Source organism: Hypanus sabinus, chromosome 5 (assembly GCF_030144855.1).
Source record: "Hypanus sabinus isolate sHypSab1 chromosome 5, sHypSab1.hap1, whole genome shotgun sequence".
NCBI lineage: Eukaryota > Metazoa > Chordata > Chondrichthyes > Myliobatiformes > Dasyatidae > Hypanus > Hypanus sabinus.
Window position 1 is genome coordinate 10680671 of NC_082710.1, and position 504576 is coordinate 11185246.

Below are 504576 nucleotides of genomic sequence, written 5' to 3' on the forward strand. Positions count from 1 at the left end.
TGATAAACCTTGTGGATGGGCTACAGTAGCAGAAGACCATGAACACACACTCAGTGGCCACTTTATTACATACAGAAGGTATCATTGAATGTAGGTCGATGTTGTGATTGTTAATAACATCAGTTTTTTAAAATTCTATGTATTTAGAGAGAGAGAGAGAGAGTGAGAGAAGAAGTAGAAGCTTTACTGGGGAAAAGATATCTTCATTTGATTTTGTCAATAGGATGCACACATTGCCTCAGAAAGTATAAAAACCTTTAGTGTAGAGTGATAGAGTGCTTCATAACAGAAGCAGGTCCTTTGGTCCATCTAGTCTGTGCTATTACTCAGCCTGATCAGATCAACCCACACCTGCACCATAGTCCCTCCCATTCATGTACTTATCCTAAATTCTCTTAGATGTAGACATCTCTTGTGCTCTGCTATTCCAACTCAACCACATTCTCCTGCCTTCTGCCTGTATCCTTGGATGCACTCAAGAACCTATCAACCTCTGCTTTAAATATACCTAATGACTCAACTTCACAAGTGCATTCCACAGATTAACCACCCTCTGACAAAATAAATTCTTCCTCATCCCTGTTTAAATGGACATCCTTCTATTCTGAAGCTGTGCCCTCCGGTTGTAGACTCCCCACTACTGGAAACATCCTCTCCACGTTCACTCTATCTAGGTCTTTCAATATTAAGTCAGTTGCAGCAAGATCCCTTTTCATTCATCTAAACTCCAGCACGTACAGACCGAGAACCCTCAAGTGCTCCTCATGCATAAACCTTTTCATTCCCAGAATCATTCTTGTGAACCTCCTCTGGACCCACTCCAATGTCAGCATGTCCTTTCTTAAATAAGGGTCCAAAACTGCTCCCAATGCTCCCTCCAGCCTAAGCAATGCCTTGTGAAGCCTCAGCATTACATCCTTGCTCTGATATTCTTGTCTTCTGGATAAGCATTCACTTTGTGAAGAGCTAACCAACTTAGCCTTATTTTGAAGTTCACATTATTTTAAAGGATTCAGGTAACTCCACTTGATATCAAGAAATAGCAGAGTGCACGAACGCTGCAAATGCAGTGATTCCAAATGATGTTCTGGCTGTGGTACCAAAGATATACTCTGCAGTAATTACACTCCTCAGGAAACTGTTCTTGTCGAGCCTCAACTCTCGCAACTACATGACAGGATGAAAGTTGTCCAGAAACCGCAAGCCAAATACAATACAGATGATTGCCACTCCATTAATCAACACTCATCAATGAAGTGAAGGAAAATGTCTTTAACAGTTCCAGCAACATTCAGTGTGTAATAATCAATGCTTTATGTAGGTGTGAACAGGATCATTTGACCCCAGGCTTCAGTCCACCCTCAGTCCATTAAGCTTCCTGAGCACCTTCTCAGTTGTAATTTTCACTGCACATACTTCACTTCCCCGACACTCTTGAATGTTTGGTATACTGCAGATATCTTCCACTGTGAAGACTGATGCAAAATATGCATTCATTTCCTCTGCCAACTCTGCGACTCTCATTACAATATCTCCAGCGTCATTTTCTATTGGTCCTATATCTACCCTCAACTCTCCTTTACCCTTTATATACTTAAAAATGCTCTTAGTATCTTCATTGATATTAGTCGCCAGCTTCCTTTCATAATTCATCTTTTCCTTCCTAATGACCTTAGTTTCCTTCTGAAAGTTTTTAAAAGCTTCCCAGTCCTCTGTATTCCCAAAAGCTTTGGCTTCCTTGTATGCCATCTCTTTTGCTTTTACTGTAGCTCTGACTTCACTTGTCAGCCATAGTAGTGTCCTTCTTCCATTTGAAAATTACTTCTTATTTGGAATATAACAGCTTTGCACTGCCGTCATTTTTCACAGAAACCAGCCATTACTGCTCTACTGTCCTTCCTCCTAGTGTCCCTTTCCAGTCAACTTTGGCCAGTTCTCCTCTCATGCCATTGTGATTTCCTTCATTCCACTAAAATACTGACACATTGGAATTTAATTTCTCCTTCTCAAATTTCAAAGTGAACTCAATCATATTGTGATCGCTGTTTCTGAAGGGTTCCTTAAACCTTAAGCTCTCTTATCACCTCTGGATCATTACACAGCACTGACTCCAGAACAGCCAATCCCCGAGTGGGCTCAACAACAAGCTGTTCTGAAAAACCATCCCTTAGACATTATACAAATTCTCTCTCTTGAGATCCAGTGCTGGCCTGGATTTCACAATCCACTTTCATGTTAAAATCCCAACAATTACCACGACATTGCCCTGTGACACGCCTTTTCTATCTCCTGCTGTAATTTGTAATCCACATCCTGGCTGCTGTTTGGAGGACTGTATGCAACTGTCATCAGGGTCCTTTTACCCTTGCCATGTCTTAACTCAACCCATAGAGACTCTACCTCTTCCGATTCTTTGTCATCCTTTTCAATGATTTAATATTATTTCTTCTACACAGGCCACACTACCCCCTCTGCCTACTAAGCTATCTTTCTGATACACCGTATATCCTTGGACGTTCAGCTCCCAATGGTAGCCATTTGTTAGCCAAGTTTCAGAGATGGCCACAACATCATACTTGCCAATCTGTAGCTGAATTTCAAGATCGTCCATTTTATTCCTTATGCTGTGTGCATTCAAATATAACACTTTCAATCCAGTATTTGTTGCTTTCTGTTTTAACTGCACCATGCCTTTATTGCCCTATAAAGCATCCTAATAGCTGTGATTATGCCTCATCCCTTGCCTGTCCTTTCTATCATCTCTGTTGCATGCTATCTTTGATTTATTTCTGTTTTCTTCTTCCTCAGCCCTATCACTCCAGTTCCCACCCCCCTGGCAAATTAGTTTAAACCCTCCCTAACAGTTCTATTAAATCTGCCCACTAGGATATTGGACCCCTTTGGGTTCAGGTGTAACCTGTCATTTTTGTACAGGTCGTACCTCCCTCAGAAGAGGCCCCAATGATCCAGGAATCTGAAGCCCTGCCCACTACACCAGTCTCTCAGCCACACATTAATAAGCCTAATCATGCTATTCTTGCACTCATTAGCACGTGGCACAGGCAGCAATCCTGAGATTACCACCCTGGAGGTCCTGCTTTTCAGCTTCTTGCCCAATTCCCTGATTCTCTCTTCAGGACCTCCTGCCTTTTTCTACCTATATCATTGGTACCAACGTGTACCAAGACTTTTGGCTGTTCACCCTCTCCCCTTAGAATACTGCACCCGAAACGAAACATCCAGTACCCTGGCACCTGGGAGGTAACACACCATGCAGGTATCTCCGTCAGGGTGACAGAACCTCCTGTCTGTTCCCCTCACTATGGAATCCCCTATGACTACCGCATTTCTCATCTTCTTCTTTCCCTTCTGCACCACAGAACCAGGCTCGGTGCCAGAGACCCGATCGCTGTGGTTGTCGTCTGTCAAGTCCCCACCCTCAACAGCATCCAAACTGAGATAACGATTACTGAGGGGAGGATCCCTGATGCATCATCAATAACTCTCAGAGACGTGAGGCGAGATATAGGCTTTTATCGGCTGAAAGATAGAACAAGCAGCAAATGACCACCACACTACATCCTGGAGACCGGCCGGGGCTGTGTCTCCAATCGCCTTTATACCAGGGTCCGTGGGAGGAGCCACAGGAGCAGTCAGCGGGAGGGGGGGGGGGGGGGGCGTGTCCAGACAGGTATATGTAGTTCACCACAATCCCACAGGGGTGCTGCCTACTATCTGCCTCCTATCTGCTCTTCCCTTCCCTTCCCTGACAGTCACCCACTTATCTAACTCCTGCAGCCTTGGAGTGACTAACTCCTTGTAGTCCCTATCTATTTCCTGGTCACTTTCCATAATAAGCCGTAGGTCATCAAGCCGCAGCTCCTGATCCCTAACATGGTCTCTCAGGAGCTGCATCTCAGTGCACCTGGTGCAGGTGTGGCCATCTGGGAGACTGGAAGATTCCCAGGATTCTCACATCTGACACCCAGAGCAAAGCACTCACCCTACAGAAATGGTCTCTATTCCTCAAAAAATGCAAGGAAAGATGAAGTCCACTTACTCACTTACCTCGCCGAAGCCCAAATGAGCCAAAGCCCTACCACTCTGATTCAGCCCACCCTGACGATGACCGCTCCGCTAGGCGGTGTCTCCATTTTATGCTGGATCCTTTGCTGCTCTCCAACTCACGATTTCTGGTTATAACAGAAGTCCAGCAAAGCCTTTCCCTTTTAAACTTCGCTCTGGTACCGAGTAGGTTCATCGGTGATTGTAAACTGTCCTGTGATTAGGCTGGGGTTACATAAGGGGTTCCTGGGTGACACAGGTTGGTGGGCCAGAAGGACCTGTTCTGTGCTGTATCTTTAAATAAATAAAAAAGAATCAACAGCATGAACAGAGGGATAATACAGCCTATAGCTCAGGAAAATAAAATTCATAATCTGGAATCGTCCCTCTGTGGGGACAGATCATTTGATTATTTGTATGCTCAATTAGATCTGACTTTACATTACTGACATGACAATGCAGAAATAATTGATGTGCATTCCTAGCAATTAATTTAACTAAGGATGGTAAATTAAGCAGATTAGAGATGTGTTCAGGTGAGCAGCAAGAAAGTGAATGTGTTTGATTAAGTTACTAAAAACTGGTTGTTTTAAAGATTAGCTTTATTTGTTACATGTACACCAAAACATGTGGTGAGATGTGTCATTTGTCAAGGACCTTACACAGTCCAAGGGTGTGCTGGAGGCAGGCTGCAAGTATTGCCATTCTTCTGCTGTAGACATAGCATACCCACAATTCCCTAACCCTTACCCTATCAATACGTCATTGGAAGATGGGAGGAAACCAGAGCCCAGGACATGTGGAGAACATACAACTCCTTAGCGACAGTTTCCAGAATTGAACCCTGAACAATGATTGCTGGCACTGGAAGCGATTGCACTGAACACCATGCTACCATGCTGTTTGTTTCTGCAACTAGAACTTTTGGGGCTTTGCCTTTACAAATCCTCCTTTAAATCGGAAAGTCAACTTGATGCCTGATCAGTTAGAAAGAATTGTTTAAAAAAACTGATTTGGTTAAATTGAGTTAGCAAACCTACTTTCAACTGGGAATTACATGCCCATAAGAAACAAAGCCAGCAATCACAGCATGTGCTCTTCTTCCCAATATGAAAGCTGTTCCCTCTAAGATATATGAGTGTGTGGCTGCACGGTAACTGAAATGTTCCCTCACATATAGCCTTTGTTACCACGCAGCTGGAATTTTATTTTATATAATGTTACTATAATGTTGAAAATATGCTAATATAATTTTGAAATCTATGTTAATATAATTGTGAAATAACTCATAATTAATTAAGAGTCAACAAACTTTACTTTGAAACAGTTTACAGCTTCCACATATTTACATTGCCAGTGTTTTCAGTTACAAAACTGTTTTACAAATTTTAACAATGAACACAGAATGGAAGTCAATAAATCATTCTTAATAAATGGCTGGCCCGCTGAAAGCCAACGCCATTTAGTCAAAACATTTTGCTATGCCTGTCAGTTGTTTTGACTACCTGACATTGTTTACTTGTGTTGTGAGTTGCGAACTGTGTTTGCTTGATGAGCATATTGCAAAAAAAAAATTTAAGTGCCACACAATTTTCAGGCTGTGAAAAGATTTCCTGCTCAGAGGTTGGCTTATGTAGCTGTAAAAAGAAAAAGGGAATATTGAATATGAAGCTGTTTATTTTAACTTTTAATGAACCTTTTTTAATATCTGTCTCATCAGCTTTATATCATTCTTATCTGTCCTGCCTGTCTTTATCCATAGATCCAAAAATCCAGTCATTAAAATTCTATTGTTGCTTTATTTTTGATAATGTGCACCTTGCAATCATAACATGTGAAATACATTTTAATAAATTGTTATATAGTTGAATTATTAGGACAATTTAAAACACTTATAGACATTTTTATTGATGATAATGAACAACGTATTGAAGATATTTAGATTTAAAAAATGCAGCCATCAAATTGCTTCGGTGCACTTTATAAAATCATAAACGCTACACATATTTAAATTAAAATTATGCCCATGGGTGAGAATTTAGTTTAAAAGATGGATATAGGTGACAGATTTGAATGATATAAGCTGATTGCAAATTTCAGCAACTACCTGCAATATTATCTACTGCCACTTGTGGGCTGCCCCCAGCATATCTGTGAACATGTTGAGGGTTAAGATAAATGACACGTTTCACTGTGTGTTTCATTACACATGGGTAAGAACATCTGAAACGGAATCTATTTTTGAAAGCATTTTAAAATATTATCAGTGAATTCAAAGAGGTTAGATCAAGTTATGTGTCACAGGAGTACTTGGGTAAAAGTCTGAATGCCAAAAATGTTAACAAAGCCTTGACAGTTAAGGATATTTTCCAGTTGATTTTTGTTGTTACAAATAGATTAGTTGCTTTGATACTTTTTTCAAAATTCTACTGTCAGGAATTGTAGAGGAGGCTTGACCCAAATGCAGTTCACTGATGAATTATAACTTTACAAATAGACGACAAAAATAACAAGACACGAGGGGTCACAAAGCAAGAGAGAACAGATATTAAACACAACAGTCTCCATGGATTTATGCGGCAAAGTTAACTGAGGATGCAGGCAGGCAGGTTCCCACTCAGCAGTGAACCAGATGACCAGGCGAAGTGAGGGTCGGGAGGGAAAGCCAGAGGTTTCCAAGATTACAGGAATGTTGGGAGGAACTGGGTGGATTCACAGCGCACCCTGATATTCATGTGTACCGGCCATGTGCGTGCTCTGACCATCCCAAACCCAAGGGACATCCATCAATGGCCATGATGCAGAAAGGATGAGAGATAGGTTCAGTAGGGGGTGTAAGCGGCTCACGCAGAGTCCAATCCAGAAATTTGTCTGATGCACAGGGATCCACCAGAGCCTCCTGTGCATTTGGAGCTGATGGAGCTCTGAGGAGGACAGAGTCAGATGGACTATGGTGCTGGATGAAGGACCAGATAAGATGCCTCTTGTATCTACCTGACGGTGCTGTTTTCCAGACACAGTGAACATTTGAAGTGTTGGGGGTCATCTACTCCACAGCTGGTGCACAAGTTTTCTCTGTACAGACGCTCACACTTTTGGGGCGTTAAGGGAACTCACTTTAACTTCGTGGGTTCCTGAGGCATTGATGATCAGTCCTGCTGCCTGAAATGGTTCTGGGAATGGAACTGGGGTTCTGACTGATGGTCTGAAAAGCTGTCCTATAAGACTTCTGTCAATTCGGAGACCCAGCGTGATGAGGCTTTCGAGGTTGCTGGGCATCTCCCGGGTAGACAGCTCATCTTTCAAGTGCTCCAAGGGGCTGTGATGGTAATGGGCCAGCAGCGCTTCTGAATTCCAGTCACACTCTGCCATCAGGGTCCTAAATTCCACTGTGTAATCCAGCACAAATCGTGAGCCTTGGTGGAGGTGCACTAACTGCCCATTTGGTCAAAAACCCAGTGCATCTCATCAGTGAAATCCTCGACTTTGTTGCGAATGATGGCTTTATTATATCAGTTAGCAGTGGCCCTGGCCAGAGCTCACCCAAAGAGAGATGAGGAATGCAATCTTGACCCAATCCAGAGAAGACTGGAGCTGAAGTGTAAGACATACTGAGACAGGAATCTGTGGCATTGAGTCAAAGATCCATCGAAGTATTTGGGCACTGGATTCTGAAGCTCAGATTGACTAGTGTGGAGGTGCAGCTCGGAGGAGGAGAGTGGCAGACAGACAGTCAATGGCTTCCTGTGCTTCTGGATCGTGTGCTTGTGTCAATGGATGACTTCCTCTAAGCGAGCATACTTTCAGTCGTGGGTTCACTCACCCGGAAGGAAATGCACAAGAAGCTTAAACCAAAAGCAGAGCTGCAGAGACAATTCAGTGGTGAATGATAGCTTTAACAATAGACCGCCAAATAACAAGCCATGAGGGGCCACAAAACACGAGAGAACAGAAACTGAACACAATGGGCAATGAGGTACACTATAGGCAGGGCGAGTGAAACCAAAGACCAACTGGTTGGCTGAGTGGACAAGGACTGTGGATGAGAACTGGGGTTAAATAGGCTGCAGGTGATGAGTCTGGAATGAGTGGCAGGTGAATCTTTATAGCTGTGTGGAGACTGAAAGATGCCTGTGTGCACAGACTGGAAGGTTTCAGCGACAGCGGGACTGCTATGTACCACCAACTTCAAATAGGTCAAAAGGAACTGAGATAAAACACCCAAGCATTAGTTCAAAGTTCAAATAAATTTATTATCTAAGTACATTTATGTCACCATATATGACCCTGAGACTCATTTTCTTGTAGGGATACTTACTAAATCCAAGAGCGGTAATACAATCAATGAAAGACTGCACCCAACAGGACAAACAACCAGTGTGTAAAAGACAGCAAACAAAAGAGAAAAATAATAATATTAATCATTAATATTGAGAACATGAGACAAGGAGTCCTTGGAAGTGCGCCGATAGGTTGTGGGAACATTTCAGTGATGGGGCGAGTGAAGTTATCCCCTTTGGTTCAAGAGCCTGATGGTTGAGGGGTAATAACTCACTAAATCTGGTGGTGTGAGTCCTGAGGCTCCTGTACCTCCTTCCTGATGGCAGCAGCAAAAAGAGAGCATGGCTTGGGTGGTGGAGGTCCCTGATGATGGATGCTGCTTTCATGCAGATGTGCTCAGTGGAGGGGAGGGCTTTACTTATGATGGACTGGGCCGTACCCAGTACTTGGTGTGAGCATTTACTTTCAAGGGTATTGGTGTTTTCATGCTGGGCTGCAATGCAGCCAATCAATATACTCTCCACCACACATCTATACATCTATCTGTCAGAGTATTAGGTGTCATACTGAATCTCCACAAACTCCTGAGGAAGAAGTAGGGACACTGCTGTTCTTTCTTCATAATTGCAAATACGTACTAAGCCCAGGACAGCTTGCCTGAAATGTTGACACCGAAACATTTCAAATTGCTGACCTTCTCCACCTCTGATTCCCCAATGAGGACTGGCTCATGGACCTCCAGTTTCCTCTTCCTGCAGTCAATAGTCAGCTCTTTGGTCTTACTGACATTGAGTGAGAGGTTGTTGTTGTGGCACCACTCAGCCAGATTTCCAGTCTCCCTCCTATATGCTGATTCAACACTGCCTTTGACTTGGCCTATGACCGTGGTGTCATCAGTAAACTTATACATAAAATATGGCATTGGAGCTGTATTTAGCAACACAGTCGTAAGTGCGAAACACACAGCCCTGCGGTGTACCTGTACTGATGGAGATCATGGGGAAGATGTTGTTACCGGGGTCTGCAAGTGAAGAAAACCAGTGTTAAAGGAGGTACTGAGACCAAGATCCGGAATCTTATTGATTTGTTTTGAGGGGATGATGGTATTGAATGCAAAGCTGTAGTCGGTAAAGAGCTTCCTGGTATATGCCCCTTTCCTGGCCAGATGTTCTAGGGTTGTGTGAAGAGCTAATGAAATGGCATCTGCTGTGGGCCTGTTGTGCATTATTTATTTATTTATTTAGAGGGAGAATGTAGAAAAGGCCCTTCCAGGCCCTTTGTGCCACACAGCCCAGCAATCTCCAACAACCTGTTTAATCTTAACCTAATTACTGTACAATTTTCTCACTGCTACAGGAAGAAGTTCCCGCATGCTTCAAAAAGGCAACAATTATACCAGTGCCTAAGGAGAATAGTGTGGGCTGCCTTAATGACTATCGCCCGGTAGCACTCACATCGACAATGATAAAATGCTTTGAGAGGTTGGTTATGACTAGACTGAACTCTTACATCAGCAAAGACCTGGACCCATTGCAATTTGCTTATTGCCACAATAGGTCAACAGCAGATGCAATCTCAATGGCTCTCCACGTGGATTTTGACCACCTAGACAATGCGAACACCTATGTCAGGGTGCCGTTCATCAACTATAGCTCAACATTTAATGCCATCATTCCCAAAATCCTGATTGAGGAGTTGCAGAACCTGGGCCTCTGTACCTCCTTCTGCAATTGGAACCTCAACTTCCTAACCGGAAGACCACAATCTGTGCAGAATCATGATAACATATCCTCCTCACTGACGATCAACACTGGCACACCTCAGGGGTGTGTGCTTAGCCCACTGCTCTACTGTCTGTATTCACATGACTGTGAGGCTAGGCATAGCTCAAATGCCATCTATAAATTTGCTGACGATACAACCACTGTTGGTAGAAACTCAGGTGGTGCCGAGAGGGCGTACAGGAGTGAGATATGCCAACTAGTGGAGTGGTGCCACAGCAACAACCTGGCACTCAATGTCAGTAAGACAAAAGAGCTGATTGTGGACTTCAGGAAGGGTAAGACGAAGGAACACATACCAATCCTCATAGAGGGATCAGAAGTGGAGAGAGTGAATAGTTTCAAGATCCTGGGTGTTAAGATCTCTGAGGATCTAACCTGGTCCCAATATGTCAATGTAGTTGTAAAGAAGGCAAGGCAGCAGCTGTACTTTATTAGGGGTTTGAAGAGCTTTAGCATGGCAAAAAATACACTCAAAAACTTCTATAGCTGTACCATGGAGAGCATTCGGACAGCCTGCATCACTATCTGGTCTGGAGGGGCTACTGCACAGGACTGAAAGAAGCTGCAGAAGGTTGTATATCTAGTCAGCTCCATCTTGGGCACTAGACAACAAAGTACCCAGGACATCTTTAGGGAGCGGTGCCTCAGAAAGGCAATCTCAGCACCCAGGGCATGCCCTTTTCTCACTGTTACCATCAGGTAGGAGGTACAGATGCCTGAAGACACACTCTCAGCGATTCAGGAACAGCTTCTTCCCCTCTGCCATTCGATTCCTAAATAGACATTGAAGCTCTGAACACTACCTCACTTTTTTTTAATATACAGTATTTCTGTTTTTGCACTTTTTAAAATCTATTCAATATACATAATTGATTTACTTGTTTATGTATTACAGTATTTTTTTTCTCTCTGCTAGATTATGTATTGTATTGAACTGCTGCTGCTAAGTTAATAAGTTTCACGTCACTTGCTGGTGATAATAACCCTGATTCTGATTGGTATGTCTTTGGACTGTAGGAGGAAACCAGAGCTCCTGGAGAAAACCCAGGTATTCTATGAAGAGGACATAAAGACTCTGTACAGAGGATGCTGGAATTGAACTCTGAACTCTGATGCCTTAAGCTGTAATAGCTGTGCTAACTGCAGCGTTACTGTGGTGTCTATAATTATGTAAAGTTATGGATGATTATTAATTGTTGGAGATTAAATAGATCACCTTACAGATGCTTTACTATAAAGCTTCTTCCCCCCTTCCTTTGCAGTCCTGATGAAGGGTTTTGTGCTGAATAGTTCATTGTTCATTCCTCTCACAGATGCTGCCTGACCCTCTGAGTTCCTTCAGCATTTTGTGCGTGTTCCAGCATCTGCAGATTCTCTTGTGTATGAGGTGCTTCACTGTGACCTATTGCTTTGGCATTGGCTCTCTTGCAAATTAGTGGGTAATTGTATTTCTTGTTTTACATTACTGAGTCATGCAATTCGGAAGGATTAGATATAGTCAATCAGGGCAAGAGTTCATACAACTGGTCTGAATGGCTACAGAAGTGAGAGGGAACAATTATAGTAAACAAGGTTCTTGACCTTGGTCACAGTTCAGACACCGCTGGAGAATGCACAGGATGTGAAAATTCATTCAGAACAAGTTGGATTTAACTGTGCTGACCTTGACATTTAAAGCATGCCTGCACTCATTTTCTTAAATTTCAGACAAAAGAACTTTCACTAGAGTAACCCTGAAGGCCCAAACTCAATGTTTTAAAACCGCTTCTTCCACTCTGCCATCAGATTTCTGAGTGGTCCATGAACATGACCTCAGTATTTTGCACTGCTTATTAATTTTCATATATTCTTAGAGATAATGGAATTGGCTGGATTTTTCACGTATGCAGTCCCTCAAAACATCATAGCATACAGTGAAATGTGCCATTTGCATTATATCAGACCAGTGACAACTGTGATGGGCAGGTGTCACCACTCTTACGGTGCAGGCATAGCACACCCACAACTCACTAACCTTAACCTGAACTCGTTTGGAATGTGGGAGGAAACCTACATGTTCACAGGGAGAATGTACAAACTCCTTACAGAGAACAACAGGAACTGAACCTGCAGCACTAGCACAGTAAAGCATTGTGCTAACCACGATGCTACTGTGACACCGGAAAGGTAACTCTACCATCAACGTCAGGAATCAAACCCTGATCTTACAACTGGCGCTGTAAAGTGATTGCATTAACCACTACATTAATGTGCCACTCATGAACACTACCTCATTATTTTGCTCACTTTTTGCACTTTTTTGGTATTTTTTTATATATTCTTATTGCAATTTATAGTTTTTTTAATGTACTATACTGTATTGCTGCCGCAAAGCAATACATTTCATGTCATTCAGTAGTGTGCAAAAGACTTAGGCACATATATATAGCTGGGATGCTAAGACTTTTGAATAGTACTATAGCAATTTTATGTATTCCACTGTACTGCTGCCTCAAAAAAAAACAAATTTCACGATACATGTGAGTGATAATTAACTCAATTCTGATATGGGTCTCTAGTGTACACTGAGATTGGGAAGGGAACAAGGAGAGGGGAATTATGGTTGGGAAAAGGGAAGAGAGAGGGGAGGGGAGTGGGAAACACTAGAGAGACAATCTGTAATGATTAGTAAAGCAATTGTTTGGATTCAACTGATCTTGCCTGGTGTCTCAGGGCTGGGTGTGTCTGCACCCGCATCACCCCCTTCACACCTGCCTCCTTCTCTGTCACATGTCCCACACCCCTCCTGCAGTGCACCACCCTCGCTGTTCCCATATCCTTTGCTCCCGCCAGATTTATAAACTTGTTCTCCTTTCCATGTTGACAAATACAGTACAGTACTAGGATCCCTAGGTACATATGTGTATGTGCCAAACACTTTTACACAGAACTGTATATCAGTCAAGTCAACTCAAGTCAGGTTACTTTTTATTGTCATTTCGACCATAACTGCTGATATAGTACATAGTAAAAATGAGACAACAGTTTTTCAGGACCATGGTGTTATATGACACAGTACAAAAATTAGACTGAACTACATAAAAAAACAACACAAAAAAAAAACACTACACTAGACTACAGACCTACCCAGGACTGCATAAAGTGCACAAAACAGTGCAGGCATTACAATAAATAATAAACAAGACAATAGGGCAGTAAGGTGTCAGTCCAGGCTCTGGGTATTGAGGAGTCTGATAGCTTGGGGGAAGAAACTGTTACATAGTCTGGTCGTGAGAGCCCGAATGCTTCAGTGCTTTTTCCCAGATGGCAGGTGGGAGAAGAGATTGTATAAGGGGTGCCTGGGGTCATTCATAATGCTCTTTGCTTTGTGGATGCAGTGTATAGCGTAAATGTCTGTAATGGTGGGAAGAGAGACCCCGATGATCTTCTTAGCAGACCTCACTATCCGCTGCAGGGTCTTGCGATCCGAGATGGTGCAATTTTTGAACCAAGCAGTGATGCAGCTGCTCAGGATGCTCTCAATACAACCCCTGTAGAATCTGACGAGGATGGGGGGTGGGAGATGGACTTTCCTCAGCCTTCATAGAAAGTAGAGATGCTGCTGGGCTTTCTTTGCTATGGAGCTGGTGTTGAGGTACCAGGTGAGATTCTCCGCCAGGTGAACACCAAGAAATTTGGTGCTCTTAATGATCTTATCCAAGGAGCCGTCAATGTTCAGCGGGGAATGGTCGCTCCGTGCCCTCCTGAAGTCAACAACCATCTCTTTTGTTTTGTTCACATTCAGAGACAGGTTCAGGCTCTGCACCAGTCTGTTAGCCGCTGCACCTCTTCTTTGTAAGCTGACTTGTCGTTCTTGCTGATGAGACCCACCACGGTTGTGTCATCAGCGGACTTAATAATGTGGTTCGAGCTGTGTGTTGCAGCACAGTCATGGGTCAGCAGAGTGAACAGCAGTGGACTGAGCACACAGCCCTGGGGGGCCCCCGTGCTCAGTGTGATGGTGTTGGAGATGCTGCTCCCGATCCGGACTGACTGAGGTCTCCCAGTCAGGAAGTCTAGGATCCAGTTGCAAAGGGAGGTGAAAATAGATGCCTGATTCTGATATCAAATGGACGCAGGTCCATATTCCAGCATGAATTTCGCAAGCTAGGTTTATGATGAATGCAAGCAAATAGGAATTCTCTTTCAGATTAAATACAGCAATGTGGGCAAAACGGCAGAATGATGGCAAGTTTAACAGTGCAAACAGAAGTAATGCAAAAAGGAATGCTGAAGTGACAATAACGGAGTAAACCAGAATGGTACAATTAAGTGTCTAAGAGCAGGGCAGTGGAATACCTCCAGGAGGGGGAAATGAAAGAGGTGATTGGTTCAGAAGGCTGAGCTGTTCTCAAGTTCAGTCATATGGCTCTCAAGTTCCTGCACCTTCTCCCCGATACATTCCCAGTAGCTGTGTGTTGTACAGAAACAAGAAGGAAACCTGAATAATGACATCACATGCATAGCATGTCTCTAAGTTTTGTTGGTTGAGCTCCAAATGTTGTGGTGTGGCAGATTCCCAACCAGTGGAGGAAACATTAAGTTATATCTAAGAATATCAAGAGAGCATCATTAGCATGACTGAGCCACACCATGAGAAAGATCATTTTGGCAGTGGTTGAGGCAGATACATTAGAGACATTTAAGAGATCCTTAGATGGGCACATGGATGATAGAAAAATGGAAGGCTCTGTAGGAGAGAACTATTCCGAGTCTGATCTCAGAATTGATTAATAGGTCAACACAACATTGGGACCGAAGGCCTTGTATTGTGCTGTAGTGTTCTATGATCAAACACACAAGGATTCCGCTAACAGCAGTAAATGAGAGACAGCTTTAAATAATCATAGAATGCGGAAAACCCATGTCAGTCACAGTTAACTTGACAAGTTTACACAGAAAGCACAAGGACTTAATGACTCCAGTTAAGACACCAATGAGTAAATACAGATAGTCGAGAAACCGAGAAGCCCAACGCTCCACGGCATGTCATAAAGGCTCGCAGAGCTCATGACATCAAACTGTTCTGTTATAGCAGGAGGAGCTGTTGTATACATGTTTGGGACAGGTTTCACTTTTATTGGCACCAAGTGGTACATCCATGTATTGACACAAAGTGGGTGAACTCACTCTTCAGGTGCAAATAGAAGGTATGCAGAGTGAAACGTACTTCTGGATTCAAACAAGAGGTGAAGAGAGTTTTTGCCCCCTCCTACTACCATTAAGAGGATTGAGGTCTCACTGAAAGAGGACAATGCTTGGCGCAAAGGTGTGTTGTTTCTCTCAGCAGGGTCCAAGAATGGAAACCACTATCTAAACAATCCTCCAGAAGCCACCCCCCATTGACAACCTCGTATAAGACTTTCTGCCTCCTCATCAGCAATATTTGCCTGAATCCTGTTGGTCTACCAGCACAGTGAGATGATCTTGGAGGAATGTTGCCTTCTGGCACATTCCAGGCCACAGGAGTACATGCGGAGGGAAATATCGAAGCTTGGTGCAGTCACTGCAAAGGCTCAGCAGGGAAGGAGCACAGAATAGAATTTATCCCCTACTGGAGAGGGAGAGGCCGGGTCGAGTGAGAAAGTTCTGCAATTATTGTAGTACTGTACTACCCCAGGAGGTCACAAGTGCCAATACTGCTCTTGATTTTAAGGGATGTAATGGAATGCTGCTTACCACATTGACTATGGATGTAAGAATGGAAAGGCATTGCACAGTTTATTCTTGTAAATAATTCAGTTAAAATATCATGTATTACACTCAACAGATACACCTGGAGAAAATCTGTTTAAGAAGCAGCTGCACTACATGAGAGTGACCTTCACTGAGCCACAGAGAACTGTTGTGTATTTAGTATTTCAGTAATATTTGAATAATCTTATATATATAGTACATTGGTTGATTAAGCATTCTTGTTCATTTAAATAATTAAATTATGGGTTATATGTACAAATACATGAATTGTATATGTCATCACGCTACGGGATAAGTGTGCGTCTCACTTAGAGTAAACACAAAGTTAGACCCACATTCCCAGACTCCCAAGTCTTCCTTTGAGTTAGTTTAATGTTTTGAAGGTGCAAACGTAACAAGAACAAGTGGCAGCTACGAAAGGAGAGACTGAACAACCAAAACCAACCACACACCACAGCCATCACTTACTTGTGCCCATACTTCACCACAAAATGTGGATCCCAGTTTGGCTTCTCTAGCCTCCTGAGGGCCCACCAATAAACAACTCTTTAGGAGAACATCTGACTCAACTACTTCACGTGTACCTCAATTAGCCACAAGTAATTGTCAGTTGAAAGACATTTAGTTGGGATAAAACTTGTTGTGAATAAAAACTTAATGAATCAATTAGATGAGGTGATACTAAGTAAAAAAACTTCTTAATTCTGCACTTAATTTTGATCTTGTGATCGTTTTCTCCTCTCTCACTGTTGCCGGGCAGAGTTTGTGCTTCATTGCTTCATTCAGTTATTTGTAGCTTCTCTAACAACTAGTTCGTCTGTTGGTAATTTTAAATGTCACTAAATATCAAACAGAAGTATTTATTTAATTTAAATTCTGTGTGGATCCCAGCATGCTAAAACAGGCTTAATTACAACGTTCAAATTACAGAAGGCAACATATTAGATCATTGTTCCACCCCGACCATCTCTCCACAGCCTACACTTTGTTTAGTCTGATTAGGTGGCAGACTGTTCTGTTTCCATGGGATTTACTTGTACAAGTCAGCTTTCTGCAGTCTGGCATAGATTCCAGACAATTACTCCATTCACTTCAGCAGAAACCTCAGAAAAACCGAACGAAAATGCTGGAAACTTCGGGAAACATTCAGCAGGTCAACCAGCATTTGTGGAGAAATGGTTAATCTGTGGGTGGAATATTAACTGCTTCTTTTGCCACAGAGGCTGCCTGACATGCTGAGTGTTACGAGCAGTTTCAGTTTTCACCTCAGAAAGAACAGAGAACATAAACCTGCACGGCTGTCTACAGGTCCTTTGGCCCATGATGTTGTGTCAATGCTTTAACATATTCTAAGATCAATCTAACCTTTATCTTCCACGTAGTCCTCCAGGTAGCATAGTGGTTAGCAAAACACTTTAAAGTACAGGCAAGCCAAGCTCAATTCCAGCTGCTGTCTGTAAGGAGTTTATGAGTTCTCCGGGGTTTCCTCCAGGTGATTCGGTTTCCTCCCACAGTTCACAGGTATACCGGTCGGTAGGTTAATTGGTCTTTGCCAAATTGCCCCATGATTAGGCTAGGACTAAACTGGGGCATTGCTGGGTAGCATAGCTTAAAGAGCTGGAAGGGTGTATTCCATGCTGTATCTGAATAAATAAATAAAAATCTTTTCTATCATCCACACGTCTGTCTAAGAGTCTCTTACACTTCCCATCCAACCATACTGGCTTGAGCATCATGCACTCAGACTCATTAAAAAAGAACAGGTAAAAAATGCTAAAGAAACGGTAAGGTTGCCAGATGTGCCACAAGGCACGGAGAGAAATAACTACCTAATCCAGGCACCATCCTGATAAATCTCCTCAGCACCTTAACTATGACAATTAATAAATTAAAATTAAAATCTGCTCCATACTTAGCCCACTCCTTTGCTCTCTCTACACTCATGACTGTGAGACTAGGTGATGCACCATCAATAACTCTCGGAGACGGGAGGCAAACGATAGGACTGAGGGGGGAGCAGTGCCTCCAACCGACTTTATACCGGGGTCAGTGGGAGGAGCCACAGGAGCAGACAGCAGAGGGGCGTGTCCAGACAGGTATATGTAGTTCACCACACTAGGCATTGCTCAAATGCCATCTACAAATTAACTGATGACACAACTGCTGTCGGCAGAATCTCAGATGCTGTTGAGAAGATTCTCGGGAATGAGAAAGACCAGAACAACCTTGCACAGACCGAAGAATTGATTGCAGACTGCTGGAAAAGGGAGTCAGGAGAACAGGCACCAGTGCTCATCCTCAGTGGAAGAGGTGTCAAGGATGTCAAAGGTGTCAGGATTCCAGGATCCATCCTGGGCACAAAATATTGATGCAATCATGAAGAAGGCACACTGGTGGCCATATTTCACTAAGAGTTAAGGCTATGTCTTCAAAGACTCCTGCAAGTTTCTACAGATATACAGAGGAGAGCATTCTGAACAGGCTTATATGGAGGCTTCAATGCACAGAATCACAGCAGACTGTGAGGGCTGTAAACTCACACAGATCTGTCACGGGCACAGCTCTCCCACCATTGAGAAAATCTTCAAGATGTAGTGCTTCAAGGAGGGGGCATCCATTATTAAGGACCCTCATCATCTAGGACATGCCCTCTTTACATTACAACCATCAGGGAGGAGGTATAGGAGCCTGAAAATGCACACTCAATGTTTAAGGAACAACTTCTTCACCTCCGTCATCAGATTTCTGAATGGTCCATGAACGTATGAACACTGCCTCACCATTTTGTTCTCTTTTTGATCTATTTATATATTTTTGTATATTCTTCTTGTAACTTTTATGTAGGGCACTCAGCTGCTGCCACAAAACTACACATTTCATAAACACAAGGAATTTGACAAATGTTGGAAACCTTGAGCAACACGTACAAAGCACTAAAGGAACTCAGCAGGTCAAGCAGCATCTATGGAAAGGAATAAACAATCAACATTTTAGATTGGGACATTGACTGTTTATTCCCTTCCATAAATTGCATGGCATGCAGTATGTCAGTGAAAATAAACCTGATTCTGATTGTCATTCTAACTTTGATTGCCGGCCAGCTTCAGAGCTATTTTGAATCTCCCAAACTGGAAATCACTTTTCTATTAGGTAGGGTGATTAGGCACTTGGCTTTAAGGCATTGGCCAACGAGCTGTGAGTCCCAAGTAGATGTGCCAGGACTGCTGAGACCATCAGTGATTAGACAAGCCCCAGTGAATCTGGCAAGTTAAATTTTCAGCTGAAAAAGATCTCTATCTGATAGGATTTGCATCAGCTCTCACACAAACCCTGTACAGTGCAGGTTATACACAAACATTTTCAGTCGATAAGTATTAGAATTGCATCTGAAGAAATGAACCCTGTAATTACAGCTTGAAAGTGATCAGCATACATACTTTATGCCTTCAAAACCACATCAACATCAAACAGCAGCATATATTCACCAAGGCAACTGATCACCATTTTGAACTTTCTCATAAACTGGAAGTCTGAGGTTTTATTGAAGGTTTCTATTGTGTTTATTTGTTCTTCAAAAGTAAATTTAATAAAGTCCCAGAAATATTAAAAAAAATCTCCCATATCCTTTATCCACGACTATGCAAAGCAGACAGCTGTAGTGCATCTCCAGGGATATAAAACGACACAATTTAGGCAGTTATGCCTTTGAGTTTGTGTCATGGACGTAGGCTTTACACTATTTCCCTGTTGGAAGTATGAGAGTGGATTTGACAAATCTGGGATTTAGAAGCATTAATCCTACTTGCCGGATTTTTAATTGTTCTGGGGAAAGCAAGTCTTGTCCCTCCCCGCGTTATAAATGAGGAGTCAGGAGTATCAATGAAGGTCTATGTAATTCAGGATTTGCGTTAACATCTCCTCTGGGTAAATCCAGATTAATTCTTAAACCAATTAAAGCATACTGAAAACAATAGCAGCATTGTATATGAGAAGGGGACATGCCCTCTTCTCATTACCATCAGGAAGGAGGTACAGGAGCCTGAAAACACACGTACAACATTTTAGGAACAGCTTCTTCCCTCAGTCATCAGATCTCCTCACTATTTTGCTCTCTCTCTATCTATATTATATATACAGTATATAATACATTTTAAAAATATACATAGTGCAATACTGTACCATACTAAACACTGTATAATATATATTACAATAAGAATGTAAACACAATGTAATTGTAATTTACAGTTTTTTATGCATTACACTGCACTGCCACTGCAAAACAACAAATTACACAACATATGTCAGTGATGATAAACCTTGATTTTGATTCTAATTTTTGATTCTGTCACTGTTATGTGTTGCCCGTGTTAAGAATGTTTTCCAAATATCGAGATTTTATTTAGTTGAAAAACTGTAAAGGTAAAACAGCAGATTTCCATCAGAGAATTTCAATTATGTATTTTAGCTGAGCACGTACAGGCACAAATAGATGTCAGCACTTCTGCTTGAAGTGTGTGTGTGTTCCACTGAAAGACTTTAATAACTAGAACACCCGTTCTTAACAAATGCGCTGCTCTAATATTCCATTAGATTCATTGAGTCATGGAACACTACATCACAGAAACAGGCCATCCAGCCCATGTGGACTGTGCTGTACTGTTATTCCATCTTGCCTCATTGCCCTGCACTGGACCATGTCCCATAATACCCCATCTATTTATTTATTCAACCTTCTCTTAGATGTGGAAATGGAACTGCATCCACAACTTGCGCTGGATGCTCTGTTTTTCATTCCCCCCTCATTTTATGAGATCGTTGGTGCCTTCTTACTTTCTGGGAAAACCTCCTGAACTTTTAAGGAAGAATAAATGTGTTTGTTTCAGCTGCAAAAGGGATCAGGTTATTTCCAATTGTAAAATGAATGCACATGAGCAAAAGACATGTCAGGTTAATCAAATGTGGAAGCTTTAAGAGAGGGTGCAGAAGAGATTTACGAGGATGCTGTCTGGATTCGAGAGTGTGTCTTATGAGGAAAGGTTAAGTGAGCTAGACCTTTTCTTATTGGAATGAAAGAGGATGTGAGGTGATTTGATAGAGATGGTACAAGATGATGAGGCATAGATAGAGTGGATAAACATAGACCTTTCCCAGGGTGAAAATGGCTAATACTAGGGGACAAGTTTAAGGTGATTTGAGTAAAGGATAGGAGGGATGTCAGAGGTAAGTGTTTTTATACAGAGTGATGGGTGTCTGGAATGGCCTGCCACTGATTGTGGTAGAGGCAGATATATTAGAGATATTTAAGAAACCCCTATTGATAGAAAAGCGAAGGACTATGTTGGAGGAAAAGGTTAGTTTAATCCTCTCACTTCTAATTAATTAGGGATTCATTTTAACATTTATAAAAAACATTCAAATTTCTATTTGTGAAAATATTGCCCCTCTTCTCAATTAGTTGTTATTAATTTTGTGGGGTGGGCGTGGGTAGAGGAGTGTATGTTAGCACTGAGGTCAAATTTCCATGGGGGGGGGTGGTCTCTCTGCAAATGAAAAAATACCTTGTTTCACTGATTTAATACATTTTCCCCAACTTTCTGCTGTCTGCTGGTTGTTAATGCAAATGATGCTTTTCAATGTATGTTTCATAGAATATTGAACGCTACAGCACAATGTACAAAGTGTCTCAACCTTTCAACCTACTCTAAGATCAATCTAATCCTTCCCTGCTACATAGTGCTTCACTTTTCTATCATCCATGTACCTAACTAAGAGTTTCTTAAACGTCACTGATGTAACTGCCTCGACCACCACCCCTGGCAGGTGACCCATGCCTCCACCATTCTCTGTGTAAGGAATGTATCACTGACAACTTCCTATACTTTCCTCCTATCATCTTAAAATTATGCCCCTTGTGTTAGTCATTTCTGCCTTTGAAAAAGTCTTTGGCTGTCCAGTCTATCTGTTTCCTTTCATCTTGTACACCTCTGTCAAGTCACTTCTCATCCTGCTTCACTCCATAAAGCAAAACCCTGGCCTGTTCAACCTATCCTCATAGGATGGGCCCTCCAGTCCAGATAGCATCCTGGTAAATCTCCTCTGCACCCCTCTAAAGCTTCCACATCCTTCCTATAATGAGACAACCAGAACTAAATATAACACTCCAAGTGTGGTCTCGAGCTGCAACATTACCTCAAGGCTCTTTAACTCAATCCCCGGCTAATAAAAGCCAACGCACCATATGCCTTCTTAACCACTCTTTCAACTTGTGTGGCAAGTTTGAAGGATTGATAGACGTGGTTCCCAATATATATATATGATAAATAAATCTAAATCTGAAATCTGAAAATAAATAAATAAAAGTGAAGATGTAATGCTCAGGCTTTAAAAGGCCATGGTCAGATCACATCTGGAGATGGTGGCATCCGTCGGTCTCGAGAGACCATGGATCTGCGCCTGGAGTTTCCAGGCCTGGACAGGGTTGTATGGGAGACCGGCAGTTGCACAAGTTGCAGGTCTCCCCCTCTCCACACCACCGATGTTATCCAAGGGAAGCGCACTAGGACCCAAGCAGCTTGGCACCGGTGACGTCGCAGAGCAATGTGTTGTTAAGTGCCTTGCTCAAGGACACAAACATGCTGCCTCAGCTGAGGCTCGAACCAGTGACCTTCAGGTTACTAGTCTGATGCTTTGCCCACTAGGCCATGGAGTATTGGAAGCAGTTTTGGGCCCTTTTATCTAAGAAAGCATGTGCTGGCAGTAGAGAATGTCCATACGAATGATACCGGGAAAGAAACAGTTAAAGCATGAGGTGCGTTTAATGGCTCTGGCCCTATACTTGCTGGAGTTTAGAAGAATAAGGGGAAGAATCTCACTAAAACCTATCGAATACTGAAAGGACATGATAGCATGAATGTGGATATTTTCTTTTGTGGGGGAGTCTAGGACCAGAGGGTACAGCCTCACAATAGAGGCACATCCATTTAGAACAGAGATGAGAAAGAATTTCTTTAGCCAGATGGTGGTGAATTTGTGGAAATGATTGTCACAGATGCCTGTGGAGGCTAAGTCTTTGGATGCATTTAAAGCAGAGGTTGATAGGTTCTTGATTAATCAGGGCATCAAAAGTTATGGAGAAAAGGCAGAAGAATGGGGTTGAGAGGGGTAATATAGCAGCCATAATGGAGAGCAGAGCAGAGATGGGCTGAATGGCCTAATTTTACTCCTATGTCTAATGGTCTTAAAGCACACCTTGAAGCAAAATGACCTTAAACTTGGTCTAATTCCCAAGTCCAGAACAGGGGGAGGATGAATCCACATCAGTTTCCTTTGTGCTTGCTCTGGAGGTGCCTGATAATGCTCTCCAGTGGCTCACAAATGGAAAGAGTTTCATTATTCATGACCAACATCACGTTGAGCACAAAATTGCTGTAAAAACAAATCTCTTTGTTCAGCTTCCTTTCCAAATGTCTTCCTCTGAAAGTTTTATAGTGAGAATTTTGCAGCACTGAACTAGTTAGCTCCTTGAATACTTCTGCAGCGCTGGGCCCATCAATTTCAAAGCTGCTGTGTGCACAGGATCTAATGTTATCTAGACCAGAAAACCTGGCTCCTGCATCATTAAAAGAGATATGGTGGCTGTAATCATAACCAGGTTTAATATCACTGATGTATGCATGAAATATGTTGTTTTGTATAGTATAACAACAAATAAAAATTATTATCACTTATAATAAGAAGTGTGAATAAATAAATAATGGAAAAAGAGAGCAAAATAGTGAGATAGTCTTCATGTGTTCATGGACCATTCAGAAATAACATTGTGGTTAGCATGACACAATTACAGCTTATAGTCAGAGTTCAGAGTTCAACTCCAGCCCCATCTGTAAGGAGATGACTAATTGTACTTTTTCCCCAGTGACCATGTGGGTTTCCTCCAGGTGCTCAGATTTACTCCCACAGTCCAAATATGTCCTGGTTATTAGGTTATTAGTCATTGTAAATTGCTCTGTGATTAGGCTAGGTTTAAATTGGTGGATGGCTGGGCTGCACAGCTCGATGGTCCGGTCGGGCCTGTTGAGTGCAGTATCTCTGAATAAATAGAGCTGTTCCTAACTCAGTGAGTGTATGTCTTCACGCTCCTGTACCTCCTCCCTTCATGTCCGCACAGGTGCACGGGTTCCCTGCGGTTTTCTGATTTTCTCACACGTAGTCAGCTGTGGGCAACCATTGCAGTCTGACGCAGAATATACTTGGACCAGGTTGGCTGCTGATGCCAGCAATGCATTTCAGGTTATGTTTCAATGCACCTGTGGCAAATAAAGCTAGTCTTTATCCTCATATAATGGAGTCCATTATTGCATCTCTAGGTAACATCATGTCGTATTGGAACAATTTGAGGGCATCTACAAAAGATACAAGTGAAGGTGATTTTCCTTTTTGAAGGGACATTTGGACAAACAGTGCAGAATAGACCATTCCAGCCCTCTGAGCCGTGCTGCCCTGTGACCTTCAATTCAACATGAGCCTAATCACTGGACAATTTATACTGACCAATTAGCCTACTAACCAACACGTCTTTGTACTGTGGGAGGAAACTGGAGCACCTGGAGGGATTCCATGGGGAGAACGTACAAACTTCTAACAGACTGAACTCCAAACTCCAGAGCCCCAAGCATCACACTAATCGTTACACTACAATGGAGCGGATAGAGGCAGAGATTTCATAAATCCAAACAATTACTGCAAAGTATTAAGTACATAGTTTTCTTTCTGCAAAACATGAAAATCCATTTAAAGAATCAGGAGACTTTTGTCTACAGAAGCTTCTTTTTGATTTATGCTCTGGAAGAGATAGGATAGACTCTTGACCTCACTATCTACCTCGTTATGATTTTGCACTTTAATATCTACCTGCACTACACTTTCTCTGTAGCTGTTACACTTTATTCTGCATTGTCTTGATAAGGGTCTTGGCCTGAAATGTTGACTCCCTGATCTGCTGAGTTCTTCCAGCATTCTGTGTCCTTTGCTCAAGATTTCTAACATTTACAGAATCTCTTGTGTTTCTTATTCTGGTGTCTGCCCCCTTTCTTTCCAGTCCTGATGAAGGATAAGAATCGGGTTTAATATCATTGGCATATGTCGTGAAATTTTTTGTTTTGAGGCAAAGGTACTATGCAGTAGATAATAATAAAAGCAAACTACAAATTGCAATAATTAGTGCAAATATAGAAAAAAGAAACATAAAGAAACAAAGGAAAAGATATGTAGTGAGGTATTGTTCATGGGCTCAATGTCCATTCAGAAATTTGATGGTGGAGGGAAAGAAGCTGTTCCTGAAACTGTGAGTGTGTCTTCAGCCTCCTATACCTCTTCTTTGAAGGTAGCACTGAGGAGAGGGCACGTCCTGGGTGATGAGGTTCTTAATGATGGATGCTCCTTGAAACTGCTAAACTTTTCCACTGCTGACCCCTCGATGAGGACTGGTGTGTCTTCCCTCAACTTCCCTTCCTGAAGTCCACAATCAATTCCTTGGTCTTGCTGATATTGAGTGCAAGGTTCTTGTTGTGGCACCACTGAACTGGCTGATCTACCTCACTCCTGTACACCTCCTCATCACCATCTGAAATTCTGCCAACAGTAGTTGTGTTACTGGCAAATTTATAAATGCACTTGAGCTGTATCTAGCCACACAGTCTAGAGCAACGGGTTAAGCACACATCCTGTAGGTGTGTCAGTGCTGATTGTCAGTGGTGAGAAAATGTCATTTTGTCTCAGCCTAAAACATCAAATGTTTATTCCCTTCTATAGATGTTGCCTGACTTGCAGAATTCCTCCAGCATTTTGTGTAGTTTGCTCAAGATATCTAGCTTCTGCAGAATCTCTTGTGTTTCTCATTCTGGTTTCTGCTCTCTTTCTGTCCAGTCCTGATGAAGGGTCTCAGCTCAAACATCAACTGTTTATTCCCCTCCATAGTTGCTGCCTGACTTGCTGAGTTCCTCCACAATTTCAAGACCTCCAGCATTTGCAGAGTCACTTGTGTTCATGATTCTGCATCATTACTGTTTTACCTTGTTCCACTTCAATGCACATCTGATGATTTGATCAATGTGAACAGAATGCAAGACAAGCTTTTCACTGTCTTGGTACCTGTGACAATAATAAAGCAAGTCCAATACAAAGGGAACATAATTGGGAATGCAGGCGTTAATTAGTTGTCTATCTACCATGCCCTGTGAGGACACCTTCTCCCTGAAACACCACAGTACAGTGTTGACAGTCAACAATGGCAAACATCAATGTGGGAGAGTTTTGTAAAGTGAAAAGCCATTGTATTGGGGCTGTTCCACTCTCTCAACCTCAGACGTCTGGGTCCAATGGTACAAATAGACTTCCTTGGTTGGAGTAGATGACCATGACTTCTTCTGTGCCTTGCAATGCCCTTCACTCTCTAGAAAGCATTGTAGAACTGCCTTCCTTGTTATTGGATCTCACTGTTAATCTCATCCGCTGGAACTGACTTCACTGGTAGGTCCGGCATGTCCCTATTTCACCAGGGGTACGAGGCTCGCCAACTACGCGCATCTGGGTTAGCCTGACTGTTAAAGTGGTGTACGGTATTGGGGTGTGGTCACTGTCACATGCAAACAGCGGCTGAGTGTCTGGTGGGGCCCAATGGTGAGTGAGCTGCCCCAGAATGGATATGACAAGCCCGCTCACCAGAGGCACTACCCCTCCCTGGACACCCCATACACCCCACCATTGTGCAGTAGTTTGTACAAAGTAATAGACAGATTTGTAGTGTTTCTTCAAGGATTAACTGTCTGAAGGGCTGGAGTAACATGCAGGTAAGATCAGTTAAAGATTTCCATTTCCAATCTGTCCCTTAAAATCATTAATTCAGTGGGTTAATTCTATTCATACCAAGTTCACATCCAAATTAAAATTTTCAAAATGTTACTCCCTGGATATTATTCTAGCCTCCTAATTCATAATTCAGTCAAATCCTATTACCTAAATTAATTCAGTTAAATGGGTGCAACAGTAACATAGCAGTTATTACAGTTCAGGGTGTTCCGGAGTTTGGAGATAAATTCTCTCTGTATGTGCCCCCCTCCCCCATGGAATGCATAGGATTTCTCTGGATCTTCCAGTTGCTCCCAAAGTCCGTAGGTATACTGGGTAGGTTAATTGGTCGTTGTAAATTGTCCCATGATTAGGTTAGGGCTAATCTCATTTGGGGTGGCTGGGGCAATGTGGTTTGAGGGGCTGGAAGAGCCCATGCTCCACCATATCACTAAATCAATCAGCAAACAAACAAATAAATAAATAAAACACTGCAGCCGAATTATTGTGGGCCATTCAGCCCACTCAGCCAGCTCCACCATCGCGGCTGATTTATTATCCCTCTCAACCCCATTCTGCTGCCTTCTCGCCATAACCTTTGATGCCCTGGCTAATCAAGAAAAAAATCAACCTCTGCTTTAAATATACCCAGTGTCTTGGTCTCCACAGTGGTCTGTGGCAATGAATTCCACATAATCATCATCTCCTGGCTAAAGAAATTCCAACTCATCTCTGTACTAAAGGGACATTCTTCTACTCTGAGGCCCAATGAGCCGAGAATGTCTCACTATAGGAAACATCACCTCCACATTCACTCCTTCTAAGCCTTTCCCGATAAAAAAAACACTATGGCAACTAATATAATGCATTAATAGAAACGTGTAAGATAGTGTACAGATTTTCAAAAACAAAATGTTCTGTAGTTCCATGTATTGTTCACAACACAAATTAGTAATGTTTAACAACACTTACATATGTAAAGCAACAACATATAGTTTTTTATATTGTAAAGAATTCTATTTAAAATTAGTGCATATGAGAGCACATAATCAGAGGCTGTAATCAACTGCAGACAGCTTTAGAGTATCAAAGTGCTACAATTGACCCACATTTTTTACATGCACTCCAGAGATTAAAATAAGGCATGTTTTACCAATAGCCAAGAGCTTAGAAATACATTAATGGTTAGGCTAGGGTATGGAAAATAATTTTAAAGTATTAATCAGGCACATATGATAATTCCCACACCACATTACACTTAGTGGCCACTTCATTGACTACCTCCTGTACCTAATGAAGAGGCCACTGAGTGTATGTTCATGGAATTCTGCTGCTGTAGCTTATAAACTTCAAGCTTCAACCCACTGTCCATTCAGAGATGCTCTTCTGCACACCACTGTTGTAATGTGTGCTATTTGAGTTACTGTCACCTTCCTGTCAGTTTGAACCAGTCTGGCTGTTCTCCTCTGACCTCTCTCATTAACAAGGCACTTTCACCCACAGAACTGCTGCTCACTAGATGCTTTATTTTATTTTTTGCACCTTTCTCTGAAAATTCTAGAAATGGTTGTGCATGAAAATCCCAGGAGATCACCAGTTTCTGAGATACTCAAACCATCCTGTCTGGCACCAACTTGTTTGTTCCACTCTCAAAGTCACTTAGGTCACATTACTTCCTTGTTCTGATGATTGATCTGAACAACAACTGAACTTCCTGACCATGTCTGCGTGCTTTTATGCATTCAGTTGCTGCCACATGAATGGCTGATTAGATACTTGCATTAATGAACAAGTCTGCAGTTGTAGCTAATAAAGTGGCCATTTAGAATAAATACATTAATTAATGACCATATCTTAGGTCATCTGCAAATATTTTAGCACCGGGTTCCCCATGAACATTCAGTGTAGTAAACAGGTTTAGAAGCGGCGCCTATCTGTCTGCGCTCCAGGCCAGTAGCAACGGCACTTCTCACCGGCTGCGTGAGGCGGCCAGTTACCCGAGGCCAACCAGTGATCTCTGGCGCTAGGGTATCACTGTGTTTAGGCGACTGATGACCTCATGTGCGTTCAAGTTCAACAGTGGGAGTGACAGGGAATGATGAAAGGTGCAGCTGACTCATATCGTTTCATATCGCCAAATCATATCGTTTCCTCGCGGCCCGGTAGCACATGCTTTGCAGCCTGGTGGTTGGGGGCCACTGGCTTGGTTCTCCAGCATCTGCAGATTTTTTTCTTGTTTTTGACTATTGGAATAGTTAGACTATAGTTGGACTAAAACCATTGGAATATTTTTGCCCAGAATCCTGTCAATAAGCTAACCAGTCGATGGGCATGTTGTTTGCTAATTCATTCTGGGAAATTCAATAATAAATGAGGGCTGAAGCATCATAAGGCACAGAAAAGCCCTGACACAAGGCCGTACTGAATGGGCCCTGCATTGAAATGAGATTGAATAGAGCACATAAGCATCCCACTGTGTGATGCAGGCTTCTGATTAATAGATTGATTTGATTGTTGTGGATATCTTGAAATACAATACTGTACACTTCAACAAACCTGCTGGCTTTAAATTCTGAAGGAAACAACTGTTTAATAAGAACTATTTATTGTCCTTGGTGATACAGCGTAATACAGTTCAGTGCACAGTCAGGGAACATTTTAATCTCAAACAGCTGACAAAGATATGAAATATTTATGTATTCAGGGCAAAGTAAATATGAGAAAGAGACGCCCAGCCTCCACTAAGGATCATAATTGTCTTTTCACTCACTTGATGTTGCTGGAGCTAATGCAAATGTATGTGTTATTATTGCTCGTGGTTTTAATCTGATCCTATTATTCAAGAATTAGAAGAATCTTAATTTCAGTTTTGTACTTACAGGAAGCATGGTTATTTATGGAACAGGCCATAGAATGGTACTGCGATCACTCAAGTTGAGTATGATGTTCTACCGAGGGGTTATTCCCTTAATGGAGGACGCATGCATGTGACTTTGTTTAACAAGGGGATGCTGATGCACGAGCAGCCACCACACAGTCCTTGACAGATCGGGGCCAGGAATGCAAGGTGGCTGCCAACCCTTCACTGCTACAGTCTCCCTCCACCCTCCACCATCATCACCTTCTGCCAGCCCCACCACTGACGTCCTGGTTGGATTGCTCTTTGTCTGAAACACTCTACTTGATCTTCCTGCCATGGGAGCCCCTCCCAGGAGCTAAGATCCACACAGCATCACTCTCGGGACCTCGGGGAATCACAAGCCTTTCCACCACGACATGGTGATAATGGTCAGAGAAGGAACAGGTCATATAACAGTTAAAGTACATGCTCGTTATTTAAAACTTGGAAAAATAGAACAGTACCAGAGAGTATGGGCCCTTCGGCCCACAATGTTGTGCTAGGCCACTGGGGACGCCGATGCTCAGTGCCTGTACCCTGAGTCCATATCGACTGCAGCCTGGAGACCAATCCTGCGATTAAAGAATTGAGTATGTGTGTGTGTGTGTGTGTGTGTGGGGGGGGGGGGGTGGGAGCTGAGGGACTTGTTTCGCTGTTGCTTTGTTGCTCATTGTGTTCTGTGTTGTTCTGCTGAACATCGTGGGCATTCTGTGTTGATGCTGGAATGTGCAGTGGCCCTTATGGGCTGCCTTCAGCACACCATTGAGTGTGTTGGTTGTTAATGCAAATGGCGCCTTTCCCTGTATGTTTCAATGTATACATATGTGATAAATAAATCAAAGATCAAGGGTCAACTTTATTCACCATATTTATTTATATTTATTGAGAATTTGCTGTCGTGTGTTGGTCAGGGCATGACATACCACAAAAACAACATTCAACATTTGTAAAGAATAAATAATTTGATATAAAAATAAAGAATTGTACATATTGAATTGAATTTACTTTATTTCTTACATCCTTCACATACATGAGGAGTAAAAATCTTTACGCTACATCTCCATCTAAATGTGCAATGTGCAATCATAGTAATTTATAATAAATATAACTCAGTGTAACATAGAGAACACTCAAATCAGTGTGAGTTCATCAGTCTGATGGCCTGGTGGAAGAAGCTGTCCCGGAGCCTGTTGGTCTTGGCTTTTATGCTCTGGTACCACTTCCTGGATGGTAGCAGCTGGAATAAATTGTGGTTCGGACGACTTGGTTCCCAATGAACCTATGAGTCCTTTTTACACACCTGTCCATGTGAAGGCCCTGAACTGTGGGAAGTTCACAACTACAGATGCACTGGGCTGTCCGCACCACTCTCTGCAGAGTCCTGCAATTAAGGGAGATACAGTTCCCATACCAGGCAGTGATGCAGCCAGTCAGGATGCTCTCAATTGTGCCCCTGTAGAAAGCTCTTAGGATTTGGGGGCCCATACCAAACTTCTCCAACCGTCTGAGATGAGAGAGGCACTGTTGTGCCTTTTTCACCACACAAATGAATAAAGTTAGGAGTTAAAGTTCAAAGTAAATTTTACTATCAAATTGCATATATGTCACAATATATTACCCCGAGATTAATTTTCCTGTGGGCAGACTTAAATCAATCGAATAAGAGCTATAACAGAATCAATTAATGTGCACCCAACTGGGATGTTCAAACAGAGCGCAGAAGATAATGAACAGCAAATACAAAAAAAATCAACAATAATAATAAATATATAAACAATAAATATTGAGGACATGGGATGAGTTCAGGGACAGACATGGAATAAAATTTGCATGAATACATAAATACCACCATGTACTTAGAAAAGTAGTTTTAAAGTTTACTAATGCAGTGCAGTGATGGGGTGGGTGGTGGGGGGGGGGAGTTATAACATGTGCAGGGGGGAGATGAGGGATGTACTAACTAAAATACTAAATAGAATAACAAAATTTTTTCTTCACTATTTTGACAGTGAGCTGTATTTATTTATAAATATTGTTACCAGTATGGAGAATGGAATTTTCTTGCACAAGGAACAATTTGCTCTAGTTATCCAAAGGAGATGTATAGTTAGCTGTAATACAATAAAGTGGTTTGAGAGTCCAATCCAGTGGCCAATTAAGAGCCAACTAGATCGGCGTGGGTCTGAAGTCATAAATCAATATGTTTCCCCAAAGACCATCAGTGAACCAATTTTTTTTCCAGATCTATAACAATGCAACAGCTTTATTATCCTTCAACCTGGCATTTTGTACATCAGATTCCCCACCTTTCCCCACCATTGTGATTATTTACCCAGACATCTGGATTACTGGACATTTGTGTCTTTAAGGGATTCTGCTGGAACCATTATTTTTGACTGCACACTTCAATTCTTAACAATCCCAATAAATAAATATCACTGATTTTTAAAATTTTAAATTCATGCCACTTATTTAGTAAATTATAAGTCAGCGCAACTATTTTTTTGCTTTGTCAAAAATTCTCATTATTTAGAATACTTGTGTAAGTCTGGAAATAAAATTCTTAAATTAAAAAGCAAAAAATTCTAAGACTCCTGCTCCATCTTTGATTTACAGGAAAGAGCTTGCCCCTCCTCCAACTACTATTACACTTCAACCCTGAGAACAATTTTGGTGGTCAACCCACAGCCTTAACATCCATTCTGAGTAGGAAACGAAAGGGGGCACCAATTGCAAGACTGTGATTATCCATTACAAGCGGCATGAATACCTCACCCTTTGATTCCCACTCCGGGAGGAGGTTACATTCGTCTCTGCCAGGACCACCAGACTCAGTTACTTTCCCCAAGCAGTGGGCTGATCAACACCTACAACCACTAACCCAGCCCTCCGCACACTCTACCAACATTCCCTGTCAGTCATCTTCTACAGACACTCCTGTGCCTAGTGCCACTTTATGGACGTACAATAAATCTATGTACGTTTATATTTATTGTGCAAGTTTTTAAAATTATTATGTTCTTTATCTTATTATGCTTTTCTTAGTGCTGCATCAGATCTGGAGTAATAGTTATGTCATTGTCCTTTACACTGGAGATGACATTAACCAATCTTAGACCATAAGACCACAAGACATAAGAGCAGAAACAGTCCACTTGGCCCATTGGTTCTGCTCTGCCATTCCATCTTGGCTAATTAGATCTCAACTCTATCCTCCCTGTAACCACCGACTCCTGTGACTAAACAAGAACTTGTCAACCTCTGCTTTATCTATTCCCAGTGACTTGACCTCCACAGCCATCTGTGGCAATGAATTCCACAGATTCACCCAGCCCTCTGCTTAAAGAAATCTTGAATCTTGATTCACATCCACAGCACTGCCACAGTGAATTGTTTTAATGCACTGATTTATAAACCCCAGGATACCAAATATATGTTAAATCTTTGCAGATTTCCATCTGAACTGAAGTATTTATAAGCCTAATCTGCGTTTCATTGTGCTTACTTGAGTTGGCTGCATCACTAACGCGTTCTGTGATTCGGCGCAAAAAAAATCATTAAACAATGTTTCAATGCCACCTGTTGTGGACTGCTTGGAGAAAACCCGTTTTAAACAAATAAAATAATATATTTTAAAATATTCCAAAATTGAACGTGGATGGTCAAACGGTAATTGACTACAGATTATTGTTTTCAACTTCACTGCGGAGAAATTGGCAACGGACAATTAACTACTGGCGTTGACCCTAAAATATCACACTGGCGACAGTTCAGAACTGTTCCGGCACAAATAACTTGGCGCCTTTTCACGCTGAAGTGAAAGAAGATCGGTTATGTAACAACTCGATGCAATGTCACCCACTCCAAATATGTTTATTTAGATTTGCAAAACTTCGCATTGATCTAACGCGTCTGCGCAATGAGCAGAAATAACATCTATTTTTAAAAAGGATGCAAGTTCGATGACAGAATAGCTAATGGCATCATTTTACTTCCCCAAAGGGAGGAAACAAAGCGAATAAGACAACAGGCTACCTGACCTGTCGGTATTTTCCAGCGTCTATTTTAACGCAGCTTGAGAGTGTTCCCTCTCTTTAAAATGATGGCCCTTTCACAGAAGATTTGGACGTAGGAGAGAGAGAAAAAAGAGAGAGGGACAGACAGGAGAGGGACGAACAGATATACTGAAAGAGAGATAGAGAGAAAGACAGAGAGGGGCGGACAGAAAGAGAGAGAGAGGTGACGGGGCGCAGTCAGGAGACGGAAGGAGGAGAGGAGTGGGTGTGAAGGAGGTGAGTAGGGGCCGGTCTGTTGTTGGACGGGCGGAGCACGTGGAACGCCGGCGCTCTCTCTCTCCCTCTCTCTTTCACACTCTCTCTCTCTTTCTCTCAGTGGCAACCAGGGCGTCAGGAACAGTATCAGGCAGCGCTATCACGGGCTGTTCCCCGCTGCACACTGTGCTCCGCGCTTGTAGTGACAAGAGCATCCGGCGTCAGTGAGTGTCTAAGTGGGTATTTTCTACCCCACCCACACACCCTTGTCTGGAAGGAGGCTTTGTCCTCAGCACGGGAGCAGACCAGTCTGACCTCAGCAGACAAAACAACGCTGACGGAACACGGGAGAGGGGGTCTGGGCTTCCAACGCCCTGGTTTACGGACCGCTTAGGGGAGCGACTGACAGACAGGGGACCGACAGCATGAGAAGGCATCACTTCTCCGCCACTTTCCTTCTCTCCGTCAGCCTGGGCATCCTTCGCCTCGCCAAAGGTGAGTACCGGGAGTTTTGTTCACACGGCGCTTGGTTTAAGGGGAGTTGCAGCTTGACCTTCCGTCTGTCGCCGGCGCTGTGTACATCACGCCAGCGAGTGCACCTTCAATGTTCACCTTTCTTATATGTGACCGGTGGTCCAACGGCTCCTGGGCTTCTCTCAGCCAAGATCATTCAAGTTCCTTTTATTTTGCTCTGTTCAAGCAAGGGTGTGTGCGTGTGTGTCCAGCCCTTTAAAGCGGAGAACTGGCATCTGACCTTGGGTTCAGGATGAGATTCACCCCAGTTTGCGGGATCTGGAATAAGACATGGATCTGGGGTCGGGTTTAACTCTCTCGATGCTGTTAAAGAACAAATCGGAGAACCGTCCCCACCCCTCCACCCCTCCTTCCCAAAAGAACACACCTTATGAGCAGACACGCAGTATCTCTCTGTGGGATGGAGTGAGCGAGAGCCGAGTCAGGCAAAGAGAGGGTTCCGTTGTCAGATTCTTTGTCGGGGGGCGTGTGGCTGCAAATTTTTGAAAACAATTTTACAGTGTAGATTGAGAAGTGAAATGGTGGGGGTTTGAACGGTGGAAAAGTAGGGAGGGATGTATTGAGTCCGCTCGGATGGAGGTGTGGGTTGGGAACAGAGGGAGCGGAGTGACTGATCTTCTTAGCAGGAATGAGAAAGCAATCAAAGTGACAAATCTGATCGGGACGCTTCCAGCCCGCCACGATGGTCAAGCCCTTCTCTCTCTCCTCTCTCTCTCTCTCACTCTCTCTCTCCTCTCTCTCTCTCTCTCTCTCTCTCTCCTCTCTCTCTCTCTCTCTCTCTCCTCTCTCTCTCTCCTCTCTCTCTCTCTCTCCTCTCTCTCTGTCTCTCTCCCCGCCTCTCTCTCTCTCCCCCTCCTCTCTCTCTCTCTCTCTCTCCTCTCTCTCTCTCTCTGTCTCTCTCTCCCCCCCTCTCTCTCTCCCCCCCCCCTCTCTCTCTCCCCCTCCTCTCTCTCTTCTCTCTCTCTCCCCTCCCCATCTCTGTTTTCTTTTTCTTTCTCTCCCTCTTTCTCTCTCCCTTTTCTTTCTTTCGCTCACGCTCATCTCTCTCTCTCTCTCTCTCTCTCTCTCTCTCTCTCTCTCTCTCTCTCTCTCTCTCTCTCTCTCTCTCTCTCTCTCTCTCTCTCTCTCTCTCTCTCTCTCTCTCTCTCTCTCTCTCTCTCTCTCTCTCTCTCTCTCTCTCTCTCTCTCTCTCTCTCTCTCTCTCTCTCTCTCTCTCTCTCTCTCTCTCTCTCTCTCTCTCTCTCTCTCTCTCTCTCTCTCTCTCTCTCTCTCTCTCTCTCTCTCTCTCTCTCTCTCTCTCTCTCTCTCTCTCTCTCTCTCTCTCTCTCTCTCTCTCGTCGGGGTCAAACACGGTGAATGGATTTTAAATTTTGCCAGTGGTTTAAATTTTTTTTTAAACGCGCAGTTTAAAGCCGAACGATGCAGGGCAGCAAACTTACTGAATTGAATTTTATTTAAAGACGGTCGCGCGGTGAACCACGCGCCTCCTTTGTTCTGGTGATAAATTGTGGCGGCTGCTTCAAACAAAACACGAATTGCACCACGCACGTATTTATTTCGGATCCACTCGGGTCGGGAGCGGTATTGTAAGCGCCCAGCCCTTCTCGGCCGGATGGGACGGGGCGTTTTAAACGTGTAACAGGGGGTTAAATGCAGTTGCTGTGTTTTCTCGCTCCATCCGCGCGGGTCGAAGATGTACACTGCGTCAATAAAAGCCGGAGACAGTGTCGCTGACTGAACCGCGACACCCTGGGACTGCACAAACACCCACTGTGTATTCTGGAGGAGACTCATGGGGGGTGGGGGAGGAGAGAGAAGAGGAAGAGGGAACATCAGTAATGAATTTCGCTCCGCACCGAACTGTCAGTGTCATCTGCATCATGGTACAGTTTTTTTTTCTCCCCTTCTAAATATTCTCACATCAAACCCCACGGCGTAATTCAGAAGGTCCGCTCTCGGCATCGCTCCTGCTATTGTACTGTCCAAGTTATCTTGCAGAGAGTAGGCAGCTAAATATAAACACACACCATATTAAATTTCTCAGCGTGCCGAGGGTTTACATGCCGGCATTGTTTGATAAGTCTTTTTTTAGCAGTGTGAAAGTGAGATTTGCTCAGAATTTCACAGTGGAGATACCGGTCGAACTCTTAAGGGACGCAGTTTACCGATCCCGCTAGCACTACAGTATAGATAGAATCATAGTGCTCCACCGCGCGGAACGGGGCCCTTCGGCCCATTATATCGCCATACCCCTCCTGTTCATGTACTTATCCAAACTTCTCTTGAATGTTGCACTCAAACCCGCATTCACCACTTCCGCCGGCAGCTCACTTCACGTTCTCACCACCCACTGAGTGAAGAAGACCCCCCCCCCTCAGGATCTCTTAAATATTTCTCATTTCACCCTTAACTTATGACCTTTAGTTCTTGCCCCACCCAACCTCGGTGTAAAGAGCCTTTATGTACTTCCCCTATGTATACCCCTCATAATTTTGAATACCTCTATCAAATCTCCCCTCATTCTCCCACGCTCCAGGGAATAAAGTCCTAACCTATTCAACCGTTCCAATAACTTAAGTCCTCAAGTCCTGGCAACATCCTTGTAAATTTTCCCTGGACTTTTTCAATTTAAAGAGTACTAAGAACTAAATTATTTTCAACCTTTATGTAAAAATGTTTTATTTAATATAATCTCAGTAGAAAAAGCCTGCTTGCGTTTACTATACCCCTCATAATCTCTGTTGTTATTTGTTTTTCATAGCGTCGTTATTGGACTGGGGGCTAAAATAGTCATGAGTGATGGGGATTGTCAGATTTTCAGTATTAAAACTGAATCCACGTCTCTGTTATCAGATTGAATATTTTATCGCCCTCTAAATTATTAATCACATTTGCTGCCTGGAAATCCATGCTGCTGCAGGATTGTCTGTGCATAGCGTGCTTGTGTGTTTATCCACGCAGTCAGAGGCCACTTTATTAGGTACATCCTGAGTGGGCTTCTGCTGCCGTAGCCCACGCAAGTCAATGTTCAACGTGTTGTGCATTCGGAGATGCTGTTGTGCACACCACTGTTGTGACACGTGGTTAATTGAGTTACTGTCGCCTTCCTGTCAGCTTGAACCAGTCTGGCCATTCTCTTCTGACCTCTCTCAGCAACAACGCCAGTTCCCACACAGACCTGCTGCTCCCTGGATTTTTTTTTTTTTGTTTGTTTTGTTTTGCCTGTAAACTCCAGAAACTGTTGTGCATGAAAAGAGGAGGTCAGCAGTTTCTGAGGTATTCAACCTACCCGGTCTGACACCACTGTGAATGTCACTTCCATCACATTCTGATGTTTGGTCTGAACAACTGAACCTCTTGACCATGCCTGCGTGATTTTATGCATGGAATTGCATGGATTGGCTGATTAGATATTTACCTTAACGAGTAGGTGTACATGTGTACCTAATAAACTGGCCTTTGAGTGTAGCAGTGAATTGGAGTTGGGATTTAATTGAATTCAACTGTTTAATCCCTCCTGTAGGAAAGGTTATCAAAATACCTCCTAACATTTAAGGATTATGTGCAACTTAAGATTGTATTGAACAACCCATCTTTAAATTAGTCAACCCTATAATGGAGGGTGCCAATTGATGGAAAGAATGATATAATTTTTGTGTGATGTAAGATTTTGAGGTATATGAAAGCTTGACGAGTTAATATCCAGTTGTAGCTACTGTGGAGAGCAAGAGCTTTACATCTGCTTTGCTGTTGTTCTGCACACTGATCAAGTTCAAGTTGAGTTGTCATTTGACCACACAGATGTGTACAGCTAAATGAAACAACATTCCTCTGGGATAAGGATGCAAAACACAGTACATACAGTCACACACAACACATAGCTGCCATTGCACAGTCACAAAAATATAACTTGAAGAAATTTTGATTTTGTTGATGCTTTATGACTTTAAGAAATGTATGATTTGTAAGAAATTATGAGATTTTTGTCTTTCTTATAATCTATTATTACTCCTTTGGTAGTTATTTTATCCCTTCTCTGTCGCTCCATTTCTTAAACCTACGTTTTGCCCATACAGATCCTCTCACATGAATAAAAAAAAACATTCTGCCCAAAATACTCTTTGATTGATGACTAGATGTCCACAAAATAAAGCTGCTTGAAATGTCCCTGTAACCAGCGTAACACTACACATGCTGGCATGTAGGTGTCAGCTGTGGCTCGGTTGCTGGCTGTCTCATCTCAGAGACACAAGGTGGAGTGTGAGAGTTTCACTGTGGAAACCTGAGCACTGAAAAATCTCACCGGACTCTCCAGTGCAAAAGATGCAAGGGTCCCGCTCTGTCGGAGTGCCGTCTTTTAAATTAAATATTAATCTGAGGTCCTGACGGCTCTGTTCAGAGTTTGGAGATCACATGGTCAGGTTGCAAAGAGAAATATTCGGGAGATAGATAGCTTGGCCATTTTTCATCCCACAATCTACATCGAGGGAAAAGAATATTGATCCATAAATTTACACTTTAATGCTTGTGGGAGCTCCTTGTGTATTGATTGGCTGCTGCATTAAAACACAACCTCTTCTCAATGCTACCATAAAGGAGGAGGAACAGAGGCCTGAAGACCCTCACACAATGATTTAGGAACAGCTTTTGCCCCTCCACACGCAGATTTTTGAATGGTCCATGAACCTATAAACACTACCTTGTGAGATCCCATTTTAAATGGTTGTTTGTACCTTGCACTAGGCAGATTTCCAGGGAAAGTGTACCTGTTATTTGACAAACCTGTCCAAGGAAAGCATTTGGTTTCGGATGGCAAACAGAGAGAGACTTTAAAATTCATACTGGTTTTGCAGTTCCGATCTTCAGCGTTTGCATCAGAGATCCCTGCTCATTCTGCTGCACTAGGAGCTTCCTCGATAATCTCAGGATGTGGGGACTCTGTGTCCTTTGAAGGGGACAGGAATGGCAGATGATATCTCCACCCCCTGTGTCTAGAAGCTTTATAAGGCTTTGGTCAGGATGCACTTGGAATATCGTGAACTATCTTGGACACCTTATCTAAGAAAGGGTGTGTGGCATTGGAGGGAGTGTCATGGTGAACGCTGACAGAGAACTGAATCCGGTTGTGGAGAAACAAAAGGCTCCCATGTAGAGGCAGAAACAAGAGTTTGTTCATAGGAATTCCAACAAAACATTGGAGGCTTGACTGAGTGACATCACAAGATGAATCATTCTCAAAACACAAGAACCCCGTGATCTCCACTAATTGGGAGTCCACTTCAAATAATCACAGTATGCTGAAAACCTGCGCTAATCAAAATAAACGTGACAAGTTTAAACAGAAAAGACAAGGGTTTAATGACCGTAGAATAGGCCACAGTTAACAATTACAGAGGCTCAGGCCTGTAGGGCTTTTGGCAGAAGGCTCCAGAGGAGGGTCGCGAGGATTATTTCAGGAATGAAAGGGTTAACATAGAAGAGCGCTTGGTGTCTCTGGGCTTATACTGACTGGCGTTCAGTAAAACGAGGGAGGATCTCATTGAAACTCACCAAATGCTAATAGGCCTAGATAGAATGAATGTGGAGAGGATGCTTCCTTTAACAGGGAGAGTCCAGGACCAGAGGGCACAGCCTCAAAATAGAAGGATGTCCCTTTAGAACAGAGATGAAGAGGATTTTCTTTAGCCAGAGGCAGTGAATCTGTGGCGTTCTTTGCCACAGATGGTTGTGGAAGCAAAGTCAAGATTCAAGATTGTTTAATGTGCTTTCCAGTACACGAGTGTAAAGGAGAATGAATTACTCTGGATCGGATGCAACACAAAAAAGGTACAGTATGATAATGAACATCCCACTATCAGGTGTCAGTAACACTGCCCAACGAGGGTCACCTGTTGACAAAAAAAACAGATGGAAAGCCACAACAGCACATTAGTACAAGGGGTTTTATTTAGTTCCAGGTGAAAAAAAAAACGAAAGCTGCCCAAAAGTTGTGAAGAAAAAAGTATTTACAAATAAACAAATGAGAGTAAACATGTACAAAAATTCACCAATATACAGAGGCTTTCTCCACGACACACTTTGTTGTTAACTTTCCAATATAACTATTCACCAACCATCAAACCCAATCCCCACAGCCCTCAGCAATGCCAAATTGAGGGTTTAAATCTGCCTCCGTAGAGTGTAGTGTACTGCTCCCACTAACCCAGGCATTATTTTAGGATGCCACAAAATGTCCCTAGAGTCTTTTGGGGCCGTTCTGCTGTCTACAGACCGATGTACCAGTGTGAGTGAAACTATTAGGAATACCTGTGTCTAGAAACCTTATTTTTTGAGTAGAGCACATTGTCTTAATTAGCCAAGCTAACGACTGTTCTGCTGTTGTGGTATGTAAGAGGTGAGCTCCCAGGAACTGCAGAATGGGAGGGGGTAAGTGTTTAAATTACTGGGGAAACTAGACCTGGGACAGGACGAGAAGGAGTGACTAACCGGGCAAAGGGGCAAGGTCAGCAGGAGAATTAGCATTGTCACCCTGTTTTGTCACAAACACAATAAAAATACTAAAAACACACACAAAATTATAAATACATAAGGTAGATTCTAATATAGCGATGCTAAGCTGTACGTACATAAGGTGACTGAAGGGAAATAATAAAGAACTGGTGGAGTTAGTGGGTAGAGATGTTGATCAGCCTCACTGCTTGGGATACATAACTGAATCTGAACAGCATGAGAAACACAGGTAAAGCAGTTGTTTAGCTATTTTTTTGGGACATTTCTCAAATTGGCCACCCGTTTACAAACATTACTAAGTATTAGTGGACAGAGCTTACTGGGCTGAATTTGTTTAAGTCATGTCCTGATAGAATTCTGAATTATTGCCAATGGATCTGTGTGGTGGTTGGGACCAGATGGTTAGGTGAGGCAGGAGTTCTTCCCCTTATAATCCCTGGAGAAGCACTTGGGTTATTTACTGCAGTGTAACAGCTGTTGTGATTACTTATTAGTCTACCCTTAACATCCATTCTGTTACGCAACTGGCTATAATGCTATTATAACCTCATTTCAAATAACGCTTCAACATTTAAGGTTTGGCGTTTTGAGTGCACACTGCTTCTTAGCTTCTTTATTAACAGAAGGGCTCGGCGGAGGCTGTACTTCTTGCGGCAATGGGTAAAATTCCATGTTCCGCGGAACTTACCGGTGTGATTCTGCACTGCCGTTATAGAGAGAGCATCCTCACATCAGACATTACTGTCTGGTCAGCAGAAAAGGTCATTGTCTGCAGTCTGCCATTACCACAGGATTTGTCTGTGTCCAGGACAAGGAAATGGGTAGGAAAATCATTGTGGACACTGCCCACCCTGCAAACTGGCTATAAAGCTGTTATATGCTTCACAGCATCTTAAAAGTTACTTTCCCCTGGTAATTAACCATTTTAGTTAAACCCACCACCCCCTCTATCTATTATCTTGGTCGCCGCACTGTGCTGTCGATATTTTAAACCACTTTTTATAATGCTCCTTATATTATAAATACATGCTGGGTTTTATACCTTAAGACCATAAAACATAGAAGTAGAAACAGGCCATTCAGCCCATCGAGCCTGCTCTGTCATTCCATCATGGCTGATTTATAGACATTTAATTCCAGAGCTGTCCTTTAACCTCCACATTTATTTTATAATATAAAAGTAATTTTTGTTCCTTTGTAGTAGTTGAACAACATTCAGGGCCAACACATGGCGGTGAATTCCTAATACGTGTAATTGTATATGCTGAATAAAGTTGATCTTTGATCCTAGGTGATATTGAAGTTTGCTGTAGAATGTTGAGGTGACTTGTGTTTAATGGTTGGTGCCTGAATTTGCCCATTGATTATGGTCTGAATTCTGGTGTGTGCTGGTTGAGCTTCCACCGGAGTTGAAGTAGAATTACAGTTCAAAGCTTCTATTAGGCAGAAACATCAGTCACCAGGCACCAGTTGTAACTTAATTGCAGTGGTGCTCAGGTATCCTTCATGTTGCTACTTGTCCACAAGTACCTACTTAAACTGGTGGCCTCAGTTGCACCTCCCTCAGAGGGCAGTGGATCCAAGCTCTCATGTTGGACCTGATCTAGATACAGAGCTGACAACATCACCTTAAATGGCTCATTTTTTCACATTATTGACTTGTGTTCCTTCTCAATAGCCCCAGCTGCTTACCTGGTGAGCAAAAATGATCTCATGCACCAAATATTCAATATTTATTTTTAAGATTAGCTTCATTTGTTACACGTACATGAAAACATGCATGAAATGTGTTATTTGAGTCAATGACTAACATAGTTGTGCTGGGGGAGCCCGCAAGTTTCACCATACTTCTACCACCGACATTGCATGCCTATAGTTTGCTAAACCTCAGCACCACACACAAAGTGCTGGAGGAACTCAGCAGGTCAGGCAGCATCTATTGAAATGAATGAACAGTCAATGTTTCAGGCCGAGAATTAGAAAGGAAGGGGAAAGGTGCCAGAATTAAAAAGGTGGCAAGAGGGAAAGAAAGCTAGCTAGAAATTGATAGGTGAAGCTATGGGTGGGAAAAGCAAAAGGCTGGAGAGAAAGGAATCTGATAGGAGAGGAGAATGGACCATGAGAGAAAGGAAATGAGGAGGGGCACCAGGGGAGGGGACCTGAATGTGGCCTCATCAATGGCAGAAGAGCAGGCCATGGACTAACACATCAGAAGAAGAATGGAGATTGGAATTTACCTGATTGGTCACTGGGAGATTGTGTTTTTAGTGGATGGAGCAGTCTCACATCACCTATATCTCCTCCATTTTCTGGACATCCACACTCAGCCCAACTTCCTGCCACTTTAACAGGGATAGAGTTCCTATTGTCTTCACATGCCATCCCATGAGCCTTTGCATTTCTGGTGCATTTCTGGTCCATTTCTGGCACCTTCCTTCCCTTTCTTGACCTCTCCGTCTCCATCCCTGGAGACAAGCTTTCGACCAACATATTTTACAAACCTACCAATTCCCATGGGTATCTTGATGATACTTCTTCCTGCCCTGCCTCTGGTAAAAAAGCTACTCCCTTTTCTCAGTTCGTTCATCTCCACTACATCTGTTCCCAGGATGTGAGTTTCCTTTCCAGGGCACCAGAGATGTCCTCCTTCTTCAAAGAACAATCCTGTATATTGCTGACTCCATGCCAGGTGGTGATGCAACCAGATAGAATGCCCTTTATGGTAGATTTGAAGAAATTTCCTTGAAACTTTAATGGCATTCCAAATCTCCTCAAACTCCTAGTGAAGTATAGCCATTGGTGTACCACCTTCATAATTGCATGAAGTGAATGACTCTCTTCCATATGACAATACTATCACAGGAGTCAGTCACTGTGTGGATTGAATGTCTCTATTTTGTAAAATCACAGCTGATCAGAGTGCAGTCTCAGCTTCACAATTCTAACTACCCCGGTAACCTTCCATACCCTGGCTCAAGAAAAATATCAAAGGCAAAGTCAAATTTATTGTCCAGGTACTTATATTTTACCTTATACTACCTTAGATTCATTTTCTTGCAGGCATTTCCAGGGAAATAAAGACATACTATAGAATTTACCAAAAAAAACTATACCTAAGTAAAGATGGACAAACAACCAGTGTGTAAAAGGAGGCAAACTGTGCAAATAAAAATAATACTGAGAACACGAGTTGCAATGAGTCCTTGAACGTGAGTCATAGAATCAGTTCATAGCAGTAGTGAGTGAAGTTATCCACCCTGGCTCAGGAGCCTGATGGTTGAAGGGTAATAGTTGTTCCTGAAGCTGGTCTGGGATGCGTGGCATCTGCACCTCCTGCCCGATGGTGGTGGTCCTTGATCATGGATGCTGCTTTTGTAAACGTGCTCAATGGTGAGAAGCACTCTGCCTGTGACAGACTGCGGTGTATACGCCACTGCCTGTGGACATTTCCATTCTGTGCATGCTGTTCGTATACCAGGCCGTGATACAACTTGCAAAGCTGTGAGTCTGTGGATCGTGGAATCAGTTCAAGGTTGAGGTGAGTGAAGTTGCAGGTTGTTGAACCTGCTGCTGTAGGACCTAAGACTTCTTGCCTCCTGCCTGATGCCGACAGCATGAAACGAGCATTGTTTGGAAGGTGGGGATTTTTGTTGTGACAGAACATTTTGTAACTATATTCGATGTGCTCAGTCAACATCCGGTCTTAAAATATTATGCTTCAACTATCCCTTGAGGAAGAATGTTGTAAAGATTATTAATGTCTGAATGAAAGAAAACTATCTCATCTCTGTCTGAAATGGGTGACGTCATATTTTTAAACAATGACCCTTAGTTCTAGATTTCCCACACAATATCTCCTCTTCATATCCAATCTGTCATGACCTATTAGGATCTTGTTTGTGAAAATGAAGATGCTGCTCTGAGATTCACTGCTCCTCATAAGAAAACATCCAGTTAAAAAAAAAACATTTAACCTGCTGGAAACCAACTTAAGCTTTCACTTCCCTGAGCAACAGAGACACACAATTAGTGGAAGAACTCAGCAGGTCAGTGAAGAATAAAGGACCGATGTTTCGGGCTGAGACCCTTCATCAAGGCTGAAAAGGAAGGCGAGAAGAAACCAGAATAAGAAGGTGGGGGTTGGAGTGTAAGGTGTTCAGACTGGTAGGCGATAGGTGTAACCAGGTGAGGGGGAAGATGGAATGGGGTTGAAGTGAGAAGCTAGGAGTAGATAAGTAAAAAAGCTAAAGGTCTGAAGAGCAAGGAATCTGACAGGAGAGGAGAGTGAACCATGGGAGAAAGGGAAGGAGGCGGAACACCAGGGGGAGGTGATAGGCAGGTGAGGAGAAAGGAAGGGGCAAGAGGGGAGCCAGAGTGGGGAATAGAGAAACAGAGGAGGGAGAAGGGGCATTAGTTATTGGAAGTTAGAGAAATTGAGATTCATGCCATCAGCTTGGGGCTACCTAGACAGAATATGAGGTGTTGCTCCTCCAACCTGAGAGTGGTACCATTGTGGCAGTAGAGGAGACCATCGACTGACAGGTCGGAATGGGAAGTGGAATTAAAACGGTTGGCCACTGGGAAACCCTGCCTGTTGCAGACAGAGCGAAGGCGCTCAACAGCTCTGATGTAGTTTTGTACAGTAAAAAATAATTTTCAGCTTTGACAGGGGTCATGACAGAGTATAATTGCACTTCCATCAATAGAAATATCAGTTGACATATTGCTTCAATCCTATGAACTCTGATGCCATGTAAGATATGCTGTAAATTGCAACGTTGCATCCTCTCTGTACTGTGTGTGATAATCTTTTAAACGCCAATCATATACTCATAATTTGACAGTGTTGGAAAAGTTATACTAAGAAACACATCATTTTCATTAACTTTTGAAAATTACAATGAGGGAATACTGAACATTAAAAATGCTCCTTTCCACTCACTCTGTCATGGTCCTGACCCTTAATTCCCCAATTTCTCCTAATTTCCTTTGATGGCACACCTGGTTTTCATCAAGACCTGCAGTATAAGAACCCCGGCTTTGCACCCACTAGTTGCCAGATCGTTGGTATTGCCAGTGTGGTAATTAACGTTTTCCAGCCACTTAGGATTGTGTGTTCTAAGTTTTGCTTCAGTACCACGATTTATCTGTGCAACTCAGTCTCTCTGAGTCAAGTTAAGTTTTCTAAGTTCAACCCCAGTTCTGAGGTTTACCTGTGAAACTCTGTCTCTCCGTGTCAAGATAAGGATTCCAAGATTACTCCAGTACCGAGGTTTACCTGTGAAACTCTGTCTCTCCATGCTGAGAAAAGTTTTGTCTGCCGTTTCCCTTTCTACACTCTGTGTCAAGATAAGTTCTGCCTGCCTCCTGCTGCCCTGCACTCCCTCCTGTTTGCCTTTCAATGCTCACGCCCACGTCTGCATCCTAACTCAATCTCTGTGCTTGTGTCCTGCATCTGGGTTCGCCTCGTTCGTTGCAACACACTGAAAGGCAATGAAGTATCTTCATATAAAGTTGAATTCAAAAATTCCTGCAATATCTACAAGATGATAAGATGCATAGATCAAGTGGATGGCCAGAATTTTTTTTTCCAAGGGTGGAAATGGCTAATTTGAGGGGGCATAATTTTAAAGTCTTTGGATGAAAGTTTAGTGGAGGAATGTCAGGGGTAACTTTATTTACACAGAGAATGGTAGGTGTGTGGAATGTGCTGTCAGGGGTGATGGTAGAGGCAGATACACTAGGGACATTTAAGAAACTCGTAGATGTTGTGAATGAACAGTAGATAAGCGGTTTGTACAGTCCTAGGCACATGTAAAAACATTCTGTAAAGCAACGCTGCTTTCAAATATAATGAATTTTCTAAATATCAAAAAATATTACTATAAAGAGCAGTAAACAGTAAAACAAGTAAACAGTAAAACAAAACACTAAACTAAATCAATATTTGACGTGACCACCTTTTGCCTTTAAAACTGCATCATTTCTCTTAGGTACACTGTTGGGCAGTTTTATAATAAAATTGGCTGATAGGTTATTCCAAGCATTCTGGAGAATTTGCCACAATTCTTCTGCAGACTTTGGCTGTCTCGCTTGCTTTTGTTGAGATCAGGGTTCTGTGGAGGCCATACCATCAGAAGTCGAGGGTGCCTCAGTTTTTTCCCTTTGCTGCATGTAGGAGGGAAGAGTCAGATTGTTCTCAGAGTAGGTTAAAAGGATGATGCAACATTGTGGGCCCAAAGCCCTTACTGTGTTATAATGTTCTGTTCTATCCCAACAATTGTGTATTTGAATGTGTAAAAACAAAAAGTTGGAATAGTTTGTTTATTTCTTTCTTAGTATTTGTAATTGTATTTTAAGGAGTAATTTTCAGAAAGATCTAAAACAGTTTCACTCTGCTCAGCTGACCAGCCTTCTCCCATCTGTGAGTTTTTCTGTAACTCCAGAGACTTTAAACCAACTTGTACCAGGTCCCACTGATGCACCATCAATAACTCTCGGAGACGTGAGGCGTGATAAAGGCTTTAATTGGCTGGAAGAAAGAACAAGAAGCAATTGACCACCACACTACATCCTGGAGACTGAGGCCGGGGCTGTGTCTCCAATCACCTTTATACCAGGGTCCATGGGAGGAGCTACGGTCAGTGGGAGGAGCCACAGGAGCAGTCAGCGGGGGGGGGGGGGGGGGGGCGTGTCCAAACAGGTATATGTAGTTCACCACACCCACATACACTGTCTTTCTCATAGGGTCATCAAATCATGGAGCACAATAGCACAGAAGCAGGCCATTTGGTCCATCTAGTCCATACTGAATGACTATAATGCCTCATACCATTGATCCATGCTTGGGCATAGCCCTCCATAACTCTCCCATCCATGTACCTATCCAAATTTCTCTTATGTTTTGAAATAAAACCTGCATTCACCACTTCTGCTGACAGCTCGTTCAATACTCCCACCCGCCGACTGAAGAAGTTCCTCTCATGTTCCTCTTAAATATTTCAACCTTTAGCCTTAATCTATGACCTCTAGCTCTATTCTTATCCAACTTCAGAGGAAAATATGGTCAGTGGTCCTGATGATTGGTCTTAGCCCAAAACATCAACTGTTTATTCCTTTCCATAGATGATACCTGACCTGCTGAGCTCCTCCAGGATTTTGTGTGTTATTCAGTGGAGAAAAGCTACTTGCATTTGCCCTATCTATACCCCTCATGATTTTGTATATCAAGTTCTCACGAACTTGTATTGAATTGATATCTGGTAACCTTCAGTTTTAAAAATCTAATCCTTCTATGCAATTAATTCCTTGACATACTCCCTCCTTCACTCTGTAACCTGCACTAGCCCTATAAATCTCCAAAAATCCTTGGCATGACATCTAAAACTTTGACAAACTTCTGTAGATGTGCGGTGGAGAGTATATTGACTGGCTGCATCACAGCCTGGAATGGAAACACTAATATCCTTGAATGGAAAATCCTACAAAAGATAGTGGATATGGCCCAGTCCATCATGGATAAAGACCTCCCCACTAGTGAGCATATCCACACAGGGTGTTGGCGCAGGAAAGCATTATCCATCATCAGGGTCCCCACTACTGAGATCATGGTGTCTTCTTGCTGCTGTCATCAGGAAGAAGGTACAGGAGCCTCAGGACTCACACCACATCAGGTTCAGGAATGGCCATCAGGATGCTGAACCAGAGGGGCAACTTTACTCAACTTCATTTGCTCCATCAGTAGAATGTTTCCACAACCTATGGACTCACTTTCAAGGACTCCTCATCTCAAGTTCTCGATATTTATTGCTAATCTATTATTATTATTACTATTTCTTTTTCTTTCCTTCATTTCGTATTTGCACAGTTTGTAGTCTTTTGCACACAGGTTGTTCACCATGTTGGTGTGATCTTTCATTGATGCCTTTAGAGTTATTGAATTTCTTGAGTAGGCCCACAAGAAAAAGCATCTCAGGGTTGTATATGGTGACACATATGTACCTTGATAATAAATTTACTTTGAACTTTGGACTTTGAAATGCCTCGGTATTTCAATTTTGGCTGTGCGTGCATTCCTGATTTTATTGCTCCTACTATTAGTGCCCATAGATTCAGCTGACATAACTCAAAGGCGAGGGCTGTGTTCCCTTAGCATTTACAACTCAATTTCTCCTTCCTCCTGGAATGTTCTTCTCAGACCCATGAATCTGATTAATATGCCATCAGAATTCCTGATGAACTATAGCTGCACATTAAATTTTATGTGGAATTTTGTGAGGCAATTTGAGAACCTTTACTGCCTTAGCTTTTTTTCTAAAGGCATGGAGAAGACAACTGTGTCATCATCACTTCCCACTGTCTCCACACAATCCTTCCAAATGAATCAACCCTTTGCCCTCTACTGTAAACATGCATTTGTCTTCACTGTGCAGGGGAAATAACATATAGATGGGCTGACTGCTGAACGTTGAATCAGAATCAAGTTTATTATCACTGACATATGTTGTTAAATTTGTTGTCTTGTGGCATTACTCTGTTTCAAGAAGAAATATATAAAAAAGTAAATAAGTTATGCAAAAGGAGAGCAAAAATTGTATGGCAGCAGTTCAGTGTATTAGATTAAAACTACTATAAGTTACTTCGAGAAATACATGAAAGTAAATAGTGCAAAAAGAGAACAAATTAATGGGGTAGTGTTCATGGGTTGATACACTGTCCATTCAGAGATCTGATGGCAGAGGGGAAGAAGCTGTTCCTGGATCATTGAGTGTGTCTTCAGGCTCCTGTACCTTCTCCCTGATGGTAGAGATGAGAAGAGGGCGTGTCCTACATCGTGGCGGGGTCCTTAGTGATGGATGTGGCATTTTTTGAGGCATCGCTTTTTGAAGTTTAATCTGCAAGCACGGAGCTGGATGTCATTTTCATTCTCATCCCATTTGTAATTTGAATTCCACATCCTTGTCCTCTTGCACCATTTCTAGGAATCTCCAGAAACAGCACATTTATCTTCTGATTAGGCATTTTAAGCTTGCTGAACAACATCAATTTCAGATCATGACAGCTGCTCCCATTTTCCTCAGATAGCATTTGGTAGTATTGATTCCTTGCTACTACCTCCAGCTCTTCTAGATCAATCTTTAATTTTTACTTGTCTCATTACCACCTTGTTTTACCTTGCATCATCATGACTTTTAACTTCTCATCACTGCTGTCTTCCAACCTGTCAAAAATCCCTCTTCACTTATTTTCCTTTCCCTCTGCCCCTCCTCTTTGCTTGACTTTGAATTTATTGAAAACAGTTGCTTCACTGGCCTTTTTATCTTCAGACGACAGCTGGCCAGTGTGGAGAGATTAGCTTTATTTTGCCATATGTACAGGGAATCATGTACGTAAAATCCGTTGTTTGCGTCAAATCAAATCAGCAAGGATTGAGTCAACCAGCTTGTGTCACTGAGCTTCTGGGATCAGTGTAGTATGCCCACAAATTTCTAACATTAACCTGTACGTCTTTGGAATGTGGGAGGAAACCCACATTTTTATGGAGAGAACGTGCATCCTTACAGACAGTGGCGGGAATTGGCGCCTGATTTAACAGTTGACTGCGGAAAAGCATTGCATTAACTACTCTGCTCCAGCAGTAAAATTAATGACATAAAATTAACATAAATGTCAAAATTAATTGTTTGTTCATTATGTGTTGTGTCATATGACACAAGCGATCGTGGACTTTTCATGACCATAATTGCTCTTGGCAAATTTTTCTACAGAAGTTGTTTGCTATTGCCTTCTTCTGGAGAGTGTCTTTACGAGACAGGTGGCCTCAGTCTGCATCAATACTTTTCAGAGATTGTCTGGTGTCAGTGGTCACATAACCAGGACTTGTGATCTGCACTAGCTGCTCATAAGACCATCCACCACCTGCTCCCATGGCTTCATGTGACTCTGGTTGGGTGTGGGATGGGGGGGGGAGGCGTCTAAGCAAGTGCTAGACCTTGCCCCTGTGTGGAGGGAAGGAGGTCTTACACATCCTTTGGTAGAGACTTATCTCCACCCCCCCCAACAAAACAAAATGAATAAATAGTCCAACAAAAGGTATAACAAGGTAGTGTTGTGTGGGTTCATGGACTGTACAGAAATCTGATACTGAAGGGCCAGAATCAGCTCCTAAATCATTTGAGTGGATCCCCAAGTTCATGCACCTCATCCCTGATGGTAATAATGAGGAGAAGGCATGTCCCAGTTGCTGAGTGTCATGTCCCAGTTGCTGAGTGTCCTTTATGAAGGATGTCACTTTCTTAAAGCATTACCTTTTGAAGATGTCCTCAATGGTGGGGAGAGTTGTGCCCTTGAAGTTGCTGGTATAGTCTACAGCGCTCTGCTATCTCTTGTGACCCTGTGCTTTGGAGCCTCCATACCAGACAGTGATGCAAACAATCATTTATAAGGTTTGTAAACTTAAAATAGAGTCAGGGCAGGCAGTATTCACAACAAACAACAACGGATTCTCTTCAAACTATGAACAAAGTAAAGCCACTATTATGCCTTCTTCATGATTGCTTCAATGTGTTGGCCTCAGGAATGATCCTCTGAGATGTTGACCTGAAACTCCTCACCCTTTCCACCTAAGACCCCTCAATGAAGACCAGTTTGTGTTCCCAGAACATTCCCCTTCCTGAAGTCCACAGTTAATTCCTTGGTCTTGCTTACTTTGAGGGCAAAATTGTTGTTGCAACACCACTCAACCAGCTGGTGTATCTCATTGGGATGACATGGTAGTGCAGTAATGGTATTGTGTAAGGAGTTTCTACGGCCTCCCGTGACCATGGGTGTTTCCGCCAGATACTCTGGTTTCCTCTCACATTCTGAAGGCACACATGTAAGACGTGTTAGGGTCAGCGAGTGTGGGCATGTTATGTCTGCACCAGAAGCCTGGAGACAGTGGCGGACTGCACAGCACAATCCTCGCTGATTTGATTTGATGCATACGAAGTATTTCCCTGTAGGTTTCGGTGTAGGTGTGACAAATAAAGGTAATGAACATCATTCCCATACACCTCCTCATTGTAATCTGAGATTTTATCAACAACAGTGGTGTCATCGGCAAATTTAGAGATGGTGTTTGAGCTGTGCCTAGCCCATAGTCATGATTCTGTCTGCTGTGCTAATTATTGCCAGAAATTTCCATTGAGATTTCAGATTTCCAGTACCTCTTGGCTTACAGCATATTTCAAACTGTAAATGAAGTACTTTCTCTTTCTTTTCCCTGTTATATTGGCATGATTTCAATACTCTCGCACACATACAAAACATGTATATATACATATACTGTACTGTGCAAAAGTCTTGGGCACATATATATAGCTAGGGTGCCTAAGACTTTTGCACAGTATTTGTCAACGTGGAGTGGAGAACAAGTTTGTAAAGTTGGCAGCAACACTAGATGTTGGGAATACTGAGGGAGGAGTGCCACGGGAGGTGTGTGGCACAGGTGGCAGAGAAGGAGTGCCAGGGGGTGACATGGGTGCAGGCACACCCAGCCTTGAGACACCAGGCAAGGTCCTTTGATTCCAAACAATTGGTTTATTGATTATTACAGAATGTCTCTCTGGTGCTTCCTGCTTCCTCCACTCTTCCTTCCCCATTTCACAGCCACGACTCCCCTCTCTCTGCCCCCTTCCCACTATATACACAGTGTATATTTCCCATTTAAGCAGCTGACAAATGGTTAGTTGAGTTCTGAGTTGTCATAAAGTAACAAGTTCATTTTTGTCATAAAATAACAAATTATAATAACGTGTACGAATCAGGTTTAGTATCTAAGACTTGCAGATACTTGATAGAGTACTGTTTGTAAAGCAGCCAGGTTCTGATGCATGTACTACATTCATTATTAAGATGATGTTAACAAGATTAAGATGTTAATGACCAAGAATCTTGTGGGAGTGAACAAAATATGTCATTAATTAAAGAGCAGGGACATAATGAATGGTCATTGGAAACAGATATTGGAATGCAATTTTAAGTCTTGGAGTTTAACTATAAAGTTAACAGTCAACATTCTAGATATTGAGAAGAGTATAGCTGTGGGGAAAAGAGTAGCTTTATTACAAAGTTCAAACTTCAAAGTAAATCTTTCGTCAAAGTATGTATATGTCACCAAATACAACCTTGAGATTTATTCTCTTACAGGCACTCACAGTAGAACAAAGAAATAAAATAGAATGTAAGTGTCCATTTGTCACATGTACATTGAAACATACAGTGAAATGCATCATTTTTGTCAATGACCAAGCTTGTACTGGGGTCAGCCCATAGATGTCACCATCCTTTGGTGCCAATATGGCTTGCCAAAAACTGATTAACCTAATGCATATATAATGGATTCCGGATAATTGGGACACATTGGAAATAGCACATTTTGGCCCATTTAAACAGCGGTCCCAATTAGTTTCATAGAAATAGTTAAAAAGAGATTAAAAAAAAAGACTGAGTATTGCTGAGTAACAAATTAAGTATTTAAATAAAATACGACTTGTTTGTCATATCCAAAGATTATAGGAAACGTGTGCAGAAGAGTTTTTGAAGTGGAAAAGCCATTGTACCTGGGTTACTTTTACTCTCTTGACCTTGGAAGTCCAGGTCCAGTGGGTGCGTGGACGTCACATCTGAGAACTTGCCTGGTTCTAGTGGATGACCATGACTTCTGTGTTTTGTCTTGCTCTTCACTTTCCACCTAGCATTACAGAACCGCCTCCTTGACTGATGGATCTCACTGTAGATCTCATCCGCCCTGTCTGCCGGAGACGACTTCACGTGCTAGGACAGGCATGTCCCTTTCTCACTGGGTTTGATACCTGGCAGCTACCCTCATCTAGTCTAGCCCGCCTTTTGAGGCAGTGTGCTGAGGTGTGGCACTGTCACATGCAAGCAGCTACTTGGAGCCACAGGTGAGAGCTGAGTGTCTGGTGGGGACCAGAGGTAACGTTCAAGGTGATTGTAAATAGCTTCAAATCCTTCATAGTTCCTACTCGTTTCATTTTCACTCCTGGCTGTTTCTGACTTCCAAGTCTGACTGCTTGAAACTGCGGTGTACAAAATCAGAATCAGGTTTAGTATCAACGACATATGACATGAAATTTGTTAACTTAGCAGCAGCAGTAAAATGCAATATATAATATAAAAGAGAAAAACATAATAAATAAAAAATTTAAAATAATAAATAAGTAAATCTATTACAGTATACATATATTGAACAGATTAAAAATGTGCAAGAAAAAGAAATACTGTATATTTAAAAAGTGAGCTAGTGTCCAAGGTTTCGATGTCCATTTAGGAATCGGATGGCAGAGGGGAAGAAGCTGTTCCTGAATTGCTGAGTGTGTGCCTTCAGGCTTCTGTACCTCCTACCTGATGGTAACAGTGAGAAAAGGGCATGCCCTGGGTGCTGGAGGTCCTTAATAATGGACACTGCCTTTCTGAGACACCACTCTCTGAAGATGTCCTGCGTAAATTGTAGGCTAGTACCTAAGATGGATCTGACTAAGTTTACAACTTTTTGCAGCTTCTTTCAGTCCTCTGCAGTAGCCCCTCCATACCAGACAGTGATGCAGCCTGTCAGAATGCTCTCCATGATACAACTATAGAAGTTTTTGAATGTATTTGTTAACATGTCAAATCTCTTCAAACTCCTAATGAGGTACAGCCGCTGTCTTGCCTCCTTTCTAACTACATCAATATGTTGGGACCAGGTTAGATCCTCAGAGTCTTGACATCCAGGAACAGTTCTGAGTTATTTTTCTGTTTATTTCTCATCAATTATCCATGACAAAAGTCACTGCTTTTTGAACACAAATGCACACAGATTGTGCTATTTAAAAACTGTTCGCTCTCAGCACGGTCTAATGCCTAACGGCCACACAAGGGCACGTGATTGACACTAGCTAAAAACTGTTCGGCAATGTCCCTTGTCGCAATTAAGTGTCCCTAATAAAGGAAGGGAATCCTGGCTATTTTCTCGATTAGCTTTTGTTTTTTAAGATTTGACCCAAATAAGTACTTGTCGCGATTAACTGATGGTGGCCCTGTTAACCGGAATCCACTGTGCTGGCAAACAAAGTGAACAATGAGGACAATGTATGTGGTCATCGTACTTCAAGGCCGGGCTGGTACAGAGCTGGATGAAATCCAGCAAAACTGTTGTGGACCTGCCAGAGACATACAACTCTCTGTAAAGATTCAAGATTGTTTAATATCACTTCCGGTATATAAATGTAAAGGAGAACAAAATAGTTGTTGCTCTGGATCCAGTGCCTCACAAAATCAACCACAAAATTATTTTAAAAAGACGCAGTAGTGGTTCGTGCAATGCTATTACAACTCACAGCTTCAGAGTTCAGAGTTCAATTTCAAAATCTTCTGGTAAGGAGTCTGTGTACATCATCAAAATGGAATGTGTGGGTTTTCTCCGGGTGTTCTGATTCCTCATGCAGTCCAAAGACATACTGGTTAGTAGGTTAATTGATCATCGTAAATTGTCCCGTGATTAGGCTGTGGTTATGTCGATGGGCGGTGTGGCTCGAAGGGCCGAAAGGGCCTGTTCCACACTGGATCTCAGTAAGTAAATAAATAAATAAATAAATAGATAACTTATTTAAGAAGTCATCCAGAAGTACAAACATAGCAGATTTAAGGAACACTGCCACAAGAAAACAGCATCTATCGTCAGGGTTCCCCACCATCCGGGTTGTGCTCTTCTTACTGTTGCCATCAGAAAGAAGGTATAGGAGCCTCAAGTTCAGGAACTGTTATTACTCCTCAACCATCAGGCTCTTGCACCAAATGGGACAATCTCACTCACCCATTCCCACAACCTATGAACTCACTCTTGAAGATCCTTCATCTCATGTTCTCAATTTTGACTGCTCATTTATTTATTTAATCTTTTTGTATTTGCACATGGGTTGTTTGCCCATCTTGTGTGTTGTTTTCTCATTGATTCTGTAGTGTTCCTTTGTAATAACTGTGAATGCCTGAATCTCAGGGAAGCAGGTGGTGGCATACGTGTACTTTAATAATAATTTTACTGTGTATCAAACATGAAGATTAGGGGTAGGGCACATCCCCTGCCTTCAGTGAAATGGTGGCTGATGTGACGCTAGCTTTAACATTACTTTCTTGCCTAATTCCCGTAACTCTTAACTCCCCAAAGGTCTGAAAAATATTTTGCAACCACAAAAATACTTAGTGGATCAGCATCTGCAACTCCCTGGAGTACAGAATCCTGAAACTTGCAATGCTTTGAGAAAGGAAAGTTCTCCTTATTTCTGTATGAAACAGAAGGCACCTTATCTTGAGAGAATGCCCCCAGCATTCTCCATACCCTCCGAACAAACATCAATTAAGCATTGAACATTACAGTGCAGTCCAGGCCCTGTTGCCCACGGTTTTGTGCCAATTTTTTAACCTAGTCTTAAGATCAATCTAACCTTTTCCTGCTACATAACCCTCCACGTTGGGGCAGCGTGGTAGTGTGGTGGTTAGCATAAGGCTTTACAGTACAGGCGATCTGAGTTCAATTCCTGTTGCTACCCGTAAGGAGTTTGTACGTTCTCCCCATGACTGCGTGTGTTTCCTCCCAGAATCCAAAGATGTACCGGCTGATAGGTCAATTGGTCATTGTAAATTGTCCTGTGATTAGGCTAGGGTTAAATTGGGGGATTGCTGGGTGGCGTGGGTCAAAGGGCCTGAAGCACCTGTTCTGCACTGTAGATAGATAGATAGTTTTCTATCATCCTTCTATCCAGGAGTCCCAAATACCTCTGTCACCATCCCAGGCTGGGCAGCACGTTCCACACATGCAGCACTCTGACATCCCCTCTGCAGCTTACTCCAATCACCTTAAAGTTATGGCCCCCTGTATTCAAGCCACACTATATTCAAACCACACTGTGCCAGCAACCCCCAACCCTAGGATTAAACCCTACCCTAGGAACAGGATAATTTACAATGACCAATTAACCTACCCAATATATCTTTGGACTGTGGGAGGAAACTGGAGCGCCTGGAGAAAACCTATGCATTCCATGGGGAGGATGTAAAGAGACTCCTTACGGATGATGCCGGAATTGAACTGCAAACTGCAAAACTCCAAGCTGTAATAGCGTCACGTTAAGCACTACACTAACCGTGACGATCATTATTGTTCTCTATATTGTAAAGAAGCATAAAGGAGAGAGTAGTATTATATCGTAGAGAACAGTCTCTACATTAATAAAAACATTTGGTTGGTGAGGTTACTTTTGTTTTTGGCATAAATACAGGTGAATATAGGGACAGCCGAAGGCCATCACTGTCAGTAGCATTTTTGTCAAAGCATTGTGTAAACTGTTTCAAGTAACACTTCAGAAAACACTGACTCGTCCAAATGATCCCTCTGCCTGGCTCTGTTGAATATGTATTAGTGTGAATTACAAATGCAGGACACAGGCAGCCAGTCAGAATGCTCAAAGAATACTCATCATATCTACTTCCTGAAACGTAACTGAATTGGAAGGATTCTGGATTTTGTAATAAAAGATAAAATGTCATTGTTACGATAGTGTAGTGGTTAGCATAATGCACCAGAGACCCGGGTTCAATTCCTGCCGCTGTCTGTAAGAAGTTTGCATGCTTCCCCCATGACGGTGTGGGTTTCCTCTGGGTGCTCTGGTTTCCCCAAAGACATACTGTTTAGTAGGTTAATCACCCCTCCCGCAGCCACCCTAATGCTGGGATGGCCTGTTACTGTACTGTATCTCTAAATAAAAAAGAAATAAATTTCTCTGAAATAGAGAGAAACTTCTGTATTACACATTGGTGCAGTTCAAATTTTGCTCCTTCAGCCCTTTAGCTCTTCTACATATTGTCTCCCAGCTTCTTCCTTCATCACCCCTCCCGCAGCCACCCACCTTCCCTCATCATCACGCCTCCCGCAGCCACCCACCTTCCCCCATCACCCCTCCCGCAGCCACCCAACTTCCCCCATCATCACCCCTCCCGCAGCCACCCACCTTCCCCCATCAGCACCCCTCCCGCAGCCACCCATCTTCCCTCATCATCACCCCTCCCGCAGCCTCCCACCTTCCCCCATCACCCCTCCCGCAGCCACCCAACTTCCCCATCATCACCTCTCCCACAGCCACCCACCTTCCCTCATCATCACGCCTCCCGCAGCCACCCACCTTCCCCCATCACCCCTCCCGCAGCCAGCCACCTTCCCTCATCACCCCTCCCGCAGCCTCCCACCTTCCCCCATCACCCCTCCCGCAGCCACCCACCTACCCCCATCACCACTCCCGCAGCCACACACCTTCCCCCATCATCACCCCTCCCGCAGCCACCCACCTTCCCCCATCACCCCTCCCGCAGCCTCCCACCTTCCCCCATCATCACCCCTCCCGCAGCCTCCCACCTTCCCTCATCATCACCCCTCCTGCAGCCACCCACCTTCCCCCATCATCACCCCTCCCGCAGCCACCCACCTTCCCCCATCACCCCTCCCGCAGCCACCCACCTTCCCCCATCATCACCCCTCCCGCAGCCTCCCACCTTCCCCAATCATCACCCCTCCCGCAGCCACCCACCTTCCCCCATCATCACCCCTCCCGCAGCCACCCACCTTCCCCCATCATCATCCCTCCCGCAGCCTCCCACCTTCCTCCATCATTACCCCTCCCGCAGCCACCCACCTTCCCCCCTCATCACCCCTCCTGCAGCCACCCACCTTCCCCCATCATCACCCCTCCCGCAGCCTCCCACCTTCCTCCATCATTACCCCTCCCGCAGCCACCCACCTTCCCCCCTCATCACCCCTCCTGCAGCCACCCACCTTCCCCCCTCATCACCCCTCCCGCAGCCACCCACCTTCCCCCATCATCACCCCTCCCGCAGCCACCCACCTTCCCCCATCATCACCCCTCCCGCAGCCACCCACCTTCCCCCATCACCCCTCCCGCAGCCTCTCACCTTCCCCCATCATCACCCCTCCCGCAGCCACCCACCTTCCCCCCTCATCACCCCTCTCGCAGCCACCCACCTTCCCTCCTCATCACCCCTCCCGCAGCCTCCCACCTTCCCCCATCACCCCTCCCGCAGCCACCCACCTTCCCCCCTCATCACCCCTCCCGCAGCCACCCACCTTCCCCCCTCATCACCCCTCCCGCAGCCTCCCACCTTCCTCCATCACCCCTGCCGCAGCCACCCACCTTCCCCCATCATCACCCCTCCCGCAGCCACCCACCTTCCCCCATCACCCCTCACGCAGCCTCCCACCTTCCCCCATCATCACCCCTCCCGCAGCCACCCACCTTCCCCCATCACCCCTCCCGCAGCCACCCACCTTCCCCCATCACGCCTCCCGCAGCCTCCCACCTTCCCCCATCATCACCCCTCCTGCAGCCACCCACCTTCCCCCATCACCCCTCCCGCAGCCACCCACCTTCCCCATCACCCCTCCCGCAGCCACCCACCTTCCCTCATCATCACCCCTCCCGCAGCCACCCACCTTCCCCCATCACCCCTCCCGAAGCCTCCCACCTTCCCCCATCATCACCCCTCCCGCAGCCACCCACCTTCCCCCATCACCCCTCCCGCAGCCACCCACCTTCCCCCATCACCCCTCCCGCAGCCTCCCACCTTCCCCCATCATCAACCCTCCTGCAGCCACCCACCTTCCCCCATCATCACCCCCTTGCAGCCACCCACCTTCCCTCATCACCCCTCCCGCAGCCACCCATCTTCCCTCATCATCACCCCTCCCGCAGCCACCCACCTTCCCCCATCATCACCCCTCCCGCAGCCACCCACCTTCCCCCATCACCCCCCCACAGCCACACACCTTCCCTCATCACCCCTCCCGCAGCCTCCCACCTTCCCTCATCACCCCTCCCGCAGCCTCCCACCTTCCCTCATCACCCCTCCCGCAGCCACCCACCTTCCCCCATCACCCCTCCCGCAGCCTCTCACCTTCCCCCATCATCACCCCTCCCGCAGCCACCCATCTTCCCCCCTCATCACCCCTCCCGCAGCCACCCACCTTCCCCCCTCATCACCCCTCCTGCAGCCTCCCACCTTCCCCCATCACCCCTCCCGCAGCCACCCACCTTCCCCCATCATCACCCCTCCCGCAGCCAACCACCTTCCCCCCTCATCACCCCTCCCGCAGCCTCCCACCTTCCTCCATCACCCCTCCCGCAGCCACCCACCTTCCCCCATCATCACCACTCCTGCAGCCACCCACCTTCCCCCATCACCCCTCCCGCAGCCACCCACCTTCCCCATCACCCCTCCCGCAGCCACCTACCTTCCCTCATCATCACCCCTCCCGCAGCCACCCACCTTCCCCCATCACCCCTCCCGCAGCCTCCCACCTTCCCCCATCATCACCCCTCCCGCAGCCACCCACCTTCCCACATCACCCCTCCCGCAGCCACCCACCTTCCCCCATCACCCCTCCCGCAGCCTCCCACCTTCCCCCATCATCACCCCTCCTGCAGCCACCCACCTTCCCCCATCATCACCCCTCTTGCAGCCACCCACCTTCCCTCATCACCCCTCCCGCAGCCACCCATCTTCCCTCATCATCACCCCTCCCGCAGCCACCCACCTTCCCCCATCACCCCTCCCGCAGCCACCCACCTTCCCCCAACATCACCCCCCCACAGCCACCCACCTTCCCTCATCACCCCTCCCGCAGCCTCCCACCTTCCCCCATCACCCCTCCCGCAGCCTCCCACCTTCCCCCATCATCAACCCTCCTGCAGCCACCCACCTTCCCCCATCATCACCCCCTTGCAGCCACCCACCTTCCCTCATCACCCCTCCCGCAGCCACCCATCTTCCCTCATCATCACCCCTCCCGCAGCCACCCACCTTCCCCCATCATCACCCCTCCCGCAGCCACCCACCTTCCCCCATCACCCCCCCACAGCCACACACCTTCCCTCATCACCCCTCCCGCAGCCTCCCACCTTCCCTCATCACCCCTCCCGCAGCCTCCCACCTTCCCTCATCACCCCTCCCGCAGCCACCCACCTTCCCCCATCACCCCTCCCGCAGCCTCTCACCTTCCCCCATCATCACCCCTCCCGCAGCCACCCATCTTCCCCCCTCATCACCCCTCCCGCAGCCACCCACCTTCCCCCCTCATCACCCCTCCTGCAGCCTCCCACCTTCCCCCATCACCCCTCCCGCAGCCACCCACCTTCCCCCATCATCACCCCTCCCGCAGCCAACCACCTTCCCCCCTCATCACCCCTCCCGCAGCCTCCCACCTTCCTCCATCACCCCTCCCGCAGCCACCCACCTTCCCCCATCATCACCACTCCTGCAGCCACCCACCTTCCCCCATCACCCCTCCCGCAGCCACCCACCTTCCCCATCACCCCTCCCGCAGCCACCTACCTTCCCTCATCATCACCCCTCCCGCAGCCACCCACCTTCCCCCATCACCCCTCCCGCAGCCTCCCACCTTCCCCCATCATCACCCCTCCCGCAGCCACCCACCTTCCCACATCACCCCTCCCGCAGCCACCCACCTTCCCCCATCACCCCTCCCGCAGCCTCCCACCTTCCCCCATCATCACCCCTCCTGCAGCCACCCACCTTCCCCCATCATCACCCCTCTTGCAGCCACCCACCTTCCCTCATCACCCCTCCCGCAGCCACCCATCTTCCCTCATCATCACCCCTCCCGCAGCCACCCACCTTCCCCCATCACCCCTCCCGCAGCCACCCACCTTCCCCCAACATCACCCCCCCACAGCCACCAACCTTCCCTCATCACCCCTCCCGCAGCCTCCCACCTTCCCTCATCACCCCTCCCGCAGCCTCCCACCTTCCCTCATCACCCCTCCCGCAGCCACCCACCTTCCCCCATCACCCCTCCCGCAGACTCTCACCTTCCCCCATCATCACCCCAACCGCAGCCACCCACCTTCCCTCATCATCACCCCTCCCGCAGCCACCCACCTTCCCTCATCACCCCTCCCGCAGCCTCCCACCTTCCCTCATCATCACCCCTCCCGCAGCCTCCCACCTTCCCCAATCATCACACCTCCCGCAGCCACCTACGTTCCCCCATCGTCACCCCTCCCTCAGCCTCCCACCTTCCCCCATCATCACCCCTCCCGCAGCCACCCACCTTCCCTCATCACCCCTCCCGCAGCCACCCACCTTCCCCCATCACCCCTCCCGCAGCCACCCACCTTCCCCCATCATCACCCCTCCCGCAGCCACCCACCTTCCCCCATCATCACCCCTCCCGCAGCCTCCCACCTTCCCCCATCACCCCTCGCGCAGCCACCCACCTTCCCCCATCACCCCTCCCGCAGCCACCCACCTTCCCCCATCATCACCCCTCCCACAGCCTCCCACCTTCCCCCATCATCACCCCTCCCGCATCCTCCCACCTCCATCATCACCCCTCCCGCATCCTCCCACCTTCCCCCATCACCCCTCCCGCAGCCACCCACCTTCCCCCCTCATCACCCCTCCCACAGCCACCCACCTTACCCCATCATCACCCCTCCCACATCCTCCCACCTTCCCTCATCATCACCCCTCCCGCAGCCACCCACCTTCCCCCATCATCACCCCTCCCGCAGCCACCCACCTTCCCCCATCATCACCCCTCCCACAGCCTCCCACCTTCCCCCATCATCACCCCTCCCGCATCCTCCCACCTTCCCCCATCACCCCTCCCGCAGCCACCCACCTTCCCCCCTCATCACCCCTCCCGCAGCCTCCCACCTTCCCCCATCATCACCCCTCCTGCAGCCTCCCACCTTCCCCCATCACCCCTCCCGCAGCCACCCACCTTCCCCCATCATCACCCCTCCCGCAGCCTCCCACCTTCCCCCATCATCACCCCTCCCGCAGCCTCCCACCTTCCCCCATCATCACCCCTCCCGCAGCCTCCCACCTTCCCCCATCATCACCCCTCCTGAAGCCACCCACATTCCCCCATCACCCCTCCCGCAGCCACCCAACTTCCCCCATTATCACCCCTCCCGCATCCTCCCACCTTCCCCCATCATCACCCCTCCCGCAGCCACCCACCTTCCCCCATCATCACCCCTCCCGCAGCCACCCACCTTCCCCCATCATCACCCCTCCCACAGCCACCCACCTTCCCACATCATCACCCCTCCCGCAGCCACCCACCTTCCCCCATCATCACCCCTCCTGCAGCCACCCACCTTCCCCCATCACCCCTCCCGCAGCCACCCAACTTCCCCCATTATCACCCCTCCCGCATCCTCCCACCTTCCCCCATCATCACCCCTCCCGCAGCCACCCACCTTCCCCCATCATCACCCCTCCCGCAGCCACCCAACTTCCCCCATCATCACCCCTCCCGCAGCCACCCACCTTCCCACATCATCACCCCTCCCGCAGCCACCCACCTTCCCCCATCATCACCCCTCCAGCAGCCACCCACCTTCCTCCATCATTACCCCTCCCGCAGCCACCCACCTTCACCCATCACCCCTCCCGCAGCCACCCACCTTCCCCATCACCCCTCCCGCAGCCACCCACCTTCCCTCATCATCACCCCTCCCGCAGCCACCCACCTTCCCTCATCACCCCTCCCGCAGCCACCCACCTTCCCCCATCACCCCTCCCGCAGCCACCCACCTTCCCCCATCACCCCTTCCGCAGCCACCCACCTTCCTCCATCATCACCCCTCCCGCAGCCTCCCACCTTCCCCCATCATCACCCCTCCCGCAGCCACCCACCTTCCCCCCTCATCACCCCTCCCGCAGCCACCCACCTTCCCCCCTCATCACCCCTCCCGCAGCCTCCCACCTTCCTCCATCACCCCTCCCGCAGCCACCCACCTTCCCCCATCATCACCACTCCTGCAGCCACCCACCTTCCCCCATCATCACCCCTCCCGCAGCCACCCACCTTCCCCACTCATCACCCCTCCCGCAGCCACCCACCTTCCCCCCTCATCACCCCTCCCGCAGCCTCCCACCTTCCCCCATCACCCCTCCCGCAGCCACCCACCTTCCCCCCTCATCACCCCTCCCACAGCCACCCACATTACCCCATCATCACCCCTCCCACAGCCTCCCACCTTCCCTCATCATCACCCCTCCCGCAGCCACCCACCTTCCCCCATCATCACCCCTCCCGCAGCCACCCACCTTCCCCCATCATCACCCCTCCCACAGCCTCCCACCTTCCCCCATCATCACCCCTCCTGCAGCCTCCCACCTTCCCCCATCACCCCTCCCGCAGCCACCCACCTTCCCCCATCATCAACCCTCCCGCAGCCTCCCACCTTCCCCCATCATCACCCCTCCCGCAGCCTCCCACCTTCCCCCATCATCACCCCTCCCGCAGCCTCCCACCTTCCCCCATCATCACCCCTCCTGCAGCCACCCACCTTCCCCCATCAACCCTCCCGCAGCCACCCAACTTCCCCCATTATCACCCCTCCCGCATCCTCCCACCTTCCCCCATCATCACCCCTCCCGCAGCCACCCACCTTCCCCCATCATCACCCCTCCCGCAGCCACCCACCTTCCCCCATCATCACCCCTCCCGCAGCCACCCACCTTCCCCCATCATCACCCCTCCAGCAGCCACCCACCTTCCTCCATCACCCCTCCCGCAGCCACCCACCTTCCCCCATCACCCCTCCCGCAGCCACCCACCTTCCCACATCATCACCCCTCCCGCAGCCACCCACCTTCCCCCATCATCACCCCTCCAGCAGCCACCCACCTTCCTCCATCATTACCCCTCCCGCAGCCACCCAACTTCCCCCATCACCCCTCCCGCAGCCACCCACTTTCCCCCATCACCCCTCCCGCAGCCACCCACCTTCCCCCATCACCCCTCCCGCAGCCACCCACCTTCCCCATCACCCCTCCCGCAGCCACCCACCTTCCCTCATCATCACCCCTCCCGCAGCCACCCACCTTCCCTCATCACCCCTCCCGCAGCCACCCACCTTCCCTCATCACCCCTCCCGCAGCCACCCACCTTCCCCCAACACCCCTTCCGCAGCCACCCACCTTCCCCCATCATCACCCCTCCCGCATCCTCCCACCTTCCCCCATCATCACCCCTCCCGCAGCCACCCACCTTCCCCCATCATCACCCCTCCCGCAGCAACCCACCTTCCCCTCATCACCCCTCCCGCAGCCTCCCACCTTCCTCCATCACCCCTCCCGCAGCCACCCACCTTCCCCCATCATCACCACTCCTGCAGCGACCCACCTTCCCCCATCATCACCCCTCCCGCAGCCACCCACCTTCCCCCCTCATCACCCCTCCCGCAGCCACCCACCTTCCCCCCTCATCACCCCTCCCGCAGCCTCCCACCTTCCTCCATCACCCCTCCCGCAGCCACCCACTTTCCCCCATCATCACCACTCCTGCAGCCACCCACCTTCCCCCATCACCCCTCCCGCAACCACCCACCTTCCCCATCACCCCTCCCGCAGCCACCCACCTTCCCTCATCTTCACCCCTCCCGCAGCCACCCACCTTCCGCCATCACCCCTCCCGCAGCCTCCCACCTTCCCCCATCATCACCCCTCCCGCAGCCGCCCACCTTCCCCCATCACCCCTCCCGCAGCCACCCATCTTCCCTCATCATCACCCCTCCTGCAGCCACCCACCTTCCCCCATCATCACCCCTCCCGCAGCCACCCACCTTCCCCCATCATCACCCCTCCCGCAGCCACCCACCTTCCCCCATCATCACCCCTCCCGCAGCCACCCACCTTCCCACATCATCACCCCTCCCGCAGCCACCCACCTTCCCCCATCATCACCCCTCCAGCAGCCACCCACCTTCCTCCATCATTACCCCTCCCGCAGCCACCCACCTTCCCCCATCACCCCTCCCGCAGCCACCCACTTTCCCCCATCACCCCTCCCGCAGCCACCCACCTTCCCCCATCACCCCTCCCGCAGCCTCCCACCTTCCCCCCTCATCACCCCTCCAGCAGCCACCCACCTTCCTCCATCATTACCCCTCCCGCAGCCACCCACCTTCCGCCATCATCACCCCTCCAGCAGCCACCCACCTTCCTCCATCATTACCCCTCCCGCAGCCACCCACCTTCCCCCATCACCCCTCCCGCAGCCACCCACTTTCCCCCATCACCCCTCCCGCAGCCACCCATCTTCCCTCATCATCACCCCTCCCGCAGCCACCCACCTTCCCCCATCACCCCTCCCGCAGCCACCCACCTTCCCCCATCATCACCCCTCCCGCAGCCACCCACCTTCCCCCATCATCACCCCTCCCGCAGCCACCCACCTTCCCACATCATCACCCCTCCCGCAGCCACCCACCTTCCCCCATCATCACCCCTCCAGCAGCCACCCACCTTCCTCCATCATTACCCCTCCCGCAGCCACCCACCTTCCCCCATCACCCCTCCCGCAGCCACCCACTTTCCCCCATCACCCCTCCCGCAGCCACCCACCTTCCCCCATCACCCCTCCCGCAGCCACCCACCTTCCCCATCACCCCTCCCGCAGCCACCCACCTTCCCTCATCATCACCCCTCCCGCAGCCACCCACCTTCCCTCATCACCCCTCCCGCAGCCACCCACCTTCCCTCATCACCCCTCCCGCAGCCACCCACCTTCCCCCATCACCCCTTCCGCAGCCACCCACCTTCCTCCATCATCACCCCTCCCGCAGCCTCCCACCTTCCCCCATCATCACCCCTCCCGCAGCCACCCACCTTCCCCCATCATCACCCCTCCCGCAGCCACCCACCTTCCCCCATCATCACCCCTCCCGCAGCCACCCACCTTCCCCCCTCATCACCCCTCCCGCAGCCTCCCACCTTCCTCCATCACCCCTCCCGCAGCCACCCAACTTCCCCCATCATCACCACTCCTGCAGCCACCCACCTTCCCCCATCATCACCCCTCCCGCAGCCACCCACCTTCCCCCCTCATCACCCCTCCCGCAGCCACCCACCTTCCCCCCTCATCACCCCTCCCGCAGCCTCCCACCTTCCCCCATCACCCCTCCCGCAGCCACCCACCTTCCCCCCTCATCACCCCTCCCACAGCCACCCACATTACCCCATCATCACCCCTCCCACAGCCTCCCACCTTCCCTCATCATCACCCCTCCCGCAGCCACCCACCTTCCCCCATCATCACCCCTCCCGCAGCCACCCACCTTCCCCCATCATCACCCCTCCCACAGCCTCCCACCTTCCCCCATCATCACCCCTCCCGCATCCTCCCACCTTCCCCCATCACCCCTCCCGCAGCCACCCACCTTCCCCTCAGCACCCCTCCCGCAGCCTCCCACCTTCCCCCATCATCACCCCTCCTGCAGCCTCCCACCTTCCCCCATCATCACCCCTCCCGCAGCAACCCACCTTCCCCTCATCACCCCTCCCGCAGCCTCCCACCTTCCCCCATCATCACCCCTCCTGCAGCCTCCCACCTTCCCCCATCATCACCCCTCCCGCAGCCACCCACCTTCCCCCATCATCACCCCTCCCGCAGCCTCCCACCTTCCCCCATCATCACCCCTCCCGCAGCCTCCCACCTTCCCCCATCATCACCCCTCCCGCAGCCTCCCACCTTCCCCCATCATCACCCCTCCTGCAGCCACCCACCTTCCCCCATCACCCCTCCCGCAGCCACCCAACTTCCCCCATTATCACCACTCCTGCAGCCACCCACCTTCCCCCATCACCCCTCCCGCAGCCACCCACCTTCCCCCATCATCACCCCTCCCGCAGCCACCCACCTTCCCACATCATCACCCCTCCAGCAGCCACCCACCTTCCTCCATCATTACCCCTCCCGCAGCCACCCACCTTCCCCCATCACCCCTCCCGCAGCCACCCACTTTCCCCCATCACCCCTCCCGCAGCCACCCACCTTCCCCCATCACCCCTCCCGCAGCCACCCACCTTCCCCATCACCCCTCCCGCAGCCACCCACCTTCCCTCATCATCACCCCTCCCGCAGCCACCCACCTTCCCTCATCACCCCTCCCGCAGCCACCCACCTTCCCTCATCACCCCTCCCGCAGCCACCCACCTTCCCCCATCACCCCTTCCGCAGCCACCCACCTTCCCCCATCATCACCCCTCCCGCAGCCTCCCAACTTCCCCCATCATCACCCCTCCCGCAGCCACCCACCTTCCCCCATCATCACCCCTCCCGCAGCCACCCACCTTCCCCCATCATCACCCCTCCCGCAGCCACCCACCTTCCCCCCTCATCACCCCTCCCGCAGCCACCCACCTTCCCCCCCATCACCCCTCCCGCAGCCTCCCACCTTCCTCCATCACCCCTCCCGCAGCCACCCACCTTCCCCCATCATCACCACTCCTGCAGCCACCCACCTTCCCCCATCATCACCCCTCCCGCAGCCACCCACCTTCCCCCCTCATCACCCCTCCCGCAGCCACCCACCTTCCCCCCTCATCACCCCTCCCGCAGCCTCCCACCTTCCTCCATCACCACTCCCGCAGCCACCCACCTTCCCCCATCATCACCACTCCTGCAGCCACCCACCTTCCCCCATCACCCCTCCCGCAACCACCCACCTTCCCCATCACCCCTCCCGCAGCCACCCACCTTCCCTCTTCTTCACCCCTCCCGCAGCCACCCACCTTCCGCCATCACCCCTCCCGCAGCCTCCCACCTTCCCCCATCATCACCCCTCCCGCAGCCGCCCACCTTCCCCCATCACCCCTCCCGCAGCCACCCATCTTCCCTCATCATCACCACTCCCGCAGCCACCCACCTTCCCCCATCACCCCTCCCGCATCCACCCACCTTCCCCCATCATCACCCCTCCCGCAGCCACCCACCTTCCCCCATCACCCCCCCACAGCCACCCACCTTCCCTCATCACCCCTCCCGCAGCCTCCCACCTTCCCTCATCACCCCTCCCGCAGCCTCCCACCTTCCCTCATCACCCCTCCCGCAGCCACCCATCATCACCCCTCCCGCAGCCACCCATCATCACCCCTCCCGCAGCCTCTCACCTTCCCCCATCATCACCCCTCCCGCAGCCTCTCACCTTCCTCCATCACAACTGCCGCAGCCACCCACCTTCCCCCATCATCACCCCTCCCGCAGCCACCCACCTTCCCCCATCACCCCTCCCGCAGCCACCCACCTTCCCCCATCACGCCTCTCGCAGCCTCCCACCTTCCCCCATCATCACCCCTCCTGCAGCCACCCACCTTCCCTCATCACCCCTCCCGCAGCCACCCACCTTCCCCCATCACCCCTCCCGCAGCCACCCACCTTCCCCATCACCCCTCCCGCAGCCACCCGCCTTCCCTCATCATCACCCCTCCCGCAGCCACCCACCTTCCCCCATCACCCCTCCCGCAGCCTCCCACCTTCCCCCATCATCACCCCTCCCGCAGCCACCCACCTTCGCCCATCACCCCTCCCGCAGCCACCCACCTTCCCCCATCACCCCTCCCGCAGCCTCCCACCTTCCCCCATCATCACCCCTCCTGCAGCCACCCACCTTCCCCCATCATCACCCCTCTTGCAGCCACCCACCTTCCCTCATCACCCCTCCCGCAGCCACCCATCTTCCCTCATCATCACCCCTCCCGCAGCCACCCACCTTCCCCCATCACCCTTCCCGCAGCCACCCACCTTCCCCCATCATCACCCCTCCCGCAGCCACCCACCTTCCCCCATCACCCCCCCACAGCCACACACCTTCCCTCATCACCCCTCCCGCAGCCTCCCACCTTCCCTCATCACCCCTCCCGCAGCCTCTCACCTTCCCCCATCATCACCCCTCCCGCAGCCACCCATCTTCCCCCCTCATCACCCCTCCCGCAGCCACCCACCTTCCCCCCTCATCACCCCTCCCGCAGCCTCCCACCTTCCCCCATCACCCCTCCCGCAGCCACCCACCTTCCCCCCTCATCACCCCTCCCGCAGCCAAACACCTTCCCCCCTCATCACCCCTCCCGCAGCCTCCCACCTTCCTCCATCACCCCTCCCGCAGCCACCCACCTTCCCCCATCATCTCCACTCCTGCAGCCACCCACCTTCCCCCATCACCCCTCCCGCAGCCTCCCACCTTCCCCAATCATCACCCCTCCCGCAGCCACCTACCTTCCCCCATCGTCACCCCTCCCTCAGCCTCCCACCTTCCCCCATCATCACCCCTCCCACAGCCACCCACCTTCCCTCATCACCCCTCCCGCAGCCACCCACCTTCCCCCATCACCCCTCCCGCAGCCACCCACCTTCCCCCATCATCACCCCTCCCGCAGCCACCCACCTTCCCCCATCATCACCCCTCCCGCAGCCTCCCACCTTCCCCCATCACCCCTCGCGCAGCCACCCACCTTCCCCCATCACCCCTCCCGCAGCCACCCACCTTCCCCCATCATCACCCCTCCCACAGCCTCCCACCTTCCCCCATCATCACCCCTCCCGCATCCTCCCACCTTCCCCCATCATCACCCCTCCCGCATCCTCCCACCTTCCCCCATCACCCCTCCCGCAGCCACCCACCTTCCCCCCTCATCACCCCTCCCACAGCCACCCACCTTACCCCATCATCACCCCTCCCACAGCCTCCCACCTTCCCTCATCATCACCCCTCCCGCAGCCACCCACCTTCCCCCATCATCACCCCTCCCGCAGCCACCCACCTTCCCCCATCATCACCCCTCCCACAGCCTCCCACCTTCCCCCATCATCACCCCTCCCGCATCCTCCCACCTTCCCCCATCACCCCTCCCGCAGCCACCCACCTTCCCCCATCATCACCCCTCCCGCAGCCTCCCACCTTCCCCCATCATCACCCCTCCCGCAGCCTCCCACCTTCCCCCATCATCACCCCTCCCGCAGCCTCCCACCTTCCCCCATCATCACCCCTCCTGCAGCCACCCACCTTCCCCCATCACCCCTCCCGCAGCCACCCAACTTCCCCCATTATCACCCCTCCCGCATCCTCCCACCTTCCCCCATCATCACCCCTCCCGCAGCCACCCACCTTCCCCCATCATCACCCCTCCCGCAGCCACCCACCTTCCCCCATCATCACCCCTCCCGCTGCCACCCACCTTCCCACATCATCACCCCTCCCGCAGCCACCCACCTTCCCCCATCATCACCCCTCCAGCAGCCACCCACCTTCCTCCATCATTACCCCTCCCGCAGCCACCCACCTTCCCCCATCACCCCTCCCGCAGCCACCCACTTTCCCCCATCACCCCTCCCGCAGCCACCCACCTTCCCCCATCAGCCCTCCCGCAGCCACCCACCTTCCCCATCACCCCTCCCGCAGCCACCCACCTTCCCTCATCATCACCCCTCCCGCAGCCACCCACCTTCCCTCATCACCCCTCCCGCAGCCACCCACCTTCCCCCATCACCCCTCCCGCAGCCACCCACCTTCCCATATCACCCCTTCCGCAGCCACCCACCTTCCCCCATCATCACCCCTCCCGCAGCCACCCACTTTCCCCCATCACCCCTCCCGCAGCCACCCACCTTCCCCCATCACCCCTCCCGCAGCCACCCACCTTCCCCATCACCCCTCCCGCAGCCACCCACCTTCCCTCATCATCACCCCTCCCGCAGCCACCCACCTTCCCTCATCACCCCTCCCGCAGCCACCCACCTTCCCTCATCACCCCTCCCGCAGCCACCCACCTTCCCATATCACCCCTTCCGCAGCCACCCACCTTCCCCCATCATCACCCCTCCCGCAGCCTCCCACCTTCCCCCATCATCACCCCTCCCGCAGCCACCCACCTTCCCCCATCATCACCCCTCCCGCAGCCACCCACCTTCCCCCATCATCACCCCTCCCGCAGCCACCCACCTTCCCCCCTCATCACCCCTCCCGCAGCCACCCACCTTCCCCCCTCATCACCCCTCCCGCAGCCTCCCACCTTCCTCCATCACCCCTCCCGCAGCCACCCACCTTCCCCCATCATCACCACTCCTGCAGCCACCCACCTTCCCCCATCATCACCCCTCCCGCAGCCACCCACCTTCCCCCATCATCACCCCTCCCGCAGCCACCCACCTTCCCACATCATCACCCCTCCCGCAGCCACCCACCTTCCCCCATCATCACCCCTCCAGCAGCCACCCACCTTCCTCCATCATTACCCCTCCCGCAGCCACCCACCTTCCCCCATCACCCCTCCCGCAGCCACCCACTTTCCCCCATCACCCCTCCCGCAGCCACCCACCTTCCCCCATCAGCCCTCCCGCAGCCACCCACCTTCCCCATCACCCCTCCCGCAGCCACCCACCTTCCCTCATCATCACCCCTCCCGCAGCCACCCACCTTCCCTCATCACCCCTCCCGCAGCCACCCACCTTCCCCCATCACCCCTCCCGCAGCCACCCACCTTCCCATATCACCCCTTCCGCAGCCACCCACCTTCCCCCATCATCACCCCTCCCGCAGCCTCCCACCTTCCCCCATCATCACCCCTCCCGCAGCCACCCACCTTCCCCCATCATCACCCCTCCCGCAGCTACCCACCTTCCCCCATCATCACCCCTCCCGCAGCCACCCACCTTCCCCCCTCATCACCCCTCCCGCAGCCACCCACCTTCCCCCATCATCACCACTCCTGCAGCCACCCACCTTCCCCCCTCATCACCCCTCCCGCAGCCTCCCACCTTCCTCCATCACCCCTCCCGCAGCCACCCACCTTCCCCCATCATCACCCTTCCCGCAGCCACCCACCTTCCCCCCTCATCACCCCTCCCACAGCCACCCACCTTCCCCCATCATCACCCCTCCCGCAGCCACCCACCTTCCCCCATCATCACCCCTCCCGCTGCCACCCACCTTCCCCCATCATCACCCCTCCCGCAGCCACCCACCTTCCCCCATCATCACCCCTCCCGCAGCCTCCCACCTTCCCCCATCATCACTCCTCCCGCAGCCACCCACCTTCCCTCATTCTTCTAACCTATATCCTGCCAGATTGCACTCCTTCCCTTCTCCTACCTTCTTATTCATGTCCCTGCCTTTCTATTCCTGATGAAGGGTTTTGGACCAAAACTTCGACTGTTTATTTCTCTCCATAGATGTTGCCTGAACTGCTGAGTTCCTCCAGCACTTTGTGTGTGTTGCTCCAGTTTTCCAGCATCTCGCAGATCATGTAAATTGATTATCAAAGTGCATATATGTCACCAAATTCTACCCTGAGATTCATTTTCTTTGTTCATTAGAACGAAGAATTTAAATAGGATCAATGAAGAACTACACCCAAAGACTGACAGACAACCAATATAGAATGAAGACAGACTATGCAACTAAAAGAAAATCAAATAATAATAATAAGTAGACAGCAAATAAATAATACTGAGAACATAAATTGTAGATTCCTTGAAAGTGTATGGACCGTGGAATTAGTTCAGTGTTGAGGTGAATGAAGTTATCCATGGTGGTTTAGGAGCTTGATGGTTGTAGAGTAATAAATGTTCCTGGACTTGATGGTGTACGATCTGAGGCTCCTGTACCTCCTGCCCAATGGCAGCAGTAAGAAGAGATCATGGCCTGGATGGTGGGCGTCCTTAATGATGGGCGCTCCTTTTAGATGCGCTGAATGATGGGGAGGGCTTTTCCTGCGATGGGCTGGGTTGTATCCATTACTCATTGTGGGCATTGAGCATTGGTGTTTTCATGCCACACCGTGGTGCACCTGTCAGGGTTCACTCCACTGTTCATCTATAGAGTTTGGGAGAGGTTCAGATGACATGCTGAATCCATGAAAACTTCAAAAAAAGTCGAGGTGCTGTCGTACCTTCTGTATCTGCAGCATCTCTTGTGATTGTGTTGTAAAAACAGAGTCACCCTCCCCCTGCCGAGAGTGAAGTGTAAAGAAAGGAAACAGAAAGTGTTAAAAAATAATGGATGGACAATCTTTTTCAGCTGGTTCAGCTCTCTTAATCAACTTGTTAGGCTAATAAAGGAAAAATATTAATGTAATAAATTTTAAAATAATTATCCGAAATGATGCTTAATTGTGGTGTTCATGCCAATTTTTTTCTCACTCAGCTGCATACGGATGTCTCTGACTGGCAAGTTGAGCTTAGAGAATCTGAAATAAGCTCCCTGTTCGGGATCCTCAATTATGCCCAAAGGGAAGGCTTCCTTCATTTTCAAGGGAAATCTAACTAAGCACTCTACTGTACATTAAGCTAAAGATCCAGATGTTTTAATGACATATTCTATTTGCTTTAATTACAGATTTTGGGCATACACTGTGAATCTTTCAGCACTCATACAGAGTAACACCAACGTCTTGCTCTGGTTTTGGAATATGTTTTGGTTGAGAACTCAAAGTATTAGTCCTCAAATCTGGCTGCATTGGAGCATCAAACACTTGGAAATCTGTTTGTAAAGCAGGGTAATGGGACCACCCAAAACCCTAGGCCTGTTTCTAGGGTTTACTGTGGCTCGTTTGATTCCCTTGTGAGGTATTTAGCCCTGGAAGTTTTGTGTGGTGGGGAACCATTTGCTGCTCTTAATTAGAACTGTTTTGGAAACTGACATTCAAATTTGATTGTCATTCAGCCATTCGTGAGTGTGCTTGGATACAGTCAAACTAAACAGCGTTACTGCAGGGCCAAGGTGCAAAACGCAGTACAGACATTCATACACAGTACATACAAGACAACGGTAAACTTAGAGTCACACAAAAGTGATACAATATGGCCTGTATAGCCTGAGTGACATGTCCTGTAGATTAATGGAGCATGAATGCTGTCAGAAAGAACAAGCCTTCAAATGAAGCAATACACATGTGTAATCCAGCTGGTCTTCCATTGAGTGAACACTGCGGAGCAGAACTGATGAGATAGGCCTGCCCCTCAATCCAGCATGGATGCTGCACCACATCGCCTCGGTGTCTCCTCCTCAAGAATAGGTAGTTTAAATGGCTTAGCATAGACTAGAAGGGCTGAGGGGCCTGTTTCTGTGCTGTACTTTTCTATGACTTTATGTCTCCTGGTGGCTGTAATAGGCCACACCATGGCATGAAGGCTAGTTTCCACCATAACTGAGGCCACACTGTTCCTCTGCTGTTGGTCCCACTAATAAACTAATGGACCAGACTTGTGTTAACCAATGTCTTTCTCCAGCAGGCAGCAACACGGTCTGTACTAAGTCCCACTCCTCCAGCCACTCCACCAATGAGCAACTCACTGGACGGGTAGACGTACCTGCAGTACCTTAATGTCCAGCTGTGTCTTGTGATCGTAAAAAAAATAAATGCAAAAGCACCTTTGGTTGGCTCTGGAGAGGCCACTACATTTGAGCGCATCGCAATCTTAGGAAAAACACTAGGAATGATGATCAGCACAGGCATACCTCCAGAGTGCACGCGTAGCCACTGCTCTGCTCTCTGTACGCACTTGACTCTTGCTCCAATTCCACTTTCAAATTCAATCAGTGTTGTTGGACAAATCATTGTTGGTAATGATTCAGCTTGCCAGAGTGAGGTAGGACAACCTGGTTTACAATCACTTACTCTATGTCAGTAAAAGAGGTGATTGTTGCCCTCAGGAAGGGGAAGGAGGGTAAAGCTGCACCTGTCTACATTGGGGGAATGGCAGTGGAGAAAGTCAGCATATGGGTGTCAACATATTGGATCAGCTGTCCTGGGCACAGCATATAAGTGCAATCATTGGTAAAGTGTGCCAGTGTTGTTACATTCTTAGGACATAGAGGATTTTTAACAAAACTTGCCACCAAACACTCTAATAAACTTCTATAGATGTACTGTTCAAAGGATTTTGACAGGTTTCGGTGATCTAGTACAGTCAATCAATTTGAATGTATGAAGCTGCAGAGAGTAGTGGACTTTGACCGATACACTACAGCACATCCCTCCACACCACTGGTGTTGTCTACAAAAGGGCACTGCCTCAAAAAGGCAACATCCATCATCAAAATTCCCCGCTATCTGGGCCATGCCAGCTTCTTGCAGGTAACATCGGACAAGATGTATAAAAGCCAGGTGTTCCACACCACTAGGTTAAAACAAACACAATTAGAATGAAAAATACCCACTTTAGTGCAAAGTGCTCTAACTGATCATAGTCTTGCTAAACTAGTGACCGGGGTTTTGCTAGTTCGTTGAACAACCAAATGGTTGAAGGGATGCAGCTGTTTCTGAATGTGATGATGTGGGACTTATGTGACTTGAAATTTGTTTTTTTTTGTGGCAACAGTACAGCCAAGATGTAAAAATTACTATAAATTCACTGAGACCGCTGATGGTCAGGGTCGACCATGGATGTTGTGTCCTAGCTGTCCTGATATGCAAGCCAGCCAGGGCAGTACAATATGGAGAGCAAGTTGTTGCCCATGGAGCAAGCTGCCCCTGTCTACTCATCTGATGAACCCAAAGGAATGGCAGAGACTGATACAGTTTGGCGTCAGTAGCATTGCAGGAGTTACCATTCTGCATTAAACTTGATGTGAGACTGCCTTAGGGACTCCAGCTCCAGATTTTTCCCTCAGAGTTTAGTCCCAAAGCCTTTCACATAAGTGGGTATAGCCACAAGGCAGTGGAGGTTTTGGAACAGAGTTTTCCTTCTCCTAAATGAGCTGCCAACCAGAGCAAATGAGCCCCGTCTGACCGAAGCAATTGGTTTTAAGGCACCAGTAACTCACCTTTGCCCCTTCTCCTGTCAGTAGAGACTATTCTGCCAGGCTTAGTAGCTAAACCACAGCTGAAGGGCAGGAGCTGGACTTGGTTGTCAGAGGCATGCTATTGGCAGCATTTAATTGGTAGTAGGAGCTTATCCCCACAACCTCACCCATCTATGACAACCATCACAACTATAACAATTAGAAATTACAATATAAATAAATAGTACATTAAACAGAAAACAGGGTCATGTTCCAGTGACAGACAAGAGAAAATTGTTACAGATGCTATACTGTTGCAGATGCTGGAAAACCAAGCAACAAAGGCAAAATACTGGAGGAACCCAGCGCACCAGGTGGCATCTATGGAAATGAATACAGTCGACATTTCATGCTGAGACCTGCTGAACATCAACTGAACTCTTTTCCATAGATGCTGCCTGGCCTGCTGAGTTCCTCCTGCATTTTGTGTGTGTAACAAAGTCGTATCAATGGGTTCAAAGACCATTCAGAAATATGATGGTAGAGAAGTTGTTGCCAAGTCATTGGGTGTGGGTCTTCAGTCTCAGGTACCTCCTCCCTGTTGGTAGTAAGGAGAAGAGGGCATGACCTAGATGGTGAGGATGTTTATTGATGGATGCCGCCTTCTAAGGCACCATCTCTTGAAGATGCCCTTAATGGCTGATTGTGCCCGTGATGGAGCTGGCTGATTCTACAACCTTATGCAGCCTCTCGCAATCCTGTGCTTTGGAGCCTCCATACCAGACACAGTGATGCAACCTGTCAGAATGCTCTCCATGGTACATCTATAGAAATTTGTAGATGCATTTGCTGATGTATCAAATCTCATCAAACTCCTAATGAAGTAGAACAGCATCTGTGGGGAGATGTGTGGGTGTGGAGAAGGAATTACTGATATTTTGAGGTGAAACTCTGCATCAAATGTCAGGAATGTCTTAGATCCTGATCAACCCAGTGAGCTATTCCTGCTGATTGTTTTGTTGCTGGCAAATAATAAACTCTTCTAAACCATATGGGCAAACATATGATTTTATCAAACTTTGGAGCAAAGCAAGGTGAGAGGTAATTTGCTAGATGTATACAAGGTGATAAAAGGCATCATAGATCAAGATGTCAGACAAAAAGACCTTTCTCCCAGGTTGGAAATGGCTAATACAAGGGACCGTAATTTTAAGATGATTGAAGGGAAGTATAGGGGGATGTAAAAGGTAGGGTTTTTTTTACAGAGTTGTGGGTGTATGGAATGTGCTGCCAGAAGTGGTGGTAGGGCAGATACTTTAGGGGTAGGCATACAGAACACTTTTTCTGGTAAAATGTATGGTAAACAATCGCCTCAAACAATACCCCTAAAGTATCTGTCCTACCACCACTTCTGGCAGCACATTCCATACACCCACAACTCTGTTAAAAAAAAACCTACCTTTTACATCCCCCTATACTTCCCTTCAATCATCTTAAAATTACGGTCCCTTGTATTAGCCATTCCCAACCTGGGAGAAAGGTCTTTTTGTCTGACATCTTGATCTATGATGCCTTTTATCACCTTGTATACATCTAGCAAATTACCTCTCGCCCTGCTTTGCTCCAAAGTGAAGACAAGGCTGAGTCGAGGGTCGAGTGGGTGCGAGGCATAGTCGAGGCAAGGATGAGTCATACTCGAGGCAAAGTCAGGGTGAGCGGAGCAAGTTGGAGCCAAAACCGGGACTGAGGTTTCATCAATCTAAGTGCCAGGCCGATTTGGAAAGATCGGTTTTGGGCCGAAATGTGGCGGCGGGGGTCCAGGCTCAGAGCACTTCAGTACGACAGGGCCTGGGTCCTAGAGCGAGAAACCACCACATGTTTGAACGATTTAAATGCCAGGCCGGCTGGATTGAAAAGGGAAGGTGTTGGGACTAAATGTGAGGGCTGCGACGGCTCTACTTGCTCTTCCGTGATGTTTACTCTGCTTTGAACTGAGGTCGAGGCTGCGGCCTGCTCCGTGCTCCATGTCTGTGCACTCACTTTCACTCTGAATACAACTTACTTACTTTTGATCATTTGCACAATTTTTTTTCTCTCTCTGCACAATGGGTGTTCGACTGTTTTTTTTTAATAGGTTTTGTGGGTTTCTTTGTTGGTGGCTGCCTGTAAAGAGATGAATCTCTAAGTTGTATAATGTAGACAGATTTTGATAATAAATGTACTTTGAACTTCTGAACTTTGAACATGAATGAAATAAAAATGGAGGGCTATGCTGGAGGGGGAAGGGGTTTAATTGATATTAGAATAGCTTGGAATGTCAGCAGAACATTGGGGACGCCAAAAGGCCTGCTCTGTGCTGTACTGTTCTATGGAATATCAGCTTAAAGGTGTGAGGCATGACATATAGGTGGGCCTTTGGCAACAGTCTGATGAAAGAGATTAAGTTGCCATTGTAATACATAGTTTATTTTAGGATTTACAGGAAGTGGATGAGCTGGTTTTGACATTTGTTCATGTGGGAGGATTTGGTGGAAAATGGCGGGTTGTTATTCCACATTTTTAGCAATATTTGGTAGAGTTTTAATGTCAGTGGGATGACAGATGGCTAACAGAATAACTTTGATAAAGAAGGGAGATGGAAGATATTCAAGGAACCATCATCTAGTCAACTTAACATCAGTGTTAAAATATTTACTATCAAAGTATGTATACCATATACAACCTTGAGATTCATTTTCTTGCAGACAGTCACAAAACAAAGAAACCCAAAAGAGTCCATGAAAAAAAATCCACATAACAAAGGCCATCAACCATCCAATGGTGAAAAAAGAACAGATCGTACAACAATAAAAAAGTAAACACCTTTCAGAACATTAACTGCCAAGTCCGGGAAAGTGAGTCCTCAGTCACAGAACAGTTCAACACTGTAGCTAGTCCAGGAGCTGATGGAAAAAAATGAAAGAAGAAATCTTATTTTCTTCATGGAGCAGTATCATTGGACTGGGAGGGTCTCCTTTCGTGCTGTATCTCTAAGAACCTGTGGATGTAATAAGTATAAACGTAAAATGGGTGCCAGAGAAATGAGGTGGTTAGTGCAGCACTTTTACAGCTTGGGGCTTTTCCGAGTTGAGAGTTCCATTCTGGCTCCATCTGTAAGAAGTCTGCACATTCTCCCCGTGACCACATGGGTTTCCTCCAGGTGCTCCAGATTCTACCCACAGTCCAATCAAGTACCGATTAATAGGTTAATTGGCTATGGTAAATTAGAGACCACAATGCATGAAGCTCGCCACGTAGCCAGTCAGCGACAAGCTTTCCTCGTCACATCACAACTGAGTTTCCGAAATGATGGCCAATCAGTTGATTGCTAAGTATATAAAGGCCAAGCATTCAGAGGACACAGTGCATTAATGATGTCTCCTGGTATGGAAATGAAATGTTTGCAAGTAAATTGCCAAGATCGGAGAGCATCTCAATCTAACAGTGTCCTGTGATTAGGCTAGTGTTAAATGAGTGGGCTGCTGGCCAGTGTGGCTTGTTAGGCCAGAAGGGCCTGTTTCACTCTATCTTTAAATAAATAAAAGTAAATATAATTTGTGGTCAGCAGGGATTTCAAAAGGATAAATACTATATGAGCCGGCTCACTGAAGAGATTAGACCAATATGTGTTATGTTGCTAGGTTCTCAAATGATTTATGAGTCGGCCTTGTATAATAGATTGTCAGGGAAGACGAGAAAATATGATATTACAGACATAGTAGCAAATAGAGATGTTGGGTCGATGAAGGGAATTGTTATTCACAACTTATATGAACAGATCAGACACCAAATCAAAATTGGAATTGTAGATGGCACCAGAAAGGGTGGGATAATCAATAGTGAACAGGCTTGTAACATGCTATGAGGCGACATCACTGAGATGGAAGGATTAGACAGTAGCTACTTTATTAGGTGTGGTCTTTTTCCGTCATAGCTCATCCACTTCAAGATTCAACTTGCTCTGTGTTCACAGATGCTCTTCTGCACACCACTATTGTAACATGTGGTTGCTTGAGTTACTGTTGCCTTCCTGTCAGCTTGAACCATTCCAGCCATACTCCTCTGACCTCTCTGACCAAGGCAAACTGACGGTTTATTTTTGTTCTTTCGCACAATTCACTGCAAACTCAAGAGACTGCTGTGGATGAAAAGCCCAGGAGATCGGCTGTTTCTAAAATTTAAACCATCCAGTCTGGCACTAACAAATATTCCTCGGTCAAAGTCGCTTAGATCACATTTCTTCCCCCATTCTAATGTTTAGTCTGAACAACAACTGAGCCTCTTGATTTTCTGCATTGAGTTGCTGCCACATGATTGGCTGATTAGTCATTTGCATTAACGAGCAGGTGTACAGGTGTACCTAATAAAGTGGCCACTGAGAGTAATTGGGAACTGAATTCAAAAACAGCCAAGTGTGAGGTATTAGTGAAAAGGAAGGTCACATATTCCTTAATCATTAAGAATTTTAAAGCATGAAAGGACATGGAACATGGCAAGAATAGATCATGGAGTACAAATGTCTAGTAGTAACAATGCAAATTAATTAGGCTATTGAAGAAAGAAGTTACAAAGCTCCAAGGTTTACTCCTGCAGGATGGATTAGAAAATTTTCCTTGAAATTGTAGTGCTTATGAAATGTTATGCTAAATGTGGGAAAGGGTGAGCGATCCCATCCATTATATCTTGGGCTCAGGTGATAGTCAATTTCATCTACATTGGCCTTTAGCCAAGTTAAGCTAATTAACTAAGTGATGTGTCTTCTCACTGTGTAATGTTCCATCCTGGCATCTGCAGCTCTTAGTGGGTTCATCAGAATTAGTAGGGCAGCTGAGACTGACCTGATGCTAAAATTATTGCGGAGTACGGCTCCTCCTGTGCTTGAGTGGACTTTGTAGCAGCACGGTGTACGTCCGAGGAGAGAGTCACAGCTGCCATTTCCCCACTCTCCAGCTCTCCACCCACACATAGCAAGGCTGACAAGGACAGGTGCTGAGGGATGCCGTCTGTGGGACTTTCAGAGGGGGATGTTCAAAGGTGTCGTGAGAGGCAAGTGTTTTATTCAGAGAGTGGTTGGTGCCTGAGATAGGTCTACCAGGAGCAGAATCAGAATTACCTTTAGGTTTAATATCACTGACACACAGCCTGTCATGGAATTTGTTGTTTTAAGGTGGCTGTACAATGCAATACATTAAAAAAACTAGAAATGACAGTAAGAAATATATATTAAACATCTAATTACATTAATAGTGAAAAGGAGAGCAAAATAGTGAGGTCTGGTGGAGTTTAAGAGGCTTTTAGATAGATACATGAATATGAGGGATATGGTTGATACACAGGAGAAACACATTGGTATGAATCAACAGCAAGTTCAGCACAACTTTGTAGACCAAATTGCCTGTCTAGAGCTGTACTGTTGCGTGTTCTATGTTCTTTAGATCTCAATCTGTCCCTTCTATGGCAGACAGCCCACTGCAGATGTGGGTGAGATGTATACCTTTAAGTTCAAGTTTATTGTCATCTGACTTACTGTACATATATACAACCAACTGAAACAACATTCCTTTGGACCATGGTGAACCCACTATATATCACATACAGCATATAAAACAAAATATTACCATCAGAATCAGAAACAGGTTTAATATCACTAGAATGTGTTGAGAAATTTGTCATTTTGCAGCAGCAGTACATTACAATTAAATAATAAGAACTATAAATGACAGTAAGTTTATATATACAGTATACACAGTACTTCTATATACATATAGGTATGTCTGTAGAGCAGGAGAATGCAAAGTGAGATGGGAGACGGTTCCTTGTGGATTTTACTTGCTGGTTTTAAAAAGTAAGCAGGGCTTGTCGGAACTTCTTTGTGGAGCAGGAGATTGCTTAGGTTAATAGCACTGGGGTTAATTAGTAAGGGGCAATAAAGAGAAGTGAAGTTTAAGCAGAGTGGCCATTATTGGAGTGGACAGTGTTAGAGTTTTGCTCGATAAGCTCGAGCAAGAAGAGATAGTGGCTAGAAATGAAGCTTAGTAAGTTAGGGGCATAACAAGGGTCAGCAGGATGGTAGTTCAGGCTGTGTACAGTAACCAGGTGAGCCGTGGGCACAGCAGCTTCCATTTCCAAGTGGCACTTCACCAGTTTCCATGACATATCAAAGTCAAAATGATTGTCATGTGCATGTATACACAGGTGCAATGAAAAACTCACTTGCAGTACCATCTCAGACACACAGTGTTATATAAACAATACTCACAAACAAATCCTAAATTCAGCATATTATACAAAATGCTGGAGGAACTCAGCTGGTCAGGCAGCACCTATAGAAATGAACAAGCAGTCAACGTTTTGGGCCAAGACTCTTCTTCAGGACTGGAAAGGAAGGGGGAAAGACTCTAGAATATACAGGTGGGGAGAGGGGAAGGAGGATAGCTAGAAGCTAGGTGGGTGGGAAAGGTAAAGGGCTGGAGAAGAAGGAATCTGATATGAGAGGAGTTTGGACCATAGGAGAAAGAAAAGGAGGAGGGGCACCAGGGTGAGCTGATAGGCAGTGAGAATAGAAGAAGAGGAGAGGGAGTGGGAAACATTTTTACTGAAAGGAGAAATCAATATTCATCCCATCAGGTTGGAGGCTACCCAGACGGAATTTAGTGTGGCTCCTTCACTCTGAGGGTGGCACCTTCATGGCGCTAGAGGAGGCCATGGGTCAACATGTCAGAATGGGAATAATGCATATTTCCTACAAGAAAAATAATGCAATTTGAACAGAAAGAACAGCTCGAGATGTTGGAGTTTGGAGTTCAATTCCGACGCTGTCTGTAAGAAGCTTGTACATCCTTCCTGTGAACATATTGGTTTCCTCCCACAGTCCAAAGTTAATTGGTCATTGTAAATTGTCCTGTGATTGGGCTAGAGTTGTATAGATGGGTTGCTGGGTGGTGCAGATGGTTGGGCCAGAAGGGTGCGTAACAAGCTATATCTCCAAATAATTAAAAAAATAATGATTAAGAACCAAATGGCTGAAAGGAAGGAACTGATCTTGAACCTGATGGTACAGGTCACCTGGTTTCTTTACCTTTCACCCACTGAGAAAAGGTATACTGTAGTTTAATTGACAATTATCTATTGACAATTACCACAAAGAAGAAATAGAAACATAGATACCCTACAGCACAATACAGGCCCTTCGGCCCACAAAGCTGTGCCGGACATGTCCTTACCTGAGAAATTACCTAGGGTTACCCATAGCCCTCTATTTTTCTGAGCTCCTTGTACCTATCAAGGGGCCTCTTCACAGGATCGGAAAAGGCTGCAGGAAGTTGCACACTCAGCCAGCTCCATCATGGGCCCTACCCTCCCCAGCATCGAACACATCTTCAACAGGTGATGCCTCAGAAAGGTGGCATCCATCGTTAAGGACCCCCATCACCCAGAACATCCCATCTTCTCCTTGCTATTATCAAGGAAAGGTTTAGGAGCCTGAAGGCACACACTCAATGTTTTAGGAACAGCTTCTTCCTCTTCTCCATTAGATATCTGAATGGACAATGAACCCATGAACACTACCTCACTATTTTTTTGCTCTCTTTTTGCATTAGTTAATTAATATATATTTAATATAAATACACATTAATATATATAATATATTAATATACACATTAATATATGTGTGTGTGTGTGTGTGTGTGGGTATATATATGGCAAAGACATTTGCACAGTACTGTATGCCAGTGCTATTCTGATTCTGATTCTGAAAACAAAGGAGCAAAGAATGTCGGGAATGGCGATGGTGGAGGGAGTGCACTGGTAGGGGTATGGAACAGGTAGCAGAGAAGGAGTGCCAGGGGTGGGGTGGAGGTGGTGGTGTGGATGCAGACATACCCAGCCCTGAGGCACGAGGCAGGGTCATTTGATTTGAAACAATTGATAATAATAGATCATTCCAGAATATCCCTCTGCTGCTCCCTGCTCCCTCCCCTCTCCCTTCCCCTTTTCCCAGCCATAGTTCCCTCTTCATGTTTTTCTTTGTGATAGCAGTACTGTGCAATACATAAAATTACTACAGTACTGTGCAAAAGTCTAAGGCATCCTAGCTATATATGTCTGTGTGTCTATATATATAGAGAGCAAAGACTTTTGCAGAGCACCGTATGCCAGTGCTATTCTGATTCTGAAAACAAAGTTATCCCTTTGTTAGAGAGTTTATAATCATGTGATCGTGTCTGAAACATCTTGTTGTCAGCAACCTGTGGAAGCTGATTCAGATTATCTGGCATTAATTGTTGGTGTTTTTGAAAGTGCAGTTGCAATAAAACAATAATCATTGACTATAATTTCCCTCAGCTGAGTAACTTGAGGCTTGTTTTTGGAGCTGTGCTCTGGTCATGGTTTTGACTGGCTTTCTGCTGTGTTGTAAGACATAGGAGCAGAATCAGGCCTTTCGGCCTATTGCGGCTGATCCGCCATTCCATCATGGCTGATTTATTATCCCTCTCAACCTCATTCTGGTGCCTTCTCCCTGTAGCCTTTGACACCCTGACCAATAAGACATCAAGATAAAAAAAAAATCATGATAAAGATTTATTTATCACTTGTACAAAAAAACATACAGTGAAATGTGCTGCTTGTGTCAATGATCAGCAAATTCCGAGGATGGCTGAAGGAAGACCGCAAGTGTTGCCACACTTCCACAGCCAACATAACATATTATTGCTCAAAGATTACTCATTAAATCTGTGAACCATCTGTATCTGGGTTAAGGAAAACTTCACTGAATGTAAAACAACAAACTGCAGATGTTGAAGATCCCACATAACTTCAGAAAAATTTGGAAGCACTCATCAGGTCAGTTGCCATGTGTAGAAAAGGAAGTGGTGACTTGGCTCAAATGTACTTACTGAGAATCAGGAAAGCAGGGAGATCAGTTAGTTTTAAGTTGACTTGAAGGTGGGGAAGGGATGGAAATCTCTCTGATGGTGTGATGCCAGGGTTGCTCTGGAGATCAAAATCAGATTTATGTCACTGTCATGTGTCATGAGATTTATTATTTTGTGACAGCAGTACAATTCAATACATGATACATACAAATCCCTGTAAGTTACATTAAGAATATGTGAAAGATATACATAGTGCAAAAAGAGAGTTAGATAGTGAGGTAGTGTTTATGGGTTCACAGACCCCTCAGAAATCTGCTGGCAGAGGGGAGTGGTGACCAGGTTCCCATACCTCCTTCCTGATGGTAGTAATGAGAAGAGGGCATTTCCTGGGTGGTGAGGATCTGTCATGATGTACCTGCTTTCCTCAGGTACTGTCTTTTGAAAGTGTCTTCAGTAGTGGGGAGACTAGTGTCAGCGATGAAGCTGGCTGAGCTCACAGCCTTCTGCAGCTTCTACCAGTGCTGTGATTTGCCCCTCCATACCAGATGTTTTTGCAACCAGTCAGATGTTCACCGCAGTAGACATTTGAAGGCGTCTTTATTGACAAACCAAATCTCCTCAAACACCTAAGGAGTTTGCATGGAGGTGCGTGAGTGCTCAAGTTTGGCATCTGTTAGACAGGAGTCAGTTTGCAGACAGTGGCGGCATCGCAATTGTTGATGGCTTTGTGGATAGTTGCAGGATTAATTCTCAGATCATGGAGTGCTGTAGGGACAAACAGGAGATGGTTCGACTGAACAAGAGGATTGGAAAAGTGAATGCAGACAATTTTGTTTCAAAGTTAGTATTGAATACTAATATTGGGATTTAAAGGGATATCAAGTCCATAAGACCAAAACTAAGTCATTTGACCCATTGACTCTGCTTCGCCATTTCATCATGGCTGATCCATTTTTCCTCTCAGCCCCAATCTCCTGCCTTCTCCCCACATTCCTTCACGCCCTGACCAATTAAGAATCTGCCTTAAATATGCAAAAAGACTTGCTGCACAGCTGCCTGTGGCATCAAATATCACAGATTCACCACTCTCCAGCTAAAGAAATTCTTCCTCATCTCCATTCTAAAAGGACGTTTTCTGTTCTAAGACTGTGTCCTCTGGTTCTAGACTCTCCCACCATAGGAAACATCCTCTTCACATCCACTCTCTCAAGACCTTTCATTATTCCATAGGTTTCAATTAGGTCACCCTTCTGAATTATTGTAAACACAGGCCCAGAGCTAACACATGCTCTTCAATTGACAAGCCGTTTAATCCTATAATCATTTTCACAAACCTCCTTTGAACTTCCAACTTCAGCATGTCCTTTTGACGATAAGGGGCCCAAACTACTCACAATGCTCCAAGTGAGGTCTCACCAGTGCTTTATAAAGCCTTGTTTTCATACTCTAGTCCTCTTGAAAAGACATTGATGTGGAATGACAGAGCAGTTTTGATGGGCCAAATGGCCTAATTCTGCTCCTATGTCTATGGTCATATGGCCTAAGGAGTTTAAGTAGATTGTCAAATGAGAGAGAAGGTGTAGGATCTGGGGTGCAGATTCTTTCCAAACGAAAAAGACACAGGAATGAAGGGAGGAGTGTTCAACATTCTTGGAGCTTTTGTGATGGCTTATCTTTACTGGAAAGAATACTGCTTTTAGTTTTATTATTTTGAAGTTTTTTAATCTTTAGATTACTTGTTATAAAGATATTTCAAGAAGCAAATTAAAATTGCTTTGGAAGATTAATGCAAATCACAAATACTTAAAGATTACTTAAAATAAGCTCTTTAACATGTCTGTTCATTTATCAAATATCAAAAGTTAGTTGTATAATGACCTCAGTAATTCCCAAGCATTCTGTACATAGAATGGTAAGCTTCCTTTTAATTCCATTGTTATTATATCAATTATGTTATTATGTGTGCTAAGAATGAATTTATAAGAAACCTTTTGAATCTCCTAAATGTTTCATGTGTTTGGACCTCTTTGAGGCATAAGAGATCTCTTCCTTTATAATGACAGGGTTGAAATGTGATTTTAATTTTTTTAATGGTTTATTTCTTTATAATGGTGGATATGATTGCTTTCTGTTTCTTGCACATCCTCCTTCATTTTCCAACACTGCACGTGATGCTCTGTGCCTTCCTGCTCTCTCACCTCTCTGTTCACTTCTTTTGATGGTATTGTTGCGATCTGTAGGGGTTGAACTGATTGGCATCCTTGTGTTAATTGCCCTTGTCATTTTTTCTACGGCCTGGCATTTGTGTGTTTCTTAAAGACTCATCCTGGTGAATGAACTATAAAAAGTACATTTTGTTAATCACCAAAGATGATTCAAATCTGGATTTGTTTGATATCCATAAAGGATCTTTTTGTAGTTCCTCTGGACAATAATGCATTAATGCATTCCATTTTAGTAAAGTTGGCATGGCCTCAGTAGGGAGAGTAGCCTTCATCTATTATTTTAAAGTCTTTTAGCATTGACTTTGACTTACAGCGGTTGCAGAAGCTAATTAAATTTGGGTTCAGTTGCACCTTCAACAACCTTGTTGCAGGCAATGGGATCTCTGCAGTTGAACTTAATTCAAACAATGTACTGTTTTCCCCCTAGAGAGTTTGTTCTTGTAATGCGTAAACAGAGTTTTTGATGTATAGGCCTCACCTGTGTTCCCCCGGAGGGGTAACAGTTGATCCTGTTGAAGATCATAAGACATAGGAGTGGAATTAGTCCATTTGACCCACCGGGTCTGCTCTGCCATTCCATTATGGCTCATTTATTATCCCTCTCAACCCCATTCTCCTGCCTGCAACCTTTGGCACCCTTCAAGTTCAAGTGTAAGTTCAGGTTTATTGTCATTCAACTGTATACACGTGTGCAGCCAAAAACAACAACGTTCCTCTGGACCAAGATGCACAGCACAGTACATATAATCCATACACAACGCACAAAGTAATATTACCACAAATAAGTTGACAAACAATAAAATATATACCAGAAGATTGATGTTTAGAATAAAGTGCATTTATGAATCGAGTTATAAAGCATACAATATAATGCTACTGGTGCTTCATGATTGATGGGACCTTACTAATTAAGAACTATCAATCTCAGCTTTAATACTCTTATTAGTATCAAAGCTACGTCAGTTTGAGTACAGGAATTTTGCAGAGAGACAAGGGAAAAAATGACTGAGCTACAGGGAAAAAATTGTCAATGTTCATAGATTCAAGCAAATTTCTACAGATGTAACATGGAGAGCTTTCCACCTGGTCGCATCACTATCCGGTACGGAGGGGCCAATGCACAGGACCAGAAAAATTCTGGAGAGGAGTTTTGGACTCACTGAGCTGCAATAAGACATAGAAACAGATTTAGATCATTCGGCCCATTGAGTGTGCACTGACACTCCATCATGGCTGATTTATTATCGTGGGAACGAACTTCCCCTCCATAGAAGAAATCCTCAAAAGGCAATGCCTGAGAAATGGCACCACTAAGGGCCCTCACCACCCAGCACATGCCCTCTTCTCATTACTCCCATCAGGGAAGAGGTACAGGAGTGTGAAGACACACACTCAACCATTTAGGATCAGCTTCTTTCCCTCCACCAGCAGATTGAACACTACCTCACTACTTTTGTTCTCTTTTTGATCTATTTACTTATTTTCTATATATCTTATTGTAACATAGTATTTGTATGTGCTGCACTGTACAGCTGATGCAACACAACAAATTTAATTCCCTACAGTACTGTACAAAAGTATATATAGTACCTAAGACTTTTGAACAGTACTGTAATAAATTTATGTATTCCACTGTACTGCTTCCACAAAAAAAATCTCATGACATATGAGTGATGATAAAACTGATTCTGATGTGGATCTCCATTGTGGACTGAGAGTGGGAAGGGGGCAGGGAGGGGGAATCGTGGCTGGGAGAGGGGAGAGAGTGGAAAGCACTAGAGGGACATTCTGTAATTATCCATGAACCAATTGTTTGGAATCAAATAGCTTTGCCAGCTGTCTCCGGGCTTGGTGTGTCTGCACCTGTGCCGCCCCTGGCAATCCTTCTCGGCTACCTGTCCCGCACCCTTCCCATGGCACTCCACCCATTTCTAAAATCCTTTGCTCCCGCCAGATTTACAAACTCTCTCTCCACTCCACCTTGACAAATACAGTACTGTGCAGAAATCGTAGGCAGTATATATATCCCAAAGACTTTTGCCCAGTACTCTATGTCTGTGACAATAAATCAGATTCTGAGATGTGACAGCATTACAACTTAAAGGATGCAGTGTTGTAGCAAAATCTCCATATCCCATGTTTAATGCTTTAGGTTTTCTTGGGCTTCAATAAAGATGCTAACAGCAGATATAATCGCAAGGAAACCAAAGATGGTTTCTTTGGAACACAAGATGGGAATCTTAATAAAAAGCTGTGGTGAATAAAAAACAGCAATACAGTGATGGAGAGATTTTAATCTCCTGTTTTATAAAGATGAGTACGACTATTATTAGAAATACTTATCCCAAAATAGAACAGGAAAATGACTAACCACTGCAATGATCGTATTTGCACATCAAGACAAGTTCTCAAATGAGAAAGTTGTTCCTGCTGATTCACGTTAGCTTTTAGCAATTGGCTGTTATGGTCCTTCAAGAAGTTCTCAGTGCATGTCATCACTTGCCTGCGGAAGATAATGTCCTCATCTTCTGCAACATACACGCAAAATGCTGGAGGAACTCAGCAGGTCTGGCAGCACCTATGGAAGGGAATAAATACAGTAGTCAGAGTTTCAGGCTGAGGCCCTCCATCCGGACTGGAAGGAACCAGAATATGAAGGTGAGAGGAGGGGAAAGGAGTACAAGCTGGAAGGTGATAGGTGAGACCAGGTGAGGGAGAATAATGTCAGAAGCCGGAAGACGATTGGTGGAAAAGGCAAAATGCTGAAGAAGAAGAAGAAATCTGATAGGGGAGGACAGAAGACCATAAGACCATAAGGTATAGGAGCAGAAGTAGGCCTTTCGGCCCATCGAGTCTGCTCCGCCATTCAGGTATGGGCTGATCCAATTCTTCCAGTCATCCCCACTCCCCTGCCTTCTCACCATACACTTTGAAGTCCTGGCTAATCAAGAACCTATCTATCTCTGCCTTAAATACACTCAATGACTTGGCCTCCACAGCCGCTCATGGCAACAAATTCCACAGATTTACTACCCTCTGACTAATTTCTCTGCATCTCTGTTCTAGATGGACATCCTTCAACTCTTGTCCTAGAATCCCCTACCATTGGAAATAAATTTGCCATATCTAATCTGTTCAGGCCTTTTAACATTCAGAATGTTTCAGTGAGGTCCCCCCTCATTCTTCTGAACTCCAGGGAATACAGCCCAAAAGCTGCCAGACGTTCCTCATACGGTAACCCTTTCATTCCTGGTACCATTCTCGTGAATCTTCTCTGAACCCTCTCCAATGTTAGTATATTATTTCTACAATAAGGATCCCAAAACTGCACACAATACTCCAAGTGTGGTCTCACCAGTGCCTTATAGAGCCTCAACATCACACTCCTGCTCTTATATTCTATATCTCTAGAAACGAATGCCAACATTGCATTCATCTTCACAACTGACTCAACCTCCAGGTTAACCTTTAGGGTATCTTGCACAAGGATTCCCAAGTCCCTTTGCATCTCTGCATTTTGAATTCTCTCCCCATTTAAATAATAGTCTGCCTCTTTATTTCTCCCACCAAAGTCCATGACCATCCACTTTCCAACATTGAAATTCATTTGCCTCCTCTTTGCCCATTTCCCTAAACTATCTAAGTCTTACTGCAGGCTCTCTGTTTCCTCAACACCACCTGCTTCTCCATATATCCCCAGGTACAGGTGGTCTGCATCCTAGGGTACTAAAGGAGGTGGCTCTGGAAATTGCGGATGCATTGGTAATCATATTCCAATGTTCCTTAGATTCAGGATCAGTTCCTGAGGATTGGAGAATGGCTAATGTTATCCCACTTTTTAAGAAAGGAGGGAGGGAGAAAACAGAGAACTATCGTCCTGTCAGCCTAACATCAGTAGTGGGGAAGATGCTAGAGTCCATTATTAAAGATGAAATAGTGGCATATCTAGATAGCAGTGATAGGATTGGGCCGAGCCAGCATGGATTTACCAAGGGTAAATCATGCTTGACTGATCTATTGGAGTTTTTTGAGGATGTAACCAGGAAGTTAGACAAAGGAGATCCAGTGGATGTAGCGTACCTCGATTTTCAGAAGGCATTTGATAAAGTCCCACATAGGAGATTGGTGAGTAAAATCAGAGCTCATGGCACTGGGGGGAAGATATTGACATGGATAGAAAATTGGTTGGCGGATAGAAAACAAAGGGTAATGGTGAATGGGTGTTTCTCAGAATGGCAGGTGGTGACTAGTGGGGTGCCACAGGGCTCGGTATTGGGACCACAGCTGTTTACGATTTAGATGAAGGCATTGAGAATAACATCAGCAAGTTTGCTGATGATACTAAGCTGGGTGGCAGTGTGACATGCGAAGAGGACGTTAGGAGAATTCAGGGTGACTTGGATAGGCTGGGTGAGTGGGCAGATACTTGGCAGATGACGTTTAATGTGAATAGGTGTGAGGTTATCCACTTTGGGAGTAAGAACAGGAAGGCAGCTGATTATCTGAATGCTGTAGAGTTAGCTAAGGGAGAAATACAAAGAGATCTAGGAGTCCTTGTTCATCAGTCACTGAAAGTGAATGAGCAAGTGCAGCAGGCAGTGAAGAAGGCTAATGGAATGCTGGCCTTTATTACAAAGGGAATTTAGTACAAGAGCAAGGAAATCCTTTTGCATTTGTACAGGGCCCTGGTGAGACCACACCTGGAGTATTGTGTGCAGTTTTGGTCTCCAGGGTTAAGGAAGGACATCCTGGCTGTAGAGGAAGTGCAGCATAGATTCACAAGGTTAATTCCTGGGATGTCTGGACTGTCTTACGCAGAGAGGTTAGAGAGACTGGGCTTGTACACACTGGAATTAAGGAGATTGAGAGGGGATCTGATTGCAACATATAAGATTATTAAGGGATTAGACAAGATAGAGGCAGGAATTATGTTCCAGATGCTGGGAGAATCCAGTACCAGAGGGCATGGTTTGAGAATAAGGGGTAGGTCATTTAAGACAGAGTTAAGGAAAAACTTCTTCTCCCAGAGAGTTGTGGGGGTGTGGAATGCACTGCCTCGGAAGGTAATGGAGGCCAATTCCCTGGATGCTTTCAAGAAGGAGCTAGATAGGTATCTTATGGATAGGGGAATCAAGGGATATGGGGACAAGGCAGGAACCGGGTATTGATAGTAGATGATCAGCCATGATCTCAGAATGGCGGTGCAGGCTCGAAGGGCCGAATGGTCTACTTCTGCACCTGTTGTCTATTGTCTATCTTTGTATCATTGACAAATTTAGCCACAAATCTATTTATCCCATAGTCCAAATCATTGACATATATGGTAAAAATTTGAGGTCATGTGCCTCCAGGTACACCATAATCTCATCCCTAACAATCGATTCCAACAACTTCCGAACCACTGATGTCAGGCTAACAGGTCTATAGTTTCCTTTCTGCTGCCTTCCATCCTTCTTAGATAGCAGAGCAACATTTGCAATTTTCCAGTCATCCGGTATAATGCCAAAATCTTATCGATTTTTGAAAGATCATTGTAAACGCCTCCGCAATCTCTCCTGTTACTTCCTTCAGAACCCGAGGGTGCATTCCATCAGGTCCAGGAGATTTATCTACCGTCAGACCATTAAGCTTTCTGAGTACCTTCTCAGTTGTAATATTCACTGCTCAAACTTCACTTCCCTGACACTTTTGAATGTCTGGTATACAGCAGGTATTTTCCACTGTGAAGACTGATGCAAAATATGCATTCAGTTCCCCTGCCATCTCTGCGTCTGTCATTACAATATCTCCAGCATCATTTCCTATTGATCCTATATCTACCCTCATCTCTCTTTTACCCTTTATATACTTAAAAAGGCTTTTAGTATCTTCTTTGATATTAGTTGCCAGCTTCCTTTCATAATTAATCTTTTCCTTCCTAATAACCATCTTGGTTTCCTTCTGAAGTTTTTAAAAGCTCCCCAATCCTCTATATTCCCACTAGTTTTGGCTTCCTCGTATACCCTCTCTTTTGCTTTTTCTTTTGTTTTGGCTCTGACTTCACTTGTCAGCCATAGTAGTGTTCTTCTTCCAGTGAAAAAATTCTTCTTATTTGGAATATATCTGTCTTGCACTTCCCTCATTTTCACAGAAACTCCAGCTATTGCTGTCCTTCCTGCAAATGGCCCTTTCCAGTCAGCTTCTGCCAGTTCCCCTCTCATGCCATTGTAATTTCCTTTATTCCACTGAAATACAGACACATCGGAATTTAGTTTCTCCTTCTCAAATTTCAAAGTGAACTCGAGGGGTGAGAGAGATCTGGAATGGGGAATTCAAAAAGAGAAAAAGGTGGGGTGAAAACTTACTGGAAGTTCGAGAAATTGATGACCATGCTATCAGATTAGAGGCTGCCAAGATGGAACGTGAGGTTTTTGCTCTTCCAACCTGAGTGTGGCCTACCTAATCATGGCTGTAGATGTGAGTTTGTGCATCTTTAGGTCAGATCTTTCCATTGTGGTGTAACACCGCACACATATGATCCCAGACTAAAATGGAAATTGAATTATTTGTCTTGTATTTCCTCTGAACTTTTCTTCAGTCTGCTCTTGAATTCATGAAGTCTCGGTGACTCTCACTATGGTTTATGTTTGTGCGAGCCCAGGTACTGAATGTTGGCATTCTTCCAGCAGAGGAAGTTTTCCACTGTACCTTCATCATGCCCTGCTCCCACAGTCTAGTAGGATTCACAAAATACTAATTAGAAACTGATACCTGGATTATCTTTTTATATTTGTTCCTTTTCTCTTTCCCACTCTAGCCCAAGTACATTCAGGCAGGCAGAATGTTTGCAATACTGTACGCTAGCTATAATTCACTAATTACAGGTGGACTGAAGTTCTAATCTGTACATCACAACTTTCTCTATGGCACTAAATTATTTATCCATGTAGACAGACAGGGGTCTGGGGTAGTAGAGAGTGTCAGAGCTACAGAAAATTGTAAGATTAGTTAGCTCCATCTTGGGTACTAGGCTCTGTAGTATCCAAGACATCTTCAAGGAGCGGTGCCTCAGAAAGCAGCGTCCATTATTAAAGACCTCCAGCACCCAGGGCATGCCCTCTTCTCATTGTTACCATCAGGTAGGAGGTACAGAAGGCTGAAGGCACAAATTCAGTGATTCAGGACAGCTTGAATAGAGTTGTGAGTGAACTGTTCTGTGCAATATGAATTATGCTGTGAAGCATTTATATATACTGATCTCCTGATAATCACTAAGTGGGTCAATGCAATACATTTTATAATGTAAAATGCCGTGTAAATCTAAACCAGTGACAATTATATTTCAGCTAAATTTACACACAGAATGCTGGAGGAACTCAGCAGGTCAGGCAGCTGCCTCACCTACTGAGTTCCTTCAGCACTTTGTGTGTGTTAGTCTGGACTTCCAGCATCTGCAAATTCTCTTGTATTTATGATTAGCTAAATTTACATTGAATGAGTATTAACTGGAATGCCAGCTTGTTGAAAATGAGTTTGTCCCGAGGATGTGAGACTCTCATTATGAGTCAGGCGGATGTGGTAAGACTTCAGCCAAGATCTTAGAGAAAACTTCGACACAGCTTTGGGAGTGAGAATGATTTGTGTGCATTGTATTTCTTTGGTTTCTGAACTGTGGGATGAGTCCCACGTGACATCCACAGACATTGTGACAGGTGAAATGATGGTGCACAGGAGGGCTGACTGGGTTCGACATCTTACTCTGATGTTTGTCCTTAGTTTCCACTTGTTCTTTTTCTCTACTGCTTCTTGAGCGTATCACTCCTTCCAAGGCAGAGGCTGCTGACAATAGCTCACCGGAGTGCTCTGTCCAGGGCCAGTCTTTCACATTGTCTCCAGGTATAGTCCATCTTCTTAGTGTGTCCTTCCTCTCCCAGGGGTGACGCCTTTGGAGCTTCTGTTGGTGTTTCTGTCGCTCTGGGTTTTCACCCGATGGGGTTGCTAGCCCCACGCCCAACCCTCCTCTTTTTGCAGGTTTGGGACTGTCCATGGCAAAGTTACTTATTCCCCTCAAGAAAACTAAAATTTAGACCATACAGCACTGGAGCAGAATCAGACCACTTGACCCATTGAGTCTGCTCCGCTATAAGTCCCAAGTGGCATCCATGGACATTGTCAAAGTTGGGACAGGTGGAATGATGATGGGTGAGGGGCTAACTGGATTCTACATCTTATTCTGATTTATGTTCCCTCTCAGCCCCATTCTCCTTCCTTCTCCCCGTAACCTTTGGCATCCTGACTAAACAAGAACCTATCAACCTCTGCTTTGAATATACTCAATGACTTGGCCGACACAGCCATCTGTGGTGATGCGTACCACAGATTCGCCACCCTTTGACTAAAGAAATCTTTCCTCATCTTGGTCCTAAATAGGCAACCGTCTATTCTGAAACAGTATCCTCTGGTCCTAGGCTCCCCTACTATAGGAAACATCCTCCCTACATACAGTCTATCCAGACATTTTAATATTTGATAGGCTTCAATGAGATTCCCCCTTCCCATTCTTCTAAGTTCTACGCCATGAACTCCTGTTTTGTTCGGCAGCCTTACTTATGGCACTTCTGAAAATCCAAATAAACAGCATCCACCGACTCTCCTTTGTCTTTCCTATCATTTTCTCAAAGAATTCAATCAGATTTTTCAGGCAAGATAATTCCTTAAGCCTCCATGCGATCTAGCTCAATGGCTACTTTATCACGGATTGTATAAGGAACTGGTGGGGCTTTGAAAATTTTGATGCGGCATTTTCATTTAACGCAATTTCATCCTTGATATGTTTGAGTTTTCAAGTGCCATCCTTGAACACTGCTGTGGCATCTTCCAGTACATTTCTTTATTCAGTTTCGATTGACTCTGATTACAGGGATATGCAATGTAAATAGTGGCCGATTCCCAATCAGTTTGTAGTTGTCTCAGAAACTAGGTCCCCAGAATATGCTGGCCCTCCTGTATTTACCACACACAAACCCAATGTAGCTTGTTGGTTGTTGTATTTCACTGTTAAAAATGTTATTTGCACCAGAGTTATCTTTTCTCCAGTATAAGTTCTTAGATATCTGCAACAACTGATAACTGGTCTCAGCCCAAAATGTCGGCTGCTCACTCATTTCCATAGATGCTGCCTGGCTTGCTGTGTTCCTCCAGCATTTTGTGGATGTTGATGTGAAATGTGTTGTTTTTCAGCAGCAGTGCAGTGAAAAAAAAATAAAATCTTTATAAGTCGTGCAAACGAAAAGGAATAGTGAGGCAGTTTTCATGGGTTCGTGGTCTGTTCAGAAATCTCATGCTGGAAGGGAAATAGCTGTTATCAGGCTCCTGTACCTGCTCTCTGATAGTAGCACTGAGAAGAGGGTGTTTCCGAGATGGTGAGAGTACTTGGTGATGGATGCCATCTTCTTGAGGCACTTCCTCTTGAAGATGTCCTCGATGGTGGGGAAGGTTGTGTCATGTGATGGAACAGGCTGGGCCTACAACCCTCTGCGGCCTCTTGCGATGCTGTGCAATGGAGCCTCCACACCAGTCTGTGACTTAACCAGTCTGAATCCTCTCCACCTTACATCTGTAGAAGCATACAGGGACAGAGTTGACATTAGCTTGCCTGTCAAGCCAGTGGATTAGAGGGTTTTGCAGAGGCAACTTTATAGTCAGAGTCATAGAGCACTAAAGCACTGAAAAGGGTCATTGGCATTGTCCAGGAGGAGTGTGGTAGAACAGAAGCATCTGAAATCATAGATCTATAATTCCTTAATAGTGGCCTCACAGGGAAACAGGGTCATAAAGGTAGATTTTGGCACATTGGTCTTCATGAATGAAAATACTGAGCACAGGTGTTGGGATGTTAGGGTGACGTTGTGTAAGACATTGGAGAGGCCAAATTTGGAGTAGTGAGTGTGTTGTGGTCACCTACCTACAGGAAAGGTATCAATAACACTGAGAGTGCAGACAAAATTTATAAGGATGTAGCCAGAACCTGAGGACCTGAGTTACAGGAAAAGGTTGAATTGGTTGAGGCTCTTCTCTGGAGCATAGGTAAAAAAATTATGAGTGGTATAGATAGCAGATAGAAACTAGAGGTCATAGGTTAAGGATGAAAGGTAAAGTATTTAAGAGGAACCTGACGGGGAGCCTCTTCACTCAGGAGGTGATGCGAGTGTGGAATGAGCTGCAATGGAAGTGGTGGATGTGGGTTCAATTGCAACATTTAAGAGTGTCGATGGGATTGGGCAGAGTAACAGTTTGTCACGGACCAGATGGACTAAAGGGCCTGTTTCTGTGTGGTAATGCTCCATGAATCAATGACTCTAGATGACTCATCAAATCTCTTTGGCCAAGCTTTTTGTCAGCTGCCCTAATGGCAAAAACTTTAGCAGACAGTTTGTTTCTGTGAAATGCCTTGTTACTCGGTACGCGTTCCAAATGTCATCTGGTGCAGCTGTGTAACCGTGGTGTCAACAGGAACAGAGTAAGGTGTGGGTATCCTGTGGCGAGTGACTCATCTCCTGACAGGTCGAAACCTTTTCCATCATCGCCAGGAGCAGGATGAAATATCTCTCCAGCCTGCCTGGAGCTCCAGTAGTACTTGAGAAGCTTGAGAAGCTCAACACATCTCAGGGAAAGCAACCTGTTTTAATGGTGTGCTATCAAATATCGTAAGAATTCATCATTATTTTACCTGCTCTAATGGCACGCTGTCAACCATTGTAAGGATGTATTTCCTTCATCGCACTTAAATCATTAGCTGTAGTTTGTATCGTATCCCAAAAACATTATACGTAGTTACTCACCCAATGCATTCCAAAACACTTTCTGTCCCAGCAGTCTCCACTCCCAGAAAGGACAAGGGCAGCTAGCTCATGGGAACACACTACCTGTGGGGGGGGGGGGGGTGGTCTCCCTTTTCCTCACTGGGTGATATCTTCAACCTTCACCAAAAGATCAGAATTGTCTTCATGCAGACAGTAGAAAACCTGTGGTCTAATCTGAGGACAGAAAATCATTAAATGAAGCAAAAGAAAACGGGAGGTGACTTGACAGAGACGTACAAGATGATGAGAGGAATAGATCGAGCAGATAGCCATTGACGCTATCATTGGGCAGAAATGGCTAATACCAGTGGGCATAATTTTAAGATGATTAAAGGAAACTACAGGAGGATATTAGATATAGGGGTATTACTCAGAAACTGGTAGATGTGTGGAACACCTACCATGTGTAGTGAGAGAAGCAGATACATTAGGGGCATTTGAGAGACTATCAGAGAAACACATGGATGAGAAAACAGTGGGGGGCTCTTTGAGAGGGAAGGGTTAGGTAGCTGGCTGAATCACAGGTGGTGACAAAGCAACATCTAGGAGGGAGACTGAAATCTGTTTGAGCTGTAGCACAACAGCAACCACACGCTCAACATCAGTAAAACCCAAGAGCTGATTGTCGACTGCGGGAGGAAGAAGCCAGATGTCCAGCATCCAGTCCTTATTAAGGAAACGGAGCTGGAGAGGGTCAATAGCTTTAAATTCATTGAGTGTTAACATATCAGAGGATCTGTCCTGGATCCAGCACGTATGTGTAATCACAAATAAGACACAATGGCACCTCTCTGCTTTCTTGGAGGTTTGCATAGATTCAGCATGTCACAAAAAACTTTGACAGGCTTCTGTAGCTGCACAGTGGAGACTATCCTGACCTGGTATGGACACGCCAAAGTCCAAGACTGGAAAAGGCTAAGGCAAGTTGCATGTAGAGCCCTGTCTGTCATACGCAAAGACCACCCATCCATTGAGTACATTTACATGGAATGCAGCCACAGGAAAGCAGCACCCATCATCAAAGACCCCGCTATCCAAGCCATGATCTCTTCTCAGTACTACCATCAGGCAAGAGGTACAGCAGCCTTGGATCTCATGCTACCAAGTTCAAGGACAGTTATTATCTTACAAACAGCAGGTACTTCAACAAGTGTGGACAATTTCCCTCACCACAGGTCTACAACCTACAGGCTCACTTTCAAGGATGTTACAACTTATGTTCTTAGCATTATATTTTTATTTGCACAGTTTGTCTTCTTTTGTACATTGGTTGTTTGTGAAATTTTATTTATGCATAGTTTATTCAAATTCTATTGTATTTCTTTCTTCTTCTTGTAAATGCCTGCTAGATACTGAATCTCAGGGTAGTATATGGTAACATATGCGTTCTTTGGAAATAAATTTGCTTTGAGCATTGAGCATTCTCCTACTTTCTCTGTGACTATGTACTTTGGTACAAAGACACACAATGATTCCAATGTACTCCAAGAGTACGTGATTCCAAGAGACCCAGAGCATCACACAAAGTGCTGGAGGAACTCAGCAGGTCAGGCAGCATCTGTGGAAATGAATAAACAGTCAACATTTTGGCTCGAGACTCGTGTTGCAGGATTGGAAAGGAAGGGGGAAAACACCAAAATAAAAAGGTTGGGGAAGAGGAAGGAGGATAGCTGGAAGGTGTTAGATGAAGCCGGGTGGGTGGGAAATGTAAAGGGCTGGAGAAGAAGGAATCTGATAGGAGAGGAGAGTGGACATAGGAGAAAAAAGAGGAGGAGGGAAACCAGGGGGAAGTGACAGGCAGGTGAGGAGAAGAGAGAAGAATCCAGAGTGCGGAAATGAAGAAGAGGGAGGAGGGGAGGGAAAAATTGCTAGTGTCTTCACCCCTTCCTTTCCAATACTGATCAAGGGTTTCAGCCCAAAATGTCAGCTTTATTCATTTCCATGGATGCTGCCTGACCTGCTGAGTTCCTGCAGCATTTTGAGGGCTTTGTTGTGGATATTATGCTTTGTTCATTTCTATTTGAAGTTCCTCACCTCAAGGCTGGATAACATCAAGATATATTTAGCATATATGTAGAGTACTTTGGTAATAAGTATACTTTGACTAATTTGTTTACGATTGTGCCTACCATTCCAGATACCTTGAAAGACAACGGTTTTGATGGAATTGAAATGATTGAGCAGATTTAATAATCTGGATGAATCCCCATGGTGTGATAATATATTTAAAAAGAACACATCTGATTTAGTTTCTTGTATAGCTTTAACTCAAAGTTCCAATACATAAATATTTGATTCTACTTATAGAAAAGCTTTGACTGAGTCATGTTGCCTAGCAATAGTTGCTTAAAATGTTTCTAATTAGCGTTATTGTTACAATGTGTTCTTGACAGATTTCTACACGGAATATATGAACAGAGACATAAACATACACTCAGCGGCCACTTTATTAGGTATCTCCTGCAGCTCATAAAGCGCCCACTGAGTGTTTGTTGATGGTTTTCTGCTGCTGAAGCCCTTTCATTTCAAGATTCAATGTGTTGTGCATTCAGAGATGCTCTACTGGTGTAATGCGTGGTTATTTGATTAGTGTCATTTTCCTGTCAGCTTGAACCAGTCTGACCATTCTCCTCTGACCTCTCTCATTAACGAGGCATTTTCACCCACAGAACTGCCGCTCGCTGGATACTTTTTTGTGTATGGCACCATTCTCTGTAAAGCCTAGAAACTGTTGTGCTTGAAAATCCCAAGAGACCTGCCGTTTCCAGGATACTCAGACCGCCTCATCTGGCACCGACAATAATTTTGATCACTTTGATCACATTTCTTGCCCATTCTGAGGGCAACAAGCAAGCATCCCAATGCGTTCTGGAACCAACACAGCATGCCCACAATGCTCAGAACAAAACGGGCAACAAAACAACATCAGCAAAACAAGCCCCTTTCCTCCCTCCAACACACAAAGCACACACAGTCCTCCAATCTCAGGGCAGGCCACCACTGGCCTCCAGCTGTCAGTGGACGTGTAGATTTGCAGACACTGCGCTTTGAATTCCTCAGTGGATTCACACACTCTGGGCGCTGGACATCGGGCCTCAAAATCTAATCAACCTTTGGGCTTCTGTCTTCGATATCAACCTCAGGACTCACCGATGATGATGAATGAGGTCCCTGAACGTGGCCACTAGTAGTTTTTTATGTAGAGATACAACACTGTAAATACCCCTATCTTGGCCAAAAAGCCCGTGCCACCAAATCACAGCATGTGAGCACAATTAACACTGCTGCCTATAAAGAGTTTGTACGTATTCCCAGTGACCACGTGGGTTTCCTCTGGGTTCTTCGGTTCCCTCCCACATTGCAAAGATGTACCAGTTGGTAGATTAATTGGTCATTGTAAATTGTCCCCGATATATATATAAGGAAACTGCAAGGGATGGAAATAAGTTTAGGGAATGTGTGCAAACTGAAATAATAGAGAAAAATATGAAGTTGTCCATTTTTGTCGGGAAAATGAAAAAGCATTTTATAAATGCTGAATGGTTGCAGAGTGATCTGTCTGTCTTAGGGCATCATTTACAGATGGTCAAATGCAGGAATAGCAAGTAATTGGAGAGGCTCGAAGAATGTTATCATTTACTGTAAAATTAGGTTGAGAGGGATAATGAATCAGCCAAAATATTATGGTGGAACAGACTCGATGGGCCTAATGGCCTAATTCTGCTGTTATGTCATATGGCTTATGGTCTAAAAGAAAATGAGTATGTCGATAGCAATGTTATAATTTAAGTATGTACGGCTTTCAGGGATTCTGAACAGTACAGGGTAGTAGAGCCTGAGGTGTTGGATAGGGAGAGGATATTTCCTCCTGGTGGTGAAATTAGAACAAAAAAATTGGGTTTAAAAAGAAGGAATTCCATGAGACATGGGAGCAGAATTAGACCATTCAGCTCATCGAGTCTGCTCTGCCAATCCAACATGGCTGATCTATTATCCCTCTCAACCCCATTCTCCTGCCTACTCCTCATAACAAAGAACATAGAATACCACAACACAATACAGGCCCTTCAGTCCCTGATGTATTTGCCTCTACCACCACCCCTCACAGGGTTTCCGTGCACCCACCACTCTTTGTGTAAAAAAAAACTTGCCTCTGATTGGTTGTTAACACAAGTGGCGCAAGTATTGAGAACATAAGTTGTTGAATCATTGATGCAAGAGTCTGCAGATACTGGAAATTCAAAGCAACATTCATAAAATGCCGGAGGAACTCAGCAAGTCATGCAGCATCTGTGGAAATGAACAAATGGTCGAGGTTTTAGGCCGAAAACCTTCATCAATACTAATGAAGGGTCTCTGCCTGGAACAATGACTGCCTATTCACTTCCACAGATGCTACCTGGCCTGCTGTGTTTCTCCAGCATTTTGTGTGTGTTGATGTAGAATCCTTGAGAATGAGTCTTTTGGTTGTAGAAACAGATAAGTTTTGAGATTGGTGAAGTTACCCACGTTGGTTGAGGAGCCTGATGGTTGTAGGGTAATAATTGTTCCTGAACATGATGATGTGAAAACTAAGGCATCTGTACCTTCTTCCCAATGGGTACAGTGAAATTGAACCTGAATTCTAAATGAAAATATACTAATTGGTCAAATATTAGCTTCCAGACACTAAAGGTTGCCATCTGAGACATTATTTTGCTATTTTTTGCATTCTCTACAGTATATATTATTGTAATTTATAGTTTGGTTCCTTTAAGTTATTATAGCCAGGGGAGGTAGTGGGGATGTGCTCTTACTACCTATTAAATGCTCTCAATGGCATGTACCTCAAATAGCCCCTGACAACCATGTCCAGCTCCTGGCCTTTATATGTGGCTTAGCTACTAATCCTGGTGGAACCATTTCTGCTGTCAGGAGAAGGGACAAAGGCAGGTTACTGACACCTTAAAATCAGTCACTTAGGGCAGATGGGGTTTGTCAGCTGTGATTGGCAGCTTATCTAGGAGAAGGAAAACTTGCAGCTATACCCACTCATCAGGAAGGCTTCAGGAGTAAACTCTGAAGGGAAAATTCGAGGCTGGAGACTCTAAGACACTCTTGTATTGAGTTCAATGCTGACTGGCAACTCCTGCGACACCACAGATGTCAAACTGTACTCGGTCTCTGCCCTTCCTTTGGGATTCATCAGCTACACGGAGAGGGAGAGCCTGCTGCATGGGGCAGCAGCTTGTTCTTTGTATCATACTGCTTGGCTTTCATGTCATGTAGGCAGCTAGGACACAATATCCATGGTCAACCCCTACCATTGGAGGGCCTACTTAAGATAAATATGAATTTAAATGGTATTTGTACTCAGCATGGTAATAACTCTTGACATTGACATTTCTAGAGTCAATATTGAATTTTACAACTTCAAGTAGCTTACTTTGCCTGCCTCTGGCAGAAAAGGTTAGGTCAGCTTTGATCATTCATCTGCAGTGTTGCCTTTGTTTTCTTCTCTCCATGAGTTTTATTTCTGATATTCCAAAACAAATCAGGCACAATTTTCTGTATTGAGCACCATCTGCCTCTCGGCCCAGCTCTGTGTCCTGTCAATGTTCGATTGTAACCTACAACAACCTTAAACGCTATGCACAGCACCACCAGCCTTCATGTGATCTGTAAACCTACTAACCCAGTCTTCCACTTCTTCATCACAACCATCATTTCAAACACAAGGGAAGGGGGAGTTGGTGCTCAATATCACCAGCCAGGGAATCACTGGCTCATTGCTGGCAGCATTTTAGGGAGGGTTTGAGAGATGCTGAGCTGGGTTGAGAAAGAGCAGATGGAGTTCAGTCCAGAAAAGTGTGACGTGATTCACTTTGGAAGGTCGAACTTGAAGACAGAAAAAATCAAGGTTAATGGAAGAATTCCGAGCAGTGTGGAGGTACAGAGGGATCTTATGGTTCACATCCATAGATCCCTCAAGGTTGCTGTGCAAGTTGATAGGATAGTTAAGAAGATGTATGCTGTGTTGGCCATTATTAGCCAAGGGATTGAGTTAAAGAGCAGCAAGGCAACGTTGCAGCTCTATAAAACCCTGGCTAGACCACACTAGGAATATTGTGCTCATTTCTGGTCACTTCATCACAGGAAAGATGTGGAAGCTTTAAAGAGGATGCAGAGGAGATTGTCTCGGATGGTGCCTCGATTAGAGAGCATGTTTTATGAAGAAAGTCTGGGTAAGCTAAGGGTTTATTCTTTGGAGTGAAGGAGGATAAGAAGTAACTTGATAGAAGTTCAAAAGGTGACAGGAAGTATTGATAGAGCAGACAGCCACCACCATTTCCCAGAGTGGGGATAATTTTAAGGTGATTGGGAGAGAGTGTAGGGGGTAGTTTTTTGAAACATAAAGTGGTGGATGTTTGGAATACTCCGCCAGAGGTGGTGGTGAGACAGATACTTCAGGTTCCATTTAAGAGACTTTCAGATAGGTGCATGGATGAAAAATAAAATGGTGGGCTACGTAGGAGGGATCTTGAGCTAAGTTTATAGATAGGCACAACATTGTGGGCTGAAGGGTCTGATCTGTGCTATGGTATTCTGTGTTCTATGATAACACATGCTACAGCCCTGCACTTTGTGAGTTTGCATTCCTTTGTCGGTATTCACTTTTTCCTGCAGCTGGAAGAATCTGTTCCATGCTGTATCTCTAAATAAAAAATCTTGAAAAATACATGTGGCTACTCCACCTTGCTCTATCAGAAATACCTCTTTTGTCCTTACTGGAGATTTCTGAGCCCCTTGCAACAAACAATCTGGCTGAGATATACCGAAGGTCGAGCAGCATCTGCAAAAGGAAAGAATTGTCAATATATTGGGTCAAAACCCCACACCAGGACTGAAAGTGGAGAGGTGAGATGGCCAGCATAAAGTTAGCCAGCCTCTTGTGTCTCCATTTCACAAACTCGTGTTCTCGACTTTCCTTCGTTTTCAATACCTTCCATTTTTCACTTCCTCCTTTTCTCTCATTATCAGTTTAAAGGTAAGGATCAGCTTTATTTGTTAAATGCTTACTTTTATTGTTCGCATGATTTTTTTCTCTTTCTCTGTACATTGGGTGTTTGACGGTCTTTTTTAAATGGGTTCTTTCGAGGTGTCTTTGTTCTGTGGCTGCCTGTAGGGTGACAAATCTCACAATTGTATATAGGAGAACATACGTTGAACTTTGAAACATCAAAATGTATGGTGCATTAGCATCAACAACCAGCACAGTAGAAGGATGTGCCAGAGACAGCCCACTAAAATCCCCATGCTTCTGGCTCCAAGGCAGCATGCCCACAATTTACTAACCTTAATGGAATTTTTGGAATCTTTGGAATTTGGGAGGAAACAGGAGCACCTGGAGGAAACCCATCTGTTCACAGGAAATACGTACAAACTTCTTACAGACAGTGGTGGAAATTGAACCCCGATCGCTGTTTGCTGGCACTGTTAAGCATTACAATACCCACTACACTACGGTTCCACCCCTGGCAACTGTGCTCAGCCTTCAGTTGCAGTGATGCTTGGAATGGCATAGAGAGAGAAAAAATTAATTTGGAATAAGGGAAGCATAACCACTTTGAGACAAAAAAGAGTGAAGTGCTTGGTTGCATCTGGCTGTGTGCTGCTTCACTGAGACGATTGTGCTTATGGAACGCATCCACTAATCTGCTTCCATTCTACAAACATTTTGCACAGCCAGAGGAGAATTTTTCTTGGCAGCTCTTGGACGATTTTGTCTTTCATGGATTTTGAACACAGCTTTCTTCTGCGGCAAGACTTGGTGAATTGAAGACGATTTGCTCTGAGCGAGGAGGAAGGTTTCCAAGTTCTGCTCTTTGCCTCTGTCAAGATAATGACACAATAGAGAAGTACAGTAGTGTTGCGATTAGCATAATGCTGTTACAGCATCTGTGATGGCTGTTCATTTCCACCGCTGTCTGTAAGGTGTTTGTACATAGAAGATAGAACAGTACAGCACAGGAACAGGCCATTCAGCCAGATAACCATATAACAATTACAGCACTGAAACAGGCCATCTCGGCCCTTCTAGTCCGTGCCGACGCTTACACTCACCTAGTCCCACTGGCCCGCACTCAGCCCATAACCCTCCATTCCTTTCCTGTCCATATACCTATCCAATTTTACTTTAAATGATAATACCAAACCTCCCTCTACCACTTCTACTGGAAACTCATTCCACACAGCTACCACTCTCTGAGTAAAGAAATTCCCCCTCGTGTTACCCTTAAACTTTTGCCCCCTAACTCTCAACTCATGTCCTCTTGTTTGAATCTCCCCTACTCTCAATGGAAAAAGCCTATCCACGTCAACTCAATCTATCCCCCTCATTATTTTAAATACCTCTGTCAAGCCCCCCTCAACCTTCTACGCTCCAAAGAATAAAGACCTAACTTGTTCAGCCTTTCCCTGTAACTTAGGTGCTGAAACCCAGGTAACATTCTAGTAAATCGTCTCTGTACTCTCTCTATTTTGTTGATATCTTTCCTATAATTTGGTGACCAGAACTGTACACAATACTCCAAATTCGGCCTTACCAATGCCTTGTACAATTTTAACATTACATCCCAACTCCTATACTCAATGCTCTGATTTATAAAGGCCAGCATACCAAAAGCTTTCTGCACCACCCTATCCACATGAGATTCCACCTTCAGGGAACTGTTGTGCTGAACCAGCGAAAAATCAAATCAAGAACACCCAAATGCTAATCCCTCCAGCTGCATCATGTCCGTATTCCTCCATCATCCTTACATCCATATGCCTATCCAACTAGTTCTTAAAACCCTTTAATGCATTTGCCTCTATTACCATACCAGGCAGTGCATTCCAGGCATCTGAGTAAAAATCTTACCCATCACATCCCCCTTTCAACCTACCCTCCTTCTCACGTTCAGTGCACGCCCTCTGGTATTAGGCATTTCAACACTGGGAAACAGATTCTCATAACTGCATGGGTTTCCTCCAAGTGGTCTGGTTTCCTCCCAAATTGAAAAGACGTAACAAGGTAATTGGTCACATGAGTATAATTGGGGGGGCGGGAGCTTGTTTGGCCAGAATGGCCTGTTACCATGCTGTACCTCCAAATAAAAATAAAAATTATTAATAATTATTGTTCACTTCCACATGTTATTTTACCCTTGTCCTGGCTTATAGATCGTGGTTGAAAAGTGATATAAATTTATACGTGGGTCAATTATCTACCCATTGAGCCAAGTATATTTTTGCTTGCTTCATGTTCTTTCTCCTGCCATTATCATTCGTAGCTTTAAAATGGCTTTGCTTTTCACTAACGTGTGCCAGGAAATTGCCTTAAACTGCTTAAGAATTATGCCACTGAACTACAATGTATATTTTGATGGGTTGGATCACTGCTGAACATAAATTGTGCCGTTATGCAATACAGGCAAAAATGATGCAGACCGGGCGTATCATTGTAAAACCTCAAAGCAATGCACACAAAGTGCTGGAGATCAGCAGATCAGGCAGCAGCTATGGAAAAGAGCACAGTTGATGTTTCAGGCTGAGACCGTTCATCTAGACTGAAAAGGAAGAGTAGAGGTCAGAGTAAGACCTTGGGGGGAGCGGAGGAAGAACTACAGGGTGGTATGTGATAGGTGAAACCGGGAGGAGGAGGGGTGAAGTAAAGAGCTGGGAAGTTGATTGGTGAAAGAGATAAAGGGCTGGAAAAAGGGGGAAACTGATAGGAGAGGGTAGAAAACCATGGAAGAAGGGGAAAGGGGAGGGGCACCACAGGGAGGTGATGGGCAGGTAAGGAGAGAAAATCAACTGATTACTGTGTTCATCAGATGCTGCCTGGCCTGCTGAGTTCCTCCAGCCTTTTGTGTATGTTTCTTTGGATTTCCAGCATCTGCAGATTTCCTCGTGTTTGGTAAAAACTCTTAGCAGTGAGCCTACTTAAAATTATCCAGCAAATTGTTTTGCTGGATATCACAGAGTTATTTGTTTCCCTTCTCACATAGCAATGTGTATTATAAGACAAAGGAGCAGAAATAAACTATTATGTGAATCAAGGCAACATTCAATCATGGCTGATTTATTGTCCTTCTCAAACACATTCTCTGCTTCTCCCCATAACCCTTGACACCCTGACTTATCAAGAACCAATCACCTTCCGTTTTAAATATACTTAATGGCTTGGGGTCTACAGCTGTCTATGGCAAAGAATTCCACAGATTCACCACCCTCTGGCTAAAGAAATTCCTCCTCAGCTTTATTCAAAATGGTTTTCCCTGTATTCTGAGGTTGTGCTCTTTGGTCCTAGACTCCTCGATTTGAAACATCCTTTTCACGTATACATTACCTAGGCTTTTCAATATTTGATCAGCTTCAATGAGATCCCCTTCCCCATTTTTCTTATTTCCAATGAGTACAAACCCAGAGTCATCAATCGTTCCTCCTCTATTAACTCTTCAATTATCAGGATCATTATTGTGAGCCTCATTGCACCAGTTATAAATACTGTTACTAAACTTCCAAAAACAACTGCTGTGAGGAAAATGAAATATGTTTTTTTATATTATTTCATCCTTAGTATCATTTTTCAAAAGGAAACTTGTCTTTTTTCCTCCTGCTTTACATATTGAATGGAAAATGTATTGACACTTTGGTATATTGATGACTATTGGAAAAAGTTATAAACATGCCAGAATATATTGATGACTTTTGACCAAAAAGATCAATTAAGGTGAATCACAGTCATCTGAAATGAAATAATGTGTATTAATGTGCTCTTCAAAGATGCCATTTGCTAATACAACACACACAAAATGCTGGTGGAACACAGCAGGCTAGGCAGCATCTATAGGGAGAAGCGCTGTCGAAGTTTTGGGCCGAGACCCTTCGTCAGGACTAACTGAAAGGAAAGATAGTAAGAGATTTGAAAGTAGTGGGGGGAGGGGGAAATGCGAAATGATAGGAGAAGCCCGGAGGGGGTGGGATGAAGCTAAGAGCTGGAAAGGTGATTGGTGAAAATGATACAGAGCTGGAGAAGGGAAAAGATCATGGGACGGGAGGCCTCAGGAGAAAGAAAGGGGGGGGAGCACCAGAGGGAGATGGAGAACAGGCAAACAACTAAATATGTCAGGGATGGGGTAAGAAGGGGAGGAGGGGAAGTTAGAGAAGTCAATGTTCATGCCATCAGGTTGGAGGCTACCCAGCCGGTATATAAGGTATTGTTCCTCTAACCTGAGTTTGGATTCATTTTGACAATAGAGGAGGCCATGGATAGACATATCAGAATGGGAATGGGACGTGGAATAAAAATGTGACCACTCGGAGATCCTGCTTTTTCTGGCAGACCAAGCATAGGTGTTCCGCGAAACGTTCTCCCAGTCTGCGTCGGGTCTCACCAATATATAAAAGGCCACACCGGGAGCACCGGACGCAGTATACCACACCAGCTGACTCACAGGTGAAGTGTCGCCTCACCTGGAAGGACTGTCTGGGGCCTGAATGGTGGTGAGGGAGGAAGTGTAAGGGCAGGTGTAGCACTTGTTTTGTTTGCAAGGATAAGTGCCAGAAGGGAGATCGGTGGGAAGGGATGGGGGGGATGAGTGGACAAGGGAGTCACGTAGGGAGTGACCCCTGCGAAAAGCAGATGGTGGGAGGGAAAATTGTGTTTGGTAGTGGGATCCCGTTGGAGGTGGTGGAAGTTACGGGGAATTACGTGTTAGACCTGGAGGCTAGTGGGGTGGTAGGTAAGGACAAGAGGAACCCTATCTCGAGTGGGGTGGCGGGTGGATGGGGTGAGGGCAAATGTGCGGGAAATGGGAGAGGTGCATTTGAGAGCAGAGTTGATTGTGGATGAAGGGAAGCCCCTTTGTTTAAAAAAGGAAGACACCTCCTTCGTCCTGGAAAGAAAAGCCTCATCCTGAGAGCAGATGCGGCAGAGACGGAGGAATTGTGAGAAGGGGATAGCCTTTTTGCAAGAGACAGGAAGAGGAATAGTCCAGGTAGTTGTGAGAGTCTGTAGGCTTATAGTAGATATCATTAGATAGGCCATCTCCAGAGATGGAGACAGAAAGATCAAGAAAGGGGAGGGAGGTGTCGGAAATGGACCAGGTAAATTTGAGGGCAGGGTGAAAGTTGGAGGCAAAGTTAATGAAGTTGACGAGTTCAGCATGCATGCAAGAGGCAGCGCCAATGCAGTCGTCGATGTAGTGAAGGAAAAGAGGGGGATGGATACCGGTATAGCCTTGGAACTTGGACTGCTCCACAAAGCCAACAAAAAGGCAGGCATAACTGGGACCCATACAGGTACCCATGGCTACACCCTTGGTTTGGAGGAAGTGGGAGGAGCCAAAGGAGAAATTATTGAGAGTAAGAACTAATTCCGCTAGACGGAGGAGAGTGGTGGTCGAGGGGATTTGGTTAGGTCTGGAATCCAAAAAAAAACGAAGAGCTTCGAGACCATCTCGGTGGGGATGGAGGTATATAGGGACTGGACGTCCATGGTGAAAATAAGACAGAGGGGGCCAGGGAACTTCAAATCATTGAAAAAATTCAAAGCATGACAAGTGTCACGAACATAGGTGGGAAGAGATTGAACAAGGGGGATAAAACAGTGTCGAGGTATGCAGAAATGAGTTCAGTGGGGCAGGAGCAAGCTGAGACAATAGGTCTATCTGGATAGACAGGTTTGTGGATCTTGGATAGGAGGTACAAACGGGAAGTGCGGGGTGTGGGAACTATGAGGTTTGTGGCAGTGGATGGGAGATCCCCAGAGCGAATAAGGTTTCTGATGGTATAGGAGACAATGGCCTGGTGCTCCTTAGTGGGATCATGATCAAGGGGTAAATAAGAGGAGGTATCAGAGAGTTGTCGCTGTGCCTCGTCCAGGTCGAGGTCAGTACACCAGACAACAACAGCTCCCCCCTTATCAGCAGGTTTTATAGTGCGGTTGGGATTGGTGCGGAGGGAGCGGAGAGCAGAGCGTACGGAAGGAGTGAGGTTGGAATTGGAACACAGTGTGGTGAAGTCAAGACGGTTGATGTCCTGTTGGCAATTAGCAATAAAGAGATCCAGAGCAGGTAGAAGACCAGAGCGGGATGTCCATGAAGAGGAGGAGGGTTGAAGACAGGAGAAGTGGGTCATCGGTGGGTATAGGAGAGTCCTTGTCAAAGAAGTAAGCTCGGAGACGGAGACGGCAGAAGAAGAGTTCAGCGTCGTGGCGTATGCAGAACTCGCTGAGGTGTGGGCGAAGGGGGACAAAGATGAGGCCCTTACTGAGGACAGAGCGCTCTGCCTCAGAGTTGAAGGTCGGAGGGACTGGTAAAGACCCGGCACGGATGAGAGATGGGAGCAGAGGGGGGAGGGAGGCTGGTGGTGTCAGTGGAGAGGGAAGGGTTGGGGTGAGAGGAAGCTGGAACCTCTGAGGGCCCAGGAGCTGACGATGGGATCTGAGGGAGAGGGGATCACAGAGTGGTGGTGGGGGAAGGGGAGACGGGAGTCACAATCGCAGCACGTGAAGACCCGGCCTGGAGTTCAAGGCTGGAGTCGTAGTCGGTGGTTGCGCAATCGCTTTGAAGCTGTATTTGCTAATACAAGTGATTTTATCTGTATATCACTTGCAGATATTGTGGCATTTTCAGGGAGTCTTCAAGTCAGAGGGATTTTTTTTAGTTGTTTTCACTCGTTTTTTCCCTACCAGATCCATTGAAGTCAAAATGTATTTTGACATTCTTTTGTGTAGATAACTAAAGTTCAAAGTTTAAAGTTCAAATATATTTTGTTATTAGACTACATATGTGTCATGACATACAACCCTGAGATTTACTTTCTCTGTGGGCATACTCAGCAAATCTATAGAATAGTAACAATAACAGGATCAATGAAAGACCAAGTAGAGTGCAGAAGACAACAAACTATGCAAATGCATATATAAATAAATAGCAATAAATAATGAGAACATAAATAAAGAGTCCTTGAAATTGAGTTCAATGGTTGTAGAAAGGTTGCGGGGACAGTTCAGTGATGCGGCAAGTCAAGTTAAGTGAAGTTATCCCCTTTGGTTCAAGAGCCTGATGGTTGAGGGGTAATAACTGTTCGTAAACCTGGTGAAGTGAGTCCTGAGGCTCCTGTGCCTTCTAGCTTATGGCAGCAGTGAGAAAAGAACATGACCTGGATGGTGTGGATCCCTGATGATGGATGTTGCTTTCCTAAAGCAACGCATCACTAAATTGAACTGAACTAACTAAACTGAATATTCCTAGACTGTTTCAATGACTCTGTGGTTTCATGTTTTATATCCTTCTTCTTTGCTGTTTGTGTGATTTGTTCATTTTCTTGTGTGTTCGATGTTTGATGTTTTCCTTGAACAGGTTCCATGGTGTTTCTTTGTTCGGTGGCTGCCTGTGGGATGACAAATCTCAGGGTTGTACACTGCATACATAATTAATACAGTCTGAAACTTTGAAACTTTGAATCTTTCATCTTCAAGTCAGTAGGGATATCTTAATCTCAGGGATTGTTGTGCAAAGTACGAGTATAATTTCTGAGAAAGAATGAATCAAAATATTGCTAGAAATATTTAATAACTTGCTGCAAGATTAGTTTAATTATATATTTGGTAATCCTTTCCAGACATCTTGTACTATAGTAAATACTTCAAAGTTCAAAGTGAATTTATTATCAAAGTACACATATATCACCATATCTCAATATCCCTGAGATTCATTTTCTTGGGGGCATACTCTATGAATTATAAATAAATAAGAAATAAATGTTGAGAACATGAGGTGAAGGGTCCTTGAAACTGGGTCCATAGGTTGTAGAATCAGTTTAGTGTTGAGGAGAGTCAGCTTATCCACACAGGTTCAAGAGCCTGATGGTTGAGGAGTAGTAACTGTTCCTGAACATGGTGGTGTGAGACCTGAGATTCCTGTACCTCATTCCCAACTTTAGCAGTGAGAAGAGAGCTTTGCTGGAGAGCGGGCGTTGTAGATGATGTATGTGGCTTTCCTGTGGCAGTGTTCCACGTTGATGTGCTCAGTGGTGGGGAGGGCTTTACTCATGATGTCCTGGGCTGCATCAGGTATTCTTTGTAGGCATTTCTGTTTAAGGGCATTGGTGTTTCCAAACCAGGCCACGATGCAGCCAGTCAGGATACTCTCCGGTATCCAGACTACATTTGCTTCCTCTGGAAATAATATCAAGTTTTTTTGCATAAGGAATAACTGACTCATGTAATTGAGGTTTTTTTTTAAACATTGCCAGTCCAATTAATATTCGTCTTCTCAAGTGAAAGAGGAGTTGGGGAGGTAAAAAATGCAATGGAATTCATTCAGCTCATTTCTAATAAAAGAGAGCTCTGTTGTCCTGCAGTAATACTGTTGAGTTTCTAAATATAAAACCTGTGAGTTTTCCAAAAATGCCTTTTGAGATTAAAACCAGCCCTGTTTATTTGGAGGTGATGTCATATTTTCATACTTAGTAGCAAAACGCCGTCAATGAGAAGTTAAATATTTGCTCACTTCCATCATTGACAAATATAATGTTCCCAGAAACTTCCTGAGGAACCACTTGGATTGTCACTGTGACTTCCATAAAAGGATGGACTTCATGTGGCTATGTGGGATTTAGAGTTAAGTAAAATCATCAGTTTCCCGTTCCAAGGTGTGACACCGAATAGCTAAGAACTTGTACGGTTCCGTTCAAAGTGGGATAAATGGGTGGGTCATGCTGGACAATCAGCATTCTGTTCAAAGGCCGAGAACTGCAGAAGTTCTGCTCAGAATGAGGCCCAAGATGTTATCCAAAAAAAAATCCTTTTGCCCATAGAGATTATCCCTTTTAAACCAAAACTGTTATCAAGTCGGTTTATTGCTCAAAGTTGTAATGCAAATTGATCGGGTAATTAAAAAGGTGCATGTTGTGTGTTTTTTTTATGATTTTTATTTAGATACACTGCAGAACAGGCCCTTCCAGCCCTTTGAGCTGCACTGCACCTGACAACCCTGATTTAACACCAACCTAATCACCGGATGATTTACAATGACCAATTAACCTACCCGGTACATCTTTGGTCCGTGGGAGAAAACCAGAGCACCCAGAGAAAGGCCTATGGGTTCCACAGGGAGGGTCTATAGAGATTTATTACAGAGGATGCTGGAAATGAACTCACAACTTTGATGCCCTGAGCTGTAATAGCGTTGCACTAACTGTTACACTACTATGGTGCCTGACCTTTATTAATTTTAATCTACATGTGGCAAATAAATCATAAATAAAGCTAATCTTTATTTATAACCTCCACAAAGACCATACTGCAAATGGCAATGTCCAAAAGGCCATAAAACCTAGGAGATGAATCAGGCCCTTTGGGGGCCAAATTAGTCTACCTTATTCCAACATGGCTGATCTATTATCCCTCTTAACCCCATTCCCCAGCCTTCTCCTTTGACACCCTCACTCAAGAACCTTTCAACCTCCGCTTTAAGTATACTCAATGGCTTGGCTTCCACCGAATTCCACAGATTCACCTCCCTCTAGCTAAATAAATTCCTCTTCATCTCTGTTCTAAATGGACACCCCTCTATTCTGAGGCTGTGCTACACTCTTGCACTACTCCACATTCACTCTGACTAGGCCTTTCAATGTTCAATAGGTTTCAATGAGATTCCCCCTCAATCCTTCTAAACTCTAGCGACTACGGACCAAGAGCCATCACATGCTCCTCATACATTAACTCGTTCATTCTTGGAATCCTTCGCAATGCTCTGTAGCCTCTCCAGTGCTAGCACATCTTTTCTTAGATAAGGTGTCCAAAGCTGTCCTTGAATGTTGAGAGTTGATGCCGAGCCTCTCCATTGTCGAGGTGGTTATTGCATGATGTCAGTTCCTGTCTGCTTTGGTCACTCTGCATGCAGGAATAAGAACACAAGAACTGAGAGCAGGGTTCAGTCTTCTGGCCCATTAAGTCTGCTCCACCATTCAATAAGTTCATAGTTCATCTGGCTGTGGACTGAGCTCTATCTACCTGCCATTCCCTTGTAACTTTTCATTCCCTTACTATGCAAAAATCCATCAAACTGTGTTTTAAATACATATAGATAATGAAGAAGCCTCCACTGCTTCTCTACTTCCTGGGGAAAGCAGTTTCTCCTCATCTCCATCTTAAATAAATAGCAATAAATAACATGAAATAACAGAGCTCTTTATCTGGTTATTTCATGCTCTCATTATTTATTACCATTTATTTATATTTGCATTTGCACAGTTTGTTGTCTTCCATGCTCTTGCTCTTCCATTGATCCTGTTCACAGTTACGATTCTATAGATTTACTGAGTATGCCCACAGGATAAAGAATGTTTACGGTGAGTGAGTGACTGAGTGAGGCCTCCAGCAGTCAGGGTCGACCATGGATGCTGCATCCTAGCTATCTAGGTACACAGGCCTGGGCAGCACGATATAGAGAGCAAGCTGTTGCCCACGTAGCAAGCTCCCCGTTCTCCACGCACCTGATGAATCCAAGGGAACGGCAGAGGTTGATACAGTTTAGTACCTGCAGCGTCGCAGGAGTTGCCAGTCAGCGTTGAATTCCACCTCTGGCTTTTTCCCTTGGGGCTTACTGCCGAAGTCCTTCCCATGAGTGGGTATGGCCGCAAGGCAGCGGAGGCTTGAAATCAGAGGTTTCCTCTCCTAGATGGGCAGCCAACCATGGCTGATAAGCCCCATTTGCCCAAAGCAACTGACTTTAAAACACCAGTAACCTGCCTTTGCCCCTTCTCCTGTCAGTAGAAACTGTGCCACTGGGCTTAGTAGCTCAGCCACAGGTGAAGGCCAGGAGCTGGACTTGGTTGTCAGAGGCTATTTGAGGCGCACACCATTGGGAGCATTTAATAGATAGTGGGAACTATCTACATTTCCACCCCTGGCTATAACAACCTTAAGGACATGTATGTAATCTGAGAATAAAGTTTACTTTGAACTTTGAAACCTATTCTCCTAAATCTTGAGGCGACATCTCCTAGTTCAAGTCTCACTTAGCAGTGGAAACAAAATTCCCTGCCTCTATCTCATTTGTGCCTGTTGTAATTTTATATTTCTATAGGAACCCCTCTCAAACACCCGAATTCCACTGAGTATGCTGGAATTCAGACTGGCCCGCCCCTCTAGAGTCCATTCCTTCAGGCCATGTTTGGACAGAGGTTCAAAGTTTCAATGTACATTTATTATCAAAGCATGTATACGGGTTACAACCCTGAGGTTTGTCTTTCCCACAGACAGCCACAAAACAAAGAAAACCATGGAACCCATTCAAAGAAAAACATCAACCCCCAGCCCCCATGCAAAAAAAAACACACACACAAATAGCAACAAAGGAATTCTGAGATAACAGTAAAATTAAAAGAATACAGAGAAAATTTACAATAATTTTGATGGGACTTGGGTACCTGAGTTATAGGCTGAATAGATTAGGGCTTTATTTCCTGTAACAAAGGAGAATGAGGGGAGATTTGATAAAGGTATAGACAATTATGGGGATAACAGATAGAGTTAACACAAGCAGTCTATTTCTGCTGAGGTTGGGTGAGACTAGATCTAGAGTCTGTAGGTTAAGGTGGAAGGTGAAATATTTAAAGGGAATCTGAGCAGGAACCCCTTCAATCAGAGGGTGCTGAGGGTGTGGAATGAGTTGCAACACTTCAGAGAACTTTGGATAAGTATATGGATGGGACGGCTATGAAGGGTTATAATCCAAGTCTATTTTGATGGGACTAGGTAAAATAACAGTTTGCTACTGACTAGATGAGCGAAGGGTATGTTTCTGTGTGGAGCACTCTATGACTGAGAAGAAGATAAATTTCTTTCCTTTGTGTTTTTGTGAGTTGTTTGAACTGTCTAGTGTAGTGAGCTGTGAAACCTGAGTCACTCAATGTATTCAAGGCTAAGATAGATAGATCTTTGAACTGTGGAGAATTCTAGGATTATGGGGATCAGTAGATAGAATGTGAATGTATGGACACCATTGACTATATTGTATTATGGAGCAAGCTCAAGGAACCTGGTGACCTGTTCCTGCTCCTATTTCTTATATCGTCCTGTAATTGGTAATGGCTTCATAATGAATGTTCAGGTTGAAAGGGCAACCACTAAATCAAAAACATTAAGCAAAGCCATTTCTTAGGGATATTTTTACAAAAGGAAGAGATTACTATGAGCTTTGGGCATTCCTATAGGAGCTTGGGCTGAATATTGGTATTCCACTGACAGTCCAAAGACACTGCAGCACTCCATTCACTTCGAGTAAACCATTGTGCATTCCAGTTCTCTCAGCTGCCCTGCAATCGTGTGCTAACCTGTTTTTTTATGGATTAAGATAACTTTCTCCACAAGATTCTAGAAGTCACATCAGCTAAACCTTCTTTCGTTTGACGCTCCAAGTCTCTTGAACCAGGGGGGATAACTTCACTCACCTCAACATTAAACTTTTCTCACAACCTGTGGACTCACTTCATCTCATATTCTCAATGTTAATTGTTTATTTATTATTATTATTTCTTGTTTCCTCTTTCTCTTTGTATCTGCAGGTTGTCTGCTTTGTTTCGTTGATTATATTGTGTTTTGTTGTATTTACGGTGATCGCCCCACCAGAGAAGGGATTTCAGGGCTGTATATTGTGGCACATACAGTATTGTGCAAAAGTCTTACCTATAAATATATAGCTATGATGCCTAGGTTTTTGCACAGCTCTGAAGTGATGTAATGTTTTGCACTGTACTGCTGCCCGCCCCCCAAAAAAAACAAATTTAATGACATATGTGAGTAATGATAAATCTGATTCTGATATGGGTCTGTGTTATGGACTGAGAGTAGGAAGGAGTCAGTGAGAAGGGATCATTGTTGGAAAAAGGGAAGGGAAAGGAGAGCGAGTGGGAAGCACCTGAGAGACATTCTGTAATGATCAATACACCAATTGTTTGGAATCAAATGACCTTGCCTGGAGTCTCTGGGCTGGGTGTGTCTGCACCCTCACCAACTCCTTTCCCTAGCACTCCTTTTCTGCTTCCTATCCCACACCCCTCCACGACACTTTACCCTCACCATTCCAACATCCTTTGCTCCACCAGATTTACAGACTCACTATCCACTCTATGTTGAGAAATACATTACTGTGCAAAAGACTTGGGCACCTTAGCTATATATATACATGCCTAAGTCTTTTAGTACTGTACGTACTTTGATAATAAGTTTACTTTGAACTACACATAACAATAATAAACTAATTATAATTCTAATATTGTTGTTTCTTTTTGCATTAATTGAATGCTTCAACCAGGTTGAAAGCATTGGCACTGGTCGTTCTGAACTGGCAAGTCTTTTTCGTTGTCATAGCTAAATAAATAAAGAAAAGCATGCCTTGGAATGTAATATAGCTCAGTTAGATTTAAAGAACACTTTTATTCAAACCCTTGACTCTGAAATGGAGAACTAATACAGGCTATACAGGTAATCCTTGTGGTAACAGAAATATAATTGCTTTCTTTATAGATACCTAGTGATCTGAGAAATCATTTACCTTTCAATATGATACTATGATGTAACATGATAATATCTATAATATGAATGACAATAGAAAGGGCACAGATAGGGTAAAAGCAAGCAGGCTTTTTCCACTGAGGTTAGATGAATTTAGGACTAGAGGGTGAGGGTTAAGAGTTTAAGGAGAACATGAAGGGAACTTCTTTATTCAGAGGGTAGTGAGAGAGTAAAAAAGCTGCCAGAAGAAGTGGTGGACATGGGTTCAATTTCAGCATTTAAGAGAAATTTGGATAGGTACATGGATGGAAATGCTATGGAGGGTTATGGTCTGGGTGTAGGTTGATGATACTAGGCATATTTACAGTTCAGCACAGACTAGATGGGCCAAAGGGCCTGTTTGTATCCTGTAGTGCTCTATAATTTTATGATTCTCTACACTGCCTTACAATGACTCAGCTACAATGCAGAATAATAACTTTAAACATATGATAGAAATGGTGTTGTGTTTTGCTTCTAATATTGTTCAATAATACTTCTAATATTTTAATTGTTTACTATAGGACAGTATAGGTGATTACCCAGAATGTTAGGCATATTAAGGCACCAGTAAAGTAGCAGGTTGTTATAGAAGAAGCTTAGAATCAATTTGGAATTGGTTATTTAGGATCAGAGTAGAATCCGGTTTACTATCGCTGATAAACTATACGTCCTGAGCTTTGATGGTTTGCAGCAGCAGTATAGGGCAATAAATAATTTTAAAAGAACTATAATTTACAATAAGAAATATTCTTACAAGTAAATAAATAAGTAGTACAGTAAGAGATGTAGCACTCATAGGTTCAATGTCCATTCAGAAATCTAATTGCAGAGTGGAAGAAATGTTCCCAAACTGCTGAGTTTGTGTGTTCTGGCTTCTGTACCTCTTCTCTGATGGTAGCAATGAAAAGTGGGCATGTGCCATTTGATGTGGATTCTTACACATGGATACCATCTGTTTAGGGCTTTGCCTTTCGAAAATGTCTTCGATGTTGGGGAGTGCCCACAATGGAGCTGCCAAGTTTGAAACCCTCTGCAGCTTTCCCTGATCTTTGTTTTGGAGGGTCCCTATCAGGCTGTGATCAACCAGTCAGAATGTTCACCAAGGCACATTTAGTGAAACTTGCTCGGGTCTTTGGTGGCACATCAAAACTCCTCTGGTGTGATTTTGGTACGTCTCCACATCACCATTTGAGTTTCTGCCAACAAGAAGTTGTGTCATTGGCAAACTTTTAATGAGATTCACCTACCAACTAGTAATTTCCCTTCTGCATGGCTAGGCTATGGATTTTCTGTACTTTTACATGGAGTTGATTGAAATATCACAGTTATCTTTTATCAATTTGTTTTGGGTAACTTTCTTCGATCTTAATACAGCCACTAATTCTACTCTGTTTTGCTTCCATAACAGGAGAATTATGTGACCCCAATCCATGTGAGAATGGTGGTACGTGCATGGCAGGGTTGGCAGAGGGATCGTTTTCCTGTCAGTGTCCTGAAGGATTCACAGGCCCCAGCTGCTCTAGTATTGTGGAGGTTGGTAAGTGTAACACAGACCTTGGCAACACCTATTTCTTGCATGACTGCCTCTTCTAACACTACTGAATATTAACCTGTGCCATGTAACTGGATAATCGTACTCCAGCACCTGTTACGTTCTTGCTATCTTGTCCGGTCTCATATCTTTAAATGCGTGCTCTTTTTATTGTTTGTTATATATATATTACGAACTAATTGTGGGAGAATATTATGATTTTTTTTCTATTTAAGAACCATAAAGATAATTAGTTTTAGTGACTGCAAGTTTTTTTGAGACAAGTATTATGGCCTTATATTAACCATAGGTTAATGAGAATGAAACTGGTTTCAAATGAACATTACTTCAACTGTTCCACAATATACATATCAACTTAGAACATTATAAAACTGAACCTTAAAAGAAATTTAATTACTTATATGAAATTGATGCATAATATAAATGGATATTAATGTGATACGTTTTGTAACTTAGCATTCATTCAGTGTTAACACAAGCATGCAAAACAAAATTATATTTAACATTAAGTTCTTTATGTAGTGATTTCATGGGTGCAGTGTGACATAACTTTATACCTATTGGAAATGGCTACTAGAAACACAAAGGTTGAGCAAATAGGCAGAGTAGCATAGCACTTAATGTAATGCTGTTACAGCACCAGCAACCTGGGTTCAATTCCTGTTGCTATGTGTAAGGATATAGAAGAATCTTGCCGTGACTATGTGGGTTCCCTCCAAGTGCTCCGAGTTCCTCACACATTCCGCATTCCTCACGAGTTAGTAGGTTAATTGGCCACTTGGCTGTAGTTGGGTGGTGCATGCTTGTTGGGATGGAAAGTCCTGTTGCTGGACAGTATCTTTAAATAAGTTATTTTAAAGATTAGCTTTATTTGTCACACATGCATTGAAACATCAAAACATAAAGTGAAATGCATCATTTGTGTCAATTAAATCAGTGAAGATCATACTGAACACCCTGCAATTGTCACACTTCCAACACCAACATAGCATGCGCGTAATTCACTAATTGTAAGCTGCACGCCTAGGGAGTGTGGGAGGTGACTGAAGGACACAGGGGATGCCCATGTGGTCAGGGGAGAACTTACAAACTCCTTACAGACAGCAGTGGGAATTGAACCCTGATCAGTGATCACTGGCACTCTAGTCCTGTTATACAAATCACCTCCCTTTTTATGGGAATTAATTTATTCTTTTTTTTTCTACCAGAATGAACCTCTTTCTCTGAAATATAAAGCAGAGGTTGATAGGTTCTTGATTAGTCAGGACATCGAAGCTTACAGGGAGAAGGCAGGAGAATGGGGTTGAGAGTTGTTGTGTATTTAATATTTCAATAATACTTGAGTAATCCAGTATATATAGTGGTTGATTATGCATTCTTATTAGTTTAAACAATAATTATGGGTGATTTGTAAAAATACACTAATCGTGTATGTCATTATGCTACATAGTGAAACGTATGCATCATTTAAAGTAAAAGACAACCTTACACCCACATTCTTGAACTCTCATGTCTTTCCTTGAATCTGTTTAATGTTTTGAAATTACAAAACATAACCAGAAGGGTAATAAATCAGCCATGATGAAATGGCAGAGCAGACTCAATGGGCCAAATGCCCTAATTCTCCTCCTTTGTCTTGTGTCTTAAATCACAAATTTTTAGATGTGTTATGTTCAAAGATTTACCAAGAAATTCTAAGGTCATGTGAGGTTCGAATTTTAAGTTACTGTGAATATTATATCTAGCTAGGTCAAAGAGAAATCATGTAACTAAAGAATTTTGTGTTCAGCTATAGCTATGTCCACTAAGACCAATTAGCACTACGTCTTATTATATAAGTGGCACAAAAACATGGACAGGAACAGACTTCCCGTATTCCTTAAAATTCACAGGCCTTGACTCCAGAGGAAAATTTACCACATGTGAGGCCAAGTGACTAAGTTAACAGAAATCATTGTAGATCATAAGAGGGGGGGAATCCTCAGTGGCTGAACTCATTTTAATAGGAAGAACGAGAAGAGTCAATTTAGGTTATCTGGTACAATTCTGGAGGGTGTGTACATACCAAGTTCAAAGTAAATTTTATCATCAAAGTACAGATATGTCACTATATACAATCCTGAGATTAATTTTCCTGCGAGCATACTCAACAAATCTATAGAACGGTAACTATAACAGGATCAGTGAAAGCTCAACCAGGGTGTAGAAGACAACAAACTGTGCAAATGCAAATATAAATAAATAGCAATAAATAGCGAGAACATGAGATAATGAGATAAAGAGTCCTTAAAGGGAGTTCATTGGTTGTGGGAACATTTCAGTAATGCGGCAATAAGTGCAGTTATCCCCTTTTATTCAAGAGCACGATGGTTGAGGGGTAGTAATTGTTCTTGTCCCCGGTATTGTGAGTTCTGGGGCTTTTGTACTTTCTTCCTGATGGCAGCAGGGAGAAGACAGTATGTCCTGGGTGGTGGGATGTGTGATGATGGATGCTGTTTTCCTACAACAGTGTTTCATGTAGGTACGCTCAGTGGTTGGAAGGGCCGTTTGAAATTGTCAGACAGCTGCTGGAATAGTCAGTAGTGCGTACGGGAATTTAGAATTCATTAGTAGAGGTACAGAGTGTGAAGCAGGGAGTTATAGGATCAAAGAGTTGTACAGAATTGAAAAAGAGCCTTAGATCTACTACATCAGTATCCATCAGCACTAATCCCAACGAACAAGCAATAGATCCACCCTGCTGTCCTAACTGGGATAGAGTTCCTCTTAAACGGCGCAGTTATATAATCCTCATGAAACAAAAGTTAGGTCACAAGTAGAGTCATATATCTAATTCAGGCCACGGCACTTTGGAAAGCAAGCACAGTTCCGAGAGAGATTGCAGAAGAAAATTATGACTGCCTTTCTGGGAATGAGGATTTTTAGATGCAATTCATAAGGTAAGGTGAGCTTTATTTGCCACTCGTAGATTGAAACAACAAAACGTACAGTGAAATGCACTGCTTGCATCAAATCAGATCAGCTGGGAATGTGCTGGGGGCAGCCTGCAAGTGTCGGCACAATTGTGGCGCCAACATGCTCACAACTCACTAACCCTAGCCAGTATATTTTTGGAATGTGGAAGGAAATCAGGACACCCAACGGGAAAACACGTGGGAACAGAGAGAATGTACAAACTCCTTACAGACTGCTGAGGAAATTGAACCCCAATCGGCGATTGCTGGTGTGATAAAACAACTGCCTTAACCACCAAGCTACTGTGCTGCCCATTGCTGCACCAATTTATATTGGGAGTATTCTCCTTCATGACAGTACGTACAGAGAGGATTTACATTGGTGGCACACCAGTGGAAAGTGCGAGTGGTTTCAAAGTCCTGGGAGTGCACATCTCACGCAATCTCTCATGGTGCCAGGAAACCTTCTACAGGATCTGCAAAGCTCACTGACTCCTCTGCTTTCTGAGGAGGCTGAAGAGAGCTGGAGTGTGCAGACCAACACTCACAATCTTCTACAAGTGCGCAACAGAGAATGTGCTGCATCGCTGCTTGGTACGAAAACTGCACCACAGCGCACAGTAGTTAAACCAGCACCAGCCAACCTGCCATCAAGAATATATATACAGAAATGTGCCAGAAAAGGGCCAGTAACATCATGAAGGATCCCACCCACCCTGCTCATGCACTGTTTGTCCCACTTGCACCAGGAAGGAGGCTGCATAGCATCTATACCAGGACCACCAGACTCAAAAACAGTTACTTTCCCTTAGAAGTAAAGCTGATCAAATCTTCCACCCACTAACCCACCCCTCCACTCCCATCACTACTTAATTATTTTCTGTCAATCACCTTCTGTACTAACACTCCTGTACCTAATGTCACTTTATGGACATACAATCAATCTCTGTATATAAGCCACCTTATATATTTATCCATATTTATTGTGTTTTTTTGAATTATTGTGTTCTTTATCTTATTGTGTATTATTTATTCTGCATTGGATCGGAATTAACAATTATTTTGTTCTCCTTTATGCCTGTGTACTAGAAATGACATTAAACAATCTTGACTCTTGAATCTTAATGGAGATGTATGGGTTTGTGGCATGTTTAGTGTATAGTAGATGAACAGTGGGAATCAGTTCCCATCAGCAGATGGTTCAAGGACTCTAGGGGGTCACAGAGTAACAATACAGAGGAAATGCAAAGCAAGTCTTACGAAGATAGTTCGAGTGAGTTAGGGCTTTTTCTATGGAGTGAAGGCAGATAAGAGGTCACTTGATAGAGGTGTACATGATCATAAGAAGATTAGATTGAATAGACAGCCAGAGATTTTCTTCCAGGATGAAATGACTAATATAAGACAGCATCATTTTAAAGTGATCAGAAAAAGTAAAGATGGTGGGGGGGGGGGGGGGGATTGTCAGAGGGAAGTGTTTACCCTGCGAGTGGTGAGTGTATGGAATGGTGGTAGAGCCAGATAGATTAGGGATATTTGAGAAACACTTAGGCTAAGACTTGGGCACATGAAATGTAGAAAGAATGGGAGCTGGGAAGGAAGGAACTGTTAGATTGATCTTCGAGTGTTAAAGGATCAGCACAACATCATGAGTTGAAGGGCCTGTATGGTGTTCTGCTGTTCTCTCTCCATTGTTCTATCGCAATTCCAATGACCCAGATTCGGATATGACTTTCGGTGCTGCTTACGTGCCGGCTTACCCCTGCTTGCTCCAGTTTCATCCCAGACTGGAAAGACGCGGCTAGTAGGACATTAATTGGCTACTACTGTAAATGATCCCAGGTGTGCAGATGAGCGGCACAATCAGAGGGCAGTTTAGAGAACAACAAAATGCTATGGGTAGGGCTTGCATAGGTGGTTGCTTGATCATCTGTGTGGATTCAAAGGCTCCAACAACAGTTGTTGATTGTATTCTGAGATTGATTGACTTCAATCACGTAGAGTGTAAAATGTACCGTGATATTGAATTGCCACGCTGATGATTCTGTGAGCAGCTGCAGAAGTGCATGTAGAATCAGGGTTAATATCACTGGCATATGTTGCGGCAGCAGTACAGCGCAGTACATAATAATAAAAATCTGAAAATTATGTTAAGTATACATATAAAAATTAAATTAAATAAGTAGTGTAAAAAGAGAGGAAAAAATCATGAGCAATTGTTCATGGATCCATTGTCCATTCAAAAATCTGACAGGAGGAAAAGAAGCTGTTCCTGACACATTGAGTGGATGTCCTCAGGTTCCTGTACCTCTTCCTTAATGATAGCAATGGGAAGAGGGTGATTGTGTGTTCGTTATGTGCCATTTCGTTTATTGTATGGGCAATTATGGTCTTTCCATGACCATGATTGTTCTTGGCAAATTTTTCTGCTGAACTGGCTTGTTATTGCCTTCTTCTGGACACTGTCTTTACAAGATGGGTGACTCCAGCCATTATCAATACTCTTCAGAGATTGTCTGCCTGGCGTCAGTGGTCACATAACCAGGACTTGTGATATGCACCGGCTGCTCATATGATCATCCACCACCTGCTCCCATGGCTTCACAAGACCCTGATCAGGGGGTTAAGTAGGTACCACAGCTTGCCCAAGGGTGACCTACAGGCTGGCAGGGGGAAGGAACATCTTGCGCCTCCTTTGGTAGAGACATATCCCACCCTGCCACCCTGTCCTGGGAGATGTGGTCTTTTAATGGTGGATACTGCCTTTCTGAGGCATTGCCTCTAAAACTCAACAGCTTAGGATATTTTTTTAAACAACCAACAATCTTCCAGAGAAACTCGGCAGGTTGTGCTGCGTCTGTAGGGGAAAAGGAACTGTCAGTATTTCTGGTTCCTCCAACAGATTGTTTACTGCTTCATATTTCAGATTCTGCTGTCTCCTGTGTCTCAAATCTTCTTTTTTGCCTCTGTTCTAATTTCTCGACCCAACTACCAAATGTAACTACGATGCAAAATTTCTTGGAGAGCAACTTGTAAATAAAATATGCATAATATCCTTGAACAAATGATGGAATGCATGTCAGCAATTTTAAAACAGAATTTGAAAGAGAATTGTAATTCTGATTTTCACCATTTGAAGCTTTCTACAAAGTCTGGAACAAAGACAAGGGAGAAATGATTTCAGAAAAAATAATCAGTCTTCTTGCTTTCTCTGTCTGAGATATTCCCAACAAGGTTTCAGCTGAAGCCAAGTGCCCGCAATTCTTTATTTCTGTGGAAGTTGTCAAAGCCAGAGGTTCCTACAAGTTCATCCTATCAAAACCATGGGGATTATAGACAAGGCCAGGGTGTACCACATTCAAGCACAGGGACAGAAAGCAAGGGTGTGTTAGAAGTAAGACATGACAATGAAACATTAAGAAAAAACTCAAGATAATAAGGCCAAGTTCACATGGAAATCACATTTGATCAATTATTTGAAGAAGTATCCAGTGTACCACACTTGGGTTTCCATGGGCATTTGATAAGGTAAAGTGTTAAAGTTAATTGAAGGAAAAAAGCTTAACATGTAGGAGATAACCTGCTGGCATGGTTAGAAGATTGGCTGACTAATAGGAAACCAACTATCAGAATCAGAATCATGTTTACTAATTATTCTATTTTATTTAGACATCTAGAGCAGATGAATTGCTCCACCTAGCAACCCACCTATTTAACTCTAGCCTAATAATAGGATAATTTGCAATGACCAATTAACCAACCTACCAGTCCGTCTTTTGTCATACACATGAATGCAGTCAAATGAAACAGTGTTCTTCTGCAACCAGGGTACAAAACACTAAACCAACAGTCACACACAGCACATAAAACACATATAATTATAATAGCAGAAAAACATAAGAGTTACATAAAAACATTAAAAAATAATAATATCTCAGGTCCCTGAGGGTCATTAATGTTCTGGAAATTAGATTAGATTAGATTAAATGGAGATATTGATGGGTTTGCAGAGGTAATGGTACAACTAAATTAGCCATCGTCCATTTAATATGACACAAACTCAAATTTCAAGGTAAATTTATTATCAAAGTATCTATATGTCACCATAAACTACTCTGATATTCATTTTCTTGTGGGCATTTATAGGAAAATAAATATTTATGATATACTATGATAAAGATGGACAAACAAGCAATGTGCAAAATGAGACAAATTGTCTAAAAAACAATACTGCAAACGTAAGTTGTAAAGAGTCCTTGAAATTGAGTTTGTAGGTTTGTGGAATTAGTTCATAGTTGATGTGAGTGAAGTTATCCACACCTGGTGTTTGTAGGGTGATAACTGTTCAGCAGTTCAGGAGCCGGGTGTTTGTAGGGTGATTACTGTTCCTGAACCTGGTGATGTGAGACCAAAGGCACCTGTACCTCCTTCCCGATGGTAGGAGGAAGTAGAAAGCATAGTCTAGACGGTAGGGATCCTTGGTAATGGCTGATGTTTTCATGCAGCACTCCTTGTAGACGTGCTCAATGGTGGGTAAGCGCATTGAGAATTCCCAGTAATGCTCCCCACCCCCTCTCCTTCACTATTTCCCCATCTCTTTTCCTTCTCTCACCTTATCTCCTTGCCCAGCCATCGCCTCCTCATTCTCTTTTTTCCACAGCCCTGGATCTTTTTCACAAATTTACTTCCCAGTTCCTTACTTCATCCCTCCCTCCTCAGGTTTCACCTTTCACCTTGTGTTTCTCTCTCCCCTCCCCCCACCTCTTAACTCTACTCCTCAGCTTTTTCTCCCTAGTCCCACCGAAAGGTTTTGACCCGAAACGTTGACTGTACTCTTTTCTTAGATGCTGCCTGGCCTGCTGAGTTCCTCCAGCATTTTGTGTGTGTTTAACATTTCCATGTTGGTTTTATCTATAAACATCTTCCTTTCCACGTTCCGGTCAATCTTAGACCTGGACTATTGCTAGTGGGAGTCTCTGCAATGCTGCTACAAAGCTGGCTGGACTGTTTGCTGGATTTAAAGATTAAAAATTAGCTTTATTTATCACATGTATTCAAATCATACGGTGAAATGCATTGTTTTTGCATCAACGACCAACACAGTTTGAGGAAGTTCTATGGGCAGTACACCAGTGTCGTCAAACTTCTGGCACCAGCATAGCATGCCCGCAAGTTACTAACCCCACCCCATACATGGTTGGAATGTGGGGGGAAACGGGAGCACCCTGAGGAAAAGTCATGTGGTCACAGGGAGAACGTACCATCTCCTTACAGAGAGCGGTGGAAATCTTATAGTTGGTGCTGTAAAGTACTGTCCTACCTGCTACACTACCTTGCAGCCCTATTCCCCTCTAATACTTAGCACTATCAACTATGTTAATAGAGTTCATGGTTATAACTGGGGCAGCACAGTAAGGTCTTCTTTTGCCCGTTACGCCACTGGTCCTCCATCTCTGGCAGTGTTCACAGCTTCCTCCATCATGTCAATAGCTTCCTCTCAGTTGACCGCCAGTCAAGTAGATCCCAGGTGAAGACTCAGAAATACCCACATTACACATATAGAAGGATTCTCCATTGCTGTTTCCATCACAGTTTTGTTTGACCAGTCAGGGTTGTTAGCCGTGAGCTGAGCCCCTGAACCTGGAGGATTGATTAGTCTGGCTGTTACCCTTTGACCTGTTTGGCCTGGGTGACCCTACCAAGAGCAAAAGCATAAAGTCCTGACTCCAGTCAACATAGTTCTCTGGGTCACAGAGGCACACAAGACTCCAAGGCACAAGGTAGTGGAATCTTGGAGGGACACAGTAAGGTGGTGCCTTGTGTCCTGAAGCTGGTCCGAGATGGCCTCTACAAGAAGAAACCTCCTCTCCAAGTGTGAAATATTTAAGGGAGCTTCTTCACTCAGAGCGTGGCACGAGTTTGAAATGAGCTTCCAGTGGAAGTGTTGGATATTGATTTGATTGCAGTATTTAAGAGAAGTTCAGATAAGTACATGGAATGGAGGGTATGGAGTGCTATGGTCCAGGTGCATGTTGATGGTTCAGTACAGGTTAGATGGACCAAGTGGCCTGTTTCTGTGCTGTGGTATGACATTCTGTGTTTTTGTCCTGATGCATTAATATTTCAGTTTTCCCTGATTAAGTTTCCATGTTAATGCCTGCTGCATTTGACAATTTTTCATGTCTATACATACACGTTTTGTCCACCGGGTGGCTTTGATACAACAGGTTCAATATTTCCAAAGATTTTGGCCACAACTGTATACATATTTTTTCTTTCAACCTGTTTATTTTGATGTTTTACTCTTCTCTCTTAACTTCTCTTCCAAGTTTAATTATCAGTTGTTTCCGCATTCCGACCTTTAAAGCCGACAATATTACTCTCTTTTACTGATCTTCTTTGCTCACCGTATCACAATCCTTACCAATAGACTTTTCCCCCACCTCCAAAGCCTGAGACAATCATTTGTTAATGCAACATATAGCCCCATTATTTGTTAGTTATGATGAAAATAGCTGTAAACAATGTTGCAGCATTTTATTTCATCACTTGAGTATGATGTACCTCTATGAGGTGGTCTATTGGTGGGTCCAGGGGTGGTTGCAAAGGCTGAGCCAGTGTCCACATACTCTGGTGCAGTGTGGGCAAGAGTACAGTAAGTGGAGGTTGAGGTCGTTCGGCTGTTCTGTCTCTTCTTTCACAACTTGAAGCAAAAATCAGGTTAAGAAATGTGCACAGAACAATATCTGAAAATCTAATCCAATTCATATCTTACGGGGGCAAACAGCAAAATTGAAACAGGGCATTTGGAGAATATTATAAAGTGATCATGTTCAGAATTCAAAGATCAAAAGTTCCAAGTAATTTTACTAACAAAGTACATATATGTCACCATACACCACCCTGAGATTAATTTTCTGCAGGTATTCACAATGAAAAAAAAACAATAGAATCTATTTAAATTGCACACAAGGAAAACAAACATTTAATGCACAAAAGACAACAAAATGTGCATATACAAAAGAACCCAAAATAATAATAAATAAACAATAATTATTGAGGACATGAGTTGTAGAGTCCTTGAGAGTGAGTCCATAGATTATGAGATCAGTTCAGTGTTGGAATGAGTGAAGTCGAGTGAAATTATCCCCTCAGGTTCAAGAGCCTGATGGTTAAGGGGTAATAACGGTTCCTAAACCTGGTGATGTTACCTCCTTCCTGATGGCAGCAGCAAGAACAGAGCATAGCCTGGGTAGCGGGGGTCCATGATGATGGATGCTGTTTTCCTGTGACATTGCTTCTTGTAGATGTGCAAAGGGCTTTACCCATGATGGACTGGACTGTATCCACTACTTTTTGTAGGCTTTTCATTCTAGGGCATTGGTGTTTGTGATGCAACCAGTCAGTACCCATCAGTATCATGCACCCTCCACTGCTCATCTATCAACCACATACCTGAGGTTGCATTTACCTTAGGCTATTCTATCAATAGTCAATATACTTACCATCATACTTCTATAGAAGTTTGTCAAAGTCTCAGACGACATATCAAATCTTTTCACAAACTTCTAAGAGGAGTAGAGGAGCTGGTGTGCTTTTTTTATAATGGCACTTAAGTGCTGGACCCCGGACAGATCCCCTGAAATGATGATGCTGAGGAATTTAAAGTTGCTGATCTTCTCCGCCTGTGGTTCCCCGATGAGGACTGGCTCATGGATTCTGGTTTCCTCCTTCTGTAGTCAATGATCAGCTCTTTGCACCTCGTGGTGCATCAACACTGATGGCGACTGCGTTAGAGATGTTGTTGCCAATCCAAGCTGCAAGTGAGGAAATCAGGGATCCAGTTGCACAAGGAGGTATTTATTGATTATTGAGCTTATTGATTAATTCTGAGGGGATGATGGTATTGAATGCAGAGCTGTAGTCAATGAGAAGCATCCTGATGTATGCACCCTCACTGTCCAGATGTTCCCGTGTTGAGTGAAGAGCCAATGAAATGGCATCTGCTGATGATCTGTTGTAATGTTAGGCAAATTAGAAAGGATGAAAGTTACTCCTCAGGCAGCAGTTGTTATGCTTCTTCACCAACCTCTCAGAAAATGTCATCACAGTGGATATAAGTGCTAGTGGATGATGGTCATTGAAGCAGGTTACCGCTTTCTTCTTGGGCACCTGTATAATTGAAGACTCATTGAAGCAGGTGGGCACCTTTGACTGCTGAAGCGACTGGTTAAAGTTATCAGTGAACACTCCAGCCATTTGATCAGGACAGATCTTCAATACTTGGCCAGATTACTTGGCTAGTCTTGGTCAGATGTTGTGGGTTCACCTTTTTAAAGGGTACTCTCACATTGGCCTCTGAGCCTGAAATCACTGGGTCATTTGGAGCTGTGGGAATTTATGAACAGCCTCCATGTTTTGTTGGTGAAAAGGAGCAGAGAAGGCATTGAGCTCATCTGGGAGTGAAGCCTTGTTGTCACTGATCTTGCTTGTTTTCACCTTGTAGGAGATGATTGCATCCAAACCTTGTCACAGTTGTTGAGCATCATTCTGTGATTCATGTATGGTCTGGAATTACCACTTGACATGTAAGGTGATTTTCCAGAGGTTGCACCTGGACCTCTTGCATTTAACTTGATCACCAGACCTCAATGCCAGTGATCTGACTCTCACGAGATTGTGGATCTCTCAGTTCATCCAGGGCTTCTAGTTGGAAGACACTGAATGATTTTGTGGTGTCACATTAGTCAACAACTGTCTTTATAAAGGTTGTGACCAATCATGGGGTCTACAACCTTCAGATTCTCTGATGAGTCCTTGAACACGGCCCAGTCTATTAACTCAAAGCAATCCTGTAACGACTCCTCTACCCTCTTACCTCCTGTAGCCTTGCCTGAATATAGGTAGAAAGAGGACAGCTAGATGATTAGATTTCTGAAAACATGCTCTAGGTATGAATTGGCAAGTGTTATTAATTGTAGGGTAACAGTGGTTGAGTGTGTTGGGACTCCTGGTGCTGGAGGTGCTATGTTAATGATAATTGGACAGAGAGTCCCCAGCAATGATTTGAAAGACATAGCGGTACCTTGTTCCTTGTTTGCTGATCGTGGCACTCATTACATTTGTCTTTGGCATTATATAAACTGTGGCCATGATCACAGAGGAGAAATCTCTCAGTAAGTAGAATGGATGGCACTTAATCATTACATGTTCCACTACCTCTGAGCACCATGAAACACAGTCCCCATCCCTTGCCTGCTTCAAATCAGCATTCGGTCCATCCAGTGGATCGTGAACCCTTGAACTGGACTGCCGCATCTGGCTTATCCATTGGCTAGTTGCTTGTTGGCAAGGGGGCTAGAGAAGCTGGGCTTGGTGTGGGCTGTGTTGCTGCCTGCTACGGAGAGGCATCGGAGTTGGTGCCCTGAGAGAGGTGTGCAGCCTAACAGCGATTGATTATCTTCATTTTCACTGTGATCACAAGACACTGTTTAATGCACTGGTTGATAGGTTCTTGGTAAGTCAGGGCATAAAAGGATATGGGGAGAAGGATGGACAGTGGGGTTGAAAGGGAAATGGATCAGCCAAGATGAAATGGTGGAACAGATTCAGTGGGCCTAATGGCCTAATTCTGCTCCTATGTCTTATGTTGTTATGGCTCCAGTTTCCTCCCACATTCCAAAGATCTGTGGGTTTGCATTAGTAAGCTGTGGGCATCCTATGTAGGTGCTGGAAATGTGGCGACACTTGCGAACTACCCCAGCACAATGATCGGACTGTGCTGGTCATTGGTGCAAACAATGCATTTCACTGTATGTTTTAAGGTTTCAATGTACATGTGATACATAAGGTAATCTTTCATCTTTGAAACAGTACGATGTTAAATATCAAAATACAAAATTATTTGATTTATTCTCTCTCTGTGCTAATAAAGCCAAGAATGTTGTACATTGTGTTCAACTATGATCTCATAAATTTGCATCACACAGTTCATTTTGCCAAACCTTACACTAACACTACACAAGTAGTGTTAAATTACATCTATCACATGTCGAACATTTTACTTAACTTTTTTTTAGTAAAGTTAGTTACAATCCTCATTATTCACTACTTCAAACTTCCAAGTGTACCTAGCTTCCATTTAAGTCATCAACGTAAATGGAGTTTTGTGATCCTGCATCAACCATTGTGTAAAACTATTTCCTGAGTAGAAACAGAAGATGGTGGAGGAACTCAACAGGTCAGGCAGTGTCAATGGCAGGGGCCCCCAACCTTTATTATGCCATGGACTCCTAACATCAACCGAGGGGTACATGGACCCCAGCTTGCGATCACCTATAGGAGAGGAATAAATAGTCAGTGTTTCGGGCTGAGACCCTTCACCAGGACTGGAAAGGAAGGGGGCCGAAGGCAGAATAAGAAGATGATGGGTGGAAGGTGTACAAGCTGGTAAGTGATTGGTGAAACCATGTGAAGGGGGAAGTGGAAGAGGTATGAAGTGTGAAGCTGGGAGTGGATCAGTTTAAAAAAAAGTAAAGGGTTGAAGAGGATGGAGTCTTATATTTGAGAAGAGAGTGCCATATATTTCCTGAGATCTAAGAAAGAATATTTCACCATTAGTTTTGCACTCTGCCCCTAGACCATAGGTGTCAAACTCAAGGCTCACGGGCCATATCCGGCCCGGCGTACAATTATATCCGGCCCGCGAGATCATTTTAGATAGATCTATTATTTTAATTATTAATGGCCTGGCGATATGAAGCCTATGATTGTAAGTTAATACCAATCATAAAAATAATGCTTGCTCAGCAGTCTTCTTCATAAGAAATGGAATTTGTGAAGTGAAACACTTTGTAGTTATAGCAGAGACTGAGACACGTGAGAACAGGCTGAAAAAATGGAGGCAAAGAAAGCTGCGTTCGCACGCGCCCGACTGATCCGGCCTGCATGAAGCTGCATTTTCCCAATCCGGCCCATGACCTAAAATGAGTTTGACACCCCTGCCCTAGACGTATGTTCAATCCATTTTGTACTTCCCCTTTTGGAGCCACGTTACAACAGACTCACATAAGTACAACAGATTTTGCACATGTTGGAAACCCAGAGCTACACACACAGTTTTTAGCAGTGGTTGTCATTTTTACTTTCATATTCCAGCTTTTTACCCTTTCCTTTCCATCATAATAAGACCAGAAGACATAGCAGCTAAATTAGGCCATACGACCCATTGAGTCTGCTCCACCATTCCACCATGGCTAATTTATTATCCCTCTCAACCCCGTTCTCCTGCTTTCTTCTTGATGTCCTTACTAAGCAAGAGCATATTGACCTCTGCTTTAAATCTAATGAACGGTTTCAGTCCAAAACGCCGACAGTTTATTTCTGTCTATAGATTCTGCCGGACCTTGTAAATTCCTCCACAGCATTTTGGCACAAGTACTTAGCCTGGAGGCAGTGATGAAAAGGAAGGTGTCTTCCACAAGGCTGGACTTTCATTGGTGATGTTGATAGATGGTCACAGTTAAGATGGAAGTGGGTGCAAAATCTCAGTCTTAGGTTTATCAATGTACTGTTGTAGTGAAATGATCAGTATGGACGGTATGCAAAACTAGGATTTTCACTGTACCTTGGTACATGTGACAATACTAAACTAATTTATCTATTTATCAATATAATAATAAAATGGAGCCCTTGTACAGAATTCCCCAAGGGTTAACTTGCAGGTTGAGTCGGCGGTGAGGTTAGTATTCATTTCGAGAGGACTAGAATACAAAAGCAAGGATGTAATGTTGAGGCTTTATAAGGCACTGGTCAGGCTGCACGTGGAGTATTGTGAGCAGTTTTGGGCTTCTTATCTAAGAAAGGATGTGCTGGCACGAAGAGGGTTCAAAGGAGGTTCATAAGAATGATTTCAAAAATGAAAGGGTTAAGATATGAGGAGCTTTTGATGGATCTGGCCCAGTATTCACTGCAGCTTAGAGAAATACGGGGGAGATCTCATTGAAACCTAACAAATATTGAAAGGCTGAGATAAAGTAGTTGTGGAGAGGGTGTTTCCTATAGGAGGGGAGGCTAGGACCAGAGGACACAGTCGCAGATTAGAGGGATGTCCATTTAGAACAATGATGAGGGGGGGTGGTTTCAGCCAGAGGGTGGTGAATCTGTAGAATTCATTCCTACAGACGACTGTGGAGACCATGTCATTGTGTATATTGAAAGCAGAGGTTGAAAGGTTCTTGATTAGTCGCACTGTCATGGTGACAGGGAGAAGGCAGGAGAATGGTGTTGAGAGGGATGATAAATCAGCCACAATGGAATGGTGGAGCAGGCTTGATGGGTGCGAATGGTCTAATTATGCTCCAATTCTTATAGTCTTATAAGAATGCTTGGAAGGAAGGATGCGTAGGTTTATTTCGAGAAGAGGCTCCCTTTAATTAGTTTTGAAGCTTCATCAAAAATCCAACTTTGTCCTTCCAAGTGATACCGGATTCCAGCAATCCCTGGAGAGTGAGATTCAACACCAGCTGGGATGAGTGTGGAACCAGCTGCCAGAAGAAGTTCAAAGATAAAAGTAAATTTATTATCAAAGTCTATTTATGTCACCATTTCCTACTTTGAGATTCATGTTGTAGCAGGTATTTACAGTGAAATAAAGAAATGCAACGGAATTTATGCAAATCTATAAATAACCAGACAAACAATATGCAAAAGAAGGCAAATTGCGCAAATAATTAAAAAATTAAGAAGTGGTGTTTGCGAGCTCCTTTGTAAGAGATGTTTAGATAGGTACATGATAGGAGAGATATGAATGGCTAAGGTCTAGGTTCTGGTGGATGGGTCTAGACAGAAGACCTGCTTAATGTCAACTAGATGCATTGAAGGCCTGTTTTCGTAGTGAGCTAGGACCCCAAATTTGGGCCACTGGTACCATCTGGGAGGAATAATTCTTATAATGATTTTTGGAAAGTTATACACCCCTAGTGCTGAAAATATGTGGTAGCATTGCAGCGGTGGTGGCTTTCTGTGTGTTAGCTTCATAGTCCATGAATGGAGGAAGGTGGAGTACAGAGCTAAGCTACAGGAGAAGATTCTGTTTGCAACTGTGAATGATAAATGCTGCAGAAATACATCTCAAGACAGTGAGGAGGTGTCAGCCCTTCAGTGTCAACAAGAAGCAGCAGATAGCTGCCTACTTCTCCATGCTGCCCATGCCACAAGAGAGGGATACCAATCTGTCGTGATCTGCTCAGAAGACACAGATGTCTTTACCATGTCTTTAGCATTTTGTGACAAGATTGAGGCCCCAGTGTTCCAGGAGTGTGGCGCTAGAACCAGTACAAGGCTTGTAGACATCAGGAAGGTTGCTGCCACTGTTGGCACAGAGGTCTGTAGGGCTCTCATCGGGTTGCACGCATATACAGGATGTGACACTGTAAGCGCTTTTGCTGGCAAAGGGAAGACAAATGCCCTAAAACTTCCGACCAGCTACAAGGAATCTCAGGACACATTCTTAGAGTTGGGTCAGGAATGGGACCTCTCCCCAGAACTGATGGACAAACTGGAGGCATTTACATGTCTCCTGCATGCCCCAGAAGCATCGACCACCAAAGTCAATGAGCTCAGATATCACCTTTTCTGCGCCAAAAAAAAGGTGAAATCGAAAGTCATTAACTCCCACCATGCAAAGGCTGCTTAACAAAACACATACAGCGAGCCAACTACCAGGCTGGTATATGGAGAAGATGTTTGGAGAAGGACCCACAAGTGCCAAGCCCTGTTGGCAGAGGATGGAAGATGGAGAGAGAAGAGGAAGGTGACAGTCGGTGGTGCACTGGATGGAAGGCCAGCCAGCACCCGATGCTATCCTGGATCTACTGGCCTGTAACTGTCCAATAAAATGTTCACTCCCAAGATGTATGTGTGTTGCAAATAGCCTCAGGTGTACTGACATGTGTAGACTGGCAGACTGAGAACTAGGCATCCACCTCAGAGAGTGAGGAAAGTTCAGATGAAGACGTGGGAGACTTGGAAAATTATTACGATTATTAATAGGTTATGAAAGTATGGAAAACAGTCTTTGATAAAGTATATTCATTTTACAACCAAATGGGGCCTAGGTTATGGCCGTGTGGAGCCCCACATTTGAATTATTGTACTGTAATTCTATATGCTATGACAAAAACTTAAGATTGTTTTGATTTGATACAACAATATGGAAAATATCATGACATTGATAAAACTTCAGAAGTCATTCCAGATGATGTTTTTTACCTTTTGGGGAGTGAGGTAACATTTTCTGCTGTACTGATGTTAATGTGGAATATATACAAAAAGTGACTACCTATTTGAAGTAATAAAGCTACCACTGGGTATGCAATGCTATCTCATATTTTCTAACTCTGGAGGTGTATAAAAATCACTATGAGCATTATTCCCCTCGGATGGTGCCGACCAACCCTACTGGCTCACGGACTATACTCTGTAACTCTATATATGACTCTCAGAGGCTGGAGCCTCTCCATAATGCAACTGCAATTACATCTTACAAGTGAGGAATTGACAGCCTGCGACAACCCCAAGATAGACATCACCACCCTCTTTTAGACCGTAAGACACAGGAGGGGAATTGGGCCATTCGGTCCATTGAATTTGCTCTGCCGTTCTATGATGTCTGATTTATTATTCCCCCAACCTCATTTTTTTGCCCTTACCCCATAAACTTTGATGCCTTTACTCGTCAAGAAAATATCAAACTCTGCTTTAATACACCCAATGATGTTGCCTCCACAGCCGCCTGTTGGAATGAAATCCACATATTCACCATCCTCGGGTTAAAAAAAATCCTGCTGTTCTCTATTTAAAATGGATGTTCCTCTTTTCTGAGGTTGTGCCCTCTGGTACTAGACTCTCCCGCTATAGGAAGCATCCTTTCCACTCCCACTTTACCTTGGCCTTTCAATATTCGATGAGAACCCTCCTCATTCTCCTAAACCCCAGCAATTACAGGATCAGAGCCATCAAACTCTCCTCACAAGTTAACCCTTTCATTCCCAGGGTCATTCTCATGAACCTCATCTGGACCCTCTCGGCACATCTTTTCTTAGATAAGTCAACCAAAACTGCTCACAATACTCCATGCAGTCTCACCACTGCCTTACAAAGCCTCAGAATTATATCCTTGCTTTTAAATTAAGCAGGACCTGGAACTTTCAACCCCCGATAATTCTTGCTTGTCTCGTCTATGTCATTGGTGCCAACATGTACACAAATTCCAGCTGCTCATTCTCCCCCTCTAGAATCCTGTGTATCTGATCTGAGACATCCTGGCACATGGGAGGCAACTTACCTTCTGGGTGTTTCTTTCACATCAACCGAATCTCCCGTCTGCTCATCCAAGGATGAAGTCACTAATGCAGTCCTCTTCTCTCCCTTTCCCTTCTGAACCACAGAGCTGGACTCACTGCCAGAGTCCCATTCAATTCAGCTTTCCCCAGTACCTTTCTTCTTTCCACTGGTCCCTGCTGAGTGCCTAATAGATTGTTATGACTGCAGCCCGCCAAAGCGCTCCAAGAGGCCCAGAGCTCTTTTTAAACCTTGTGTCGCCTCAGCCATACAAATGACTGCTGACGATGACTGTGGCACACTGAAAAGTCCCTAAGGTCCCTGGGATCTTTTTAAACCTCACGTAGAACTTATCTCCAATGTCAGTTCTTGCATGCTAAAGCCATTTGAATGAAGATCCTCATCAGCAGATAAAGCTGTTCTTTATTCTGTGAGCAGACTTGTGTGCTGATTCTGGTAACACTTAAGAACAGTTTAAAATATTTTAATGCTAAAGTAAGTGATAATTTAAATTGTTATTTAAATAATATTTATTATTTTCTTACAATAATATTTTATAAATGATAATAGTTTTTTAAATAACAGTTATTTAAGATGTTAAAAAGTTATCCTTCAGTTTAAATGTCCCACCAAACATATCCTGGTTATTGACGCAAATTATGCATTTTTCTCTGTATTTAGTCGTTTTGATGTTCATGTGACAAATTAAATTAACCTCTTTCTTTCTCTTTCTGTTGATGAATTAACAAACTTACAACATTTGTATCTAAGCTTGAATGCTTCAGTTTCGTAACTGAAGACAATTAAATACTGCAAATATTCACGCATAAGTATTAGAGCTGACAGCTGCATAGTGTTTCGCTATTTTCCAACTATTTAATGACTCTGTATTTAATGCCAACAGCTCCAGATGGAGAGGAGTCAACTACAGCAGGTGGGATATTATTGTTTGCTGCATGCACAATGGTCAATTTGTCTGGATATGCATAATACCTGTTACCAGAACAGTCTAGCATGCAAATAATAGTACCCTGCAAATGTTAAATCTCATTGATTTGGGAAGATGCACTTTCTGTGTATTCATGGCCTTTAGCACTAAATGTAACTTATTATACAGACCCTGCATTAAATTTTAAATGGCTGCCCACGCATGCTCAATGGCTTAATGATATTATGTCCTGCTTAGACCTTGAAAAAATTCATTATTCAGTTCTTAATTCGGTTATAAAGTTCCATAAGGTCTGGGGACCTTTTATTGTGTACTTTCATAACCTTCCTCTTAACTAAGATTTTTTTTTCGGTCCCTTGCTTTCAGCTCTTTTTTTTGGTAGTAGGCATTATTATCTTCTGTTTTTAAGTGTATTTACAGTTTGGGGGGTTTGAATGTCCTGATTTATATTCTCTATATTGTGTTGTGGTTGGTCTGGAGTTTTTTTTTGTTACGGGGCTTGGGGAGGATACTAATTTTACATGTTTTCAATTTGGGTGCTTTCTCAATTATCTTTTTTGTATTATATTATTATTGTATGTTTATTTTTGCACTGTATTAATGTTCTTCATTTTGATTTGGGTTTTTTTTTTCTATTTGTAGCGATGTAGAAAATGCATAAAAAATGAATTAAAAAAAATTTAAATGGCACAGTGGTGGTTAGCACAACACTTTACAGTTCTAGTGACTCCGGTTCATTTTCCGCCGCTGTCGGTGAAGAGCTTGTATGTTCTCCCCGTGACCGTGTGGGTTTCCTCCAGGTGTTCCCGTTTCCTCCCACAATCCAAAGACGTACCAGTTGGTAGATTAATTGGCCATTGTAAACTGTCCCGTGATTAGGCTAGAAATTAAATCGACAGTTACTGGCGACGTGGTTCAAAGGACTAGAAGGGCCTATTTCCTGCTGTATGTCAATAAATAAATAAATGTTTGCCTATTCCCCTGTCTTCTTCTTCTTAAACTCATCACCCCACTGGGGCATAGGTCCAACAGCTCACCGGAGTTCTCTGTTCCTGGGCCAAAGGTCGATCAGCCCTTTCGGTTCCCCTTTCACCACATATACCTTCTAAGCAACAATCCTTTCTCTCCCAGGGATGAGGACTTTGGAGCTTTCGTTGGCATTTCAGTAGCACTGGATTTTTACGAGATGGGGTTGCGAGCCCCATGCCCAATTTTAGCAGCCAGACCTGGGACTATCCATGGCCAGAGTCGTGGAGCATGTCCTATTAACCTTGTGTCTTATCAGCCAAAATGTAAAAAAAAATTCTTGCTGAAATGTAAATGATGAACCCAGAGTAGAAACAGAAATACTTTCATGTATTCCATGCTTAATATGCTTATGACACTTCTTTCTCTCTGCCCCCTCTCTCCGACATTTCCCCCCACCTTCACCCAAGCCCTTGAATGATTCAGTGATGCAGTCGGTAGCAAGGCCAGATAGAGAATGTTAAAGGAGTGTAGGCAGCAGAAAGTGTGTGTGCTAGAGGTGTAAATGGGGAAGAGAGGAATCAGATTTGAAACAGTCAGAAAGGGGAGAAGAAAAACATCTGAATACTGGAAATCTGTTCAACGAGATATCAAATTTCTAGAAACATACTGAAAACAAAGTAAATGTTGGAAACATGCACCTTCATTTTCTGATTTTAGATCTGATTCCCAGAGTGCCAGAAGTAATCAGAGTTTTAGCATTAAGCTCCAAAAGTTATTAATTTCTGAGCATGTTAAAACATCGTATTGATGACTATAGCTGTTAGGATTTATCACTTTAAGTTGGGAGTACTTCTTTATACTTTTATGGACAGCACAGTAGTGTAGTGGTTAGTGGTTATAAAAATATATCCTTCTTTCTAAATTAAAATGGCTAGAAAAATGTAAAATGTAAATTGAAGAGAAAAAGAGTACCTTTGTTAAATAGTGAGGGATTAGGTAGTGTTGATGTTGAGAGAGAGACGTGTGTGTGCTTGTACTCCAGTGACTGAAGGCCAGCATGTGGATATAGCAGATGTTACATTAGTCTTTACAACAAGATAGTTTGATTCTGGGAGTAAGAAAGTCTAATTGGAACTGTATCAGGCCTTGCTGAAAACACATCCTGGTAAATTCTGCACAGTTTTGATCTCCTCACCTTGAAAACTCGTCATGGAGAAGTGAATTTTTGCTGGGTAGGCAGACTTGCTTGACTGGGAATGATTGACTGGAGTGACACTGTATTCTTCAGTGTTTGGGAAAGTGAGGGAACTGTGATGGAGAGTCTTGGCACGAAACACTCCATAGATGCTGCCTGACCTGCTGAGATCCTCCAGCATATTGAATGTGTTGCAGAATCTCTTGTGCTGACAAAATTGGTCATGGTCTGAATAGGCCTAAAGCTGGTTGAGTGACTGACCGTAACCCTAAACCTAATCCTAATCCTAACTCAAACTAATGGAGAACATGCTGACCCTGAACCCTTGTTAACTCTCCTTTAAAAGACTCCCACTTGTCCAACGTTACTTCACCTGCTACAAATACACTTTCTCCAGCTTCTGCCTTGTGCTATCAGAGTCGGCCTCGGCACAACCTAGATGTTCGACATTAGAGACAACCTTACCCCTTTACATTGGTGTCACATGCTTGCTATGGTTCTGTCCGTACAAGGTCCTTGAAGAATGAAGTTAATTATAGATAATCCAATAAAATTGATTAACGATAACCCAATATTCAACCTTGTTCATTTCTAAATGATACGGTAGTTTAAAACATTGACCATGTTGCAGATAGAACACTGAACATTACAGCTCCGTACAGGCCATGTGACCCATAATGTTGTGCCAACCTTTTAACCTGCTCTCAGATCAATCTCACCCTTCCCTCTCACAATACCCTCTGTTTTCCTTTCCTCCATGTGCCTGAGGGTTTCTTATATGCCCCTCTGTGTCTGCCTCTAATTCCAGCCCTGGCAGAACACTACACTCACCACTCTCTGTTGTGGAAACACTTAATTCTGAAATCTCCCTTATACTTTCCTCTAATCGACTTAAAATTATGATGTTCGGAGTTCATGCGGAATTTGTTAAATGCATATGGAATGAAAACTTCTTTCAAAGGTTTGTTTGTGTTGCAAGAGGGCTTTTACTTCAACTACGCTATTATTATAGAATTATTTTTGGATGATACTATGTGGTTGGTTGAGGCCTGTTAATTTAATTTGTTGATTTCCACTGAGACTCATTCATTTATGTTCAAAATCCCTCCTGTGGTTCATCCGAAGCAATCCTTAAAAACAACGACAAGCACAAAATGCTGGGGAAACAGCTGGTCCAGCAGCACCAATGGAAGGGAATAAAAAGTCGGCATTTCAGGTTGAGACCCTTCCTCAGGACTGGGAAGGAAGAGGGAAGAAGCCAGAATAAGAAGGTGGAGGGAGGGGGAGGAGTAAAGCTGGCAGGTGATAGGTGAGACCTGGTGAGGGAGAGGTGGGTGGGTGGGGGAGGGGTGATGAAGTAAGAAGGTGAGAGGGCATAGGAGGAAGAGGTAAAGGGTGGACAAACAACCAATGTGCAAGGCAACAAACTGCAAATACAAGAAGAAATAAATAAATAAGCAGTAAATATTGAGAACATGAGGTGGAGAATCCTTGAAAGTGAGTGTAGTTCAGTGATGGAGAGAGTGAAGTTGAGTGAAGTTATTCCCTCTGGCTTAAGAACCTGATAGTAGAGGGTTATGCTTTTGAAATGCTGGTGAAAACCACATTTGTCCTTTATAATTAGATTTACTTTCGGTTTAACGGTTCATTTCAATAACTTTATCAGTCAGTCATTTATGTTCCAGAAGGGTATTATGCGTCTTTCATGACTCTGAACCAAGATGAAGGAGTTGTGTATTGCCTTTCTGATAGTTCCACATGACCAAATTAGACTGCCATAACCAAGCTGAATGATGCTAATATTACCATTGTTCCTCAATACACAATGTAATCCTTTCCAAGAGAATAGTGAAATCGAAAGTAGTTGTAGGAAGATTGTTCATGGGAATTCAAAAGCCATTTGCCTCAGTCAGATCTCTAGTGGTAGTCAGAGATGTTATTGGTTATTAAACTTGGTTGGTGAACTTTAAAACAGAGATGAGAATGAATTTCTTTAGCCAGAGGGTAGTGAATCTGTGGAATTCCTTGTCACAAATGGCTGTGGAGGCCAAGTCAATGGGTACATTTAAAGGTGAGATCGATAAGTTCTTGATCAGTGAGTATGTCAAAGGGATTAGGCAGGAAAATGGAGTTGATAATAAATCAGCCATGATGGAATGACAGAGCAGACTTGATGAGCCTTTTATGGTCCTACAATATATTATACACAGTCCATTCGCTCCATGTTATGATGTCCCATAAGATTTACCAAAAGAAGTTCTACACTCTGTCACCTACAGGACAAGTGCTACACCTCCTCCCTCACCTCCATTTAAGGCCCCAAACAGGCAACATTTCATCTGCAAGTCTTGGGATTATTTACAGTTTCCAGTGCTCCTGGTAAGACCTCTTCTATGGTGACGAGACCTATCGTAGATTGGGGCACCGCTTTGTCCTGTGGCCATACATTTCAACTTAACTTCCCTCTCCCGTTCTGACATGTTTGTTCATGGCCTCCTCTACTGCCATGGTGAGGCCACTCTCAGTCCAGAGGAGCAACACCTCATACTCCATCTGTATAGGCTCAAACTTGATGCACGAACTTCTGGTAATTGCTCCACACTTCCCCTTCTCTTTATCTACGATTCCCTATTCTGGTTATCCTCTTTTCTTCTCCTCACAGGCCCATCAGCTCCCTCTAGTTCCCCTCCTTTTTCCCTTCCTTTCACAGTCCACTGTCCCTTCCTATCACATTTCTTCTTCTTCAGCCCTTTACATCTTCCATCTATCACCTCCCAGCTTCCTCCTCCCTCCCCCCCCCCCCCCACCAACCACCTTCCCACTCACCTAATCTCACCCATCACCTGCCAGTTTATACTCCTTCCCCCGCCTTCTTATTCTGGCTTCTTCACCCTTCCTTTCCAACCCTGAAGAAGGGTCTTGGCCCAAAATGTTTACTGTTTATTCCCCCTCCATAGATGTTGCCTGACCTGTTGAGCCCACCAGCATTTTGTGTGTGTTACCTAAATTGTTTACAGTGGTGCTAGAAAGTTTGTGAACCCTGTAGAATTTTCTCTGTTTCTGCATAAATATGACCTAAAATATGATCAGATCTTCAACTAAGTTCTGAAACTAGATAAAGAGAGCCCAATGTATTTATTGAGAAAAATGATCCATGTATTTGTTGGAAAAAGTATGTGAACGTCAGAGGCAATAAAAACAGAATCAACAAACTCATTCGTAAGGCCAGTGATGTTGTGGGGGTGGAACTGGACTCTCTGACTGTGGTGTCTGAAAAGAGGATGCTGTCCAAGTTGCATGCCATCTTGGACAATGACTCCCATCCACTCCATAATGTACTGGTTAGACACAGGAGTGCATTCAGCCAGAGACTCATTCCACCGAGATGCAATACTGAGCGTCACAGGAAGTCATTCCTACCTGACTCCATCAAACTTTACAACTCCTCCCTCAGAGTGTCAGACACCCTGAGCCAATAGTTTGGTCCTGGACTTATTTCCACTTGGCATGATTAACATTATTATTTAATTATTTATGGTTTATTTTGCTATATTTCTACACTATTCTTGGTTGGTGCGGCTGTAACGAAACCCAATTTCCCTCGGGATCAATAAAGTATGTCTGTCTGTCTGTCTGTATAAGAAATAGGAGCAGGAGTAGGCATCTAGCCCGTCAAGCCTGTTCCACACTTCAATAAGATCATGGCTGATCTGACTGTGGACTCATCTCCACCTCCCTGCTTTTCCCCCATTACCCTTAACTCTCCTACTTTGCAAAAATCTAACTAACCGTGTCTTAAATATATTTATCAAGGTAGCCTCCACTGACTCATTGGGCAGAGAATTCCCCAGATTCACCATCCCTTGAGAAAAGCAGTTCTTCTCATCTCCATTTTAAATTTACTCCCCAAGTGGAAACAACTTTCCTGCCTCTATCTTATCTATCCCTTTCATAACAGCATTTTGTGTGTGTTGCTTGGATTTCCAGCATCTGCAGATTTTCTCTTGTTTGTGATTAAAGAGAGAGGTCACAGAAGATTGGCCAAATTGGTACAAGCTGATAGGAAGATAGCAGCAGTGTGTTACAACACCAGTGTTCAGAAGGGCATATTAACACACAACATGTCAAGCCTTGAAGTGGATGGGTGACAGCAACAGAAGACCACAAATATACTCGCAACGCCCACTTTATTAGGTACAGGAGGTACTTAATAAAATGGCCACTGAGTGTACATGATTATTGGTCGTAAAGTAGCAAATGATCTTTGACACAAGATTTTCTTTCACTCCTGGAGATAAGAACTAATAAGAAATTAAAATCAAACCAGGCTGCATTTGGAGGTCTACAGATGAGCAGGGAAATAACAATAGTTCCAAATTTGCATGACTAAAATAAATGAATTCCTAGTTCATCATATAATTTTAATCATAGACTGTATTCATAAACAATCCAGACAAGAGGTCTCTAATAGTTGTCAAAGACAACCATCAAAAATTAACAAGGTATTTCAGGCAAAGAAATTTAATGCATGTGTGGTAATTTCTATGCCAAACTAATGAAAGAAACCCCAAATTTGTATATTTAATAGTCGAGAAGTTGAGGTTTTGTGGTGATTCATATGGCAAAAAATAATGTTTAATCTAGCACTGAGTCATAATGACAGGGAAGTTTCAGGTTCAGTTCCCGCACCTGCCTTGAAAGGCTGCCATAACTGTATCGCTTAAAGCTGGCTCTTAGGAACGGAAAGTAGTCAGGGGATTACCTCTCAAGACTGATTTGTGGGTTTTAGATAACTTCAGGACCATTGCCTATTTAAATTGTGAATGCTTTCCTTGTCATTGTATGTTTGTAGTGGTCACAGCCATGGTTTCACTCTCAGTTAACCTGAGCTTGTATCACCTATTAGCTCATGTTAAGAGTTATGGGCTTTTAGATCATCTGCAAAAACAAGCCTTCGACAATCGAAAGGAAAGGAAATACAAGATATTCCAGGCCCTTTCCTGAAGTTCCCTGCAGAGAACATTCCTGCAATTGTCCACAAGCTTTCCTGCACACACCCATCCCCACTCCTGCATCATTTATGATGCAATAAATACTTACCCAGGGATCTCTGACTGTCACCTCTAGAAGCTTTACAGCTCATCTGTGAGCATCGCATCTAAGGATCTTTTATATAAAAACAGAGGCTAATATTTTAAACATATCCTTCATGCTTGCAAATCAAAAGACAAGAGGTTGTGCAGATGCTGGAAGTCCAAAGATACGCAGGTTGCTTGAGGAACTCAACGGGTCAGGCAGCATCTATGGAGAGGAATAAACGGTTGGCATTGCATGCTGCAAACAAGAGAAAATCTACTGATTCTGGAAATCCGAGCAACACACACAAAATGCTGGAGGAACTCAGACGGCCAGGCAGCATCGATGGAAAAAGTAGAGTCGACGTTTCGGGTTGAGACCCTTCAGCAGGACTGGAGAAAAAATGATGAGAAGTAGATTTAAAAGGTAGCGGGGGGGGGGGGGGAGAGAGAACTACCAAGTGATAGATGAAACCTGGAGGGAGAGGGATGAAGTAAAGAACTGGGAAGTTGAGAGGAGGTGAGGGAGGGAAAAAGGGATAAAAAAGGAGAATGGGTGGGGGTGGGGTCGGGTGCATCACCGGAAGTTTGAGAAATTGATCTTCATGCCATCAGGTTGGAGGCTACCCAAATGGAATACAAGGTGTTGATCCTCCAGCCTAAGTGTGGCCTCTCCTGACAGTAGAGGAGGCCATGGATGGACATATCGAAATGGGAAAGGGAAGCGGAATTAAAATGGGTGGCCACTGGGAGATCACATTTTTTTCTGGCGGATGGAGCGTAGGTGCTTCATGAAGCAGTCTGTCAATCTACATTGGATCTCACTGATAAACAGGAGGCTACACCGGGAGCACCGGACACAATTTATGACCCCAACAGACTTACAGGTGAAATGTTGCCTCACCTGGAAGGACTGTTTGGGGCCTTGAATGGTAGTGAGGGAGGAGGTGTAGGGGCAGGTGTAGCACTTGTTCCGCTAGCAAGGTTAAGTGTCAGGAGGGAGGTCAGAGGGGAGGGACAAATGGACAAGGGACTCACATAGGGAGCGATCCCTGTGGAAAGCAGAAAGTGGGAGGGAGGAAAAGTTGTATTCGGTGGTGGGATCCCATTGGAGGTGGCGGAAGTGTCGGAGAGTTATGTGCTAGACGTGGAGGCTGGTGGATTGATAGGTGAGGACAAGAGGAATCCTATCCTTGGAAGGGTGGCAGGAGGATGGGGTAAGAGCAGGGGTGCGACATTATGTGCAGATATCCTTCATCAGGACTGGAAAGGAAGGGGGAAGAAGCCAGAATAAGGTGGAAGGGGAGGGAAGTATTTTTTCCCAGCTTCTCACTCATCCCCACTATCCAACCCACCCACATTTCCCATCGAATGGTCTCGCCTATCACCTTGTACTACTTCCCGTCCCGCCCCACCTTCTTATTCTTCTCAGTTCTTTATTGGTTTACCTTACAAGATTATTACGTACCTTTAAAGAGATCGAGATAAATATGACATTAGAATTGTTGTTTTGCAAGTGACGATCATAATTGATTCTTTTTTTTTCTTTTCTTATTTATACTTTCTGCCATACAGGAGCTTGTCAGCCGAACCCATGTCATAATGGCGGGATGTGTGAAGTGAGTGACAGTTACCGCGGTGACACATTTATTGGCTACATCTGCAGGTGTCCTGACGGATACAGTGGGATGCATTGTCAGCATAGTGAGTTCTGTTCCAATAATGTATGTTCATTAGAAGAAGCCTAAAATTATGTTTTAACTCTTAGAAAGTATGACTGAAGTAAATGGAGCAAACATAACACTTGTTAATGAGCTGTCATTCTCACTATAAAACGTTGGAGTTTTTTTGTCATGTTCAACAAAAATATATTACTTTTGTCTTGATTTCCAAAGTGCCATCATTTAGTTAAGATCAGAATCAGAATTATTATCAAAGTTCAAAATGCATTTTCTTATATACAACCGTGAGATTCATCCATGAAACAAAGAAATTTGGTAGAACCCATTAAAGTCCAAAGACCATCAAACACTCGGTGTGCAGAGAGAGAAAAAACGAAGAGCGAGTCGTGCAAACAATAGAAGCAAGCAAACAGCATTCTGAACTGAAGTCCACGACTCCAGGCAATCTGCAGCCGATTCAGAAGCTGGTGACGGCGCAGAGACAAGCAAACCCTGTGGAGCCGCACCACTTATAACAACATTAAACAACCACACATCGGTATTTGGACAACAAACGTAGAACAATACAGCACGCAGTACATCCCTTTGGCCCACAATGTTGTGCCAGCCATTTAACCTATTCTAACTCTTCCCTCCCACGTAGCCCTCGACTTTTTCCGTCATCCATGGGGCTTTCTAAGAGTATCATAAATGTCCTTAATGTATCTGACTCCATCACCACCTCTGACAGGGTGTTCTGTGCACACACCACTCTCCGTGTAAGGAACTTTCCTCTGACATCCCCCTTTACTTTCCCCCCATCACCTTAAAATTATGCCCCTGGTATTAGTCATTTTCAGCCTGGGAAAAGGTCTGTGGGTATCCAGTCAATCTATGCCTCCTATCATCTTGTAAATGGTTGGGCTAGTTAACATTTACTTCACTCTGATTTTATTTTATTCTTCTGTTCTTTGTGAGTGAAAACTCAATATTCACAGTAGTAATAACAATAAATATTGTATGTAAATTATCACCTTAATGAATATTTACAGTATTTTTCAATTGTCCTTTCATAAGATTAACGTTGATCATTTTTGAATAGATTTTCTAAAATGCTTTATTTATTTCACTCTGTCTCTGTTATATATATTTAATAACAGTAAAACAATGAATTCATGTAAATAAGCAGCAGGACTCGTCCTTTTTCTTGAAAAGAAATCAATGATTATTGTTACTAATTCATTAATCAATGATAATCTCTGCTCAAAATTACCACGGCTTGTAAAAGAGTTTTAGATTATTGCCAATTTGGCACTCACTCAGAAAGATTCCCCACTCCTTTCCCTATCAGAATCAGAATTTGTTTTAGTATCACAGACATATGTTAAGACACTTGTTGTTTTGTGGCAGTAGTACAGTGTAAGACATAAAGAAACACTGTAAGTTGCAAAAATATGCAAAAGAGGAATATGGGTTAGTAAATCACAAACGTAAGAGATCCTGCAGATGCTGGAAATCCAGAGCAACACACACAAAATGCTGGAGGAATTCTGCAGGTCAGGCAGTGTCTATGGAAATGAAAAACAGTTGACGTTTCAGGTCGAGACCCTTCTTCAGGGCTGGTGAGGTGGCGTTCGTGGGTTCTTGGGCTATTAAGAAATCTGACCACAGAGGGAGAAGAAGCTGTTCCTTAAAGTTAGAGTGTGGGTCTTCAGGTTTCTGTACCGCTTCCCGCAGCAATGAGAAAAAGGCATGTCCCATATTTTTGTGTCATGTCCCATGTGGTGTTGGTCCTACCAAAATCTTTAAAAGCCACTCCTCATTTGTCAGATGTTAGCTTAACCTTGGCTTAATGGTAACATCGTTAGCTCTCATCAGGTGGATTTGGAATCGAGCACCAGTGTAAGTATACTGGGCTGTACAAAAGAGGTGGAAACTTTTGTTACTGCCTTTCATTTAGCCTCCTGTCCTGTTTTCTCATCCTCGCTCTAATCTGTGGCTTTGTTGTATTGGTGATGCCTCAAAAGGCAATGGTTCAAAATGACGACATCCATCATTAAGGACAGTCTTCAGCTGGGACATGCCCTATTCTCATCAGTGGTGTGGGGGGAGGTGAAGACTCACACCCAGCGTTTCAGGAAAGACTTTTGAATGGATAATGACTCCACGAGCACTAGCAGACTGGTTTCCTCTTATTTATTTCTTTTAGATATTTTGAATTTTAATTTATAGTCTATTTTCTTTATTGCACTGTACTGCTGCCACAAAACAAATTTCATGAAATTTCAGTGATAATAAACCTGATTCTAATTCGGAATCTCTTCCACATGCTTCCCTTGCCTTTGAATTCCTTATTAACATACAAGATAAAGCCTGGTATTCACAATGGCCTAAACAGCAATTTTAGTGACTTGTACAATTGATTTAGAGTTAAACTTAACATCAAAAAACAGATAATTGTTCCATTACTTTGATCAAGGGCTTTTTATTTGTTGCCTTTCTCTTCAAAGCGTTATTAATTTACCCAAGTGTGCCATAGTCACATCATCAGTCTATTAGAATGTGAAGGGCAACAGCCTTGTCATATTTGTAATTCAGATATGTACACCTGACCTTGGCATGTGCACTGTTGTGTTATTTATAAAATCCTCACAAACAGGTGAGAGACTGATTTGCCTTCCAAGAATCGATGATATGGCTTAACTTTTCCAGCTGCTATACTGTATTAACATTTCAGGTCAGAGTTTATGCTAAACCCGTTCCTTCTGTGTTGCAAACGCATTAAGTTTCCTCTCCGCTTTATTCATCAATCAGTTCTTGTTTCCAGGGAAACATTAGCTGGATGAGAATGCTGTTGTTTGTACGTTGTTTTCACAATGAGCTGAACAATTTAAATCCCTCATTAACAAGGAGACGACTTTTTTTTGAAGCAGACAGTGGCTGATTATTTACACATGCAGGACTTTAGGCACTATTATCACACATACAGTGGAACTACAAAATGGTTATGGCATAGAAGAAGGTCATTTCACCCGTTAGGTCCATTGTAATTCTGTCGAATAGAATTGAGTCCTGATCTACTCACAGAAACCAGCCTCCCCTCCATGGATCCTGTCTATACTTCTCGCTGCCTTGGTAAATCATGACATCACATCCTTCCTGTTCAAACAGGTGAGCTGGCAGGACTCTGGTTAACATATCACATTAATACCGCAGCATTAAAACTTCAGCCCCTCACTCGGATCTGTATCCGACCGTCAGCCTCTCACTCAGATCTGTATCGGACCGTCAGCCTCTCACTCGGATCTGTATCTGACCATCAGCCTCTCACTCGGATCTGTATCGGACCATCAGCCTCTCACTCGGATCTGTATCGGACCGTCAGCCTCTCACTCGGATCTGTATCAGACCGTCTGTCTCTCACTCGGATCTGTATCCGACCGTCAGCCTCTCACTCGGATCTGTATCGGACTGTCAGCCTCTCACTCGGATCTGTATCCGACCGTCAGCCTCTCACTCGGATCTGTATCCGACCGTCAGCCTCTCACTCGGATCTGTATCAGACCGTCTGTCTCTCACTCGGATCTGTATCCGACCATCAGCCTCTCACTCGGATCTGTATCGGACTGTCAGCCTCTCACTCGGATCTGTATCGGACCGTCAGCCTCTCACTCGGATCTGTATCCGACCGTCAGCCTCTCACTCGGATCTGTATCAGACCGTCTGTCTCTCACTCGGATCTGTATCCGACCATCAGCCTCTCACTCGGATCTGTATCGGACCGTCAGCCTCTCACTCTGATCTGTATCCGACCATCAGCCTCTCATTCAGATCTGAGTCCAACCATCAGCCTCTCACTCGGATCTGTATCCGACCGTCAGCCTCTCACTCAGATCTGTATCAGACCGTCAGCCTCTCACTCGGATCTGTATTGGACCGTCAACCTCTCACTCAGATCTGTATCCGACCCTCAGCCTCTCACTCAGATCTGTATCCGACCCTCAGCCTCTCACTCAGATCTGTATCCGACCGTCAGCCTCTCACTCGGATCTGTATCCGACCGTCAGCCTCTCAGTCGGATCTGTATCGGACCGTCAGCCTCTCACTCAGATCTGTATCAGACCGTCTGTCTCTCACTCGGATCTGTATCCGACCGTCAGCCTCTCACTCAGATCTGTATCCGACCGTCAGCCTCTCACTCGGATCTGTATTGGACCGTCAACCCCTCACTCAGATCTGTATCCGACTCTCAGCCTCTCACTCAGATCTGTATCCGACCCTCAGCCTCTCACTCAGATCTGTATCCGACCGTCAGCCTCTCACTCGGATCTGTATCCGACCGTCAGCTTCTCACTCGGATCTGTATTGAAGTGTCTGCCTCTCACTCGGATCTATATTGGACCATCAGCCTCTCACTCGGATCTGAATTGGAGTGTCAGCCTCTCACTCGGATCTATATTGGACCGTCAGCCTCTCACTCGGATCTGTATCCGACCGTCAGCCTCTCACTCGGATCTGTATCTGACCATCAGCCTCTCACTCGGATCTGTATCCGACCGTCAGCCTCTCAGTCGGATCTGTATCTGACCGTCAGCCTCTCACTCGGATCTGTATCTGACCGTCAGCCTCTCACTCGGATCTGTATCCGACCGTCAGCCTCTCACTCGGATCTGTATCTGACCGTCAGCCTCTCACTCGGATCTGTATTGGACCGTCAGCCTCTCACTGGGATCTGTATCTGACCGTCAGCCCCTCACTCGGATCTGTATCGGACCGTCAGCCTCTCACTCGGATCTGTATTGGACCGTCAGCCTCTCACTCGGATCTGTATCTGACCGTCAGCCTCTCACTCGGATCTGTATCCGACCGTCAGCCTCTCACTCGGATCTGTATCTGACCGTCAGCCTCTCACTCGGATCTGTATCCGACCGTCAGCCTCTCACTCGGATCTGTATCCGACCCTCAGCCTCTCACTCGGATCTGTATCCGACCCTCAGCCTCTCACTCAGATCTGTATCCGACTGTCAGCCTCTCACTCGGATCTATATTGGACGATCAGCCTCTCACTCAGATCTGTATCAGACCGTCTGTCTCTCACTCGGATCTGTATCCGACCGTCAGCCTCTCACTCAGATCTGTATCCGACCGTCAGCCTCTCACTCGGATCTGTATTGGACCGTCAACCCCTCACTCAGATCTGTATCCGACCCTCAGCCTCTCACTCAGATCTGTATCCGACCCTCAGCCTCTCACTCAGATCTGTATCCGACCGTCAGCCTCTCACTCGGATCTGTATCCGACCGTCAGCCTCTCACTCGGATCTGTATTGAAGTGTCTGCCTCTCACTCGGATCTATATTGGACCATCAGCCTCTCACTCGGATCTGAATTGGAGTGTCAGCCTCTCACTCGGATCTGTATTGGACCGTCAGCCTCTCACTCGGATCTGTATCTGACCGTCAGCCTCTCACTCGGATCTGTATCTGACCGTCAGCCTCTCACTCGGATCTGTATCCGACCGTCAGCCTCTCAGTCGGATCTGTATCTGACCGTCAGCCTCTCACTCGGATCTGTATCTGACCGTCAGCCTCTCACTCGGATCTGTATCCGACCGTCAGCCTCTCACTCGGATCTGTATCTGACCGTCAGCCTCTCACTCGGATCTGTATTGGACCGTCAGCCTCTCACTCGGATCTGTATCTGACCGTCAGCCCCTCACTCGGATCTGTATCGGACCGTCAGCCTCTCACTCGGATCTGTATTGGACCGTCAGCCTCTCACTCGGATCTGTATCTGACCGTCAGCCTCTCACTCGGATCTGTATCCGACCGTCAGCCTCTCACTCGGATCTGTATCTGACCGTCAGCCTCTCACTCGGATCTGTATCCGACCGTCAGCCTCTCACTCGGATCTGTATTGGACCGTCAGCCTCTCACTCGGATCTGTATCTGACCGTCAGCCTCTCACTCGGATCTGTATCCGACCGTCAGCCTCTCACTCGGATCTGTATCCAACCGTCAGCCTCTCACTCGGATCTGTATCCAACCGTCAACCTGTCACTCGGATCTGAGTCGGACCGTCAGCCTCTCACTCAGATCTATATTGGACCATCAGCCTGTCACTCGGATGTGAATTGGAGTGTCAGCCTCTCTCTCGGATCTGTATCGGACCGTCAGCCTCTCACTCGGATCTGTATTGGACCGTCAGCCTGGAATTGTTTGTCAACTCTTGCATTATTGACCTCAAGAGTCTCTCAACTCCTGGACTCATGACCTCACAATCTAACTTGTTTTGATCTGGCTCCTCTCCATGGAGTCTGCCTACACTTCCCACTGCCTTGGTAAAGCAGGCAACATCATCAAAGATCCCACCCACCCCAAACATTCTCTCTTCTCTCCTGTCCCATTGGGCAGAAGATACAGAAGCCTGAATGCACTTGCTACCAGGCTCAAGGACAGCTTACACCCTGCTGTCGTAAGAATATTGAATGGTTTTTAGTACATTAAAATCCAAATTTCAACTTAAATTTATTATCAAATTATGTGTATCTTACTATAAACTACCTCTAGCTTCATCTTCTTGTGGGCATTGACAGTAGAACAAAGAAATTCAATAGAATCAATGAAAAATCACACAACCTGACAGGCTGCATCACTGTCCCCTATGGGGGGTGGGGGGTGGGGCTACTACACAGGACTGAAAGAAGATGCAGAAGGTTGTAAATCTAGTCGGCTCCATCTTGGGTACTAGCCTACAAATTACCCAGGACATCTTCAGGGAGTGGTGTCTCAAAAAGGCAGTGTCCATTATTAAGGACCTCCAGCACCCAGGGCATGCCCTTTTCTCACTGTTACCATCAGCTAGGAGGTACAGAAGCCTGAAGGCACACACTCAGCGATTCAGGAACAGCTTCTTCCCCTCTGCCTCCCGATTTCTAAATGGACATTGAAGCTTTGGGCACTACCTCAATTTTTTAATATACAGTATTACTGTTTTGTACAATTTTAAAAATCTATTCAATATATGTAATTGATTTACTTGTTTATTTATTAATATGTTTTATTTTATTTATTATTATTTTTCTCTCTCTGCTAGATTATGTATTGCATTGAACCGCTGCTGCTAAGTTAACGAATTTCATGTCTCCTGCCTTTATTTCTACTTGGACTGCACTTTTTCTATAGCTGTTACACTTCACTCTGCACTCCAATTATTTCATCTGCCCTGTCTAAGTTCACTTTTCAGTTGCAGAACTGGGTTTGATATCTTTGGCATAAGTCGTGAAATTTGATGTTACGCAGTAGCAAGGAATAATTATAAATATTGCAATACATAATAACAACTGTGAATTATAGTATATATATTAGTTAAATAAATTGTGCAAAAGAGAAAAGAAAAAAAGTAGTGAGATAGTGTTCATGGTTTCAATGTTCATTTAGAAATTGGATGGCAGAGGGGAAGAAGCTATTCCTGAGTAGTTGAGTGTGTGCTTTCAGGCTCCTGTACCTCCTTCCTGAAGGTAACAATGAGAAGAGGGTATGTCCTGGATAGCTGGGATCTTTAATGATGGATGGCACCTTTTTGAGGCATCACTCCTTGAAGATGCCCTGGATACGCCGGAGACTAGTGTCCGTGATGGAGCTACATCTGCAGTGCACCCCCCACCCCCAAACCAGATGGTGATGCAGCTAGATAGAATAGTCTTCAAAGTACATCTGTAGAAATTTGACTGTGTTTTTGATGATATACCAAATCTCCTCAAACTCCTACTGAAATGTAGCTGCTGTCGTGCATTGTTGTAATGAGCTGATTGATCTGTATGGGTAGCATGCAAGAAATATTTTGTCCAGTGCTTTTGCACAGGTGACAATTGTAAAACAATTTACCATCTCCTTACAATTTCTGACCTTACAAATGTCACACATCTTCCTTTCGAGTGCCCCAGTCTACTCTGCCTCCACCCTTACGTTTGACAATGTATTTCACGTCCACCACAAGTCTTCATGTCGCCTTTACTCTATGCCAGTTACCTTCATTTGGGAATTACACTCTAGAAGTGCTGGAGAATCTCAACAGGTCAGGCAGAATCAGTGGAATAAACAGTTAACAGTTCTATAAGACCACAAGACATAGGAGCAGAATTAGACCATTTGGTCAATCGAGTCTGCTCCGCCATTCCATCACGGCTGATTCATCAACCATTTACAGTCTGACCGATGCCTTATAAAATCTCAGCATTACATCCTTACTCTTATATTCTAGTCCTCTTGAAATGAGTGTCAATATTCCTTTTGCCTTCCCACACCACCAACTCAACCTGCAAATTAACCTTTAGGGCAGTGGTTCCCAACTTTTTATATATGATAGACCCCTACCATTAACTGAGGGGTCCGTAGACCCCAACTTTAGGATGTTCTGCCTGAGGATTCCCAAGTCCCTATGCACTACTGATTTCTGAATTTTCCCCCAACCCCATTCAGAAAATAGTCTATGCCTTTATTCCTTCTACCAAATGTGAAAAAGACTAAGGAGCTGATGGTGGACCTGAGGAGGGCTAAGGCACCGATGACCCCTGTTTCCATCCAAGGGGTCAGTGTGGACATGGTGGAGGATTACGAATACCTGAGGGTATGAATGTACAATAAACTGGACTGGTCAAAGAACACTGAGGCTGTCTACAAGAAGGGTCAGAGCCGTCGCTATTTCCTGAGGAAACTGAGGTTCTTTAACATCTGCTGGACGATGCTGAGGATGTTCTACGAGGCTGTAGTGGTCAGTGCTATCATGTTTGCTATTGTGTGCTGGGGCAGCAGGCTGAGGGTAGCAGACACCAACAGAATCAACAAACTCATTCGTAAAGCCAGTGATGCTGTGGGGTTAGAACTGGACTCTCTGACGGTGGTGTCTGAAAAGAGGATGCTGTCCAAGTTGCATGCCATCTTGGACAATGACTCCCATCCACTCCATAATGTACTGGTTAGGCACAGGAGTACATTCAGCCAGAGACTCATTCCACCGAGATGTAACACTGAGCGTCATAGGAAGTCATTCCTACCTGTGGCCATCAAACTTTACAACTCCTCCCTCGGAGTGTCAGCCACCCTGAGCCAATAGGCTGGTCCTGGACTTACTTCCACTTGGCATGATTAACTTATTATTATTTAATCATTTATGGTTTTATATTGTTATATTTCTTCACTATTTTTGGTTGTTGTGGCTGTAACGAAACCCAGTTTCCCTCGGGATCAATAAAGTATGTCTGTTTGTCTGTCTGTCAAAGACCATACACTTGACTACATTAGCGAAGGGCCAAATCCTGATGAAGGGCCAAGACTCTTCATCAGGACGGAAACACGGTCTGTTTATTCCCCTCCATAGATGCTGCCTAACATGCTGAATTCCTCCAGCACTTTGTGTGTGTGCCTCAGGATTTCAAGCATCTGCAAAATCTCTTGTGCTTACTTTTATTGTACATCCTCGGGTTCCTGACCCCTTACCCAGTGAAATCTATCAGAAGCAAACGATCCTCATATAGTTGCATAACAAAAATCCCTCACACTGTAAATCAATTTGGCAAATCAATATTAGGAATGTTAGTATGATAATGTTGCATAGCTTCAGTAGGTTTCTATGTTTTCAGAAATAAAGTGTTCTTTGTAATAAAAATTATTACTAAGGAGTTTTCTGAAATGATGCTTAAACATTGGTAACAGCTTCCAATATGATATTGATTTATGTTCCCCATAATTATTTAGGTAATTAAAATTTTATTACTTTTTTCCTACTGTATTTGAAAAGTCTATCTTATTTCATATCGATGCAGTGTATTGAAAGAAATTATATTATAGTAGATAATATGTTCCATTGTAGAAGGTAGACTGATGGAACATAATATCGCAGCTTGCATTCAATTGAAAATCTTCCTTATGAAGTCAGGGAATTTCATCATAATCCAATGGTTTCTATGTAGGTGCATAGAAAGGGGATAAAATGGAGAGATCTCCGTGGAGTGTGTCATATATCCAGGGATGAATTTTGTAATATGTTTATAAAAGACAATTTAAATCTATCTTATTTTGTGGTAATCCAAGAAAGCTTTACAGTTCTGTGCAGGAGAACCTACGACATACACAAATCCTCTCTGCTATTCTCATAATATGTCCCCTGCTGTTCCAGATGGATTAAGGTGAGACCCTTGGAATCAGAAACAGGTTCTTGCTTAAAAGCAGGAGTTATCTATCTATAATAGTGCAGTAATTAAGTGGTTGAACATAGAAGTCCTAGACTATTGATATGGGGACGTGAAATTCGATTTCAGCATGACAGCCTGTGAATTTATATTTAAATAACTGGAATTTAAGTATTAGTTTCTGTGGAGCCGATCATTATGGCAATGGGTTATTTCATAAATCCATCCTATTAGCCATTAGTGAGTGGGGCATGAATATGACTCTGGATAATGACCTTAAATGCCAAGCAAAGCATTTACTTGGTGCAACTGGGGATGGACGTTAACTTCAAATTTAAGCAGCAAATCCAATGTCCTGTTAATAAAACAACTACAATAGCCAGCACAAATGCACAGGCCCATGCAGATTATCTTCCTCTGGCACTTGGCCAGCATGTTAGGATTGCAGCTAAACATTTCCAATAAAAGCACAAGATGCTGGAGACACTCGGAAGGTCAGGCAGCAGCAGGATCTGATCAACGGCCATTAACCTGAAATGTTAATTCTGTTTGTCTCTCTGCAAGCACTGCCTAATCTGCTGACAAACCGCAGTATTTTCTGCCCTTATGGACCCCATAAGCCATAGGAGCAAAACCAAGTAATTCAGCCCATTGAGACTTTGCTACCATTCTATCATGGTTGATGTATTTTCCCCCTCAATCCCATTCTCCCTTTAATAGAAACATAGAAAGCAGGTCCTTCGGCCCACAAAGCTGTGCCAAGCATGTTCTTACTTTAGAAATTACCTAGGTTTACCCATAGTCCCCTATTTTTCTCAGCTCCATGTACCTGTCCAGGAGTCTCTTAAAAAACCCTATTGTATTTGCCAGCAGCCCATTCCATGCACTCACCACTCTCTGCATAAAAAACTTACCCCTCACATCTCTTCTGTACCTACTTCCAAGCACCTTAAAACTGTGCCCTCCTGTGCTAGCCATTTCAGCCCTGGGAAAAAGCCTCTGACTATCCACACAATCAATGCCTCTCATCATCTTGTACACCTCTATCAGGTCACCTCTTATCCTCTGTCACTCCAAGAAGAAAGGGGCAAGTTCACTAATCCTATTCTCATAAGGCATGCTCCCCAATCCAGGCAACATCCTTGTAAATCGGCTTACAAGGCCTTTCTATTGTTTCCACGTCCTTCCTGTAATGAGTCAACCAGAACTGAGTATAGTATTCCAAGTGGGGTCTGACCAGGGTCCTAAATAGCTGCAACAATACCTCTTGGCTCTTAAACTCAGTGCTATGGTTGATGAAGGCCAATGCACCATACGCCTTCTTAACCACAGAGTCAGCCTGCGCAGCAGCTTTGACCGTCCTATGGACTCAGACCCTAAGATCCCTCTGATCCTCCACACCGCCAAGAGTGTTACCATTAATGCTATATTCTGCTATCATATTTGACCTACCAAAATGAACCACTTAACACTTATTTGAGTTGGACTCTATCTGTTACTTCTCAGCCCAGTTTTGCATCCTATCAATGTCCCACTGTAACCTCTGACAGCCTTCCAAACTATCCAAGCACCCCCAACCTTTATGTTATCAGCAAATTTACTAGCTCATCCCACCACTTCCTCATCCAGGTCATTTATAAGAATCACAAAGAGCAAGGGCACCAGAACAGATCTCTGAGGCACACCACCGGTCACCGACCTCCATGCAGAACATGACCCATCTACAATCAGTCTTTGCCTTCGGTGGGCAAGCCAATTCTGGATCCACAAAGCAATGTCCCCTTGGATCCCATGCCTCCTTACTTCCTCAATAAGCCTTGCATGGGATACCTTAGCAAATGCCTTGCTGAAATCCATATACTCTACACCTACTGCTCTACCATCATCAATGTGTTTAGTCGCATCCTCAAAAAAATTCAATCAGGCTGATAAGGCACGACCTACTTTTGACAAAGCCATACTGACTATTCCTTATCATATTATGCCTCTTCAAATATTTATAAATCTTACCTCTCAGGATCTTTTCCATCAACTTACCAAAAACTGAAGTAATCTTTGACATTCTTACTAATCAACAACCAATCAACCTCTGCTTTAGATATATCTAATGACTTGCCCTCCACAGAACAGATGCATCTGTATCTGGATAATGAATTTCTTCTCATCTCTGTTTGAAAGGGACATCCTTGTATTCTGAGATGGTGCCCTCTGATCCTAGGCTTAAACACTAATGAAAACATCCTCTCCACATCTACACTATCTAGGCCTTTCAATATTTGGTGGATTTCAATGAGATCCTCACTCATTCTTCTAAAGTCCAGCAGGTGCAGGCCCTGTTCCATCAATGCTCCTCAGAAATCAACACTTGTACATTGTTCTGATATGCCTCTTCCAAAGCTATGGTGTTTTTCTCAGATATGTTGCCCAAAACTGCTCACAATACTCCAAGTGAGGCCTCACCAATGCCTTATAAAGTCTCAGCATTACATCTTTGTTTTTATATTCTAATCCTCTCAAAATGAATGCTAACATTGCATTTACCTTCCTTAATACCTGCAACCTCTCAACCTGCAACCTTCCTTACCACTGACTTAACCAATACTGAAGAAGGTGGAAGTTGGTCAGAGTGGTTTCTGGCACTTGGTTCAGGTGAGGTTGGAGAATGAACTTTGGCCAAAGAGAAGCCATGTTTCCAATGTGAATACAAGGCAGTAGCACAGAAGGAGATCATTTTGTCCCACCTCATCTTTGGCCCTTTTTGGAATCCGGAATCCTCTCATCTACTTGATCGCTTAAGGTTGTTATGGTCGGGAGTGGTAGTGGGGATAAGCTCCCACTACTTATTAAATGCTCCCAATGGCGTGCATCTCAAATAGACTGTGACAACCAAGCTCAGCTCCTGGCATCCATGTGCGGCTGAGTTACTAAGGTCGGTGGCACCATTTCAACTGACAGGAGGTGTGGCAAATGTGGGTTACTGGCACCTTAAAACCAGACAATTCTGGCACATGGGGCTCTCATCCGTGGTTGGCAGCTCATCTATGAGAAGGAAAACTCTGATCACAAACCTACGCTGCCTTGCAGCTACACCCACTGAGGGGGAAGAATTCGGGGGTAAACCACGGGGAAAAATATCTGCAGCTGGAGTCCCTAAAGCCATGTTTTGTAACTTCAAAATTAATTGAAAGAAAATCATGGGAGATCAGTGCAAAACAGCCACACCTCATTTTTACTTCTCGTGAGGCACATCCATGATTGTGTGATGATGTATGCCATTCACGTACTTTTATATAAAACCTGTAATGAATTATGTAAACAGCAAAGCTTGCTTAATCAAACAATATATTTACAATATTACTACTGAAATTTGCATTTGGGAGAATCCCTCAAGAGGAGCATCCCCTTTAGTAAATGTTTAAAGTGTTTCATTTTCAAAGGGTAAACAGGACAGTCCATCAGCACCTCCATGATTAGTTGTCCTCTTTACTTTTATCTTGCAAATGTGTTCTCCAAGACACAGAGCCCATTTGTGCTGCTACCATTAGTGGAGCACCCTTCTGTGGTCTGAAAATGGACACTAGTCGTTGATGATCAGTAATGAAAGTAAACTGTCTTCCATACAACTACTGGTTGAAATGTTCTACCCCTCAAACTAGGCTCAAGGGCTCTCTGTCAATATTTGAGTAATATTTCTCTGCAGTGGTAAAGGAACGTGATGCAAAGCCTATGGGGTGTTCGCATCCGTCACTGATAGTGTGTGACATGACTGCACCCATACCCTAAGGTGAGGTATCACAGGCAAGCTTCACTGGACAATGTGTGAGTACAGTGTGTAGTATCACCATTTCCTTTGCCTTTTGGAAAGCCCCTTCACACTTATTTGTATATTGCCATTTCTTCTTGATCTATAGCAGTGAGTTCAAGGAGGGAACACAGTAGCCAGGTGTGGCAGTAGCCTGTTATAGTAATTGACAAATCCTAAAAAGGACTATAATTGGCCTTGAGGCCAATGCTTTGTCATATTCTTTGGTTTTGAATTTTCTCACCACTACTTGAATTTTCTCAGCACGTGTGTAATACTTGTGTGTCAATGGTGTGACCACAGTAAGTGATGCTTGGTTTAAAGAATTCACACTTGTCATGCCCTGAGTCAATAATCTGAGTCAATAATCTTATAATCTTTTTAACACTGTCTTGAGATTTTGGAGATGTTCCTTGTCATTCCCACCAGTAACAATGATGTCATCCAGTTAGCACGCAGTGCCTGGGCAGCCTTGCAACACCTGGTCCATGGCTTTCTGCCAGTGTGCAGGTGCAGATACTACTCCAAAATTAAACCTATTATAGAGATAAAGCCTTTGTGAGTGTTCTTGGTGAGAAACACTTTGGACTCTTCTTCCATCCCCATCTGTAGGTAGACCTGAGCTGAGTTCACTTTGCTGAATTGTTCTCCTCCAGAAAGGTTTGCAAAGTTACCCTCCATCCTGGCCAAAGTGAATTGATCTACTTTCAGTACTGGGTTGATAGTGTTGTTAAAATCTCCAGAGATCCTGACAGACTCATTCTTTTTGGCTACTAGGAACACATGGGCTCCACTCAACCTTGAATAGGATTCCTTCAGCCTCCATGCGATCTAGCTCACTGACTACTTTATCACGGGTGTTATAAGGAACCAGTTGGGCTTTGCGAAACTTAGGTGTGGCATTTTCATTTAACACCATTTTCCCCTTGCTATATTTGAGTTTTCCATTGCCATCCTTGAACATTGCTGTGGCATCATCCAATACCTTTCCTAATTCCCTTTCATTTGAATTTATTCCAGGGAATGTGGCATGCAAATAGTGGATAGATCTCCAATCAAGTTGCAGTTGTCTAAACCAACCATGCCCCAAAATGTTGGCCCTCCTGTCTTTACAGTATACAAGCCCAATGTGACTAGTTGGTTATTGCATTTCACTGTTACGAATGTCATTCCCACAGGAGTTACCTTTTCTCCGGTATAAATTCTTAGTTGGATATCTGCAGGCTTCAGTTCAGTATCTTTGAAATGCCATTCAAATTCATTTTACGGAATGACTGTAACAGCTGAGCCACTATCCAATTCCATTTCAATTTGCTGTTCATTTCTAGCGTAAGCTAGGTTGCTGGATTGTTGTCAGTTTTCAAATTTTAAATCTCAAGGCTATCCAGTCCTGTGTCACTCACATCATATCAGGTTTTTCATCAACAGCCTGCAGATTAGTGCTCTATCTGAAACTGTAACTTGACTTTTTACTATTACTCAAATATTACTGAAGTTTCAAATAACACCCAAGCCAGTCCTACTTCGAGTTCAATGCTGACTGACAACTCCTGCAATGCTGCTGGTGCCAAACTGCATCAGTCTTTGCTGTTCCTTTGGAGCTATCAGCTGCATGGAGAGGTGGAGCTGGTAGTATGGGTAGAGGTTTGCTCTCCATATGGTACTGCCTAGACTTGCATATCCCGTTACAGCTAGGGTTCAACATCTGTTGACCTTGAGCATCGGAGAGCCTCATCTTCATCTACACCCTCTGCTTGGTCCATTCCATGTATCTGCAGTTCTGATTTGAATGTTCCTATCTATTGATTATAATTTATTTTATTTAATTATTTGTTCTTTATAATTGTTGTATGTTGTCCTCTGACCAACACACCACAACAAATTCCTAATACATGTAAATGTATATAGTAAATTGATCCTTTAATCTGCTTCCTCCTGACTTAAAGGCAATGTATTACACTTTACAATATGCCAAAGTTAAATAAATATTTCTTTTCCAAATGTCTTCTAACTTCAAACATCTTCACCACTGGAAATGCTTTTCTCCTAACTCTGCCAAAATCATTCGCGATTTTTAACAATTTTGTCAATAGCTCCTTTTAATCATCTCAGTTCCCATTTCTCCAATTCTTTGAAGAGCTGAAGCCTTTCTTCCCTGTTATTATTCCAGTCAAGCTTCTCTCCATAAATTTTCTTCATAGTGAAAACAGTCTCCCCAATGTACAGTAATGGAATTGAGCAAAACTCCAATGGACACATATCCAGTGATTTAGAAAGGTTTATCAGAATGTCTTAGCAAATTTATTTTCCTATTAAAGCCAAAGAATCCGTATGTTTATTTTTAAACAGCTTTCACATTTTGTTATCATAAACTTCAGACCTCTCTATTTATACACCCTCTTAAAACTGTGTGGTTAGCATAATCATAAACTGATTTGGGTTTGATTACTATCATTGTCAGTGAGGAATTTCTCTATGCTCTGCTGACCAAATGGGTTTCTTCAGGATGCTCCGGTTTTCTCCCACGTTCCAAGGTCGGGTTTGGGTTAGGGAGTTGTGAGCGTGCTACACCAACACGGGACGTGTAGCAACACTTGCAGGCTGCCTCCAACACAACCTCGGACTGTGTTAATCATTGATGCAAAACAACACATTTCACTGTATGTTTTGTTGTACATGTGACACTTAAATAAAGTTAGTCTAAAATAATCTTAATTTTAAGACTGTCCCATTAGGGTTCATGTTGTTTCTCTTTGTACCCTCTGACAAAATATTTTGTGTGCTCAGATTACAAGTGCATCTTTGGCACCTGAAGATTGTTACTATACCCCTAACTGATTCTATTTCTAGATTTTGTATCATGTGAAAATTTGATACATACAGGACTCACCCCACCAGGTTCAGGCACAGTTATTATCCCTCAACTATCAGGTTGTCAAACCAAAAGGAATAACTTCACTCAACTTCACTTGCCCCATCATTGAAATGTTCCCTCAGACTATGGACTCACTTTCAAGGGCTCTTCATCTCATGTTCTCGATATTTGTTGTTTATTTATTTATTATTATTATTATTATTTATATCTTTTTGTATTTGCAGTTTGTGCCTTTTGCACTCGAGTTAAATGCTTAAGTTAGAGTGGTCTTTCACTGATTCTATTATTCAATTAAGGATTTATGATGAGTATGCCTGCAAGAAAATGAATCTCAGGGATATATATGCAGACGTACATCTACTTACATAATAAATTTACCTTGAACTGGGAACTTTTGAAATTACCTGATGAATATGAGCAGTTTTGGCCCCCTTATCTAAGAAAAGATGTGCTAGCATTGGAGAGAGTCTAGAGGAGGTTCATAAGAATAATTCGATGAATGCAAGGTTTAACATGTGAGGAACGTTTGATGGCTTTGCATATGTACTCAATGAAATTTAGAAGAAAGGGGATATCTCATTGAAACCTATTGAATAATGAAAGGTCTAGATAGAGTGGATGTGGAGAGGATGATTCCTATAAGTGGATGAGTCTAGGACCAGAGTGCACAGCCTCAGAATAGAGGGATGTCCAGTCAGAACAGAAATGAGGAGCAATTTCTTTAGCCAGAGGGTAATGAATCTGGGGAATTCATTGCCACAGACAGAGGTGTAGGACAAGTCATCGGGTATATTTAAAGTGGAGCTTGACCGGTTCTTGATTAGTCAATGGTTACAGTGAGAAGGTAGGAGAATGGGGTTGAGAGGGAAAATAAATCAGCAATGGTGGAATGGTGGAGAAGATTCAGTGGGCTGAATGGCCTAATTCTATTCCTATATCTTATGATCTTATGGTCTAATAATCATCTGGGGGCCTGTATGTCAGCGAGAGCAGTGGTTGTACTCTGCAACTTGAGAAACACGACTAAATGTGGACTTCTCATGTCGTGAACAATAATTCATGCGTGTGTGTGGTCGATGGGAAAGAGATAAGGGGCTTGTTTTGCTGTTGTTTCTGTCACTGTGGTTGTGTTGTTGTTTGTGTTGTTCTGCTAAACTTGGTGGGCATGCTATGTTGTTGCTGGATGGTGTGGTGACATTTGTGGGCTGCCCCCAGCACACCCTTTGGTTGTATTAGTTGTTAACCAAACAGCACATTTCAGTGTATGTATTGATGTACATGTGATAAATAAATCAATCAGAATCTGAATTCACTGCTGCTGTAACTGATAGGTGATTGTATGATATGTAATCATTAGAGTATGCGGTATTGGGAACAGTGTGGAGAGTTCATGGGTCAGCTTAGGGCTTAGAGATAGGGATAAGGGGGAGTTAGACATGATAAAGAAGTACAGCACAGAAACAGGCCCTTTAGCCCTTCTAGCCCATGTCAAAACCATTTAAGCTGCCTACTCCCGTCAACCTGTACCAGGACCATAGCCCTCTATACCCCTACCATCCATGTCCAAATTTATCTTCAGTGTTGAAATTGAGATCACATACACCATTTGTGCTGGCAGCTCATTCCACACGACTCTCTTGAACTTCTCACATTTAGCCCATGACCTCTGGTTGTAGTCCCACCCATCCTCAGTGGAAAAAGCTTGCTTGCGTTTACCCTGTCTATACCCTTCATAATTTGTATACTTCTATCAAATCTCCTCTCCATGTTCTATGTACAAAGAATGCAGTCCTAACTTATACAATCTATCCCTATAACTCAGGTCCTTCAGACTCGTCAACATCCTTGTTAATTTTCTCTGTACTGTTTCAACCTTGTTTATACCTCCCCTGTAGATTGGTGACCAAACCTGCAAAATTAGGTCTCAGTAACATCTTATAAAACTTCTTCATAACATCCTACCTCAATACATTGATTTGTGAGGGCCATTGTGCCAAGGGCTTTTTGTATATCCCTAACTACACGTGACATTTTCACGCGTGTGAAAATGTGAACATTTTCAACAAATTATGGTCCTGTGTTCCCAGATTCCTTTGTTCTACCACACTCTTCAGTGCCCTACTATTCACCGGAAGGCCTACCCTGGTTGGTCCTACTGAAGTGCAAAACCTCACAGTTGTCTGCATTACATTACATCTGCCATTTTTCCAGCTGATGCAGATCCCTCTGCAAGACACCATAGTCTTCCTCACTGACCCCTAATCTTGGGGTCATCTGCAAATTTGGTGATCCAGTTAATCACATTATCATCCAGATCATTGATATACGAAAACAAACAACAAATTATCCAGCATCGGTCCCTACGTTACTCCACTAGTCACAGGCTTCAAGTCAGAGAGGCAACCATTTACTACCACTCTCTAGCCTGTCCCATAAAGCTGATGTCTAATCCAATTTACTACCTCATCCTGAATGCTGAGCAACTGAACATTCTTGGCCAACATCCCCTGTGGGATCTTGTCAAATGCCTTACTATAGTCCATGTGGACACCATGTACTGCCTTGCTTTCATTCAGCTTCCTGGTAACATCATCGAAAAACTCTATAAGATTGGTTAGACACGAGTTATCATGCACGAAGCCATGCTGACTATCCTTAGTCTGTGTCTATCAGGGCAGTAAATGATGTAGTTCAGAGTCTGGGTCAAAGCGATCAGCAGTTGAAAGTCAGCGATCCTGGAAGTCAGGTCGGCAGGCTCTGAGGAAACCAACAATATCCAGTCTGGCTCAGAAGTCCTCATGGGTGTCGACTCCAAAGTCAGGCCTGGAGATCTATGTGAGTTTGGAAGTCAAGGCCTGAAGGTCATACCCGTGATTGGCAGGTCCTTGGATCAATACCCAGACATTGGTAAAGTCTCAAGGCAAAGCCATACGTCGAAGCCCAGAGCGTGAAATTTGAAGACCAGCAGCAGAGGCCTGAGGGAGTCTCAAGTGCCCAGATTGTCTGTGCAAGTCTGGATGTTGAGAAACCTGAAGCTAGAAAAACACGATTCTGTCACCATTCTTCATTCTTAATCAATTCGTACAAACATCATCAAACAGATTATCGATCACATTTGCATTATTGCTGGTGTGTGACGGTGGGACGGTGGTGTAGTTGTTTGGGTAATGCTATCAGGGTGCCAGTGACAAAGGTCCAATTCCTGTTGCTGCATGGGAGTCCTCTGGGTCCTCTATTTTCATCCTACATTCCAAAACCATATTGGTTAGTAGATTACTTGGTTTATTTATTTATTGAGATACTGCACAGAATACCCTTTCTGGCACTTAATGCCATGCCACCCAGCAATCCCCCAATTTAACCCCAGCCGAATCACATGACAGTTTACAGTAACCAACTAACCTACCAACTGGTGTGTCTTTGAACTGTGGGAGGAAACCCATGCCGTAATGGAGACAACGTACAAACTCCTTACGGGCAAAACAGGAATTGAACCCTGGTCACCTGAACTGTATAGTGTTGGCTAACCACTACGCCACTGTGTCACTCATGGTTGCAAAGGTGTAATTGAGCAGTGTGGGTTCGTTGGGCAGGGAGCGCCTTTTACTTCACTGTATCTCTAAATGAATAAAATGAAATAATAGTAGAATGCAAGATATTCCCAGAAACAAGAACCAGCAAGATTATTCCTCTTCTATTAAATCACAATTTTCACCACAATCTCTCTCTAGAAAAGCATATAATTGGTCTTGCTCCAGTGCCATTTCATGTCAGCTCATTTCATATATTTGCTCATTTTGTTTGTAAATGATCCACTTTCCTTCCTAATCCTGATATTTGTCATTTGTTCAGTTCCTGTTATAACTTTTAATAATCGTTTGTGAGGAAAGGTTGAGCGAACTAGGGCTTTTCTCCCTGGAGCAAAGCAAGATGAGATGAGAGGTGAATTGATAGAGATGTACAAGAGGTATAAATCAAGTGGCTAGCCAGGGACTTTTTCCCAGGGATGGAAATGGGAAATAAATGGGCGCATGATTGATTTGAGGAAAGTATAGGGGGCATGTCAAAGATAGGTTCTTTGCACAGAAGTGGTGGGTGCATAGAGTAAGTTAAAATGACAGCACAGCATCGTGGGACAAAGGGCTAGTACTGTACTGTAATGTTCTCTGTTCTAACACACTGATTATTTAACCCTATTTGTTCACTCCAGATTTGTTCTATTAAGCATTTTGTTGTTAATACAGCAATACTGAGATAAATTTCTTAAATAATGAGGAGAATTTTATCTATCATCTTTCATCGTGAATGGGGTGACCGATTAATGAAAACCCTAACTGGAAGTTCAAGTTTAATTGTCATTCAACCATACATGAATACCCATGAATACAGTCAAATGAAATCATGTTACTCTAGGGACAAGGTGCAAAACACAGTATGAACAGTCATTCACAGCGTAATACAGCACATATAAAATAGCAGAAAAATAGTCACACACAGAGAAAAATATTCAAAGTCCCTAAGTCCTTGAATGTTGCAGCAGTCAACAGTCGAACTTGTAGAATGTAGTCCCTCTGGACAATATTGGATTGATCTTTTATTTGACAGTGTATGGAGTTGCTTAGATTTGGCCCAGTTTCAACATTTTAGAGCTAAACAGAGAGGCACACAGCTTAAAAATTTAATGGTTTCATGGACTATTCAGAAATCTGATAGCTAAGGGGAAAAAGTTGTTTCTAAGTTGTTGAGTGTGGGTCTTCAGACTCCTTACCTCCTTTCCAATGATAGCAAGAAGAAGAGGACATTCTCAATAATAAGCAGATTTTTATCACTTTATCATGGACTGTGGGAATTGAATGATTTTTGTTCATTAGCAGAAGCAAGCAGCAATGTGGTTTGTTGACTCAATTTTGAGCAGAACTGTTATAATTGTAGCTATCATATTTACTAACACAAGAATATGTACGGTGACATCTAGATATATTGAAAACAATCAACTGAACCTGCTTTGTTTCAAAAGGCCTGCATGTTATCAGGAAATTGAATCAAAGATCACAGTACATTTATTATCAAAGTTTCGTATGTATAGGATTCTACCCAGTACATCGTGGGTAAAGCCCTCCCAATCATTGAGCACATCTACATGAAACACTTCTAGGAAAGCAGGATCCATCCTCAGCGAACCCCACACCCACATCATGCATTCTTCTCACTACTGCCATCAGGTAGAAGGTACAAGAGCCTCAGGACTCGCACCACCAGGTTCAAGAATAGTTACTATCCCTCATCCATCAAGCTCTTAAATAAAAGGGGATAACTACACTCACTTGCCCCGTCACTGAAGTGTTCCCATAACCAATGATCTCAGGGACTCCTTATCTCATTATCTCACGTTCTTGTTATTTTTGCTATATATTTATATTTGCATTTACAGTTTGTTGTCTTTTGCACCCCGGTTAATTTTTCATTGACCCTAATATAGTTACTATTTTATAGATTTGCTGAGTATGCCCACAAGAAAATGAATCTCAGGGTTGTATATGGTGACGTATATGTACATTAATATAAAATTTACTTTGAACATTTTGTACACTTTGAGATTTGTCTCCTTACAGAGGCAATAAAACAAAAAAAATGGAACTCTTTAAAAAAGACCATCAACAACCAACATTCAAGAAAAAGAACAAATTGTGCAAACAATAGATGTAAGGAAGTAACATTCAGAGTTAAAGGTCCCCAAAGTGAGTTCAGAGCCATGAAGCCAGTCATCACTGCAGTCTCTCTAGGTGCCTGTTAGCTGCAGGCAACACCCTTAGTTCACCCTAATCTAGGCTAAATACATTTTAGATTATTTGCTAAAATGCTCTGTATGAAAATGCACGTAGTGAAACCAAGTCCAACATATTGTAAGAACTTGTCTCTTGTTTGTCCAAAAGTTCAAAATTCACGTTTTCCTTGGAATGTGAAAAAAAGCATATTTACCCTTTTCTATAAGTTGACATTTCACAATTAATATGCATTTGATTTAAGTTTTTAATTTTGTGGTGTGTTATCTGTATTCATGGATATTGTTCTCTGCTCGTTTTGTATGGAATGAAGCTATTTCATTAAATCTGGAGTAATATCCTAAATAATTTGACTAAAATACTTATACCAGCAAGCCCCACAAATTATCTTTATGTACAGTTGTCTTTGGTCAAAGGAACAGTAAGTGCTGGAAGCAAGAAAGCTGTTGCGCATTAAAATTACTTAACAATAGAAATTAAAGTTTATATAACAGGACCTCAAGAAATCAGTCGATTTTCTTCTATATCATTTTATGTGGATTGATTGAAAAGTGTGCAGGCCTTTCATGATAATTACTGTGAATATCGTGAAGTCTGCCTAATTTTGGCATGTTATCTTAAACTTTGTCAAACTGCTATAGAGACACGATGGGAAGCATCCTGACTGATTGTATCATGGCCTGCTATGGAAAAAACCTACAAAAAGTAGAGGATACTGCCAAACCCATCACAGAAAAAGCCGTCTTTGCCATTGAGCACACTTACAAGGAGCACCGTCACAAGAAAACAGCATCCATCATCAAAACTCCCACCATCCAGGCCATGCTCTCTTGCTCCTACCACTGGGCAGCAGGTACCAGAGCCTCAGATCCCATGCCAGCAGGTTCAGGAACACTTATTACCCTTCAACCATCAGGGTCCTGAACCAGCATGGAAAACTTGACTCACCTCAACACTGAGCTGATACCACAACATACGAACTCACTTACAAGGAATCTACAACTCATGTTTTTAATACTATTTATTATTATCATTATTATTATTATTATTATTATTATTATTATTATTATTTTGTTGTATTTACACAGTTTCTCTTCTTTTGCACATTGCTTGTTTATTCATTCATGTTTGTGCGTGGTTCTTCATCCATTCTATTGTGTTTATTTGTACCTAATGTGAATGCTGCAAAAAATGAACCTTAGTATATGGTGACATATATTGTACTTTGATAATAAATGTACTGAACTTTGAAGTACAATTAGTTCCCACTGCTCAAAATAAACCAGGAAAAACATTGTGGCTTCCAAATTATCTGTATGGTAGAGTGGTTTGTCACAAAAAGAACTTGAAGAACTGTGGGAACAAATATGGTTTACACTGTTAAGAACTTATGGAGTGAGCATTGGAGTGATTAACTTATCACTTAAGTAATTAAAGATTGAATTATTGAAACTGAGAAAACATAAAGTTTGCATCAAAATAAGCCATTTTAAGTAAAATATTGCAAAGGACTTGCATTTAAAGTGAGAGTGGGGATTTTCAAAGGAGATGTGAGAGACAAGTTTTTTGCACAGAAAGTGTTGGTTGCCTGGAATGCGCTGTCTGGTGGAAGAGGCAGGTATGTTAGAAACTTTTAAGAGACATTTATCCAGGAACGTGAATGGGAGTGGATCGGAAGGATATGGACATATTGTAGGCAGAAGGGATTCGTTTAGTTGGCCAGGTGATTACTAATTTATTTGGTTCAGCTTAACATTGTTAGCCAAAGGGCTTTATCCTGAGCTGTACCGTTCTATATTGTATGTTCTAGAACAGTTTAGCAGGTTACAAAATGTACATCATATTAGATTCATTACAACAATTAGAAAAGACTTTTTCAGCAATTTTGTTTTCTATTCTTTATCCACACAGATATAAACGAGTGTGAGTTTGAGCCGTGTAGAAATGGCGGGATTTGCACTGACCTCATTGCAAACTATTCTTGTGAATGTCCAGGAGAATTCATGGGCCGAAATTGCCAGTACAGTAAGTAATGTGTTTTATTAATGATTAAAAATACCTAGCGGCTAGAAATAATGGTATACCGTCATTTAATATTTCTCTCTGTGTGAAAGTTATCTGTGTTATATAAAGCTGATCAAGAACCACAAGAGTTATAAGGGAAGATGATAAGGTAATTGGATCAAGCAGGAAACCTGGAGTTAGAGGAATTTTATTTATTTATTTAGAGATACAGTGTGGAAGACAAATTTCAGAGTTGTGTATGGATACACGTTTTGATAACAATTGAACCTTTGAGCAAGCCTTTCTGGCCCAACAATCACTGTCGCCCAGAAAGCCACCTAGCCTAATCACAGGACAAGTTACGTTGACTGTGGGAGGAAACTGGAGCTTTGGGGAGAACCTATGCATTAATGGCAAGGACCTACAAACTCTCTTCCAGGCGGTGCTAGAATTGAACTCTGAACTCCGACACCCCGAGCTCTAATAGTGTCACTCTAACCGTTAGGTGGTCATGGCGCTCTCTCTAGGGAATGAAATGGGAGAGATGGATCAAGGAGCAACTTTACTCACCATACACATCTATATGTATTAGGTTGATGCGACATGCAACTAAATAAGCTTTTAACAGTTATACTGTGCATAAGTACATATATACCAGCATGAATTTAGAATGTAAACACCATTATAAAAAGTGAGGTGGTAGTGTTGTCTCATGCACTAAAGAACTTGTCTTGCATACCATTCATACAGATTAAATCATTACAGCAATGCACTGAGGTAGCATAAACTTCAACATTCAAAGTAAATTTATCATCAAGGTACATATCTGTCTCCACATACAGCCCTAAGATTCATTTCTTGTGGGAATACTCAATAAATCTAATAACCATAATAGGATCAATAAAAGACCGCACCAACAAGGCAGACATCCAGTGTGCAAAAGACAACAAACTGTGCAAATACAAAAAGAATGAAAGCGATGAAATAATGATAATAATAGATCAATAAATCCAAATAACATGATATGAAGAGCCTCGAAAGTGAGTCTATAGTTAGTGGGAACAGTTCGGTGATGGGGCAAGTGAAGTTCTCCCTTCTGATCTAAAAGTTTGATGGTTCAAGGGTAAGAAGTGTTCCAAAACCTTATGGTGTGGTGCCTGCAATTCTTATACCTGCTCCCTGTAGGCAGCAGTAAGAAGAGAGCATGGTCTGGATGCTGATGGTCCTCAGAAGTCTGAAGAAATTTGATCTAAGACCATAAAACCATAAGATATAGGAGCAGAAGTAGGCCATTCTGCCCATCGAATCTGCTCCATGGACTGATCCAATTCTTCCAGTTATCTCTTCTCCCATGCTTTCATCCCATACCCTTTGATGCCCTAGCTAATAAAGAACCTATCTATCTCTGCCTTAAATACACCCAATGACTTGGCCTCCACAGCCGCTCATGGCAACAAATTCCACAGATTTACCACCCTCTAACTAAAGTAATTTCTCCGCATATCTGTTCTAAATGGACGTCTTTCAATCCTGTAGTTGTGCCCTCTTGTCCTAGATTCCCCTATCATGGGAAATAACTTTGCTATATCTAACATATTCAGGCCTTTTAACATTTGAAATGTTTCAATGAGATCCCCCCTCATTCTCTTGAACTTCAGGGAATACAGCCCAAGAGCTGCCAGATGTTCCTCATACAGTAACCCTTTCATTCCTGGAACCTTCTCTGAACCCTCTCCAAATGTCAGTACATCCTTTCTAAAATGAGGAGCCCAAAACTGCACTCAATACTCCAAGTGTGGTCTCATGATTGCCTTATTGAGCCTCAACATCACACCCCTGCTCTTTTATTCTGTAACTCTAGAAATGATTGCCAAGATTGCATTCACCTTCTGCACCACCAACTCGACCTGAAGGTTAACCTTAAGGAATCCTGCACAAGGACTCCCAAGTTTCTTTGCATTCCTGCATTTTGAATTTTCTGCCCATCTAAATAATAGTCTGCCTGTTTATTTCTTCCACCAAAGCGAATGACTATACAGTTTCCAACATTGTATTTCATTTGCAACTTCTTTGCCCATTCCCCTAAACTGTCTAAGTCTCTCTGCTTCCTCAACACTACCCATTTCTCTACCTATCTTTGTATAATTGGCAAATTTAGCTACAGATCTATTAATCCCATAGTTCAAATCATTGACATACATTGTAAAAAGCAGTGGTCCCAACACCGACCCCTGTGGAACCCCACTGGTATCTGGCAGCCAGCCAGAATAGGATCACTTTATTCCCACTCTCTTTGTGCCAATACTCCACCCATGCTAGTAGCTTCCCTGTAATTCTTATCTTGCTAAGGAGCCTCACGTGTGGCACCTTGTCAAAAGCCTTCTGAAAATCCAAGTACACCACATCTACTGCATCTCCTTTGTCTACCCTGCTTGTATTTTCCTTTAAAAACTGCATTAGGTTTGTCAGGCAGGATTTTCCTTTCAGGAAACCATACTTGCTCTTTGGCCTATCTTGTCTTGTGCCTCCAGAGGTACTCCATAATCTCATCCCCAACAATTGATTCCAACAACTTCCGGATCACTGGTGTCAGGCTAACAGGTCTGTAGTTTCCTTTCTGCTGCCTCCCACCCTTCTTAAATTGTGAAGTAACAATTGCAATTTTCCATTCATCTGGTAAAATTCCAGAATCTATCGATTGTTGAAAGATCATTGTTAATGCCTTCACAATCTCTCCAGCTATTTGCTTCTGAACCCAAGGGTACATTCCATCAGGTCCAGGAGATTTATCTACCGTCAGTCCATTAAGCTTCCTGAGCATCTTCTCAGTTGTAATTTTCACTGCACATACTTCACTTCCCCAACACTCTTGAATGTTTGGTATACTGCAGTTGTCTTACACTATGAAGACTGATATAAATACACAGTCAGTTCCTTTGACATCTCTGATTCTCTCATTACAATATCTCCAACATCATTTTCAATTGGTCCTATATCTACCCTTAATACTCTTTTACCCTTTATATACTTAAAAAGGTTTTTAGTATTACCCCTCAACTATCAGGATCATGAACCAGAGGGGATAATTTCACTCAGCTTCGCTTGCCCCATCACTGAACTGCTCCCACAACCTATGAACTCACTTTGAAGGACTCTTTATTTTATGTTCTTGATATTTATAGATTATTTATTATTGTTATTATTATTACTACTATTATTTATTATGTTATTTGCATAGTTTGTTTATTTTCTACCTTGGTTGTTTGTCTGTCCTGCTGGTGTGATCTTTTATTGTGTTTCTTGTATTACTGTGAATGCCCACAAGAAAATGTATCTCAGGGTAATACTTTGATAATAAATTTACTTTGAAATTTGAACTTTGCAAGTGGTGATGTTCGTTTCTTCTTTAATACTTTTCTGGTGGACTCGGTGGCTTTTGTGAACAGTTCTTTCTCAGTAACTGACATGATCACACCAACAGCCACCATCTGTCTCATATCATGGAGATCAAAGTGACCAAGAGGACTCAACAAGTCATATTCTCAGTATTATTTATTGCACAGTGTGTCTTCTTTTACACATGGATGTTATTTGTCAGTCTTTGTATTTTTCATTGTCTCTACTGTATTTCTCTATTCTACTGTAAATGCCTGCAAGAAAATGAATCTCAAGGTAGTATATGTTGATGTATACATACTTTGATAATAAATATTCTTTGAACGTTGAACTTTGTATGTTCCCTGGTTCTGAATTCTGCTGTGTTCCGCACATTATCATCATTGGAACTCAGCAGCATTACAAGACCCCAAATGCACTATTTCTGTCAGTAAGGCTGGTCTTGCTTATCAACATGGATCAAAAGTGAAGATGAATTTTTTTGCACCAGATTATCACTTAGTAGCCACACTCTCTAAGCACCCACAACCATCTCTGCATTCGAGAAGAGATAAGACCCATCAGAACAGAAGGCCCGGGGATCACAGTGAGTTGGTAACTTTGCCCTGGAAGCAACAAGAGAAGTATAAAGGAACTTTAACATGCATCAGTCTTATCATTTGGTATTTATTTAATGTACATATACTACAGTTGATTTACTTATTAATTTATTTTTTTCTTTTTTGTTTTTTCTTCTTCTATATTATGTTTTGCATTGAACTGCTGCTGCTAAGTTAACAAATTTCATGACAGGTGCCAGTGATAATAAACCTGATTCTGATTCTGGTAGGGAAACAGGTTCTTCTCCTACCCTTGTCTGTCAGTAGTTTGTACATTCTCCCTGTGACCACGTTTCCTCCCACAGAGACCCTGACGGGCTTCCCCTGGGACATCCTTGGACTGTGTTTGTTGTTGATGCAAAATGATAAATTCCACCGTGTGTTCCAATTCTCCAATGACCTGTGACAAAGCAAGCCTTTAATTCTTTATCTTCAAAGGCAGCTCAAACATACACAAGCTACATCAGCCGCCTTGGGGCACTCAATTAAGTGAATGCTATCCACAGTATGTTTGCAAAGGGTTCAAAGTAAAATTATTATCAATGTCCATTAATGTCACCATATACAACCCAAAGATTTATTGTCTTGCAGACATTCCTAGTAAAACAGAGAACTACAATGAATCAATGATTAACTACACACAAAGACTGAGAAACAAGCAATGTGCAAATACAAAAGACCAACAAATAAATAAATAGACAAGCAAGCAGACAAATAATTAGTTAATACTGAGAACATGAGTTGTAGAGACTTTAAAATGAGTCCGTAGGATGTGGAATCAATTCAAAGTTGATTATCAAAGTACATATGCGTCACCATGTATAACCCTGAAATTCATTTTCTTGTGGACATACTCAATAAATCAAAAATAGAATAATCACCATTACAGAATCCGTGAAAAACCGCACCAACTTGGGCATCAACCAGTATGCAAAAGACTACAAACTGCGCAAACATACAAAGAAAAATATAAAATAATTAATAAATAAATAAATAAATAAATAGATAGATAGATAGATAGATAGATAGATAGATAGATAGATAGATAGATAGATAAATAAATAGATAAATCGATAGATGGATGAATGAATAAATAAGCAATAAATAGTGAGAAAATGAGATGAAGAGTCCTTGAAGGTGAGTCCATAGGTTGTGGGAATATTTCAGTGATGGGACAAGTGAAGTTGAGTGAAGTTATTCCCTTCGGTTCAAGAGCCTGATGGTTGAGGGGTAATAATGTTGAGATGGTTGTATGTTAGGGCAATAATAGAATTCATTAATTTTAGTTATCCACACTGCAAAGTTCAAAGTAAAATTGATTATCAGAGTACATACATGTCACTGATACAACCCTGAGACTTTTTTTCTGTGGGCATGCTTAGCAGATCTATAGAACAGTAACTATAAACTGTAAGCTGTAAACAAACTGCGCAAATGCAGATATAAATAAATAGCAATAAATAATGAGCAGCAAATACTCATATAACAGAATCCTTAAATGAGTGTAGCTATCTCCTGGTGCGAGTCCTGAAGCTGTGGTATTTTCTACCTGATGGCAGCAGTGAGAAAAGAACCTGGCCTGGTTGGTGAGGATCTTGGATGATGAAGACTGCTTTTCTATAACAACATTTCATGTAAATGTGCTCATTGGTTGGAGGCGTCACACTTGTTCAGCAGCCTGATGGTTGAAGAGTAATAACTGTTCCTGAATCTGGTGGTGTGGGACTTAATGCTCCTGAACCTCCTGCCTGTTGGTAGAAGTGTGGTAGAAGAGCTTGGCCTGAATGGTGAGGGTCCTTGTTCATGGATGCTGCTTTCCTGGTGGAATTGTTTGTGTCAGGTAATCTCCCTGTCATAGAAGATCATGCTGAAGATGCAGAAAGATTAAGCGCTGAATTGCGAGAGTGGCTCGGAGTCCTCTTCCGCACCTACTAATCTGGCGGCTCTGCAGAAAGTGTCAGAACGTCAGCTGTGTAGAAGTTTCAAATCAGTGACCATTTTGCAGCTTAACCATCTGGTGTGTTGCGCAAAACTTCTTTAAGTTTATCATTTGACAATGTTAGTACCATTAAAATATTTATTTGAATGCTTCATGAGATACTGTGGCAATAAACATACATTCATTTTAGTTAAACATAGAACATAGAATAGTACAGCACATTACAGGCCCTTCAGCCCACAATGTTGTGCCGACCCTTAAACCCTGCTTCCCATATAACCCCCCCCCCCACCTTAAATTCCTCCATATACCTGTCTAGTAGTTTCTTAAACTTCACTAGTGTATCTGCCTCCACCACTGACTCAGGCAGTGCATTCCACGCACCAACCACTCTCTGAGTGAAAAACCTTCCTCTAATATCCTCCTTGAACTTCCCTCCCCTTACCTTAAAGCCATGTCCTCTTGTACTGAGCAGTGGTGCCCTGGGGAAGAGGTGCTGGCTGTCCACTCTGTCTATTCCTCTTAATATCTTGTACACCTCTATCATGTCTCCTCTCATCCTCCTTCTCTCCAAAGAGTAAAGCCCTAGCTCCCTTAATCTCTGATCCTAGTCCATATTCTCTAAACCAGGCAGCATCCTGGTAAATCTCCCCTGTACCCTTTCCAATGCTTCCACATCCTTCCTATACTGAGGCAACCAGAACTGGACACATTACTCCAAGTGTGGCCTAACTAGAATTTTATAGAGGTGCATCATTACATCGCGTTTCTTAAACTCTATCCCTCGACTTATGAAAGCTAACACCCCATAAGCTTTCTTAACTACCCTATCTACCTGTGAGGCAACTTTCAGGGATCTGTGGACATGTACCCGCAAATTCGTCAGCTCCTCCACATTACCAAGTATCCTGCCATTTACTTTGTACTCTACCTTGGAGTTTGTCCTTCCAAAGTGTACCACCTCACACTTCTCTGGATTGAACTCCATCTGTCACTTCTCAGCCCACTTCTGCATCCTATCAATGTGTCTCTGCAATCTTCGACAATCCTCTACACTATCTACAACACCACCAATCTTTGTGTTGTCTGCAAACTTGCCAACCCACCCTTCTACCCCCACATCCAGGTCATTAATAAAAATCACAAAAAGTAGAGGTCCCAGAACAGATCCTTGTGGGACGCCACTAGTCGCAACCCTCCAATCTGAATGTACTCCCTCCACCACGACCCTCTGCCTTCTGCAGGCAAGCCAATTCTGAATCCACCTTGCCAAACTTCCCTGGATCCCATGCCTTCTGACTTTCTGAATAAGCCTACCGTGTGGAACCTTGTCAGATGCCTTACTAAAATCCATGTAGATCACATCCACTGCACTACCCTCATCTATATGCCTGGTCACCTCCTCAAAGAACTCTATCAAGCTTGTTAGGCATGATCTGCCCTTCACAAAGCCATGCTGACTGTCCCTGATCAGACCATGATTCCATGTCCATAGATCTAAATGACCATAGATCATATCTCTTTAAGTATCTTTTCCAACAGCTTTCCCACCACAGACGTATGGCTCACTGGTCTGTAATTACCCAGACTATCCCTGCTACCTTTTTTGAACAAGGGGACAACATTCACCTCCCTCCAGTACCATTCCCATGGACAACGAGGACATAAAGATCCTAGCCAGAGGATCCACCCCCCCCCACCCCACCCCTAAACTATTATTGCACATTAATCACTTTAAGCTACTTTTGATAATGCTGTTTACATTGTAAATAATGGACAATCTGATCTAGACTGACAACACCTCTTCATTAGTCAAGAAGCCACAGCAGTGTCTACGCGTTCTGAGGAGACTGAAGTGTGCAAGTCTCCCCAGCCCCATTCTAACAACTTTCTACACAAGCACCATTGACAGTGTCCTGTCCGGCCACATCATTGTGTGGTATGGAACCTGCAAGGTGTTAGACTGCAAGGCCCTACCGGGGATAGTAAACAGAGCCAAGAGGTTCACTGGGCTCCCCCAACCCCCTATTTGTGACATTTACCCAGAGCGTTGTATATGAAGGGCCCAAAGCATTGTTGAGGATCCCTACTCATCCCCCCCCCCCCCCCAATCCCACAATCTCTTTGACCCACTACCTTCAGGAAGAAGTTACAGGAGCATCGGGACTAGGACTGTCAGACTGGGTAACAGCTTCTTCCCTCAGACTGTGAGACTAATGAATACCCTGCCATCACCGAGGTGTTTACTGTTTACCCATCTGTGCATTTCACATACATTCTGTATGATAGTTTATTAACTTATTTGTGCTAATATTTTGTTTTATGTGCTGTGTATGAAACATGTATTAGGGGTGCATCGTGTTCTGGAAGAACATTGTTTCATTAAATTTGTGCAGTCGGATGACAATAAACTTGAACTGCTATTTATGCTCATTTTATTCCATGTCTGTATTTCTAACATTATTCTATATTAGTGAAATTTATTTTTTAGCTGCAAGACGTGCCAACACACTACAGCAAATTCCTAATACCTGAAAATATATATGGTGAATAAAGCTGATCCTTGATCCTAGATTCTCGAAATCACCCTGTGCCTAACAGTGAAGCTGAAAAGTTTGTACATACAGTATTTTGAAGGAAATTTTAAAGCAGCAAAGTTGTTCCAGTTTGACAATGATTCAGTGTTTGGCTAACTTCTGACGTACAAAATAGCACAATGACACATTCTACTCTATATTTCATCCCTGATGTGTCAGAGTCTTCAAACAGGATTAACGTTTGGTCTGGCTTAGCTCGAGGAAAAAGTGGGGAGGCTGTAGTTAAAGCAAACACCAGGTGAGAAGAAACAAAATGAAGCCATTCAGACGAATGAAAAACTGAGACACCACCATTACTGATGCATCACTGTCTGGTATGATGGGGGGAGGAGGGGGAGGCGGGTTCTGCTGCACCGGATCGAAGTAAGCTGCAGAGAGTCATAAAATTAATCAGCTCCATCATGGGTACTAGCCTCTGTAGTATCCAAGATATCATCAAGGGGTGGTGCCTCAGAAAAGCAGCTTCGATCATCAAGGACCCCCACCAGCCAGGACATGCCCTCTTCTCATTGCTACCATCAGGAAGGAGGTACAGAAGCCTGAAGGCACACACTCAGTGATCCAGGAACAGCTTCTTCCCCTCTGCCATCCGATTTCTGAATGGACATTGAACCCATGAACACTACCTCACTACTTTATTTTCTGCTTTTGCACTATTTATCTTAATTCAACTCTTTAATATACTTACTGTAATCTAGTTTTTAAAATATTTATCATGTATTGCATTTTACTGCTGCTGCAAAATTAGCAAATTTCATGACGTATGCTGGTGATACTTAAGGAATGCACACAAAATGCTGGAGGAACTCAGCAGGCCAGGCCGCATCTATGGAAAAGAGTAAACAGTTGATGTTTTGGGCGAAGACCCTGCATCAGGACCTTCAGCATTTTGTGTGTATTACTTTGATCTCCAACAGATGCAGATTTTCTCTTGCCAGTGTGATATTAAACCTGATTCTCATTCTGACTGTCAAGACAGATGAATAAGTATGAGATAACAATATTTTGAATAAATTGCAGAAAAGGTCAGAAATGTCTGAGTTTGAGCTGAATAATGTTTGTAGCAGGAGCCATTTCTGAACATGTTGAAGAAATATGTAATGACAGATGTAGGTATTCCAGAATCACCATGGCTATTGAAGACATGTGTTCAGTGAGTTTAGTCAAGATGTCACACCTTCTTTAGATCAAATTTGAACAGAAATGATCAAAAAACAAAGAATTGCCAGATGCTAGAGATCAGAATTAAAAATTATTTTTAATCAGAAGTAGGAAATGATGGAGACGAGGAAGAGGTGGAGAGAACAAAGAAAACTCGTGGAGACCAAGAGAGTTAATGACACAAGAGACAGTAGTGTTAGCTGAAAAATGGTGAGGAAGGCTCATGAAGGCGTGATGCATTACAGCCCCAGCATCTGCAATCAGAGTTATCAGACCTGTTGTGCGATAAGGTAGATGCTTGATCTTACAGCTTACCTCGTTATGATCCAACACTTTAGCTTTTACCTACAATGTGCTCAATCAGTAGCTGCGACACTTTACTCTGCATTGTTATATTTTTTGCCTTATTATAGCTCAATACCCTGTGCGGTGATTTGATCTGTATGAACAGTATGCAAGACAAACTTTGTACTCTATCTTGGTACATGTGACGGTAATAATCCAATCATCATCATCATTATGTGCCTTGTCGCAAGCCATGGACAATCATGGTCTTTCAGCACCATTGTTGTTGGCAAATTTTTCTACAGAAGTGGTTTGTTGTTGCCTTCTTCTCTGTAGTGTCGTTACAAGATGAGTGATCCCAGTCATTATTAATAGAGATTGTCTGCCTGCTGTAAGTGGTCACATAACCAGGACCTAAGACCATAAGACATAGGAGCAGAATTAGGCAACTTGGTCCATCAAAAATGGCTAACCATATATGGTTATATAATTGTTTTTCCCCCTCCTCAGCCCCACTCCCCATAGCCTTTGATGCCATGGCCAATCCAGCACCTATCAATCTCCGCCTTAAGTACATCCAACAACCAGGCCTCTACAGCTGCCTGTTGTAATGAATTCCACAAAATCACCACCCTCAGGGAAAAAAATTCTCTCCATTTCTGTTTTAAATGGATGCCCCTCTATCTTGAGGCTGTGCCTTCTCGCCTTGAACTTCCCCACCATGGGAAACATCCTTTCCACATCTACTCTGTCTAGGCCTTCCAACATGCAAAAGGTCTCCATGAGATCCCCCCTCATCCTTCTGATTTCCAGCAAGTACAGACCCAGAGACATCAAATGTTCCTCATCTGATAACCCTTTCATTCCTGGAATCATCCTAGTGAAGCTCCTCTGAACCCTCTCCAATGCCAGCACAACTTTTCTTGTGACATGCACCAGCAGCTCATACCACTGTTCATCAGGTGCTCCCATGACTTCATGTGATCCTTACCCTAAGCAGGTGCTACACCTTGCCGAAGGTTGACCTGCAGAGGGAAGGAGTCACTTATACCTACTAGGGTAGAGATATATCTCAATCCACCACCCGTCAATCAATACTAATACTGAGTTGGTGTAAGTAAGTTGTGACCATGCTTTGTTGGCACGTGAAACATGGCAATAAATTGCAGGCTGTGCCTCGGTGCAAACAATGTATTTCACTGTATGTTTCAATTTTTTGATGTACAGGTGACAAATAAAGTTAATCTTTATTTTGAATGATGTTCTGAGATAAGATATTTAACCATCAGTCATTGAAATGATGATGGTTACTAGCATTGGAGTATAAACTAGCTGCATAATTACTTCTGAGGAATAATTGTTTGAGTAATTCCAAACATCCAGGTGGATATTTTTGGATCAGCAGCCACTTATGTTGACTGTCCCAACTCCAGAACACCGTGGTTCAAGAATTTTGTAGGTCAGGAGAGAATGTGAAGTTGGTCCCAATTCCCGGTTCCTTGCAGAGTAACCTCCAGTTGGAGTTGGGTTGGGGACTGGCCATTCTTGTTGGTGCTGCCTCCAGTGTTCACTTGGTGGAGGTCAGGCTGGATTGCCATCACCTGTGGCTGCAATTGCATGAAAATAGAAAATGCTGCAACTTGTTTTTGCAGAAATATAGCTCCAGGACAATGCCCATGCACCACCTATCTACAGGCCATGACACTCTGGGACTTGGACTATATTATTGTTTTTTATAACTTTTTGTGGCAGCAGTGAGATGAGAGCATGTTCTGGGTGATGGGAGTACCTGGTGATGGATGCTGCTTTCCTGAGGGAATGCTTCCTGTAGACGTGCTCAATAGGGGGAGGGCTTTACCTATGATGGACCTGTGATGCCCAATAATTTTTGTAGGATTTTCCTTTCAATGGCATTGGCGTTTCCATACCTGGCTGTAATGCAGCCAGTCAATGTACACTCCTCTACACATCTATAGAAGTCTGTCAAAGATTTAGATGTATTGCAGTGTCTTTGCAAACTCCTAAGGAAGTAGAGGTATTGCTGTGCTTTCTTCATAATTGCACTTATGTGTTGGGCCAAGGACAGGTCCTCTGAAATAATAATAAGTTATTTAAAGTTGCTGACCCTCTCCACCTCCAATCCTCCGATGAGATCTGGCTCATGGACTGCTGGCTTCCTCCTCATTAAGTCGATAATCAGCTCCTTGGTCTTGCTGACATTGAGTGAGAGGTTGTTGTCGTGGCAGCACTCAGCCAAAGTTTCATTTTCTCTCCTATATGCTGAATCATCACCATCCTTGATTCAGCCTATGAATCAAATACAGATCTGATCATTACACCGTGCACTGAACGAGAGGAAGGTCAAGCGAAATTAATGCAGAATAAAGTGTATCAGCTACAGCGTCCACTGTAGGAAAAATGACGATGCAAGATCATTACGAGGTAGATTATGAGGTCACGAATCCAATTCATTGCACTTGGGAACAATTTAATAGTCTGTTAACAGTGGGGTAGAAGCTGTCCTTGACTGTGGTGGTCTGTGATTTCAGGGTTTTGTATCTTCTGCTTGATGGAAGAAGGTAGAAAAAATGATATCCAGGGTGGATGGGATCTAGGATTATGTTGACTGTTTCACTGAGGTAGTAGAGGCATAGACAGAGTCCGTGGAGAGGAGGGTGGTTTACATGAAATGCTGAGCTGTGTCCATAACTCTCTGCAGTTTCTTGCAGTCACATGCAGAGCAGTTTCCATACCAAGCCGTTATACATCCAGATAGAATGAATTCTGCAGTGCATCAATAAAAATTTGTAGGGGTTGACGGGGACTTACCAAATCTGTTTATTCTTCTGAGGACCCTCACCATCCAAGCGATACTCTCTTCTCGCTGCTGCCTTCAGGAAGAAGGTACAGGAGCCTCAGGACTCACACAACCAGGTTCAGAAGCTGTTATTATCCTTCAACCATCAGGTTTTTGAATCAAAGGAAATAACTTCACTCAGAATAACTTCTCTCGACTATACTCGCCCCATCATAGGAATAGGAATATTATAGGAAGGATGTGGAAGCTATGGAGAGGGTGCAGAGGAGATTTACCAGGATGTTGCCTGGTTTGGAGAACAAGTCATATGAAGCAAGGTTAGCAGAGCTGGGACTTTTCTCTTTGAAGGGTAGAAGAATGAGCGGGGACTTGATAGAGGTCTACAAGATTATGAGAAGCATAGATAGGGTGGATAGTCAGTACCTGTTTCCCAGGGCACCAATAGCAAACACCAGAGGGCATATGTACAAAATTAAGGGAGGGAAGTTTAGGGGAGACATCAGGGGTAAGTTTTTTACAGAGGGTTGTGAGTGCCTGGAATGACTTGCCAGGGATGGTGGTGGAGGCTAAAACATTAGGGGTATTTAAGAGCCTCTTGGACAGGCACATGGATGAAAGAAAAATGGAGGGTTATGGGGTAGTGTGGGTTTAGTACTCTTTTCTAAGGATTATATGGGTCGGCACAACATGGAGGGCTGAAGGGCCTGTATTGTGCTGTAGTGTTCTATGGTTCTATGGTTTATCACTGAAATATTCTCACAATCTATGGACTCACTTTGAAGGACTCTTCATCTCATGTTCTCAATATTTATTGCATTTTTTTTTGCAGAGTCGTTGTTTGTCTGTCCTGTAGTGTGCAGTTTTTCATTGATTCTGTTGTGTTTCTTTGTATTACTGTGAATACCCACAAGAAAATAAATCTCAAGATAGTATACAATGACATATAGTCTGTAGTTTGATGATAAGTTCGCTTTGAACTTTGAAACAAAGGTGTATATCAAAGAACCAAGCAATCTGTGAAATGTGTGTAATGTTCAGTATTTTTTATTTCGTATTTGTATTTTTAATTTATTTTTCAACTGACATGGTGAAGCGGAGCATTTATTTATTGACACCATCATATTTTCCATTCTTGTAGGACATGGTTGGTATAAAGCCATGTGTGGATCTGCATAGGACTGGCAGGGAATTTCACAGGACGTGCATTAGGCTGTCAAGTTACATTTGCTGAGACATTGCTTTCATTAACAAGAGAGGGAAATGCTGGAAAACAGAAAGAAGGTTAAAGTCACATCTATCTGGAAATGTTTAAAGTTTGAGGCTTGTTCGCCAGATATGTTTTGCATAATTTAGCCACTTAACAGTATCATGGCTGCTGTGTTGCCATAGGAACGGTGAGACCATGCACTGCTGTGAATGCCTGTAAAAGATATCTATGCAGTTGTTCCGATTTTAGAAACATAGAAACATAGAAAATCTACAGCACAATACAGGCCCTTCGACCCACAAAGTTATGCAGAACATGGCCCTACTTTAGGATTTACTAGAGCCTGGGGTACATTTCGTCCCGTACCTTAGAGATTATGTTTTAAACATTTTAATAGGCAATCTGTTTCATGCAAAGACAAAGCAAAGCTTTTGAATAAATACTTTGGGTCTTTAAATTGTTTATGGAGTACCTGAAATATTCTAAATGTGTTCAGAATGGGAGCGCAAGAGCAAATGTAAAGTAAAGCCTCCAACCTGATGACATGAACATAGCTTTCTTGAACTTGCAGTAATGCTCCCCCCTCCACCTTCACCATTCCGCTTCCCTTTTTCCCTTTCTCACCTTATCTCCTTGCCTGCCCATTACTTTCCTCTGGTGCTCTTCCCCTGCTTTTCTTTCTTCCATGGCCTTTGGTCTCTCCTATCAGACTTGCCTTCCTCCAGCCCCGAATCTCTCTCACCAATCAACTTCCCAGTCCTTTACTTCATCCCTCCCCCTCCAGGTTTCATCTATCACTTGGTAGTTCTCTCTTCCCTCCCTCCCACCTTCTAAATCTACTCCTCAGCTCTTTTTTCCTCTAACCCTGCCGAAGGGGCTCAACCCAAAATGTCGACTGTACTTTTTCCCACAGATGCTACATGGCCTGCTGAGTTCCTCCAGCATTTTGTATGTGTTGCTTGATTTTATGCGACGTCCACTTGTATTATGCAAAATAAAACAAATACGCTTAAAATATCTATCAACATGTTGATAAAATACATTTACGTCCAAATTATTTTTCAGTGAACAAGAACTTAATCCTCACGTTTCTAACAGTTGACACACAATCACTGCTTAGCAATTGAAACAGCCCACATTGAGATCCTTATACTCAATATCATTAATTCTAATTTAGTCAATTTACTAATGTAATTATCTATAACCTTGATTTGTCTATTAAAATAAATTCCTTAATTTTTCTGTTAATTATCACCATCTTAAATTAATAATCTTATTTGCTACCTTCTAAACATGATTTCTCCACTAATAACTTGCACAGCCAATGTCTCAGTATTTATTCCCCATAAATGCAGAGACTTACTGAAGCGTCTTGGACGAAAGCATTGACTGCTTATTCCTTTGTACAGATTCTGCCTGGCCTGCTGAGTTCCTCCAGCATTTTGTGTGTGTTTTGATTTATTTCCATATCTATGTAATGGGTTGGAAAGTGTAATAGATGGAGCTGCAAATGTAATTACAGAAGAAGGATCACTATTATGCCACCCTCATACTTAACTTTTTACATTATTTCAAGGATTACCCCTTAGTTAGGCACAGACAGAATCAGTATTTACTGACAAATACCCTTATTGGCTGTGTTAACAAGCATGTGAATGTACACAACCTGCCTGCACATCTACGAGGATGCACTGACCCTCCACCAAACGTCAAAGAACAGAAAAGGTGATACCTGGCAGGAAGAATCAATGCTGGCTAGGCGCTCCTTGTGATCTTGGTGAGATCTCCGCATGTCCAATGTGGGGTCCTCCGCATCGGGATTGGTCTCCGGAGAGTTGTTGCTGTCTGTGCTCTCAAAATCTTTTCTTTTTATTCCTTCCCTTATCAGATGGTATCTCTGATGTTTCAGTTTGGTTTGCTCAAGGTCATCTGACTGACCTGTGTCAGTTCTCATTGGATGTAACCCAGGGCTGCAAGCAGTGTTGTTTCATAGCCTTCTGTTTCAACTATGTGCCTGACATGACTTATTTTCTTCTATTCAACTCTGAATGGTTCAGACAAGTCAAACTGAGTCACCCAGACACTGAGCCTGATGAGATCACAGGTTCTTTCTTCATCGGTCCTGATGAAGGGTCTCAGCCCAAAACGTCAACAGTTTACTTTTTTCCATAGATGCTGCCTGGCCTTCTGAGATCCTCCAGCAATTTGTGTGTGTTGCTTGAATTTCCAGCATCCACATATATTCCTGTGTGTGCATCTTTGAGCCTGCCATTTTACACAATAAACAACTTATCTGAGAGTGGTGTCAGGATCAGTAGCAGATCATTGCCAGGATCTCCATGTGTCCATATTCAATTGCTCGGATTATTATCCCAGAGCAAGAACAAAATGGCAAATGCAAGGACAGTCTCACAAGAAGGCTGCCTCCATTCAAGGTCACTGATTACCGTTCTTTCTGGCCAACACCATGTACAAATATTTTACCTTCTTCTTACAAACGTTTCTCTCCCTTCCAGACTAGAATCAGGAGTGCGTTGTAACAGTCTTTACCCCACAGGAGATGAGAGCAAGACTGGGGAGCAGAGGTTTAGGATGAGATGAGAAATATTTAAAAGGCACCTGAGGAACAACTTATTGAAGTTCAACTTCAAGCTTGTTGTCACTCAACTGTACTTTATGTATTCAGCTAAACGAAACAATGTTCCTCCAGGCCAAGGAGCACAGTACAGTACATATAACTCACACACATAACACAAAGTAATTATCACAAATAAATTAAAAAATACTAAGGTACATATACGATACAAGTTAAAAGTAAACAGTATAATGCTACTGGTGCTTCATACATCGTGAGACCTGGCTAGTCTTGCGGCCTGGGGAAAGAAGCTGTTTTCCATCCTGACAATTTTTGTCAATGCTACAGTACCTCCTGCCTTACGGCAGGGGGTCAAAGAGATTGCTGGACAGACAGGAGGGACCAGTGATATTAAGGGCCTTACCCAGAGGCGGATGAGTATATGGAACAAGTGAATGAGGCAGATACAATGCTATCAATTAAGAAGCATTTGGATAATTTCATTGAGGGACATGGCTTAGAGGGATTTGGGCCAAACACAGGAAATGGGAGGGGAATGCACATTCTTTTCCAATTAGTGCCAGTTATTAGATCAAGGTTCAAATCCCACTGCAGTCTGTAAGGAGCTTATCTGTTCACCCCGTGACTGCGTGGGGATTTCCTCCCACATTTCAAAGAGAGGTAAGGTGAGGGTTTGTAAATTGTGGGCATGCTATGCTGACAAGACTTACAAGATGCCCAGCGCAATCCTTGCTGATATGAGTTGATGCAAATGATGCATTTCACTGTAGGTTTTAGTATAATTGTGACAAATAAAGCTAATATTTAATTAGGAGCAGCTAGGTGGGCAGAAAGGTTGGCATGGACTAGATGGACTGAAGGGCCTGCATCTGAATGCTATGTAATATTCACTACTTCTGTGCAGGTTTCCCAGAGTTTAGCTGAGCTGGTTATGACTAGAAGACATCCTTCTCACTCCTTGTGAGAAGACAGAGAGGAGGGAGAGAGAGAGAGAGGAGGGAGGGAGGGATGTGATCTTCTTTGAAATGTGGGAAGAAACTCACACAGTCATGGGGAGAATGTACAAATTCCTGAGAGACAACGGTAAGCATTGAACTGGGACCACTGTCACTGGGAGAGGGTTACACTACCATGTGACCATTTAGAAATATCGTTCTCCTACTCATTCCTCAGCCATAAGATGCCATTGGGTTTGGACCTAATGCCTTCAAAGCTAGAAAAAGAAACTGGGAGGTAATAGGTAGAAGAGGTAAAGGGGCAAAGAAGAAGAAATCTGATGAGAGAGGGCAATGGAACTAATCCACCCAGTTAGGAAATTCCACCAGTATGATGCTCACAAAAAACTTAAATCCTTTGTATAATAAAACAGGTATTAGGTGAAAATCACAGGGTAGGTTAAATTGAAACAGGATTATTGTGTTTCCATTATGGATTACGAATGAGTATGAAAGAGTAGATCTGCTTAAAACAGTTATTACTCCTCAATCATCAGGCTCTCGAACTAGAGAGGATAACTTCACTCAACTTCACTCATTCCATCACTGAATGGTTCCTACTAAACTTTCAATGACTCTTCATCTCATGTTCTCGATATTTACTGTTTATTTATTTATTATTATGAATGTTGCTTCTTTTTTTACTTTTCCGTTTTCTGTTTGCAGTTTGTTTTTGTTCCTACATTGGTGTTTTTTTTGTCATTGGTTATGTGTGGTCCTTCTTTGATCCTTGTATTTATCATGAATGTCCACAAAAAAAAATCTCAGGGCTGTATATGGTGACATCTATATGTTTTGGTAATAAATTTATTTTGAACTTTAAAACTCTGACTGAGCACAAGACCCACAAGGAAATGTTGCAGCTCTATAAACCCTGGTTTCGGTCACACAGAGTATTCAGTTCTGGTCACCTCATTATAGGAAGGATGTGGAAGCTTTAGAGAGGGTCTAGAGGAGATTTACCAGGATGCTGCCTGGATTAGAGAGAGAGTCTTATGAGGATAGTCAAGTCAAGTCAAGTCACTTTTATTGTCATTTTGACCATAACTGCTGGTACAGTGCATAGTAAAAACGAGACAACGTTTTTCAGGACCATGGTGTTACATGACACAGTACAAAAACTAGACTGAACTACACAAAAAAAAACAACACAGAGAAAGCTACACTAGACTACAGACCTACACAGGACTACATAAAGTGCACAAAAACAGTGCAGGCATTACAATAAATAATAAACTGGACAGTAGGGCAAGGTGTCAGTCCAGGCTCTGGGTATTGAGGAGTCTGATAGCTTGGGGGAAGAAACTGTTACATAGTCTGGTCGTGAGAGCCCAAATGCTTCGGAGCCTTTTCCCAGACGGCAGGAGGGAGAAGAGATTGTATGAGGGGGGCATGGGGTCCTTCATAATACTGTTTCCTTTGCGGATGCAGCTTGTAGTGTAAACGTCCGTGATGTCGGGAAGAGAGACCCCGATGATCTTGTCAGCTGACCTCACTGTCCATTGCAGGGTCTTGCAATCCGTGATGGTGCAATTTCCAAACCAGGCAGTGATGCAGCTGCTCAGGATGCTCTCAATACAACCCCTGTAGAATGTGATGAGGATGGGAGGTGGGAAATGTACTTTCCTCAGCCTTCCCAGAAAGTAGAGACACTGCTGGGCTTTCTTTGCTATGGAGCTGGTGTTAAGGGACCAGGTGAGATTCTCCTCCATGTGAACACCAAGAAATTTGGTGCTCTTAACGATCTCTACCAAGGAGCCGTCGATGTTCAGCGGGGAGTGGTCACTCCGTGCCCTCCCCAAGTCAACAATTATTTCTTTTGTTTTCTTCACATTAAGAGACAGGTTGTTGAGTGAGCTAGGACTTTTCTCTTTGGTGTGAAAAAGGAATAAAGGTGACTTGTACACTATGGTAAGAGGCATAGATTGAGAGGGCAGCCAATTCCTTTCCCCTGGGTGGAAATGGATAATATGAGGGGGCATAATTTTAAGATGATTGGCAGAAAGTACGAGAGGGATGTCAGAGGTAGTTTTTTTATACACTGGGTATGTGGAATGTGCTGGCTAGGGTGGTGGTAGAGACAGATACGTTAAGGACATTTAAGAGACTCCTAGATAGGCATGTGGAAGACAGCAAAATGAAGGGCTGTGTGGGAGATAAGGGTTAGATTGATCTTGGAGTAGGTTATAAGGGTGGCATAACATTATGGGCCAAAGGGCCTGAACTGTAGTGTAGTATTTTAGGTTCAATGACTTTACAAATATGAAATGAACTTCAATAATGAAAATCTGACATGCAAAAAAGGTTGAGTAGAGAAGGAACTAAAAATTATCAAAATCTGAAAGCAAATAGATTCTGAATAATGAACCAGAACAAATATATTATCTTGAGGCAGATAAACATTACTAGATCATGACACAAGCAGTATAGCTTTATAGTCAGAATGTATGAAAGGACAACAAATATAGAGGCTGTTTCAAATTGCAAAGCATCAGTGAACAGATTAAGTGAAATGAATCGACACAGAGTAATATGTATCTTAAAATCAACTATCAAACACTGAACATTAATTGGGAAGCCTCCCAAAGATGCCACTGAGTACGAACAGAAACTTGACTCACTTTCAATTCATGTTCTCAGCATTAGTGATTTTCTTTTTTTTCATTTGCACCATTTTGGCTTCTTTTGCACATTGGTTGTTTATCTGTCTTGGTTTATGTATATTGTAGGTTTTCATAAATCCTATCGTACCACTTTATTTTCCTGTAAGTGCCTACAAGAAAGTGAATCTCAAGGTGAGATATGGTAAATTATACAAACTTTGATGAAAAATTTACTTTGACTTGCACTCAATTTTAAGGACTGGAATATTACAGAAAACTAATGCTGTATCTCAAACTTGATGATTCGGTTGCATTAACTATAGTTTACATTCAAGTTCAAGTTTATTGTCTTCTGACTGTATACCCAAACACACACAGACGTATATACAACCAAATCAGACAATGTTCCTCCGGACCACAGTGCACCAACAAAACATATCACACAGCACATAAAACTAAATATTACCACAAATAGTTAGTAAGATACAATTCAAAGTGCATGTAATGCGCAGCACAGTTAAACAGCAAACAGTACAGTTAACGGCTCTCTGTCCCAGTGACGAGGTGTCATGGTATTCATCAATAACACAGTCTGAGGGAGAAAGCTGTTACCCATTCCGGCAGTGCTAGTCCTGATGCTCCTGTACCTCCTTCTTGATGGCAATTGGTCCAAGAGATTGTGGGATGAGGGGGTACGAATCCTCAGCAGTGCTTCGGGCCCTTCACACGCAACACTCCTGGTAAATGCCACAAATGAGGAGGGAGGGAGAGCACAGTGATCCTCTTGGTGGTTTTTACTATCCTCTGTGGGGTCTTGCATCTTCCGTACCACACAACGATGCAGCCCAACAGAACACACTGGATAATGCGCCTGTAGAAAGTTATTGGAATGGGGGCGTGGAGCCCTGTGTGCCTCAATCTCCTCAGAATGTTAACGGGGTTTCATTTCAGAGATAGGGAACACTCTTCTCCCATTACATAGAATGTATTTGATACTACAGAATATTGATTGGTTTCTGGGCAGTTACTTCTTGTCTAAGTGTGGTGCAGTTACAGATTGTCCTGGTTGACCACATGAAATGATAGATTAGGACAACGTTAAACAGAAGAGATTCTGGAGATGCTGGAAATACAGAGAAACACACACAAAATGCTGCAAAACTCAGCAGGTCACGCAGCATCTATGGAGGGGAAAGAACAGTCAATATTTCAAGCCGAGACTTTCCCTTCATCAGGACTGGAAAGCAAGGGGGCAGAAACTGGAATAAGAAGGTAGTGGAGAGGGAGAAATACACGTTGGCAGATGATATCTGAGACCAAGTGAGGGGTGTGGGGGATGGGAGGTGCTGTTAGAAGCTGCAAGGTGGTAAGTGGAAAAGGTAAGAGGCTCAGTGAAGAAGTAAGACAGGTGGAAAATATCAATGAGTTCATACTTAGAAAAAAGTTTATTGATGAACTCAGTGTTGTATATGCCTATTTCTAACGAGAGATTTCCCTACTTTTATTTCCCCCACAGAGTGCTCAGGTCCACTGGGGATGGAGGGAGGGATAATATCGAATCAGCAGATTTCAGCATCCTCGACACATCGTGCCCTGTTTGGTTTACAGAAGTGGTACCCATACTATGCCAGACTGAATAAAAAGGGACTTGTAAATGCCTGGACAGCGGCAGAAAATGACAGATGGCCATGGATTCAGGTAACAGATGGGTTTACAAAGAAACAGAGACAAAAACAGAATTCACGATTTTTTTCCTGATAGCTGATGATGGCAAAATGTGAAACAGAAATAATAATATGTATAATGTATTTTTAAGGGAGTATAAAATTAGAAGCTAGTCGTTGAACTTATAAATTGATATATGCAAATCTGTGTCCTTTTTGTTTTGTAAAGTTTGGGAGATGGAAACAGCTGGAAATACTCAGGAGGTGAAATCATTTCTGAGATGTATTGGGAAGAGTCCCACTACTCTCTACACAAGAGAGTATGCAAATACTGGAAATCCAGAGCAACACACTCAAAATGCTGGAGTAACTCAACAGGTCAGGCAGTTCCTGAGGAAGGGTCTTGTCCCATAGATGGTACCTGACATACTGAGTTCCTCCAAAATTTTGTGTGTGTAACTTAAATACCGTCTAGCAGCTTCTTACATTTTTGTGCATTCAATTGCTGTACCAGATCATGATGCAACCAGCCAGAGAAATAGAGTTGTAAATTCAGGCTGAAGGCCTATCCTCAAATCACTTACCCTTTTTACCACCTACACAGAATGAATCCATTGTATAATATTCAAGTAAAGATCAAGACAAGTCAAGTCAAATTCATTGTCAGGTCCACAAGTACATGCATGCCCAGGTCTCATGCCCATGCTTGAGTCCATTATTAAGGACGAAATAGTGGCACATCTTGATGGCAGTAATAGGATTAGGCCGAGCCAGCATGGATTTACCAAGGGCAAATCATGCTTGACTAATCTGTTGGAGTTTTTTGAGGGTGTAACAAGGATGTTAGACGAGGGTAAGCCAGTGGATGTTGTGTACCTAGATTTTCAGAAGGCATTCGATAAGGTGCCACATAGGAGATTGGTGAGTAAAATCAGAGCTCATGGCATTGGGGGCAGGGTTTCAACATGGATAGAAAACTGGTTGGCAGATAGAAAGCAAAGGGTAGCAGTGAATGGGTGTTTCTCGGACTGGCTGGAGGTGACTAGTGGGGTACCACAGGGCTCTGTATTGGGACCACAGCTCTTTACGATTTATGTCAACGATTTAGATGAGGGCATTGAAAACTATATCAGCAAGTTTGCTGACGATACTAAACTGGGTGGCAGTGTGACATGCGAAGAGGACGTTAGGAGAATACAGGGAGACTTGGATAGGCTGGGTGAGTGGGCAGATACTTGGCAGATGTCATTCAATGTGAATAAATGTGAAGTTATCCACTTTGGAAGCAGGAACAAGAGGGCAGAGTATTGTCTGAACGGTGTAGAGTTAGGTAAGGGAGAAATGCAAAGAGACCTAGGAGTCCTAGTTCATCAGTCAATGAAGGTGAATGAGCAAGTGCAACAGGCAGTGAAGAGGGCAAATGGAATGTTGGCCTTTATTACAAGGGGAATTGAGTACAAGAGCAAGGATGTCCTTTTGCATTTGTACAGGGCCCTGGTGAGACCACACCTGAAATATTGTGTACAGTTTTGGTCTCCAGGTTTAAGGAAGGACATTCTGGCAATTGAGGAAGTGCAGCGTAGATTCACTAGGTTGATTCCTGGGATGGCAGGGCTGTCTTACGCAGAGAGATTGGAGAGATTGGGCTTGTACACACTGGAATTGAGGAGATTGAGAGGGGATCTGATTGAAACGTTTAACATAATTAAAGGATTTGATAGGATTGAGGCAGGAAATATGTTCCAGATGTTGGGAGAGTCCAGTACCAGAGGGCATGGATTGAGAATAAGAGGTCAGTTATTTAAAACAGAGTTGAGGAAGAACTTCTTCTCCCAGAGGGTTGTGGAGGTGTGGAATGCACTGCCTCGGAAGACAGTGGAGGCCAATTCTCTGGATGCTTTCAAGAAGGAGCTGGATAGATATCTGATGGATAGGGGAATCAAGGGATATGGGGACAAGGGAGGGACTGGGTATTGATAGTGAATGATCAGCCATGATCTCAGAATGGCGGTGCAGACTCAAGGGGCCGAATGGTCTACTTCTGCACCTATTGTCTATTGTCTATTGAAATGGAAAACTTACTTGTCGCAACACTGCAGGCATGCAGCATCAGAGATGCAACATTCACAGAACTAATTATCAGTATACCAAGAAAAAACACAATTAGAACAAAAAGGTGTCCATTATAATGCAAACTGATCAACATGGTCTTACCTGTTCTCACCAGCCTGTCTCCTCCCACTATTTTAAGTTAATCTGCCATTTCTTTGTCCCCCATTACTATCTTTCCAGCATTATTTTCCAGTGGTCCAATATAAACTCTCACCTCCCTTTTTATATAACTGAGAAAACTTTCAGTATACTGCTTTACATGGTCAGCTAGTTTGCCCTCATATTTTATCATTTACCATCTTGTAGCTTTTTAGTTGCTTTTTTCCTTGTCCTTTATGCTGTCCTTAACTTCCCTTGTCAGCCACGATTGCCTAACCCTGTCATTTGAGAACTACTTCTTCTCTGGGGCAGTTCATCATGAGCCTTGTGAACTTTTCTCAGAAACTTCAGCCATCTCTGCTCTGCCATCATCCCCACCAGTATCCTCCTCCAATCCAATTGGGCAAGCTCCTCTCTCATGCCTCTGTAATTCCCTTTATTCCATTGTGATACTGAAACATGTGACTTACGCTTTTTTTTCTCAAACAGCAGTACGAATTAAATCATATTCTGATCCCTGTCTCCTAAGGGTTACTTTACGTTAAGCTGACTAATAAAATCTGGGTTATTACACAACACCCAATCTAAAATAGCCTTTCCCAAGTAGGCTCAAGCACAAGCTGCTCTAAAAAGCCATCTTATAAGCACTCAACAAATTCCCTCTCTTGCAATCCAACACCAATGTGATTTTCCCAATCTCCTTGCATATTGAATTCTCCAAATACCATTGTGCCATTACCCTTATTACATGCTCTTTCCAACTCCCTTTGCAATCTCAACCCCACATCTTGGCTACTTTTTGGAGGCCTATATATGATTCCCATAATTTTTTTTACCCTTGCACCCACAAAGATTCAACATTCTCTGACCCTATGTCACTTCTTTCTAAAGATGTAATTCCATCTCTTAACGACAGAGCCACACAACTGCCTATGCCTTCCTGCCTGTCCTTTCAATACTGTGTATCCTTTAATGTTAAGCTCCCAACTATTGTCTTCTTTCAGCCACAAAGCAGTGATGCCCACATCATACTGACCAATCTCTAATTGTGCCACAAGTTCATCCACCTTATTCCGAATGCTATGTGCATTTAAGTACAGCACCTTCAGTCCTTCATTCATCGCCCTTATGAATTTTCCCTCTGTGGTACAACTTAACTCTTTGCTCTGCCTGCAGTTGTACCCGATCACTGGCTTATCCTTCCTTACGTTTATATTACATATTACAACATCTACTTGTAAACTTGCTGGCTCATCTTCAGATCTGTCATAATGGGTCCCAACCCCCTACCATATTAGATTAAACCACTCCTAACAACTCTAGTAAACCTGCCCGCAATGATATTGGTCCTCTTCGGATTCAAGTGCAACGCATCCCTTTTGTACATGTCACACTTGCCCCAGAAGAGCTCCCAATGATCCAGAAATCTGAATATTCTCCTTCCTGTCTCCCCACCTTTTTTTTCTGGTGTCTTTCACCTTCCTTTTCCGTCCTGAAGCAGGATCTTGACCCAAAACATTGACTGTTTATTAATTTCCATAGATGCTGCCTGACCTGCTGAGTTCCTGCAGCATGTTGTGTGTGTTGCTCCGGATTTTTAGCATCAGCAGAGTGTCTGCTGTTTATAACATTGTCTTAGCGGTGTGAAGTTACTATAACTCGAGAAAGTTCTTGGACAACTGGAAGTTCTGAAGGTTCATAAGTCACCTGGACCAGACGGTGTACACCCCATAGGCTGGAGGCTTTAGTAATGATATGAAAGAATCACTAGATTCTGGATTGGGGTCAGGAAGACTGGAAAATTGGATGTCACTCCACTCTTCAAGAAAGAAGAGAAAGAAAAATTATTTGAAAGCTCAATAAAAAAAAATTTAAGAGAGAAGAAGGAAGAGAAAGGAATCTATAGGCCAGGATGAAATGGCAGAGCAGAATCAATGAGCCAAATGGCTTATTTCTGCTCCTATATCTTATGGTCTTATACTGAATAATGATTAGAGTTGTGCAGGTTGGTTCAAGAACTGAATGGTAAATTTCCTCTTTGTTTCATATGCATTGAGATGCAGTAAGAAAACCGAATGCATGTCATTCATTTGATTACTATGTGTATTGAGGTAGTATAAGGTAAAACAATGAACAGAGTGTGAACATAGAGCGTGGAACAGTACAGCAAAGGAACAGGCCCTTCGGCCCACAATGTTACCCAATAAATAATACTCAAATAGCCAACTAAACTAATCCCTTCTGCCTACAAAATGTCCGTAACCTTCCACTTCCCTCACGTTCATGTGCCTACCTAAACATCACTAATGTACCAGCCTCTGCCAGCACCCCAGACATCTCGTTTCAGGCACCCAACACTCTCTGTGTAAAATAAACCCATTCTTCACATCGTTTTTGAACTTATCCCCTCTCACCTTAATTGCATGCCCTCTGGCATTAGACATTTCAACCCTGGGAAACAGATCCTGTACTCTCTACCTGTGCCTCTCATAATCTTATAAATTTCTATCAGATCTCCCTTCAGCCTCTGCTGCACCAGCGAAAAATCCAAATTTTGCAACCTCTCATTGTTGCACATTTCCTCTCACCTGACAGGGAATATGTTTTATTTAATTGCAGAACCTGTAGTTTTGGTTGTAATTTCCCCCATTTTCCTTTAGCTTTGCTGACAATCCTCAGGAGTAAATGCACTGAATATCTTGTTATTATGCACAACTTGTCCTTCTCTGAATGAGAATCTCAATGAGGTCATGTTTAATTGTTCACCTTATGCCCAGTCCTCCTCACCTTGTGGCCAGCCCTCGAGGCTGCTCTGAATGCTGTCTCATTGAAAGAACTCCAGTGGGTTTCTCCACTTTCCAGAGAACGCCATGCCCTGTTAAGGGCTAGTGTCACATCAGCTGTATGAGGATGAGTGAGAATTCAAATCTTTGCCTTTTCCACTTTTTGCTTCTGTGCAACACAGATACCCCAAGCAACAACAGGAAATTCAGAAGATGTGATATTTTCTTTATGCTGATGAATTATCTTCGAAACAATTATCCTCGTACTTTCAGCAGAGGTTGGTAGGTTCTCGGCTCTCTCAATAGCACACCTGCAGAAGTTCACTCTAGTGTTTGAACCTTCTTAACCTCCTAGGAAAATAGAAACACTGACAGTTTCTATTTCTATTCTATAGCCCTAGTAGAGCTAGGGCTTTACTCTTTAGAGAAAAGGAGGATGAGAGGAGACATGATAGAGGTACACAAGATATTGAGAGGAATAGACAGAGTGGACAGCCAGCGCCCCTTCCCCAGGGCACCACTGCTCAGTACAAGAGAACATAGATTTAAGGTAAAGGGTGGGAAGTTCAAGGGGAATATTAGAGGAAGGTTTTTCACTCAGAGTGGTTGGTGCGTGGAATGCACTGCCTGAGTCAGTGGTGGAGGCAGAAACACTAGTGGAATTTAAGAGACTACTAGACAAGTATATGGAGGAATTTAAGGTGGGTGGATATATGGGAGGCAGGGTTTAAGGATCGACACTGTGGCCCAAAGGACCTGTACTGTGCTGTACTATTATATGTTCTCTGTTCACATTCCTTAAGGCTGCTTCAATGTGCTGGGTTCTTCACCAGTCGGACAGTCCAGAGGTTATCTTAGTTTTTTTATTTAGTAGTACAGTGTGGAATAGGTCCTTCCAGTGTTCACAGATCTGACTGACCCCTGTATGTCTCTGCGTCTTCTGCTCTAAGGAATGAAGTCCTAGCCTATCCAACCTCCCCCATCATTCAGGTCCAGGCAGCATCCTTGTAAATCATTTCTGCACTGCAGTCTAATAATGTCTTTCCCAGAGCAGGGCAACCAAACTGGAACACAATACTCCAAGAATGTCCACACCACGTTCAGTACAACTGCACGGAAATGTATCTCTACCATGGCCTTCCTATTTCTTCATTGATATGTTCATCAGGACACCAATTACGTGCTGTATTGGCTTCCCTTTCTACTTTGACCATAAAACCATAAGACATAGGAGCAGAATTAGGCTATTCGGCCTATCATGCACTCTCTGCCATTCAATCATGGCTGATTTACTGTCCCTCTCAATCCATTTCTCCTGTCATTCCCCCCCCCCAATACCCTTTGATATCCCTACTAATTAAGGACCTATCAACCTCCTCTCTAAATATACCCAATGACGGTCCCCACAGCTTTCTGTGGCAATGAATTCTACAAGATTCATCATCCTCTGGCTAAAGATATTCCTCCTTATCTCTGTTCTAAAGAGAAGTTCTTCCATTCTGAGGCTATGCCTTCTGGAGTTATAGTCTCCCACTAGTGGAAATATCCCCACCACGTGCACATTATCTAGGCCAGTGGTCCCCAACCAAATGTCCATGGCCCGGTGATTGGAGACCACTGATCTACACCTTTCAATATTCAATGGGTTTCAGTGAGATCCCCCTCATTCTAATAAACTCCAGCAAGCACAGGCAGGCCCAGAGTCATGAAACACTCCTGATATGTTAACCCTTTCAGTCCTGGGATAATTCTTGGAACCTACTCTGGACTCTGTCCAATTCCAGCAGATCCTTTTTTAAATAAGGGCCCAAAACTGCTCACGGTACTCCATATGCAGTCTGACCAATGCCCATTAATGCCTCAGCATTACTTCCGCTGGCATTATTAGCTCCAAATTTCTTGTGGGGAAGGGAATGCTACAGCAGAGCTGCCTGTGCAATATCAGGGGACGTTCTGAGAGGCTTATCCTGGGTCAACAAACTGGGAAATGATAGAGTGGGGCATTTGAGCCCTCCTTTAGGGAGTTTCAAACTTTCTCAGTTTCTAAGATGGGATTTGAGGGCAATGATTTGGGACATTGTAATTCAAGGAGTGTGAGTGGAATTTAGAGGGCAGGCAGGGTGAAATATTCTTGGCATTGTAGGGGAGTTAAGCCAAGGTTGCATCTGATTTTAATATTTAAGAGAAGTTTGGATAGGTACATTGCTAGTAGGGCTGTGATCCCAGCGCAGTTCAATGGGACTAGGCAGTTTAAGTGGAACTGATAGGCCAATGGGCCTGTTTCTGTACAACACTTTCCTATGACTTGATGACTATTACAAACAATTGTCCTTCACAAGAAATAAAATTGAAAGGGAGAAGAAGGAACTGAAAATAGGCTTCCTAATTGATAAGTGGATCTGAATGATGTTCAAATGAGCAAAAGAATGTATTGGCTCCTTACAAAAGTATGTTTCAATAGGTACATTTAATGTTTGAGAAATGTGTACAATATACATCCTGAAATTCTTTCCCTTCACAAGCATCCACAAAAACAGAGTGCCCCAAAGAATGAATAACAGTTAAGCATTAAAACCCCAAAGCCCCCACAGCTCCCCCCATGCACAAGCCACAGCAAGGCAACATGCCCCCCAACAGCAAAAAAGAATCAGTCCCCTCACCGAGCACTCAAGCTTGCAGCAAAGCATCAATAAAGACACAGACTTGCAGTACCCTAAAGACTACTCATTCACCCGGTAATTCAACATACCACAGGCTCTCTCTCTCTCTCTCTCTCTCTCTCTCCATAATAAGGAAATTTAGTTGCAGCTTATTAAAAGAAGTATGTTTGTCAAGTAAATACACTGGGATATATATACAAGAAGTGGCCACTTTATTGGGTACCCCCTGTACCAATAAAGTGGTCACGGAGTATATATTCATGGTCTTCTGTTGCTGCAGTCCATCCACTTCGAGGTATGACATGTGTGTTCAGAGAAGCTCTTCTGCACAACACTGCTGGTAGGTGTGGTAATTTGAGTTACTGATACCCTCCTCGACAGCTTGAACCAGCCTGGCCATTCTCCTCTGACCGCTCTCATTAACAATACATTTTTGCTCACAGAACTGCCATTCAGTGTATGATTTCTTTTTTGTTTTTCGTACTATTCTCTGTGAAGTCTGGAGACTGAAAATCTCAGGAAACCAGCAGCTTCTGAGATACTCAAATAATCCCTTATGGCACCAACAATTATTCCACTGTTAAAGTCACTTAGATCACATTCCTTCTCCATTCTGATGTTTGGTCTGAACAAGAGATGAATCTCATGACCAGGTCTGTATACTTGCATGTACTGAGTTGCTGGCGCATGATTGGCTGATTAGTTATTTCCATTAACAAGCAGGTGTACTGGTGTACCTAATAAAGTGGCCACTGGGCATATATTGGTGCTAATTACATTTAATAATCGTGAAGCAAATTATTTTGGAAACATGAATGTCACAGTACTAAGTTCTCAAACTGTCCAGTTTGGAGTTGGCTGTTTGAAGACTTGGCAGCTGTCTGTGTAACAGAGATTGTTTATTAAGCAATTACATTATGGAGAAAAATGTGTTTGATGACAGCTGGGACAAGATGATTGTAACAGACTCCCTGGTGATGCATTATGGTATGCTGATTTTGACATGAGATTGTGTTCCAGTAACAATGAGCTTAGGGGCAGTAATTCAGGTTCACTGCTTCAAACTGATGTTGCGTTTCATGTATGTGCCAACACTGTTTAAATATTTCAAAGCAATAAGGTGCACGTAATTCTGTTTTCCCTATTCAGCACAACATTCCTTCCTCTCCCAGGGCTGCCATTCTTCCTCGGAAAGAAATTTATTTAAAAGCTTGATGTCTATCTGGAAATGTTTTGACTCTATGACTCCATATGGGCTTTTAATGTGTTCAAGTGCACAGTATTTATGGACGAGAACAAAAAGAAATGGACAGAAGCAAGGAGAACAAAAGAGAAGCAATTCAAAGGAGAGGGGAATTAGTAGAGACAATTTTTTCAGAAATCCATCAGAAATGGACAGATAAGAAAATCCCTGGGGTCTTATTGACCAACATTCTCATTCAGAGGAAGTTACAAAGCTGTTGCTTGTTGAACTCAAAGGTATGGGGAAACTGTACTGAGATTGCAATCCATTTTCCATTATTGAAGTGTCAGTACAATCTCAAACCCATATATAACTTGATAGTGCCCAATGGTTTTTTTTGAAGAGTTGTTCTTAAGGTGTGAGTAACACTGGCTGTGAAGCATTTGTTCAAATATTGATGAAGAAATCTGTACGAGGACTGGGTGAGCAAATTCTGAATCTGGCTTTTTGGCATTTTCATAAATCATAAAATCTGGTGTATTGCAGTAGCACTACAATGTAGGCATAACATCGTCATCATTATGTGGCATGTTCTATGATGTAGACAATCATGGTGTTATCCATGACCATGATTATTCTTGGCAAATTTTCCTGCAGAAGTGGTTTGCCATTGCCTTCTTCTGGGCAGTGTCTTTACAAGACTGGTGACCCCAGCCATTATCAGTACTCTTCAGAAATCGTCTGCTGTCACAACCGGGACATGGGATATCCTCTGGTTGCTCATACAACCATCCACCACCTGATCCCATGACTTCACATGACTCTGATTGGGAGGGGGTTGGAGGCTAAGTGGGTGCTACATCTTGTCCAAGGGTGACCTGAAGGCTAGCGGAGGAAAGGAGGACCTTACTGCTTCTTTGGTAGTGACGTATCTCCACCCCACCCTGCCGGCAAAACAAATCACATGAAAAAATAAGTCAATTGTAGTGTAAAAGATGTCATGTTCATGAGTTAATGGACCATTCAGAAATTTGATGGCAGAGGGGAACAAAATATTCCTAAAATGGTGTGTGTGTTTGTCTTCAGGTTCCTGTACCTCTTCCCCGATGGTAGTACGGGTCCACAATCCCCTATCCAAAATCCCCCCACCACAGATACCAAAAAACATGTATGGTCAAGTCCATTATTTAACCTCAGTGCGGGTGGACTTGAGGACCCAGTGGAGCTCCAGACCTACACACATCCTCCTGTATACTTTAACTCATCTCTAGATTACTTATAATACCAAATACAATATAAATGCTATGTTAGCAGTTGTTATACTGTATTGTTTAGGGAATAATGACAAGAAAAATATTTTATTTCCAACAAAAACATTCAATAAAACATAAAAATATACAGCTTCAAACGAACCGAATCAAACACAAGGTAAATAACTTATTGGAACAAATGTAACTTGTCTTTCTGTTTCTTTAAATCATATACAGTGATACTTCTGACACCATATTCTTCAGTAAGACGCCGCATGGACACACCATGATCAAGCTTCTGCAATAACTTCACTTTCTGCGTTATTTGATAATGATAGATGCTTCCTGCTCTTTTTCTAATTGTTACCCCTAGGGGTATCTGCAGCTCTTTTTGACATTTTCACAATGAAATTTAACACAAAGTCAAAAGTGAACGCAAAATATCAGCGAACAGCAAATGCACGTGTAACCAATACGAACACTGAGCCACAACTAACGTCTGGCGACCTCTGCTAGTGCTGCCATGTCACACCTGAGTGACGTCAGCTCTTGGAGAGAAAATCTTCGGTTTTCGGAGCTTTTTGGATTTCAGAATTTTGGATAAGGGATTGTGGACCTGTAATGAAAAGAGGACATGTCTTCGGTGGTGGGGGTCCTTAATGATGGATGCCGCCTTCTTGAGGCATGGTCTTTTGATGATGACTTCGTTAGTGGGAAGCATTGTCACAGTGAGAGAGCTGCCTAAGTGTACGGCTCTCTGAAGCCTCATAAGGTCCTCCACATCGGACAGAGATGAAACCAGTCTGGATGCTCTTCACAGTACATCTTTGGAAATTTGCAAGAGTCTTTGGTTACTTGGCAAACCTTCATAAATGCAGTTGCTGATGTGCATTTATCAGTATGGGGGGCAGTGGGTAGATCCTCTGTTGATACCCTGGAATTGCCAATTCTCCCACCACATTTACAACTGTGATGTCTACACAACCGCCAAGTTCTTTGTGTACATGGTCCAAACAATGTTTTATTATGACTGGGAAACCTGTGTTTTGCAGCAGAATCATTGACAGACATTGGAATCCGTCCGATTGTGCTGCCTGTGAGGAATCCTCTGAATCAAATGGGAAGATCAACTCAAGCAATCTGTCCACAGCCCATTCCAAAGTTCACACATTTCTGCTCTTACACCATCTTCCCGCCACCCTACCGGGGATAGGGTTCCTCTTGCCCTCAACTACCACCCCACCAGTCTCCACGTCTAGTATATAATTCTCTGAAATAACCACTGCCTCCAATGGGATCCCACCTCCAAGCACATCTTTCCCTCCCCCCCCACTTTCTGCTTTACGCAGGGATTGCCCCCTATGGGACTCCCTTGTCCATTCATCCCTCCACACTGATCTCCTTCCTGGCACTTATCCTTGAAAGCAGAATAAGTGCTACACCTGCCCTTACACCTCCTCCCTCACTGCCATCTAGGGCCCTAAACAGTTCTGCCAGGTGAGGTGACACTTCACCTGTGAGTCCGTTGGGATCATTTACTGTGTTCAGTGCTCCCGGTGTGGCCTCCTGTACATCAGTGAGACGCGACGTAGGTTAGGAGACCACTTCGCCAAGCATCTATGCTCCATCTGTCAGAACAAGCAGGATCTCCCAGTGGCCACCCGCTTTAATTCCACTTCCCATTCAGATATGCCCATCCATGGCCTCTCCTACTGTCGTGATGGGGCCACACTCAGGTTGGAGGAACAACACCTTATATTCCGGCTGGGTAGCCTCCAACCTGATGGCATGAACATCTATTTCCCAAACTTCCGGTAATGACCCCAAACCACCTTCCCCCCCCCCTTCTCCATTTCCCATCCTTTTTTCCCTCTCTCACCTCATCTCACCAATCAACACCCCATTCCTCCATTCCTCCCCCTCCAGGTTTTACCTATCACCTGGTGGTTCACTCTCCCCTCCCCTCCACCTTTGAAATTTACTCCTCAGCTTTTTCTCTCCAGTCCTGTTGAGGGGGTTCAACTCTCAGCATCGACTACTTTTTTCCATAGATGCTGCCTGGCCTGCTGAGTTCCTCCAGCATTTTGTGTGTGTTGCTCGGATTTCCAGCATCTGCAGATTTTCTCTTGTTCATTAAATGGAATATAGTGTAAGGAATGCATGATCCTGCACTTTTCAAGAAGAAATAAAAGTATAGACTATTTTCTAAATGAGGAGAAAAGTGAAAAATCTGAGGTGCAAAGGGATTTGAGAGTCCTTGTTCAAAATTCCCTAAAGGTTAATTTGCAGGTTGAGTCAGTGGTGAGGAAGACAAATGCATGTTAGCATTAGAGAGAGAGTATAGGAGCAGGATGTGATGCTGAGGCTTTATAAAGTCTGCATGAATGAACGAGTGCCAATTTACATACACCCTACACTAATCACATTTTATATTTCACAAATTGTCCCTGGTTCTGCCATTACAATCACACTCGCCAAGAGCCAAATACAGCAGCCAACCAAATTGCCAGACATCTTTGGGATGTAGGAGAAAATTCACATCATTACAGGGAGAATGTGCAAACTTTACACCAAGTGCCTTTGGATTCCTCTCTTGTCTATCACACCTTTGGTAACGTTCTAAGAAATATCTCCATTGTGTCTCTGCTAAGGACAGGGAAGAGCCCAGAGGAAATTCTGCTCTATTAGATATTGGACTCTCCTTGCCAACTGTTTGATCTCTTTACAAATGGACTCCCTATTAGATTTGTCAAATGTGACTTGATTCCAGCTATTCCATGCTGGGTGTACATGATTAACTCACAAATTTCTAAATTCTCCCTAATTTAATCTTGAGATGTGAATTCTCAGGGTTTCACTAAGACTCATGTTAGACCAAATGGCCTTGCTCCGTCTTTCAAATATTTTCATTCACCCTGTAACCAGAATGATTAGGGGATTCAGTTACATTCAGAAATTATATTAAAAAGTAAAATTAATTTCTCCCAGGCATTAAGGAAGAAGCCACAGGGTAAAGACCGTGATTGTGCTAATTAAATCCCTACCAGACAGTTTATGGAATCGGCTGTAAATTCAGTGAGGTGAAAGAACCGACATAGATTAGGGGACTGCTTCGACAAGCATCTTCACTCTGTCCACTGTAAAAGGCAGGATTTCTCGGTGGCCATCCAATTCACATTCACTTCCCATTCTTATTACAAGGCCTAATGAGTAATACCAAAAAAGGACTATATTAGCTATATCTTGTCACCTACAGGACAAGTGCTATACCTTCCCTACACCTCAAATCAAACCGACTTCTTGTTTAATTATCATTCACCCGCACGTGAATACAGCCGAACTAAACAGGATTCCTCTGGGGCCAAAGTGCAAAACATATACAGCACATTCAAAATAGCGAGCAAAAAGAAAGTCAGTCACGCAAAAAAGCATACATATAGCCCAAGTCCCTGAGCAGCGTGTCATGCAGGTTGACGACATAGTTCCCAGCAGTGCGCAGATGCACGCAATCCTTCCTGCCATTCCATTGACTGAACGCTGAAGGGTAGCACGGACGGGAGAGGCCAGCACTCAACTGAGCATGGACCACCATTCAGGGCCCCAAACAATCCCTGAAGGTGAGGCAACACGACAGCTGTTGGGGCCATCTACTGTGTCTGGCACTTCCATTGTGACTTCCTCTACATCGGTGAGACCTGATGCTGACTGAAGGTCCACTTCATCAAGCACCTCCACTCTGTCCACTGAAAAAGGCAGGATCTTCTGGTGGCTACCATATTAATTCAACTTCCCATTCTCAATCCAACATGTCATTCACAAGAAGAACGTAAGAAGTAGGAGCAGGGATAGACCCATTGAGCCTGCTCCACCATTCAATAAGATCATGGCTGATCTGACCATGGACTCATCTCCATCTATCTGCCTTTTCCCTATAACCTTTAATTCCCCAACAATGCAAGAATCTGTCCAACCTTGCCTTAAATATATTTACTGAGGTAGCCTCCACTGCTTCATTGGACAGAGAATTCCACAGATTCACCACTCTCTGGGAAAAGCAGTTCTTCTTCATCTCCATCCAAAATTCTCTTTCCCAAATCTTGAGGCCATGGTCTCTAGTTCCATGTCCTCTCTACTGCCACAATGAGGCTACTCTCAGGTTGAAGGAGCAACACCCCATATTCCATCCTGGTGGTCTCCAACCTGATGATGTTAAAATTGATTTCTTGAACGCAGTAATTTCCATGTTGGAATGGGAATGGGAAGCAGAAATGAGGTGAGTAGCTATCAGAAAATCCCCAAGGCTGTCTGACACAAAATACGGGATTTCTGTTGGCCACCTTTGTCCATTTCTCATTCTGGTTCCCTTTCTACTCCTTCTCTTCTCCTCACCTGTCCATCACATCTCCTGGTGCCCCTTCTCCTATCCGTCCTCTCGTGGACCACAGTCCACTGTCCTGTCCTATCAGATTCCTTTTTCAGACGTTCACATCTTCCACCCAGCTCTGTCATTCAGCAAGTTTGTGCAGATCACTTGCTTCTTTAATCATTCCAGTCTCTAATTTTGAAGGAGATTGATGGACCCAGCTAGCTGGTTAGCTTCCTGATGGCATAACAAGGGAATTAAAGTCATCTAATCACTGTATCACCTTGCAACTGAAACCAGATGAAGCTGACTTTTGCTTCTGTACCTTAATCTTTGCAAAGCAGACCAAATGAACAGTTAATGAGAAGAGGCTTGATATGAATCATTAATCAGATTCTCAGCATGTGAATATACATGTGAATGCACACAGTGCCAATTTGCTTTCAGTAAGAACATAATGAACCCACCCATGAAATTTAAATTGGTAGACTGTTCTGCAAATATATCTCCTACAGAATAACTATTAGTTGCAAGAAAGTGGACTCCTGTATTGCAGCCTTCATTGTTGTATAAAGCTGCCTGAAGAGGAATTCCTTATCATGAGAAAGTCTGCCGCAGTTGCTGGAAATCCAGAATAACACACACAAAATGCTGGAGGAACTCAGCAGATCAGGCAGCATCTATGGAAATGAATTAGCAGTCGATGTTTCAGGGTGAGACCCTTCTTCAGGACTGGAAAGGCAAAAGGAAGATGCTAGAATAAAAGGTGGAGGGAAGGGAAGGAGGACTGGATAGAAGGTGATAGGTGAAGCCAGGTGGGTGGGAAAGGTTAAAGGGCTGCAGAGGAAGGAACCTGATAGGAGAGGAGAGAGGACCAGGGGAGAAAGGGAAGGAGGAAGAGCGCCAATGGCTGGTGATAGGCAGGTGAGGAGAAAAAGTAAAGGTCCAGAGCAGTGAATAGAAGAGTGGGGGAGGAGGGGAAAAATTATCAGCAGGAACATTTTCTGGCATTTGCCTCCTTCTTTTCCAGTCCTGAAGAAGGATCTTGGCCTGAAACATCGACTGTTATTCATTTCCATGGATGCTGCTTGACCTGCTGAGTTCCTCCAGCATTTTGAGTGCTTTGCTGTGGGTATTATTCTTTGTTCATCTCTGTCTGAAAATCCTCACTTCAAAGCCGGATAACATCAGGGCTTCAGCTGAAAAATGGTGGGGGAAGGAGGATAGTTGGATGGTGAGGTGAAGCCAAGTGAATGGGGAAGGTAAAGGGTTGGAGAGGAAGGAATCTGATAGAAGAGGAGTGTGGACCTGGGAGAAAGGAAAGGAGGAGGGGGCCCAGGGAGAGGGGATAAGCTAATTGGCACATGTCTTATGTCAGTGTTCAGTCATTCTCATCAGCATCCAGTGATTTAACTTGATGGCAGCACCTGGTGGGTTCTGATAAATTGAGTTGTCACAACAACAGTAATCAGGGTAATGTTCAATCATCTTTCATGGCAGCATCTTGTTTAAGATCCTTGACAAAATGGTGATCTGTCTTCACCCTGTGAGCTTTTGAGTTCAAGACTGACAACTACATTCAGATGAATAGCCGTATTTAACACATAGAACAAATTCCCAGCAAAAGAAGCATAAACAAAAAGTGTCTTTCAGGAAAACAAGAGAATCTGTAGAATCTGGAAATCCAGAGCAATGCTTTCGAGAAACTTAGCAGAGTAGGCAGCCAGTTGACATTTCGGGCTGAGACCCTTCTTCGGGACTGGAAAGGAAGGGGGCAGAAGCCAGAGTAAGGAAGTGGGGGGAGGGGAAGTAGTCTGGGCTGGCAGGTGATAGGTGAAGCCAGGTGAGCGGGAAGGTGGGTGGGTGGGTGCAGGAGGATGAAGTAGAAAGATGGGAGGTGATAGGTGAAAAAGGCAAAGGGCTGAAGAAGAAGGAATCTGATAGGACAAAAGAGTGGATCGTGGGAGAAAAGGAAAGAGAAGGGGCACCAGAGGGAGTTGATAGATAGAAAAGGAGAAGAGAAGAGGCGAGAGGGGAGCCAGAATGATGAGTGGAAAAAGAGAGGAGGGAGGGAGAAATTATCAGAAGATGAAAAAATTGATAATTGTGCCGTCAAGTTGGAGGCGGAATAAGAGGTGTTGCTCTTCCACCTAAGTTTGGCCTCAACATGGCAGTAGGTAAAGGCCATGCACTGATATGTTGGAATGAGAATAGGGAGTCGGCCTGTTCTGTTGAAGTATTTCTGCATCGACATGGAGATGACACTCACCCTGCATTTACACCAAGCCTCTCAAATTGGATCTTGTCAGGAACTCTACAATAGTTCTGGAGTCTTACGTAAAGTCTATAATGCTATAATAATATACTTTTGACTCTATGTAGTGACAATACTATTCCCAGACACATTTATATATTTCTTACTGTAAATTATACCATATTTTATGTAACAACAAATTCCCGATCTATCTTAGTGATAATAAACTTGATTCTGATTCAGAGGAATGACGGTTTTTCTTTGAGCAGTGAGGAAGATCTGTTACACAAACTACAGAATGAGGATTGAACTTTGTGTTTCCTGACTTAGAGGGATAAACACTGATCTCCGGGCGAAGTGGGGTAAGCCGTGTTAGACGGACAGACAGATTGTGGTCACCGGCAGATCTGAAGGAACTCATTCAGTCTGGCTTTGGGCAGATCAATTACACTATTTAGCATCTGTTAAATGAAATTGTGTAAATTTGGAGATAGGATGAGAAATTTGGTCTGCGATCAGCAATCTGTTGTCAAACAAAAGCAGTACCACAGGCCCAAGTGAAATTCACCACTGCACTAATAAAAACAAGAAAAAAATCTGCAGATACATGGAAATCCGAGCAACAAACACAAAATGCTGGAGGAGCTCAACAGGCCAAGGCATCATCTAGGAAAAGAGTGCAGTCAACGTTTCGGGCCAAAACCCTTCCGCAGGACTGGAGAAAAAAAAAGCTGAGGAGTAGACTTAGAAGTGGGGGGATGGGGAGACTAAACTAATAGAACTCAAATTTTTCCATGACATCAATACCCAGATCTAATAGAAAGCTGATGGCGACTCAATGCTCCTGCACTAAATCTGACACAAGAAAGTAGCATCCATCCCCAAGGATCTCTACTCTCCAGGCCCAGCTCTCTTCTTCTACAACCACCAGGCAAGAGATACAGGCAAAAACCTAGAATCAGAATAACGTTCAATATCACCAGCATACGTCATGAAAGTTGTTGTCTTTGCAGCAGCAGTACAATACAATACATAATGAATGATAGAAAAGAAACCTTTGAATTACACAGTGCTGGAAAACTCAGCAGGTCAGGCAGCACCTATCGAGAGGAATAGACAATGTTTCAGGATGAGACCTTTTATCAGCACAATGTCAATAAGTTACACACATAAAATGCTGAAAGGACTCAGCAGATCAGCCAGTTTTTTGAAAGAAGCTTAGACAGGTACATTGATTGGAAAGGTGACCAAATGCTGGTAGAGAGGACTAGCTTGGATGGGACCTTTTGGTTGGCAGAGACCAGCTGAATGAAAGGATTTTTCTATGCTGTATAACCCAAACAAAACGTTTTGTCTATACAATTGACATCCTTCCTCCATTACTGCATTGATCGGAATCATGGACTACCTACAGTAAACACCTGAAAGTCCTGGAGCAATACCAGCCAAGAGCCTTAGGAAAGACTTTGAGGGTCAGCTGGAAGGACATCAGCATACTAGAGGAGGTCAGCATGGACAGCATCTCCAGCACGATAAAGTAACACCAACTCCAATGGTTAGGACATGGCATCCGGATGTCTAAATCGCATCTCCCCAAAAACATCCTCTAACCCCAGTTGAAGGAAGGTCTGTGAATTCTGGTGGGCTAATGTAATGCTTCAAAGATAATATGGAAATCAACCTGAAGAATTTCTGCATTACATCTAAAAGCTGGGAAGACTTTGCACTCAATAGATACACCTGGGGAAAATTTGTTCAAGAGAGAACTACACTGTATGAGATCAACCTCTGTTTTGCCACGGAGAACAAGAGGCAGCTTTGAAAGGAGAGACTGAACAACCAAAAGACCCAACCACTAACCACAACTATTGTTAACCACACTGTGCCAGAATATGTGGACGCAAGATTGGCCTCTACAGTCACCCGAGGACCCAACAATTGACAGCCCTTTAGGAGAATATTATATTCAGAATCAAGTTTAATGTCACTGGCATATGTCATGAAATTTGTTAATTTATATATTAATACATAATAAATAGTTAATTTTAAATATGTAATGCAACAACAGAAACAAATGTAAATGTAGTGAGATTGTGTTCATGGATTCAATGTCCATCTAGAAATCGAATGGCAGAGGGGAAGAAGCAGTTCCTGAATTGCTGAGTGTGTTCAATCAGGCTTCTGTACCTCCTTCCTGATAATAACAATGAGAAGAGGGCATGTCCTGGGTGGGGCTGTGGTCCTTAATGCTGGACGCTTGCGGCACCGCTCCTTAAAGATGTCTTGCAATACCACGGAGACTAGCTGACTAACTTACTTCAATCCCGTGCAGTAGCAACCCCCTACCCCGCCCATACCGGACCGTGATGCAGCCTCTCAGAGTGCTCTCTGAAGTTTCCAAATGCTTTATGTGACAAACCAAATCTCCTCAAACTCCTAATGAAATATAGCCACCATCTTAACTTTTTTATCAATATGCATCAATATGTTGGGACCAGGTTAGATCCTTAGAGATCTTGACATCCAGGAACTTGAAATTGCTCCATCTCTCCACTTCTGATCCCTCTATGAGGATTTCTTTATCTTTCTGTGTTCTATCCTCTCTGAAGTCCACAATCAGCTCTCTGGTCTTACTGACATTGAATGCAAGGTTGTAGATTCAGGTGATCACACTACTGCTATGAATCTATGATTCAGTGACTCCATTCCATGTTACTCCCATTGACACCCAAAAATACTTCCACTTCACTTCTTTTTAACTGTGTTACAAAATAAAACGTCCAGTGAATATGGTAGGTTTAGCGGGAGCTGGAAATATATGAGCAGCCCGCATCTTGAAAGCCAGCTTTTGTTCTTGGACCCTGGTGTTTCCAATCACCTTAAAATTTATGCCCTCTCCTATTAGCCATGTCCAACCTGGGGTAAAGGTACTGGCTGTCCACCCAATCTATGCTTCTTTAACGTTCAAAAGTTCAAAGTAAATTTAGTGTCAAACTATGTATACCATATACAAGCTTGAGGTGCCATAGCAGTGTAGCGGTTTGCGTGATGCTTTTACACATTCGGGCGTTCCGGAGTTTGGAGTTCAATTCGAGTGCCGTCTGTAAGGAATGTAGGTCCTCCCCATGAAATGCATGGTTTTCCCCCGTGTGCTCTCAACAAGCACCTGAAGAAAGGCACAAAGATCAGTGTGTAGAGAGTTGTGTACTGACCACCCTCCTGTACGGCTCCGAGTCGTGGGTCACCTACCGTCACCACCTACAATTCCTTGAGCGATTTCACCAGCACTGCCTCCGCACCATCCTCAACATCCACTGGAGTGACTTCGTCACCAACATTGAAGTCCTCGAACAGGCGGAGGTCACCAACATCGAGACCGTGCTGCTGAAGATGCAGCTGCGCTGGGCAGGGCACGTCTCCAGGATGGAGGATCATCGCCTGCCCAAGATCGTGCTGTATGGCGAACTCTGCACTGGCCACTGTGACAGAGGGGCACCGAAGAAGAGGTACAAGGACTCTCTGAAGAAATCCCGTGGTGCCTGTCACATTGACCGTTGCCAGTGGTCTACTCTAGCCTCCGATCGCGAGGTCTGGCAACACACCATTCACCAGTCTGTCTCCTCCTTCGAGAACGCACGCAGGGCCGGCCTTGAGGACCAAAGGAGAAGGAGGAAGAACCGTGACACAGCAGCACCAAACCCAGAACAGGTTTTCCCTCGCAGCCTCTGCGGCCGGGTCTGCCTGTCCCGTAATGGCCTCGTCAGCCACCAGCGAGCCTGCAGCAGACATGGGCAGCCCCCTTCCCAAATCCTTGATCGTAAAGCCAAGCCATGTCCTGACCAATTTGCTCCCACAGTCCAAAGACATATCGGGTATGTGAATTGGCCATTGTGAAATGTCTGGAGGTCAGGAGATTGCTGGTGCCGTGTGACTGGAAGGGCTGACTCTACAGTGTATCATTAAATAAATAAATTCATTTTCCTGCAGGCACCTGTAGAAAAACAAGGAAATACACTAGAATCCATGAAAACCACACGTAACAAAGACTGATGGACATCCAATGTACAAAAGAGAACAAGTCATGCAAATAAAAAATAAGTGAATGAATGAAACTGTGAAGATGAGCTGTGGAGTCAGTTTAGACTGAGGTGAGTGGTGCCGGTCCAGTAGCCCGATGGCTGCACTGCTCCTGAACCTGGCGGTGTGGGACCCGAGCATCCTATACCTCACGTCCAATGGTAGTAGTGAGAAGAGCAGGAGATGGGTCAAGTGCAGGCAGACAGAAAGGGCTAGGTGTCCACCATGAACACCAAAGACGATCATGTTTTATCTTGGACACCTGAGATGATGCTAGGAAGCGACTACTAAAATCAGAGATTAAATCTATAACATTGTGTTTGAAAAAATTTTGTAGCTTTCATTTTTTCCCTGAGGCCATTAAATATCGAGCACCCAATCCCTGGCCTAGTGACTTGCCCGGAGGTGGCAGTGGGAGACATGGAGATATTGGTTGATAGCCAATACGCATGAATGGAAAAGCCTACAAAAAGTAGTGGATACAGTCCAGTCCATCACAGGAAAATCCCTCCCCATCATTGAATGCATCTACATGGACCGATGCCTCAAGAAAGTATGCCACAAGACCCCTCCATCCATACCTTGCTCTCCTCTCATTGCTGCCATTGGGAAGGAGGAGACCTGAGGTCCCACACCACCAGGTTCAGAAACAATAATTACCCTTCAACCATCAGGCTCTTGAACTGGTATTGATAACTTCAGACTTCTCACATAGAACCAATTCCACAACCTATGGACTCTGTACAAGGCCTCTACAACTCATATTCTCAGTATTGTTTATTACTTATTTATTTATTATCATTATTACTGTTATTATTTATTTTATATTGCTCATCTTGTTTTATTTTGCACATTGGTTGGTTGCCGGTCTTTGTCGTTTCTTTCATTTATTCCATTGTATTTACTGTGAATATCTGCAAGAAAATTGAATTCACTTCCACTAGCTGCACATTTTCTACACTCTCACCACCCACTGGAGTGAAGAAGTCCCCCCTCATGTTTCCCTTAAACATTTCACCTTTCACCCTAAACCCATGACCTCTAGTTTTAGTTTCACCCAACCTCAGTGGAAAAAGCCTGCCTACGTTCACCCTATCTATAATTTTGTAAACCTCTGTCAAATCTCCCCTCATTCTCCTATACTACAGGGAATAAAGTCCTGACCTATTCAACCGTTCTCAAAAACTCAGATCCTCAAGTCCCAGCAACATCCTTGTAAATTTTCTCTGCATTCTTTCAATCTTATTGATACCTTTCCTGTAGGTTGGTGACCAGAATTGCAGAGAGTACTCCAAATTAGGCCTCACCAACTTCTCATTCAATTTCAACAAAACATCCCAAATCCCATACTTAATAGTTTGATGTATGAAGACCAATGTGCCAAAAGCTCTCTTTACAACCCTATCTGCCTGTGACATCGCCTTCAAGGAATGATGGATCTGTCTTCCCAGATCCCTCTGTTCTACCACTCATTTTTGATAATAAATCTTACTTTGGGAGAATTTTCTAAGAATGATTATGCATATATTGAAATGTATTCCCAAACTCTGAAATTCCCCAGAAAGGAATTAGATCAGTAATAATGATGCAATATCAGCTAACTATAACATCCGCATAATAATTCCGTAATGCTTCTCAAGCACATTATGAACCACTTAACTGTTATAAGTATGCCAAGTTGTTTGTTAAGCTGTGCTTGACAGTTTTAATAGAATATGGCGGTGTGCCAACTGAGCAAATCTCATTTAAGTCAAGTTACTGCAATGTGTCAACCTTTAGTGATAATCCTGACTCTCATCAGGAATGGCATTTTATTCATCCCCTCGGGATTCACATCTCCGTATTGGGACAGCTTCTTTACGCGTTATATGTCAATGATTTGGAAGACAAAGTTGATGGCTTTGTGGCCAAGTTTGTGGATGATATGAAGGTAACTGGAGGAGCAGGTAGTGTTGAGGAAGCAGGGAGCTTGCACTGTACTGCTGCCACAAAAAAAAGAGCAAATTTCATGACGTATGTGAGTGATGATAAACCTGCTTCTGATGTGGGTCTCTATTGTGGTTTGAGAGTGGGATCAGGACGGGGAGAAGGGAACCATAGTTGGGAAAAGGGGGAATGGGGAGGAAGCAGGAAACACCAAAAAGACATTCTGTAATGATCAATAAACCAATTGTTAGGAATCAAATGACCTTCTTAATGTCTCAATCACAAACAGACAGACATACTTTATTGATTCCGAGGGAAATTGGCAAGAGAAGATCTGCAGATGCTGGAGATCTTAGCAAAACATACAAAATGTGGAGGAACTTAGCAGGCCAGGCAGCATCTATGAAAAAAAGTACAGTCAACATTTTGGGCTGAGACCCTCCAGTTTGGTGTCTCAGAATTGGATGTGCCAGCCTCTGTCCCTGGCACCCCTTCTCTTTCACCTGTCCCCCACCCTTCCCGCTGTGCTTCACCCTCACTGTTCCAACTTTCTTTGTTCTTGCCAGATATGTGTGTGTGTGTGTGTGTGTGTGTGTGTGTGTGTGTGTGTGTGTGTGTGTGTGTGTGTGTGTGTGTGTGTGTGTGTGTGTGTGTGTGTGTGCGTGTGTGCCTCAGATATTTGCACAGTACTGTAGCTCTCCTTTAACCTGATGATGTGGGGATTCCAGCTCCTGTACCTCCTGATGATGGCAGCTGTGAGAAGGTAGCACAAGGTTGTAGTGTAAATATGGGATGATGATGATGGCTGGTTCTTCACTTGTGAAAATCAGGAGGGAGGAAGAGTCTTCAGGAGGGATCGTAGGTGATTGTAGAGGCCAATTCTGGATCTGCAGATCTGGATTAGTAGGGGCTTGGGAACGGCTGGGATGTGGGTGCTGGGGCAGTAGAATCCTTCGTGTCTCCTCTTTAGCAGTCGCTCCTCTCGATTCCTTGAAATTCTTGGCTCAGTGTTCTCCAGCAGTCTCTGTCACAAGCCAGCTGCTGCCACTAGTTGACCTCGATATTTACCTGAGGGAGCTGCTGCTTAAGTTGGTCTTTGTACCTCTTGCATGGGGCACCACAATTTCTCTTGCCTGAGAGAGTTCTCCGTAGAGTGCTGCTTACGGTAACCCCGAGTTGTCCATGCAAGACTCATGGCCTGACCAGCAGAGCTGTTTCAGCAGCAAAGTGTTTCACAGTTTGTTGGGAGAAAGGTTCAATCCCAAAAGGCCTGCACACTGTAATTGCCTCCCTGTACAAGAACAAAGGGGAGAAATTGAATTGCTCAAACTACAGAGTTGTTACCCTGCAGTCCACCGCTGGGAAGATCCTCGCCAGAATTCTCTAGACAGAATCATCCCCACCATTGCCTATGGCAACCTCACAGAGAGCCAGTGTGGATTCAGAGGAAACACAGGCACATCCGACATGATCCTTGTCCTTTGCCAGATGCAGAAGCGTCGTCAACAGAACAGGGAACTGGACCCGGCGTTCATTGACCAGAACAAGGCCTTCGATACAGTCAACTGCGATGGTCTCTGGAAGGTTCTGTCAAAGCTCGGCTGTGCCCTGAAAATCCTCCCCATCCTGCAGCAGCTCCATGAAGGCCAAAGTGGTCGGGTTAAACGCCATGGCAACCTGTCTGCCCCATTTCCCATCAATACCAGTGGTGTCAATATATAATTGCAAAACAAATGCACATGTTCAAAGTAATGATTAACTTGAAGGAAAGCAAACATTTCTTAATACTACAAGTATTAAGTAATACTACTTAATACTACAAATTTGTGCTTTTATTTATAATAAATGTTTCATTAAATGGTATAAGATTTTGGTCCTTGTAGCAATTATGGTCAACTTTCTTTGAATTGAAATGAAAGGAGGTATCTATATTACATATTGTATGAAATTTAGTTTTAAGTGCCAAGAATTAGAGAATAAATATTATTTTGACAGCTATTTATGACAAGAATATCAAAGTAAATTCAATCAATATAACAAATTAATGAACCACAGGATAATTATACTATACTTTGTTATCTGAATACCCTGCCAGCAAAGTCTTCAGAAATGGAATTAGGATCAGGGTTAATATCACTGACATATAGAACATAGTACAGTACAGTAACAGGCCATTCAGCCCACAGTGTTTTGCCTTACCAGGTAAAAAGCAAATCTAAAACACCCAAAACACTAATCCCTCTTATCTACTCCATGTCCATATCCCTCCATTTTCCTTACATCCATGTGTCTATCCAGACATCTCTTAAAAGCCTCTAATGTATTGCCTCTACCACCATACTGGGCAGCACATTCCAGGCATCTGAGTAAAGAACCTACCCCTCACATCCCCCTTACATCCCCCTTGAACCGACACCCTCTCACCTTCAATGCATGCCCTCGGGTATTAGACATTTCCACCCTGGGAAACAGATACTCTCTGTCCACTCTATTACCTCTCATAATCGTATAAACCTCTATCAGAAGTCATGAAATTTGTTGTTTTGCAGCTGCACTACATTGCCAGAGATAGTATTAAAAATAATAAATTGCGATAAATATTTATAACAAATTAAATTAATTAAGTAGTGCAAAATGAGAGCCAATAAAGGGGAAAAAAAATGGTGAGGTAGTGTTCATGGGCTCATTGTCTGTTCGGAAATCTATGGCAGAAGCTGTTCCTGAAACATTGAATGCATGTCTTCAGGCTCTTGTCCCTCCTCCTTGGTGAGAAGGCGGCACGTCCTGGGTGATGGGGTTCTTAATGATGGATGCTACCTTTATGAGGTTAAAAATTTAACTGAAATGGTGTACTGTCCAGCTGTTATTTTCATGTGTGGTGCAGCAGATTAACTCAGATTTCTTGCGTAATTGGGAGATAAAAGGCAAATGACAAAATGTGATTCTCATTCTTCAAAGTGTTTCTGGAAAGTGTATCAAATAACATTAGGAATTAAATGAATCTGTCCTCTGTCCTCTATCCTTGACTGAAAACAAATTAACTTCTTTCGGAATTTTAAGCCTTGCCAGCGTTGACTGTTAATTTAAATCAACGCCCCACCGCACTCCACCATCACAATATACACATCCGCTCACTTACATCACTTTATGAGCATTCAATCAATCGATCTATAAAGCAATTACTTGTACATTGTGTTATATAGGATTGCATTCATATTTATATTTATTGAATGTTTTTTATTGAATTCTTTATACTTAAGTGTTTTTTTAATGCTGCAATAGATGTGAAGAAACAATCATTTCATTCTCATTTACACTTGTCCACTGAAGACTGACAATAAACAATCTTGACTCTTGAATCTTGAAATACAGCAGAACATTCTGAATTTTCCAATAAGTCAACTTTGTTTTGCTTTGCTCTTTAGCCTGGGTACCAGCCATGCTTTATATCTAGCCAGCAAAGTAGACCTGAAAGCTATATCAAAGTCTGTATCCATGGTGATGTTTTAAAATATTGCACATGACATGGAGAAAACATTATCTGTTGACTGAACCATAACAAGATAAGAACATAAGAGTCTGCAGGAGCAGAAGTGGGATATCTTGCGCCTCGAGTCTGATTTGCCATTTAATCTGGTCTGGGATTTGACTGTTTCTTCTGATCCTTGTTGCGTATATTCAGAATCAGAATCAGGTTTAAAGTCACTGGCATATGTCATGAAATTTCTTGTTATGGGGCAGCTGTACATTGCAATACATAATAATAAAAATCAGTAAATTACAGAAAGGAATTTTTAACATATATACACTAAAAAGTTAAATTAAGTAAGAGTGCAAAAAGAGAAAAAAAGTTGGGAGGTAACGTTCATGGATTCAATGTCCATTCAGATATCTGACTGCAGAGGAGAGAAAGCTTTTCCTGAATTGTTGAGTATGTGCCTTCAAGCTCCTATACCTCTTCCCTGTGGGTAGCAATGAGAAGGGGTCATGTACTTGGTGATGGAGATCCTTAATGATGGATGCCAACATTTTGAAGCATCATTCCTTGAAGATGCCCTGGATGCTAGGGAGGTGACCTGTTGGAGGTGTATAAGATGATGAGAGGCATTGATCGTGTGGATAGTCAGGGGCTTTTTCCCAGGTCTGAAATGGTTGCCAGAAGAGGACACAGGTTTAAGATGCTGGGGAGTAGGAGATATCAGGGGTAAGTTTTTTTTATGCAGAAAGTGGTGGATGCATGGAATGGGCTGCTGGCAACAGTGGTGGAGACGGATATGAGAGGATCTTCTAAGAGGCTTTTAGATAGGTATGTGGAGCTTAGTAAAATAGAGAGCTAGGTTATTAGGTAAGCCTAGTAATTTCTAAGGTAGGGAGATGTTCAACACAACTTTGTGGGCCGATGGGCCTGTATTGTGCTGTAGGTTTTCTATGTTTTTATTGTGCATGATGAAACTAACTGAGTTTCTAATTTTCTATTCCTTGATTTCAAGATTTAATCCAAGAATCTCTTTGTCACATCTCTGAATATATTTCTTGATTTATTTACACTCTGTGGCTACTTAACAAAGGACATCCTGTACCTAATAAAGTGGTCACTGTGTGTATGTCCATTGTCTTCTGTTGCTGTAGTCCATCCACTTCAAGGTTTGACATGTTGTGCCTTCAGAAATGCTCTTCTGCACACAATTGGTGTAGAGCATAGTTATTTGTGTTAGTCACCTTCCTATCAGCTTGAACCAGTCTAGCCATTCTCCTTTGACCTCCCCCATTAGCAAGGTATTTTCTTCCACAGAAGTGCTGCTCACTGGATACTTTTTGTTTCTCACACCATTCTCTGTAAACTCTAGAGACTGCTCTGTGTAAAGGTTGCAGGAGATCAGCAGTTTCTGAGGTACTGGCAGCAGCAATCATTCCATGGTGAAAGTCACGTGGATCATACTTCCTCCTCAACCTGATGTTTGGTCTGGACAATGACTAACTCTCTGGACCATATATGCATGCTTTTATGCACAGAGATATTTGCGTTAACAAGCCCGTGTACAGGTGTGGCTACTCAGTGTATTCCCATTGACTCAGCTTTTACTGCTTTATAAAAAGATTGATGATACACTTTATTTGACACATATACATCAAAACATGTCGTGTAAGGTGTCATTTGCCTCAAATCAAATCAGTGAGGATTCTGCTGAGGTTAGCCTGCAAGTATCAAAGTTCAAAGTGCATTTATTATCTAATTACACAGATGTCGTCATATACAACCCTGTGGTTCAGTTTTTGTGGGCATGCTCAATAAATCCAATAACCATGATAGAATCAATGGAATGCTGCACCCAACAGGGCAGGCAATCAGAGTACAAAAGACAACGAACTGTGGAAATACAAAAGAAAAAAAGAAAAAAATAATAACAATAAATAAATAAGCAATAAATAGCAATAACATGAGATGAAGAAGCCTTGAAAAGGATTCCAAAGGTTATGGGAACAGTTCAGTGATGGGGCAAGTGAAGCTGAGTGAAGTTATCCCCTCTGGTTCAAGAGCCTGATGGTTCAGGGGTAATAACTGTTCCTGAACCTGGTGGTGTGAGTCCAGAGGCTCCTTTACCTTCTTCCTGATGACAGCAGCAAGAGAGGATGTCCTGAGTGGTGAGGGTCCCTGATGATGGATGCTGCTTTCCTGCGACAGCGCTCCATGTAGATGTGCTCAGTGGTTAGTAAGTGGTGGGCGTGCTACTCTGTGTTGACGCTGGAATTATGCTGATACTTGCGAGATTCCCCCAGCACATCCTTGAACTGTATTGGTCCTCAATGCAAACAATGCATTTCATGTTATGCATTGATGTTTCAAAGCGCATGTGACAAATAAAGCTTATCTTTAAATCTTTGTACCTGGAACCATTCTCTCATACAGTCAGTGGATTTAAATTGGATTTTGTTGGATTTAAATTCCTTCACCACTCCAGTAGCATTCAGACTCACATTTCCAGGTCAATCACTGGATAGATATCATGTAATTGAACCATTATCTCCACCTTGAAAAACTACTGTTCATTTCGCTGATGGAATGCTATTTGTCTCTTTTACCCTGTTAATCCTCATTATTGCTGTCTCTCATCTCGTCTTTGATCAGGTACACTATGTTTTCACAGCTGGACCCCTCAAACAATCTCTCGAGCTCCGATGTATTATGCATGAATTCTGACTGAAAGGCCACTCTGTATGTCTCAGATCCACCTGTTTCAGATGCCTGTAGACTATCTGCTTTTCCTCAGACTACCGTTCTTGCCACATCCTGAAGTCCGTTCACATCAGCTCACTCAGCCTCTCCAGTCCTCTCTTTAGACTCTTGCCTTCCACCTCGACGACGTCTCAATTTAGTGTACAATGTCCTGGGTATGTTACTCAAAATGGCCTTTTTGGTTTGTTACAAGTAGGAATGTTTCTTTGTCAGATAAGTGTTTCTCTCGCCGTTGTTTCACTTTAGAATGGCTGATATGGTAATTGTATTCATTTGTTAATCAATGGGGAATGTCATTGTGTCTTGTGATGCTGGGAACTTGGGGGAGGGGTTTTCGCGGGTTTTTTGGAGAGGCCGAGGAAGACGCTGAGGAAGGTGGACGTTTGCTGGACTGCTCGTAAGACCACCGGGGTGGTCCCAGGTGCGACGGCCGGATGGGTCGATTGGTTCGTTGATTGAGCTCCAACGAGTGCACTAAACAGACTGAACTTTGATAAGTTGGCGCCTTTTGTTTTTTTTCCTTGTATACATATATATTTATTGTATTGCCTACTATTTTTTTAATTTTAGTAAACTCTTTAAAGTGTATTTCATAACGGTATTTGTTGTGGGTTTGATACTGTTGGCGGGCGCGAGGCATTAACTCGATTCTCACAGCACCTGCGTGTACGGGAGGTGGGTTGGAGAGTGGCTGGATCTCCTTTTTCCCCTAGACATATACCAGCCTATGGGTAAGGGTAACATTTGTGGGGTGCTCGTCCCGGATTGGATTGTCAGGGGCTGTGGAATCACGCAGGCAGCAGAGCGGAGACGGACAGAGATAAGTTTGTTTGTTGGTGCCAGTTTGAAGATGTACCGGTACAGTACGCATGCGTAGTGAGCGGAGTGGATGTTCGAGTTTCGGGAGACGCGATAGTGCGGGGCTTAAGTTCGGTGAAGGGTATTGGGCAGGTAGAATTGGTAGCTAGACGGTGTGGTAAAGAGGTAGAGTCTAGCTGGGTGTTGGTTCGTACGAGTGCTGAAGTCAGGACGGTGGTACTGCCGGCGACGGTCAGTGTACCGGGGGAGGCGGGCCCGTGGGGGCTCCACTCCTACCAGGATGAGGCTGAGGAGACATCGGGGGAAGAGCTAGAGCTAGAGGTGGACACCAGAGAGGTGCCTGGCACTAGTAAAGGGAGGTGGGAGGACGGAGTCGTGACTAGGCCCCGCTCCCCAGGTAGGGGGGAAGCCTCGGAGCGGGCAGCCGCACTTAATTCCCTGGTGGGGGTGGCTGAGAGGCCACGGCTGAAGCTGGGGGTGTTCTCCGGAGCCAAGCCTACTCCGGATGGGGAGATGGACTATGAGACCTGGATCGAGCATACGTCTTTGATGTTAGAGGAGTGGCCAGGCTCAGAGGAGGTGGAGAGGCAGCGATTGGTGGGAAGTTTGAGGGGTTTATCAGCCAAAACCGTCCGGGAGTTGAAAGCTGAGAAGCCTGGAGCCTCAGTGGAGGAATGCCTAGAAGTTTTGGAGGGAGCGTTTGGGTTGTCAGGGGAACCCTGGCTGCTTTTAGCAGAGTTTCAACGCCTGGAACAATGGAGAGGGGAAAAGCTCTCCGAGCACATATTTAGGATGGAGGGGATGCTCTCGGGGCTGCGGCGCCGGGGGGGGGGGGGGGGGGTGGGAAGGGGCACGGGCCTATGGGAGCGATCCTCAGCGATACAGGAAGTGGTGGCTGAGTGGAGGAATGACAATCCCCTGGGGAGTAGGGAACCCCCTTTGGAGGGGAGGGACAGCGGAGGTACCTACTCTCAGGGGCGATCAGTGCAGTGGATTGGAAGCAGGAGCCGTCCTGGGAGAGGAGGGGCGGCCGGCAGTGTGTGCTTTAACTGTGGGAAAGAGGGGCATTTCAGGCGGGACTGTGGGCGGCCGAGGGTGTGCTATAGCTGTGGAGAGGAGGGTCACTTTAGGTGGGATTGTGAGAGACAAGGAGTCCCGTGGAGGACAAGCCCCCCTATGACTAAAAAGGGAGAGGTGTCGGGAAACTTAGGAGAGGCTCAGTGAGGGAACGGACTGGAGCCTCTGGAGGAACACGTTCCCAGAGATCAGCCGGAAGACCACCGGGTGCCCACGCCTCTGTTCCGGATGGGCTGGTAGGACCCCGTGCCAGTGTGGGTCTACGGATAGAGGGAATTTACGCAAAAGCCGTTCTTGATACGGGATCGCAGGTGACCTTATTGTACCGGTCTTTCTACAATCAATATCTAAAGCATTTGCCCATAACACCATTTGACGCCCTGCAGATTTGGGGTGTGAGCGAGGGTGACTACCCGTACGATGGGTACCTATCGGTGAGATTGGAGTTCTCGGAGGGCGATGTGGGAGTGTCGGAAGCTATTGAGACGTTGGTGTTGGTGTGTCCTGACCCGGTGGAAGCCGGTGGTGCTGCCCCCAGTTGTGCGACGGCTCCTGGGAGCTTGTAAGGAGAAAGGGGGGGGGGGGGAAGACTTTCTGGAGACCCTCTCGGTGCATCCAGTGTTTCGAGCAGTGTTTGCAGAAGGGGTTGCCTCCCAAGGGCTGGACCCGGAGTGTAAACGAGGGACGGTGTGGTGTACGCAGGCGAGGCCCAAGGTGATCCGACCCGGGGAGGTAGCCCTAGTGATGGGGACCCCCAGATTCCCAGGAGTGCCGACGGGCGAAGCCCTGTTAGTAGACGCCCCAGACGATCTTGAAGGGGAGACACGATTTCCGGCGGGGGCGCTGGTGAGGCCCGAAGTGCAGAGACCAGGGGTGGTACATGCGAGGCGTATAGCTACAAGTGTCAGGAACACCACGGCAAGAGAAATCACCTTTAAGAGGGGAATGCCGCTGGCACATCTGTTCCCGGTGACGGTAATGTCTAGCACACCAGTGCGGACCCCTAACGGAGGGATCGGAGCATCGAAGGGAGCTGACCGCTGAAGCCTTTATCTTCGGGGATTCCCCAGTGTCGCCGGAGTGGAAACGCAGGCTAGTGGAGAAGATGCTGAAGATGGAAGCTGTTTTTTCTCGGGGCGAGTTTGATGTTGGCTGCTCCAAAAGCACTCGCCCCACCATCCGGGTGACGGAGGACACCCCGTTCCGAGAGAGATCCCGGTGGCTGGCTCCGCCAGATGTTGAGGACGTGCGACAGCACTTGTGCAAGTTGAAGGAGGCCGGAATCATAGCTGAGTCTCGAAGTCCTTATGCGTCCCCAATAGTGGTGGCACGGAAGAAGAATGGGCGAGTGCGCATGTGTGTTGACTACAGGACGTTGAATTGGCGAACTGTCCCTGATCAATATACTGTCCCAAGAGTCGAGGATGCGTTGGCCTGCCTGAGCGGTGCAAAGTGGTTCAGTGTGCTGGATTTAAGAAGTGGGTATTACCAGATCCCGACGAGTGCGGCCGATAAAGAGAAGACCGCTTTTAGCTGCCCGCTGGGGTTCTTTCAGTTCGAACGAATGCCCCAAGGCATATCCGGAGCCCCAGCCACCTTCCAGAGGCTCATGGAGAGAACTGTGGGGGATATGAATCTGTTGGAGGTGCTGGTGTACCTGGACGATTTGATAGTGTTTGGATCGACTTTGGAGGAACATGAGGAGAGACTGTTGAAGGTGTTGGGCCGGCTTAATGAAGAAGGGTTGAAGCTTTCCCTGGACAAATGCCAGTTCTGCAAGTCGTCGGTTAACTACATTGGCCATATCATTTCGCGAGAGGGAGTGGCTACTGATCCAACCAAGATAGAGGCCGTGACCACCTGGCCGAGACTCCAGAAAGTGGGTGCTCTGCGCTCATTTTTGGGGTTCTGTGGGTATTACCGGCGATTTGTGAAAGGATACGCCAAAGTGTGTCACCCGTTGACTTAGCTGTTGTGTGGCTATCCCCCGGTGGGGAAGAAGAGGACGGGGAACCAGAGGCAGGATGCTGGAGGATACTGGAACCCGGCGGAACCTTTTGGCTCGAGATGGGATGTTCAATGTGAAGAGGCGTTCCGATCTTTGAAAAGGGCACTGACCCAGGCCCCGGTGTTGGCTTTTGCCGATCCCCAGAAGCCATATGTGCTGCACACGGATGCCAGCCGAGAGGGTCTCGGGGCTGTTCTGTACCAGGAGCATGGCAAAGCATTGAGGCTGGTAGCCTTTGTCAGCTGAAGCTTGTCACCATCTGAGAGAAAATACCCCACTCACAAGTTGGAGTTCTGGCGCTGAAGTGGGCGGTGGTGGACAAGCTGGGCGATTACCTGTACGGAGCCAAGTTTGAGGTGAGAACGGATAACAATCCTCTCACTTATATTTTGACTTCGGCGAAGCTGGATGCCACAGGACATCGGTGGCTGGCGGCCTTGTCGGTATATGATTTCAGCCTGAGGTACCGCCCCGGAAGCAGGAATGTCGATGCGGATGCTTTGTCTCGTCGGGAGCCGGGGGAGGAGGAGAGGGACGAGGAGTGGGAGAGTGTCCCTGCCCCTGGAGTGAAGGCGATGTGTCAGTTTGTTATCACCGTGAAGGCCGAGGGAAGAGGGAGGCTGGAACGAGCCGTGGACCATTTGGGGGTTTTTGACGACGCCATACCCCTAGTTTACTGTGACCTGACCGCTCTGGGGACTAAACAGTTGCCGGAACTGAGTCCGGGGGAAGTGGCAACTGCTCAGCAAAATGACCCGGGCATTGGCACAGTGTGGAGAGCGGTCGAGAAGGGGGATGGGGCGTCGGTTGAGAAGGCGAAACACCCATACGTGCCTCAGTTGTTGAAGGAGTGGTCTCGGTTGAAGTTAAAGAACAAAATCTTGTACCGGGTAACGACGCCTCCGGACCAACCCCACTGTTGGCAACTGGTCCTGCCGGAGGAGTATCGCCAGGCTGTACTCCAGGCCTTACATGATGATTCTGGACATTTGGGGGTGGAAAAGACATATGGATTACTCAAAGACCGGTTCTACTGGCCCCGGATGAGGGGGGACGTCGAAGAATACTGTAGGGGATGCCGTCATTGCATCCAGAGGAAGACCCTGCCAGCGTTGGCGGCTCCACTGTCGCACTTGCAGAGTGCGGGACCTCTGGACCTGGTATGTATGGATTTCCTGTCGATTGAGCCGGACACCAGCAACACCGCGAATGTATTAGTCATCACCGATCATTACACTCGCTATGCTCAGGCATTTCCCACCAAGGATCAGAAGGCGACGACAGTGGCGAAGGTGCTATGGGAGAAGTACTTTGTGCATTACGGCCTTCCCAGGCGAATCCATAGTGATCCGGGGCGGGACTTTGAGAGCCGCCTTATCCAGGAATTACTGACTATGCTTGGGGTTGAAAAATCCAGGACTACCCCTTATCACCCACAGGGAGATCCTCAGCCAGAGGGGTTCAACAGGACCCTGTTGGATATGCTCGGGACGCTGGAGATTGGGCAGAAAAGCAGGTGGAGTCGTCATATTGGACAATTGGTTCACTGTTACAATTGTACTCGCAATGAGGCTACAGGGTATTCGCCCTATTATCTGATGTTCGGGCGGGAAGCGAGGTTGCCCATTGACGTGTGTTTTGGAGGTGGAGTGGGTGAATTTCCCGGGAAGTCCCATCTAAAGTACGTGTCCGACATGAAGGGGGAGTTACAGCGGGCGTACGAGTTGGCCGAGGCGGCGGCTACCAAACAAAATCAGAGGAATAAGATGCAGTATGATCGAAAGGTGAAGTTTGTACAATTATTACCGGGCGACCGGGTCCTTTTACGGAATTTGGGACTCCCTGGTAAGCACAAGTTGGCAGATCGATGGGCGTCCACCCCCTATGTAATAGAGAGCCAGATGCCGAACCTGCCAGTTTACCGGGTGAAACCCGAGGATGGAAAAGGGCCTATCAATGTACTCCATAGGAATCACCTGCTGCCACTGGGTCAAGCGGTGCAGGTGGATAAGGAGCCCGAGTGGGAGGTTACGCCCAGTACAAGGACTCTGCGAGGGCGCGGAGAACGGGAAGAGCCCGCTGCTGAAGAGCGGGGACGGGTCCCTCACCCGGGAATGGCTACCGATTCAGAGGAGGATGACTCAGATGAGTGGATCCTGTTCCCATTCGCTGGTGCTCCAGTACCAGGAGAGGAGGCTCCTGGCCCTTCCCATACTGAATTGGGTGAGAGGAGAGAAGGTCTTGAGGGTCAGATGGAGAGGCAGCCTACATTGGTGGGAGAGAGGGTGGAACCCGAGCGTGAGCCGGAGAGATCTCGGGTGAGGGAGGACCCCTGTGAGGAAGGGGGTGCGGGTCTGTCAGGTAGACCTGGGGTGTCCGAGACAGTGGGTTCGCAGGTGACGAGGGAGCCCAGTGGGGCAGAAGGGGTATGGAGATCTCAGAGGATTAGGCGCCCCCCGGAGCGGTTGATATATGTGGTACCGGGAGAACCGAGTGTGATTTCTACTGCTCTGGGTAGTTATGTCACTGCTTTCTGCACCTGGGTTGGGTTTTGTGTGTTGCAAGAAGCTTTGGGGACCTCTAGTAATGCCATGAGGGCATGACATTTGCTGGTGGGGAGAGAATGTACAATGTCCTGGGTATGTTACTCAAAATGGCCTTTTTGGTTTGTTACAAGTAGGAATGTTTCTTTGTCGAATAAGTGTTTCTCTCGCCGTTGTTTCACTTTAGAATGGCTGATATGGTAATTGTATTCATTTGTTAATCAATGGGGAATGTCATTGTGTCTTGTGATGCTGGGAACTTGGGGGAGGGGTTTTCGCGGGTTTTTTGGAGAGGCCGAGGAAGACGCTGAGGAAGGTGGACGTGTGCTGGACTGCTCGTAAGACCACCGGGGTGGTCCCAGGTGTGACGGCCGGATGGGTCGATTGGTTCGTTGATTGAGCTCCAACGAGTGCACTAAACAGACTGAACTTTGATAAGTTGGCGCCTTTTGTTTTTTTCCTTGTATACATATATATTTATTGTATTGCCTACTATTTTTTTAATTTTAGTAAACTCTTTAAAGTGTATTTCATAACGGTATTTGTTGTGGGTTTGATACTGTTGGCGGGCGCGAGGCATTAACTCGATTCTCACAGCACCTGCGTGTACGGGAGGTGGGTTGGAGAGTGGCTGGATCTCCTTTTTCCCCTAGACATATACCAGCCTGTGGGTAAGGGTAACATTTGTTTCAAAGGTTAAAGGTTAGCTTTATTTGACACATTCAGTGGTTTGGGATGGCACTGATGAAACACAGTGATGATTTACTTGCAGCAAGAACAACTATTAATTACATTATTAGTCACACCTTTTATTAAAAGCCATCACTGAAAACAAGTCTGTAACTTCTGAGCTTTTGAACTGGTGGTACATCTGGCATTTTTGTGGTGTGAACTGAAGTCTCAAAGGTACAGGACGGTTGTGGCATGGAGTGTACGGGCTGAATCGATGCAGCGGGCCCAGCCCCGAGACTGAGGAAGAAGGCCTCTGGAATAGAGTTGGAGGTGATTTAAAGCAGCAGTGCTGAGGAGAGGCAGAGTGGAGGTGACAGGGCCTGGGCCTGAAAGCGAGAAATAAGCCAATGTCTGACCTACTTAAGCACCAGACCAGCTTGGACTGGTTGGATATGGGCCCATCAGTGGTGGTGGGTCCCAGTGCAAGAGCGTATCAAAGTGGCAGGGCCTGGGTCTAAGAGCGAGGAATGACCGATTTAAGCACCAGGCCAGATTACAAATAGCCAGAGTGCCATGGCTGGAATTGAGAGATGGGCCAGTGTTCCGCTCACTAGGTTTATTTGTTTCTGCGCTGAACTGAGGCTGTGCCCTGCAACTAACGGGTTCCTGGATTGACTGTGCCTGGCTTCATGGCTGTGGACTCACTTTCATGAACTTCAGTGCTGTATGTTATTTGCTTATTTGTTTGCTCAATTTCTTTTCCTCCTGCACATTGGGTGTTTGGCGTTCTTTTTTTAACAGGTTCTATTGGGCTTCATGTGAAACTTTGTCACATGGCGCGAGCAGAATCATCTGCAGCTTAATGTGAAAAAGACTAAGGAGCTGGTGATGGACCTGAGGAGGGCTAAGGCACCAGTGACCCCTGTTTCCATCCAAGGGGACAGTGTGGACATAGTGGAGGATTACAAATACCTGGGGATACGAATGGACAATAAACTGGACTGGTCAAAGAACACTGAGGCTGTCTACAAGAAAGGTCAGAGCCGTCTCTATTTCATGAGGAGACTGAGGTCCTTTAACATCTGCCGGACGATGCTGAGGATGTTCTACGAGTCTGTGGTGGCCAGTGCTATCATGTTTGCTGTTGTGTGCTGGGGCAGCAGGCTGAGGGTAGCAGACACCAACAGAATCAACAAACTCATTCGTAAGGCCAGTGATGTTGTGGGGTTGGAACTGGACTCTCTGACGGTGGTGTCTGAAAAGAGGATGCTGTCCAAGTTGCATGCCATCTTGGACAATGTCTCCCATCCACTCCATAATGTACTGGTTAGGCACGGGAGTACATTCAGCCAGAGATTCATTCCACCGAGATGCAACACTGAGCGTCATAGGAAGTCATTCCTACCTGTGGCCATCAAACTTTACAACTCCTCCCTCGGAGTGTCAGACACCCTGAGCCGATAGGCTGGTCCTGGATTTATTTCCACTTGGCATAATTTACTTATTATTATTTAATTATTCATGGTTTTATATTGCTATATTTCTACACTATTCTTGGTTGGTGCGATTGTAACAAAACCCAATTTCCCTCGGGATCAATAAAGTCTGTCTGTCTGTTTGTGGCTGTCTGTAAGGAGATGAATCTCAAGGCTGTACGTAGTATATATACTTTGATAATAAATGTACTTTGAACTTTCAACATTGAAATATCAGAACATACAATGAAATGTCGTCTGTGTCAACTGAAATCAGCGAAGATTGTACTGGGCAGCCCACACTTCCACCACTAACATAGCATGCCTACAACTCACTAATCCTAACCCACTTGGCTTTGGAACGTGGTCAGAAACTGAGCTCAGGAGAAAACCATCACAATTACTAGAAGAACATACAAACTCCTTTAAGACAGAGGCGGGAATTGAAACTTAATCCCTGATCTCTGGTGCTGCCAAGTGTTGCGCTAACCACTACACTACACCACCATGCCACCCTTCCTCTTTCATCACTCACCTCATATGGTGTTTTAAGCAAAGACTTTGTACTTTATTGTATTTGTCAAGCATCATAAACTTCACAGTGTGTTACATACAGTATGCTTCTAATGTATGAAACTAAGCTGGATGAAAATGGAGCTGGGTGGGTTAGTAAGTCTGCAGATGATATGAAGGGTGGCTGTGTCGTAGATAGTGTAGAAGACTGACAGAATACAGCAGGATTTAGATCAGTCACAGAGATGGCAGATAGAACTTAACCCAACCAAATGTGAAGTTTTACACCTTGGTAGGTCAAAAGTAACAAGACAGTTAACAGCAAGACCCTTAACAATGTTTATGAGCAGAAGGATCTTGGAGTTCAAGTTCAGAGCTCCCCAAGAGTCGCTACACAGGTTGATAGGGTGGTTAAGAAGGCATTTCATGCTTGTCTTTATTAGTTGAGGCACTGAGTTTAACAGTCAGGAAGTTATTATGCAGCTTGATAAATCTCTAGTTAGGCTGCATCGGGAGTATTGAAAACAGTTCTGGTCTCCCCATTAAGGGACGGATGTCATGGCTTTGGAGCGGATGCAGAAGAGGTCTACCAGGATGCTGCCTGGAGTAGAGGGCATTGCTTTAATGAGAGATTGGACAAACTTGATTTGTTTTCTCTGGAGCGACTGCGGCTGAGGGCAGATCTGATAGAGGTTTATAAGATTATAAGAAGCATAAGTAGAGTGGATAGTGAGTATCTCTTTCCCAAGGTCAAAATGTCTAATACCAGAGGGCATGTATTTAAGGTGAGACGGGGTGTTCACAGGAGATGTGAGGTGTGTGATTACCTAAGATAGTATAATGTTACTGACACTATCATGATATAAATAAGTGAAACAGCAGCAATAAAAGATGAAAAGCGACCATTGCAGAATGAGAGTGTGTCTGTGAGTTGGGGAGTGGGGGGTTGCAGGGCATTCAGATGGGGTGTAGGTGTGAACTGGCTGACAGCAGGGTTAAAGTAAAAGAAACAAGGACAGTTCTGAAATAGGAAGAGAACAGCAGGATCATGCTCTGTTTATTTGTACTGCTTGCCCTCCTAAGCTAGCCTGTGCCCATTGCCCACACACAGCTCTCCCTCCTTCCCTCCTTGAAACCTGCCTCAGCGACTAAGCCTCAGGCCCTGCCAATACTTCCTGCCTCTGCTCTTCTCTGGCAGTGATCTAATCGCATTTCAAAAGGAATCACGGACTGTGAGACTACACTGTTGAAAGCACACGTTCTTTGATGGATAGCAGTACTACCAAGATCTTTGCATCATTCCTGCTGACTCTGGTGGAATGTTTGTGCTAACCTAATATATAATGATGCCTTATATTCAGTAAAGTTTTGTCTCATTCAATTACATTTGACTTTTGCCTTGTATTTCAGTCAACAGACGTCAAAAATCCTCATTTTACACCGGGAGAGATTTAACAAGCATAAGGACTTTAGAAAAGCTGCCGTTGGATATTGCAGTGGACAGCATCAATGGCAGAGTTTTGAAATACATCTTAGAATGAATCCAAGTGACAGACAGTAGAGGTGGAAAGACTAAAATAAGGCAGAATATGCCGGGGCACCTAATGAGATGTGCAACATCTTCAGAGGAAGAGTGTCACTGGCTTCTACTCGTTCTGCTGTTGCCTGACCTAGAAATTATTCCCAGAAGTTTTTTATTTTATTTCAGGAATAATTTTGCATGCAGCAGGTTTTTGGAAGAGGAAAACACACAATTTAGAAAGTTGGGGATTGGATTTGTTTTGTGAAGCACAGTTCACAGCTGAGGACAGCTGGAAGGTTTCTGTGATGTGAATACAGAAACTAAACTGCAAATCAGAATCAGGTTTATTTTCACTGACATATATTGTGAAATCTGTTGCTTTACAGCAACCGTACAGTTCATCCGTTCATTATGTGTCGTGTCATATGACACAGGCGATAATGGTCTTTCTATGACCATGATTGTTCTTGGCAATTGCTTCTAGTGAAGAGGTTTTCCTTTGCGTTTTTCTGGGCAGTGTCTTTACAAAATAGGTGAGATGAGGTGAGGGCCTCTGTCGGTCACAGTTGACCATGGATATCATCTCCTAGCTGTCAAGGTACACAAGCCTGGGCAGTACAATATGGAGAGCAAGCTGTTGCCCATGTGGCATCCGATGTGTCCAAAGTAATGGCAGAGACTGATGCAGTTCGGCACACAGGAGTTGCCAGTCAGCATTGAACTCAATGTAGGACTGCCTTAGGGAGTCCAGCTCTGAATTTTTCCCCTGGGGGTTTCCACCCGAAGCCTTCCCCATGAGCGAGTAATGCTGTGAGGCAGCGGAGGTTTGAGATAAGAGTTTTCCTTCTCCTAGATGAGCTGCCAGCCACGGCTGACAAGCCCCATCCGTCAAAGCAACTGGTTTCAAGGTGCCAGTGACCCGCCTTTGCCCCTTCTCCTGTCAGTAGACTTGAATTGAATTGACTTTATTACTTACATCCTTCGAATACATGAGGAGTAAAAATCTTTACGTTACGTCTCCATCTGAATGTGCAATGTATAGTAATTTGTAATAAATAGTATGAACAACAGGGCAGTCAATATAACAGAGAAATACAATTGTATCAGTGTGAATTAATCAGTCTGATGGCCTGGTGGAAGAAGCTGTCCCGGTCTTTTTGCTACGGTACTGTTTCCGGATGGTAGCAGCTGGGACAGTTTGTGCTTGTGGTGACTCAGGTCCCCAATGATCGCAACATGACGGCCATACACAGTGCCATCTTGACTATTCAGTTAAGCCACACGTGAGGGCCAGGAGCTGGGGTTGGTTGTCCGAGGCTATTTGAGGCTCACACCAGCTGCTCATATGACCATCCACCACCTGCTCCCGTGGCTTCATATGACCCTGATTGGGGGCTAAGCAGGAGCCACACCTTGCCTAAAGGTGACCTGCAGACTAACGGAGGGAAGGAGCACTCTACACCTCCTTTGGTAGAAACATAAACGCAGTATAGAGCAAGACATAAATTACTGCAAATTACAGAAATATACAGGGTGTGCAAAAGAGGAATAATGAGGTTCTTGGGCTCATGGACTGTTCAAAGATCTGATGGTGGAGGAGAAGAATCTATTCCTAAGACATCGAGTGTGTGCCTACCTCCTCCCTGGTGTAGTAATGAGAAGAGGGCAATTCCTGGATGGGAGAGTCGATAGTGATGGGTGCTGTGTTGCCTCTTGATGGAGAGTTGATTTCTGTGATTTAGTCTGCAGTGCTCTGCATCCTCTTGTGATCTGTGCATTGGAGCTTCCATACTAGTCAGTGGTGCAACCAGATTCAGATTTCAATTCATTGATTTATCCCATGTACATCGAAACATTCAGTGAAATGCATTGTTTACGTAAACAACCAGGATGTCCTGGAGCCACCTATTTTGGCAGCAACATAGTATGTTCGCAAAGTTCAAAGAACAGCACAAGCAACAACAACAGGTCGCAGCAACAAAAGAACAAAAACAAAATAAGCCCCGTGCCTCACTCACTCCACACACACTCCCTCACTCACTCACTCACTCACTCACACACTCACTCACTCACTTACTCACACACACACACACTCACTCACTCACACACACACACTCACTCACTCACTCACACACTCACTCACTCACTCACTTACTCACACACACACACACTCACTCACTCACTCACTCACACACTCACTCACTCACTCACACACACTCACTCACTCACTCACACACTCACTCACTCACTCACTCACACACACAGAGTCTCCCCCCACCCACCCCCCCCCACCCGTATGCAGGTCCCTTAGCATTGTCAATCACAGCTCCCATCTGTCCAACAATCTCCTTGACCCCCTACCATCAGGCAGGAGGTACTGTAGCATTAGGCCAAGAGCTGTTAGGATGAGAAACAGCTTCTTCCCTCAGGCTGTGAGACCACTGAACTCCCTGCCACCACCCAGGTCTCATCACGTATGAAGTGCCAGTAGTGTTATACTGTTTACTTTTTAACTTGTGTTTCAAAATGCACGTTATTATTTGTGAATTTTATTGTGATAATATTACATTTATTACGTAATATTAAAGGGCTTAATTAGGAAAGGGAAAAAAGATTATGAGAGAAAGCTGGCAGGGAACATAAAAACTGACTGTAAAAGCTTTTATAGATATGTGAAAAGAAAAAGATTGGTCAAGACAAATGTAGGTCCTTCACAGTCAGAAACAGGTGAATTGATCATTGGGAACAAAGACATGGCAGACCAATTGAATAACTACTTTGGTTCTGTCTTCACTAAGGAGGACATAAATAATCTTCCGGAAATAGTAAGGGACCGAGAGTCTAGTGAGATGGAGGAACTGAGGGAAATACATGTTAGTAGCGAAGTAGGTAAATTGAAGGGATTAAAGGCAGATAAATCTCCAGGGCCAGATGGTCTGCATCCCAGAGTGCTTAAGGAAGTAGCCCAAGAAAAAGTGGATGCATTAGTGATAATTTTTCAAAACTCCTTAGATTCTGGATTAGTTCCTGAGGATTGGAGGGTGGCTAATATAACCCCACTTTTTAAAAAAGGAGGGAGAGAGAAACCGGGGAATTATAGACTGGTTAGTCTGACATCGGTGGTGGGGAAAATGCTAGAGCCGGTTATCAAAGATGTGATAATAGCACATTTAGAAAGAGGTGAAATCATTGGACAAAGTCAGCATGGATTTGTGAAAGGAAAATCATGCATGACGAATCTTTTAGAATTTTTTGAAGATGTAACTAGTAGAGTGGATAGGGGAGAGCCAGTGGATGTGGTATATTTAGATTTTCAAAAGGCTTTTGACAAGGTCGCACACAGGAGATTAGCGTGCAAACTTAAAGCACACAGTATTGGGGGTATGGTATTGACGTGGAAAGAGAATTGGTTGGCAGACAGGAAGCAAAGAGTGGGAGTAAACGGGACCTTTTCAGAATGGCAGGCAGTGACTAGTGGGGTACCGCAAGACTCAGTGCTGGGAGCCCAGTTGTTTACAATATGTATTAATGATTTAGACGAGGGAATTAAATGCAGCATCTCCAAGTTTGTGGATGACACGAAGCTGGGCGGCGGTGTTAGCTGTGAGGAGGATACTAAGAGGATGCAGGGTGACTTGGATAGGTTAGGTGCGTGGGCAAATTCATGGCAGATGCAATTTAATGTGTATAAATGTGAGGTTATCCACTTTGGTTGCAAGGACAGGGAAACAGATTATTATCTGAACAGTGGCCGATTAGGAAAAGGGGAGATGCAACGAGACCTGGGTGTCATTGTACACCAGTCATTGAAGGTGGGCATGCAAGTACAGCAGGCGGTGAAAAAGGCAAATGGTATGTTGGCATTCATAGCAAAAGGATTTGAGTACAGGAGCAGGGAGGTTCTACTGCAGTTGTACAAGGCCTTGGTGAGACTGCACCTAGAATATTGTGTGCAGTTTGGTCCCCTAATCTGAGGAAAGACATTCTTGCCATAGAGGGAGTACAGAGAAGGTTCACCAGATTGATTCCTCGGATGGCAGGGCTTTCATATGAAGAAAGATTGGATCGACTAGGCTTATACTCACTGGAATTTAGAAGATTGAGGAGGGATCTTATTGAAACGTATAAAATTCTAAAGGGATTGGACAGGCTAGATGCAGGAAGATTGTTTCTGATGTTGGGGAAGTTGGGGAACGAGGGGTCACAGTTTAACGATAAAGGGGAAGCCTTTTAGGACCAAGATGAGGAAAAACTTCTTCACGCAGACAGTGGTGAATCTGTGGAATTCTCTGCCACAGGAAACAGTTGAGGCCGGTTCATTGGCTATATTTAAGAGGAAGTTAGATATGGCCCTTGTGGCTAAAGGGATCAGGGGATATGAGAGAAAGCAGGTACAGGGTTCTGAGTTGGATGATCAGCCATGATCATACTGAATGGTGGTGCAGGCTCAAAGGGCCAAATGGCCGACTCCTGCACCTATTTTCTATGTTTCTATGTTATGTGTTGTGTGTGTGAGTTATATGTACTGTGTTGTGCACCTTGATCCGGAAGTACGTTGTTTCATTTGGTGGTATACATATGCACAAGTGATTGACAATAAGCTGAACTTGAAGTCTCTCCCTTGTCCCACAGCATCATCAGTCAACACTGTCAGGCCTGCAGCACGCCATCCACATCAGCTGGGTGTCACTGACACCAAGATTAACACTCCAGTTAACTGATGCCAATGTGAAAAGCCACCTCTCATGGTGGGACAGGCTGTTAAATCAAGGCTTAGCTGATTCAGGCACATCTCAGTTCTCCTAGTTCAGGAACATGTAACACTCCAATAACCGAGCATACAAATATGTTTATCTATGTTATATTTTAAAGCAGTGGCTGACAGGCTCTTCATTAGTAAGGGTGAAGGTTACGGGGAAAAGGCAGGAGGGACAATGTATCAGTTATGATCAAATGATGGAGCAGAATCAATGGGTGTCCAGTGGGCTGAACAGTTTAATTCTGCTCTTCTTTAGGTTTCAAGATTATGAATTACTTCTTTGTTGCACAACAATTTCAGTAATAAATAGATGGTGGTGTGGGTCAGCTTCCATCATCACATCCTTCAATAATTCTATTCATGAATGTTCATCTCGAAGTGGAGTTGTCCATGCTATCAGTGGTAAACCACATCATCAGCATTCTCCAAAAGAATTCCACTTCAGCCATCTTCTCAGTAGGAATCCTTGTTAATGTTTACACTGTATGTAGGGGTGGTCTTTAGACAGTTTTGAGGGAAAAATTAACAACCTTTTTATATCTTCTAGTTTAATGACTAACTATGGTTTGTTTTCAATGAAATTTGCACCATATTATATCTCGAAAGTAATCTGATTAACTGGGCCTTGTGGCTCCTTGTCTACAGTGACTTCTTCAAAATATAATTTATCTTACAGTTACAGACTAAGAATTTGGCAGCCTCATCTTTTGCTTTGAATTCTTGATGCTGGTTTCCGCTGTATCCAGCAATGACAGGAGATCCGTGTGGGAGAGTTTTTATTCAGTGGAAAAGCCGCTGCACTCTCTCAACCTTGTAAGTCTGAGTATGAGTAGTTACCACAACTGGGGTCTTCCTCGGTATCATTGGATGACTATGACTTCCTCTGTGCTTTATTTTCCCCTTCGCTCTCCACAAAGCATTGCAGAACCGCCTTCCTGGCCATTAGATCTCACTGTTGATCCTATCCACCCAGTCCGCCAGAGCTGACTTTACATGCTAGGACAGGCACGTCCCTATCTCACAGGGTATGAGGCCTGCCTCTGCTTGTCGAAGCAGTGTCCTGAGATGCGGCTGCTGCTGTCGCAAACAAACAGCTATGTGGAGCCACAGGGGAGGGGGACCAAAGGTGAGTGAGCTGCTCAGGATGAACACGATAATCCCTTCAGCAGAGATGCTAGCCTTCCTGGCCTCTCCGAATTCTTGATCTATTTCAATAAAAGTAACAAGTAGACCGATTTTGGCCTAAGGTAGAAATAGCTAATAGGAATAATTTTCTCAGATTATCAAAGAATAGGACAGGCTGAGTGAGGGCTTTTGTCTTTTGTGAAGGAGGGTGAGAAGTAACTTGCTAGAGATGTACGAGACGATGAGAGGCATAGATCGAGTGGATAACAAGAGAATTCTTCCCAGTGCAGAAATGGGTGATATGAGGGAGCATAATTTTAAGGTGTTCGCAAGAAAGTAAGGGGGAGGGGCTGTCAGCAATATTCCCTCTAAGGTGTGCACGTGAGTGCACGCACACATTTTTTGCTACAAGTGCACAGATGAATTTCAACTGCGGCCAAAAGGTTGTCACTTTCTACCTCATTGCTGTGTTAAGTAGTTTTCACTATCATACACAATCACATTTTCTTTTCCAGTTTCTGATGTGGACAATGTTGACAACGTGGAGTTTGTGATGACTTGTCCGCAGGTTTTAGAACTGGCTTTATTCTGTTTTTATTGAATAAATTATTAATTAAAAATTAAGTGTGCATATGTTGTCACTGGGGAAAAAATTGCACAGCACAAGATTTTTGCACACACTGGTCATTACAAATTAGAGAGCACATTGGATGTCCGAGTCAAGTTTTTTTACAAAGAGAGTGGCAGGTTTGTGGAACGTTCTGGCAGGGATGATGGTGGAGGCTTTTGGAAACTCTTAAATTGGCACATGGATGATAGAAAAACACAAGAGCTATGAAAGAGAGAGGGATTACATTGATCAGTGGGCTAAAAGGTCAGCACAGCATCAGGGCCGAAGTGCCTGTACTGTGCTGGAATGGTCTATGTTCTAACATTCAGACATCAAGTCCTGTGTTTCAGTTGTTTGTTGGCCAGCACAGTTATTTCAAAATGAATACGGACACTACAGTACGGAAGTAATTGATAAAGACACAGGGATATTTTGGATAATACGAAGTGAATAAACGGGGTGATGTTGAGGGTCAGCTCTGATTCTCTCCTTGTGTTTGGACAGTTTGGATGGGAGCAGCTTCTTCCTCCAGGTGCAGAACTAGTGAACTCCCTGCCACCATCCTGGTTTCATAACAGATGAAATGCTCCGGTAGCATTATACTTTTCAACTTGAATTGTGACTACACCTTATTATTTGTTAATTTTCTGGTGATCATGTGTTATGTGTATGAAACCCCATTTTACTGGGCTTCACTAGAGACGCGGCTAGTTAGTCCCTCGCTAAAAGCCACCGGACCCAGCGGTGAGAAAACCACCTTTTTAGACTGTGTGTCTAGGATCAATATGCCTTAGGTCCCACCAAACCCGTGTGGTTAGGATATCTCACCCACCCGAATCCTGATCTGAGCAAATACTGTGTAAATGCTGCCCACTAGCAATTACCCATCAGCAGAAAATTACAAATCGTACACTGAACACAATTATAAAGAAAGTATATTTACAAATTTCAAATTTACTGAACAGTTATCAGGAAAAGAAAAAGAAAAAAAGGGCCCATCACAGTTAACCCAGTCCAAAGGTGCACATTAAGTTGGACCTCATCTCAAAGTTGTCTGTAACTCGCGTACCAGACCCTCAGTCTGCATGAAAGCACACACCACCTTCTGAATGTCGCTCGAAATCCTGTTCGAACAAACGGGTTCTCCCATGGGAGTGTTGGTCCTTCCTCCTTGAAGCCATTCATCTGCACCAGGCACCTTGTGTAACAGGGATGGCATCCTCAGCCAGCTTCCCTCCTGTCTACTCCCAGCACCCTCCAAAAAGACCTCCACCCACACCAGTGTCCCTCACAAAATCCTCTCTGCCCAGCGTTCTCTCAGACCTTCTCCCAATTCCACCATCCTGATTGGCTGACACCACATTCCTAAGCATGAACATCACAACCCCTTATCTTTAGCTCAAACTCAAACAGTTTGCAATCAGAACAGACTGCTCTTACAGAACAGCTAAAATGAAATGCCTACAACATAGCAGTAAAAAGCTGAAACAGGGTACTACGTGTGTGAGTTATATGTACTGTGTTATGCCTCTTAGTCTGGAGGAACGGTGATTCATTTGGTGGTGCAGTTGAATGACAATAAGCTGAACTTGAACTTGAAAGGTGCACTGAATTTTAAACTGTGGTTGAGATCAAGCTGTATTGGAGAGATTTTACTCAAGCAATAACTGCTTAGAAAACTGTCAAGTTAACAGCATCGGATCACAGGAATATTGAACATGCAGTGTTTCCGGAGCCTGACTGACCTTGTCTTTCTGAGCAAACCGGTTGAGCTCATTCCTCAACTCCCAGGGATGGCAGCATTGGTTCTTAGAACATCAAGCTGTTGATCCTCTGGAGGCCAGGTTATGTGATCTGCCTGCATCCTCCTGTCAGCCGGTTTTCACCTCCTGTATGAATGACAGTCTGAGCTTGCAGGTTGAGCCCACGACTTCCTTGATCCCATATACACTTGTGTAGTTAAGTGACACGTGTGTCACTGCCTGCAACTGACAGGGAACCTGTAAAATGTGAATTGCATTATCTTTTACACTATCTTTGACATGCTTTTGACTTGTATCCACAAGACAAAGATTACACAGAGCATAGCAAAGAATCTTCTAAATAGGCACTGACATTTGAGGGCGGCATGGCAGCATAGTGGTTAGTGCAGCACCTTACAGTACAGGCAAGCAGGTTCAATTCCCGCCGCTGTCTGCAAGGAGTGTGTGCGTTCTCCCCGTGACCACATGGGTTCATCCGGGTGCTTCAGTTTTCACCCACAGTCCAGCGATGTACCGGTTGGTAGGTTCAATGGTCATTGTAAATTGCTCCGTGATTAGTCTGGGATTAAATCGGGGGTTACTGGGCAGCATGGCTCGAGGGCCCAGAAGGGCTTATTGCACATTGTATCTCAATAAAAAAAATTTAAAAGGCGAAGGAAGCCTTAGAGAATCTATGTCTGACAAACTGGAATGGCTACTACGTGGGGGCATAATTTTAAGGTGATAGGGCAGGAGTTCCCATCCTGGGGATGACTGATCCCTCACTAGTAGAGGTCCATGACATAAAAAAAGGTTGGGAACCCCTAGTATAGGGAGACATCAGGAGTAAGTTCTTTACACAGAGAATGGTGAGTGTCTGGAATGCTCTGTTAATTGTGGCAGAGGCAAATGCATTGGAGACATTTTAGATGGACTCATGGGTAATAGAAAAATGAAGGACTATGCAAGAGGGAAGGGTTAGATTGATCTTAGAATAGGTTAAATGGTAAACACAACATTGTAGGCCAAAGAGCCTGTACTGTGTTCAAATGTTCTATGTTGTATTAATTTTTTTTTTTAGAATTGTACCTTAGATTACAAGATGTCTCTTTCAAATCACTTGATCTCTCTGGTTAATGCATCAGGTGCTTTACTTATTTTGGTGACAATCTGCTTACGGATAATGAAACTTATGATGCCTGGATTCCTGGACATTATTAATTCATAACTTCACACTACATCAATATATGCTTTTAATAAGGACACCTGTATTGGTTAAGGTATATCATAGCATATTTCTGGCCTGGCACTGAGATATTTCTGAACTCCATCCTTCATGGTATTCATCAAAATCAGAACCAACATCAGGTTAATAAACACAGAACTTAGAACAATAGAGAACATTACCAGCCATTCGGCTCACAATGCTGTGCTGTCCTTTTAACGCACTCCAGGGTCAATCTAACCCTTCCCTTCTACACAGCCCTCCATTTTCTATCATCCATGTGCTTATCTAAGAGTCTCTTAAATGTCCCTAATGTAAGTTCTCTACCACCACCTCTGACAACGTGCACCTACCATACTCTATGTGAAAAGCCTCTGCCGCTGATGTAATTTCCTCCAATCACTTTAGAATTATGCCCCTTTGTATTAGCCATTTCTGCCTTAGAAAAAAGGCATTGGCTGTCCACTCTAGCTTCACACTCACTATTCCTTGTGTCAAGATTCAAAGTATATTTATTATCACAGAATGCATAAATTATACACCTTGAGATTTGTCTGCTTACAGGCAGCCACAAAAGCAAGCAACCCGAAGAAGCCAATTAAAAAAAGAAAGAACAATATCACTGCGTAGAGAAAGTGAAAAAAAACACAATCTTGCACCCAACAGAAGCCAGTGACAGTGTTTCGAACCAGACTGAGTCCTTCGATCTGCCCCATGGAGAAACCGGAGTAGGTCCAAGCCTCGGTCTCAGTTGCACAGCAGCTGGAGCAGTTCACTGCTGAGAGATGAATAAACATTGTGGGAGAGCAAGCGAAATCAGACTGGCCCTCCCCTTCAGTCCAGACACTCGGACTTTCCAGTCTATCTGGACCAGTGTTTAAATTGTCTAAGCACCAATCGATGCCTCACTCTAAGACCCAGACTCTGGTGCAACGATGCGCTTGGACCCTCCAGCCTGAAGCCATTTTTGATCTCACCAACTCGGCTCGGCGCTTGGAATGATCCAAACTTGCACCCGGGGTAGGTGGACGGGCATCCAAACTTTTCTGCATTGATTTCTCTCCAAATCATTCACTCCATCTCTAACAGTGATAACAACTCCATCTGTGGCCCTCTTTTGAACACATCGCACTTTGACTTTGCAATGCACCCGCACAGCTCATCCTTTGAATCAGCTTCACCTCCACTTGCTTCTCATTGTTTGCAGTGATAGTTAACCACAATTTTCTTCAGAAAAGGAGTTAGTAGCAATGTTTTCAGTCAAATTTCTTGCCTTTCCACTAGCAGAAAGCTGTCACACATCTTCAGTAGCACCATCTTAAAGCGGATGAATGCTGCTTTCTTGAGGAAATGCCTCTTGAAGGTGTCCTCACTGTTGGGGGCAGATGCGCCCACAATGGAGTTGGCTAGGTCTACAACCCACTGAGCATTGGAGCCTCCACACCAGGTGGTAATGCAGCCAGTCAGAATGCTCTCCACTGTACAATTTTCAAGAGCCCTTGGATGAAAAAAGCTGAGGAGTAGATTTAAAAGGTGAGGGGAGGGAACTCAACATGGGTAGGTGAAACCAGAATGGGGAGGGGTAAAGAGCTTGGAAGTTGATAGGTGAAAGAGACAGAAGGCCATGGAAGAAAGAAGAGTGGGGGAAGAGCACCAGAGGGAATCGATGGGAGGGCAAGGAGATAAGCTGAAAAAGGGAAAAGGGGATCACACCACCTTTTAAATCTATTCCTCAGCTTTTCTGCTCCGGTCCTGCCGTGAAGAGTTTCGGCCTGAAACATCGATAATACTCTTTTCCATAGATGCTGGCTGGTCTGCTGAGTTCCTCCAGCATTTTGTGTGTGTTGCTTAGTATTGATATGTTTGTTTGTACTCTAAAATAATCTGAAATCTTGGAATTAAGATTGCTTGTCATTCTTGCCTCCCGGAAGAAGCCTAAAGATGAGAAAATAAATGGAGATCCAACAGTAACATTGGAATGGGAATTTTTAGGATTTTGACCAGTGTTAGTGAAGGAATGTCAAGATAAAGGGGAAATGAAAGGTCCCAAATATCTAATATAAATCTGTTAAAGTTAACCAATTACCTTCCTTCAGAGACTGGGGCATAAAACATTTTATATCATGTTACTAATTCAACATCAGAAAACTTGTACAGTCCTAAAGGGACAAGACATATTGTTTCTAAGTGCTTTAATATTTTTCTCCCTCAGATTAACCTGCAGCGTACAATGAGAGTCACAGGACTGATTAGTCAGGGTGCCAAGAGACTTGGCAGCCCCGAGTACGTAAAATCCTACAAGATTGCTTACAGCAGCGATGGCAAAGCCTGGACTACATACAAAGTAAAAGGCACCTATGAAGACATGGTGAGTTAAAATATTTCATCTTTTATTTAGAAATACTGCGCAGAATAGACACTGCTGGCCCATCAAGTCATGCTACCCCAGCAATCCCTAGCCTAATCTCAGGACAATTTACAACGACCAATTACCCTACCAACTGGTACACCTTAGAACAGTGGGAGACAACAGGAGCACCTGGAGAAAACCCACTCATTCCATGGGGAAGATGTACACTCTCCTTACAGATGATGTCAGAATTGAACTTCGAAATCCAAAGTCCTGAGGTGTAATAGTGTCGTGCTAACAGCTATGTTACCAAAACCCATTTCAGTCTTATAATATATACTCTACACCTATAACTGGTGCTTTATTTGTATTTTGTTCTCAAGCATCAAAGATCAGCTTTATTTGCCATTTACATGTACATGTCAGAATGGGAATGGGAAGTTTGAGCTGGAATGGGTGGCCACTGTGAAGTCCAGCCTTTTGTGGTGGATGGAACAAAGGTGCTTTCCCTTTCCTTGAAGGGTCCACTCACCATTACCCTCCTTCGATGATGCCTGACTTGCCTAGTTCCTTCAGCATATCGTGCACGTCCCTCTCCAGATGAAGGGTCTCGGCCTGAAATGTCATCTGTTGAGTCCGTGATCAAGGATTTTGGCCTAAAAACATTGATTGTTTATTCATGTACATAGATGCTGCCTGACCTGCTGAGTTATTTCAGCATTTTTTGTGTGTTATTCTGGATTTCCAGCATCTGCAGAATCTCTTGCGTCACTGATTCCTAACATGCATTATCATCCTCATTCCCTCACTACCAATCTCACATTATCATACTCGAAACCTACCACCAACCCTTCTCACCAATATTGAGAGGTTGGCTTTGAACCCTCTACCTGAGCACAGGGCCTCTTCTCTCCCAATCCACCTTCCATAACCATCTCCAAACATAGAATTATTTTACAAAAACTAGCACTACCATTGTGGACTTGGCAAATAATTAGTTTGAATCTATTCCTACACACACACAACTTATGGGCAGCTGAGTTTCACAGTGGTTAGACTCTCCAGGTAGGCTCTTCATCAACATGTCATAAGTTGGATGGTTGATTAATTTGTAACTGTAAATAGCCCCTAGTGTAGGTGGATCACAGGACAATGGTGGGGGCGGGGGGTGATAAATTATAGGAATGCAAGAGGAAAAACACTTATAGTGCTCTGATGTTCTGTGTCCTGTGACAGACTCTAGGGTAGGTTAAAAGTGAGTGCAACATCTTGGGCCGAAGGGCTTGCATTGTATGTAGAGTTCTGTGCCTGATGGTTGTCAGAATAAACCGGGTTGAAGGGCTTGTTTTACGCTGCAGTTTTCTAAGTCCATTACATGAGTTGCTTTTGAATAATCCCTAGACTCACTTTTTAAAGTTCAAAGTAAATTTATTATCTAAGTACATATATGTCACCATATACTACCTAGGGATTCATTTACATGGAGGCCTTCACAGTAGATACAAAGAGACGCAATAGAATCAATGAAAAACTACTCACGATCAAAGATGAACCAATGTGCAAAAGAAGACAAACAGTACAAATACAAAAAACACAGTAGATAGGTAGATGACTGATAATGAGATCATGGGTTGCAGTGTCCTTGAAAGTGAGTCAATAGGTTGTAGAACCAGTTCAGAGTTGTGGTGAGTGAAGTTATCTGTGCCATTTCAGAAGCCTGATGTTTGTAGCATACTCACTGTTTCTGAACCTGGTGGTGTGGGACCTAAGGCTCCTACACCTGCTGCCTGATGGTAGCAACGGCAAGAAAGCATGGCCTCAGTGGTGGGAGTCCCTGATGATGGATGCTTATCTTGTGTTAGTGCTCTTTGTGGATGTGCTCAAAGGTGGGGAGGGCTTTCCTTGTGATGTATTGGGCTATGTTCACTACTTTAGCATTGTTGGGCATTGGTGTTTCCATACCAGGCTGTGATGCAACCAGTCAGGATACTCTCCACTGAACATCTGCAGAAGTTTGTCAAAATGTTAGACAGCATGTCAAATCTGTGCAAACTTCCTAGAAAATAGAGGTGTTGCTGTGCATTCATTATGATGGCATGTACGTGATAGTCCCAGGACAAATTGTCTGAAATGACAATACCAAAGAATTTAAAGTTACTGACCCTCTTCACCTCTGATGGGCCCTGGCTCACAGACCTCCAGTTTCCTCTTCCTGAAGTCAACAATCAGCTCCTTAGTTTTGCTCATGTTGAGTGAAAGGTTGTGGCACCACTCAGCCAGATTTTCAACCTCTTTCCTCTCTGCTGTCTCAATTTATTTTTATCCTTTTAATCAAAAATATTTATCTACAAGAATTCTCATCCATATTTAAGATTCAAGTTTATTTGTTACATGTACGTTGAAATATAGAGTGAAAAGTGTCGTTTGCATTAGCAACCAACACACACAAGGGTGAAGGGTGTGCTGGGGGCAGCCTGCAAATGTCATACATTCCAGCACTGACACAGCATGCCCACAACATTCAGCAGAACACAGAACTGAACACAGCAGCAGCAAAACAAGCCATACACACACACACCTCTGTATGTACAAGATTAAAGCTGGCTTTGGGCCAGTAAATTTCCTGACTCATGGTAATGCTGAAACTCAAACTTAGACCCCCCCCCCCCCCATGCAGAAAAATATTATATTTTCCATTTACTTTACATCAAGTCTCTCATATAAGGAGCTGAACAACACACACAGAATTCTGGAGAAATTTAGCAGGCCAGGCAACATGTATGGAGGGGAATAAACAGTCGGTGTTTCAGGCAGAGAGCATTTACCAGGACAGAAAAGGAAGGAGGCAGAAGCCAGAATAAGAAGGTGAAGGGTTTCGACCTGAAACTTCGACTGTTTATTAACTTCCATTAATACTGCCTGACCTGCTTAGTTCCTCCAACATGCACTGGATTTCCAGCATTGTGTGTTTAGATTGAGGAGTGGAGTTTATGGCTGGGAGATTACTGGGCTGGATTACTGGGAGATTACTGGGCTGGATTACTGGGAGATTACTGGGCTGGATTACTGGGAGATTACTGGGCTGGATTACTGGGAGATTACAGGGCTGGATGGCTGGGAGATTACAGGGCTGGATTACTGGGAGATTACTGGGCTGGATTGCTGGGAGATTACAGGGCTGGATTACTGGGAGATTACAGGGCTGGATGGCTGGGAGATTACAGGGCTGGATTACTGGGAGATTACAGGGCTGGATTACTGGGAGATTACTGGGCTGGATTGCTGGGAGATTACTGGGCTGGATTACTGGGAGATTACAGGGCTGGATGGCTGGGAGATTACAGGGCTGGATTACTGGGAGATTACTGGGCTGGATTGCTGGGAGATTACAGGGCTGGATTACTGGGAGATTACAGGGCTGGATGGCTGGGAGATTACTGGGCTGGATTGCTGGGAGATTACAGGGCTGGATTACTGGGAGATTACAGGGCTGGATTACTGGGAGATTACAGGGCTGGATGGCTGGGAGATTACAGGGCTGGATTACTGGGAGATTACTGGGCTGGATTACTGGGAGATTACTGGGCTGGATTACTGGGAGATTACAGGGCTGGATTACTGGGAGATTACAGGGCTGGATGGCTGGGAGATTACTGGGCTGGATTGCTGGGAGATTACAGGGCTGGATTACTGGGAGATTACAGGGCTGGATGGCTGGGAGATTACAGGGCTGGATTACTGGGAGATTACTGGGCTGGATTGCTGGGAGATTACTGGGCTAGGTTACTGGGAGATTACAGGGCTGGATTACTGGGAGATTACTGGGCTGGATTGCTGGGAGATTACAGGGCTGGATTACTGGGAGATTACTGGGCTGGATTACTGGGAGATTACAGGGCTGGATTACTGGGAGATTACAGGGCTAGGTTACTGGGAGATTACAGGGCTGGATTACTGGGAGATTACAGGGCTGGATTACTGGGAGATTACAGGGCTGGATGGCTGGGAGATTACAGGGCTGGATTACTGGGAGATTACAGGGCTGGATTGCTGGGAGATTACAGGGCTGGATTACTGGGAGATTACTGGGCTGGATTACTGGGAGATTACAGGGCTGGATTACTGGGAGATTACTGGGCTAGGTTACTGGGAGATTACAGGGCTGGATTACTGGGAGATTACAGGGCTGGATGGCTGGGAGATTACAGGGCTGGATTACTGGGAGATTACTGGGCTGGATTGCTGGGAGATTACAGGGCTGGATTACTGGGAGATTACTGGGCTGGATTACTGGGAGATTACAGGGCTGGATTACTGGGAGATCACAGGGCTAGGTTACTGGGAGATTACAGGGCTGGATTACTGGGAGATTACTGGGCTGGATTACTGGGAGATTACTGGGCTGGATTCAGGCTGGTAAGCAGGGCAACACACATGAAATGCCCGAGGAATTCTGCTTCAGCAGCCACAGATTTCCTTGTGCTTTTGGTTGTGACAACAGAGGGTTGTCAAGTTATGCAAATCCACACAAGTGTGAAATAAAATTATGTAAATGGAAATGGGTTGGCACTGCACACCACTCAGTATAATGGACTTTGTTGTGTGTGCTGTCATCAGTGTCTGAAATCCAGAGAGAATTCAGAATGAAATTGGCGGACTTCATGCATTCTGCATGACGTGTTAGATTTTCAATTATGTTGAATTTCTTACTGAATTAGAAAGCACATGGTGGTATATTTTCTATTTTCTGGGCAATTTATACAAAAATTTCAATAAATATATTTTTAATGTATCTATTTCTACGTCACATTTCGTGCGTCTTCCAATGCTTATTTACCACTGGGTTAAAAATTTAAATATCTAATTAAAATTGATATCTCGGAGCTCCTAGTTTTCCTGAATTTACAGCATTTTATTCAGAGTTGCAGCGCAGAACGGGTTCTTGCAGCCCTGCAACCCACCTATTTAACCCGAGCCTAATCACAGGACAATTTACAATGACCAGTTATCCTGCTAACCGGTACATCTTTGGACTGTGGGAGGAAACCAGGGCACCAGGAGGAAACCCATAGGTAGGATGTACAAACCTATTTACAGGCGGCATCAGAATTGAACCCCAGGCAGTTATAGCATCGAGCTAACAACTACGCTACCATGACACCCATATGTATCTGCAGAATGTCTCATGTTTACAGAGAGAGCCGAATTGTTTGTCTTTTTGACTAATTTCTTTGTTATTGGTGAAAAAGGCTGCAAGGCGGTGCAGTCTGTGAAGGGATAGTGATTCACTAACAGTGACTGCAGGGTTTGTGTTCAGAAAGTACAAAGCTGTCTCTTTCACAATGTACAGACAGTGCACACTGATTAGAGTCATTGTCAGTGCAGCCAATGTCCCTTTATTCTTCAAGTTTTATGTTTCAGTCCAGTTCCTTCCTGGAGAGGCTGGCTAATTGACCCTGCTTAGTGTAGGTCTGCAGTACTTAGTGCGCTGAGTCAAACGGAGATCAAGTACTTTCTTCAGCAGGGGGAGGAAGCCAGAGATCCATGAGCCTGTCCTCATTAGGGATCGGAGGTAGAGAAGCCCAGTAACTTTCAATTCCTCGGTGCTATCATCTGAGAATCTGTCCTGTGTCATCAAAGAGAAGGCACGATAGTATGCATAGACTCAGCATGTGTTATGATGTCCAGGGACGGAAAGGTCTACAGAAAGTGGTGAATACAGCCCAGCCCATCACAGCAAAGCCTTCCCCGTCATTGCGCACATTTACGAGGAGCGCTGCCGCAAAATAGCAGTATCCATCATCAAGGACACCCACCATCCAGGCCATGTCTCATAACCACCATCAGGCAGGAGATACAGGAGCTTTAGGTCCTACGCCACCAGGTTCAGGAATACTATTACCCTACAACCATCAGTCTCCTGAACCAGCGTGATTAACTTCACTCACCTCAGCACTGAACTGACTGACTCATGCAGAGCCATTGTCAAGGCCTCTGAAACTCACCTTTTCAGTATTAGCTATTTATATACTTTTGCACATTGTTTGTCAGTCTTTGTTTATATATATATTTTCATAAATTCTATTGTATTTCTCTATAAATGCCTGCAAGAAAATTAATCTCAAGGTAGTTTATGATAACATAGGCATACTTTGATGATAAATTCATTTTGACCTTGTCCTTTGGAAACTGGGTAGTTTTAGCTTTTAGAGGTTAGTCTATTTCCTTCACCTGTTGCATATGAAAAACATTTGGTGGCTCTGGGCCTGTACTCCCTGGAATTCAGACGTTAAAAGCCCTCAATAGAGTGGATCTGGAGTGGAGTATGGGAGAGTCTAAGACCAGAGGACACAGACTTAAAATAGAGGGGCATCCAAATAAAACAAAAATGAGAAGGAATTTCCTTAGCCAGAAATTATTTGCCAAGGCAGCTGTGGAGGCCGAGTCATTGGATATATTTAAGGCAGAGGTTGATAGATTCTTGATTAGGCAGGGTCAAATGGATATGGGAAGAAGGCAGCAGAATGGGGCTGAGGGGGAAAGTGGATCAGCTACAATGAAATGAGCAGACTCAATGGGCCAAATGGCCTAATTCTGCTCCTATATCTTATGGTCTATTTCTTTTGCTTGAGAAAGGTAACTCAAAGTTATCGAACAATGTGTTGTTTTCTTTCATTCATTTCTACAGACTCACATAACTGAATATATAATATTTATTATTATTATTATTGCTCTTTTTTATTTTGAATTTGCACAGTTTGCAGTCTTTTGGTAGTTTGTCCATCCTATCGGGTGCAGTATTTCATTGATTCTCTGCTGTTTCCTGAATTTACTGTGTATGCTCACAAGAAAATGAATCCCATGGTTGTATCTGGTGACATGTGTACTTTGATAATAAACTTACTTTGAACTTTGGTTGACTGATGTTAAATTACCCTAGTTAAATTATATTCAATAATTAAGAGAACTTCTGACAGAGAGATTTATTAATGCTCTGCTGCAGAATTGGGTGGATAATTTATCCTAATAATATTCAAGTCATTACTAGAAATATTTGTCAGTGTAAAATAGAAATACTAAGTAAAAATTTTACTAGAAGATGGAACATTACAGTGCAGTACGGGCCCTTCTGCCCACAATATCTTACTATCTTGTACACTTCTATCAAGTCACCACTCATCCTCCTTTGCTCCAAAGAGAAAAGCTCTAGCTCGCTCAAATTATCTTCATAGGACATGCTCTCTAATCCAGGCAGCACCCTTCCAGAGTCGCCCTTCCAGCCTTTCAAACCAACCTGCCTTAGCAGCCCCACAACCCCGATTAACACTAACCTAATCACGGGACAATTTACAATGACCAATTAGCCTAGTCAACATATCTTTGGACTATGAGAGGAAACCGGAGCATTCCACAGGAAGGATGCACAGAGAGTGCTTACCAAACACCGCGGGAATTGAACTGAAACACTGTTCTAACACTACTCTGAGCTGTAATATTGTCACACTATCTGCTACTCTACCGTGGTGCCCTTAAACTTCAAGCATAAACTTTGATGCTTACGGCATTCATTCCAAACTCAGACATTGACAAAGTATGGTGATTTGGTTCGTTCACATGAATATTCTGCAACATTTTGAAAATTGCTTCTCATAAGAAATCTTTGAAGATGTTCTGGATTGGCTCTCTGATTATTAGGAATATCCCAGTGGTGATGAAGCACACAGATTGTGAAGTGCAGGTTTGTATAGATTCAGGGATGTAGCTACATGCACAAAACAAAACCAAAAATGCAGTAAACACTCAGCAGGTCAGGCAGTAACTATCGTGAGCAAAACAGAGTTTGAGTCAGTATCAACTTTCTCAGTGTTAAGTTTCCAATGTGTGAGGTTGACGAGTGACTGAACAGAGTAGGTAAGGTCATGAGGGGCATCGACATGGTGAACGTGCATCCTCTTATGACATAGTCCCCAGGGAGGGAGTACAGGTGGCCCCCGTTTTTCAAACGTTCTCCCTACGACAGCTCGCTGGTACGAAAGACCTACATTAATACTTGTTTTCTAACAAGTACTAATGTAAAGAGGATTTTCGCTTTTATGAAAAAATATGATGCCTGCTTTATACGTGGGGATAGCGGGGGAAACCTGTACTGCAAACAATGTTCAAAGCTCAAATTAATTTTATTAGCAAAATATGTATATGTGAATCATAAACACAACAGATTTTGTAGATGCTGGAAATCTATAGTATCACATGCAAATTGCTGGAGGAACTCAGCAGGTCAGGCAGCGTCTATGGATTTGAAGCTTTGGGCTGAGATAGAAGGTCTCAGCCTTGAAACGTTGACTCCTTATTCCTTTCCCGAGCAGGTCAGGCACCACCTGAGTTCCACCAGCATTTTGTGTGTGTTACCTTGAGATTCGTTTTCTTGCATGCATGTACAGAAAAAAAAATAATGGAATTTTATGAAAAGCTATACATAAACTGACAAAGTCAAACAAACAACTATAGTGTAGTGGTTAGTACAATGCATTATAGTACCAGCAACCTGGGTTCAATTCCCGCTGCTGTCCGTAAGGGATTTGTACGGTCTCGCCATGACCGCATCAGTTTCCTCCGAGTGCTCTGGTTTCGTCCCACAGTCCAAATGCATAGTAATTGGTAAGTCAGTTGGTCATTGTGAATTCTCCTGTGATTAGGCCAGGGTTAAATCGAGGTTGCTAGGTGGTGCAGGGAGGAAAGGTCTATTCAGAGCTGTTCTCAATAAATAAATAATCCGGCATGCAAGAGAAGACAAATTGTGCAAATAAAAATAATACTGGAACATAAGTTGTAGAGAGTCCTCGACAGTGAGTTTGTAGATTGTGGGATCAGTTCAGAGTTGTGGTAAGTGAAGTTATCCACATTGGTTCAGGAGCCTGATAGTTGTGAGGTGATAACTGTTCCTGAACCTGGTGGCATGGGAATTAAGAGCTCTTGATGATAGATGCTGCTTTCTTGTGGCAGCGTTCCTTGTAGATGTGCTAATGTTGGGGAGGGCTTTGCCTGTGATGGATGGGCTGCATCCACTACTTTCTGTAGACTTTTGTGTTCTTGGCTATTAGTGTTTCTACAGTAGGTTTTGATGCAACCAGATAGGATGCTCTCTGCTACGCGCGTTTAGAAGTTTGACAGAGTTAAGATATGCCATATCTTTGACATGCCAGTCTTCATAACCTTCTAACAAAGTAGAAGCACTGTCGTGTCTTCTTTGTAACGACACTTATGTGCTTGTTCTCTGCTATGAAAATGCCCAGGAATTTAAAGTTACTGGAGCAACACACACACACAAAATTCTGAAGGAACTCAGCAGGTCAGTCAGCATCTATGGAAAAGAGCAAACAGTCAATGTTTTGGGCTGAGACGCTTCATCGGGACTGGAAAGGGAGGGGGAAGGAGTTGGACTGAGAAGGTGGGGGGAGGGGAGGAAGTAGTACATGGTGGCAGGTGATAGGTGAAACTGGGAGAGGGGGAGGGTGTGAAGTCAAGAACTGATAAGTTGATTGGTGAAAAAGATAAAGGGCTGGAGGAGCAGAAATCTGATAGGAGAGGACAGAAGAGCATGGAAGAAGGGGAAGGGGTGGAACACCAGAGGGAGGTGATGGGCAGATAAGGTGAGAAAGTGTGAGAGGGAAACAGAAATGGAGAATGGTGAAGGAGGGGTGGGAAATTAACGGAGGTTTGAGTAATCTATGTTCATGCAATCAGGCTGGAGGCTACCCAGACAGAATACAAGGTGATGCTCCTCCAGCCTGAGTGTGGCCTCATCATGGCAGATTCTTTACAACTCCAATCCCCCAATAATCCTCCATTTAGTCAATAATTAGCTCTTTGGTTTTATTGACGTTAAGTGAGAGATTCTTGTTGTGACACCACTCAAACAGATTTTCAATCTCCTTCCCATATGCCAATTCATCTCCACCTGTGATTCAGCCAACAACAGTGAAGTCATCGTCAATCTTAAACATTATCCACATAATCATAAATATAAAGTGAGTAGAGCAGAGGCCTAGCAAACATCCTTATGGCACCCCTTCGGTGAGCACCTCCTCTCCATCCACCAAAAGTGGAACTTCCCTGTGGTCAAACATTTTAATTCCCATTCCAACGTGTCAGTCCGTGGCCTTCTCTCGTGCCATAATGAAACCATCCTCTGGATGGAGGAGCAATGCCTCATATTCCGTCTGGGTAGCCCCAACTTGATGGCATGAATGTTGATTTCTCCTTTCAGTGAAGAAGTTTCCCTCCCCTTCCCTTCTTCTTCACCTCTTCTTCTCAGCTGCCTATCACCTTCCCCTCGGTCCGCTCCTCCATCACTTTCTCCTATGATCTACTCTCATCCCCTATCAGATTCCTTCCTCTCCAGCCCTTTATCTTTCCCACCCACCTGACTTCACCTGTCACCTTCTTGCTAGCCTGTCTTCCCTCTCTTGTATTCTGGTGTCTTCCCCCTTCCTTTCCAAACCTGAAGAAGGGACTCGGCCCAAAATATCAACTGTTTATTCCTCTCCATATATGCTGCCTAAGCTGCTGAGTTCCAGCATTTTATTTATTGAGATGCAGCGCAGAAAAAATCCTTCTCGCCCTCCTGGCCCTTCAATCCGCACTGTTCAGCAGTGTCCTGATTTAATCCTAGCCTAGCTATTGGACACCTTACAATGACCAATTAACCTATCAACCAGTACATCTTTAGACTGTGGGAGGAAACCAGAGCACCCAGAGGAAACCCACATGGTCACAGGGAGAATGTACAAACTCCTTACAGACAGCAGCGGGAAATAAACCTGGGTGACCTGTACTGTACTGTATTGTGTTAACCACTATACTACCATGCCATTTTGTGTGTGTTTCTTGTGGTACTCTTGTGCTGATGATGAGGCTGGAGTAGACGGTCTTGCCAGTCCATACTGACTGCGGTCTGCATGTGAGGAAATCAAGGAACAAGAGGACATTGGTTTAAGATTAGTGGTGAGAGAATTAGATTGGCCATCAGGGGCAGCTTCTCCACACAAAAGCTGGTGCAGACTTGGAATGAGCTGCAAGAAATAGTGGTTAAGGTGGGCACATTAGAAACTTTTAAGATCCATCTAGAGAAATGAATGGATCAAAGATAGTAGAGGGCTGCAGGTCAAATGTGAACAGAGGGGTCTCGCAATCTTTTGGGTGCTCCTTGTAAATGTCTGGATGTTTTACTTGACAAAAGCTCTGCTATTTCAATAAACAAACCATATAACAGAAACTTGTTGCATTTTCTTACTAAAATACTGCAGGTTTTCCGTGGAAATGTTGACAACAACACGCCACATGCAAATTCCTTCAATCCTCCTATCGAGGCCCAGTTCATACGCCTGTATCCCCAAGTCTGCCGGAGGCACTGCACACTGAGGATGGAGCTGCTCGGCTGTGAGATGACAGGTACTCTCCACTTAATGCTCACGGCTCTGTTTGGTTTGGATGTGTTTACTTAAAAATGTTCACTATAAAATGATTAATTTTGTTAAAACTATGAATCATACAGTACACTCAGTGGCCACCTGTACACCTGCTCATTAATGCAAATATCGAATCAGCCAATCATGTGGCAGCAACTCAATGTATCAAAGCATGCAGACATGGCCAAGAGGTTTGGTTGTTGTTCAGACCAAACATCAGAATGGGGAAGAAATGTGATCTAAGTGACTTTGACTATGGAATGATAGTTGGTGTCAAACAGGATGGTTTGACTATCCCAGAAACTGCTGATCTCCTGGGATTTTCAGGTACGGAAGTCTAGAGTTTACAGAGAATGGTGAAAAATCAAAAAATCATCCAGAGAGTGGTAGTTCTGTGGTCAAAAATGCCTTGTTAATGACAGAGGTCGGAAGAGAATGGCCAGACTGACTTAACCTGACGGGAAGATGACAGTAACTCAAATAGTCATGCCTTATGTCTGCAGCAGAGCATCTCTGAATTCACAAGACATTGAATCTTGAAGTGGATGGGCTACTGCAGCAAAGGACCACATACATACACTGAATGCCACTTTAATAGGTACAGGAGGAACCTAATAAAATGGCCACTGAGTGTATATTAGCTTCACAGGAGTGAAATTGATATCAACCCTTTCAAACTTGTGGAATTAGCAGAATGCAATGAATAACTCATTATGAGCAGTCATCACAAAAGCAGTTATTTACAGGTTCAAATGAAAGTTTATGGAATCGAGGTCAAAATTTATCAGTTTCTTGGCAGAGGGCCACACAGATGAAAAATCTTCTGTTGTAATTACAGGGCAGAAATTGGCATGTTACATAACACGTATGAGGAACCTTGGAGACTTAATTTGTTACAGAAACCAATCATTATAGGAAGAGATAGCTGCTCTGCATTTCAATTTTCTGAGAAGCACCAGAAGATGTAACATAATGCAGGCCCGCTGTTTAGTTCTAACATCTTGGCTGCCTCGGGTTGGCCTCATATCTCCCCAAGTCCAAATACCGTTCCCACTGCCATTCCAAACAGAGGTTTCTGTACAATAGCCTTTCAGACACCTTATTACTCCCTGCTGTCATCCTCTCTCCCCTCGGCTCTTAAAAACAGAAGTTACTTTCAGCTGATTTCAGATCAACTGCAGCAAAGCTCTTGAGCACGTTCAAGACTTTAATGGTAATCGACTGGCAGGGTTTCTGGACTTGTGAGTGTTATTCATGTTAAAACCTCAACATTCTTTGAATCAGATATTAAACAGTACTGTAATGATAATTTTAGCAAAACCAGTAATTTAAAAAAATCAGTTTTATTGTCACATGTACATTGAAACATCAAAATGTGCAGTGAAATGTGTTGTTTGCAACAGCCAATAACACAGTGCAAGGATGTGCTGAGGGCAGCCCGCAAGTGTGGCCATGCTTCCAGGGCCAAAGTAACATGCCTACAATGTAATAACCTAAACCAGTATGTCTTTGGAATGTAGGAGGAAACTAGGGTACACAGAGGAGCCCCACATATGTGGGGAGTACGTAAAACTCCTTACAGAGCGTGGCAGAAATTGAAACCCAAGCAGTGATTGCTGTTGCTGTTCATTGTTATCCTAACTGCTACGCTACCATGCCACCCAATTTAAAAAGAATGTGAGAAAGGGGTCCTAATTGGTGTATAGAGAGTGTGGAAACTGAGGCTTCATGAGTTTAAAGGAAGGGTGGGGACTAGGAACCCGATGAGCAGAAAGGGTGGTAAACTCTTTAACCATCTCTTACTCATTCTCTAACCACTGATGTCCATCTGACCCAGTTCCTCAGACTCTGAGACCACCCATCCCCCATGTGATTCTTTTTGGAAGCCCCAAGCGTAATCTGGTCAGAGTCAGAATCTGTTTTATAAAAGTCTTAGGCACATTAGAGAGCCCTGATCTCAACATCATCGAGGCCATCTGGGATTACCTGGGGAGACAGAAGCAAGTAAGAGAGCCAAAGAGTGTAGAAGAACTGTGGCAAGTTCTCCAAGATGCTTGGAACAACCTACCAGGCAATTTTATTACAAATCTGCACAACAGTGTACCTGAGAGAATTGATGCAGTTTTAAAGGCAAAGGATGGTCACACCAAGTATTGATTTGAATTAAATTTTTATCATTTACTGTTCTTAATAGTAAATTTATTGGGATTTAGAACTATTTATTTTATTATATTTGAAAGCATCTTTGCTTTACAAGAATTTTTCATATGCGCCTAAGACTTGCACAGTACTGTATCTAGTGTGAAATTTGTTGTTTTGCAGCAGCAGTTCAGTGCAAAGATATAAAAAAGACTATAAATTACAAAATAGATAAATACTGCAGACTGAAAAGGAATAATCAGGTAGTGTACATGGGTTCATGAATTCCTCTGGGGCAAAGAAGCTGTTCTTGAGTCATTGAGTGTGTGTCTTCAGGCTCCCATACCTGTTCTGTGATGCTAGGAATGAGGAGAGGGCATATCCTGGACAGTGAGGTACTTTAATAATGGGTGGTGCCATTTTGAAGAACAGTGTCTTGAAATGTCTGATGGTGTGGAGGATTGTGTCCATGATAGAGCTGACTGGTTCTACAAACCTGTGCAGCTACATGCAATCTTGTGCATTGCCACTTCCATGCCAGGTGGTGATGCAACCAATCAGAATTACCCTCGCTAAGTTGCTGATTTGCCTTTTAATGATGACTCTGGAAACACAACTTAGGGATTTTGTCATTGTACCAACCAGCAGCAGTGTTTCATGTTAATGGTTTGAATCCTCTGACTGGATGCCTGCCTATGACTCTCTTATATTCTGTCTGATATTACGCTGACTGATCTGCCCCTAGAGATCGTCAGAACTTGCCCCTGGCACCAGTTCTGCCACCCAGCATTTACCAATGCTTCCGAGGTCAGCTCTGCAGGCCTTACATACACCAACAAAGCCACAAGAGAGCCTACAGATTCTGGAAATCCAGAGCAGCACACACAGAATGATGGAGGAACTCAGCAGATCAGGCAGCATCTATGGAGGGGAATTAACAGTTGATGTTTTGGGTCTAAACACTCCAACAGGACCAGTGCTGGTGGAAGAGTCTTGACTCAAACCATCAAGTTTTTATTCAAGATTCATTTATTATCAAAGAATGGATAAATTATACACCCTGATATTTGCTTGCTCACAGTAGCCGCTGAGCAAGAAACCCAAAAGAACCCATTTAAAGAAAAAAAAGAACAAAAATAACATTGAAACTCTCAATGCGCATGAGAAAGAAAAAAATACAAATAATAACAACAATTAAAGCGAACAACAACACTCTGAACCAAAATTGAGTCCTCAGATCTGAACTCCGGAGCAACCCAGTGTAGGCCCAAAGCCTCACTTATCACTTGATCATATTAGCGGACATGGATCACACAGCTTTATTACCTCGGCACCATAGAGATGATCATCACAGAGAACGAGCGAAATCGGCTCTCACCCTGACTGACTGACACCCTGTCTTTTCAATCTATCTGGGCTGGCATTTAAACTGACCCGACAGCGGAACAGTGAAAGGTTTTGTACCCTAGACAGAGGAGTGAACATTGCGCATTCTCCTCTATAAGTAAAGTTATTGCCTTCACTTCCCAGAAATTCTTTGAGAATATCTCTTGTCCAGTTGTTTTAAAGATGGTGAGTGGGCTCATATACACCCCACACCCGAAAAAAAGACACAGTTGAATTGGAGCAAACACGAGGAAATCTGCAGATGCTGGAAATTCAAACAGCACACACAAAATGCTGGTGAAACACAACAGGCCAGACAGCATTTATAAAGAGTAGCACTGTCGATGTTTCGGGCTGAGACCCTTCGTCAGGACTAACTGAAAGGAAAGATACTAAGAGATTTGAAAGTAGTGGGGGAGGGGGAAATGCAAAATGATAGGAGAAGACCGGAGGGAGTGGGATGAAGCTAACAGCTGGAAAGGTGATTGGCAAAAGTGATACAGAGCTGGAGAAGGGAAAGGATCATGGGACGGGAGGCCTCAGGAGAAAGAAAGGGGGAGGGGGGAGCACCAGAGGGAGATGGAGAACAGGCAGAGTGATGAGCAGAGAGAGAGAAAAAAAACAAACAACTAAATTTGTCAGGGATGGGGTAAGCAGGGGAGGACGGGCATTAACAGAAGTTAGAGAAGTCAATGTTCATGCCATCAGGTTGGAGGCTACCCAGCCGGTATATAAGGTGTTGTTCCTCCAACCTGAGTGTGGCTTCATCTTGATAGTAGAGGAGGCCATGGATAGACATATCAGAATGGGAATGGGATGTGGAATTAAAATGTGTGGCCACTTGGAGATCCTGCTTTCTCTGGCAGACCGAGCGTAGGTGTTCAGCGAAACAGTCTCCCAATCTACGTCGGGTCTCACCGATATATAAAAGGCCACACCGGGAGCACGAGACGCAGTATACCACACCAGTCGGCTCACAGGTGAAGTGGCGCCTCACAGTTGAATTGGAATTGGAATTATTACCACGTGTACCAAGGTACCATAAGAACACTCTGTCTTGCACGTTCTTCATGCAGGTCAATTCATTTCATGGTGTGTTGAGGTAGAACAAGGTAAGACGGTAACAAAATGAAGAATAAAGTCTGTTACAGAGGAAATGTAGTTCAGGTGGACAATAAGGTACAAGGTCACATTGAGGTAGATTGTGAGATCAAGAGTCCATCTTATCGTACAAGCAGACCATTTTATAATCTTATAACAGTGGGTTAGAAGCTGTCCTTGAGTAAATGCTAATCATCTGGGAAGAAGTGGGAGTTAGACAGCCTCCAGAATAAAAATGGAGCAATCACTTTGCTGAGCTCAATTAGTTAGCAGAAGATGAAGTTGCAGATTGTAAGAAAATAAAAGTGTTCAAACACGTGGCCAAGTGGTTAAGGCTTTGGGCTGGCGATCTGAAGGTCGTTAGTTCAAGCCTCAGCCAAGGCAGTGTGTGTATCCTTGAGCAAGGCATTTAACCAGACGCTGCTCCTGCACGTTCATAGCCCACTGATGGCAGTTGGTGCAGTATGGACAAGGCAAGTAATCTGATTACCAAAGTACATATATGTCACCATATACAACCCTGAGGTTAATCTTCTTTCAGGTATTCACAGTAAATACACAAAACATGACAGAATCAATGCAAGACTGCACCCACAGTGTGGACAACAACTAATGTGCAAAAGATAGCAAACTGTGCAAACACAAAATGAGAAAAAAACAAATAAATAAGCAATAAATATTGAGAAAATTAGTTGTAGAGTCCTTGAAAGTGAATCCATATGTTGTGGGAAATGTTTAGTGATGGGGAGAGTGAGGTTGAGTGAAGTTATCCACTCTGGTTCAAGAACCCGATGTTTGAGGGGTAATAGCTGTTCCTGAACCTGTCGCACAAGTCCTAAGGCTCCTGTACCTTCTTCCTGATGACAGCAGCAAGGAGAGTGCATGACCTGGATGGTGGGATAATGTTAGGTAATTAAAATTTTACCAATATGAACAGTAATTGCCGCTATGTGAAGGATTTTGAGGTGGTTTATAATTTTGAAATTGTTCTCCAGAGAATCTCCTGAACCATGCATAGCCAGCACTCTCTGTATTGGAATGTATCTGGTGGGAATGTCAGCACAAGCTTATTTCAGACAAAAATTCTGCTGGTTTTAAGGTTATGAAACCTAATGAATATTGAAAGGCGTAGACAGGGTAGATGAGGACAGGATGTTTTCATTTGTGCGAGAATCTAGAACCAGAGGCTACAATCTCAGAAAACAAGGATGTCCCTTTAGAACAGAGATGAAAAGGAATTTCTTTAGCCAGTGGGTGGTGAATCTGTGGAATTCATTGCCACAAATGGCTGTGGAGGCCACTTCATTGGGTATATTTAAAACTGAGGTTGATAGGTTCTTGATTAATTAGGGTGTCAAAGGGTATGGGGAGAAGGCAGGAGAATAGGTTTGAGAAGGAAAATAAATCAGCTATGATGGAATGGTGGAGCAGACTCAATGGGCCTGATATCTTAATCCTGCTCCCATGTCTTATGGTCTTATTTTGGAGAATGGTAAGCATAGTTTGGAATTGGTTTTAATATGAGATAGGACTTTGTAAGAATAGACTGTGAACAACATCTTGCAGGTGGATCTTCCACAATGAGTACATGGCATTCAAAAGCAAAAAGGTGAGTTTCTGTAATTGTACAGGCAAAGTTCAATAAGTCTAATAGATATTGTTTGTCAAGGGAGATTGAAAATGGGATAAAGAATGAAAAGGTAGCTTGTGGGAGCTTCAGAGAACTGAGGACAGGTGAGGACTCATGGGAGCATGGAATGTACTAAAGAGCACAAAAATAGCACCTTGAGGATAAGACTGAAGAAAATATTAAAAACACAAGAAATTCTGCAGACGCAGGAAAACCAGAGTAGCACATACAAAATGCTGGAGGAACTCAGCAGATCAGGCAGCAACATGGAAAGGAATATGCTGTCAACATTTCTGGCTGCAACCCTTCATCAGGACCGGAAAGTAAGGAGGAAGAAGCCAGAATAAGGTGGGGGGAGGAGTATAAACTGGGAAGAGATAGATGATAGATTGAAGAAAATATTTTATGTCAAGGGCAAAAGACAAACCAGGAAAAGAGTTGTGTCCAAATGGCAAAACTTAGACAAATGTGCATGGAACAAGAGCTCATGTGCCAGTTGGGCACAACATTGTGGGCTGAATGGCCTTTTCCTGTACTATACTCTCCTGTTCTATGTTCTATGTATGTAGTCTTAAGTGAGGACTAATAATAACCCTTCACTATGATGGAGGACATTGTAGAAGGAAAATTCAGGCAGGGGACAGTGTTGTTCTAGAACAAATTACCAAAGTTCAAAGTCAATATGCTATCAAAATACGTTTGTATCATCATGTCATACCCTGAGATTTATTTTCTTGCTGGCATTCACATTTGATCAAAGAAATACAACAGGATCTATGAAAAACTACAGACAAAGATTGATAAACACTGTGAAGCAGAAGACAAATTGTGCAAATATAAAAAGAAAAATAAATTAATTAATTATACTGCGAACATGAGCTGTAGATTCCTTGAATGTGAGTTCACAGTTTGCGGAATCAGTTCAGTGATGAGGTGAATGAAGTTATCCACACCGATTCAATAGCCTGATAGGTGAAGGGAAAGGCCGTCAAAATGGTGGAAATATTAGATTTCTTAACAGCCTGAAAGGTGATTAAATCCACTTGGCTTGATGAAATGTGTTCTCCAGTGTGGTAAGGGAAAAGGCTGCTAGTGTTTTGACAGACAATTTCACTTCTTTAATCTTAGCATTATTTAAAACAGGCTGCAGTATTGACCAGAACATTACAAGCCAGCAAGTCCATCACTAACTCAAGGGAAATCATTGGAAAAGATTCTGAAGAATAATATTAATCTACACTTGCAAAGGCAGGGCTTGATGATGAATACATTGAGTGAACACTCTAAATAAGCCTTTTGATATCCTACAGCTTTCAATGAAAACCCCCCTCATTTCATTCTTCCGAACTTCAGTGAGTACAGGCCCAGAGCCATCAAACATTCCCAATATGCTAACACTTTTGTTCCCAGAATTATTCTCATGAATCTCCTCTGGACTCTCTACAATGCTACCACATCTTTTCTTAGATAAGGTGCCCAAAACCGCTCACAATATTCCAAGTGTCGTCTGACAAATGCTTATAAAGTCAGCATTACATCCTTGTTCTTATATTCTAGTCCTCTCCAAGTGAAAGCTAGCATAGAATTTGCCTCGCTTATCACTGACTCAAGCTGCAAATTAACCTTGAGAGAATCCTGCAAGTAGATTCCTGTAATTAATGCATCTTTTTCTTTCAGAGCAATGACTCCCCGTAGCACTACATATTGATCTGTTGTCTGCACTTGTACTGTTGTCTATGCATCCACACAGTTCTCCATCTCTCTCTCTCTCATTGCAATGTGAATACACCAAGTAAAAGCCGTCTCCCATGTGTGTGCTTTTATTTAATCAAAATGTAGTTGTACACAGACACAAACTGACAACGAGTGCAAACCTGAATGTCAGAAAATATCATGAACGCGCCAACAGTCACAGGACGAAACAGTGAGGGTTAAGCAGCACGAGAAGGTCATCACAGACTCTAATAAATGCATGAATACAGCACATAGTAATAGTGAAAGACACGCTGAATTTAAAGTGAAAATAGCATAGTGCTGGCTTCAGTCGGGAAAGTTGATGAATTTGTTGATGCTAATGATGGCTGGGACTTGTATATCGAGAAGCTTGAACTGTATTGTAACGTGAACAACATGGAGAAAATAAAGCCCCTACGCTTCTTAGCTTATGCAAGAATGTACAATCTCTTACACAACTTAGTAAAACAGTGCAAAGCCAGCAGGCAAGATATTTGATGAAATTGTTACAATTTTACAAAATCACTTGAGCCCTAAACCACTAGTAATAGTTGAGAGATTTAGATTTTACAAAAGGAACCAAAGGATGAAAGCATTTCTGAATACATAACAAAACTGAACAAACTTTCCCAGTACCGTAACTTCAGAGATGGACTTCCTGATGCATTAAGGGACAAGCTTATATGTGGTATGCATAGTCAATGCACTTAGAAAAGGCTACTATGCAAAAGAGACCTAACCCTAGCATAGGCATTGACTATTGCAGTATCATTAAAGACTGCAGCAAGGATACAGCAGAACTACAGAAAAGGAAGTTAAAATGTGAAATGCACAAGATGTTCCTGAATGGTGCAAAGAAATGTTATTTTTGTGACAAATCCTCCCATGATGCAAATAACTGTTGGTTCAAAAAAAAAAGTGCAGGAAGTGTCAAAGACAAGATCACATAAAGAGAGTGTGCAAGGCAGACAAAAAGCATAACTGAGTAAAAAGTCTCAGACACAAGATTAACCAAAAGCATAAAGTTACTGAATGTAAAACAGAAGCAGACAACATAGAGTCTGACAAAGCTGAACTGTCATGCCTAGTGCTGCATAGTATAGCTGAAACAGATCACAACAGATGTGTCTGGTGTAAAACTGAAAATGGAGCTGGATATAGGGTCATCTTTGTCCATAATTCCAGAGGCTGACTGCAACAGAATGTTCAAGTGCAGATACATATTATGTTACACAGAAAGGAATCAGAAAGGCTCATTTTATTGTTAAAGATTAAAGAATATCAGATTCAGAATCACTTCATTGCCAGAATATGAAACATAGCAGAACTGATTGTCGTTCAGTGCCAAGCATAAAACACAGGACAATACCATAACAGACAACGTAATAGCATCAAGACAATAGTGCAAATGGCTCTGAGCAATCAGCAATTAGCAGAACAGTCACATGCACAAATGCCAAATAATCACACTGAAATAAATGTGAACATACGAACAGACTCAATAACTATCATCAGAACAGGAAAGACCATTTAATGGATGCTGTGCAGGAATAGTTAGGTTATTACACCTGAGTGAGTTTTTTGAGAAGCTGCATAGCTACAGGAAAGAAGCTTCAGAGATGACGTGTAATTCTTGTGGTGATGGGCTTGTTGCGTCTCCCTGATGGCAATTTGGTGAATAGGTGACTGCATATGTTACATAAAAACACAGAGATGGAAATTGGCGAATGTACGAATGCATTGGGCTTTGAAGTTATTTCCCTGAAGACTGAACATAATAAGCGTTACACTAGCCGTCTCAGTAATTAATGAGGGCATCACGCTTACTATTTGGGCATTATTATTCCCACATGCTCAGCAGGTGATGTTTACCAGAAACTTCCCCCTCTGGCTGTGAACATTGACAGGCAAAACATACTGTACAGGGCAACAGTTAAAAATTACTTCACACTCTGTGGCAACTTTATTAGTGACAACAGGATGTCCCTCATAAAGTGGCCCTTGAGTGTATGATCGACAATAATCAGACATCATGAGAGCCGAGTACAGAAATTGCCAGGGCACTGGCAGAGATATTTAAAATGACCTTAACCATGGGTGATGTACTGGAGCACAGAGGATAAGTAATATTGTTCCACTGTTCAAGAAAAGCTCTGAGAATAAGCTGGGAAATTAAGGCTGGTGAGCTCGATGTCATTGTGGGGAAGTTATTAGAAGGTATTCTAAGGGACGAGTTATATAACAATTATATTTATTTTTTGACATCCAGCAGGGAATAGGCCCTTCCGGCCCTTCGACCCGCGCCATCGGCAACCCACAAATTTAATCCGAGCCTAATCACAAAACAATTCACAATGACCAATTAACCTACCACCCAGTATGTCTTTGGACTGTGTGAAGAAACTGGAGCACCCGGAGGAAATCCACACGGTCACAGGGAGAACATACAAACTCCTTACAGTCAGCAGCGGGAATTGAACCCAAGTCACTGCTACTGTAAAGATTATAAGACATAGGAGCAGAATAAGGCCATTTGGCCTGTCGAGTCTGTTCAGCCATTCAATCATGGCTGATCCTTTATTCCCCTCCTCAGTCCCACTCCCCCGCCTTCTCATCGTAACTTTTAATGCCATGTCCAATCAAGAGCTTATCAAGCTCTGCCTTAAACACACCCAACAACCTGGCCTCCATAGGTGCTGTAGTAACAAATTCACCACCCTTTTGCTAAAGAAATTTCTCTGCATGTCTGTTTTAAATGAGCCTGTAACCGCTTGTCCGAGACTCCCCCACCATGGGAAACATCCTTTCCACATTTATCCTGACTAGACCTTTCAGCATTCAGTGAGATCCTCCCCCCCCCCCCCCTCCATTATCCTTCTAAATTGTACAGACCCAGAGCTATCAAACATTCCTTGTATGGTAACTCTTTCATTCCCAGAATCATCCTTGTGAACCCTCTCCAATCCCAGCTCATATTTTCTTAGATGAGGAGCCCAAAACTGTTCACAATCCTCAAGGTGAGGCTTCACAAGTGCCTTATAAAGCCTCGGCATCACATCATTGATCGTGATTCTACACCTCTTGAAATGAAGGCTAACATTGCATTTACCTTCCTCACCACTGACTCGACCTGCAAACTAACCTTTAGGGTATGCTGCACAAGCACTCCAAAGCCCCTTTGCATCTCAGATTTTTGGATTTTCTCCCTATTTAGACAATAGTCTGCACATTTATTTGTTCTACCAAAGTGCATGACCACACATTTTCCAACATTGCATTTCATTTGCCACTTTCTTGCCCATTCTCCTCATCTGTCTAAGTCCTTCTGCATCCTACCTGATTCCTCGACACTACCTGCCTCTCCACCACCTTTCTATCATCTGCAAAGCCACCTGTTCCATTATCTAAATCATTATATACAGCATAAAAAGAAGCGGTCCCACCAACGATCCCCAAGGAACACCACACAGGCAGCCAACCAGAAATGGACCATTTTATTCTCAATCACTACCTCCTACCAATCAGCCAATGTTCTAACCATATCAGTAACTTTCCTGTAATACCATGGGCTCTTAACTTGGTAAGCAGCCTCGTGTATGGCACCTTGTTAAAGGCCATCTGTAAGTCCAAATATGCAAAATCAACTGCATCCCCTTTATCTATCATATGTGTAATCTCCTCAAAGAATTTCAACAGATTTGTCAGGCAAGATTTTCACCATGCTGATGTTCTCTTATCTTGTCTGTGTCACCAAGTACTTCATAGCCTCATCCTTAACAATTGACTCCAACATCTTCCCAAACACTGAAATCAGGCTAACTGGTCTATAATTTCCTTTCTGCTGGCTTCCTCCTTTCTTAAAGAGTGAAGAGACATTTGCAATTTTACAGTCCTCTGGCACCATCCAGAGTTCTTTGATTTTTGAGAGATCATTACTAATGCCTCCACAATCTCTACCGCTACCTCTTTCAGAACCCTAGGGTGCAGGTCCTCTGGTCTGAGTGATTCATGTACCCTTAGGACTTCCAGCTTTTTGAGCACCTTCTTCCTTGTTATAGTAACTATCTCACTTCTCTTCCCTCGCACCCTTCAACAACTGGCCCACTGCTAATGTCCTCCACAGTGAAGACTAATGCAAAATAATCATTTGGTTCATCTGCCATCTCCTTGGCCCCCCATTATTATTTCTCCGGCCTTATTTTCTAGCCGCCCTATATCCACTCTCATCTCTCTTTTATTAGAAACATAGAAAACCTACAGGCCCGTCAGCCCACAAAGCTGTGCCGAACATGTCGTTACCTTGGAAATTACCTAGGGTCACCATTAGTCCTCTATTTTTTTTATCTCCAGTAGTTTCTTAAAAGCCCCTATTGTATCTGCCTCCAACACCGTCGCCGGCAGCCCATTCCACACACTCACCACTCTCTGTGTAAAAAACTTACCCCTGACATCTCTTCTGTACCCTCTTCCAAGCACCTTAAAACTGTGCCCTCTTGTGCTAGCCATTTTAGCCCTGGGAAAAAGCCTCTGACTATCCACATGATCAATGCCTCATAGTAAAAACTTTTACTAACTTTAATATTGTTTGATAGCTTGCTTTCATATTTTTCTTTTCCCTCCTAATGATTCTTTTAGTTGCTCTCTGAAGGGTTTTAAAAGCTTCCCAATCCTCAGTCTTCCCACTAATTTTAGCTGTGTTGTATGCCTTCTCTTTTGTTCTTACAATAGCTATGACTTCCCTTGTCAATCACAGTTGTACTATTTTGACATGGGAGAATTTCTTTGTTTTTGGAACACATCTGTCCTGCACCTTCCTCATTTTTCCCAGAAACTCATGCCATTGCTGCTCTGGTGTCATCTCTGCCAGCATCTCCTTCCAATTTACTATGGCCAACTTCTCTTTCATAGCACCTTACTCCACTGAAATACTGCTATGTCAGACTTAACTTTTTCCCCATCAAATTGCAAGATGAACTCAATCATATCGTAATCACTACCTCCTAAGGGTTCTTTTACCTTAAGCTCCCTAATCACCTCTGGTTCATTACACAATTCCCATTCCAATTTGGCTGGTTCCCTAGTAGGTTCAATAACAAACTGCTCTAAAAAAAACATCTCATAGGCATTCAACAAACTCACTCTCTTGAGATCCATTTCCAACCTGATTTTCCCAATCGATCTGCATGGAGAAATCTCCCATGACTATCATAACATTGCCCTTTTTGACATGCCTTTTCTATTTCCTGGTGTAATCTGTGGTCCACATCCCAGCTACTTTTGGGAGGCCTGTATATAACTGCCATCAGCATCCTTTTCTTAATTCAGCCCACAGGCATCCAACATCTTCCGATCCTATGTTACATCTCCCTACTGATTTAATGCCATTCTTAACCAGCAGAACCACGCCATTCACTGTGCCTACCTTCCAATCACTCTGATATAATGTATAACCTTGGACATTTAGCTCCCAACCTCAACCATCCTTCAGCCACGATTCTGTTATGGCCACAGCATCATGCCCGACAATTTGTAATAGTGCAGCAAGATCACCCACCTTATTCCTTATACTCCATGCATTGGGATATGACACTTTGTGTACTGTATTTGCTTCCCCTTTTTGATTCTGCATCCCTAATGCACTGGTACTCACCCTATTGGCTGCAGTTTTGTCCTATCATCTGCCTGCCTTTCCTGACAGTCTAACTACCTACTATCTTTGCTTTTTTACCATCCATCCTATCCTGAGTCCTTTCAATCTGGTTCCCACCTGCCTGTCTAATTGGTTTAAAGCATCCCCAACAGCTCTGACAAACCTGCCTGCGAGAATATTGTCTTTCCCCCAGGTTTAGGTGCAACCCGTCACTTTTGAACAGGCCATATCTCCCCCAGAATAGATCCCAATGATCCAGGAATCTGAAGCCCCATTCCCTGCACCAACTTCTCTGCTGTGCATTAATTTTCCAAATCATCCTTTTTCGACCCTCACAGGTGCATACCACTGGGAGCAATCCAGAAATTACTACCCGGGGGTCCTGCTTCTCAGCTTTCTACCTAGCTCTTTGCTTTTCCTTCTTATGTCATTGGTACCAATATACACCAAGACGCCTGGCTGTTCTCCTTCCCTCTCCAAAAAGTTGTGGATGTGATCCAAGACATCTCTGACCCTGGCACCTGGGAAGCAACATCCTATCCGGGTGTCCGGTTCACGTCCACGGAATCTCCTGTTTGTACCTTGACTCCTGAGTGCCCTATCACTACTGCTCCCCATTTCTCCCTCTTTCCTTTCTGCACCTCGGACCTATGCTCAGCACCCATAACCCAGTTTCCATGGTATTTCCCCTGGTAAGTCATCCCCAACAATAGGATCCAAAGTAGTATACTTATTTTGAGGGGGAATGGCCACAGGTATGCTCTGTGCTCACTGCCTATTCACATTTCCATTTCTCCTGACAGTCGGACATGTGACCAAGTGGTTAAGGCGTTCGTCTAGTGATCTGAAGGTCGCTAGTTCGAGCCTTGGCTGAGGCTGCGTGCGTGTCCTTGAGCAAGGCACTTAACCATGGACGACACTGGTGCTGAGCTGTATGGGTCCTAAAGCCCTTTCCTTGGACAACATCGGTAGCGTGGAGAGGGGAGCTTCGGCAAATGCCAGTCTTCCATAAAAAAAACCTTGCCCAGGCTCGTGCCCCTCTCCTGGAAATTTTCCAAGGCACAAATCCATGGTTTATCGAGATTAACAGAGGCCTACACACTTGCCTCCTGCAACTTCGGGGTGACTGCTTCCCTATAACTCTGATCAATTATCGCCATACTCTCCCCTGCAAACCAGATCCCTAACACAGTCCTCAAGGAGCTGCAGCTGGATGCACTTCACACAGTTGTAGTTCCCCGGGAGACATCCGACATGAAGACCACATAACAACTGTTTAGTACACTTGGTACAGTAAGAGGAAAAAAAGGGAACCTTAACAGAAGCTTACTCAGAGACAACGCCTCTTTCGAGACAAACCCTGACCCTCCCACCCTCACCACTGGCCTACTCCCAACAATAACCTTTTGTCCCTTCTGTACTTTTAAACAAGGGTCGCCGACCTGCGAGAAACCTCGTCACTGTGCCTGCTCCTGCCATTGGTTGGGTCATCGGAATGAGCCCATAAAGCACTATGCTAACATCTATGGCACCGTGCTGTCCCAAATTTGAATAGACAGGGCCTATTACAGATAGTCAACATGGCTTTGTGTGTGGTAGGTCATATCTAACAAAACATACAGGGTTTTCTGAGGAGGTTCCCCAAAAAGTTGATGAAAGGAGGGTGGTGAGTGTTGTCTACATAGACTTCTCAAAGACATTTAATAAATTCTGCATGGTGGGATGTGGTTCAGAAGGTTAAGTAATTTGCCATTCAGGATGGAAATAATAAATTGGATTCAGTATTGGCTTAGCAGGAGAAGAAAAAGAGTGATAGTAGATGTTTGTCTTTTTGACTGGAGGCCAGTGACTTTTGGTGTGCTGCAGAGAATGGCGTTGGGTCCATTGTTGTTTATCATCTATATTAATGAATTAGAATACAATGAAAAATCAATCAGCAAATTTGCAGATGTCACCAAGTTTGGGAGTGTAATGGGCTGTGAGGATGCTATCAAAGCTTGCAACAAGATCTGGATCAGCAAGTAAAATGGGCTGAAAAATGGCAGATGGAATTTAATGCAGACAAGTGTGAAGTGTTGTACTTCAGTAGGACCAACCAGGGCAGGACTGAAACAATAAATGGTAGGGCAGTATAACAGAGGGATCCAGGAACACAGATCAATCATTCATTGAAAGTGGCATCACAGGTAGACAAGGTCATAAAAAAGCTTTTGGCACACTGGTTCTCATAAATGAATGTATTCAGTACAGAAGTTAGGATGGTATGTTACTGTTGTATAAGATGTTGTTGAGACCGAATTTGGAATATTGTGTGCAGTTCTGGTCACCTTCCTACAGGAAAGATAGAAATAAAATTGAAAGAGTGCAGAGAAAATTTACAAGAATTTTGCCGGAACTTGAGTAGTTGAGTTGCAAGGGAAGATTGAATACATTGGAGCTCGACTCCCTGGAGCTTGAGAGAATGAGGGGAGATCACACAACAATTCAGGAACAGCTTCTCTTCTGTCATCAGATTTCTGATGGGACCATGGACCCACAAACACTACTTTGTTTTTACTTCATTTTTGCACTGTAGATTTTGTAATTTATAGTAAATTTTCAGCCTTTGCGTTAACAAATTTCAAATTATATAAGATTGAGATAATAAACCTGATTCTGTATACCACACAGCAATACAAGCTGCAATCAAGTGGTGCTTATCTTTGCATTAAGTGCCTGTGAAACAGCAGTTACACAGTTTCAGTACAGTGAAATTCGATAAGTATTTGACAAAAAGCCAAATTATTTCATAATGAAAGCATTCACCAAATAATTGTAATTCCCAAACAGCAATTAAATATGTTGCTAAACGCATGCTGTTCAACGCGAGCCCACTTCCAACCATGGGATATTCTTTATTTTAATGTTTAGTTGCTGTGCCCTGCTAGCCTCAAACTGCCAGAGACACAACAATGGTGCTCTGAAGACACAATATCAGTTGCAAAGATAGCAAAAATCACAAGGCTCGGGACTACAAATTGGCACTGGGCAGAATCCATCATGAAGGACCCTCTCCACTAAAGGCATGCCCTCTTCTCATTGCAACCATCAAGGAGGAGGTATGGAAATCCGAAGACACATGGTCACTCTTTCAAGATCAGCTGCTTGCCCTCTGCCATCAGATTTCCGAATGGACCAAGAACCCACGAACACAACCTCACTATTCTCGCTCTTGCTTCTGGCATGATTTATTTAATTATTATTGTAAATTATGATATATTTCATGTAAAATGATAAATAAACTCTTCTCGGGCTTCCAGCTGGTTACAGATATCAATTATAACCGGCATTTCAATGACAAGTTCTGCCATCTTCATCCCTAATGAAGATGGTTATAATCAATACCCAGCTGGAAGCCCGAGAAGAGTCTATTCGTCATATTTTATGTCTTTCATGACACATGTTAGTGGTAATAAACCTGATTCCACAACCTTTGGACTGACTTTCACCAACTCTACAAGTTCAAAGTTTGACTGAACAACTCACATTCACAGCATTATTAACGTTCTTCTTGCACAGTTTGCCAGTAACGTCATGTACGATCCCAGCCACCCAGCTCAGGGACTGTTTGTCCCACTCCCATCTGGGAGGAGGCTATGTAGCATCCAAGCAAGGACCACCAGGTTCAACAACAGTTACTTACCCCCAGCAGTAAGTCTGATCAGCATCTCCATCCACTTACTCACCCCTCCACACCCCCCACCAACTCAATTTTGTCATTTCCTGTCAGTCACCTTATGTACCCACACTCCTGTGCCAAGCAATAGACAATAGGTGCAGGAGTAGGTCATTCTGCCCTTTGAGCCAGCACTACCATTCAATGTGATCATGGCTGATCATCCACAATCAGCACCCTGTTCCTGCCTTCTCCCCATATCCCTTGACTCCGCTATCTTTAAGAACTCTATGTAACTCTTTCTTGAAAGCATCCAGAGAATTGGCCTCCACTGCCTTCTGAAGTAGAGAATTCCATAGATCCACAACTCTATCTGGGTTTTTTCCTGAACTCCGTTCTAAATGGCCTACCCCTTATTCTTAAACTGTGGCCTCTGGTTCTGGACTCCCCCAGCATCGGAATATACACTTTATGTCACTTTATGGACATACAATCTTCAAAAGTTCAAAGTAAATCTATTATTTGAATCATAAGTCAATTTAATATCACTGGTAATTGTCATGAAATTTGTTAACTTTGATTCTGATTCAGGGTGGTGGAAAAATCCCACGGTCCTTTCATTCAGAAAAAGGAAAGGTCTTTGGCAGGAGTAAATTAATGTTCCTTAAGGTATCCTGCAAATTTCTGCACCTAATCAAACAACAAAATGCCTTTTCCATTACGTGATTCAGCATGTAAGAGCTCATGAGCTTCCTGTCACTGGTATCAGTTAATAGTGTAATTTAATTCCAGTGACATTATCAGCGCCTGCATTTAGAGAGAAGAGGCAGAGTTAAAAATTGCATTTTGTACAAATCTGCTGCTGGTCATTGAGTTTCTATTAGATAAAATGTGTTATAATCTTCCTTTCTTAGGAATCATAAAAGGTAATACAGCTTACCCCAAAATACTTATAAGTTCAGTCGTGTCTAAGTGCAATGTCTTCCACTTCACTCTTCCCAGTTTCCTACTTCATCACTCAGCTCCCCACTCACATGGCTTCACCTATCATCTGCCAGTTTGTACTCCTTCCCCTCCCCACATCTTGTTTTTCTGGCTTCAGCCACCTTCATTTCCAGTCCTGATGAAGGATCTTAGCCTGAAACATTGACTGATTACTCCTGTCCGTAGAGGCTGCCTGACCTGCTGAGCTCCTCCAGCATTTTATCTATGTTCATAAGCTCGGTGGTACGTTTACAGGCAGGCCTTGCCAAGCATGTTGACAGAAAGACAACATAGATGCAAATACTTTACATTGTTATTCACAGCTCCAGGGATGACATGATGTCTTGAAAACCTATGTCAGATCAATTCCTAAAGCAACACACACAAAATGCTGGAGGAACACAGCAGGTCAGGCAGCATCTATGGAGAGGAGTAAACAGTCAACATTTTTGGGCGGAGACCCTTCTTCAGGGCTGGAAAGGAAGGGGGAAGATACCAGAATAAAAAGGTTAGGAGGGATGGGAAGGAGAATAGCTGGAAGGTGATGGGTGAAGCCAGGTGAGTAGAAAAGGTAAAGGGCTGGTGAGGAAGGGATCTGATAGGAGAGGAGAGTGGACTATGGGAGAAAGGGAAGGAGGAAGGGCACCAGGAGGAGGTGATAAAGTTTTAAATTCCACAGAATGCAAACCTGAATGAATACAAATCTGAATAATATTTTTCTGGTAAACTGGTCTTGCTCTTTCATCCTTCATAAATAATTCACCCAAATTGCTGGAGGAACTCAGCAAATCAAAAACACAAGAGATTCTGCAGATGCTAGAAATCCAGAGTAACAGACACAAAAATGCTGGAGAAATGCAGTAGGTCAGGCAGCATTTATAGAGGGGAATGAACAGTCTAAGACCCTTCATCAGAACTGGATAGGAAGGGGGAAGAAGCTTGACTAAGAAGGTGGGGGGGGGGGGCGGGGAGTGAAGGTTATAGGTGAAGCCATGTGGGGGGAAGATGGGGAGCTGGATTTCCTGAGTAACATACACACACAAAATGCTGGAAGAGCTCAGCAGATCAGACAGCATCTGTGGAGAAGAATAAACAATTGACATTTTTGGGCGAGACCCTTCATCAGGACTGGAACAAAAGGGGGAAGATGCCAGAATGGGAAGGTGGGGGGAGATGGAGGAGGACAAGCTGGCTGGTGATAGGTGAAGGTAGGTGAGGGGAAAGGTGGGTGGTTGGATTTTCTTCCTAAATATGGTACCCACAACTGCCCACAGTATCGGGGGTGATCACAGCTCAACTTTGTACAATTCTAGAGAAAAAATTCTTCACAATACCATGGTAAATTTAAGTCTAGTGAATTATTTATGGAAGGTGATTTGAGATTCTATTTTAAATTTATCCTTTTCCTTTAGGCTGCTCAGAACCTCTGGGCATGAAGTCAGGACATATCCAGGATTATCAGATAACTGCTTCCAACGTCTTTAGGACCTTAAATATGGACATGTTTACCTGGGAACCCTGTAAAGCTCGACTGGATAAACAGGGAAAGATAAACGCCTGGACTTCAGGACGCAGTGATCAGTCACAGTGGCTGCAGGTATTCAATGTATTTTCAAAATATTGTTCTTTCATTAACCATGTACGTTTCATGTCTCTGCTCCTTATCAAGATACGTTCAATGGCCACTTTATTAGGAACCTCCTGTACCACAGTTGATGTTTCAGGCCAAGGCTCTTCATCAGGAGACCTGATGACAGGTATCGGCCTGAAGTATCAACTGTTTATTTCCCTGCATAGATATAGCCTGACCTGTTTGAGTTCCTCCAGCATTTTGTGTAGATTGATTGTGGAGTAGACTAAAAGATCAACATTACATTGTGGGGTGAAGTGCCTGAACTTTGCTGTTCTACGTTATTATTCCACGTACAATCCAATAATGAACTCCTGGCTCCTACAATTTAGAAAAAGTATTTTAATGAACATTTAGATGCAGGTATTGAAGTTTACAGTTTATTCAATACAGTTGGCCCTCCTTATCCACGAATTCCGCATGAGCAAATTCAACAAACTGCGAATTGAGAAAACCCGGAAGTGCTCTTCCAGCAATTGTTGTTCGGGCATGTACAGACTTTTTTTTCTTGTTATTATTCCCTAAACTATGCAGTATAACAACTATTTTACATAGCATTTACATTGTATTAGGTATTATGAGTAATCTAGAGATGATTTAAAGTATAAGGGAGGATGTACGTGGGTTATCGTGGATTGGGATCGAAAAAAATCTTAAGTTCTCTTACTAAGTAAGTTGGAACAGGTACATCCGGTATAATTTAGCGTCAGTTAGTCAAACGTTTATCTTCATATATAGTATATATTTTACCTTTCTATGTATATAAAACTCTTAAGAACGTATTTTTCAGCGCCGGGCTGGGGAACGGAATTCAATCCAGTGACAGACCGCTGTCGAGCGTGCTCTCCACCATGCCGGGTTGACGTGGAAGATCAAAAACTCGAAACCCCAAAACCCAATAATTAAACCACTGCGTTGCTTAGTAATAATTGTAGCTTTCATCGGGGCAGGACCTTTCTCACTTTATCCTTTAAAATTGTTCCGATTGTTGACCGACGTAGCCTAACACTTTTCCAATGACCGATGGCATTTCATCTCTTTCTGATCGCTTTATTATTTCCACTTTATTTTCAATCGTTATCGTGATTATTTTCGTGAACAGAAACACTGTGGATTCAGATCTCTGCCGCTGGGTCCTAATGTCCACCGCACTGAGACAGGTTAAATAAGGTCTGGGGTTCCGCTGGGTCCTAAGGTCTACTATATTGAGATAGGTTGAATAAGGGACTTGAGCATCCGTGAATTTTGGTATCCGCGAAGGGTTCCAGAACCAATCCCCCGATGATAAGGAGGGCTGACTGTATTCCCACATGAATCTTTAAGTCTTTATATCCTAAGTGAATACTGCAATGTCATTACATACTTCTTCTTTATGTTCTTGGGATCCAAAACAGTTCTGCTGTAATTGGAATCCCATGGAATCAGGGGGAATGTGGGAGATCAAATATTCCAACTTTTAAAGTACAGTGCTGTAATGTCTGTGCCCTCCTGCTTCAGTTCCTCTGTATGAAATGTTCTTGCAGCAGTATTACCTAAATCTTTAATCTTTAGTTTTATATTATCTGCTTGCTTTCACCTGTGGGAAAGATGCCATTTTGGGTTTTTTTCCTATTCACTTCCCTTCTTTTAGAAACCTTCCGGTATTAAAGTTCAAAGTAAATGGATCAGCCAAGATCAAATGGCAGAGCAGACTTGATGGGCCAAATGGCCTAATTCTGCTCCAGTGTCTTATGGCCTTATTGTCCAAATTTACTATGTCACCATATACTCTCATGAGATTCATTTTCTTGCAGGCATTCATATTAGTACAAAGAAATACAATAGAATCATTGAAAGACGACACACAAAGACTGACGAACAACCATTGGAGAAAAGGTGACATGTAGGACTGAGATAAGAAGGAGGTTCTTGACCTGGATGTTGAACCAGTGTAACTTGCCTTGGAAAAGGCTATGGAGGCCAAACAAAGAACTTCAAACAACACAGCAGGATACAGCCCCTTCAGCCCATGATGATGTCCTGGCCTTTTAACCTACACTAAGATCAATCTAACCCTTCCCTCCGACTTAGCTATCCATTTTTCTTTCATGCATGCACCTAAGTGTCTCTCAAATGCCACTAATGTTATGCCTTTAACACCACTATCTCTAGGGCATTCGATGCACCCACCACTTTGTGTAGAATAAAACTTGCCGCTGACATCCCTCCTATACTTTGTCCAATCACCTTCAAATTACGCCGCCCACACATTAGTCATTTCTGACCACTCTATCTTGGCCTCTTATCATATTGCACATCAAGTCACCTCTCATCTGCCTTTGCTCCAAAGAGAAAAGCCCTAGCTTGCTCAAGCTAAGATAAAACGAGTTCAGTAATCCAGCCAGCATCCTGGTAAATCTCCTCTGCACCCTCTCTAAAGCTTCCACATCCATATACTGACCATTATTTCTTCAAAACATGCTTCCTCATATCTGACAGCACTCATGCTGTCCCACGGCTCAATACTGTGTGATACTAAGCAGAGAACAATGCACTCTTCTCCAACTGTAGTCACATTGTGGTTTTCGTAATAATCATTAACAACCTCAAAGTTTATACTGTAGTTTTCTCCTGTCACTTTGAGAAGCACTGTTCAGCTGTGGGATAGTGGGATAGTCCAGGAGGTTGATACAAAGACATCTTAGATAAGTTTATGGGTGTAAGAAAAATGAAGGATATAGGCTGTATAGTAGGAAAGGTTAGATTAATGGTGGACCACGAACAAGAGAAAATCTGCATATGCTGGAAATCCGAGGAACACACACAAAATGCTTGAGGAACTCAGCAGGCCAGGCAGCATCTATGGAAAAGGTATAGTTGGTATTTTAGACTGAAACCCTCCGGCAGGACTGTGGTGGAGAATTAATGGTGGAGAAGGTTTATATAGTTTAGCACAACATTGTGGGCCAAAGGGCTACAATGTTCATTGTAGGTGGGGTTTTTCTTGACAAGTTTGGTGTAAAAAAAATTCAATCCAATTTCTGTACCTTTTATTAGTTCAAGTTAATGTTTAATTGTTATTTAATCATACATGAATACAGCCAAATGAAACAGCACTATTAACATTACTTATTAGGGCTAAATACCTCAAAATTTACATTTGGTGATGGAGGTCAGATCAGAAGTACCTTCGGTCAGTATAGAATGAAATAGACAGAAAAGATTGAGCTACAAAGTTTTCCATGTGGACAAAATGTATCAAATACTAATTCATTGCGACAGTCCAGAGACTGCGGTATAGGAAGTTAGACATCTCTTTAGCAAAGAGTAGATAATAAAGCTTAAAGGAAGTCCAATGTGGCTGTGAAATTTAAAGCAAATACCAACTTTTAAATAACATCAGAGAAGAGAGAACAGGATTAAAGTCTTTGATGAATAACTTATCACTGATTCATTGCCAACCTTTTTCTCTCTGAACTGATCTTATTGAGTCTACTGAGTATTTTCACCAGTTATTTTATAATTTTTTTTGTCTAAGGATAAAGCCAGCAAATTCTGTGAGTGAGATATGAGAAACCAAGATGGACAGGAGGCAAATTTTCAAAGCAGTTGTTGATTCTTATTTAGTTATTGCCCATTACACTGTTGGTATCTAGGGTAGAAATGAAGGTTCTCCAGCTCTGTCTGTCCTTAGCCACTCAGATGTAGGATTCTTCATTGCAGTATCCATAACTATTTTGTTTTACCAATCAGGGTTGTTAGCCCTGAGTTGAACCCCCAAAGCTGGAAGACCGGTGAACCACTCAGTCTGGCCTCTGCCCTTTGAGCGGTTTGGCCCTACCAAGAGCCAAAGCATAAAGCCTTGACTCCAGCCAGCATTGCTCTTTGTGGTCCTCTTGGAGGAATTGTTGATTCATCTCAGTATTAATGTAGATAGGATAATAGAGAAACATAGAAAACCTACAGCAGAATACAGGCCCTTTGGCCCACAATGCTGTGCCGAACATGTACTTACTTAAAAATTACCTAGGGTTACCCACAGCCCTCTATTTTTCTAAGCTCCATGTACCTATCCAGGAGTCTCTTAAAAGACTGCATTCTACCTGCCTCCACCACCATTGCAGGCAGCCCATTCCACACACCCATCACTTTGCGTAAAAAATTTACCCCTGACATCTTCTCTGTACCTACTTCCAAGCAACTTAAAACTGTGCCCTCTTGTATTAACCATTTCAGCTCTGGGAAAAATGACTATCCACACAATCAATGCCTCTCATCATCTTATACACCTCTGTCAGGTCACCTCTCATCCTCTGTCGCTCTAAGGAGAAAAGGCCGAGTTCATTCAACTTATTCTCATAAGCCATGCTCCCCAATCCAGGCAACATCCTTGTAAATCTCCTCTGCACCCTTTCTATGGCTTCCACATCCTTCCTGTAGTGAGGTGACAAGAACTGAGCACAGTACTCCAAGGGGCCTGATCAGGGTCCTATATAGCTGTAACATTACCTCTCAGCTCTTAAATTCAATCCCATGGTCGATGATCTTGAGGCCTCAAGGTTTCTTCAATAAATATCTATAATATTAGCATGGATAGAAGATTGGTTGCTCAGCAGGAGACAACCAGTGGGAATAAAAGGAGCCTTTTCTGGTTGGCTGCTAGTGAGTTGTGCTGTTCCACAGGGGTCAGTTTTGGAACCTCTTCTTTTCATGTTATATGTCAATGATTTGGATGATGAAGTTGATGGTTTTGTGGTCAAGTTTGCAGACAATATGAAGATTGGTGGAGGGGCAGGTAGTGTTGAGAAGCAGTGGGTCTGCAGAACGACAGTGTAGTGAATATAGTGTAGGGAAATGTATAGTCATGCACTTCAGTAGAAGGAATAAAGGTGTAGACAATTTATTAAATGGGGTGAAAATGTATAAATCAGAGGTGCAAAGGGGCTGAGGAGTCCTTTTGCAGGGTGCCCTAAAGATTAACTTGAAGGTAGTAAAAAAAAAGGCAAATACAAAGTTAGCATTCATTTGGAGAGGACTAGAATATAAAAACAAGGTGGTAATGCTGAGGCTTTATAAGGCATTGGTCAGACCACACGAAGTATTGTGAGCAATTTTGAGATCCTTATCTTAGAAAGGGTGTGCTGATCTTGGAGAGGATCTCGAGGAGGTTCATGAGAATGATCCTGGCAATGAAAAGGTTAATGTATGAGGAGCATTTGATGAACTGAGACTGTAGTCAATGGAGTTTAGAAGAATGAGGGGGGATTTCATTGAAACCTATCAAATATTGAAAGTCTGAGATGGAGTAGATGTGGAGGCAATGGTTCCTGAGGGGGGAGGGGGTTCTAGAACCAGAGGGCACGGCCACAGAATAGAGGAACATCCCTTTAAAACAGAGAAAAAGAGAAATTTCTTCAGCCAGAGGATGTTGAATCTGTGGCATTTGTTGCCACAGATGTCTGTGAAGACCAAGTTATTGGGTATATTTAAAACAGAGGTTGATAGATTCTTCATTAGTAAGGGAGCCAAAGGTTACAGGAAGAAGGCCAGAGAATGGGGTTGCAGGGAATAATAAATCAACTGTGATGGCCTAATTCTGTTCTAAAAAAATGAGGGATCAACAAATTCATTGGTGCCTTAAGCCCATGGGGCTTGTTGGGTCTCATTTCCCATGTTGAGGGAGACTGTGGTAATGATTATGTGATGCATTAGACTGATAGAAATTAGCATGATCAATATATTCAATTTCTTCTGGCAAAGCAAATGATTCAGTAAATTCATCATCATTCAAGGAAAACAGGAGTGTGCTGTTTTTTTAGGAAAGCTATGTTTGTAGAGAAGACAAATGTGTTTAACCAGCAGGATCTGTAGAAACCAACATATTGTACAACAGTAAGGCAAGATTTATTTTACATTTTGTATGTAACTTGCAGGGTAGAGATACATCTCTACCAAAGGAGGTATAAGACTCTCCTTCCTTCTGCGAACCTGCAGATCACCCTTGGGCAAGGTGTGACATCTGCTTGGTCCCCCAATCAGGGTCACATGAAACCATGGGAGCAAGTGGTGGATGGTCATATGAGAAGATGGTGCACATCACAAGTCCTGGTGATGCGACCACTGATGGCAGGCAGACAATCTCGGAAGAGTATTGATAATGTCTGGGGTCACCCATCTTGTAAGGATCTTGCCCAGAAGGCAACAATGGAAAACCACTTCTGTAGAAAAACTTGCCAAGAACAATCATGGTCACAGATTGAGACAAGAATAAGAACAACCACGTGAAGAGTGTCTTCCCCACAGGCAAAATGAGGGAAGACTCAAAGCTGATTAGAACTTTTCAGATTAAAGACAGATGGCAGACTATAATCACCCACATCATATGATACACCCCATAATGATGATATTTGTGTAAAGGAGACTAGAATATTTAATCAGCAGGACCTGTAGAACTCAACATGTTGTATGGCAAGATTTATTTTGCATTTTTGTATGTAACCTAGCATTGATTACCTAATCAAGATTTATCACATGTACATCGAAACACCAGTGACATGTTCTGCTGTATGTTATCAGCCAACACACCCAAGATTGTACTGGGACAGCCCAGAGGAAACCATTCAGCCAATTTCAATTTCAACTAAATATCCTAGATAAACTAACAATCCCCCTCCATTAATAACCCATCAAAATGGAAAATCCGTGAGCATGTTCAAAACAGCCATGGAATATTCTAGTGTACAATGTACTGTGTATGTAATCAAAATGGCTTCTTTGTTTTGCTAGAGTAGGAATGCTTTTATGTTTGATAAGTGGTTTTTTCTCGCAGTTGTTTAGCTTTGGACCTGCTGATATGGGGAATGTATTCATTTGTTAACCAATGGAGAATGTTATTTTGTCTTGTGGGGCTGGGAGCTTGGGGGGTTTCGCAGTCTTTTGAGGGGAGGTGGGAAGGAGATGCCGAGGAAGGTGGACGTGCGCTGCCCTGCTCGGTCGACCACCGGGGGTGGTCCCAGGTGTGAGGACGTGGAGGTCGGAGGCAAGCGACGAGGGGTCAAATGGTTCACTGGCTGAGCTCCAACGATGTGCACTAAACTGACTGAACTTTGATAAGTTGGCACCTTTTGCTTTATTTTCTTTTCTTGATATATACTGTATTGCATAGTACTCTTTTAGTTTTAGTAAAATCTTTAAAGTGTATCGTGTAACAGTATCTGGTGTGAGTTTGATATCATGTGCTATGCGCGGCATAAACTTGTTTCTCACAGCACCTGCATGTACGGAAGGTGGGGTTGGTGAGTGGCTGGATCTTCTTTTCCCCTAGACATATATCAGCCTGTTGGATAAGTGTTACATTTGTGGGGGCTTGTCCGGGATTGTGGAATCAGGGGCTGGGGAATCGCGCAGGCAGCAGAGCGGAGATGGACAGAGATAAGTTTGTTAACTGGTGCGAGTTGGAAGATGTACCGGTGCAATGTGCCAGTGTAGTGTGCGGGGTGGATTTTCGAGTTTCGGGAGACGTGTTAGTGCGGGGGTTAATTTTGGTGAAGGGTATTGGGCAGGTAGAATTGGTAGCTAGACGGTGTGGTAAAGAGGTGGAGTCTAGCTGGGAACTGCCGGCGACGGTCAGTGTTCCAGGGGAGGCGGGGCCGTGGGGGCTCCACTCTCTCTCCGAGGGTAAGGATGACGAAATACCGGAGGAGGAGCTAGAGCTAGAGGCGGCCCCCGAAGAGATGCCTGTCTCTAGTAAAGGAGGGTTGGAGGAGGGAGGCGTGACTAGGCCCCCCCCCCCCCCCCCAGGTAGGGTGGAGGCCTCGGAGCTGGCCGCCGCACTTAACTCCCTGGTGGGAGTGGCCGAGAGGCCCCGGCTGAAGCTGGGGGTGTTCTCCGGAGCCAAGCCTACTCCGGACGGGGAGGTGGACTATGAGACCTGGATCGAGCATACGTCTTTGATGTTAGAGGAGTGGCCAGGCTTGGAGGAGGAGAAGAGGCAGCGATTGCTGGGAAGTTTGAGGGGTTCGGCAGCCAAAACAATCCGGAAGTTGAAAACTGAGAAGCCTGGGGCTTCAGTGGAGGAATGCATAGAGGTTTTGGAGGGACCGTTTGGGTTGTCAGAGGAACCCTGGCTGCTTTTAGCAGAGTTTCAACGCCTGGAAAAACGGAGAGGGGAAAAACTCTCCGAGCACATATTTCGAATGGAGAGGATGCTTACGGGGTTGCAGCGCCGGGGGGTAGTGAAGGCGACTGACGTGGCTAGCGTGAGGATGAGTCAGATATTCAGTGGCTCTCGAAGAGGACAAGGTGGTGTGGACTATCCGGCAGGCTTATAGGAAAGGCCCCCCTCCATCCTTCGGGCAACAAATCAGAGAGGTGCAGGAGGAAGAGAAAGTGTTCGGGCGGAAAAGGGGCTCAGGTCACCAGGGGAAATCCTCAGCGATACAGGAAGTGGTGGCTGGGTGGAGGACTGAAAACCCCCAGGGGAGTAGAGACCCCCCTCTGGAGGGGAAGAACAGGGAAGTTACTCACTCCCGGGGGCAGCCATTGCAGTGGGTTGGGAGAGGGGGCCGTCATGGAAGAGGAGGGGCGGCGGGCAGCGTGTGCTTTAACTGTGGGAAAGAGGGGCATTTCAGGCGGGACTGTGGGCGGCCAAGGGTGTGCTATAGCTGTGGAGAAGAGGGACACTTTTGGTGGGATTGTGAGAGACAGGGAGCCCTGCGGAGGGCAAGCCCCTCTGCGACTAAGAAGGGAGAGGTGTTGGGAAACTTAGGAGAGGCTCAGTGAGGTAACGGACTGGAGCCTCTGGAGGAACACGTTCCCAGAGATCAGCCAGGGGACCACCTCTATTCCGGATGGGCTCGTAGGACCCCGTGCCAGTGTGTGTCTATGGATAGAGCGAGTTTACGCAAAAGCTATTCTTGATACGGGATTGCAGGTGACCTTATTGTAGCGGTCTTTCTACAACAAATATCTAAAGCATTTGCCCATAACCCCATTTGACGCCCTGCAGATTTGGGGTGTGAGCGAGGGTGACTACCCGTACGATGGGTACCTATCAGTGAGATTGGAGTTCTCGGAGGGCGATGTGGGAGTGTCTGAAGCTATTGAGACGTTGGTGTTGGTGTGTCTGGACCCGGTGGAAATCGGTGGTGCTGCCCTCCTGGTGGGGACTAACTCCCCGGTTGTGCGACGGCTCCTGGGAGCTTGTAAGAAGAAAGGGGGGGAACACTTTCTGGAGACCCTCTCGGTGCATCCAGTGTTTCGAGCGGTATTCGAAGAAGGGGTTGCCCCCCAATGGCTGGATCCGGAGTGTAAACGAGGGACGGTGTGGTGTACGCAGGCGAGGCCCAAGGTGATTCGACCAGGGGAGGTAGCACTTGTGATGGGGACCCCCAGATTCCCCGGAGTGCCGACGGGCGAAGCCCTGTTAGTAGACGCCCCAGACGATCTTGAAGGGGTGACATGATTTCCAGCGGGAGTGCTGGTGAGGCCCGAAGTGCAGAGACCAGGGGTGGTACATGCAAGGCGTATAGCTATAAGTGTCAGGAACACCACGGCAAGAGAAATCACCTTTAAGAGGGGAATGCCGCTAGCGCATCTCTTCCCAGTGACGGTAATGTCTAGCACACCAGTAAGGACCCCTAACGGGAAGGGGTTGGGGTATCGAAGGGAGCTGACCACTGAAGCCTTTAACTTTGGGGATTCTCCTGTGTCGCTGGAGTGGAAATGCAGGCTAGTGGAGAAGATGCTGAAGATGGAAGCTGTTTTTTCTCGGGGCGAGTTTGATGTTGGCTGCTCCAAAAGCACTCGCCACACCATCCGGGTGACGGAGGACACCCCGTTCCGAGAGAGATCCCGGCGGCTGGCTCCGGCAGATGTTGAGGACGTGCGACAGCACTTGTGCAAGTTGAAGGAGGCCGGAATCATAGCTGAGTCTCGAAGTCCTTATGCGTCCCCAATAGTGGTGGCACGGAAGAAGAATGGGAGAGTGCGCATGTATGTTGACTACAGGACGTTGAATCGGCGAACTGTCCTTGATCAATATTCTGTCCCGAGGGTCGAGGATGCGTTGGCCTGCCTGAGCGGTGCGAAGTGGTTCAGTGTGCTGGACTTAAGGAGTGGGTATTACCAGATCCCGATGAGTGAGGGCGACAAAGAGAAGACAGCCTTTATCTGCCTGCTGGGGTTCTTTCAGTTCGAACGAGTGCCCCAGGGCATATCGGGAGCCCCAGCCACCTTCCAGAGGCTCATGGAGAGGACTGTGGGGGATATGAATCTGTTGGAGGTGCTGGTGTACCTGGACGATTTGATAGTGTTTGGATCGACTTTGGAGGAACATGAAGAGCGGCTGTTAAAGGTATTAAGCCGGCTTAAGGAGGAAGGGCTGAAGCTTTCCCTGGACAAATGCCAGTTCTACAAGTCGTCGGTCAGCTACATTGGTCATATCATTTCGCGAGAGGGAGTGGCTACTGATCCACCCAAGATAGAGGCTGTGACCACCTGGTTGAGACCACAGAAAGTGAGTGCTCTGCGCTCTACACTCGTTTTTGGGGTTCAGTGGGTATTACTGCCGATTCGTGAAAGGATACGCCAAAGTGTGTCACCCATTGACTCAGCTGTTGTGTGGATATCCCCCGGTGGGAAAGAAAAGGAAGGGGGACCGGAGGCAAGACGCTGGAGGATACTGGAACCCGGCGGAACCTTTTGGCTCGATATGGAATGATCGATGTGAAGAGGCGTTCCGATCTTTGAAAAGGGCGCTGACCCAGGCCCCGGTGTTGGCTTTTACCGATCCCCAGAAGCCATATGTGCTGCACACGGATGCCAGCCGAGAGGGTCTCGGGGCTGTTCTGTACCAGGAGCATGGCAAAGCATTGAGGCCGGTAGCCTTTGTCAGCCGAAGCTTGTCGCCATCGGAGAGAAACTATCCCACTCACAAGTTGGAGTTCCTGGCGCTGAAGTGGGCGGTGGTGGACAAGCTGGGCGATTACCTGTACGGAGCCAAGTTTGAGGTGAGAACGGATAACAATCCTCTCACTTATATCCTGACTTCGGCTAAGCCGGATGCCACAGGACATCGGTGGCTGGCGGCCTTGTCGGTATATGAGTTCAGCCTGAGGTACCGCCCCAGAAGCAAGAATGTCGATGCGGATGTTGTCTCATCGGGAGCCGGGGAGGAGGAGAGGGACGAGGAGTGGGGGAGTGTTCCTGCCCCTGGAGTGAAGGCCATGTGTCAGTTTGCTATCACCGTGAAGGCCGAGGGAAGAGGAAGGCTGGAGCGAGCCGTGGACCATTTGGGGGTTTTTGATGACGCCATACCCCTAGCTTACTGTGACCTGACCGCACTGCAGACTAGACAGTTGCTGGAATTGAGTCCGGGGGAAGTGGCAGCTGCTCAGCAAAATGACCCGGGTCTTGGCACTGTGTGGAGAGCGGCAGAGAAGAGGGATGTGGCGTTGGCTGAGAAGGCAAACGTCCGTGCCTCTGTTATTGAAGGAGTGGCCTCGGTTAAAATTAAAGAACCAAGTCTTGTACCGGTCATGGCACCTCAGGACCAACCCCGCCGTTGGCAACTGGTCCTGCCGGAGAAGTATCGGCAGACTGTACTCCAGGCCTTGCATGATGATTCTGGACACTTGGGGGTGGAAAAGACCTATGGATTACTCAAAGACCGGTTCTACTGGCCCCGGATAAGGGGGGAAGTCAAAGAATACTGTAGGGGATGCAGTCGCTGCATCCGGAGGAAGACCCTGCCAGCGTTGGTGGCTCCACTGTCGCACTTGCAGAGTGCGGGACCTCTGGACCTGGTGTGTATGGATTTCCTGTCGATTGAGCCTGACACCAGCAACACCGCGAATGTATTAGTCATCACCGATCATTACACTCGCTATGCTCAGGCATTTCCCACTAAGGATCAGAAGGCAACGACAGTGGCGAAGGTGTTATGGGAGAGTATTTTGTTCATTACGGCCTTCCCAGGCAAATCCATAGTGATCAGGGGCGGGACTTTGAGAGCCGCCTTATCCATGAATTACTGACTATGCTTGGGGTTCAGAAATTGAGGGCTACCCCTTATCACCCCCAGGGTGATCCTCAGCCGGAGAGGTTCAACAGGACCCTATTGGACATGCTCGGGACACTGGAGATTGGGCAGAAAAGTAAGTGGAGTCATCATATTGGACATTTGGTCCACTGTTACAGTTGTACTCGCAATGATGCTACAGAGTACTCGCCCTATTATCTGATGTTCGGGCAGGAAGCAAGATTGCCCATTGACTTGTGTTTTGAGGCTGAGGTGGGTGAATTACCCGGGAAGCCCTATCTAAAGTATGTGTCCGATATGAAGAGGGAGTTACAGAGGGCGTACGAGTTGGCCGAGGCGGCGACTACCAAACAAATTCAGAGGAATAAGATATGATCAAAAGGTGAAGTTTGCCCAATTATTACCGGGTGACCAGGTCCTTTTATGGAATTTGGGACTCCCCGGTAAGCACAAGTTGGCAGATCGATGGGCAGCCAGCCCTTATGTAGTAGAGAGCCAGATGCTGAATCTACCAGTTTACCGGGTGAAACCTGAGGATGGGAATGGGCCTATCAAGGTACTCCATCGGAATCACCTGCTGCCCCTGGGTCAAGCAGTGCGGATGGACAAGGAGCCAGAGTGGGAGGTTGCGCCTAGTACAAGGACTCTGCGAGGGTGCGGAGCGAGGGAAGAACCCGCTGCTGAAGAGCCGAGACAGTTCCCTAACCCGGGAATGGATACCGATTCGGAAGATGACGACTCAGATGAGTGGCCCCTGTTCCCATTCGCTGGCACTCCAGTACCAGAAGAGGAGGCTCCTGGCCCTTCCCCGACTGAGTTGGGCGAGAGGACGGAAGGTGTTGATGGTCAGATGGAGTGGCAGCCTACATTGGGCGGAGAGAGGGTGGAACCCAAACATGAGCCAGAGGGTTCTCGGGTGAGGGGGGAGCCCCGTGAGGGAGGGAGTGAGGATCTGACAGGTAGACCTGGGGTGTCCGAGGCAGAGGGTTCGCAGGTGAAGAGGGAGCCCAGTGAGGCGGAAGGGTCAGCAGAAAGGGTTCGAAGATCTCAGAGGAGTAGGCGCCCCCCAGAGCGGTTAACATATGTGGTGCCAGGAGAACCCAGTGTGATTTCTACTGCTCTGGTGTTACGAAACCCCGTAACTGGGTCACTTACCAGCAAAGATAGAGAGGTTCGTTGAAGTCTGATGGTAATATTTTTAACAGTATTTATTGATAAAGGGGCACAAAAGTAAGATTAATGCAAACATACAGATAATATACATCGTCAATACTAAATCTAAAAGCGCGGGTATAATAATAATCAATAAGAAATAGCTCTATCGTTGTCTAGGGGTTAATGTATTGTCCGATGGAAATATAAAAGTCACTGTTAGTTCGTTCAATCTGCACCGTTTTTGGGTTTTAGAGAGAGACAGGTTAAACTTGCCCAGGTCTTTTATGATGCCAATCCTTTGAGTCGGGGGAGTTGGTTTCCCCATTGTTAGCTAAAAGCCATTTTCCATGGTACAAGCCACCAGTTCCAGGCAAACGGAACCAAACACACATGGCCTCCTTCCAATGGCTTCTGCTATTATGGGATCGCTAGTGTTTCTTCTGGTGCCTCTGAGCGGTTGTTCCCACAGACCCTCTTTTATCCTGACTCACAGGGTCTCAGATGTCAATCAGATGCAATCCCTCCCTCAACCAGCCCACTTTGCCCGAGGGCTTCCACGTAGCACAGTATGGCAATACACAAGCTCCTCTTCAAGAGACAATGGCCTGTCCCGTAGCTTTATATCACCGGGGGAACGAGACATTCTGCACGTCTCTCTCTCTCATTTCCTGGGCCCCCTGACCCATCTCAATAGTGATCTTGCAATTCTCCCAAAGGAGGGGGCTGCAGGCGTAACACTGGGTAGTTATGTCACTGCTTTCTGCACCTGGGGTGGGTTTTTTGTGTTGCAAGAAGCCTTGGGGAACTCTGGTAATGTCATGAGGGCATGACATTTGCTGGTGGGCGGAGAATGTACAATGTACTGTGTATGTAATCAAAATGGCTTCTTTGGTTTGCTAGAGTAGGAATGCTTTTATGTTTGATAAGTGTTTTTCTCTCACAGTTGTTTAGCTTTGGACTTGCTGATATGGGGATTGTATTCATTTGTTAACCTATGGAGAATGTTATTTTGTCTTGTGCGGCTGGGAGCTTGGGGGTTTCGCGGTCTTTTCAGGAGAGGTGGGAAGGAGATGCCGAGGAAGGTGGACTTGCGCTGCCTTGCTCGGTCGACCACCGGGGGTGGTCCCAGGTGTGAGGACGTGGAGGTCAGAGGCAAGCGACCAGGGGTCAAATGGTTCACTGGCTGAGCTCCAACAATGTGCACTAAACTGACTAAACTTTGTTAAGTTGGTGCCTTTTGCTTTATTTTCTTTTCCTTCATATATACTGTATTGCATATAGTACTCTTTTAGTTTTAGTAAAATCTTTAAAGTGTATCCTGTAACGGTATCTGGTGTGAGTTTGATATTGTGTGGTACGTGCGGCATAAACTTGATTCTCACAGCACCTGCGTGTACGGGGGGTGGGGTTGGTGAGTGGCTGGATCTCCTTTTCCCCTAGACATATACCAGCCTGCTGGGTAAGTGTTACTCTAGGAATAATACTTCAAGGTGTTTTATAACAATCATACTGTGACCTGTCTGTCCCAGAGTTGCTGTGGATACTATTTTGTTTTATTTAAATGCAACGTTTTGTATTTTTCACACCTTTACGATGACTTCAGGTTCAGATTCAGGCTTGCTTATCATGTATTGGTGCTTCGAAATGTGATGTGAAGTGCACGTTTGCATTAACGACCATTACAACCTGGGGGTGCCCTGGGGGAAGCTCGCAAGTGTCACCACACATTCCAGCGGCAACACAATGCTTGGCAGAACAACACAGAACACAACAAGCAACAAAACAACAATGAAACAAGTCCGTTCCTCCATCCCGCCCACCACATACAGTCCTGCAGGCTCAGACTCGATGTGCAGACAGAGTTTCGATCGCAGAGGTTTGCAGACTCGGCTCTCACCAACGGGCCTCAATGTCCAGACATCAGAGGGGAGAGATCAGCAACATATACAAACTGTTGGAAGGACTCAAAGTTCAAAACTGCAAGTAAATTTATCATCAAAGTATGTAGGTGGCATCACATACAACCCTGAGATACATCTTCTTGCAGGCATTCGTTGTAGAATGAAGAAGTACAATAGAATCAATGAAAAAACACTCACAATCAAAGACTGACAAGCAAACAATGTGCAAAAGAAGACAAACTGTAAAAACACAATCTAAATAAATACATAGATAGTTAATGGAAGAAAGACAGAAACATAAATAAATAGTACTGAGAACATGAGTTCTTCATGTTGGCAGGTAGACAGCATCTATGGAGAGGAATAAACAGTCGATGCTTCAGGCCGAGAACCTTCTTCAATTTTGGACAGGAGGAGCCAGAATGAGCTCAATCATTACAATGGTTGTATATCAAACCCATTAAAAATGTTGTGTACATGTTTAACATTCTCCTCACTAACTTCAGGGCCCAGATGTTACGTTAAGTGTTGACTTCCCTCTGTCTCAGAAGCTGATTTATTTACACGGATAACAGTTGGCTGGTGCAAACATTCCTGCAGGCTTAAAAGTTGACAGATGGGTTGAAGTTACTTCAGATTAAAACGTCTGATAACTATTTATTAGGTTAATTAAATAGATGATTGACCACAATGATGATTTCCAGGCCCCAGACGTTCTACATTCGGGAAGGGAATTGCTCAGGGATGGAGTAATGTAACATGTACGGTTAACACAGATCTGTGCTTGTGAAAGGAAGCAGGGAATAGCGACAGAACCTTACTCCAGGGATATAAAGTATTGATTGAAATTTATTTGTGTAATGGCAAATAAATTCCTTTTTTTACATTGGAAATTTACTAATCTACTTTTTCTTCTCAGCCTCCTCCCCTTTCTGCTGCTGGCAGCAACTTTTAACCCATCAATGTCCTCCGGCTGATTGTTCTCAATGAAAGAAAGATTAGCTTTATTTGTCACATGGACATCAAAACATACAGTGAAATATGCCCTTAGCGTCAATGACTAACACAGTCCAGCTATATGCTGGGGGCAGCCTGCAAGCACCGACAACCTCCGGCGTCAACGTAGCAAGTCCACAACTTTGGAACATGGGAGGAAACCGGAGCACCTGGAGGAAACCCACGCAGTCACGGGAAGTATGTACAGACTCCTTACAGACAGTGGCAGGAATTGAACCCTGATTGCTGGCACTGAGTTAGTGTTACGCTACCCACTATGCGTCCATACCACCCATGTGTGTGCCATGCCTGTGTGGGCTCCTGCATTCTGTCTTATGGGAAAATAACATATCAGCCTTGCAACTGAGAAAGTGCCCTTCCACTTTTGGAAATCTTGCAAATTATTTGATTCTAGTACCTGTCTAAATTAGTTCCCGATAAAGCTGATAGTGGCATAGGGTCTTGGAGCACTATAGCATAGGTACAGGCCCTTCAGCCTATCTAGTCTGTGCTGACCTATTTACCTGTTTCTGCCCATCAAACTGCATGTGGACCGTAGCATTCCATACCTCTCCCATCCATGTACCGATCCACATTTCTCTTAATCAAAATCAAACCTACATCTACCACTTTCACTGGTATCTCGTCCAACACTCCCACCACCCTCTGAGTGAAGAGGTCCGTCCCCATGTTCACCTTAACCCATGACCTCTAGTCTCACCCAGCCTGAAGAGAAGAAGTGAACTTGCAGTTACCCCATCTATACCCTTATAATTTTGTATACCTCTATCAAATCTCCCTTAGTTTTCCTACACACAAGGGAATAAAGTCCTAATCTATTCAACCCGTCACTTTCATTCAGCTCTTCAAGTTCCTGCAACATTGCTGTAAATTTTCTCTGCACTCTTTCAATCTTATTTATATCATTTCTGTAAGCAAATGACCAGAACTGGACACATTACTCTGAATTTGGCCTCACCAACACCTTATCCAACTTCAACATTACATCCCAACTCACTTCAAACCGTTAAATTAATTCAAAGAAAAACAGGGGAGTCCAGGAATGAAGCTCTGGCTTCATCTTTACTTTAAGTGAGGCATGCATAGAAACATAGAAATCTGCAGCTCATTACAGGCCCTTCGGCCCACAATGTTGTGCTGACCATGTAACCTACTCTAGAAACTGCCTAGAGTTTCCTACTGTATAGCCCTCTATTTTTCTAAGCTTCATGTACCTATCTAAGAGTCTCTTAAAAGACCCTATTGTATCCGCCTCCACCACCATCGCTGGCAGTGCATTCCACGCACCCGACACACTCTGTGTGGAAAACTTACCTCTGACCTACTTACCCCTGTACCTATTTCCAGGCACCTTAAAACTATGCCCACTTGTGTTAGCTATTTCTGCCCTGGGGAAAAAAACATCTGGTTATCCATACAATCAATGCCTCTCATCACCTTATACACCTCTATCAGGTCACCTCTCATCCTCTGTCACTCCAAGGAGAAAAGGCCAAGTTCACTCAATCTACTCTCATAAGGCATGCTCTCCAACTCAGGCAACATCCTTGTAAACCTATTTAATCTTCACTTATATTTCAGGTCCTCCAGACCTGGCAACATCCTTGTAAATGTTCTCTGTACTCTTTCAACCTTGTTTACATCTTTCCTGTAGGTAGGTGACCAAAACTGCATGCAATACTCCAAATTAGGCCTCACCAACTTTTTTTTAAAACAGCTTCAACATCACATCCTATCTTCTGTACTCTGTGATTTTTCTAGCTGATGCAGATCCATCTGCAAGTCATGATAACCTTCCTCACTGTCCACTACACCCCCAATTTGCAAATCATCTGCAAATTTGCTGATCCAGATAATCACATCATCATCCAGATCATTGGTATAAATGACAAACAACCCAGCACCAATCCCTGTGACACACCACCAGTCAGAGAGGCAACCTTCTACAACCACTCTCTGGCTTCTCCCGCAAAGCCAATGCATAATCCAATTACTCTATCAGCCTGAACTCTGACTGACTGAACTTTCTTGACCATCCTCCCATGCGGGACCTTGTCAAATACTTTACTAAAGTCCACGTAGACAACATCCACTGCCTTGCCTTCATCCACTTTCCTGGTAACTTCCTCAAAAAATTCAATAAGATTGGTTAGACATAACTTACCATGCACAAAGCCGTGTTGACTATCCTTAATCAGTCCATGTCTATCCAAATAGTTATATATCCGGTCCCTTAGAATGCCTTCCAATAACATTTCTACAACTTCACCTGTCCCATCATTGAAATGATCCCACAACCTATGGATTCGCTTTCAAGGACTCTTCATCTCATGTTCTCAATAGATTGCTTATTTATTTGATATTATTATTTCTTTCTTTATGTATTTGCACAGTTTGTTGTCTTTTGCGGTTTGTTGAAAGCCTGAGTTGGTGCAATCTTTCACTAAATCTATTATGGATATAATTCTATAAAGGATTTGTTGAGAATGCCCACATGAAAATCAATCTTGTATATGGTGACATATATGCACTTTGATCATAAATTTACTTTGAACTTTGAATACGAGGATGGAAGCTGAAGACAGCCTGTCTTGGGGTTAAAGCACTGTGTATGTGCATGGTTGGGAGGGGGGAGCGGAGCTTGTTTTGTTGCTTTTTGTGTTGTTTTGTTGTGCTCTGTGTTGTTCTGCCGAGCATTGTGGGAATGTTATGTTAGCGTTGGTATGGTGACATTTACGGGCTGCCCCCAGTACATCCTCAAGTGTGTTGGTTGTTAATGCAAATGAAGCATTTCACTGATGTACACATGATAAATAAACTTGAATCTTGAGATAGCTAGTCAGTGGTCATGGGTTCATGGACTGTTCAGAAACCTAATGGTGGAGGAGAGGAGACTGTTCCTCAAACACTGAGTGTGGGCCTTCAGGAGCCTGCACCTCCTCCCCAATGGTAAAAGTGAGAAGAGTGCATGCAGTACATGGGTGGATTTTTCTTTAATAGTACATTGGAATAGTGCACAGGCTGTGTAGGCAGAAACTGTTGATCTAGATTTCCAACCACATTTGATTTATTGCAGATTCTGTTGGAGTTAGGCTGGCCGTGTACTTGTGGCTTCCTCCACTTAGGTGACAACTGCGTTGCAGATCAGAATCTGCCTTGAGATGATTGACGTGAAACTTGTGCTCTTGCAGTAGCAGTACCATGCAATACAGGAAAAAAAGCTATGAATTACTTACAAAATACAAACAATAAATTAAATAATTAGTGCAAAAACAGCTAAAGTAGTGAGATAGTGCTCATGAGTTGATTCATTGTCCATTCAGAAATCTGATGGCGGAGGGAAAGAAGTTGTTCCAAAACATGATTGCATGTTTCAAACTCCTGTCTCCTCAAGTTCAAATTCAAGTGTAATTGTCATTCAACCATCATGAATACCCATGAATACAGTGAAATGAAACATCGTTACTCCGGAACCAAGGTGCAAAACACAGTATCAACATTCACACACAGCACAAGGTACACACAGCACATATAAGAAATATCAGTAAAATACAGTCAGACAAAAAGGGTTCAAGACCCTGAGTCCCATGAATGCAGTCGAACACAATATGGCTGGCCTTCTGCCAAGCGAACACTGGGGGGCAGCACTCAGTTCAGCTTGGATGTCGAGGCACACCGCTCCATCTCTGACGTCTCTCTCCCAGGTGGCTGTAAACAGGCGACACCACGGCTTGAGGCCGAGTCCTTGCTACAAACTAGCTTCCCTGCCATCCGCCGGTAACCCAATGAATCGGACTTGTAGCATTCCACATTAACAGTATCCAACAGGGTCTTGTGATCGAAAGAAAAGTGACTAAGGTGATCATTTGCCATTGGACTGCACACTGCCTTCTTGCAGCAACTCCTTTCAGATGCAGGTGGCAGCATGATATGCACCCAGTCCAGTTCCTTCAGTTTCACTGCCAACGAGCTACTCACTGATGGGGTGGACCTGCAGTACTTTAAGTTCTTAATGTCACTGATGATAGCAATGAGAAGATGGCAAGTCCTGGGCGACAGGGGTCCTTAATGATAGATACCACCTTTTTGCGATATTGCCTTTTGAAGATGCCCCCTATGCTGGGGAAACCAGTGCCCATGATAAAGCTGGCTGAGGTTACAACCCTCTGCAGCATTTACAACAAATACAACATTTGTGTCATCGGCAAATTTATAAATGCTATTTGATCGATGCCTGGCCACATATTCATGGGCGTGGAGAGAGTAGAGCAGTGGGCTAAGCACGTATCCTTGAGGTGCGCTGGTGTTGATTGTCAGTGAGGAGGAGATGATATTTCTGATCTGCACTTTCAGTAGTCTCCTGATTCGGAAATGAAGGGTCCAGTTGCAGAGTGAGGTACAAAAGACCCAGATTTTGAACTAAGCCATTCGACCCATCAAGACTAGAGCCCATGATGGAGTTAGCTGAATCTACAACCCTCTGCAGCTTTTTCTGATCCTGTGCAGTGATCCCTCTAAACCAGATGGTGATGCAACCAGCCACACCTGTAGAAATTTACAGTTTATACTGCTGGCTAAACCTGCAGAGGCAGAAACTCAACACTGCGGACAAAATGCTAAGGAACACTTCAGTAGTAAGAATGGAATGTCAGATTAATTGTGAAAAGATCAATGCAGCAATTCAAACAACTTTATTGTTTACAGAACTAGAGACCTGGGTTCAGTTCCCACCTCTGGCTGTAAGGAGTTCTATGTTCTCTTTGTGATCGTGTGGGTTTCCTCCCACATTCCAAAGATGTACCTGTTGGTAGGTTAATTGGTCATTGTAAATTGTCCCTTGATCAGGCTAAGATTAAACTGAGGGATTGCTGGGCAGCGTGGCTCAAAGGCCAGAAGAGCCTATTCTGCACTGTGTCTCAATTTGAAAAACTAAAGATACTGTGCAGATACAAAATGCTTGAGGAACTCAGCAGGTCAGGCGGCATCTACAGAAATGGGCAAACAGTTGACATTTCAAGCTGAGACCCTTCTTCAGTTCTGAAACAGTAGGGTAAGACACCAGAATAAAAAGGTGGGGAGAGAGGAAGGAGTCTACCTAGAGGGTGAGAGGTGAAGCCAGGTGTGTGGGAAAGGTAAAGGGTTAGAGAGAAAGGAATCTAATAGGAGAGGAGAGTGGGCCATGGGAGAAAGGGAAGGAGGGAAAGGGATTTTATTATCAACTGTGCTTTGAATTCTGAAACCAGTGGCTTCTGGAACCGTTCGAAGCCTTTATCAACTGTCATTTTCTGCTCTTTGGAGTGTTGGAAGGTACTTGTCCAGGGGGATGAGTCTGTGCCAACTCCCTGTGAAAGTAATCAAGTTAATTCCTATCCCAGCACATCGAGAATTCTTCCTCTCTCCAATTACCATCTGAAAGCTGTAATTGAATCTGCTTCCATCGTTATTCGCAGTGAACACTTTAGAGTTCCACTTTGACTTTACATCCTCATTGCCAAGCCTTAATGCTACCCTGACTGAGAGCTCTGTGTACATGTTTGTTTTCAATATATATGAAGCAAGAACAAACATGTATTTTCAAGTGCACTACCAAATTTAGCCAGATAATTCCTCCCAGTGAGATTCCTTTCCACAGGCAGCCCGGTTGAAAAGCTTATTTTTTATTTCATCAGATGAGAGGGAGACAGAACTGGCTGAGTCTGTAGCTCTTTCAATCCTGTGTATTGGAGCCTACATACCAGGCAATGATGCAGCCAGTCATAATGCGCTCCACAGTCCATCTGCAGATATCTGCTAGCCTACATAATCAAAGGCCCCAACTATCCCTGTACAGGCCTCGCTAAGGAGTTGTAATATCAGCTAGACAGTCAGACAAGCTCCAGTCAGAAATGATAGCATCCTCACTCCTTGGTTTTATGTCAATGGCATGACATAGTGAATAACGAGTAAATCTGAAAAACAACAAAGTACAGTGCAACTACCACATAGTTCCTTTCACACAAATAAGTAAGAACTTAGTTCTTTTTCCTGAAGGTAAATATTTTATGATTCTGACAAGTAAACAGTATGCATAAAATATTAGCATCCAGGTTAATGCCTAATAAACACAAAAATAGCATCCTATTTCAGCAAAATCTAATTAATATTTGTAGATTAACTTCTAAACAATATATAATTAACTTACAAGCAATGCTTTTGCTGGGGAAACAACAGGATGTCTTTGAATAGAAACTTCTTTTGCTCCTAACATAAACCTCTGGCCAACTGCCAGCCAATGTGCTTATTTACTTACTACTTCCTGGCTGCACAGGAAGTGACCTAATACATCAGAAACTGCTCATTAAAATAAAAGCTGAATGTCCTTAATCACAAAGAAGAACATAAATAAATTGCCCAAAGGGCAGAAGAATCCCATAAATTCTCTGCTCTTCCCCTGCCTATTGAGTAGAAGATACAAAAGAAAGAAGTCATGTACCATCAGTCTTGAGAACAGCTTCTACCTCGTTGTTGTAAGCTGGTCCTCTAATATGATAAGATTGGAAAGAGAATCAGGTTTATCATCACTGACAGGTCCACAAGCGCCACAGTAGCACTTAAGAAAACACTGCTGCAGCTCGGAACGTCAGAGTTCAATTCCAACGTCCTCCCTCTGACCACATGGGTTTACTCCAGGTTGTCCAAATTCCTCCCTCAGTCCCAAGACGTAGTGGTTAGTAGGTTAATTCAATAGACAGTAGGTGCAGGAGTAGGCCATTTGGCCCTTCAAGCCAGCACTGCCATTCAATGTGATCATGGCTGATCATCCACAATCAGTACCCCGTTCCTGCCTTCTCCCCATATCCCTTCACTCCGCTATCTTTAAGAGCTCTATCTAACTCTTTCTTGAAAGCATCCAGAGAATTGGCCTCCACTGCCTTCTGGGGCAGAGCATTCCACAGATCCGCAACTCGCTGGGTGAAAAAGTTTTTCCTCAACTCCGTTCTAAATGGCCTACTTATTCTTAAACTGTGGCCTCTGGTTCTGGACTCCCCCAAAATCAAGAACATGTTTCCTGCCTCTAGCATGTCCAATCCCTTAATAATCTTATATGTTTCAATCAGATCCCCTCTCATCCTTCTAAATTCCAGTGTATACAAGCCCAGTTGCTCCAATCTTTCAACATATAACAATCCCACCATCCCAGGAATTAACCTCGTGAAACTACGCTGCACTCCCTCAATAGCAAGAATGTCCTTCCTCAAATTTGGAGACCAAAACTGCACACAATACTCCAGGTGTGGTCTCACCAGGGCCCTGTACAACTGCAGAAGGACCTCTTTGCTCCTGTACTCAACTCCCCTTGTTATGAGGGCCAACATGCCATTAGCTTTCTTCACTGCCTGCTGTACCTGCATGCTTACTTTCAGAGATTGATGAACAAGGAGCCCTAGATCTCATTGTACTTCCTCTTTTCCTAACTTGACACCATTTAGATAGTAATCTGCCTTCCTGTTCTTGCCACCAAAGTGGATAACCTCACATTTATCCACATTAAACTGCATCTGCCATGCATCTGCCCACTCACCCAACCTGTCCAAGTCACCCAGCATTCTCATTACATCCTCTTCACATTTCACACTGCCACCCAGCTTTGTGTCATCTGCAAATTTGCTAATGTTACTTTTAATCCCTTCATCTAAATCATTAATGTATGTTGTAAATAGCTGCTGTCCCAGTCCTGAGCTTTGCAGTACCTCACTAGTCACTGCCTGCCATTCTGAAAGGGACCCATTAATCTCTACTCTTTGTTTTCTGTCTGCCAACCGATTTTCTATCCATGTCAGTACCCTACCCCCTATACCATGTTCTCTAATTTTGCCCACTAATCTCCTATGTGGGACCTTATCAAAGGCTTTCTGAAAGTCCAGGTACACAACATCCACTTGCTCTCCCTTGTCCATTTTCATAGTTACATCATCAAAAAATTCCAGAAGATTAGTCAAGCATGATTTCCCCTTAGGAAACCCATGCTGACTTGGACCAATCCTGTTGCTGCAATCCAAATGTGCCGCTATTTCATCTTTTATAATTGACTCCACCATCTATCCCACCACTGATCTCAGGCTAATTATCATTATTGTTAATTGTTATCATTATTATGTGTCATGTCGTTCGACATAGGTGATCATGGTCTTTCCATGATTTTGGTTGTTCTTGGCAAATTTTTCTACAGAAGTGGTTTTCCATTGCCTTCTTCTGGGCAGTGTGTTTACAAGAAGGGTGACACCAGCCATTATCAAAACTTTTAAGAGATTGTCAGTGGTTGCATAACTAGGACGTGATGTGCAACAGTTGCTCATAGACCATCCACCACCTGCTCCCATGGCTTCATGTGACCCTGATCAGGGGGCTAAGCAGGTGCTATACCTCATACAAGGGTGACCTACAGGCTAATGGAGGGAAGGAGGGCCTTACACCTCCTTTGGTAGAGACGCGTCTCCATCCTGCCACCCAAGTAGGTTTACAGGTCATTGCAAATTTTCTTGTGATTAGTCTAGAGAAAAATTGGTGGGTTGCTGGTGGTGTGGCTAGAAGGGGAGAGTTTATTCCACGCTGTCTGTCTGTCTGTCTAGGTACCAAATCCGGTGCAGACATCGGTGTCCATGGTTTTCCATACAGATTTATCCCTTGTTCTTTGGATGACTTGCATTTCCTCGATGTGTAGCTACCTGGCTAGGCTTTTGATGTACATAATCCGAGGTTTTCCTCGAGGTTTGCTCCCCTTGATCTTTCCAGAGAGTGTGAGTTTTTCTAGTTCATCTTTCCACACGATGTGTCCTGGGAATCTGAGTTGTCTTTCTCTTATTGTTGGTATGAGTGATCCAAGTGCTTGGGCTCTTCTGAGAACTTCTTCATTTGATGTGTGTGTGGTCCATGATATTTTTAACATTCTCCTGTAGAATCGTAATTCAGCTGCTTCTAGTCTCTTTTCCATTGCTGGGGAAATGGTCCAGCATTCACTTCCATAAGGCAGGATAGAATAAATGTAGCACTGCAGTATTCTGTTTTTAGTGTACATGCTCATCTTCCTGTCTCTTAATATGGTCTTCATTTTCTAGAAAGCTTCTTTCGCCATTGCTATTCTGTATTTGATATCTGTGTCGCACCTGCCATCACTTGTTATTTGGCTGCCAAGATATCTGAATTTGTTGACTTCTTTAATGTTCGTATTTCCAATCTTGATCACACATTGTGGGATGTTTGTCTTTCCGAAGATGGCCATGCTTTCTGTCTTCTTGGTGTTGATTGAGAGGCCTCTGCGATTACTTTCTGCTGCCACTATAGCGAGTAGTTCTTGAAGTTTTGTTTCTGAGTCGGCTGTTAATACGATGTCATCAGCATATCTGATGTTATTTATATCATGGCCTCTAATTGTGAGCCCTTTGATGTCTTTGATACTTCTCAAGATATTTTCACAATACAGGTTGAACAAGTCTTGTGAAAAGACACAACCTAGCCTGACTACTCTCATGATATTCACACACTCACTCACTTCTTCAATTCTGATGGATGCCATCTGGTCCCAGTATAAGTTTCTTAAGAATCAAACATCTTTCCCATCTGTGTCAAGATCTTGAAGCATTTCCAGGAGATCTTGGTGTCTGACAGTGTCAAAAGCTTTTGTATAGTCGATGAAACATAGGTAGATGTCTTCTTGTACCTGGATGGCTCGTTCACTGATCTTCCGTAGCATGAAAATTGTATTTTGGTTCCAGTGTTTTCCACAAAGCCGCATTGTTCTTTACTGATTTCTGGTTTTATACAGCGTCTTGCTCTCATCATGATTACTCTGAGAATGATTTTTGTCACGTGGCTCATAGGCATCCACAGTGTATCTTTAAATAAAATATGTCATGAAATGTGTTGCTTTGTAGCAGCTGTGCAGTGCAAAACATAAAAAATGACTATAAAATGCAATTAAAAAATTAACAGTAGAAGAAAGGAATAGTGATAGTGTTCATGGGTTCATGAACTGTTCAAAAATCTGATGGCAGAGGTGAACAATCTGTTCCTAAAATGTTGAGTGTGTGTCTTCAGGCTCCTGTACCCCCTCCCTGATGGTAGCAATGAAATGTTGGCATGTTAAAAGGATGCATTTTTCAATGTTCATGTTGATGTACATGTGAGGAAGATTATTATGGCTGGGGGGTGGAAGTGGGGACAAGCTCCCAATAGTGTGTATCTCAAATAGCCTCAGACAACCGAGTCCATCTCATGGCCTTCACGTGTAGTTTAGCTATTAAGCCTGGCAGAGCCATTTCTACTCATAGGAGAAGGGCAAAGGAGGATTACTGGTGCCTTAAAACCAGCCACTTCGGGCAGATGGGACTCAGAAGCTCACCTAGGAGAAGACAAACTCTGATCTCCAGACTCCGCAGCTTTGGGCTATACCCACTCATGAGGAAGGCTTTAGGAGTAATTGATGAGGAAAATCCAGAGCTGGAGTCTCTAAGGCAGTTCAACTCTGACTGGCAACTCCTATGATGCTGTTAATGCCAAACTGTATCAGCTGCATGGTGAGGGAGACCCTGCTTCATGGGCAACAGCTTGCTCTCCATATCATACTGCCCTGGATTGCATATCACGTAGACAGCTGGGACACAGCATCCATGGTCAACCCTGACCAACAGAGAGGCTCTCTGGCATGTGATAAGTACAAAAGGGCACTGCCTTTTGAAGAAGTCCTCAATGGTGAGGAGGGTGGTTTGCTGGCTGGGTCAACTATACTCTACAGCCTCTTTCAATCCTGTGCATTGCAGCCGCCATACCAGGCTGTGTTACAACCAATCAGAATGCTCTCTATGTACATCTATGGAAATGTGTGGCAAGAGTCTTTGGTGACATACCAAATCTCCTCAAGCTCTTCATGAAGTAATTCAGAGACTTTCAAAAATTACTGAAAACATTAAAAATGTAAAAAAATGCCAAAGCACTTAAGAATATTAACTTATAAATGGTCTCAATTAACAAAACCTAACTTAGCTGATACTTCTGGTAAGTAAAGTGTAAGGAGGGTGAGATGTAACTTGATAGAGGCCAACAAAATGATAAGAGGCACAGATTGAATGAATAGTCAGAGACTTTTTCCCTGGGCAGAAATGGTTAAGTTAATGGTCATGATTTTAAGGTGAATGGAGAAAAGATGTCAGAGGTACGTATTCAGCCACAGAGTGGTGAGGGTGTGAAACACGTCACCAGGGATGATGGTAATGGCAGATGCATTATGGACACTTAACTTAGGCATAGGAAGGAAGGAAAACTGGAGGGCTATGTGTGCAGGACGGGTTATATTGATCTTAGCGTGTGTTGTCTGTGCTGTAGTGTGTGTTGTCTGCTATAGCGTGTGTTGTCTGTACTGTAGTGTGTGTTGTCTGTGCTGTAGTGTGTGTTGCATGTGTTTTAGTGCGTGTTGACTGTGCTGTAGTGTGTGTTGTCTGTGCTGTAGCGTGTGTTGTCTGTACTGTAGTGTGTGTTGTCTGTGCTGTAGTGTGTGTTGAGATGTGTGTTGCCTGTGCTGCAGTGTGTGTGTGTGTGTTGTCTGTGCTGTAGTGTGTGTTGTCTGTGCTGTAGTGTGTGTTGCCTGTGCTGTAGTGTATGTTGTCTGTGCTGTAGTGTGTGTTGCCTGTGTTTTAGCTTGTGTTGTCTGTGCTGTAGTGTGTGTTGTCTGTGCTGCAGTGTGTGTTGCCTGTGTTTTAGTGTGTGTTGTCTGTGCTGTAGTGCATGTTGTCTGTGCTGTAGTGTGTGTTGTCTGTGTTTTAGTTTGTGTTGTCTGTGCTGTAGTGCGTGTTGTCTGTGCTGTAGTGTATGTTGTCTGTGTTTTAGTGTGTGTTGTCTGTGCTGTAGTGTCTCCGTTCTCTGTACACTGACGTCAGTTTCTCACCCTCTCCTCCTCTAAAATCAATAGACACCAGTTCCCAAACATTGATCCAGACTGGCTCAGATTTTCATGATGAGGTAAATAGACGAGTTCTCTCACTGGGTTTCACCTGGAGCCCGTAAAGGAACTAAACTGAATAAACACTGGTGAACAGCTGACAGCGATACTGACACCAGCAGTCACACTGAACTGCCAAAATCACAGGAGGTTCCCAAGGGAAGTGTCCACAGTAATGTGGGGAATTGCTGGTATTTCCCCACAAAAACCAGACCAGCATGAAAGAAAACAGTAAGGATTTTACATGTGTGCAAAACGTAAAAGATTGATGAGATTCTATGGTAACTTAAGGGAGCAAGGATCTGTTGCAACTGGTAAGGCACATACACAGGTACTGAGGAACTGTCCGGTGGTCCAACATTTTCAACTTGATTCCCATTTCCTTTCTAACATGTCGGTCCATGCTGGCCATGATGAGGCTGCCCTCAGAGTGGAGGAGGAAAACCTTATATTCCACCTATAGAAACGATGTCATTGGAGATATTTAAAGTGGGAATTGATAGATTCTTGATTAGTAAGGCCACACAGGTTACAGGGAGAAGCCAGGAGAATGTAGTTGAGAGGGTTAATAAAACAGCCATGATGGAATGGCAGACCAGACTTGATGGGCTGAATGGCCTAATTCTGCTCCTATGTCTTATGGTCTTGTATTGTTCTACCATTATAGATGCTGAAAAGATGCAGATTTTTGACAACTTCATTTTCAACTTCATCTTCTAGTTTATTGTCATTCAACCGTACACTCGTATTCCGTCAAATCAGAGAACATACCTCCGGACCAAGGTGCATAAAACTCACACATGTAACAAATCAAGTAATACTACCACAAATAAATTAAAAAATAATAATGTGCATATAAGATACCAGTTAAAAAGTAAACGGTATAACACTACTGGCACTTTGTGTGTGATGAGACCTGGGTAGTGGCTAGGAGTTTAGTTGTCCGACTGCCTGGGGGAAGAAGCTGCTTCCCATCATGACAGTTTTTGCCCAAATGCTATGTTATGTCCTGATGGTAAGGGGTCAACGAGAGAGTTGGACGGATGGGAGAGGTCATTACAATTCTAAGGGCCCTGTGTACTCAACAGTCCTGATAAGTATCTGTAATGGCTGGAAGAAAGACCCCAATGATCCTCTCAGCAGTTCTTACAATCATTTTAAGCTGTTATATGTTTCCTCTCATACTGTGATGTTTTATTTAAAAAGGACCTGATATGGCATTCCTTGGCTCAGCTTTGTCTTCTGAATTTCTCAGTTCTATTCAAAACGACCTTCTGAAATAAACTTACTTTAATCAAAAACATTTGTTCTAAAGGCTGAAACTAATGATTTTGTTAAATTCTTCGCAAAGCACTCATTCCTTTGAATACAAAGTTTTGTCTATCACGGAATTTTTCTTGACCTTTTCCTTGCGTCTCAATTGTGAAAGCTAAATAATTGCTAACAGCAAGGAACAGTTTGTAATTATGATCTTTATCTCAGGAGAACAAAGATTAGTTATTCCTCTTAACCTCTGAGCAAAACTCTATTGCAAAATACTGTATGTTGGCATTTCACCCACCGGTTCATGTAGAATTAGCCCCCTGTCCTCCACCCCACTTTATTATATGTTTTGCAGTCTTGACTCAGGAAAATTTTTTAATCCTTTTTAAGTGAAGGCTTATTAAGATCCCAATCATGGGTATATTATGCAATTTTTCTTTTTGAAAATAAACTCTTCCTTGGTGTTTAACATCATTCAAAGATTAGGTAAATGGAAATGTTAAAAGTCAGTAAATTTCATGCCAGTTATAAATAGAGATTTATTTTAACATTAGTGGAAATTTGATGTGTGCGGGGCAGTAAATATGTTGTGCCTGCACAGATACTAACTGTGGTTATGTGCCTGTGTGTACATTTTAAGCTTTAATTTGTTTCTGCTGCCACCCTGAATTAACCTGAAACGAATCCTTTTTAAATCATTTTAATACACTGAGGGTGTATTTCAACCTCAGTTTGGTTGACTGCACATAAATATTAAGATTGTTATAACACTGAGTGCTTTGGAAATGAACAGTTCCGTAAGTGGACAAATCACGCAGGATATATTACTAAAATTAGCAGCACTTCTTTATTTTATCAACAACACTGTGTTATTCAGGTAAATAGGAATATACTTCCATAGCCAAGTGAAAATACAAAAAAAGTATAGTGGATCATTTCCTAAAGGAAATACAAGTTTTGGAGATTTTATTCGACCTGGGTGTGACAGCATTCCTGCTGTTCCTTGTGAATAACACTGAGAAGGCCTCAGGCTCCAGGCTAGTCACTGATAATACATTCCATCTTCATGATGTCCTTCTGGAGACACTGAGAAAGTCCAGGCCCAGGGCCTAGGGCCCTGTTCTTCATGGCGCCTAGAAATGGTGCCCATCTGTCATTGGAGATGAGAAAATGAGCCAGGAAAGTCACCTACAGTCTCACTAAATATCCTCTCTTCAACCAGTATAATCATTTGTAAGAAATCCCTTGTTGTACATCCTCCTTCTGTACTTTGTACATGGAAAGAGGGGAGGCAGGTTTTATATTATCTATTTTAAGTAATATTTATGATAATAATGAACTTCTAGTCTAATATCTGGTCAAGCAAGAGGATGTACAATCAAGAGGTAAGCTAGGTTAGGGAAGAGAAAGAAAGCACTCACACAACTGAAGACATCCAAACACCTCAAATTACAGAGGATATGCTAAACACAGTTATAAAAAATACTCACAACTGGAAAAGTACCGTCAGTGAAAATATTCATAATTATTGGTATAAAACATCGTACATACCTATTAATGCATATCAGCAATTTCCTTAAAAGTCCTGGAAAAATGCCCAAATTTTTGACAGAAGGTAAGACATATCTCTTACCTAAAGGAGGAATCACAAATGACCCATCAAAATATCATCCTATTACTTGTTCACAAACTATACATAATATTGTAACAACATGTAGCTCACGATTAATCACCACTCACTTAGATAACCACAATGTACTTACAGAAGAGCAGAAAGGATGCCATAAGGGATGAAAGGATGTAAAAGACAATGGATAATATATTCTGTGATCCTAAATTAAGCCCAGCAAAAAAGCAGAAATCTCTCATGTTGTTATATTCACCACCAAAAAGCATTTGAATCTGTTCCCCCACCCTCATAGTCAATAGAGGTTCTTAATATATATAAACTACAGAATCAGAATCAGGTTTATTATCACCGGCATGTGTCATGAAATTTGTTAACTTAGCAGCAGTGCAATACATAATATAGAAGGAAAAAAAAATAAACAATAATAATAAATTAATTAATAAATTTCAGTATATGTATATTGAATAGATTAAAAATCATGCAAAAAAACAGAAATAATATATATTAAAAAATGTGAGATAGTGTACAAGGGTTCAATGTCCATTTAGGAATTGGATGGCAGAGGGGAAGAAGCTGTTCCTGAATCACTGAGTGTGTGCCTTCAGGCTTCTGTATCTCCTACCTGATGGTAACTGTGAGAAAAGGGCATGCTCAGGTGCTGGAGGTCTTTAATAATGGACGCTGCCTTTCTGAGGCACTGCACCTTGAAGATGTCCTGGGTACTTTGTAGGCTAGTACCCAAGATGGAGCTGACTAGATTTACAAACCTTTGCGTCTTCTTTTGGTCCTGTGCAGTAGCACTCTCCCACAAACCAGACAGTGATGCAGCCTGTCCTAATGCTCTCCATAATGCTGTACATATATAGAAGTTTTTGAGTGTATTTGTTGCCTTCCCAATCTCCTCAAACTCCTAATGAAGGATAGTTGCTGTCATGCCTTCTTTATAACTGCATCAGTATACCCAATACTTGTGAAATTTATACACCTTGTGAGATTCCTACACCACTCTCTAATTTATTGAATCAGATAAAAATAAGGTATCAAATCAGAGACAACTAAATGAATTAATTTAGTCATAAAATTAATCATATTTTTATCAATTATAGCATTGTCTGCACTGTTGTAACTATATGTTAACTATAAATATATGTAATTATGTGGTTTTGTGTAGGTCTTGTAGTTCTAGTTTTTGGTTTGTTGGGTGGTAGAGTTGGTCTCTTGACTTGCTGTGTCTGGGTAGTCTTGTTTTGAGTGGTGGATTTGGAGCTCCTTTCTGGGGAATGCGCTAAGATGGTAGCACGATATTAATACGCAGCAGCCTCTCCGGACTCTGGATTTGGGGATTGCCAAACATTATGTGGATTTTCTGGTGCAGTCTGTTTTGGCGTGTGCTTTTGTGATATCATTGTGGAGAACATTGTCTCATTTACTAACTGCATTGAATTTGTGGTTTCTAAACGACAATAAACTGAAACTGAACTGAACTGAATTATACCTTGGACACGCCTTCTATACATGGACAATTTAAAATTATACCCTTCATCAGTAAAGCTAAAGCAATTAATTCAAATAGTAGAACAATTTTCTATAGATATAAACATGAACATTGGACTAGATAAGTGCTGAACATTAAACAGAGAAAGATACAATAGAGCTAGTAGAATATAAAACAAGACAGCAGGATATAATGCAAATGACATGAATATGAAACATATAAGTATCTGGGATATCAACAAGCAAAGAAAATAGATCATGTGCATAAAGGGAAAACTATGGACAGAATTTAATTCAAGGCTTAAGAAAATTATCCAAAAAGAGTTCAATAACAAAAATATAATGAAGGCAATTAACACTGTTGCTATACCCATATTACCATATTTTGGCATAAAGTCTTGCCCTGAAACCGATCTGGAAAATTTACAAAGAAATGGAAGGTATGAAATTACAAACTTTAAAAAACACGACGCACACTCAAACACATTTAGATTAACACTACCAAGCAGTCCCCGGGTTACAGACGAGTTCCATTCCTGAGTCCACCTTTAAGTCGGATTTGTACGTAAGTCGGAACAAGTACATCCAGTATTATTTAGCGTCAGTTAGTCAAAAGTTCGTCTTAGTATATAGTATATATTTTACATTTCTATGCATATAAAACACTGAAGAAACGTATGCATTCCAATAATTAAACCACTGCGTTGCTAAGTAATAATTGTAGCTTTCATCAGGGCAGGGCCTTCACATGCTCCATTATTCTCACTTTATCCTTTATCCTTTAAAATTGTTCTGATCATTGACCGACTGCAGCCTAACGCTTTTCCAATGACCAATAGCGTTTCACCACTTTATTTTCAATCGTGATTGCTTCCCATCAGCTCTGCCGGCTCCCAAGCTCCGTGGGTCCTAAGGACCACCGCACTGAATTCCCTGCACTGAGACAGGTTAAATGGGACAAGAGGGGCCAGTGCTGGGTTTTGGGCATTTGATCCTCCACAATATTGCACATGGGAATTTAAACTGGAGGTGGCTGTGTTTTTTTTTTATGAGGTCAAGTTGCGAGCTCAACGTCAACCCAGCAAAGATGGTATGGGAGTCACTGGATCGACATTGACTGGGCACGGGAGCGGTCTATCACTGGATCGAACTCGGGAACCTTTGCGCTGATCTCACTGTGCCACCAGCTGACCAGAATGTGGGGGGGGGGGGGGGGGCGGTCAGGGTGAAGCTTGCTAAGAAAAATGTAAGCCAAATACAAAGTTACACACAAACACAGTGTCAACGGCAATGACTTAAAATGGTGGACAGCATCGCGATCTGACTTAAAATGGCAGACGGCATTCTCCTTCCTCAGTTCGTAAGTACGAGTTGTCCATAAGTTGGACCTTCGTAACTCGGGGACTACCTCGAGGACAGAAAGAAGATAAGGAATTACAGATATAAAAAATTTATACAGCAGTCAGATGAAACTTCCTTGGATATATTTTCATTGGAGAAAACAGGATTCAGCGTGCCACACAAGCATATGCAATTCTGATAACCACTGAACTTAAATGAAAGCACAACCCAGAAAAATGAAGAAATTATCACAATAAAAAAAGGTTAACCAATGGAAGAGCATGATCCTCCGTGGAAGACTTCCCCATGATCTGTCAACAAGGAAGTGTTGAACCATTGGCTCACCGTTGAAGACCTCCTCGCAGAAATAGAGCGGCTCCTTGTGGTAATACAGGACCAGGTGGTTAACACAAAAATGATCAAAAATGCATAATAAAAGACCACAAATTCAACACGATAAATCAGAAAATGCCAGGAGAAACCAGAAACAATCCAACACATTACATGATCCTGCATGAGTTTGGCTCAATCTGATTATTTACACAGGTACAATCAAGTGGCAAATGTCATTCACCAAAACCTTGCTTTAAGATACAAACTCATAAGGGTCACCATGTCCTACTATAAATACAAGCCTGATCCAGTTTTATAATCATATTCCCACAAATTATATTATAACTGATTTACTATTATAGATAGAACAATCATAATAACCGTCCAGATATAATATTACAGGGTAAACATGCAAGAACAACTTACTTAACAGATACAGCCTTTCCAAACACACAAAGCAAACAGAAATCCGTCAGAAGTGAAAACCGTCAGAAGTATGCTGAATTAAAAGAGGAAATTGAAAGACTATGGAACATGAACAAGGTATACATTATCCCGATCATAATATCTATATCTGGTATCATACAAAGTCACTACACAACAGCTTTAAACATTTAGGCCTACACAGCAATATCTATGTAAACCTTCAGAATTCCATGATACTGAACTCCACGAGAATTGTCTGAAGTTCTTAGCAATTGAGAGATAAGTGTATCGGCCTGTACCTCCGGCTTTACCAGCTTGAGCTGAGGAAAGATAAAAATATAATAATAATAATATTTTATTTCAAAGCACTTCTGATACAATGCTGTAGTTCAAAGTGCTTTGCAGTGAGATAAAATGCAAACATAAAAATAAAAGACAAAACGATGCTGGTTAAAAAGTAAAGTTAGATAACTAAGTTTTGAGCTGGTGTTTAAAAGTGTCAACCGAGTCTTCATCTCTTATAGTTTTAGGAATTGAATTCCAGAGTTTAGGAGCATAGTTTAAAAACAGCTGAGCTGCCAATTTTCTATTGAGAGAGATTGTTTAGATCTAAGAGACCGGCGGAAGAAGATCTCAAGCAGGATGATAAAACAAAACCAGTTCTCTGGTGTATACTGGTCCCAGGCTGTTGAAAGCTTTAAAATCAATTCCAAAAGGTCTAGGAAGCCAATGCAGGGTAGTTTGGAAAGGTTTGGAAGTCCAGTAAAAAGTGCATTGTTAAATTTTAAATTTTAAATGTTAAATTTTTAACATCATTACACAGCTGAAACGGATATACCTTTGCACTGTGAAACTCACATGGTCACAGAGACAATGTACAAGCTCTTTCCAGAGAGTGGTGGGAATTGAACCCCATTCTTACAGCCAGTGCTAAAAAGCACTGCATTAACTGTTACGATACTGTGCTGCCCTACGTCCTTGCCTCACCGATCCCACTGTTCTCCACTACAACAAAACAATCCTGGGTGAAAAATAAAGCTAATCTTCAGAACATAGAACATAGATTAGTACCGCACAGTACAGGCACTTGGCCCGAAAGGCTGTACTTTTAACTTACTGTAGGATTAATCCACCCCATTTCTCCCTCAGAGCTGCAGCTTTTCCTTCATCAATTGGTCTATCTAAATCAGGGGTCCCCAACCTGAGGTCCTCAGACCCCTTGGTTAAAGTTCTTCGTCTATGGCACAAAAAAAGTTGGGAATCCCTGATCTAAGGTCTCTTCAATGTCCTTAATGTAATTTTGACTTAATTCTATGTGATTTTTGATCTCACTTATCGTAACAGCTTCCTGCTGAAACTTGCCAGTGACTAAAATAACTTTTGTTAATGTAGTTGGAAATTGTGTGATTCTTCAGTCTACGATTACAGTGCTTGAAAGGGAATTCAAGAGCGCCATGTGGATGACTGGAGTTGTAGAAATTTATATTAGATGTGTAAAATTTAACAAGGCCCAGAGCATTTGTATTCTTCTCAATCAACTAAAATAGATGGTACAGCAGTGTTTGTAGATTTTGATGAGGGATGTAGTTATTCCTTTTAAGGCCCTTTCATTCAACACTGCAAGACCTTACTGTGCCTCACAAACAGCACAAAACTATAGCTTTACCTGCCTACCCACTTCCCCTCTCACCTAGATTCACCAATCACTTTTTGACTTTCATCTCCCTCCACTTCCCCTCTCACTGAGATTCACCAATCACTTTTTGACTTTCATCTCCCTCCACTTCCCCTCTCACTGAGATTCACCAATCACTTTTTGACTTTCAACTCTTTCCCTCTCCCACTCTTCCTCATTCTGGCTTCTTCCCCCTTCCTTTCCAGTTCTGATGAAGAGTCTCAGCACAAAACAACAACATCTTATTTCTCTCCATAGATGCTGCCTGACCGGCTGAGTTCCTCCTACATGTTGTATGTGTTCCTCTAGAATCGTGGCTTTGCTGTGTCCTAAACACAACCAAGGAGACAAGATGTTCGGGCAGGAAGACAAGTAGAAGCCTTTAGGCAAATAGTTTCAAATAAGATCAAGCTTAATAATCATTCAACATAGATATAGCCAAACAAAACAGCCTGGCTGTTTCTGGGGCCAAGTTGCAAAACATACACAGCACATTCAAAAAAATACATAATCACACAACAAAATATATATATATATATATATATATATATTCCAAGACCCTGAGCAACGTATCTCGCAAATTGAGATATCTCCTATCATATATATATATCCTATCACATCAGCCTGTTATTCTACCGATCAAACACTGGAGGGCAGCACTGATGCGAGAGGCCTGCCCGCAACCAAGCATGGGCACCTCCTTGGTTGGGTTAATTCATACTTTGAATGGTTTAACTCCTCAATTATCATTCCATCCAAGCTGAAAAATCAATCCACTGATCATTAGTCTCAACAATTTGGTTTATCAAATTTTTTAAAGTTATCATAGGGAGTATAATAACCACAAACTTCTTTTTCTTAATTTTTATACACAAGTCATACACTTTTCATCTAGTGAGATTTATTTTGGAAAGTATCTTAAATAGGTCATGATAACTGTGTTATCTTGGCATCACATAACAAAATCACATTTCACGTTTATCGCATCCGCTGTAATCTCACACATGGAAACTGTTTGTCAAGGAAGCCTTAACATATTTCGTTCCAAAAACAATTTACTACAACTTAATTAAGGGTCATATGTTTCAAGTTTCTACTTTCACTAATTGATATGGCAACCAGGCCATCAAAATCTTTAAATGGTTTGGCTAGATCTTAACGTAGCTTGCATCGTGTTTTATGTTGTGTATTTGTTTCTTCCCTTGGCACTGGGCCATACGTTGTACAGTACAGTTGGTTCCATAATACAATGAGACATAGGAGAAGAATTAGGCCATTTGGCCCATCGAGTCTACTCTGCCACTGTATCATGGCTGATCCATTTTCCTCCCAGCCCCAATCTCCTGCCTTCTCCCCATATCCCTTCATGTCCTGATGAATCAAGAATCTATCAACCTCTGCCTTAAATGTACATAAAGACTTGGGTCCACAGCTGCCTGTGGTAATGAATTCGACAGATTCACCACTCTGTGGCTAAAGAAATTTTTCTTCATTTCCATTCTAAATGGATGTCCCTCTATTCTCAGGCTGCATCCTCTGGTCTTAGACCATTAGTTGGCCCATCTGTTAATCAGAGCAGACGCATATTTGGGACAACTCTTAAAGGACAACAACTAATCAAAAAAATAGCCGCGTTTTCCTTGGTTCATTTGGGACACTCTGCTGATCAACTGAGAAAGGAGGCTGTTGTCAAGCAGTTTCTAACCAGCATCAGTCGCATGCACTAGTATGACCATCAGACGTCACAACATGCTTGGAGAGAACAGTTCTTAATATAGTTTTATAGTACTGTAGTAGTATTGGTAGTTTTCTAATTTGTTCTATATTTCATTTAAATACATAATTTGTTACTCAGTTAAATGGTAGTTTGCATTTTTCACGGGAAGGGGATAGTAAAAGGCACTGAATTGGATGGTCGGTGGAATCAAAGTCAAAGTTCAAAGTAAAATTGATTATCAGAGTACATGCATGTCACCACATACAACCCTGAGTTTTTTTTCTGCGGGCATATTCAGCAAATCTATAGAACAGCAATTGTAAATTGCGAACATCAGGAAATATTAACTGCAACAAACTTTGCAAAGGCAGATATAAATAAATAGCAATAAATAACAAACATGAAATAACAATATAACTGAGTCCTTAAATGAGTGTAGCTATCCTGTTTTGTTCAAGAGCCTGATGGTTGAGGGGTAGCAACTGTTCTTGAACCTGGTGGTGTGAGTCCTGAGACTCCTGTATCTTCTTACTGATGGCAGTAGTGAGAAAAGAGAATGGCCTGGGTGGTGAGGATCTTTGCTGATGGATCCTGCTTTTCTATGACAGTGTTTCATGTAGATGTGCTCAATGGTTGGGAGGTCTTTACCTGTGACGTACTGGGCTGAAACCACTACCTTTTGAAGGATTTTCCACTCACAAAGGAGCCGAATCAGGTTGATTATCACTAACATATGTCACAAAATATATCATTTTGTGACCGCACTAAACTGCAAGATGTACACTCAGTGACCACTTTATTGGGTACTTCCTGTACCTAATAAACTGGCCACTGAGGGTATGTTTGTGGTCTTCTGCCGCCGTAGCCCTTCCATTTAAAGGTTCGACACGTCTATTCAGAGATGCTCTTCTGCACACAACAGTTGTAATGCGTGGTTATTTTGGTTACTGTCAGATTGAACCATTCTAGACATTCTCCTCTGACCTCTCACATTAACAAAACATATTCACCCACAGAACTGCCATTTATTGCCCAGTTCTCTGTAAACTCTCAAGACTATTGTGTGTGAAAATCCCAGCATATCGGCAGCTTCTGAGATACTCAAACCACCCCGTCTGGCACCAACAACCATTCCACGGCCAAAACCACTTAGATGACATTTCTTCCCCATTCTAATATTTGGTCCGAACAACTACTGAATGTCTTGACCATGACCGCATGCTTTTGTGCATTGAGCTGCTGCCACGTGTTTGGCTGGTTAGATATTTGGATTAATGAGCAGGTGCACAGCGTACCTAATAAACTGGCCACTGAGTGTAAACATTTACAGTAAGTTATTTTGAAAAAAATTAAATAACTAGTGCAAGAGGGGAGTAGTGAAGTAGTGGTTTCACAGACTATTCAGAAATCTGATGGCAGAGGGGAAGAAGCTATTTCCACAACAGTGAGTATTGGTCTTCAGACTCCTGTAACTCCTCCCTGCTGGTAGTAATAAGAAAAGGACATGTCCTGGATGGTGAGGGACCTTAATGATGGATGCCACATTCTTGAGGCATCTCCATTTCAGAAGTTATCAATGGTGGGGAGGATTGTACCCATGATGGAGTCTACAACCCTCTGCAGCTTCTTTCAATCCTTTGCATTGCAGCACCCATACCAGGCTGTGTACAATCAGTCAGAGTTCTCCCCACATGCATCTGCAGAAATCTGCTGGAGCCTTTGGTGACATGCCAAATCTCCTCAGCCGTTGAAAACTGATGTGCATGGAAATTCCTTCACTCAGAACGTAACGGATATCTGGAAATCTCTGATCCCAGGGGTGCTGGAGGCCAGATCATTGGATAGATTTAAGGTGGAGATAGTTAACGAGAAAAGGTTAAGAAATTAAGTTCAATGGGGAACTGGAACAGAAGGGAAATTTAAGGCCATTGTAGATAGGCTACAGTCATTCAGGATTGTTACACAACCTGCTATACAGTTCACCCCATGTATTTTTGTGAATGAATGGCAGCTGATGGTTGTAGCCTTCACCTTTAATCTCCAGTGTGTCAGCAAAGACTCCTGCAAATTTCTACGGATGTACAACAGAGGACATTCCAGCCAGTTGCTTCAGCGTCTGCTATGGCGGGGCCTCTGCACAGGATCAGAAAAATCTGCGGGAAGTTGCAACCTCAGCCAGCTCCATCGTGGGCACTGGCCTCCCCAGCATCGAGGACAGCTTCAAAAGGCGATGCCTCAAAAAGGCGGCATCCGCCATAGAGGACCCCCATCACCTAGGACACGCCCTCTTCATATTACACAAACAAGGAGGAGGTACAGGAATCTGAGGAACTACGTTCTAGGAACAGCTTCTTCCTCTCCACCATCGGGTTTCTGAGTGGACATTGAACTCACGTACACTACCTCACAAATATATCTATTCATATATATACTTACTGTAATGTACAGTTTTTAATTTACATATTACAGTGTACTACCACTGCAAAACAACAAATTTCACAACATATGTCGATGTTATTAACCCTGATTCTGATTCTGATGTGCTTGTTATGAAATAAGTGAAAGGAAAGAGTGGGAGGTGCAGAGGCACTGAGCAGTAGAACCTTAATTTAGCAACAAATAATCCTGTATGCTGCTTAATACTTGGCACTTTTCCATAATTATAGTGTGTAGCTAGAAGTTCAAATGCTTATGTCCAGAGATTTCTGATACAGTATTATATCTTCTTATAATGAAGGCCAAGATTATGTAACAACACATCCCGAGGAAATGGTATTTACATCAATCTTTCTCTGAGATATTGAAGTTAATAAAAGTACAGAGTGTAGTGGCCTAATTAAATGACTTTCACACACATGTATAAAATTTTGTGTACAGTGACATTTCTAGCCAATAGAATCTTTTTTTTACGAAGGATAACGGGTGCAGAGCATTTTTTTTTAAGAAACAAATGAAAAACATCTCCAAGAAGTAATTCCTTAGAGATATCCTGGAATTTTCTGCATCATGTTCAGATACTTATACTGTATGGAATACTTTCTTTATGAGCAGAATATGATATTTTTACCTTCAGTTTGTAAGTGCATGACTGGTTTGGAATATTAGTCAGACAGGAGATTTACCAGGATGCTGCCTAGAGTACAGAATGTGTCTTATGATCAATGCACACAAAAAGCTGGAGGAACTCAGCAGGCTAGGCAGCACCTACGGTAAAAGAGGAAGCAGTTGACGTTTCAAGCCGAGACCTTTCATCAAAACTAGAGAAAAAAGATGAGGTCAAAGTAAGAAGGTGACAGGAGAGGAGGAAGAAATACAAGGTAGCAGATGATAGAGCAAACTGGGAGGGGGGAGGTGTGAAGTAAAGAGTTAGGAAGTTGATTAGTGAAAGAGACAAAGGGCTGAAGAAGGGAGAATCTGATTGGAGAGGACAGAAGGCCATGGAAGAAGGATAGGGGGAGCACAAGAGGTGATGGGCAGGTAAGGAGATAAGATAAGAGAGGGAAATGGGAATGGGAAATGGTGAAGGGGTACTTTACTGGAAGTTCGAGTTGAGGATAGGTTGAGTGAGCTAGGGCTTTTCACTCTGCAGCGAAGAAGGATGCGAGGTGACTTGATGATAGAGGTGAACAATATGATAAGAGGCATAGATCAAGTGGATAGCAAGAGACATTTTCCCAGCGTGGAAATAGTTAACATGAGGGGAGCATAAATTTATGGCAATCGCAGGAAAGTATAGGGGATGTCAGAGGTACTTGTTGTTCACACAGAGTGCAACACACTGACAGGGGTGATGGTAGAGGAAGATACATTGGAGACATTTAAGAGATTCTTAGATACATACGTGGAAATGCTTCCCCTTTCAAGGACTCTTCATCTGATGTGCTTGACTTTTATTGGTTATTTACAGTGCTTATTATTGTTTTTTTTTCCTTTTTGTATTTGCGCGTTGTTTTGTCTTTTGCACGTTGGCTGTTCGTCTGTCCTGTTTGGTTTTTCATTAATTGTATTATGCTTCTCGGATATACTCTGAAAGCCCACAAGAAAACAAATCTGAAGGTTGTATATGGTGACATTTATGTACTTTGATAATAAATTTACCTTGAACTTCGGATGAAACAAAAATGGAAGGCTCTGTGGCAGGGAAGGGTTGGATTGATCTTGGAGTACGACAATATCTTCGGCAGAAGAGCCTGAACTGAGCTGTAATATTTTATATCCTCCGTTCTATTGAGGAATATTAGATTAACTCTTTGGAATTATAGTTAAATTAGTGAAGGTTACAACAGGAGTACGCTACTGTTTACTGATGTACACAATTCCTTTTCCTTGTGGTAGTAACTACTCCAAAATAAACAACATTATCATTTCTAAAGAAGAAAATGAGAATCATAATCTTTCACCTCACCTCTCTTCATTTTGTGATTTACAGTACAATAACAATATTTGTAACATGACTGACAAGGTGTTTTGTTTGAAAGTAGGTGAATGATCTCATGACCCAACATACACTCAGTGGCCACTGTGGTCTTCCGCTGCTGTAGCCCATCAATCTGCTGTGCATTCAGAGATGCTCTTCTGCACATCACCATTGTAATGTGTGGTTATTTGAGTTACTTTCTCCTTTCTGTCAGCTTGAACCAGTCTGGCCATTCTCCTCTGACCTCACTCATTAACAAGGCGTAACAGCCACTCACTGGATTTGTTTTCGTTTTTCTCACCATTCTCTGCAAACACTAGAAGTAGTTGTGTGTGAAGATCCCAGGAGATCAGCAATTGCTGTGATACTCAAACCACCCCATCTGGCTCCAACAATCATTCCACAGTCAAAGACACTTAGGTCACTTTTCTTTCTCATCCTCATGTTTGGTCTGAACAACAACTTGACAACATGTGCATGTTTTATGCAGAGAGTTGCTGCCGTATGATTGGTTGATTAGATATTTGCATTAACGAGGAGATGTGGTTCTGCTTCTGTAGCCCATCCATTGACTTGACCCTCATGACCATGTCTGCAGCCTGCATACTTTTAAACATTGAGTTACTGCCGAGGGAGGTCCAATATCCTTGCAGGCAGGTTGGCTAGAGTTGGGGGGGGGGAGGTTTAAACTAATTTGGCAGGGGGGTGGGAATCAGAGCGACGGTGCTGAGGATGAGGTAGTTAGTTTACAAACAAAGGCAGTGCAGTATGCAGTGAGACTCCTAGCAAGGAGAGGCTGATGATAGAGCAGAATTGCTGTCAATAGGATGAGTGGCAAGCAAAATCCAAAAGGGTGAATACAGGACTAAAAGTGTTCTCCTTGACTGCACACAGTATACAGCATAACACAGATTACAGATTGGCATGCATGGTGTTGTGGGCATCACTGAATCATGACTGAAAGAAGACTATAGCTGGGAGCTTAATGTCCAAACATCCAAGTATACACATTGTATCAAAAGGACAGGCAGGTAGACAGAGGGAGTGGCAGGGCTCGGGTGGTAAAGAGTGAAATCAAATCATTAGAAAGAGTGCCAAGGTGTTGGAAGATGTTGAAACATTGTGGATAGAGCTAAGGAACTGCAAGGGTAAAATGACCCTAATGGGAGTTGTATACAGGTCCCCAAACAGTAGTAAGGATATGTTCTGTAAATTACAACAGGAGATAAAAGGGCAATGTTAACTTGTCATCGGGGATTTCAATTATGCAAGTAGATATGAAAATCAGGTTGGTGCTGGATCCCAAGTGGGAGACTTTGTAGAATGCCTATGGGCAATTCACGGTTGAGGCCACTAGGGAGTCAGCTATTCTGGATTGGGAGTATTAAATGAACCAAAATTGATTGGAGAGCTTAAGATAAAAGAACTTTGAGGGAAAACTGATTGAATTCACCCTGCAGTTTGAGAAGGAGAAGCTAAGGTCAGATGTATCAATATTACAGTGGAATAAAGGGAGTTACAGAGGCATGAGAGAGGAGTTGGCCAAGATTGATTGGAAAAGAATACTGACAGGGATGATGGCAGAGCAGCAATAGCTGGAATTTCTGGCAAGCAATTCAGAAAATCACAGGGTATACACGTTCCAAAGAGGACGAGGTATTCTAAAGGGAAGATGACACAACCATGGCTAACAAGAGAAATCAATGCCATAATAAAGCAAAAAGTAGAGAATTGGGAAGCTTGTAGAAACCAACAGAAGACTAAATAAGTCATTAAGAAGGTAAAGATGGAATATGAAAGTAAGCTAGTCAATAATATTAAACAGGTTACCAAAAGTTTCTTCAGATACATAATGTGTAAAAGAGAAGGAAAAGTGCATTTTGGATGATTGGAAAATGATGCTGGAGAGGTAGTAAGGGGCAACAAGGAAATGGCAGATGAACTGAATATGTATTTTGCATGTCTTAACTGTGGAAGACACTACCAGCATGGTGGAATTTCCAGTGTGTCAGGGATTGGAAGTGTATGAAGTTGCCATTACTAAGGAGACCTGATGGTGTACACCCCAGGGTTCTGAAAGAGGTGGCTGAAGAGATTTTGGAGGCATTAGTAATGATCTTTCAAGAATTCTGGAATGATTCCAGAAGACTGGAAAATTGCAAATGTTACTGCACTCTTGCAACACTCTTCAAGAAGGGAGAGAGGCAGAAGAAACGAAACTGTATGTCAGTTAGTCTGACCTCAGTGGTTGGGAAGATGTTGGAGTCAATTGTTAAGGATGTGGTGTTAGGGTACTTGGAGGCACATGGTAAAATAGTCCGTAGTCAGCATGGTTTCCTCAAGGGACAACCTTGCCTAACAAATCTGTTGGAATTCTTGAGGAAATAACATGCAGGTTACACAAAGGAAAATCGGTTGATATTGTCTACTTGGATTTTCAGAAGGCTTTGAGAAGGTACCACACATGAGGCTGCTTAACCAGCAATGAGCCCATGGAATTACAGGAAAGATTCTAGCATGATAAAGCAGTGGTGGATTGACAGGAGGCAAAGCGTGGGAATAAAAGGAACCATTTTGGGTTGGCTGCCAGTGTCCAGTGGGGTTCTACAGGGGTCTGTGTTAACTTGCAGGTTGAGTCTGTGGTGAGGAAGCCAAATATCATTTTATCATTCATTTCAAGAGGACTAGAATAAAGCAAGGATGTAAAGCTGAGGTTTTGTGGAGCAGTGGGGAAGGCCTCACTTGGAGTATTGTGAGCAATTTTGGGTCCTGTATCTTAGAAAGGATGTGTTGAAACTGGAGCGGGTTCAAAGAACATTCACAAAAATGATTCCAGGATTGAATGGTTTGTTATATGAAGAGCATCTGATGGCTGGACCTGTATTCACTCAAATTCAGAAGAATGAGGGGTGACCTCACTGAAACCTATCGAATAGTGAAATGCCTTGATAGAGTGGATGTGGAGACCAGAGGACACAGCCTCAGAAAAGAGGGGCGTCCTTTTAGAACGGAGATGAGAAGGAATTTTTTTAACCTGATTATGGTGAATCTGGAAAATATATTGCCACGGGCAACTGTCTTTATGTATATTTAAAGCAGAGGTTGATATATTCTTGAGTGGTCAAGAAATGAAGGGATACAGGGAGAAGGCAGGAGATTGGGACTGAGAGGAAACATGAATCAGCCATGATGAAATGGTGGAGCAGACTCGAATGACCAAATGGCCTAATTTTGCTCTTATATCTTAAGGTCTTATGATTGGTTGGTTAGATATTTGAATTGACATGCAGGAGTACAGGTATACATAATAAAAAGTGCATCCTAACACTAGCTTGATAAGCAAAATATTTTTTAAAAAGTTAACAAAGAAATTGCTTCCATTTTACATGAAACATTGAAATATTTTGGACACCTCTCTTTCCCAAAACTTTAAAGAATGCAATATTTTATCTCTGGAAATGTTTTAATCTTTATATACCTCCCCTTTTCAGATTGATCTCCTCGTTCCTACGAGAGTGACTGGCATAATTACCCAAGGTGCTAAAGATTTTGGTCACATACAGTTTGTTGGTTCCTACAAGGTCGCCTACAGTAACGATGGAAAGAACTGGACTATTTATAAAGATGATAAACAACAGAAGGATAAGGTGAGTTTGCCAACAGCTACTAAATCAGCATCAGAATCTGTTCAGTGTGTCTGTTCAGTACTATCCAGTATTTCCTGATTTCTGAAGATTAAATATTCTACTTTATTTTCTGTTATATTCAGTGGGGAAAACATTAAAGAGGTTCGTTATTATAAAATTAGATGAAATTCATTAGCAGGGTATTTTACCAATGTTAAAACCTTTATATAAAAATGTGTTGCAATTCTGCCAAGTTCTTTTCAAATTCTCTATGTCAGGCAAACAGGGAACATATCTTTAGATGTTGGAAATCTTGAGCAACATTCTCAACCTACTACTTAGTCCCATCGCCCCTACTGAGTCATAGGCCACCAACAGCAGCTCACTAGAGTCCTCAGCCCATGGCCATTCGTACAAGTTGTCCTCAGGTGAGCCCGTCTTCAAAGATCCTTCCTCTCACCTGGGATGAGGTCATCAGAGCTTCTGCTAGTTTTTCTGTAGCACTGGATTTTAATCAGATTAAGTTGCTAGCCCCATGCCCAACACTCCTTCTTTCACAGCCAGGCTGTGGCAGATTGAACACACACGAAAAACCATCACTTCTATGAATGGACAATGAACTCATGTATTCTGGGTGGCAGGGTGGAGATATGTCTCCACCAAAGGAGGTGTAAAGCATTCCTTCTCTTCGCTGGGCTGCAGGGACACGTGAAGCCATGGGAGCAGGTAGTGGATGGTCATATTAGCAGCTGGTGCATATCGCAAGTCCTAGTTCTGCGACCACTGACACCAGGCAGACAATCTCTGAAGAGTACTGATAATGGCTGGGGTCACCCATCTTGTAAAGACACTGCCCAGAAGAAAGCAATGGCAAACCACTTATGCAGAAAAATTTGCAAAGAATAGTCCTGGTCTTAGAAAGACCATGATCACCCTCGTCATACGACACAGCATATGATGATGATGATGATGATGATGATAGTACTTCACTATTCTTTTCCTTTTTTGCTCTCTGTTTAATTATTTGTTTAATATATTTCTTGTTGCAATTTATAATTTTTATTGTTAAGTACAGCAATGTTCAGAACAACAATTTCCGGACATACGCCAGTGATATAAAACCTGATACTGATTCTGGTTCTTAACTGAGCAAGTCAGGCAGCGTCTGTGGAGGGGGAATCTATTGGGGCACCATGGTAGCATAGTGGTTAGCGCAACAATTCAGAGCATCAGAGTCCGGAGTTCACCTCTGGGGCTCTGTAAGAAAGTTTATACAACCTTTCCATGTGCACGTGCGTTCCCTCCAGCTGCTCCGGTTTCCTCCCGCAGTACAAAGATGCACCAGTTAGTAGATTAATTGTAAATTGTCCTGTGATTAGGCTAAGGTTAAATAGGAGGGATGCTGGGCAGTGTGGCTTTGTGCACCAGAAGGGCCTGGTCCTCGTTGTATCTCTAAATCAATAAAAAATAAGCAGTCACCATTTCAGACCAAGACTCTTCTTCAAGACTAGGAAGGAAGGGAGAAGAAGCCAGAATAAGGTGAGGCTGGGGAGCAGTACAAGCTGGCAACTACTTAGTGAGCCCAGGTGAGGGGGGAAGGTGAATGGGTGGGGACGGGGGATGAAGTGAGAAGCTGGGAGGGGATAGGTGGAAGATGTAAAGAACTGAAGGAGGAAATCCACATGGTCAAGGGGAGAACATACAAACTTCTTAAAACAGTTCAGGAATCAAACCCCAACTGGAGATCACTGGCACTGTAAAACTTTGCACCTTGCTCTGCATACTATACTGTACTGTGTTAGGTCAGTAGGTTAATTGGTCACTTCAGTTTAATTCAGCAGTGTAATTGAGATAGATTTTCACTTCTCTCTCATGTTTGCTCAACTTATTTTCTGAATAGCAGCTGCTATTTGAAAGATCACAAACAGTTGTAAGTAAACTTGCAACTATATTGCTTTGTTTAACTTCTGGTTGTAAATGGAAATCAGTCTTCAGTTCTTAAAATGCAGATGAAAGCAGCTTGAAGTTAAAAGTGCACTCTTTATAGAACAAATAGGCTCTGTATTTTGAAGACACCCTGCCTATAAAGTGTCACTGCTCCTGCTTTATTATTGCTCAAGAGTATAACAAGGTGTTTCAAATGGACAAGCTGACTCTTTAATTGTTTAGATCAAGGTAGCTTGCGGAACCAGATGAATAATATCATTTAGCATATTTATTTTTGACATTTATTTTTGGAAAATTTTAACAGCAATTAGCTTTACAGCATTAAGTAACTAGCTAAGGTCGAGGTTTCTAAAAATATTATTTTAGATTCTTTTTGTTAGTAGGATATCTGAGGAAATACTACATGTTTGTGAAGTCATCCAAATGGGAGGTAAAAGGGGTACAAAATGTAGAGAGCAGTTCAGGCTTATTAGGAATGGGGTAAAGAGCATCAAACACAAAGAGCTAGAATCCATTCCTTCAGTTTCCATAATGGACAACTTGTTTGTCGGCATCTTTTGTATGTCTTTTAGTTTATTGGAATTGTACCTGTATTTTGAAAATCAATTATGCTTTGTGTTTTAGAAATGGTTTGTGTTTTGGAAATGGTTTGTAATTTCAAATGGGTTTATAATTTGCTAATGTTTAAGCTAGAAATCCTATGTGAGTTTTAAATGTGCTTTAAGAGCGTTGTTTGGATTCAAATGTGTTTCACTGAAAATAAATGATCTGTGTTTTAAACTACGTTGTTAGCTGAAAGTTTCTTCTTCTTGGGAGAGAGAAGGGAGCCACCACTCGAATAGTGGATATTGGCAGCTAAGCTCAACGTGAAGAATAAACAGGGAGTGAACTAGCTTTTAAAGATTGGGTAGTTACAGTATAATCTCCCTTCAGTGAGGGTATTCATGGCTATTCATGGCTTAAGGTCTTCACTTGAGTTCAGAACCTTGCGGTCAGCAAGCCCAATACTGTCACAGCAGCTTGGGCCCATTTGGTCTGAAGGACCTGGTGCTTGCTGCATCTCGAAATAAAAATAACATAAATAATATGTAAAAATGTCAGCCTTGTTAAATACATTTAAGTATATTTACCTTTGTAAAACTAGAACTAACATCCACATATGACAAATAAATTGAGGTAAGTTAAACTTGTATAAAGAAATAATTAAAACATCAGTACTTACCTTGCTTGAAGGAGCTACTGACTCCTGTTCCTCTGAAAGGGCACTACTGACAGGAGGAATCGGGTACAACAGGACGTAGGAGGCCTCAAGCAGGATTTTGAAAGGACTAGATATAAAAGCAAGGATGTAATACTGAAACTTTATAAGGTATTGGCCAGACTGCATTTGATGTCTTGTTGTGGTCTTTCATTGACTCTGCTATGGTCATTATTCTATTGTGAATTTATAGAGTATGCCCACAAAAGATTAAATTCAGGGTAGTATATGTACTTCGATAATAAATTTGCTTTGAACATTGAACTTTGAGTATTGTGAGCAGTTTTTGTATCCTTATTCAAGAAAGGATGTGCTAGCATTGGAGAGGGTCTAGAGCAGGGGTTCTCAAACTTGGGTCCATGGACCTTTTACTTCATGGTAATGGTCCATGGCACAGAAGAAGTTGGAAATCCCTGGTCTAGAGGACATTCACAAGAATGATCCTGGAAATGAAAGGGCTAAATTATATAACATATGAGGAGCATTTGATGGCTCTGGGCCTGTACTCAATAGAGTTTAGAAGAATGATGTGGAATCTCATTGAAACCTATCAATTATTGAAAGACCTCCATCGAGTGGATGTGGACAGAGTGTTTCCTATAGTGGGGAGTCGAGGACCAGAGAGCACAGCCTCAGAATATAAGGATATCCCATTAAAACAGAGATGAAGAGAAATTTCTTAATCAGAAGGTGTTGAATCTGTGGAATTCATTGCTGCAGATGTCTGTGGAGGTCAAGCCATAGGGTATAGTTAATGCAGAGGTTGAAGGTTTCTTGATTAGTAAGGTCATTCAAGATTACAGTGAGGAGAATGGCAGAACAGACTTAATGGGAGGAATGGCCTAATTCAGGGGTTCCCAACCTCTTTTTTTTTTGCCATGGACACCTTCCATTAGCTATGGATGTGAAGCCCTGGCCTAATTCTACTCTTATGTCTTATGGTCTTATGGTGCCGTACAACCTTACAGATGGATATCTCTGCCTGAGAATCAGGAAGCCTATGGAAAATCATGTTGTCATGCCTCATCTGTGTGAACAGGGCAGGCAGCAGTGTGGAAAGTACCACTGCCAATTTACATCAATGTCAGTGCTGGAAATGAGGGAAAGATCTGTCCATTGTCCTGTGATTGAAGAGCTTTAGGAAGCACTTTGAACCAAGTCTCCTTGGACAGAATACCTATAAGGACTTTAAGACTTCATGCACTTAGACTGGAAAAATCAATAGGCATTGATGGCAGTTTCTGTAATTATCTGTGGTCTCCTTGAGCAGCAATTTTCATCCAGCTGCCGTGAGGTTACAATAGTCCTTTGATTGTCACCAATTTTGTAGCTCAATTCGGTGCCTAGTGTAAGACATTTTCATTTTCTACTTTGATTGTGGGTGCATCTATATCTAGAAAGAGGAACAAAATTATTTGATCATTAAAAGGTTGTTGAATATACAAAGATAAGAAACTATAGCCATTGGTTGATATTGTAGGGGGTTTAAATTGAATCTGGATACCTTAGATTACTGATCAATTCTAATCAGATGATGGAAGGAAAGAAATGGATATTAAACAAAACTAAGTACACTGCAGATGTTGTGGTCAAAGCAACAAGTACAACAAGCTGGAGGAACTCAGCAGGTTGGACAGCATCCGTGGAAACGAGCAGTCAACGTTTCGGGCTGAGACGCTTCATCAGGACTGAAGAGGGAGAGGGAAGGGGCCCTATAAAGAAGGTGGGGGGAGGGTGGGAAGGAGAAGGCTGGTAGGTGCCAGGTAAAAAACCAATAAGAGGAAAGATCGAGGGGTGGGGGAGGGGAAGCAGGGAGGGGATAGGCAGAAAAGGTGAAGAAGGAATATAAGGGGAAAGCACTGTGTAGTAGAAGAAGACAGAATCATGAGAGAGGTGATAGGCAGCTGGAGGAGGCAGAGGGAAACTGGAATGGGGGAAGGGAGAGGGAGGGAATTACCGGAAGTTGGAGAATTCAATGTTCATGCCAAGGGGCTGGAGACTACCCAGACGGTATATGAGGTGTTGCCCCTCCAACCTGAGTTTGGCCTCATCATGGTAGTAGAGGAGGCCATGTTTGGACGTATCCGAATGGGAAAGTGAAGCAGAGTTGAAGTGGGAGGCAACTGGGAGATCCTGTCTGTTGTGGCGGACGGAGCGGAGGTGCTCAGCAAAGCGGTCCCCCAATCTGCGTCGGGTCTCGCCGATGTAGAGGAGGCCGCACCAGGAGCGCCGGATGCAATAGATTACCCAAACAGACTCACAGGTGAAGTGTTGCCTCACCTGGAAGGACTGTTTGGGGCCCTGAATTGTGGTAAGAGATGAGGTACAGAGTAGCACTTACATTTGCAGGGATAAGTGCCAGGTGGGAGATCTGTGAGGAGGGACGTGTGGAAACAAAATTAAAATTTAAAAATATTAAACAAAATGGCAGGAGGTCAGAATAATACAACAGTTTGTTACAAAAGCATGTCATCACTTCAACTATGTGCAATTGCATTGAATATTGGTATAGATTTATTATTGGTGCATGTAGCAAGATACTAAGATCATTGATAAGAACTGGTAAAAGTTGACAGGAAATATATAGGCCAGCATGGTCATGTAGCGGTTAGCACAACGCAATTACAAAGCCAGATGTAAGATCAGTGTAAGGGGCTTGTACTCTCTCCATATGACTGCATGGGTTTCCTCCCACAGAAGCATCAGGACTAGGACTGCCAGGCAGGGTAACACTTTTTCCCCTCGGGATGTGAGACTCATGAATACCCTGCCACCACTGAACTTTTGTCACTGAAATTGTGAGCTGTTTACCTGTGCTGAGCTCTACATGCAGACTGAATTATATTTAATTAACTTATTTATGGTAATATTTTGTTGTAGGTGCTGTGTGTGATATACGGTTTGTGGGTGCACAATGGTCCGGGGGAATATTATTCCATTTGGGTGTCTACATGTATAGTCAGATGACTTGATCTTAAGCTTGAACTTGTAAAGACAAATGGATCAGGGTAGCTTAGTTGTGGGCATTCAAAGTTGGTGCTGAAAACATGGTGACTCTAGTGGGCTGCCTAGCACAATCCTCTGTGATTTGATTTGAAAGGTTCAAAGAATCATTTTATTGACAAAGTATGCATATACAATACAACTCTGATATTTGTCTTCTCCAGATAGCCATGAAGTATAGAAAAGTCATGGGCATTCTTGAAAGAAAAGGTATTAACCCCCACCACCACAAACAAAAAGGAAAAAGACAGGACTCGCAAACCCCAACCGCCCCCCACCCTCTCCCTCGCACTAAAAACAGATCGCCCACACAGAATAGCACAAACAAGAACATCAGACCCCAAACCCCCAACGCTTCCCTCACACAAAAAGTAACATATCGCTCACATGCCAATCGGCATCAGGAAAGAAAGCACTGAAAGCTGAAGGAGACTAATATAACCTACAGTCCAATAATCACACAAATCTCAGAATTTGAAAATATCCTCCCTTCAGCATCGTGGAAAGTGGCCGCACAAACTCAGCCCTTGTGTGAAGCATGACTGCCGTACTGAGTCTGAACATCGCCAACCCAGCTACTGACTGTCGCCAACCCCATTGAGAGCAATCATTGACCTCCTCAGCATTTGCCTTGATACTTCAATCTTCTTTGATGCATTGAAATGGAGTCAGTCATGACCCTGTGCCCTATCTCTGGTCTCCATGAAGCACCTAGTGCTCTCTATCCTCTCCGGGGATGATCTCTCCAGGTCATCGGATCAATTTCCAAACTACACGTTGCAGGCTCCAGCTGTTTGCGAAATACAATCAAGACAAAAAGAACAAGCAGAAGACGTAGAGAAAGTGAAATAATTGAAGAGATTGGCTATCTGGAAGATCTGCAGTGTACTTTGTGTTGGCTATCTGGAAGACGTTGCCTGAGGGATTGTTGTTGACACAAATGATATATGTTTTGACGTACTGTACATGTAAAAGATAAAGCAAGTCTTTCTTTCTTCAAAAAGATACAGTGCAAAGCTTGTCTTGCGTATTGTTCATACAGATCAAATCATTACACAGTGCACTGAGCTGGAATAAGGTAAAACAGTTACAATGCAGAATAAAGTGTAAAAGCTGCCAAAAGAGGGCAGTGCTGTAGGTGATAGAGTGCAAGATCGTAGTGAGGTCGATTGTGAGGCCAAGAGTCCATCTTATTCAACGAGAGGTCTGTTGAAAAGTCTGATAACATTGGGAGCAAGCCTGTCCTTGAGGCTGGTGGTTCGTATTTTCAAGCTTTTGTATCTTCTACCCGTTGAGAGAGAGGAGAAGAGAGTGGATTGGATTTGATTATGCTGGCTGCTTTCCTGAGAATGCACAGTAACTGGCTTCTGTAATGTGCTGAACAACTGCACGTCCACCACTCTTGAAGAGACCAATTGCCATACCATGCCACAATGCTTTCTTATGATGAATTGATAAAAAATTAGTAAGGGTTGACAGGGACAGGCTGAATTTCTTGAATTTCCTGAGGAAGCAAAGGTGCTTGTGAACTTCCTTGGCCACAGAGGCTTTGTGGTTGGACCAGGATAGTTGGTGTTCACTCTAGCAACTTGAAACTCTCAACCCTCTTAACCAGTTGATGTAAACAAAGAGCATTGTTTTACACTTTACAAACCGATCACCAGGAGAAGAATAATGGCTTTAAGAACCAGTGTAGATAACATCACCCTTATTCACGTCGCACTGTGTCTGTCATGCATTTTCCCACACCCTCTGATCTAAATCACATTGGAGACTTAATGCAAACTCCTCACAGATCACATTCCCGAAACAGAATTCTTCAAAGATTACGTTACTCTAGAAAATGCTGTGCTCTGAATCAAAGTCAAGTTTAATAAAATTTTCATGATTTTGTTTTTGTTTTGCAGTACACTATATATATATAAAATAAGTAATGCACCTGCCTTGTACAGACACTGCCCAGGAAAAGGCAATGGCAAGCCATTTCTGTAGAAAAATTTGCCCGAAACAGTCATGGTCGCCATTATCACCTATGCCAAATGACACTGTGTGTTATGATGATGAGTGTTTACCCTAGGTTCAGAAATCTGACAGCAGAAGGGAAGAAACTAAAATGTTGAGTGTTGATCTGAACCATCATTTCTTTTTCTCTTTTCACAAATGCTGAGTGAGTTCCAGCATTTTCCTCTCTAGCTGCAGCTCATTTTCTTGCACAGCCTGAAGACTTGGAAATGTTTCATGTCTTAGCTGCGGCACCAGCACCAAATCTACCACACCCCACCAGTCAGTGCCTGCCGAACAGAAAAGACTTAGAACATAAGACCATAAAATGTAGGGGCATAATTTAGCCATTTGGCCCACTGAATCTGCTCCATCATTATATCTGATATATTATCCCTCTCAACCCCATTCTCCTGCCTTAACCCTTTAATCTTTGACACCCTGACTAATCAAGAACCTACCTCCAATTTAAATATACCCAAAGACCTCGACTTCAAAGCTGTCTGTGGCAATGAATTTCTCAAATTCATCACCCACTAGCTAAAGTAATTTCTCCTCATCTCTGTTTCAAACATAAGTCCTTCTATTCTGAGGTTGTGCCCTCAGGTCCGAGACTCACCCCCTGTAGGAAGCATCTATACCCTCACAACTTTGTATAGCTCCATTAAACCTCCTCTCAGTCTTCTACATTCAAAGGAACAAAGTCCTATCCTATTCAATCTTTCTTCAAAATTCCGGTCCTCCAGACCCAGCAAAATCCTTGTAAATATTCTCTGTACTCTTTCATCTTTCCAGTAGGTAGCAACCAAAACTGCACACAATACTCCACTTTAGGCCTCACCAACGTCATATATAAATGCTATTGTTATGCAGCACGTCCTAGGGAGGGCTATGTAGGAGGGGAGATTAGGGTTAGATTGATCTTAGAATAGGTTAAAAGATGGTCACAATGTCAAGGGCAAAGGGGCTGTACTGTGCTGAGGTGTTCTACGTTCGATGTGCTATATTCTGTTACAGCACCAGATCTAAGATCTGAGTTCGAATGTCACCAATGGCTTTAAGGAGTTACTACATTCTCCCCATAAGCTCCAAAATTCCAAAAGAAGTATTGTTAGGGATAGTAAGTTTTAGGCGTATGATGTTGGCACTGGATGCACAGTGACACTTGGGGACCGTTCCAAGCACAATCCTCACTGGATTTGACGTGAACAACGCATTTCACTATATGTTTCAATGTACGGTCATGTAACAAATAAAGCCCTTCTTTAATCTACAGGTAGAAAACTTGGGTTGATGAAGATCATATTATCGTCCAGTCAGTAATAATGTTTTTTTTCTCGTTTGGCAGGTTTTCCAAGGTAATTTTGACAATGATACACACAGGAAAAATGTAATAGATCCTCCCATCTACGCACGATATATTAGGATCTTGCCCTGGTCATGGTACGGTCGGATCACTCTGCGGATGGAACTACTGGGATGTACAGAGGAGTGATAGTGAACGGTGGTCATTGACAAGAAAGTTATCACCATACGACTAAATCTCAACAAAAAAAACTGCACAAACCTGTAAGATACTGGAGGGTTTTCACGAACAAGGTGTTCAGATTGTGATAGGCATGAATCGTTAGGTGGTCTCAGCCTGCTCTGTGTCAGACTTTCATACGGTGATTTTACTTCCTTAGAAGTTTATTTTCCAGTGTTTTGTTTATTTGTATATAATGAAATAAAACTTGTGCAATTACAAACTTTAACCCACCTCCCTTCCCCCCAAGTTTGATTAATATGCATTTAAACTAATATTTCTAATTATTATTCCAGGTGCCATTATTGCATCTTATTTATTGTCAATTTCAATAAGTTTTTTTTTCAGCTGTTAAGAATGAAATGGTTTTCAATCGTTTCAGTTTCACTTTGTCACTATAGTCAGGCAGTAAAACAACTGAGCACTAATAAAGCTTTCTATAGGGTGTACCTGTCTCTTATTGTTAACAGACACTGAAGATTTCTTTAAAGGCATCTTTTTCCCTAATTTCATTAACATATGCTTACAGACTTACCTACATAAGATCAATAGATATATGATTCTGTATGTGTGGGGGCTCATACCTAATATGCTAATAAAGGAGCCCAGAAAGCTAATTAGTTACTGCAATACATCAAAATAATTAGGCAATAAATTTTATTAATTCCTAATTATACAAGACAATAAATCCATGAGCATACACTCAATGGTCACTTTATTAGGTACAGGAGTGGAACTTGGTGTGGTCATCTGCGCTTAACACATCCACTTCAAGGTTCGACATGTTGTGCATTCAGAGTTGCACATCTGCACACTCCTGTCATCTTCTTGTCAGCTTGAACCATTATGGCCATTCTCCTGTGATCTCTCTCCTTATCAAAAGTGTTTTTGCCCACGGAACTGTTGCTCACTGGATGTTCCTTTTTGTTTTTCTCACTATTCTCTGTAAACTCGAGAAACTGTTGTGTGTGAAAATCCCAGGAGATCAACAATTTCTGAGGTACTCGAACCACCCTATCTGGCACCAACAATTATTTACAATCAAGGTCACTTAGGTCACATTTCTTCCCCATTCTGATCTGATCAACGAATGAACCTCTTGACCTTGTCAGCATGCTTTTATGCATTGAGTTGCTGCCACGTGATTGGCTGATTAGATATTAGCATTAACAAGCAGGTGTACCTAATAAAGTGGCCACTGAGAGTAAAACATAACAATAAAATTAATGCTCGAGCACACACCATCCCTTTTTCGGAGCTCATTCAATGATACCATTTTATCATTTTTGGGCAGCATGTTTGTATTGCCAACCTAAGTTATTCTGTTGCAATTTTTATTTTTAATAAAAAACAAATACCAATATAGCAAAGAAATAGAGGGAATACGGAATGCTGTTGTAATAATTACTAAATGTGGATTTCTATTGGACACGATGTTTGTCCAAATCTGTTCAGTTCAGTTATGATTCTGATAAACGTGAGGTGGCCTCTGTATATCAATGAAGACATAACTATGACGTTATTGTAAGTTATTCATGTAAGCCATTTACTGTTTCGTGACTTGATGTACACGAAAGTTTGTCAAGTTTGCCTCGGTGCTTATATATGCAATTCAGCAAAAGTCATGCAAAAGTTACATCCATGTAATTTCACAGTGATTCAGGTGCTGTTGTACCTCTCCTTCAGAAATGACCTATCGGTATTTTAAATATCATCACAGATAATCTCTACTTTTAAATATTAATGTCCACTTACTTAAAACTCTTTTATTTCTCACTAAAACACAATGGGCGGTGGGGGGAGTTGGGCAGCAGGGTAACGTAGTGGTTAGCACAACACCTTACAGGTGACCTGGGTTCAATTCCCACTGCTGCCTGCAAAGAGTTCGTACTTTTTCCCCGTGAACACTTGGGATTTCCTCCAGGTGCTCCGATTTCTTCCCACGGTCCAAAGATGTACCGATTGACAGGTTAATTGGTCGTTGTAAATTGTCCCGTGATTTGGATGGGATTAACTCGGGGTCCTGGCTCGAAAGGCCTTTTCTGCGCTATATCTTAATAATAAATTATCCTCAACTTCACTAAAGCCCAGAGTGCATAGAGCAGGGTTTCTCAACCTGGAGTCCATGGACATTTTACTTAATGGTGTTGGTCCATGGCATAAAAAAGGATAGGAACACCTGGCATTGAGGCAAATTGATAGTATTGTGTACTGAGAGAGGAAAGAGAATAATCCTTCTTCTCCGGGATTCCTGAATTATTCATTACATATGTGTTTATGTTACATATATAGTTAATATTAACAACATCAATTGCGCGTTTTAAATGTGCATCATATCCAAAATTCTGGGGGCTCTCTGGCTCGGGTATATCTATGGAGAGGAATAAACAGTCAATGTTTCAGCTCAAGGCCATTCATTACCAAAATGTTGGCTCTTTATTCCCCTCCATAGATGCTGCTTGACCTGTTGAGTTACTCCAGCATTTTATATGTGTTACTCTGGATTTCCCACATCTGCAGAATGTCTTGTGTTTTAAATGTGCATCACTTTGTTGTAAGCTGAAGTAAACCATGTGTTTGGCAGTTCTGTTAGTCGTTGCCTTTGTCTATGAAGAAACGTTTGCACATGATATGCTGTCTTTTATTGCTTCCACACTCTGTGTGCACAAAGCTGTAACACTGCTTGCAAAAAATATCAGATTGGAAGCTTCAGTCACTTTTATCCTTTTAAATGTTCTGCAACAATAATTGTCACATTTTCCTGATTAAATGGAAAAACTTTAGTAATAGCAAGAGTCAGTATTAGCAAACTGAAAGACGCACGATTTTATTTTTGATTTGGAAATGAAGATTGTTGACCTGTTGTAACACTCCTATGTTTTTGGCTCACCATTACTATGCCATGTCGCACTCAGTGGCCACATTATTAAGTACCTCCTGTACCTAATAAAGTGGAAAATGAGTGTTTGGATGTGGATTTCTGCTGCTGCAGCACACCCTCTTCAAGTTTTGACATGCTGTGTATTCAGCGATGCTCTTTAACACATGATTATTTGAGTTACTGTCACGTTCCTGTCAGCTTGAACCAGTCTGGCCATTCTCTTCTGATCCTTCTCATTAACAAAGCATTTTCATCCTCAGAAATGCTGCTCGCTGAATTTTTGTTGTTTCTCACACCATTCTTTGTAAACCCCAGGAGATCAACTGCTCTGCGATACTCAAACCATCCCGTCTGGCACCAGCAATCATTCCCCAGTCAAAGTCACTTAGATCACATTTCTTCCCTATTCTGATGTTTGGTCTAAACAAGAACTGAACCTCTTAACCATGCCTGCATGCTTTTATGCATTGAGTTTCTGCCACAGGATTGGCTGATTAGATATTTATATTAACGAGCAGATGTACAGGTGTATCGAATAAAGGGGCCACTCTGTGTAGGTAGATAGAAATGCATCTCCAGCCAGTAGTGCTCAATGCTTGACACTGCCATCTTGGTGACTTGTCTTCTGCCTCAAATTCATTCCATTGAAGTCAATGTTAGTAATTGTTTAAAGGGAATATTTTCACAGTGTAAAGAAATATATTAATGCTGACTTGCATGTATGAATTGTTATTTTTCCCCAATTAATATGACACACACAAAGCACATTTCTGTTCAGGACTAAATTTTACTTCAGAAATGTTGATGCCTTTTTCAAATGTCTTTGCTATTGGCCTTTTGGTTGAATAAGTCAAGTTTTCCAAGTATCTGTTGAGTAGAAGTATGTAAGTCTCAGCCATTCCATGGATAATGTGAGGGGAACTTAACTTTAAAGTGATTGGAGGAAAGTATTTGGGGGGGGGGGGTGATTCAGAGGTAGATTTTTTTTTAAACAGGCAGTGTTGGGTCCACCTAACGTGCTGCTAGGGGTGGTGGTAGAGGCAGATACATTAGGGACATTTACGAAACTCTTAAATTGGCATGTGGGATGATAGAAAAATGGAGGGTTATGTAGGAGGGAGTGCTTAAATTTCACGTTGCCACATATGAGGCTGCTAAACAAGATAAGACATCATGATATACAGGAAAGACACTAAAATTACCTGACTGGCTCAAGGCAAAGAGTGGGAATAAAGGGAGCCTCTGCTGGGTGACTTAATTCTGGGCCAAATAGCCTAATTCTGTTCCTGTCTTACCGCCTAAATTGATTTTAGAGTAGATTAAAAGATCAGCACACTGTTGTCAGCAGAAGGGTCTGTGCTGTGCTGTGACGTTCTAATTTTACATCTCATCCCTTCTCTCTGCCTTTTTAAAAAAAAACTTCAGAAAATATATCTCCACCTTGCTGCTTTTCCACAGGAATTATTGATCATTTATGTGGAAAATGTGGGGGGGAGGTATTTTACCACCATATGTAAGGTTATGTGCATTAGCAACTAACAGGGGCAGCACTGTAGCATAATGGTTAGCACAACACTTTACAGTACCATTTCCCACCGCTGCCTATAAGGAGTCTGCATGTTCTCCCTGTGACCATCTGGGTTTCCTCCAACGTTGGTCATTGTAAATTGTCCTGTTATTAGGCTAGGGTTAAATTGGGAGTAGCAGCTCAAAGGGCTGAAAGGACTTACTCCATGCGGTATCTCTAAATAAATAAATAACTAAGAACAGGGAGGCCAGACTGTCTTGACTCATACAAGAAAGATGATCAAAAGTGATGTTTTTATTATTTTTTTATTTAGAGGACAGTAACAGACCCTTCCAACCCAATGAGCCCGGGCTGCCCAATTACACCCATGTGACCAATTGACCTACCAACTCCTACGTCTTTGGAAAGTGAGAGGAAAGCACGTGGTTACAGGGAGAACATACAAGCTCCTTGCAGACAGCGGTGCAACTGAACCCGGATCATTGATATTGTAGAGTTGTTACATTTACCACTATGCTACTGTACCGCCCTATAGATATATCTCGTAATCACATAATCCACCCTCCATCACTTTGAAACAATTAGAATAGATTAAACAATTATTGTCATTCCTCTTTATGTCAACCCCTCCCTTTTTGGAAAGTTGCAATTAACATATTCCACATCAAGGCAACTCACTGCATGAATTTTCATTCCTCTATGGTTCCATTTTGAGAGTTTTAGTGAGAACAGATTGACTAACCACTTACTGTACTCCATAATTCAACAGGAAGTCTCTGCCTTCTGACTTCTCACACACTAGCTAGTGGAATTCATTTACTCCCCTAAACCAGCTCATAATTTTCACCCTCCAACCTGATGGCTAAAACATTTCTCTAAATTCCTGTAATTTCTACCCTCCCCCCCCCCCCCCCCTACCCAGCTTCTCCCTTTTTCTGTTGCCAATTCTGGCTCCCTTCTCACCTCTTCTATTTTCCTCTCAGGCCCAAAACCTCCCTCTGTTTCCCCTCCTTTCCTTCTTTCCAATGTCCAGTCTCCTATCAGATTCCTTCTTCTTCTGCCTTTTACCTTTTCCACCTTCCACCTACCACCTCCCAACTTCTTAATCATCTTCCTTCCCCCACCCACTCACCTCCCCGATCTCCTGGTCTCACATATCACCTGCCAGCTTGTACTCCTTCCACTCTTCCCACCTTCTTATATTGGCTTCTGCCTCCTTCCCTTCCAGTCCTGATGAAGGGTCCTGTCCTGAAATGTCAACTGTTTATTCCCCTTCATAGATGCTGTTTGACCTGCTGAGTTCCTCCAGCATTTAGTGTGTGCTACTCTGGATTTTCAGCATCTGTAGAATCTCTTGTGTTTATAATGTTATACCCATTGCTCAGACAAGCAGTAAAAATATCAAATTATTGGACAAGCTTAGCTACAGAAAAGAAACGTTAGGATTCTGCTTCTCTGATGAGTATACTGAATGGAATTTCCAAAACTTCCTCAGTGGAAAACTCAGGGATATTTTAGCTTTTTATCACAGGCTTCTATTGATCTTTCACTGAATGTGCTCCTGATTATTGACAGAACTCTGATGAAAATCACTGATAGATTGTACTAATAAAGAGATATTTTAGGAAATGTGTTCATCTGCAATAATATCTCTTGAAATAAAAATAAACTGCAGATGCTACTAATCTGGAAAAGCTGATGACACTGTGTAGGTTAGCAGGCTAGAAGAGAGAAACAGAATTAATAAGGCAGGTTGAAGACTTTTCATCTTTTCTTGAAAATGGTGAAAAAAATACTTTAATACTGCACAATGTAGAGTAAAGAAAGAACATATGCATAAAAACGAGTAAGTCTGCAGATGCTGGAAATCAAAAGCAACACACACAAAATGGTGGGGGAACTCAGCAGGTCAGGCAGCACCTATGGAAATGAATAAACAGTTGACGTTTTGGGCCAAACCCTCCTTCAGGATGGGATATATGCACATGCACTCAATAGTGACTTTATTAGATTTTTCCTTTACTTAATAAAGCAGCCACTGAGTGTATGTTCTACGGCTGTGGCTCATGCACTTCAAGGTTCAACGTGTCGCGCATTCAGAGATGCTCTTCTGCACACCACTGTTCTAACGGCTGGTTAGTTGAGTTACTGCCACCTTCCCGTCAGCTTGAACCAATATGACCATTCTCCTCTGACCTCTCTCTCTAACAAGGGTTTTTTATTTGTTTCTCACATCAATTTCTGTAAACTCTAGAGACATTTGAGCATGAAAATCCCAGAAGATCAAAAGTTTCCAAGATACTCAAACGACCCTGTCTTACACCAACAATCATTCCACAGTCAAAGTCACTTAGGTCACATTTCTTCCCCATTCTGATGTTTGGTCTGAAGAACAAATGAACCTTTTGACCATGTCTGCATGCTTTTATGCATTGAGCTGCTGCTACATGATTGGCTGATGAGATATTTGCATTAATGAGCGGGTGTACTGGTGTACCTAATAAAGTGACCACTGAGTGTATTGTGCACAAAAAAAAAGCTCCCTTGTGAATTGCTTCACAATATTCTATCAGTTCCCCTACAATTGTTATCATAAAGATTGCAAATGTAGTAACCAATCTGATCAAGCAACTTATGCAAAATATTTAAATGAAGATATATTAGTGTTCTGTAATTTATCCCTTGGGAACTACTGATGCTTATGTTACAACAAATCCCTACAGAGGCTGACTTTCCCTCTGAGAACAATGAGATAAGATTTCAACTTGATGGGCTTCTTTTATTGTGTGAATGGCAATTATATCTCAGAAATGTGGCTTAACAACAGTCAGTAAGTTAAAACAGCATAAGTTATTTAATAGGGATGAAATAACCACTGCAACCTTAGTGATTGTGTAATAATACTCATGTTTTTTGAATTAGGCTCCAGATCTGATGGTTAATGCAAAATCAGTACAAGCTTGTATGTTCTTCAGATTAACAATAAATCTTTGAAACATCCACATTTCAGAAAATACGTTTCATATGTTGATTTAGAGATAATGGTTTGTGATTCTAATTGCATGCTTATGTCTGTTCAGTGAATTCTGCATAGTAATACATGACATGATGTCATTAGATTCATACAGCCTTTCGGTCCATCATTTTCAGTCTGACCATCGACTCCTGCACATACCAATCCTCTTTACCAGCACTTGGTCTATGGTCTACCACCTGTACTACAGCCTTGCTATAGCCTTGGTAAACTGCATTCTGGTTCAAGTGTTTATAGGCATAGAGCCAGAGAGCACTACTCCACAGAAGCAGGACCTTCAGCCCATCTAGTCTGTGCTGACCTGTTGTCCTGCCTGGCCCCATCAACCTGCATCTGAACTACAACCCTCCATCCCCCTATCATCCATGTACTTATCCAAACTTCCCTTAGATATTGCAGTCAAACCCATATCCACCACTTCAACTGGCAGTTCATTCCACACCCACACCACACTCCAACTGAAGTGCACATCCCTCCCCAGGTTTCTCTTAAAATATTTCACCCTTCATCCTCAACCTATAACATGTAGTTCTGTCTTCACCCACGCTGAGGGGGAAATAACCTGCATACATTCACCTTATCTATGCCTGTCATAAGACCTCTTCTCTTTCTCCTGTGCTCCAGGGGGTAAAGTATGAATCTATTCAACCTTTCCCTATTACTTAACTCTTCAAGTCCCTCCAACACCTTTTCAAATACTCCGAATGAAAATAAAACTTTTTTCTCAGATCCCTTCTCAATCTTACTTCTCATCCGAAACCTACTCACTCTACCATAGAAAAGGACTTCCAGCATCTGCAGAATCTCTGATGTCCAATGCAAAGTCTCTTTGAGGCGTGGTTACCCTAAAGGACTTTAAATCCTCTCTCACAGCTTTTTCTCGGCCCTTTACCTTTTCCACATATGATCTTCCAGCTTCTCACTTATCCCCTCCCCCGTCCACCTGCTTCCCCCTCACCTGGTCTCATCTATCACCTGCCAGCTTGTATTCCTCTCCTCCCTCCCCCCACCTTCTTATTCTAGCTTCTGCCCTCTTCCTTTCAATCCCAAAGAAGGGTCTCACCCCAAAGCATCGCCTGATTATTCTCCTCCAGAGATGCTGCCTGGCCTGCTGAGTTCTTCCAGCGTTGTGTGTGTGTGTTGCTTTGGATTTCCAGCATATGCAGAATTTCTGATGTTTATGCTTTGTATTCCGTCCTCCATCCATGCTTCTCATAATTCTGATGCCCTCCCAGCCGCAAGGAAAACAAACAAAAAGTACTTAGTCTGCCCTCATCACGGAAACACTCTGTCACATGTAAATCTCCTCTGCTCCTTCTCTAATTTTGGCCCCCCCATAGCGTAGTGACCGAGCAGCATATAATAGTGTTGCATGGTAGTGTACTGGTTAGCACAACACTTCACAGTACTAGTGACCCAGATTTAATTCCCCCTGCTGTTTTAAGGAGTTTGTACGTTCCCCTTGTGACCACATGAGTTTGCTCTGAGTCATCCAGTTTCCTCCCACAGTCCAAAAGTGTACTGCCTGGTAGATTAATTGGTCATTAAAAATTGTCCCATGATTAGGCTAGAGTGAAATCGGGGATTACAGAACAGTGTGGCTTGAAGGTCCAGGAGGGTCTGACTGTGATGTATCTCAATAAATAAAATAAAGAAGTCAATACTCGACAATGCTGGACCAAGATCTCCTTGCTCTTATAGTCGAAACCCCGGCTAGTAAAGGCAAGCATTCCATGTTCCTTCTTCACCACCCAGACTAGCCTAGAATTTTGTGTTTACTTCTGGTTACCTCATAAAGGGAAGGATGTGGGAGCTTTAGAGAGGGTGCGGAGGTTAGCTGCCCGGATTAGAGAGCATGTCTTATGAGGATACATCAAGTGAGCTGGGGCAGTTCTCTTTGAAATGTAGGTGGCCATAAGACATAGGAGCAGAATTAAGCTATTTGACCCATCGGGGCTGCAAATGAGGAGCTTGTGAGGTGGATGAGAGATGATTTGATAAAGATGGACAAAATGATCAGAGACATTATTCAATGGTGCCATTTAATATCAGAGAATGTATACAATATACAACCTGAAATTCTTACTCTTCACAGACATCCCTCAAATAGAAAGAAAACCCCCAACGAGTGAATGACAGAAAGAAAGATGTAAGAACCCCAAACCCCCCGGCCCCCTCCCACACACAAGCAGCAGCAACCAGCATCAGCCCTGCCCTCCCCCAAAATTATTTTAGCATAAGGTATCAGCGTTCCCACCACCCACCACGCAAGCAACAGCAAAGCCCCCAAAGAGAGACCATGGTCTACAGTCCATCAAAAACTAACCATTCACTCCATTTTCCAACATTCCACAGACTTTCTCTCACACTAACAAAGGAGAGACTCCTTCAACAGTGACATGGGAGACAAAAGTCGCTATTTCGATGTTATGGTCAGTCTGAAGTATTGTTTTCCTATTTCAAGTTCCCGGTCTCGAGACTTGGCAAATTACCAAGTGCAGAGCCACTCTTGCTGCCTTCGAAGCTCTGGCTCCCACTAAGCTTCAGTATGCGCCACAGGCAAGAATCCGCGTCCACAGGGCCGCACCTGGACAAACCAAAGCACAGCCAATCAGTGAGCTTCAAGACGGGAACATGCCGTCATGCAGGATCACAGTTTTTGAGTGCCGCCATAGATCAAAGATGCTGACAGGAACCCAGCCACCCTGAAAAGGAAATAGAGACATAAGAATAGGAAGTATATAACTGTGTTGCTAATGAGCTGGAAGGAGTCACCCACTGGTGCCATCTTTAGCTCCACCCATAGATTGAACGGAGAGCCAAGGACATTTTTCCCAGTGTGGAAATGACAAATAATTTTAAGGTGATTGGTAGAACGCATAGGAGGATGTCAAATGATGGCTGTACGGAATGAGCTACTGGGTGTGGTGGTGGAGATTTTTAACAGGCTCATAGATAGGCAGCTGGCTGAAAGGAAAATGGAGGCCTTTGTGGGAAAGAAGGGTTAGATCAAGGGTCCTTTTTTATGCCATAGACCATTAAACGGGGGAGCTGTGTACCCCAGAATGTTGTTAGAATAGGTTAAAAGGGCGGCGCAACATCATGGGTCAAAGGGTCTGCACTGTGCTGTAATGTTCAATGTTCTATGTTCAGTTGACCTGAGCTGCCATCTTGAGAGATCTCCTCACCTGTCCACTCAATACAGACCCATTCCTAGTTGAGTTTACTGATATAAAAATAGTCCCCTGGATGCACTTTTAAAAATTCCACCTCCTCTCATCTTTCCACATCAAGGGAATGCCAGTTAATGGTAGAGGTTGAAATCCCCTTCTACCACCTCATCCGTCTTACATCTCTCAGATGTATTTGTACCAGCTTCTCCTATCCATTGATATCGGTACTGGTTTGACATTGTCAGATGTACCAGGATATAGTGCAAAGTTTGCTTTGTTTACTGTTCACACGGATCAAATTATTAGACAGTTCATTGAGCATGAAAAATTCAAACAATAACAATGCAATAGAAGGTGTAAAAGTGGAGTGCGGGAAATGGTCAAGTGCAGGATCATCATGCGATGGACTGTGAGCTTAAGAGTCCTAATGGGGTATGAGTTCCATTCAAGAACCTGATAACAAAGAGTTCAAATCAGTTCTTGAGCCTGTTGGCTGATGAGAGAAGGAAGAAAAGAGAATGTCTTGGGGGGGGGGGGGGGGTACCTCACCAAAGTCAGGCTAGCACCTTTCTTTCTGCTCCAATTACGTTTTAAACGGACATACAAAAATGACAGTGCAAAAATCTTTGGCACATATATACAGCTAGGGTGCCTAAGACCTTTACACAGTACCGTAGTAATTTTACGTATTGCACTGTACTGCTGCCACAAAAAAAGAAAATCATGACATAATTGAGCGATAATGAACCTGTGTTTGGAATCAAGTGACCTTACTTGATGTCTCAGGGCTGGGTGTGTCTGCAGCTGCACCACCCTCTGCCCCTAGCACTCCTTCTCTGCCACCTGTCCCATACCCCTCCCTCAGTGCTCCACCCTTGCCATTCCTAACATCCTTTGCTCCCACCTGAGTTGCAAACTCGCTCTCTGTTCCACTTTGACAAATACAGTACTGTGCAAATAGACCCTAGCGATACATATGTGCCTAAGACTTTTGCACAACACTGTACCCCTTCAAAGCATAGAACATAGAACTCAGCCAGTCGAGGAAGTGACTTACACTCAGAAGTCACTTTATTAGGTACAGGAGTGGAACACAGTGTTCTCTTCTGCTGCTGTAGCCCATCTACTTCAAGGTAAATGTGCTGCGTATTCAGAGATGCTTTTCTACATGCCACTGCTGTAATTTGTGATTATTTGAGTTACTGTCGCCTTCCTGTCAGCTTGAACAAGTCTGGCCATTCTCCTCTAATCCCTGTCATTAACAAAGCGCTTTTGTCCACAGAACTTCCACTCACTGGATTTTTTTTTTGTTTCTCACACCATTCTCTGTAAACTACAGAGACAGTTGTGCGTGAAAATCCCAGGAGATCAGCAATTTCTGAGATACTCAAACCACCCCATCTGGCACCAACAATCATTCCACGGTCAGTTACTTAGGTAACATTCCTTCTCCATTCTGATATTAGGTCTAAACAACAACTGAACCTCTTGACCATGATTTTTATGCACTGAGTTGCTGCCGCACGATTGGCTGATGAGATATTTGCATTAGCGAGCAGGTGTACAAGTGTACCTAATAAAGTAGCTACTGAGTGCATTTTCCTCAAGGCATCTGGAATTCATCTTCAAACAGAACTCCTGGCACTAAATGTAATGACAATATTTTCATGACCCTAAATCTCCTCCATAATTAAATATTTCAGGCACGATGCTCACTGTCACGAGCTATTATAGAAGTTGGTACACTATCACTGCCTCCAGCAAAAAGAAAAATGACACTAATCCTTTGCAAATTTTCAGGGTTGTTTCAAAAGCGCTTTACAATAAATAGGTCACTTTTGAAGTAGAGCAGTATTAATCAACTTGTTTAAAGGAAGACATCAATCTAATTCTTAATAAAGGATGCTTTGTCAAGAGAATTATTATCCTGATGGCTGCATGTGTTAAAATATCTACACATACACTCATGTTCTTCAACAATGATGACAAACTGCTTATTTGCACTGAAAAATCTGGTGGAATTCCACATCTGGCTGCCTTGGTTCAGCTTTATAAATCTGCTCAATCCAAAACCCAACAACAGGTTATGTCAGCTGACTGACAACTGACAGCTCCATGGGCTCCGAACCCTCGGTTACGAATTTTGACATGCAATGCATGGATAGGAATCCAGGCGGAGCTGGGGGTCCAATGCCTCTGGAGCCCAGCAATAGACCAGTGACAAACCAAAAACGGAATGTCGTCAAATGAACAGTCCCCCTCAAAGTCAAAGTTGGGTTTATTGTGGAAAAGGTGAAGGGCTGAAGAAGGAGTCTGAGAGGAGTTGCTGAAGTGTAGTGATTAGGGCTTGGCCTATCGGATGAAGAACCAAATGGCTGAAGGGAAGTAGCTGTTTTTAAACCTGGTTGTGTGGGAGTTCAGGCTTCTGTACTTTCTGCCCGATATTAGCTGCAAAAAGATAGAATGCTCCAGATGGTGTGGATCTTTAATGATGATCACTGCCTTCCTGAGGCAGCTCTAGGTAATACACAGAGTTATACTGCTGAGCAAATTAATTTCTAATTAGAATAAAGATAGAAACAATAACTGATATAATAATGGTCCTCTGTTCCTCTCAGTTTTAGTCAAAAGCACCTTTCTTATCCCTCCTTTCTCCACTCAACCACAATAAATGGGGAAATTAGATATTTAAATATTTTCTTGATCTACAGCCTTGAAACTTTCTAAGCAGAGAGAAAATTTAAAAGTAACATGCGCAAAGGGACTTGGGATGCTCCATGAACGATTCCCTGAAGGTTAACCTGCAGGTAGAGTCAATAACAAGTGCAGTCCTGCCAAAGGGTCTCAGCCTGAAACGTTGACTGTACTTTTTTTCATAGATGCTGCCTGGCCTGCTGAGTTCCTCTAGCATTTTGTGTGTGTTGCTCAGATTTCCAGCATCTGCAGATTTTCTCTTTTTTTGCAATATTAGCATTTATTTTGAGAGGATATACAAGCAAGGATGTAATGCCAAACCTTTTTAAGGTTTGGTCAGACTGCATTTGGAGTATTGTGAACAGTTTTGGACCCCATGATAAAGTGCACAGCAGGCCCTTCTGGCCCTTTAGTCCATACTGTCCAGCAGCCCTCAATAAACCCAAAACATCCTAACCTAATCATAGGACAATTTACAATGACCAATTAACCTATCAGGAACATATTTGGACTGTGGGAGGAACTGGATCACCTGGGGAAAATGTATGCATTCAATGGGGAGGATGTATAAAGTTCTTACAGAATGATGCTGGAATTGCATTTCGAAATCTGGAACACAATGAGCTCTAAAAGCATTGCACTAATCACTAGGCTACCGTAGTGCCCTTATGTCCTCATAGCTAAGAAATGATGTGCTGCCATTGAAAAGGGCCCAGAGGAGGCTGACAACAGTGATCTCAGAAATGAATGGGATAATGTATGAGGAGTGTTTGATTGCTCTGTGATCGTTCTTGCTGGAGTTTAAGAGACTGGGGGATATCTCATTGAAGCCTGCTGAATATTGAAAGGCTGAGACAGAGTCAAAGATTCAAAGCACATTTATTATCAAAGACTGTATAAATTATATACCTTGAAATTTGTTTGCTTACAGGCAGTCACAAAGTAAGAAACCCGAAAGAATGCAATTGAAAACAAATCATACCAACCCGCAGTGCCCACAGAGAAAGGGAAAAATAACAAAACAAATCATGCAAACAATAGAAATGAGCAACAACAACAGCATACCAAACCAAAATGAGTCTTTAGATCCAAATCCCTAGAGTAGCTTGGAGTAGGCCCAAAGCCTAGTGTTCTAGCAGGGGAAATCACCGCAAAGTTTGCAGACATGAAGCACAGCAGCTGGGGGCAGTCTCACAGTGTTAGCAATGTGGTGAGAAGAGCCCCCAGACTGTCTGGGCTGGCATTTAAATTGCCCGAACCTTTCACTAGGACCCACCCCCGCTCACCCCCTGCGACGAATCATTCTGGGCCTAGATTTCCCTGCTGGAGAATCAGAACCCAGAGTGATCCAACTTTGCCTGACTCTCGACACCCTGCCTTTCTGGTCTGTCTGGGCCAGCATTTAGATTGCCCAAACAATGTTTGGACCCGGGCAGCACCATGGCAAATGACTCCAGGCCTAGGACATGTCGCCCAACTCTTCACTTTGGACCTGGGTTTCGCTGCCAAGAAAGTCATTCTCGACCTCACCAAATCAGCACGGTGTTTAGAACAATCCACTCTCGCACCTAGGTTATCTGCACAGGCATGGAAGCCCTCCATCCCATGTTCTCCCCTCCGAATTGTTCACTCCAACCAGCAGGGTACATCTCTGAGATTCACTTTGTCCCCTCTTGCCTTTTCTTTGTTTGTGGTGATAGTTTACCACAATTTATTTCAAATTTCTTTTAATCAAATTCCTTTGCTTTCAAACCAACAGTAAGCTGTCTCACATCTATGGGAGCGCTACAGATGGAGATGAGGGTTCCAATAATGGGGATTCTTCAACCAAAGGGCACAACTTCTGAAAACAAGGATGTTGTTTTAGAAAAGAACTGAGGAGCAATTATTTTAACAAGTAAGTGGTGAATCGGTGGAATTCATTTATGCAGATGGCTGAGGAGGCCAAATCATTGGGTATATTTAAAGCAGAGGTTGATAGGTTCTTGTTTAAGGCAGAGCCAGGAGAATGGTGTTAAGAAGAGTAATAAATTGGCCATGTTTGAATGGTGGGGCAGACTCAATGATGCAAATGATTTAATTCTGCTACTATGCTTTATGCTCTTATGGAAATCTACCAAGTATTGGGTTGGAATGCCCAAAAGGAGTGAACAGTGGGAGCTTCTAGGACCAGAGAGCACAGCCTCAGAATAGAGGGACATCCATTTAGAACAGAGATGAAGAGGAATTTCTTGAGCCAGAGGTGATGAATCTGTGAAATTCATTGCCACAGCCAACAGTGGAGTCTAAGTCATTAGGTATATTTAAAGCAGAGGTTGATTTGTTCTTATTTGGTAAAGATGTCAAAGGTTAGGAGAGAAGGCAGGAGATTGGGGTTGAGAAAGATAATAAATCCACCATAACTGAATGGTGGAGCAAACTTGATGAGATTAATGCCCTACATCTGCTACCATGCTTATGGAGAATGGGGTTGAGAGGGGTAATACATCAGCTATGATGGAATGGTGGAGCAAGCTCAATGAGCCAAATGGCCTAATTCTGCTCCCATGCCTCATGACTACGCATCCTCCAGATTTGCACTCATTGACAAGGTTGGATTTGATGGCCGTGCATGTGCAGCTTTCAAGGCAGTTTTGCCACCTAGTAAAGTCACCCACTTCCATTGTTCTGCTGTCAGTTCAGCTTAGCATGACAGCCTTCCTCCCCTAGAGGGCGTCCGCGGGCCAGATGGGTTTTCACAGCAATCTGGTAGCTTTATGGTGATCATTATTAATATCAGCTTTTAATTTCAGATTTTTTCAATTACTTTAGTTTAAATTCCCCTGCTTTCATTGAGGGATATGAACTCATGTCTCCAGATCAATACTGCAGAATCTATGTTAACCCATTACACTACCATTTCTCACTGTTCTTAAATCTCTATTAAAACACTGACTCAACAAATTTTGTTTTATTTTCTGTATGAGAAGTGAATATTGGATAAGATTTATGTTTTATAACTTCTAAATATTAAACTAATTCAAATGAAGACATAGGAGTCTGAAATGTGAGTTAACTTTGAGTTTACTTTAAGTGGGGCGTGTACATATCACGTGGAAGCAGGAGTTTTTATACATATAACCCCTCATGAATTATTTAAATGAACATCAATGGTTAAACAACCATTATACAATATATCAACAACACACACAAAATGCTGGTGGAACACAGCAGGCCAGGCAGCATCTATAGGGAGAAGCACTGTCGACGTTTCGGGCCGAGACCCTTCGTCAGGACTCAATATACAATACAATATTATACAACTTATACAAGATTACTCAAATATTATTGCAATAGTAGATACACAACAAGATGATCAGGTTAGCATCATTTATTTATCCCATGTCCATTGAAATGTACAGTATAATGTACCATTTGTGTTAACAGTCAACACAGTCCAAGGATGTGCTGGGGGCAGCCTGCAAGAGTCACCACAAATTCTGGCTCCAACATTTCAATCCCACAATGCTTGGCAGAGCAACACAACACAACAGGAATAACACAACAACAAAACAAAACAAGATGACAACAGCTAAGCAATCCTCTTCCCCATCTTCTCACGCACATCAGCGCAGGCCTCTAGCTCCAGGACAGGCCTCCTTCAGACTTCCAACATCTAGTCCTCACTCCAGAGAGAAAGGCCCTATTTCTCTCAACCAATCCTCATAAAACATGCTCTCCAATCCAGGCAGCATCCTGATAAATCTCCTCTGCATCTTCTCTAAAACTTCCACATCCTTTCTATAATGAAGCGACCAGAACAGAACACCAAGGGTGGTCTAACCGGAGTTATATAAAGCTGCAATGTTATCTTGTGGCTCTTGAACTCAATGTCCTGCCTAATGAAGAACAACCCACTATATGCTTTCTTAATAACCCTATCAACTTGAACAGCAACTTTGAAGGATCAAAGGATGTGGACCCCAAGGTTCCGCTATTCTTCCTCACTGCTAGGAATCCTGACATTAACCTAGATCTTTCCTTCAAGTTCAACCTTCCAAAGTGTATCACTTCAAACTTTTCTGCCAATCTCCATCTGCATTGAATCAATTTCCCATTGTTATCTGTTTTGGAGTACAGTAATGGTTTTAATTAGAATAAAAAAGACATCCCAATGTTATCGGTCTGAAGACCGATAATTATTTTCAAAAGTTCAAAAGACGTTATTATTTTCAAAAGTGCTGGAAATAGGTGATAACTTAGTTTATAGTTTTTTAGTTTCTTTCAGTGTATAGTCTTGGACTTTTTTTGTGTGACTGTATTTTACTGATACCTTATAGATGCTCTATGTGCTTTGTGCTGTGAATGACTGTTGATACTGTGTTTTGCACCTTGGTCCCAAAGAAATGCTGTTTAGTCTGGCTGTCCTCATGAGTATTCATGTGTGATTAAATGACAATTAAACTTGAACTATGAACTATGAAGGGTGAAGGGTTGATGATGCAGGAGAATGCCCATTTTGATTACTTGCTTGCACTTCCAGCATTTTCAGTTCCTATTGACTTAAATAAAAGCCAGCAGAAGTCGTGGATGTCAGTTCAGTTGCAATATTTAAGAGAGTATTGGATATGACCTGCATGAGAAGGCTATGAAGGGCTGTGGTCTGATTGCAGGTAGGTGGGACTAGACTGAAACACACTAGATGGGCCTGTTCCAATGCTGTAGTGCTCCATGTATGACTCTAAGATATTATAAATGAGTTTTATAATCAATATTTTGATTTCCAGCTTCAGTACTCAACCTGCAAATGGTATGAGTGGTGTGATGGCATAGTATTGAGCATACCGCATCATAGCACCCGTGGTTTAACTCATATCACTGACTCCAAGGAGTTTGTACATTCTCCCTATGACTGCATGGGTTTCCTCTGCTTTCCTCCCAGGAAGAAGATAGACAAACCTCAGGACTCGCACCACTAGGTTCAGGAATGGTTATTACCCCTCAACCATCAGGCTCTTAAACCAAAGGGGATAACTTCACTTGCCACATTACTGAAATGTTCCCACAACCTAGGAACTCACTTTCAAGGACTGCTTATCTCATGCTCTCAATATTTATTGCTTATTTATTTATTATTTCTTTCTTAATGTATTTGCACAGTTTGTTGTCTTATGCAATCCAGTTGAAATGCTCAGGTTGGTGCGGTCTTTCATTGATTCTTTTCTGGTTATTATTCAATAGATTTATTGACTATGCATGCAAGAAAATGAATCTCAGGGTTGTACATGAAGAAATATATGCACTTTGATAATAAGTTAACTTTGTACTTTCCAAAGACATATGGGCTAGGGCAAGTAAATTGTGGGCATATGATGTTGGCATCCAAAGCATGGTGACTCTCTCAGTCTGCCCCCAACACATCCTTGGACTGTGTTGTCATTGAAGCTAACAACGCATCTCACTGGCTGTTCCGATGTTTTGATGTTAAAATATAACTAGTCTTTAAATCTTTATGATTCGACGACTCTCAGTGATTGTAAATGAGTTTTGCAGTTCATACTTTTATTTCCAGCAGCAGCATGCACCTGGTGCACCATGGCAGCGTAGCCGTTAGTGCAATGCAATTACAGTTCAGGGCACTGGTGTTCAGAGTTCAACCCCAGTTTGTACATCCTCTCTGTAGAATGCAAGCGTTTCCTCCCACAATCTAAAGACATACCGGTTAGAAAGTTAATTGAACAATTTAAATCGTCCCGTGATTCGGCTAGAGTTAAATTAGGGGTTGCTTGTGGTGTGGCTCATTGGACTGGAAGAGCCTGTCCCATTCTGTATCTCTAAGTAAACAAATAAAGTAAAATTCAATTAAACTCAATTTTTTAAGAAAAGTTAAAAGAAAACCGTCAGGTCAGATTGGCAGGAATTTCCCCGCAGCAGCTGAAGATCTATCACCATTTATTTTGTCAACAAGGTTCTATCCAGTTGACAAACATATTATCATGTAAATAAAGCCATCCATCCATTTTAAACCAAGTATTTTCTGCAATTAGCGATTAAGGTATCTTCCCTTGCAGACCATTTCTGGAGGCATTATTGACTGGAGTTTTCAATCAAGACCGGGCAAACCAACAAAGGTTTCTGTATTTGAAGGATTTCTCTTTAAACTTTTCATGTGATTCCTTTGACTGAGAAAAATACAGCTGTAGATCAATTAAGATCATTTAAATTAAACATGTAACACCCTAACATCTCATAGCAGCTACCAAAAATAGAATCAATAAGCAAAGATATTTCTGTCAGTTAAGGAAAATAAAATATCTCAGTTTACCCAGTAAACCAGTTTACAAAACAAAACCTATGAAAACATCAGTTAAAAACAGGATAGGTTTAGACAGCACAGTAGTGTAACGATGCTATTACTGCCCGGGGCATTGGAGTTCGGACCTCAATTCTGCCGACATTCTGTAAGAAACTTGTGCATTCCTCCCAGTGAACCGTGAGTGGGATTCCTCCAAGTGCTCCAGTTTCCGTCACACATTCCAAAGACACTCCGGTTAGTATGTTAAGTGGTCATTAAAAATTATCCTGCAATGGAAGGCACCGGTGAGTCTCAGCGACTTCTGGCTTCTGGCTGATGAAACAACCAAAACAACAAAATACTTTATTAATCACACTTTCCCTGGCAAACGATAATCGCAAGCAACAGCCTGCAACTTCCTTTCAGGCTTGGAGGCACTTCGATGTGGCAGAACCATGGTACGGCGAGGCAGCGGGCCTGTCGCCATGAGCAAGGAAGACCCAAGGGTTGATCGATTTAATCACTGGGCCGAATTGGGAAGGTTGTGTGCAAGCTGAATTGAGACCCCAGAACATGGCAAAGCTACCAAACCTGATGCTTGGATGACGATTTAGAAGCCAGGCCAGATTGAAAAGGTCACGTTGCCAGAGCCTGAGGTGAGGAATGGGATGGATCAGCTCACTGCTCCATGATGCTTCCTCAGGTCTGCGCTGAACTATGGGACTTGGATTCTCTTTGTGGACTTCAGTTCAGAACGCTATTTCCTTGCGGTTATTGTTTGCATGATTTGTTTTTTTTTCACTTTTCTCTGCACATTGGGGAGTTTCAGGGTCTTCTGTTGGGTTCTTTTGGGTTTCTTTGTTCTGTTGCTGCCTGTAAGGAGACGAATCTCTAGGTGGTATAATGGATGCCACTTTGATAATAAATTAACTTTGAACTTTGATTAGGCTCAGGCCAAATAAGTGTACTGCAGGACGGTGTGGCTTGTTGGCCCGGAAGGGCCTGTTCTGTGTTGTATCTGGGCTCTAAATAAACAAAAAATCAATAAGCCATGAGATCGTAAGGCATAGGAGCCATTTGGCCCATCGAGTCTTCTCCACCATTTCGTCACGGCTGGTGAATTATCCCTCTTAGTAAAAGAGGTATCAAAATGATTGTTGCGATGTGTCTGTGTGGTAGTGTAGTGGGTAGCGCCTGTCGCTTTCACTTTCAGCTTCCACTGCTGGCTAGCAATCTTGCGAAAAGGAGAGCTGAATGTGTAAGTCTCTCCCTGCCAGTACACAGCCTCTCCAACAGCAAGCCTCATGTAGTGCCTCCTCGCTGACGGCACACAGGAACTCTGTTTGGACTCAGGCTGAACTACAGGTGACGGGCAGGAGGTCTGGCCGCTGCACATATAGTACACAGGCCCTCCATTGTGTGGACACGCCCTGGTGCTCGTGAACCAGATCCCCAGCTATGGGTAAGTAGTCTCACTGCCTTGTGGACAGCCTTGGGAGCGGTGAAGGCTATGGGAGTAAACCCAGACAGCAAATCCGGAGTGGAGCCCCTAAACCGGCTGAACGTCATTGAGTACTCTTCCGGCAGCTCCTGCAGCCAAGCTGGTACCAAGCTTATTGATTCATAAGCTTTCCTTTGGACTACACTGGTGAGGCCGAGAGGGGGATCTTGATGGCTGAGCATCTCACCCAGGCTTACGATGACAGTGATCATCACCTATTGTCCTTCAAGATAGACGAGTCCCAACAAGCCAGTTAAAGTGAGAAACAGAAGTCAAATGACTCGCAAAGAGCAAGCAAGTGTTGTTCTGGTACAACAGATCTTTCATACCTGTCAGATAAAGTGAAGATGAAATACATTCCAGTTATCCCCACCAGAGGAAAATAAATGGTAAATAGCTTGCTTATGTATTTAGATTTAGGGAGTTACTGCCGCGGTTAGATAAATGTCATTACAAAAAGGATCTGACACTTGGTAGCACATCATTCATGTCAAGCGCAAACTAACAATAAGAATGCATTCACCTTGTTTTTATGACCTTTGCACCTGTCTATTTACTTCATTGCATAAATCAGGCTTTCTTATTCTTTGAAAAGCTTTGCATGAGAAAGCAGCACTGGCTTCATTAGCAGAGTATTTTGAGCTGAGTGAAAGTGGGTTTGATGTTTCTTTGTGTGCTCTGGCCAAGAATATTTGTACATAATTCAGAAGATATGTAGATCACTTGGTTAATGGTCGGTTTGAGATGTTCTCCGATCTTGGCAATTTACTTGCAAACATTTTGTCTCCATTTGAGGAAACATTAATTGTGTGGTTTACTGTGAACAATTTGATAAACAAACACACAGACTTCAATACTATTTATGAGCCGATGCAGGCAAAACTCCAGACCACAACACACCAAGTTCACCACACAGTTAATCAACGACAAGATTTCCTCCCCACATCACAAATCAGTTTCTGAAATGATGCCCAATCAGCTGATTGAAAAGTATGCGAAGACCAAGCATTCAGAGGACAATCAACAGCGCAGTGAGGATGTCCCCTCCCATGGAGACAAGACATTTGCATGTACATTGCCAAGATCAGAGTGATTGTACATGTTGTACAAAGCTTTCAAAAGCAGCAACCTCCATCAAGGTTCCCCACTATGCAGGCCATGCCCTCTTCTCACTGCTGCCACTGGGCAGGAGGAACAGGAGCCTGAGCTCCCACACCAGGTTCAGGAACAGTTATTTATTATTTAGAGACAAAGCGTGGAATAGGCCTTTCTTGCCCTTCCAGCCAGCAATCCAACAGTTAACCCTAGCTTTATCATGCAATAATTTACAATGACCAAGTAACCTACTAACCGGTACATCTTTAGACTATAGGAGGAAACCAGAGCACTCGGAGGAAACCCACACGTTCCTTGGGGAGGATGTACCAACTCCTTACAGATGATGTTGGAATCAAACTTCAGAGTCCCAAACTATAATAGCGTCATGCTAACTGCTCAACCATCAGGCTCCTGAACCAGCGTGGATAACTTCTCTCAGTTCAACACTGAACTGATTCCCTGAAAGACTCACTTTCAAGGTCTCAACAATTCATGCTCTCAATGTTACTTGTTATTTGTTACTTTTTCGAACATAGAACATAGAATAGTATAGCACATTACAGGCCCTTCGGCCCACAATGTTGTGCTGACCCTCAAACCCTGCCTCTCATATAACCCCCCGACTTAAATTCCTCCATATACCTGTCTAGTATTCTCTTAAACTTCACTAGTGTATCTGCCTCCACCATTGACTCAGGCAGTGCATTCCACGCACCAACCACTCTCTGAGTGAAAAACCTTCCTCTAATAAACCCCTTGAACTTCCCTCCCCTTACCTTAAAGCCATGTCCTCTTGTATTGAGCAGTGGTGCCCTGGGGAAGAGGCGCTGGCTGTCCACTCTGTCTATTCCTCTTAATATCTTGTACACCTCTATCACGTCTCCTCTCATCCCACTTCTCTCCAAAGAGTAAAGCCCTAGCTCCCTTAATCTCTGATCATAATCCATGCTCTCTAAACCAGGCAGCATCCTGGTAAATCTCCCCTGTACCCTTCCCAATGCTTCCGCATCCTTCCTATACTGAGGCGATTAGAACTGGACACAGTACTCCAAGTGTGGCCTAACTAGAGTTTTATAGAGCTGCATCAATACATCATGTCTCTTAAACTCTATCCCTCAACTTATGAAAGCTAACACTCCATAAGCTTTCTTAACTACCCTATCTACCTGTGAGGCAACTTTCAGGGATCTGTGGACATGTACCTCCAGATCCCTCTGCTCCTCCACACTACCAAGTATCCTGCCATTTACTTTGTACTCTGCCTTGGAGTTGTCCTTCCAAAGTGTACCACCTCACACTTCTCCGGGTTGAACTCCATCTGACACTTCTCAGCCCACTTCTGCATCCTATCAATGTCTCTCTGCAATCTTCGACAATCCTCTACATTATCTACAACACCACCAACCTTTGTGTCATCTGCAAACTTGCCAACCCAACCTTTTACCCCCACATCCAGGTTGCTTACAAAAATCACAAAAAGTAGAGGTCCCAGAACAGATCCTTTTGGGACACCACTAGTCACAACCCTCCAATCTGAATGTACTCCCTCCACCACAACCGTCTGCCTTCTGCAGGCAAGCCAATTCTGAATCCACCTGGCCAAACTTCCCTGGATCCCATGCCTTCTGACTTATTGAATAAGCCTACCATGTGGAACCTTATCAAATGCCTTACTAAAATCCAAGTAGATCACATTCACTGCACTACCCTCATCGAGATGCCTGGTCACCTCCTCAAAGAACTCTATCAGGCTTGTTAGGCATGATCTGCCCTTCACAAAGCCATACTGACTGTCCCTGATCAGACCATGATTCTCTAAATGCCCATAGATCCTATCTCTAAGAATCTTTTCCAACAGCTTTCCCACCACAGACATAAGGCTCACTGGTCTATAATTACCCGGACTATCCCTACTACCTTTTTTGAACAAGGGGACAACATTTGCCTCCCTCCAATCCTCCGGTACCATTCCCGTGGACAACGAGGACATAAAGATCCTAGCCAGAGGCTCAGCAATCTCTTCCCTCACCTCGTGGAGCAGCCTGGGGAATATTCCGTCAGGCCCTGGGGACTTTTCCGTCCTAATGTATTTTAACAACTCCAACACCTCCTCTCCCTTAATATCAACATGCTCCAGAACATCAACCTCACTCATATTGTCCTCACCATCATCAAGTTCCCTCTCAGTGGTGAATATCGAAGAGAAGTATTCATTGAGGACCTTGCTCACTTCCACAGCCTCCAGGACATCTTCCCACTTTTATCTCTAATCAGTCCTACCTTCACTCCTGTCATCCTTTTGCTCTTCACATAATTGAAGAATGCCTTGGGGTTTTCCTTTACCCTACTCACCAAGGCCTTCTCATGCCCGCTTCTTGCTCTCCTCAGCCCCTTCTTAAACTTCTTTCTTGCTACCCTATTATCCTCAATAGACCCATCTGATCCTTGCTTCCTAAACCTCATGTATGCTGCCTTCTTCCACCTGACTAGATTTTCCACTTCACTTGTCACCCATGGTTCCTTCACCCTACCATTCTTTATCTTCCTCACCGGGACAAATTTATCCCTAGCATCCTGCAAGAGATCCTTAAACATTGACCACATGTCCATTGTATATTTCCCTGCAAAAACATTATCCCAATTCACACCCGCAAGTTCTAGTCTTATAGCCTCATAATCTGCCCTTCCCCAATTAAAAATTTTCCCGTCCTCTCTGATTCTATCCTTTTCCATGATAATGCTAAAGGTCAGGGAGCGGTGATCACTGTCCCCCAGGTGCTCACACACTGACAGATCTGTGACATGACCTGGTTCGTTACCTAATACTAGATCTAGAATGGCATTCCCCCTAGTCGGCCTGTCAACATACTGTGACAGGAATCCATCCTGCACACACTTAACAAACTGTGCCCCATCTATACACTTGGAACTAATCAAGTGCCAATCAATATTAGGGAAGTTAAAGTCACCCATGATAACACCCCTGTTATTTTTGCACGTCCAAAATCTGCCTCCCAATCTGCTCCTCAGTATCTCTGCTGCTACCAGGGGGCCTATAGAATGCCCCCAGTAGAGTAACTGCTCCCTTCTTGTTCCTGACTTTCACCCATACTGACTCAAAAGAGAATCCTGCTACATTACTCACCCTTTCTGCAGCTGTAATAGTATCCCTGACCCATAATGCCACCCCTCCTCCCCTTTTCCCTCCCTCTCTGTCCCTTTTAAAGCACTGAAATCCAGGAATATTGAGAATCCATTCCTGCCCTGGTACCAGCCAAGTCTCCGTAATGGCCACTACATCATAATTCCATTGATGCATCCAAGCTCTCAGTTCATCACCTTTGTTCCTGATGCTTCTTGCATTGAAGTACACACACTTTAGCCCTTCTACCTTACTACCTTTATACCCTTTATTCTGCTGCTCTTTCCTCAAAGCCTCGCTATATGTTAGATCTGTCTTTACTCCATGCATTTCTTTCACTGCTCTATCGCTCCGGGTCCCATCCCCCTTGCAAATTAATTTTATATTTATTATTATGCTTGTCTTTTTGTATTTGAAAAATTTGTCATCCTTTCCTTTTTGGTTGGTTGTCTGTTGATGTTTTTGTGTAGGTTTTCACTCATTCTATTGTGTTGCTTTGTAGTGGTAGTGCAGTGATCACTTGAGATGAGCATGAAGTTCTTCTGATGGGTCATTCCCCTAATGCAGAAGGCCTGTACATGACTTTGTTTAACATGGAAAGCAGGATGCCGGGGCAGCCACAACACGGACTGTGGCAGATCAGGGTCAGGGTCCAGTGGCATGGAATGTAAGACGGGTGTACACACTTCACTGCTTCAGCCTTTCGCCATCTGCCATTGTGATTATCTTTCGCCATCCCACCACTGAGGTCTTGGTTGGATCGCTCTTTGCCTGGATCCTCTCCCTTGAACTTACCGCCATGGTTGACCCTACCTACCAGAAGCTACTGTAAGCTCCAGACGGTTTCGCTCTCAGGAACTCAGGGACTGACAAGCCTCCCCAGGGTGACAAGGTGATGATCTTCGGAGAAATTTCTTTGTATCTACTGTGAACGTCTACAAGAAAATGGATCCCAGGATCCTATATGATGACATCTACATACTTTGATAATAAATTTACATTGAACTTTGAAAATGCTGGAGGAACTCAGTAAATCAGGCAGCATCTGTGGAGGGAAATGAACAGTCAACATTTCAGGGTGAGGCCTTTCATCAAGATTGGAAAGGAAACCAGAATAAGAAAGGGGACGAGTATAAGTTGCAAGTGTTAAGTGAGTCCAAATGAATGTCTCGGCCCAACACATTGACTGTTTATCCTCCTCCATAGATGCTTCCTGACTTGCTGAGTCCCTCCAGCATTTTGTGTTGTGATACTGTAGGTGATCGTGAGACCAGGTGAGGTGGAGGATGGGTAGGGGTGGAGTGATGATGTGAGGGTGGCTGGGAGGTGATAGGTGGAAGAAGTAAAGGGATGAAGAAGAAGAAATCTAATGGGTCAGTACAGTGGACCATGGGTCACTGACTGCTGGCATTGTAGAGCATTGTGTTAACTGTCCAACTACCACGCTGAGTCAATGCTTCATATCAAGACCCCGCAACACTCTTCTGATGAAGAACTAGATCTTACCAACTTTCCTGCTTCTATTCCTTTCATCATTATATCTCTTTGCCTGAGGTGCCCTCTCATTCCGAATTCCAACAAGCATAACCCCAGGTGTCTCAGTCTCTCTGGGTTGTGCACTCAACTGGATGGTGAGCTGGGGAGGAGAGCGGTGGGGTGGAGGGTTGGTGTGAGGAGGGGTAAGGTTGGATGGGAAATGTGAGGGGTGGGGTGGAAAGGGAGGGGAGGGTTGGGGAGAGGAGGGTTGGGTTGGAGAGAGGAGGCCTGAAACATGTTAGGGGCTGGGGAATGGACAAATTCCTTACAGACAGCAGTGGGAATTGAACTTTGATCTTTCAGCTGGCTTTTCAAATAATTCAAAATAAATCAAGATTTACAATAATTTTATTAAAATAATGTAATAATTCTATGTCAACAGCATTAAAAAATTGACACAAAATAAAGGAAAGCACGTTGTTAGTAGATCATAACAGGCTAAACGGACGTATAATTTCCAATCTCTTCCTGACTTTTGATTTTTCCGAACCTGGCCTGAATTTGGAGTTATCCTCTATGTCATCAGACTGAAAGCCAGTCTTGGCAAGCAATTAATGTTCCCTGAATTCATCGCATCATCATCACCGGGGCCTGGCATGGTCATTTTGTCAGAAACCTCGAAGCAGGTGGTCATGGTGCAACTGACAGTTCCTTGGGAGGTCTGGATTGAGGGGGCATTTGAGCATTAGAAAGCCAAATACCAGGAGCTGCTGGTAGAGCAGCGTCAGAGATGGGGCTAGAGGGTAGATTGTGAGCCTGTAGAAGTTTTTTTGGCTGCTTGCTGTGTAGAACCTACTCTCTCCTTGGCATTACCGGGGCTGCAAAGAACAGAGCCATCAGGATGACCACTGAGGCTGCTGAGCGAGTCTCCAGATGGCGACGGATCAAGAGGCGTGACCTGTGAACCAGTGCCGCTGGGGGCCTGATAAACCCTGGCTGTGTCGCCTGGGCGAGGGTGTCTGATGTTGAAAGATCGATACACTCGATGACCCTGGGTTTCATCACTGATAATGTGTTCCAGCACATCCTTGGAGGTACCTCCTCTTCACTATTCAAAGAATCTCACCCTTGGGCTAAAATGTTTAATGTACTTAAAGCTGCATTTCTGCAAATCATTGTCCTCTTTTGATCTCACAATCCCCTAATTTTAACCAAGAACCACCTTTCCAAGGTGACGGTGTGCACTGTAAGGGTGTGGATCATACTTCAATTTCAACCTAAAATCAATCCCTAATTATCCTTATTTGTAATGCTCTTTAATCAACAAAACAATTCTGCCTCTGATGTAGTGATATGAAGTTGAGGCAATCGATCACAGATTATCCTGCAGAGAATGTAAAGGATGATATATTTAGGGGCTAATGCATTTTAAATGACATAGTTAACATTGTCATGCCAATCAATTTCCCTATTTTCAGACATTAACTAACTACATAGTCTTCACTTCTCCCGTCTCTATCATTGATGTCTTTATTTTTCTGATCTTTCTGTGGATAATTCAGAATCAGAATCAGGTTTATTAATTATGATTTATTTATTTTTTGAGATACAGTGCAGAATAGGCCCTTCCAGCCCTTTGAGCCACGCTGCCCAGCTATCCCTTGACTTAATCCGAGCCTAATTATGGGACTATTTACAATGACCAATTAACCTACCAAATGGTACAGCTTTGGACCGTGAGACGAAACTGGAGCACTGGGAGAATGTATAGACTCCCTACAGGCAGCAACGGGAATCGAACCTGGGTTGTCAGTACTGTAAAGCATTGTGCTAACCACTACACTACTGGGCTGCCCAATGCTGACTTATCACAAATATATGCCACAATAACTAATATATAAAAATAAATGGTTAATCATTCATTCTAAATTGACCCTTGTTTGCAGAATCTGGGAGTGAAGTTGATAGGAAGGAGGGAAGATTAAATTGGATTGGCCTAAGTGGGTGTTGATAGTTGCTTTGGAGCTGATACACTGAAGGGCCTGTTTGCATGTTGTGTCTTTCCATAACCTGACAACTCTATAAATAAGTAGTGCAAAAGGCGAACTTATATTCATGGAATCTTGGTCCACTTAGAAATCTGATGGCTGAGGGGCAAAGCTATTCCAAATACGTTGTGTTTGTGTCTTCAGGCTGCTGTAGAGAAAAGGGTATGTCCTGGGTGGTAGGGGGTCAGGTGAGAGAGAGTGAAAAGGGTACAGCTTCAGGTAAGGGTGGTCTTTCTCAGCTGCGCAGGTACAGTTAGTGTCAGCATCAGAGCCTAGCGAAGGTCAGAGTGAGAATATCAAGTCAAGTCAAGTTACTTTTTATTGTCATTTTGACCATAAACTGCTGGTACAGTACACAGTAAAAATGAAACAACGTTCCTCCAGGACCATGGTGCTACATGAAACAACACAAAACTACACTAAACTATGTGAGACAACTCAAGGCTACACTGGTCTACGTAAAACAACACAAAAACTACACTAGACTACAGACCTACACAGGACTACATAAAGTGCACAAAACAGTGCAGGAAAGTACAATGATTAATTAATAAACAAGATAATAGGCACAGTAGAGGTCAAATTTCTATATAATAATAAATGGTGTAGATGTCAGTCTAGACTCTGGGTATTGAGGAGTCTGATGGCTTGGGGGAAGAAACTGTTGCACAGCCTGGTTGTGAGAGCCCGAATACTTCGGGTAAATTCGATCTCCTTTCGGCAGCTCAGGTGCAGTAAGTGTCGCTGTCGGAGCCCTATCAAAGGTTGGGAGAGAGAGAGGTAAAAAAGAGCACCTTTGGACGATGGTGGTTTTCTTCAGCCACGCAAATGCAGTTAGTGTCGGCGTCTGAGGCCTAAAACTCAGCAGCTAATAAAAGGAGGGGAGGCGAGTGGCGCAGCCATTGTCGGAGTGTGACTCCAATCGAGTGGGAAGGCTTTGGCTTAACAGACTTCGGTGAGAACAGGCAGAGGCACAGTTAAGAAGAAGTAAACCTTCTCTTTAAAACAGAGTAGTCAGAATCGAATGCTCCTCCTGTCAGACATGGGAATTCAGGATACCTGATGGTTTCCCTGCTGACTACATCTGGGGGAAATTCAGCTCCTGACTGACCGGGCCAAGGAGTTGGAACTGGGGCTGGGTGTACCTGGGAAGCTGAAGATGTTGCAGATGAGACTTTTGAAGAGGTGGTCATACCCAGAGTGCAGGCTTCGGGCAGTGGAAGGAGAGGTAAAGGCCCAGTACTGTGTTCCCATGTGGCCATTCCCTTCAGTAACAAGCATACTGCCAGGCAGGGATAACCCATCAGGCACAGCAGCAGCAGCTGGTCCAGTGGCACTCCAAGGCTCAGCAGGGAAGGGTAAAGTGCGGTAATGATAGGGGATTTGATATCTGGGGGACAGACAGTAGATTCTGGGGCTGCAAAAGGGACACCAGGATGGTGTGTTGCCTCCTGGGTGCTAGGGTCCAGGATGTATTGAAGTACTGCAGGATATTCTCAATGGGAAGGGTCAAATGACACAGGCAGAAAGGGGGAACAGTCCCTACACAGTGAGTTAGGAAAGAAAATGAAAGGAAAGACCTCCAAAGTTGTAATCTCTGGATTACTCCTGGTGCCAGGGGCTAGTGCAGGTAGGAATGGAAGGATAGCATGGATAAATGAGTGGCTGAAGGGGAATGTGCAGGGGAAAAGGTTTCCTGAGCTGGTGGGGAACCTGTCTTGGGAGATTTCAACTTCCCTGATGTAAATTGGGACCTTCTTAGAGCAAAGGGTTTAGATGGGGTAGAATTTGTTATGTGTATCCAGAAGAGTTTCTCACATCAATATGTGATGGTCCAATGAGAGGAGGGGCTGTACTGGACCTGGTGTAGGTTACTGAGCCTGGCCAGGCAACTGACCTTTCAGTGGGTGAATGGTTAGGAAACAGTGACCACACCTCCTTATCTTTCATGATAGCTATTGATGATGATAGGTCTGGTCCTTGTGGGAGAGTTTTAAATTGGAGTAGGGCAAATAACGGCATTAGGCAGGAACTAAGAAGAGTTCATTGGGAGTACAGTATGTTGTTTTGGCAAGTCCACATCAGACATGTGGAGGATGTTTAAAGATCAATTGAACAGAGTACAGGAAAAGGTGCATTCCTGTTTGAGGGAAAGACATGGATGGAAAGATAAAAGAACCATGGATGCCCAGAGAGGTGATGGATTTAGTCAAGAGAAAAAGCAAAAGTATGTAAAGCTTCAGAAGTTAGGATCAAACGAAGCACACGAGGAGTATGAAAAAGCCAGAAGAGAACTAAGAAGGGAATGAGAAAAGCCAGGAGGGGCCATGAAAAGTCCTTGGCAAGTAGGGTTGACATGAATCCCGAGGAATTCTATACATGCATCAAGGGCAAGAGGCTAACCAGGGTGAGGGTAGAACCGTTCAAGGACAAAGAGGGAAAATTTTGTTTGGATGCAGAGAATGTGAGTGAGGTACTTGATGAGTATTTTGCTTCAGTATTTACCAAGGAAAAGGATATGGAAGACCAGGGCATCAGTGCTGAGTGTATACACATATTTGGGTGTTTAGAAGTCAAAGAGGAGGAAATCTGGATCACCAAAAGAATAAGTCAACAGGGCCTGATGGGTATGTTATTGAGGGAGGCAAGTGAGGAGATTTACCAGTACCTTCATGTCCACAGGCGAGTTCCCGGAGGGCTGGCAAGTGGCTAATGTACCTCTGTCTCAGAAGGGAAAAAGGGAAAATCTTGGGAACTGTAGACCACTGAGTCTTTTGTCAGCTGTGGGGCAATTGCTGGAGAAAATTCTTAGGGATAGGATATAAGGTTATTTGGAAACGCGGGACCTAATTAGGTAGAGTCAACCTGTCTTACCAACTTGATTGAGTTTTTTGACAAGATGACCAGAGAGACTGATGAAAGTACAACTGTGGATGTTGTCTACATGGATTTTAGAAAGGCATTTGACCAAGTCCCTCTTGGAAGGCTAATCCAGAAGATTAAGATGCATGGGGTTGGTGACAAATTGGATGTTTGGATTCAGAGCTGGTTTGCACATAAAAGACACAGTTGCGGTTGAAGGAACTTATTCAAGCTGGAGGTCTGTAGTCAGTGGTATTCCATAGTGACCTGAGCTGGGACCTCTGTTGTGTCTGATGCATATAAATGACCTGGATGAAGATATAAATTTGTGGGTTAGTAAGTTTGCAGATGATACCAAGACTGGTGGAGTTGTGGATAGAGCAGAAGACTGGCAAAGAAAACAACATGATCTCAACCAGTTGCAGATGTGGGCAGACAAATGGCAGATAAATGTGAGGTCTTCCTCGTTGGTAGAGCGAATGCAAGAAGATGGTACACTGTTAAGAGCAAGATCCTTAACAGTGTTGCTGAGCAGAGAGATCTTGGGTCCAAGTTCACAGCTCCGTGAATGTGGCTCCACAGGTCAATAAGATGGTTAAGAAGGCTTGTCAAATGCTTGCCTATATCAGTCAAGGCACTAAGTTCAAAAGTCAAGAGGTTATGTTGCAACTTTATAAAACTTTGGTAAGGCCACATCTGGAATAATGCATGTATTTCTGGTTGCCCCACTATAGGAAGGATGTTGTGGCTTTGAAGAGGCTGTAGTAGGTTTGCCAGGATTCTGCCTGATTTAAAAGGCATGCATTTTCATGAAAGGTTGTTTTCTTTGGAGCGGCAGAAGCTGAGGGAAGACTTGATAGAGGTTTGTAAAGTCATGACAGGCATAGATATAGTCAGGAAATATCTTTTTCTCAGGGTAGAAATGCCTAATACCAGAGGACAGGCACTGAAGGTGAGAGGGTGTCGGTTCAAACGAAACGTGAGGGGTAAGTTTTTTACTTAGAGTGTGGTGGATGCCTGGAATTTGCTGTCTGGTATGGTAGCAGAGGGTTTTAAGAGATATTTAGAGAGGGACATGAATGTGAGGAAGATATGGGGATATGGACATCGAGAGGGAAGGAGGGATTAATTTTTGGGTTATTTTAACTTTATTTTTTGTGGTTCAGCACAATACTGTGAGGTGAAGGGCCTGCTCCTGCACTATTCTATGTTCTGTGCTAATGATGGCTGCACCTTTTTGAGGCATCGCCTTGTGAAGATTTCTTTGATGCTACTGTCTGAGTTCACATCCCTCTGCAGCTTTTTTCTGACCCCATGCATGGGCATCTTCACACCAGATGGCATAATTCTTGGTTCTGACTAGGTTTTCCTAGTTTAGATTCCATTGGTATTAAATTGGATAGCACTAATGAACAGATGTTTTCATCGCAATGTGTGATTTAAGCACGTTGTTGTGTTATTTGAAACCGTGCAGGACATACAAAAGATTCATGTTACTCTGCGTTCGAATGATTTCAGAAAGCATTCTGCGCAAGTTGTGGTGATGATCGCTTCAGGGCATAATCATGAAGACATGCGACTTTGTGTTTGGAAGTAGTGGTGCAATTCGCTCTCAAGGTATTAACAGCTTGCAGAAAGCCCCCATGAATACAGATGAGAGGGAATTTCTGATGCGGCACTGAAAATCTGCCAAGATAGGACAGAGCCATAGAATACTACAGCACATAAACAGGCCCTTTGGCCCATCTAGTGCATTCTGAACTGTTATTCTACGTAGTTGCATCAACCCACATCTGAAACATAGCCCTCCATACCCCTCTCATCCATGCACCTATTCAAACTTCTCTTAGATATTCCAAACAAACCCTCACCCATCATTTCTGCCAGCCAGTTCTGTCCACACCTGCACCAACCTCAGAGAGAAATTGTTCCCCCTATGGTCCCACTTAAGTATTTCACCTTTCACCCTTAGCCTGTGACCTCTAGTTCTAGTCTAACCCAAACACAATGGAAAAAGTCTGCTTGCATTTTCAAGATGAAGAAAAGCTTGTTTTGCTGTTGTCATTGCGCAGTTTGTTGTGTTCTGTGTTGTCCTGCCGAGCATTGCCGGCATGCTATGTAGGTGCCAGACTCCATGGCAACACTTGCGGGCTGCCCCCAGAATATCGTGAGGTGAACTTCAATGTACATATGACAGATAAATCTGAATCTTGAATCGTAATTAACATGCTAAAGGAAAAGAGAAAGCAGTTAGTCAAGTCCCGAGAATAAGGAATGAAAGGGTTACCGTATGAGGACCGCCTGGCAGTTCTTGGGCTGTATTCCCTGGAGTTCAGGAGAATGAGGGGGGATCTCACAGAAACATTCCAAATATTACAAGGCCTGAACAGATTAGATATGGCAAAGTTATTTCCCATGGTAGGGGATTCTAGGACAAGAGGACACGACTTCAGGATTGAAGGACATCCATTTAGAACTGAGATGCGGAGAAATGACTTTAGTCAGAGGGTGGTAAGTCTGTGGAATTTGTTGCCATGAGTGGCTGTGGAGGCCAAGTCACTGGGTGTATTTTAAGGCAGAGATAGATTCTTGATTAGCCAGGGCATCAAAGAGCATGGGGTGAAGGCAGGGGAGTGGGGATAACTGGAAGAATTGGATCAGCCCACGGAGCAGACTCGATGGGCTGAATGGCCTACCTCTGCTTCCATATCTTATGATCTCATGGTCTAATTCCTCATAAAGAAACACAGGAAATTCGGAAAAGGAGAAAGCCATCTGGTTCTTTCAAATTGGCTCTCCATTTTGATATGATCATGGTTGGTCTACCTCAAGCTGCAATTACTCTACTGTTCCATATGCCTATAACACTCGATCTCTGAGAGGAGATTTAATAGACATATCCAAAATTATGAGGGGTATAGACAGGGTAAATACAAGCAGGCTTTTTCCACCGAGGTTGGGTGGGACTACAACTGAAGGTGATGGGTTAAGGGTGAAAGGTGAAAATTTTAACGTGAACATGAGGGGAAACTTCATCACAGTAGGTTGGGAGAGTGTGAAACAAGCTTCCAATGCAAATGGCACATGCAAGCTTAATTTCAATGTTTAAGATTAGCTTGGGTAGGTACGTGGATGGTAGGGGTATGGAGTGCTACGGTCCTAGTGCAGTTCGATGGGAGTAGGCAGTTTAAATTGTTCAGCACAGGTCAGATGAGCCAAAGGGCCTGTACTTCTCTGTGGTTCTATGACTTTAGGACACCTCATCTTTCAACAGACCATATACTCCACCTTAACTACTTCAGATTAACTGGATACCACAGCTCTCTGGGTAGAAAGTTCCACAGATTCACTCCCCTCTTTGAGAAGAGATTTCTAACTCTGTCTGTTTTAAATTACCTTAATTATCTTGAAACTATATTCAGACTCTAGTGGGAGTCTACAAAAAAAATGGTGCATCCAGCCCAGTGCATCTCAGGCACAGCCCTCCCCATTATTGAGCACATCTTCAAGGAGGTGCAGCCACAAGAAAGCAGCATCCAGCATCAAGAACCCCAACTATCCAGGCTTTGCTCTTTTCTCGCTGCTTCCATCAGGAAAAAGGTACAGGAGCCTCAGGTCCCAAACCGTCAGGTTCAGGAACAGTAATTACCCTTCAACCATCATTCTCATGAACCAGTGTAGATAACCTCACTCACCTCAAAACTGAATTGTTTCTACAACCCATGGACTCACTTTCAAGGAGTCTACAGCTCATGTTCTCAGAATTATGTAATTATTTACTTCTCTTTCTCTATTTATTTCACAATTTGTCCTCTTTTGCACATTGGTTGCTTTTGAGTCTTTGTTTAAATCCAGTTCCACTCAACCTATGAACTCACTGTCAAAGACTAATGATCTCACTGTTACTTAAATTTGCACAGCTTCTCTTTTACAGAGTGGTTGTTTCTTTTAATTTGAATTTGAATTTACTTAAATGACTTTTCTCCCAAAACCTGAGGGAGTAAAAACCATTGCGTTATGAATGTCACAATGTACAGGCATGTAAATTTATAAGTCAAGAGGCTTGGAGAAAGAAGCTGTCCCACAGCCTGTTGGTCCTAGCTTTAATGGTGCGGTACCATTTGTCAGACAGAAGAAGTTTATGGTCAGGGTAACTGATGTCCCTAATGATCTTCCAGGCCTTCTTTATGTACTTGCTGCTGTAAATGTCCTCAAAAGAGGGAAGTTCACATCCACAGATGTGCTGGGCTGTCCGTACCGCTCTCTGCAGTGCCCAGCGGTCAAGGTTGGTGCAGATCCTGTATGAAGCAGTGATAGAGCCAGTCAAGATGCTCTCAATGGTGCCTCTGCAGAAGGTCTTGAGGATTTGGGGCTCCTGCCAAACTTCTTCGGTCTCCTGAGGTGAAAGAGATGCTGTTGTGTTTTTATGCCACACAGCCGGTGTGCAGAGTCCAGGTGGGATCTTCAGTGATGTGTATACCCAGGAACTTGAAACCGTTCACCCTCTTATCTGCAGTCCCACTAACGCTGACTGGGGAGAGCCTGTTTCTGTTCCTACTTGTGTGTAGTTTTTCATTCATTCTACTGTATTTCTTTGTTCTATTGTGAATGTCTGCAAGAAAATGAATCTCAGGGTAGCATATGATGGTATATATGGATTTTGATAATAAATTTACATTGAACTTTTAGCTTCACTTCCAAATGATCTCTGCATACCAACAGTTGGTATTGGTACTGATTTATCATTGTCACATATAAGGTAAAAAGACATCATGCATTCTGTTCATACAGATCAAACCATTATCCAGTGCATTGAAGTGGAATAAGGAAAAATAATGACAATTGAGAATAAAGTGGTTTGTTGTTGTTCTCAGCAGGCCAGGCAGCATCTACTGAAAAGAGTACGGTTGACATTTCAGGCCAAGATCCTTCATCAGGACTGGAGAAAAAAAGATGAGGAGTAGATCTAAAAGCTGGGGGGAGGGGAGAGAGAAACACAAGGTGATAGGTAAAACTGGGAGGGGGAGGGATGAAGTAAGGAGCTGGGAAGTTGATTGGTGAAAGAGCTACAGCAATTGGACCATAGCTCTCCCACCCTGTAACTTGTAAAAACGCCATCCCCTTCTCTCAATTCCTCCATCTCCACCGCATCTGCTCTCAGCATGAGATCTTTCATTCCAGAATGAAGAACGTGTCCTCCTTTTTCAAAGAAAGTGGCTTCCCTTCCTCCACCATCAATGCTACCCTCGACCACATCTCCATTTCACGCATTCCTGCTCTTACCCCATCCTCCCACCACCTGACCAGGGTTAGGGTTCCTCTGGTCCTCACCTACCACCCCACCAGCTTTCGTGTCCAGCACATAATTCTCCAGGACTTCCGTCATCTTTAGCAGGACCCCACTGCCAAGTACATCTTTCCCTCACTCCCACCCACTTTCTGCTTTCCGCAGGGATTGCTCCCTATATGACTCCCTTTTCCATTCATCACTCTCCACTTATCTCCCTCTTCGCACTTATCTTTACAAGCGGAACAGGTGCTACATCTGACCCTACACCTCTTCCCTCACTACTATTCGGGGCCCGAAACAGTCCTTTCAGGTGAGGCGACACTTCAGCTGTGAGTCTGTACCCTGTGCTTCCGGTGTGGCCTCCTGTATATCGGTGGACCCGACGCAGATTGGGAGACCACTTTGCCGAACAGCTACCGCCAAGCTCAATACTTCACCCTTCCCCCTCCCGATTTCACCTATCGCTTGGTGAAATCAGGAGCGGGGGAGAGGTGAAGTAAAGAGCTGGGAAGTCGATTGGTGAAAGATAAAAGACTGGAGAAAGGGAAATCTGATAGGTGATGGGCAGGTGAAGAGATAAGGTGAAAGGAAACACAGTGAAGAGGGGGCAATTACCGGAAGTTCCAGAAATCGAATTTCAAATCAGAATCAAGTTTATCATCACCCATATATGTCATGAATTCTTTTTCTTTCATGGTAGCAGTACAGTGCAATGCATAAAATTATTACAATGTTATGCAAAAGTCATAGGCACCTTAGCTATATAACTGTGCCCAAGACTGCTGCACTGTACTGTATATTGTCCAAGAAAGAAATGACTCATATTTGGAAGTTTTCAAAACATCAGAGAGTTTGCCACTGTATCTCACCTGCTGCTCAATTCTCAATAGATTTTACACAAGAGGTTCTGCCTGAAATCCAGAGCAACACACCTAAAATGCTGGAGAATCTCAGCAGGTCAAGCCGTATCTATGAAAAGGAATAAAGAGCCGACATTTCTGGCTGAAGGTCCTTGGCTCGAAACATCGATGCTTTCCGGCATTTTGTGTTATTCTCAATGGATTTCTCAGGTGAATTCACATTCTCCAATCTGCCCACAAGTAGTTCACCTGATCTGGCAACTTTTGAACATTAGTCACAGATCAATGTTAAAGAAGTTGAAGATCCCACTGAAGATATGTGTTGTCCAGGGTACCCTGAAGCCAAATGTGACTGATAGTATTTTTTACCAGCAGCTGAGTAAATAGCAGTAATTTGTTGTAAAGAGACACTGAGTGATTGGAAAAGGGATTTGGGCACAGAAGATTGTGATTTAAGCTGAGCTGGAAAGCTTCTAGTAAATTATTGACATTTCGTGCCTCAAGCATGGGCAATCAAGATTGTAACCTCATGCCTTGAAATAGAAGGAAGACAAAAGCATAGGATAATTGGTTTTCAGCATAAATTATTCACTTACAGTGAATCCAGGTTAATTGGGACACATCGGACCCGGTACATTTTGGTTCAATTATGCTGCTGCTCCAATTAGTTGAAATTTCATGGAAGTAGTTAAAAGGTATAAAATGGACCAGCTACCATTTAACCGAGAATCTAATTATGTATTTAAATGAAATATAAAACAAATTAGAACATTATCAATACTATTACAACACTATAAAACTGTGCATTAGTTCCAAATAATTATTGAATTCATCTGCTATGTTCTTTTGATTGATTGTGAATGAACAAAATCAGTGGTGACCCCTGGTGCGGAGAGCAGACTGCCCTCATTCAATGCTCTAGGTGGTTGCATCCTCCAAATCTTCATTTTCATATTAACATTCAAGATGATTAGAAACATAGAAAACCTACAGCACAATACAGGCCCTTTGGCCCACAATGTTGTGCCATACATGTCCTTACCTCAGAAATTACTAGGCTTACCTATAGTCCTCTATTTCTCTAAGCTCCATGTAACTATCTAAAAGCCTCTTAAAAGACCTCATCATATCTGCCTCCACCACCGTTGCCTGCAGCCCATTCCACACATTCACCACTCTCTGAGTAAAAAACTTACCCCTGACATTTCCTCTGTACCTACTCCCTAGCACCTTAAACCTGTGTCCTCTTGTGGCAACCATTTCAGCTTTCACCATAATCTTAACTTGTTGAGGTAGGAAAATAATTTAATTTTTACTCCCAGATATTTCTAAAGCTTGAATGCTTGAAACCATTGTGAGCAAAATAGCCCTGAATTGCCTTTCTGCTTACTTATCAACATTTATCAGTGACAAATGAAGACAACTGACACTATTTAAATACTGTTTGCCCTAATCATAGTGCAATGTGTAAAGGCCACGTGAGTGGACATGACTGACACTAGTTAGAAACTCTTCAGCAAAAGTCTCCTGCCACCACAATTAGGTGACATGGTGTAAACGTGTGATGCCTGACCTGCTGAGTTCCTGCAGCACTTTGTGTATGGTGACAAAATACAGCCCCAGTCCAGATCACCTTCCTCGCCATGGTGTCAGACTGGCATCTGAAGTTTGATCTTGGCAAGCAACTAAAGTTCCCTGACTTCATCACTTCATCGTCACTGGGGCTTGAAACGGTCATTCTGTCAGAAACCTCGAAGCAGTTGGTCATGGTAGAACTGACAGTGTCTTGGGAAGATTGGATTGAGGAGGTATTTGAACATAAGAAAGCCAATGACCAGGAGCTGGTAGAGCAGTGTCAGAGCCAGGGATGCAGGGCATGATAAGACCCAAGAGAGGTGGGGTGTAGAGGTTTTGCTGGCTGCTTGCTGTGCACAACCCATTCTCTCCTTGGGATTGCGGAGGCTGCAAAGTAAAGAGTGATCAGGACGGCCACTGAGCTGCTGAATGAGCCTCCAACTGGCTATAGATCAAGTGGTGTGACAGTACTGCTGAGCCACAAGCCAGCGCCTGATCAACACTGGCTGGGTCGCCTGGCGAGACACCTGAAACTTCCATTAACCCCCAGGTTACATCCCTGATAATGTGTCCCATTGTATCCTTGGATGTGTTTTAGCATTTGTTATTCTTTTTTTTGTAATTTATTTTTTTATTGAAGTTCATCATCAAACAAACATTTCCATAAGATGTATTTCAGACATCATACATGTCACAAATCTCCACATAGTATTTATCTGAGGTATACACCTATAGAAAAGAGTGGAGAGAAAAAAAACAAGCAAAAGGAAAAAAACTATGTACAAGTAGAGAGTGATTTTTTTTTACAACGTATTCATTGATTTGTGAGAATAATATCAGGCCTATGAGGCATTATAGTTAAACCATTTTTCCCAGTATGAATCAAATTGTTCCAGCTTATGATTAACTGATGCTGTTATCTTCTCCATTTTGTAAATGTCCATTGTAATTTCCATCCATGCATTTAAAGTTAGGCTCTCCTGTGATAACCATTTCCTAATAAGAGTCTTTTTACCAGCCACCAACAGTATATTCATTAAATATTTATCTCTTTTCAACCATTCTTGAGGTATATATCCAAAATATATGGTCTTACTCTCTAAGGGTATTTCACATTTAAAGATGTCTTGTAGGGCATTGTGTATCCCACTCCAATAGTCTTTGATAACAGGGCAGTCCCAAAAAATATGATAATAATTTGCATTTTGATTTCCACAATTTCTCCAGCAAACAGGGAGGTTACTATCATAATGGGATTTCTGAGAGGGTGTAATAAAATATCTTATCAAGTTTTTCCATCCAAACTCCCTCCATTTCTGTGAACTGGTACACTTCCATTGATATTTCCATATTGTTGTCCATTCTTCCTCAGATATAATTATCCCTCCTTCCTTATCCCATTTTGTTTTAATGTATGAAGTCAAATGTGTCTTAAGATTTGACAACCCCTTATATATGCTTCAAATGATTCTACTACCATTATCTGAATTATATGCTTTTCTAAAGAGCTCTATCAAGCACATACTTGCCTTAGTTACAATAGACAATAGACAATAGGTGCAGAAGTAGACCATTCGGCCCTTCGAGCCTGCACCGCCATTCTGACATCATGGCTGATTATCTACTATCAATACCCGGTTCCTGCCTTGTCCCCATATCCCTTGATTCCCCTATCCATAAGATACCTATCTAGCTCCTTCTTGAAAGCATCCAGAGAATTGGCCTCCACTGCCTTCTGAGGCAGTGCATTCCACACCCCCACAACACTCTGGGAGAAGAAGTTTTTCCTTAACTCTGTCCTAAATGACCTACCCCTTATTCTCAAACCATGCCCTCTGGTACTGGACTCTCCCAGCATTTGGAACATATTTCCTGCCTCTATCTTGTCCAATCCCTTAATAATCTTATATGCTGCAATCAGATCCCCTCTCAATCTCAATCTTAATTCCAGTGTGTACAAGCCCAGTCTCTCTAACCTCTCTGCGTAAGATAGTCCGGACATCCCAGTGAATCTACGCTGCATTTCCTCTATAGCCAGGAGACCCTTAACCCTGGAGACCAAAACTGTACACAATACTCCAGGTGTGGTCTCACCAGGGCCCTGTACAAATGCAAAAGCACTTCCTTGCTCTTGTACTCAATTCCCTTTGTAATAAAGGCCAACATTCCATTAGCCTTCTTCACTGCCTGCTGCACTTGCTCATTCACCTTCAGTGACTGATGAACAAGGACTTCTAGATCTCTTTGTATTTCTCCCTTACCTAACTCTACACCATTCAGATAATAATCTGCCATCTTGTTCTTACTCCCAAAGTGGATAACCTCACACTTATTCACATTAAACGTCATCTGCCAAGTATCTGCCCACTCACTCAGCCTATCCAAGTCACCCTGAATTCTCCTAACATCCTCATCACATGTCGCACTGCCACCCAGCTTAGTATCATCAGCAAATTTGCTGATGTTATTCTCAATGCCTTCATCTAAATCGTTGACGTAAATTGTAAACAGCTGTGGTCCCAATACCGAGCCCTGTGGCACCCCACTAGTCACCACCTGCCATTCCGAGAAACACCCACTCACCGCTACCCTTTGCTTTCTATCTGCCAACCAGTTTTCTATCCATGTCAATATCTTCCCCCCAATGACATGAGCTCTGATTTTACCCACCAATCTCCTATGTGGGACCTTATCAAATGCCTTCTGAAAATCAAAGTACACAATATCCACTGGATCTCCCTTGTCTAACTTCCTGGTTACATCCTCGAAAAAGTACAATAGATTAATCAAGCATGATTTGCCCTTGGTAAATCCATGCTGGCTCAGCCCAATCCTATCACTGCTATCTAGATAGCCACTATTTCATCTTTAATAATGGACTCTAGCATCTTCCTCACCACCGATGTCAGGCTGACAGGTCGATAGTTCTCTGTTTTCTCCCTCCCTCCTTTCTTAAAAAGTGGGATAACATTAGCCATTCTCCAATCCTCAGGAACTGATCCTGAATTGAAGGAACATTGGAAAATGATTACCAATGCATCCGCAATTTCCAGAGCCACTTCCTTTAGTACCCTAGGATGCAGACCATCTGGACCTAGGGATTTGTCAGCCTTCAGTCCCATCAGTCTACTCATCACCGTTTGCTTCCTAGTGTCAATCTGTTTCATTTCCTCTGTTACCCTATGTCTTGGCCCATCCATACATCTGAGAGATTGCTTGTGTCTTCCCTAGTGAAGACAGATCTAAAGTACTTATTAAATTCTTCTGCCATTTCTCTGTTTCCCATAACAATTTCACCCAATTCATTCTTCAAGGGCCCAACATTGTTCTTAACTATCTTCTTTCGCTTCACATACCTAAAAAAGCTTTTGCTATACTCCCTTATATTCCTGGCTAGCTTGCGTTCGTACCTCATTATTTCTCCCCGTATTGCCTTTTTAGTTAAGTTCTGTTGTTCATTAAAAATTTCCCAATCATCTGTCTTCCCACTCACCTTAGCTCTGTCATTCTTTTTTTTTAATGCTATGCAATCTCTGACTTCCTTTTTCAACCACTGTGGCCCCTTTCCCCCCTTTGAATCCTTCCTTCTCTGGGGGATTAACTGCTTTTGCAGCTTGTGCATTATTCCCAAGAATACCTGCCATTGCTGTTCCACTGCCTTTTCTGCTAGGATATCCGTCCAGTTAACTTTGGCCAGCTCCTCCCTCATGGCTCCATAGTTTCCCCTGTTCAACTGCAACACTGACACCTCTGATCTGCCCTTATCCTTCTCAAACTGCAGATAAATTTTTACATTTTTAAGCATCTTATTAACATATTGTCGCATCTGTAAATATTGATACAAATCTTGTTTTTCTAATAAGTGTTTCTCTTTAAGCATTTCAAAACTGAACAGTGTTCCTTCTTTCATTATGTTGCAAAGAACTGTTATTCCCTTAGCTGTCCAGACCTTAAATCTAGCATCCAAGTTATTTGGTGTAAAATCCGAGTCATATGCACACCACTTAAGAGTTGCAATATCTCCCTCTAGATTATATTCTTTTATAGTGGTTTTCCATATTTTAAGAGTCAATTTCACCCATGGGTTATCAATAGTATTTATGTACCTTTGCAGGTTGTTATCAGCCAAAATTGCTTGTATGGGGATGGGAAGTACCCGCTCCTCAATGTTTTTCCATTGAGTGTCATATGATGGTTTGCACCAACATATCACAGCTCTCAACTGTGCTGCAAAATAATAATCTCTAAGAGAAGGTAGGCCCCATCCCCCCTTTTTCCTTTGCTAATTGCAAAGTTTTGAGATGAATTCTAGGCCTTTTACCCTGCCAAATATACCTTGATACCATCTTGTTCCATTCATTGAATTGATTTTGATTAATCTCTATTGGTAGGGTCTGAAAGAGATATAACAGCCTAGGCAGTATATTCATTTTAATAGACTCAATCCTTGAACTGAGACTGAAAAAAGGAATCAGGTTCCATCTTGCCATATCTTCCTTAATTTTTTATATAGAGGCTGATAATTACATTCTGATAATTTTGCCAAATCTTTTGGCATAATGATGCCCAAATATTTGAAAGACTCTGTTTGCCATGCCTAGAGATATCTACTTTCAGTTTCTCTTGGTGGGCTATAGTAATATGATAGTAATTGGGTTTTATCTATGTTGATCTTGTATCCTGATAATTGACCATAGCCTAATCACAAGTTAATTTACAAAGACCAATTAGCCTACCAACCAGCACATATTTGGAATGTGGGAGAAAACCAGAACACCTGGAGGAAACCACGCGGTCACAGCAAGAACATACAAATCTCCTTACAGACAGCGGCGGGAATTGAACCTGCTTTGCCCATACTGTAAAATATTGTGCTAACCACTGAACTTCCATTCTGTCTATCAAGCTGAGGCCCTTCCTCTTATAACTTACTGTAACTCTATTTATACGCTGTTTATTGAAGGGATTAGCTGAATCATTACATGGAACTTCTAATGAGGATCTGATGGCTGCAAAACTATAAATCATTCACGTTGTTGAAGAAGTCAATTCCATGCAAGGAAGCAGTGCCAGGATCAATAACCTCCTTAAAGCTAAGAAAGGTGGCTTCAAAATTAGGACTACAAATCTCTATTTATAGAAACCTCTGGCCACAATGATTGACAGAACAGCACAAAACGCAACAAGACAGAGGAGAAAAATCACAAAACAACAAAAGCAAAATATGCCCCTTTCTTTCTCCCTTCCACCCACACAAACTCCAGAACACGCCTCGAGAACTCCAGTCTCCAGCCTTCAGCTTCTGGATTTCTGACCAACTTTGATCTTTGCATCAACCTCCACTCTACCCAATGATCGGACGTTGAACTCCAGGCTTGTTGCCTACACAGCTCCCATTCCTTCTGCTAGCACCAACATCTGATCCTGGGATCATCCAACCTAGGACATCCACATCAAGCCACACAAAACGTTAGAGGATTTCAGCAGGTCAAGGCAGCATCTATTGTGAGGGAAGAACAGTTGCCATTTTGGGCCATGACTCCTTCATCAGAATTCCTTAATGACCCGGCTCCCTTAGGCCTGATATGTCAACTGTTTATTCCCCTCCATAGAAGTTGCCTGAACTGCTGAGTTCCTCCAGCATTTTGTGTGTTGCTCTGGATATCCGGCACCTGAGGAATCCATTGCATTTATCCATGCTAAAAGGTAGGTTTTGAAGAGATTTTTGGTTGCAAAGTAGAAGGTGTGTTTTAGCAAGTGATACAAAACACTTAAAGTACAACAATATCTTATACACAATACAAAACCAATCCTTTCTTTCCATTCTCCATATCAGCTTTTATACATCACCCAAGCCTGTTTATAACTCTCCTCCCTAATTCTGACAGCATAATCATCTATTCCATAGTTCAAATACATCCCTCAGAAATAAACCCTACTGCTGAATTTACTTTCTTTCATATGCCTTATTATTCTGCAGAGTTACTTACACTGATTTGTGTACCGGTTTTACAACTCTTTGCTCTATCTCATCCAGATTCTTAATTTCAAGCAATTCAAGATTCAGGATTGTTTAATGTCATTTCCAGTACTCAAGTGTGAAGGAGAATGGACCGATCGATGACCCCAAATACCAGCTTCCCTGTGGCCTCACACACAAAATGCTGGAGGAACTCAGCAGACCAGGCAGCTCCTATGGAAAAGAGTACAGTTAACATTTCTAGCTCGGGCTCTTCAGCAGGACTGGAGGAAAGGAGTAGAGTTAAAAGGTGGGGAGGGGAGGGAGAAAGAAGAAAGAAACACAAGATGATAGATGAGACCGGAAGAGGGAGGGGTGAAGTAAAGAGCCAGGAAGTTCATTGGTGAAAGGAGTGGTGAGTGCGTGGAATGGGCTGCCGGCAACGGTGGTGGAGGTGGATACGATAGGGTCTTTTAAGAGGCTTTTAGATAGTTACATGGAGCTTAGTAAAATAGAGGGCTATAAGTAAGCCTAGTAATTTCTAAGGTAGGGACATGTTTGGCACAACTTTGTGGGCCGAAGGGCCTGTATTGTGCTGTTGGTTTTTTATGTTTCTATGTTTCTATACAGGCTGGAGAAGAGGGGAATCCAGTCACCGAGGACAGAAGGCCATGGAAGAAAGGAAAGGGGGGGAGAAACACCAAAGGGAGGCGACTGGCAGGCAAAGAGATCAGATAAGAGAGGGAAAGGGGGTCAGGGAATGGTGAAGGAGAGTTGGAGAGGGGTACAATCAGAAGTTTGAGGAATCAATGTTCATGCCATCAGGTTGGAGGCCCAGATGAAATATAAAGTGTTGTTCTTTCACTCTGAGTGTGATGTCATCAGCGCAGTGGTGGAGGCCATGAATAGCCTCTTACCTCTTCTCTTCACCTGCCTGCCCCTCTCCCTGCTGTCTCTTCTCTTTCCCTTTCTCCTATGATCCACTCTCCTCTCCCTTCCGATTTGTTCTTTTTGAACTCTTTACCTTTTCCACCTGTGTGGTTTCAACTTCCTCAACTTCTTCTTTAGGTACCTTCCTCCTTCATTTCTAATCCTGATGAAGTTTCTCACCCTGAAGCATTGACTGTTGATTCATTTCCATAGATGCTGCCCAACTCTCTGAGTTCTTCCAGCATTTTCTATGTGTTGAATGTGTAATGCCTTGGTTAAAATTTTTACTGCTAATGCTTAGGGTATTTAATTTCATAGCTTTCTGTAGAAGCAGTGTGTGCTGCAGATAGTGCTCAGGTTTCAGTTACAGAGAAGGGTCTGTGATGTTCAACTTGTGTCAGCCAGTCAGGATGGTGGATTGGGAGATGGTTCTAAGAAAGCTGGGCAGACATGCGATGAACACTGGTGGCATTGGAGGTCTTTTGGCGGGAGATGCAGAGAGGAGAAGATCAAGAGAGACAGACATTGGATTCAATCCGATGGGAAGGCACAATTGGAAGGAGTCTAACTTGGAAAGTTCTGCTGATGATTGGTGATGAGAAGTCAGCGCCATGAGTAAAGGACACACTTAGCTTTTAGAAGGCATGAGCTCCTACATGTGCACATTTAGACTGGTTTGATAATAATGGGGCTATTTTTTATTTTTTTCTATTAATAGCTGTTTGATTAAGCTGAAACTAGTAAATATACTTGCTTTATGTGGCGTATGACCTGTTATTTCTTGCCAATGGATAATTGCATGTGGGCAGTATTTACACAGCACTCGCTCAAATCAGGGTTCCATTAGTCAAAACATCCCAACTTTCCAGTTTGGTGGGACCCAAATCATGCCTACCCTCGACATACGTTGTTTGAGAAAGGTGGCTTTCTCACCGCTGAGTTTCCTGGCTGGTAGCAGAGCTGGCTAATGAGCCGAATTTCTATACAAGCCCAGTGAGGGGGCTTCACATGAGGTAATTGTTTCTCCAGATCCAATGAAGCCCAAAGAGCAAACAGTATGATAAAGAGCACAATAATAAAATAAACACAATAATTATCAACAGATGAGATAGCATTTATGCGTATAGAATAATTCTATGTTGATAAAGTGACACTAAGCACAGGAGTGTCTGTACACAAGTCGACTGAGGCGAAATGATAAAGCAGTGGTGGTTGGGGGTGTGGAGGGGTGAGTTAGCGGGTGGACTGTTTGGGGACAGTAGCTGTTTTGCAGTCTGATGCTCCTGATGCGAATGCTGTGTAGCCTCCTTCCCGATGGGAGTGGAGCAAACTGCCCATGAGAAAATGTCTGACCTCCTGATTTTTTCTTCATGCCAAAACTGATTACCTCATGCAAAACTGACGGAACTCAGCAGGTCGGGCAGTATCGATGGAAATTTTGGACTGAGATCCTTCCTCGGGACTGGAAAGGAAGGGGGAAGATGCCAGATTGAAAAGGTGGGGAGGCTTTCTGGAAGATGATAGGTGAAACCAAGTGGGTGGGGAAGGTAAAGGGCTAAAGAGGAGAGGGGACCATAGGAGTGGGGAATAGAAGACGCGGGCAGGGGGAGAGAAATTTTTTTACCAGAAGGCGAAATCGATATTCATGCCACCGGGTTGGAGGCTACCGGAATGGAATATAAGGTGGCTTCTCCACCATGAGGGTAGCCTCACCTTGGCAAAAGAAGCAGCCATGAGCTGACATGACAGGATGAGAACAGAAACCAGAATTAAAATGCTTGACCACCAGGAAGTTCTGCTTTTGGCGGAGGTGCTTGATGAAGCGATCTCCCAATTTACAACGGGTCTCACCAATGTAGAGGAGGCCAAATCAGGGGCACTGGGCACACTAGATGACTCCAGCAGATTTACAGGTGAAGTGTTGCCTCACCTGGATTGTCTGTCTGGGGCTCTGAATAGAGCTGAGGGAGGAGGTGAATGGGCAGGTGTAGCACTTAGGCCACTTGTGGGGCTATGTGCCAGGAGGAAGATTAGTGGAGAGGGATGAATGAGCAACGAAAACATGGTAGGGAGAGATCCATGCAGAAAGTGGAGAGCTGGGGCAGTTAAAGATGTGTTTGGTGGTAGAATCCCATTGGAGATGGAGGAAGTTGATTATTTTACGGAAACTGGTCGTGCCTGTGACTGTGTTTATGTGGCCTCTCTTCTTGAAAGCTGACGGAAGGATGTTTTCAATATTCTGAAACTGATATGATCGATGACATTGATGTGTGTGCTTTCAACCGGTCTCCTTCGGCTTTCAGTGTTTTTTTTCTTGTTGCTGATTGGCCGTGGGTGATAAGCTACTTTTTATGTGAGAGAGAAGTTGGGGATTTGGGGTCTGATACTGGCGTTTCTTGTTTGTTTTTTCTGTGTGGGTGAATGCAAGTGTGAGAGAGGGGTTGGAGTTTAATGCCATTGTTGCTGCTTTTTCTGTGAGGGAGGGGGCTGGGGATTTGATGTTATTGTTGCTGTTTTTTCCATGGGGTGGGGTTGGGAGTCTGTGGTTCTTGTGGGTGTGGATGATCTGTTAGTTTTTTTATGTGAGGGGCTGAGGGTTTTGGGGTTTGTGAGTTTTGTTTCTTTTTCTTTCTTGTGTCGGGGGAGTAATGGATTTCAACGACTCCCATGGTTTCTCTGTATTTCATGGCCATCCGGAGAAAGGTAATATCAGAGTTGTATTGTACATGCATGCTTTGACATCAAATGAACCTTTGAACCTTTGAAACTGCGGAGAATCATGTGTTGTATGCGAGGCTCATGGGGTGGTATGTAAAGAAAGGGAAACTCTATCACTGTTGTAGCAGTGGGAAGATGTGGTGAGCGGTGATGTTCAGGAAGTGAAGGAGATGCAGCATCAATGATGGAGGAAGGGAAACCCTGTCCTTTGAAGAAGGAGAACATCTCCGATATCTTGGAAAGAAAGCTGCATTGTGGGAACAGATGCGGTGGAGACAAAGGAACTGAGAATAGGGAATAGCATTTTTACAGGAGACAGGGTGTGAAGAGGCAGCGTCAAGACAGTTTGTCTCCATGGATGGAATCAGACAACAGCTTGTCTCAAGAGATGGAGTCAGTCGACAGTTTGTCTCCAAAGATGGAGTCAGTCGACAGTTTGTCTCCAAAGATGGAGCCAGTCAAAAGTTTGTCTCCAAAGATGGAGCCAGTTGACAGTTTGTCTCCAGAAATAGAAAATTACCTCATAATTATCTGCATCAACATTTGTTTATCTTTCCCAGAAAGTTATAATTTCTTGCAGTTCTATTGACTGTTTCACACTCAACCACTACCTAGTAAGGAACTGTGTTTTTGGATGAGATTTTCACTTCTTTAAATAAATTGTCACAACATTGACAATTGTGAAATTTTACTTAGATAAATTAAATTTACCATTCCCAAGCTGGTCTACATCATCCATAACATCTCCAAAGAAATCAAAAATTGATCAAGCAAGATTTGTCCTTTTGAATTCTGCAGAAATGTAGTGATTATTATATTTTTGGTTTCATGGGGTTTATCTGCTTTTATCAAACATTGTGATGGACTGTAATCCTATTTCCTATTGTTAATCAAGGATTAATGTCATGTGTTATACACATTTGTGTGTATTAGGAATTTGCTGTTGTGTGTTGGCGTGATATGCAACAAAAAACAATATTCAACAATTCTAAAGAATGAAGATTTACAGAAAAAATAATAAAAATTATGAAAAAATAGAGGTTAAAGAATAGATATCAGAATCAGAATCAGATTTATTATCACTAGCATATGTTATGAAAATTGTTTTGTGGCAGCAGTACATTGGAATACATAATAATAAAAAGCTGTGCACTACAGAGAGTATATATATATAAAATTAATTACATATATTAATTATATATAATATATTGTGATGTTTTGGGGGGGCATGGTTAACAGCCCGCCCCTGCATTTCTAATGACCAGTACTGCTTATTGTTCTTGTGTTAAAATGTTTTTGTGGGATTATGGTGGGAAGTTCCAGTTCATTTATTTTGTGGGTCACCCTAACTCTAACCAGGGTGTGAGATAGTCACCTCCCCCATCGGTGTGAGACTGGTGGAGTGCACACCCTGAGCCATAGTGCCCGGTCTGTTTTGTGTCTATCACAATAAAACGGTTGTTTTTTGAGTTCTACGAGGATCCTCATCTGTCATTATGGGCCAAATGCTTGCAACGAAATAATATTTAATTTAAATAAGTGGTGCAAAAAGAGTAGTGATTATGGGCTCAATGTCCATTCAGAAATCTGATGGAGAGGAGAAGCTGCTCCTGAAACATCCTATGTGTGCCCTCAGACTCTTGTACCTCCATCCTGGTGGTAGCAATGAGAAGAGGGCATGTCCAGAGTGATGGGGGTCTGTAATGATGGATGCTGCATTTTTGAAGCATCACTCCTTGAAGATGTCCGAGATGTTATGGTGGCTAATGTCCATGATGGAGTGACTGAGTTCACATTTTTCACAACTGTTTCACAACTGGAATAACATGTGTGTAAATACACAGATGAGCATTGTTTAGTTTACAATGTAAATAGCATTATAAAAAGTAATATAAAGTGCTTACAGTGCAGTGACAGGGGTAATAAATGGGGGGGAGGTCCAGCAAGAGTGGTTGATCATATTACGTGTCGGGGCATAACATAAAGCTAACTTTGGTTCTCTGCACATATTTTATCTTCCAAGACATGCTCTCTTCTTACACTAAGGTACGGGAACCTCTACCTCATGCTCAATGTTTTAGGAACAGCTTCTTCCCTTCTGCCATCAGATTTCTCAACGGATGATGAACTCACCTATGAACACAACTGTTACATGTTGTAACTTCAAAACATTAAACTAATTTATAGGAAGACACAGGAGTCCGGGAATGCGGCCTAATCTCTGATTCATTTTAAGTTAAGTGATGCACACAGTTATCACCTGGTAGCATGATGATAGATGAAATTCATGTATTTATATATATAACGCTTAATGAATTATCTAAGTGAACAAGAATGCTTAATCATCCAATTTTTATACCAGATTTCTCAAATATTATTGAAATATTAAATATAAAACAACTACCTCTCTATTTTTGCTCTCTTCCTGCACTACTTTTGATTTAATTTTTAAATATTTCTTATTGGACTTTATAGTTTTTTAATATATTGCACTGTACTGCTGCCACAAAACAATAAATTTAGTGACACATATTAGTGATATTAAACTCGATTCTGAGCTATGCAAACCAATTCACCACTCTAAGGCTATAGTTCATAAAATAGAGAATAACAGTCTACAAACAGTGACAAAATAAAAGACTACATGACAGCTGAGACAGCATTTATTGCATTACAGAAGAATAAAGTCTCCAGTCTGTCATAATGGTCTGAGATGACCTTTTCTTGATCTTTCTTGCATGAAGCCATTATATTCTTGAATTGATGTCAAAAAATGTCAGGAAAGCTGAAAAGATTCAATTGAGGCAAAACAAAAGAATAACAGCACTATCCTTTTATATCAAGATTTGCATAATACACTTTGTTCTGCATAAAATTTACTGTTTTGCACACAAATCATTTCAAAAGCATTCTCCAAAGTTCAAAGTTCAAGGTCCATTTGTCATCTATGTGTAACCTTGAGATTTGTCTCCGAACAGGCAGCCATGAAACAAAGAAACCCAAAAACAAAACCCTTAAGTATTTAAAAAAAGACTGTATAACATCCAAAGTGCATAAAAAAGATTTAAATCATGCCCATAAGAAAATAAAAAAATAAGATAACCCAGAAAGAAGACTATTGAACACACAATGCGCCATGATAAAAAGCATCATGCAAACAGTACCTGCAAGCAAATAGCGATTCTGGTCTGAAATCCGCAAAGAGTCCGAGACCCATAGTTCAGTGCAGAGCCATGTAAATGTCATGGAGTAGCAACCTTAATCGATCTGAATCAACTTGCTCCTCGTTTCCTGACCTTTTCATTCTGGCCTGGTGCTTAAATCTCCGTACGAGCAATGGGTTCTGTAGCAGCAATGTGCTCTGCGGCTTCAATTTCGCCTGTGCCTGACCTTTGACAGGCCTTCATTGGGAGCATTCATGTGAGGCTTATACTCCAGCTACTCTGGAAATTTTGATTTGACAATGATAAAGATTGCCCCTTGTTTTCCAGTGAGATCTCATTTCTTTGGTGGTTTCAACTCAGCTTGTTTGGTGTTGAGTGCCATCATTGACTCACGGTGACCCAATGGAGAGGGTAGTTGTCCATAAGGTTTTTGTGGCAAGATACAGAAGTAGATTGCCAGGCTTTTCTTTTGCACAGATACTGCTGCTGCCCAAGTTAGGACCCGGCCAGATTCGAACTCAAGACCATCCACCTCGAAGTCCAGTGCTGATGCCACTACACCACCAGCCAGCCCTCAACGCAATTTAACTGAGATTAAATATCACTCTGAATCAGAGCACTGAAAAAGGCAGTTCCCTGCTAAATACTGTATCTATTGGTTAAATGGGTACATCGTTCGTGAATTAGAGATTTAAATAAAATGAATGGATTCCAGCTATCATTTGCCATTTGGAGTTTACTCAAATATCAGCAGAATGCTTTCTCACTTCTCTACTACAATTATATTCTGTCAAAATAATGCAGGATGATGGTCTGTCACAATGGAGCTGGGGGATCAATGTCAATAGTACAGTTCCTTGTTGATTACAATACCAGAGGAAAAGATGGAAACCTACTGTCATAGAATCATAGACATAGAATACTACAGCACAGAAACAGACCCATCAGCCCTTCTAGTCCATGCCAAACTATTATTCTGCCTGGTCCCATTGACCTCCAGCAGGATTGTATCCCTCCATACCTCTCCCATCCCTGTACCTATCCAAATTTCCCTTCAATGTTGAAATGGAGTCAGCTTCCACCACTCCACCAGCAACTCATTCCACACTCCCACCGCCCTCTGAGCGAAAAAGATCTCCCTCACGTCCCCCTTCAGCATTTCACCTTCCACCCTTAACCCATGACCCCATTTATTGTCTCATCAGAAAAAGCCTGCTTGACATGTACTAGATGGACAGAAGAGCCTGTTTCTGGGCTGCAGTGCAATATGGGTCTATGGCACTATGATATGGAATGAATTCGTAATTTTATTGTTTCTGTTTAAAAATTGTATTCCTCGCATTTAGGATTCATAAAATTTGACAATCTAATCAGAGACTAATTCAGCATATTATACTGAATCAAATTATTTATAGAAGAAGAAATAATTTGATGTCAAAACAGTTAAGCCTTCTTTTGAAGACCACGAAGTTAATAGGCTACATGAGTCACATTAGACAGGAACTTCCCAAATTTTAAGGTGCAGGTTAAGTATATTTACTCCACAACCTTGTCATAGGGTTGGGAGAGTGGCGTGCCTCAATGACCTGGAGAGCCACATTGGCTGCAGTCAGGGCTTTGTGCTTTGACTCATGGTAGGATCACCCATTCCAAGCAGGTCAAAGGGCAGATTAAGAGTAGTCCACCAGGCCTCTAGGTTCACGGGTTCAGCTTAGAGCTAACAATCCTGACTGGTCAATAAATAATTGTTACATGAAAAATCCTTCTATACAGATCTTCATTGCTGCCCTAAATGCCAGCAGCATAACGAGCAGCTACTAGGTTAAGTATATTTGTTGATTAGGATGAAGCAGTCTAACTGAATTGACTTCACAGATAGTTCTCTGCACTTTTGGGGAGGCCTGGTACTGTAGTGCATAGCATAACATTCTTGCAGCACCAGAGCCCAGGGTACAATTCCGCCACTATCTGTAAGGAGTTTGTAACCTCCCCATGAGCAGGGTGCCATAGTGAGCAAAACGCTACAACATCCTGGGGCGTTGGAGTTCAGAGTTCATTTCTGGTGTACTCTGTAAGCAAGTTTGTACATTCTTTCCCGTATGCGCTTCGGTTTCCTCCCTGTGCTCTGATCTCCTCAGCAATCCTAAGTACTGATTAGTAGGTTAATCGGTCATTGTAAATCATTCTGTGATTAGGCTAGGGTTAAGTCAGTGGGTTGCTGGGTGGCATGCCTTGTTAGGCTAGAAGGGTCTGTTCCACGCTGTATCTCTAAATAAATAGATAGATAGATAGATAGATAGATAGATAAGTAAATAAAATGACTGTGTGGTTTTGCTTAGGGTGCTTCATTCCCTTCCATTTTGCGACGACATGGGGATTAGTAGGTTAATTGGTCACAGGGGTGTAATTGGTCAGTGTGGGGTCATTGGGCCAGAAGGGCCTGCTTCTGTGCTGTATCTCTATATAAAAATAACAATGTTTTGTTTCTTGTTAAGTCATTCTAATGTTTGAAAGGGAAATAAGTGAGAGTGCTCATGGGTGCAGGCATGGCCTTTATCATTGGCTCTGAAGGCTGATTATAAACACAAGAGATTCTACAGATGCTGGAAATCCAGAGCAACCCACAAATTAAAATGCTAGAGGAACTCAGAAGATCTTGTGGTACTAAAGAGAGAATGCAGAGGAGATTTACAAGGATGTTGCCTGGATTGGAGAGCATGCCTTTATGAGAATAGGCTGAGTGAACGGCCTTTTCTCTTTGTAGCGACAGAGGATGAGAGGTGACCTGATAGAGGTGTATCAGATGATCTTACACATGATGAGAGGCATTGATTGTGTGGATAGCCAGAGGCTTTTTCCCAGGGTTGAAATGGCTAACACAAGGGAGCATAGTTTTAAGGTGCTTAGAAGTAGGTACAAGGGAGAAGTCAGGGATAGATTTTTTGCACAGGGAGTACACAGTGGGTGTGTGGAGTACACTGCCAGCGACAGTGGTAGAGGTGGATGCAATAGGGTCTTTTACGAGACTCATAGATAGGTACATGGAGCTTAGAAAACAAGAGGGCTATGAGGTAGGGAAATTCTAGGCAGCTTCTAGAGTAGGTTACTAGGTCGGCACAAAATTATGGGCCGATGGGCCTGTAATGTGCTATACATTCTATGTTCTATGATTCTATGATTCAGGCAGCATCTATGGAAGAGATTAAACTGTCACTATTTCTGGCTGGGACTCTTCGTCAGCACTGGAAAGGGAGGGAGAAGAAGTCAAAATAAGAAGTTAGATGAAGGGAAGGATGACAGGTGAAGCCAGGTAAGAGGGGGAAGTGGTTGGGTGGGGGAGGCGGGGGATGAAGTGAGAAGCTGGGAGGTGATAGGTGGAGAAGGTAAAGTGCTGATTAAGAAAGAATCTGATAGGAGAGGAGAGTGGACCATCAGTGAAAGAGATGGAAGAGGGGCACCAGAGGGAGGTGAAGGGTAGGTGAGGAGAAGAGAAGAGGAAGAGGGGAGCCAGAATGGGAATGGAAAAAGAGAGAAATCAATGTTCATGTCGTCAGGTTGGAGGTTGCCCAGATGAAATATGAGGTGTTTCTCCTCCAACCTGAGTGTGCCTTCATCATGGGACTAGGACCAGCATGTTGGAATGGGAATGGGAAATAGAATTAAAATATGTGGCCATTGGGAAGGCCCTCCTGTTGTAGGCAGGGATGACTGATTAATTTTGCCTATCACATAAGTGACACTAAGGATGTTGATAGTGTGATGACCTCTGTGCCTATGAGGACATCCACCTTCATGAGACAAGATGCTGCATTATGCCAACAAACTACTTCATCCTCCCCTGGGAATGCAGGAAAATGAAGGTACATCCATGAAGGATTCCCTGCAACAGTAAATGACTGATAGAGGGAAATAGATAGTCAACGTTTTGGGCTGAGACTCTTCATCAGGAGACTCATTTCCAACATCTGCAGAATCACATGTGTTATATGTGCAATCAGTGGTTCGTAGCTCATGGGATTTTCTTGTTCAATAGTGTTTGTCCTCAGAATAGAGTTCTTGTCGACCTGTAAGGGTGATGTCCTAGATTTACAAGGTCTACAGTGGACTAGAGTGGCTGAATTATAAGGAAAGGTTAAAGTCATAGAGCACTACAGCGCAGAAACAGGCCCTTCGGCCCATCTAGTCCATGTTGTACTATTACTCTGCCTAGTCCCATCAACCTGCACCTGGACCATACCCCACCATACCGTTCTTATTCAAATTTCTCTCAAATGTTGAAATGAAACCCACAGCCACCACTTCTGCTGACAACTCATTCCACACTCTGAGTGAAGAAGTTCCCTCTCTCATTCCCCTTAAACCAGGGGTTCCCAACCTTTTTAATGCCAAGGACCCCAGGTTGGGAACCCCTGCCTTAAACATTTCACCCTTCACCCTTAACCCATGACCTCTAATTCTAGACTCACCCAACCTCATTGGAGACAGACACATTGACACATATGTTTTGGTCATGTTCTGTATGGAAACAGTTTTGGAAGTCTATTTTCTCTACAATTTCTAAAGTTTTAAAAATTAAATTACAACCTTATAAATTGACAGTTCTATTTGGTATATATAAATATATATATATATATATAAATATAAATATAAATATAAATATATATATATATAAACCTCAATATATTCATGGTATTTCTCCATCAGACCAACACGCAATTGCATTTGTTACATTATTGGCCAGAAGGGCTATTCTGTTGAAATGGAAAGATGCTTCTGCTCCTACTTTGATACAATGGTTTTCTCAAGTGATGCTCTGTCTTAGTTTGGAGAATATCAGAAGTCGAACTTTTGATCCTCAATTTGATTTTGAGAAAAGGTGGGTTTCATTTTGCCCGCTACTATAATCCGATTTGAGTTAATTAATGTGGTTTCCTTCTGATTTTTGTTTAAATGGATTTGAGTTGGTGGATTGGTGTTTTTCTTTTTTGGAAGCTTGTATGATGTATAGCTCCAGGGTTGTGCTCCCAATGGTTTTTTTTTTCTTTTCTCAGGTTTTTTTTAGTTAGTAGGGGTTCTTTTCTTTCCTTTTTCCTTCAGAAAATATTCCTAACACTTTATTTTCTCTTATTATTATCGATATATTGCTTAGCTTTGTTAATCAGTTATTTGTTAATTTAATTCTTTATTGTACATAATGACATATTGACAATGAATCTTTTTTGTTGATCTTCAATAGTAATTAATAAAAAAGATTTTAAAATGGAAAAAGCCTGCTTGCATTTAGCCTATCTATACTATTCATAATCTTTCTCATTTTCCTTGACATCTAGAACTCACTCTGGATTTCTAAAAGAATTTCCATGTTGCCAATCTAATGGTTGCAATTAAAGTTTTGAATATGGGGTCCTATTAAAAACATCCTGTCTCCAGTCACCACTCAGCAATCATACAGCTCAAGGAGAACGACATCTTTGGATAGCACAGTAGTGTAGTAGTTAGCGGCACGATCTACAGCAACAACAATCCCCCACTAGGGTTCATTTCCTGCTGCTGTCTGTAAGGAGTTTGTATATTCTCCCCATGACTGCATAGGTTTCCACTGGGTGCATCTACAGTCCATAGATGTATGGGTCAGTGTGGTGAACTACATATACCTGTCTGGACACGCCCCCTGCTGACTGCTCCTGTGGCTCCTCCCACAGACCCCGGTATAAAGGCGATTGAGGTCTGAGCCCGGCCCTCAGTCTCCAGGATGTAGTATGGTGGTCAACCACTGCTTGTTCTCTCTTCCAGTCAATAAAAGTCGATATCTCGCCTTTACGTCTCAGAGAGAGTTATTGATGGTGCATCAGTCAGTAAGTTGTGGACATGTTATGTTGGCACTGGAACCAAGGCCACACTTACGGTCGCCTCCAACATATCCTCAAATTGTGTTGGTCGCTGACACAGAACAACGCACTTGGCTGTATATTTCGATATCCATATGACAGAAAAAGCTAATCTTTGATGAAGTGAAAGGCTACTATCTGCAAACATTACACAGTTGCAACAACCAAAAGTTCAGATCACTCTGTAGAAGGTGGAAATTACACGAGGCCTTTAAAGCATCAATTGATTGAACTGAGGAGTTCGTATACATGTTTTACAGTTTTGCAGTTTTGAACTAGTCACTTGAGAACATTCTGTGAGTGTGGGGTTAAACTGGTTTGTCTCTTTGCTGTTTTGACAACAAACAGAAAACATTCACCTCACGGTGCACTGCTGGTATTGTTGAAGGTAGCTGAACACAGTGTAGGCCCAACAAAGATTTAATGACTTTTTTTTGGGAGACCCCAGATGTCTCTTTTGATTTGTATGCACTCCAACCCTTCAGGTTTTTCTTCCTCTCCTGTGGCATTGTTTTCAGTCAATCAATGAATGACGTTGGAAAAATATGATGGATGTGCAGACTGTGGAGAATTTAAATATGCATCCTCCTGATCTCCTGTTACAATAACAGTAGAAAACCTGGATAAGTGTATAATTTTAGATACTAGGCATTTCTCTGAGGTGCAAGGTACTATTTGGTACTATTCAAAACAGATGACTGAGAGAAAAATCAAGAAAATTATTTAATTGCCATTGTAATCAGCTGCCACCCAGTCCCTTCCTAATTCCTTTGCTGCCATTTCCATCTCTCTTGCATATATTTACTTCCTTCCTGCTCTTTAGGGATTACTCATTTCCTCTATCAAATCAAATTAGTGAAGGTTGTGCTAGGCGATCTGCAGGTATCACCACACTTCAAGAACCAACATAACATACCCACAAATCACTAATCCTATCCCATACATCTCCAAGATTCAATATTATTTAATACTATTCCCTGTGCACACATGTAAAGGAGAATCGAATATATAGAACACAATAAATATAAATGTGTAAGATAGCTTATATACGTAGATTGAATGTATGTCCGGAATGTGACGCTAGGCAGTACGTAAGGTGACTGACAGGAAATAATGAAGTAGTGGTGGAGTTAGTGGGTGGTGGTATTGATCAGCCTTACTGCTGGGGGAAAGTAATCGTTTTTGTGTCTAAAAGCTCTGGTGTGGATGCTATGCAGCCTCTTCGTTGATGGGAGTGGGACAAACAGTTTATGATCAGGGTAGGTGAGATCTTTCATGATGTTACTGGCCTTTTTCTAGTACCTTTCCATATATGTCCTTGATGATGGGTAGGCGGGTTCCGATGATGCATTGGGTAGTTTTGACAACCCATTGTAGAACCTACCTGTCTGCCACAGTGCAGGTTCCGTGCCAAGCAGTGATGCAGCTTGTCAGGATGCTCCAGGAGCAAGCCTACGTGGTCACAGGAAGAATGAACAGACAACACTGGGAATTGAACACTAATCGGTGATCGTGCTGCCGCAGTAAAGCGATTGTGCTAACCACTATGCTCTGTGCCACTCATTGTTCCTTTCCTTGTTACTTTAACCAGCTTTATTTCCATATTGACTATGGCTGTCCTCTGTTAAAACTGGAAGTGGACTGGACAGAAATCAGTGTCAGATTAGCAGTCTTCCTGCCACAAACCCATCTACTGACTTTGAATTCACACACAAAGCAGTGGAGGAACTCAACAGCTGAGATGGGAGACGGGCTAGATGTCTTAAGCCAATACCCTTCAGCAGGATTGGAAAGACCAGAATACAATAACAAATAGGAGCCGAATTAGGCCACTTGGCCCATTGAGTTCACTCTGCCATTCCACCATGTCTGATTTATTAACCCTCTGAATCCCATCCTCCTGCCTCCTCACCATTATATTTGACACCCTTACTAATCAATAACCTATCAACTTACACTTTAAATATATACAATAACTTAGTCTCCTTAGCCATCTGTGGTAAGAATTCCACAGATTGACCATCCACGAGCTAAAGAAATTCCCCCTCATCTCTGTTCTAAAGGGATGTCCTATTCTGAGGCAGTGCCCTCTAGTATTAGATTCTCCCACTATTGGAAATACCTTCCACACACATCTAATCTATCAAGGTCTTCAATAATCTTAAGGAAGAGGGCAAAAGCTATTTGTTTGTGTAGCTCCAGATTTCCAGCGTCTGGTGTCTCTCTGATGTCTCCATCCTAAATTTGAAATCCTCCCAATAATCCAAGTCGTAATTAATCCCGGTAAGCAAGTCAAATAGCACAGATTTACTGCATTTTTCAATGAAGTAACAGAAGTTATTGCAGTATGACTAATTAAGTCTGTATATATACTTTGACAGGGTGTTAGTTAAAGAATCGTAAAACTGACTTGTCAGCAAATGTAAAGCCCATGGAAACAAATAGTAAGTGGAAAGCTGGACATGGAATGCTTGAACATTGATTTCTCCAACTTCCAGTAATTTTTAACCCTCTCCCTTCCCTTTTCTTCAACTCCCCACTTTGGATCCCCTCATTCCCCTCTTACTGCTTTGCATCTTCTCACCTGCCCATCTCTTCTCTCTGGTGTCCTTCCTCTTTCCTCATTCCTTTTCTCCCATGGCTCACTCACTTAACAGATTCCTTCTTCTTCAGCCCCTTTTCTCCTATCACCTCCCAGAATCTTATTTCATCCTGCCTCCCCCCCCCCACCTCCATGCACCTGGCTTCACCAATCGCCTTCCAGCTTGCCCTCCTTCCCCTCCCTCCCCCCACCTCATTATCCTGGCTTCTCTCTCCTTCCTTGCCAGTCCTGAAGAAGTGTTTTGGCCTGAAACTTTGACTGTTTATTCCTTTCCATAGATGCTGCCTGGCCGGCTGAATTCCAGAAGATTTTGTGTATGTTACATGAGATTGGTAAAGGAACAAACAGCAGAGAGCTGTGGGGAAACATTTTTCTAAACCAAAGGAAGGTATAATGTTCACCAATTCCAGTCTTTCCAAGCCTTGTTTATGCTAACACATCTTAATGAAGTGGATTTGCATACTCTGACTATAATTCCAAACTTTGTAGATAACAGGAAATTTGGCTGTGTGGTATGCAATGAGTAACTTCATGGCAGAGGGGATAAAAGACCAATAAATTGCAAAAGCACATGTGCTGGATGAAATTTAATACAGTGAAAGGGCGAATGATAAATTACGGTGTGGAGCAAGGATGGGCAAGAGGAGTATGAATCCGAATCACAGCCAGGTTTAATATCAGGGGCATATGTCATGAAATATGTTAGGTTTGCAACAGCAGTACAGTGTGATACGTACAAAAAGCTATAATTAAATTACAATAAGAAATATATATATATCTCTGGGACTTCTGTCAGTCAGGATCGACCATGTATATTGCATCCTAGATACGCAAGCCAGGGCAGTATGATATGGAGAGCAAACTGTTGCCCATGTAGTAAGTTCTTCTTCTCCACGTAACCCAAAGGAACGGCAGACACTGACACTGTTCGGTACCAGCAGTGTCACAGGAGTTGCCAGTCAGCATTGAGCTCAATTTAACACTGCCTTAGGACTCCACATTTCTCCCCCTAAGGGTTTACTCCCAAAGCCTTCTCCATGATTAGGTATATCCACAAGGCAGCGGAGACTTGAGATCAGAGTTTTCCTTCTCGTTGATGAGCTGTCAACCATGGCTGATGAGCCCCTCCGTCCAAAGCAACTGGTTTTAACGGGCCAGTAACCCACCTTTGCCCCTTATCCTTTCAGTAGAAATAGTTCTGCCAGGCATAGTATCCAAGCCACATGTGAAGCCCAGGAGCTGGGCTTAGTTGTCAGAGGCTATTTGAGGTGCATGCCGTTGGGAGCATTTAATAGGCAGTGGGAGCTTGTCCCCACTACCAACCCCCACCCCCCAACCCCGGCTATAACAGTGGGGAAGAAGCTGTTCCTCAAATATTCAGTGTGTGTCCTCAGCTCCTGTACCTCCTCCTTGCTGGTAGCAATGAGAAGAGGGCGTGTCCACTTTGAGGGGGGTCCTAAATGATGGACACTGTCTTTCTGAGTCATCACCTTTCGAAGACGTCGTCAGTTCTGGGGAGGCTGATTTTACAACTTTCTACAGCTTTTTCTGACCCTGTGCAGTGACACTGCCATACTAGAGGGTGATGATGCCAGTTAAAATGCTCTCCACGGTACATCTGTAGGGATTTGCGAGTGTCTTTCATGTCACACCAAGACTCCTCAAACTCCTAATGAAATGAGACAACTCTAACCAGGCTTCAGGAAGAGTAAGTCATGAGTATAAATGAATACATGCTTTATGAAGTGGCAGGGTGAGTTGAGAAGCACAACACTATTACAGCTCAGAGCATCCGAGTTAGGAGTTCAATTCTGGCACCCTCTATAAGAAAACTTGTACATTCTTCCACTTGACTTTCCTCTGGGTGTTCTGGCTTCCCCCAGAGTGCAAATATATACCAGTTAGCTGATCAGTTGGTCATTGTAAATTGTCCTGTGATTAGGCGAGGGTTGAATAGGTGGATTACTAGGCAGTGGGGTTCATTGAGCTGGTAGGGCCTGTTTTGCTTTGTATCTCTAAATAGGTAGGAGGTACAGGAGCCTTAGGTCCCAATCATCATGTTCAGAAGCAGGCGCCAGGAGTTCCCAACCTTTTCTATGCAATGGACCACTACCATTGAGTCTGGAGTATGTGGACCCAGGTTGGTAACCCCTGGTCTAATCCATCAGGCTTCAGAACCAGCATGGGTAGCTTCTCTCACCACAATGCTGAACTGATTCCACAACCTATGGACTCACTCACAACTCATGTTCTTAGTATTATTTATTTATTTGTTTATTTTGCAGTTTGTCACGTTTTGTACATTGGTAGCTTGTGCGTTGTTTTTAAGATCATAAGACATTGGAACAGAATTAGGCCATTCAGCCCTTTGAGTGAGCATCACTGTATGATCATGGTTTGATTTTTCTTCTGAGCCCCCATCCTCTTGCCTTTTCCTCAGATTCTTTGACATCCTCACTAATCAAGAATCTATCAACCTCTGCTTTAAATATACCCAATAACACATCCTCTACAGCTATTAATGGCAATGAATTCCACAAATTCGCCACCCTCTAGCTGAAGAAAGTCCTCTTCATCTCTCTTCGAAAAGGTCATCCTTATATTCTAAGGCTGCACCACATCCACTTTATCTAGGCTTTTCAATATTCGGTCGGTTTCACTGAGACCTCCCCTCGTTCTTCTAAACTCTAGCGAGCACAGGCTTGAAGTCACACATTAACCCTTTCATTGCCAGGATCCTTCTCCTAAAGCCTCTGCTGGACCGTCTCCAATGCCAGCACAGCCTGATTATTTGTATTATTATTTTAACTAGAGATACAACACAGAATATGTCCTTCTGGCCCTTTGGCCATGCCACTCAGTAACCTCAACAACTTTGATTTAGCCCTAAGTTAATCACAGGACAATTTGTGGTGACCAATTAACCTACATCTTCTGACTGTGGGAGAAAACTGGAGAACTCACTTACTCCATGAGGAATATGAACAAGCTCATTACATAGGACACCGGTACTGAAGGAGCTGTAATCGCATCACGCTAACCACTGCTCAACCATGACAACCCATTTCTTAGCTATGGGACCCAAAACTGCTCACAGTCCTCCAAATGTGTTCTGACCAATGCCTTATAAACTTTCAGCATTACAAAGTTGCTTTTATGTTCCAGTTCTCTTGAAATGAATGCTAACATTGTGTTTGCCTTCTTCACTAGTGAGTCAACATACAAGTTAACCATTAAGGAATCCTGTACTAGGGCTCCTAATGTTGCAATGGGCAGCTGGAGCAACCGGAGGCAGACTCAAGTGCAGGACACAGGCACGGAGACTTGACATGGAGATGGACTTGGACTTGACTTGGAAGTCGGAATCAGGACTCGGAGCCTGGACCTGGACTGAGCTTGGACTCAGAGCCTGGACCTGGACTGAGCTTGAACTCAGAGCCTGGACCTGGACTGAGCTTGGACTCGGAGCCTGGACCTGGACTGAGCTTGGACTCGGAGCCTGGACCTGGACTGAGCTTGGAGCCTGGACCTGGACTGAGCTTGAACTCGGAGCCTGGACCTGGACTGAGCTTGAACTCAGAGCCTGGACCTGGACTGAGCTTGGACTTGGAGCCTGGACCTGGACTGAGCTTGAACTCAGAGCCTGGACCTGGACTGAGCTTGGACTCGGGAGCCTGGACCTGGACTGAGCTTGGAGCCTGGACCTGGACTGAGCTTGAACTCAGAGCCTGGACCTGGACTGAGCTTGAACTCAGAGCCTGGACCTGGACTGAGCTTGGACTCGGGAGCCTGGACCTGGACTGAGCTCGGAGCCTGGACCTGGACTGAGCTTGGACTCAGAGCCTGGACCTGGACTGAGCTTGAACTCAGAGCCTGGACCTGGACTGAGCTTGGACTCGGAGCCTGGACCTGGACTGAGCTTGGACTCGGAGCCTGGACCTGGACTGAGCTTGGAGCCTGGACCTGGACTGAGCTTGAACTCGGAGCCTGGACCTGGACTGAGCTTGAACTCAGAGCCTGGACCTGGACTGAGCTTGGACTTGGAGCCTGGACCTGGACTGAGCTTGAACTCAGAGCCTGGACCTGGACTGAGCTTGGACTCGGGAGCCTGGACCTGGACTGAGCTTGGAGCCTGGACCTGGACTGAGCTTGAACTCAGAGCCTGGACCTGGACTGAGCTTGAACTCAGAGCCTGGACCTGGACTGAGCTTGGACTTGGGAGCCTGGACCTGGACTGAGCTGGGAGCCTGGACCTGGACTGAGCTTGGACTTGGAGCCTGGACTGAGCTTGAACTCAGAGCCTGGACCTGGACTGAGCTTGAACTCAGAGCCTGGACCTGGACTGAGCTTGGAGCCTGGACCTGGACTGAGCTTGGAGCCTGGACCTGGACTGAGCTTGAACTCGGAGCCTGGACCTAGACTGAGCTTGGACTCGGAGCCTGGACCTGGACTGAGCTTGAACTCGGAGCCTGGACCTGGACTGAGCTTGGACTCGGAGCCTGGACCTGGACTGAGCTTGGAGCCTGGACCTGGACTGAGCTTGAACTCGGAGCCTGGACCTGGACTGAGCTTGGACTCGGAGCCTGGACCTGGACTGAGCTTGAACTCGGAGCCTGGACCTGGACTGAGCTTGGACTCGGAGCCTGGACCTGGACTGAGCTTGAACTCAGAGCCTGGACCTGGACTGAGCTGGGAGCCTGGACCTGGACTGAGCTTGAACTCAGAGCCTGGACCTGGACTGAGCTGGGAGCCTGGACCTGGACTGAGCTTGGAGCCTGGACCTGGACTGAGCTTGGGCTCAGAGCCTGGACCTGGACTGAGCTTGGACTCGGAGCCTGGACCTGGACTGAGGGACTCGGAGCCTGAAAATGGAACACGGAATCTGGGACTGGAACTGGAACTGGGAGACGACAACAGCAAACAAAGACAGATGATTCGTATCTTGGCTCAGAGGAGCGGCAAATGGCCAGCAATCCTCAGCCAGACATGAAAATACAGAATTTGCAACTCGGAGTAACGGCAAATGGCCAGAACTACTCAGCTGGAAACGAGAGGACAGAAACCAAACAATGACAGTCAGAAGAATAAGAGGAGATCCCATTGAAATCTATTGAATGTTGAAAGGGTTCGACAGAGTGGATGTGGAGAAGGTGTTTCCTATATTGGGAAAGTCCAGGACCAGAGGACAGACCCTCAGAATAGAGGTATGTCCACTTAGAACAAAGATGAAGAGGATTTTCTTTAGCCAGAGAGTGGTGAATCTGCAGAATCCGTTGCCTTTGGCAGTTGTGGAGGCCAAATCATTGGGTATTCTAAGGCAGAGGTTGGTAGACTCCTGATTAGTCTGGACATGAAGGGATATGGGGAGAAGCCAGGAGATTGAGGTAGAGAGAGAAAATAGATCAACCATAATGAACTAACAGAGCAGACTCTATGGGCCAAATGGTCTAATTCTGCTCCTATATCTTATGATTGTATGTAATAAAGAGTCAATGTTTCAGACTGCGACACTTCATCAGGACTGGAAAGGAGAGGGGAGCAGGCCAGAATAAAATGTTGAGGAGAGGGAAGGAGTACAAGCTGGAAGGTGATGGGTCAATCCAGTTTGGTGCATGGGGGAGAGGGATGAGGTAACAACGTGGACTGCTCCCTTGCTTCATTTATGTCTACTGGACAATTTCTGCAGATCTGCAAAATATCCAGGCAGCTTCTGACACTCTGATCACACACAGGCTGTTGCCAGAGGGAAATGTCTACGTATATCAAGAACATGCATTAATGGCATTTATCTTTATCAGCTAAACTGGGGGGTGGGGGAGAAAGAAACATCTCCTGCCATCTGGGAAATTCTTTATTTTGACTTGGATACCATCTCAGCTCCTTTTGCAAAGCATCGCAAATGCATAGCATCAAACATCTATAGCAAGTTCAGTCTGTCACCTCAGGCTATATCTTCCACTGATTTACAGTTAGCATGCATGAATTCCAGAGCCTGGCAGGAAACGTGCTGCTTTCACTCTGTAACTAGTGCACATACTGATTGATGCACTAAACCCAGCTGATAATGCACAAGAATTCTGGACACGTATAAACTCTGCTAAGTTCAGCCAAAGGGTCGGAGGGACCAATTTCTGACCATCAAAGACTCTAGCGAGTTTCTGCAGATGTTTGGTGGAGAACCTTCTAACTGATTGCATCCCCATCTGGTGTCGAGGTGCCAATATAGGTTTTCATAAATAAAATGAAGTGAGGCATGTTAAGTTTAAGGAAAAAGTAACACATATTATTGAACAAAACCCAAACACAAAAGCCTGCTAAAAAAAACCCTTTGCAAAGTTCTGTCATGATGTAAGACCAGTCTCTTACAGTGAACCCTAACTCCAGTTTGGTGGTTTTTGCATTACGTACGTTTCCACCATTTACGTTACCCTACCGAGGCTCCCCTGGAATTCACTTAAGCCGTCACTGTGAGTCTACCTGGTGCTCGGACGAGCTGCCCAGCTCAGGTCCGAAGTTCCATGAGTGGAGGAGCTGAAGATGCCTCTGGCTTATCCTGAAATGTGTTGGCACCCTCATGGTCACGTTTTGATAGCAGATGATGATCAGATAGCATGATACGGAATCCTCCAAATCTTGTTGGGCCAGTTTAAGGCAATTTACCGAAATACATTCATCTTCACCCCCTTTTATCTACGATAAAAGTCTTTTCTCCTTATTCAAAAATGCAGAACAGGCCATTGTAATCATTGTGGATGCTGGTGTACATCATGGCGGACAAAAGCCAATGAGGAGTGTAGGTCAACAGGAACCCAATTGTGCTGTATGCCACGATGGGAGGTAGGCGTAGGTACAAAGGAAATGAATTTACTGAGGAGGGTGGAATGCTGTTGAGAGGCCTACCAGTCAGTCATGGCATCAGGAATAAAATTACTGGAAACTCGTAACGGTTGCCTGTATGCCACTTCAGCCGCGGCCAACTGCAGCTCCTCTTTTGGAGCTCGTCTGAGCCCCAGCAGGACCCATAGGATGATCATGCCAACACTCACCAATCAGGGAAGCACTCAAAGCAGCCTTCAAGGAGTGATGAAAATGCTCTCATAAGCCATTGGACTGCATGTGATATGCCATGCTGTGATGTTTCCTTACACTGAGGTTCTGGGCCATCGCAGCCCGGAGGTCTGATATGAATTGGGGACCATGGTCAGAGGAAATATCAGATGGGGTGCCAGACCAAACAACCCCAGTGCTGATGAACACCTGAGTCACGTCTGCAGACATCGTCGATGCTACAGGGATGACCTCAGGCCCGCCTGGTGGTCTGGTCCACCATGGTAAAGAGATGTGTATAAGCGTGGGAGGGGGGAAGAGGACCAACAAGGTCCACAGTGACATGGTCAAACCAGCACTCAGGGATCTCAAAAGGTGCCAATGGTTTTTGTCCCTGCTGGCTTGCAACACAGGCAGCACTCCAATCCTTTCTAAGGCCATGCCACACAAACTTTATTGCAACCTGTTTCTGTGAGAGCTTCTGGGAAGAATACAAGAGACTGTGAATGGAGATAAAAACAGTCTGCCTCCAGTTTGAAGGCACAATGGGGTGAGGGCAATTGGTTGAGAAATCGCACAAGACTCCCTAACTCTCCCAAACTTAACGTCAGGTAACCACAGGCCCATGACTGCTGCAGTGTAAGCCGGACCTCTGGGTCAGTAACTTGCTCAGCTGCATGTCAGCATGATCAACCCCTATGTGAACGGCCTCAACTGCTCCTGTGAGAGGCAATCAGCCCCCACATTATTTTTCCCCTTGATATGTTAAAAATCAGTTGTGAACTGGGATATGTAGGCCAGTTGGCATTGCTGCCATGCAGAGCAAAGGTCTAATATTTTGGCCATCGCATGCACAAGGGACTTATGAAATGGCTGCCCTCTAGAAGAAAACGAAAATGGCAGACAGCAAGATAGAGACTGAGAGGCTCACGGTCAGACACGCTGTGCTTCCTTTCGGGGGACGGAGCTGCCAGTTGAAGACGAGCGGCTCCCGTACACCTGTTTGTGCACAGCGTAGTCTGAAGCATCGATTGTAATGGCTATAGGTGCATTGGGGAGCGGGTACGCCGGTAGGGCTGTGTTAGAAAGAGCTCGTTTGATATCATCAGATGCCCTGCTCAGGTCCACTGACCAGTCCAGCACTCGATCAGGGCTATTGCCTTTAAGCACACTATACAGCGGGAGCACAAGTTCAGCAGTTCCAGGAATAATGCGATGATAGAAATTCACCATGCCTGAAAACTTTTGTAGTTTTTTAGTAGTATGGGGCAGTGGGAAATTCATAACAGTGGCGACTTGTGATGTGAAGGGTTTTGCACCTTCTGCAGTGATGTAATGGCCAAGAAAGTCAATAATCAATCCATGTTGGCTTAAGCACTCAGAAAGTGTGCAGGTATGAAATGTGTTGGGATTTTGTTGCACTGATGACAAGTATGTCTTCCAGATAAACAACAAGAAAATCTAAGTCTTTTAATATGAAGACCATCAGCTATTGGAAAGTCTGAGCTCAAAGGGCAGGTGTAAAAAGTCAAAGAGCTCAAATGGAGTTATCACAGCCATTTTTGGAATATCCTCCAAGCACACAGGCACCTGATGGTAGCTTCAAACTAGATCAACCTTGGAAAAAAGTAACTTCCCAGCTAAATGTGCTGGAAGGTCTGGAATGTGTGGGACGAGGTAACATTCAAGGGTGGTGACCTTGACAAGGCTTCGGTAATCGCCACATGGGCGGCAACCACCATCAGGTGTAGGGAACACATGGAAGCGTGAAGCCCAGGGGCTATTTGACCAGCGTTCAATGCCAAGTCTTTCCATATTGGCAAACTCAGCCTTTGCAGTTGCCAGCTCTTCTGGGTCCAGTCTACACATGTGAGCATAGACTGGCAGGCCAGTTGTGAGAACCTGGTGCTCGACCTGTAGTGGAGAATGTGGGTTTGGTGAGGTCTGGGAAATTGCCCACTAGTCGATTAAACTCACGTGCAGTGGTGCATGTGCTAGACAAAGTCTTTGTGGGCAACTTTCTGGGGGAGCAGGGTAGCTATCCAAAGTCCCTGACATCCACAAGCCAGCAGGTCTTAATATCGACTAATAGTCCTTGGACACATGGGAAATCTGCGCTGAGAAGAGATCTAGCCACTTTAGCCACGACGAAGGTCCCATGCATAATGTCGCCCATTGAAGCAGAGCTTCGTCTGTCATGTTCCGTAAGTCTGGATCTTGCTGCTGTTGACGGCCTCCAGTGAGGTTTCATTGCTCTTTGCCTTCTCGTCAATAGGCGATGCTCATAGCACACGTCACACTAGAAGCGTTGCCCTGAAAGGGTGTCCTTAATGGACAGTAGACGACCCTGGCAGCTGGAACCCACCGTGTTCACACTGATGTCCTGATAGGCTGGCACTGTCGAAGCTGCAAGGCAGCCAGCATGTCCTAAAGTTTGTAACAAAGCAAGTGTGGTAAAAACACAAACCCAGGGTAGCCTGATTCGCAGCCATGGGCGTCCTTATGTTGAGGGCATTGCTGATTGAGCTTATTGAGATATAGGAAGTATTTTATGTCCAAGGAACACGGTAGCACATTTTATTGAATCCAAAACCTGAACATAAACGCACTCTAAAAAACTCTTTATGTAATTACATCAACCTGACAGACCAGCCTCTTAAGATGAAACTGTTGTGTCTTTGAAACTATATATCAACTAAGTAAAAGCTTGCATGAAGGAGATGGCTTTTAACTGGTGTATTCATATTGCAGCAAGAGAGAGAAACGTGAGCTTTTCAAAAATGTAATCTCATAGCGTGAACACGTCATTGACAAGCATGGATTACAAAAGATACAAGAGAAGATTGAAGCAGCCAAACTGGGAAATGTGTCACAACTCAGGTCATCCTTGTGCCTTGTCAACTACTACCACTGGTTTCTCCCAGACATTACTAAAGTGCTGCATCCATTGAATGCACTGTTACAGACAGGAGCAAAGTGGAAATGGTCAGAAAGATGTGAAAAAGCATTCAAGGAAACTAAGAGACTAATAACATCCAATGAACTGCTCACCCATTATTTATGACCCATCGCTGCCCATCAGACTGGCATGAAATGTGTCCCCTTATGGCACACACTATGAAAGATGGATTTGAATGTCCAATTGTGTTTCCTTCAAGATCACTGACGAGTGCAGAATGCAACTACACACAGATTGAGAGGCCCTTAGTCTAGCATAGGGAATAAAGAAGCTCCACCACTACCTCTATGAACAAAAGTTTCCACTAGTGACAGATCACCAGCTCCTTGTGTCTATTTTCAATCCCAGGAAGGGAATTCCAGTGATGTCTGCTATCTGGTTACAACAGAAGTCCCAACTCAATGTCAATGGTTGTGAGTCATGTACATTTCCAGCAATTGTGTTCCCTTACAGACTCAAACAGTTCCATCATGGGCACTAATCTCCCCAATATCAAGGACATCTTCGTAAAGGAATGTATCAAGACAGTGGCACCCATCATGAAGGAACTTCACCTTCATCCGGGCCATGCACTTTTCTCATTATTACCATCAGGGAGTAGGTACAGGAGCCTGAAAACATTCTAGGAACAGCTTCTTCTCCTCACTGTCAGATTTCTGAATGGTCCATAAACCCATGAACAAATCTCACTATCTTCTCTCTTCACACTATTTATTTTTTGATATGTATTGGTATTGTAATTTTAAGTAATTTTTATGAATTGTATTGTACTCCTGCCAAAAAACAAACAAATTTCACAACATGCCAGTAATAATAAACCTATACAAAAGACTGTCACTCAAAAAGATGAGCAATGAAAATCTGTTTGATGCTTCTACTACTGGCCTAAGTGTTTAGCTCAAGTAGCTTGTCAACTTATCAATAAGTAAAAAAGCCTTCTAGTGTAGAGAGGAAATCTCAAGTGCAAGTTGTAGGTGTAAATTCAGATATTTGTACACCAACTCTCATTACTTTTATTCATATTTTCTACTGGTTTATGTCATTGTGGATACACCCCATGGGCATCCTTTGAAGTCCTCAGTTGGCTGAGGTTGACTATGGATGTTCTGTCCCAGCCTGTCTTTGTGATACGCAAGCCAATACACAAACCAGGGCAGTACAATTTGGAGAGAAAGCTGGTGCCCATGTAGCAGGCTCCATTTCTTCACAAAGCTGATGAATTCAAAGGAAAGGCAGAGACTGATACAGTTGAACACCAACGGCATCACAGGAGTTTCCAGTCAGCGTTAAACTCAATGCAGGTCTGCCTTAGGGACTCCTACTCTGGAATTTTTCCTCAGGGTTTACTTCTAAAGCCTCCCCTTGAGGGAGTATAACCAAAAGGCAGCAGAGGTTTGAGATGAAAATGTTCCTTCTTGATGAGCTGCTAACCTCGGCTGATGAGCCCCATCTTCCCAAAGCAACTGGTTTTAAGGCACCAGTGACCTCCTTTACCTCTTCTCCTGTCAGTAGAAAAGGTTCCACCGGGCTTACTAGCTATACCACATGTGAAGGCAAGGAACTGGACTTGGTTCTCTGAGGCCATTTGAGATGCATGCTATTGGCAGTATTTAATAGGTAATGGGAGCTTATCCCCAGTATCCTGTCTCCAGCTGTGACTACCTTAAGAAACCAGAGCATCTTTGCTGCTAAAATAAATACTATGCTCAGCAAAATGTAGTTCCTTCTGACTCACTAGCTCAATATACACAACACCATAAGGTAAGGAATGACAGAATTAATAATTGAGGGCAGAAAACGGCGACTCCTTTGCTTGCATCTTCAGAAACAGCTCTATTTCTACCTTTAAGATCTTTATTTTTCCTTTTTAAGGTTCTTTTGAAGACCCTGACCTGGAGTTACATGCCGACTTTGGTTCTTTGCAGGAATGGGATCCGCTCTCGGGGTCCTACAACTGGCCGCTATTTGATATACCAAGGATGCGGCCTAGAAGACTGAGACGCCTTCAGGTTTCCAGGATTTCATGGCTCCGGAGGTCGGCAGACTCAAGGTTGGTGCCTCTGCAGGAATTCGGTGTGCCGTGGGAGACAGAAGATCGAAAGCAGCGAGCTGGCTGCAGGTTGTGTGCCCAGAGACCCGAGGACTTTGGGCACAGAGGTCGGAAAAAGCGACACAGCAAACTTTTAACATTGTAAACCAATGAGTTGTTTGTTATGTCTCCCCTGTCGCTGTGAAATGGGAGACCTCTTTTTCCTTTATTCGGGAGGGAGAGACAGCCTTGTGGTATGTTGAATTAATGGGTGAATGGATTAGTCTTTGGGGTACCGCAAGTATGTGTTTTTATTGATGCTTTCTTGGGTGCTTGGTGGTGGGTGCCGATGCTTTTTTTGCTGGTGGGAGAGGGGTGATAGTCGCTTTGCTGCTGTTTATGCGTGGGGGGCTGGAACTGTGGGGTTCTAACATTTAACTGACATTCATTCTTTGGGCACTCCTCTGTTTTCATGGATGTTTGCGAAGAAAATGAATTTCAGGATGTATATTGAATACATTTCTCTGGCATTTAATGTACCTTTGAAACATTTGAAAAATAACAATAAACCGAAGCTTATAATGAAAAGCTAATGACATCAAACAACTGACTCATCAATTGCTTACTTTGTCAATAGACAGTAGGTGCAGGAGTAGGCCATTTGGCCCTTCTAGCCAGCACCGCCATTCACTGTGATCATGGCTGATCATACACAGTCAGTATCCCGTTCCTGCCCTCTCCCCATTTCCCTTGACCCCGCTATCTATAAGAGCTCTATCTAACTCTCTCTTGAAAGCATCCAGAGACTTGGCCTCCACTACCTTCTGGGGCAGAGTATTCCACATATCCACCACTCTTTGGGTGAAAAAGTTTTTCCGCATCTCTGTTCTAAATGGCCTACCCCTTATTCTTAAACTGTGGCCTTTAGTTCTGGACTCACCCATCAGCGGGAATATGCTTCCTGCCTCCAGTGTGTCCAATCCCTTAATAATCTTATATGTTTCAATCAGATCCCCTCTCATCCTTCTAAATTCCAGTGTATACAAGCCCAGTCGCTCCAATCTTTCAACGTATGACAGTCCCGCCATTCTGGGAATTAACCTTGTGAACCTACGCTGCACTCCCTCAATAGCAAGAATGTCCTTCTTCAAATTTGGAGACCAAAACTGCACACAATACTCCAGGTGGGGTCTCACCAGGGCCCTGTACAGCTGCAGAAGGACCTCTTTACTCCTATACTCAATTCCTCTTGCTGTAAAGGCCAGCATGCCATTAGCTTTCTTCACTGCCTGCTGTACCTGCCTGCATGCTTGCTCTCATTGACTGATGTACAAGAACACCTAGATCTTGTTGTACTTTCCCTTTTCCTAACTTGACTCCATTTAGATAGTAATCTGCCTTCCTGTTCTTGCCACCAAAATGGATAACCTCACATTTATCCACATTAAACTGCATCTGCCATACACTTGCCCACTCACCTAGCCTGTCCAAGTCACCCTGCATTCTTATAACATCCTCCTGACATTTCACACTGTCATCCAGCTTTGTGTCAAGAACTGTTGTTTATAATGCTATTTTTTAAAAGTGCATACAGTGCACATTGAAACAAAAATCAGATTGCATTGAAATGTTGACTAAAACTCAAGATTCAAGATTCGGGATTGTTTATTGTCATTCTTCAGTTTATGAATGTAACGGAGAACAAAATGATTGTTGCTCTGGATCCATCGCGGCATAAAAAAATCACAATGAGCATAAAAACACAATAACCATAAAGAACACAGTAAATACAAATATAAAGTAATCCTATGAAATACAGTGTGGAAGTAACTGTTGAGTGTGGCTGTAAATACATAAGATTAACTTATATACATAGACTTACTGTAAGTACATAGAGTGGCACTAGGTACAGGGTTACCAGAACATAAGGTGACGGACCGGAAATGATGGTAACAAAGTGACTCTTGGCGAGAGGAACTCTTCGAATTAGCAGCAGGGCGTCTGAAGATACAGGATAGGGACCATGTTAGTGTAGGTACGAGGTGTGGAGTGTCAGTGAATGGGGGGATGAAGAGAGTGGTGAGGGACTATGGAGAGGAATGTGTCAGTGTAGGTATGAGGTGTGAAGTGTAACTGTAAAGTGACAGTGAATTGGGGGGGGGGGATGAAAGTTGCTGAGAGGCCATGGAGAGGAATGGTGGATGGGAATGTGGTTCTGGTGTGGGGGGAGGGGGGTTGGTAAGGAGATATTGATCAGCCTCATGGCTTGAAGATGTAACTGTTTTTGAGTCTGGTGGTCCTGGCATGTATGCTGTGTAGCCTCTTCCCTTATCGAGGGGGACAAACAATTACATATATATTAACTAAAAGCACGCACGCAGGAGATGGCTTTAACTGGTGTATTCACATTGCAATGAGTGCATGTGTAGACAACAGATAAGTATGTAGTGCTAAGGGGGGGGGGGTGTCATTGCTCTAAAGGAAATAGATCCAAACATTTCATTTCCTCTCCCTTTTGATTAACGTAACATAAAACAGTGTATGTCTAAAACATTTAATTTCATTTTCACAGCCCATTTTCAAATAATCATGCCACCTGTTTTAATTCCACTTCCCATTCCCATTCTGACATGTCAGTCCATGGCCTTCTCTACTGCTGCAGTGAGGCCACTCTCAGGTTGGAGGAGCAACGCCTTATATTCCGTTTCGGCAGCCTCCAACCTGATGAGATGAACATCAATTTCCCAAAGTTCCAGTAATGTCCCTCCTTCACCATTCCCCATTCTCTCTCTCACCTTATCTCCTTACCAGCCTATCACCTTCCTCCCTCCAGTGCTCATCCTCCTTTCCTTTCTTCTGTGTTCTCTCCTATCAGATTCCCCTTCACCAGCCCTGTATCTCTTTCACCAATCAACATCCCAGCTCTTTACTTCACTCCTCTCCTCACCAGTTTCACTTATCATCTTGTGGTTCTTCCTCCCCTCCCCTAACTTTCTTACTCAGACTCCTCATCTTTTTTTCCAGACCTGATGAAGGGTCTCGGCCCAAAACATTGACTATACTCTTTTCTATAGATGCTACCTGGCCTGCTGAGTTCTTCCAGCATTTTGTGTGTGTTGCTTTCACAATAACAGTCTATCAATAAGTTCACAGTTCTGAAGATTTGGTTTTCTGGGTGGCGCTCTATTTCTTTCAGGATAGCGCCTCTGGGCCTGTGGAGTGAAATCAGGTTTGTTAGGAATGTCTTGACTAAGACAACGTTCTTGGTTTCTGGTGTCACATTGCTGTCAGTGACATGATAATCACTGAGAGGTAAGCCCGGTGACTATAATGTGTCAGTCTTGTTGGCTGCTGTCAACGCAGCATGACGAACATGACGTTCTTCAGTTGAGCATCCAGTATCTGGTCCACATGACATCTCCATGTCTGATCTCCAACATTTCACTGTGTACATCAGTGATCCAGTTCCTGTAGCTATCCTACCGGGAGTCCACTTGACTTCTCAGCAATCACGCACTAGGACTTCCTGTCGAATATCGAAGCTCCTTGCTGCTTCACTTGGCAACTGGTTAAACTGCTTATTCTGCACTTCCCTCTGTGCCTATAGATGTCACACTGAGAGCTATGATTAAATGCCAGTCTAGTTGGATTTTTCTCAATTACTCACGCCTGAGAAGTGCTGGCCACTTTTCAATACATAAAGCTCTATCTGTTGTGTTTGGCCTCCATACATCACATTTACTTTCAGTTTGCCTTCAGGAGACGCTTTTTCACCTGTGTAAGTCTTTAACATCACTGAGGTCTTCCCTAATGGTACCTTAGAGAAAAAAAGTCTGTTGTCGTCAACCTCTGGAATTATGGACAAAGCTGACCCTGTATCCAGCTCCATTTTCAGTTTTACATCAGGCACATCTATTGTAATCCATATTATATTGTGATCTGCATCAGTAATACAATGCAGTTCTGGGAAAGACAGCTCATCTTAGTCAGACTCTGTGTTGTCTGTTTCACATTCACTTTATGCATTTGCTTAGTTTTGTGCGTGAAACTTCACTCGGAGTGTTTTTTTCCTCTTTGGTTTTACTTTTTTGTCAGACTTGCACATTATTATCTCTATGTCACCTTGTCTGTGACACTTTATGCAAACGTTTTCCTTGAACCAATAGTCATTTGCATCATGGGAAGATTTGCCATATCGATAACATTTTTGGCTTTTTGCACCATTCAGGGACATTTTGTGCATTTCACATCCTAACCTCCTTTTCTGTAGTTCTGTTGTGTCCTTTGCTGCAGTCTCTAATGGTATTGCAATGGTCAATGCCCGTTCTAAGATTAGGTCTTTTTCAGATAGTAGCCTCCTTTGAGTGCTTTGACTATGCATGCCACATACAAGCCTGTCCCTTAATGAATCAGAAAGTCCATCTCTAAAGTCACAGTACTGGGAAAGTTTGCACAGTTCTACAATGTATTCAGAAATGCTTTAATCTTTTGGCTAGTTCCTTTTTGTAAAATCTAAACTCTCAGATATTACCAGCTCAAGTGATTTTGTAAAATTGTAACAATGTTGTTGAATGCCTTGCTTGCTGGCTTTTCAGGGGTTACTAAGTTGCATAAATTACGTCCTTGTACACATTAAGCTAAGAAGCATGGGGACTTTCTTTTGCTCCTCCCAGTTGTTCACATCACAGTACAGTTCAACCCTCTTTATATATAACTCCCAGCCTTCATTAGCACTATCAAAGTCATCTTCTTTTCTGTCTGAAGCCATCAACATGTTATTTTCACTTTACATTCAACATGTCTCTCACTGGGACCTTTGGCTTTCTTGTGCTGTTTAACTCTCACTGTTTCATCCCACAACTGTCGGTGCAGTTCATGATATTTCCTGACTTTCAGGTTGTGTCTGTGCACAACTACAAATATATTAAATAAAAGCATGCACGCAGGAGGTGCTTCAACCGGTGTATTCACATTGCAACGAGAGAGAGAGAGAGAGAGAGAGAACACTGCACATGCTTAGACAACAGTGCGTGTGCAGACAACAGATCAATACGTAGTTTAAAGGTCATTGCTGTAAAAGAGATAGATGCATAACTTCCACAGTCCATGAGCAGGGTGGGTGATTGGAACAAATATATGTGTGGGGAACATGTACAATTACTGTACAATATGAGGCCGTAACATCCTGATGCTTTAGCAATCCTAATATTCTTCAGAAGTTGTGAATGGGAAATAAAACTTATTGCTTACAATTGTTGATGAAGTGCTACAAGAGTGAAAAATGAAGAACATAGAACATAGAATAGTACAGCACATTACAGGCCCTTCAGCCCACAATGTTGTGCCGACCCTCAAACCTTGCCTCTCATATTACCCCCCACCTTAAATTCCTCCATATTCCTGTCTAATAGTCTCTTAAACTTCACTAGTATATCTGCCTCCACCACTGACTCAGGCAGTGCATTCCTCGCACCAACCACTTTCTGAGTGAAAAACCTTCCTCTAATATCCCACTTGAACTTCCCTCCCCTTACCTTAAAGCCATGTCCTCTTGTATAGAGCAGTGGTGCCCTGGGGAAAAGGCACTGGCTGTCCACTCTGTCTATTCCTCTTAATATCTTGTACACCTCTATCATGTCTCCTCTCATCCTCCTTCTCTCCAAAGAGTAAGAATAAAGCCCTACTCCCTTAATCTCTGATCATAATTCATACTCTCTAAACCAGGCAGCATCCTGGTAAATCTCCTCTGTACCCTTTCCAATGCTTCCACATCCAGAACTGGACACAGTACTCCAAGTGTAGCCTAACTAGAGTTTTATAGAGCTGCATCATTACATCGTGTCTCTTAAACTCTATCCCTCGACTTATGAAAGCTAACACCCCATAAGCTTTCTTAACTACCCTATCTACCTGTGAGGCAACTTTCAGGGATCTGTGGACATGTACCCCCAGATCCCTCTGCTCCTCCAGATGACCAAGTATCCTACCATTTACTTTGTATTCTGCCTTGGAGTTTGTCCTTCCAAAGTGTACCACCTCACACTTCTCACACTTGGGTTGAATTCCATCTACCACTTCTCAGCCCACTTCTGCATCCTATCAATGTCTTTCTGCAATCTTCGACAATCCTCTACACTATTTACAACACCACTAACCTTTGTGTCATCTGCAAATTTGTCAACCCACCCTTCTACCCCCACATCCAGGTCGTTAATAAAAATCACAAAAAGTAGAGGTCCCAGAACAGATCCTTGTGGGACACCACTCATCACAACCCTCCAATCTGGATGTACTGCCTCCACCATGACCCTCTGCTTTCTGCAGGCAAGCCAATTCTGAATCCACCTGGCCAAACTTCCCTGGATCCCATGCCTTCTGACTTTCTGAATAAGCCTGCCGTGTGGAACTTTATCAAATGCCTTACTAAAATCCATGTAGATCACATCCACTGCACTACCTTCATCTATATGCCTGGTCATCACCTCAAAGAACTCTATCAGGCTTGTTAGACACGATCTGCCCTTCACAAAGCCATGCTGACTGTCCCTGATCAGACCATGATTCTCTAAATGCCCATAGATCCTATCTGTAAGAATCTTTTCCAACAGCTTTCCCACCACAGATGTAAGGCTCACTGGTCTATAATTACCCGGACTATCCCTACTACCTTTTTTGAACAAGGGGACAACATTTGCCTCCCTCCAATCCTCCGGTACCATTCCCATGGACAACGAGGACATAAAGATCCTAGCCAGAGGCTCAGCAATCTCTTCCCTCACCTTGTGGAGCAGCCTGGGGAATATTCCGTCAGGCCCCGGGGACTTATCCGTCCTAATGTATCCTAACAACTTCAACACCTCCTGTCCCTTAATATCAACATGCTCCAGAACATAAACCTCACTCATATTGTCCCCACCGTCATCAAGTTCCCTCTCATTGGTGAAGTATTCATTGAGGACCTCACTCACTTCCACAGCCTCCAGGCACATCTTCCCACTTTTATCTCTAATCGGTTCTACCTTCACTCCTGTCATCCTTTTGTTCTTCACATAATTGAAGAATGCCTTGGGGTTTTCCTTTACCCTACTCACCAAGGCATTCTTATGCCCCTTCTTGCTCTCCTCAGCCCCTTCTTAAGCTCCTTTCTTGCTACCCTATATTCCTCAATAGACCCATCTGATCCTTGCTTTCTGAGAAGAACGAGGAGCCGTGAGAACCAAGGAAGCACAAAGGAGAAAGCGGTCCTGTTCATCTGACATTCAAGCTGGAGATAAACAAAATTCCACAGATAACAATTTATCAATCAAATAGCCAGGTTCAAATAGCATTACACTTGCCAATGAAAACTAAGAAGTTTCCAGAAAAGCAGAGCATCCGTACTGTAATTAAAATTTACTGAACAAACACATTTATTTATTGTTTTTTTCTTTCGAGATACTCTAAAGTGTGGACCAGACCCTTCTGGCCTAATGGGCCAGACGACCCAGCAACCCACCGATTTATCCCTAGCCTAATCTCAGGACAATTTACAATGACCAATTAACCTACCAACCAATATGCCTTTGGACTGTGTGAGAAAGCAGGAGCACTCAGAGGAAACCCACACAGTCATGGGGAGAATACACAAACTTCTTACAGACAACACCAGAAATAAACGCCAAACTTCAACTCCCTGAACTGTCATAGCATCGCACTAAACGGTACTCTATCGTGGCACCACATATATCACATACATATATGGAGAAGCATATAAAAGTATAAACAATCAAACAGGGATTAACATTTCAATTAACACATTAAAATGCTGAAGGAACTCAGCAGGCCAAGCAGCATCTATGGAAAGTGTACAGTTGATGCTTCAGGCCGAGCCACTTCACCAAAACTGATTAACATTTATTTAGAAAAATACAAATAGGGTTTATTTAGCTATCAATTTCCCCAGCAACACACACAAAATGATGGAGGAATTCAGCAAGTCAGGCTTCTGTGGAAATGAATCAACAGTTGAAGTTCTGAGCCAACCTGAAATGACAATTGTTTGTTCATTTACATAGATGCTGTCTTACCTGCTGAGATCCTCCCGCATTTTGTCTGTGTTGCTCTGGATTTCCAGCATCTGCAGAATCTTTTGTGTTTATCCAGTTTTCTGATCCTTTTACTCTCATATCCCAACAAATTGGCATTTAATGGAGAGAATCTTGACTGCCAGGAGTCAATGGTTCTGATCAGAACCACCACTTAGACAATTAAACTTCCATTAAGCTTCATATCTAAACTGATGGGTAAGGAATTCTACGAGGGGTGATTAATAAGTTCGTGGCCTAGGGTAGAAAGAGTTGATTTTAGCAAACCTAGCACATATATTTTTCAACATAGTCTCTTCCTACATTTACACACTTAGTCCAGCAATTGTGGAGCATACAGATCGGTATGGACTAGAAGGGCCGAGATGGCCTGTTTCCGTGCTGTAATTGTTATATGGTTATATCTTGGACCTGCAGAAAGTGTCCACAGCAGGGGAGATTGATAAGTTTGTGGCCTAAGGTAGAAGGAGATGAGTTATTAACTTCAAACTTACTGTATTATCACTATTGATGATAGATGGTGCTTTTCTACAGCACCTTTGCACATAGGTATGCTCAATGTTTGGAGGTTTTTGCCCATGATGTACTGGGGCAAATCCAGCACCTTTTGTAGGGTTTTCCATTCAAAGGCCTATAGCAGGCCATAATGCAGCCAGTCAGCACACATCTATAGAAGTTTGCCAAGGTTTTCGATGACATGCCCAAACTCTGCAGACTCCTGAGGAAGTAGAGGCACTGTCGTGCTTTCTTCGTAATAATATTTGTATAAAGGGTCCAGGTCAGATCTTCTGAGATAGTGACACACAGGAATTCAGAGTTACTGACCTTCTCCACCTCTGATCATCCTATGATTACTGGCTCTTGGACCTCTGGTTTCCCTCTCCCGAAGTCTACAATCAGTTCCTTGGTCTTATTGACATTGAGTGAGAGGCTATTGCTATTACTCACTCAGCCAATTTTCTAATTTCACTCCTGTATGCTGAGTTTATCATCTTTTGCACATTGGTTCTTTGCCAGTCATCATGTGTAATTTTTCATTGACTCTATTGTATTATTTTCTACTGCAAATGCCTGCAAGAAAATGAATCTCAATATAATACATGGTGACATATATGTACTTAATAAACTACTTTGAAATGTTTTAGTGCAATAGAGCTATTGAAAAACTATTAAAGTTGTTCAAAGCTGGCAGAGGAAGCAAAGCTTCTTAATGGTGTGTCAGCACCTGCCAGTTTAGCTTAGACTCATCGTCATCATGATCTTGCCTCTTCACTTGAAGGTCTGGAATGCAACTGAGGTTAACCTTCTATGGTTAGCCCAGGGAGTACGAGTTCCTAGCAATTGAGAAATGAGTGTGCTTGTCTATGCCAGTACCTCAACTTTATCAGCTTGAGCTGAGAAAAAAAAGATAAATAAATAATCAACAAATATCGAGAACATATGGACCATTCTACAAAAATGCAAAGCCACTCTATCCATAAGCTAGCTTCAAAGATTCAAAGTATATTTATTGTCAAAGTCTGTATGCAGTATACAACAAGAGAGAATCTACAGATGCTGGAAATCTGAGCAACACACAAAATTCTGGAGGCACTCAGCAGGCCAGGCAGCATCTATGGAAAAGAGTACAGTTGACATTTCGGGCTGAAACTCTTCGGCAGGATAGAGTGAGATTCGTCTTCCCACAGGCAGCCATGAAACAAAGAAATCCATGGAACCTCTTTAAAAAAAATCATCAAACACCCCTTCCAACAAGCAAAATAAAGAACAAATTGTACACTGACAGGAACAAAATGAGCGGAGAACTCAGAATACAAAACATCATATCACAAAGACATAAAAAATGCCAGGTATATTCAGTTCAGCTTAATCCAGTGCCGCGTCTGTCGTTATCTACAGATCACTGCACTAGTCCACCATGATCAAGATCTCACACAAACAGCAACAAAAAAAGGATTGCCCAGAAACTACCCAGATTCAATATCACAACCAGTTTGCTACTACTGATCAATCAGAAACCTTTGTACATGCTTTCTAAAAGGGGGTATGTTTTGGATGCTCTTAACAATTACAAAAAAAAATTCACAGTATTGCACTTCCTTGAAAAAATGCTGCTGTGTTTAGCTTTATGCATTTGAATCTTGCTGAGCAAAAAATTTGCCACATGGGCAAAATTTCTGTTTGATTTTGAACAAATGCTTTTATAACTTTTAGAATGGTAATTCCATTTTTAACTGTATTGATCAAATTATCACCAAAAAATTATCAGTAGAATTTCATCACATGTAAATAACCCAATTTGCAGTTACTGGAAAACGCCTTTCTAAAAACAACGTAAATCTACTTTTTAATTGGATGGAAGATTATTAGAATTTTGCTTTAAAAGTTACTCAAAAGCTTTTATCTCTATTGGTGACCTTGTATCCAATTGTTCCAGCTAGTTTTCTGAAGCAATGCTAATTAATTCAGAGGTTACAAGAACAATTTTACAAGAAAGGTTTGTTTATGAATGCAATGTTTTAAAACCAACTTAAAGGACTGCAAATCAAATTGCACTTAATGTAATTTATGCTGAAAATCTGCAGTTATTTATCCACATTAAGTACAAGTTGGACAAAGTGCACTGTAAGAAACAATTTTTGTCAGCCTTTAGCCCCTGCCACTCAGGGACCAGTACTGATATTGTAGGGTAAGATACGAGTATGGGAGAAATGTACATAATTCACAGCCACCAACATTGTGTTGGGTAGTCACTTTTAAGAAGCTGGTCTGACATGATGATGTTATTATGTAAAAGGTTTGTAACATGCTTTTGTTGTGTAGGATTTGGAGTTCAATAGAAGTTGCTATGGGATTTGTTAAACATAAAGTTCCTCATTTTTTCTATTTGTGGAAACCTACATTGGTGACCCCGATGCTCCAGGGTGGTTCCAGAGTTATTGAGCATGTCAGCCAACGCAGTCGCTTTGTATCTGTTGGAGCTTAGGGAGCAAAATGCCATCGCTTGGTTTGAACAAACTGAGGCCCAGTTCACTCTGCGAAGAATCTCCACTGGCAACACCAGATATTTCTATGTGGTAGCGTCACTCAGCCATTCCACGGTAGTGAGAGTGGTGAGCCTGCTCGAACACCCACCTGAATATGATAAACACTGATTGCTGAAATCTCAGCTAGTTTTTTACAGACTTTTGGACAATTGGGGTCTGAGCGTACCAAACAGTTGCTCTCTTTACCCAGTGTCAGTGATGGTAAATCTTCAGAGCTAATGGACGATGTGCTGTCTCTCCTGGGAAATCGCCGTCCTTGTATTATTTTTAAAGAACTCTTCGTGCAGCAAATGCCTGATCTAGTTCATATAACCCTCTCTAATGCACCTGTGAAGGACTATAGGGAGCTTGCTAAAATGGCTGAGTCAGCAAGGCAGCGATGCATCATTCTTTTCTCTACCTCAATAACCCTGGCCAGAAAAGCCCCTAACATAAGGACATCTGTGGTTGCAAAATAGATGAAGACAGGTCTCTGCTTTTGCCACGCTTGCTTTGGTATGAACACTAGCAAGTACCAACCACCTTGCAACTCCAACAGTGCCGGTGCATCAGGACATCAGAGTTGGGTTCCAGCTGCTGGGGTCGTCCACTGTTTATCTCACACACACACACGGAGGGCCACATTTCCTGTGTGATACAGGTGCTCAAGTGCATGGGCTGCCAGCATTTCCTATCGATGAGAGTGATGAAACCTCACTGGTGGCTGCCAACGGCAGCAAGATCCAGACTTACAGGACATGACGGGTAACACTCTGCTTCAGTGGGCAACATTACACATGGAACTTCATCTTGGCTAAAGTGGCTAGCTCTCTGTTCAGCACAGATTTCCTGTATGCCCAAGGACTATTATTCTATCTTAAGAACTACCAGATTGTGCCTGTCAAAGACTTACCCTGCTCCCCCAATAAGTTCCCCGCAATGACTCTGCCAAGAGCTTGCACCACCACATGTGAGTTAGTCGACTGCTGGGTGAATCCCCAGACCTCGCCAAGCCCACATTCTCCACTACAATCGCAAGACATAGAGTTGAACATCACATTCCCACAATTGGCCCGCAGTCCATGCCCACATGTGTAGACTAGACCCACAAAAGCTGGCAACCATAGAGGCTGAGTTTGCCAACATGGAAAGTCTTGGCATTGTATGCTGGTCAAATAGCCCCTGGGCTTCACCCCTCCATATGACCCCTAAGTCCGATGGTGGTTGCCAACCACGTGGCGATTACTGACACCATAACAAGGCCGCTACCTCCAATCATGACCTGATCCCACATTCCGACTTTTAGGCCGGAAAGCTAATTCTTTCCAAAGTTGGTCTGGTTTGGTGATACCATCAGGTGCCTGTGTGATCAGACTTTCCCAGTACAGCTGAGGTAACCTCATTTGGCCTTTTTAAGTTTCTGCGCATGCCACTTGGACTGAAAAATGCAACACAGGCTGAACAACTCTGATTACTACTGACACTTCTGAAAGTGCTGTGGGTGCTGTGCCACAGTTGGTCGGAGGCATGCGGCAGCCACTTGCCCTCTTCAGTTGGCAGCTCTGTTCTCGTGAAAGGAAGTACAGCACATTTGACCTTCTAGATAGAGACCTAGGGCTTCTAGGTCTCTATCTGGCTGTCCGCCATTTTTGTTTTCTTCTAAGGGTCGCCATTTCACAGTGTTCATTGACCACAAACCCCTTGTGCATGCAATAGCCAAAATATCAGACGCTTGGTCTGCACAGCAGCAATGCCACCTAGCCTACTTATCCAAGTTCACAACTGATATACAACATATCAAGGGGAAGAATGATTCTGTGGCCGATTGCTTTTTACAGCCAGCCATTGAGCCCATACACGTTGGGGTTGACTATCCCGGCATTGCAGCTGACCAAGTTACTGACCCAGAAGTCCAGATTTATGGTACAGCAGTAATGGGCCTGCAGTTGGCTGACATTTTGGGGAAGTTGTGATTCCTCTCCTATGCGATGTCCCGACTGGTCACCCTTGCCCAGTGCACCCACAAACTGGAGACAGACTATTTTCAACTCCATACGTGGCCTCTTGCATCAGGGCTGGAAGGTCTCACAGAGACTGGTTGCACTGCAGTTTGCTTGGCAGAGTCTCAGAAAGGACATGCATGATTAGACTGCATTAGACATGGAGTGCCAGCGGGCAAAAATTAACCAACATATTCAGGCTCCATTGGCATCTTTTGAGATCCCTGAGTGATGGTTTGACCATGTCAACGTGCACCTTGTCGGTCCTTCCCCCCCCACCCCCCCACGATTTCATGCATCTTCTTACTATTGTGGACACACCACAGAGGTCGACCCTCTAGCATCGACGACAGCCACAGATGTGGCTCGGTCGTTCATCAGCACCTGGGTTGCTCGGTTTGGCAACCCTTCTGATATTTCCTCTGACCATGGTCCCCAATTCATTTCAGACCTCTGGGCTGCGATGGTCCAGAACGTCAGCTTTAGGCTACATCACACCACGGCGTATCACCCACAGTCCAACGGGCTGTACGAGCGATTTCACCGCTCCTTAAAGGCTGGTGTGAGAGCTTCCCTGAATAATGAGTGTTGGCATGAATGGTTCCCATGGGTCTTGCTGGGGATCAAAGCTGCTCCACAGGAGGACCTGCAGTCGTTTGTGGCTGAGTTGGTATACAAACAGCCGTTACAAGTGCCAGATGATTTCATTCCAGACGCCATGACTGCCTGGTTGGCCTCTCAACAGTGTTCCACCCTCCTCAATAAACTCAATTCCTTTTCACCTATTCCTAACTCCCTGCACGATGTACAGCTCTCCTGGGTTCCTGTTGACCTACGTTCCACCTCGTTTGTCTTTGTTCACCATGACGCACACCAACATCCTCTTAGGCCCCCTTACGATGGCTTATTCTGCAATTTGGAATGCAAAGAAAAGACAATTTGAACATAATTCAAATTGTCTTTTTGAATATATAACATGATTCAGTAGATTGCCTTGAGCCAGCCTACCAAGATTTGGAGTATTCCGCTGCTATGCACCTGACATCACAACATGACCACAGTTCCTCCACCCATGGAACACAGGACCCGAGCCAGGCAGCTTATCCGAGTTCCAGACAGGTTCGCAATGCTAGTTTTAGTGAATCCTGATGGGGGGGGGGGTGCTGTAAAAGGTAACATAATTGGGAGGAATGAACATAATTCACAATCACCAATATTGAGATGGGGTTTCGCTTTAAGAGGTTGATCTGATGTGATGACATTATTACGTAAAAGGTTCTTAGCACACGTTTGTTGTGTAGGTTTTGAACGTTCAATTGTGTTTGTCCTCAGTGTGGAGTTCTAGTGACCTGAAAGTCCTAGATTTATGAGGATGCCTCTTGACTAGAGTGACTGAATTACAGGGAGAGGTTCGAGTCATATAGTACGACAGCTCAGAAACAAAACCTTTGTCTGTCCCGAACTATTATTCTGCCTAGTCCCATCAATCTGCACTTGGACAATATCCCTCCAATTCAAATATCTATCCAAACTTCTATGGAATATTGAGCTCGAACCTGCAACCACCACTTATGCTGGGAGCTCGTTCCACTCTCCCACCATCCTCTGAGTGAAGAAGTTCCCCCTTAAAACATTTCATCTTTCACCTTTAATCCATGACCTCTAGTTGCAGTCTCACCCAACCTCAATGGAAAAAGCCTGCTTATATTTCTCAGGCTGGCTGGCCAAGCTAGACCCTTATCCTTTGTGAATAGGAGCAGGTGGGGGTGACCTCACAGAAGTTTATTAGAAAATAAGAAGCATGGATAAGGTGGACAGACACAGTATTTTCATCAGAGTTGGGAAGCAAACCTAATAGGCACAGATGCAAGATAAGAGGGGAGAGATTTAAAGAAGAAACTTGAAGTAACCTCTTTGCCCAAAGGTTGCTGAGAACCTGGAATGATATACCAGAGAAAGTGGTCAAGGCAGGAACAGTTGCAACATATGTGAAATTTGAATGAGAAAGTTATGGAGGGCTATGGTCTGGCTGGAAGTGGATGGGTCTAAGCAGAAGAACAGCTTGACATGGACTAGATGGGCCAAAGGGACAATTTCTGTCATGACTATGAAGAGGAGGCCTTTGAAGGGAAACTACTGGGACTGGCGTGGTTAGCGTGGTTTATGTGGGCTGAAGGGACTGCATGATTCTGTGATGGTGTTGGCTGAACCAAGGGCAGGGATAGACAGAGCGACGGAACAGTGAGAATGAGAATCAGGTTTATTATCAGTGAAGCATGTCATGAAACCTGATATCTTATAGCAGCAGCACAGTGTAATACATACTATATAATATGAAATATGAGGCCTCCATTGGTCAGGGTCGACTGTGGATGTTGTGTCCTAGCTGTCTAGATACGCAAGCCTGGGCACAGTACAATATGGAGAGCAAGCTGTTGCCCATTTATCAAGCTTACCCTCTCCACACATCTGATAAGCCCAAAGGAACAGCAGAGACCGATACAGTTTGGCACCAGCATCACCACAGAAGTCGGCAGTCAACGTCGAACTCAACATTGGACCACCTTAGAGACTCCAGTTCTGAATTTGTCCTCAGGGTTTACTCGCGAAGCATTCCCCATGAGTGGGTGTAGCCGCAAGGCAGCGGAGGTTTGAGATCAGAGTTTTCCTTCTCCTAGAGGAGCTGCCAGCCACGGCTGATGAGCCCCATCTGCCTGAATATATGAAACATAATTAATTAATTAATTAATTAATGCAATATGAGAACAGAATAGTGATTATGGGTTCATGGCCCATTCAGAAATCTGATGTTGGATGGGAAGAAGCTGTTCCTAAAACATTGAGCATGTGTCTTCAGGATCCTGTACGTACCTTCTTCCTGATGGTAAAAATGTAACGAGGGCACGTCCTGGGTGGTGGGGACTCTTAACGATGGATACTTCCTTCTCGTACTTCAGACGAGGCTGAGGATGTTCTACAAGTCTGTGGTGGCCAGTGCTATCATGTTTGCTGTTGTGTGCTGGGGCAGCAGGCTGAGGGTAGCAGACACCAACAGAATCAATAAACTCATTCGTAAGGCCAGTGATGATGTGGGGGTGGAACTGGACTCTCTGACGGTAGTGTCTGAAAAGAGGATGCTGTCCAAGTTGCATGCCATCTTGGACAATGACTCCCATCCACTCCATAATGTACTGGTTAGGCACAGGAGTACATTCAGCCAGGGACTCATTCCACAGAGATGCAACACTGAGCGGCATAGGAAGTCATTCCTACCTGTGGCCATCAAACTTTACAACTCCTCCCTCGTAGTGTCAGACACCCTGAGCCAATAGGCTGGTCCTGGATTTATTTCCACTTGGAATAATTTACATTATTATTTAGTTATTTATGGTTTTATATTGCTATATTTCTACATATTCTTGCTATTCTTGGTTGGTGCGACTGTAACAAAGCCCAGTTTCCCTCGGGATCAATAAAGTCTGTCTGTCTGTCTTGAGGGATTGCCTTTTAAAGACGGCCTCAATGGTGAGGTGAGTGCTCATAAATGAACTGGGTACTTTGATGAATTGTCCTCCATTCGCATGGCCAACCATGGCCTTTTACTTGCAAACCCTTCCTGGTCTGCTGATGAACTACAATAATTTTCACCTCCCTCATCTCTATGACTATCAACATTAAGATCCCTCACCATTTTCCTCACAATTTTACTCTCATTTTGCACAACTTATTTACTTCTACATTTCTCTTTGTAACTGAGAACCATTTTTTTAAATGTCTTGCGTGGTACTGATTTCTGGTAAACCACAATAAATCTCATCTCCCTCAACTCTTTTAAGATTATGTTTAAAACCAGCTCTGTGAGTAAGCTATATCCTCGGCTTTGTCTGATGGCCTATTTAGTTTTGATAATATTTCAGTGAAATGCTTTATGATAAATCTTTTCTGAGACAAAGGTGCTACATGGTTGCAAGTTAATGTTCTGAAACTGAGAACCTCAAGGAATGATTTCACAGAGGTGCTTGACCCTGTTTTTCATTAATTCCTTTCAACTCTTCTGCCGTCTCCCTCTTGTTGCTTTGCAAAATGCTTTAGATATCTCTTGAATTTTATTAGTTTTAATTGGTATAGAAGATTCATCCAAAGTAGTGTATTATCAATTCAAAGCAATTTACTGTTGCAACTCATTTAATTCAAGCCCTTCAGTGCCAGACTTTTGAACTGTGTCTGTACTTCCAGTTTAATGACTTTTCCACTCAGAATGGTGAGAGCGTGGAATGAGCTGCCAGAAGAAGTGGTGGATGTGAGTTCAGTTGCAACACTTAAGAGAAGTTTGAGTGAGTACATGAATGGAAAGGATGTAGAGGGATGTGGTCCTGGTGTAGGTCGTCGGGACTCGGCCGGATAACAGTTTGGCACAGACTGAATGGACCAAAGGGCCTGTTTCTGTGCAGCGGTGTCTATTGACATCCCAAGCTTTTCATTCAGTCTTTGGAAATATGGTCTGTTTTTTGCATCAGCTATGAATCAACAAGGCTAACAGAGACCAAATTAATAGGGTGCTTGTCACAGGCAAGCTGCATCCATCATCAAGGACTCCCACCACCTAGGACATGCTCTCCTCACTGCTGCCACCAAGAAGAAGGTACAGGAGTCTCAAGCCTCAAAACAGCAGGTTCAGGAATAGTTTTTACCATTAATCATCAGGCACTTGAACCAAAAGGAATAACTTCACTCAACTTTACTTGCCCCATCACTGAACTATTCCCACAATTTATGGACTCACTTTCAAGGACTCTTCATCTCATGTTCTTGATATTAATCAATTATTTGTTTGATAATATAATTTTTTTCTTTATTTTTGTATTTGCACAGCCTGTTGCCTTTTGCACACTGGTTGTACACCCTGTTGGTGTGGTCTTCCATTGAGGCTGTTATGGTTATTGAATTTATTGAATATGCCAACAAGAAAATGAATCTCAAGACTGCATGTGGTGACATACGTGCACACTGATAATCAATTTACTTTGAACTAACTGAAATTAAAGACTAGTCTCATTTCCTAATTCAATTTGACTTTCCATTCTCGCTCTGACATGTTGGTACATGGCCCCCTCTACTGCCATGATGAGGTCAAACTCAGGTTGAAGGAGCAAATGTCTAAGTAGCCTGCAGCCTGTGGCATGAATATTGATTTCTTCAACCTCCGGTAATTTCTCCCAGCTCCCTCCCTCTCTCGTTTTCCATTCCTCATTCTGGTTCCCCTTCCGTCCCTATTCTTCTTTACACCTGCCCATCACATCCCTCTGATTTTCCTCCTCTTTCACTTTCTTCCATGGTCCACTCTCCTCCACTATCAGATTCCTTCTTCAACCTATTTCTGCTTCTATCTATCACTTCACCTTCTTACTTTATACCCCTCACCTGGTGTCTCCTATTGCCTGCCAGTTTGTACTCCTTTCCCTTCACCCACCCTCTTATTCTCCCTCTTGCTCCTTCATTTTTTGTTGTGATGAAGGGTCTTGCCCTGAAAATTTGACAGATGAGATTAGATGTTTTCTGACTTGCTGAGTTCCTCCACCACTTTGAGAGTGTTGTTCAAGATTTCCAGCAATTGTAGAATCTGTTGTATTCATACCTTAATGACTGATTAGGACTGTAGCTGTATTCCAGTTAGAAAATCCCCTCAAGCACCCAACCAGGATAAGCATTCCCAATAATCATTGTGGGATCCAATGCCCTGAAGATATGAAATGTGAACACTGGTGACAGCGTAGAATCAGATTCAGATTTGTTATTCACTGATATATGAGGTGAAATTTGTTGTTTTGTAGCAGCAGTACAGTGCAATATGTAATAAAAATACCATTAAAATTATATATATCTCATATTATAATTTATAGTGTTCATGGGTTGGTTCCTGGTACATTCAGAAATCTGATGATGGAGGGGAGGAAGCTGTTCCTAAAACGTTCAGTGTGAGTCTTCAGGCTCCTGTACCCCTCCTTGATTGTAGCAATGAGAAGAGGGCATATCCTGGTTGGAGTGTGTTCTCAATAATGGATGCTGCCTTTTTGAAGGATTGCCTGGGCTGTGAGCTCAACCATGGGCCAGATGCTTTTCCAGACACTCATCGATTCTGCAGATGCTGAACATCCGAATCAATGAACAAAACCCTGGAGGAACACAGCAGGTCAGGCAGTGTCTATGGAAGAAAATGAACAGTCAGCATTTCTGGCTGAGTCTCTTCATCGGGAATCGAAGAGTCTTGTCCTGAAACATTGACCGTCCATGGGGCGTTCCTCCAACATGTTGTACGTGTTGGCATTTGTTAATGCCAGTTCCGAGTTGCTCCAAGAATGTGGCCTTGAGACTTCTTGACCTACCACAATCCCTGGAGTAATCGGCTTACCATATTCGTGCTAGGTATTTTGAAACAACAACGATGAAGGAAAGGTCTGGTTGGAAAATCTTCCTTCCATAACTTTAATCCTTAGTCTGGCTGTAGTCTCTGTTATAACTGTGTCATTTTAATGAAGCCAGCAAAAAATATATGTATTGAATGCAATCTCAAGACTTCCTGCAGAATTAGATAAATATTTTCATAAATCAGCCTCCCCTCCATGGACTCTCTCTGCACTTTTCAATTCCTCAGTAAAACAGTCTGCATAACACTGGGCAACAAATATTTTGCTTCCTGAATACTTTTGGGTATTATCTTATGGCTTTTGGTCTGCTGACCATGAAACATAGAAACATAGAAAATAGGTGCAGGAGTAGGCCATTCGGCCCTTTGAGCCTGCACTGCCATTCAGTATGATCATGGCTGATCATCCAACTCAGAACCCTGTACCTGTTTTCTCTCCATACCCCCGATCCCTTTAGCCACAAGGGCCATATCTAACTTCCTCTTAAATATAGCCAATGAACCGGCCTCAACTGTTTCCTGTGGCAGAGAATTCCACAGATTCACCACTCTCTGTGTGAAGAAGTTTTTCCTCATCTCGGTCCTAAAAGGCTTCCCCTTTATCCTTAAGCTGTGACCCCTCGTTCTGGACTTCCCCAACATTGGAAACAATCTTCCTGCATCTAGTCTGTCCAATCCCTTTAGAATTTTATACGTTTCAATAAGATCCGCCCTCAATCTTCTAAATTCCAGTGAGTATAAGCCTAGTCGATCCAGTCTTTCTTCATATGAAAGTCCTGCCATCCCTGGAATCAATCTGGTGAATCTTCTCTGTACTCCCTCTATGGCAAGAATGTCTTTCCTCAGATTAGGGGACCAAAACTGCACACAATATTCTAGGTGCGGTCTCACCAAGGCCTTGTACAACTGCAGTAGAACCTCCCTGCTCCTGTACTCAAATCCTTTTGCTATGAATGCCAACATACTATTTGCCTTTTTCACTGCCTATCACACACCTTTCTTTGAAATTGTCTATATTTGTTATTTCAATTAATAATTCAAATCTATTAAAATATTGCCCATAACATAAGCTGAAAGGTTTTCAATCTTGTCCAGGCATGCCCGGGCATGCTACGGCAGAGCAGGTGCTGCATGGCAGGACAGGTTTTGGAAAGTTTATAAATTTCATGAAGGATTTCAATATTTGATACAGATACTCCCCAGAATAACTGATGCCATGATTAAGGAAGGCATTTTTAGCTCTTATTCTTCTTCAGCCCTTTATCTTCTCCACCTATCACCTTTTTGGCTTCTTAATCAAACAGGTCATCACTGACCAGCATTCGAAGGACTTCTAGTGTATGCAGAGGAAAGCACGTGGAAAGCATTCAAGGATGTTGTTGTAGGTTTTCTTGAAAACTGCACAGCACCAAACTACTTGCAGCTGGTTAACGGCATGCTTCGAGCATACAAAACCGTCAAGTGTAATATGTCACTGAAGATTAATTTTCTGCATTTCCGTTTTAGATTTCTTCCCTGCAAACCTTGGTGCTGTCAGTGATGAGCGTGGTGAAAGGTTTCACCAGGACATTGCAGTCATGGAGAAAGGTTATCGGGGCAACTGGAATCCATCACTGCTGGCTGATTATTGTTGGGCACATAAGCAAGAAGCCTCAGACACCGAGTATAAATGAAAATCATTGACAAAACATTCTGGCTTAGTCGAGCAATTGCAGAAGCGTCGGCACCATTATGCAATCAAATGCATTTTATTCAATAAAAGTTCATTTCTGCAATTATATTTGTGTTTGGTTTCAAGCAATCTATCATAGACAAAAAATTAATTCTGAGGAAGCAACACCTCTGATAAAGTCTGTTGTCGTGTGAAAGACCCCAATCACCATAGGCATTTTCTTTTCTCCCTTTCCAATTGAGCAGAAGATTCCTCGACTGTTTATTTATTTTCATAGATGCTGCCTGGTCCACTTTCCTCTCCTATTGGATTCCTTCTTCTTCAGCCCTTAACCTTTTCCACCTCTCACCTTTTTTGCTTTTTAATTCATCCTCCTTCCCCCTTGCCTGGTCTCACCTATCAACTGCAGCTTGTATTCCATCCCCTCCCCCCCACACTCCCCCCCCCCCACCACCACCACCTTCTTCCCCAACCTTTCCAGCCCTGATGAAGGGTCTCAGCCCAAAACATCCACCATTTATTCCCCTCTGTAGATGCTGCATGACCTGCTGAGTTCCTCCATTGTTTTGTATGTGTGAGAGAGTGTTAATTGGCACCACTGTCCCAGGATTTGAATTCTGGTCTCTGGATTATTCACTGTAGATGCTAAGCTGGTCATTTAACAGTTGTTCCCCACCCCTTCATGGTCTCCACTGACAGCAGACACAAATGCCCCAATCGTGCTGCCATTCTTTGCAAACTCAAGGCAAGCTAACAGTTAAAATATCTCAGTTTGCAGGCAGGGAGCCAATCTATAACTATCAAATGCTCACGCCTGATTTAATCAATGTTGATTTGCAGATGGTACACTGTTGAGCCAGTGATGTGAGGATGGAGGAAGTAACTTTATCTGTAAAACAGTATGCAAGAAAGAAACTCACACAAAATGCTGGAGGAACTCAGCAGGTCTCGCAGCATCTATGGAAATGAATAAAGAATCAACTTTTTGGGCATAGACCCTTTATCAGAACAGTATGCAAGACAAACTTTTCAGTATTTCTTGGTACATATAGCAATAGTAAACCAATACCAATATTAATGACCACTGTTACACTGGTAAAGTACGATGGTGACAAGGTCACTGTACAAGAGGCCGAGAAATACAAAGACAGATGTGTAAAAATGGTCCGAAGGATCACTGGGGACGCGAATCACCCCAACCACAAACTGTTCCAACTGTTATCATCTGGGAAATGGTACCGCAGCATAAAAGCCAGGACCAACAGGCTCCTGGACAGCTTCTTCCACCAGGCCATCGGACTGATTAATTCACGCTGATACTATTGTATTTCTATGTTATATTGACTATCCTGTTGAACAAACTATTTATTATAAATTACTATAAATTTCTCATTGCACATTTAGACGGAGATGTAATGTAACGAGTTTACTCCTCATGTATATGAAGAATGGAAGTAATAAAAGTCAATTCAATTCAAATTGCTGAAGCTGTTAGGAAGTAAACGCTCTGTCCAAGGGCTGAGTGGGATTCCAATTAGTTTTAGAAATTTGAATAGTAAATTTCCTTCTGGAGTCTCCCAGATGGCCATTGTAACACAAAGTGGGTGTTCAGCTAAAACTCTCTATTTATTACTGGCCTTCATCAGTCTTTCTTGGCCCTGATTTATGGTTCCCTTCTCCCTTTCAGAAGCTGCCACATCTGTCAGGTAAAATTCACATCATCCCAAGTCATAAATCTCCTTACCGAAGCAAAAAGTCATCTCACTTAAGGGAAACATAGAGTTACAATTTTAAAAGAACAATCAAAAATTAAACAGAGCAAACCACTGTGAACGGTTCCACTTGTAAAGATGTAGATATAAAATTCTTGCACTTTTCTGTTGCGATCTTCAGTGTTTCAAGATGAATAGGCATTAGTGACACTGGAGCAGTGTATAAACTCATGCTTAGACCATAAGACTTAGAAGCAGAATTAAGCCATTCAGCCCATCGAGCTTGCTCTGCCATATTCCATCATGGCCGATTTATTGTCCTTCTCAATCCATTCCCCTGCTGTCTTCCCATAACTTTTGACCCCCTTACTATTCAGCAAGCAATCAACCTCTGCTGTAAATATATCTAATAAATTGGCCTCCACGATAGTCTATGGCTGCCTCTGCCACCACACACTCACCTCTCTCCATGTTGAAAAACTACCTCTACATTTCACCTCAACTTTCCTCCATTCTCCTGAATAGAATGTCTTTTAATGATATTAGCCATTGCTGCCTTGGCAAAAGGTGCTCTCTGCCTATTTTATAAATGTCTCTCATCATTTTAGACACCTCTATCAAGTCATCTCTCATCCTCCTTCATTCCAAAGAGAAAAGCCCCAGCTCACTCAACCTTTCTTCATAAATCATGCTCTCTAATTCAGACAGCATCCTAGTAAATCTCCTCTGCACCTTCTCTGAAGCTTCCATATCCTTCATGAGGCAACCAGAACTGAACACAACATTCCGAGTGTTGCCAACCAGAGTTATATAGAACTGCAACATTACCTCATGACTCCGGAACTCAATTCCCTGACAAATGAAGTTCAACAATCCATACTCAAGTTGTTCTCTTTAGTAAACTCTTATTGCAGGTTAAGAGTAGACTGTAACGCCCCTCCACCTTCAGTAACAAGAGATACAAGGTTCAAAGTACATTTATTATCTAAGAATGCATACTATATACAACCTTGAGATTTATCTCCTTACACACAGCCGCAAAACAAGGAAACCCTGTAGAACCCATTATAAAAAGACTATAAACACAAAACGTCCAGGGAAAAAAGCTAATTGTGAGAACAATAAACATAAGCAAATAACTTTCAGAACTGAAATTCACAGAAGTGAGACCACAGCCACAATGCCAGTCATCACTGCAGTCGATTAAGGGGCCCGTTAGTTGTGGGTCACAGTCTCAATTCAGCATAAGAACTAGTAAACCTCGCACAGCAGTGAGGATGCAATAGATGGTTGTTTCCATAATTCTCAAATTCTAAAGTATATATGCCGATGTAACCTACACAAAATACTGGAGGCTCGAAATATAGACTGTTTACTCTTTTCCACCGATGCTGCCTGGCCTGCTAAGCTCCTCTATCATTTTGTTGATGTTGTTTGGATTTCCAGTATCTGCAGATTTTCTCTTGTTCCAGATCATATTGAGATTGGTTAAGATGTGGGTGCCACAATTGCATAGCAGTTAGCACAACGCTATTACAGCTCAGGACATCAGAGTTTGAAGATCTATCTCAGCCTCCTATGTAAGGAGTTTCTGCATCATCCCAGTGGAACATGTGGGTTCCCTCTGGGTGCTCTGGTTTCCTCCCACAGTCCAAAGGTGTACTAGCTAGTAGGTTAATTGGCCATTGTAAATTGTCCGGTGATTAGGCTAGTGTTTCATCGGTGGGTTGCCGGGTGGTGTGGTTCGAAAGGCCGGAAAGACCTCTTCCTCACTGTATCTCAATAAGTAAGTAAGTAAGTCACACACTGACCTCCCGCCCCCAGCGGATTCAGACTGAGACTCAGAGACATTGGATCTTCAGCTTTCCCAGCAGACTTGCAGAGGTAAAACTCAGGATAATATTAGAGATTCCAGAAAAAGTTAATCTTTGTAATGTTCTGTCGAAGAGGGTCTCTAAATACAATATATTCAACACAGAGCCTGATGCAGTACAGTATATTCACATATTAACGGAATTAAAAGATGACATATTCGGTGCAGCTAAGTGGCTTGGAGGTACAAAGTCAGCTTTGATTCCCTTGAACTTTGAACTTTGAAAGGCTATTCCCTGCTGTACCTCTAAATAAAAAAAATAAGTAATTCAAAGGTCCATCTTATTGTGCTATGGAAACTTTCAATAGTCTTATAAAGGTGGGATAGAAGGAGGAGAGAGTATATCCAGGGAGTAATGTAATGAGGGCTTCCCGGATTTAGATCGGATGTTTCATTGGAAGCTACCTATAAACAAACAAACTCCTATTGCATCCTTTAAACTCATGGCTAATAAATGTGGAAGAGGATTACTGTCCACTTCTAGTCTGCATCGAGTGTTTACTAAACAGGACAATCCGGAATTATGGAAACACTCTTAATTGCTGGGATTACTACCTTTGAAGAAGCCTGTCACAAAATAGCATACATTCCGGCCACTAAACATTGTAACAGCTGCAAGGCGAGGAGTGCCTATCAGAAAGATCAGATCTTTTAAACATGTCTGCTCCAAATCCTTCCAAAAATTTACGGAAGTTTAGACAAATCTCCCAAATGACATTGGACCTTTGGAATTTATAGGTTGGAGATGTGGATCACAGAGTCATTTAAAAATCACAGAGGTATTTAAAAACCATTAACACTGCCTTCATAAATCAAAGTATTGAGTACGGAAGATGGGATGTTATGTTGAGGTTGTACAAGACATTGGTGATGCCTAATTTGGAGTATTGTGTAAAATTTTGGTCTCCTACCTATAGGAAAGTGTAAGTAATAATAATTTCAAAAAACTATAAATTACAATAAGATGCATATATTAATAATTATATAAGGAGTGAGAAAAGAGAGGAAAAATACTAAGGTAGTGTTCATGGAATCCTTGTCCATTTGGAAATCTGATAGCAAACAGGAAGAAGCTGTTCCTGAAACATTGAGTGTGTGTTTTCATGCTCCTGTAACTCCCCCTTGATTGTAGCAATGAGTAGAGGGCATGTCCTGGATGATAGGGTACCTTAATGATGGATGCTGCATTCTTGAGGCATCTCCTTTTGAATATGTCCTCAATACTGTAGAGGCTAATGCCCATGGCAAAGTTTACAACTTTCTGCAGCTTTATTCGAATCCTGTGCAGTGACCCCTTCATACTGGACAGTGCTACAATCAGTAAGAATGTTCTCCACAGTACAGCTATAGAAATTTGCGAGTATCCTTGGTATCCTTGGTCTCCTAAAACTCATAATGAAATTTAACCACTGCCATGCCTTTTTTTGTAATTGCATCAGTATGTTGGGCCCAGGATAGTTGCTCAGAGATGTTGACAGGAACTTGAAACTGCTCATCCTTTTCACTCCTGATACCTCAATGAGATCTGGTGTGTGTTCCCTTGATTTCTCCTTCATAAAGTCCACAATCAATTCCTTCGTCTTATTGACATTGAGTGCAAGGTTGGTGCTGCGACACCACTCACCCAGCTGATCTATCTTGCTCCTGTACGCCTCCTCATCACCACCTGAAATTCTGCCAGCAATTGTTACTCCATAAGCAAATTTAAATCCAGAATGATCCTGAGGGCTGCTGTTAAAGAAACAGAGGGAATGATATATCTGGTGGAGTAGGAATCTTTAAAGGAGAACGTAACGCATGGAATGTGAAAGTTAGTGTGGGGTTGGGGATAAGAGAGGAACAAATGATATCTAGTCCTGGCTTTGCACCAACATTTGAAGAGATTTGGACAAGGTTCAAAAATGCTTGGAAAAGGGTTGTCATAACCATTTTGATCATTTTCTCTTATAATTACTTGTTTCTACATAAATCAAATCAAGGTCTAATTTTGTTAATAATTTTGCTACCACATTATACTGGTCCCTGCAACCTTTTGATGACACTGCCATTCTCATAGTTCCATTTCTGTCATAGAGCCCTGGAGATCATCTACAGTGCAAAATCTACTTCAGTTTATAGCCTCTCTTTGTACACAGATGAAATTATCAGTCATTTTAGGCCTCGTTCTCACAAGTGATCCTTATTTTTCAACAAAGTAACCTCCTTGCTGATGATCAACACTGGTGCACCTTAGTTGTGTGTGCTTGGCCCACTGCTCTACTTGCTTTATACTCATGACTGTGTGGCTAGGCAGAGCTCAAATACCATCTATAAATTTGCTGATGATACAACCATTGTTGTCAGAACCTCAGATGGAGCCGAGAGGGCATATACAGCAAGATATACCAGCTAGCTGACTGGTGTCGCAGAACAACCTTGCACTCAAAGTCAGTAAGACGAAAGAGCTGATTATGGACTTCAGGAGGGGTAAGACGGGGGAACACAAACCAATCCTCATAGAGGGATCAGAAGTGGAGAGAGTGAGCAATTTCAAGTTCCTGGGTGTCAAGATCTCTGAGGATCTAACCCAGTCCTATCATATCAATGTATCTATAAAGAAGGCAAGACAGCGACTATATTTCATTACGAGTTTAAGTAGATTTTGTTTGTCACCTAAGACACTCAAAAGCTTCTACAGAAGTACCATAGATGGCATTCTGACAGGCTGCATCACCGTCTGGTACTGAGGGGGCAGGGGAAGGTTATTGCACAGGATCTAAAGAAGCTAGATAAAGTTGTAAAATTAGTCGGGTCCATCTTGAGTACAAGCTTTCATGGTATCCAACGCATACTCAAGGAGTGTTGTCTCAGAGAGGTGGTGTCCATCATTAAGGCCCCCCATCACCCAGGACATGCCTATAGTTACCTTCAGGAAGGGGTATAGAAGCACAAAGGCACACACTCAGTGATTCAGAAACAGCTTCTCCCCCTCTGACATCTGATTCCTAAAGGGACATTGAACGTGAACACTACCTCACTTTTCTTACTTCTGTTTTTGCACTATTTTTAATAAAACTATTTAATATGCATATATATAGTTACTGATATTTATTTATCTATATTGTTATGTATTGCATTGTACTGCTGTCACTAAGTTAACAAATTTCATGACATATGTCGATGGTATTAAACCTGATTCTGATTCTGATTGCGAATTATTCTTTTCACACTTTTTCTCCATGTAGAATTTCAAAACACATTTGCTTTCCAGCTTCTTGTTTGCGTTACTTGTGCTTGGCACTAGGTCAATGGACAAGCATCACAACTAACCCTTGGACAGAATAGTGAGGTAGTGTTCATGTGTTCAATGTCCATTCGGAAATTGGAGGGCAGAGGGGAAGAATCTGTTCCTGAAAATTTGAACGTGTGCCTTCGAGATTCTGTACCTCCTTCCTGATGGTAGCAATGAGAACAAGGCATGACATGGGTGTTGGGGGTCCCTAATGATGGATTCCACCTTTTTTGTGGCATCACTCCTTGAAGATGTCATTTCTTCTGTTGTATTTCTTTGTTCTTCTGTGAATGCCTGCAATAAAATGGGTCTCAGGTCAGTATATGATGACATATATGTAATTTGAAACTAAATTTATTTTGCATTTTGAACTTTGAACTTCTTTCATTCTCTCGCACTATTTCTGTTTTCAGCAGCGAACTAAAATAGATTTCAGCTGGAGAAATATTGCACTTGGTCAGAATCACGTTCTAGCTCATGCATCATTTTTATCAGTGTTTGTAGATATTGTCAGTGACATTTAGCACTTATAGCTGCAATCCTCCTTGCTTTGAGCTTCTGTTAACATGCCTGACTGACTACAAGCTTCCTGTGCCTGAAATTGCGCTGTTTTCTGCATGTGTGTTGGTTAAGTTGTGCTTCTCAGAATGGATCGTATTCTTTAAACTCAATGGCAATTAGCTGTAAAATGCTCATCAAGTTCTCCTGTAATGTGCGATGCATTTTATCAAAAGTTATGTCACCCCAGGCAGCATCCAACATCCTGATAGCATGGGAGATGTTTTACTTCAAACACACTATTCCTCACTCTCAACTAAACTAATTTCGGTGCAGAGGCTGACATAGGACACTCTAACTCTCTACAAGCCCTTTGGTCAACACTGTTCTGCCAACCTTTAACCTACTCTAAGGTCAATCTAACCCTTCCTTCCTACATAGCCCTCCATCCCTCTATTATCTATTTGCCTTTCTAAGAGTTTCTTAAATGTCTCTAATCTATCTGCCTCTTCCGCCACTCCTGACGGGGCATTTCATAAAGTCACCACTCTCAGTGTAAAAATACATACCTCTGATATATCACTTACACATTCCTCCAAACAACTTCAAATTATGCTCCCTCCCATTAGCTTCTTCTGCCTTTGGAAAAAGTATCTGACTATCCTTGATATATGCCTCTTATCATCTTGTACACCTATATAAAGTCAGCTCTCACCTTCCTTTGCTCCAAAGAGAAAAGTCCAAGCTCACTCAACCTTTCCTCAGAAGACATGCTCTCCAATCCAGGCAGTATCCCGGTAAATCTCCTCTGTACATCTTTGGAACGTGGAAGGAAACTGGAGCATCTGGAGGAAATCCATGTGGTCATGAGGGGAAAGTACAAACCCCTTGTAAACAACAACAGGAATTGAACACCAGCTGGTGATCACCGGTATTGTAAAGCAATACACCATCTGCCACACAACAGTGCTACCCATCTAGAGGTTGTTTTTACTCAGTTTAATCATTAGCCAAGACCCAGTCATACCTAAACCCTCAATGGCATCCCTGACTAGACCATTATCTGGGATCCATGATTGAATGAATTTCTGATCGACTCTAAACCACCAGGTTATCACCAGCCCCTAAATTCCTCACTCGCAACTGGAATCAAAACCTCAGACTCCAGAGCTTTCAAAGTCTAATTTCTAATCCAACAAAATCCTACAAAAGGTTGTGGATTTTGCCCAGTACAACATGGATAAAGCCCTCCTGTCCATTGAGAAGCACATCTACATGAAATGTTGCCATAGAAGAGTAGCACCCATCATCAAAGATCCTCCCCAACCAGGCCACGCTCCTTTATCACTGTGACCATCAGGTAGAAGGTACAAGAGTCTCAGGACTCACGCCAGGTTCATGAACAGCTACTGCCCCTCAACCATCAGGCTCTTGGACAAAAGAGATTAACCACACTCATTCTATTTCTGGTATTCACACAACCAATTATCTCACTGTAAGGATTCTTTATCTTGTACTCTCATACTCTCATTATTTATTGCTATTTATTTATATTTGCATTAGCACAGTTTGTTGACTTCAATGTTCTTGCTCTTTTATTCATCCTGTTTACAGTTACTATTCATGAACAAGAGAAAATCTGCAGATGCTGGAAATCTGAGCAACAGACACAAAATGCTGAAGGAACTCAGCAGGCCAGGCAGCATTAAGGGAAAAGAATGCAGTCGACATTTCGAGCCAAGACCCTTCATTAGGACTGACAGGTTATTCTATGCTCACACTCCCCTCTTAGTAAAGAAGATCCCTTGCAGATTTCCCTTAAATATTTCACCTTTCAATCTAAACCTATGATCTCTAATTCTACCCTACCAAACTTGAAAGGAAAACTCTACACACATTTACTCTGTCTATTACCCTCATAACTTTTTATACCTCTCTCACATCTCCCGTCTTTGTCCTATGCTCCAGAGAATAACATCCAGCCCTATACAAGTTGGAGTAGGCCCAAGCCTCAGTCCCTAGTTCATCACGCCAATGGGGCAGAAACACACAGCAGCCAGATCTATTTTCAGCCTTGGCACTGCGGATAAAAGAATGAACATTCAAGCACGAGAAAGCAAAATTAAACCAACCCTCACCTCCATAGCCGACAGTCAGGCTTCCAGTCTATCTGGGCTGACATTTAAATTGCCCAAGCACCAAGCAGTGTCATGTTCCAGAACCCAGGTCCAGGCACCTTGATACACCTGGGCTGCCTAGCAAGAAATCGACTCAGCACTCACCACGATGCCCGGGATGGGTGAACATCGAAACACTTCCACATTGACTCATCTCCAGTTGCTCACTCCATCTCCAGCAGTGAAACAAACTCTATCTGTTACCCCAGCTGGAATACATTGCACCTCACAATGCCCAAGCATGGCTCATCCCCCAAAACAGACTCACCTCCACCTGCCTCCTCACTATCAGTGGCAATAGTTCACCACAATTTGCTTCAGAAAAGATAAGTGATGTTTTTAGTTGAACACTTGCCTTATGATTTGCCAGTAAGCTGCCACACATTTTTGTTAGCACCATCTTAAACCAGAAAAGAAAGAATTTATATAGAATTTATGAATAACTATACATAAACAAAAACTGACAAACAACCAATGTACAGAAGAAGACAAAATGTGCAAAACAATTATTCTAATAACATGAATTGTAGAGTCCTTGAAAGTAGTGTAAGTTGTGAGATTAATTCAGAGAAGTGGTGAGTGAAGTTACGCAGGCAGGTTCAGGAGCCTGGTGGTTGTAGAGTAGCAACTGTTCCTGAACCTAGTGGTATGGGACCTAAAGCTCCTGTACCTCCAGCTCAAGGGTAGGAGCGAGAGGAGAGCAAGGAGGGTGAGAGATCTTTGATGATGGCTTCCTGTGACAGTGCTCCACGTAAGTGTGCTCAATGGTGGGGAGGACTTTTCCTGTGAAGAACACAGCTTACCCTGGCTTGAGCTCCCAAAGTGACTTCCGTGTGCAGTATTCTGCAGGGACAGCTGTGTTTTTGTTTTGTTCTTGTCAGCGTATTTGGAGTGTTCATCGAAATTCTTATTTTAAGCTGTTAGCCTTTGTAGCTCCTCCAATGCCCCATGTGCCGCTTTTGTCAGTGTTAGATCACTTCATGCATCACTCTCTCTCGCTCTCTGCCACTGTGATTGCTAGCTCCAGTTGGCATTAATAGCAATTTTTCTGTAAAAGGTCAAAAATTAGTAGTTTAGATGTTAAACTAATCGATATTTCTCCAGTGAGGACTTTATATATGCAGATTTGCCACATTGACATGAAAGATGCCTTCGACCTCCAGACTGTTTTCATCACTCGGGGCCTCCCACACATCCAGCCTCACCCCCTAGTGTACAACATTGCTTTATAATACCTTTATAAAGTGGACATTGTAAAGATTTCTGATCTAAGACCTTTAGAGCAGGGTAATTTGCTAAGTAATTGATCTCAGAAGATTTTTTTCCCTTTCTGAATTAACAGCCATTATTCAACAGAATCATAGATACACACAATACAGAAAAGGTCTTTCAGCCTGTAACGCCCCTTGTACAATGCTGTGCAGAAGTCGGAAGCACACATCTATAGCTAGCTTGCCCCAGAGTTTTGCACAGTATTGTAATATTGTATGTGTTGCACTGTACTGCTGCTGCTGCAAAGATATGTGAGTGATGATAAACCTGATTCTGATGAGTCTCTATTGTGGACTGAGAGTGGGAAGGGGCAGGGAGAGGAGGATCATCATTGGGAAAAGGAGGAGGAAGAGAGGAGGGATTGGGAAGCACCAGAGAGACTTTCCATGTAGATCAATAAACTAATTGTTTGTAATCTAATGAGCTTGGCTGGTGTCTCAGGGTTGGGTGGGTCTGCATTCAGGTCACCCCGCCACCCCTGCCTCTCCTTCTCTTCCACCTGTCCACACCCCTCCCATGGGGGTCCACCCTCATTATTCCCTTTGCTCTCACCAGATTTACAAGCTCACTCTCCGTTCCACATCGACAAATACTGTACTGTGCAAAAGTCTTAGGCACTCTAGCTATATACTGTATATGTACCTAGAGCTTTTGCATTGTACTGTATATCATGTATCAGTTGGTAGTCTTATTAATGAAGCAAGGAGGCATGGATCTAGGGAAACTTGGCTGCATGGATTCAGAAGGCAGAGGGTGGCAGTAGATGGAGGATTGAGAAGCTTTTAATGACCAACAGAATGCAACTGAAAAAGTAATTAAGAAAGCAAAGATGGAATACAAAAGCCAAGCAGCCAGTAATATTAAAGATGGCCTCACTCCAGGAAGGATATGGATACTATCGAGAGAGTGCAGAGGAGATTTACAAGACTGTTGCCTGGATTGGATGGCATACCTTATGAGAATAGGTCGAGAGTACTTATCCTTTTCTCCTTGGAGTGACGGAGGTTGAGACGTGACCTGATAGAGGTCTATAAGATGAAGAGGCACATTGATCATGTGGATAGCCAGAAGCTTTTTCCCAGAGATGAAATGACTAACGTGAGTTTTAAGGTCCTTGGAAATAGATACCGAGAGAAAGTCAGGGATAAGTTTTTCACACAGAGAGTGATGGGTGCATAGAATGCCCTACCAGCAGTGGTGGTGGAAGCGGATACAATAGGGTCTTTCAAGGGCCTCTTAGATAGGCACATGGGGCTTAGAAAATAGAGGGCTTTGCGCTAGGGAAATTCTAGGCAGTCTCAAGAGTAGGTTACATGGTTGGCACAGCATTGTGGGCTGAAGGGCCTGTAATATGCTGTAAATTTCTATGTTCTGTGTTCTAAGTAAAAGTTCTTTCAAAGACAAAAATAAAAGGGAGGTGAAAGTAGATATTGGTCCACTGGAAAACGATGCTAAAGACATAGTATTGGGGGAACAAGGAGATAGCAGGCAAACTGAATATGTATTTTCCATTTGTTTTCTCTGTGGAAGACACTAGCAGTATGCTGGAAGTTCCAGTTGTTAGCAGTCATGGAGAGTGTGAAGTTACCATCGCTAGGGAGAAGGTCCTTGGAAAACTGAAAGATCAGAGGGTAGATGAGTCACCTGGACTAGATGGTGTACACCCCAAGGTTCTGAAAGACGTTGTTGAAGAGATTGTGGAGGCATTTGTAATGATCTTTCAAGAATCACTAGATTCTGGAATGGTTCCGGAAGACTGGAAAATTGCAAATGTCACTCAACTCTACAAGAAGGGAGCGAGATAGAAGAAAAGAAACTATAGGCCAGATAGTCTGACCTCAGCAGTTGGGAAGATGTTGAAGTTGATTTTTAAGGATGTGGTTTGAGGGTACTTGGAGGCACATGATAAAATAGGCTGTAGTCAGCATGGTTTCCTCAAGGGAAAATCTTGTCTGACAAATCTGTTAGAATTCTTTGAAGAAATAACAAGCATCATAGATAAAGGAGAATTAGTTTGTATTGTGTGCTTGGATTTTCAGAAAGGCTTTAACAAGGTGCCACACATGAGGTTGCTTAACAAGCTATGAACCCATGGTACCCAGGAAAGATTCTAGCATGGATAAAAAAGTGGGAATAAAGGGAGCATTTTTTGGTTGGCTGCTGGTGATTAGGGGTCTGTGTTGGTACTGATTCTTTTTACTTTATAATTCAATGATTTGGATGATGGAATTAATGGCTTTGTTGCAATGTTTGTAGTCGATATGAAGACAGGTGGAGGAGCAGGCAGCTTTGAGGAAGTGGAGAGGCTACAGAAGGACTTCGACAGAGTCCTTGTGCAGGATTCCCTAAAGGTTAATTTGCAGGTTAACTCTCTGGTGAGGAAGGCCAATATGATGTTAGCATTCTTTTCAAGAGGACTAGAATATAAAAGCAAGGATGTAATGTTGAGAATTTACAAAGCACTGATAAGGTCTCACGGAGTATTGTGAGCAGTTTTGGGTTCCTTATTTTAGAAACGATGTGCTGAACGTGGAGAGGGTTTAAAAGAGGTTCACAAAAATGATTGAATGGCTTGTCATATGAAGATCGTTTGATAGTTATGGGCCTGTATTCAAAGGAATTCAGAAGAATGAGGGGTGACCTCATTGAAAGCTATTGAATGGTGAAAGGCCTTGACGGAGTGGATATGGAGAGGATGTTTCCTTTGGTGGGAGTGTCTGAGACCAGAGGACACAGCCTCAGAATAGAGGAGCATCCTTTGCGAACAAGGTGAGGAGGAATTTCTTCTATGGAATTTGAATCTATGGAACTTGTTGCCACAGACAGCTGTGGAGACCAAGTCTTTCTGTATATTTAAGGCAGATGTTGATAGATTCTTGATTGGTCAGGGCACGAAGGAATACGGGGTGAAGGCAGGAGATTGGGCTGAGAGGAGAAATGGATCAACCATGATAAAATGGTGAAGCAGACTCAATGGGCCAAATGGTCTTATTCTACTCCTATATCTTATGGTCTTATGAAATGTATTCTGCCTGGAGGTCTGTGATCTGAACCCAGAACTGAGATCTGTTCTGGGACCTGCTCTCTTGGTGATTTTTATAAATGACTTGGATGATGAAGTGGAAGGATGCATTTGCAAATTTGCATTGTGCAGGGGCATTGAGATCTTGGGGTCCACAGCTCTATAGACCGCACTTGGAGTATTGTTTACAGCTCTGGTTGCCTCATTAAAGGAAAGATTTGGAAGATTTAGAAAGGGTGCAGAGACTTGACAGAATGCTGTCTGTAGTGGACAGTATGTCCCATGAGGATAGGCTGAGAATATTAGGGCTTTGTGAAGAAGTCAAGAGGTGCATCCTTGATAGAGGTGTACAAGATGAAAAGGGGCATAGACTGAGTGGACAGCCAAAGATATAGTCCCAAGGAGAAAATGGATAATGCAAAGGAGGGAAATTTGTCCATGAATGTTCTCAGTCATCCAGATCATTGTGGATCAAGGCAATTGGACTTGTGTTGTCTAGAAGATGTTTCACCACTCACCTGAGGGGCATCTTCAGTTCTAATCCATTGTGGGTAGTTTTCCAGTTTATAAACTCTGTGAATTGTTTAAAAGGTATAGCAATTGCAAGGATTATTAGAGTCTTAGAGGTAGTAAGAGGGTCATTAATCTTATCTTTGCATGAATAGAGCTGTTGTGGAGATGCCAAGGTATTAGGACTGCATTGTAAGTAGCTGATAGGTGGTGTCAGACACCGCCCCCTCTCTTCAGGGATGGGTTTTCCAGAGTGACAAAGATAGCTTCTTTACCCCTCTTTCAAACCACCTGTCCTTCCTGTCCAAAATGTGCACAATGTTATCATCAAAGGAGAGACCCTTGTCCTCTAGGTGTAGATATACAGCAGAGTCCTGACCTGAGGTGTTAGCCCTCCTATGTGGTGGTACAATGCAGTCCTAACATCTCATCCTGGTGTCTCCACAATTCACACCTCTATTCATGCAAAGATAAGACTATTGACCCTCTCATTACCTCTATGACTCTTATCGACCCTCATGTGATTGCTGTGCCTTTAAACAACCCACAGAGTTTATAAACCGGAAAACTACGCACAATGGATCAGAACTACGAAGCCTCTTGGATGAGTGGCAAAACATCTTCTAATCAGCACAGCAAGTCCAGTCACCTTGATTTACTACTGCTTGATATACAAAGGACTGAAAATTTAAGATGATTGAAGGAAATTATAGGGGGTGTCAGAGGTAGGTTTTTTTACACAGAGAGTGGTGGGTGTGTGGAATGTGCTGCCAGTGGTGCTGGTGGAGACAGATACTTTAGGAATACTTAAACTCTTAGATAAGCACATGGATGAAAGAAGAATAGTGGGCTATATAGGAATGTGAGATTGATCTTGCAATAGGTTAGAAGCTCAGCGCAACATTGTGGCTAAAGTGCTTTTACTGTAATGTTCTATGTTCTATGCTCCAAAAGGTTGGCACAGCATTGTAGGCCAAAGGGCTTATACTAATTTCTATGCTCTATGTACCTACATTATATTTAGGCAGTAAAACTTTGGAATCTTCTGCCAGCATAACTGGGTTTATTTGCCTGTAAGGACCAGACTAAGTTATTGCATAGCATGATATTAACAACTTCTTGCCTCAAGATACTGAAAGTAAGATCTTGGAATTACAGGATATGCATGGAGTTCTTTGCATGCACAAATATATAAAACACTTAACTAGTTTAGTCACTTTGATGCAGTGACTTTGATCATATGGTTTTATTTAAAGTCTGTTTTACAGTTGCATGCTTTTTCACTTGTCAGCTTATTTGGGGCTTTTATTGATTTTTTTTTGTCAGCCTTTTTTTTTGAAGCTGTCAGCTTTTGTAGCTTCTCACTGCCCCATGTGTTACTTTTTGTCAGTTTCAGATCACTTCATGCTTCACTTCGACTGTCTATTGATGTAATTCTTGCTCTATCTGGCATTAATAGCGCACTTTTTTCATGAATGTTCATGCTCGGAATTTGTGAATGGAATAATTGCTCTTGAATGCAGCTAGGGTACATTAAAATACCTCAAAATTATTTCAATCAATTTTAAGATGAACTTCCACCTTGAAATTGAAATTGAATATCCATAAATGTACAAGGCAAGTTAAACCTGGGTGTATTTGTCCTCACAAGTTTCAAGACAAGTCTATATGTACTGTAATAGAATATGAGGTACAGAACAGTGTGGAGGGACAGAGGAACCTTCTCGTCCACATCAATAGATTGTTCAAAGTTGCCCCGCAAGTTGATAGACAATAGGTGCAGGAATAGGCCATTCAGCCCTTTGAGCCAGCACCACCATTCAATGTGACCATGGTTGAACATCCACAATCAGTACCCCGTTCCTGCTTTCTCCCCATATCCTTTGACTCCGGTATCTTTAAGAGCTCTATCTAACTCTTTTTTGAAAGCATCCAGAGAATTGGCCTCCACTGCCTTCTGAGGCAGAGCGTTCCACAGATCCACAACTCTCTGGGTGAAAAAGTTTTTCCTCAACTCCGTTCTAAATGGCCTACACCTTATTCTTAAACTGTGGCTTCTGGTTCTGGACTCCCCCAACATCGGGAACATGTTTCCTGCCTCTAGTGTGACCAATCCCTTAATAATCTTATATGTTTCAATCAGATCCCCTCTCATCCTTCTAAATTCCAGTGTATACAAGCCCAGTCGCTCCAATCTTTTAACATATGACAGCCCTGCCATCCCAGGAATTAACCTCGTGAACCTACACTGCACTCCCTCAATAGCAAGAATGTCCTTCCTCAAATTTGGAGACCAAAACTGAGCACAATACTCCAGGTGCGGTCTCACCAGGGTCTTGATAGAGTTGTTAAGAAGTTGTATAGTGCATTGGCCTTCATTAGTCAGGGGATTGAGTTCAAGAGATGCAAGAGGATGTTGCAGCTCTATAAAATTCTGCTTAGACCACTCTTTGAATACTGTGTTCAGTTAGTTCTGGTTGACTCATTATAGAAAGGGTGTGACAGCCTTAGAAAGTGTGCAGAGGAGATTTCTCAGGATGCTGCCTGGACTGCTGAGTATTTCTTATAAGCACAGGTTGGGAGAACTAGTGCTTTTCATTTTAGAACAAAGGAGGATGAGAGGAGAGGAGATAAAGTTGTACGATGATAAAGGACATCGATTCAGTGGAGAGCCACACCTTCTTCTCAGGGTGGAACTGACTAATACATGATGCATAATTTTAAAGTGACTGGAGGAAAGTGTGGAGAGATGACAGAGTTAAGTTTTTTGCACAGAACAGTGAGTGCATAGAATGCCCTGCCTGGGGCGATGGCGGAGGTGGATACATTAGGGACATTTTAGAAACTATCAGGCACATGGATGATAGAAAAACAGAGGACTATGTAGGAGCAGAGGGTTGGATTGATCTTAAAATAGATTAAGAGATCAGCACAACACTGTGGACAAAAGCACCTGTTCTGTGTGCCATATCCTAGATTGTGTAAAAACCTTTTTTTTGCATGATTTTGTTAAAGGAATTATCCTTCAGGAAAAAAAGAGATATATATTATTATTATATATATTGTATCACTCCTGATGAAGGGTTTCGGCCCGAAACATCGTCACTACCTCCTCCCATAGATGCTGTCTGGCCTGCTGAGTTCAGCCAGCATTTTGCGTTTTTAGATAAATATTATTCCTGTTTTAGCAATAAAAGTAACCAACAGTAGCTGATGTACGTCAATTATCAAATTTACAGGCTCCATTAGAACCCAGATTATTAACAGGATCTGGACTTACTCAGGAGAAATGCTGAATTTAAGTTAATGTGTGTTGAAGCCCATTGAACCTGGCACTTTTGATTAGATATAACTTCTGGTTCATTTTATATTTCTTGTAAAACAGCAGGTTACTTATTTGTAGTGGAAGTATTGAAACCTGCTATGTTCATCCTTCGCCAGATTATGTACGGTAACTTTATAAGTTCAGAGATTCTTCTTGCCGTGCTGACTTTAAATCTGCAATGTGTCTGACTTTTGCATTGCCCTTAAACCTATAGTGTTTGTATCTTCTAGGACTTTTTAAATCCCTCTGGAGCCTCTATCTCCCTTGCTGCCTTCAAACCAAAGAGATTCATTACCTTCAGCTCCTTTTTAAAAAAAATATATCAACTTTTCTTCAAAATGTCCCACAGCTTGACATAAATATGTTCTCCATTCTGGAATAGTCACATCGGCGGCATTGCATACAGTTCTGGTCTCCGCACTACAGGAAAGATGTTGATGCTTTGGAGAGGGTGCAGAAGAGGTTTATCAGGATGCTGCCTAGACTCAAGGGCATGAGCTATAACGAGAGGTCAGACAAACAGGCTGTTTTCCCTGGAGCGGTGGAGGCAGAGGGGAGATCTGATAGAGGCATAGATAGAGCAGACAGACAGTATCCTTATCCCAGAAATGTCTAAGACTAGAGGGCATGCATTTAAGATTAGAGGGAATAATTAGTTTTTTACACAGGGAGTTGGTGGGGGGGGGGGGGGGGGCGGTCTGGAATGTGCTGCCCGGGGTGGCAGATGATTCGGGATAGGGACGTCTAAGAGGTGTTCAGGTAGGCACATGAATGTGAGGAAAATGGAAGGATAAGAACAGTAATCCATTATCTCCACCACAACTTTATTATTTCCCTTTCAGTCACCTTACATACAGCTTAGCGTCACCTTATAAACAGATAATTAATCTATGTATATAAGATATCTTATGTATTTATATTTTTATTGTATTTTTATTATCATTATTATGTTGCATTCTTTCTTTATTAAGGTATGGCACAGAGTAGGCCCTTCTGGTCCCTCGAGCAATGCTGCCCAGAAACCCCCATTTTAATCCCAACCTAATCACAGGACAATTTACAATGACCATTTAATCTTCTAACTGGCACATATTTGGACTGTGGGAAGAAACCAGAACACCCAGAGGAAACTCATGCAGTCACAGTGAGAACATACAAACTCCTTACAACCAGGGGCAGAAATCGAACCTGGGTCATCCTGTAAATGATGTACTAACCATTTAACTTCTGTGTTTTTTTTTGTGCTACATCAGATCCAAAGTAACAATTATTTTGTTCTTCTTACACTTGTGTACTTATGTTAATTAAACAATCTTGAATCTCGAATTGTGCTAGCATAAGAGATCAGTTTAGTTGGCCACTTCATTACAATTTATTTTGTTCAGCACAGCACTGTGTGCTGAAAGGCCTGTACTGTGCTGTAGTGTTCTATGCTCATCATCATACTGTGAACGGGTACACCAGGGTCTGAGATCACTCTGTGTCCAGGAGTTGAGGCCAGAAGATCAAACCTGTGATCGGCAATTCCCGGGGTGAAGTCTGAACTCAGATGCTCAGTGTCTGTAAGTCCGAGAATCCGGCCAGGGCCGAGGACCGGATGCCTGAAGGTTGCCTCTTCTGGGTCTAAAGGCCCGTTTGTGTGTGTGAGTGGGTGGATGGAAAAGTAGGAAAGGGGCTTCTTTTGCTGTCATTGTCCTGTGTTATGTTGTTGTTGTTGTTGTTGTTGTTGCTTGCATTGAGTGTGCTTGTTATTAATGGAATTGACATATCTCACTGAATGTTTCGATGTACATTTGATAAATGAATGAATCTGATTCTGATCACCACAGTGTGACATGGTAGTGTAGCAGTTAGTGTAATGCTACTAAAGCACCAGCGCCCTGGGTTCGATTCTGCTGTTATCTGTAAGAAGTTGGTACATTCTTCCTGTGACTGAGTGGGTTTCATCCAGCTGCTCCAGTTTCCTCCCACATTCCCAAGCCGTACAGGTTAGTCGGTTAATTGGTCACCTGTGCGTAGTTGGGCGGCATGGGCTCAGTGGATTGAAAGGGTCTGTCACCGTGATATATCTCTACAAAGAAAATTTTAAAAATAAAACTTTTTTAGTACAGCAAGTCACGTCTATGGCACTATGACCTCCAGCAATAATTGCTGATAATCTTTTTTGGAACTGGTCACAATTTAATGCAAAGATCAAACTTCAATGCATTTTTATCTCTCTGATTTGCAGTTATTATCCACTTCATTAGATTGCGTTGTTTTTTCTATGCAAACAATAATCTGCTGAAAATAACCATGTACTAAATTAAAGCAATTGAGAGAAAAGTAATGTTCATTAATTCTTCTCATCATAGTTTAGTTTCTAAATCATAATATGGTTTTAAATTTGCATTCTGTCAATTTGGAAGAACATCATTATTTTCAGGGGCATTATGGGCATTACCAGCTTTAGTTTGGTCATTTTGTTTGTTCTTAATAAGAGTAAAAGCATTGCTGAAGATCATAATGGTTGTAATGGTTGAATAAAATAACATTAGCAACTCTGCTCAATTTGGAGAGGAGTGACACTGGACAACAAAGATTGTGCTTCCTGGATACCTTAGGGTGCATCTTATGGATTTTGGACTGCTCATCATGAAAATCATCATGAAATTTCCCTACGCACACCAATCTTTTTAAAAGTCACCTATATTTGTTATTCCAATTCATAATTCAGGTCAGAATAACTGATGCCAAAATTAAAGAAGACATTTTTGTTGGTTCACAGATCAAACATGTCATCAATGACAGGCAATTCGAAGAATTTCTAGTGGGACCAGAGAAAAATCACACGGAAGGCATTCAAGAATGTTGTTGTAAATTTTCTTGGCAACTACAAAGCACCAAGCCACATGCAGCTTGTTGACAACATGCTTCAAACATACAAAACCATCAAATGCAACGTGTCATTAAAGATTCATTTTCTGCATCCCCTTTTCTCGCCAGCAAATCTTGGAACTGTCAGTGACGAGCATGGTGAAAGGTTTTACCAAGACGTTACAGTCACAGTGAAAGGTTATCAGGGCAATTGGAATCCATCACTGCTGTCTGATTATTGTTGGGCACTTAAGCAAGAAGCCTCAGACACTGAATACAAATAAAAACCATCAACAAAACATTTTTTGCTTCGTTGAACTTTTGCAAAGCATCAGCACCATTAGGCAATTAAACACGTTATATTCAAAAACATTTAGTATCTTGTTTCTCCAAATTCCTAGGTGATACAAGTAGTCTGAAATTATATTTGTATTCAGCTTCAAGTGGTCTATCGAAATCAAAAATAATTTCTGTGGAGGCAACACTTTTGAAAAAAAATGGTTGTCCAGTGTTATTGGGTAATTCCTAAAAATAGATTTAGATCTGTTTTATGATAGCCGCATGTACTGAGGTTCAGTTAAAAACTTTTCTTGCACACTTTTCATGCAGATCAATTCATTACACAGTGCAATGAGATAGAACAAGGTAAAAATAACAATGCGGAATGAAGTGTAACAGTTACAGAGACAATGCAGAGCAGATAAACAATAGCTAGAAGCTCATAATGACGTAAATTGTTCAAAGGTTCGTTTATTATCAAGGTGTATGACTCTGACATTCTTCCTCTCCAGATAGCCATGAAACCAAGAAAGAAAAGAAAGCAGCGAGATCATCGACCCCCAAATCCCTCCTCCCCAAACAAAAAAACAAACAAAAATGGAACAGTCTTATCGACCCCCAAATCCCTCCTCCCCAAACAAAAAAACAAACAAAAATGGAACAGGCTTATCGACCCCCAAATCCCTCCTCCCCACACAAAAAAACAAACAAAAATGGAACAGTCTTATCGACCCCCAAATCCCTCCTCCCCACACAAAAAAACAACCTAAAATGGAACAGTCTTATCGACCCCCAAATCCCTCCTCCCCACACAAAAAAACAAACAAAAATGGAACAGTCTTATCGACCCCCAAATCCCTCCTCCCCAAACAAAAAAAACAAACAAAAATGGAACAGTCTTATCGACCCCCAAATCCCTCCTCCCCAAACAAAAAAACAAACAAAAATGGAACAGTCTTATCGACCCCCAAATCCCTCCTCCCCAAACAAAAAAACGAGGAAGATCGGATAGAAAACACAGAATACAAAAATACCATAAGACTGAACAAAGTCTACAGTCCAAGTCCACATCCGAAAAAGAGAAAACCTGAGCAACATTCTCCCTCTTCAGAGCAGAGCAATCTCACCAGCCATAAAAAGAGAGGTCAAGATTGTCGAGAGTCAAGCTTATCACATTAGGGAACTATTTGATATTCTCAATTAGGATACAAGATAAACAATAAATAAATAAATAATAAACAATAAACATTGTTTATTGTCATTTTTCAGCTCCTCTCTCTTTTTCTTTCTTCCATAGCCTTCCGTCTCTTTCACCAATCAACTTCCCAGCAATTTACTTCATTCTGCCCCCTCCAGATTTCACCTGTCACCTGGTGTTTCTCTTTTCTCTTCCCCCATCTTTTAAATCTACTCCTCAGCATTTTTTCTCCAGTCCTGCTCAAAGGTTTTGGCCTGAAATGTCGACTATACTTTTTTCCATAGATGCTGCCTGGCCTCCTGAGTTCCTCCAGCATTTTATGTGTGTTGCTCAGATTTTTAGCATCTGCAGATTTTCTCTTGTTTGTAAAGAAATTTCTCTGCACCTGTTTTAAATAGATGCCCATCTTGTCCTCTTGTCCTAAACTACCCCCTCCCACCATGGGAAACATCCTTTCCACATTTACTCTATCTAGGCCTTTCAACACTCAAAAAATTTCAAAGAGATTCCCACCCACCACCATCTTTCTAAATTCCAGTGAGTGCAGGCCCAGAATCATCAAACGTTCCCCATACGATAACCCTTTCACTCCTGGAATCATCCTTGTGAACCTCGTCTGAACCCTCTCCAATGCCAACACACCTTTTCTTCAGATAGGGAGCCCAAAACAAGTAGCTGGTGTGCACCTGGTTAACAGACTTGAGCGGAGCACCAACACAGAGCTGTATACAGGAAGGGCCAGAGCCGCCTCTACTTCCTGAGGAGACTGAGGTCCTTTGGAGTATGCAGGCCTCTCCTTCACATGTTCTAACACTCTGTTGCTGCCGGTACAATCCTCTATGTAGTGGAGTGCTGGGCAATGGTATCAACTCCAGTGACACCAACAGGCTCAGTAAACTGATTAGAAAGGCTGGCTCTGTTACAGGAATCAAACTAGACACACTGGAGGCTGTGGTAGAACAAAGGACCCTACGGAAAATCCTGAAAATTCTGGAAAATGTTTCTCACTCTCTGCTTGCCTCCTTGGCTGAACAGAGGAGCAGTTTCAGTAATAGGCTAAGACAACTGCACTGCTCCAAAGAGGACATTCTTACCTTCAGCCATTAGGCTCTATAATGAGTCAACCTATAGCTGGGAAAGTGATGACACCATCCTGTTAAACTGTTTGAGGTAGCTTATTTTTTATTATTTCTTTCTTTTCTTCTAATATTTGTGTAGATGTGCACCTGTAATGCTACTATGACACTGTAATATCCTTTGGGATCAATATCTATCTTTCTATACTTTTTATTTCTTTCAATACGGTACACAATATTCAAAGTGAGGCTTCACCAGTGCCTTATAAAGCCTCAGCATCACATCCTTGGTCTTGAAATGAATGCTAACATTGCATTTGCCATCTTCACCACTGACTCAACCTGTAAATTAAGCTTTAAGGTGTTCTACCCAAGGACTCCTAAGTCCTTCTGTATCTCAGATTTTTGAATTTTCTTCCTGTTCAGAAAATAGTCTGCACATTTATTTCTTCTACCAAAGTGCATAACCATGCATTTTACAACATCGTATTTCATTTGCCACTTTCTTGCCCATTCTCCTCATCTGTCTAAGCCCTTCTGCAGCTTTCCTGTTTCCTCAATACTACCTGCCCCTCCACCAATTTTCATATCCTCTGCAAACTTGGCAACAAAGTCATCTATTCCATCATCTAAATCATTTATATACAGCATAAAAAGAAGTGGTCCCAACACCAACCCTGTGGAACAACACTAGTCACCGGCAGCCAACAGGAAAAGGATCCTTTTATTCCCATTTGCTGCCTCCTACCAATCAGCCAATGCTCTAACCATGCCGGGAACTTTCCTGCTGTACCATGGGCTCTTAACTTGGTGAGCACCCTCATGTGTAGCGCCTTGTCAAAGGCCCTCTGAAAATCCAAATATCCCCTTCATCTAGCCTATTTGTAATCTCCTCAAAAATCTCCAAACAAATTCATCAGGCAAGACTTTCCCTTAAGGAAACCATGCTGACTTTGTCACCAAGTACTCCATAACTTCATTCTTAACAATTGACTCCAATATCTTCCTAACCACTGAGGTCAGGCCAACTGGTCTATAATTTCCTTTCTGCTGCCTCCCATCTTTCTTAAAGATTATAATGACATTTGCAATTTTCCAGTCGTCTGGCACCATGCCAGAATCCTGTGATTTTTTTTGAAAAATCATTACTAATGCCTCCACAATCTTTACTGCTCTCTCTTTCAGAAGCCTAGGGTGCTGTCAATCTAGTCCGGGTGACTTGTGTACCTTTAGGTTTTTCAACTTTTTGAGCACCTTCTCCCTTGTAATAGTATCTGCACCCACTTCTCTTCTCTCACACCTTTCAACATCTGTCACACTGCTAATGTCTTTCACAATGAAGCCTGATACAATACTTACTTAGTTCACCTGCCATCTCCTTTTCCCCCATTGTTATTTCTGTGGCCTCATTTTCTAATAGTCTTATATCCACTCTCATCTCTCTTTTATTTTTTTTACATACTCGATAAAAGCTTTTGCTATTCACTTTGATATTATTTGCTATCTTGCTTTCATATTTCATCTTTTCCCTCCTAATGACTTTTTTAATTGCTCTCTATAGCTTTTTAAAAGCTTCCCAATCCTCCATCTCCCAGCTAATTTTTGCTTTGTTATATGCCCTCTCTTTTGCATTTACATTTGCTTTGACTTCCCTTGTCAGCCATGGTTGTACCATTTTACCATTTGAGTATTTATTTGTTTTTGGAATACATCTATCCTGCACCTTCCTCATTTTTCCAAGAAACTCAAGCCATTGCTGCTCTGCTGTCATCCCTGCCAGCATCTCCTTCCAATTTGCTTTGGCCAACTCCTCTCTCATACCACTGAAATACTGCATCATCAGACTTTACTTCCCCCTATCAAATTTCAAGTTGAATTCAATCATATTGTGATCACTGCCTCCTAAGGGTTCCTTCATCTTAAACTCCATAGACACCTCCAGTTCATTATGTAACACCCTAGTAGACTCAATAACAAAATACTCTAAAAAGTCATCTCATAGGCATTCAACAAACTGACTCTCTTGGGATCAATTACTAACCTGCATGTTAAATCTCCCATGACCATCATAACATTATGCTTTTAACACACTTTTTCTATTTCCCGTTGTAATCTGTGGTCCACATCCTAGCTACTGTTTGGAGGCCTGTATGTAACTGCCATCAGGGTCCTTTTACCCTTGCAGTTTCTTAACTCAGTCCACAAGGATTCAACATCTTCTGATCCTATGTCACATCTCTCTACTGATTTGATGCCTTTCTTTACTAGCAGAGCCATGCTACCCCCTCTGCCTACCTTTCTATCGCTCCGACACTCAGCTCCAATTACAATCACCCTTCAGCCACGATTCAGTGATGGCCACAACATCATACCTCACAATCTGTAAAAGTGGAATAAGATCATTCACCTTATTTTTTACACTCCGTGCATTGAGATATAACACTTTGAGTACTGTACCTTACCTTTTTTGATTCTGCATCCCTAATGCACTGATACTCACCCTGCTGGCTGCAATTGTGTCCTATCATCTGCTTGCCCTTCCTGACAGTCTGCATGCTATCTTTGCATTTTTACCATTTGTCCTATCCTGAGTCCCTTCACTCCAGTTCTCACCCCCCTGACAAATTAGATTAAACCCTCCCCAGCAGCTCGAATAAACCTGCCCACAAGAATATTGTTCCCCCTTGGGTTCAGGTGCAACCTGTCACTTTTGAACAGGTCATATCTCCCCCAGAAGAGATCCGAATGATCCAAGAACCTAAAGCCCTGCTCCCTGCACCAGCTTCTCGGCCACACATTTATTTGCCAACTTGATGCACCATCAATAACTCACTCTGAGACGTAAAGGCAAGATATCGGCTTTTATTGACTGGAAGAAGGAACAAGCAGTGCTTGACCACCATACTACATCCTGGAGACTGAGAGGCCGGGCTCAGGCCTCAATCGCCTTTATACAGGGGTCTGTAGGAGGAGCCACAGGAGCAGTCAGCAGGGGGCGTGTCCAGACAGGTATATGTAGTTCACCACATTACTTATCCTGTTTCTCCTCTCATTGGTGCATGGCATAGGTAGCAATCCAGAAATTACTACCCTGCGGGTCCTGCCTCTCAGCTTTCTGCCTAGCTCTCTAAATTCTCAGATGGGCATGTGCAGCCCTTCCCCCGAAGTCAATGACCAACACTTTGCTGACATTGAGGTAAATGTTGTCATGACAACATGCCACTAAGCTCTCTGCCTCCTTCCTGCTCTCTAACACTTCATTATTTCAAAGTACATTTATTAGCAAAGTCTGTATTCTATATACAAGCTTGAGATTCAGTCTCCTTACAGGCAACTACAAAGAAAGTAATCCAAACTAATTCATTAATAAAAAAGACTGGCAAACACCCAATGTGCAGAGGAGGGAAAAATCTGCAATTAATAAAGGTAAGCAAATAGCTTTCAGAGCTGCAGCTTTATGAAAGACACAAAGCCAGGCATCTCTGCAGCTCAAGAAGGCACAGCCTCAGTTCACTGCAGAGCTGGGTGAACATCACGGAACAGCAAGCAGAACCAGGCAGAGTCGGCCCATCCCTCGCCTCCAGTCCCGATACCCTGACCTTTTCAATCTGACCTTGTGCTTTAATCATCCCAACATCAGGTCGTTCCTTATTGTCAGACAGCTGCGGGGCCTGGACCCCACTGTCGTGATTCAGCCCATACCGGACCCCTTTCCATTCTGAGATACAGATGACTTATTGGCAGTGTAGAAAGAGTTTGATCAGAATCTGGTGAGTACGACAGATGGTGGGAATGAAATGTTAATGTTGTCTTGAGAACTTTTTCTTCACTTCTGTGCTGATCTGGGACAGAATTTGCTGAAGGAACTCAGCAGGTCAGGTCAGATCTGTGGAGAGCCAGATCTACAGATGCTGCCTGACCTGCTGAGTTCCTCCAGCATTTTATGTATGCCCCCTTGCCCATTCATTCCTCCGTACTAATCTCCCACCTGGCACTTATCCCTGCAAGTGGCCAATGTGTTGCAGCTGTCCATTCACCTTCTCCTTCACTTCCAATCAGAGCTATGGATGCAACCTCCTCTGCACAGGTGAGACCCATCATCAATTGGGGGACTGCTTCGGCTAACCCTTTCCCTCCATCTGCCAAAAGTGGAACTTCCCAGTAGTCAGATAGTTTAATTCCAATTCCATTCCTGTTCCAACATGTTGCTCCATGGCCACTTCTTGTGGCACGATGAGGCCACCCTCAGGAGGGAAGAGCAGCACCTTATATTCCATCTGCTTAGCCCCCAACTTGATGCCATGAATATTGATTTTCCCTTCCGGTAAAAATATTCCTCTCTTCTTCTTCTATTCCCCACTATGGCCTCTTACCTCTTCTCACCTTCCCCTGGTACTCCTCCTCCTTCCCTTTCTTCTATCAAATTCTTTCATCGCCAGCTTTTTTACCTTTCCAAACTATCTGGCTTCACCTACCACTTTCTAGCTAGCCTCCTTCCCCTCCCTCCATCTTTTTATTCTGGTGAATCCCCCTCTTCTTTTCCAGTCCTGATGATGAAGGGTCTTGGCCCAGAATGTCGACTGTTTATTCATTTCCATTGATGTTGCCTAACCTGCTGTGTTCCTCCAGCACTTTTCGTGTGTTGCTCTGGACTTCCAGCATCTGCAGAACCTCTTGTATTTCAGAATTTGCTTCTCTCTTTGTCCCAGATGACGAAGGACTACAGGATTCACCTTTTATCTGCCTAATTATTTCAGTAAGTGCAAGAATGGCCACAGCACCTGTATTGATGTTACTAGGTGTGTGACCAACACTAAAGAAATGTCAACTATGTTGAGGTAAATTACATTGCAAGTGAATAGGCCAATCTCACAACTGGGCAATAATTGGCGTGCAATTAATTACCAGCACAATCTAACCCAGGGAAAGCCTCTTCTGTTTGTGATTATCCTGAAAAGGCAAGCACACCTGGGTTTTGTTTCCACCCTTTAATATCATCTTCAGCTATGCAAAATGAAAGTTCTCTTGGGCTGTGGTGTCAGAATTAAAAATGACATGAAACCAGCTCTACTATTCTATAGAATTAATCAGTATGCCCACAAGAAAATTAATCTCAGGGTTGTATATGGTGTCAAATATGCACTTTGATCCTAAATTTATTTGAACTTTGTGGCTGGCGTCATAATCGGCCTACCCTGCGTGGACGCAGCAGTTATTAGGCAGTTGCAATCCCCTTTGCTTGTTAGTGTTCAAAGCTCTCCTCAGGTAAACGAAATGCACACTTCTCAGAAAGCATTTCCTACTGTTCAAAATGGCGCCATGTTGAAATGTCCACCAAAATCATGCCTCAGACTCAGTTGTCTTTTATAGGTTTTTAAGGATGGTTTAGGAGGGTAGGGCGTGGGAAGTTCAGGGTAGGAAAGAGGCCAGTTTTCCTGTTGCTGTCATGTTTCATTGTTGTTGTTTTGCTGAACGTTGTGAGCAAGCTATGTTGGGGTGGTAACGTGTGGCGACCTTTATGCATCAGCGCATCCTCAGTTTGTCTTAGTGGTTGACACAAATGACACATTTCTCTGCATCTTTTGATGTGCATGTGATAAGTAAATCTGAATCTGTTTGGAGGACTTATTGTGCCTACAATTGGACAACAGTGACTTAAATTTTTAATTATATTAATTAAACAGTGTGGAACAGGCTCTTTCAGCCATTCAACCTGCACCACCCAGCAAATCCCGATTTAACCCTTGCCTAATCAGAGGACAATTTACAATGACCAAAGGGGGAGGAAATTGGAGCACATAGAGGAAACACATGCATTCCACAGGGAGGATCGACAGAGAGGCCTTACAGAGGATGCTGGGACTGAACTCTGAACTCTCATGCCCTGAGCTGTAACAGTGTCACACTAACCTCTATGGATTTCCTTATGAAATAACAGCAAAGCATTACGGACGACAGAAACCGAAATTAAACAAAAAACAGGAGATGTTGTAAATACTGTAAGGACAGTGTCTACAAGTCAGAAATAGTACTTTAGGTTGAATGTAATCTGAGGGGACAGGACTGATTGACGTCCATTATCTTGAAAAATAACTCTAAGATACCTTCAGTGACAACTTTATTTGGTGCCTCATGTACTTAATAAAATGACCACTGAATGTATGTTTGTGGTCTTCTGTTGCAATGTGCTGCGCATTCAGAGATGCTGTTCTGTACACCACTCTTGTAATGTGTGGTAATTTGAGTTACTGTCACCTTTCTCTCAGCTTGAACCAGTCTGGCCATTCTCATCTGATCTCACTCATTAACAAGACATTTTCATCCACAGAACTGCCACTCCCTGGAGGTTTTTTTAGTTTTACTTAACAATCACTGTAAATTCTAGGGACTGTTGTGCATAAAAAATCCCAGGAGATCAGCTGTTCCTGAGATACTCAAACCACCCAGTCTGGCACCAACAATCATTTCATGGTCAAAGTCACTTAGATCACATTTCTTCCCCATTCTGATGTTTGGGCTGAAGAACAGCCCAGCTCTTGACCATGCCTGCATATTTTTATACATTGAGTTGCTGCCACATGATTGACTGAGTAGATATTTGCATTAACGGGCAGACGTACCTAATAAGGTAGCCACTGAGTGTAGGTAGTGGCCGTTTGAGATGGAAGTGTGTTAGAACAATTTCATGCATGAGGTGCTAAACCTTTGGAAGGCTCTGCTCTTGGAGGGTTTGAGGAGGTTACTTGTATGGGGATACTGAAAGAAGAAATGGAAAATCTTTCAAAAGATCAGAGAGGTAAGAGGTCTAGGAAATCGATTAGAATTGGAGATGCATGTTCAATCCGATGGGAACATACAGAGTTTGTATGCTCCTGTCAGAATGAAAAGCAAGGATAACAGATTTAAGGAACATTGTTTTAGAAGAGAGATTGAGACTCTGGTTAGGAAAAAGAAGGAGGTGAATAGCAGGTGCTTGAGGAGATTGGTCAACAAGGTTCAGTTGCTTGGCTTTCAAGATGAGGTAGTAAACTGGATTAGACATTGGCTTCATGGGAGAAGCCAGAGAGTGGTAGTACATGGTTTCCTCTCTGATTGGAGGCCTCTGACTAGTGGTGTGCCGCAAGGACTGGTGCTGGATCCATCGTTGTTTGTCATCTATATCAATGATTTCAATGATAATGTGATAAGCTGGATCAGCAAATTGGAGGATGACACCAAGACTGGGAGTGTAGGACAGCGAGGAAGACTATCATGTCTTGCAGTGGGTTCTACACCTGCTGGAAAAAAATGGGCTGAAAAATGGCAGATGGAATTTCATGCAGATAAGTGTGCTGCACTTTGATAGGACCAACCAGAGTAGGTCTTACACAGTGAGTGTTAGGTCACTGACGAGTGCAGTAGAACAAAGGGATCTGGAAATACAGATTCAATTCCTTGAAAGTGGCATCAAACATTGATAGTGTCATAAAGAAAGTTTTGGCACGTTGGCCTTCATAAGTCAAAATATTGAATACAGGAGTTGGGAAAATATGGGGAAATTGTACAAGATGTTGGTGAGGCCTAATTTGGAGTATTGTGTGTGGTTTTGGTCACCAACCTAAAGGAAAAATGTAAATAAGATTGAAAGAGTACAAAGAAAATTTACAAGCATTTTGCTGGGACTTGAGGACCAGAGTTACAGGGAAATGTTGAATAGGTTAGGACTTTATTTCCTCGAACATAGAATACTGAGGGGAGATTTAATTTAGGTATACAAAATTGGGAGGGATATAGAAAGGGTAAAGCAAGCACACTTCTACTGAGGTTGTGTGAGACTAGGTCATGGGCTAAGGGTGAAGGGTGAAATTTTTAAGGAAAACATAAAGGGGACTTCTTCTGCCAGTAGAAGTGATGGATGCAGGTTTGATTTCAACATTTAAGAGGAAGTTGGATAGGTTCATGGATGGGAGGGATATGGAGGTCTATGGTCCAGATGCAGGTTGGTGGGATTAGGAAGATTAATGATATGGTATGGACTAGATGGTCCAGAAAGCCTTTTTCTGTTCTATGACCATATAACTCTATGAGTCCTGGGCCAGATCAGCCATAATTGTCTTGAACTCTGGGATTTAGATCTCTGATTTTTTTTCTGTTTTCATTGAGATACAGTGCAGAGTAGGCCATTCTGAGCTGTGCCACCCAGCAGCCCCCGATTTAACACTGTTCTAATCATGGGACAATTTACAATAACCAACTAACCTACCAAGCCACCAATCCTTGTCCCCAGATCCTTAGACTCACAGACATCTGGCCTCCAACTTTGGGCTTCACCTCAGGACTCATAGATCATGAGTTTGACCTTTGGACATTGACTTCTGGACTCGAATGGACCTCAGACCCTGGTGACCCAAGCCTTACAGAGTTCTTTGTGCCCTCCTGACTCCTTTGGGACACCGGTCTTCAATTTTGAGGCTTCCACCTCCAGACTCTGCCTTTAACAAAAAAAGCTATTTGCTTCATTTTATTAAGGGAAAATGGGAGCTGTTTAATTCCTGATGGCAGCTGCAGAAAGAGCACATAGCTGCCCTAACATTGTTGCTAGCGTGTCGAGAGCTTTATTCTCCCTGGAAACCATAGCAAAGGTACAAAAAGTGGTCATTAGGAGGAAGGAAACACAGGGAAGGGGGAATTCATAGCTTCACTGTATCTGGTGAAAGTTTTCTTCCTACCAGAACCTCATAATTACATCCATCCCCACACCATCAGAGTCCTCAAGCAAGGTGAGGCACAATGGCAGCAGACATCAAAGCAGTGATCTCAGCAGTGTAGAATTACTGCAGGCATCCAGCACACAAGCAGATCAATGAGTAGTGGCAGGTGCACTTTTCACTAGCTGTCCTGTACTTCTTTCCCTCCACCCCAACCTCCACCTTCTTATTCTGGCTTCAGCCACTTTTCCATTCCTGACGAAGGGTCTCTGAACTGAAAGATCACGTCCACTGTTTATTCTTCTCCGTACTGCTGCCTGACCTGCTGAGTTCTTCCAGCATCTTGTGTGCGTTGCTCCAGATTTCAGCCATCTGCGGAATCTCTTGCCTTTTTGACTCACATTTGTTAGTACCTTGGTGAAGTGCTCAAGATAATTGAAAATACAAATCCTGGGTTTCTGTATCCTGTACATGAACAGCATGGAATTGTAACGGTTAGTGGCACACTAATACAGTGCCAGGGACCCGGTATCAATAGCACTGCAGTTAGGAAGTATGTTTTCCCCAAGACTGTGCGAGTTTACTCCAGTTGCTCTGGTTTTCTCCCACATACATTCCAAAGATGTACGGTTAGTAAGTTGTGCGCATACTATGTTGGCATCAGAAATAGGATTCCCCCCCACCCTGAGAGTCATTGAACTGTGTCGGTCATTAATACGTTTCACTATGTGTACAGTACTTAGGTACATATAGCTTGAGGGCCTAAGACTTTTGCACAGTATTGTAGTAATTTTATGCATTGCATTGTACCGCTGCAAAAAAAAACATTTCATGACATATGTGAGTGTGACTGACTCTAAATAGGACCCACACTGAGCTGATACCATCATCCTGCTCCTCACTCAGGTCTTGCAGTTGTCTCTCAAGTAATTGAAATAGGGCCGAGAACACCTGGGGAACAGGAAGGCTTCAGTGAGGCCCAGATCATGTAGTGGTGTGCCCAACACTGAATTCAATGTTCGGAGTAAAGTTATTATCAAAGTGCAGGTATGTCACCACATACTACCCTGAGATTCATTACCTTGCAGGCATTCACAGTAAATATGAAGAAGTACAATAGAAATCTATGAAAATCTACACAGAATAAAAATAACCAAAGTGCAAAAGCAGCAAATTGAACAAGTACAAAATGAAATAAATTATTTAAAAAATAGATAGGTAAAAATTTTTGAGAACATGAGCTGTAGAGATCTTGAAAATGAGTTCATAGGTTGTGAAATCAGTGTTGAAATGCATCAAGTTATCCACACTGGTTCAAGAGCCTGATGATTGAAGAGTAATAACTGTTCCTCAGCCTGGTGGCGTGGGACCTGAGACTTCTGTACCTCCTGCCTGATGGTAGCAGTAAGAAGAGATTATGGCCTGGATAGTGGGGGTCCCTGATGATGGATTGTGACCCTGTCTCCCCTTGTACTCTTGTGCAGAAGCAATCATTTATCTTCTCTTCTACATTTTTCTTTGCCATCTGCAGCTAAAATTCTCATCCCTGCCCTCATCCCCTCTTCTCCTGGCTTGGACTATACAGTCTTCAGTTCTTGTTCTTCCAAGCAGTAGAGTCAAAGTTTAGGAACTGTTGTAAGGGAAACTTAGGTGAACAACTGCAGTACATTTTACGAACAAATTTTAAATTTTAAATTTTACATTTTCCTTGGTGTAGAATTCCATGTCCCCTCAACTTTGAAAGGCGTAATACAAAATGCTGGATGTATAAATGACCATATCAGATATCACCAACATTAAAAAATTTTATAACTTAGTATATTTGTGTGACAGGGTGGATATATATTCCTACCAAAGAAGTTGTAAGGTGTTCCCCTGCAGGTCACCCTTAGGCAAGGTGTAGCACCTGCTTAGCCACCAACACCCCCCCCCCCCGCCCCTCCCAGATCAGGGTCACATGAAGCCACAGGAGCAAGTGGTGGCTGGTTGTATGAGCAACTGGTGCATATCACAAGTCCTGGTTATGCGTCCACTGACATCAGGCAGACAATCTCTGAAGTGTTTTGGCTGGGAAACTATCCTGAAGAAGACAATGGCAAACCACTTCTGTTGGAAAAATTTTCAAGAACAACTGTGGTCATGGATAGACCATGATTGTCGATGTCATCCAGCATGGCACATAACAAACGGATGAGTGTAATCAAAAGAGATTCTACAGATGCTGGAAAGTCAGAGTAACAATTACAAACTGCTGGAAGAACTCAGCATGTCAGACAACAGCTATGACGAGGACTAAGCAGTCAAAATTTCGAGCTGAGATCCTTCATTAGGAGTGGGAAGGAAGGGGGCAGAAAGTAGAATAAGAAGCAACGCATACAAAATGTTGGAGGAACTCAGCAGGTCAGGCAGCATCTATGGAGGGGAATAAACAGCCAACATTTCTGTCCAATTCATCAACAATCGTTTCTCCTCCATGGTTGCTGCCTGTACTGTTGTGTTCCTCCAGCATTTTGTGTGTATTGTAATTTGATATATTCCATTTTTCTCTACAAGCTGAACTAGCAGTTCCCTATCTCCCTGAAAAAGAAAGTCCATCGTGTGATTTGCTCTCTTTCTCAGTCTGCAGCTTTCCACTCTAAACAGCTGATATTAATGTTGAGGGGTTTGTGAAGGGTTTCAGCTCTTAAACTATAACCATCAGTCACGAATCTCATCATTCTGGGTTACGTCAGAATTGGCATGTCGATCTTCCTTTATGAGTGGTTTTAACTCTCCAGTTATACCTAAATTAGCATTTGTAAGCTATATGAAACAGAAATCCATTACTGCAAAAGTTACTGCTTTGCTATAAGATGCATGTAATCTGCACTTTTTTACCGAATTGTCCTGTTCTGGATTTTACGTGAATTATTCTTCTCTAATAATGTACAATATAAATACGAAGTTGCAATTGATGTTGTTTGTGCTTTTCAGATTCCATCTATTATTTAGGTTGTCACTTCAGTGGTGTTCTGAGCAAGTGTTACATAGATGGAGTTGTTGCTTTAGACGATCTAAAATCTTTGCTCTATCTGCTTGGAATTGGATTATGTCGTGTGTGATGTGTGATTCAATTTTAATGAAAGATAATTAAACATGAGGGAAACTCAGGGTGTTAATGGGGGTTATTTTCTTTGCAGGTCCTCTCAGTGTCCAACAAGCTAACGCATGCAGACCTGCCTGAAAAACACTCCTGGGATTCTGGCAAATATGTAGAAGCAGGCAAACCTTGTGAAGATTGTTGTTATTTGAAAGGAATTTCAGCAAGCACATTCCTCTCTGTTTTGCTGTGGAATTTCGAACTTGCACATTGGTTGAACACCCAAGTTGGTACAGCCTTTCATTGACTTGATTATGGTTATTATTCTATTATGGATTGATTGAGTACGCCCGCAAGAAAATGAATCTCAGGGTGGTATATGGTGATATATATGAACTTTGATAATAATTTTGCTTTGACCTTTAAGCTTTAAATTATCTTTGAGTAATGTACACATGCAAAACTTTCAATCTTATCCAAATTCAACGTCAAAGTAAAATTTATTATCTAAGTACATAGATATCACCACATACTATCTTGATTCATTACTTGTAAACCTTTAGAGGAAAATAAAGATAGGTAACAGAATTCATGTAAAACTATACATAAACAAAGACTGAAAAGTAACCTATGTGCAAAAGAAGACAATAAATAAATAAAGACAGAAAAATAGAGAAAAAAATAAATAACTACATAACTTTGAGAACATAAATTGTAGAGTCCAGGGAAGTGTGTCCATCGATTATAGAATCTTTTCAGTGTTGAGATGCGTGAAGTTATTCATTCTGGTTGATGGTTGAAGGGTGGTGACTGTTCCTGAAGTTGCTGGTGAGGAACCTAAGGCAGATGGTGGCAGAGAGAAGAGCACTTGGCCTGAATAGTGTGGGTTATTGATGATGGTTGCTTCTTTCTTGCGGTAGTGCTCCAAGTAAGTTACTTCAATGGTCCAAAATGTCCAATTCCCCCCCCCCCCCAAATATAGCAATATGTAAAGCCATCTAGGATAACTAGGATTCTCTCAACCACCCTTCCTTCTAAATACAGAGTTACACTCTGATTATCACAATAGTGTCCAAAATATCCTGAATGCTTGCATCACAGTCTGCTTTGGCAGTCCAACTTCACAGCAATGTAAGAAGAGAGCAGTGGTCTCTGGCCAATACATCCTTCCACACAATCATTGGTAGTATCTATAGGAGGTGCTGACTTAAGGCAACACCCATCAACAAAGGTCCACACCACCTGGACCAGAGCCCTCCATACTTTTCCCATTCATGTACTTATTCAAATTTCTCTTAAATGCTGAAATCAAAACCACATTGAATACTTCCACTGGCAGTTCATTCCACACTCGCACCACCCTCTGAGTGAAGAAGTTCTGCCTCATGTTTCTCTTAAATATTTTGCCTTTCACCATTAACCCATGACCTCTAGTTCTAGTCTCATCCAACCTCAGTGGAAAAAGCCTTCTTGCATTTATTCTGTCCATGCCCCTCATAATTTTGTTTACCTCTTATCAAATCTCCCATCATTCTCCTATGCTTTAGGGAATAAGATACTAACTTATACAACCTTTCTCTATAACTCAGGTCCTATAAGTCAAGGATGGAAAACATCCTTGTAAATTTTCTCTGCACTCTTTCAATTTTATTGATATCTTTCCTGTGGGTAGACAGTCAGAACTGCACACAATACTCCATATTTGGCCTCACTAACATACACAACTTCAATGTAATATCCTAACTCTTGTACCCAATACTTTGATTTATGAAGGCCAATGTGCCAAAAGCTTTCTTTACAACCCTGTCCAACTGTGATTGATAGATTGCTTTTGTTAAGATTATTGTGTTAATATTTCAAAACTAGCCGTGGAAATAGTTTTCCCAAGATAATGGTTTTAGAAACTTTGCTTATAATTTCTGATCATTGGTTTGAGATGATTTCTAAAAATAAGTTTAATTTTCTTTGTGAATGTTACCATTTCATCAAAATGAAGTGATGCTAATGAAGTTCTAATTTTAGATCTGATTAAAAATCGAATGAATTAATCTACCCTCACTGCCAGACCACATGTTATGTAAGTCCTCGAGCAGCTGAACAACTTCCTATAAGTGCTACAGGGTTATTTTGTTAATTAGTGTACAAGAATATATTGACTAATTAGTTTTCTTAAATTCAACACCTATTCAGACAGCCATGCTGAACTGGTTTTAACTCTTCTGAGAAATTGTCACAGACTGAATTAAATATGAAGATGAAGATGTACCTCTATTTAAGAAAGGAACAAGGGAAAATCTTAGGAACTATAAACCGGTGAGTCTCACATCAGTTGTGGGGAAATTGCTAGAGAGAACTCCTAGTGATAGGATCTATGAGCATTTGGAAACCCATGGCACAATTAGGGAGAGCCAACATAGCTTTGTGGGGACGCAGGTTGTGTCTTACCAACTTGATTGAGTGATGAGAGAGGTTGATGAAGCTAGGACAGTGGATGTTGTCTACATGAATTTTAGTAAGGCGTTTGACAAGGTACCTGTTGGATGGTTAATCCAAAAGATTAAGATTTATGAGATTGGCGACAAATTGGATGTTTGGATTCAGTATTGGCTTACACATAGAAGACAGAGGGTGGTGGTTGAAGGGACATATTCAAGCTGGAAGTCCGTAGTTAGTGGTATTCCAACGGGATCTATGCTAGGACCTCTGTTGATTCTGATGTATATAAATGACCTGGATGAAAATATAAATTAGTGGGTTACTAAGTTTACGGATGTTATCAGACTGGAAAAGAATACAGTGCGATATAGATCTGTTGCTGATAATAGCAGAGATGTAGATGTAGTTTAACCCAGAAAAAATGTGAAGTGTTGCACCTGGGTAGGGCAAATCCAAGCAAACTGTCCACTGTTAAGGGTAAGACTCTTAACAGTGCTGCTGAATAAAGAGATCTTAGGGTCCAAGTTCATAGCTCCATGAAAGTGGTGACATAGGTTGGTAGGTTATTTAAGAAAGCATATGAATGGTTAAGAAATCTTATGGAATGTTTGCTTTTATTAGTAAAGGCACCGAGTTCAAAAGTCAAGATGTTTTGATGCAACTTTATAAAACTCTGGTGAGGCCACATCTGGAGTATTGCATACAGTTCTATAGGAAGGATGTTGAGGCTTTGGAGAGGATGTAGAAGAGAATTTTTTTTATTCATTTAGGGGGTGTGGGCATTGCCAACTAAACCAGCATTTATTGCTTTGGAGAGGATGTAGAAGAGAATTTTTTTTATTCATTTAGGGGGTGTGGGCATTGCCAACTAAACCAGCATTTATTGCCGGTCTCTAGTTGCCCTTGAAGGTGATGATGAGCTGCTTTCTTGAACCAGTGCTGCCTGGTTTAAAAGGCATATGTTATCATGACAGGCTGAACAAAATGTGGTTGTTTTCTTTGGAAAGGCAGAGGCTGAGGGGAGATCTGATAGGGGGTTATAAAGTTATGATGTGTTGCATTGATAGAGTAGACAGCAAGTATTTTTTTGCCAGGGTGGAAATGTCAAATATCAGAGGGCATGCATTGAAGGTGAGAGGGGATAGGTTCAAAGGGGATGTGAAGGATAAGTTTTTAAATCAGAGAGTTGCGGATGCCTGGAATGTAATGCATGGTCTGACGGTAGAGGCAAATACATCGGAGGCTTTTAAGAGATCTTTAGGTAGCCACATAGATGTAGGGAAGATGGTGGAATATGGACATAATGTAGGTAGGAGGGATTAGTGTTTGGGGGTTTTTGATTTACTTTTTAGCTGGTTGGGCACAACATAGAACATAGAAATCTGCAGCACATTACAGGCCCTTTAGCCCACAATGTTGTGCTGATCATGTAACCTACTCTAGAAACTGAACAGAATCACCCTACCACATAGCCCTCTATTTTTCTAACCTCCACATACCTATCCAAGAGTCTCTTAAAAGACTCTATTGTATCCGTCTCACTACCATCGCTGGCAGTGCATTCCACACACCCACCACTCTCTATGTGGAAAAACTTACCCCTGACATCCCCTCTGTACCTTCTTCTAAGCACCTTAAAACTATACCCCCTTGTGTTAACCATTTCAGCCCTGGGAAAAAGCCTCTGGATAGCCACACGATCAATGCCTCTCATCATCTTGTACACCTCTATCAGGTCACCTCTCATCCTCCGTCACTCCAAGGAGAAAAGTTCACTCAACTTATTCTCACGAGGCACACTCCCCAATCCAGGCAACATCCCCATAAATCTCCTCTGCACTCTCTCTAGAGTATCCACATCCTTCCTGGAGGGAATTAACCAGAACTGAACACAGTACAGCAAGTGGGGTTTGACCAAGGTCTTACATAGCTGGAACATTACCTCTCGGCTCCTGAACTCAGTCCCATGGTTGATGAATGCCAACACACTGTGCGCCTTCTAAGCAGCATTGTGGGCCAAAGGGCCTGTTCCTGTTTTGTGTTCTGCATACTATGGTGAAAGATGCCTTGCTGACCGAGCTCTATTGTGTAACTTTGGATCTCGTGCAGGGTGAACCATGAGTTCACAGCAGATTGAAACTGAGTCTGCCACTTGTGGGCTGCCCCCAGCACGTCCTTAGGTGTGTTGGTCGCTAACACAAACAACGCATTTGACGACATTTTTCACGTGTGATAAAGATATGAATCTGCTATCGGAATCATTCCGTTATTAGACGTGTTCTAATGGATGGCACAGTAGCGTAGTGACTTTACAACGCCAGTGATCAGAGTTCAATTCCCATCATTGTCTGCAGGAGCTTGTGCATTCTCCTCATGACCACGTGAGTTTCTTGCGGGGGCTCTGGTTTCATCCCACGTTCCAAAGATGCAAAGTTTAAGGTTTGTAATCTCTGTTTTGACGGCAGTAGCATGGCAAAACTTGCAGACTGCCCCCATCACATGTAAGGACTGCACATCTGATGATTTCATCCCTACCTATCTTATAATACCATCTCTGCACATCAAGTCACCAGAACAAGACATTGTCAGAGAAATCAAGCAAAGCTCGAGCTGTTACCCTGTTAAGAGTGACTGACAGCATCCTTGCTAATTCAAGTTTGCCTTTGATAAATGTCAGCCAACATTGGCAGATGAAAAGCCATTTGTATGACTTTAGACTCGCCGCAGTCATACTGACTTGGATTTTCTGATACTGCTCCTTCAGCCTGGTTGTAACCCCTTCCTGACTTTAACTTCCTCCAATGCAAAAATGTGAAAGTAACAGAAATGAATCTTGGGTTACATCTTCTTCATTTTAACCTTGGAACTTAGTACCGCAGCTGTGAATTCAGCTACTATACTTGGTCTCCATTTCCCTCCCTACATGTGCGAAACTACTTGTTTTCATGACTTATATGTGGTTCAGCAGATTCAGACTAAGATGGTAACATGCTGGGTCTTAAAGATAGAAGGTTGATAGCTTTTTTACATTACATAGCACAATTTTATGAATAATATTAGATGTCACTGTTCACCTGCACAGCAGTTTCATCTAATTATAACAATTAGTTTGTTGGTTTATTTATTTATTTACAGATACATTGAGGAATAGGACCTTCCAGTCCAACAAGCCGCACCTCCCAGCAGCCCCCCTATTTAACCCTGTCCTTACCACAGGACAACTTACAATGATCAATTAACCTACTAACCACTACGTCTTTGGACTGTGAGAGGAAACCGACATGTTCACAGGAAGGATGTACAAACCTCTCACAGAGGATGTCGTATTAACCTCCGAACTCTGATGCCCAGAGTCATAATAACATCACACTAACCTCTATACTCCCACTGTATTCTGCATTCTGTCCTTGGATTTTGAGGATAAGACTTGCAAAAGTTGTTTTATGTGCTTAACAAAAGCCCTTTACTTCCAATACGAGCAAACCAAAACTGGGGTAGAGTGGTAACGTAGTGGTTAGCACAAAGCTTTACAGTACAAGTGACCCAGGTTCAGTTCTGGCCGCTGCCTGTAGGGAAATTATACATTGATCCCGTGACCACATGGGTTTCCTCTGTGTGCTCCGGATTCCACCCACAATCCAAAGACCTGCCGGCTGGTAGGTTAATCGGTCGTTGTAAATTGTCCCGTGATTAGTTGAGGGTTGAACTGGGGGATTACTGAGTGGCATGGCTCGAAGGCTGGGAGGCCCTGTTCCACACTGTTTCTCAATAAAAAAAAAGCAGTTGTCACACTAACATCATTTTGTCAGACACTGAACACAACAGCTCAATGACAGTGTTTGTGAATTATGTAGAACAGTTCCTATTATGAACAATATGTGCAATTACATTACCCTACCCCGTTACTGTTTTACTTGTGGTATCCCACTGCACTGTTGTACTGAATTCATCTGTATGTGAAACAAGCTTGTATCTTACTGCACTTTGGCACCTGTGACAACAACTAACCAATTTGTCGATTTACATTGTAATTATATCTTAGCCCAACATCTCCATTGGCTACTGAACTGCAGTCTAAGTTTTCATCAGGGAATGATGGCACAAATAGACCAAGTCTTAAAATGATCGCTTTGCTAACAGAATCTCTTACAACACTGTATTTTTGTTGCTCAATCCCTATTGCAGAAAATAACATGCAGTTCCCTTTTAATTTAAGGTGCATTTGTGCTTTCCTACGTCAATCAGGGTATGCAATTTGTTCCAAGCAAGTCAAGTCACCTTTATTGTCATTTCAACCATAACTGCTGGTACGGTGCACAGTAAAAACAAAACAACGTTCCTCCAGGACCATGGTGCTACATGAAACAATGCAAAACTACACTAGACTTCAGACCTACACGGAACTACATAAAGTGCACAGAACAGTGCAAGACAGAACAATAATTAATAAACAAGACAATAGACGCAGTAAAGGGCAAATTACAATATAATAATAAATGATGTAAATATAAACAATGTTTTAGCAGGAATTGAGAAAGAAACACTCCTGTAACAATGGAATAGAAGCTGTCCTTGAACCTGGTGGTACGTGCTTTCAGGCTTTTGTATCCTCAACACATGAGAATCTGCAGGTACTGCAAATCCAGAGCAACACCCATAGAATGCTGGAGTTACTCAGCAGGTCAGGCAGCATCTATGGAGAGCTGACAATGCAAGTGATGAATGCGGAAATGCTTTCAAGATTTAAAATAAATTTATCGGTAGTTGGATGAGAGGGGTATGGAGGGCTATTTTCCAGGTGCAGGTCGATGGGACTATGCATGTTAATGGTTCAGATCCAGGCACAGACTAGATGGACCAAAAGGCCTGCTTCTATGCTGTAGTATTCTATCACTCTATATTTCAGCTGGGTAGCCTCTAAGCTGAAGGCATGAACATCATTTCCTCTAAGTTCTGGTAAATTCCCCCCGCCTTGTGTCTCCTCATTCTAGTTCCCTCTCACCCCTTCTTTTCTCCTCTCCTGCCCATCACATCCTTCCCGCTGTTCCATGGTCCACTGATCTTTCCTATCAAGTTCCTTCTTCTTCAGCCATTTACCTTTTCCACCTGTCCTCTCCCAGCTTCTCACATCATCCACTCTCTCCTATCCAGCCACATTTCCCCTCACCTGGTTTCACCTATAACCTGCCAGGCTCAAGGACAGCTTCTATCCCATTGTTATCAGACTAGTTAATGCACCACTTGTATGAAATGATGGACCATTGACTTCACAATCTATCTCGTTACGACTTTGTACTTTAATATCGACACTGCACTCTCTCTGTAGCCATTACACTTTATTCTGCACTCTTTTAATGTTATACCTTTTACCTTCTCAATGCACTGTGAAAAGATTTGATCATTATGAACAGTATGCAAGGCAATCTTTTCACTTTGTCATGGGACATTTGGCAAAAATAAACCAATTCCATTTCCAATTCCAATTCAATCTCCAACCTGACCCTTAGCTCCATATTGGCTCCAATGCCATATCCCATTCCACCAGTCTGGAGCTCTGTGATGCTCCACGCATCATTCCAGCTTTGTCAGCTTCCCAGTCTTCCACACTATTCAAACATTCTCTGTGCTTAACTTCGATGCCCACCATGCCACTCCAGTCCCCACAATGTGAGCGTGTACTCCCCTTCCATTCTTCCAGCATAGCACAGACCCTGCTAGAACACTCATGACAGTGAAGGCCTACATCATTCGGCCATTTGCACCTGAGGCCATAGATTTTACCACAGAAATCATCCACCAGGACAGGTGTCGGATCTCAGCTGCTGTTCACTGGAATTTCCAGACACATGCCTAACCTTAGCAGGGCTCCATGATTTCTGTCTTCCCTTTCCGTTCTGTGGAAAACATCAGTCGAGCTCAGAGGCTATCACTGAATTCAGTGGGATTGATCGGGAACCTGGAAGTCAAGGTCCGAAGGCCAAAACCCTGGGCTGTGAGTCCACTGCAGGTCAGGGGCCTGTTAGAGGACTGTCTGTAAGCGTGAGCGGATGAATGGTGGGAGGAAGGAACAGACTCTTTCTGGCTGGTGTTGTTCTGCTGAACATTGTGGGAACGCTCTGTTGATGCTGAAATGTGTGGTGACACCTGCGGGTTGCCCCCAACACAAGTTGTGTTGGTTGTTAGAGCAAATGACATATTTCACTGTACTGTACGTTTCAATGCTCGTGTGATAAATAAACATATCTGAATCTGAGTTGAGTCTATTATTTATTGTAATGTTTTTGTGCACTTTATGTAGTCCTGTGTAGGTCCGTAGTCTAGTGTAGCTTTCTCTGTGTTTTTTTTATTACGTAGTTCAGTCTAGTTCTCGTACCGTGTCATGTAAACCATGGTCCTGAAAAATGTTGTTTCATTTTCACTGTGTACTGTACCAGCAGTTATGGTCGAAATGACAATAAAAGTGACTTGACTTGACTTGAATTGAATGGATGGCAACTCAATGAATTAATGAAGAGTTGGTCTTGACAACTTAGCATATAAAGATTTCAACGTCCATAAAAAATGACAGATGATCCAGGAATGATGAAGTAAGTGCAAAACCAAAGTCATCTCAAAGTTGTTTCAATGTCATTGAAGCCCAGTTCTAGCATAAAACTGTAAAGATAATATTTGTAAATACTGTTTAAATTTCCTTTTCAGTTGACTAAATGTGTACTGATAAACCCTATGTTATTCTCCACAGTGGCTGTCCGACCCTATTACAGCTTAGGGCATTCCGGAGTTCAGAATTCAATTCTGCTGCTGCCTGTAAGGGGTTTGTACTCTCTCCCTGTGAACGCATGGGTTTCCTCCAAGTGCTCTGGTTTCCTCCCACAGTCCAAAGAGGTAACAGTTGGTAGGTTAACTGGTCATTGTAAATTATCCTGTGATTAGGCTAGGGCTAAGTAGGTGTGTTGCTGAGTGGTGTGGCTTGTTCGGCTGGAAGGACCTGCTCTGCATTGTATCTCTAAGTAAAATCAGCTTCAAAAGTTCTGCCCTGCAAGAGGACCACAGCCTTGCTGTGGTTTGGAGTCTTGCTTGCCTTAGTGACCCAGAGGACTGTTGGCTGGGGTCAGAGCTTTCTGCTTTGACTCTTGGTTGGGTCACCCATGCTAAACAGGTCAAAGGGTAGAGGCCAGACTAAGAGCGTCCACCGGTCCTCCAGGTTCGGGGGGTTCAGCTCAGGGCTAACAACCCTGACTGGTCAAACAAAATTGTTACAGAAACAGCAATGAAGACTCCTTCTACGTCTGAGTGTGATGGTATTCCTGAGTCTCAGCTGGGATTTGCATGACAGACGGTACTGAAAACTGAGAGGAAGCTACTGACACGATGAAGGAAGCCATAAGCTCCGCTGGGGATGGAGGGACTTCATTGCTGCCCTGTGCCAATGACGTAATGGGCAGTAGAAAGAGAAAAGTTCTGCAAAAATCTTTTAGGTATTATCTTTGTAAAAAATTATCAGACCTGGTGAGCATGTAAAATGCTTGTGTAAATAAAGAAGATAAAATATGAACCTTTAAAGTAACGTAAAGAAAAATATTACTTTGCTTCAACACCTGCTCATTTGTAATGAGGGCAAGTATTCCTCGTTAAGTTTTCAACTCCCTTTGAAGATATTTCTGAAACACTAGAGAATTTATTTGAACATACACGGTGGAGTATCTTGGCTATGTTCAGCAAGTGGCTTTTAAACCAGATTAAATTAACTGCTTGTTGTTCCTTGAATCTGATAAACTGTTCTTGAAGCACATGATGGTGCTCATTGTTATGGCACTCTTTGAATTATAGCATTTCATACGTAGGTAATCAGAAAGACACACTGACAATCCTTTAGCTAAGTGCCTTTTGTTTTGACGGTGTGTGCTGGGCTTTGTTGCAGCAATACCTTGAACAGCTGTGGCTTTCACTGAAGGAATTTTTTCCTAGCCAGTGGCTGATACAAGAAAGCAGCTTCCATCTTCAAGGACCCCCACCACCCAGGCCATGCTCTTTTCTCGCTACTACCATCAGGCAGGAGGTACAGGAGCCTTTGGTGTCACACACCCAGGTTCAGGACCAGTTATTACCCTTTAGCCATCAGGGTCTTGAGCCGGTGGGGGGGGGGGGTAACTTTTCTCACCTCAACTCTGAACTGATTCCACAACTTACAGACTCACTTTCAAGGTCTCCACAACTCATGTTCCCAATATTATTTATTGTTTTTATTTACACAGTTTGTCTTCTTTTGCACGTTGGTTATTTATGTAGTTTTTCATTGATTCTATTGCATTTCTCTGTTCCACTGTAAATGCCTGCAAGAAAATAAACCTCAAAGTTATATATGATAACGTATCTGTGCTTTGACAAAAAGTTACCTTGAACTTTGAACTTTGAAAATACAAACTAGCATCACAGGGAAAGCAGCAGGAACTCTGTGTTTTTGAGATTGTCACAGAGCTGATGGCAACATAGCGATTAACATAATGATATACATTGCCAGTAGCCCAGGTTCTATTCCCGCTGCTGTCTCTGAGGAGTTTGTACATTCTCCCCAAGACCACTTTGGTTTCCTCCGGGTGCTCCGGTTTCCTCCCACATTCCAAAATGACTGGGTTAGTAGGTTAATTGGTCACCTTGGTGTAATCGGGCGGTACGGGCTCGTTGGGCCAGAAGGGCTCATTACCACGAAGTATCTCCAAATAAATAAAAATTGGAATTTCCAATGAGACTTATGAATTACAAAATTAGGACTGTGACTTAAATCGAGTGGATGCAATGCCAAATCAGGAGATAAGTCAGATGCACTGGTAAAAAAAAATCATTAGATTGATAAAGGAAAGATGCAGAAAAGAGAGATTTTTTAAAAATATATCCTGATCTCAAAATCCATTTAGTTTTCATTGTCAAGGTGACTTGCATTCACTTAAGAGTTGCCATATTGTTAGATGGCTCTTCATGTTTGGAAGTACAACCCACCATCCAGGCCACTTACCCTTCTCGCTGTTATCGTAAGGCAAGAAATACTGGGGCGTTACGATGCTCACCATCGGGTTCAGGTAAAGTATTGAAGGGATTGAAAGAACCATATCCAATATATTAAAGGGACCACAGGAACCAGGATCTGACATGTTAAATGGGCACAGGACCAGGGTCTGATGTGTTAAATGGGCACGGGAACCAGGGCCTAATGTGTTAAATGGACATGGGGACCAGGGTCTGTCATGTTAAATGGGCACAGGACCAGGGTCTGATGTGATAAATGGACACAGGAACCAGGGTCTGTTCTGTTAAATGGACACAGGAACCAGGGTCTGATGTTCTTCTTCTGCAAGTCAACATAAGCAACAAAAGGATCCTTAAAATAACTGTGAATTATCTGTCATCCACTTCTTATAGAAATATAGAAAACCTACAGCACAATACAGGCCCTTCGGCCCACAATGCTGTGCTGAACAAGTACTTACTTTAGAAATTACCGAGGGTTACACATCGCCCTCTATTTTTCTAAGCTCCATGTACCTATCCAGGAGTCTCTTAAATATCCTACTGTATCCCCCTCCACCACCATCGCCAGCAGCCCATTCCACGCACTCACTACTCTCTGTGTAAAAAACTTACCTGACATTTCCTCTGTACCTACTTCCAAAAAGCTCAAACCTGTGCCCTCTCATTCTAGCCATTTCAGCCCTGGGAAAAAGCCTCTGACTATCCACACGAACAATGCCTCTCATCATCTTATACACCTCTATCAGGTCTCCTCTCATCCTCCGTCGCTCCAAGGAGAAAAGGCCAAGTTCACTCAACCTGTTCTCATAAGACATGCTCCCCAATCCAGGCAACATCCTTGTAAATCTCTTCTGCACCATTTCTATGGCTTCCACATCCTTCCTGCAGTGAGGTGACCAGAACTCAGCACAGTTCTCCAAATACAAATGACAAAAACAGTAATACTCAAAGGAATGAGCTGGCAAGTGTCAACAAAATTAGTAAATTTATGGGAAATGGTGCAGAGAACAAAAAAAATCAATAAGCGGGTGACAGTTCTGTGGGCATAAAGACCTTGATAATGAGATTGGTCAGAGGAGAATATTCAGACTGGTCAAAGCTGACAGCAGGCAATAGCAACTAAGTAACCACATGTTACAACCACGGTGTAACAAAGGAGAGTCAGTCGATGTTATTTACTTAGATGTCCAGAAGGACTTGAACAAGGTGCTGCACGTGAGGATGCTAAATGAGATAAGAGTCCATGTGGTATTACTAGAAAGATACCAGCGTGGATAAAAAATTGACTGACAGGCAGGAGGAAAAGTGCAGGAATAACAAAGGCCCTTTCTGGTTAGCTGCCGATGACTAGTGGTGCTCTGCAGGAGTCAATGGTGCTTCTTTTCATAAGGCCATAATATATAGGAGTAGAATTAGGCCATTCCGCCCATCGAGTCTGCTCCACCATTTCATCATGGCTGATCCACTTCCCTCTCAACTCCATTTTCCTGCCTTCTCCCTGTGACCTTTCACGCCCTGAATAATCAAGAACCTATCAACCTCCACGATAAATACACCCAATGACCCAGCCTCCACAGCTGCCTGTGGCAATGATTCACCACCCTCTGGCTAAAGAAATTTCTCCTCCTCTCCGTTCTAAACGGACATCCCAATATTCTCACCCTGTGTTCTTTAGTCCTAGACTTTCCCACCTTAGGAAACATCCTCTCCATGTCCACTCTATCTAAGCCTTTCAATATTCAGTAGGTTTCATTGAGATCCCCCCCCTCCCCGCCCTCCATTCTGCTAAATTCCAGTGAGTATCCAGAGCCAGCAATCCCTCTTCATACAATTAGCCTTTCAATCCTGGAATCATCATTCTCGTGAATTTCCTCTGAACCCACTCCAGCGTCAGCACATCCCTTTTTGCCTTTCTCACCTCCAACTCAACCTGAAAATTAACCTTTAGGGAATCCAGAATGAGGGTTTTTCATGTTGTGTGTCAATGACTTGGATGATAAAATTGAGGGCTCTGTGGCCAAGTTTATGGATGATATGAAGAACGGTGGAGGCACAGGTAGTGTTGAGGAAGCCGGGAGTCAGCAAAAGGGCTTGGACAGGTTGGGAGAATGGGTAAATGGTAGATAGAATATTGTATAGGGAGGCTATGCACTTTGGTGGAAGTAATAAAGGTGTTGATTTGCAGAGGGACTTGGGAGTTGAGGGAAGCAGAAAGTCTGCAGAAGTCTTATTTTGCTCCTATGCTTTATATGATTAAGAGCTTATCTGAATGCACAACACATCAAACGTTGATATGGATGGGCTACAGCAGCAGAAGACATGAACATACACTCAGCGGCCATTTTATTAGGTACAGGAGGTGCCAAATAATTTGGCCACTGTGTGTATAATGATACCATGCATGAAATATCAGCACTTGCATTGTATTCAGCTGACCAAAAATAGCTCCCCATTTCCAAAAGCTCCATGGCTGATATCAGGATTCATCGATTGTCATACAAACTGTTGTATTTCACGAGAAGAATAGTTCAACTGGAAAAGACTTTGTAAGCCTCTGAGATTTAACTGTTGTATATTTTTTGTTCTCCATAAATAGTTCTGTCCTGTATTTCTACAGTGGTTGAATGCCTCTGCCAAAACAATCCTGCATGTCAGCCTAAGCTGTAAATAGATTTACTTAAAGAGAATTGTTTAAGATGATAAATATAAACATGAGTAAATAAATTCAATAGGTTACTGCTTCTCAAATAAAGGCATGATTTATGTAATTCCATTATGGCAGATATTCATCCATCACTTTTTATTTGGTGATTTAATGATTATGTTCCTGAAGATTGACAAACCACTGTTTAAGGGCTGATTGAAATTGGAAACCGGAATATCTGATTCACCCACTTCACTTCCACACTCTTAAATAAAGATTGGCTTCTCTTTCTGGGTTATGAACTGTAGTTTTTGATGGACCCAGATCATGGTCTCTTTGGGGGGCTTTGCAATTGCTTGCATGGTGGGTGGTGGGGGCTGATGCTTTGCTGCTGTTTGTGCATGAGGGGGCTTTTGGGATCCAATGTTTTTATGCCATTTGTTCATTGGGGTTTTCTTTTGTTTTGTGGATGTCTGTGAAGAGTAAGAATTTCAGGCTGTATATTGTATACATTTTCTGATATTAAATGAAACCATTGACCCAATGGTCACACCTACAACAAAGCATACAGTGAAGTGTGTCGTTCATGTCAAATCAAATCAGTAAGAATCAGTCTGAAAGGGTCTCCATATTTCCAGCTCTAACATAGCATGCTTACAACTCAGTAACCCTAACTCATATATCTTTGGAACATGTGAGTAAACCAGAGCATCCGGAGGAAACCCATGTGGTCATGGAGAGAACATACAAACTCCTTACAGACAGCAACAGGAATTGAACCCTGACCAGTGATCGCTGGTGCTGTATTAGTCTTACGCTAACAGCTATAGTACTGGGCTGTTCCAACTTACAGGCCTAAAACAACAGAATTCAAAGATAATTGAGTTTTCACTCAATGACAGAAATAATTAATTCAAAGATTCAAAGTAGGTTTATTATCAAAGTATGTATTCAGTATACAACCCTAGGATTTGTCTTTACACTGACAGGCACAAAACAAAGAAAACCGTGGAACCCGTTCAAAGAGAAAACATCAAACCTTCCCGAAGGTGCAATGCGCAAAAAAATTCACACAAATGGCAAAAAAGAGCAAAACCCACAGAATATAAAACATCAAAATCAAATAATTAGCAATCAATTTCCAACAGTTATATTAAGATTCAACATTATCAGAGTCTCCTATTAAAATAAGGAATAAGACACTGATATAATTAGTTATGCTAATAAATTACCTATCCACATCAAAACATGATCCTATTAAAATATTCCTGCAACTGAAGCATGTATGAATTTGTTTTTATCTCAGAATAGTTTTATTCCAGCATAATTTACAAAACCTTTCTGCTTAAAATCATAGGCTATGGATGTTGCTGGTAAGGTTAGCGTTTACTTTCCATTCCTGACTGATGCCCATTTGTCTGGCAGCCTGCTCTGGAGAGAAGAGTTAACCAACTCAGTGAATCTGGAGCCATATGTCATCCAGACTGAGTAACATTGTTCCCTGCGCTGAAAGAGAAGGGATGCTCCAACAACCAGGTTCAATTCGCACTGCTAGCTGTAAAAAGTTTGTACGTTCTCCCCTTGACTGTATTAATTGGTCATTGTACATTGTGGGTTAAATCGGGGTTTGCCGGGCGGCTTAGCTTGAAGAATTGGAAGGGCCTATTCCACACTCCATCTCAATAGGTAATAAATAAATAACCCAGTAGTTTAATCATCATAATTACCAATAACATTATTCCAGATTCATTTACTGATATTTAATTTTTCCACTTGCAATATTGGGATTCACACTCAAGTTTAAAAATATAACCCATGTCTCTGAATATGAAACCAACAACTTAACCTTTGTATCTACTGAAGATTTAAGACTATCTTTATTTCACAAATGTACATCAGAATATACAGTGAAGTGCATTATTTGCAACAAATTAAATCAGAGAGGATTGCACTGGGCAGCCAAAAGCGTAAGCACATTTTGGGTGCCAATATAGCACACCCACAACTTACTAACATTAACCTAACCATATGTCTTTGGAATGTCGGAGGGAACTGGAGGAGACCCATGCAGTCACGGGGAAGAAGTACAAACTCCTGACACTCAGTGGTGGGAATTGAACCTCGAATTTGAATTCTGTTCATTTAAATTGGGTAGGGCTGTAAGTTGAAAGTGTCATGGTAGCATAGCTGTTAGCATAACATTATGATTGGCTAAACTAACTGCTACGTTACAATGACACACCCAGCTTACAGCCCTATCCAATTTAAATCAACAGAATTCAAAAGTAATTGAGCTTTCACTCAATGACTGCAATAATTACAGATAATTATTAATATGTTTTCAAAATTATAACAGGAATAACCCAATAGTCCCATCACCATATTATCAATAACAACATTATTCCAGTTTTATTTATTAGTATTTAATATTTCCATTTGCAAAGGTAGGTTCACTTTCCACTTGAAATGCATCAATGTCTCTGGATATGAAACCTGCAAGCTAACCTTTCTACCCTATGAGAAGTCAGACTGTAGGTGTTAAGAGTAAGCTTAATTATCTTTCTTGCCAGTGTACAGCTCCTACTGTAGACGAGCTCTTTTTCTATATCATGGCATCTGACAGGAAATATAATTTGTCATTAAGTACCAGTCTATGAATCAAAGGCAGTGCGGAGAACTGACTGAAAGTGAATTCATCAGAGCTGCTGCCAGGGAACCTGCAAGAGGCACAGCTGAAGATTACTAAAAATCCTGCTTACAAGGAGCAATATTTCTTCCGTTCAGAAGTTTACTGAGCTGATAACAGAGAGTTCCAAAGTCGAATAGTTTTTGGGAAATAGCACTTCACCCACACCCCACTGCTGGGAAGCTAGGACAGTAAGACAGCAGGGAAAAACCCCAGTTCTCTGAACTCAGAATGATTTTGTGAAGAGAAATATAATTTAGCTGGGCCACATGGAAGACCACATTGCCTCCACGATGCAACTATTCACAGTAAACTGAGAGATTTGATCAGTCAACCCACTGATACGCAGCATGAAAATGAAAGGCCATTATAATAAGGGTGGGTAGAACAGTCCACTGCCTAGCTTAGGGCTCACACTAACTAGTTGGTAAATAGATTGCCTCAATCCTTCTATCCTCCATTCCATTCAGATACATCTCATCTTCTCTGTCTTCTTTGCTTCCTTTCAGATCCTTGGTTCTATCTGTCAAACCAACAATCTGAATAAGCTCTCTCTGATAAAGATAAAAGCAGTCCAGCACCAGTATTGAATTGCACCTGGACATCCTCCAGACATTTACATTGGGGCAGGGACCATTTTGTCAAGCACTTTCGTTCTGTCTGCTTCTGGTGGCTACCCATTTCAAGTTGCCTCCCAGTTCCCATTCTAAAACATCAATCCATTGCCATCATGAGGGCAAACTCAGGACAGAGGATCAACACCTCGTATTTCATCTGGGTAGTCTTCAACTCTCTGACATGAACGTTGATTTCTCGAACTTCCACTAATTTTTCCCTCTTCTTCTTTTTCTCTTTTTCCATTCTCCATTCTGGTTCCCCATTCCCCTCTTACTGCTTCATTTCTCCTCCCTTCTTCCCTTTCTCCTTTAGTCCACTCACCTTTCCTATCAGATTCCTTCTTCTTCAGTGTCTTACCTCTTCCCTCTATCACCTCCCATCTTCTCACTTCATCCCCCTTTGCTTTCGACTGGTCTCACATATCACCTGCCACTTGTACTCCTCTCCCTCACCCCACCTTATTTTTCTGGCTTCTGGCCCCTTCCCTTCCAGTCCTGATGAAGTGTCTTGGCTTGAAACATCAACTGTTTATTCCCCTCCATAGATGCTGTCTGACCTGCTGAGTTCCTCTAGCATTTTGTGTGTGTTGCTCCAGATTTCCAGCATCAACAGAATCTCTTGTATATATGGAACTTCTGTCTGTTCCTGAAAAAATGGAGTTGAGATTCCTGGTGTTTTCCAAATGCTCCTACTCTATTGTGGCAATCATGGCCCAAGTTCCATTCACATCAGAAGGAAAATTGGGGTTGTTAAGGAGGATTTGAGAATTCCCTTGAAGGTTTTTTACAGTGACAGCCTGATAGCTTCCTGTGTGTCAGAGCTGTGAATAGAAAAGTTCTGTCAGGAACCCAGTGCAAACAACTTGGTTTGCTCATCAGTGCCAAATGACAGTGATTAGGATGTAACATTGGGAATATTGGCCTCAGAGAATTGTGGATGTTGGTTTGAATATCATACCAATTAATAAACAGTGTTGATTGTACCTCTTCAGTGCACTGTAATCTCATTTGTCAGCAATCTCTTTCTCAGACCGTGCAAGGGAACTGGAAGCATAGTACATACACTCTGTGGCCACTTTATTAGGTACCTGAACCTAACAAAGAGTTCACTGACTGTATAACCATCATTTTTTGTTGTTGTGCCCTTCCACTTCAAGGCTCAAAGTGTTGTATGTTCAGAGATGCTGTACCGCACAACACTGCTGAAATGCGTGGTTATTTCAACTACTGTCACTGTATGTCAGCTTGAATTAATTGGGCCATTTTCCTCTGGCCTCTCTCACTAACAAGGCATTTTTACCCACAGAACTGCTGATCACTGTATTTTTGGGGCTTATTTTTGCAACGTTCTCTGCAAACTCTAGATAATGTTATGCTTGTAAATCCCAGGAGATCAACATTATCTGAGATACTCAAACCACCCCATCTGGCACCAACAATTATTCCACAGTCAAAATCACTCAGATCACATTTCTTCCCCATTCTGATGTTTGGTCTGAACAACAAATGAACCGCTTGACCATGTCTGTGTGCTTTTATGCATTGAGTTGCTACCATATGATTGGCTGATTAGATATTTGCATGAACGAGTAGGTATACAGCTGTGTTTGGCTGTATGACTCGAAAATATAGATGTTATTGCAAGAAAAGGACAGGATCTCAGGATAACGGGTCTTAGCTTCGTTTTCACTTTAAGCAAGGCACATGTATATGATGTGCTGGTATGATAACGTATGCCATTCACACACTTTTACATATAACCCGTAATGAATTACTTAAACAACAAAGAATGCTTAATCAAGCAATGTACTTACAACATTACTTGAATATTACTGAAATATTAAATACATAATAAGGTGCAACTAAAAATATAGCTACTGAGTATAATTCTCAGACCATACAAGAGAAATGGAACCATAGAACATACAATATTACATAAAGCACAGAACACTGCAGTAAAGTGCACAATGTTGTGCCGATCCTTCAACATACCCCAAGTCCAATCTAACTCTTCCCTTCCACAGAGTCCTCCACTTCTCCATCATCCACGTACCTATCTAAGAGTCTCTTAAGTGTCCCCAATATATCTGCCTCTACCGCACTCCCCTGCTGTCTATGTAAAAAACATGCAGCACCTCCGATATTCGCCCTGTTGTGGTCGCCCCACTATAGGGAGGATTTTGACGCTCTGTAGATAGTGCAGAAGAAGTTTACTAGGATGCTGCCTGATTCGGAGGCTGAATAAACTTGTGTTGTTTTCTCTGGAGCGCTGGAGGCTGAGGGGAGGTCTGATAAAGGTTTGCAAGATTATGAGAGGCACAGACAGAGTGGATAGGGTGAATCTGTTCCCAAGGGTTGAAAAGTTTAATATGAGAGGGAATGCACTGAAAGTGAGGGGGGTAGGTTCAAGGGGGATGCGAGGAGTAAGTTTTTTACTCAGAGAGCCGTAGATACCTAGTATGTACTGCCTAGTATGGTAATGGAGGCAAATACATTAGAGGGTTTTAAACGATGTTTAGATAGGCACATGGATGTCAGGTTGATGGAGAGAAATGGATATTTTATAGGTAAGAGGGATTAGTGTTTGAGTAAACACGAGGAAATCTGCAGATGCTGGAAATTCAAACAACACACACAAAATGCTGGTGGAACACAGCAGACCAAGCATCATCTATAAGGAGAAGCACTGTCAACATTTCGGCCGAGACCCTTCATTAGGACTAACTGAAAGGAGAGATATTAAGAGATTTGAAAGTAGTAGGGGAGGGGGAAATGCAAAATGATAGGAGAAGACCAGAGGGGGTGGGATGAAGCTAAGAGCTGGAAAGGTGATTGGCGAAAGTGAAACAGAGCTGGAGAAGGGAAAGGATCATGGGACAGGAGGCCTCAGGAGAAAGAAAGGGGGAAGGGGGGAGCACCTGAGGGAGATGGAGAACAGGCAGGCTGATGGGCAGAGAGAGAGAGAAAAAAACAACTAAATATGTCAGGGATAGGGTAAGAAGGGGAGGAGGGGCATTAACGGAAATTAGAGAAGTCAATGTTCATGTCATCAGGTTGGAGGCTACCCAGCTGGTATATAAGGTGTTGTTCCTCCAACCTGAGTTTGGATTCATTTTGACAGTAGAGGGGGCCATGGATAGACATATCAGAATGGGAATGGGACGTGGAATTAAAATGTGTGGCCACTGGGAGATCCTGCTTTCTCTGGTGGACCGAGCGTAGGTGTTCAGCGAAACGGTCTCCCAGTCTGCGTTGGGTCTCACCAATATATAAAAGGCCACACCGGAAGCACCAGACGCAGTATACCACACCAGCCGACTCACAGGTGAAGTGTCGCCTCACCTGGAAGGACTGTCTGGAGCCCTGAATGGTGGTGAGGGAGGAAGTGTAAGGGCAGGTGTAGCACTTGTTCGTTTACTCATTCTAGATAGGCACAGGAGTACATTCAGCCAGAGACTCATTCCACCGAGATGTAACACTGAGCGTCATAGGAAGTCATTCCTGCCTGTGGCCATCAAACTTTACAACTCCTCCCTTGGAGTGTCAGACACCCTGAGCCAACAGGCTGGTTCTGGACTTATTTCCACTTGGAATAATTTACCTATTGTTATTTAATTATTTATGGTTTTATATTGCTATATTTCTACACTATTCTTGGTTGGTGTGACTGTAACGAAACCCAGTTTCCTTCAGGATCAATAAAGTATGTCTGTCTGTCTATCTGTACTGTTCTATGTTCCATGTATACTTCCCTTGTGGGGTGTATGGAGTGTCAGGAAGGGGTAGCACCTGTAGTGTGAAGACTTAACATACCTTCTGAGGTAGGTCCTTCACCTTTGGTCCTCACCTGGTGCTCAGCTCTCACCTTTGGCTCCGAGTAAGCTGTTTGCATGCAACAGCTACCACACCCTAGGCAACACCTTCAACAGGCCGGCTAAACCTGATGAGTGTAGTGGTAAGGGTTTTTTTGAACCCCCTGTGACTTCAGGCTTGTCTACCCGAAGCAAGTGAAGACTGGATTCGGCAGAGTGTGCGGAGGAAAACAGCAGCTGGTTCAACAGGCGGGAAGGTGTTTCCCAGCATGCATTGCAGAGTGGCAAGACATATAGATCACCCTGGGCATCCATTGCAACCTGATCTATCTCCAGTCGTCTTGACTCATGTCTTGCCACTGGATCTGGATAGACTAGGACAAGAGAGTGAGGTTAGCAACCTGCGCAACTCTCTCTCGCTTTAATGAAACTCACATGCAAGTCACAACATCCAACACAAGCAGAAGGTACTTCCTAGCACAGATTGGACTTATCAGTCACCGGACACACAAATAACAAACAAACCTAAACAAGGATTATCAGTGGCCCTCATCGCTCGAGATGAACATATTTTTCTCCCAACACCTTACAGTTATTCCCCCTCATATAGGCCATTTATCCACGTTGATGTGCTTGGAATCTTTATGGCCTCATGAATTCAGCATGGTTATGGTCTCCAATGTGTATGCCTTTTCTGTTCACAAACAGGCAGGTAGAAAAGGTGCATGACAGCCTCGGGTGCTAAGGCAACTGTCCAGCATTCCCCTCCTCCCCTTCCGTCTGAAAATACAGTGGGGTTGCCCTGAGAAACAGATTATATATTGGCAGCACACAGTGAAATATCCCTGTGGAGATGAACAAAACCAGCAGATGGAATATGGTGCTAAGAAGCTAATGAGACTTCTGGCCTCAGGACCAAGCAACAAATCAACGGAATGATGATGAGTCACTAACAGAGGTGTGAAAAGATAGAGCCAGTACAGGCAGAAAGTGCTGAGGAATCAGGGTTTGTAAAGCATCAACAATCAAGGCGATGGAAGATATCTTCCATGTAGCCTTAATTCCTTTCATGTGCCTTGCATGCTATTAGAGCCTTGCTGGATTAGAGTCTAAAATAATATTTACATTCAAAAGGTTCTGCAGACACTGGAAATCTGAGTTCCTCCAGCACATCTCTCATACAGACACCGAGCACTACAGCACATAACCAAGCCCTTTTGGCCATCCAGTCGGTGATGAGCTGTTATTCTGCCTCATCCGATCAAACCACCCCAGGTCCATGGCCCTCCATACCCTCCCAATCTGTGTACTTATCCAAACTTCTCTGCAATGTTTAAACCAAACCCACATCTGCCACTTCTGTTGGAAGCTCGTTCCACACTTGCACATCTCTCTGAGTGAAGACATTCCCCCTCGCGATGCTCGTAAACATTTCACCTTTCTCCCATGTCCTCTAGTTCTCACCTCACCCAACTTCAGCGGAAAAAGCCTGCTTGCGTATACCCGACATATACCTCTCATAGTTACCAACTCCCTTACTTTCTCAAGAGGCTGAAGAAATTCTGCATGTTCCTGTTGATTCTGACCAATCTTTGTTGATACACCACAGCAAGCCTTCTGTCTGGATGCACAACGGTTTGGTATGGCAACTGCTCTGCATATGACCACCAAAAAACTGCAGCAAGTTGTGGACACAGCTCAGCACATCGCAGGAGCAAGCCTCTCCTCTATGGACTCTATCAGCTCAGCACATCGCAGGAGCAAGCCTCTCCTCTATCACAGCTCAGCACATCGCAGGAGCAAGCCTCTCCTCTATGGACTCTATCAGCTCAGCACATCGCAGGAACAAGCCTCTCCTCTATCACAGCTCAGCACATCGCAGGAGCAAGCCTCTCCTCTATGGACTCTATCAGCTCAGCACATCGCAGGAGCAAGCCTCTCCTCTATGGACTCTATCAGCTCAGCACATCGCAGGAACAAGCCTCTCCTCTATCACAGCTCAGCACATCGCAGGAGCAAGCCTCTCCTCTATGGACTCTACCTGTACCTTTAGCTGCCTTAGTCGTACAGCCAGAATAATCAAAGAACCCACCCATCCGGACATTCTCTCTCCTCCTTCCCATCGGGTAGAAGATACCAAAGCCTGAAAGTGCTACCACCAGACTCAAGGACAGCTTCTATCCCATTGTTATCACACTCTTGAACAGCCCTCTTGGTAGGCTCTTGTCCTTACAATCTACCTCGTTATGATGTTGAACTTTATTGTTAACCTGCACTGCACTGTTTCAGTAGCTTTTAAACTTTATTCTGCATTGTGATTGCCTTACCTTATTCTAGCTCAATGCACTATGCAATGATCTGATCTGTATGAACAGTGCGCAAGACAAGCCATCACTGTTTCTTGGTACATGTGACAGTAATAAACCAATAGGAAGAACGCCATATATTGTCTGCCCGTTTAGCGTAGGTGTCTGTAAAGAGATTGCATCTTTTCCCTGTGACTGTGTGTGTTTTGTCCTGATGCTCTCCGGTCTCCTCCTACATTCCAAAGATACAGATAGGCCTCGGGTTCGTGAGCTGTGGACATATTGGTGACGGAAGCATGGAACACTTGCAGGCCGTGCCCAGCACATCCTGGCTGATTTGATTTGATGTAAGCAATGCAATTTTCAGTATGTTTCAATGCAACTGTTAGATTGTTAGGTAGTGCTTAGAGTGGGTTAAAGGATCAGCATAACGTTTTTGGCTGAAGGGTTTGCATCGTCATGTACAGATCAGTGCTCCACGTTCTATGTTTATGATATTCACATTTGAAAATGGTGTTCAGTCACTGGATATGAAGAACAGGAGACGATGAAACAATGGTTAGCAGGATGCTATTATGGCTCAGGATGCTGGAGTTCAGAATTCAATCTCAGCATCATCTGTAAGCAGTTTGTACATCGTCCCTGTGGAATGTATGGGTTTGCTCCAGTATCCTCCCTCCGTCCAAAGATATACCAGTTGGTAGGTTAATGTTTTCATGGTAAATTAGCTTAGGGTTAAATCACTTGAAGTGCAGAAGGGCCTGTTCTGTGCTGTACCTCTAAATAAATAAATGGATCAATGGCATCCGTTAGGTTTGCTAGACCATGGATCTGCGCCTGGGAAGTCTTGCGAGTGTCCTCTCCAGGGTGAAGGCCTGGGCATGGTTGTATGGAAGACCAGCTGTTGCCCATGCAGCAGGTCTCCCTCTCCACGCCAGCGATGCTGTCCAAGGGAAGGGCAAGGGCCGACACAGCTCGGCACCAGTGTCGTCGCAGGAGTTGCCAGAGCGAGGTTGAAGACAACATCGGACTGCCTTAGGGACTCCTGCTCCGGATTTGTCCTCAGGGTTTACTCCCGAAGCCTTTCCCGTGAGTGGGTATGGCCGCAAGGCAGCGGAGGTTTGAAATCAGTTTTCCCTCTCTTAGATGGACTGCCTTCCCAGGCTGACGAGCTCCGTCTACCCAAAGCTCAGGTTTTAAGGCGCCAGAACCCACCTTCACCCCTCCTCCTGTCAGTAGAAACAGTTCCGCCGGGCTTAGAGGCTAAGCCACACGAGAAGGCCAGGAGTTGGACTTGGTTGTCAGAGGCTATTTGAGGCACATGCCGTGAGGAGCACTTTTAGGTAGTGGGAGCTTGTCCCCACTACCACCCCTCGGCTTGACAACCTTGGAACCAAATAAATGATAAATAACAATATATATGTGTGAGGATTTTCTGCTGCACTCGATGTTCATATCAAGTCTCAAAAACCTACAAAAAGAAAATATTTTAAAATATATTTTATTGACTCTTGTTCTTCAGATACTGGTTTGAGATTAATGCAGCATTGTAATCCAGAGTATGTCTCAGTGGACAGCCCTCTCAGGTTGTGGGAAGACAAATTATTTTTTATGTACTTGTGTGAAAGTTTCCTCCCACCACAGGCTGAGTCTCAGTGAAGGTTAAATTTTAGTGATGAACCATCTGTTCTCTCAGCTTTTCACAATGTCAACATCATTGTAGACCATCTAATAACTTATTATTTTGTATTTTTATTCAGAGGTACAGCACAGAGTAAACCTTTCTGGCCCCAACAGCCCTAATTTAACTCTAACCTAATCATGGGGCAATTTACAATGACCTATGACATTACTAGGACACCTTTGAACTGTGGGAGAAAACCAGAGCACCTGGGGGAATCCCATACATTCCACAGAGAGAGCATACAGAGTTTCCTTACAGAGCACGCAGGGACTGTACTCCGAATTCCAATGCCCCAGGCGGTAATAGAATCACACTAACCACTACATTATCATGGTGCCCAACTTTAAATGCTAGAACTGAAATTTAAGACAGCCACTTTCCAAGGGTCAAGGTTACACTGCTGCTACTGTGATGTCCAAATTGTGGTCTGATGTTCAGTGGCGAAGAGCAAGCTCTGACTGGTTTGGCTTCAACCATTCTGAACATTTTTGCACCGCAGCAATGGCACAAAATGCTCAGTGTATTTTCCCTTGTAAACGGCAAGGTCACACCAGGGCATGTTCAATACTAAGAGAGAACTTAGTTGCAAAGTTGTGTTTGGTCCATCAGGAAAGCTGGTAAATCAGTTTATTATTAGAATTGCGATGGTGTTGAAGCATGTACCAAGATACAGTGCAAAGCCTGCCTTGCATTCTGCTCATACAGAGCAAATTACTACACATTGCATTTAACTGGAATAAGGTAAAACCGTAACAATGTAGAATAAAATGCAAAAGCTGCAGAGAAAGTGTACTGCAGGTGAATGATAATGAAGTGGATTGTGAGGCCAAATGCCCACTTCACCACACAAGGGAGCCACTCAGGAGTCTGATAACAAAATCGATCTATGTCTCATTTTATTGAGACTCAGCTGGAACAGGCCCTTCCAGCTACACATCCCAGCAATCCCTAATTTAACCCCAGCCTATTTACATTAACCAATTAACTGGCCACCCAGTACATCTTTTGGCTGTGGGAGGAAACCGGATCACCTGGAGGAAATCCACGCAGTCTTGGGAAGAACATACAAATTCCTTACAGGTAGCGCAGGAATTGAACCCAGGTCACTGGAACTGTGAAACGATGAGCGAACCGCTACAGTACTGTGTTGCCCCTATCATGGAACATAAAACTTAGCAGTTCTGTATAGCGCTCTTCAGTCCACAATGCTGTGTTGACCTTTTAATCTTCTCCAAGATCAATATATCCCTTCTCTCCTACATCACTCTCTATTTTTCTATCATTCGTGTGCCATTTTCTTTCATCCATGTTTTTGAAGTTCATAACTGCAGTTTCAGTTATCCCTCAGAGACTGAGAAACCTTTCTTTGGCACAGTGAATCGTTATGAACTGGAGAACACTGCTTGCACAAATGATGAAAGGAGATTCCTTGGTAACCTTCACAAGAAAGTTGGATGCCTCCTTAGAACAAATGCTTTTCAGGGCTATGGGAAATAGCAGGGAGTTGGGATTAATTCATGGTTCTTTCAGAATTTAAAAATATACACAACATAAGAAAATCTAAATTGCTTACAACAAGAACTCTACAACTCTTTGAAAACCAGGGGAAGTGACTTCAATAATATTGGTGTGGTAGAAAGATGTGAATAGGATTGGAAGATATTGAATCTTTATGGGTTGAGTTACGAAACTACAAGGGTAAATGGATCTTGATGGCAGTTATACATGGGCCTCCCAACAGTAGCTGGGATGTGTACCACAGATTAATTACAATGGGAAATAGAAAAGGTGTGTCAAAAGGGCAATGTAATGATAGCCATGGGAGATTTTAACATGCAGGTAGATTGGGAAAATCAGGTTGGTAACGGATCTCAAGAGTGAATGTGTTGAGTGCCTATGAGATGGTTTTTTAGAGCAGTTTGTCTTTGAGCCTACTAGGGGATCAGCTATATTGGATTGGGTGTTATGTAATGGACCGCGGGTGATTAGTGAGTTTAAGGTAAAGGAACCCTTAGGAGGCAGTGATCACAATATAATTGAATTCAACTTCAAATTTGATCAGGAGAAAGTAAAGTTTGGCATAGCAATATTTCAGAGGAGTAAAAGAAATTGAAGTGGTATGAGAGAGGATTGGTCAAAGTAAATTTGAAGGTGATGCTGACTGGGATGACAACAGAGCAGCAATGGTTTGAGTTTCTGGTAAGAATGGGGAAGGTGCAGGATAGATGTATTCCAAAAACAAAGAAATAATCAAAGTGGCTGACAACGGAAGTCAAATCTAATGTAAAAGATAAAGAGAGGGCATACAACAAAGCAAAACTTAGAGGGAAGATAGAGGGAAGATTAAAAAACATAAAAGAAAGGTGAGGGTGGATATAGGACCACTTCAAAATGATGCCAGAAAAATAATAAAGGGGACATGGAGATGGCAGATGAACTAAATGAGTTTTTCGCATCAGTCTTCACTGTGGAAGAAATTAGTAGTGTGCTGGGTGTTGAAGAGTGTGAGGGAAGAGAAGTGAGTGCAGTTATCATTACAAGGGGAATGTGCTCAAAAAGCTGAAAGACCGAAAGCTGCTTAAGTCACCTAGACCAGATGAAATGCACCCAAGATTTCAGAAAGAGGTAGGGGTAGATATTGTCGGGACATTAGTAATAATCTTTCAAGAATTATTGGATGCTGGCATAGTTCCAGAAGACAGGAAAATTGCAAATGTCACTCCATTTTTTTTAGAAAGGAGAGAGGCAGCAGAAAGGAAATTATAGATCAGTTAGCCTGACCTCAGTGGTTGGAAGATGTTGGAGTGAATTGCTAAGAATGAGGTTATGGAGTACTTGGTGACACAGAACAAGACAGGACAAAGTCAGCATGGTTTCTTTAAGGGAAAAGATTGCCTGACTAACCTGCTGGAACTCTATGAGGAGATTACAAGTAGGAAAGATAAAGAGGATGCAGTGGATTTTGTATATTTGGATATTCGATAGGCCTTTGACCAGATGCCACATATGAAGCTGCTTACCAAGTTAAAAGCCCATGGTATTGCAGGAAAGTTAATGGCATGGTTAGAGCATTGGCTGATTGGTAGGGGGTAGCAAGTGGGAGTAAAAGGATCCTTTTCTGGATGGCTGCCAGTGACTGATGGTTTTCTGCAGGGATCAGTGTTGGAATCACTTCTTTTTATGCTGCATATCAATGATTTGGATTACTGAATAGATGGCTTTGTTGCCAGGTTTGCAGGTGATACAAAGATTAGTAGAGGGCAAGTAGTGTTAAGGAAACAGGAAGGCTGGAGAAACATAGAAACATAGAAAATATACAGCACAATACAGGTCCTTTGGCCCACAATGCTCTGCAAACATGCCCTTACCTTAGAAATTACCTATGGTTACCCATAGCCCTCTATTTTTCTAAGCTCCATGTACCTATCCAGCAGTCTCTTAAAAGACCCTATTGTATCTGCCTCCACCACCATCGCCAGCAGCCCATTCCATGCACTCACCACTCTCTGCATAAAAAACTTATACCTGACATCTCCTCTGTACCTACTTCCAAGGACCTTAAAACTGTGCCCGCTCGTGTCAGCCATTTCAGCCCTGGGAAAAAGCCTCTGACTATCCACACGATCAATGCCTCTCATCATCTTATACAGCTAAGATGATAAGAGGCATCTTAGACCAATACATCTGTTGAAGGACTTAGACAAATTAAGAGAATGGGCAAGAAAGTGACAAATGAAATACATTATTGGCAAATGCATGTTCATGCACTTTGGTAAAAGAAATATATGTGCAGACAATTTTCTAAGTGGGCAGAAAATCCAAAAATCTGAGATGCAAATGGACTTGGGTGTCCTTGTGCAGAACACAATAAAGTTAACTTGCAAGTAGAGTTAGTGATGAGGAAGGCAAGTGCAATATTCGCATTCATTTCAAGAGGTCTGGAAGACAACAGCAGGGGTGTGATACTGAGGCTTTATCAGGCACTGGTGAGGCCTCACCTTGAATATTGTGAGCAGTTTTGAGCTCCTTATCTAAGAAAAGATGTGCTGGCATTGGAGAGGGTTCTCACAAGGATGATTCTAGAATGAAAGGGGTATCATACGAAGAACGTTTAATGGCTATGGGTCTGTACTTGATGAAATTTAGAAGGATGAGGGGGGAAATCGCTGAATTTTTTTGAATGTTGAAAGGCCTAGGCAGAGTAGAATCTGCATATTTTCTCTTGTTCTAGACAGAGTAGATGTGGAAAGGATGTTTCCTGTGGTGGAGAAGACTAGGACATGAAGGGCCAGGATTAAAACAGAGATGCAAAGAAATTTCTTTCGCCAGAGGGTGGTGAATTTGTGCATTTCTTTCCTCAGGCAGCCGTGGAGGCCAGGTCATTGGGTGTATTTCAGGCGAGATTGATAAGTTTTTGATTAGCCACGGTATCAAAGGTTACGGGGAGAAGGCCTGGGAATGGGGCAAAATGCATCAGCCATGATAGAATAGCAGTGCAGACTCGATGGGCCAAATGGCCTAATTCTGCTCCAGTGCATTATGGGCTTATGATCTACTAACACGATGCTCTTCTAAGGGGTTGTCTATCAGTGGGTCCTCAGTGATCTGTAGAGTTCAATCTAAGATCAACATATTCTGGCACAGTGTGGGCAAGAGTGGGTGGTGACTGTGGTTGGTGGTTGGGACTTTTGTATGTCCAGTCTATCCTTTTTGCAGCTGCCACTCGTTCTCTGCGACACGGCGGAGGTCATTCTTGTGTAGTGCAGCTCACTCTTGAACGGATTTCCTCCAGGTGTTTCTATTGAGTGCAACATCCTCCCAGTTTTTAGACATAATGTTGAATTCCTTCTGGCTAATTTTAATGTTATCTTTGAAGGATTTCCTTTGCCAACCAGGGCCTTGCTTATTTTCTTTCAACTAGGAGAGAAGAATCTATTTGACCATAAGACCGTTAGGTATAGCAGCAGAATTAAGAATTATCGAGATTGCTCCGCTGATCCAAATTTCCTCTCAGCCCAATCTCCTGCCTTCTCCCTATATCCCTTCATGCCCTGACCAATCAACAAACTATCAATCTCTGACTTAAATATAAATAACGACTTAGCCTCCGAAGCTGCCTGTGGCAAAGAATTCCACAGATTCATCACTCTGTGGCTAAGGAAATTCCTCCTCATCTCTGTCCTAAAAGGATGCTCTTCTATACTGAGGCTGTGTCTCAGACACTACTACCATACAAAACTTCTTCTCCACATTCACTCTATCAAGCCTTTTAGGCATTTGACATCTTTCAATGAGGTCACTCCTCGCTCTTCTGAATTCCATTGAATACCGGCCCATAGCTATCAAACACTCTTCATATGACAAGTCATTCAATCCTGGAATCATTTTTGTGAACCTCCTTTGAACCCTCCCCAGTTTCAGCACATCATTTCTAAGATAAGGAGCCCAAAACTACTCCAATGAGGCCTCACCAGTGTTTTATAAAGTCTCAACAATGCATCCTTGTTTTCATATTCTAGTCCTCTTGAAATGAATGCTAACATCACATTTGCCTTCCTCACCACAGAATCTTTACAGAATCCTGCACAAGGACTCCCAAGTCCCTTTGCACCTCAGATTTTTTCTGTATTTTCTATCCATTTAAAAAATAGTCAACCCTTTAATTTCTTTTACCAAAGTGTATGGCCATACACTTCCCAAAACTGTACTCCAACATTTCTTCGGCCATCTTCTTAATGTGTCTAAATTGCTCTGTATCCTCTCTTCTTCCTAAAAACTATTTGCCCCTCCACTTGTCTTCATATCATCTACAAACTTTGCATCAAGTCCATCAATTCCATCATCCAAATCATTGATATATAATGTAAAAAAAATTGGTTGCAACACAGACTCCTGTAGAACACTAGTAGTCACCGACAGCTGTCCAGAAAAGGCTCCCTTTATTCCCACTCTTTGCCTCCCGCCGAGAAGCCACTGCTTTATCATGCTAGAATCTTTCCTGTAATACCATGGGCTCATAGCTTGTTAAGCAGCCTCTTGTGTAACACCTTGTCAAAGGCCTTCTGAAAATCCAAGTGCACAATATCAGAATCAGAATCAGGTTTATTATCACCGGCATGTGTCGTGAAATTTATTAACCTAGCAGCAGCAGTTCAATGTAATACATAATATAGAAGAAAAAAAAACAAAATAAAATAATAATAATACAAATATAAGTTAATCAATTACAGTATATGCATATCGAACAAATTAAAAATTGTGCAAAAAACAGAAATAATGTATATTAAAGAAGTGAGGTAGTGTTCAAGGGTTCAATGTCCATTTAGGAATCGGATGGCAGAGGGGATGAAACTGTTTCTGAATCACTGAGTGTATGCTATCAGGCTTCTGTACCTCCTACCTGATGGTAATAATGAGAAAAGGGCATGCCCTGGGTGCTGGAGGTCTTTAATAATGAAAGTTGCCTTTCTGAGACGCCGCTCCTTGAAAATGTGCTGAGTACTTTGTAGGCTAGTACCCAAGATGGAGCCAAATAAGTTTACAACCCTCTGCGACTTCTTTCAGTTCTGTGTACTGCCAAGCCCCTCCACACCATACCAGACAGTGATGCAGCCTGTCAGAATGCTTTCCACAGTACATCTATAGAAGTTTTTAACTGTATTTGTTGACATACCAAATCTCTTCAAGCCCCTAATGAAGTATAGTTGTTGTCTTGCCTTTTTTGTAACTGCATCGATATGTTGGGACCAGGTTAGACTCTCACAGATCTTGACACCCAGGAACTTGAAACTGCTGACTCCCTCCGCTTCTGATCCCTTTATGAGGATTGATATGTGTTCCTTTGTCTTACCCTTCCTGAAGTCCACATTCAGCTCTTTCATTTTACTGATGTTGAGTGCCAGATTGTTGCTGCGACACCACTCCACTAGTTGGCATATCTTGCTCCTGTATGCCCTCTCATCACCAGTTAAGCTTCTACCAACAATGGTTATATCATCAGCAAATTTATAGATGGTACTTGAGCTATGCCTAGCCACGGCATGGATATAGAGAGAGTAGAGCAGTGAGTTAAGTACACACCGCTGTGGTGTACCAGCATTGATCGTCAGCGACAAGGAGGTGTTATCACCAATCAGCAGCTTGTGGTCTTCAGGTTAGGAAGTTGAGGATCCAATTGCAGAGGGAGGAACAGATGCCCAGGTTCTGTAACTTCTCAATCAGGATTGAGGGAATAATGGTATTAAATGCTGAACTACTAGAGTCGATGAACAGCATCCTGACGTAGGTGTTTGTGTTGTCCGGGTGGTTTAAAGCTGTGTGAAGAGCCATTGAGATTATGTCTGCCGTTGGCGATAGGCAAATTGCAATGGGCCCAGGACCTTAGTGAGGCAGGAGTTCAGTCTAGCTTAGACCAACCTCTCAAAGTATTTCATCACTGTAGATATAAGTGTAACTGGGTGATAGTCATTAAGGCAGCTCAATCAACCAATTCTCCTCCTTGTTATTTCTACAAAGAATTTCAACAGGTTTGTCAGACTAGATTTTCCCTTGAGAAAACCATGCAGTATATAACCTATTTTATCATGTACCTCCAAGTACCCTGAGATCTCATCCTTAATAATCAACTCCAACATCTTCTCAAGCACTGAGATCAGACTACAGCAATTGGACTATAGTTTCCTTTCATCTGCCTCTCTCCCTTCTTGAAGATGAAATGATGTTTGCAATTTTCCAGTCTACCAGAACTATTTGAAAGATTATTACTAATGCCTCCACAATCTCTTCAGCCACCTCTTTCAGAACCCATCCGTGTACACCGTCTGGTCCAGGTGACTGACCTACCTTCAGACCTTTCAGTTGCCCAACCAAGAACCTTCTCTTTAGTAATGGTAACTTCACACATCTCATAACCCGACACCTGGAACTTCCAACATACTGCTAATGTTTTCCATAGTGCGGGCTGATGCAAAATAGTTATTCAGTTCATCCGCTATTTCATTCTCCCCCATTACTACCTCGCCAACTTTGTTTTCCAGTGGTCCGATATCTACTCTCTGCCTCCTTTTACACTTTATGCATCTGAAGAAACGTTTGACATCCTCTTTCATATTATTGGCCCTTCTGTTGAATTTTAAAAGCTACCCAATCCTCTAAATTTCCACTAATTTTGCACTATTATATATCCTGTCTCCGGCTTTTATGCTGGCTTTGACTTCTCTTGTTAGCCAGGGTTGTGTCATTGTTTTTTCAGAAAACTTCTTCCTCTTTGGGATGCATGTATCCTGTTCCTTCTGATTTGCTTCCAGAAATCCCAGCCATTGCTGTTCTGCCATCATCCCTGTTGGATTCATTTCCAATCAATTCTGGCCAACTCTTTTCTCATGCCTCTGTAATTTCCTTTACTCCACTGCAATACTGAAAGATTTGACTTTAGATTCTCCTTCTCACACTTCAGGATGAATTTATGATCACTTACCCCTAAGGATCCTTTTACCTCAAGCTTTCTAATCAATTCTGGTTCATTGCACAACACCCAGTCCAGAGTAACTGATCCCCTAGTGAGCTCAACCATGAGCTGCTCGAGAAAAACATTGTGCAGGCACTCTAAAAATTCTCCCTCCTGGAATCCAGCAGCAACCTGATTTTCCCAATCTACCTGCATATTGAAATTCCCCATGACTATTGTAACATTGCCCTTTTGGCACGCATTTTCTATCTGCCACTGTGATTTGCAGACCATATCCTTACTACTGTTTAGGGGTCTGCATACAACTCACACAGGGTCCTTTTTACCTCTGCAGTTTCTTAGCTCTATCTTAAATGATTCAACACCTTCTGACTCAATGTCACCTCTTTCTAATTATTTGATTTCATTTTTTGCCAACAGACCAATGTCACTCTTCTGCCTTCCTGTCCTTTCAATACAATATGTATCCTTGGACATTAAGCTCCCAGCTATAATCTTTCAGCCATGATTTAGTGATACCTACAACATCATACCAGTCAATCTGCAACTTTGCTGCAAGTTCATCTGTCTTATTCCATATACTGTGCACATGCAAATATGACTCCTTCAGTCCTGTATTTACTCTTTTCAATTTTGTCCACCTTTTACATTTCAACTCATCCTGTTGACTGCCATTTTGTCCTGTCAACAGCCTGTCCTCCCTACACACTGCCTCTGTTTGTAAACCAGCTGCCTCAGCTTCAGCACAATAATCTCTTTTCCTACGATATTTCTCACATTGAAATACATGCAGCTCAAGACACTAGTCACACCATGCTCAACTTTTTGATTCCTAACGTTTTACCAACATCTGCTTTCACAACCTCTCTTCTGTTCTGGCATTCTGGTTCCCATCCCCCTGCAACTCTAGTTTAAACCCAACCGGGTAGCATTAACAAACCTTCCTGCTAGGCTATCAGTCCCCCTCCAGTTCAGGTGCAACCGCTCCCCCCCCCCTTCTGTACAGGTCCCACCTTCCCTGGAAGAGAGCCAATTGATCCAAAAATCTTGTGCCCTCCCTCCTACACCAACTCCTTAGCCATGTATTAAACTGTATAAATCTCCTAGTTCTAGCCTCACTAGCACGTGGTACAGGTAGCAATCCTAAGATCACAATCCTGGAAATGAGATGTGCTTTGTAGAATTAAGTTAGTGTTTATCAATGTGACATTTTAATTTTGCTGATGTATCCAAACCAAGTCCACGCATGAAAGGCAAAGGCTTCAGAAACGCTCCTCAACAATATCAGCTGTTAAATATTTCGATATTAAAGGATTTTAGTGTGTAGCTCATAGCTCAGTGACAGCTCTCTCCTTACTCTCCCTCGCTCTCATTCCCCCTCTCTATACCCCTGTTCTCTAACTCTCTCTCTCCCTCCCTCTGCCCCTCACCCTCTCCTTTTCCCTCTCGAACCCATCTCTTGATCTCCAGAATCAAAGCTTTGTATGAAGAAACTTCAGTCTGGAATTGGAATTATATAATCCAGGCTGACTCCTCAGTCGAGTGCTAAGTTAATGCTGTACTGGCAGAGGACATTATTTTGCAATATAAAAACAAGGCACGTCTTCCCTCTCGTGAATGTAAGAGATTCTTGCTAGAAATTGGTGCTAGTGTTAACTGCATATCTTATTCTGATTATGGAATCTGGATCCATTGATCCTCTAGTGATCAGTATGAATTTCTGGACATTTATGACATAAATTGAAGATGAGGCAGAGAGTGATCTCAATGCCCTAACCAATATTTAACCCTTAAACAGTATCCTGAACAAATTGTTATCTTTGAATCCTTGTGCTGCTTTGAGAACCATTGTGTTGATATATTTTCCTATATTGCAGACAATACAAAGATAGGTGAAGGTTAACTTGCAGGCTGAGTCTGTGGTGAGGAAGGCAAATGCAATGTTCACATTCATTTCAAGAGGAGCAGAATATAAAGACAAGCATGTAATGCTGAGGCTTTATAAGCAATTGGACAGGCCACACTTGGAGTATTGTGAGTAGTTTTGGGCCCTTATCTAAGAAAGATAGATCCTTGATTCATCAGGTCACGAAGGGATATGGGGAGAAAATGGGAGAGTGGGGCTGAGAGGGAAATAGATCAGCCATGATGAAATGGAGAGCAAACTCGCCTAATGGCCTAATTCTGCTCCTATGTCTTAAGGTCTGATAAAACTGCAATGGTTCCTCTTCATAAATTAGATGACATTTTGCTGGCAAGGCTTGTAAAGTTCTTTGGGATGCTCATTATCATTTTTGTGTGAAGGAAGTTAGGTTACAGGAAAATACATGAAGGAAAGAGATTGATGGGATTGCACCAAGGTCCTCATAGATCTGATGGGCTGAATAGCCATCTTCGATATTGTAAGCAAATTTGATAACATCATAAATACATGAAATTTAATCAAAGCTGTATAGAAATACAAGTTATTCCAAAAATATGTGATCATGTTTACAGCAATAATGATTTTCTAAACGTTAATGGAATTCTGACCTGAGAAACTATGACTGAAGGCAAAAACAAATTATTATCTTTTATGGTACATATTTTTTAGAGTTTGTGCTTTAAAGCTATCTAACATAATATTTATATCAGACTCAGACATTTTTGCCAAATCCAGTTTGAGCTAAGTCATAGTCATTGAGCACAACAGCACCGAAACAGGCCCTTTGGCCCATCTAATCTGTCCTGAACTGTTATTCTACCTAGTCCCATTGACCTGAATCTAAACCAAAGCCTTCCCAGCCATGTCCTTATCCACACTTCTTTTACTGTTAATATTGAAATCGAACCCAGATCCACCACTTCCTCTGTCAGCCCATTTCCCAATAATACGAAAGTAAATGTATTCAACGTTGTATACAATGCACTAGAGAAAAAATGCAGACTTGCAATAGATATAAATTAAGTTGTTATTTTAATTCTCATCAACCCCTCTCCATACATTTGTTTCATTCTGCATCATTTGAGCAACATCATGTCCCTGACTCAGAGAAAGTAAAAGAAACACTTTAATTCCCACTAGAATGAGATTTCCGGCCAGTGATGTCGTAGCATCTGCACCGGACTTCAAGGTGAGTCAAAATCTGGCTCGCTGCTTCCATTCTTTCCATCTGTGCTGGGTTGAACATCAAGCTAACAACTTCGCCCCATAAAAGACAGATAAAAATGCTGAAGAAATGGTAAAGGCTGCTACGTGATGCACCACAAGACACGGAAAAGGAACAACAGAATCAGATTTATTACCACAGAGATAGGTCATGAAATTTGTTGTTTTGTGGCACCAGTATAGTGGAATCATTACAACATGAAGTACTGCACTAATTGTCGTGTACTGCTACCATAAAACAACAAATTTCACAACATATAAGAAGTATGCTGTAAATTACAATTAAAAATATACACATAGAGGCCGCTTTATTAGGTACACCAGTACATCTGCTTGTTAATGGAAATATCTAATCAGCCAATCATGTGGCAACAACTCAATGCATAAAACCATGCAGATCTGGTAAGAAGTTCAATTGTTGCTCAGACTGAACATCAGAATGCATAACAAATACAATCTAAGTGACATTGATTGTGAAATATTTGTTGGTGCCAGATGGGTTGGTTTGAGTATCTCAGGAACTGCTGATCAACACAAATAACCACACGTTACAACAGCAATTTGTGGGAGAGCCATCTCTGATTGGAAACACGTCGAACTTTGAGGTGGAGAGGCTACAACAGCAGAAGACCACAAACATAAAGAACTGTGCAAAAGACTTAGGCACTTACATATAGCTCGGATGCCTAAGATTTTTGCACAGTACTGTAGTAATCTTATGCAATACACTGTACTACAGCAAGAAAAAACAAATTCTATGACATATGTGAGTGATGATAAACCTTGATCCTGATATGGGTCTCTATTGTGGACTGAAAGTAGGAAAGGAGCAGGGAGAAGGGAATCATATTTGGGAAAAAGGAAAGGGAAAGGGGAAGGGAGCAGGAAGCACCAGAGAGACATTCTGTAATGATCAATAAACCAATTGTTTAGAATCAACTGACCTTGTCTGGTGTCTCAGGGCTGAATGTGTCTGTACCCACACCACCCCCTGCCCCTGGCACTCCTTCTCTGCCATCTGTCCCATATCCCTCCCGAAGCACATCACTCTCACCATTCCCAACATGCTTTATTCCCGCCAGTTTTACAAACTCACTCTCCACTCCACGTTGACAAATACAGCACTGTGTAAAGGTCTTAGGCACCCAAGCTATATATAAACACAAGATACACTGCAGATGCTGGGGTCAAATCAACACATACAACACGCTGGAGGAACTCAGCAGGTTGGGCAGCATCCATGGAAACGATCAGTCAATGTTTTGGGCCGAGACCCTTTGTCAGGACTGAAGAAGGTGGGGGGAGGGTGGAATGTGCCAGGTGAAAAACCAATTAGAGGTAAGATCGAGGGGTGGGGGAGGGGATAGGCAGGAAAGGTGAAGAAGGAATGTAAGGGGAAAGCACTGTGTAGTAGAAGAAAGCAGAATCATGAGAGAGGTGATAAGCAGCTGGAAGAGGAGGCAGAGTGAAAGTGGGATGGGGGAAGGGGGGGGAATTACTGGAAGCTGGAGAATTCAATGATCATACCAACATATACCCAGACACATCCTCCAACCTGAGTTTGGCCTCATCATGGCAGTAGAGAAGGCCAAGTATGGATGTATCCGAAAGGGAATGTGAAGCAGAGTTGAAGTGGGAGGCAACCGGGAGATCCTGTCTGTTGTGGCGGACGGAGCGGAGCTGCTCGATGAAGCGGTCCCCCAATCTGCATTGGGTCTCGCCGATGTAGAGGAGGCCGCACCGGAAGCACCAGATGCAATAGATTACCCAAACAGATTCACAGGTGAAGTGTTGCCTCACCTGGAAGGACTGTTTGGGGCCCTGAATGGTGGTAAGAGAGGAGATGTAGGGACAGGTGTAGCACTTACATTTGCAGGGATAGACTTTTACACAATATTGTACACTCAGAGGACATATAAAAATTGAATAAGTAGTCAAAAGGAGAGCTGAAATAATGAAGAAGTGCTCAGGAAAACATGGAGTGTTCCGGGATCTGGGAAGGGGAAGGGGAAGATACTATTCCTAAACATTGAGTGAGCTTCTTCAGGCTTCATGGGATCTCTATTTCTGAAATTCATATTAACTTAATGCATCTGATTTAGCCTTATGTTATTTGGTTTAATTTTCTTTTTTTCTGTTTTTTCAAATTATTTTCATTGTGAATGATATTTTATCAACGGTGTGATGTTTAAAAACATCAACATTCCTGCTCTATTTGGTCTAATCATGAAAATGCATAATTGGACCATTTAGAAGCTAGACTAAGCGGATGAATTAGTATTTTATAAAACCTTCAATGGTCGTTTCGTTGACGTGATTTAGACATTCCCAAAGGTATGTGATTTTGGCTAAAATATATTACCACTGGCAGAAACCCAGCTTTTAATAATTTGAAACTACTTACTTACTTCCTTCAGCCCATCACCCCGACAGGGTCATTGGCCAGAGTTCCCTGTCCTGGGCCAGTCTTTCAAGTGGCCTATCTTCTTCTGCCAGGAATAAGGTTTTTAGAGCTTTGGTTGCTGTTTCTGTAGCTCTGGGTTTTTATGGAATGGGATTACTAGTCCATTGCCCAACTCTCCTCCTTTCACAGCCAGGCTTTGGACGGTCCACGGTGAAGTAAATCTGAAACTTTGCTGTGCTAAGTTAGTGTTAGTTAAGTGTTGGATTCAGGTGCAAAATTGCTGTTTTTCTTGTATTTTCACTTTCCTATGCTTGCTTGTATTTTTGATATTATCACCTACACAAATGTAATTGTTCAGAGAATTTTCCAGAAATTGTAGGCTGTACATTACTCGAAGTTTCTCAGTTTTTCTGCAGCAGGTGTCTTATCACCTGAATCTGGCTATTTTATAGGCTAATGCTAATCACTGAACTGTTGTTATCGTTAAAGTCAGAGCTAGCGTTTGTAGATAATAACCATGATTCCTTGGCTTATAACTCAGTGTTGTTCTGCCAAACATGCTGGACATGCTATGTGGACACCGGAATGTGTGGCGATGCTTGTGGGCTGTCCCCAGCGCGCTCTTGGTTGTGTTGGTTAACGCAAGTGACACATTTCACTGTATGTTTCCATGTGTATGTGATAAACAAATTTCAAATCTTTAATCTTTTTCTCTTCGCTGTTCTTGGTTCTTCTTAAACCAAATGGCTGCAGGCTACAGGTCTTAAGCCTCATTCATAAGTTCCAAAGAACCTCTCGACTGCAAAACACCAGGATTAAGGATCCTCAACAAACTGGTCAGCTGTAGACCCTGTCTTCCCACTCTTACCTACTAGGTCAGATGCCGATTCCACTCCCAGAAATCGAGTAGCCAGGCCTGGATACTATTTAAGCCTTGAGCGTTATAATGCTCGGGCTCTTCCTCTGCAATACTCAGAACTTTGACAGAAGGCAGGACCACTCAGAACCTTATCCCCTGTTAAAGCTGGGAACTCTATTTTAAGATTTTTAATTTCTCTGTCAGGCATTCTCTGTGAGGCTGAAGACATGCACTCAATGTTTTAGGAACAGTCCCTTCCCTCTGCCATCAGATTTCTGAACCCATGAACGCCACCTCACATCTTGCACTAATATAATTGAATTTTTATATATATTTATTATTGTAACTTATGGTATTTTATGCATTGCAATGAACTGCTGCTGCTAAATAACAAACTTCACAGCACACGTGAGTGACCTTAAACTTGATTCTAATTTTCAGTTACTGAAATATTTTCGATGCTTTAAATGGAAAAGAATGTTAAACCACTTGGAAATCTTCAATGACATTAAAACAAATTATGTAAAACAAATCCACGACTGCTTATCCTCCCAAGCTCCAGGCTGTGAATGGGGATCCTGATCAGGAGGCCAGGACGGTTGGCCACCGTTCATCACTCAATTTATCAGGAACTCTGACAGCTCGACATCAATTCAGGATTTACTTCACTGGGAATGGCTGAGTACTGGCAAATCATAAACACAAGAGATTTTGCAGATGCTGGAGATCCGGAGTCGCACACACAAAATGCTGGAGGAACTCAGCAGGCCAGACAGCATCTCCTGCCCATTTTCTCTTTTTCCATTCCCCATTTTGGTTCCACTCTCATCCTTTCTCTTCACTTCCCCTGCCCACAACCTCCCTCTGGTTTCCCTTCTCCTTCCCTTTCTCCCATGGTCCACTCTCCTCTCCTATCAGATTCCTTCTTCTTCAGTTCTTCACCTTCGCCACCTTCCACTTCTCAATTCATCCACCCACCTTTCACCTCACCTGCCAGCTTGTATTCCATCCCCTCTCCCCCATCTTCTTCTTTCCCCATCCTTTTCAGCCCTGATGAAGGGTCTCAGCCCAAAACATCCACCATTTATTCCCCTCCGTAGATGCTGTATGACCTGCTGGTTTACTCCATTGTTTGGTATGTGTGTGATAGATTTAATTGGTACCACTGCCCCAGGATTTGAACTCTGGTCTCTGGATTATTCACTGTAGATACTAGACTGGTCATTTAACTGTTGTCCCCCATGGTTAACACTGACAGCAGACACAAGGAGGCTTGTGGACCCTCCCACAACTGTGCTGCCATTCCTTGGCTCTCCCAATGCAAACTTAAGGCAATTGAACAGTTAAAATATCTCGGTTTGCAGGCAGGGAGCTGATCTATAACTATCAAACATTCACGCCTCATTTAATCGACTTGGGAGTGATGACCGTGAGTAGGCAAAGGATCAGTGAGCATCAGCATAAATAGCAGATCTTTTCAATGCTCCCTGGCCCCATTCGTCTCACTTCCACCATGGACTTCCAGTCCCTATACATCTCCATCCCCCATCAGGAAGCTCTTAAAGCTCTCTATTTCTTTCAGTTGCCCCCACCACCACTCTTCTCTGTCTAGCAGAACTGGTCCTCACCCTCAATAATTTTTCCTTCGGCTCCTCCCACTTCCTCCAAACCAAAGCTGTAGCCATGGGCACCTCGTATGGACCCCAGCTATGCTTGTCTTTTTGTTGGCTACGTGGAACAGTCTATGTTCCATCGCTCTCCAACACCTCCTATACTACTATTGGTGACTGCACTGGTGCTGCTTCCTGCACCCATGCTGAACTCATCAACTTCATCCACTTTGCCTCCAACTTCCACCCTGCCCTCGAATTTACTTGGC

The 504576-nt window shown here is 43.4% G+C and overlaps 1 protein-coding gene across 1 annotated transcript; it reads left to right on the forward strand.

The window, feature by feature from the left end:
* Positions 1-34021: 34021 nt before the first annotated feature.
* Positions 34022-336411, forward strand: edil3b (EGF-like repeats and discoidin I-like domains 3b). The gene is made up of 11 exons (XM_059969361.1): positions 34022-34376; positions 120556-120684; positions 139900-139929; positions 148759-148887; positions 173404-173517; positions 195209-195390; positions 246601-246756; positions 258045-258189; positions 277898-278082; positions 323966-324121; positions 333658-336411. The coding sequence occupies exons 1-11, from the start codon at positions 34307-34309 to the stop codon at positions 333802-333804; spliced, it is 1443 nt and encodes a 480-aa protein (XP_059825344.1). The 5' UTR covers positions 34022-34306; the 3' UTR covers positions 333805-336411.
* Positions 336412-504576: the final 168165 nt, after the last annotated feature.

Excerpts from the sequence above, each read along its gene's own strand:
- edil3b (XM_059969361.1), top strand. The coding sequence starts at position 34,307 with ATGAGAAGGCATCACTTCTCCGCCACTTTCCTTCTCTCCGTCAGCCTG. Across the intron at positions 148,888-173,403 it reads TGGGATGCATTGTCAGCATA|ATATAAACGAGTGTGAGTTT; the intron begins GTGAGTTCTGTT and ends TTATCCACACAG. Across the intron at positions 324,122-333,657 it reads ATAAACAACAGAAGGATAAG|GTTTTCCAAGGTAATTTTGA; the intron begins GTGAGTTTGCCA and ends CTCGTTTGGCAG.